The sequence below is a fragment of the Drosophila hydei genome, unplaced genomic scaffold (genome assembly GCF_003285905.1).
Source record: "Drosophila hydei strain 15085-1641.00,03,60 unplaced genomic scaffold, DhydRS2 tig00008116-arrow-pilon, whole genome shotgun sequence".
Classification (NCBI taxonomy): Eukaryota; Metazoa; Arthropoda; class Insecta; order Diptera; family Drosophilidae; genus Drosophila; species Drosophila hydei.
In genome coordinates this window covers 1,350,563-1,927,278 of record NW_022045829.1, presented here as the reverse complement: position 1 = coordinate 1,927,278, position 576,716 = coordinate 1,350,563, and the positions used below count along the sequence as shown (strand labels likewise).

General features: G+C 37.4%; 33 protein-coding genes and 3 long non-coding RNA genes across 57 annotated transcripts; 21 read left to right on the top strand and 15 right to left on the bottom strand.

Annotated features, from left to right (window-relative positions):
- Positions 1 to 25,882: 25,882 nt before the first annotated feature.
- Positions 25,883 to 29,052, bottom strand: LOC111598960. The gene is made up of 3 exons (XM_023314446.2): positions 28,508 to 29,052; positions 26,282 to 28,445; positions 25,883 to 26,220 (listed from the first exon to the last, which is right to left on the bottom strand). The coding sequence occupies exons 1-3, from the start codon at positions 28,508 to 28,510 to the stop codon at positions 25,883 to 25,885; spliced, it is 2,505 nt and encodes an 834-aa protein (XP_023170214.2). The 5' UTR covers positions 28,511 to 29,052.
- A 3,630-nt stretch (positions 29,053 to 32,682) lies between these two features.
- Positions 32,683 to 33,694, top strand: LOC111598977. Its single transcript, XM_023314475.2, has one exon. It carries the CDS (start codon positions 32,966 to 32,968, stop codon positions 33,677 to 33,679), a length of 714 nt encoding a protein of 237 aa, XP_023170243.1. The 5' UTR covers positions 32,683 to 32,965; the 3' UTR covers positions 33,680 to 33,694.
- A 3,088-nt stretch (positions 33,695 to 36,782) lies between these two features.
- LOC111598980 lies at positions 36,783 to 38,152 on the top strand. Its single transcript, XM_023314480.2, has 3 exons — positions 36,783 to 36,902; positions 36,977 to 37,637; positions 37,695 to 38,152. Exons 1-3 carry the CDS (start codon positions 36,900 to 36,902, stop codon positions 38,057 to 38,059), a joined length of 1,029 nt encoding a protein of 342 aa, XP_023170248.1. The 5' UTR covers positions 36,783 to 36,899; the 3' UTR covers positions 38,060 to 38,152.
- A 53,549-nt stretch (positions 38,153 to 91,701) lies between these two features.
- LOC111598963 (sodium-dependent nutrient amino acid transporter 1) lies at positions 91,702 to 139,661 on the bottom strand. 5 transcript variants are annotated; one of them, XM_023314450.2, is made up of 7 exons: positions 139,604 to 139,661; positions 96,918 to 97,000; positions 96,511 to 96,823; positions 94,987 to 95,263; positions 92,484 to 93,225; positions 92,140 to 92,416; positions 91,702 to 92,071 (listed from the first exon to the last, which is right to left on the bottom strand). In XM_023314450.2, the coding sequence occupies exons 2-7, from the start codon at positions 96,990 to 96,992 to the stop codon at positions 91,827 to 91,829; spliced, it is 1,929 nt and encodes a 642-aa protein (XP_023170218.2). In that variant the 5' UTR covers positions 96,993 to 97,000; positions 139,604 to 139,661; the 3' UTR covers positions 91,702 to 91,826. The 5 variants fall into 5 exon arrangements, with proteins under 5 accessions (XP_023170218.2, XP_023170217.2, XP_023170220.1 ...); XM_023314449.2 differs by lacking the exon at positions 139,604 to 139,661 and adding an exon at positions 103,153 to 103,539; XM_023314452.2 differs by lacking the exons at positions 94,987 to 95,263; positions 139,604 to 139,661 and adding exons at positions 93,327 to 93,564; positions 103,153 to 103,539.
- On the bottom strand, positions 138,477 to 140,257 carry LOC111598964. Of its 2 annotated transcripts, none has more exons than XM_023314455.2 (5): positions 140,022 to 140,257; positions 139,860 to 139,956; positions 139,604 to 139,794; positions 138,716 to 138,907; positions 138,477 to 138,639 (listed from the first exon to the last, which is right to left on the bottom strand). In XM_023314455.2, exons 1-5 carry the CDS (start codon positions 140,085 to 140,087, stop codon positions 138,628 to 138,630), a joined length of 558 nt encoding a protein of 185 aa, XP_023170223.2. In that variant the 5' UTR covers positions 140,088 to 140,257; the 3' UTR covers positions 138,477 to 138,627. The 2 variants fall into 2 exon arrangements, with proteins under 2 accessions (XP_023170223.2, XP_023170222.2); XM_023314454.2 differs by having other exon boundaries at positions 138,477 to 138,658; positions 140,022 to 140,241.
- Positions 140,258 to 144,240: 3,983 nt separating this feature from the next.
- LOC111598994 lies at positions 144,241 to 145,559 on the bottom strand. Of its 2 annotated transcripts, XR_003944297.1 has the most exons (4): positions 145,537 to 145,559; positions 144,851 to 145,467; positions 144,332 to 144,415; positions 144,241 to 144,270 (listed from the first exon to the last, which is right to left on the bottom strand). It is a non-coding gene; the product is annotated as an uncharacterized LOC111598994 (long non-coding RNA). The 2 variants fall into 2 exon arrangements; XR_002751409.2 differs by having other exon boundaries at positions 144,262 to 144,415.
- Positions 145,560 to 145,647: 88 nt separating this feature from the next.
- Positions 145,648 to 148,110, bottom strand: LOC111598993 (nucleolar protein dao-5-like). 3 transcript variants are annotated; one of them, XM_023314498.2, is made up of 3 exons: positions 147,975 to 148,110; positions 145,904 to 146,720; positions 145,648 to 145,849 (listed from the first exon to the last, which is right to left on the bottom strand). In XM_023314498.2, exons 2-3 carry the CDS (start codon positions 146,714 to 146,716, stop codon positions 145,799 to 145,801), a joined length of 864 nt encoding a protein of 287 aa, XP_023170266.1. In that variant the 5' UTR covers positions 146,717 to 146,720; positions 147,975 to 148,110; the 3' UTR covers positions 145,648 to 145,798. The 3 variants fall into 3 exon arrangements, with proteins under 3 accessions (XP_023170266.1, XP_030080554.1, XP_023170265.1); XM_023314497.2 differs by having other exon boundaries at positions 145,649 to 145,839; XM_030224694.1 differs by lacking the exon at positions 147,975 to 148,110 and having other exon boundaries at positions 145,648 to 145,839; positions 145,904 to 146,732.
- A 799-nt stretch (positions 148,111 to 148,909) lies between these two features.
- LOC111598982 lies at positions 148,910 to 149,824 on the bottom strand. The gene is made up of 2 exons (XR_002751406.2): positions 149,682 to 149,824; positions 148,910 to 149,390 (listed from the first exon to the last, which is right to left on the bottom strand). It is a non-coding gene; the product is annotated as an uncharacterized LOC111598982 (long non-coding RNA).
- Positions 149,825 to 182,241: 32,417 nt separating this feature from the next.
- LOC115483304 (nephrin) lies at positions 182,242 to 260,299 on the bottom strand. Its single transcript, XM_030224668.1, has 19 exons — positions 259,971 to 260,299; positions 248,856 to 249,478; positions 217,479 to 217,605; positions 214,000 to 214,117; positions 211,573 to 211,666; positions 211,366 to 211,479; positions 210,765 to 210,968; positions 209,225 to 209,370; positions 207,220 to 207,364; positions 202,251 to 202,381; positions 201,131 to 201,290; positions 198,205 to 198,392; positions 195,806 to 195,887; positions 194,715 to 194,856; positions 190,029 to 190,210; positions 188,693 to 188,880; positions 188,478 to 188,586; positions 187,661 to 187,926; positions 182,242 to 182,989 (listed from the first exon to the last, which is right to left on the bottom strand). The coding sequence occupies exons 2-19, from the start codon at positions 249,139 to 249,141 to the stop codon at positions 182,339 to 182,341; spliced, it is 3,333 nt and encodes a 1,110-aa protein (XP_030080528.1). The 5' UTR covers positions 249,142 to 249,478; positions 259,971 to 260,299; the 3' UTR covers positions 182,242 to 182,338.
- Positions 220,619 to 223,505, top strand: LOC111598955 (N-acetylgalactosaminyltransferase 4). The gene is made up of 4 exons (XM_030224667.1): positions 220,619 to 221,215; positions 221,277 to 221,619; positions 222,295 to 222,723; positions 222,783 to 223,505. The coding sequence occupies exons 1-4, from the start codon at positions 220,635 to 220,637 to the stop codon at positions 223,440 to 223,442; spliced, it is 2,013 nt and encodes a 670-aa protein (XP_030080527.1). The 5' UTR covers positions 220,619 to 220,634; the 3' UTR covers positions 223,443 to 223,505.
- On the top strand, positions 226,266 to 227,039 carry LOC111598956. Its single transcript, XM_023314441.2, has 2 exons — positions 226,266 to 226,351; positions 226,409 to 227,039. Exons 1-2 carry the CDS (start codon positions 226,307 to 226,309, stop codon positions 226,952 to 226,954), a joined length of 591 nt encoding a protein of 196 aa, XP_023170209.2. The 5' UTR covers positions 226,266 to 226,306; the 3' UTR covers positions 226,955 to 227,039.
- Positions 260,300 to 264,402: 4,103 nt separating the features above from the next.
- On the top strand, positions 264,403 to 265,165 carry LOC111598998. The gene is made up of 2 exons (XM_023314508.2): positions 264,403 to 264,466; positions 264,532 to 265,165. Exons 1-2 carry the CDS (start codon positions 264,404 to 264,406, stop codon positions 265,036 to 265,038), a joined length of 570 nt encoding a protein of 189 aa, XP_023170276.2. The 5' UTR covers position 264,403; the 3' UTR covers positions 265,039 to 265,165.
- Positions 265,166 to 266,368: 1,203 nt separating this feature from the next.
- LOC111598991 (dual oxidase maturation factor 1) lies at positions 266,369 to 285,225 on the bottom strand. 3 transcript variants are annotated; one of them, XM_023314494.2, is made up of 8 exons: positions 285,031 to 285,225; positions 282,342 to 282,544; positions 279,342 to 279,539; positions 278,581 to 278,638; positions 278,368 to 278,502; positions 267,251 to 267,682; positions 266,620 to 267,190; positions 266,369 to 266,543 (listed from the first exon to the last, which is right to left on the bottom strand). In XM_023314494.2, the coding sequence occupies exons 3-8, from the start codon at positions 279,504 to 279,506 to the stop codon at positions 266,501 to 266,503; spliced, it is 1,404 nt and encodes a 467-aa protein (XP_023170262.1). In that variant the 5' UTR covers positions 279,507 to 279,539; positions 282,342 to 282,544; positions 285,031 to 285,225; the 3' UTR covers positions 266,369 to 266,500. The 3 variants fall into 3 exon arrangements, with proteins under 3 accessions (XP_023170262.1, XP_023170264.1, XP_023170263.1); XM_023314496.2 differs by having other exon boundaries at positions 282,342 to 282,533; XM_023314495.2 differs by having other exon boundaries at positions 285,087 to 285,225.
- LOC111598992 lies at positions 285,102 to 285,679 on the top strand. Its single transcript, XR_003944296.1, has 3 exons — positions 285,102 to 285,183; positions 285,281 to 285,509; positions 285,603 to 285,679. It is a non-coding gene; the product is annotated as an uncharacterized LOC111598992 (long non-coding RNA).
- Positions 285,680 to 304,617: 18,938 nt separating this feature from the next.
- Positions 304,618 to 305,432, top strand: LOC111598985 (dynactin subunit 5). Its single transcript, XM_023314486.2, has 3 exons — positions 304,618 to 304,748; positions 304,833 to 305,132; positions 305,193 to 305,432. Exons 1-3 carry the CDS (start codon positions 304,701 to 304,703, stop codon positions 305,412 to 305,414), a joined length of 570 nt encoding a protein of 189 aa, XP_023170254.1. The 5' UTR covers positions 304,618 to 304,700; the 3' UTR covers positions 305,415 to 305,432.
- Positions 305,433 to 305,479: 47 nt separating this feature from the next.
- On the bottom strand, positions 305,480 to 306,286 carry LOC111598941 (ankyrin repeat domain-containing protein 49). The gene is made up of 2 exons (XM_023314419.2): positions 306,047 to 306,286; positions 305,480 to 305,991 (listed from the first exon to the last, which is right to left on the bottom strand). Exons 1-2 carry the CDS (start codon positions 306,180 to 306,182, stop codon positions 305,480 to 305,482), a joined length of 648 nt encoding a protein of 215 aa, XP_023170187.1. The 5' UTR covers positions 306,183 to 306,286.
- A 42-nt stretch (positions 306,287 to 306,328) lies between these two features.
- On the top strand, positions 306,329 to 307,052 carry LOC111598942 (protein Dr1). The gene has a single exon (XM_023314420.2). The coding sequence runs from the start codon at positions 306,412 to 306,414 to the stop codon at positions 307,009 to 307,011; it is 600 nt and encodes a 199-aa protein (XP_023170188.1). The 5' UTR covers positions 306,329 to 306,411; the 3' UTR covers positions 307,012 to 307,052.
- On the bottom strand, positions 307,030 to 308,132 carry LOC111598939 (probable tRNA(His) guanylyltransferase). The gene is made up of 2 exons (XM_023314417.2): positions 307,851 to 308,132; positions 307,030 to 307,789 (listed from the first exon to the last, which is right to left on the bottom strand). Exons 1-2 carry the CDS (start codon positions 308,077 to 308,079, stop codon positions 307,080 to 307,082), a joined length of 939 nt encoding a protein of 312 aa, XP_023170185.2. The 5' UTR covers positions 308,080 to 308,132; the 3' UTR covers positions 307,030 to 307,079.
- A 257-nt stretch (positions 308,133 to 308,389) lies between these two features.
- On the top strand, positions 308,390 to 309,996 carry LOC111598967 (mRNA cap guanine-N7 methyltransferase). The gene is made up of 2 exons (XM_023314459.2): positions 308,390 to 309,712; positions 309,775 to 309,996. Exons 1-2 carry the CDS (start codon positions 308,518 to 308,520, stop codon positions 309,855 to 309,857), a joined length of 1,278 nt encoding a protein of 425 aa, XP_023170227.1. The 5' UTR covers positions 308,390 to 308,517; the 3' UTR covers positions 309,858 to 309,996.
- Positions 309,997 to 311,248: 1,252 nt separating this feature from the next.
- On the top strand, positions 311,249 to 332,319 carry LOC111598965 (gamma-aminobutyric acid type B receptor subunit 1). 3 transcript variants are annotated; one of them, XM_030224669.1, is made up of 16 exons: positions 321,715 to 321,969; positions 326,005 to 326,139; positions 326,218 to 326,388; positions 326,454 to 326,670; positions 327,566 to 327,731; positions 327,792 to 328,035; positions 328,105 to 328,254; positions 330,067 to 330,209; positions 330,269 to 330,392; positions 330,548 to 330,664; positions 330,725 to 330,932; positions 330,986 to 331,242; positions 331,301 to 331,438; positions 331,498 to 331,750; positions 331,842 to 331,906; positions 332,183 to 332,319. In XM_030224669.1, the coding sequence occupies exons 1-15, from the start codon at positions 321,718 to 321,720 to the stop codon at positions 331,880 to 331,882; spliced, it is 2,616 nt and encodes an 871-aa protein (XP_030080529.1). In that variant the 5' UTR covers positions 321,715 to 321,717; the 3' UTR covers positions 331,883 to 331,906; positions 332,183 to 332,319. The 3 variants fall into 3 exon arrangements, with proteins under 3 accessions (XP_030080530.1, XP_030080529.1, XP_023170225.1); XM_023314457.2 differs by lacking the exon at positions 331,842 to 331,906 and having other exon boundaries at positions 321,718 to 321,969; positions 332,183 to 332,318; XM_030224670.1 differs by lacking the exons at positions 330,067 to 330,209; positions 330,269 to 330,392; positions 330,548 to 330,664; ... (4 more) ...; positions 331,842 to 331,906; positions 332,183 to 332,319 and adding an exon at positions 311,249 to 311,267 and having other exon boundaries at positions 328,105 to 328,367.
- A 3,090-nt stretch (positions 332,320 to 335,409) lies between these two features.
- On the top strand, positions 335,410 to 337,591 carry LOC111598930 (protein yellow). Its single transcript, XM_023314405.2, has 3 exons — positions 335,410 to 335,722; positions 336,430 to 336,835; positions 336,899 to 337,591. The coding sequence occupies exons 1-3, from the start codon at positions 335,508 to 335,510 to the stop codon at positions 337,574 to 337,576; spliced, it is 1,299 nt and encodes a 432-aa protein (XP_023170173.2). The 5' UTR covers positions 335,410 to 335,507; the 3' UTR covers positions 337,577 to 337,591.
- An 8-nt stretch (positions 337,592 to 337,599) lies between these two features.
- LOC111598932 (anamorsin homolog) lies at positions 337,600 to 339,767 on the bottom strand. The gene is made up of 3 exons (XM_023314406.2): positions 339,554 to 339,767; positions 338,996 to 339,492; positions 337,600 to 337,803 (listed from the first exon to the last, which is right to left on the bottom strand). Exons 1-3 carry the CDS (start codon positions 339,687 to 339,689, stop codon positions 337,690 to 337,692), a joined length of 747 nt encoding a protein of 248 aa, XP_023170174.1. The 5' UTR covers positions 339,690 to 339,767; the 3' UTR covers positions 337,600 to 337,689.
- A 410-nt stretch (positions 339,768 to 340,177) lies between these two features.
- LOC111598934 (suppressor of hairless protein) lies at positions 340,178 to 344,424 on the top strand. Its single transcript, XM_023314411.2, has 4 exons — positions 340,178 to 341,003; positions 342,180 to 343,060; positions 343,120 to 343,327; positions 343,398 to 344,424. Exons 1-4 carry the CDS (start codon positions 340,626 to 340,628, stop codon positions 343,740 to 343,742), a joined length of 1,812 nt encoding a protein of 603 aa, XP_023170179.1. The 5' UTR covers positions 340,178 to 340,625; the 3' UTR covers positions 343,743 to 344,424.
- Positions 344,425 to 347,642: 3,218 nt separating this feature from the next.
- On the top strand, positions 347,643 to 351,626 carry LOC115483306 (dual specificity protein kinase zak2-like). The gene is made up of 14 exons (XM_030224674.1): positions 347,643 to 347,657; positions 347,718 to 348,002; positions 348,061 to 348,352; positions 348,407 to 348,542; positions 348,601 to 348,688; positions 348,840 to 349,151; positions 349,224 to 349,403; positions 349,477 to 349,615; positions 349,662 to 349,803; positions 349,871 to 349,943; positions 350,707 to 351,003; positions 351,057 to 351,236; positions 351,299 to 351,535; positions 351,594 to 351,626. The coding sequence occupies exons 1-14, from the start codon at positions 347,643 to 347,645 to the stop codon at positions 351,597 to 351,599; spliced, it is 2,382 nt and encodes a 793-aa protein (XP_030080534.1). The 3' UTR covers positions 351,600 to 351,626.
- A 486-nt stretch (positions 351,627 to 352,112) lies between these two features.
- Positions 352,113 to 355,554, top strand: LOC115483320 (tyrosine-protein kinase JAK2-like). The gene is made up of 13 exons (XM_030224704.1): positions 352,113 to 352,209; positions 352,263 to 352,541; positions 352,598 to 352,913; positions 352,968 to 353,103; positions 353,175 to 353,256; positions 353,404 to 353,715; positions 353,784 to 353,975; positions 354,036 to 354,171; positions 354,218 to 354,359; positions 354,428 to 354,503; positions 354,639 to 354,956; positions 355,010 to 355,189; positions 355,252 to 355,554. Exons 1-13 carry the CDS (start codon positions 352,165 to 352,167, stop codon positions 355,552 to 355,554), a joined length of 2,517 nt encoding a protein of 838 aa, XP_030080564.1. The 5' UTR covers positions 352,113 to 352,164.
- A 500-nt stretch (positions 355,555 to 356,054) lies between these two features.
- On the bottom strand, positions 356,055 to 368,106 carry LOC115483291 (myosin-VIIa). Of its 3 annotated transcripts, none has more exons than XM_030224634.1 (11): positions 368,028 to 368,106; positions 364,465 to 364,547; positions 363,472 to 363,732; positions 363,056 to 363,405; positions 362,783 to 362,983; positions 359,827 to 362,221; positions 358,316 to 359,766; positions 356,885 to 358,237; positions 356,670 to 356,816; positions 356,492 to 356,612; positions 356,055 to 356,280 (listed from the first exon to the last, which is right to left on the bottom strand). In XM_030224634.1, the coding sequence occupies exons 2-11, from the start codon at positions 364,480 to 364,482 to the stop codon at positions 356,074 to 356,076; spliced, it is 6,504 nt and encodes a 2,167-aa protein (XP_030080494.1). In that variant the 5' UTR covers positions 364,483 to 364,547; positions 368,028 to 368,106; the 3' UTR covers positions 356,055 to 356,073. The 3 variants fall into 3 exon arrangements, with proteins under 3 accessions (XP_030080494.1, XP_030080495.1, XP_030080496.1); XM_030224635.1 differs by lacking the exon at positions 368,028 to 368,106 and adding an exon at positions 367,817 to 367,996; XM_030224636.1 differs by lacking the exon at positions 368,028 to 368,106 and adding an exon at positions 364,716 to 364,853.
- A 780-nt stretch (positions 368,107 to 368,886) lies between these two features.
- On the bottom strand, positions 368,887 to 370,308 carry LOC115483323 (transcription elongation factor S-II). The gene is made up of 3 exons (XM_030224709.1): positions 370,219 to 370,308; positions 370,012 to 370,101; positions 368,887 to 369,917 (listed from the first exon to the last, which is right to left on the bottom strand). The coding sequence occupies exons 2-3, from the start codon at positions 370,081 to 370,083 to the stop codon at positions 369,030 to 369,032; spliced, it is 960 nt and encodes a 319-aa protein (XP_030080569.1). The 5' UTR covers positions 370,084 to 370,101; positions 370,219 to 370,308; the 3' UTR covers positions 368,887 to 369,029.
- Positions 370,309 to 370,408: 100 nt separating this feature from the next.
- On the top strand, positions 370,409 to 384,298 carry LOC111599004 (ATP-dependent RNA helicase vasa). 2 transcript variants are annotated; one of them, XM_023314517.2, is made up of 9 exons: positions 370,409 to 370,538; positions 370,977 to 371,053; positions 377,068 to 377,107; positions 377,175 to 377,592; positions 382,187 to 382,440; positions 382,499 to 383,242; positions 383,317 to 383,530; positions 383,593 to 383,858; positions 384,141 to 384,298. In XM_023314517.2, exons 3-9 carry the CDS (start codon positions 377,087 to 377,089, stop codon positions 384,177 to 384,179), a joined length of 1,956 nt encoding a protein of 651 aa, XP_023170285.1. In that variant the 5' UTR covers positions 370,409 to 370,538; positions 370,977 to 371,053; positions 377,068 to 377,086; the 3' UTR covers positions 384,180 to 384,298. The 2 variants fall into 2 exon arrangements, with proteins under 2 accessions (XP_023170285.1, XP_023170284.1); XM_023314516.2 differs by having other exon boundaries at positions 377,063 to 377,107.
- Positions 373,480 to 379,351, bottom strand: LOC111599006 (plasminogen activator inhibitor 1 RNA-binding protein). 2 transcript variants are annotated; one of them, XM_023314519.2, is made up of 4 exons: positions 379,113 to 379,351; positions 375,725 to 376,539; positions 374,668 to 374,952; positions 373,480 to 374,241 (listed from the first exon to the last, which is right to left on the bottom strand). In XM_023314519.2, the coding sequence occupies exons 2-4, from the start codon at positions 376,386 to 376,388 to the stop codon at positions 373,763 to 373,765; spliced, it is 1,428 nt and encodes a 475-aa protein (XP_023170287.1). In that variant the 5' UTR covers positions 376,389 to 376,539; positions 379,113 to 379,351; the 3' UTR covers positions 373,480 to 373,762. The 2 variants fall into 2 exon arrangements, with proteins under 2 accessions (XP_023170287.1, XP_023170288.1); XM_023314520.2 differs by lacking the exon at positions 379,113 to 379,351 and adding an exon at positions 376,706 to 376,799.
- A 1,575-nt stretch (positions 384,299 to 385,873) lies between the features above and the next one.
- LOC111598975 (anoctamin-8) lies at positions 385,874 to 412,067 on the top strand. Of its 4 annotated transcripts, XM_023314471.2 has the most exons (18): positions 385,874 to 386,203; positions 401,372 to 401,624; positions 402,013 to 402,383; positions 402,455 to 402,747; positions 402,811 to 402,966; positions 403,976 to 404,041; positions 405,849 to 405,984; positions 406,044 to 406,174; positions 406,238 to 406,549; positions 407,134 to 407,463; positions 407,541 to 407,885; positions 407,943 to 408,031; positions 408,308 to 408,445; positions 408,833 to 409,124; positions 410,397 to 410,495; positions 410,913 to 411,339; positions 411,396 to 411,541; positions 411,600 to 412,067. In XM_023314471.2, the coding sequence occupies exons 1-18, from the start codon at positions 385,936 to 385,938 to the stop codon at positions 411,807 to 411,809; spliced, it is 4,062 nt and encodes a 1,353-aa protein (XP_023170239.2). In that variant the 5' UTR covers positions 385,874 to 385,935; the 3' UTR covers positions 411,810 to 412,067. The 4 variants fall into 4 exon arrangements, with proteins under 4 accessions (XP_023170239.2, XP_023170240.2, XP_023170241.2 ...); XM_023314472.2 differs by lacking the exon at positions 403,976 to 404,041; XM_023314473.2 differs by lacking the exon at positions 408,308 to 408,445.
- Positions 412,068 to 436,349: 24,282 nt separating this feature from the next.
- LOC111598961 (zinc finger protein 250) lies at positions 436,350 to 439,659 on the top strand. The gene is made up of 3 exons (XM_023314447.2): positions 436,350 to 436,473; positions 436,528 to 437,282; positions 438,783 to 439,659. The coding sequence occupies exons 1-3, from the start codon at positions 436,350 to 436,352 to the stop codon at positions 439,611 to 439,613; spliced, it is 1,710 nt and encodes a 569-aa protein (XP_023170215.2). The 3' UTR covers positions 439,614 to 439,659.
- Positions 439,660 to 440,255: 596 nt separating this feature from the next.
- Positions 440,256 to 441,190, top strand: LOC111598938 (V-type proton ATPase 16 kDa proteolipid subunit-like). Its single transcript, XM_023314416.2, has one exon. It carries the CDS (start codon positions 440,359 to 440,361, stop codon positions 440,884 to 440,886), a length of 528 nt encoding a protein of 175 aa, XP_023170184.1. The 5' UTR covers positions 440,256 to 440,358; the 3' UTR covers positions 440,887 to 441,190.
- A 442-nt stretch (positions 441,191 to 441,632) lies between these two features.
- Positions 441,633 to 445,383, top strand: LOC111598937 (protein shuttle craft). Its single transcript, XM_023314415.2, has 4 exons — positions 441,633 to 441,917; positions 441,979 to 444,425; positions 444,483 to 444,834; positions 444,914 to 445,383. The coding sequence occupies exons 1-4, from the start codon at positions 441,645 to 441,647 to the stop codon at positions 445,013 to 445,015; spliced, it is 3,174 nt and encodes a 1,057-aa protein (XP_023170183.2). The 5' UTR covers positions 441,633 to 441,644; the 3' UTR covers positions 445,016 to 445,383.
- A 12,407-nt stretch (positions 445,384 to 457,790) lies between these two features.
- On the top strand, positions 457,791 to 459,724 carry LOC111598971. The gene is made up of 2 exons (XM_023314465.2): positions 457,791 to 459,477; positions 459,687 to 459,724. The coding sequence occupies exons 1-2, from the start codon at positions 457,880 to 457,882 to the stop codon at positions 459,691 to 459,693; spliced, it is 1,605 nt and encodes a 534-aa protein (XP_023170233.2). The 5' UTR covers positions 457,791 to 457,879; the 3' UTR covers positions 459,694 to 459,724.
- A 50,818-nt stretch (positions 459,725 to 510,542) lies between these two features.
- LOC111598989 (chaoptin) lies at positions 510,543 to 568,517 on the bottom strand. 3 transcript variants are annotated; one of them, XM_023314492.2, is made up of 6 exons: positions 568,095 to 568,517; positions 536,459 to 536,760; positions 523,574 to 523,718; positions 515,749 to 515,859; positions 511,954 to 515,227; positions 510,543 to 510,776 (listed from the first exon to the last, which is right to left on the bottom strand). In XM_023314492.2, exons 2-6 carry the CDS (start codon positions 536,757 to 536,759, stop codon positions 510,600 to 510,602), a joined length of 4,008 nt encoding a protein of 1,335 aa, XP_023170260.2. In that variant the 5' UTR covers position 536,760; positions 568,095 to 568,517; the 3' UTR covers positions 510,543 to 510,599. The 3 variants fall into 3 exon arrangements, with proteins under 3 accessions (XP_023170260.2, XP_030080552.1, XP_030080553.1); XM_030224692.1 differs by lacking the exon at positions 568,095 to 568,517 and adding an exon at positions 536,958 to 537,062; XM_030224693.1 differs by lacking the exons at positions 515,749 to 515,859; positions 523,574 to 523,718; positions 536,459 to 536,760; positions 568,095 to 568,517 and adding an exon at positions 511,858 to 511,884 and having other exon boundaries at positions 511,954 to 513,943.
- LOC111598990 lies at positions 539,624 to 540,173 on the top strand. The gene is made up of 3 exons (XM_023314493.2): positions 539,624 to 539,777; positions 539,836 to 539,946; positions 540,005 to 540,173. Exons 1-3 carry the CDS (start codon positions 539,711 to 539,713, stop codon positions 540,142 to 540,144), a joined length of 318 nt encoding a protein of 105 aa, XP_023170261.2. The 5' UTR covers positions 539,624 to 539,710; the 3' UTR covers positions 540,145 to 540,173.
- Positions 568,518 to 576,716: the final 8,199 nt, after the last annotated feature.

The window sequence follows — 576,716 nt, the reverse complement described above, 5'->3', positions numbered from 1 at the left end:
GCTAAATATTTTGGCTACAGTCTTTGTCTTTCTGCAGCACAGTTCTCGACTATTTGCTCAACCTTCTGTGAGCGAGAGACATTTCTCAAATTCTTGTTGCCGTCGTAGTTGTTGAGTAAACATAAGGCAAAGCATACAGCACATATATATTTATATATGTGGAGTGTAAGCGTAGCTGTGCCATAATTAGCAGGCGTTGCAGCGTAAAATATTTCAAAATTTGCAGGTAAACAATAGAGGCAAACGGCCCAAATATGAACTGACAAACAGAGCTGCAATTAGATAATTTAACAGACAATAATGCAAGGCAAATGCTTGCAGTAAACACTTAAATATGCATGTAGCTGAAGAGCTGCACACACGTATCGCTTTAATGATAAATTTCCATTACAATTTAACTGCTAGTCATGCATAATTGTTCGTAATCATTAATACAAAAGCCCATTGAACTGATTATTGCATTGGATGCTCACACTCTCGCCTCTAATAAACTGACTTTTCTGGCAACAATGGGCACGCAGGTACAACATGCCAATCTGCCCAACTAACTGATTGGCCCAAATGTCAAATGCAACTAAATGCAAATTTGTAACTATTTATCGAACAGAGAAATTTATCACTGACAAATACAAATGCAAATAAACGAAAGAGCAAAAAAATAGCATCAACACATACACTTACTCATAACAAAGCCAATAACATTTACAAATTGCACTTTCATGTTGTACGTAACTAAGCAGACTTTTCAATGCTCTTTCTTAATGTTCAGGAATATTTTTTAACAATTTGCCTGTCTTTTTTAAGTTTTTTTGCAATGCGATTTATGCCTGTTTATGGAAAAACTTGTTGAAGTCTCTTTAAGTAAACTGAATTACTAAAAGCTCATGATTTACAAGAATTTATAATATGGAATATTATAATGATATGTATTATATAAATATATAAATATAATAAAAATATATATAAATATATATTTATATATTGTTAATTTCCTACATATATTTCATAGAGTTTTATAAATTTTAAATATATTCTAATTGAATATACTCAGCCAAACATGCTCATATATAATCATCATATGCTTTAGATAAATATAGTAATTAGCTCAACTCCTACAGAATGCAGACAAAATGAGCGATAAGCACAATGTCTTAGTACTTTAGATCTGAGAATTCTGGCATTCTGCACGCACTCAATTACGAGCTGCTAGTAGCTGAAAATCTATGACAAATCAGCTAAGAAATGTATAATATAAAATGAGATGCGATAGAGTGCAACGGGAGCTCATTTACATGTGCAGATGGCAACGTTTTGTATTGAACAATGATGTTGCACGTGTGTGAGTGTGTCTGTGTGTGTGTGTGTGTTTGGCAAGTGCAGCAACTGTTTGTTGTATATTTGATGATTACTAACACACATGCTCCATCGACGAGACTAGCCCTGAAATATCACTCAAAATAGCGTCTGTCCGTATTGAATGTGGCAATAAGTGCGTGTGTGTGTGAGTGTGTGCGCGTGTGTGTGTTGCTGCTGCTGTTGTGTTGTGCGATGTTGTAATCCTAATGAATCCTGCACCTATTTATTTTTCATTGTGGGAAATTGTGCAAATGCCATGACAACATTTCGTGTCGAAGAGAGTTGCAGAGAGAGAGAGAGGGAGAGAGAGCAGCTGTCACGCCTACCCCAGCTGCCACGCCCAATGACCAAGTGTGCGTGTGTGTCCATGTACAATTGTTTAAATGTGCTGTTACAGCAACAAAAAACAAGACGAAATACTGAATTGTTGTTGTTGTTTTTAGGAACACAACAATGGCCCAGTTGAAAGGGGGCGGGTCTGCGGGTACGTTGAGTATTTGGCAGCAGCTTCATTGGCCTCATTGTTGTTGCTGTCGCTGCTGCTGTTGCTGCTGCTGTTGCTGGTTGTTTGTGTTTTACATGAGGCATTGTCTCTCATCAGTTTAATTAGTCGCTACGGTTTTGCTTTGCACTTGCTAAGGCCCAGGCTCAGCAAAAATAATAAATGTTTGTATTCTGTTGCTGTCGTTGTTGCTGTTGCTTTTGTTGTTTTTGTTGTCCTTGTCATGTCGAGACAACTATCCAACAAACTGGCTGAGCCAAGCTACTGAGCTAACTAACTACCAAAACATCAGCCTCGACTCAACTCAAGACTCAAGACACATCACATTTACTATTCGTCTGCATAATTCATGCAGCAGCTTCAATTTCCATAGAGAACAGAGAACGGAGCAGACACAGCACAGAGCAGAAACAACTTCATGCAGAGCAGCAGCGCCTAAAAACATAGGCAAGAGGGCGATTGGGGCAGCAGCGCAACTCTTAGAGGTTGCCTTAGTGGAAATAAGTGCAATATGATGTAAAGTCAATAGATAGCTAACAATTATTTGCTAAATTTCGGTTAACTTTAAGAGAATCTCACATTTGAGTACAGATAAGTGAGATATTGAACTAAAGAAGTTTTGATATGGATAGAAGAATGTTTTTTTTTTAATTTTCAATTTTCAATATGCTTTGCTTGACAATGTTTTTCATATAAATATATTTGAAACATTGAAACGACTTGAAAACCTGGCCTGTCTGGACGCCTGCAGCAAGCAATTGCTTCACAGCAAGTGCTCAGAAGGAGGCTTTCGGCAAGCTATGCAAAAGGATGAAGTGCTCAGGAGGAGGCTATTCTCAGCAAGCTATTGCCTTACGGCAAGCCAGCCATTCGGTTTAATTATGGGGCAGCGCAGAGCGGATGCAAGCAACAAGGCAGGGCATTACACAGATGAACCTGAGTCGAATATTTTGTCAGAAACACAATGACTTAAAAATTCCAATAATAGCAATGCTTTGTTAGTGATGGCACAGCTCTAAATATACGGACAGACTAGCGCATCCATTTGATAATATACTAATAAACGAAGCCTTAAAAGGCTACACAGTTTTAGAAATTTAAATAAGAATAATTAAATATAATAAGTAGCATCTAGTCTAGACCAGCATAAAAGTTGACCGAAGCAACCGTAACAAAGTTTGGATCTGGATATGAATGGACTGCAGAGCTTATCAAAGAAGCTGAATAATAAGTATAAAAATATAGCAGAAAAAAATTGAACAATATTAATATACATACTATACTTTTAATAAATAATTTTTATTTATATGCAAAATATATTCAGGCATGAACAGTTGATCAATTGTATTTTGAAATATTATGAATCACAAGCCAGGAAACCTTTTGCCCAACAGGCAGAATGGAAGCAGCCTTAAGACTCTCATGCTATGATTTAAAGACTCTGTCTCTCTCTTTCTTTCCCTTCTATATCTATGCCTGTATCCATCTGAATACTATATATTCAATTATACTTAAGTCTTTATCTTTGACAAATGGAAAATTTAAAGTGAATAATCCATTGGTGCTATATTATAAGCTGTGCTAACTGTTATCATTCATAGACCTCTATCAAAACGATTTTTTATTGACATACCACTTGAACACAAAAATGATAGCCAGTTTTTATATTATTTTTTTTTTTTTTTGTTTACACACCGCGGGAAAATATTTAGAACACTCTGTTTCTGTTTGTGATTTGATTTTTATCCCACCTGATATTTATTTTGAATAACTATTTTCTAAGCACACGATGCACAGCAATTTGAATGTTCAGTAAATGTATTTTAGCTGCTGAAATTGTTTTGCTATTTTTATTTAAAAAAATATATACTTTTTTCATTTTGAGTAGAAATTGCCACGCCCACAGCGATTTACACAAAAACCACAGTCACGGACACGTACACACACACAGAGATTTTTGCCTTTTTAATGCATTTTCAATTGCCATTTGGACGCAGCTTCCAGACGAGTTTCGATATAGAAACATAATTATAGAGCAGTTGGAGTCTGCTCAGATATAGCAGGAAGTTTGTAAAATAGGGTAAATAATATGAAAAATTTTATAAAGAATTTTGAAAGTTTTCCCAGTCAAATATAAATCTAAAGTCCAAGTGGTAGCTATAAAATAGACATAGCAAATTTTGAATAAATTTAAAAGCTCTAGGACTCTAGGTACAAAATAATAATTGATTTTGCTTAAATAAATATTAAACATATTTTTAAAAAAGATAATGGAAAATAAAGTATACAATTTTATATAATTATTTGATACAATATATATATTTCTATATATAATACTATTTTTATATATATACTACATTATTTAATATTTAATTCAAAACATTCAATTTTCTCCCCAAAATATTTTGCAAGAGCATCGAGTGCTGGTCATATGCAAAATTGAAATCACTTCGTTATTCATTTGAGCCCAGTTAGTGCATGGAAAATATAATTTTATGGAACTAGTCTGGCTAACATTGAAATCAATTATATATCTGCGATTCCATCGATGCGTTTATGTTTGTTTGAACAACTCTTTCATTGGCTGTTTTCTGTTCTGTTTCGATTTTTTTAACTAATGGAAGAAATCTGCTTGCCTAAACAAATGGTAGCGCTTATTGGCTAAACAATGCTTTAGTGAAATAAATTTAAATACTGGCCAAATCCGAGTGTCTGGCGATTCGTATAGAAATGTGCATTTAATGGGAGGCGATTGCAGCAGAGTCAGAAATTGGCATTCGCTTCCGTTTAACTGCCTCGTTAGCTCGGTCATCGAAGGCACATAAAAATGGTACGCTCTCTGACTGAAAACGAAAACGCCAAGGCCAGCTTGCCACTACACATCAACCCGTCACCCAGCCCCTTCCCTATCTCTTGCCTTTGCCCACCTACATTCCCTCATAGATTTATCGCTTTTATGCGCTGAAAATCACATTAGCCGCGCATAAAACCAAAGAAGCGCGTTAAAATTTTTTTTTGAAGTGAGAAATTCATGGATCTGTGCTTCAGCAACACTTCAGCGGACTATTTCTTATAAAGGGTGTTCTTTTAAGAAGAATATAAGTTGTAACGTTGATAAGATTGGTGTGGGACGAAAGTACTTTGAATAACTCATATATAAATGTGAAATATATAATATTTAAATGTAAGAATATTATAAATAAATAACAAATACATTTATTTATTTATATAAATAAGTTGATGTAACAAAGAAACTATAAAACTACATTATTTATAAAGTCAAAATAAGTTTTTTTGTAAAATGAAAAAAAATGTTAAGTTCCAACATAAATTATACTAATTATTATTTCTTATATTAATATATATTTTTTTATATTTAAGAAAAAATTATTATTTTTTTATGTTCAAAACATAGGTAAATAAAACAAATTATAAAATATATATATGAATATAAATTATTATATTATTGGAAAATGATTTATTTTTTTTCTAGAATTCCGTTTCAGTTTTCTAAGCACCCTTTAAAGTCGTCAAGTTGTTTCTAGTAAAAATCATTGCGAGATGTCGGCAAACAAAACGAAGGAGAATGAAAGGTTGTGTGTTTGAAATAATAGGAGTATCTGCCTCGCAGCCTGTCCGCCTGCCCGGCTGCCAGCCAGCTTACCCCAAGGTTGGATTGCTGGGGATCGAGCTAGTTGCACTTTGCCAATGGTGCACATGAAATATGAGTTAAGGAAATTGATGACAAACATTTCAACGTTTATTGCATAAAATTACCATAAAATATTGCACGCAAATATTTTTCTTCTTTTTCTACGTTCTTTTTGCTGCTCGTTATGAATTCTCCGTCGTTTTTTCCACGTTTTCGCTAGCAGCTTTTACTGCTGATTTTTCCCCGAACGGTTAAAGAGATCGACAAAGCGCAAGGCAGAATAATTGCAACACAAGAAATTGTTGCAGGATGTGGACAACAACAGCAGCAGCAGCAGCAGCAGCAGCAACACCAGCAACAATACATAATTTAAAACGCTTTAACACTGAATCAATATTCAGCTATTATCCAAAATGTATATAATATATGTATGTATACGAATTTATGTGCATGTGTGCATGTATTTATTTATAATAGGCATTGTTTGACGCCATTTGCAGGACGCTTTTGGGCACAGAGCTCAATGGGGCTTTGTCTCAGCTGGCAAGCATTTAATATTTGCCATATAAATTAATTAATTTTTAAAGACCTGCTGAATGCACAATGCCAAATACATTTACAATTAGGCAATCTAAAGCAGTTAAGGCAATTTTATTTGGCCATTGTTTATGTGTAGTAATATTGCCAAACAATGTTTAAGCCATGAAAGAAGCAAACCTCAGAGACATTATTCAGTGAAAGAGCTTCATTGCAGTTTGAAACTATTATACTTATAGCCTTGAAATTGTAAATATAAATTCTTAACCGCTAGATAAAATATTTTATACATTTTTCCAATATATTATCTTATTTATTTAACAGTGATTAAATTCGATATTCATACTTGGTTTCTTGAGCAACAAATTTGATACAGTAATGTACATAATATATGCAATAATTCCTGGCCTGTCTCCCAGCATTCAACTGCCAACAATAAATGAATATTTGCATTCAAATATTATGGAAACATTTAAATGAAATTCAGAATGAAAACTTTGTGACCCAGTTGCTGTGCAACTTCTAAACAATATGAATTCTATAATATTTGAAATGGTAAATAAAGTAGTTGCTACTGTGGCAGCTAGTTAAACGCCTTGAAACAAAATGTCTGCATCGGCATAATTAAAAATATTACCAGAGTTTCTCTTTGGACGCTGTCGTCGTTCGCCTTGCCACAGTTCCTTTGGCAGTGGCATTGCTGGTCACGTCATATTTATCACTACCTGCACTTTATTTTGCAGCCACTATAAATTGTGTTGCCAGCCGCCGGAGGATGCCGCACTCGGGGCGAAACCAGCACGAAGCAGGGGCATGGGCAGGGGCAGGTGCTGGGGTGTCTTCTCGGCTTTGCCATCAACGTTTGCCGGCTGGCACCCACAGGCAACATTATTTGACGTAACCAAAGTAATTTTAATTTTCAGTGCGCAGCACTCAGAAAGCAGCCAAGACTAGAGAGGCAGCGGAAGGCGCAAGCTGTGGGCCAGGCAACAGCAAGTGGCACTACAATGCACTCAACAGCAGCAGGGCGCGGGAGATGCAGGGCGACTGGTTGCTTAAGCATATTGTAAATAGACTGCATAATGAGCTGCGTTTGCTCGTTGAGACTGACAGGTGGAAATTGAGGTGAAAATGGAAGCCTGATGAGCCAACTGTGGAGGCAAAACCAGCGTGGCAAGGTGAGGCAATAATAAATTGTAGTTGGCTGCTAAATCAAATGAATTGAAATCAAATGTGACGAATCGAACTAGAAAATCAAATATTTATAACTGTATTTGCGCGTTTAAGCAGACAAGTAAATGTTAACAGCTGGGAATTCATGGAGTCAAGTATAAATTGTTGTTGGGTCAAATTAAGTGATAGATGTAAGATTGCTTTGCTGCACAGTAGTTTAGAGACTTTGAACTTGTCGTTTCTCTTGTATAGAATTAGTTTAGAGTTCTTCAGTTGAAAAATTATAAAATATATAAAATTAAATAATTAAAAATATATAAAATAAAAATATAATAATAATAAAAATACACTTTTTTGATAAGCTACGATACGTAAACAAAATTGTAAAAAGTGAACTGATTTTAGGCATTTTAACTACTTCTTAAATGTCCTTAATTGAAATTTTAGCATACTTAAATATATGTTTATTTATTTATAATTAGATATATATATATTTTTAACGTTTTTGAAAATGAAATATAAATAATTATCAATTATTAAAATATATTCCTCACCACCCTTTAATATTGCCAATTTCTCATCATTTCGTTTCACATGTGGCTTTTACTGTTATTGTTATTGTTATTTCTGCATCAAAACTTTATTTCATTTTATTTCTGAATTTTGCTTTTAGCTTCATTTAAAGAATGATAAATATTTGACAGACAGAAATTGTCAATTCAACATAATTTCGTTTTGACAAATGCTAAATCAATTAATGTAAAGCTGAAACCAAAACGCAAAATGACATGGAACAAGACGAAGTCTAATGGGAAAAGGCGAGAGTTTTATTTACTTTTTTTCCATTTTTGTTGCATTGCCCCAAATTGAAAACAACAAATGTCAGCAGTTTTATGTTCTAAAAAAGCAACAAACAACACAGACAAATACAATGTATAAATGATGATGCGGCTGATGATGAATGCATGTGTGTTTGTCTATCTCCACGTGTGTGTGTGTGTGTGTGTGTGGCTGTGTAGGACATCTCTGTATGCAAACCATTGAAGTGTCTTTGTGCTGGTAGCCAAAGTGAATACAAAATTTGCATACGTTGGCTTTACGACTGAGCTGCTGAGCAGAGTCTTGCGTCTACCGTCTCTTGCTGCTCGTGTGCTCGTTTCCAGTTCGAGTTCCAGTTTTGGTTCACCAAATTGAGTGCTGTCTGTTGTTGGTTTGTTACTCTTCATCAGTTTTGTCCCAGCTCAGCGCTCATTTCAACTTTTGAGCATTTAGTCGACAACATTTCCAGCTCAACCACTTGATTGCGGCACTAAATTATATTATGGTCATTACGAAAGACGAATACGGTTACAAATGCGAATAGAAATACGCATACGCATACCCAGGCATGAATACATTTTGTATACAAAATAGTTGTGCATCTGCATATATTTGTTTTTGTTTGACTCTGAATTATATTCAGTGTTATATAATTTGCATTTAAATATTTATTTAACTTGCATTTTTGAGCTAAGCTAGTTAAATTTAAAAATGTTTGACTAGAGCTGCTGCTGTGGCAACCGCTTATTCGTTTATTTCAAATATTAAATGACTCAAATATGTTTGCTATAAGGAAGTGTTATTATTATTATTATTATTGTTATAATTATTAATACCATTTTTATTATTTTTATTATTATTATTATTATTATTATTAATATAATTATTACTGTTCCTGTTATTAATAATATTTTATTATTATTCTTATTTTTATTATTATTATTAATTTTGTTATTATTCTTTATTATTTTAAAAAAAGTTTTTTTTTTCATTTGATTTTGAATATAATTTATTGCCTAAATTATTACATAAAATGTTCATTATCGCTATTTAAATTAAATTGCCTATAAAACTTGACTAGTTTCTGCCTCTTTCACAGCTCTACTTCGATCTATATTTAATTAACATTTAGTCCAGGCTTCAACAAATGCCAGCAATTACTCTTCTCTTAACCCGTCGTCTCTTTAAAAATCACAAGTATATTTAAACTACATAAAAGTGCTCAAACATATTTTAATCTAAAGCGAAAGCAAATGTGTTTTTTTACTACTCTCTTCTTCGAAAGTCACTTTGTTTTGATTGCAAAGGCTAATGCCCTCGCCATCCATGTCTTTAGACGTTTTTTCACTCTTGTTGTTAATTGTTGCGACAAGCAGCTGCAACATATCCGCAGCAATACAAGTTGCAAGTTCGCCATTTACTTCAGACTGCATACAGAGAGACACAGACAGAAAAAGAGAGAGGGAGAGAGAGAGGGAGTGAGACTGGAGGCGCCGCTCAGTCAGAGTCAGAGGCCACAAACTGTGCTAATTAGCGCAGACAAAGAGCTCGAAAAGCTGAGGCAAACTCTTTGCGTTCTTTGGCAACAGAGGGACGCAGACATTTGAGGAAAGCAGGCGCAATAATTACAACCGTTAAAACACAAAAGGCATCGACACATACATTCGCGCACATGTGCGAGCATATATTACGCATACGCCACGTTGCATGTCTGAAGCTTTATGAGGCTGCAGCATTATTGCCGCTGTTGTTCTTGTTGCTGCTTAAACAAAAGAAGCTGCATACAATGATAAAAACAACAACAAAAAAAGTAAAAAGAGAACAGAAAACAGAGCCTGGCTTTGGACAATGCGTCTGATTCAAACTTGGAGTCAGAGTCGGGTCGGATAAAAGCTTATTTACAAGGCTTGTGTTAATGCAGCTCGCGGCTATGCAGCACGGACTTTTGTGGTGTCATTTATTTATTTTTTTGGCTGTCCATTTTTTCAACTTTATTTTACAGAATTTATTAATGCAGCCTCTTAGCGATGGCAAAGCAAAAATCTTTCAAGTTCGATATGTGAAAATAATAAAAAGCTATTGTAAAATAAACTAAATATACGAATATATAAAACACATCTCAACTATGTTTTAGTATGTTGAAAATCATTTGGTAAGCGCTCAAATGAAATGAATTTATGTTAAAGCAATTGAAAAATTCTGTGGAAAGTCCCATTTCCCACTCAGTTCGCAAGCCCTTTCCATTAACCGATTACCTTTAATGAAACTTTGCCTCATATTTCATTCTTTCTTATGCGCTGGCTGTGTGCGTGCGATATACGGCAGAAGCTTCATGTATGCTACAGCCGGGAACTGTTCTTGCATAGTGCGTATAAATTATGTAAGAGGCATCCATAGACGAAATCAGATTCCATGAATTTGCATTTGCACCTCAAAAAATGCGAGCGCCCAGGCGACGAATCACGTTCCCATGAAATACATATAAATATATACATATATATAATGTTATATATACGTGTACATGCATTTGCATCGAGGAACAAGCAAGTCTGCATATCTCTATATACCTCTATATATATATATATCTACAAATACATGTATATGTATATGTATGCTGGGAGCTGCCTAAGCTTAAGTGCCATTAGGCATTGCAACTGAAGGCTCCGCAGAGTGTTACAGTTGTTGTGCTCTGTGTGTGTGTGAGCGTGTGTGTTGTGTTCCTTGGCATGCCTCAAAAGTAGCATAATGCATATTTAAAGAGTTGGCTGGCAAGTGCCAAAAATCGAATATTTTAGTCGAACTCTTCACTTCAACCCCGGCGTTGGCCATTGGCTGCAGCTGCTGCTGCTGCTGCTGTCCCATGGGTCACAACTTGCCACTCTGTGGCACCAACAGTCACAGCCTAACGGTAAACTGCTTAAGTGCATAGGCAGTAGCAGCAGCAGCTTAAGCTCCGTCCCTGGGTTGACTTTTTTTGCACATCAAATATGGTCTATGGACTGTGTTTCCATCGAATGTTTTTAGGCAATTTAAGTCTGGCACATGCTGGGACTGTCCGCTGACAAAAGAATTACATTGCAGCGAAATAAAACTGTATATCTGAATATCATTGAAAATGGAAATTTCAGTAGCAAGCAGAAGAGGGACTGATGGACTCCACAAGGTATAAGGGTCTTAAACAAGTCAACTAGCTGAGCTGCCAGCTTGTGGCTATGTGTGTTGGTAGGAATGTCTTTAGAATATAAAGTGGTTAACATATTTCCTAGTCGGACACTCCCGACGCTTACTTGTTGATTCTGAACTAAGAAACTTATACAAGCTTTTTTAAATATAAAACTATTTGCATATTGTTAATTTTTGCTATGTTTGTTCTTCACAGAAACTTTCATATAAAATAAATAAATTATTTACATTTTATTTAAATGCCTAACAATTAATAGATAACATTATTCTTTATAGACTACACATGCTTTTAAGCGAATTAAATTTTAGCCTTAACAAATTATACAAAAAAATTCAATATAATTGAATTCAATTTGTTTAATTATTTTTATGGCACTTGGTTAAAAGTCAAAGATTGGCAACGAGATAAATAAATTTCTATAATGCACAAATGTCCTTAAATAACTTTCCAACTTTTGTGTCTGTGTCTCCATGTGTGTGTGTGTGTATGTGCGTGCTTAACATGCCAACCACAATAAAATGCATATGTCCGAATGTTGGCTATAAATTTTATATTTTACAGCAGCCACTTGGCCTTTTCTGCCTGCCACTTGAGTAATTAAATTCAGCAGCGCGACGTGCTGCACACAGTTAAGGCCGCAACACAAAAAAAAAAAAACAATTTGGGGCGTGGCATTAACGCTTTGTGGTTAACATTTTTGTGGTTAAATGAATTTAAAACGCGCATCGCGCGCTGGCCAGGTGCAAAGTGACAACAACAAATTGCCGCCTTTCAGTCTTGCGATGTGCCAAAAAGAACGCTGACATATGGAAATACGCAGATGGATGGTCCAGACCATCCGAATCACCCAGACACCCAGCCACCCAGCCAATCACACAGCCACCAACTGGCTCGTGCTGACTGCCAGAGACGAATTGCTGCCCATTGACATGCAAATTGTGCGAGCAGCAACAACAGCAACAACTGCAACAACAGCAGCAGCAACAACAATGTACTCGCAGTTGTAGGTTTATTTTATTTATTTATTTATTTTTTTGGTAAACTATCTGATACCCTTTAAAAGGCATTTATTTTATTACAGTTTGGGCAATATTTAATTAAATACATTTTCTTCTTCTTTTCTTCTTAAGCTCTTCTTAGTATATATCCTTTTTATGCACTTCATTTAGTAGCTTAAGTAGTTTAAGTAGCATACCTAATGATAGAGCCCTAACTACCCAAATAGGTGCGTCTTTATTTGTAGTTCAGCCAACACGTGCGTTTATTATTATTATTGGCATGCGTTTTTCGCTGGCTGCGAACTGAGTTGGCATTTACCAACACTGGCGCATCGCCTCACTTGTATTTTTATTGAAAATAATTTCAATTCTTTGGCCCCAACCGCTGCCAACACCGACGCCATCACCGCTGCTGCTGCTGCTGTCGACTGATGAACTTAAATTGACACTTGCTGGAATTTCGATTCGTTTTGTTTTCATTTTTATTTCATTCGATTTTTTCTCTCTTCTTTTTTCCACGTGAGCATTTTTCTACCTATTTTAATGTAATTTATTTGCAGTTGTAATTGCTGTTGTTCTTGTTGTTGTTCGATTCGCAGTAAAACAAAACAACAACAAAAAAGAAACGAATGCAAATTGTTTCTTTAATTGAATCATTTTGGTGCCACGCGTCGGCCATGCCCAACAGGCCGTTGGCCGATATTTTAACATTTATTTACAATAATTTGCGCTTATCATGCATTTGCAATTAAGAGCATAAAATAATTATTAATTATTGTTGTGCGCATTATACAAACTATTTTTGAAGATATTGCGAGGTAAGTGCGCATACAATAAGGCAAATCAATTAAATTAATTGCAATGTTTTATATGCGCTATAAATGTTAAAACGGATTGATCAGATTGTTATATAATACAGATAGTGGCCAGCATAAAGAGAATTTTAAGGGAGTTAATTTGAATGGCTACAAAATCTGAATATCTATCGGTTATTAAGCCAACATACATTTAATTATTAAATAATTCAATTATAAAATATCAAATGAAATCAGGAATCTATTTGCATTTCGGTCTATGTATATGTGTGTAGAGTATCCTTTAGTCAGTCATGCATTAAAAAATGGATTTTTATCTGTGCATTGTTTAAAAATTATATAATTATTTTAAGTTAATCTCGTTAACTTCGTTTTAATCAATTCAATTAAATTTATTGCGATTTATTTTTTAAGTCAGTTTTGTATATAAAAAATATGGAAAGTTGCATTTAATTAAATATATTTTAAATAAATATATCTTAAGAAAATAAAGTGTCTTTAGACAATGTAGACAACAGAAGAAATAATTTAAAAATTGAGAAGCTTAGAATGATAATTATTTTCAAATAATATTCAATTAAAAATTACTTAAGAATGCCTCTCAAGCTAAATCGCAACTAAGTCCGGATGCACATTTGATGTATGGAAAACGTAGCTCCACTTGTCGGATTTTAATGTTGAGCTAAGAGAAAACTACAAAGAAAGCCAAGAACAAAATAAAGCACTTGTCGCGCTGAAACTAAGTACAACAACATGACACAAACAACAACTGGAACTTGAAATGGGTGGGGGGCGGTGGAAAAAGACGGGAAAAACCCGAAAGACTTTTCCTCGTTGACTGTTGTCTGTTTGCCAAGTTTTCTAGCTCTGCATGATAAATGCGGTTTTTTTGATGTGCTTTGTGCTCGGGTTTTTGCAATGAAGAGTTATCCCCACAATAGTTAGGTGCTCTTGCGAATGTGTGTGTTGGGGGAGTATGTGAAAGATGCTTTTAGGAAATGCGAAACAACATTCATTTCACACATCATTTGCGGCTGCAGCCTAAATGGAGTTTGTTGAACTTCCCAAACAACTTCCAGCCCCAACTTCGCATTATGAGTCCAGATTTTGCAACTTCTTCACGAACTAAAAGGTATTTTTATATATACTAAATGTATTAAGCTTAAATCTACTATAATTTGTTCTGCTTATAAATTCTGAATGCGAAAGCTTGTCGGGTCACCCATTTTCTGTTGCAACATTGTTGCAACTTGTTGTTGATTTCCAGCTCTTATTTTTACTACTTAGCGCCACTTTCCATGGGGGCGTTGAACTCTTGCTTCAGCTTAGGGGCGTGGCAGGCCGCCAAGACAGGACAAAAAAAACAACATTGACAAAGTGAGGAGTGGAAATCGTTGCTTGGCTTTCAATTAGATTATAATGCAAGTGCGGTGTGCTCGGATTACACAACAAATGAATGAGAGCTGAGTCGGGGAGCCGCGGCTAAAAAACGAGAAAAGCTTCGTGGAGCTACTTGAAAGAGAAGCTGGTTATACTTCTCAACTAATTGGCTAAAGAAAAGGCTGAAGCTTTGACTATTGAAAGTCCGTTGAAGCTGCACAATTTAAATGTGAAGACAGGAACTGTAATTAGAGCTGTCGTCACTGAGAAATGTGTCTATGCGATAGCTCTTATCGATTAATTAATTAATTAATTAATTAATTAATTAATTAATTAATTAATTAATTAATTAATTAATTAATTAATTAATAATTAATATTTAAGCGAATATGTTTTTGAGCTTTTCGTTGTCTATTCTAAATGGTAGTTTTAATTATAACTGTCATAATCTGTCATAAACTGTCTTTTGTCTGCTTCGATAAATGTTATCGATAGTATTTTACTCATCTGTATTGGCCCAATTAGCATCTGTTATCGAAAAGTTTAAATAACTACAATTCATGTTAGATAATATTGTATCATTGTTGTGCTCAGGTTTCGATAAATGTTATCGTTTGCCTGCCTTAACTATTTTATTGACAACTGTTATCGAATCTTATTTTTTAATTATGATATTATTGCTACTCATGGTAAAAGCTATCATTCAAATAATTAACATAAGGTTTTCAGTTCGATTAATGTTATCGATATGTATTATTATAGTAATGACTAATATTAACTATTTTGGAAAACTTGTCATCTAAGTTAGCCAATCTCAATATTGTGATCAAGTATCAATATTTCCTTTCGATACATTTTATCGATAAGCTACTCTTATTTATGTAATGCATATAACAACTATAACAACTTCTGTTGTGCAACATAGTTCCCAACGTAGTTGTCAAGCTTATAGCAAACAAAAGTCTTGCTTAAAAGACGTTTTTAACCTGTGTTGATTAACCTACTTTTGGTATTTTCTTGTCGAGCTGTGTGCTGCGAATTCCTTTCGCAGCTCCATTTGTGCTCGGTAAACTCTTTGGCACGCCATGCTGAATGTTAAAATTTGAGCTAGTTAGCGCACGGCGACAATGAACAGAGCACAGCAGGAACTGCACTGCAAAGTATGCTACACTTTACAAATCACTTTGTCAGACACAGATGTCATGTGTCGCCGCCGCCGCCTGTCAACACGTTGCCCGTCACCCAGTCACCCAAAAATTCGAAACCATTGCTGCGTGGCATTGAGGTTTACCTCAAACCCTCAATTTGACAGGCGACAGGCTGTAGCCTGCACTTGTAGCTGTTGCTGAAGTTGAAGCCTGAGACAGCTGAGGGACGAATTGTTCCGGACAAAATGTCGTACTGAAGTTTGGGCAAAGTCTTTAAAGAGCTGTATAAAAACCGCAAAGAAAACAAAAAACAAATCAAATTATTACTTAATTATGCTTAAACGTCGATTACTGCTGGGACACAGCTGCTATGCCATCGTCCAATATTTGCTGCGGATGTCCGCACGTCGAATTCATTACAGAATAAATAACAAAATATTTGTAACTTGGCTAAATTGGTCACGTCGCCGCCTCTGTGCCCAGGTATAAAGCGGATATTGTAAAATTAAATTGATTCCCTCTCAATTTCTCTTCTCATTCTTACAAACAGTTTCAATGCCTGCCTGCCATGCAGCTTGTTGTTGCTATTGTTATTGTTGTGGCTTTTATTTTTCATCCAGCTTCAGGCAGGCGGAGAGGGTGAGGTGGACAGAACATAATGGAAACGGCATACACAATGTGCATTTATATTGTGGAATAAATAAATCTAATGCCTGTTCATCATTTTCAGCAAGAAAATGTTACAAATTTACGTGACAGATTAGAGTGAAGCGCAGGGCACACTAAGAGTGAGCGAGCGAGTGAGTGGGCTAGAGCGAGTGCGAGTGAGATACAGTTGTATTTTTCTTCTTTTTTTTAATAAATTTCAAATGAAGCTCAGAGACGACCACAAAATTAAAGCCAGTCAAATTGAATGCGCAATAAATGCGCATTCCGACAGTATCAAAGGAATAAATAAATAAAAAATAAAAAAAAAACAGATGGTTTTGCTAAATGATTTAAACGACTGAGCTTAACTTAAACTTAAAAAAAAAAGAGAGAACGAAATTTCAAATTTGTGTTTTCGCATAAATGTATAAATATATTTTCATCTAGGAAATTAAATTAAAAAAATATTTATTGATAGATAAATTATTCACAAAATTTTATCAAATATTTATTTTATTATTATTTTTTTAAATTTAGAACATAAAATGAATATGATTAAATATTATTTGTATTATTAAAAATGTAGAATTATCGACAATATTTGTTAATATTGAATGAATAATTTTCTTATCAGTAAGATAGCCTTAATTTTTTTTATATACTAGAATTATTCATTCTTTTTTATATTCATTAAAATTATAAAATTGTATATACTTTATATTTCTTTATGTCCTACAATTGCTTTTTAATCTAAATTTAAATAAATAAACTACAAAATTTAATTAGTTAAGCAAACGTATTCAAATTACTAACCACAAAATTATGTATTATAAACATATTTTATATAAAAATATATATAATGTTTTTTTTAGCAACATAAGTTCATTTTCTACAAATTTAATTTTCAAGCTGTTCAATAATTTTCTGCTACTTTATCGCCAGTAATTTCCTTTTGCGAAAATTTCTATTTAATAAACTGAAGACATCTAATTAGCACTGATAGCAGATGTATGCTGAGCACTGCATCCAAACTATTCCAGCAATACATTCAAGTTTCACGCAATTGAATTCCATTTGGATGCTGTCAACAAGCACATCAAAAACAACAGCACAAAAAACAAAAAAAGAAAAACCAAAAAAACATGCCAGCAAAAAGCAATCGAAAATGGAAATGGGCAGCTGTATGGGAATAGTAGCGTGTTCGACGATGGGGCGAGAGTGGTGGCTAGATATGGCAAACAAGCGCAACAATATGTTGCAATTGTCTGGCAGCGAGCGTTACAAAAGTGAAATTCTAACATCATCACGTAGGAAGCTGAACGTAAAAACTAAAAAGAACAATCGCAAAAAAACTAAAAAGGAGCAGCAGTAGCCGTAGCAGTGGCAGCGGCAATGGCAGTGGCAGTAACAGCGGTCGCTGGTTTCTGATTTAGCCAAGGGATATGAGCGTTACCATCGCAGTTGCCATGACAATCCCAATCACAACAAGAACAACTCGCAGGACACGGCGAAAAACAACTTGGTATACATGATAGTATAAGAGGGGGGGGGGGGGGGAGGGAGAGACACAGAGACGGAGACAGAGGGAGAGGGAGGGAGCGAGCGCATCCACAGCCAAGTATCACGATAATTGCCTTGACGAGGATGAGCTGCAGCGTTTTCATGTGTGCTGCAATATGAGACAGTAACAACAGTAACAGAAGCAGCAAGAGAACTCTACTCTGAAGCTGAGATACTCTTGCCAGGTTGAGAGCTTAGAGGAAATAAGTCACCGGACTTTAAGCTAATAGGGCACAAAAATACATAAAGAAAGTATCCTATTACAAATTGTGTACCAAATTTTGATATATAAGCAAAAAGGTTAACATTTCGTTAGGAAATAAAGACAGTAAACATATACATATATATAAAATATATTCTTTTTTGGGTATTAAATAAAAGAAATGAAAAAATATTTGTTTGAGTATTAAATAAATTTTTGTTAAAAAAAATCGGAGAAATGCTTAAGGCAATTTAGTAAGATATTCAAAGTTTTTATGCAACTAAATTACTTAAGTTTTTAATAAAGAATGTAATAATAACATATAAATCATTTTTCTTTAATGAAATATGAAAAGTATTTTAATTTTTCAATTTAATTTTATTTAACTTTTTAAATTTATTTTCGATCAAGAGTCTTATAATTAATTCGTATTCATTTTAAATAGATTTTTTCTTTAATATTTAAAAAGCTTCTCTTTTTAAATTTTCACTTATTTTCTCTACTTAAATTCTCGTTTTATTCTCAAGAGCTCATCAATTTGCTGAACTCGACTATAACACTGTAGATACTCTTCCCGTGCTTTGAACAAGGTCACAACAAATTGGCCGCCAAACAGAAGAACAACAACAGAAGAATAACAACAACAACAACTACAAATTCGTTGCGACTTCACTGTAGACAACGAGAGAGAAAACAAGCTAGAAAGCTCTAGGCGGGGTGCCCGACTAGGAGATACCCTGATCCTGATTTTTCATAGTATCGAACATTAAGAACATTAAAGAAGACAAATAAGAGATTAGAACCAAGATTGTCTACACAACACGCAGACACAGCTCTCCCAATTAAATACATTATTCTTGAAGGGCATTAAATATAGATATAAATATATATTATATATAGGCACCCTTTACAAATAACTTAACTGTATCACAAGGAGGTTAATAAAATGCTCTTAAATATTATTAATTGTATCACATATATAACAGTTTTATTTTAAAGAGAACGCAACTTCATAAGCATTAAGAAAATGATCATGAAAAAATCAGATTGCTAATGATCATTATCGTTAATAATCATTACCAGTAATAATTATGAACATAAATGTTCATTATTCCAAATGATCATTATCGCTAATGCACATTACAAGAAACTTCATAATAATAATCATTAGTGCTTATTAATAATAATTAAAAGTTATTAAATATTTATTAAACAAAAATCGTTAAATATATTTACACAAGTACAATATTTATTAAATAAATACAAATTATTTAAATTTTAAAAACTTAACAAAAAAACTAGTATATTCACTATTTGCACTGAACCACTGAACACTGAACACTGAACGACTGACCTAGTCCAGGTCATGAACTTGACTGATCGATCGCTGCCGCTGCTGCGCGCTTTTACAACAGGACAAGACAAGCTATATACACACAACATGTCATGCTGATTTATTGTCGTCGCGATCAAGAATATATATACTTTATTGAGCCTGGCACGCCTCCTTCTGCCTGTAACATACATGTGTACAGAACCATTATACCCCGATTTCCCATTTTCAATGGGATCAGGGTATAATAAGAAGAACAGCGTCTGCAGATATTTCTGCCGGCTGATTGCAGTCGTTGTATTTGCGCTTTTTATTGTTGCCCTCTGGCAGCTGCTGGGGCAGCGATGCGTAAATGTGAACTTTTCAAATCAAGACTCGCTTCTCACTTTGACTAATTTTCGGGATGACCCTGAACCCGAAGTAGAGAGGAGAAAGCCTCATCATTATTAATCAAATAATAATTTTGCATTACATGTAAAGTTGAGTACAAATATTAAGTATACGCCCCAGCGAGCTGACCAATGCAAGAGCAGAGGCGACTGCAGCAATAATCATAGCAAATGCTGAGTTTTAATCATTTTCACACTTCGTCTCACTTGGCTGGCAACATGCTCGTTAATCTGTAAGTCATCAGCGTTAATTTGCTTCAACAGCAGCCAACTGCCAGCTGCCAGCTGCCAACTGCAGCCAGTAGCAGCTAGAGTAGACGAAGAAGGAATAGTAGTCCGGAGCTGTTGCCAAGGCAACACACTTTAATAGAATTTAATGCAGTCCAAATTGAAGCAGCGACTAAATATTAAATTAACTTTCATGTCTGCACAAATGTGACATAGAATTCATTATTATAAACATGCAAAATTGCCAATTAGAGTATAAACAGATTTGGGCATAAGTTGTGTATGTGATTGATTTGAAAGACGAATGTTGGAATCTCCTTGATAGCTAACAAAACGACATATTTGAAATTTCACATAATAACTCTTTCAGATGGCCTGGGCAACCAAGAGTGATAGCATTATCCCAGCAGCTGTTTAATTAATCAAGAGCTTGCAAATGGAGAAATAAACAATAAGATGACCCACCACAAAGCCTGTCTTATGCGTGTCGCAGATGTTGAAATCATTATATAATTTGAAATTCTGAAACAAAGCAAACAACTTGCAAAATTGTCATAAGAGTCTCCACTGTTGAATGCAATCAATTTGAAGATATTTTCGATAATTCTCTGTTATATTTCTAATATTGTTTTGCTGTATCTTTCTTACTGACTTTTACCTGCGACTCTTGTTTACACACCTTTAAAATCTCTTGAGCATTTCTAAAAAATCTAATTCAATTTAAATATTTATCTTTATTTATATTCCAGAACATTTTCCCCTCAATCCACAACTCTGCACTATTTCTATAAATATATATACATGTATATATATAACAATAAAGTTAATTACAAAAGAATGTCGGCAAATATTGAACCTTTTTTATGCCCTGTCAGATTCATATTCAAATGAATTATAAAATATGAGTGAAAAGGATTTACATTCATCTACCTTTTACACTTTGATTTGCTGCAGGCTATGCAAATTTGTTAAGTCCATAAAAGTCAATAAAGTGAAATCATGCAGTGGCAAAAGGTGTGTCTAGACGATTTCTTAACTTTTTTTCTTTTCTCTTTCTGTGTGCGGTTAAAATCGCAAGAGAAAACACTTTACAAGTTCAAACTTTAGTTTGTTTTTTTTCAATTCACATTTTTTTTGTATTATTACCCGCAGCTAATTTCGCAGCGTCAGCCTTTTGGGCGTCTGCTGCTTGAATCCATTGTAGATTTTTGCTCGGCTGAAAACTATAGTTTTCTTCGGCCATTGTTTTACACCACACAATAGGCTATGCTCCAAAAACTTGCCCAATTTCAGCTTGGTATGCTTCACATGCAGACAAACAGTAGGGGAGAGCGCGAGGAAGAGGGGAGGGAGTCGGATTGTAGCTTGTTCTCGCCAAATGGTCTATGGCCCAGACACATTTTCGACTTTTTATTTGGGCGTAGAGGGGCCCACCTCAATTAACATGCATTCAATGCATGCCAGAGCAGTCTCTTGTGCATGTGCTTATCTCTATCGTTTAATCAGCGCCTTTGTATGCACTTTCACTTGCGCTCTTTTTGGCCTGCTGCAATTTTCAACGACACTTCAACACACACACACACACACTGCAGCGTCAATGCTGTCACAGCCCACTTAAGGGTTGTTAACAGCCCGCAGCCCCTTGTTGCCAGCATATTTTCCCCATTTAAGGCGTTTCGCCTATTTTGCACCTTTTGCCTGGCAGACATTGTCAAAATTCATAATTGAACAGTTTTGCCCTAAGCAACTAGATGTATCTGTGAGTGTGGTTGTGCCTCTGTGTGTGTGTGTGTGTGTGCTAGTCAAGTGCTTTGCCAGTGCGCATTTGCTAGTCGAAAATCTTTCGTTAATAATTCAAGAGCTTTTAATGTCATGAATATTCATAAAATTTTGAGCATGATTTGATTTTATTGCGTATTTTACTTTGTCGTCAACAGAAGCAGCAGCGGCGGCAACAACAGCATCAATGACAACAACAAGAGCACATTGAGACAATGAAAAAAGGATGCTCACACACAGACGCCCACACACACACACAAAGGGAGACTCAAGCACACACTTGTAAATCATACGCTGATGGGATTGCTTTCTATGATATACGATTTAAGTGATTTTTCCAATGAATTCTATGCTTAGTTGATTTCTATACAGAAAAAAACTTGATATTTATGATGCTTATAATTTATATCAATTTAGTAGAATAATTTAATTACAATACGCTTCAAAACCTTCACAGGATTTAGCTAATGGACAAACGTCTATAAAAATATATCTTTAAGCTAAGCTATAAATTGGAATATATTACTTATTTTGGCTATATCAAGACGATTTATTTGATCTATAAAACATTAGAATATGCAACATAAATTTTTAAAGATAAAAGCTAGCTAAATAAATATTGTTTATATTGTTTTTTAGCCTAAATAAATTAGTTTCTGTATTAAGAAGTTTTATGCATTTATAAAAATTAATAAATCTATAAAAGATATTTTTATGTCAGCTAAAATATATATTTATATATTTATGTTGTTTATGTTAAGTGTATATAGATTCCTTATTCCTCAGGAACCGTTTCAAAAGTTCTATTTTTGCTGTCAATCAACTCTTGTCAACTATACAGCATAAGGATTCGGTTACTTGAGGCAGCATTTATATTCGACGTTTTTATGCTGTGAACGTTAAATCACAATATCATTTTAACAAAAGCTCAACATACCGTTATTTAAGTTAACATGTCTTAACTTAACTTGTCTTGTCCCCCTCGACGTGTTCTCCACGCTTTCGCCGTTGCCAACAAACAAGACAACCCTTTAGAATTTTTTACGACCACACGTGCGTTTTGTTTTTCCGCTTCCTTCACCTGTCAGCCCCCTACCCATTTGCCTTTCACACCTCCCTTACCACTGGCACCTTTTCTGTTCCTTTTTCCTTTTATCAGCAAACGACGCACAGTTCGCGAATTTCTTTTTAAAGTTTCGCATGGCAACTCGTAAATTTAGTGGAAAATGTGTCGTAAAATATATATGTATATCGATGTGTGAGTGTGGGACGGCCAGGTGCGTGCCAAGGGAATCAGAGTGCTCAATTTCTTATCGATTTTCATAGCGTGCTGCGGGGAAGCGGACAGCTCATTCTCGGCTAATCATTGCGAGTACTTCGCTATTCAGTTCAAGTCCATTAAATGGCTATTTGCTTATCAATTTTTGTGTCAGTTAGTTTTTCGTTTTCCAGCTACTAACAAAAGCCACCGTTCGGCGCCCCGCGCCCCGGGCTCAAACGCAATTGTCGCATTGTCGTTGTTTATGGCAACGAATAATTTGGGCACTGGGCATTCAGAGTTGTTCATGCATGGCCAATACGTGACAGTCGCGTCTTTTGTTGTAATTGCGAGCTATGCTATGCTAAAAGGACAAGGAGTGGGAGCGTTTGAGGGTCTCCGCACTCAAATGAAATCAAATGATTTGCCGTGCAACTGATTTATGTTTAATTTATAGAGCTGGCTGCCGGCCTGACCGGCATGCAAATAAATTTCAAATGCGATGAAGACATAAACTCGACTCGGCCCAAAGGCGAAACTACAAACGAGGCCCAACAAAGCTTTGACACAGCAAAACAAAACAACTACAGAGAGAGAGGGAGAGCGTGAGTCAGAGACAGCGTCTGCTGCGCTGAAGAGAGCTGAATACGCGACAGACGACTGCGAGAGAGCAAGCAAACATGTTGACCAACTTTTTACTTGCGGTAGGACAGGACCAACGAAACCGAAACTGAAAAACTGGAGCAACAGCAGCTGCAGCAAATGCCGGCATTTCTCGTATAAGAGAGAGCATAAGTAAAAAAACGGGCGCTAGAGAGAGAGAGAGAGAGAGAGAGAGCAATGGAAGAGGCAACTGAATTGGCATAAAAGGCATAAACTTGAATACGTTATATTTTGAATTGTACATTTGAGCTACAGCCTAAAAATGTTAGTGAAAACTCTAACAGAAGCTGGCAAAAATTTAATAAATAATAAATAATACAATTTATGTAATTTATAAGAAATAGATGCTTTTATTTTTATATAATAAAATATGTTTAATAAAATGAAATAGGAATATTAAATTGGATAAAGTAAAGAAATGTTATGCACATATCAAAAAGGTCTTTTACCTACTGAGCACTTATATAGAAATATTTCTATACATAAATATGCAATAGATGTAAATTAAATATAAGAAATAATTTATTTCGTAAATTAATATAGAAAAGTATTTTATGAATGAAATTATGAATGAATTAAATTAAATATATATATGAATATATATTATATAGACATTAAGTGAAATATATGTGCACTTTAATTAATAATTAAGTTAAATATATATATGAGTATATATTATTTAGACATTAAGTAAAATATATGTGCACTTTAATTAATATATACACACATACATGTACATATATATAAATCTTTCTACACAAATCTAGTTTCAATGTTAAGCACCAAACTGCGCTAACTAGTCGAAGGTTTGTGTCCTTGCTAAGCCCTTTTATGTGCAAGCAAAGATGTTGGCTTTGTGAAACCAATATAGAGAAATGTATATTTTACAAAATTAGATAAAATAAAAATATACATACATATTTTTATTTATTGTCAGATGTTTTTATGTTTTCAGCAAATGGTTTTTTATTTTTCTTATATATAATTATACCTGAATAAAATTCCTCTTTTACTCTTACACTTTTATGCCTATTGTCCGAAGCCGACCTTTGGATTTTATCTTTAAAGATATATTTATCCTTAAAAGATAGACACATAATTTAGCATATAACTATCATAAGTAATTGTTGTTAATAAATAGATACTTTGATTTATTATAACTGTTAATCCATTTGAACAACCCACACCCAAAAGCATCACCTTCTATCTGCCGTATATATTTTATATTTTTTACAAAATACAAGAAGAGTAAAAATCAATTTTTCTATTGTCATCCTTCCACGCATTGGATCCGTGGGTTTCCCTTCTGGCCACCCTTTTGCGACACTTTGAGTGCATATTTCCGTTGCATTTGTCGCATCGGCGTTTCGTTTGTCAGCCAAAATGCAAATATCGCACTAAACATAAATCGAAGCATTTTCAATAAATCCCCAAAGTGTAGCCCTGCCTCCCCCTCGCCATCCTCTGACTCTGCCTGTCGCACAATAAAATGAAAAAAGGAAATTGTCAACAATACTGTGAGACAAGGGAACAGTGTGTTTCACTATTTGCAATTGAATTTTCTGCTGTTGATTTGACACATGCGCCCCGCACCCACCCCCGCCGCCTTATTCGCTTATGGCGAATTTGTGCAGCAAAGTTGGATACTGCAGAAATCTGTATTCATTTAACACAAATTCCATTTCAATTTCCTTTTGCTTAGTTTATTCATTCTATTGTTAGTTAAGTTAACGGCTACGGTTTTCTAATTTGTTAAAGACTCTGTTAAAGAAAAGCTATAAAGTCGCTCTGCAGTGCAGTTAACACCAGGCTGGAAAAGACGCACATATATGAATGAAAAAGCAGACCGCGAAAAACCCTACAAAACGGAAAGCTGAGCCGTGTGGCAACTAACGTAGCGGGTCTTTAATCTTCTTAAGTGCAGCCAAAGGCAGGCAGCTTTTCCTAGCTCTACGCTCACTCTCTGCCATACACCATTTATGCGCTATCAGCGCAGCTGCTCGGAAACCAGACTGCATTGAGCTCCGCCAATATGGTTTATGGCTGAGCCGAGGTGGAGTTTGTCAGGCCTATTTTTGTGCTTTTGGCCAACAGTAGTTGGACTGCAGTAAAAAGAAAGCTCGAGGAATTCAGAGGCTTAAGAGATTGATTAGTAAAGCTTTCAGTGGGAATCAGATATATATAGGGATATAGTTCTATAATGTTGATCTCATATCGTATCTGGTATGATTTTTGTATCAGCATAAAAATAATTAAGTTTAATTTAATTTTTTCAACAATACAAATTCATTAAGTTTGTTTAACACTATTGTTTTCTTAGCAAAAAACAAGTACCTCGCTCGCCGCATTAGCCAACGAAAATAGATGGGATTCCTATCAGCGAACACGACAATCATGAAAGCAATGAGTACCAAAATTTGAAGGAAGTTGAAAATCTTTCGAACTATGCCAGAGCGCCTAGTCTTTGGCACACTTATCGCGGGACTCAAATAGTTGTGTCTTCTTGTTAAACTCGCAACATCAAATACCCAACGAATACCAAATTTTGGGATTGGATGAATTATGGCATATTTCACAGACTGCCCAAGAATTGAACCTATAAAAATGAGTTGAGGCCATTAATGGACTACGAAATCATATGATGTGGAAGCACCTACCTCTGGGGGCCAATTCAATGAAGGCCACGGCCGACAGTTTTTCCCTCACAATCATATCTATATAGCTGTGGCAAAAAAATTGTAGTTCCAATGGAATATGAGCAGTTAACGGTTCTCTGCGTTGCAGCCAACTGGGCGCTGACTGGCCAAACCGGGGCTTGACGAGGGCTCTCCCAATTGTCGGTTTATAAATTGCAAGTTGTTGATGTTCTTCAGCCTCATCGTCCGTGGGCCGACAGACTAGCATCAAGGCCCCGTGCTCAGTCTGTTCGTTTATACGCCTAATATTATTTAATGAATTCAATGCGATTTCATGCAGACTTTTCTGATCGTTGATTTTCATAATTGTATCCTTCGCTTGCCTATTTAGGCGATTTATGTTGTTTGCTATTATATCGCCTCTTATTAGAATCTTTCTCATTTTACACAATAAATTGTGAAACTTTTCTGCTGCTCGATTTCGCGCCGTAAAGTCGAAGGGTAGTATACTATCCATTTTTTCGGCTTTCATAAATTCTTCATCTTCTGTGCCCACCAAGCACACCTGCTCTTCCTCGTCCGTATCATTATCTAGCCAGTCCTGCCGGTTCATACTTTGTATCTCTTCAATTTGCAGCCCTGGTTGCTCGATTTTAAATTGAATTTCTCTTGGCCTCTGTAACTTCGCGCAAATATTTAATTCCAATTTTCGTATCTCTAGTCTCTCTTCGGCTTCATATCCATCCACTGTCGTTTCGTCTTCTAGCCAGTCGTCGAGTCTACTTTTTTCAATCTTTTCTATTTCAATATAATATTTTTCTTTAGCCATATCGTTAATTTCATTGGGTTTCTTAGCTATTAGTTCTCCCATTGGCTTCTTCAACAACTTCATAATATTTACTTTATTTTTTCTTATTTCTAGTACCTCGTCTTTATCTTCCGTTTTGTCTTCTAACCAGTCGTTGACTTTCGTTTTTTTAATCTTCTCAATTTTTATAAAATGTTTTTCTTTGCCCTTGTCCTTAATTTCTTTTCCCATTTCCTTAAGGTTCCCCTTTGATTTCTTTATATTAATGATTTTCCTATTTCTGATTTCTGGTCTCTTTGCGTTGTTCATGTGTTTCTGATCGTTGGTGTTCGGTCTTGGAGTCCTATCTGGATCCTCAAAGCTCTTCGATTTCGTATGGCCCACGGGTAATTTTTTGTTCATTTTATCGAGTTTAATGTTCACGGCATTTTTCCATACGTTCCGTTCAGTCTCAGCCTTTTTCCTATTCAAGTTTTCCGCGTTTTTCACAGACTTTTTAATTTGCGCATTTTTTAGATTGGCTTTGAGCTTCGGTACGCATTTCTTGACAGGTTCGATCTGGACTAATGTCTGCTTCGTATCCAGCTCTGCTTCAATTCTTGGTCTTCTCGTCATGGCCTTATTGCTGTTGTAGAACAGTAAAACATCCTCGTTTAAAGGCAACGGCGCCTGCTCCTGCCTATAAATGATCTTTCGAGGCTTCGGAATTGAAGCGGGATCAGGGGCAGGCCTCGGTTTCCTTTGGTTGGGCAACATATTTGCTTTGCTCTTTGGCCTATTCGATGCCCGCAGCACCTCTTGAGGGCTCAGCCTCTTCGTTTCTAGGGTTGATCTGGTTCTCTCCTTGGCTTTGCACACCTTGTGCCTGCTCGTCGCACTTGCAACCAGAGTTTGTAGTCGAGTCACCAGCTCCTTGCTGTCAATGAGCGTCACCTGTTCCGTGTTGAGCAAATTTTGGAAGTTGGTTTTTTTAAACGCTCCCGTCTTCGGCTGCTCACTGAAGTATGGGACTCCGTTTGAGTTGATTGCAAAGGCTTGAGACTCTCTGGCATCGAGCACAACTGGAGTATACGCATGCGGCTTGGGTGCACCCAGATAGCTGGGCTCGAAGAACTTCTGTACTACCATGCCCAGGTCATCCTTGAACCTCTGCTGCACACCAATCAGCTCGCCCTCGATGACCAGCCATTCGGTTTTCTCCGTCTGGTACATCTTGTACGTTTGCCGGCTGCCTACTATCCGGCCGGCAATGTTCATTAGCGTGCTCTTTCTGGCCAAGCCATAGTTATCAATCCGGCACGTGGCGCGCACTTTGGGTAGACTCTGATTCGACTTGGCCTCCTCATTGGCTTTGCGTGGGCAACAGGCCGCAATTTTCTATGGAGAATTGCATAACGAAATGTATCTTAATTTAGTACACATCAGCGACTTATACTAACCATAGTTATACATTTGCACTTATAAAAATATATATACTAATTATTTGTTGTTATTTTTGACAGTTGTCGTCAGGGTGATTCCAATGTTTATTTGCCAACTTAACGCTTCCGCCTCTTGATGCCAATAGCAAAACCTTTCTATCATTTAAGCGTGTTTAATTGAGGCTTTAAGTTTTGTGCGTGGATAATTTTGTTGGACGCACAATTTTGGGCAATCTGTTGATGTTTTAATGCCACAGCCGTCTGTTGTTGTTGTTATTGTTATTGCCATTGTTTTTGTTGTTTGTGGCACTACAGCATGGGGCGCCTATTTTCCCTGCGCCACGCCCTCGCAACTTCGCGTAATTTGTGCTCCACTTTGGAGCGTAAAACTTTCAAAAAGTCATCAAAAGTTTATGTGTAGCCAGGACCACCTAAGACGGGACATGATTCCTTCCGGCCGTAACGTAGCCAAGTCTTGCATATGTTTTTTCTTTTCTCGTGGAATACCCATCGAAAGTGGAGAGTCTAGATTGCATGGAGAGTCGTTCAACTGATAGAGCTTTGACCTCTTTGTTCTCATTAGATTTGGATACAGTAAAATTCCTTGTAGAGCAAATGAAATCCAGCTTAGTCATATTTTCGCTCAGCAGTTCTCAAATATCATAAGAGCGAAGGTGAGTGAATCTGACTAATAAGAGTTCTTCCAGTGGATGTCTTGACAAGTAAGCCGAGCTTAGTCTAGCCACAGCTGTACATCTTTATATTAAGCAGAGTTAAGACGTCAACATTTCCAGGGTATATTCGAGTTTAACTACAAAGTAAGGCAAGCTTAGTTCAGCTAAATCAACTTTTAATGCTGCTCCACAATTTCTCTGCCAAGTCTGATTCAAGCTCCAAATGTTTCACTTAATATATTTACAGGATATCTTCTAGTTGACTACAGTTCTTGACTATACTTGTTGGGCGGGAATTTTCAATGCGTTGGCAAGTTGTAAATGTCGTTGCTGTTGTTTCATTAAAGCCTTTACAAGTTCATTTCAGCGCGCATAATTTTATGAGACGCGACTTTAAGTTCAACGGTCTTCACTGTGCGCACTAATTAGCCGGCACCAAAAGGAAAATGCACTAAAAATAAACTGATTCGATGCTATCGAGCTGCCAGCCTTTGCTCTATATACACATATAAAAATATATATATATATAGGTGCGTATATAAATATATATATATTCGCCAGTTGCTGGTCAGCGCCATCAGTTGGCGCTGCGCTTTGTATTTCTGCTTCGTTTGCGACGCGTTGTAATTGCAAAAGTTTATCTTTATCTGGGCCACGGCCAGCTCAGCAGTGCCGGCAAATGGTCACATTAAAGTAATTACATTCACCGTTCCAGCAAAGCTTCCACTGCTGCTTCTTCTTCTACTTCTGCTACTACTTCTTCTTCTTCTTGCTTCTGCAGCATTCACAGCGCTCGCGTTAATTTGCTGCTCAAAGTGTAGAGCGGCGAGTGCGAGAGAGAGTAAAAGAGACGGTGGAAGAGGTAGAGACAGAGAGAGAGACGCAAAAGAGAGTGTTAGTGTTCTCAGCACAGTAAAGAAATCTGAGAGATTAGCCAGCTAAGATTGCAGCTAAGGCAACTAAACTGACTACAGTTGCGTTTACGCTTGGATTTGTACTAAAAGCGTGTTGAAATAATGCTGAATAGCGCTAATTCCAGTCTGTCATGCCACAAAGAACTTGACACTTCTTCTCATTAAGTGTTTTATTCAAATTATCCCAGATAAATGAATTGAGCAACTAGTATACATAGGCATGGATTTGCTGAAAGATTTTTGATTACGTTTTGATAATCACTTTGCACTTAATTAAGCGGAAATAATCGAATTTTATATTGATATATGTTTTCTTATATTTCTTTCTTTTCTCTTTTAGCCTAATGAAATCTTGACTAATAAGGAATTAATCCAGCAGTTGCTGAACCCTTTCTGCCTTAGCAAAAAATAATCTGATTTTGCAGCTAAAAGAAAAATATCTCAGCTAACTATCTTATGTAGTTCAACTGACTTTAATTTAATATATCTTATTGTTCAGATATTTTCATGATATTTACTGGATTTCAGCTTCGCTTCAGTGACTTTTGGTTATATTATCATGACAATAGCAGTTCAGGCTAGAATGATTTTTGCAATTCTGGGTTTTAGGAATACATTAGATTGGGTGCATTTATACCACAGCTTCAAGGCATGACTTCATTACAATTTCACAATTATTTTTATGTCTATATAAATTTTTTTCTATAAACCTACTGCAAAATAGTTTAGTTAAAGTATGACCTTTTCAGTTAAATTCTCACAAAATAGTTCAGTAAAAGTATGACCTTTTCAGTTAAATTCTCACAAAAACTTCGGTTAACTTGAAATCAGTTGGCAAAACCCTCGAGCCGTCAAATCAAATAACGATTGCATGGCCATGCAACACTCAACGCTCTGCGAGTTTTTACTAATTCCTTTAGCTTTTGGCAGGCAGCACAAAAAAAAAGAAAAATATCAGGAAGGCAACGGTGCTTTCACTCCCGCTAACCGATTTGGTCAGATAAGCCGAGATATGGCACAGAGAGTGTGGCATGCAAAAATCGGTTTGGCTGGCAGCGAAAGCAAACATTTTGTTTGTGCTAAAAATTTTGTGTGATTTCCCCACGGAAATTGATGATGGTGTTTGCTGAGTCGCAAACGTGTTGGAGGAGTTAAGCGAGACGATGGTGGCGGCGGCCAAGAGACCAAGAGCAATAGAGCCCACCTACAGTGAATTTGTCATTTCCAGTCTAAACGTGCGGACAAACAGAGCCGGGCGTCGATTGGGCGGAGGCGCCAGAATGGAGCATAGGGACAGGTCGAGTCTGACTGCCTGCCTAGTGGCGTTCACTACGTACACTCGATGGTTCGTTTGTTTGCACGGATGTCAGCAGCCATAACAACCAGCAGAGTGAGAGAGAGAGAGCGAGGTAGAGCTGGGACAATCGTGGGAGTCGCAGTGCGTGTCGCTTTAACAAACCGGAAGTTACATGCGATGTAATGAAAAACGACAGAACGGAAGTTGCAATGGGGCACCCAGTGTACCCGGAATATATATAAGCAACGTATACCCAGAGCGAGCACCAGGCATGACCATGAACAGTTTTGTGCGTAGTCTGCGGGGGATTCGAGCTGAACTGGGCTCGCTGCTCGCTGTGACTGAGTTTGCCTTAACGTTCCTGGTATTTATAGACAATTGGTTCGTGATTGTTGACAGCGCACAGCGTCGCACAGAATGCCATGAACATCGGCATGACCATTGGCCAGCTAACACCCAAACCAGCAGCCCTTGCTGACACCCACACACACAAACACACAAACATAGCAGTGCTGTGCGTAGGCATTTGATTTGTTTTGTTTTTGTTGTTTTTTCAGTTTTTTTTGCATGGCTCATAAAAATCCTACGAAATATGTTCGAGCCTTGGCATTGAGCTGGCAGGAAATAGTGCGCAGTCCTCTGTTTTGTCAATTGATTTAGCGCTCCTGGCCATGGCAAATACACCAAATTCCTTTAGACGGCTATGTCAAATGCAAAAAAAAAAAAAAAAAATATTTCATATATGCAGCTACATATATTCTTCTTTTTCCTGGAAATTTCAGCTATGTCCGCGCAATAAACTCTGTCGTTAATAAAGAACGTAGCGCGCTGCGAGTTTTATGAACTTCATAATTATAGTTTAGCCAGTTGCAAGCGTTGAATTCAAACATAAATTTATCTTGGGGAAAATTAAGAATTACAGAGTTTCCTTAATTCAATTTATAGCACACAGATACAAAGTGGAGAAGCTTAAGCCTGGTTGAAAATGTAAAAATTGCAGCAAGTATTTTAAATTAAATATTAATAATAATGATAATGATAAAAACGTTAATAGGAATTATAAAATTAACATGAAAAATTAATTAGAAAATCTTTAAATTTTATATAGTGTGTTTTATTTAGAGTCTTATAAGTTTAAATCATAATATAACAAAGAAATTTCTTTCTGATATGAAAAATCTGGTCTATATTATATAGAACACCTTATGACATTAATTTTTTAGCTACGATAAAGAAATGTCATAAAATACTTCATACAAAGTAGCTATGAGATATTAATTAAATTGTCAAAAGCTGCATTGTTAGCTTAAAATTGCGAAGCTCTAAAAAACATAATTAAAATATTCCATTTGTTAAACCTTTTTTAATAGATTTTTAACAAATTAAATGTGTATTTGGATGACAACTAAACTTGATCATGAAAATCGTGGCTATTCTATAAAACATCACCATTCTGTAGTAACCTTTTCCTAAGCACACAACATATTACAGATATGGAAATAGCCCCAAAACAGATTTGAATTAGAGCTACAAAATACAGCTTCGAAATTGTTAATATTTAAAAAAAAAAAAGGCTTTTTTACCATTGAAAATGAGTACAAAAACATCGTCAAATTCCTGGATGGATTCATTAGAAAGCCAGACACAGGAGCTCCATGAGAAGCCAACTGAAAATCAGATCAGCTTTTCGGAATCAACGTTGCCAAGCAACGCGACTCCTGAGCAGGCAGAAATACAACGAATTGTGCAGAAGACACTGCTGCAGATGCAGGACGTTTGTCGTTTTGAGGATGTGGCAACGATAATGAGCTTGGTGGTGCCCAAGGTGCTCTTCGACCTGCACGCCTTCGATCAGCTGCACGACGAAGTGCAGACCATAAAGCAATCCCTGAACTCCTACATACAGCACTCCAAGGCGTTGGCCGAGGATATAGCGGAAATATTTCTAGACTTGCACAATATTTATATGAAGCTCGATAGTTTGGACAGGAATGCAACGAAAAAGCCGCGCGAAAAAAAGTTTAGCAAACGCCTGCGTGAAGCTGAGCAATTCCTTGAGAATGCCAAACACTACATAATCAATGATAAGACCTCTTCCAATACAACACGGACAAGCCCTGCACACAACGAACCCAAGCGGGAGAAGAGCAGCGACTCCACGCATCAGACACGAACGGCCGAGAGGCGTGCATTTCTCACCAACATGATAATGGTTAAGAAATCCGATTTCTCGATGGAGCTGAATCGCAACAAAAACTACTATACGGAGGCGGAAAGAGTGTTGAAAAATAAACCGGGCAGCTAAAACGGAATTTCCATCAGGAATGCATATGACACACATAAACAAATACAATTTGAGTTTAATTCGAAATTATTTGTGACCGAATTAAAAGATAATGACGTAACTGAATAAGCTAGTTTATGCTGTTATTTCTACTGACCTCAAGTGCGTCAGATTTGTTTCGCTTCTAGAGGCAGACAAAACTTAAAAATTGAAGCTAAAATTCAGGCTCTGTGGCGCAAGTGCTATACAAACAATGCCAAATGCTGTGGTAAGCCACTTGAAAAAAAAAATACATACACAAAAAATACTTGACTGTGAAATGCTTTGATTGTTACCTGAAGTGTATCTGTATCTCAAGCTCTCTCCCACTCACTCGAGTATCTATGTGTGTGTGTGTGTGTGTGTGTATTGGTGAATTTGCATACGAAACGTTGCCCAAGTGGCAGCTCGATTGGCTTCCTGTTGAATTTCGGAGCTCTTCCATTCCATTACCCACTTCATGCTGACAGCCGCACGGGACACAACAACACTTCAAAGTGTGTGTGCGTGTGCGTGTGTATTTGTGGCTTTTTCAAGCTCATTTTCTTCGGCATTTTCATTTAGGCTGCTAATCGCATTTGCAAATTTTAAAATCCAATGAAAAATTTTCTGCTGTTTCGTTTCTGGCCAACACAATTGGCATTGTTATGACGAAATGGCAAAGAAATCAACAGCAATTTAGATGCCTCGACCAAATGTATCATGCATGGCATGCATATGGCCAGCGAGGGTATACTCAATTGTTTTGGCATAATCATAGCTTTGTTAATATAGTATATATAGTTCAAATTTCTCTATGCAAATATCAAAAATTCTTGCTCCAATGAAATTTTCATTTGAATACAATTTTAGGAATAGATTTCGATTAGAATGAATTAATTTTCAAGATTTTAGAGTTACATTGAAAATCGATTGTTCATAAAAATAGTAGTGCCGGATGAAAGTACGTAAAAAAAAAATAAAAATCCAAGAAAAAATTTAAAGCAAAAAGTATCAACAGTAAATGTGACTTATTCTGTTATTAAATATAATTTATAAATGGCAATTTGTTAAGATTTTATTGGGTTGAGAAAAGTAAATTTAAATATAATAAATATGTATTAAGAGAATAATTAATAGATATAAATATATTAAACATATAAATACTTCTATACATATGCCTCAACTATAAAACACTTGACAACTTGTCGAGCTGCCCTCATTTTTTTAATTATGGCCAGCAGCTGTTCAGATTGAATTCCTTGGCTCGAGCTGTGGGGCCTTTAAAGAGCCTGAGCTATTGTGGCTGTCTGTCTGAATGAGGTTAATTCGATTATCGATATCAATAGCAGTAGCAGGCGATAATTGATTTTAGCAAACGCTGCAAACGATTAATTGGACGCAGACTTTGCCCAGAGGTCCGATGGACCAACGCAGCACCAATTGCTTTGCCTCTCCATATAAACACACACACACCCAGTTACTCACATTTATTGCCAAACAATTGAAGCCCAGTGCTTGGCTATTCTATTGTTGTCTTTTTACTGCTGAGCCAGCCAAGCTGTATGTGTGTGCACTCAAAATAATAGCAGAGCACATAGAAGACAAGTACCAGGCCCCACTTTGGGGCAAACTCAGGCTTGGCTTCGAGGCGGGCTTGAGCAGCCAGAGAGCGAGTCGGGCGGGAGCTTGACTGCAGTCAGTAATGGCAGCATTTACTCAATTTTAGTACATAGTAAACGTATTTCTTTTATGGCCCCGAGGTTATTTGTGCGCTGCAGACATAGCTGCGTTCTATATTTATTTTTCAGTGTCCAGTCGCCCCAGTATTCTAGCTTCAGTTCCCAGTTCCCAGTTCCCATTTACCATTCCCATTCGCATTCGCACACAAACACAAAGCTACTATATATCCTGACACAATATAAACGAACTTCGTTTCCTGAGTGGCCATTTTACTGGAAGGCTTTTCATATGTATGTCTAACCGCCCACTGGCCCAGCCATTCACCTAGCCACCTACACCCCCAAGCCAGCACAACCTTAGCAAATACTCGCAATACAAAATATGATAAAGCACTCGCTCACATCGCTGGGGCAGAGGCTGTTGTTGTGGTTGTTGGCTTTGCTTCTGGTTTGCTTTTAATTGCTTTGAAGTAAACACTGAGAAATGCCCCTCGGTACATTCATAAATATAATTGCCAGTCAAAGGAGGGGGCGGCTACAAAAGTTTTCGGATTGCTGCCAAATTTAAGGCCATGCCATAAGCTAAGCTAGCCATAAACACAACCAAATGTGTGTCTAGATGTGTGTGTGTCTGTTTATATATTTACTGCAAAGATTATTGTAATATTGTTTAACACGAATTACTATCAAACTGCGCTAAAAAAATCGCATTTTAATTATGATATAATTTTCATAATTATTTATATAATTTTTAATATTTGTTCCATTCAATTTACATTCTATTACATTTAATTATATTTTATTTTTTGTATCTGTGAAAAAACCAAATTTTTATGCATAAAACTAAGCTTTAAATTATTATAATAAAAAAACACAACTCGAAGCGTTGGCAGCTGCATTAGGCCATAAATTTATGGCCTAAAAAGTAAACAGTAAATAAATGTTTATTGTTTTTGTTTCATTCGTTAGCTTTCGCAGCTCTTTTTGCAATAATTATTTAACGTTTTACATTGTTTAGTCGGCGTTTTTGTTTGTCTCTCTGTGTGTATGCGCGCGTGTGTGTGTGTGTGTGTGTATGTAAAACGGCTTTTGTTTGTTGTAAAGATTTAAAACGATTTGCATATTGTGCAAACGTTTCATGAATGATTCATGAGTATTACCCAAACAGATGCTAACAATGATTCGATTTTCTATGTCGGCAATGTCACAAGGACACGACTCTGAAAATATGATATATATAAATATGTATATATATATATATATAGGTATTTAGTACATTTAAATGAAAGCCTTCGTATTTAAGCCATGATTAAAACATAAATATGTATTAATACAAAATTCCATTAATTTATAATATTCAGATTCACATTCACTCTGTACGTGTTTTATGTCAAAATATGAATAAATGAATATGCCTAAACTTCAGAGCTTAGTTATATCTCAACCTACTGGACTTTATTTACTATATATATTTTTTAGAGTTTTATGTTTAGCAAAAAACAAAGCATTCCGCTTCTTAGGGTATAGGCATATGGTAAACAATGGTAAGTGATAAGAATCGAGCTAGAATTAACGAGATATATATACTTATATATCTATATTTATATATTCCTTATAGAAACGCGTAGCTTGCAAATCACGTATCAATCGAGAGGATTCCCGTCGCCAAAGCAACACCTTTGGCGTGATTATGGAAGTGAAATCTTGGATCTTTAAGAGAAGCAAAGGCGAACAGACCACCTGGCTGAGCACACAGGGTGAAATGATTGGCATTCAGAACAAACACATTGACGAGCTGGGAATGAATATATCTAATTATAAGCAGCCCAATTTCAAAGCACTGGCTGAACCAGGCGAAGATGCACCTGACTTGGAAGCTAGTCCACATATCATGGACAGAATACCTTCTGCCACCATCTTTGAACGCATCAGTGCTCAATGCTTGTATCAAGTGGTTAAGCTGAATACTACCAACCCTATTGACGATGTGATACACATTTGGTTGCCAGGCTTTAAGAATCGCATTTATCGTGAGAGATTGAACCGAATCAAGCCAAATACAAAGGTCTTCAAGTCACAGAAACTGGACAAGCTGCTGGATAGCCAACATGTTAAGCAGATAACCAGCCGTGAGCTGCTAGAAAGACTCAAATACTCCAGTCAACGTATTATACCACGCCCAAGCCGCATAGTTAAGGAAAAGAATCGCGCCACACGTAAACAAAACCAATTGCTCATTTGCCTGAAACTGACCAGGCGCAAGAGGCACTATATGCCAGGTGGGTGCTTTTCGACTAAACAAAAGCCAGACTCTATAACTGAAGTACCTTTCGCAGAGTCCAAGCAAACTGTACACTGGATCAGAAAGGAGAAACAACAGTTGGCCGGACCACAATTTGCTCAAGTAGAGCTAACTTTCACTGGACGTCGCCTGGACTTTCAGCTGATTGAGGTGGAATCGAAGCAGCTGCTCTTGAAGGAGATTGTTCCGCCTGAAAGTGTTCACTTTGCATTTGACAAGAAAAACATGTGGATCTATGCATTTGTCCTTATATTCGTCGTGCTGGTCATGTTGCCCGATATTATCGACCTTTGTGTTTGGGCATCGAGGTTTTTGCCAATCGGTTTGAATAACGTTCTCATGCGCTTTGCTTTCTACATTTTTCACATCATTCTCATACTGCTAGTCAAGTCTACTTGAATGAACTTTGTTTAGATGCTGTATTATGCTCCTAAATTAGAGCTGCGTAGTATGGCATTGCCGAGTGTAGAATAAAGTTGTTCGATTTTTAAATCCATTGGTAAAGCAATATCGATCTTGATCTTAATTATCATCTCTTATCACTAGCTGCATCTAAATCTCTTAGAAGGCAATCTGCCGACAAATTGCTGAAGGAGTCGTGCGTGAGTCGCTGGCCGTACGCCGCTTTGTTCGCATAATGAGTCGCAAAGTCAAGTCCCGTGCCCACAGCGTGGCAAGTGCAAGTCAAACAAATTTAAGTACTTTCATGCGCCATAAGAGCCACCTGATAGAAATCTCTTATTTGAATAGGTCGCACCACCCAGCCAGCTAACCACCTGCTAAGCTACCTATTGCAACGCCTGCAGCGAGCTTTTATCTTACAGTCTAAATGCACTTTGCATATGGTGCTTTTTATTCGCTCTCTTGCTCACTCTGTGTCTCTGGGGGGCTGGAGCTATCGTGTGCGTCTTTCGTATCTTTGCGCTTTGTGCGATTTATGAATTAACTTTTTTGAATGAAGTCAACTTGCAATACAAACACACATACAGCGGGTCCCTCTCTCTCATGGTGAATCCTTACAAATGCTGGCAGACATATGTAAAAATGCTGAGCTGCAATTGCACAAAGTGAAACCGGCCCCACCTCACCCCCAATAAGATTTTGTAAATGGCGTATAAATAAAAAAAAAAAGCGTGCAGCGTGGAAATTTTTGCAGATTGCTTGAGCGCTGATAAATGGCAGCTGCTCTCATGTCTTTGACGCGATTTCTCAACAATTTGAAATACGAGCCAACCTCTGTCGCTCTCTCACTCTCACTCTCCCTCTCTCTCTCTCTCTCTCTCTCTTTCAGTCACTCTGCATATCATATTAGTTGAACTTTTGTGCATGCCTATAATTGAAATGCCGCTCTGACTGACTGACTCACTGACTGTTTGGCTAACTGTCTGTCAGCTTGTCAGTGAGTGAATGACTTGAGTTGAGTTGCTTCTGGCTTTGCGTTTGTTTTGACATAATTTCCACTTGCCTGCAAAAAGTGCCTGCATTATGTATACCATCCGACCATATTTGCTGATTGCATATAGATAGAATTTGTCTTACGTGTTTACCGAGCTGAGTCTTTGGACCTGCACTCACAGTACAGCTGCCTGTTTGTCTGTGCATCTGTGTAATGCGGGCAATTGTTGTTTTTTTTTTCGGATGGAACTAGATATAATTTTCATGTGAAAGGCAAATGCATCAATGCGTAGCTAGATATCAACGCTGAACTAGTTCATTGCTGTTTGAAAACTTTTAATATTTAACTCATATATGACAAATACAGCAGAATAGCTGAATAGAATCCTTGAAACCTAGTGCAGCTGTGCTACTGCATTGCAATAGCTCGCATCTTTTTGTAAGTCAAATAAGCGAAGCCATAAATAAGCTCAATTTTATCTGACTAAAACAAAGAAACTTGTAGCTTTTGAAAAATGCTATATTCTGATATGATATTAATGAAATTTATTATTGAAATAGTCGAACTAGTTTGACTTTCATATATATTAAAAAACTTTCTTTTTTGATGAATAATTAATTTTCTATCCAGTGGTACTAGTTCCGAATTACCTATATGCACAAAGTCTACTTTTACCATCGTATTTGACAAACAAAACTGATTTTTTTACATATAAATATTTAATTTTCTATCCAGGAACCAGTGGAACTAGTTCCAAAATGAAAAAACATTTTTAAATTCCTAAAACATAATACACACATTCACATTCACATTCAATAACAGATCTTCCTAATTTTTACATTTAAATATTCACGGCTGTATATACGAACTAGTTCCGAAAGGAACTTTTATTTTTAAGATATATTATGTCTTTTATTAATGTTATTCATCAAAAATTGTATTAATAAAGAAAGTAATGGAACTTTTGGGCGTTATATATACCCGATTCATTGGAACTAGTTCTCGATTACAATATATACTTAAAAATACAATACATATAACGTATTATTTTACAAATGAAATCCTTTTGGCAAAGACGTTGATAGGTATATCAATTTAAATAAAAATATATATAACCGCATCCAGAAGGAACTAGTTCCGAAAGCATTTTAAGGTTAAATTAGTTCCATATTGAAGAGAAGAAAATAAACAAGCCTTTGAATAAACTGTTGATGACGTTAAAAATAACCAACAGTTCGAATAGCACTAATGTTCTTCTGCATCATCATAGGAAGCTGAAGGATTCGACTCCACTACAGAAGGCAAAAGTATTGCGTGAGCGATTTAATCGTAAGTTATTTTTATATTGATTCCGCGTCATGCAGGGCACTTAGTTTGAAAGTTCAACAGCTGCAGTGATAAAAATGCGATGAGATTGCAATATTTTGAAAAGTATTTGCCCAAGTCGCTAATATTAATTTCCCCAACTTTGCGCAAAGTACAAAAGTCATGCCAAAAAACGAGGAATTTCGTATATAAAGAGAGAGAAAGAGAGGCAACAAAAAAACCCTCAAGAGTCATAATCATTGTGGCGCAGAGCGTGGAAGACTCACGCGAATGTCAAAGTTAATGCGCTTCAATGTCAAATTGAGAATAGCGAAAAAAAGTAAAATAAATAAATATAGAAAAAACAGGCAAATAAATCTATGGACTAGCAGAAGTGCTTGATTTGGCCAGGCCTAGAGCAGGAGAGAGGGAAACACGAACAAAAACGACGACCAGACATTTTATGGCTGTCATTGTTGAGCAGCATTCGATTTGAACCAAGAGGGTACGAGGTTCAAACTCAGTATTAAGAGTGGGGTTTTGTCTTTGTGTCTAGCGGTTAAGTGCTTTGACGCCTATGGCCCTACCCAATGCTCAAACAAAAGCGTCCTTTGACGCGTCTAGCAGCTTATCCTTTGTCATTTTCGTGTCCTCCGTTTCTGCAGCATTTCTTTTCTCCTTTTTTTTATAGGGAAGACTAAACATAAAAATTATGTTGCAGTGGTTTTTATTTATGACGCGAGTATGAATTGCTTTTCTCTGCTGCGAAGCTAAAATTTATGTCTCTATTGTTTTAAGCGCATTGCACAACATGAATCAATGATGTTCGAACAGATATATTTATAGATATATAAATTGATATCTATATATATATATATGGTATTTATATCTGCATTCTAATTCAATAAGCAGCCTATTCAATAAAGCCGCATCATACTATAACTCATTAAGCGTTGCCTCATATGGATAATAAATTGTTTCACATTTTGTTTATTACATTCCTGCCACAGGCAAACGGCGCCATTTCGATCTGTTGCTGTTAATTGTAATGGATGCCAGGATTTTATGATTGAAATATAAGCTACCCATGGATAATTGAACTGTGGGTATATTAATTAATCTAATGCTTGTTGTGTGGCAAAAGATTGAGTAAGCTAACAATAATATGGGCAAAGTTCTGTAATCGATACGTATCGCTAATGGCGTAAGGAACATATCGATAACATGCTAGACATGTCTAGAAGAGCACAGAAAAAGAACCGAAAGGAAGAAGAGAGAAAAAATCTGCAATGAGAAAGCAAAAGAAGGAAATGGAAGAAAGCACAGAAGAGTCACCAATAATGAATAAAGAAGAGCAACGATGAGAAGAGCTCAGAGCAGTGGAAAGAAAAAGAGAATAAACTTATTAAAGAAGATCTTATAGTTCTCATAGATGGCGTAGCAGATGACATTATAAAATAACTTGTTTATAACTGAAGAGAGCTGAGAGACTTGTCAAGCTATTTTTATAAGAAAAATGTGTAAAGAATTTGTATTAAAGATTGCTTTAGTATTTTTTTAAATATTTAGTTCTAATTAAATTAATATTATTATGACTAAAAGCGAAGAATTACGAATATGTTCTACTTAAACCTTTTCGAGTCATAACACTCTAAGCTTTGATACTTTTAAGAGTTCAGCTATAATAAAAAAACGAAATGTTTTTCCTTTCGTTGCTCCTTTCAAATACTCAAAAAGTATTTTCGTATTTTCATCTTTGTTTTTTTCGTTTTGCATATTTATTTGGTCTTTGGGCAAACACAAACACAGACACATATATGAGGCCATGCTAAGTGCTGCCTGCAACTTGGTTAGCTCTGTTTAATGAACTGTACATGAGGAAATTATATTTTGCCCAAGCAAGCCAGCAGCAGCCAGCAGCCAGCAGTCTAGATACAAAGAGCGAGGGAAGATGTGTCACGCATAGATACAGATACAATCTCACATGCTATACAAATGCACAGTTTAATTTTTGCTTGTCAAGCTTAATTTGCGCTTGAATGCATTGCCTGTGTACAGGGTATGTGGGTGTGTGTGTGGGTGGGTGTATGGGTGAGGATTGCATGCACGAATGACAGGACACGGCAGGCGACGCCACAAGAAACAGACGAAGAACAAGAAGCAGCAGCAGCACCGGCAAGGCGACTCTATGCGCCAGCTGGACGAGAGAAGTTGTACGCTCCGTCAGCATTTGTTAGAGAATGTTGTCATTTGGCTGGCATGACAGCAATATAATTACAGTGAAGACTGCTAACAAAAAACTGGAATATCATAAATTTATATTTCAATTAATTTCTGGGAACTCAACTAATTGGCTTGCAGGCACAATGCATCAGGTAACTCCAAGTCGTACTTCATTATAATACTTTATTATTTATTATACATTTATTTTTATTATTATATATTATAATATATACAATTATATAGGAACTATTAAAATTAAGTTAAGTTTCCTTTTTGTCTCCTTTGCTGCCTTCTTAGGCAATAGCTACTGTACTTTTAGCTATAGCAATTGATTAAGGCTGCCGTGTATTTCAGTTATATTATTGAAATTGATGAGCCTTGCGGTTAAGTTGAGCGCGTGGTCTACTTTAGTACCTTCGGCCAAATGCAAAATGCGTCACGACCCAAACGGAAGTGGAGCCTAACAACCTCCACTTGATATGCTATTAGCGATGCCGTCTCGAGCAGAGAATAAGATGAAATAACGCTAGCCACTAATGCGCATTGATTTTCACATTTCCACTGGCGTCATTTTCCATTGTTGTTGCTGATGTTTTTTTCTGTGTAGCATCTAATGGCAGCGGATGTGGTTAAAAGCATTTGCCCAGCTACCTTTTACATAGACCATTAAATTTGCATTTGACGCTGACTGGCTCGATTGCCTGCACACAAATTTCCAAATATATATGCTTCTATATATATGCTTCTATATATATATATATAAATTATATGTTTTCCAGTCCTGTGGTGACTGAAAGTTAGGTTGAGAGGCGACTGTGCCTCTTATTGCTGGCCTCGGGCTCAGACAATGAAATAAGCCATTTAACGAGCAAATGACGGAGTGAATATTTATTTAAGCGGTTTACTGGAAGAACGCTTTTTAACCCTGCTTTTAATTGTTCTTTTTTGAATAATCGAAACAGTTAATTTTATTGGTTTTTCTTATTATATTCACTATTTTTAGTTTTACTTATATGACACCAATTTTTAGCATGTCCTATCAGTACGAGTTAAAACACGAGACTGATCTATATTTTTACAAATCATAGCCTCACCGGCGTAAGTAGAGTTGCCCTTGCCAGGGCTGTTCCTTAACTTGTCTAGCACCCGATAATAAGTGTTGAATAATACCTTACATTAAGTGTTATAAGCTAACTAAGTGTTATAAGTTAACTACCCCCCCCTCAAGTGTAAGGTCGTCCTCGACCGACCCAATTCCAGCGACGACTCCTCGCAAGTGCTTCGCGGACTTCTTTGCGTCGATGATCCACCAAAGAGTGAAGCCAATGCAGATTAAAGCACAGCATATGGCTCCTCTTTCGGAGTGCCGTACAACGACACATCATCAAAGTGCACCATTTCGGTTCCTTGGTCGCATATTAGCAGCGGTGACCAGCGAGTCGGTGCAGGTGTTCTCGAATGAAATCCGCAAGTCGTTCTCATTCACATTCAATACGGAGCAGTATGAGCAGCGTACTGATTCTTCGCTATCGCCGTTCAGCAGGCGCTTACTAAGCTTGCTCTTGCGCCTACGTATGTGGCGTCTGTTGAAGCTGTTGGTGCACGACGTGGACGTGGGCCTTGGCATCGGATGATGCATACCAAAGTTGTGCAGCTGCAGCGACTTGAGTGTGGCTGGCGCCGTCGATGACTGGCCGTGCACGTGCCCGTGATGGCCGTGATGACTGTGTCCCACCACTCCAGCGATGCTATGAGCCGTTACTGGACGAGTGATGTGTGTAGTCTGTCGGCGCGCTCAGCTGGCGATTGAATTCGGCCTTGCGGCGCGTCAAGTCCGTCAGGCAGTATTTGTTCAGATGGCCGTTGCTGGAGACAGGGCTCTTGGGCGATGATGCCAGATGCTGCGTATAGGCCGAAGGAGTTGCTGCTCACGGTTAGCTTATTGCCGGCGTTGTGCAGCAGATTGTTACAGTTCTTGCCGCTGATCTTGGCCGACTTTTGCCCGTCGTCGGTATCGTGTTGCTGCTGCTGCTAGCCGCCCTGTACTCCTTGTCGTCGCTCTCGCTGCGCACCGATGCTCGATACGCAGGAAATGTCTTCGTCTTGCTCTTCAGAGAGCCGTTCAGCAGTAGCTGCTGTTGCCGTGCGGCAACTGCCGACAATGCCGGCAGCTGCAGTTGACGTGACGCCGCTGCCGATGAGGATGAGGATGAGCCGGCAGCCGTGGCAGGTGTCGACAGAGATGGGCAGCGGTTGGAGCAACCTGTGGCTGTGAAACTTCTTGAATTAATGCAGTTGGCGGTGTTTTGGGGATTTCTTGACTTGGTTCTAGTATGGATGAAGAGTCGCTTGGCTCTGCCGCCGCGAAGAGTTCGTTAGTTGTTGCTGGCTGATGAGCTTCTACTGTTGGTGGTGGTGCCGTGAACAAGGGGGTTTCCTCAACGATTCCGCTTGTAGATTTGCATGCTGTGGTTCTGGCTTAGCATCCAACTATGGGGCGAATAGAGCTGTTGCTGGTTCTTGTGGACGACAGGATAAATCGTAATTTTTCTGCAGGCTTTTTTAATTTTTGGGAATTTGGTTATAAAATGTATAGTGTTGATGGATTCCTCTAGCCAAATTGATTTTAAATCTGAGGAGTCCAAAATGTTTGGGCTAACAATGAGCCTTCGCGAGAGTAATAGCAAGCATTAAACTTTGCAACTCCATCGTCCGCATTCTGTTTCTGGACAGTGTTTCAGTGTTTCAAATAAATAAATCAATAAAATCAATTTGTGAGTTTTGGCTATCCCGAGAACTCCACTGACAGCAAATGTTAACTGGTTAAGCTGGTCTTGAACCTCAGTGTTTACTTCTATCCGTCTACTGTTGGCATTCATTAGTCGCATTTCAGTGGACCTAATCTACTCTAAATGACCGGCATCGGGTGTACCCGCCACCAAATTGTTTTATAAAAATTATGCCAAGTGGCTAAAGGTAAATTGAAAAACTATATCTAACTTATTCTAAATTGCCTAGCGGCTTATAATAAAAGGTGTAATAAAAAAACAAGGGAGTCATCTTAGGTTGTCCTTGTGGACCACCCTTCCTTTAATGAGGACCTCGGTCCCCAGGTCTGCTTCCACGGCCTTCTCGACACATAAAGGTGTGAGTTTGTTTCCGAGCCGTCGGTTGGACTTGACCAAATCCTTGTCACCAACATCGAAGACTCTATTCTGCCGCTTTGCGTTCTCCCTAGCTCTGAGCGTCGTCTGAGCGTTTCTGATCTTTTCTTCTATCTTTTCTTGTGGCTCTTGTTTTTTGGGGTGTCTATCATACTTAGCCCTAGCACATGTTTTGCAGTTTTGTACTATTTCCTTGGCAATTTTTGCCATCCGTGGAAAGTAGTACTCCGAGAGTACCTGCTTAACATTTTCCTGTGCAGACCTATGGGCCCTATTATGCTCGACTGTGAGGATTTCCCTTCCTTCTCCAACCGCAAATATGTCCACTACGCGATTTTTGCAATGCCAGAACTTTGTGGCTGGGTATCTTCGCACCAATGCATCTTGTATCATTGCAAGCGTGTGTAAATTACAGTGGAGAGCATTTACGCATTTGGGTGAGACTACATCTTCGAGCTCGTCTAGCAGCGATTCGACGCATGTATAGCTGATCAAGTAGCGTTTCTTATTTCCAAAAAGAATAAAACTTCGTTTTAAGGGGAAACGCGCCTCTTCTAGCACTATCTGGTTTTGAAAACAGTTCAAGGGTTTGTCTGTCGTCTCAATGGTGTTGGTGAGAGATACCTCACTGTGGATCGTTGCTGCGCAGGACTCAATTTCTTGCTCATTTATAGCGTTGAGCTGCTGTCTTGACAAGGCATCCGCAACCAGATTGTCCTTGCCAGGTTTATAGAAGATACGTGCATTAGACTCGTCAATGCGCGCTTTCCACCTTTTGATTTTCGCATTTGGATTAGATTCCGAAACTGCGAAGGTCAAGGGTTGATGGTCAGTGAAGATATTAATGTCTTTCACCCCATACAAATAGTGCCTTAATTTGGCAAGTGACCATACAATGGCCAATAACTCTCTCTCATTGGTTGCATAGTTAACCTCACTGTCCTTCAATGTTCTTGAAATCATTGTTATAGGACGACCCTCTTGAGACAAAACTGCACCTATGCCGTGAGCCGAAGCATCGGTCGTTAGATCGAATGGCTTCTTAAAATCGGGGTACCTGAGCATTACATTCTCGGATGACAAAATATCGCGCAACTTCTGAAATGCCCTCTGCTGCACTTCAGAGAATTGAACCTTTATATTTCTGGACCTATGCTTACTGACTGTTCCATTTTCACCCTTCAGGATATTCGAGATGGGTCTTGCTATTGCGGCGAAGTCCCTAATGAAACATCTGTAATAACTTGCGAGGCCTAGAAATGATCTAACCTCGAACAGCGTTTTTGGTTCTGGATACTCCTGTATTGCCCTAACCTTTTCAGGATCCGTCGTGGTGCCAGTGCTGGTGACTACGAAACCAAGAAAGTTCACGCTTTTCTTAAAAAAACGTGACTTTTTGACGGAGACCCTCATGTTTGCTTTGTATAAGCTTTTTAGGACCCGATCCACGTGTTTAATGTGGGATTCCTCATCTTCTGAAAAGATGATTACGTCATTGACATCAACATAGCAAAATTTGCCAATCTGCTCTCGCAGTATGTCGTCGATGGTTCTTTGAAAAATGCTTGCTGCATTCTTTAATCCAAAGGGGAGTCTTTTGAACTCGTATTTCCCCCCGTTCACAGAGAAAGAGGTTTTTTCACGGTCGCGTTCAGCGAGTATGATCTGGTGATAACCAGACTTGAGGTCTAATGTTGAAAAGAATTTGGCTCTCCCCAAATTCCCCAATATCATTGATATATTTGGCATAGGGTATTTGTCCGGCACGGTTTTTTCGTTAAGTTTACGAAAGTCCATTACCAACCTCATTTTCCTATTGCCCGCTTCATAAGTGCCCTTCTTGTCTACTACCCATATTGGGTTATTGTAGGGAGAGACGGACTTTTGAATTATATCATTCTTTAGTAGATCTTTGATTTCTTTATTAACGAAATCAGCCGCTCCCATTGGATATGGGTAAAGCTTGGTATAGATCGGTTGCTCGTCTGTAGTCCTAATGGTAGCCACGACTGATGTGTTATACGGCAACGTCTCGTCTGGGTCTGCAAAGGCCTTTTGTCTGGTCTTCAGCATTTTCAAAAAAGAACTTCTAACTAATGGGGATGCATCTGCTATTTGTTCAGCTAACTCATTAATTCTTTGAGTCAATGCATGCTCCCTCTGCTGGTTTACAGCAGCCTGTTCGGCTAAAGCTTTGCTGATAGCCGTCCTTATTACTTCCGTAAGCTGATCTACATCCATTCTACCTGATGGTGGGAGAACTGCACAGTCGGAATCTGAGTCGCTAGACTGCCTGCGAGGGTTTCTCTATTGGTTGAACCGAGACATGCGCAGGTCAGTGGTCGCGAAAAATAAAACGGGCCGTCAGAAGATGGGTCGAATTACGTCGCAGTTCTGAACTACGAGAACTGCATGCACAACTTCAGACACACAGAAAGTAACACAATGTAATTTTATTGACGATCTGAATGATCAATTGCTGCCACTAAAATTCCCAAAGTAGTCACTCTCACTTGGTTCTGATCATTAATTTTTTTTTTTTTTTTTTTTTTTACATGCAATTGCAATATAAAATACTCGCTAGTCCTAGGTATTTTTTTATAAAATAAATTTTAACACTTTTTGTGTTTGAAGAAAAATTTTGGCTAGAGTATCCACTTACAAGATTCAACTAACACAAAACAAAAAAAAAAAATCCCTTTATAAGATCTGTCAATTGCAGCTCCCGCGCTGCTGTCTTAATTGTTGTTGGTTGTGGAGTCCGCCCCACGTTGGGCGCCAATTATATGTTTTCCAGTCCTGTGGTGACTGAAAGTTAGGTTGAGAGGCGACTGTGCCTCTTATTGCTGGCCTCGGGCTCAGACAATGAAATAAGCCATTTAACGAGCAAATGACGGAGTGAATATTTATTTAAGCGGTTTACTGGAAGAACGCTTTTTAACCCTGCTTTTAATTGTTCTTTTTTGAATAATCGAAACAGTTAATTTTATTGGTTTTTCTTATTATATTCACTATTTTTAGTTTTACTTATATGACACCAATTTTTAGCATGTCCTATCAGTACGAGTTAAAACACGAGACTGATCTATATTTTTACAAATCATAGCCTCACCGGCGTAAGTAGAGTTGCCCTTGCCAGGGCTGTTCCTTAACTTGTCTAGCACCCGATAATAAGTGTTGAATAATACCTTACATTAAGTGTTATAAGCTAACTAAGTGTTATAAGTTAACTTATATATATATATATATATATATATATATATATATATATATATATATATATATATATATATATAGGTAAATCAGCTTAAAAAGAAGTTAAAAGCAGGCAGCAGTAGAGCACTGCCTCTCGCTATAGCTGGCATCTACTTACAGCAAAATACGAATTGATAACTGTTTTGAAATTTAAATAGATTTTATAAAAAAAAATAGTTAAAAAAATAAGTATATATTTTTAAGTTGTTTGATAAATATAAATGGATTATATATATATATATATATATATATATATATATATATATATATATATATATATATATATATATATATACATATATTTTAATTATTTATGTTTTTATATAATACTCAGTTTTGCAGTTGCTTTTTACTTGAATTAAGCTTTCTTGGTAATCGGGGCACAACAGCAATCAGGCAATTATAATAGATAAATTTATATTCATATATGTAAAGTTTATTATCTTTTAGCTGTAAATATATCTATCAAAATATAAGTAATAATAGCTGGAGTACATATATCTATATATGAAATGGAAAAGAGTTACTTAAACTCTTAGCTTAATTATAATTTTATTTTAAGACCGCATACTTGTCATTGCATACAGATTAAAACAATATTCAAATAGCTGCCTTGACTAAGCTGGCAACGCTTCAAGCGTGAGCAGCAGTTGCCAGTGCAGTCATAATGCGGCCAGAGCGGCTCGAATGTTGGCCTAGAGCTGCACCTAAGTGGGCTTGTTAGCGTAAGCTAACTTGACTTAGCCACAGTAGAAATCATCAAGCGAATGATGGCTGCAATCGTTGTTAGATTTCAATTCAATTTCCATAAAGCTTTAAAATAATTCACACCTCCGACAGGCTTCAGACGCTTCAACATCAAATGGCTAATCTCAATGTACATCAGCATATTATGCTTGACTCGAAAAGCTGCTGAAACCTAGCTGTGGCAAATAGTATCACTCTGGCTTGGTCACTCTATGCATAGCATACACCGATGAGTTCCTCTCTCTCCCTCAATCTCCTGCTCTGAAAATATTTCTCAGTTCTGCATATATTTACTTAGATTCCAATTCCATGCCAAGCCGAAGCCAATGGAAATCAATCAATTGTGCGCAGTTACTGCAATCAGGCATGAAATTGAAAATACAATTCCCGAGCTATGACAAAACGCTAAATAGCTATGAAATGCGAAGCTTCAAGGGACTTTTCAAAGGATTGCCATGTGTGTGACTTACCAAACCAGCACAAGTGCGACAATCAGGCCACGCATCCTCAGCAACAACACTTGAGACGAGCAGCAGCAGCAGCAGCAGGCAAAAAATGCGCAACGTTCTTTGTGGCGCATTAAACGCAAAGAGGCTGAAGCGCCATTTGGAGAGTTCTCTGGCCAGAAGCTGTACGTGATTTTATCAAAGAAAAGCAAAATATAAACCGCTTGCCCCACACGCTCAACCACAGTTTGCCCCACCAACTGGTCCGCTTAGCTGTCTTTTAGCTGGAGGCCCGGCGGCTGCGTCAAAATATGCCGCAATCAGGCTGCAAAACATTTTCATTTATATTTAAATACAAGAAAAGCAGCGCCAGAGATGCGAACGCGTTTTCGATTATGTTTAGATGGTATGTGCTGCTTCTTTTTTTTTTTCTTTTTGGTCGGGGGTGGACAGCTTATCGACGCCCACGCACATGCTGCCAGAGGGGAAGAGCGAGGTGGGGCGGCGATGGCTGAAGTGTATGAGAGACTGTATCTGACTGGGATGTGGGTGCCATATTTATTGCGTACCATGATTTATTATAATTTTATGCATGAATCTGTGCAAAGTGGCGTGGGCGTGGCTTTAGGTAAAATGAGCTCAGTGGCCAACCTTTTGACATTGCCAAATGAATGTTGCCTCTAGCTGCCCCCAATCTGCTCTATTCACTACTGCAGTTCGCAGCATATTCCTGCGATTTCTCTTACGCTTGTTCCACTGTGCGTCAAGTCTATTGTGAATATCATGCAATTCACTTTCAAGTGTTTGGAGTGCTTGAAGTGCTTTTTAACTGCACTTTTTGATAGCAATAACTTAGGTTGACTACTTCAAAATTAATTAATTAAATGAATTCATTTAATTTAAGTTATTTTTGAAACTCTACTAATTATATTTAAATATATTATATAGAAATTATTATTATTATTATTATTATTATTATTATTATTCTTATTATTATTATTATTATTATTATATAGAAAATTATATATCCATTTAATATAATTTATATATTATTACATTTGCTGAAACTTATCTTTATCTGATTCATATACTCTCTATGATAATCTGTCTTCTGTCTAGATTCTCTTAATATATTTAAGGTTTCTCTCTTCCCTGCCATAGCCTTGATTAGTTTCTTTTGTGAAAGCTTTTCTTGATTTTCGTGTTGCAGCCCACAAGTACTTCAAGTATTTTATCAAAAAAGAAGAAATATAAGCCATTGCTGCATGCCTCACAAACACGCAGCACGCACAATTCTATATATAGTGTATGTATGCACACACACACACACACACACACACACGCACACACACTTGGAGGCAAGCAACACATGAATATTTCACACGCCACACAAAGGCATTCGGCAAAAGTGAAAGCAAATGCAAAAGGCCTGCAGATTATAACACTCAATAGTGCCATTTGATATGTAGATGTGAATGTGTAGATATGTGTGTAGATGTGTGCTATACCCTGTAAGAGCGAAATGTAATTTGAAAGTATTATAAAAGATTATAAAATATAATTACTGTACAAACTTCATTAGATTTATAGGACTTTAAGCATTTTTTATCGGAGCATCACATTGACGTCATTTTAGCATACGAAAAGATAGATATGTAAGTTACTATATATCTAATAATATTTAATATTTATATAACAGATATATATATATATATGAATAATATAATATATATTCATATATACATATATATATTATATTATTCAAACATAATCTTTTATTGACCTACTTTACTCTTTCTACTTTCTTGCCTCAACTAATTCAGGACTCTCACATATTTGTTCTTCAAATTACAGGTCATTTCATAGTCTCACATGCTCTGCTAACACATGCCCACTAGCCGTTGTTGTTGTTGTTATTGCTGCTCAGTACAGCGTCTGCTCATTAATTCATATGACGGTACTTTTGCTTCATTGGCTATTCATGCCCTTCTCGCTCTCTCTCTCTCTCACTCTCTGTCTTTTATTTTATAGAACAGAAGTCGAGACTTGCATTGTAGCCACGGCTGTAACCGAGCAGAGCGGCAGTAAAAGGCTAAGTGTCGAATTGCACAGTCATTGCGAGTCCCCAGGTTCAATTATGCATGCATAATTGTTTACACCTACAAGGCTGCGCAATTACTTAAAGAGCAAAATAAATACAAATAATGTGATTAACAGTTGCCCACATAAGTATACGCCTGCTTTCGATTTGCGCTGCACTGGGGAATGATTATTAATCCAATCAAGTTTTATTCAAAGGCAAAGTCAAGATAGAAAAAAATTTAATTTATCGAAAATTTGTGCTATATAGAAGCCTAGTATAAAGAGCAAATCATATATATATATATTTAATACGACCTGCCTACATTTTCACCAAGCCATTAAGGTGAAAATGTATGTAAAAGGCAGAAGGAGGCGTGGCAGGTAGTATTAAATATATATATACCTGCTCAGGACAACGAGCTGATCCGATCTAAGCATGTCCGTTTGTCCGTCTGTAGCTCCTAAGCTACAAAAGCTGGAGACTTAACATATTAACTCGTGTATACCCTACGAAGTAAAAATCTTTTTTTTTCGATAACATATTCCACTTTCTTATCGATAAAAATCAATAATTTGTCTTAGTTTTTTATGCGTAGCTTGAATATCGTAAGTGTAGAAGACTTCACATTTACTGCGTAGTTTTCTGTAATGAATACAGATATTTTGCATATTTTGTGTGTCGGATATTTACCTCCCCTTTTCCTCTCTACTTCACAAACAATATACTTCAAATATTAGAGACTTCTGCTTTAGCAAATACAAGCATCAGAAGAAGCGTGAGTTCAGGGTAGCTCCTAGTCTAGACTAGACCACTTTTCCAGGTTTTTTGTAAGGAAGGTACAATTTTTGTTGCAAATGTCCAAAATTAAATCTTTAAGACGGCAGCAATGCTGTCTACTTTGATTTTCACGTGCTTTGCTTTAAGATCTTGGCCCCATTTTTGTTGCAAAGTGTGCGACAGTTTTGCAACAAATTTTCTTTTGCAAAATACCGAATTTCAATTTGAATTTTGTTGCAATCTTTTCGGCTTGTTAGCGAGCATTTATGCAGGAGGAGGAGGCGGCGGAGTGTTCGACGAACGGGGCTGCATAAAGTTTTCCACTCGCCTCGACAACGTTTGAAATCGGTCTATTTCAAAGTGTTTATGCGGCTACAAAATAAAGTCCAAAGTTTTTGACAAACTTTTAGCCACAGCGGCAGCAACTTCTGCGCTTGTCAGCTGGCAGCTAAACTGGCGGGCAGAACCGAGCGGGGGCGTGGCCGGTAGCTGTTTCATAAATGGAAAATTGCACAATTTGAAAAGTATTTGCGCACAGCTTTAATCAAGACAAAATACAAAACACAAAGTAAAACGAAAGCGGGCTCAATCAATAAGGCACAAGACGCAATTGTCCTGCTTCTCTTTAATACACACACATATATACATATGTCTATATATATATTTATATATCTACAAGTGTGTGTGTGTGTCTACTGGCCAGGGTTATTAGATAAATGGACGCCAGGCACGAGAACGTTGGCCAACCGCACGTCGCACTGCGTTGGGCCAGCAACTTGGGCAATGTCTTAATTGATTTAACACGAAATCAGTCAAACGATAATCGAAAATTGCTACGCAAACTGTTTGATTACATGCAATGTCTTCCGCTCTCTTCGTCTCGCCATCTCTGTCTCACTTTTGTTGGCTGTGCCCATCAATTGACCAGGCCGCAGCAGTTGCCAGTTGCCAGTTGCCAGTCGGCAGTCGGCAGTTGGCAGTGCCATCTTCGTCCGGTTTAGCAACGCTTCGCTGCTTTTGCCACAAATAACGGGGCACGTTGACAAAGTTGCCTTGGCCATAATTGAATTTCCACCTTGCTCCATGTCAACCCTGCAAAATTACAAGCAGTACGCGGGGGCGTATGAGCAATTGCCGTAATTGTGAATGTTTGCTCATCATTCATAACCACACACACACAGAGAGAGTCTCGAATTGATTACATTTGCTGCTCGCTCTCTTATCTGTATGCTTTACATTCAATTTGCAGCCAAAGGCCTTTTGACAAATGCCACTTAATTAGTCAAACTCGTTTTTGTTTATTTTGCGGCAACTTTTCTTTGTTTTCGTTTCACTCCCCAGCCCCAAGTATTTTGGTTAATGCTAGACAATTAATATTTATTTAGTTCATTAGTTCAGTTCACTTTATTGGGTGCTGATCTTGCCCGAATGGAATTGTTGTCTATGGAAAGCTATATTTCATCTATTGAAGCTAATCAAATATTTACTTATGTTGGGAAAACTAATACGAAATATAAACTTGTTGTAGCCCAACTAAAACAACTAATAATCATTGAAAACTTTGGCTATAAAAACAATAAATTTTTTTAATGCTCGTTAGCTCAGAGTACATAAAGGCAAATTAAGTCATTCACAATTGTTTTAAATACTATTAAAAACTATGTCGCTTATGCTGCAAATTCCAATTACAGCGAACGCCTGTCATTAATGCCAAAACCCGCTTAATCCGAGAGCAACAGCTGTGATAAACACGAATTAATATCAAAATTTTGATGCTCGCTATAGAAAAATAAAAACTAGGTTTATTTATACAAAAAGTGGCAACAAATTCTATTAATAAAATATACATATATATTTCACGCTGACCGCAGTTTTGAAATGCTTCAAAAACCGATGCTTTTTGCACATAATTCACAGGCAATTTATATGCAATCCCTCTACTCCGTAGCGTTTTAAAACATAAGCATCATCATCATCATCATCAGTTCGAATTTTTCTCTCGTTTCCATTAGCTTGGCGCAACCACAGAAATATTTATTTTATTTTGTTTTTAAATGGAAATTTCCCCATCTCTCTCGCTCGCTCTTTCTCTCTCTCTACAACTATATACTTTTTTTATATTTTGTTTTGCTGTCAAACGATTTGCAAAACCAACTTCAGGCCGTTAACAATTGCATTTCAGTTCGGTTTCTGTTCTGTTTGCGTGGACAATTTTACCGACTAGCTCCCTCGCACTCGCCGCCGCTCTCTCTACCTCTCTCGCTCTATCAGACTCATTCCCACTCTCTGTTGCTGTTATTTTAAGCATTAAATGTAATTACTCAGCAGCGGGTGGCAAACTGTGTGTGGATATATAAAAAACAATAGCTTTTTTAGAGGAAAGAAGTAAAAATACACAAGAGATATTTGCACAGCTGCTGCTGCTGCTGCCGCTGCCGCTGCTGCTGCATGATGCACGTCGCAAACACGGCAAAGGAGCGCTGACCACATCTGAATGTCCTGTAAACAATTTGAATTTATGAAAAAATACAAAATAAAATCTATAAAATCAGCAAACAAACATGTTAAAAAATAAACTGTGTGCTAATTAATGCTTAAATGGAACAGTTTAAATGAATTAACAGCAGCTGCCATGCAGAGGCGCGAGATCTCTATTATCTATGTGTCTCAGTAAGATATATAAATGCATTTAAATATATATTATAAAGTTGAAATGAATAAATCAAGAAGAGAATTAGCTTATTTAACTTGTTTTAATAATAAAATCAATTAATAATAATAATAATGCTCAATAACTAATTAAGAATAGGCAATTTTATAAATAAAATAATTTTTTAATGAATAAATTAAGTAATAAAAATTAATTATACAATTTTTTCTTTCGTTATTAAATGTTAGTATAATTTAATAATACTAAAATATATAATTTTAATAAATATTTTATTTTATACTTATTTTACCTAACTTTAAATGTATATTTCTTAAGCTTAAAGTTTTTTATTATTTCAATTTAATATACAAAGTTCTTTCTATCTATTTATGTACGCATTTCGGATGAGATTATAATTTTTCCTTGATCTTTGAAATTTTATAGAATATAATAAATTTGATTTAATACATGTCATATGAATTGGATTTGATTTTGCGAAAAAAATTTAATATATGCATATATATTTCATAAACATGTCGTTTTATATATTATTTATTATTATTATTTATATTTTTGACTGTTCCTTAACAGTTTGTTAAATATGAAAGACTATCTAAATACAAGCTGATTTAATAATGATTTTTATATTAATTTTAACGAAATTTTTAAATTATTTATAATATATTTTTTCCCCATTAAGTTGTTGAAATGTGAGATTGCATTAAAAAGCTTATTTACTATAAAATACAATTGTAAAAATTCAATTAATAAAAGAAAAAAACAATACAAATGGCTATTAATTATCCCGAGAGAAGGCCATTATTTATTTACGAAATCCAGTTAAAAAACTGCTAAGCCTATGCAAACATTTTAGCTGTTGTCAAGCTCGGCGCGACTTTGGCTGAAAGCAGAGACTCGGCTAACATTGTATTTAGCCAATTACTGGGCTCTGCGAATTTATGGCACGATTTGATTTGGCAAGCGTTCAGCAGCTGCTTCATTTGGCTCTATCGGCTGTTGGTCAAATGTTTGCCGAGCACGCATTGAATTTAATTAATTTAACACGAAAATCATTCAGGCGATATTTCCGAAACTAAGCGAGAGAAGTCCACGCAATGGCTTATTGACATGCCACCCATCTCTCTGTGTATGTGTGTGTGTGTGGGTGTTCAGAGGGAGGTGTGGCTCAAAAAAGTAGCCAAACAAAGGCGGACATAAATCTCATGCCACCAAAATAGCCCGCACATACAAAATTAGCCCTGGGTGTGTTGCTAAATAATCTTTATCGGAAATTAAGCTCATCGAGTACATATTCGAATTGCCAATTAAGTCTTTTCGTAATGGATAAATCACCACGCAAAATGTTGCAACAGATAAAGTCATTAATTTAATGAGTTATTCCATTTACTTTGTCTGACAAGCTAAATATATTTAGGAAATGCATAGCATTTTCATACACATAATTATAAATGTGAATTAATGATTTGAGATATTCTCAATTTAATGAAGTTTATTTCATTTATTTATACTTTTGTACAAATATTTGTATGGCACTTTCAAAACTTGACTGCAATATAAAATTTATTGATTGAATCAAAGTTCAAACTTTAATTACTCGAAAAATGCTTTGAAGTCTAGTTAAAGTTTTTTTTAGTAAAATTATTAAGAAGTTGAAAGAAAGTTGTTAAATTGTAATATGCGAGAGTAAAAGTTTTAAGACAGTAATATATATATTTTTTTCATTTCTATAAACATATATTCAATGAAACAATGTTTATAATTATTTATAATTATATATATTTATATATATGTTTATCAGACTTATTTAGTAATTTATGAGCCTAGTTTATCTATTTATTTATATTTTTCTGTGTCTAGCTACCTAGTTCCAGTTTCATCTAGAGCTTAGCCACATCGTTTGGCACTTTTCGAACAAATTTCTGTCATATTTCAACTTATATTTGGGCTTTTAGTTGTGAATTCCAGACAATTCAGAGAAAACTTTTGCGCATGTAATCACTTTTTTAATAATACTCCCTGGCGTAATTGCAGAGAGCTGCTGTCATCTCGGATTGTAATTATCTCTGGGAGAGCCAGGCACTCAGTGCTAATTGAACATCACAAATAACTGCGCTCTTACAGCTGCTCAGAGAACAATTTGGCTTTCGACTTGTGCATCCTTTTGCTGAACGCTGTTGGCATTTGTTTTTCGCTTTTATTGCAATGCATAAAAATCATTAATTACAACAACTTGTCATGAAATTTAAATGCCGCTCTCCGCCTTCACAAACAAAATACAAAATAAGTGAGACAAATATTGAAAAGCAAATTGAATTTTCATATGCGTGGCAAAGGTGAAAGGCATCAGGGGCACAGGACGTCGGATCAACGGGCTGTGCCTCGCAATTTTGTACATTTAGCAAGGGGCCGGAGGGGAGCGAAAGCGGAGACATGGGGTCTGCTCGTAGTCCGTGCGCTTTTTGTACAGCACAGCATTTTGTGCCTGTATGGCCAGGCTATATACCTATACCTACACACACACTCATACACATGTGAGCTGCACCTACACAGTTTCATTTTATGAGGGCGGCAACATTTTTGCTTTTTATGTTCGACAGATTTTCGTGTTGGTATGTGAAACATGCTGATTCCCAGTGATTACAATTGTTGTGCTGCTGTTGCTGCTGCTGCCACTGCTGTGGGCCGCCTATAGATGGGGCGGGACCACACCCACAGCTCCGGGCAGAGCCAGTCCTTCATCCAGACGTCCCCTGCCCCTTATGACCAGCACTTGGCCCGATGCCGTAAAAAGCACAACGAAAGCAGATAAATAAAAGAGCGACAACAACAACAACGACGTATAGCCATGGCAAAAATTCGCACACAAAAATGAAATATAAAAGAGGCAAAAAAAAACTTAGAATATTTATAAAAAATAACAGCTGCGAAATGCTCTACAATTACTTAGAACATTGCTGAAAAATAGATAAAAAGGCTTATTCATTGATAAAAAATCTTATTTATTAATAAATAAAATATATAAACATATTTTATTATTTTATTCTCATATATTTCTTTATATTTAAAATTTTTTAAATATATGTTTATATTATTTTCCGTAAATATATAAAATATATTTCTTTTATTATTATTTTAGTAATTTTTTGTTATGTATATTTTTTATATATATTTATATATTTATTTTTATAAAATAGTAATATATATTTTTTTCAATTTTCAAAAATAAGATTGTTAGTTTTTAGTAATTTTATGTTGTTTAAAATTTCATAAGTTGAAAGCCAAAGATAAAAATTATTTTAATAAATATAATATTATTTTAAATATTATATCCTGTTATATATTAATAAAATTTTTAAATTTATATTTTATAATATTTAATATATTTCTTACAACTTAAAGTAATTTTTCAATATTTATAAATAAAGAACTAATTAAAATTTATATTATTGTTATTAATTTTATAAGTTATAAATTATCATATGAATAGAAATTCTTATGATTTCGTCCAGCTGAACAACCCAATGCTTGCAGAGTATACAAAACAAAAAGAAAACCATGTTTTTATGCCGCTCGTTACAATTTTCGTGATGTTCTGCTGACAACTCAACAGAGATCAAGTTATTATGTGTGTATGTGTGTGTGCGTGGGTGGGTGAGTATGTGTGTATGGAGAGCTTTTGGCGCGGTTGTGGCGATCCATATGCAGGGCTGACCAGTCTCTGGCTTCAGCTGTAGCTCTGGCTATGACTATGGCTACGGCTCCGGTTGTGACTCTAGCACTGGGTACTGAGCCCTGTGTCCTGTGTCCGGCCGTTGACAATTAAGGTGAATGAATATTTTAATATTGGCAAACAGATTACACATATGGGCAATGACAATACGCTGGACAGGACATGACTTGTAGTCGAGGACCACTACATGGAGCTCTGTACAAGCTGCGCGGCGAAGACCTGCCTGCACTCGAGTAATGGCGTTAAATTTAATTCAATTGAATTGAATTGTTGTTGGCACAATGCATCAAAAGTAAATGCAAAATGCAAAATGCGAAATGCGAAATGTGGGACTGTCAGCCAGCAGACGAAATGTGCCATTTATTTTCCGTTTTTTTTTTTTATATTTTCTGCTTCGATTGAAAATAATCAAATAAGAGAAATCAACGATATGAAATACAATTGCATATGCTGTTTCTCCAATATTTATTTTGCGCATTGCATTCGCAGTTGCAGTCATCCGAATGGCCATAATTAAATGCAAGGCGTTGCCAACTGACTCGCTCGTGTGGCTTATAAAGCCAAAGATGAAGCCCACTTTGAGAGCCGGACAAAATGTTAAGTGCGACGAGTTCTCAATGTGAGTGACTTCATTGGGAAGATAATAGGAAAGCAGGCTTTATATTTGCGCAGAGTCATAAAGGATACTTAAATATATTTTCCAGCCTGGCTGATTGCAATTGTAAGTAGAAAGGAGCATAATGACGACCAATCAGCTGACTCAACTTGGATATGTCAGTAGTTTTTTGTCTACTGGACACTTGAGTTATGAAATGATATGCTTAGAGCTTCTATCCTTTACGTCAATTCAAATTGCTTAATCTTCTATGCCGATCGGTCTTCACACATATCAGCTACAGCTGTTACGCCACAAAAGCAATTTGCCATTTGATAGGCTTGAACACAGCTAAGCTTAGGCTAGACTAGGAATACTGCAGCCATAACGCTCAAAAAGTGCAAATTGAAGTTGGTTCTAAAGCGAGAAGTGTAGGAAGACAACAGACTAAGGGAACTTGCCAGATTTCTAATCAAAATTGCCGAAAAACAGCAGCGCAATACAAGAACTGATTGTTTGCCGCAGCTCTGCCTACATATATAAATATGTATATGTGCATGTGTGTGTGTGTGTGTGTATCTTGCGTAGTGGTGTTGGAACTCAAAAGCACTTTTGGCTGACTGTAAAAGTTGATGAAAATCGATTTTAATTACAAAGTCAATGCGCGTAATTGCTTTTGCACCTAGCTCAAGTGGGCAGCGCACTTTGATGTTTCCATCGCATTCAACACGGACACGCAATTCGCAACGAGTTGGCAGCGCCCAGGGCAATTAGTTTAACCCTGTTTAAAGCTTACCTCGCAACATCAAAGGCAGCGTATGGTAGTTCACTTCTCTTCTATAATGCATGTAAGATGAGATCATGTAGTTGACATCAAGATGTTCCGCTTGATAGATGAATACATAGTCGATGGAAAGAATACATTAGGTATATAGGTGAATAAATACTTAAATTAAAATAAATTAAATTAAAAATTATATGTAATTAATTTATATATATATATATATATATATATATATATATATATATATATATTTCATATACATATACATTTCTTTTATTTCTTTTATATAATATATACATAATTACATATAAATTTAATTTAATAAATTATTTTAGATATAATATTATTCAAGAAAATAATTTTTTTTTAATTTTTAATTTAATTTTTATTTTAATTATATAGATATCATTTCCATTATAATTCACAGAATTGATTGCAAGTTTTTAATAAAAAAACTTCCTTTTTAACATAATAGTATGTAGTCTGGCGATTATTATGGCAACAAAAGTAGTATAACCCAAATAGAATTGTTCTGCAGCTATTCAAAAGTTAATTTTAATTAATTTTTCATTTATTAAAATATTTTCTGAACTAATAAAAGCGATTTTAATAGCCCCATTGTTAGGCCGAGGGTTAAAGTGACGTAAGTATCAGCAGAATTTTCATTGCATAATTTTGTGCGCCAATTATTGCCCAATAAGCGGAAGCGGAATGTTTGTATTTGTTTTGCAACCAGTTGCAATCAATGAATTTCATGGACTTGCAACGAACTACCAAAACCAAAAGCAAGCGGACACATGAAAGTAGATAGAGCGAGAGGTAGGGAAGGGGGGCAGAGACAGAGAGGGAGGCAGGGGCTAAGTAGTAACAAGAGAAGAGGGCAGCAAAGGTTGGTTGCACAGCAAGAGAATTTTGGCATTTGTGGCTGCCTATGTGGCATGCATGCCTGCATTTACATGCACTTCATGTCTCACTCTCTTACACACACACACACACACTCGACCCGCTCACTGTGAGTGTGTGTGTGTTTATACAGACGAACCAAATTTACTGCACAGTTGCATGTCATTAAAAGCCGCGCGTCGCACAGGCATCGCAGCTCAATTCAATTTCGACTAAATTTCGCCAAATATAAATATAAATTTAAAATTATAAATTTGATTTGCATTAACTTAATAACAAACAACATTCTAATAACAAATACAAATAACAAATAGTCTTTAGTTAATAAATTCTTAAATATTAAGTTTTTTCTTCGTATCATTTTATTTCCTTTTAACCACTTGACTAGAAAAAATGCAGAAAAATATTTTCCACCTAAAACTATTTGAATATTCAAAACTCTAAAATAAATTGCTAAAAATACAAACATATTCCATTTTCACTACAAAAGTATGCTAAAAATCAGTAAAATGCAAAGCATAGAAAAAGTTTCAAGGTTTTGATTGAATACTTCACACATTCAATACAATTTGTCTGCAGCCATTAAATGTATATATTTGTATAATAAATACAAGAATAAAAATTAAAATTTTAATATTTTTTTAGATTTTTTATATAAATATTTTTCAATAGATACAAATAGTTGTGAATTCGCGTTGTTTGTGTTTTCTAGAATTTTTCAGCTGGCAAATTTAATTAAAGCATTCTCAACCAACAACACACACACACACGAATACGCACACATACACAAAACTTTCAGCTGCAGCAGCCACATTATTGTTGTTGCAGTAATAGTTGTTGTTGTTGTTGTTGTTATTGCATTGTCAACAATAAGCAGCATGCGCACCAGTGCACATCCAATGCATAAACAGGCAACGCCCGCACCCTCAACCACGCCCCCACCCCACCTGACTTGCCAATGCATTTGCTTGGCTGCACACATAACAAACGCAAATTGCCAGCGCTTTTTTTATATAAACTTATTTTTTTTTTGAATATGTGTTATTTTTTACTGCATAGTTTTTAAGGCCATGCTTAAAGCTCAATTGGAAAGTGCGTTTATTTTATTTTTATATATATAATATTTTTTTTATATTTTGGTTAAGCTTGAAAAAGAGTTAAAGCCCCGACAAAACGTCAAGACAGGAAGCGAAACACCCGCAGCCAAAGCAACAGCAACAACAACCACAGCAACAGCATCCGCAGCAATCTTGATTTAAATGAAATTTAACTTTGTGCATATTAAAAAAGTTTTGCATTTTCCATGCGAAATAAGAAAAGTTTCGGCTTTTCTTTCTATTATTTCTCTTTTTTTTTATTTATATACATGCATATAAAGATATATATATATATATATATATATATATATTTTTTTTTTTTGTAGTTTTGACTTTTGAATGGTAGACGTCTGCAAATTAGATATGTCTTGACTTTCAATTTTCATTCCGTTTCGGTGGCTGTGCACTTAATTTGCAGGGACACGAGCAAACTTTAGAGTTGAGAAATTAGTATTTCACTTTACATGCTGTTTCACCCATATATTTAAAAGCTAAATCTATGCTAAAGCTTCAAATAATCAAAACTACATTCTAGAAAAATAAAAGTAAACTAATTTGTAGAACAATTTTTGTTATTTAAATTTTAAAATTATAGAAATATATCATTTAATACAGATATAAAGATATAATATTAATAGAAATAAAGTACTTTACTTTATTCGATACTTTTTTTATATTAAAAAAAATACAACTGTAGGAATAAATATAATTCGAAAAATCTAAAATAAATTTATACATATATACATATATAAATATAATATTAATGATGAAATTTTTTAAAAGAAACCAAAGAATAGACAATAAATTGATCTGATATAATTTTTAAACGTAATAAAAATATTAAATATTTATTCAAGTATATTACAAAATATAAAAAACCAAAAATAATTATAGATTTTATTATTATATTACAAAATATATATATTTTTTAAAATAAAATAGCTAATAAACTTTTATTTAGCAAGTTTCTAAATAAATTTCATTTCTTTACTATATAAATATCTTAAATATATAGTTAGCTTGCAAGCAAGTTTCTGGCTTAAGATTTCACTTTTGTGCATAGAATATAGCACTATATATATATTTTATATAATATAATCTATTAATATTTAGGTCGTTGGCAACTACTTCGCTCGGAGAAACTTTTTGGCTGTTGCTGTTGAAAAAACTTGGAGAACATTTGCCAAGCAGCTGCAGTGGCTGCTCCTTTGGCCAGGTATCTGCTTTATTTTATGTTGAATTATGGCGGCTATTGTGCATGTGCAGATGTGTGAGTGTGTGTGTACAGGTATTTACTTTAGGGGGGCGTGCCATTCGCAACGTGTTTTATTTACAGGCGAGGGCGTGCAAAAAATTAGCAGCCAAAAAGTAGAAGCAAAAAGGGGGCAAAACGTGTGAGGAAATGGCAGGAAATCCAAACCAAATGGCTGCACAGGTAAACTAAAGGAAATAACCGTAGATACGAAAACTAAGAAACAAGCAGCGAGCATCGAGAGGCTGTGGCTGCCCACAACTAGCTTATTAAGATTTATGTGAGGCTGTGCTGCTTCTTTCCTTCGCAATTTTGCATTGCAACAGCAGCAGCAGCAACAGCAGCAGCAGCAGCAAAGGCAACAACAGCTATCAAAGACGTGAGTATTGACAAAATTTTTTGTTTGGAGATTGTCTAGTCTTTTTCTTTGACTCGCCGCATGTAAAACAAGCCAGAGATCAGTTGGTCTGCAGTTAGAGTTGATAGAGGCGAATGAGAAACTCTTACACAAAAACTTAAGAAAGATATATTTAACTACTGATATATAATGTAAAAGAAGTAGTTAAGAATCAGAAATAAGTTAAGTTATGCTGCTTAAAGCTTATATAAATTTATGTAAATTAAAAAAATATTTTAAGCTGAGTTGCTTCTAAAATTAATATTAAAAATAAAAATAAATATTTCGAAAACAATCACAGTCTGCCACTAGGGCAGCTCCACTGTACTTAGAGCTAGTATCTATTGCAATAAATTTGAAGTCATAAACATGCTGAAGCATCGTCTTCAATCTGACAATCTACTGTGGCTCGCTTCTTCTTCCTTTTGCCTTGTGTGGCAAAGTGATTTGCGCTTTTTTTTGTGCTGCGCTTTTGATAAATCAAATGCTGTCGCCTTTTGTCGTTGGCGCAATTGAAGTTGAAGTTGAAGTTGAATCTGAAGTCTGAGCATCAGCCTTTGGCCTTAGCAGCAGGCCTTAGCGTTGGCTAAAAACTCAAGCACAACTCATTGTGGCGCTGAAAATTGAAGTTCTCATTGGGAGCTTGCTTTGGGTTGCATTGAAAGCTGGCGATAAGGAAGTGGAAATTGTATGGCAGCCGTTGCAGCAACAACAATGAGCTGCTGCTGCTGCACTTTGTCGCTCAGAGCAGGCACTCAAGTGCATTGCCTTGCCATTTTTCTTGGTGTAGATTGCCATGAAGCATCCGGCACCGTTCCACTATTTTGCGCTCAAGTGTTTCGAGTGGCAATTTCCATTGTTGCGGGCTGTCTCATGACGTTGTTTAAAGAATTAGCACAGCGCAACACTTCATCAAAGCCACTCATACTCACTCACTCGCTCACTCACTCACTCTGCGACCGCAACGACGTCATAAATCTTCGCAGTTTATTAATTCACGATTAGAGCGACGTAAAGCCGAGTGCCAATTGTAATTAACTGCCAGCTAGATATTGTAGCTCCATCGACAGTCCACACACACACACAGAGAGCGAGAGAGAGAGAATGTGAAACGTGTTACGTAAATCATTTTCAATTGCTTTTCGAGCTTTCCGATATTCATCTGTCCATTTGTATTGCTGTTCGCTTTTGTTTTTGTGCCACCTGAGGGTTTTGCTACCTTTTGTTTGCCAACGGCCAGCGGCCCAACGGGTGGCACAAATTTGTTTGACATGCTGCACATTTCTTGATTACAAAAGCAGACATTGCAGCTAAGCAGAGACTAGTTGGCTGAGCTCGCATTTCGATATGTTCAAATGCATTTTATTGAATTGGATTCAATGCACAGTTTGATAGAGACGTGTAGAACAATCACTTGTGAAACTATTTTGTTGCGCTATGCTTTGTTTGTATATTGCCTGACAAGCCAAAGAACTTTCTTGCATTCATGAGAAAAGAAAGGAGAATATTTCCCTTCTCTGCAATTCTCATAAACTCAAGCAAGCTCTTCAGCTAATCAGACCTTTTTCATGAATTGTAATTAAACTCTACACGTTAGTTCTATATGTCCTCAATATGTATTTTAATTTGTATACTCAGAAAAGCAGCTCCCTTCTCTGCAATTCTCATAAACTCAAGCAAGCTCTTCAGCTAATCAGACCTTTTTCAGGAATTGTAATTAAACTCTACACGTTACTTCTATATGTCCTCAATATGTATTTTAATTTGTATACTCAGAAAAGCAGCTCCCTTCTCTGCAATTCTCATAAACTCAAGCAAGCTCTTCAGCTAATCAGACCTTTTTCATGAATTGTAATTAAACTCTACACGTTAGTTCTATGTGTCCTCAATATGTATTTTAATTTGTATACTCAGAAAAGCAGCTCCCTTCTCTGCAATTCTCATAAACTCAAGCAAGCTCTTCAGCTAATCAGACCTTTTTCAGGAATTGTAATTAAACTCTACACGTAAGTTCTATATGCCTTCAATATGTATTTTATTTTTCTGACTATACAGAAAAGCAGCTCCCTTCTCTGCAATTCTCATAAACTCAAGCAAGCTCTTCAGCTAACAAGGGCTTTCTCATGAGTCGTGACTAAACTCTACGGGTTATTTCTCTATGCTCACATGCCTTGCATAACATTGTAGACCTTGAATGTGTGTTCATATTGGTAGTACCAGAATGTCCGACTATATACCCATATTTACATATGCACATGGTTTTTTGCCTACTTATAAACTTAAGTATATTTTCAGTTATAAAAAGAAGACAAGTTTGAACTTTTGATTGAAAGAGGAATATATATCAATCAATATATTATAGCCCTTCTTTGCGCTTCTCATGTCGCTCAAGTTATACATGTGCTGATCATTGGATTGCCTGACAGAACGACCTGAAACTGTCAGGTGAGTTAAGTAAAATTTGCTCAACGCTCACCTGACAGACGCACAAAAAAAATATATAAAAAAGTTTTTTTCCCAAATGTTCGCTGACAAAATTCAATTTGAAAGCAGTTGACGATGCAGACAAGCTAAATGTCTGAAACTATTTTCAGCTTATGGAAATACTATCGTTAAGTGCAAATGGCTGCATGATTTTCACAGTTTGCTTGGAGACTTGGTCAAACTTTTGGTCAAGGTAGCAGAAACAACAAAAAAAGAAGCAAATAAATTGCTATAAAATATTAAAAATAATATTTATTTAACAAACAGCAACAACTGGAAAAAGTATGTGAAACACGACTCAAGGCAGCTCTTTTATATGCTCTAATATGCCCCTTAACAATGGGCTACAGAGTATCAAATAGCAATAAAAGTTAGGCAGAAGCGTCGAATGGCAAATGGCAAATGGCATTAAAATGCAATTGCCAAATTAACACGCGCTTCGTGTAAAAGGCAAAGACATTTAATTATTTGCAGCACACACACACACACACATAGACAGGCAGGCAACAAAGTTGTGGGCGTATCTACGTGATCAAATATGCAAATAATTGCAAAATGAAAATTTGTGTGCAAAGTCAAACGAAGTATCTCAAACAACATTCTGCTCTGCTTTTTTTTAACTGTTTTTGTTTTTCGCTTTAAACAGCGAGGTGGTTGGTGGGCGGTGGCGGTGGCGGGGTCGTATTCTGTACGTATAGGCGTGGCTGGTGCCATCAATTTATTTGCGCCACGCACGCGAATGCAAACAAATTAAATTGCAAATCATGATTAGCTGGCTCACAGCTTGCCTCGCTCAGAGCGCAACAGAAAGGAAACATATGGAAGGGGCATGACAACGTCAGCCAGCGAGTACTTCAATATAATCATATATTTATACACATACCCAACCATACACCGATACGCTGGCAAAACATGCTGCCAGCGACTTGTCGGCTTTTATTTAGATTTTGCTTTAAATTCGAGGCAAGCGAAACATTTCGCATCGCGGCGGTTTCCTGACGGGTGTTGCCAGTCATAGCTGCTCTACAAAATGTGAAGTCCTTTGATTGGCTTATCAGTCGACGCTTTGGCTATAGTGCTTAGACATATGAATATTGGTTTGTAAAAAACAATAAAAAAAATTTAATATGAAAAGTATCAAATATAATTAATGATTATATTAATACAATATAATATAATATATTATAATATAATATAGTATAATATAATATAATATACTATAATATAATATAATATAATATAATATAATTTATTATTTCTTTAAACTTTAGCTTTTCAAGTCGCAGATCTTCCATAGTTTTTCCTTCCTAAAAACAAGAATTTTTCCTTGAAAGTTTTAGCTATGCTGCCAAGCACTCAGCAGGTGTCTATCTATAGGGCAAGACAATCTAAGAACATTATGAAGTAGTTACTACAAAACTTATTAACTTAGCTACTAGCAATAAAGTAGTTACTGCAAAACTTGACAACTTGACCCCGAGCTATAAAAGAGAGCTCACTTCCTTCCTGCCCTACTTTAGTTAGAGCAAAAGGAAATATTTTTTGTATAAAATAACATTTACTTCTCTGAAAAGTACTGACTTCTAGAGTTGCCAGGCTTTGCAAAGATTCATTTTATAACATATTGAATATAACCAAACTTCATTTAACATTTTCTTCCAATCAAAGTGAGAGCATTCGAAATTCTGCATTAGTTGCTTTAGCTTTTGCTTGCTGCTTTGCAGAAGAACAATTTATGATTTCCATTTTCTATGTACGAGCAGCTCGCAATAACTGGAAATCGTAAGAAAAACAACGCATACCGCATAACCACGCCCACAAAACCCGCTGCAGCCACGCCCCTGTCGCGCACATGTCATGCCCGGAAAGTATCGAAACGTGCAAGCATTTCGCTTGCTTCGAGTGTGTGGAGTGGAGTGTGAAGTGTCGTGTGTGTGTGGTGTGTATTGCGTGTGACACGTTTGTTAATATGGTAAATAATTTAAATAATAAAAAAAGAAGGAAACTAAGCGACAAATAACAACAACAAATGTCGCAGTCGCAGTCGCAGTCGTTGTCGATGTCAACTCTTTGTTAAATTATGTGTGAATTATTTAGCATCAATGAATGTATCGATGCGTAGCAGACAGTCAGACCGAGAGACACAGCAAATGTGCTGTGGTTGCTCTTGGTTTAACAATTGAATTGAAATTGTGGTTTCCAGCAATTGGTTTGGCTGCGCGGCTCTGGCAAACTCTTTTGAGCCAAGAAATATTTAAGCTACTTTTGGCAGAGCAAAATGCGTTAAGAGCATTAAGCAACTGGAGATGTATTGATATAATTGTCTTGAAAATATTTTATAGTAAATACAGCTCAAATTTTGCGCAAATATTCGATTGTATTTACTATATAATACATTTCATCGGAATCAGATACCAGGAAAACGCATTTGTAAAGCTTGTTTGATTGAGCGACTGCTGCTTGGGGACTGCATCTTTTTCTCGACTTACAGCTAAAGCAAATCAAATTAGCCTATGCTTAAGTAGACTTTCAACAAGTGAAAAGGAGAAAAGTTACTTCAAACTGAATTAACACACAGACAAATACTTATAGATTATATTGGGGGCCTACGAAATGGCTGTTGAGCTTAACCTCGAATAAATATTTACACAGGACCCTGGCCAAAAGGTGAGGCACGTACTACAACAGCAACAGCAACAAATTCGCATGTTATTCAAATTGAGCTGCGTTTCCTTCAAAAAGTTCTTGCCCAATCCCAGGGGCTGGCGGGCGACCCATCCCTCAGCATCTTCCAAGCACTTTAACATGACCTACGCTTCAGTTAGTTGCCTGCACAGTGTGTCCAGTTATTGAATTCCACTTGTTTAGCTTGATTTTCTAGTTGTTGTTCTTGTTGCTGCTGTGTAAACGTTGCGAAAAACTTTTGCGTGTTAACAACATTTTTCAATATAAGTTTGTAAACTTTTTGCTCTTCACACACACATACACACACGCACACCCACACCGACATGGCGGAACATTTGCCATATTTGCTAAAGCCAAAAGTAAAAGTCTATGCGGCAGCAAGTCAAGGATGTCAGTCAGAAGGTCGCCCAACGTTTCTGGCCAACGAAGTGTTTGTCTGTCTGTCTGACTGTGAGTGTCTCGGTGTGTGTGTGTGCACTGCAAGTGGCAGCTAAGATGATCAAATAAACAGAAAAAAACTTGTAGCAGAGAAAACCGAGTAGCAAATTGAAGTGCTCTGAGAATGTTTAACTAGCTGATACCCTGTACATATAAATATCTAGATGATAAGCTGAAGTATATTATGTTAATACAAATATGCCTATACTTAAATATATTTATATATTTTTATTTATTAATTCATTCCTATTATAGCAAAATATTTTTTACATATGTGCTTAAAATATTTTTGAATTCTTGCTAAATCAATGAATTTCCTATTAGATAAAATTATAAATAAATATTTATGCATATAAAAATAAATATTAAATTTAAAACTAAATTTTCTATACCAAAAACATTGCCTACACTTCATATAGATTATTCAAGCAAGCCACATATACCCTTTTTAAGTCCGGAAACAGAGTGGGTAAAAAATAACTCTCAAGGGTGTTTCAGTTAAGGAAAATAGAAGCAAACGTAACAAAATTCGATGGCAAAACGAAACTTTCGCTTGATGAATTGAATTGTTGACAAAAACCGAAACGAAACGAATCGAAACGAATCGAAATGAAATGAAATGAAATGAATGAACGAAGCAGCAAAACAGAAGAAAATTGTGTTTATTCAGTCATGTTACAGGTTGGTAAAGGTTAACTTTTATTTCACCAATACTTATCGCACACGCTAGTTGCCTGCTGATGGCAGCATCAGAGGTAGATGTCATGCAGCGCCGTTAAGTTGTGCTCTAAGTAGGTAAAAGCTGATCTAATGTGTTGCAAGCGTATTTCGGATGGGGCGAAAGTGCCTAACCAAGAAGTGGGAGCTTATTCGTATTTGCCTAGCTGCTTAGGGTTAAGGATAAGCCGATTTCTGTCAAGGAAACCTAACAACAAATAAAAATAGATAGCTTGCATAGAGTTAAAGGACAATGTAGTACAAGAAACTTAAGCTTTTTTAATAGAATTAAGCGAGTTTGGTTTGTTCTATAATATTTGTCTAGCGTTTAATATACATTGATTAAAAATGAAAATCGCTTTTATGTTGACATAAAAATCAAAATTTAACTACCTTGAAAAATGCTTATGCAAGCGATATTAAAATTTCATTGCACTTTTAAGCACATGGTTGACCAGGAAGGCTGAATATTTAAACAGTATATGCAGCCATGGCCAATATGCACGCCCACAAACATAACGAGAGGCGGCAGCTGGGCAAATCCAGCAAATTGTCTAGATGAAGTTCACTTGCTGCCGTTGCTGTTGGCACTGCTGCAACTGCTGCTGCTGCTGCTGTTGCTACTGGCCCATAAAAGTAGACTACAAAATATGCTTAAATATGCATTATGCGCTTATGGGCAGCAGGGGTCGCCCCTGCTGTCCAACTGAAAGCACAAAACTGAACTCAATACGACTTAAAACTCGATTGCATGTAATGGCACTTAAGCTTACAACACACAATCTTTCGATGTGTGCGTGCGTCTCTCTGTGTTTGTGTGTGTGGCACAGGTGCAAATGTAAATGCATCAAATCTGAATTGTATTGGTCGGATGTTATTGAGAAAGAGCAAGAGAGAGAGAGAGACAGTTCGAGTTAGAGAGACAGAAAACGGGCAAAAACACAAGCGAACAAGCACCGACAACTGGCAGCAATGTGCTGGCTAAAAAGCATTTCAATTTTTCTACACACAGCATTTTTTCTCAACAGCTTCTTACTAATATGCGCCCACGGCCCTGCCCTTAGCCCTTAGTGGCAGTGCCACTTTGGCAAGCATTTCGCACAGCCGAGCGAGATAGCAAAATTGCTCCAATTGCTACTCCAGCTGCTCGTGACCTTTGCCCCATGTCCACCCATTTTGCACAAATGGCAGCACATTTAAATTTGAATGTGCGATGGAATTGATATTGGAAACTGCACTGAAGGGTGTCTAGTCTCAAAAAAAAGGCAGAGAGAGAGGGCCAACTCGAACAACTTTTGCAGTCCAGCCAATGCACGTGATTAGCAGAGATGTCAGCGGCAAAAAGCTGTGCAACAGACCCTGAAAACTTCTACTTAATTCTAAGTGCCACAAGCTGTGCCAAAGGTCGATTCGTTCGAATTAAAAATACGAAATGATACACAAATAAACAGCGCTCTAAATGGCAATGTGAACGAAAGCTGAGAGTCTGTTTATAGTGCACTTATATAACAATTATACATATTAAATACGCATTTAATAAATATTGCATAACAAATATATGTAATTTTAAATTGAACGAATAATAAAACTAATATTAATAATAAATTATTGATTTATAAAAAATGTATAAAAAGTAAAGACTATGAAGATATAAAAAAAATGTTTATATAAAAAAAAAATATACAAAAATATTTATAAAAAAATATATATATAAAAAAATATATAGCCAAAAAATAAAAAAATCCATTAATATTTTATATCTGTAGCTACTACAAACTGAGAGCGAGGTAATTTTTAAAAGCTTAGCAACAAAAGCCATTCTTTAAATTACATCTAAAAGTGACATGTTTTCAATATAATTAATTATAAAAATTAGAAATAAAAGGAAAAAAAAAAACAATATTAAAAAAAATATAAAATATTGTTAAGCAATTAAATACATAATTTACTTTTATTTTAATGATAAGTTTAGCCGCACTTCAAGTCCCTCTGCAAATGCGAAGCATGTAAATCGCTTTGGACACCCGCAATTCGATATCTGGACACACGCGACAAACAACAAAAGCGACAACATGGAGTAGCAGTAAAAGCAGCAGCGGAAGAGGCTGCAAAAAAATATCTCTCAATATTCTCCATTTGTTTGCGCAGACAGTTCGTGCAGTGTGGGACGTGAGAGCTTGGGAAAACTTGATATCCTCTAACAGCATACATATGTATGTGGTTGGGGTCTGGCTATTTTCATTTGTCCGAAACGTGTTCGGAAAATTAAAAGTTCGCTGCGAAAACGAAAGTGGAGCAAGTTTTCGCCTTGTTCGTTGTTTTTAACGTTGCAAATTTATTGGCGCGTGCATGTGTCCACACACACACACATACGCACACACGCACACACGAATTTAGTTGAGAGTCTCATTGTTTGTTTATCATAAACAATAAAACTTATTTTGACAAGTTTTTTGGGGCAAAGCGAAACAGCTACTTGGCCCACAACTTGTATAACCATCTCTCTATTAGCTATGGGCGTGGCCAGCGGCCAAATGCAACAGCTACTGCTATTATGTGATCTGCGTGCGTGTGTGTGTGTGTTCGCATGGCCGAAAGTTTCATAATTTGCATGACATGTGTGGCGCCATCTGCCGGCACCGTTTGTCATAATACAAATTGCCAACAACAGTTGTGCAAACTTCAAAGTGCCCGGAAAATGTCAGAGAAAAGCGTCGCTGTGATTAATTTTGCAATGCGCAAGCAGCTGAGGCCGCTGTCTCCTATTCCCATCAGACTCAGACCACCCCGGCCCCCGTCAAAAACTAATATTTGACTTGGCAAATAACAGAACCTAAAATGCTGATGCAAAGACCGTCGCCATTTAGTGAGTATGCATAAAAGCAAGTGACTGCAGTCCCCATAGATGACAGCCTTGTCCGCTTCAAACTGCAACAAATATTATTAAAGTTTTAAGACCATATAACTGGACAAGCCTATTATATTTGTATTATATATATAGGCCCATAGATAGATAGCTATAAATATTAAAAATATAAATCAACTTCTTAATATATAAATGATAAATATAGTTCACTCAATAGGAGAGTCAGCAAAACACATTGAAAAGCAGCCAAGCAGTAATTTAATATATAAATACTCCAAGATAATAATCATATTAATGAAATATCACGAACTACTAAGCCCAAGCACCTTTATTAAAGTTGTTAAATTTAAGTTTTCAAATGGAAGCATTAACATTCGAAGCCGCCTTTTAACATAATTATTAATTAAGCCACATGTATCCATTTAATCAATTTTTCCACATGCCCAGCAGTTGAAAGTGAGTAATTAACATCCAATTGTTGATGGCCAAAGACAAGCAAACATTTGATTGCCCTACATACATGCTGAGCGTTGTGGTGGGGCAGGCTGAGCTATTTTTCACAATGGATATCAATACGTTTAATCAATTAAAGTTCCAAGCCCAAACCCATTTGCCAAGCAATGCAGCCATTTAAGAATTACCAAATGGAAATATTTCACAGCTGCAAGCGAACAAAGCACATTCCGCTTATCATTCATAACCGGCAATATTTTCAATTATATCTCGTTTTTCGACTTTTGTTTTCAGTTTTCTTTTCTGCTTTATTTTATTTTATACTTTTTTGCATTGCACTCGAATCCAATTTGTAGCCAACTGTTGAGGCTTTTTGTCCACTCACTTTTTTAGCATTGAAATGTTCATGGCGCACGCGACGCTGCCCGAAGTACCTGTGGGACCAAGGACGCGCAGAAAGGATGGCCGCATTGCCAACTCAACGGCTACTCAGCACAGGAATTATTAACGCAATGTGCCGCATTTACATGCAAGCCGCATAAAGTCCTCGTTCCCCTGCCCAACCCATCAATTGGCTCGTATTTCACTTCCTTTTTTGGTCAAACATTGAGTTGTTGCTGTGCTTGTCGCATAAACAAAAATAAATGTACAGCAAAAACACAAAACAGATACGAAATTATTAAAAGGCAAGTTGAAAAAACATATTCATGAGTTGGAAGAGGCAAACTCGTTTGGTCATTCAGCCATTTCCATGCAAGCATTTAATGCTCTTCGAGTGGCATGGATACTAAAGTTCTGTTATCTTCTTTGTGGTTTAACCTTTAGCCCATAATCTCTTAAAAGGCCCAACACTATGGAAATCTGTGCAAAAGAGTTATTATATTTATACATATTTTATATATAAATACATTGGCTTTATTATAAATTTAACTCTATGAACTTTATATTATGTGCATACAAGTTATATGTATGTATATATATTCGTTTTTAAATATATTTTTCTTATCTGTTGCGATAAATTGTTCAGTTTTTTAATATTATTATTTTTTTATATTATTATTATATAATTTTAATTAATTATTTCCAATGATAAACAATTATTTTTACCTTAATATATATATACATAATCATTATTAATCAGTTATTAATCAATCTTTTAAATTTCAACTTTAACTAATATTAATATATATATACAAATTTCAATCTGTTACTTTTCAATTTGTATTAATATTTAAATATACACAAATTTCAAAGTTTAAAATTAGAATTTTTATTACTATTTACAAATTTAAATTTTTAACATTTTTCTATATTTAAATGCTAACAATAATTAAAATAAATATTTTATCTTTTAATACAAATAATTGCTAGATATTAAATGAAAATGAATACAAGTAAATAAAAAAAAAAAAAAAAAATATTTGTAACTCAAAAATATCTGATTTTATTTTTTATATTTATTTATATTTTATTTACATTCTTCAAAAATATATTTATAATACACATAATTTTATATTATAAATTCCAATATTGTCATAATAACTACATTTTAAGGACAAAGCTTATGAGCTTATAGAATTATATATTTCTACTCTACAAATATGAAATTTTCTGAACATTTAGGCTTCTAACTAGAGCATTTAATGTTTGTAAATGTGAAAAATGCATTTTTCCAAAACAATTCTTTGTTTAATATTTTTGTATATTTATGTATTTTCGGCGTAATTTTTTTTCTTATCGCATGACAAATATAATTAATAGCGCACAAGGCGACGGCGGCGGACAACAAAAACAATCAATATTCGATAAATGCAGTTGCGCATATAAATTGGTTATTTATTGTTGGTTTAACGCTAGCCAAAAGTTTTCAATGGCAAAAAAGCACTTTCTGAATTTAAAAAGTGAGAAATCAAAGCGTCCAAAATACTGAAATATTATATTTTCGGCAGGGCGAAGAGCGCAACAAAACCGTTGGCAGTCACGCATCCACAGGAAATTGTATCTAAATTCAATTTATGCGCCCGAAACCTGTACCAGGCACCACGTGTCCCCAGCCCTGTCTGCTCTGTGTATGTGTGTATGTGTGTGTGTGTCAGTCCGTGCGGTTATTCGGATCCGGCATGGGCCAGAAAGCCGGCATTAGCTGACGAGCCTCCCATTAAAAGTACGTGTCAAATTAAATTGTTGTGCTCCAAAACAATTGAATTCAGTGCCATGTTTCATCAGCTGCTACTGCTGCTGCTGCTGCTGTTGCTATCTGGCTTTTAGACCAGCATTGAGCCTGTTGCCAAAATTTCATTTTTGCAGCTAAATGGTCGAGATTTATATTTATGCGTGCTCCATTTGTCTGCGCGTGTGTGTGTCTGTGTATGGTTTGTAAAAATATATGTCTATATATATATATATGTTATACTAGCCTAGCGAACAATCAGCTTCTAAACTAGTTCGATTATTATTTTAAGCCTAATCATAATCTTACTCATAATGTTTATCATATTTTGTATTGTTTTCACTAAACTAATTACAAACTTCATTATTCCCTATATTATAATCATCATCATTATCAGAAAAGTTCTTAATACAAAGAGGAACACTGAGAGCCCCTCGTCTGGTGCCAAACAAAAGAGCAACTTCTTCATTTGGCCCACAGCTTGAAAAAACGTGTCCAAGCCTTCAGTTAAGATTCAAAAATCAGACTTTAAGCTGTTTTTGGAGTGGAGTATTTGATGTCGGCTAGAATGTAATCCGCTGCAGCTATGAAATCCGTTTGCCAATTGCCAAGCGTTGCAAGTGGAATGAAAACGAGCTGACGAGACAGCCAGCCAGGCAGCCTGCTGGTAGAGCAGATGATGTGAGAAAAGGAGTCGACACTCAGCTGGTCCAAACGTGCGCAACTTTTGTCGAAAAGTTGTTGATAGATAAAAAACCGGGACAAGGGTCACTAGACACGGAGCAGCAGTGAGCTGGGAAGAAAACAAGAGGTCGAGGTAGAGTTGCAGAGACATGGCACATGGTTGCCAGCGCTCAGTGCAGCATCAAGGGACATGGGTAATTATTGAAGACAATGCGCGCTGGGCTGCCAAGTTTGCCTGGGGGCCGCAGCTAGTGGCTCAATTTCTCTCAGTGTATATATGTTTATGTGCGTGTATGTGTGTGCGAGTGTATGTTTTTACTGGCCAGGAAGTGCAGTAAATTGTGCGACACAAAAATAGTACCTACGACAGGACAATGGCGTTGAAAATGCGCCATGCAGCGAACAGAGGAGATGGAGTTGATAGACAAAAGAGAAATGCACAGATAGACACAGAGCGCAACTAGCGAAACAGAGAGAGAGAGAGAGAGAGAGAGCGAGGGGTGGGGTCAACTATACTATGCAGGAACATTCAATATGGGTGCCAGTCGGGCGCTTTGCTCCACAGACGCTTGTCAACGGCAGACGTGACTAGACGACGTCGACAACAACAGCAACAAGGAGAGCAACAACTGCAACAACAAGCTGCAGCAAAGACACAAAACATGTTAAGGGGATCTCTGCTTGGCCGAGTGCTTTGGGTGGGTGGCAACGGACGCCTGACTGTTGCTCAAATAAACCCAAGCAATTGCGCATTAAATTGCACTAAGCCAGCTGATGTAAATGCCACACATAAAAAATGCTGTATATAAATATATAACGATTAGACTATATAGCTAAGTTTAAACACATAACAGAGAATGTTAAAACTATTTCAGCAAAGAAAAAACTGTTCTTAAAGTAAAAATAATAAATAAAATCAATCTGCATATCTGAACTTTATTTAACAAATATTTTAATACATTCTTTATACTCAAAAAATATACTAAAAATCTAGAAATATTGTATTAACTTATTTAATAAATTTATTTTAGCAGAAATTTATCAATATATAATTACTTATAAATATTTATTATAGAATATTAATACATATTTGAGTATAAAAATATTATAAATAGTTATTGGGGAGTATCTATATAGAATATACTATATTTAATTATTTAATAAACTAATTTTAGCACAAATGTATAAAAATAAGTTATTTACTTAAATAACATAAATAAAGAAAGCATTTTTAAACTATTCTGCAAAAAGATTAAAAAAACTAATCAAATATTTTAAAAAATTTTAAAAAATATATAAGGTTATTTACGAAAAAAAAAAACAAGATTCAAATTTAAAGCACATTCATTTTTAAAATATCTCATAAATATTTTATTTTATTTTAAAAATATTTTTTTACAGATATAAAAATATGCTTATTTTAATTTGTAAATATCTCTAAATAATATAAAATTTTATCCAAATAACTCAACTTCAAAATTAAACACAAAACTTTCTTTTGAAAAAAAAACTCTAGTATGACCTACAACTTTTACAAATTTCAATTGCTCTGTCTAAAAACCAATCAACTTTGACATTGTTGTGCCAAACAGAAGTTCATTAACTGCGCTGCTTTGTTGCATTAAGCCCGCCCTGCCCCCAGTGCCTGCAACAGACAGACCCCAGTCAGACAACGCTGAACTTAATATGTTGATTCGTGTAAGTTGAGCCACTAAATGAACACAAAATGCGACACAAATGAAATAAATTTACAATGTAAATAGAAATGGCAAACGAAGACAACAATTAGAATGAAAATGGAAATAAACACAAGAAAGAATCTTGCGGACTGGCATAAGGGACTGCATAATGCCTGTGCAGGATCCAAAAACAGCTCAAAATGTATAAACAAATTCAATTCTGGCTGCTATAGAGGATAACAGTGTATACTCGGTTCGCATTGTGAGCGAGTATTATGAGCAGAAGTCTGAAAGTGAAATTGGAAACTGCCACTGGAAAAATCCTTTTAATTAGTCGAACAGCGGCTGAAAAGCAGACGCAAGATAACTAACAAGTATTGGACAGTGGATGGCAATCGGGCTTCAGCTATGGAAAATATCATATTTCAATTGAAACTAAATTGAAAGCTTGCTTAAAGAGCATTTTAGTTATATACATTTTTTAAGTGAAATTAATTGCAGTGCAAAATGAAGCGCGTTACAAATGGGTTCGAAGTGCAACGGCCAATGGCACAGAAGAAGCAATGTTATCAATAAATTTTTGATTATCAATTAAGTGAAGCGTAAATAGAGCATTTAGCATTTAGCATTTAGCATTTAGCATTTAGCAATTCGAATTGTGAATTGCTGTGCTGCGGATTTTCGGCATTTCGGTAATCGCAATTGCTGGCTTTATTTTTGCGCGTCGAAGCGGAAGGCGAACAGAGCAAAAGCTTTTTGAGTTACGCAACGCGACTCATATATAATAAATACAAAATGATATATAGATAGCCGATGTGCTGTGGCTGTGTGTGTGAATCAGATTTATGTGCAGTGACTTCCGCAGCGTCGATGTAACTCTCTTTGAATATGAGCAAACTCATCTTAGTTTATATATTTCATATCAAGTGAATATGATAACATTGAAGTGACTATAACAAGTTCTTATAACAACTGAACCCCTTGCATAATAATGCTACTGATTGTAGCCAATCATGAATACTTCACTTCTAATGCCCATCGAATCACAACAGACACACATAAAAATTCCTCAAGTAGAAGCCCCTTCAATGTTGGCCAAAAAATAACTTGGCTGAGCGCGCTTGAAAGTACTTTTGCAACTGACTGTGTGACTTCACTCAGGTGCGCTTCGGCACATTCTTAAATTGGCATTAAAAAGTATTTAGCATGTTAACAAGCCAGCAGAGTGGGACAGGGCTGTGGCTGGGTTGCCCCTAACAACAACAAAAATTGATCCGAGCCAAAAAGTTCATATGTAAATGTTGCACACACAGAGCACACATGCAACATAAATATAAACATCTATACGATATGTATATGTTATAGAAATTGGCTTTATAATCGGCTTATGTTTTGATATGGGAACAACAGGCAGACAAACAAGCTTAAATTGAGTCTCATATATGAAAAGGAAAATAATAACAAGTGGGTAACGCTGGAAGTATGCCTGACTAATAAATACCCTCGAATTGCAGTTCGTAATATTAACTTATCTATAACAGATCAGACATTAATATAACTTAGGCGAGTATATAGCTATGCACAAATTGTTCTGCTCCTATGCTAGCATACCCACTTGCATAGCTCACACATTTACAGGGTATATTAATATATTGTAGCACGCAATAGCTAAATTATGTGTATAAATAACATATTTACATTTTACCATAATACTGATTGCAGATACTAGAAACTCGAAAATATTCCATTTTCCCAAAAATGTAACGAGAAAATTCTTTGGCCAATATTAAAATTTATTTTTATACAGCTTAATATTTCACTCAGAATTCTTTGAATAATTGCAGGCAATTAATTTTAAAGAAACTCACAAATTGTCTAACTAATTGGGGCTTAGGTCTGTGGATGGGTATTGATATATATATCTGTATATATGTTGAGCTTAACTTTTATTCAAAATTCAGTTTATATGTAATTGGAGAAAATTCTAATAGTCTTTAAATCTTTAGTTCAGTTACTAGAAAAAAAAAAAATTTAGAAATATTTTTGAAATGAATTTATAGAAAAAAAAAATACACGAAAATTGCGCTAGTTTCTAAAATTTTACAATAATAATTTGTTCAGTTCTTTGATTAATAACTTAAGCTGCTCGAATATCAAACATATTCAGTTCTGCTTACATTCAAGCTAACTCAAGTCCTTCTGCAGTGACTTGCTGTGTCGCCACAAAGTTAAGCAACGCGTTTATTGTTGCCACCCGACGATAAGACGCAAGACTCCAAAGATGAAACGATGGCCAGGAGAAACAACACTCGAGTACCATTTGTAATGGTAGCGCGCGCGCTTCAAGCTGTCACACAGGAGAAGCTATCGTCGAGCTGCCATTGTGAAGGCATCCTCTGTTGCAGCAGCAGCAGCAAATGCAGAAATTAATGCACAGTGGCAGTGGCAGTGGAAGTGGGCGAGGTGCAAAGCGGTCCTTGCTGCACTGTCAGACACAAAGGACACTCACTGCAGGGACAGACGCAGCCACACAAAACAAACGATGTGGTTGCAAATTAGTAGTAAACCACCAACTACATCAAGCGTGAGTCCAGGACGCGGGCTGGGGGCGTTACACTTAGGTGCAAAAAATATGCAGAGGCCACCCAGCAGCTGCCTCCCTCCCACAGCGCAAGCTGGCGAAATAGTGAAATAAGTCAGTCAGCCAGTCAGCCAGTCAGGCAGCCAGGCAGAGCTGCCGGCACGGTGCAGGCAGCCCGGGGCGCGGGCCAGACGTGGCTCGGATATGGAGTTGCTGCACAGCGCTCGTCTGATGAAAGGACATCGTGTGCACACAGCTAACAAACAGAATTATTTCGTGCATCCTGAGAACGGATGCATGACAGAGGCGGCCAGAGATACACAACAGCACCGGCAGCACCCAAGAACAGCAAGAAAGCTGAATCTACAATCGAAACAGAACGAATGCGAAATACTCTATCTGTATCTGTATCTGTATCTGTATCTATCTCTATCTGTATCTGTATCTGTATCTGTATCTATCTCTATCTGTATCTGTATCTGTATCTGTATCTGTATCTGTATCTGTATCTGTATCTGTATCTGTATCTGTATCTGTATCTGTATCTGTATCTGTATCTGTATCTGTATCTGTATCTGTATCTGTATCTGTATCTGTACCTGTATCTGTCTCTATATCTCTATCTCTATCTCTATCTCTATCTCTATCTCTATCTCTATCTCTATCTCTATCTCTATCTCTATCTCTATCTCTATCTCTATCTCTATCTCTATCTCTATCTCTATCTCTATCTCTATCTCTATCTCTATCTCTATCTCTATCTCTATCTCTATCTCTATCTCTATCTCTATCTCTATCTCTATCTCTATCTCTATCTCTATCTCTATCTCTATCTCTATCTCTATCTCTATCTCTATCTCTATCTCTATCTCTATCTCTATCTCTATCTCTATCTCTATCTCTATCTCTATCTCTATCTCTATCTCTATCTCTATCTCTATCTCTATCTCTATCTCTATCTCTATCTCTATCTCTATCTCTATCTCTATCTCTATCTCTATCTCTATCTCTATCTCTATCTCTATCTCTATCTCTATCTCTATCTCTATCTCTATCTCTATCTCTATCTCTATCTCTATCTCTATCTCTATCTCTATCTCTATCTCTATCTCTATCTCTATCTCTATCTCTATCTCTATCTCTATCTCTATCTCTATCTCTATCTCTATCTCTATCTCTATCTCTATCTCTATCTCTATCTCTATCTCTATCTCTATCTCTATCTCTATCTCTATCTCTATCTCTATCTCTATCTCTATCTCTATCTCTATCTCTATCTCTATCTCTATCTCTATCTCTATCTCTATCTCTATCTCTATCTCTATCTCTATCTCTATCTCTATCTCTATCTCTATCTCTATCTCTATCTCTATCTCTATCTCTATCTCTATCTCTATCTCTATCTCTATCTCTATCTCTATCTCTATCTCTATCTCTATCTCTATCTCTATCTCTATCTCTATCTCTATCTCTATCTCTATCTCTATCTCTATCTCTATCTCTATCTCTATCTCTATCTCTATCTCTATCTCTATCTCTATCTCTATCTCTATCTCTATCTCTATCTCTATCTCTATCTCTATCTCTATCTCTATCTCTATCTCTATCTCTATCTTTCTCTCTCTCTCTCTCTCTCTCGCTCTATTGTTCGTCAGATTTGACTTCTCTAAAGCTTTGCTAAGCGTGATGGCGTAGCTTTTGCGGCAGCCATGCAAAGTGTATCGTAAACTGCATTTGGCATCTCTGACTTCTCCCTCACTCCGTATGGCCAGTTCACACACACACACACATGATGCTGGTTCTGGCCTGATAGTGTTGCCTTAGCACATAAACTATGATGTGGCCATTGTTGTTGTTGCTGACAGTTGTTAGTAGCGCAGCGAACGTGTGACAAGGCCACAGGAATGCTGCCGGCAACAGCAACGGCAATGGCTAAAACTCTGCCATGAGAAATGTAGAGAGAGAGAGAGAGAGTAAGGGGCGGAGGCCAAGCAGGAAATACCGGATGTCACCGGATGTGGAACTGTGTGCGCCGTTGTCGTGTGACTTTGGTCATGGTTATGACTCAGGTAGTATAGGTAGTATGCCTCTTGACTATGCCGTGCTGTTGTCTCCTGCTCTCGGGTGCGACCCATGTCGCCTTTGTGCAGTTGCGCTGTCAGTTAAATGTCAACAGGATATGTGACTATAATAATTTGTTGGCCACGCTCAAGCCAACGGCACCCCTCGCTACCCTAATGCCATCCTTAGGCAATGCCAACTATATTTTATGAGCCTGCATTTGCCATACTCTCTATAAGAAAGTTTTGCAACCAATGCAGGCTTTTGATTTCTATTAAATATTTTTCAACTATAATCATTGTTGATTCGTACAGAAAGCTTCATGCATTTGGAATACATTTATTGTCTATATTTATCAATATTGCCAATTTAACTTCAGTTCCACTCGAGCGCCCAGTGCTCATCGAATGCAGCATGAAATTCGATTACATTTACATTTACACGGACAGCACTGCGCATTGCTTTATGGGCTATCATCACACTATGTGTAATAATTAATTAATCATAGGAAATGAAATGCCGCAAAGTTTCTCACCTAGCGTATAATTTGAAAATTCCAATTTCCCGCGCCTCATTCGGCAATTTGCCAAACGTGCAGAGGCCCCAGCCAGCCCACTGGGTTACCTAGGCGGCAGCAAAGCGAACGCCACTGGTATTATACCCTGCACCGGTGGCAAATGTATAAAATGGCAGCATGATAAGCCTCTGAGAGTGTATGCTACAGGCAGTACAGTACAGTAAATAAATAAATAGTAAATAGAAAATCTGAAGTCTCTAACATTTACTGTATTTAAGCTACGCATTAAACCTCGAGCCAAATGATCGATATTTATCGATAATAAGGTAATGGGATAAGTTATCCTAAAAAGAGATAAAAATGTACTGCGTACAGTATACACGAGTACATATTTCAAATTTCAGGTATGTAGATCTTGTAGTTTACGAGCTCACTACGTTTATACGGACAGACTTAATTGTACAAAAAGTCCCCAAAGATCTTCGTTGATATCTTTGCAAAGCTCTTGCTGCTTGTAACAGCAAATTGGTATATGCTAATTATAAGACTAATAATAATATATAATATTAGGCTAATTAGATAGTGAAAATGACAATGATAATGATATTCCAGCTAATTATGATATGTAACTGCCAGTTAAGACAATAAGCAACACTAATTTCAAGGTATCTCGCAGTCAGGCACTTTCAATTAGCGCCTGCTAACTGATTTTCAAATGTATATTTATTACCGGAAATGTAAAGCAACAACAATAATAGCTGCAGGGGGTAGCATGAGGCAGGCGGGCTGCGGCACAATGACAACGTTGGCAACAGCTGCTCCGAATGGTGTATAATGCGGTTAGCTGTCGCTAGATGGCGCCGCCGTCGCTGTCATTTGGTCATTTTTTTTGCAGGGCACAGGAAATTATTTTAATTGATTTTGTGCGGCATTTGCTATTACAACGTAAATGAGATTTTATGCGGACAGACAGAATTGTGCCCTGGCATACAAAAGAGTCACAACAATAACAGCTGCCAAATGCATTTGAGGGAAATAGAGCTATGACAAAAATTCCATTTCAAATCATAACAGCGAAAGAGAAGTGGGAAAGTCAACTTTTTGGAGAGTTCAGAAGCGCCAGAAAAACTGGTTCAAGGTCAGACAATTTATGCAAAAACGGAAAAAGCTGAAAAAATACACACAATTTTAGTTATTAAATACACTGGGCAACAAAGTTGGGTGCGAAAATGTGAAAAGATTTTGAGTCTTTGAAATCGATCAAAAAAAAGTTTTATGAGGGATAGAAGTAAGAGAGGGAGATGAAGAGAGGAGAGAGCTGTGTTTAAAGATAGAGAAGAAATAAAAGGAGAAGAGAGGGACAGCGAGAGAGAGAGAGAGAGAGAGAAGGAAGACAGAATGAAAACGAAAGAAAGAAAAAACTAGAGAAAAGTGATGAATAGAGAATGAGTGAAAAGAGAGACAGAGTAACCGAGCTCTCTCAAATATGAAAAAAACTGAGAGTACAGCAGAAAAGAAGAGATGAATAAAGAAGAAGTGAAAAAAGAAGAGAGGCAAGGCAATTATAATTATAAATAATTCTTGATTCTGATACTCCATAAATTAGAAACATAATATAATATTCTTCTTCTATGCAATTATCGTATTTTGTTGATCAGTCTTTTTGTAGGCAGCGTTAATTCTGGCAAAACATTTGCCCAAACATTCTGACAGACACCAATGGAGACATAACTTGGCCCGCATTGAGGCAGCGGAAATTGGTTCGCTGTGGTTCCCATTTTCCATTCCCCATTCAGCGCTAGCCCATGCCCTCTCGTTCTTTCAATTCGCATCCTTGTTTTTGGTTATTTGTTCAAACAGATGTTGCAGATATTGCCAGAGTTGTTGTGCGCGTGTTTGTTGTTGTTGTTGCTGTTGCTGCTGCTGCTGTTGTTATTTGTTTCACTGTGGTCGCCATTGGTTCGGTTTAGTTTTTGCGGCCAGAACTTGGGCGCAACTCGAGGGGCGTGCCGCTCGAAACTTTTGGCCAAAGGTGGGCGCAATTGCCCATTGTGAAGGGGCGTGCCAGACTGCTTACTACGCTTTTATTTTGTTGTTCTTCTTCTCACTTTGTTTTTTTTTGTTAAATATGTAATTGTAAAATTCGACCTGAAACTTTGTTCTTTAATACAAAATGTTGCCAAATGTAAATTTTATGCTGCGAATTAAACCGCAAAAAACAAAAAAAAGATGGGAAAATAAAGTAAATAGGGGGAAAAATTAAATTATTTGCAACGTTGTCAAAATTTACTCCGTGAGTTAATTGAGCAGCAAGAAATTTCGCACAAACTGTGGTTCGCAGTTCAAAATGGGAACTAGTTCGTTAAGTCTAGTCGAACAAATACCCTAGGCTCCACACTAAATAGAACTAAAATCAATATTTAATCACTTCAAGGAAATATCCTAACTGAATGTATAATTTAGAGACATAAAAATGCAATTTAGAACTGTATAATAAAAGAGAAAATAATACTTTAATATATAGAGATATGAATTCTATAATTGCTTAGTAATATTATCAAATTGTTTCATTTAAAATTCAATTTCACTTGCTACACTTTATTATATATTAATTATATATAAAATAAATATTAAGTTGATATGATTACAAAAATTCTTTCATTTCAACATGTACTTTAAAAAAACAAATACAAATTTAAAGCTTAATTTATCTAAAATGTTTACACAGAAACTGAGCGAAACGCAGCGACGTGAACCACTGCCAAAATTTTGCAGTGGTTTTCGTGATGTACAATCGAAATTATTCTAAAATGTTCGCTGCTAAATTTAAGCAACAACCGCAGCCTATTTATAAACATTTAACAGTATCTACACACATTCACACACACACACCCACACACACATGCCAAGAGGAATGCGGGTGAATTTTCGCGGGCTGCATATCCGTTTGTGGTGCACCACAAACGCTGTGGCCAATCTGCCGCCTCTCGCCCCTTGTAACTTGTGCCCCTGCAGTCAATGTGCGACTGACAAGTGTCGGTCGATTGCCTTTTTCGCTTTGCCAGCCAACAAAAAAACACTCAAATTTATCAAATACTTCACTCTCACGCTATTCTCATAAAATACTCTCCTTTAAAATACTTTAAAGCGTACTTTTATTCTTTACTCCTTACATATAAAAATATATACATACACACATGCGTTCATACGTGCCTCTCATTTCTCTTATCCGTTTTCTTACATACTTTACTCGCGTCTTAAGCTCCAGATTCTCTTCGTTCCAATCGCACAAATACATACAAATATTCACATATACGCGGGTACATACATATATAGGTATGCACGCATGTTATTATTAGCATGCTCACTTTACTTATTAACCGTTGCTTTACACATTTTTCTGTATACGCGACTTCCACCTTGCTGATAAAAACAAAAGGAAATCACAATGCGTTTCGCTGCTGCCGCAATGACAACCAAGATTTAGTGGAATCTGCTTTATGCTGAAAGTGAGGACAGCCCTACGAGCCATTGTTCGTCATATTCCATCTGATATATCTACGCAAAAAACCTCTGCATCGTGCACTACCTTTCCCACTTGCAGAAGTGTATTCCTTCACCCGCTGCGAATCGGCCAGTCTCACTCTCAGACAAATTGTGACGTAATTACATAACTTAAAGCCGTGGCCAACAATTCCAAGCACGCAAGAAGTATGCAAATCTTGCGTTTGCAAATTAACTCCCGTTCTTAATTTTGCTTAACTTTTGCAACTATTTGTATATTATTTTTACACAAAGTTCGCTTTACTCTTTGCACATCTGAGAAATTTCTGACTTATGTCTTCACTGCATGCACTATCGGGAGTAATGAAAACTATCGAATCAATCAATATCGTTAAGAGTGTGAAGAAGAGAATAGAAAACACAGATCCTGCGCCACTTTACTTGTTCATCACTTATGTTGTGACCTTAATAATGCAAATTGTAAAAATATCAATCAGACTATTGTTATATGAAAATGAACTGACATAAAATAATTATAACTCCTTAAGATATATGCGCTACTTGAAAAACAGTCGTCAATTTACGCGTATCAAATGAAAGGGCAAAGCTGAACACAGATCGATTGGAAAATGGTTGCTAATTGGAGCATTCAAATTTGATTGTGACTCAAGCTTTGTCCAATTATAAGTGGCTGTGAAAAAAGGTTTCGAATTGGGTAAAATTTATATATCGATATACATATGTATATCGTATAAACATAGACGAGTCTTACAAATGTAACCTTCTCTAATTTAAAGTTCTCTGAAGTAGTAAGTGATTTCATTTTGTCTTTGCTGTAAATATTTATATATTTAACATTTATCTTAATCGTACAACAAAAAATGCAATTCAATTGCAAAATAAAAAAAAATTACTTGCACTATGAAAATTCAATTACTTAATTCTTTGTGCACCCTTTCCACACATATGTACAAACATACACAAGAGCGCCATCTGGCAGCCACAAAACAAACATGCATACACACACACAAACACACACCCACATAGCTGCACGGAGATAAGAGAAGAATATGGACGTGCATAGCGGCGCCACCTGTCAGCTCTTCTAAGCACCAGGCATTTGGCAACAAATTCGCGCACACGCCCATCCGCCCCTACGCTAAATTACATACATAGAAATGTTCGCAATGTGTGTACGTACGAGTGCCTGCCACACACTAAAACACAGTTGGCACACTGAAAAAAAAACGGAATAGAAAAGTGTAAAAACTGGAGTCCAAATAGCACATAGATCCCATCTACCGAGCGTCTGCACTCCGCGCACATTTGCGGCTCTCTTTGCATGAGCGCGCAACCTTTCTTGCAAGTCCCCAAAAATGTTCTGCCTTTTATTTCATGCTGGTTTCGCTTTCAGCTGCAATCTTTGGATACCCTGTACAAAAGATTCTTTAGTGTAGTATTATTATTATTTTTTTAATTTTTTGTTTTGGGTTTTTTAATTGTTAATTCCTATGCATAGAAATATAATCGATAGTTTTCGTGCTTGCCATAGCTCATTTCACAATTTCAATCTCCATGGAAAATATTTTCGTTTTTACTTTATTTTTGCTCTCGCGCTCTCTTTTGTGCACATTTCTTCTTTTGCCATTTTTTTGTGCACGCTGCTGATTTAAGACAAATGCGTGCGTGAGAGTGCCAAAGAAACAGAAGACAGCCAAATAGTAATAGCGAAAAAGCGGCGAACGCAGCATAGTAGTGAGACAGAGACAGCTGACGCGCTTTTTAGCTTTTAGTTAAATAGATTTTTATTTGGACTTGTACTGTCTACATGAGTGTGCACATGCGATATTGTGTGAGTGTCAATGTTACTTGTGTGTCTGTGTAAGAGTTTTAGGTGCTTCTATTTGCTGGACTTACTGTTGATTGGCAATGGCAACAAAAAAAAAAAAAAAAACTAAATGGAGAAAAAATGGCAGACGCCTTTCGACAATCGTTGAAATTGAAAAACTTAGCAACCAGCGTCCAGACCAAATAACTTAGCTAATTGTATTGGCTAGCACATTTTCGGGCTTTTCTTTTACAGTTCAGCTAACGAGTAAAAGCTTCTCACAATGTTTGTCTATAGAAAAAATGCATTGGAGACTCTTAATTTAAGTACAATATATTTTAAAATATTAAATAAAATTAAATATTATTATATAACAAACATACGTATTTTAATCTTCATATTCTTAAATTATTATTTTATTATTTTATTTTGAACATTGTTTTCATTTTATTTATAAACATTTATATATTTATTTATTTGTTTATTTTTATATTTTTTTGTATATTTTTAAAAGCCCCAATAAGTATGCTATAATTTGTAATATCAATTCAAAATTCATTCATTCGCCTAGTCCGTCTAATTGGATGTGCTTGAAGCGAAGAATATGCTCTATCTAATTGTACATAAGGAAGAAATATGAAAAGAAAAGAAAGGAAAACAGACTAAACGCAATTTTCCTTACCTTTTGTTTCACTTCCCCAGCAAAGCAAAAGAAAACTTAATTATGTTGTATTTATTACGCGAAATAAACCTCCTGTTGCCTTTCATGATAATTACGCAACCAAACACAATAAAAAACAACAACAACAACACGATATAACCGCAACTACTTAGCAACATTATACACTTCCGTGCGGCTTCCAAAAAGAAAAAAAACAGCACTGGCCAAAACGTAATTATTGTTGCGGTAAATGCCACGCCCCACGCTGCCCTAGTACCTGCCACCGCCTATGATCCCCTCTCTCTCTCCCTCTCACTCTCTGCCGTAACCACTGCTTCTGCTTACTGCCATTGCCCCTATTGCTGTCCCTCTTACACCCACTCCTAACCACAGGCCCTGCTTTTTAATTTCTTTATAAAAATGCCAAGCGAGCAAAAGAGACAGAAAAAGTGAGATATAGTCAGCGTGGGAGCGAGTGAGTGCGCCATATATATGACAATGTGCCGCGAAAATTAATCCATTTGCTGTGACAATGACTTTTATGCGGTTTTGCAGCAACACGGCCGTCATCCGGAATCCCGGACTCGGGCGCCCGTTCGGCGCCCAAGCCAGGAAGCCGGACAGTCGCAAAGAGTCAAGCCGCAAGCCAAATGCGGGCGCATAGAGGCCACCAAATAAAACAAGAAAAAAAGAAGAAAGAAAAAAAAAACAAATGTTGGGTTCACTTAACAATGCCGCGACATGTAAATATTTGGCGACATTTATAAAAAAAACAGAAGAAAAATAAAAAAAAATGTTCAGCTTCTCGTCCATGCTGGCGTCCGTGCCATGTCCGCGTCCGGGTCCGGCGTGTCCTTATCAAAGCAATTATCTCTAAGATGCCGTCGTCCACAGCAAAGTATTTTTTGGCTTTCCACAGTCTTTGTTTCGCCAGTCGGAAAACGTAACGGAGACAAAGTACACAACATTTCTCTTGATTTTCATTCTCTGGCCCAAATTCCAAATTGTCAATGTGATGGTCAATTTGTGGCCAGCAGCCAGCAGGCAGCAGTCAGGCGAGGGGCGGTGGGTGGGTGCTGCTAGAGCTGGTGAAAATACTTGTGGTGCAAACAAAATGCAGCTGATTAGAGAGAAAACTGAAGACTTGAGATAAATATAAGTTTGGCCAGATAACTGAGCAGATAATATCTGTAACTGTGAGTTTTTAAGAGGGTTTTATTTGAAGAACAAACGAAAGTGGAAGACTTGAAATATGAGCAGTATTAATTAAAGATAAAAGGTATACCTAGACTTAAAGTTCTTTAAAGGATTGAATCTATTTATAATATGTTAAAAAAAAACAATAAATAAATAAAATAAAATGTTTAAGCTGATACTTTAAGTTTTTTCTTACAAACATGTTTTTCGATCTAATGAAAAAAACATTGTTATCCTTCTTTTGTCCCCATTTTCGGAAATTTCCAATGGGCGGAAATTACTCAATGCTGCATGAAGGCGTCAGAATTTCAACAAATATGATAAATGATAGTAAATTTATAATAAATGTAAGCTAGATACATGAGCAGGAAGTTTTACTGTCTGGGAACTAGCTGAAGCTACAACAATAGAATAAATTATTAGAAAGGATTAGAGATTAGATATTTATAAGTTAATACGTCTACAGTCTGAGATTTGAATGGATGTCCTCAAGCATAAAACGTTTATATATGTTATGATGAGAATATATAATATATAAATGATATATATATGATATATACACATAATATATTAATGATATATATATATGATATATTCATGATATATATTTATGAACACACTCAAAGTAGTTTTTCATTTAGTAAATAGACATTTCTTATATGATCTTGGAGACGTCTAGTCTCTGGTCTAGTCTAGTCCTTTATAAATTCGTCACATTTTATTGGCACACTTACATATATAGACATATCAAATAGTTTACACACATTTCATTTATATACACACAGCTTAGAATAGGCATCAACAGAGATCTTAGATTTAGCCGAAGATATTTTGCTTAATGCTCGCCCAGAAGCCCTGCCCACGCTTGGGCATTAGCTCGTGTTCAATTTGCTTGTTGTACTGCTCCCGGAGCAAGGGGTCGGAGGGTCCCCAGTTCTTTTTGGGCCGGAACGCGCCGCGTATCTTCTCGCCCAGCGTGTTGCCGGGCTCGCGAATGATGGCGACCAGCATCCAGAGCGGCAGCTGCATAACGCCAAAGGCTGTGATGGTCCAGCCAACGCCTGCAGAAAGAGGGAAAAATATGATGAGCCATTGGATATTGAGTTGAAGCTGAAATCTTTGGACTCACCATAAGCCCAGGTGGGAAAGGGTTGATTATTATAGATGAGCGGCTCGTAGGTCGCATAGAAGTAAATCAGAATGATGGTCATGATGAGAGGTGTAAACACGCCCCAGCACAAGCGCCAATAGAGACCGACCTTACGGCCCAGCATGAACTCAATGTCCTTGCACAAACGATCCGTGCCGTAGATCCAGCCAATCGTATAGAGCTCCGCGATGCCCAGGACCAAGGCGATCATCGAAGCGCCAAAGAAGTCCACCAAGGTAAGCATATACTGACCGCCCTACATAAGAAAGCCAACTCACATTAGCCAATTGCTATACAGAAACCATATAGTTTCGCTCTCTTACCGGCGTTATGTAGATGAGGCCAATGCCAAAGCTGACGACTGCTATGAGTAGCGAGCACTGCCATTGCTTAAAGTTGGGGAAGCGATCGCGTATGGCAGTCACTGTGCAGGATGTCATCGCTATATTGGAGCCAATGCCCAGCACGAAGAGCATTAGGAAGAACAGCACAGAGAAGATCTGCGGCAGCTGCTTGAACTTGGCTATGGCATCCGGATAGGATATGAAGGCCAGGCCGGCGCCGCCTTTGACCACTTTGCCGATGTCCTCGGTGCCGATTTCGTGCGCCAAATGGCCCAGAATGCCGAAGATCGTGAAGCCGGCCAAGAGCGAGGTGGCCGTGTCCAGGGCAGTCACAATGGTCGCGTCGCGGTGCACATTGTGACCGAACTTGTTGAACGACGAGTACATGATGATGTTGCCGAAGCAAACGGAGAGCGAGTAGAAGCATTGGGTGACCGCCGCATACCAGACCTTCGGATCCAGAATCTTGCCCCAATTGGGCTTGATGAAATAGTAAATGCCATCCAGGGAGCCGGGCAGGGTAACGGCGCGCACCAGCAGAACGCCCATGATGACATAGGGGAACAGGGCCAGAAAATATGACGCCTTGCCGGAGCTCTTCACGCCGCGTCGTATGATCAGAAAGACGCACATCCAGGAGACGAACAAGCCAATGACCAGCTCCCAGTTGGGCAAGCCAATGCCGTCCACTATCTGTTCCTTCTCGCGCAGCACCTCCTTGCTAGGGAATTCAATAGGCAACACATTAAATTCCGAAAAGTCATGCCTCTTGGCCAACACCCCCGCCACAGACTAAGCCCTATCTACGACCAAAGCACTTACACATAGTACAGCTCCGAGCTGGATATAATGCGATCTGTATTATTTAGTGTCCCACTTTGTTCATCGTTCGTTTCACTGGGCGCTGAATTGATACAGTTTTCGCCCCATTCGTCACGGCACGTTGCCCATGGCAACGGACTGTGGAACGAATCGACGAAATATCGACAAAATATGGCAACCAGTGAGGCGTAGTAAGTGCTTAGCATGAACACCTGGAATGCCTGGCCAACGCCAACACCTTTATGATACAAACATATATATATATACATGTATTGGAAAGAGTTAATCACAATTTAGATAGCTGCCAAAAGTCCAAATTATGGCTTAACTTAGGTTAGTTATATGATTAAATGGTTATGATATATGCGGGCATTAGTTGAGTGAAAGAAATATGAAAAACATTCGCTTTTAGTTGGAAAGAAACAATTTGCTAAACATTAATCAGTTAATAGAGTTCATAAGTATACTTTAGCTAGATTAAAACACAGAGTAATTAAAGTTTATTAATATTAATAACTAGGAAAAGTTAGTCGCATCTTTTGAGCACTCATTAAAACTCATAGAAAGGGCATAAAAATTGAACAAAATTTGTGAAAAATAAAAAACAATTTAGTCGGGAGTGCGCGACTAGCAGATACCCTAATACTGCTACTTCAAACAATCTACGCCTCTCCTATACACGCACACACACATGCACACGCACACGCCCACATATGCACGCGCTCTGCTTACTGCGCAGCGACTGCGCTTGGACTGCATTTAAAGCTTTATGTTGGCTACTCAATTGTTGAATAACTTTTCTTCTAGCTGTACACTCCTAATCAAATTTTCAGAGCCTGTTAATGACTAGCAGATGTGTGCATTAGCTAAAGCACAAGTAATTGAAATAAATTCTATGCTAATTTGTGAGGTGTGCAGCTATTCAACGAGTAAATCTAAAGCTAAATTTACAAAATAGAGATAACAAATGATTGATTTATATCTATAATAATTAAATTTAGACTGTTACATGCATTATCACAAAATCTATATACCCCAAATTTTCATATTCCAAGGTTTTAGGGTATAAAAAGAAAGGGTAGCTTAAGAAGCTCTGACCGAGAGGATCTCGATCTATCACTTCAGAGTTACAGCTAACTGTAACTAACATATATCTAAAATCTCATGCCTAAAATCTGGTATCTAAAATCTAAAGTCTGATATCTAATATCTTTCATAATTTGATTTGCTTTGAAGATATCTATTTATTGCTGCTGTGATACATAGACGAGGGTTGAGGTCTCTTGTCTCAGCCATTAGACAGCGAAGCCAATTGAAGTGGCCTTGCAACATGTCGCCTATCGTTTGGCTGTTGCAATCGCCTAGGGGCTATTGCAGCATCCTAACCTCCAATACCGTTAATTGCTGTCAATTTAGGCGCCACAGTGGGGGTAGGCCAGGGGCTGTGCTAGGGACTCATTCAATTAACGTCAATAAAGCGAGCATTGAACGGCCATAAACTTGAATCTGGCAATGAATGCCAGAGTGTGTGCCCCTCGATAAGATTACCAGCAAATGCTGATAAAAACCAACAACCCACAATAGCAACAGCAACAACAACAAGAAGCCATAACAACTATTACTACTACAACAACACCACATAGGTAGAAAAGCCACTTACAGAAAGTACAGCTCGGCGGATGCAACGCGCTGCTGCTGCTGCTGCGGCCCAATCGCATTTAAGCTGGAGTTGTAGCTGGCACTGAAGCTGGAACTGACGCCGGGGCTGATGTTGCCCTGACTGGAGGCGACGCAGACCGCGCCCCATTCGGCTCGGCACTCGGACCAGGGCAACGGATTACGAAACGAATCGTAAAAATAGTAAAGTGTTATGCCCATTATGCCGACGTAGTACGTGGTAACCATCGATATCGATATCACCTGTCCAATGCCCACGCCTAAAGATTCGATTATGATGTGCAATTTCATGACTATATGATGGCTTATGAATGAACTGTTGCAATAGCTGTGCATTTCGGCGAAGAACACTCGAAGGAAGTCTAAGAGATCTATGATCTATGAAAGGTTGCGAGTAAAATTGATTAAGTTTGATCTCTTTTATATCAGCTATCATGGATCAGTGACTTATATAGGCATATAGCTTCAATCTCTTTCACATGACATTGACTTCTTTGATATTCTTTATTACATATTTCAAATTTTCTTTAATTTATTCAATATTTTCTTGGCACATATTCATTGCTGTATTATTTACACTTTCTTCTTTCGATTCCTTCCTTCAAGATTCTCTCTAGCAAATGCACAGCTGTTATTGATTTTATTATAATTCAATTGCTATTCATATGCACTTGCAGCTTCTAGATATATAGAGCCTTATTTAAGTTCTCCCATTAGTGGAATGTGATTTATAAAATTAACCTCGTGACACAGTTTTTCAGAATTTCATACACAAATTGAACAGCTGAACTTTTTGATTAATATTTTATATAAATAATATTTAATTTAACTTTTTGATTGATATATTTTAATTAATTAATTTAATTAAACTTAACTTTTTATTTATTTTTAATATTATTTTGTTTTATTATTTATTATTTTTTTTTTCTATTTTCAACTTTGTTTTATACTTGTCTGAAAATGCTGTAAAATCATTGCTTTGATTCGTAAATTTTCTATATTCTCTATAAATTTTATATAACCATAAGAAAACTCTTCAATAACAGTTGTCGGATTCCTGAATAATTTCTAGTCTCAATTTATTTCTCATATATGTAGGCAGATTCAGTTTTCTTCAGGTTTTATTTAAATTTTTTATGTCTATATTTTTATTATTTATATTATTTATATTATTATCGATTATTATATTATTTATATTATTTAAAGAATTTAACTTATTTATATTTTTTTATTTTATGTCTTATTTATATTATTTACATTATTTCCAAATCGAAAAAGCGACCCATTACAAAAATTTCTATGAAAAACTTTATTTCATTCTAAGAAAATATTTTCTTTTAATTTTCCAAATTCCTATTTAAGAAATTTGATTATTTCTTAATATTTCTTGAATGTTCTTCTATATATATCTAGCTAGCTACAGCCCGCGCATTGCTGCAAGTGCATAGAAACTTCGACTTGGCATCTGGCATATATTTGCCATAATTTCGGTCAGTTTTTCGCTTACCTTTCATGGCCGGGCACAAATCGAATACCTTTACGGAACCGCGACTCGAAAACTGTCCAATTACCATTTCCAGATAGTAAATCGGTTTGCCAATTAGGAATAGCACAATGAGATAGGGTATTAGAAAGGCCCCGCCCCCATTGTCCAGTGCCGTGAACGGGAAGCGCCACACATTGCCCAGGCCCACAGACATGGCAATGCACGACATTAGAAACTCCACGCCTTTGCCCCAGGTATCGCGTTCGCCCTCTCTGCCGCCCGTCGATTTGTCGGCTTCCTGTTCGGCCTCTGTTGGCGTCTCTGCTGGCAGTGACTGAGTGTGTGCGTGTGTGTGTGTGTGCGTGAGAGTCGAGCGATTAGTTTATGGGTCAGTCGAAATTTTTGGCCATAGATTCTGGTACACTTACCGACATGGCCAATGTGCTGGTGGTGCTATTGCCATCATCGCCCACAAAAGCTGGATTGCGCTGCGACGTTTTCATTGTGAAATCTGCGTATTGTGTGTGGGGAAGAGAGAACGTGAGAGTTTCGGTTGTTCTATGAGCTATGGTTGTACAATTAACACTGACTGCTGGATTTTGAAAGTGAGACAAGCCATAAAACTGACAATCAGATAAAGTAAGAGACTTTTAAGCGCTGAGATAAAAGCAGCATTTGGTGGCACGCACATTGAGTGACTAACAGATGCCCATTAATTTAGTTTTTATACTATGTATACTCAAAATATGTCTAGTAAGCCAATATATTATGATTCCAAATATTTTACCTTTAATTCGGTCTCTATCTATTTTAGCATCTACATGTTTTAGATATTGTAAAGACTTTCTGGTATTAAGCTGTCGCAAATAGTACCATGGATTCTTGATCACATCTGAGTCTCCTTCTCTCTATCTGACTCTCTCTCTCTCTCTCTGTCTCTTCTCTCTCCTCCCTCTCTTGATGAACAGATAAAACGCAGCTTAAAGAAATTTCACATCTTTTCCCTTTAGCCCTTAGCCCATTAACCCCATTTGTGCACAGAGTACAGGGCATTCGAAATGATGTCATAGCCACGAGCTAGAATAGATTGCGATTGTTTTAAGATAAAGGTCGCTCACACACTGTATTTGCAAGTCAGCAAAAGAAATGCAACAGGTTATGATAACTACAGCATAAAGATCTGTTGCTAAAGTGAGTTATCTCTATATAGAAAAGAAGATAATGTAGCTAAAAATTCCTCCACTTTCAAAATGAGTAAGATATTGCACTGTATACATAGAGTTTATTGGAGGCATACAATGTATTTAGCTTTATTGATCCAGTTTGTATTGAAGCAACCCGAGTTTTACGGTTAATTTGCTTTGGGTAACAGCAATTATTTAATGCACTTCACTAATATCCAGATAAGATGTCTGGAAATGTCAAATAAAACAAAAAAAAAAACAAACAGCAAATCAAAGTAAACACAAATTAGTGCACCTATTAAAATGCAATCACGAGTGATATCTTTTAAAGATGTCTATAACTGAAATTTAGTGTGTTGTACGACACGCAAAGGAACGCTTACCCCGCCACCTGCTGAGCAGATAACGATCCCCAACAAGTTCGACTAACTGTTGTGTTTGTTTTGCTACACTCTGAGCCCATGGAATGTTGACAAATGGGGTATATTGCTTGTGCTAAAGAGTATGGGACAGGCTGAAGAAGATGAGGTGGAACTTCAATTACATATAAAAAAAAATATATATATTTGTATGTATGTGTTTTTAATTAGAATCAAGAGTTGAGTCCATATAGCCACGACTGTGTCTATTTACTCAGTCCGTCCATCTCTGTATATCGATCTCTCAGTCAAATACTAGCTAGAGCACTCAAATACAACTCATATCGGGTACTTTCTGATCAAATTTGTTTCAATTTATGTATAACTCTACCCAAAGATTCCTACCTAAATATCAAGAGTATTACCTCAATAACTTGTAAAAAAAGTTCTATAAATAATCCTCAGCATAAAGAGTTTTCTTCTATAAGTATATAAGTAGACCTTTCTCAGCCACTCTCTTCCTTGATTATCGAGGTATCTGCTAGTCGAGTACTCCCGAGAGGAGCACCCATAACTGCATTATGTCTTTATTGTTCTTGATTCAATGATAAAAACACTTTTTTGCTTCGCGTATTTGAAGATTTGTTTAAACAATTTACACGTCGTTTCATTTATGGCGTTTATAAACCGAAAAGGCAAAAAGCTATTAATTTAATTTTTAACAGGGTTAACAGCTTTATGACGTGTGCCGACAGTAACGGTATATTAGCGAATCATATGAGGTTTATCTGGGCATAAGTGATATATGTGGAATGTCTGGAGAGAGAGAGAGAGAGAGAGGGAGAGGTTTATAAGTCTACAAAGTTTTGATATTATATCTATTTTTGTATTCTGAAACTTCATATCTATAGCTTCCATATATAAGTACCTTTCAGTTATATAAAAAACACATATCTGAATCATTTACCTTCAATAAGAATAGTTAATTATGTTTTTATGATCTATGAGCTAGCAAAATTTTAGGCATTGGTCAGTGTAAAAGTCTATAACTAGGTCCAACATCAAAGGTCATTCAGATAAATTATATATATGCACATGTATTTATTTTTGGTAGCTAACTTACAGAAAGTGTTTCCACGATAATGTAGTTTGCTTTTATAGAACCCTGCTTTAAAGATATGGACTATATGTGCACTTTTATGGAACTTAATTGTAAGACCAGTTTGTTATCTAGTTCAAGGGAATTAGGTATACTATGAGATAATGTTCATATAGTATGAGTAGTTCACTAGAACTATAAATTAAGAGATATACTTTATAATATATCTAGGTGTCTTGAGCTAGATGTCAATGACTCTATTACATTGTTTACTGAGTTAGCTTAAACTATAACTAATTAAAGCGAGCTTATGAAATTTGTCTTGACTTCTTATTATTTAGTTTCTAATAATATAATTGTGAGAGATTGTTTCATAAGTTCTCTTTTTAATAAAGCACTTTTGACTTAATTGAAAGCTTGGATATCGCTCAGTTTTTTAAGAGCTTTCAGCTTTTCTCAGTTCTTTAATCTGTTGATAAATATTATAATATATTTTTTCAATTCTTAAAGAATTTTTTTTATTTTAAAATATTTTTACTCAGTTTAACTCTTCTGAGGCGTTCAGTTTACCATTTTTACGTTACTTTATATATTTTTGCTTCTGAAATTATCATAAATAGTTAGCTTTAAATTTTAGGCATATTTAATTCAAGCTCAAGTGGACAGAAATTTAATTCAAAATTTATGGCCTTGTGTTTGACAAATTCTTTTTTTCAGCTTCTCTCCCAATTAAAATATCAAATTTAAGGAAAAAATTCAAATATAATTTCTGAGAAAGAGAAATATTCCCACAATTTGCGCTTCAATTATAAATAGATCTGGTTTTGTTGTGGGTCAATGCTCGCCCTAAAATTGCAAAATAATTTGTATAATTATTTAATATATATAATTTCTTTAATAAGCCAATGATAACGCAACAAAGCAAGCGAATTCAAGCGAATGAACAAATTTCTACGGCTGGGCGAAAAGAAAAAATTAAACAACAACCAAAAAATGTAAATAATAATAAAAAAACGTACCAAAAATAAGCCACATGTGTTACTACGACGAAAAAACTGGTTTTTGATTCGGCTTAAAAAAAATATATTTCTTTTGTTTATTTTTGATTTTTTGTTTAAGAACAAAAACCAACATCAGTTGATGAGTCAACTTTTTAGCTGGCTGAAAAATTATGCTAAAATAATGACTGAAGTACTATGCTTCAGGAGATTCTAGAAAATATCTGACATCAGTGTTCGGCATACGAAAGCGGTTAAGAGCGGTTTCAACTAGTTATTGAGCTCAAGACTTGAAAGTTGTTTCGCGCAACTCATCTGAAAAACGGATGCAGTGCGGCCAACTATAAGTATTTAAGGTTCTTAGCCACTTTTTTAAGTACTGCATTTTTTTCATATTTAATTTAATTATTGAAATAATTTTCTACGCTCATTCAAACAATTTCAACTCTATTCATGCAAATACCTCTTCTATAGATCGGCTTCCTTTTCATATATATTATTATTTGAGTTTTTATTTTAATTTCATAAATCCACTTCATATTTGACAGATCCATTATTGAAGGTCTTCCCCTTTTCCAGCCGCCTCATAAACCAGTTTAACTGACGCTTGTTCGTCTTATAAAGCACCCGATATCTGATCCATTGCATTGGTATGCAAAAACGTGTTTCATGGCGTGCTTGTTACGCGCCTCGCCAAAAACATAAAAAAAGAGACTCCACAGACTACAAATACGAATACTAATATTAATGAGCATGATGTATACGTTGCGTATACGTCACAAATCAAATAGATAAAAGGCAAACTGCAAAACAAAACAAAAAACCACAAAAAACCAAATTGGAAATTTAACTAATAACATTAAAAAATGGAATCGAAAAACGAAGTTAAAATACTCTTACCAAGTAGACTACAGATGAAATATATATATAATATACATAAAAATATAATATAGAAATAAAATACAATACGTAAGAAACCTCTAGTCGGAGTGCCCGACTAGGAGATACCGTGACCCAGTCCTATCTGCGTTTTATAATATTTTTTTTATAATTTTTTTTTTATAATATTTTCCATAGTTTGCATCGAGTAATAAAAGAAACAACAACCGAAATTAGGACACCTAAATTCGAACCAACATCGCCTACGCAAGGCTTAGAACTTCAACTTAGAACTTCACGGGAATGCATGACGCCTCTCCCAACAAATATTAACTAAATTAGCAGCTGAAAATTTAAACAATTCAATCGCAATTTGGATTCTTCGAATCCATAAGAATGCATGCCTTTGGATGAATGTGTGCACATAAATAGGAAAAACTCATGAGCTTGGCGCTGCTTGTCACGTGCTTTTGCAAATTGGCCAAATGTTTTGTTTAATAGCTTCTGTTTTACTTAATGGATTTGAAACTTTTTTGAAACTTTTAGCATCTACATATTCATTGGCAGCTTGGTACAAATGCAAACTCCTTCACATATTGGCTATATTTTCAACAAAAATCAAATTTAAAGAATTTGTATTTTAAAGAAAAATCTGAATTGTATTAAATACAAAAAACTAAATATAAAATTTTAAGCCTCTAGCTCTTAAGACGTACGCGATATAATTTAATAACTACATTTCGATGATGTTTTTAATCGATAACAATAAAACGAGAACAGTTATCGATTATCGTTCACACATACGGACAGACAGGTGTCAATTGACGTCTACTACTTATGCTTATACTACTGCTTATACTACTTTTACTACTACTACTTTTAACACTACTACTTATAATACTTTTACTACTACTACTTATAATACTTTTACTTCTACTACTTTTACTACTTTTACTACTTTTACTACTACTACTACTACTGAATATACTACTTATACTACTACTGAATCTACTACTTATACTACTAATACTGCTTATACTACTACTACTACTTATACTACTACTACTGAATCTATTACTTATACTACTAATACTGCTTATACTACTACTACTGAATCTACTACTTATACTACTAATACTGCTTATACTACTACTACTACTTATACTACTACTACTGAATCTATTACTTATACTACTAATACTGCTTATACTACTACTACTGAATCTATTACTTATACTACTAATACTGCTTATACTACTACTACTACTTATACTACTACTACTACTACTTATACTACTACTACTACTACTTATACTACTACTACTACTACTACTACTTATACTACTACTACTACTTATACTACTACTACTACTACTTATACTACTACTACTACTACTTATACTACTACAACTACTGAATCTACTACTTATACTGCTACTACTACTTATATTACTACTACTACTTATACTACTACTACTACTTATACTACTACTACTACTTATAGTACTACTACTTATACTACTACTACTACTACTTATACTACTACTACTACTTATACTACTACTACTACTGAATCTACTACTTACACTACTACTACTACTTATACTACTACAACTACTGAATCTACTACTTACACTACTACTACTACTTATACTACTACTACTACTGAATCTACTACTTATACTGCTACTACTTATACTACAACTACTACTACTACCAAATCTTCTACTTATTCCATTACTACTTATACCGAATCTACTAATCTTAATACTACTACTTATACTTTCACTACTACTACTACTATACTACAACTACTTATACTAATTTATATACTAATACTATTTATACTACGACTTAAAAATTACTCCATTTGAATTAAAGAACTATCCTATATAGTTCCATATTCTTATGGCTCTACTATCGCTTTCAGACGCTTATAATTGACAGCTCGCATCGATGTCGCTAAAGATTAACCTTAACTGAAGCAATTTTATACTCGGCTTTGTGCTGTAACGGCCAGCTGTCTGTCCCTGAGCTTCAAACGGCCTGCCTCAACCGACTCCATTGCACGCAGCGCGTAAACTAGTCACGCGCTTGCGCAGCTGCTCGCTGCAACTAACCATTGAGAACTTGCTGGGCCTTACCTGCGCTTTAACAGTTAAATATGTAACTGATATTGTTATTGTTGTAGTTGTTGCTGTTGTTGCCGTTGCTGTTGTTGCTTGTGCTGCGCCTGCTGCCAAAAGCTTCCGCTGCTTGACTTTTTAGTTGTCTGCGTTTTCTTCTTCTTCGCCTTCTGCAATTAAGCTTATGCTTATTGACAATTGTTGTTGTTGCTGTTGTTGTTGTAACGAGTTGTAACTGCTTTGAGCCGGCCAAAACAACAAAAACAAAACAAAACACAAACCACTTGGCTTTACTTGATTTCAACTTTTAACATTTGGCCCGCCGCTTTCAAGGCTTTAACTCAACACTCAACTGTTTCTTATATAAATACATATATATATTTTTTTTTATTTATTTCGGTTAATTGCTTTAATTGTTAATTATTTATTGCACAAACATTTTCACATTACGAATCACTGTTCTTACTGCTTCTTTTTTTGGACACTTCCTAGGCAGACACTCGCGAGCAATTGAAACCGAAATTTAATGCCAAGCAGCAAAGAGAAGAACCCGTTAGTCTCGAAGTTGTGCCGTTAAGTGAGGCGACGATCGCTTGGGCAAAGCGCCAGCAGCCAACTGAATGAGCCAAGGCGCAGCTCGGAGGGTTTTATGGCGAACTTGACTTCAGCGGCGCACAGTGGGCGCAGTTGCTGGAAAAGGTGACATATATAAAAAAATTGGCTTTCTTATGGATAAAGATTTTAATTCTTTTATAAAATTTTAAAGAGAAAAATAATGAAAAAAATTAAAAAAACGAATGAATATTATTTGGAATTATTTAATTATTTTAAATAATATAATAAGATATACTGTATAATATATCGTGTTATAATTATCAAGAACTGTGGTAGGAAATACGCTAAAATATTGGCTGAAATCTTATATATTTATATAGAAACAAATAATTATTAACTTGACTATTTTAAAGAAGTTGTAGTCAAAGATACCTTTACAAAATACAGATTAACTTGATACTGAAACTCTTTTCCTTGCTAAAAACTAATTTTTAATCATATTTATTGCTCTTTTGTTCCACTGTGCCTTCCATCGCCAAGCCTTTTTTGTTTGGCTGAAACACCGAGGTATAGCTAGCCACGAAATGTAGGTGAAAGCTTTTGCGCCTAACGCAACAGCTGATGCGGGTTTGTGTAACAGCTAAGCTGATCTGATGTACAAAACAGTTTGGGAGCCATTGTTAAGTTAACAGCTCACAATGTTGTGTGTCTCGGATAACTGATCTTATACTTTGTAGTTAGAGAGTTATTGTGTGGTGCTAAGAGTTGAAAAATCGAAGAGAAATATGTTAAAAATCTGTATTGTAGTAGTCTCGGTTCTTATTGCTCTTAAAGTAGCCAGCTTGGGAGCTATAGGATCTGAGAGACGGAGAAAGTAAAGAGGAAGCCTTAGAACTCTACTAAACCTGGTAAGATTTTCAAAACGATGTAAGCCAGGAAAATAAATATATGCCGTTAAGTATCTTAATTAATTTTTTATAAATATATATAATCTATATAGCAGTCTCCATTTCAATAATTATTTTTTTCTGCTATCTGAAGATCTTTACAATGTTATTTTGGGAGTTCTGTCGGGCTTAGTTGACTCAGATGAAGTTTTTGCCTTGACTTGGTTTCTGTACAAGTTGCACTTACACTTTTCTCATTAGGCACAGGCTAGCACACTCACACACACACACACTGACTATGTGGCACACTTGCTCCATTGTTACAGGGACCGCAGTACAACACAAATTGTTATGATAAAAGTTTTTATCAAGTTTTCATTTTATTTTCGGAAGATGCTTTTTTGCTTTGCTTATTTTTTCTTCGTCGTCTAGCAACGTTGATATAGCATATAAGATAAAGTGGTAGACACAGAGAGAGAGCGGACCTTAGGAGTAGAGCTGAGACAAGTCAAGTAACTGGGCAGCTGAATGCAAAAACAATGCCTTGGGGGCGGCGCTGCCTCATAAAATTTTAACTACTTGCAAAAATACTGCTAACTGGTAAACTTTAAGCCAAAAATCATTAAGTCTGCAGCCTGGACAGCCACTAAAAGAGTTTCCACTTGCCAAGCACCAAGAAATCCAGGGAGACAGAGACAGAGATAGAGAAACTTGAGCTTTACTTGTTTTTTTTTTTTGCTAACAAATTTGTTGCATCGCCATTTTGTGGTTCTTCCGGGCGGGATTGACTTTCAGCAACATCCTTCAGTATATGGAACTTGCCCTACGCTCACGACACTCTACTCTCGACTCTATGGCTTGGCATTGTCATTATTACTGGACCTTGGAGACACTATCAACAGAGATGACACAGAGCGTAAGGGAGAAGGGGGGAGAGAGAGAGAGAGAGAGGAGAGCAGAGTGTGTCTGTCTGCTCTTGCGGCTCTCAGAACTTTTTAATAGCAATTAAAAACTAAGCAAAAGACTTCACAAAGCTTTAGACACTTTAGCATACATAATGTTTATATGTATATAATATATATATGTATGCATATATACGTCTAGAAAATACTAAACATTAAATAAAATTTAAGATTTGTTGTCAAATCAATTTTATTATATTTTTGGGAATGTATAGATGAAGGCGTGACAGAACCCTTATATACTTATATTTGTATATATATATATATATATACAAATATAAATATAAATATATATATATATATATATATATATATATATATATATATATACACTTATATATATTCTTAAACAGGACTGCATAGCTGAGCCGTTCTAGCTTTCAATGAATGTTTTTAAGCAACAGCTCTGCACAGGGTACAGGATATCTTCTAGTCAGGCACTCCAGTCAGGCAACCAGAGCACTCTTACCACTAGGAATATTAACCTCAAGGTTGACATTCTATATGTATACTTTACTTTCCTAGCTCTTGTATCTCTCGAATGCTAAGGAATAGAAATATTTTTCGCTTGTTAAAAGAAAAAATAATTATAAAAAATATAGGAAAACTAGAAGTATGGAAATATATGTTTTAAAATATATAAAACAAATATAATAAAATTATAAATAATAATATGGTAATCAAAATATTATATATATAAGATTATAACTAAATTGAAATATGTTATTTATTTATATATATTGAATGTAGATAGTAAACTAAATACAACTTTATATGCTCTACATTTTATATATAAAAATCGACAATCCAGAATTTAGAATATATAAAGTTTTATATAGTCTATTTTTACTCATTATAAAACACATATATATAATTATAACGTCATAATTTATCTTAACTAAATCTTTGTAAAGTCATATCTATATCTATATATAATCAGTTGCATTCTGTACATAAATTAATATAATTTTCTCTTGCTCTATTCACATCAACCACATTCGCTAACTAATCTCTACCAGAGCCTCTTGAAACCAAAAGCTAAAAAGGACTCCCGATTGTCCGATTTGCTTTATTCAGCTGCCGCAACTTCTCCATTGTCTTGAGCATTTCGAGGAAAATCTCTGGCCGAGCCTCATCTGGCTGCATTTGCGTGGATTAGAGAGCAACTTATGCCCTGCCAGGCCATGAAAATTCACAGCCAAGAGCCAAGAACTTTACGGCTCTCCATTTCTATTTGGGTTAATCCCTGAGCCCTGGCTAAAAAGCTAAAAAATAAAGAGAATTTCACTTAAATTTAGGAAATACATTTAAATGCATTTCTGACCAGTTGCCATTCAAATTTTCTTGCAACTGCAGCTCCTTTCACGGACTTTTTTGTAACCGAAGAAGAAGAAGAATATATATATTTATATATATATATAAAGTAATTTTTGTCTTTGGAGCCCACTCACATGTTATGTGTAGGTAATCTCCTTTATTACTGCGGCAACTTTTTGTGTGTGTGCGACATAAAACTGGATTTTGGGGCAGAGATTTTGTGGCGAGGTGGGCGTGGCATTTACAACTTTTGCATAACATACAAGAGCGGCACAAACTGTGAGCATTACGTAAATGTTTATTTTGCCAAAATATATAGACAGAACGGGAGAGAAAAGCCACAAGTCATAAAACAAAGTTTTGCGCCCCGAAAATTATATTGTAGATGTCCTTGTCGTCTGTCGTTCGGCCTGTTTGCCTGTTTGCCTGGCAGGAGATGCGCTAATTGAAAATGACTTTTGGGCCATAAAATGTGCATTTGGCTAATGAAAATGTTACACAGCAGCAGCAGCAGCAGCAGCAGTAGCAGCCTAATTGCCACAATTGAGGCACTTGCCACAAGTAGCTGCCGGATTCATTCAACTAATTGATGATAACTTGATAACCGAAACCAAAACCAAAACCAAAACTCGAGATGTCACTCAAATAGTCCGAGCAAAAGAACCTTTTTTAATATGAAATCCACATTGAAATTGGCCAAGCTTAAAAAAACTTAGTTTTCTTGCCTTTTCAGTTCAACTTAAGCTAAGACGACATAACTTATATGCCTAAAAATTAAAAAAAAAAACACTTCAAGTATCGAATATATTGAGAAATAGCACAGCTATTGAGTATGTTAACATAAATATTGTTTATAAACAAAATATATAAATATATATGCTGTGCACTGTACTTACGCTCCGCTCGTTGAGTTGATAATTTGCATATTTAGTAAATGCAATAAAAAATTAATGCAATACCCAATTTAAAAAATAAAGCCAATGACATAAACTAATTTGTAGTGGCTTTGCCTTGCTGCTGCTTAGCTTGCAAGGCTTTCCTTAGCTGGCCCACGGAATGCGGTTTATGCCAGTGTCCGTTTTGCTGTTCAGCTCCCATTACGTGCATTTCCCGCATCGCGTGTCTTTAATGACGCTCAACGGTGACTGCGATTTCGGGTTGCCGCCCACTTTTTGCATTTTTCAATGCAGCTGCCATAAAATTGCAGCAAGCATCTGCCCCAAATTGTGCAGTTCATAGTCCAAAGGACCAAGAGGGCAAGCCGAAAAAAAGCAAAAAAAATACCAGCCAGTTGCTGCCAGTCGAGTGCAGTTTATTAGCTCGCAATTGCAGTTTGAATTGCAGATCGGAACTGGTATGTTGCGGCTTGGCTGCTTGCAGCTCACTTAAATGTTCGGCCTCATTGAGAGGCAGTCCAACTGCAGTGGCACGCAAATTTGTAGCAGGCGTTTGGCAGCTTGCAACAGGTGGTTGCAAAAGATGCCTTCATCTGTGGAGCATACAAATGCAGTTTTGTTGTTCAGCAAATACACACACAAATAGTTTGCTGGTAGGCTTAATAATTCTTAATGTTCTCGTAGATAAAGCCAGGGCTTATATCCTGATACTCTAACTATAATATATTACAAATAATTCGTATTCCGAGTAGCTTTCTAGCTTGTCAATTGTAAAAGATCTTATAGAATACGAATAGTAATATATAATATTCATGCAGCAGTTTGTGGAAAGTCCTTTTACTGTAAATTGTAAAAAATTTAATTTTAGAAAAAATTAAAAATTAAAAGCAATGAGTGGAAAAACTCAAGTATAATTAAATACATTTATAAGAACGTTATGGCAATTGATATCCTCTATTTATAGCACCTATAAATATATTGTTAATCTTGTTAATCTCTGATATAAAAAGTAATCGATGATATACTCATAAAAATTCTTTAACACTTTGCTATCCAAATCTCAAAAAAAATAAAAATTATATTGTCACAACTCGCGCTTCTTCTGGCTTCCTCATTAATTCATTTGAAGCTAATTTCATCTCGTGTCTAAGTACCCTGAAAGAAATAATATACAATATAAAATGTGAGTTTTCCAATTAGCAAACATTTTGCAACTTTGGCATTAATTAGACGCTCATTAACAGCGCGTCAGCGATGCGTTACATTGAACGCACAATGTGTTATCCTTTGCCCTTTTATGAGGATACCAGACAATTAACAAAACAAGTATACGAAAATTTGATTGGCGCAGTAAATGGTTTCGTAAGCATTTTCCATTGAATTTCCTATAAGCATACGTATGTCAACTGCTGATATAAAAAATTAAATTTGCAATTTTAAATAACTTTTTAACAGTTTGGCTATTTATTTAATAAACACTTATCGATAGCTCTATTACTATCGACATTGATCTTGTCTGATCGATCATTTTTATTGTGCGCGAATCAGACATTAAAAGAAATGACGTGACAAAATGTTTAAATGAATTAAGTAGGTAAACTGCACTCAGATACCCATTGCTGGCAGAAAGGGAAGAAGAAGAAACAATGTTAGGCTACAGTTCGAAGTCGCAGCCAGTGCTGCCAACTTCTCATTATTTTTAACTGGAAAAAAAAAATGAAAAAAAGCTGAAAAATTACAAAAAAAAAAACAAAAACTATATATTTATTATAAAGCTTTTTATAATGTAGTAATGAATGTTTTTACTATTATTATCATTAAAAATGGTCATCCATAGATTCATTATTTTTTATGTATTATGTATTTGTAATTAAATCAAATTCAGTAAATGATCTTAACTTATAAAGCAACTTTACCTTATACATAGCATGCTTTTGAGCGTGCTCAGATCAAGCCTTTGCTTGTATTTTATTAGATTAAGCTGGCTAAAAACCTCGGCGGTTGCCACCTGAATTTTTATAAAGATGAACTTCTTTCCAAATGTTTTTCGCTCACATTTCTTATCTGGTAGCTTGAAATCAATTTTGTTCGACGAATTTGAATTGACGGAAAAAAGCCGTGAGAAGCAGACGTACACAGAAGAACATTGAGCATAAACATATTTTCATTTGTTAACGGTTCATTGCCTTACCTTAAGCTTTAAATTGTATTTGAACTTTGATCTAGTAGTGCAGTTCAAGTCCTCCGTCAAGTACAGCGCGACCTCTTGAGTAAACCGTCCCCGCCCATATTTGTCAGTCGAAAATTATCATTGGTAAACCGCAGCGCCTGCAGCACTTTCAAGCCCAAATGCCTGCCAAAGTGGCCGGCAATTTTTCGCGCTTGTTTGACAATTGTTGCGGTGTGGCAAATAAGAAGAAAAACATGAAAACCTCATGGTCGACATTTAGTCCATTCGTGCGCGCAACTGCAGCAGTCAACGCAAGCAGCGGAAGCAGCAGCAGCAGCAGCAGCGGCAGCGGCTGCACGTGACCATGACAACGTTGCCAACAAACATCCATTCGGCTGCAACGACTCGAGCGAAGTGCGCTGCTAGCTAATGTTGTGCTAGTTGTTATGGCTGTTGTTAGACTTCGATAGCGTCATGCAATACTTTTACTACTGCTTCTTATTCTTATTCTTGCTGCTGATTCATATACCCTACAGTTTATTTTTAGAGTAGAGTACAAAAGGGTATGACTTGTCGCTCTTAAATTCGTATAGAACTCAAGTGAACAGCGTCTAAGTTTCTTAGAATATATATATATATAAAGATATACATATATACATTTATATATATATCTGTTTCGACACTTTAAAAAATAATTGAATTTCAGACATATATAAGCTTACTCTATTATCTGCAGTGGTGAATTACAGGGTATTTTTTGTTCTATACTTGCTTTGAAAGCACATTCATTTATAGTTGTTGCTGCGGTGCGTGCAGTTCACAAGTTTTCAAGCTTTTACTGCTGACTTCCTTCTCTCTCTCGCTTTCACTTATTCGTACTCTCACTCTCACTCTCTCTCTCTCTCTCTCTCTCTTTCTTCTTCTTCTTCTTTCACACATAACGACCCACCCAATGGCGCACTTAAACTTGAGTTTTGCCAAGAACATTCGCTAGGAGACCGATGATTGCGATCAGCGTCGGTAATTGTGACTGCCTGGGAAGCAGAGCAAATGATTGTGAATTATACTTAAAGTAGTTATCATACTTGATAAAGTTCTCTAATAGTTGGAAAAATATTCTAACAATGCAAACAGAGTGTTGGCAGAGTGTTTGCAATATTTTTACATTGCGAAATGTTAAACTTTATAAACTATATATGTAAACATTCTTGTCGAGTGATAATGAGCTTTGCTGAACATGAATAGATAATGATCATTTGCCAGATAAGCTTAAGAAAGCTCACGCTCCACTGTTCAAATCAAGTTCTCCATGAATTTGCATTTTAAAGCGCTTTCAAGGACGTTCGCTTGAACGATAATTACAGCAGCGGAAAGTATAAAATGATGATCAAGCGTGGAAAATATATGAATAATGTATACTAATGTTAGCGAAATGCTTTCGAAGGCATTGCTCTTAAGTTTTTATTTTCTTCTTTTTAGCTTGTCAGCTGTCGCAGCCATTGCGATTTACTGTTATAGCTGCTATGAGAAGCAGCAGGTGTGCCAATCCATACTATGGATGGATGCCAGACCCTTTGCTATTCAACTTGCCTAATGCGACACACACGTGAGTGTGAGTGAGTGTGTGGGTGTGTGTGTGTGTGTCTGCGTAAAACTCAATTCAAAAATACTTAACAAACATTTATTTGAATTTTCTTATTTTATTTTTATATATATATATATTTTTTTTTTTTTCGTAGTATTTTCTTGCATGTGGCAAAGCTTCCAACAGCTTCTTTGTTGTTGTAATAAAAATGCAAATAAGTTGGATGGGTTGCGTTGTCGACGGCGTATGCAAAGTGCCAAAAGCGAGTGTAGCTTCTACCTCTCTCCTGCTCCTGCTCCTGCTCCTGCTCTTGCTCTTGATTTTTCTCTATGCAGCATCAGCAGCCAAACACACATCCACATAATTTTAATGCCAATTCAATTTAATGGTTCATTTCATATGAAAATTGTAAAAAGTCATTGCTGGCCGAAAGAGTAAAATACCGAGAAAAGCAAAACGTAGAAAATAACGTAAGTGAGAATGCTTCAGTCGAAGTTGATCGAGCTGACTATATCCTATAGTTGGATTACTAATGCTGAGCAGCAGTTGGATTATTCTATAAGTAAGATAGAATAAACAAGTAAGAAAGCTCTAGTCGGGGTGCCCGACTAGGAGATACCCTGATCCCAGTCCTTTGAGTTTTGTAATATTTTCCGTAGTTTGTATCGAGTATTAAAAAAAAAAAAAGAAAAAAAATAAAAATCGACTTTGCGAGACCAGGATTCGAACCCGGATTATTTGCGCAACGTGCACAAACACTACAAACACCGCCACTTCATAACTAAAAATAAAACAATAAAAAACATTTCATCTCCACTGGACTCGAACCCGGACCAAGCTGCATGCGAGCGGCGCCTCTACCAACGCAGCCGCTGTCCTTCTTATGCGATCTGCTGCAAATTTGAACATAAGTAGCAGCTAATATTCAGCTTTAATTCAATCGCAATTTCAATTCTTGGAATAGAAAAGAATTCACGCATTTGAATGTATGTGTGCACACGCATAGGAAAAATGCGTGCGCGTGGCGCTGCTGACATGTGCTTTTGCAAATTGGCCAAACGTTTTGTTTAATAACTTCTGTTTTACTTAATGGATTTTAATGAAATTTTCAGCATATGATCTACATATCCTATTGGCTTGGTTGAGATGCAAACGCCTTCACATAATGGCCCTAGTTCCAACTTAACTTAAATTCTAAGAATTTGGGGGAATTTGGAGCCGGTATCCAAAATCCAACAAAAATCAAAATTGCATAAAATATACATAAGACTAAATACAAAATTTGGAGGCTCTAGCTCTTAAGACGTTCGAGATATAATTTATTTACTGCATTTCAATAATGTTTTTATTCGATAACAATTAAATGCGAATAGTTATCGAATATTTGAAATAAACTTGACCTGCGCGTGCTATACACGGACCTACAAAAAAAATTTCAAGTCTCTAGCTCTTATAGATGCTGAGATCCACGCGTTCACACATACGGACAGACGGACAGACGGACAGACGGACAGACGGACAGACAGACAGACGGACAGGGCTCAATCGACTCGGCTTGTCGTCCTGATCAAGAATATATATACTTTATGGGGTCTGCCACGCCTCCTTCTGCCTGTTACATACATTTGCACAAAACCATTATACCCTGATTTCCCATTTTTAATGGGATCAGGGTATAAAAATAAAAAAGAAAATATTAGATTTTAGTGTAAAGTATTTATCGATAAATGAATTAATCGATATATGTTTGAATCTTTATATGACATATATCATGTAAACCTAGCTTATTATGAAAGTTAATTTATTTTATATACTACAGGTACTATATATTTTAAGTTTAATTTTTATTTACAGGGTATTAAAAAATAAAAGAAAAGGAACTCAATACGAAATATTTTCCCTTTTTGCCACTTGGTATTTTGTCATGCGTGGTTTTTTCTTAGGGCATTTTTTGCCAAATGGGTTTGGTAGGGGGGTATATCGGTTGGTCCATTGTGTTGATGCAGCTGCGGGTAACAAAAAGAACTTTTCATATACTGCTTCCTCTGTCTCTGACTCACTCGCTCTCTCTCTCTCTCTCTGTCTTTCTGCCTCTCTGAGCATAAAATATATATGTATCGTAATATATATTTGCGTGTACACACACGACGCATTAAATATGCGAAATATGCATTTGCATTTTGATATCGGCGCAAGAGAGCGAGCGAGCGAGTTGAATGCCAAGTAAAATGCTCCCATATCTCGCCAACGGCCCCTCACTTGGTCCCACTTGGTGCGACGCATTGTAATAGGAAAATCATAAATAGCAAGCATTTAAATGTGAATTTTCCTTACAGTTGGCCAACATACGACCAGCCCAACTTTCACAATGGCATTTCTGATTTCTTTTTGCAGCTATTCGATTTCCATGCTATAGTGAATTACCGTAGTTATGGCAACTAATGTCCTTTATGTCCTTGCTTCGGTTAGTGCAAAACTGAATTGTATGCAATTAATAAGGCATTTTGTAGCTTATTAAAATTTCAAACTGATTTGTGTAATTTGTGATGCATTGAGACTAAAATAATTATTTATTATTGTTAAGCTTAACGCAGGAACCGTTTGAACTTATTGCTAACCAACTGCTTGAGACTTTATTACGGCTTGAGCTTGAAGCAAAGGATCGCAAAATTGCAGTCTTCGTTTTTTGTCTCCTTTCTACATCCTGAGCTTGAAAGCCAATGGCAAACTATGTTTGTAGGGTATATACCATACTTTAAATGCTCTATTAGCTCAATATAATTTGATATTCTCACTCGCTCTCCTCTCTCCTTCTCCCTCTCTCTCTTGCTGCCGTTCAATTTAAATAACACATGTGTTTTGCTACGACTTCGTCGTGTGAGCATTTTCAATTTAATGCAGCCATGGAAATGTCTGAAAAGTCTTTGTAAGTTCGTTTTTTATACCCTGATCCCATTAAAAATGGGAAATCAGGGTATAATGGTTTTGTGCAAATGTATGTAACAGGCAGAAGGAGGCGTGGCAGACCCCATAAAGTATATATATTCTTGATCAGGACGACAAGCCGAGTCGATTGAGCCCTGTCCGTCTGTCTGTCTGTCCGTCTGTCCGTCTGTCCGTCTGTCCGTCTGTCCGTCTGTCCGTATGTGTGAACGCGTGGATCTCAGCATCTATAAGAGCTAGAGACTTGAAATTTTTTTTGTAGGTCCGTGTATAGCACGCGCAGGTCAAGTTTATTTCAAATATTCGATAACTATTCGCATTTAATTGTTATCGAATAAAAACATTATTGAAATGCAGTAAATAAATTATATCTCGAACGTCTTAAGAGCTAGAGCCTCCAAATTTTGTATTTAGTCTTATGTATATTTTATGCAATTTTGATTTTTGTTGGATTTTGGATACCGGCTCCAAATTCCCCCAAATTCTTAGAATTTAAGTTAAGTTGGAACTAGGGCCATTATGTGAAGGCGTTTGCATCTCAACCAAGCCAATAGGATATGTAGATCATATGCTGAAAATTTCATTAAAATCCATTAAGTAAAACAGAAGTTATTAAACAAAACGTTTGGCCAATTTGCAAAAGCACATGTCAGCAGCGCCACGCGCACGCATTTTTCCTATGCGTGTGCACACATACATTCAAATGCGTGAATTCTTTTCTATTCCAAGAATTGAAATTGCGATTGAATTAAAGCTGAATATTAGCTGCTACTTATGTTCAAATTTGCAGCAGATCGCATAAGAAGGACAGCGGCTGCGTTGGTAGAGGCGCCGCTCGCATGCAGCTTGGTCCGGGTTCGAGTCCAGTGGAGATGAAATGTTTTTTATTGTTTTATTTTTAGTTATGAAGTGGCGGTGTTTGTAGTGTTTGTGCACGTTGCGCAAATAATCCGGGTTCGAATCCTGGTCTCGCAAAGTCGATTTTTATTTTTTTTCTTTTTTTTTTTTTAATACTCGATACAAACTACGGAAAATATTACAAAACTCAAAGGACTGGGATCAGGGTATCTCCTAGTCGGGCACCCCGACTAGAGCTTTCTTACTTGTTTTTCTACATAAATTCTGAATGATGTTTCAGCTTGTGGCAATTGCGACCATTGCTGGGTTTTCTAAGCAATTTGCAAATACTGAATGCATGTTTTGACCATTTAGCTTAGCTGGAAAGCCTAGTTTTTTTCGCAGCGCTTTTCAGTTAAGAACGAAATCAAATGGAATTATGAGAGTATTCAGTTTATATTTGTGTAGCAGGGAAAAAGCTGTGTTGGCGCACTCCATAAATCCATTTGAAAAGAACGAACTTCTTCGTTAGCTTTCAGCTTTAGCTTTGGCTCTTTGGCGAATAGAGTTTTGTTGACTGAAGTTTCTGGAAATGTTGTTGTTCGCACTCGAAAACCCATTTGCCTTTATGGTCTTGAAAAAGGTTTATCTAACGTGTTTGGCAAGTCCCTGGGAAGCTTTCGATATTCTATAAAAAAAAGCTCCACGTGTTTTGCTCTACAAATTTTTGTTTTTTTTCTACATTTACCAAATTGAATTCGCGTTTTTTTTGCTGTGGACCAACTAGCGGAAATTCCTTTGGTGTTTTTTACCTTTTCTTTTTTTTTTGCTGTTGTTTTGTTTTAGGTGTGTGTGTGTTTTTTCGAACAGATTTTGCAGCTGCAGGGCTATGGGCGAAGGGCTGGGAGGTGGCATAAACTTTAAATGTCTTGTAAGTAGGCAATGCGCCGAAAATATGCGGCACGCTAATGGATTTTGGGCTAATGGAAGCGTCGACCTTTAAAATGTAAATAAATGTTTTTTTTTCTTCGCTTTCTCTGGGTGGCTGTATTTTTATTTTTATTTGGTTTGGGTCTCTCGTTCGTGGCTCACCTTGTGCTTAACCCCTTGGCGTCCAGAGGCATTGGATGGCGGGCGAGGCAGACACGTTTGCCGCTTTTAATGCCGCGTAAATTTTGCAGGATAATCCAATAAAGAGATTTTCGCTGTGGCTGCCGTTGACGTTGCCCGTTGGCAAAAATGCTGCTAAAAATTTCACAGGGACAACGAGCCAGCACACAAAAGCAACAACAACAACGAATGGTTGTGTAAAAGTTGGCTGAATCTGTAAACAATTGTCGCAACTCGCTGGATTTTGCACTGCGTCTGGCTTTGGCTTGGATATGTGTTGCGCCTGCTGGTTGCGCCACAAAATGTTTTCTCTGCCAATTTCAATTGTTGTTGAACTTAAAAATAAAAACAAAAAAACCTAAGACAAGCTGGGGCTTGAGGCAAAAACTAATTGATTTTCTTGGAATTTATATAAAACAAAATTTAGCAAGCTTCTGGCAGAAATTTCACAATTCGTTTATTATTTTATAGATTTATCTATTGTTCCCATTGAAATCATTCTCTGGAATACATTTCATAGTGAAAACTGCCGAAACTATTTGCATTCATGAGGCTGAACTAAATCTGTTGAGCTGCTCTAGGGACAGCATTGCGCATTGGGAAAGCATCATCAGCGCAGCATTCAGAGTCCGTCAGAGAAGCTGTAAAATGTTGAAAAAAAAATAACAAAGCAAAACAGTTAAGCTAGAGTGTTTTATTTAAATCATTTAACACGTGTTTGCGGCTTAAATACTTTTGCCTTTTTTTCATTTGCAACATATTTCGATTATTCCACAAAAGGACCTCTCAAGTGGATGAAAGGCCACTCGCGAGCGTTAACTACTTGTTAAAAAAAAGCACCGTAAGTGCAATTTCCGAATAATAATTCATAACAGCAGCAGCAACAGCAACAACAACCATCGACATAAAAATTGTTTTCAACAACTAAAATTCATTGAAGCGTTAGTTCATATGCATATTACTCATACGCACAGTTGAACAAGCACTCGAAAGTGCGCGGAAAAGTAAACAAGTCAACAAAAAATCAGTTTATTTTTACATTTTTCCTGTTCTTAAATATTTAAGTTAGTTTAGTTTGCGGACGTAAGATTTCGGACTGAAGATGAAGCCAAAATCAAAGTATTCATATTTTATTATCATAAAATATTCAGTTGCGGTTATCTATTGCAGCACTTGAGAAAAGCTGGACCGACTGGCTGATACTCAGGGTTTTTATATAAATAATGAAGTTGTTTTCTGCTCAGTTTTTGAAATTGGATTTTAGTTTAATTTGTAAACAAATATATATTAAAAATATAAAATAAATTTTTTTTATATATATTCATAATAAAATAAATTAAATAAAATAAAATATAATTGAAAAGCTGATTTATATTTTTTAAACCAATCGATTTCCAACCATAAAATACACTGGGTTTTTATATAAATAATGAAGTTGTTTTCTGCTCAGTTTTTGAAATTGGATTTTAGTTTAATTTGTAAATAAATATATATTAAAAATATAAAATAAATTTTTTTTATATTTATATTCATAATAAAATAAATTAAATAAAATAAAATATAATTGAAAAGCTGCTTTATATTTTTTAAACTAATCGATTTCCAACCACAAAAGAAGTAGCAAAAACTTTAAGCTTTTTTTTGAAAGAAAAGCTGGCAATCAAAAGGGAAACTCAAACAACAAATTCTATTCATTTGCTGTTTTGTAGCTGTAGTTGTTGTTGCTGCTGTTGTTGCCTTTTCATTTCATTTGATTTCATTACACATTGTAGTCAAGAGTTGAGTGTGCGAAAGACAAAACAAATAGTAGCGCAGCGTTGCGCAAATTCCTTTAGCAAAAAATCAATAAATTTCAAAGGAAATAATTAAGCAAGTAATTGACTTGGATTTCTTTTAGGAATTTCCACATAAATCTCGCTGCTAAGCCAGCGAAAGCTGAGCATCTCTCATTGAGTGTGTGCGTCTCCCCCCTTCTCACACTCTCCCTCTATCTGTGTATTGCTGTTGAAATACGAGCTGCTAGCAAGCAAGGCGGCGGCGGCGGTCGTCTTGTTAGTTATGTCCCGGCATGTGAACTCAGCCAACAGCTAAAAGGATGTGCGCTGTGGGTTCTCAACTAAGTTGCAGTTGCACTTGGACGAGGCGAATGGATCGGCAAGCGGGCAACTGAGAGATTGGGGCTTCGTGCTGCTGAGACGAGCATCTATTTTGCAGTTTTCACATGCTTGGAATGCGAACACTTACACTTGGGCAGGGGGTGTTATAAATAGACAAAATAAAGGCCAACGCCTCGAATATCTCGAAATTAAAGCCAAAGGCAGTTGGCCAAATATGTTGGCCCAAGTCACATACTTGTCTATGTGTCTGTCTGTGTGTGTGTGTGAGTAGATTGTTTGGTCAGAACCGACAAAAATGTCGTAGCCAACTGAGAAGGTTTTTGCTTTGTTCTCTATGTGTGTGTGCGCGCGCGCTTTAAGCCAACAGTTTCCACAGAGAGCAGACACGGACGGCGCACAAAGGTCAGCAAAATATTCCACTCAAATTAAACTGTCCACAGTTCTGTGTTGTTTTTATTGTCACACATAATTGGCTCTGCTCTGGCACAAAACAAAACACGCACAGAATGTGCGTGAAAACAAATTATATTTATTCACACATAAAAAACTTAAATGCGAGTCATGCAATAAACTAACTGATTAGTTTAAAACTTACTTTGGCTCAGCGCAGTGTGTAGAAGAGAGCAGGAAAATATAAAGGGTGTAATGAAAAGGTTTTTAATACCTTTTAAGTAATTTATATGCAGAAAAACTTCAATTTTTTAGCTGCGAGTGAGCAAATTAGTGTAATAGAAATTGTTATAAAAAGATTTTACTTTACGTTATGTTACGTTGTTTCTAGTTTTATTTTGAATGGAATGTGAATGGAAGATCACATCATTTCTATCCCTTAGAATAACGGTTACTCTTGGATAATGCCCTTTATTATGTGCGCTCTTAGACAGGCTATGCAGGCTTTCAGATGTGTGAGCCGAGCCGATTCTAATGGGTCTATTTGACTACTAGAAGCTACGACGGCTTTACTTTCATCATTTCGTAATAAACTACGTCTGTCTTTTCTTCATTGCTTAAACTGTGACATATTAACTAAGTAACTCGAGCTATGAGATGACGATCTAGTTCAAGGCCAAGATCACGTTGCATAATCCAAACTTTGATCAACTTTTTAAATACCTGCTTACGTTCAGAACATAAACATCTCAAATAGTGTTGCTCTCTTCTTTGATCATTCTATAGGACACAGCACTTAAATGCATATCTCATAAAAGTATATAAAGTTTCTATGAAGAGAATTGTGAAGTCTTTATAAAAGAAATTGTTTTATAATTAGCTTTTGTTAACTTAACTGTATTATGACTATAAATACTGTCAACTCTCCCACATAAATCGAACTGAAGTTTGCTAATAGAAAATTTCTAAATACATTGAAACTAGTTCAACAAATGTATTTGTTTAATCCTTAGCTTTTCCTATAGCAGCTCAAATTGATTTGCCCAATTTCAATAACTTCAGTTAATATTTGACTTTTGACTTTTGTCTATTGCCAAATCAGTCTGCTGCTTGCTTACAGCCTCAGCCAGAGAGCTTGAGCAAATATTTTGAAACGTGCAGCGGCATATAAAAAGTTGATATAATTTTCGTTTTTGGTTCTGTAATTTCTTTTTACGTGATGCGTGCATAAAAAATTATGTAAATGGGCAGTGTGTATGGGTGTGTGTGTGTGGGTGTGTTTGTTTGCGGAGACAACAAAAGTTGCTAATTGTGCGAAAAATTGTGGGCACAAAGTATTATGAACATTTTGTTCCACCCGCATGCATTTAAAAAAAGTTCTGCCCTTCATTCTCTCCCTCTCTCTCTCTCTCTCTCTCTGTCGTTCTCTGCCTGTCTTTGTCTGGCTTGGTGTGTCGTTGCCGCTGTCAAATTGTAATTTATACGAGACAGCGGCAACGGCGACTGGAGCTTAACTTTTACAATGCATCAATAAATTACATTATCCTTAATTTCCCGCGCTTTTCCGGTCAACACAGCGACATTTAACCCGCCCGCAGTTCGTTCGTTCGCTCGTTCGTCCCGCTGAGCCAGCAAAAAAAAATGGAGCAAGGGAATAGAGACGGACTAGCTGGGAGAGCATAAAAAGATTCCATTTAATTCAATATATATAAAGTACTAGAGTTGCTTAAAGTCAAATCTGGGCAAATAGAAATGGCATATTTATGAGAAATATGCTCAATTGGGCTTTAAAATTTGCATATTTCCCAATTTGAGGAGGTGTACGAGCATTAAGGGAAGATCAAAGATTTTAATGCGCTGCAAATGAAGTAAAATTTCATTTCAGTTAGCAAATTGTGCGGCACAAACATAAACTCATTAGTCGACAATCATTTTTCGGCCGCAGGCTTCAGAGAGGATACCACAAATATTCAATATGCCGGACTAACAGAGCGAGAGAGATAGAAAAAAGAACGAGAGACTAGTAGAGAGAGAGAGAGTGAAAGAGAGAAGGAGAGAGTACATCAGATAAACGTTGCCTATGCCAACATCGCTTAATTAAGGTTTAACATTCGACAGTTGGTTGGTTGGATGGTTGCCTCTGTGCGTCACGCCCACATCGAGCGAGCGGCAACTAAGCCACGCACATGCACACACAGATAGACAGCAACACACTCACACAACTCAATGTAATTATGTGCTAAGTGCTCTAGGCACGAGCCAAATCCATTCGATATCGCACAATAGCTATAATCGTATCTGGGGTAGCGGCATCAAAATGACCCCAACGTGAACCCGAAACTGCCAGCTGCATATCAATAAACCCATCATCATTATCGATGCCAACTGCCAACTGGCAACTTGCAACTGGCAACTGGCAACTGACTACTGGCAAATGCAACGCGACTAACTGACTTTTTGGTTGCATTCACGCCAAATGTCTGCAATTAACAGCAACGCATAATTTATAGATCCATTGCAGTCTCAATTTTGTATTCCAAAACTGAGTTTGTACAAAGAAATTACAAATATTTCGTAATATTTTGTATTTGCAATATTTCATTTATTTATTTAATATTTCATTTTAATGATCTTCAATGAGATTCTAACTACTGAGTTCTTGAAAGTTTTCTAACTAATTGTTTCTGCACATATGAATATAATATAGGGGGCGTATACTTAATAAATAGAGGTGTTAAGGAATGTTTAATACTTAGACTTAGACATTAAAAATCAAGTTGTTTTTAAGCATTTTAAAATATATATAAATATATAAAAATTATATATAGTACCAGTAAGAAAGCTGAAGTCGGGGTGCCCGCTAAGGGATATCCTTAACCCAGTCCTATCTGCGCCTTTTAAATATTTGTATAGCTGCTCTAACTTGTGTTCAGCTATTAAAGTATTTAACGAAACAAAAAGATATACAATTCATCCTTTGGGCTATTTATAAATGGCTAAAAGACTTTTAATTTTCCACAGGGGATTCCTTGAAGTGTTTTTAAGCACAACAAGGCGCAGGTGTTTCTTACTCACGGCAGCCAACACCAACGTGTGAAAATAACTATTTTTGCCCGCCTTCGTATGCGGTTGGCAAGCAAATAAGTAGCTTTGGTTAGCAGTGGCTTATTGAAATATAATTTCTGGCTAAAAATAGATAGCTTCTTGGCCAACTTTGAGTAGGGATATGTCAGAGATCTCTTGGCCTCCATTTCGAGCCACTTTCGCATCAATGCGTAATGACGCACAGTGAATAAACAAGAGATAGAAAAGTTGTTAAGCGACGTTGGGCGATCGATGAAATGTTATGAAAATAATAGATGCGATAATGTTTCAGTTCTGTTGCACACAAAACAGAAAACCAAACAGAAAACAAACAAAACGGCAACAAAATGTTGAAATGTAAAACGGCCCTTCCATAGCTTCTCGTGCTTTTTGTGATGTTATTTAATTTATTTTGATTTTATAGAGTATGGCGGGGTATGAAATTGATTGTGTGGAAGCTAATTAAACGAGTTTGGAATATTTTAAAAATGTTTTCATTTTTGGGCTTTACTAAAGGCTATAACTGATTTCGATTAAAAAATATTTTTCCACTTTAATTTTAACAAGTTTCTATCTTTTATCATAGTCTATTAGAGGGTATCTGGAAGTCAGTTCTTTGAACAGTTAAGCTACGCAACGTTTTTGTCTACTTTGTCTGCATGTCAATGTTAAAAAATTTTATTTTTTACGTTTCAATGAACTTTTAGTGCGACATTAACAAAGCGTCGAGTAGCCAAAAAACGAATGCGACAACCTTTTGCCCAATTCTTCTTCTTCTTTTTTTATTGTTCAACAAAATCGTCGTTATTCTGCCTCTACCAATCCCCTACGCCCACTCTCTCTCTCTCATTCATTGTTGCTTTGCCATTTTTTATGTACTCCAACAGCAACGAGCAGAACAATTTTGATTGTGGCCTTTCTCCTTGTCAATTTGACTTTTTATTTTAATGCAACAAACGAAATCAAAAACAACTTGTTATCGATGTTGTCATTGTGCCATATTTGCAGGCTTTCCATCCCAAGATGGAGCCGCAGCAAAAAACATAAAAAGGACCAGCGAGGGCGTGGCCTCGCCCATTGTCCTGCTGCTGGCGCTCGTCAATATTTCGCGTGATTGACTTTTCGGGTTAAATTAATTAAGCGTGTGCGTTTTTATTGTTGATTGAATGCCTGCGCAAATGATTGAAGCAGCAGCCACAGCAGGCAGCCTAACGAAACTCAATTGGTGTCCTAGGTTAAAGCAAGGTTGTATAATAAATGAGCTGGCTCAGCTGAATACGTATACTAAATAAAAGTTGAAAATTCAGCTCGATTCGTGTGAAACTTTCTGTTTGAGATTTCACTTGAATACATGAATCATAATTATGAATAGGCGCTTCCACTAGCTAAGCCAAAACAATTCGAATCTCTAGTTTAAGCGATCAATTATTTATGCATTAAAATTGAGCAACTTTCCCGTAAGAGTTCACATTTAACTCCCACAACTGACTGAACCAGACGCATATAAAGAAAACTTGCGTCGCTGCTACTATATGTCGACTGCGTCAAAAGTTGGGCATAAAATTTACTAATTTCATAATGTGGTTGGCAGACATTTATTTCGACGCTAATTACAAACATTTAAACTTTTAATTAGTTTGCAAACAACAAAAAACTACGCATGTGGCGGCAGAAAATTTGAGCCTGGCTTAATTTCAGAGATCAACTCAAGTTATTTTCTATTATTGCAACTTGCTGTTGTTGTTGTTGTTGTTACTTATGCAAATTTGATAATTTAATATATATTTCACTAGAGTCGAATAAAAAGCAGTCCGATTTCATTTATCGCTGCACAGCCAAAACAAACAAATAAAAAAACCTAAATAAAAATAAGCATGAAAATGCCATAAACAAATCCCTGCACTGATTGCCACTCAGAAAAAAAATGAGCGAAATGAAACTAAAATGGAAATTGGCTTAAAGCGAATGGCTATAAGCAGCTAACAAAATTATTTGGCTAAACTGAATCGGAGCTAATCAAATTTCTCTGCATTGCACATCAAATGTCGCAAATGTCGCAAATGTCACAAATGTCGCTGTTGTTGTTGATAACGTTCCGTTCGCCTCTGAGACTTAATTGAAGGAATACATTTTTTGTTGTTGACTGCCGAAGGCCTGGCATTTGTGAAAATAAATTTCGAATGAGTTATTTAGTTGACAACTGGATGGAGTGCAATGAAAGCTTATAAATTAAGCCGACAAGCGAATCGCAGCAAATGCAATTTATATAAATAGTTGTACTACGAGAGAGTGAGAGGATGAGAGGGGACAGGCGGAGAGAGGGAGAGGGTAACAGAGGAGGAGAGAGACAGACTGAGAGGGCGAGTGTAAGGAAGCGAGGAGGTGAGTGACAGAATGAGAAAGGGAGGAAGGGAAGGAGGAGAGAGAGAGAGAGAGGGAGGGTGAGAGAAGGAGCGAGAAAGAGATGGAAGGAGGAAGTCGAGGTCGAGTGGGAGTGGAAATGACGAAGGGGGACAGTGAGAGGGACGGAAGGAGGAGAGGGGGAGAGATGAAAGGCTGAAGAGGAAGAGATGGAATGATGGAGAGGGAAGGAGGAAAGACGGAGAGAGGGAGGACGAGGGAGACGAAGCGAGGAAGATAGGGAAGGCGGGAGCGGGGGTCAAGGGCGAGAAGGAGACAGACAGAGACGGAAGGATGGGGAGGGGGAGGGGAGTCGAGGGAGAGAGTGATAGTAAGAGAGGAAGACAAGACAGATGAAGAGGGAGCCAGACAGAGAGAGAGAGAGAAAGCGAGAGAGAGATGAAGGTGGCGGGTGAGCGAGACAGAGAGTGAGAGGGAGAGACTGAGCGTACCTAAATTGTAGAAGTTTTTTGATGATTGACAAAGATTTGCTTTTCTCTTCCAATAATACTCATTTAAAGGCATTCTTATTTCAACCCATTCTAGCCATATACGACATGTTAGTTCTAATTCAATTCCCAATTTCATGTTTTTTCTTCAACTTTTCTAGTCTTGCTTCTTGATTAACCCAAATTGAGTTCAATAAACTGCTAAAAGGCTGTGGATTTTACGTTCAAATGCAGATTTACTGTCTAATGTACTCACGAGAAAACACAGCCAAACACACACACAGACACACACACACTCACCTAGAACGAATTGCCTCGACCAGACACATTATTTGCATTCACTTAGCCAGCTGCGGGGCAACCAGGACGTTGCAGACTAGACTAATGTGCCGCCATTAAACCGGCTTGCCCAAAACATTAGCAAAAATGGCGAAAAAAGATACAGAAAACAAAAATAAAAATAAAAAGAGCCCCACAAACTAAATTCAAATTAATGCACAAGCGATCAGGCAGGCGAGCAGAGAGAGCGGCGGGGCTTAGAGGGGACATGCAGACGACGATGCCAAGCGAAGCGTTAAAAGCCAACACAGAGCTCGACCTCGTTGCACGGCTCAAGCCCCGCTCTGCCAGCAGTAAATCCCCACTGAATGCTGCGGCTGCTAGAGCTGCAGACAAGTGTGCACTTGTACTTGTAGTTTAGCCAGCGTAAAACATATAAATAAATATGAAAATGAAAATCACACAGAAACAACAGCAACAAACACCAAATATTGTCGTCGCGTGTGTGTGTGTGTGTGTATGAGTTGTTGCTGCTGCTGCTGCTACTGCCCCTGCAGTAAAGTGCCATGCATTTGAAATTTTAAGCACAACGCTGCGTATGATCAACGCGCTCTGCTTGTGGCAAGTGAGCGGACGAAAGGCGGAACGGAAGGTGGCTGGCTGGCAAGGGCGTGCGTGGGCGTGAGCCCCGGCCTGCAGTAGATGCCTGAGTTGTGGGCGTTCCACTGCACATGAAATAATGACAACGACTATAAAATTTAGTTGGCTTTTTGCGACAAACACAGCAACAGACACAAGCCGAGAGAATGTTCCAAAAAAAGGCAAGATTTGCAAGCAATTAATGAGATTTTTATTTCATAAATTAATAAATAATATAATAAAATATTAAATAATAAATAAATAAATAAATAAAATAAATAAATAAAATATATATAATCCAAAAGATATGAATATACCTTTGACATTAATATTTCGATGCTCTAGCTTAGCTCACCTGTGTTATTTCTGACCTCTAATTTCTCTAATATATTATATATTTATATATAAATATATATATATGGCATACCTTATATCATATGCTGTTTAAGACTGTGAAACGTTTTTGCTATAAATATTTATTTAATTTGTTTATTTCAGTTTAGATTTGTAGTCCGTCAATGCAGAGCTTGGGCATCTGTTCACCTTATATTCAGATTTATATATATATATATAAATATCAAATATATTTTATATAGAAGCAAAACATGTGGAAATGAGAGCGAAAATGATTTTTGGAACGTTTGCTAATGCAATCGCATTTACTCAAGTGGCTTTTGACGCAGTGTTTCCTGTTGCTGCTGCTGCTGTTGCTGCTGTTGTGGTTGTTGTAGCTGTTGCTGATGTTGCTGTTGTTGTTGTTGTTGTTGTGCTTCGTTACTGGTGGCTGAATGTCTTGAATTATTATTCATGAGCGCTTTAATTTATGCTGCAGTTAGAATTAGTGCGCTTTGCATTTTTCGCCATTCGCCCCGTTGTCTCATATGAATGTGAGCGTAAGGCGCACTTGTGTGTGTTTGCCATGCATATGTATGGCTTTCTTTTCGGGCATCTGTATGTGTTTAGTTTTCGTTACGGAAGTACTTAAAATGGCATTAATACTTTTATGACTTGTGGCTCAGGCAATCTGCGGTCAGGTGGCACCCACTAACATGGCCATCAAATATTCATAAGCACATGTATATATATACAAATATAATTGTGTGTGTGTGAGTCTATGTGCGCCCATGAATGTATTCATTGTATGCATTTATTATGAACAACTGGGGAATTAAATTAGAGAATTTATGTGATTGCAAATGCGTAAGTTCTTATTATGTTTCTGGATTATTTCTGGCCAAACAAGTTTTTATAAATTCAATTTCGGCTTGCAATTATATTGCTTAAGCTTAATGCTAATTCCAAGTCAAATATAATATTCAAGCATAAATATTATAGATAACGTTAAAAGCAGTCAAGAAATGTCTGAGCTAATAAAAGAATTGCCTTGCTTAAGTTTTGCTATTTTATTACTCATTTAATAATATATACTCAAATACATAATAATTGGTTATTAATTTATCAGTCAAGGGATTTCAACGTAATTCCCCTGTCACTCTAATAGAAAAATAATAAGCTCCGCCAATAAAGCAAATAGTAAATTGTGGACGAATAAGACGCACTGCTAATTGCCAGTGCGCAGTGAAAACAAAGCCAAATACTCTGAACACACACACACACGCCCTCGTCTGGTCATTAAGCAATATAATAATAGGTAAGCGCATTAGGAAACGCCAACTTGTCGGTGCCACTGTCAAGGACACGCCACAATCATTACTCAGCAACAACATAAATATATATATATATAGATATACACGCACAGCTGCGTTATTCCTTTCAGCTGTCTCTCTCACAGTTGTAAGTTTCTCGCGCAAAAGTTAATCATACGCTGCTTAAAATTACAAATCACCGCAATCAGCAGGACATCAGAGTACGTAAAAAAACGAGACGTGGCCAAAAACGCAGCCAAGCTGAACGCACGGCACAACTCATGCTGCTGATGATGAGGATGATGATGATGATGATGCTGCTGCTTCAGCTTCTGCTGCAAGGATAATAACAGACGGCCTGCTGTGGCAGATTGAACCTTTTTTGCGAGCACCTCCTTTTGCGGCACAGCTCTTAAGTGTTTTAAACAGCGACCATTTAACGGTAATTATTGCAACACTGTGGCACATTTTAAGTGCTGCATGAAGAGCGACAGAGTAAGAGAGCCAGAGCGAGTGAAGGATGGCAGCTGCTGGCCAACGTCCACCTGGCCACAGTTGGCTGCATAAATTTCCAACGCAGCCTTTTACTTAATCCCGTCTATTTTGCAAAAGGATTATCAAGGCAACTTTTTAATTCGCGCCGCCGCCAGCCGCCAGCCGGCAGCCGCCAGTGATGTCAGCACTTTTCTGTGGTGGCCTTTTAATGGGCCTCATTTACCCCAACACTATCCACCTGCACCATCTGCACCTGCACTGTACACCTTGGCCGCTTACCCAACTCGTCCGCAGTTAATGCCCATTGAAGGCCATTTGATGCGTGGCCAAGTGAGCGTCGGACTTGGCGAGTTTGTAGCACCAAGTGATAATAATTTCAAATGATGGATTTAAGTAGCCATTAAATTGAAGTGAAGCTACATTGAAAGCGTTTCACGCCAGCGAAAGCAAAAAAACCTGCCAAAGAGTAGCTACATTTGTTATACAGCTAATGCAGCAGCGAAGTTATAGAATATAAACATTTAAATCCGTTTTGTGCATTTCTCTTCATTATTCCACTTAGTGCATTTGCGAGGCTTGAGTTTTTGTGGCCAGCAATATTTTTATAATACTTTATGAAGTGAACCTGCTGTTGTCTATTGCGGAAGTTAATTTATAGAACGTACTATGGATTTTGAGAGATTTCTTTTGCTTTGATATCAGATAACATTAGGCCCCTCGTTGCCTAAGATTACTTAAATAAATAATTAAACAAGTTTGTTTTAATATTTCGCTAATCATTTGACTTTGTATAGAGTCAACATATTCAGCCGAGGCCTTAGCTTGGTTATTACGCAGAATGAGCCAAGTCTCTTCATATAATTGTCAGCAACTGAGAGTAGCAAAATGTTTTGCTTTAGTCTTAGGCTTATATAACTTTTGTTATTGATTTATTAACTACTATAAATCTAGAGTGAATATTTAATGATTTTATGATTTTATTTTATTATTCCAATATATGAGATCTAAGCTCTGATACAGCCTAAGCTGCTGTCAGATATCGTTCGGGCACTTCAAAGTGATCAATGAATAATTCGAGATGACGCATTTAAGCAGCTGTAGAATTGAAGCCGGTAGCAGGAGCAACAAGAGCAGCAGCAGTATTAAGAACTCGCAGCATGACAGCTGCTCTTCAGGCCTCGCCACATACGTCTGTGTGTTTATATTTAATGCGCCGTTCAATCAATTCCTTTGCCTGCTCTCAGCTCAATAGTGTCGGCTGCATTGCACGAATCGAGACGCGTCATTATCCTTTCACGCAAACAAAATGCTGCTGCTGAATCTTCAGGAGGCGGCATATTCTTGGCCATGGCTCGCATCGTTTGCCTTTGCCATATCCCGTGACCAGCTCAATCTTTGCATGTGCCTGACGTACGCTGCTGCTTATTTATTTATTTATTTATATTTATTGTCATGCTTGTTTATTGTTTCGCCTCTGATTGGCTTCGGCTGCGATTTTGGTTTGGCTCTTTTGATATTGATTTTGGGCTTGGCTTGCCATACCACATACTCGGCTCTCCAGAGGGTAGCTGTGGTTGCGTAGTCTTCTGATTTATTATAATTTATAAATAGTATAAGCATGAAATGAGATATATATCTTAATACATTGGCAAAGAGAAAGCAATAATATTTTGAAGTCTCCTTTTATAGAGTATTTTCTGGGTCTTCTATGTGTTTTCTTTCTTACATAAAAATTTCCACTCAAGCTGGCGACTGTCCCTTTTGCAAATTCTGCTGCCTCATGTCCCGCCTTTTTATACCTTCTTCCGTTTTTTTTTTGCGTTTGTATTTTGTATTACTTGGTTGAAATCCCTCTTATTGGCGCATAGATTTATGGTTTTATGCTTAAATGATTGTTTGCTTTGTGGGAGTGCAAGAAAAGTCCATAAAAGAAGAAGGGAAAGAAACCAAAAAAACAAACGCCCATATCAAATGCAAATGCGATAATCAAGTTATAAATTTATGTATTTAAACTCATAAATTGCGAACGAAAGAGAAAATGTTGTTAAAGTGTAGTTCGCTGTGTCCTCATTTATCGATATATATACATATATGTATGTGTATATATGTCTATGTGTGTGTGTATATGGCGCAGAGATATTTATTGCCGGAAATCACATATTTCCGCTCGGTTTTTCGGGAACGGCAGAGCCATTAATGAGCACCACAATTAAATTTTTCATTCTGCAAAGTGACATAAAATGAGGTGGAATAATAATAAAAAAGAAGAAAACAAAGGAAAATACATAAATGTATGCAAAATATTAAAACAGCAAATCCCTTTATTGTGTGTGCGGATGTCTCTCTCTCTCTCTCTCTCTATCTCGCTCGCTCGCTCGCTCTGTGCCTTTGCAGGCATAATATAAAACATCCTGTTGCCGGCTGCCTGGCTGCCTGGCTGCCTGCCTTGATTGTTGTTGTTGCCATAAATAACCCAGAAAAAGGTGTAGATTCAGGCGAGTGTGTAAATTGTGTGTGTGACTGGCTTAAATTTGCTGCGTTATTTGCGTCATTTCCGCAGCAAATCAACACGAAAACACCAAGGACACACACACACACTTCACATACTCAGTACGACAAAGGCCCCTAAAGTCAACAAAAAGCATATATATGTAGATTTTAAATGGAATTTATATATGTATGCACAGATATAGCCACAAAAGCGTGTGAATTCCTGGGTGTCCATGTGTGTGTGGGCTTAATCAGCCAATCAATTTCATATACATATTTTAACACTTGAATGCACTCTAAAGAATCAAGTTTCATGCCGCTTCTGCAGGCCCCCAAGCCAAATATATATATATATTATTTCACGAAAATCACAACAATAGATTGATTATGCAAAATAGTTTTTGCCTATTGTGATATATTTCAATCTATTTTTTGTATTTTGCCTATTTTTGTATTTGATTATGATGGAACAATTTATTTTCCAAATGAATTCTTCAAAAATGTTTCATTATTTATAAATATATATGATTTGCATAAATTGGGTTGCATTTTTTTAGTTAGAATTTTTTATATTACTATTCCATAAAAAGAAGGAAATAGAGTTGTTTATTAATTTATTTATATAAAAAATATTTTTTTAAAAAAAATTACAATTCACAAAAACAGGAGATTGAAGCACGTTAATATGTGCATAAATATTTGCTTTAAATTTTATATAATCTTCCAGTTAACTGCAATAAGAGTTGCAATTTAAAACAGCAACAACAACAACTTGATTATAACAATCGTTGTATGGCGACGCGTTTTTTTTAGAGTCCACTTTTTATGCTCGTTGCCTCGTACCTGCAGATCTCTCCGCCCGCCGCGGTAATGCATTAACTTCTGCTTCGATAAATAAACAAGTTGAGCTACTTAAGATTTAAGTTGCAGTTATTCTTGTTGTTGCCTTTTTTGTCGTCGTCGTCGTCTTTGTTGTTGTTGTTGTTGTTGTCGAACGAGCGTCGAGTTGTAAGTGTGCACAAATTTATAGTGGGTAGTTTTTAACCAGTCGGCACTCAGCGCTCGGCGCACGGCACGGGCGGCTTCCCTTCCCCAGCCACTCTGTCCAACTGTTACGCTCATAAAATGCCCTAGGTATTGCTGCAAAATGCACATTACGTATACGCAGCGTATGCGTATTTCAAGCATAAAACCTCTTATGCACAATGCACAGCAGCGACAGTGACGTCGACGTCGCTCGGTGTAGTATAATAAAAATATAAATGTTAAAATGTTAAATTAAATTGAAAGCAAAAAGGCGGAAATGTTAAAAAATGTTAAAATGTTTTGCGCCTTGTTAGCTGCGACAAGAACGGAGCGAGGCAGAACGCTTCACTTGCTGGCGCCCTCTGGCGTTAGGCGGCGACAGTTTAAGATGTTGGCTTTAAGTGTGCGCTTAACACTGCGCACACACAGATACACACTTCCATTTGGCACGCCCCTTTTGACAGGCCCATTCGGCGGTTGTCTGCTAAAGTGCAGTCATAAATACGTTAAGGTTCGATATGTTTCGACTGCAAGCCAGCTGCAACTAACTGGGCTAAGTGGCTGCACTCACAGTGTTGCCTAAATGTGCCATATCCACCTCCCCACCAACCCACCTCCCCACTTTCAGCTGAAACCCATTCATAACTGTGTATCCATCAACTCGCACTCAGCAGTAAAATTTTGTATAAATTGGAATCACTTAAGTAACTTGATGCCAAACGCCGCTGGTGCCTTTGGCAACTCTGGCAACTCACTCTCTATCTCACTTTGCTCTGGCAACTCTGCCTGCTTGTGTTGGCATAAATTTTTCAGTAATGTCATTTACACGAACCTCATACCAGCCTGCAAGGCACATCTGGTACTATGAGGATTAATTGTAGAGTGAGATAAAACAAAGATATTTTATCTGAAGTAGATAAAGAAATATACGAATTGTATTGAATATATATTTGTATACATATTTAAATAATAATAGATTTATAGAATAGATAAATAAAGGAGACAATGATGTTAGGGCACAAAAGATGTGATGATAGCATTAGGCACATAGAGATAGATAATATTGAGAAATTTATTCAAAAATTCGACTAGCATCAGCAATATTTATAGAACAATAAACAGTCAATGTTTACAAAGTATATTTCAGGCAAACTTTACATTAAATACTTAATGTCCACAAGTATTATTCAAAGGTTATTCAATTTGCAACTTGATCTTGCCATTTCTTCTTTGAGCATATCAAAATTCAGTTTGTATTTGCTTTGAATTCGTGACTCAATTCACATATTGAACGACACAACTAGCAGTCATATGTCCAGAAGTCATAAAATTACCTAAACACATTACAAAGTCAGGAAAAGGAAACTAAACTGAAAATAAATACAAACAAATTGTGATACGCAACGGGAAACGAGAGGAAACTTGAGCATAACAATTTGCTTTGCATAATGAAGGGTCGTAGGAGGGGGAGACATCGTGTTATATAGTTACAAATGTGGGGAGACTTCGTTCATTCGGCTAGGTTTTGTTTGGAAGGTATGCAGGGCACGTGCCAGTTAAATAAACAATAAAGAGACATATGCAGAGCTCTTCGGAATAAAAGAATTAAAATCCAATATAGCGCAGAGCAATCGAATGCAATTAAAACAAACATAAATATCACATTAGCTACTTTAATTTATTTACTTTTGAAATACTGCAAATTGATCGCTATACAAAATCTTTCTGCGATCAGAGAAAACTCTCATACGCATAGTGATGCAAGCCAAACTGCTTTCTCAACTAAACTCAACTCAAATTGAAGCTGATATTTTGCTTGATCTCAGACATTGATAAAACTGTGTATAATTAAATTTGAAAAATTGATCAAAAACTAAGTCGATGCAGCTAGTGCCACAAGCTTCTAGGAAAGAGTGCATACTTAGGTGCTATTCACAGAAATAAATTTTTGTTTGTGTAATTTTCTTTTGCTTTACCTCTCTCAGACGTCTGTCGGACTTCTTATCTGCGCTGCATAATTAACAGTTACATGATTGTGGGCACGGGCCTGGGTCTGGGCCATGTTGTGGTCCCGGTCTGGGGCCAAGCAGCCTGATGCGCTGTGCGGCAAATTACGACATGTGCCTGACATCATTTCCCTTTCCACTTTAGTGGATAGCCGGGGCTTGGCCCACTCCCGCCTGTCCTTCACCATGGCGTAGATCCCACGGCGACGACATCCTTTTGAGCCAAGCAGACACTTTTAATTGAGAGACACTTGGCTGAGTTGTAGCGCGCAATTAAAATGCCATTACATATAAAAACAAGGCTCAAGACCAGGGCACTGTGTCCGCTAATGCTGACAGCACACAAATTTTGGTTACAAAGATTTTTTTGAGAATTTGTATAAAAAATATTTATTTAGTTATTTAAATTTTATTTTATAAAATATTTATTTTAATTTTTTTATTAAAAATACGCTTCAAAGAATAGAAATATAGAATTATTTAAAAAAAATATTTTTAAAGGATTTTAATGAATGGAAGTGACTCTGTTAATACGAATTATTTGTAATTATAACAATTTCTTAATGAAATTAATAAATAAACAGTTTATAAATATATTTTTTTTTTATATTTTGGCTTAAATATTTTTTTATATTTTTTTTACATAAATTTTTGTAGTCTGGTATAATTAACTTATTTAAAATCCTTGCTCCACCATGCAGCATCTTGGTTAACTCTGCAGCAAGTCTTAGTGTGTGTGTGTTGTTTGAATTGTATGTGTGTATGTGTGAGTGTGTGCAGGAGCATCGTGACGCGTTTGTTAGGTGGGTGCGTGCAGCTGAAATGGCATCCCAGGGGGCTGGCTTTGGGGCCAAGCAACCAATTCGTTAGCTTCACACCGCAGCACAGTCCCAGCGACGCGCTGTGATTTACTTGGACCACACGCATATCTCAATTTGTTGTGGAGCCGACGATGGCAACTATGCTTTGTCAGCTTTGGCAACTCTTTTTTTTTGCATACATTTTGTTTGTACTTTTTCACTTTCCTAGTTGCTTCATTTTTCCGTTTATTTTGCCTTTCGCAGTGCACAAATCACGCAGTTCTATCAAAATCACATGTAACGCCCACGTCCACGCCCACATTCACCTGCGGGCATTGGAAATGCAAATTTAGTGTAAAAAGTTGAACTGCCAACGCGATGTGCTCTCGCTCTATCACCCTCCACTCCCCACTCTCTCGCTCTCGCTCTATCTCTCCCAACTCTCCCTCTCTCTCTCCTTCTCATGCGCTGTCTATATATTTATTGCTCGCCTGCTCTGCTCCATTTTCTGTGTGTTAGTTTATTTTTGTGGCATTCCAATTGATTTGCTGATTTGCGCATCAATCAAAGAAAATTTGTGCTCCAAGTTTGCTTTCATGTGGCTCCATTGTTTGAGGTTTCCTTTTTGGGTCTTCCGTCATCGCATTGTTTATATTGAAGGTATATGAAGCATGGGGCTGCGCGGATTACCAACTGACTTGACGTACCCTTTCTATGGCTTAACGTTAATTTATTTTTTATTGTTATTGCTATAGAACTGTCAACTGCGTGACCCCCAAAAAAATCAATAATAGTTAATCGACCAGTTTTAATTTTAGAGAGTTAAATATAACAGCCCGTTTTCTGATCAGTAACGAAATCATTTCTATATACAAGCATACACATTCTTTAAAGTGATGTCAGTTTCCTTTGATATTCCTTATTTCTCAGGAAACTAATTTCACCTACTTTATAGAATTTATATAGACGCACCTATTTACGTATTCCTTTTAACGAATTTCAATTCGTCTGCTGGCTGAATTCCTGAGCGCATAAGCTACGAATTCCATTGGCCTAACCCCAACAATGGCAGCCAATAATGATTTGTAATCTGTGCCAGTTACGAGGTACACAGGACACAGGACACTGCGGATCGAGGCGAGGACATTGGACATGGTTGACTGGCTGGCTGGCTGGCATGGTCTGGTATGCCGCCCACAAAGCTAGGCACAAAATTCAATTTTGCAAAGAAGCAGCGCATTGGCATGCAGGTCGCAAACGTCATCATCGTCGACATCATTGTCAGCTCTTTGGCAGTTTGCCATCAAATTGGCGGATTGGCGGCTTTAAAGTGCGTGCCATGCCATGTTCCATGCCAGCCAGCCAGCCAGCCAGCCAGCCAGCCCAACTCAAGGGTTAAGTGTGTAAATGTAAGCCAGTTCAGTTGAGCGCCATTTTGGCCTTATCGCAATTTACCAAGCGCTTCCTTTAACACACTTAAATAGTCGTGTGGTTCATACGCCTAACAGTGGAACAGTCGGGCAGACAGTCGAGGGATACTTTTTAAAGCGAAAAGGTAACTTAGCCCCCCAGGGCTCGACGTTGGCGTCTCTCACGTGTCATTATCTTAATTTAAGTCAGCCAAGAGCCCAGCACCAGAACCAGAACCAAAACCCAAACCAAACTCCCCTGCCAGTTAGTGCACCTCGCAACGATGGAAGCTTCTTTTAACTCCCATATCTCTTACTTGAATACACAATTATGTGGTTCACTGTGGGTGCATAGGTGGGTGGTTGTCTGCGTGTGTGTGTGTGTGTGTATACGGTATGTGGGTAAAAATTAAATTTCTCATGCTAAGAGACAGCGATATCGTTGCTCATCATTATACAGTCAGGCACGGTCCGTGGCTTGTTACTATGCATGGCTATATCACGACTTCAGATTCATCTCGTGTATATCTGATGCGGCCGGGTATATGCAATAAGTGCAGCTGCTTGTCTGAAATAATATTGCATTAGTAATGTAGATGGTGAATGTGAATATTCATTACAGAATATATACAAACATAATACATTATTAAATATTATTATATATTTATAATTTATTATTTATAGAAAATATATTTTATATTCCTTCACTATTTCATAGCATCGTAAATAATTTATATTCGTTTATAATTTTACTATCAATTTTACAGAGCCATATTTGATTTCATTATTATAATACTATTTCCTTGAAAACTCTATTTATTCTCTGCGAAGCGCTGGCTATTGAAATTTATTGATAGAAAATACTTTGCATATTAATTAAACCAAATCTCGTATATCAAGATTTTTTAAAGCTTTGTCAACATTTTTGATTTGTAAGGGTGTGCCAGCTGCGGCTTAGCTCGACGAAATTAACATACTTGTTTTTACTCTGTTATTAGACTCGTGGGAGTTCTCGCATGCAATTTGCAATCTTTCCAAGAGCGTGTGCTATGACAGTTTTTGTATATAAGTATATTTATCAAATGAAAACACAAATACATGAGAGCATGCCAGTGCCAGCTAGTCTGTGTCCGTGTGTGTGTGTGTGTGTGTGTGTGGGTGCTGTAATGAGGCCTGCGGTGTCGACTCTGTGCGAAGAATATCAACATTTTATTGCACATGAATTTCAAATTTCCAACTCGCACAGCTTACACATGAAATCAACAAAGTGTGACAGTTGATGTGACCAATACACTCGCGCACGACACACACACACAGACATCTGTGAGTGTATTCTGTTATGCACATGTCCTGATATTATTGCATTCGCAATGCCGAGCTGTCAAAATCTGTTCGCAAAATGTGCAAATGAATGCAATTTAAAATAGATTTTTTATGTTTTGAACGAATGCTGAAAAAATAAAAAAAAAATATAAATAAAACTTTTAACTAAATGCGGCACAATTTTGAAGAGATGTTTTATATATTTTAAAATAATAAAGAGTGTATATTTTGTTATTAAATTTAAATTTAAATTTATATTTATTTATATTTATATTTATATTTATATTTATATTTATATTTATATTTATATTTATATTTATATTTATATTTATATTTATATTTATATTTATATTTATATTTATATTTATATTTATATTTATATTTATATTTATATTTATATTTATATTTATATTTATATTTATATTTATATTTATATTTATATTTATATTTATATTTATATTTATATTTATATTTATATTTATATTTTTATTTATATTTATATTTACATTTCACAAAATATTTCTCTTTAGATTTCTCTAAGTCTTTAGATTTCTTTAAGTCGATAATGGAAAATCGAAGGGATTTTGAAAGTTTGCATTGAAGAAGAGAGCTTCGTTGATATTTCCTACTAAATAAAGTTTTCGCATACTTTTCGCAATTATTATTTTATTTCTTCTGCACATCTTGAATTGTTTGAAAGGTGAACTTTTTGGGCAGCCAAAAGCCAAATAAAAGTTAAGTTACACAGAAAATTCCTTAGCACATATTTAATGTTTCACGCAAAGTTAAATCACAGTGCGGTCTAAACTGAGTGCATATTGAAAATGTGCATAAATTAGGCCAAGCAAGAGGCACACAAACACACACACACACTTCTGTAAGGAAACACTCATACATGGAGAGAGACAATCAATTATGCAATGCGAAAAGTCAAGTTGTGTCCACGAACGAAGCAGAACGAAAAATCGAAAGGCATTTGTGTCAACTTCTCAATGAGAATCGAAAGTGGGCGGGGCAGGGTAAGGGCTAAGTGAACGCCTGCAATGCGCCATAAGCGGACAAAATTGAAAGTACTTCGAGACAGGACAATAACTGGTGGCCAGGCAAGCTGACAGCCTGGCGGCAGGCAAGCTATTTGGCTTCCTTTTCTTTTTTTTTTATGTTATTATGGACAAACTGAAGAACTGTCGACTGGGCGACTGATGACGATTTTCATTCAATATATGCGCCTGTATGGAGTTGAGAGTGTGTAGCCTGAGCGTGTCAAAAGTTTGTGCCAAAGGCTACAAAACAGTTTACACACAGAGCAACAACACAAAGAGTGCTCGCCGCCTGCAGGGCTCGCTTCGCAAAATTTTGCTGACCTCAATATTTGTTCAACTTTTCAGCAACAATTTCGTTATGCGATTTGCCTGCCACGCCCCCCTCCCTAAATCCCCACTGCGGAGTGTCATAAATGCCTGCAGTTTGGCAGCTCTTGTTCTTGTTGTTGTTGTTGTTGAGTGAAAGTGTTTTTGGTTTTTGAAAGTGCCTCAAGTTACTCAGTTTTGTTCGTTTATTGCTTTGATTTGATGCAAAACTTTTGCTTTGCATTTACAACCAACACCACCCACACGTTCTTCTCTATACCTTGACTTCTAATGGACAGCGTCTTCGGTAGTTCAGGATGCAGCCACTTTCATGTTTCAAACTACAATCCAGAGGTTGAGCTGCCGATTAGTAGCTTACACTTACAGAACCAAATACAGATCTTTGTTTCGACTCACCAACATATGCGCTGCAAAACGAAACATGAACAGCAATTGCACCACCGGACCTAAGAAAAAGATGGGCACCAGATGTAGGCTCAGCGATAAGCCACTCAGCATCAACCACTTCCACATGGAGTAGATGAAGCATATACACATCGCTAGATTCGACAATATGACCAGACTGCTAACATATACCAGCTTGCAGCGCTAAGAGTTGGAGAAGAACTTTATTCAAATAGATTTACAAATACAATAAGGAAGAGCCAAGAGTGCCCGACTAGTAAGCGCCCTTAACGATCGTTGAATGCATAACGATTCTGCTTAATATATACTTAATAACTATTCAAATATTTGCCATACAGATAAGAAGAGAAGCTCTGCTGGCAAGTCTTCGACTCAAACCCGAACTCAACTCTAGAAGATTTTCTCTGAGTATTTTTACACACGATCATTGAGCGACAAGCAAGAGAACTTTCTGCTGATGCCAGCCTTTTAGCTGACATTTCATTTACATGCACATACCACAACACGAATACTTCTCCATATAACTTCAGCTCTCATCTATCCCTTCAATATCTTAAAGAGCAGCTTTGATTTTAGATAAATGTTAAATATGCAAAACTCAGACAGAGACAGACAAACGGACTGTTTTACCTAATACCCCAGGTATACCTAATTTATATTTATATATATATAAGTATATATTTATATTTATATAAATATATATATATACATATATATATATATATATATAAATATTATATTTATATATATATATATAACTGTAGCTAAGCCACCTTCATAAACTTTCATAGTTCCTATTTGGAATGGAATGGAAGCAAGATAAGAATAATTTACATGTTTAACGTGTGAAGATCGTTTAGGCGGCTTGATGTAACTTACCGGTACCAACAAAGCGAGTAAAAATGGCAGAAGTAAAGCCAAATGATGTCTAAAAAGCGTTTCCAAAAATTTCCATGTTGCAGACTTTAAGACTAAATGCATATCCTCATTAGCTTGATACATGACAGGCTCCTCATAGACCAGGGGTACATAATAAAAGGTATTGACCGGACCGAAAGAGTTAATAGAAGCTGCACGGAAATGCAGAAGTGAAAAATTCCGTATCACATGTAGCAACAGCTAAAAGTTCACTTACTTTGCGCCAAATGCTTGAACCGATTTATAATATGGTACATAAAAACGTTGTGTATAATGAGCAGAAGGGCCGCCCGCTTGATAGGATTTATAGAGCGCTGATAAAATAGAGCAAGGAAATCCATTATAAATTGCAAGTGAATACTGTTACTCCGGCACTTACTACATATAGAAGTAATTGATATAACAGTATAATGATAGTCACTAAGCCCTCGTGCATATTGGCCATAACGCTTGACAAGCAATTAAATTTGGAATAGTTCAGAAAATTTTATCTTTAATGAGTGAAAATGCAATGTTTTAAACTTCCCCCATTTGTCAAATAATACATAACATTTTTGTCACTTTTTAAAATCTGTTCTTTATTTCAATGCTCACAATTAACCATTTTCAAAGCACTGGCCTTCTGGCTCTTTTTGTTAAATATGTGACAGGCAGAGGAGTGCAAGGCAGAGCTGAGTTCATCTAGTAGACGGCGATATTTTGAAAAGATTTGTGAGCATAGCCTAAGGACCAGAAAAGCTAAGGAAATTTAGTATATGCGACTGCTCTGATGAGTGCACATTTGGTACATATATTAGACTGTGAATAATGGATCCAATTTTAAAGGAATTTCAACAACGTTTATTAAATATTTTAGATCTATAGATGATTCAGGGTATCTCCTAGTACTTTACGCCCTACTGGAGTACTCCTACTTGTTCACTGTATTCGCATTTTTCCGCCCATTTGTGGCATTATTAATTTCCAAGTGCACGTCGTCGACAACTTCAATTATTTAATGTTCTTAATGAAGAGCAGCTGGCCGCAAGTCTTTTGCATAATGGTTTACAATTACCAATTATCAGATTGTTGCATCCAGCTAACAATCTTGGAAGCTGTATAAATTGCAATTGCATAAATCAAAACGGAATCATTTAATTCAATTTGCCCAACATGTGTAAATAATGTTCGAATTTCTATCTCGACGTTTCGTTCTCCCAACCTAATTGACTGGCTGTCAGGGCAGGCAGCAACAACAACAGCAGCAGCAGCAGCAACTGAACTGCAATAATCAAAATAAACATGCTTAATTGACATGACCCTCAATAGTCTTTCAGGTTCAGCAACAAGTTAAACAAAGAAATGTAACAAATATTGTATTTAATTAAAGTTGTTGAAATAGCAATAAGTAAGACTGTTAAAAATAAATTTAATAATAAATAAATGTCTAATGTCCCTAAGACACAACAAATATAAAAATGTTTTAAATATTTTGATTTGATATATTGATATATAAAATAGTACTAATTCTTTAGATAATTAATCGATACCGATAACATATCGAAATTGTTAAGACTTGGCGCCCATAAATTTCATGTCTGCCATTGACTATATTTGACTATATTTAAATATCTTATGATCGCTTGAACGCACTTATTAAACTGCATATGCGCCTTCAGTGTCATCATCATACATATAAATATTTAAGCTTGTTGTGTGATATCTCGTTATAAATAATGACTACGATTAATTATGATGTAATCCTGACGTCGCTTGTTCGAACAATTTTCTACCATTCTTTGGGTCTCTTTTTTTTGTATTTTGCTTGTTGTTGCATTAATGTTTTTGGATGCAAATGTTGGAAATTTAATTAAACATTAATCATAGCGCCAGGCGGGCAGCGAGTGCATTAAATTGGCGTCGAGCACATTAATTAACGTTGGCAACCTTGGCAAGTGGGCTGCAAGGGATTTGCGTTATTAATTGAACGATATGCAACGGTTGTTCATGCAGTTACAAAACCTATACAGCGTACCACTTAATGCCATAATGCGGCATATAAACCTATAAATCTATATATATATATAGTTGACTATATATATAGAGTTTTTGTTCGGTTTCCGTTTGTATATTTTGAGCACAACTGTCACGTACGAAACGGTTCCCTGAGCCGCTGCACACTTCATCAAAGGAAATGGAGCTTGAATTGATTTTGCGCACAAACACACACACACACACGCACACACGGTGTGTGTTACCTTGGCCTAATGTGTCTCATTTGGTTGGCAGTTATCTGCCCCTTCTCTCTAAAACTAAAGCGGCAGCCACTCAAAGGCACTTTAGGTACTTGGAGTCCATTTAAGTTCGTCTTCACTTTTCGAACTTGCCTTACTTTTTGCTAAATTTAATTTTTTGTTCTCCTAAGCTAAGTATGTTTCGTCTTTGCAATAACATTTTGTCAACGACATTGACATGAATAAATAAAAGAACAATACACGCATAATTTTGTTGGGAACATGCAGAAATTGTTACATTTAACAATTGTTTGAATTATATAAATAAATTTAACATTATTTTCTTTTTTTGGTATGAATAAAAATTTCAAATAGAGTTAATTAGAACATTTTTTATTATAATTTGAAAATTATTAATATTACAATATTAACATTTATTATTGGCTTTTGAGCTTCATAATATAATAAAAATCTTTAAACTAACATTTATATTTATTTTATCCATGTGCATATTATCTTAAACTTCAAAAAATATTTTAAAAAATGTAAATTAATATTTTTCCATTTTTTTTTATTTTTAAATATAACAAAATGTATTACAAAATAACACTGCACAAAAGTTAATTCCCAAATAAAATATATAAACAATTCACTAAATATATAGTAACATTTATTTACAAAACTTCAATTAGGGAAACTTTAAGTGAAATACAAGACTTCAGCTTTTTTGCTCTGCACCCATTGAAAATGGAAATTTAGGGTAAAATGGTTTTGTGTTTTAATGAATCTTGTTTCTCTAATAGTCTAACTTCGTGCACATCATTTGCGCTTAAGCTTAACACATATTTCAGTTGACAATCTGGAAACTCTGCAACAAGTTTATCCTTCCACTTTCAAATGCCACAGCAAAAAAAAAGAAGAAAAATACAAATGCTGAGAGAGTTGCCCACGCATTTATTTCAATTTTCATATAGTACCAAAAAAGCAGAGCCAAAATTCAGAGCGAGCCGCAAACTCATTTACACGTTTAGGCCAAAGCTGTCGGACGCTGAGTAATTTATGCATACAATGGCATTTAAATGCGTTTAGCAGCGAGCAGCTCAGTTCAGAGTCGAATCGTGTCGAGTCAGTCACTCGGCCAGTCACACAGATAGACAGGCGACAGACAGACACAAAGAAAGCATTGCTGGCAATTTGGGTTCACTTTCATTTTTCACAGCGTCCCTTTCATAAAAGGCAAAACCGTTTTACGAAAGTCGCAACGCGGGGCGGGCAGGCAATAGCTGAAGAAAAATGAGCGTAATGGGTGCCAAAAGCCAAAAGAGACACACGGACGACATTTTATGCGACTTTGGGGAATTGTTTAGAAAATTGACAAATTATGGTCATAAGTGGCACGATTAGTTTCTGTTGGCCAAGTGTCCCAAGGTTGTCGCCTTTTCACTTCGTTCCTTTCCACACATATACCCAAATCTACAAAGCACATATATATACATACATACCCATATACATATATTTATAGATTGTTTCAGTCGCGCTGCGTGTTATTAATAATTCAATTTGGCTGTTTCGCAGCAGGAGGAACACACGCAGCGATGAGCGAAATGCAGCCCACACCTGCTGTCTCAGCGAAAACTGTTCGCTTGCCACATTTTCCCTACCATTCCATACAAGCCCGGCTCATTATATATTCATGCAAGTTAAGTGCGAAAGCTCATATGGCGGAATAATAAATTGAATTCGGCCCACAAGCCTGCACAATTGCATAAGTAGCTACACGTGCTATGCCCATTTATGGCATGCTTCCTCTTATACATTCGCTCTCTCCCTGTGTCTTGGCTCTGCTTGACGGAAGATAGAAATGTATCCAAGTCCTGCGACTCACGCAATAGTTGCCCACTTGCTGTTCGCTGCAGAAAGGTATTTAATGTTACTCTTTGCTGCACTTAAATTCTTACTAATAATAGTTTCGAAATTAACCTGAAATATATATATATATAAATTATATAAAATATGAAGAAACTTCATATACATGTTTGTTCAGCTATACTTAAGAAATCTTATTGATGCTTCTCACTGCAGCAATCCAATACTTTTCATACCCTGAGCCTATTGAAAATATATAATTGAATGTAATAAGCCGCAGTAGCTGTGATGATTTTGATCATAATTTTCTGATTTTTATGCTGTGGTTATCTTCCTCCATTTCCCTCAAAATTATAAAACCTATTTCAAAGTATTTGCATTTGCTTTTGTGCAGTGTATCTGCTAGTCATGCATGCTCAGGAAACTAAAGCAAATTCTTGTTTGTTATGTGCCAGCTCAGTAAATATAATTTATTAACTTATTTTGTATACAGTTATGTATATACATATATATATATATATTGGTTGTGCTCATAACTCTGATAAGGCCCTCTGTATATTCTTGTAATTGATTAGAATTTTTATTTTTTATTTCAGCATAAAGTATATACATATCAGAGAACTTGCGTTGGTTTATCGCTGGGTATAAAAGGCCTGCCGATTGCTGCTGTACAGTTACAACCATTTCGGAAGTGCTGTAGGATAAATCAGAAATATATGAAAATGAAATTAATCGTGAGTACAGTTGAAACTGTTTAAATGCAATTGAAAAACTAATCTATACTATTATTGAGGTTTATAGATCGTATTCTTCGCTCTGATCGTCACTGTACTCGCCGCACCTAATATTGTGTTCTTTGGTAGAAGCCCAATGAATCGAAGTGGCTTTGATACGCGCAGTCAACACAAAGTGCGACACAATGGTGCACATTAGATTAGCTCTTAAATTAAGCAATTAGTTAAGTAAACTAAATTCAAAATTTCTAAAAGTGGTAAAATGTGCAGTTAATAATACTTTAATGGTTAATAATACTTAATAATAATACTTAATACTTTTTTGATTTCGACTCTAATAAATTCATGAAAAAATGGTTTATCTAATTAAATAAAATTAAAATTTGAATTTTTACCACACTTTTGCGACTAAAGGCCCAGTTTCCGAAGGTCTAAAAAGAAATATATTGAATTGTTTTCATTTGTCTAATTGCAGAATGAAGGTGCATTTCTTGTTAATTCAGCAGCGCTTTAGGTTCATAAGAGTTTTACTATTCATATGAATGTCAGTTAGAATGCTTGCATCAGCTGAAAGTTCTCTTGCTTGTCGCTCAATGAAAGGAAGTCTCGCCCGCCTTAAAGGCCAGCAGAGCTCTTCTCTGTATGGCAAATATTTGAATAGTTATTAAGTATACATTAAGCAGAATCGTTATGCATTCAACGAGCGTAATGGGCGCCTAGTCAGGCACTCTTGACTCTTCCTTATTGTGTTTGTAAATCTATTTGAATAAAGTTCTTCTCTAACTCTTAGCGCTGCAAGCTGGTATATGTTAGCAGTCTGGTCATATTGTCGAATCTAGCGATGTGTATATGCTTCATCTACTCCATGTGGAAGTGGTTGATGCTGAGTGGCTTATCGCTGAGCCTACATCTGGTGCCCATCTTTTTCTTAGGTCCGGTGGTGCAATTGCTGTTCATGTTTCGTTTTGCAGCGCATATGTTGGTGAGTCGAAACAAAGATCTGTATTTGGTTCTGTAAGTTATGCAAATACCTACTAATCGGCAGCTCAACCTCTGGATTGTAGTTAGAAACAAAACTCACTGAATTGTTTTAAGCAAAATTTAAATAAACTTAGTTAATAATAATTGGAATGTTATGCTCTATACATAATTTTTAAAATTTTTTAAAAAGGTTACGCAGATTCACAGTAGGACAACATGCAGCACATAGAAGAGACGGCATCGTACAAATGTGCAGTGAAGGGCACCCTCATAGACTAGGACATGGAACACATTTGACGGATGGCATAGTTGAGATCATCTGCTTGATTTCGAGTAGAGGGCAGCTTCATTTAGCGCACACTCTACGCCGCTTGTGACGACAGCTGGTCGTCACCTTGCAAGCCTAGGGATGACTTATTTTTGTATTACTGATTGTGGGTGTGCAATTGGCGTTAGTTTCTGCGTACCTGACGACGATAGTAATCCTTTTGGCATTCGGATAGTCTACACCATGCTCGTGCAGCCTTCATGACCAAATCTTTGGGTTTGAGTCCACAGTGTTTGCGTCGATAGGCCCGCAAAAAGTTTAAGTACCCATTATTAGTTACTGGGCCTGGCTTTTGGCATTTCATCTTTTTCGGGCAAGGCTTCGGACAGCGTGGCTTTGGCTTTGGGCAGCATCGCTTCGGCTTTGGGCAGCTACGCTTCGGCTTTGAGCAGCTTGGCTTCGGCTTTGGGCAGCTTCGCTTTGGACGACGTCGACGCTTACAGCTTGGCTTTGGTTTGGGGCAGCATGGTTTCGGCTTGGGAGAGCAAGGCTTTGGACGACGTCGACGGGGCTTACAGCTGGGCTTCGGTTTAGGGCAGCATGGGTTCGGTCGTCGACACGCGTCATCCATGTCATCCATGTCATCCTTATCCTTTTCATCGACGTCTTTCACCACTTCCTCATCATCCATTTCATCCACGTCATCCGCATCTTCATCCGCATTTCCATCCATGTCGTCATCCATGTCATCTTCCATATCGCCATCATCGGTTTCACATTCGCCATCTTTTGCATCGTCATCGTCTTCATCGTAATCTTCCTCAGCGAAACGATATTTCTTTCGCTCAGATAAGGGCAGCCGGTTCCATAACTTGCCTCCCTTTATAACATCGGGTACATCAAGCCCGCGCGATCCTGCTGTATAATCTCGCATGAAGTTTACAAACCCATTGTTGGTCACGGGTCCTTTAAGAAAGCTTTTTTGAGCTAATAAAATCTCGCTATCGCCCATTTTACTGTTAAATTATATGAAACAAAGATTATTTGCTTGGAAATTAGGTTAGATCCAATGCCTGAAGACCCAATATTTCGACTTGCTTTGAGCTAGAGAAGTCCATAATTAATATACCTTTAGAGCTACACAACGCCCAAGCATATACTAGAGAATATCGTGGCCAACTTGCAGTTGCCAAACTGTTTCATTGTTCAGGCTGCTTTGAGTTCTAGAGGCTATAGAAGCCATGTCTCGACTAACAATGGATATGGTTTGCAGTGCACAGTAGGAGCAGGTGGAAACAAGGAGTTGTGGGATGTAATCAAACAAATCCCTAGAATCGAGCAGCTATTGTGTTTCTCTCTTTGACTAGAGCAGTCGATGGCATAAGCTCCTCCACTTCATACATGTATTAGATATACCAGACAAGAATTTACCTTACACTGCATACAGTAAAACAATTCTTGGAAATCCAGAATTATGTGGGGCGTTGCCAAAGGAAAGCGTACGCATTCAAAGAATTTCAGCAAAGGATTATTAGTTTGTAATGGATTCCCAGTCCAATTTTTGTAATATGTATCAAGTCTTAAAACCAACTTTTACTTCAAGGCAACCAAGCTAGATCCAGTCTAGCTAATAATAACAAACAATATGTACAGAAAGGAAGAGAGGACTACACACCAAAGCCACTAGGCCACGTTGAATAAGGGGCTTTATGCTTTTGATTAAGAAATTGACAAGCGGCAGCATTTCAAGCTGAAGATGCGTAGACAAGCAGCAGCTAAAAGAGGAATTAACGGCAGCGACGGAGCTTGGCTGTTGGCACACAAGGCAAGTGCAGAGGGCGTTGAGCGATTATCATTAGCCGCCAGAATAGTTGACATTTAGCACGCACAACGAGCAGCAGTGCAACGTGCAGTTGCAACAATGTTTGAGTAATTGTTTGCTGCTGCAACAGCAAAGGTAGTAGCAGCAGCAGCAGCAGCAGCACGACAGATGCAACAAAATTTGCATGCATTGAGCGCCCCCCGCCCACCTACTGCCGTTGTTGTCTGGTTTGCTGCACGTAGCCGTACAGTGGCAGCAACTGCAGCAGTAATTGCAACAAACAATTAGCGTCACTTGGATTTATGTTTACGAGCGGCTGCCTCGACATTATCCCAGCCGAACCAAAGCCCATGCCGCACACCCTGCACATTATCATTGGACCCAGGCAGTTGATTCAATCACAGTCGGTTAAAAAATTTGGTTGTTCTTGCGAGCCAATTGCACTTACCTAATTTTAGTTTAAAAATCTTTTGAATCAATTTAAAATCACATGTACAAAATTTATTACTGAATTCCAAACTAAAAGACATAAAAATTAAAACAAAAATTAGTTGCTTGTTTCACGAGCTGTGACTAAATACTTAATTCTGCCCAGAACTTGCTTGGCTATACGGAGTTTTGTGATTGACTGATAAAGCATGGATCACTGTGTTTTTTGTTGTATTAACCAAAAGATTGTAAGCTAAAGTGAAATTGTTTTTGTTATATCTCGTACTCAACAAGCATTTGGAAATTTAGGCTAAAGCTATTTTGAGCAAATGTATGCAACAGGCAGAAATAAATATTCTCGACTTGGCTGTATGCTCGATTGAGTACTTTCCACCAATTTGAATCCATTTGCAAATTGATAGACCGATTGATTGAAATTAAAATAAAATCATATCGATCTACATTGAGAGCTCCTACGTTTTGAGAGCTCGAGCCACATCATTTTATATCTTTTTTTTCATCTCTTCTAAAATGAGAATGATTTCGGATATATTATATTAAAAGTCTACATTACGTCATGGTATAAATACAGCCTGCGTTGATCTCTCCTAACACATCCAAGATACAAGCCTATGAAAAAATTAAACTTTGATTAAATGAGTCAAATGCTATGTTATGAGTTTTATTAATTAATTAAGTCTAGCACTAATGGTTAATATATTGATTAAATACTAAGGGTAAAGAAATAAACGACTGAATTGTGTAAATGTTTAAATGATTATAAATTTATTTTAATGTTTTATTAAGTTTAATTGTTTAGAGAATTTCTGAAAAAGCGAGCAGCCCATTGAATAGTAAATTTTTGGCTAACAATCCAATTACCTTAAACCTGCTTCACCTTTACCTTCACAACCCTCTACCATTATCTACAGCTTCCCCGCCTTTAGTAAAACGAATTTATGATTCAGTGGCCTTCTCTTTCTTACGTGTAGTAATGGACGTCTTTAATTAAAATGTTGCTTATTAAAATAACATTGAATTTCGATAATTTTGCACAATGTAAAATTCATCGAACATTCGAGTGTCTGCTTGATGCGCTCATTGACTCTGAAGCGCATCCCTTGTACGGTTCATTGTCGATGGTAGTTGCTTTGAATAGACGAGTATTTTGGAATTGTTGACAGCTGAGTAGCGACAGGACAGCGATTGAGCTTGCTGACAATTTTAATTCTTCTATTGAGATTACTCCGTGGCCCGATTATGAATGCTTGGGGGACCCCTTTCTGCATGCTGCTCCATAGCGGGCCTTCGGATAGCTTCCCTACTTGCGGCTTGCCAGAAAACTAATGCTTTTATAGTTTCGAAAAGATCAAAGCCCAGGCTTACTTTGATCTTTCAGATGCGCTTCATTCTCAACGCCATCATACTGTTTGCACTGAAAAAGTAGAATATTAGTCTATTGGAATTTCCATGCTATTCTTGCAACCCGTTGATTTATGAATTAGACCTCGGCTGCACTAAGGCATGGCAAGGCATGGCAAGGCGAGGCAAAGCAAGTCAAGCCGCCAGCAATTGCTTGTAATGAACGTTGTTGCACCATGTAAATGACGTCATTACATGTCAGTGGGGCGTGGCCAGGCTTTGGGCTGTCTGCACTAGCCAGTTGAAGGCGGCTTTGCTTGATATTTACCGAGACAACATGATTTCCTTCCCCTTCCACACTTACCTCAGCTGCAACATTTGTTCGACTTAACAACAAAGCATTTAAAAACGTTATGAAGTTCCGAAATCAAAATAAAATAAAATGAAAAACTCTTTCATAGGAAAACTGCTGTGAACTATTCGCGTGCTACGTTGATACTAAAGGATTCCAAACACCCCAAAGCTTAGCTACACTCAATAGTGATGGATATATGATTGACTACTGTGTTAAGAGAATTTTGTACAGAGAATATGTAACAGAAAGTTTGTATATTTATTTATATTTTATATGTATTAAATATGGAACAGAAAGCTTGTATATTTCGCATATAATCCTTAGCATTCCAGTGGTCAGCTTCTTATATTTCATAGCTTGATTACTAAACGATAATAAAAATGATCAGCAGAATTGTCTAAGGACGGGAAAGAGTCATCTTTAACAGTCAATCAAACAACAGAAGCAAAAAAATGAAGCATCTAATAGAAACTCAGTTCGTTTTGATTGGATTGAATTGATTGGGCGTTGTGTGAGGCTTGGCCGCAATGCGACGCCGGCGGATATAAGGAGCACATCCTGTGTGAGCGTGTGGCCTGTGCCTTGGCCCTGTGTCTGTGCCTACAACAAAAAAATGAAATCATTTCCATTTTTTACACTATGAAGTTTTTTCTTATTTGACTCTTGCAGCTGTTTATTAAAACTGCAAGCCGCAGGCGCTACGATTAAAACACACACACGCCCACATAGACAGGGAACTTAAGGCTCGAAAGGATACTGGATACATGATTCAGTATTCAAGATTTCATGTATGCTAGCAGCTTTTCTATTATCTGTAAAATGTTTTGATTTATTATATGCGGGTTCAAGTTTATGTTTGGGCCATAAATTGTGAGCCTCAAGAGGCAGAGAGGCGCTGCCAGCCACAGTTCCTCCCGCTTCTTTGGCTTCTTTCCACCGGCGGCAGTTAAGCCAATTAATTGGCTCTAGATTTATTAGTTTTATTTTTTTCATAACCCTTTCTGCCGTCCAACTCTTTAATAGTGCGGCGCGTATGTGTTGTGATTTATTGCGCGAAGTATTTCAACCTCAAAAGGAAGTTTGGCTCCTTTGGCACGCACGCAGCAGAAGCTACTACACGAGTCCAGGTAATAATCAGACTTCATGTGTGTGTGAATGTGTCTGTGTGTTCGCTTGCCCGGAAGGCGTGGCATTTGCATATAAATAGATATGTCACCTTAAATATTAGACACATGCGAATTGCGGCGCTTCGCTGAGCCTTCGGGCCACACAAGTTGTTGCGTGCAAAGGCAACAACAATAATAATAATAATAATAATAACAACAACAACAGTAGTAAACACAAAGTCTTGACGGTTTTCCATTAAATTAGTCTTAGCGTCAAATGTGACACCCAAAATGCTGCTGACACTCATCTTAGCCATTCATTGTATCTAAATTATTAACTAGGTCAAAAGGGAGCACGCGATATTTTTTTATTATTAAGAGTCCTGTAAAGAACTGTCACTGCCTGGCAGCTGACCTAAATTTCTATGAGATAACTTGACCTCGTATCAGTAAGCGCTGAATTTTAGATGTTTTTTCTTTCATTGTAAGTAAAATGAACCCAAATCAAATGGCAGCAGCTTTTCCTCCAGGGATTAGTAAACTATATAGCTGAAAATGTTGCTTACATTTGCGGTAATTGCCTTATAAAATTCCATCTTACAATATATATATTAAAGTCCCTTGCTAGAACAAAGGTGAGTTAATTACTTAAATTCTAGAAAGCGCATCCATTTCATTTAATGTAACTGGCATAAATTATAATTTTATTTTCTAAATATATTTACAGAAGTTGTGTTGTACATTACACTAAACCTTTTTTTAAAGCCCTGACTAGTTGACAAAGTAACTGATATAAAGCGACTATTCTCTGTCATACACTACACGTTCTTTATATGCATTAAAATTGGCTTTAAATATTTTAAATAGCTTACTAAAATTAAGCAAATTGTATTTTTGATAGCAAACACTTTCTTTGCATGCATTGAAATTATTTTAAAGTTAAAAAAATAAATAAAATTCACAGCCTCAATTTGTAAATTGTAAATCAAATTTGATTTTTTATAGCTTCTGCTATAGTAAAAAATTCACTTTGCTTTTTCTTGTTGCCAATGTTTGAATGAACTTTTTTGTTGTCTATTTGCTGTGCATTTATTATGCTTTTAGCTTTCAACACAGATGGCGCATGTGTGTGTGAGCGTAATGCATGCTCAATAGCTTAAATTATGCGTGCGTATGGAATATGCAATTTGAATGTGAAATAGTTGACATTGGCCACACGCGGGCAGAACCACAAAGCAGAACGAGCAGAGCTGAAGCAGCACGAACCAATTGCACAAAATCAACGCAAAAACCTCAGAAACATTTAGCAGCGATGCATAAATCATGGCATACTTAACAGCGCGCACACACAGACACACACTTGTATAAATTGGTTGGGTGTCCTGCTGCGTAACAGGCTCGCGGTTGTTTTGATTTCGTTTGCAACCTTTAATTAGAAATATTGCCACATTCTAAATGAGCCGAGGCTGCACACGGGGCCACACCAAAAACAAATTAAATATTGAAAAACGGAATAATAATTATGATGGCAATCGAAATCGAGTGGGAAGTGGAGTGGGCAATTGGATAGCATTCAACCGCAGTCACATATACATTCATTTTTGCATTTATGCACAAAATTAACTAATTTAAGTGACATACGAGATATTTTGGTTGCATTTCGGTCAGTAGCTATAAAAACCAAACGACAAATTCGTGGCAATGCATTGAATTGCCCGCCAATCGGGTTATAATTGACTTAGTTCGTGCCATACAGAGCAGCCAGTGCATACTGTCCAGTGCATACATAAACACATGCTAAACAGGTTCCGGCTAGAGTCATCAATTCCTAATCAAAATTGTATTAGTAATTTTTAATTGCCTGCGATTGATGTAAATATCAAGTATATAAATATATGAACGATAATTTTGAGGCATTTATTATAAATGATAAATAAACAAGAATTATATTATAAAGTTGTCGATATATGAGATCATCATTATGATTCAGTTGCTAGAATATAGAATATATTTAATTTAGTTTAGTTTTCTTTAATCAAATTGACTTTTAAATATTTTTGACTTTCATTCAGTCCACAGTTTCATTATCATTTACTTTATTTAGTTTGCATTTATTCTGCTGTCCTTTAAAAATAGTCGAGATTTATTTAAAAAATTCTTGCATATTTCATTTTACATTTTTTAAATTTTTGCTGCTAAATTACCCATTGCGCATCATCTCTGTTGGAATAGCTGCTGAATATTTGCAATGCCAACTTACGTAGACAAATTTTGCAGTTGAAGATTCTATGGCAGAAGAGGAATAGTTACTTGACAATGGGAATACCTTCATGACTTCAGTTGCACAGGCAATGCAATGGCAGACATTGAACAGAGCTAGTTCCGGCGAACAGCGTTGAATGTTAATTGAGCAAGAAACATTTGGAAAATCTGGTAAGCCATGAGACGCGCAGCAGCTCTGAGATGATGTCTAGAAATGGGCAAGTGTATTAGATACTATGCAACAGCTGCTTCCATTGATTTATGAACAACAGCTAAAGCTACTTCACAGATGTACAAAACCGAAATTAACAAAAGAAATAAGTTTACCATTTGCTGCCTGAATGGCAATCAAGTACAGGCCACATGGAAGACTTCAACCACACAAATATACTAGAAAAATGCCAGCTAATAGTCAAAGTCGATTGTCATAGTTGGTTAGTTCGTGATGGGGGACTCTCCAAAGACATTCCAATAACTGTACAACATCCGGCCGGGCCATACAATGGCAGAAACGTTTCCAATTTCAATGGCGAAATATTTCTATTTGAACATGAAAATATTTTTTCCAGCTGTTTATATGAGTGCATGTGTGTGTGCCAGTGCGTGTATACATCTAACCGACTTTTCACCTGGCAACGACGAGATAACACAATGGCAAAAAAAGAAGATTTTTCAGCTTGTGGGTAAGCGACTGAGAGGTACCCTAAGTAAGATTAGGGAAAGACTGGCTTTAACTCTTTATCCATTATAAATCATTGTTTCAAAGCCAATCTCTTTCGATTTGCGAAAATACGTTTGAATATATATTTTAAATGAATCTCTTCAACAGATTATATATATATATATGTTTATATATAAGCCACATGTTATACAACAGTGCTAGATAAAGTCGTCTTTCTAATGAAGTTTTTAATACATATAAAAATGTCTCAATCCTTCTACATGTTACATACTTTTCATCTAAGCCAATACACCCAATATACCCTCTTATCCGACAAAAAATGCAATCTTAATCCAGTCGCTTAACAGGAAATGTTTGTCGCAGACGAAACTTAATATAGTAAAAATGAAAAAGAAATGCTTAAACGAAGATTAAATTCACTTTATTTCATTTAAAAAAATTTGCTTTAATTAAAGTTTATTTCAACATATAAAAACTAAATAGGATTTAAATATGATTTTATGCATAAATATTACAATCGCTGAAATGTGATCTCTGTCTAAATATGAAGATGGTTAAAGTTAGTAATTTGTTAAATGGGTGTTTCATAGCCTGTCACGAAAAAGTCTTCAATTCAGTTGATTATCTAAACAAAGTGACTTAAGTCTTCAGACCTATTTAAATTTCCTGAAAAGCTTAGAAAACGATTCCACAAAAAGTGTATAGAAAGCCGACTAAAAGAAATTATATGCAATGCACTTAGTTCTCAGCAGAGGTTGGCTAGGTCATATATATATGAATGGCACCGGTGACATATACACTTGACTTGACTTGCACATTTGTGGCGAAAGGCAGCAAGACGACGAAGAAGTCAATTCGAGCCACAGCCACAGCCACAGTCAAATCCAAAGAAAAATAGTTATTGTTAGGCCAGAGAAGGCATGAGAAGAGAGAGAAAGCAAACCCCTCGCCTAAGTTGGCAGCAGTAAGTAGCTTTATTATGGGATTTTAAGTTATTACACCAAAGAAGAAGAAGAAAAATAAGAATGGGCTGACAGAGAGCGTTGGCAAACAGGCAACTGGGTGCCATTGCGAGGCACTCACATATGCAGTTGTTGGCACTTGAATGAGGGAGGCTTACGTATGCGATGATATGCTCCCACCCACAACTACAGAAGGCTGGGCATTAGTCAATCTGTGGGTTATCGATGGTACAAGAGTAACCAGGAATGGGCTTTATGTTTGCTTGTCGATGCAGATAAGTCAATGCGAGGGATTAGTAGCAAGATTGTTATAAAATTTGTTCTGTCTCTTTTGCCTGTTGCAGGTGCTCTCACAACTCTGAATGCCCTGATATTAACAATACGACTAGCTCTCTTATTTCAATTACATATATATTTAAAATCTCATTTTATACGAAAGCTTTTGAATTTTAAACAAGCCAATGCCAGTCGAAAAGCTGCAGCCTAATGAAATTGCTGCGACAGACAACACAGAGCTCGAAATGTTTCTAAGAGCTGGCAGCGCAGACCAGCCAGGAGTTAATCCTGGCCGCAGTTATTATTATTGTGGTATTTTGCTATTGTTAAAATTGTTATTGATGTTGCGGAGAGCGGGGTTAGCCGCAAACCAACCAAATATGCAGTTCATTTTGTGTCTAGTCTTCACTCTAATCGGATATTTTTGGAAAAGTGAAAGCAAACAGACGACATATGGCATAATAATACAAGTAATGGAAATGTTAGTTGAAAGATTGAAATTGTTAGGAAAAAGAGTTTTTTATGGCTCTATATTTTACACTAATATTGTTGGAATATGCTTTTTTCCTTCTCAATTTACTTGATTTACTTTATTACTTAAGTAACTTGTCTATATTGCTATGTTAACTTTTTATATAAAGTATATATATGCTATTTCTATCTGTGTCAAGTTCTAATGAAATCTCTTTTACTTCACAATATAGCTCCAATTCAGTTACCTAAAGAAGAACTCACTTTTATAGTCATCTAATTATATTACAGCTCTTTTGAAGCTTAACTCCTTGAGCTATATTTATATATATATATATATATATATATATATAAGTAAAGGATATTCCAGTGATTCACTTTGTTCTACCTCGCAGGCTATTATATTTTTTCTTTTTATATGCTGCTTGGCCTCAACCTATTCTATTTTCTGTTTTATTATTATTATTTTTTTTTGCTTCCTGCTTTATATTTTGTTTATTTGTATGCCCTGTAGGCAAGGTAGCTGCTGCTCTCAGCCCGTGTGTTTCCTTTTCCGACTTATCGACATAATTATCTTAAAAAATATGAAATTATATATCGCACATAAAAAGTGCCAGCATAAAGAGCAGCAGCAACTGCCTTGAAAAGGCAGGCGAAAAGGTAAGTTCAAGACGAGTGCTAGCCACGCCTCCAGCGCCCTTTGATTATGTGGCTGTGATAGCGGCGCTTTGTTGTTGTTGGTGTTGTTGCTGTTGCTGTCCTTGTAAGCTGGCAGAAAGTTAAGGAAACTGGCAAGCACTTCTCATTAGAATGCTCACAGCGCAGATTTGACAAGGCAGCTCGCCTAAATGCAGGCAACGTTTTTCACTTTCCCACACCTACAGCTCAATGTGTGTGTGTGTGTGTGCCTCGTCCTTTACGCACAGTCACGCAATTTCCCTGCTCGAGCCCAACCATTGCTGTTGCTGTTGCTGTTGCTGTTGCTGCTGTTGTTACAGCTGCGCATTTTTAAACAAGATTAAAGCGCTCACGTCGCCAGGTTGGTAAAAAAAATACTCGTGACAAGAGACGAGTGAGGTGGGGTAAGAGAAACGGAGATGAAATATTGTTAAAGACACAGGACACAGCGCGTAGGAGGACGCAGGATTTGCTGACGGCAATTTGTTGACTTGACTGCAAATGTGTCGCATCTTAATGCGTTCTTATTAAATATTTGAGAGCAGCAACAAAAACAACAGCGACACAAACATTTCTGAAACATTTTGAGCTAGAATTCTTAAGAAAAAAGACTTTGAGTTGTAAAATTTATATCTAAATGTTGCATAATTGTAAAGCAAAATATTTTTGAGCAATTAACTATTCAAGATTACTGTTAATTCTAGGCATAATACAAAATACTAAGTTTATCATTTTAAATTAGCTAAAGATGAAAGGAATAAAAAGTTTTTATTATTAAAAAATAATATATATATATATATATGTATATATAAATTAGATATGATATGAATTAGGCTTAGAGAATATTTTTTATTTCTTTATTAACCATGAACTATAAACTATTACAAGCTGAAGCATATGCTTAGTGAACTTAATTGTAGTTAGTTCATAGTGTTACAAGTCAGTATTATAGATTGAGTGGAATTTGCTGGGTTTTTTTTAAAGAATTCATTAAGGTTGATATAACATCTTATAAGGTTTGTTTGGGCGAAAGTAGGATAAGGTTTATGTGTGGTGTTTACGTTCATACTAAGACGCTACGTTATTAAAAATACGTGATCTAAAGTTATAGTTAAGATATATATTGTAAAACATTACAAATCTAACATGTATATGTTTAATAATCATTATTTATACATTAAACTTAAGTTTAATATTCTTTTTCACGCTTTTACTTAAATCTGATGATGATGATGTATTTAATATATTATTATATTCATATCTATCTGCCTATCTTAGTTCGCATGTTCAACGACAGCTAAAGTAACTTAATTTCATTGATTTTAAAATGTTATTTCAGGCTTTTGCTTTTCAAGCCCAACAAATTGATTCTTTATTTATGTCAAACAGTGTGACTGTAAATTCGTATAAAATTCACATTCCCTTCATATGCCTATATGCTCTATATAACTACTTAAACCAATATTCGCTTAATCTACATATATATAATAAAAATGTTGCCTCCATTGAAATAATTAAACAAGCAAAAATGTCGTAGGTGTGCATTTCATTGATGACCTAAAAGGGAGATATTATGTAACTGTATATATGAATATAATGCATTCATATGTATACACATACATTTATATATGTATATATACATACACATAGTAAGTTTTTTCTCACTTAATTTGCATTTTTGCCGTCTGCTTCGTAATAAATTCGTTTAATGAAGTTTAAAATTGGTTGAACAAATTTATTTAAAAAGAAAGCAAATCAGTCTATGGAACATACCACTTACAAATAGCCCGTAAATACATGCATGCATATTATAACATTATATATTATTATATAAATAATTTATATAATATATTATATTATATATATTATATATTTATATAATATATTATAATAATATAATATTATAATATTATATATTATTATATAAATAATTTATATAAAATATAATATATTTATATAAGTCCAGAAAATGATAGATGCCCTATGATTACAGTTGAAATATCATTAAGTCAAGCATACCCGTTTTCTGCTAGGGTATTTAAATAGTAAATGAGCGCATTAAATGCCAATGGGCGTTTTGCTGTGGGCGTGTCCACGTGCTTGACACTGCGCCCATACATTAAATGTAATTATTTCTTTAATTAAAATATTTAGCGCAACAGCAGAAAAATAAGAATGAGAAAAATGACAAAAAAAAACCTTAATAAGTTTGTTCATGTTGTTGTTGTTGATGGATTTAACTGTAAATTGTAATGCATAAAGTTAAGTAATGCCCATTAATTGAAAACATTAAAAACACAACTGCATCTCTGTAAAAATCAATCTGTTTTGCGCTTTCATAAGATTATTAAGTTCTACGAATGGGAAATTCGCTTAATGAAGCAATGTCTACCTGTGCAATATTCTCTTATTATACTATTCAATATTATATGTTTGGTGCTTTGACTTTGTCATTTATCATACAAGTAGGTCAATATTAATGAACTGCTTGACTCAGTTTCAGCTTGCCATATATGGTCACGTTAGCATTTCATGAGTTTCTCTTTATCAATTGTTAAGTCGAGTCGGCTAACTAGATTCCCACGAGCCTTATCTCCTCTCCATAACACCTTTAGGGTTTTGCGCTTGGCATCTGAGCACTCAACAGTAAATCAAATACAAAATACCGGCACGTGCGTGTTGCAGTCACAGAGCAAGTCAGTCGCCTTGACCTAAGCTTAATCAGAAAACTTACTTTCGTCTCGTTGGGTTTTCCTTTTGAGCGGTGGGAGGCCGTAGAACTTATGACAAAGCAGTTTGCAAATCCAATTGATAAATTTTTTAAGTTAAATATGGAAGAACTTGGTGGCTATCCTTTCAGCTTCCAGCCGCATCGATTGTAGCTGGCTATAAATCACAGACCCAAAAGCAACTCGCCTCTGGCTTGCTCGCAACTTCGACTCCTGTTGCTGCCGTAGCTCGGCCTTCCTCTGTCTTGTACCACTCTAATCGCATTAAAACCTAAACGGCAAAATCTTTACTACGTGTTCTTGTTAACTTTTACCAGGCGCTGGCGAAAGTAGAAGCGACTTTTTTAACAGCGCCTTCTGTTGTGTCTGGTCATGAATAGAATATGATAAGTATATTATGCAGTTAACAGTGCAGCGAACTATGCATACTCTTTCTTTACACTCAGCTTAAGCCGCAAAATTATTCAAATATGTATTAAAACAGATTCTAAAATCTTCATAAATGATAAATTTTTTATATCAAATTTTTGAATTATTTTATTTTTTAATTTTATAATGTAGTAAAAAAATAAAAAATAATATCAAAAATTGACAACGTCAAAAATACCTTAAAATTTAAAAATTTTTAAATATTTATAAATTTAAGTGAGGAAAATTTAATAAAATGAAATTAGTCAATTTAATAAATAAAATCAAATAAATTAAGTATATAAATGGCAATGGAGAAAGGAAAGGAAAGGAAAGGAAAGGAAAAATAGTATCTAAACAAAAAAATATTTATGTAAAAATTGTAATTTTAAGTATATATATATAAATAAATAATTTTAGTATTTAAATGTATTAATTTTTAATATTAATTTATTATTATGCATTAGTTTAGCTTTCACCAATATTTTAACCTATGTATATAAGTTATTGCACAAATTCTCATAGCTTTTTTCTCTCTAGCTATTTGTTTCAATATTGATAATTTGTTTGGAATTTGCTTGAGCAAATGATTTACTTATTTATGCTAGCAGCTGGAGAGCATTGATGAATGTAGAACTGTTGCCAACAGTGAGAACTGAAAGTTTTACAACAGGCGTAAATTTAATTTAAATTTGTTTTTGAGCTTGTGTTTGTCACCAAAGACAGAGCGAGAGAGAGCGAGAGAGAGAAAGAGAGGGTAAAGTTAGCTAAGGTGCGGGCGGTTGGTAAATGGATTTTCTTTTATTTCTGCATGTTTGTTGCTTCAGACTTTCAGGCCAACCACCGCTAGCCCGGGGGGTTAAGAACTTTGAACTTGCCGCAACTTTCTGGTCGAGGGTTGATTTCCTTTTTATCCCCCATTTTCCATTTCCTTTACCCTGCCCGAGTCCAGCGCAGCATCGTTGCTGGTTGCCGCATGTGACATCGTTTGATTGCTCATGAAATCGATCGATTGTGGAAACGTGTTGATTGTATTGTTGCTGTTGCTGTTGTTGTTGTTGTTGCTCCCCCGCAAAAGCGAAAAGGTCAAAAGTTTCAGCTCGTAAAATTTGGCATACAAAATGAAGTCTCGGCTTTATGATGAAATTATTTAAATGCGCTGCAGCAGCAGAAACGGCAGCTGGTCATTAAAAATGCATGCAAAGCTCCCATGGGGTAGCTTTTACACCCTCTGCCAGCGTTTTGCTCTCCACTCATTTGGCAACTGTGTCTGGCCCAGTTTTGTGTGCATGATTAATCACAGTCATAACTGATATGATATGATTGGAGCCACTTTCGTGCCGTGATTCTGTGATTTGTGCAACTGTTCGCATTAAAATCATATTGATAGGCTCCCCTGTACACTGGTCCCTGTCCCTCGCTCTCACTCTCGCACACTTGTCCCAAATGATGGATGCCCCATTTGGTAGCAGAGCTAGTCCCGTGCACTGGCAGACTCGCACACTCGCATACTCAGAGCTACTCGGATAGTCGATACTCGACACACGACACTCGCTCATCGTTCCATTCACTAATTAGAGTGACACCCAAGTGTCAACGACATTTCAGGATTGTGTGAGTTCTATCGAGCAGTTGGGCGTGGCGCTGTCGTCACATGTTGCTCTGCCAAGGAGTCGAGCAGAGTGCTTAGCTAGAGTGATTGATTGATTGTTGATTCTCAAATGCTGCAGCCCATAGATATTACATACTATATACAATATTGAAAACTGCTTTGGCAGATATACAATATTAAATATATCTTCTATGGAAAGCATAGATTTTAAAGTCAAAGTAAATGCCTTTATGCATAAATATATAATAAATCTAAAGACTATATAAAGAGCAAATAATGGCAAACTAAGTTAACATTTAAGAGAAATCCAACAAATTGGTATAAATTCCGTTTAAATACATAAATGTGCTTCGTCTCTTGGCTAGCTGCTCAGTTTATGTACAATATTAAAGCTAAATAGATATATTTATATATATAAATATAAATATATATACTGCTATATAGAGTGCAAATGATCAATTTGCCAATCCGATTCGCATTAGAATTCAAACAAATTTCGATTCAATAAGCCTGCCCACCGAAAAAAAACTAACATTTTGGCATCATTAGGTAAAACACTTTGCCATCGAGTGTGATAAATGCAAAAAAACTGTTGCCAAATTGCCTCAAACATTTTTGTGGCGCCTCCTAGCTGCTCATTCTGTGTGTGTTTCCTATTGCTTCGACGCTATTAGGCCACGCTTTTGTGCCGCTGCTCTGGCTTCCTCATTTTTGCCTATTCGAGCTTTGTAAACAGGCCACAAATTAATTGATTGTACATCATTTATAAGACACGCGCTTGCCTGCTCCAGATTTTTGCCAATGTTGTGTAGTGTAAACAAACAGCCAAAAAAAAATTGCGTATACGCCATGCGCCACAGCCGAGCATAAAAGTAAATCAAAACTCAACGCAATTGCTATGCAAAGTACACGTAAATATAATTTACTTGAGCAATTTTGTGTGCTGTTTCATTGGCTGGCACTTCCCCAGCTACTTGCATCGACTATGCTCCCAACTGCCTTCGTGGGTTTGACTGCTACGAATAATGTCAGAAAACGACAAAAACAAAATTTCTCACACATTTTTATGGCCGCCGTTGCCAATGCTTTTTGAGTATTTCAAATCTAATTTATGACATTGAATCAATTTCAAGAGCGTGTATGAACGGCTGTGAGTGTGTGTGTGATTTTCTTGTTGTTGTGTTTTTTTTTCATTGCGGTCAGCAACGATTTTTCATATTTTGTGCGAATTTTCTTTTTCTCTTCCTTTTTTATTTCCCATTTTTTTGTATGCTCTGCCTTTTGGTCTCGACCTGGTTGGAAGCGCTCTTTTGATGTCTGCTGTCGTTGGCAAGAAATCGCATCCCAGCTTCCGCTTTTCGTCCCAGTTTATTTATTTTTTTCTACATCTCTCATTCTATATTTTTTTGTAGTTTTGTGTGGGACTTAGATGTTTTTGGTATCGCTGGTCGTTGGCCCTACGTTCAAATGCCAAATTGAAAATTGATGAATGTCCTTGATTGAATTTGATAGGTGCCAAGCACTCAGTGCGGCTATTAATCTCCGCGTAACTTATGATCTGCCAAATGCCCATCGTCGGCGACTGCTTCTTATTATTTTCGATTTGTTTTTGTTTCTGTTGCGACGTTGAGCGCCTGTTTTAGCTGACACTTTAAGCAGACATAGCTTGGCAAATTATGCTGTTGAGGAGTCTCAGCAAGTACTCCTCAGCAGCATAATAATAAGTGGTAAAATTTATTGAAATTAACACACGAAACATAAAACGAGCCATGCAAATTATAATTCGAGCAAGTGTACTTATATTTTGGCATATTAAGAATAGATATTCAAGCTAGATGGAAACCTATGAAACACTTTCAGTCTCTCAGACAATGCGAGTCAGTTGAATATAATTATTTGAATACTTCAACTCAACTTGTGATGCATTCGTTCCTCTCGCAATTACATCTCTCAAGGTGCTTTAAATATTCTTGAGAGTTGGCGACAATTAGACATGTTGGGCACGTCAGGTTTCAATGACAACGATGCTTCGATGGGCGGCAGTCACGTGCCGCAGATATTGAAAATTGAATCGGTGCCATTAATGCGCACAAATCTTGACTTTAGCTAACGTCAATGCGATAATGGAACCAGCAGCAGCAGTAGCACAAGCTGCTTTACCTGTTTGATGTGGGGATGGTGGTGGGGGCTGGAGACATTGAAGCGACAGATGGCGGAATCTGCTTTGAATTTTTCAACATTTCCGCTTATTATTTTACGTGTCGGATTTGCGTGTCACGCAGCTCCATGCAATGCCACATATATTCCAGAAAGAACGGCTGGCGACTGCTGCTAGCATAGCGGGGAGGGGCAATTTTTTTATTACATAGCCAGAAACAGGGCATTATTCAGTGCTCGTGTTTATGCAAATTAAAATATGTGCATTCGTATTCAATAAACTTTTAAAACAAATTATTTGCATATTATGGCAATAGTCCAATTTAAATTCAATTTTTAATGGCGCATTTAAACAAACTATAAATTGCATATGTAACTGGATCTATAAATGTAGCTACTCCATGTGGCGTCAGCTTTGGTCAAAAATTAACATAAAGTTCCAATAAATTGATTTTTTATTGAATCAATTATAAAAAAGTATTTAGTGTAGAAATTATTTAAATATTTGGTCTGCTTAAATTGCGCAGTTAGTTTTAATAGTTGTCATTAAGCTAAAACAATGCATAAATAACAGTTGCACTGATTGTAAATTAATCCAGACTAGTCGCAGCTACACTCAGAGTATTTATATACATGGTGCCCAAATAAAATTAATTATGAAATGGGAATAAAACAAAGGTAGATTTCTAAATATATATGTTATATTAAATTTATGCACCTTTGTTTTGTTAATATTTCAAATGGCATATTTAAGCTCCCATAATATCTCTTATACTTTCAAACCTTAACAGTTAATTTTTAGGGTATTTCAATATTTTTCATATTTTTTGCTTTTCAATTAAAAATGTATTTAATTTGCAATTAAATTATCCAAGATAATGTTTATTTTGCTTATATTAATTTTCATGTTATGCAATTATAAATTTCTATTTTGCTTAGAATTATATTTGATCAAGTGCTTCAATTGCTTTGGCCAATTTAAACAGTTCAAACTCTTTATTTTACTTTATCTACGAAATATATAAATATTTACATAAGCAAAACAAACAAACCGAAATTTCTAAGCAACAATATTGCGCTAGTTCTCTCTCGCTCTCTCACGTTTACTATTGCGCTTAGTGAGAGCGAGCGAGCGAGAGAGTGAGAGTGAGAGCGTTGGCCAACGTTTTTATGACTGCAGTAACTTTGCACCATAAAATAGGATTTCCTACTGAGCCTATTCACAACTTTTCGCATTAGACTTAAGCGCAAAGCTCGCCGCCAGCTTCCGTAGCAAACCCCACTTCTTGCCTCTCTCGCCAGCCCCGAAAAGGGGTCAAACCGTGGCAATTGCAAAGACAGCAGCGCCAAGCGTTTTGCCATCTAGTCCACACACACACACATGGTAATAAAAAACCTATACACATGTGAAATGCTAGCGGGATTTATGGACGTCGCGAATTCACATTCACAGCGCAACTCCCTGCGTTCGCCTCTTAGCCCACACACGTCTTGTGGGCCAGTTCCTAGCCAAAGTTTTGCGTTTTCTCTTTTTTTTCGCTCTTTTTTATTTGTTTTTTGTTGATTTCTTTATTTTTGTGTTGTTTTTAATAACCAGTCAGATAGCAAAACGAACCATCAGCCGCTTGTGGTCGTCAGCGCTGCGGTTAGCTCCTTTTTAAAATAATAAAAAATAAAATGAAAATGCAAACAAAAATAACATTAAAAATATTTTTAGTGCGAAGAAATTATGGCACTGAGCAACAAAATGTAATAAAAGAATATATTAGAAATACTTAGACTTTGGGCACTATAAGAATTTATCAAAGAATATTTATTCTAATTACAATTTTTAATTTATTTAATTATAATTTTGTATAAATTTAAATATATTTATGAATTGGTAAGAGTAAAAAATGGTTTTTATACTTAAATATTTTTTTGAAAATTTTGTTTATGATAAAAAAGTATTATTTACTTGATTCACATTGAACATTTTTAAAGAGAAACGAAAAATCTTAAAAGTTTCAATGATACATTTTTTAACAATCTTAAAAATGTATTGAAGAAATATATTTTTTTAATTATTTTTATTTTAAATAAACTAATTTAATTTATTTCTCTATTGTTAATCAATAAGTAAACATTTCAGTAAATTTTTTTTGTTCAATAAACAGCAAGAAAATCTTAAAACTTCCAACAAAAGCATTTCGAAAAACCTTCATCAAATCTCATAAATTTTATAAAGCTTCTCGTAAACTTGAACATTTTCAATAATTTGGTTGCACAGTGTGTTTTTTTATGCTTTTAGTGTCGCTGCGTGTGACGTTGACTTTTATGAGCGTTAACAAAAGCATTTTAATTAAATAAATTCGTGCAGAAACAATTTGGTGCATTTGAAAATGTGTTTTATGTGAACGCAACGAATATAAAAAAAGGAAACGCATGAAACGTGTTTTGGTCAGCAAATTGCGTTGAAAACTGACGCGAAGCCAAACAAAAAAAAAATAAAAACAAAAAAAGAGAATAAAACAAAGGCTTTAATCCAATGGCAGCCCAACATTAAGCATTTGCCTAACAACCTAACAGGCAAATAAATCAACATCGATAATATCCTGCGTCCTTTTTCTTTATAATAAAAATGCTTTATATGTATATGCGAAGATGGCAGCTCTGCTTCGACAGCGACTGCTGGGCAAATCCCAATAAATTGAAAAACAAAATCATTCAATTCAATGGCAGCAAATCAGGCGTAGGCGAGAGAGGGAGCGTCCCATAAAAAGGGTTGTGTAAGTGGGCAGACGTCAAGTGGCATGAGGCATGAGGCATGCTATTGGCGTTGAAAGGGGAATTTCTCTGCGTGGTATGTTACAAATAAGACATCAAGGATCAAAAGGCAGGAGATATCGTACAAGGCTTTGCCCTGTCTTCCAGAAAAATATCTTCATTTTCTTTGGGATTTTTCAATTTTGGATTTTTAATATATTTGTCTATATTCCAGAAATTTGTTAAGAATATAAAATTGATCTTCTCTTTACATATATTTTTATTCACGAACATATTCGTTCAGGCGCAAGTTGCCTTCTTGCCAACTTCTTGCTAACTCACAGTCGCCGACACATCTTTCACTAATTTAACTTTTGAACAAATGCGAACAACTAATTCCTGACCATAATTGTGGTTATACTTGACCTTTTAAGCTGACGGCTTGCATTTACCTTTTGGGCTTTCAGGGTCGCGACCGGTGCAAAGGTCATCAATGTCGTCGTCAAAGTTTTCGTCAAGTCACGAGCCAAACTTTGCCATAAAGTTAAGTAGCAAACAAATACTTGACTGCTGCTGGCAGGCGCGCTGTCCAAAAATGAACAAAGAAACTAATTGACTTGGATTAACGCTTCGGCATTTGCTCATAAATCTTTCAATTGAGGGGCAAATGCGGGCCATACCATTTTCCTTTCAAGGTTGTCCACGCTCAAACTTTTCCGGCTTTGGCACAAAATTTTCAAATTACGAAATTGCGCATACGCCATGTATGGCTCTGGCAGGGTTTTGTGCTTTAAGTTCCTTACAAAATCAATAGGCAAGCGAGCCGAAAACGCCCCCTCTCGAACCGCAACTTCCCACTGTTGGCCTTTGCCAGCTCTCAGTGCACGTATCCGTGTTCGTATACGATTTCCTGCAGACGCTGGCAAAAATTTATTGTGTGTGAAAATGTGTTGACTTCAACTCAAAAGTTCTCACTCCACCAGCTCACTCTCGCTATCTGTCTCTCGCTCTCGCTTTCGCTCTCTCGGTCTGTCTTACGGCTGCCAAGTTGGATTTATATCTGTGTCTTTCGCTCATTGTTTGGTCAAGTTATCGTGCGTGGCGCTTTATGTGCTCTTCGCTCGCTTCTGCTTAATATTGCAAAGTGATTTTCGCATTTTCGCAGAACACAACTCAACTCGACTCGACTCGACTCGTGTCGAGCAGTCCCCAGATTTATGGCCGCCTTTGATGTATGTTTATCCCTTTTCGCTGACTCTGCATTTCAGCGAAAAAAAGAAAAACTAAAAAAGGCGTCTAAATGCAAGCTCTCCTGCTATTTCCCCTACTCAGCTGTGTAAGCATAAACAAATGATTGCGTGGGTAATAGGACTAGGGAGCTTAGTCTTAAAGAAACCGTTGTCCCGCTATTAAAAATCACTTTGAGCATTCGGCCGTAACTCGACAACAACAAAAGGAAAGCAACAACATGTCAGAGCAAAATATAAAAAAAAATGATAAATTGTAGTTTAATCTGAAGAAAATTATGCAAATGTTAAAAAATAGCTGATGAAAAACGAGAGCACACAAAAATTCAAGTTTGCAAGCTGAAATTTAATTTCTCTTACCAGACATCAGAAAATGCGCCTTAAAGCATAAAGAACTCAAATATTTTCTATACATAAACAAAATTTATTGAATTTTATATGTTGGAAATTTATGAATATTTTTTCGACTTACTAAATTTCTTCTATTTTACTTTGCTTGAGAATAAATTTCTATATTTTCTCATTGATCTTGCGAATGTTTTAAGTTAGTTAAGACAACAAATATTTTGTGCTAAAGTGAATTGCAGTTAAGCGCGGAAGTCAATCGACCCATTTGTTTTTAGAGTACATTAGCTCGTTCCAAATTTTATCCGGTTAATGTTAAGGAAAAAGAAGAAAACGTCAAAGAGCCGCTGGAAAAGGAAAAAGGGTTAACGTAAAATGGTCTCAGCTTTGGTCTCATTATTTGAACATTTCATTTATCTTCTTGAATTGATGTAAACGTAATGAAAATTGGATTATGTTGTAATCATTAGGGCGAGTCGTTGACCGACCCAAAAACAAAAAAAAAGGATTGAAATTATTTTAGTTGCTGTTTCACTTCTATTTTTTTTTATTTTTTAAAGTCTGCGCAATTTGTTGAGTTTTCTTAGCGGAGTCGCAGCATATTTACTTGATTTATGTGCTAGCCATAACAAACCAACAATGTGCCAATAAATCACGCCCACTGGGCGCACAGCGCAGCAAGTGGAGCACCGGGTTTCGAGTTGTTCGCTGCTGTGACCGAAAGGTCTTACGACAGCTCAGCCGCGCGCAAATCTAATTGTAAAGTTTTGTAAACTGAGCCAAACTGAGCCCGCACCACCAGCAAAAAGCCCCAAGACACAAGCCACCATGGCGTCATTATCAATGCGACGAAGGCGCCCAGCGCACTTCCTACCCAAGCACAATTTCGTGGCAGCCCATTTGGAACCGCACACAGAACAGAGCAGAACAGAACCGAGCTGACACGCCCCCACTTTCCTTTAGCCGCCTTTCACTTTCAGTGGCGTTCGCTCCGCTGGGGTCCGACTTTACGCTAATTTTAAAGCCATCAATTTGATGGCATTTTGAGCGTTTAAAGTGTGTTTTCAACAATGTCTGATATTTGATATAACAATTATATAAAGGCCGTATGCTTATGTCAATAGACAAACAGCCAGAGCCGATAACAAGGCCAGCGGCTTAAGCTACCACGCACTTGCCCCGCTCTCCTCCGCCTCTCAGGCCTTCTTGAATAGAAATAATAGCTGAAGGCGAAAAAACATTGACTTCCATTCCCTGCGAAAAGCACAATATTATTATTACGTATACGTTATCAAGAACAACAAAGAAAATCAAATATATATATAGAAAGATATATATATATATATATATATATATATATATATATATACCTTTTGTAGATTCAGGGCTGAACATTTAGACAATAGAAAATTAATAAATTAAGCTGGCACATGTATTCCATCAAAATATACCGAACTAAAGGCAGCCATAAATATTTAAAATACAAAATTAATTTTTAATTAAAGATAAATATTTTGCCAGTCAATAAACAGTGAAATAAATTCCCAAACACAATATAATAAATATGCAAATAATGTGTAAAAACAAATGCAGACGATCACGAAAAAAATTCAGTTTCAAAATAAAATTGCTCAATCAACAGCATTAAAAGGGTGGAAAACTGAATGTCGATGCTGACACGAAACGACCTACGCACACATGTGTATGCACAGTATTTTACAGGGTATTACACATATCTAATTTGCTTAACTATCAACTCTATGTTGGCGAATTCAAGTCTCGACGATTATTTCGACATTAGTTCGGCTGCTATCGAGTGCTGTGGCAAATCACTTGAGTGGGAATTCGCCCAGCCCTGGGTGTGAAAGCCAAAAGTGTAGCCAGGGTGTCCTTAGTGTCATACTAAAGATGCGCAGCAGCAACAAATCCCCAAATCCCCGCTAGCAAATTTATTTTAATTCACTTTTGGACGTAGCCGTTGCTCGTTTGCCTTCTGTTTTTTTTCTTTCCCTGTTTTTTTTTTTTTATATTTTGTGAGGCTTTGACATTGCCAATTTCCTGGGCTATGGCTACTAGGGCCTGCTGCTGTTGGGGGCCCACGTCTTGGCGGCTGACACTTGGCGACATTGAAATGAGCACTTAAGGCAAATACGCCAAGGGCCAAAGGAGACGGCGAAGGCGAAGGCGAAGGCGAAGGCGAAGGCGAAGGCTAAGGCAAACAGCAAACAGAACTCGCTGTGTTATCAAATGTATTTTTATGCTCTTTTGATTTTTATGGGCCTCTGCCAGCAACAATAGAAACGAGAACAACAACAGCAAGAACAACAACTCTCTAGACAGTTGATAAGTGAGCTGGGGGACGCGTCCAGCTCTGCTCGTCTATTGCCGTCGGGCTGGATACAAAAACCCATGGACAAGCCAAATAGTGCTCCTACAGCTACTTAAAATTAAACAAATTACAACAGAGGAGTCGCTCGCACTCTCTGTGGCTGTGGCTGTGTCCTCCCGTCGCCCAATATTTCTCAAACTGTCGTCGAATTGTCCTCAAAGCTGTCAGTCGCATCGTCAAGGATATTCTTGCTGTGCCATCAAGCGCGTGCTCGAATTAAATGTGCCGTGAAATAAATCCAACAAGAATACACACGCAATGCTCAGCAACTTCAGTCTCTAGTTGAATATAAATATATATGAATATGCAATCGACAAATGTATTTCAAGTTTACTTTGTCTGCAACAGACAGAAGTCAAGTGAAATTAAAAAAAATAATAATGTTAAATATATAAAAAGAAAAAGAAAAAAATTAATTGATAGAAGAAACCTTTTTTAATTGAACTCTGGACAAAAGTTAAAGCTTGTTAAAGCATTTGTCAAATCAACACTTCATAATTATTTAGTAAAGCATTAAATGCTGTAGCCTAGCCACATAGCTTCCAGCTGGAGAGACGCACGACAGTGGGCGTGGCCGTTGTGAACGTTGCCACATGATTTACTTAATACAATTTTGCTTAGCCATTGCTAATTTATGGGGGGCCGCACGCTGGCCAAGGAATGGAACTCGAACTTGAGCTGCCTCACTCACACTCTCGATGCTCGACGCTCGACGCTCGACCACTTAATGCCGTAGCAATGTAATAAAAATTCTGGGCAAAACGTTCTAGGGCAAGGGGCAGGCAGCGCAGTACATGGCAGGCAAGCCAAATAAATGTGCCGTTAAATATTTAGTTGATTTAATTATGTGGACAGTTGGGAAACGCAGCAAATACATGCGGGGGGAATGACCATTAAATCAACCCAAAACTACACATAAAATTTACGAGCTCGCCGGGGTCGGCGGAGACGCCTTTCTTTCCATGGAATGTCTTTGGTTATCTGTTGCTAGATGCTTATTTATTACAGCTGCCATATGCCATATGACATAATGGGAAGGCTAGCTATTGTGCTTGTTCCTGTTGTTGTTGATTGTGTTTTGTGCCTTTTGCTGCTTGCTTTTTTTTCTTTGCTGCTTGTTTTGTAAATTAATTAAACAAATAAAATAATATGTCAGCAGCAGCAGCAGCAGCAGCGGCAGCAAAAGGCAATAAATACTAATTTGCCTGTTTCAACACAAATGTTGTAATGTTGTTTGTGTAAAGATAACCAAGGCGTGGGCTAAAAATCTTAGCTTAAATAAGTAGAGAAATATATAAAGACACGCATGTATGTGTGTGTGTGTGTGTGTGAGGGTCTATGTGTGTGTGTGTGTGTGTAGATGAATAGACATAGGCCAAGCAGCCTGTTGTCAAGCCAACAACTGCACGCCTAGGCTACTGTGACTTATGACTGAGCTAAATACATAGACATATATGTGCACAAACACACACACACACATATATATATATATATAGATATATATAGATATATATATACATATGCATATCAGTTATGATGGGCTTTGGCTGAGTTCTTAGTGGCACTGGTCAACCAGACATTGTTCTTTGGTCAGCCTTGGCATTGGAAATGGCTTTGTCTGACGACCCCAAATGCTTTTTGGCTATTGGCACATACATATTTGCTTGCATTTCGTAAGCGTCTTAGGCTTTAAGCTCTTGTCAACATTTAATTGGAGAGCTATTGGCCAAACATAACTGAGTATCAAATGTCAAATGTTTTCTATTATTGATTTGAGCTTGAAATGCGAATAAGTTTGTATCAAGTTGGGTAAAAACTGTTGCCTATAGCTGTGGTAAATAATAATTTTGTTCACAAACACATATAAATATATACATATATATACTCATATATATATATTTATACTCATAAGTGCTAGGAGTATTTGCAGTTAGCTCTTTGTTTTCTGAAACTTAAAGAGCCCAGAAATGTGCTCAAACACATTCATATACACATACACATGCACATGTATATTAACACCAGCGCAGGCATCGATATGACCACACATTCACACCCACTCTAGCACACACACACACACACACACACACAGCCACGCATGCACGGCCAACACGCAACGTGTCTTGTGCCAAGGTCGACATTTGGCGATGTGGGCCAAACGTGAAGTGCGCCAAAGGCAAGGCGAACGAACGCCCACAACAAAACGCAAAAAGAAGGCGTGACACACATACACAAGCATTAAAGTATGTGTGTGTGTGCGTGTGTGTGTGGCGGGCAAAAGTTATTGTTGGTAATATCAAGACAAAAAGTGTTTATGATATGAAAAATGTTGACAGCAACTGCAGAATAGATATGCTGCGCCCTCAGAGAAAGAGACAGCCAATGGCTCACACACACATACATACACACACACACACATGCACAGCTAGTGGCTTGTATTATTGCGGTCGTTGTGCGTTTTTGTTGTAGTTTTTATCGCTGCTGCTGACTTTGATGAAAAATATGATTATGTCCTTTATGCGAATGCCTTGCAGTAAAAATAATAATAACACGACACACACTAACACACACACACACACACTCATAGAGCTGCCTCGTTGGCTTCCGTATCTGATGCGCTCTTCATTTTTGGCAACGTTTTTCATGACTTTGTTCTTGACTTTATTGGTTGCCCGTCTTGGCTGCCTTTGGCTGCAAGAGCTTTGTTGTTGCTGCTGCGGCTACTGCTGCTACTGCTGCTACTGCTGCTGCTGCTGCTGTCATATGTTTGCTTTATTATCGCCATTCGCTCAACCCGTAACAGCGCCAACACTAACCATAACAATAACAGCAATAAGTGCAGCCAAACCGTTGACCCATAAAGTGACAATGTTGCAGGCAAGCAAGCACAACAACCAACGCCCTTTGGCAGCCACGCCCACGCCACACACACACGCACACAACTTGTCAAATGCTTGATTTCACTTGTTGTGTGGCAGTTTCACTCTCACCATGCACTTCAAACGTAAAGCTAAGAAAATTTTATACAATTTACTTAAGCTCCCAATAAATATTAGGCTCTTAATTAATTAGCGTACTTTTTATGTTAATTCTAGAATATCATTTAATTTAATATATATTGAGTATATATATATATATATATATATAAAGTTGGCAAATTACTTATTCTTTTTTGTAGATCTACAACTGTTTCTAATATTTTAGATTTTGTAGTCGCTGCTGCACATTTCATTAAAAGAGAGAAAACTTTGTTGCTTTTTATTTTTTGCTAATTATACGCAAACACACACACACTCGCACACACACATTACACTAAGATACGAAAAGGGTTTTAAATTCCGAGCAGTCATTTGTGGGACCCTTTTTTTTGCTTGGCTCTTGCATCACGTGCGCTGCAATAACTTCATTTGCTTGCTATTTGTGTTTCCCCAAATACTCTAAGCACAGCTGTGTCTATGCGTTGCCATATCAAAATTGTACTCAGTCTAATTAAAATCTGAAATTACTGATGGTTGGCTGGTACAACAAGCAACTCAAATATCTGGCCGAATAGAGACTACACTGAACCAGTCAACAAGAAATGAATGTCGAAGCAGTATAGACCAAGCTATGGAAGTAAGAGCTAGGTACATGAGAAGTTGTACAGCTCAGACATTCCTTGTAGGCAGATATCTTCAGCAGATCAGAGAATCTCAAAAAAGGCAGACACTTCATTGTCTTTAGAGAAGTGTTTAGCAGCTCAGAGAATTAGTTTTGATGTTCTAAAATATAAAGAAAATAACTAAAAATGTTTAAAACTTTGAATTTATTAAATTAAAAAAGAAAATAAATTATTAAAAAAAATAAAGATAAAGAACAGAAAAAAATATAAAGAAAGATAAAGAAAATGTTAATGATATCAGCAACTCAAAGTGGTAGTTGATGTATCTACTAGTCTGGCAGAAAGATAATGAAACTATTCAAGATATGAGCAGCTCACAGCGGAAGTCAGGGCATCTTTTAGTCTGGAATTCTTGACTAGAAAGATAAAGAATAAAAAGATAAAAATAAAAAAAAAAAAATAAAGAAAATAAAGTTAAAGAAACAGTTCAAGATATGAGCAGCTCAAAGCGGAAGTCAGGGTATCTGCTAGTCTGGCATTCTCGACTAGACCACACTTACGTTGTTTTTTGTTGCAAGTGCTTCCCCCTTTTTGTATTTTTTATTTTTTTGTGTTGTTTTGGTTTTTAGAGAGATAATTACAAAAAATGTTTTGCGTGCCGTGCACAGCACGATGGGCCGGGTATAATTATGACTCCTGCTGGGGTTTTTCTTCCAAGTGGAGGTTGTGGTTGAGTATGGCTGGGGTCGGGGGCAGTTCTGTGTAGATTTCAACAGTTGAAAGTATTTCGTATTGTTTGCTCCTTTTTTCCTCTTCTTGTTTTTTTTTTTCCTTTTGTCTGTTGGTTTTTATGCACTGCGCGTGTGTTTTGTGTTAAATTTGTTGCTTAATTTGAAAAGGCAACCCACGTAGATAAGACATTAAAAAGAAACAGATACGACGAGCAAACGAAAATACTGGAGTCGAGAGTACTTAAGGCCAAAGCTGGTCAGGGTTTGGGCTGCGCTAGACAATTGCTGCTGCTGTTCCGGCTGACGGCTCTGGCCGTTCAAAGACTTGCAGTCAGCACTGTTTATGGAATATTTTTTCAATTTGCAAATAAATCTATAGCAGGGTCTACAGGGGCTACAGATCATGCACACATGTTGCGCTGCCCCTTTCACTGTCGCTGCCCCGGCCCTTCTCTCTCTCTCGTCTCTGACCAACTGCAGTTTTCATTTACAATTTTCTTTTTTCTGTCATTTCGATTTACGTTGCGCTGCGGTCTAAAACCTTTACCCTAGCAGCTGAACACACTCACACACACATATAGATATACATACATATATGTCTCCATCATCCCCTTAGCTGCCTTGCAACCTGATGCCTGGCCATACCTTTGATGGCTTGCCAAACAGTTGGAATATGATTTTTGCAATTTTCGCATGAACTCAACCAAAAAATTAAACTTGACTATACTGCAAAATTGTAAAGTTTTTAATACGTTTGGGGCAGCAGCGCCCTCTGTGTGTGTGTGGGTGTTTGGGGGCGAAATTGGTCTTTGGGGGCGTGCCAGTTGCCTCTGTCATGCTTGTCAATCTCTGCGCCAGTCAATGAGCGCAAAAAGTTTCTGATTCTTTCAGTCTCTCTTTTACTCTCTCCCTCTCTCTCTCTCTCTCTCTCTTTCGCTGTCTCTTGTTTTGCGCAAATATTTGAAATTATTTTAATTAAGGCATTTTAATTAACACACACGCATACAGTTACGACTGCTTGTTGCCGCCGCTGTTGCTGCTGCTGCTGCTGCTGTTGTTGTTATTTTAATGTTGTCGCGTTTTTGCATAAATTGTAGAGCCTACTTCAGCGAACGCATAGCCTCGCCCACCCGCCCCTCTATCAATGCTTAGCTGCATGTTGACACAGAATTTAAATTTATATTTCGTGTTGCTATGCTTTTTTAATACCCTTAAATAAGGTATTGCCTGAAAGTCATGTTATATATTCAAGCAAATTTTGAACTTGCGCTTATTGAAGGCAGAGATCAGGCAACAAACTTCAGAGCGACGGGCAGCAGCTGTATTTGCAACAAGCCATAGATCATCACCGTTTTCAGTTTTAAGTGCATATATTCCTAAGCTTGTCTCAATCTTCTACTCTGCAGGGTATCTAAATTTCAGTTGAATTCTGCGTCTTCGTTTTATTGCCGCCTGCTGGGCTTGAAGGGGGCCATTAGTTCAACTTGGCTACGTCTCAGGCTTTGGGGCCTGTAATTTATTGACGTGTTTCTATATAGCGATATTTATATACATATATGTGTGTGTACATACGTGTGCACATGTGTGTAAGCCTTACATAAGTTTATATGTATATACATTTTTAGGCCAACATGCGCGCTTAGCCATAAATTGTTTTGGCCAGCATATATAAAAAAGAAAAATAAAAAAATATAAATAAAAACAAAGTATGGAAAGAGGCCGTTGCGCTAAATTTCATTTCATGCAGCGCTGCGCCTAACAACATATCCTTGTCGCTCTCTCGCACGCTCGGGGTCAAGTTGAGTGAGTGCGTAGAGGCAAATTTATGGCAGACGACCACCAAGGCGGCATCCACTCTCGCTCTCTCTCTCTCTCTCCCACTCTCTCTTTAACCAGCTCTTTCTGCTCGCTTGACACTCTGCACTCCTTTGACAAACCCCTTTACAAATGTCGCGCGGTCAAGCCAACGGTTAATTGAGTTCAAATATGCAATTATACATGCGTTTGTCACTTACTATTGTTGTTGTTGTTGTTGTTGTTATGCGTCATATGCTTATAATAAATCAAATAATAAAACTCTGATGTTTTAATTAGAGCTGCTATGCAAATAAAAACTAAGCAAAAAATAGAAAGAGGTATTATAGTTGAGTGAGGTTGACTAACAAATACCCTTTCGTATGCCGCGTATATATAATTAAAAAAAATTTTAAAATATAATTTTTTATATTTCACTATTTTAATATTTAATATTGATATTAAAATATATAAAAAAAATTAATAATATATATTAAAATATTAATAATTATATATTTTATTTGTTATATAATATATTTAATTTAAAAATTAATTTAAATAAATACTATTTTTAACATAATATTTACATAAATTTAATAATATATATTAAAACATGCTTAGAAATTTCATTAATTAATTATTTTAAAATGTTTCTTATAATTTATAAATATTTGCATGCGTTGTCAGTCTCATGAATTAATTTTTTCGAAATTTATCTAATGTTTTAAAAATATTTATTTAAGCTTTAAATTTGAGTAAACTTATTTTACGTGATTTTCATCAGTTTTATTTTACTTAAAATATAAAAAGTCACACATATTTTAATAAATGCAAATACATATAAAATGTTCTGAAACTGAAATAGTGAAAATCATCGTAATAAAAGGAAAAAACCAAATATAGAACTTACCTGCACACGTTCAATCGATGCCTGCACCATAATACCCTTTGGGTCAATTAGGTAAGCATAAATAGTATTGAATTGCAAATGTTTTGTTCGTTAATTTAGCTAAAAAAACTTGTGGCTGGTTTTTAATTAAAATAAATTGAAATATTTCAAAAGATAACAAAAATTAGTTCATATATTTGTATTTAAATTGAAGTTTCAAGGCCTTTTGCATCAGTGCAAACCCGAAAGCAATCAAAATTGTAAAGCTGCAGCTAATTGCGTTGACAATGTGACTGATAAAAACACTCATTCTGTCTCCTTCGTCTTCTTCTTCTTGTTGCTTTGTGGGCATGGTGTGGCCATGGCGCCTTCTGCTAATGAACATCGATTTGCCCGCAGCCTCACGTCAGCTGTGCGCTCTGTGTCTGTGTGTGTGTGTGGCCCACAATCGAAATCGGAATTTAAATTGACTCATTAAAACGAGCAAAAAGCGGGTCGCACGACAATTAAACAAACGCGCCAGCCAACATTTCCTAATGCTTTCCCCCATCCTCTGCCACACACTCTAACTCCCTCCCCTTTGATAGAAGCAACCTCCCCGCCCGCTCGCAAAGATGCCTGGCACCTAATATGGGGTCATTAGTTAATTTGCCAAACGGCTCCAGTTGCCCTTTTGCATACTCTGGCCAAAGCGATTGCATTGAATTTGTTATGAGATTTGACAAGCTTCGCTTGAGAAGTGAAATTTCAGTTCTTTGACTTAAGCGCGAGTTCTTACAGCTTAAAGTGAGTTCAGCTTTGTATTTGGAAAAGTTGAGAGTTAGGAATAAAAATTAGTTTTACTCAATATGCATAAATCAATTTACTCTACTCTACTCTAGTTACTAAATCTCTTATTACTAAATCTTATTACTCTTTTTATGATGTATTTTTTATATTCTCATGCAGGTTTTCTCTGAGCAAGCTCAGTATTTGATTTAGAAGATTTAAGAAGCTTGAGGCTTATTTAATTAATTAAAGATGCTTTTAATTAGAGAATGAAAATTCTGGTTTCTGCTGAACTAACTCAGCTTTTGATTTAAAATATTTCTGCTGCTCAACTGAACTATGTTAATAAATTTATAAATTGAGCATATGTTTCATTGATTTAAATTATATATAAAATTTATGAGACGAAGATATATAAAAGCAAACTAAAAATAATTAAATAAAATAAAATATATTAAATAAAAAATACTAAAAAAATAAATAAAATATAAATTTGTATATAGCGTAATATAATATGACTGTATTAAGCTGTTGGCTTTCCATTTCTTAATAATATTAAAAAAATAATTAAAATTATATGTATATTATATAAAAAACTTGTATAGCTTTAAGTAATAATTATATATAGCATTTCCTTTCTGCTAGTTCTTATATCATTATATAAGTTTTCTTTTATGACTTCTATGATTAAAATACAATGATTTTTTAATTATCCATTATTTTTTTTTCAAACTTTGACTAACTATTTTTGTTTTGTCTCATTCCTAGACATGGTCATATAATAGAAAAATCTGTGGCAAAGGATCTTCCATGAAGTTTGTTTGTTGTCTTTGACTGAATAAGCTCGACTGAATTCGGTTAACTAGAGCATGACTGTTTCGGCTAATCAAGGATCTCTTGGGGCCTTTGGTCTGCTCTGCTGTTTTATTTTGTACGGCGCGCTCTGCCGTTGCCACTGTCAAGGACGACGTTCACGTCCTTGTTGCCGAATGTTCGTCACCAGCGTCTGTTAATTTATGTGGTCGTACCCAAAGTTGTAGCCAGCGTTTGGCGTTGGTTCGCACTGAGCTTTCAGGGTGCGTGCCGCGCCGCAATCTGCCCGGGACTATTAGATTTTATTGAGCCGCTGATTTATACAGCGCGCTTCAATTCAATTTTGGGCCGACGCAACGAATGGAAGCGGAGGGACGTCTAACAAAACTTTATAGTCGGGTCAGAGCAGCTTCAAATGGGAATTTAATTTTCACACGGACCAAAATCGATAAATGCGCAGCGAAAAAAATTTTGTAAAAATGAAACCACAGAAAACAAAAACAACAAAAACAACAAAAACAAATACATAAATTACCTGCATAATTTTGTTGCCATTTTCGCTATGCAATTCCTATAAAAGTTTCCTTCTCTTTTGCTCTGTTTTTGCTCAGATAACACCCGACGAATGGGGCGTGGCGCTTTGGATAGGCATTCGCGTCCATTTTATTTACATTTATTGACCACACGGACTGACTGTCTGTGGGAAAAGCCACTGGCTGTGTGGGTGTGCGTGTGGGGCTAGTCGAGTGGTTGGGATTTCAAACTGTGTAATTTGCAGCACGTGTGAACAGTTTTCTATTAGGCGCGCTCGCGTTGCCAACACTGGCGTAAATGGGCAAACGGAAGTCAGCAAAATCGTAACGGAAGTGAATTGAAGTGCCCCGGTGTAGCCTGGATTGGGTAATAGATATATGTATCTAGATAAATTAGAGAAACTGAGGCTAGCCGAGCCTGATAACTTTATAGGCAGCCAAGCCGAGCAGACAGATACGAATGTGCTGAAATTAGCAAAAGATTGAAATCACTTTACTCTCTTTAGCCATCTGTCTACCATTCAACCTGATTAGTAAATGAAAATTCAATTTAATTAATGGAAAAGTTAGCTATGAGAATAGAGGCAGATGATGTAACATGTGTTTGCTATATAAAAATATTTCTTAATTAATTTTCGAACTATTTCGAATGCAACATTATAATTCGGGCTGCACGTTATATTTATCGAGTAATTGAATAGGACAAACAACTTAAGTTCGATAATTATATGGCTCGGCAAAGTGTTTCACTACAAATTAAGTAGATTGCGCCACGTGTTCGCCTTGGTGTCAATTGGTGTTTCTATATAGGTTAAGAGCGTGTGAGCCACACACAAGGAAAAGAGCGCCAGAGCTGGGTGCAAGCTGTCAGCGCGGTTTCCAATTATCCAAAACCCAAATGAATCCCTAAAACTTGTCGGCAGAGGCATTTTTCCATGGCATGCCCACAAATCAAAGGCAAGTTTCACTTTTCCTGTCAATTTTGTTACAGTCCAAAAAGTTTCGTGTGGTCAACCATGGGTGGTTCGTCGCTTGGGTGGCTTGAGTTTCGAGCTGCCTGCCTGACTTGGCCAGAAATATATCTCGTGTCTTGTATAAATTTGATTTGCTAATGAGCCGAGTCGAGACCATATGAAATTTAAAATAGTTTTTTTCGTCCCCCACTTGCCTCGGCAACAGCTCTTGCGGCTTATCAAGTGTGGTATGTTGGCCAACTGCGGTTTGGCCCCCAGAGCTGTGGCACGTATTTGAACAGCGGTTTTAATTGGTCCAGCTGTGGATGTGGGTCACCCAAAATTATATTTGAACGTGTGATAAATGAATAAGAAAGTAAAAAGTTTTTTATTGCTGAGGGAGACCAGCTAACGCTGCCAAATTAAAGATACCTGCCAAATACGATAGATTTCGTATAGTTTTAATTGCTTGTATTTAATCAAAGAGTTAAGTTCGTATAAGTTTTGTATGCTAAGAAAGTTTGTAAACAACTGTTTGCTCTTTAATTATCGATAATTGTGATTCGATAGTCACATTGAATAGTTTCAATATTAATTTTGTTTACTCGAAGAGTTCATGTAGGAGTTCAGATGAAGGATTTCGATTTGATCAAGCACTGACAGCTAATTTATCGATAATCGATCACAGCTTTGTCAATTTACTAACGCTTATATCTTATCAAAGTACCTAAAATACTGAGTAGCTAAGGAAACTGCTATATTATCGATAGTTGCGATATTCGATAATTACTTAAGCTTTTGCTAATGTTCTCAGATTGAGCCAACGACTGAAAGTTCTTTGATTTTGCATATATAGCAACTTATCGATGTTCGATTGCTCATAAGCATATTTTCTAACGAGTCTTTCGTGAGTTGTGATATTTGATAAATATTTATTACTCACGAAGCTTGCATCTATTATTATTACTCAATTATCGATCTTTTAATTATTCGATAGATGCATTGACTATATTATCCCATAATAGATCCTACTGTGAATGAGCACAACTATCGATATACGATAGAAACATTTAATTGTTTGAATATTTGTTAAGTTTCCTCAAAGAGTCTATGGAAAGTTTCAAAAAGTTGCTGATTTTCCAAGGCAGATTCTTTTTGAATGTCTGGAAAATTATACGCATTCCTGATCGATTGCATTTAATCAATCGATAAATATAATGTACTTACCCATAAGCTCTCAAAAAGACTTGAGCTGCGTTCATGATTTCACCTCGTTGGAAATAAAACGAATTTGAATATTTTTATAATAATTAATAATTTTATTTTTACCATTTTCTTAGTATTCATATTTTTTGTCACACTTTTGATGACTTAGTTAATTGATTTACCAATTTGTATGCATAGATTTTCTGTTTTTTTTTTTAACCTAACACACTTTCTTTTAACTAAAACTCTCATTAAATTCTGCTTAAGCGCAATGCGCTTTAACAATTTGCATCATCTTTATCTTTACTTTTTCTATATATATATATATATATATATATATATATTTACTTTTACTATGCAGGACATTCCCGATCTGATGACGGGTACTCTCACACCGAATAGAACTGCATTTACAGTTAGCAGTTAGCAATATATCGATAAATATACATACAAATACAACAAAAATCATAGTCTACATATAGATTTGCTTTATACAAGTATTTAACTATGCAGGAGTTTATTTATTTACAAGTAAACCTAATCGTAATACTTCTATCTCCGATCTCTGCGGATTTCCTTTCTTCTCTGGGAACATTTTTGCTACAAATAAAATTTTCTACTAAGTTTCAGAGTCTTGTTGAAGTTGCCTTAATTTTATTTATTATTCTTACTGATTTCTTCTTAGAGTTTTTTTTAATCTACTTTTCCTTTTTCTGTTAATGTAAATGTTGAGAATTTTCAGTTTTTAAAAAGGATATTCCGATCTAAAGAGATATAGCCAACATATTCGAATAGTAGAAGAACTGAATATGAACATCTTCTATAGCTATGCAGCTATAATTTTGCTTTAAACTGAATTGCAAATTTTACTGAATGATATCCATTTGTCGATATGTAATCGATAACTTATCGATTTATTGACTGAGTCGCATTTCTGGTTTCAACTATACATTTATATAGTATATATATACTGATATGATTCAATAACTGATTTGTGGATATGCGTTTATCGGTATTTCGCTTCTGATATTGGGAAAGGATATGCCCTGAAATCTATGCGGAAGATATGCCAGATGGTCATAAGGAATAGAACTTAGCTATGCACAGCACCTTAACGAGAACAGAACTATGACATATTTATATATACATACAACTACTTACACACATATATATCTTTATATATATATATATATATAATTAACACGATTAGCTGACTATCTAGTCTAGGTCTAGATCTAGGTGTGTACGTCTGCTTCTCTTAACCGTAGCGCTATAGTCGAAGGTCTAGAGTCTAGACTTTATAATTCGCCACTTAGACGCAGCTTTCGGGCACACGTTGCGTCATGAGGCAATCCTTTATCGCATTTATATTGATGTTGTCATCCAAATCCTGGGACGAGTTGCATGAGGTGGTTGTTGTCGAGGTGACGCCCACGCCCATAACGCTGCCCACACTGCCCAGCAGCAAGCTGGAACCGGACCCAGGCTGATGCTGCTGCTGCTGATGATGATGCTGCTGTTGGTGGTGGTGCTGCTGCTGTTGATGTTGATGGCGATTCAAGGTGGCCGTGTGACCCTGCGTATGCTGCAGCCTGCCACTAGCATAGGCATTCAGTATATAGCCACCGCCGCTGCCCAGGCCGGGCGGCAGAGTGCCGACGCCGCTGCTGTGCGCCGGCTGTAAATGCGCTGCCAGCGTCGAGGTCGAGGAGAGCGATGTGGGCGATCCAATGATGGTGCCACCCATGCCAAGTGTCAACGGCTTCCCGCCACCCATACCCATGCCCATGCCCAGGCTGCCCATCATGCTGCTGCTGGGCGAGATGACGGTGCTGCTGCAGCCACCGCCAACCGCTGCAACGGCGGCCAGCAGCTGCGCGCGCTGTGCATTGATCTGGTTGTAGGTGACCGGCGGATTCGCCGGATCACTGGACAGCGCCGTAGTCGTCGTCATGGCCGCTGCCTGCAAGCAGATGTGCATAGAAAAGTTAGAAACATGCATAAGAATCACTCAGCTGGAAGCTTTGCACTGGGCAATAAATATTGTATGCCAGCCAGCTACAGTCGCTGCTATTTTGGCAGCGGCATTCAGCAATTTGCCAGTGTAACTAGGCTAAAACACTAACTTGTTTAGACGAAATTTCTATACAATTTAAAGTGTCAGTATAAAAAGCTAGAAGCAACTAAAGGATATGTCTATAGAGTTTATGTTAATTTACATGCAAATTTTTAAAGTCAAAAATAGAATTCTCAACTTGTTATAGCCTAGCTGACGACGAATCAGTAGTTGATATTTAGTTAAGACCTATTTGGACTTGGGCTTATAAAAGTTTAAAAGATACTTATTAATATTTAGTTGTCTAAAATTGATAGCAGAGAGACTGGCAAACAGCCAGCAACATGAAGCTCAACACAAAAATCAAAATAGTCTAATCAAAATCGTTATTTAAATTTTATAATGCTCCAAACCAATTTGCTAACTATAATAAAAACACTATATTCAATTATGTTATTTGTTTTGCGATAAATCAATGCTAAGTACATCTTATCGTATTTGGGCTGTGTTGTGTGTAGATTCATTTATATTCATATGCTTAATGAACTTTAATCCTATTATGATTTCAAGCGTATTCACATTTTTATCCAAATTGTGAACAGCCAGTCGAAAATATTGTGAATGCACGAAAAGCGAACGCTTGATTATAGAAAAAAGCATTTCTTTTATATTTGGCAGTTGAATTGGAAATTCTAATTGAAAATCTCTCGATGCGATTACCGAATTGCCGAATTGCTGAATTGCATTGCCCACAGTTGTTGCTGCGCAGTTTGCCATTGCCACGTTGCTCCTGTTTGCGTTATGTTTGCCAATATTTAAAATTATTTAATTAACGAATTGAGTTATGCCCAATATGCGCACGCGTCACGCCCCCGCGCCGCCTGCTGGTAATTTAAATGTAATTGACATCAGTGCAGCGAAATTCCATTTACTGCCCCAAGTGCCCAGCAGCCCAGGCTGGCGTTTATCTCCTCAAAATGTTCTTTATGCAGTGTAAAAAAAGCAATGGGCGAAGGTATGAATGAATATATGTTCGTAGAGCTGTTTATTTGACAATTCAATAGAATTTTAATCAATGACGGCTGTCTCTTTTACAGGGTAGTCGTAGTTGAGCACATACTTTAAACACTTTAACGTGTTCAACATTAATTATCTAAGTACCGGGTATGTTCTAGTCTATAGCTTCCCTCTAAAACATTTCTGCGCACCTGTAATACTCAGGTTATTCAGTCGCAGGGTATGTTCTAGTCGACTATCTACTTTTTAAGCAATTACAGTTGTATCTTGAAACACTGAAGTTAGTTGAGTGCAGGGTATCTAGTAGTAGAGCACACATTACTAAGCCCTTTCTCCTTAAACATTTGCACTGGCACGACCTTCATTTCTTTATTTACAGGATATATCTTAGCCGAGTACACACCACTAAAACACTTCCATCTATTTAACATTAATTTTGGTTTGACATTGGGCATAGACTTAGTGTGTTCTGTTTCAGTTTTCAGGTCAGATTAGTGAACTATTTGCATATATGCTATAATATTTATATATATATATAGTATATATGACAGATATGGATATTCATTGGTTGTTCTCTGCTGGCCATATGGTCAGGAGCAGGGAGCATTCTAATCGCACTCGGAACAGCTTATGTTAATGCCGGGTATCTCGACCAGTCGAAACCGAAATCCATAAATGAACTCTAATTGCAAATTTAATGAAATGAAAACAAATGGTTGAGCGAGCGCAGATGCACAGCTCCGCCCATTTTGCATATATAATGAAAGCCAACAACAAAAAAGCCAGAATGGGAATATTTTAAAGAAATAATAAATAGTGCAAACACATTCGCTGTCCCAAATTTATGCATTTATTAAAATTATAATTGTATATAAATGTTTTAATTGTTTTTACTTAAAATAAAAGTGGAATATTTGATATGAATCGGAAATGTGAAAACTGTGTGAATTGCGTTTTAGAAATGTTCAACATATGAAAAACAAATTAATTTATTGTGGTAGGAAAATTTTATAAATATTTTAATTTACAATTTTGATAGACCTAGCTTATATAACTTGACCTGTTTAACTGTGATAACTATGAGAGCTCATTATATCACAAATCTTATCAGAAAATTCTGTTAAGATAAACTCTTTTTTAAAATAAGAAAATGCTCTTGAAATATTTTAAACATAAATTAAATAAATTTCACTCAAATTTGTTAGTACTCAAAGGCTTCAGATTACCATATTTTAGTTCAGCTAACTTATAAATTTAATACAAGTTTTAATGCTGTGGTCAGGCTTGCTTATAATTCCATTGAATATGTGAAAATATACTAAAAAAAAACAAACTCTCTTCGAAGTTCGGCAGCATCATTTGAATAGCTAATATTAAGGTTTTTTTTAGGTACTAGAAGCTTTAAGGATTTTGTTTATACAAAACGTAGAACTTTTTGGTGTCGCTAGCTCTTACAACGTGTGTAAATGCTCAACGAACTAAAGCTAACATCAATAGAATGAGATGAGAGATAAAATGAGTCTTTTAAGTCTTCAGCTCTGAAAGACTTCAATAGACGTATAGACAAATGCTTCTGATCAGAAATACTTCAACATTATAGAGCCAGCCACGCCTCATTCTACACGCTATAAACATTTTATCAGCATTATTAAGAAGCATCATTCAGAGAGCTGACAGCTCTCTTCACTGTCCCTCTCTCTCTCTCTCTCTTTCGCTGCTTGCACCTCCCACCCTCCTCGTAATGCCACACTCTGCATATTCAAGATTTCTCAGGAACTTTTCTATTGTATTTTCCTTTTCTATAAAACTTATAGCGCACACATGTTGCACATTCAATCACATTCAACTGATTTACGGCCACAAAGTCCCGTCCCGTCCCGTCCCGCTCCGCTACAGCCCGCCGTCTGTGGAGCAATATAAAAATACTGAGAATATTGATTGATTATGGTTAGCTCGACATGATGTATTGTGTTTGTTAACGGGCGAAATAAGGAGAGTAGCTCGCAATTACCTTGTCGCTAGCTCGGGGCTGGTTGCCTGTTGCCTGTTGTTTGGTTGCAATACCAGCAGTGCTTGCCGCATTATCCCAGGACTTAGTGAATGGCTTTTATTTATAACTCCCGAATAGAGGGGCGGCAATCCGTGCGCCCGCTCTGACAGTTTAAAAGCTTTTTTTAATAAACACCCTTTGGCATGCTTTGGGGTTTCAGTCTGAGGTTTTGGCTTGGGGTTTTTAGTTTTTTTTTCTTTCATTTTTTGAATTGGAATTTGATGCCCGTGCTGCGGTTGTCCACACTTTTGTTTAGCAATTTGGCAATTTGAGTATTTGATTGGTTTTTTTGGCGTAAGGAAAAAACCCAAAAGCAAACCAAAAGCCGCATAAAAGAAAGTGGAGCACACAAAATTGACAGCGTGGCTAATAATAACCAACAAAATAAACCTGGCACGAGGCAGTAATTCGAAACGTTCCAAGCCAGGCCAATAAACATAGATAGCCAAAAGCCGAGTCAATCAAATGCCAATGCAAATGCAGAGGCAATCACTGAGCTGCTGGCTTCAAACGCATTTTTCCCACTTTCCAAGCGATTCCTGTTCCGCTCGGGCTGCCGTTTCTTTAATTATATTCCATATTTCCGATACGACTTTCTTTTCCCTTTTGAAGCTGCATAGAGGCAATGCTTTGACTTAAAAGTTGACTAATTCTGACAGCCAATGACAGAAAGTCACTAATATAGAAAACTTTTAACTTCTAAGTTGCATTGATTCAAGGCAAACTAATTGCCTGAAGTGAAATCTGAAATACTCGCAGTGCATGTTGCATGTGTAGACGTTAAGCGTCTATAAATTTTAATTCATATATACAGAGAAATGTGAATAGAATCTTTTTACGATTATAAATTTCAATTATTACACATACAAAAAATTTGTATATTAATTAACAATTGCAGCCGCAACAGTACAAATAGAGACAGACATAAGATATGCATATTGCGCATACGCAACGTAGCTCAACTATATTTAATTGCATAAATGTCTCTCAAAAATAATTATAAATGGATTATTAATGCCAAGGCATATAGAGATAGATATAGAGCTCATTTGAAGGCCAGTTCATATTTGATTATTTGATTCACTAATTAAACTAATTATATAAAATATTCACTGTTCTAAAAGTTCCTAATCAAATCAAATGACTGTCAAAATTTTTGATTGCGCTTGTGTAAAGATTAGATTTGGGTATATAATTCACTTATTAAACAAGCTCTTCATTATATCATACATATGTCATATATTCAAGTCCTTAATACCCTTATATATATAATACACTTTAAGTCTAATTCAGGCAATTAATAATACAATTTGTTGACAGACAATTTCAGTTGAAATTCAGACAATTTTAGTTGAATGATGCATAAAAAGTGCTGAGTTAAGTTTCAGATTTTATTTGAAGACAAATCAAACTATGTATATGTGTATATATATACATATATATATAATCTATATATATAATCTATATATATCTATATTGCTCATTTGGTATACAATTCATTTGCTACTTACATTGCCATTGGGTGACCATTTGGAAATGCTGCCAACGAGTCCAACGGCCGATGGCGTCCCAGCTGCTGCTGCTGCTGCTGCCGATGCTGTTGCAGATGCTGTAGCTGATGCTGTTACCGCAGCAAACTGATGCGCATCGCGGTCGACTGCAGTCGCAGCTGCCGCCACCGCTGTCGATGTGCTGCTGCCGGTGGCTGTGCCAGTGGCTGTGGTGCTGCCAACATTGGAGGCATTGCTGCCGCTGCTCCCAGCGCTGCTGCCGCCAACTGTGCGATTGAAATTTATTGATGTTGTTGCCACGTTTTCGGGCGTCCGAGTGCGAGTGCGAGTCGGAGTCCGAGTACGGTTACCATGTGAGGATGCGGTTGCGTTTTAGATTGGCGTATGCCATCGTTAAAATATTTACGATTAAAAGAAAATTGCATCCGTTGATTGGATTGGATTGGTTTTTGGTTCCATTTCGGATTGGTTTGCCGTGGTAGCGGTCGTCGTTGTTGTCGTTGTTATTGGTCGTATTGTTGCGTTGATGAGATTGATAACGATTACGCGTTGTCCGCAAAGCAGAAATCAGGCAGCAGCCAGACAGACACATGCCAAGTAAATGTTGGAAAAGTAGCCATAAAAATTTGATTAAAGTTTAACACACAAACTGCTATAAAATATCAAAGCGAGCCCGCACAGAGCAAGCCGAACGCCAAGTCGAATGCATAGTTAACAATACTCTAACTAGCGTAAGTTAGTTGAGCTTTTGACTTAGTAATGAGTTTGGGCAGCTGCTTGAGTGAGCTGAGATAGCAACATGTTGTAAGTAGCTTACCGTATTGTGAGGGTATTACATCTGGATCACGTTCGTCCTCGACCAAATCCTCAGATGATTTCGTTTTTATGTCCGTGTGCTGCCAGCGCGGCTTCTCCAGGTTGTTGCTCTGCAAAATGTCATCAAACATTATTAATTGCATGCGAGTGGAAAATCAGAAAATAACTAAAGTGCAATGTGGAAAGTGGGAAATTGTGTGTTTCCTTTGCACTCACCTTAAAGACATCGCCCGATTGGGCGACAACGCCTGCCGCCGTCGCCTTGTTGCCGTGCTGGCGATTGCGTCGCAGATTGTGCACGAATGTAACCACAAAGATTCGTATCGCGATGGCTACCCCAATAATTATGATGGTTAGAACGCTGCCAACAATCACCGGTGACAGCGTGAGCGTCACGTCGTCGTCTGTTATCGTTATTATTGTTGTCATCAGTTGTTGTCGTAATTGCAGGTTGACAATCGCCCGTCATAAATCATCGTCAATTTTAGATAGATTGCCATCGGTCATCGCAGATATAACACATATGCATAAGCATATATAAATATATATATATGTGTGTGTGTGTGTGCCATAGAGACGTTTCCATTCAAGTTAATGTTTGGCAGTTTTATTTTTAGGCGATTGGTGTTGGCATATGAAAATGCAAAGAATTTAATAAAGTGAACATGAGTTAAATTTGTAATATAAGACAGCGCACAGTGGGGCGAGTTCTATTAAAATGTAAGCAAAATATAATTATGCATATTAAAAGATTGACTTCCAAAATTGTGAGGTGTTAACTAGCTGACACTACTTAAGTCAGAAAAACTCTTGTTAATACAGAGTTCTCATGCCTTCATGGATCTTACAACGAATAGAAATAGAAAAGGTTTTGAGTTCAGTCATTCCACATGTCTCAGAATGCAAAAAAGGTTTTTTATTGCTTTAGTTTAAGGTTTGTAGTCGGCAACTCAAAGACAAACAATCAATTAAACTATAAATTGAAAACCTTTAAATGAGTAATAATAATAATAAATGAATTATAATAAATGTAATATTTTAAGCTGCCATTAAATGAGTAAATTAAATGAATATTATGCAGTCGAATGAGCACAGCTGCTATTCAGCTCTGGAATGTTTTCATATATATTTTCATGTACTTTTCATATATTATAAGCATCATAGATATAATCATGCAATCACTGTGCGCTGCTACTGCAGCTGGCACATCAGAAAGTCATTTTACACATAATTTTAAGCCAGCAAATTTGTGGCCCATGCGCCGCCGAGCAGAGGCAGAAGTCGGGCATGTTGATTATGTAAGTACTGCAGATGACTCTGGTACCTGTCAAGTGTCGCCGCCATATGTGGAGTAGCAAGTGGGCGAGTAGGCAACACTGGCCTGGGATTAAAACATAAAATCACTGAAAAGCAGCTGACTCGAGCGAGCTACGCTCTGAGAGGCTGCTTTCCTGTGTCAAATGCAAGTAGCAGCCCTACAATTCCCATCCATCAATCAAGCCTAGCCGCTTGAGTGTATTTGTGTGTGCGTGTTCTGTTGCGTGCCACTCACCTGTCTTGTAAGCTGTTGAGCCAATTATGAAATCGGGCAACAGATAGGCTGCACTGCGTCCCTTCTGATTGTAAGAGTAAATGCGCAGCCTCAACGAGTTGTTCTCCTGCATCATCATCGAGGTGAGCGTGTCCAGATTCTCCAGCGAGAAGAGCGCCTCCTCCGCGTTGCTCAGATTGAATCTGATCAAAGACATCGAAAGCCATCCCAAAAATATTATTATTATTATGTATTATTAAATCAGCACGGCAAATCAACAGCTCTAAGCCCTTAATCATGTGCAATCAAATGTCAGCTTGGCACAGAAACCCTCTTACAAATATCTATATATATATATATAGAGAGAGATTTTTTTTGGCAGCTTACGCCTTTCACATTGCAGCCTTGGACTATGCGGCCCAAATCAAGCGAAGCCCCCAACCCAATACCCCAGACACACACAACTGAAGCCCAAATCCAACCAAAGCATTGCTCCAATCATGACCTCAATTTAAATTTGATGCCTTTTGCCTTGTTGCGGCTTTCACTTGTCTTCTGTCTCTTGCCTCGCTTTTTCCTCTTTTTTATTTTTTTGCCAAACTCTGAAATATTAGGGTTCAATGTCTATATACATTTTGCATCATCTTTTCATCCCCACGAATGCTCTCGGTTTGAGGCATTAGAGATTCATGAAGCAATATGTAATGTGCCTGGATAACCTTTAGGAATGAATATATAGAATGTGAGAGAAGACTAGAAATCTGAATCTGAATCTGAATTTATAATTATTGCTAAAAAGGTTCAGCTTTTTTATTACGAGCCCCAACCACTATTAATTCGAACAGCATGTTTTTTTTGCAGTGCGCAATGTTTAACACACTATATTATCAATACAACTAAAGATAACACATACCAATGCATTTCGTCTCAAAGAGAATTTTATTCTCTTCACGACGAAAAAAAAAGTTTTGCTCTATTTCCAACAACAACAATAAATATGAGTAATTTATTCAAACGGTTTGCTCGTAGTTTCCATAGAATAAATCAAAGTAAGGAAAATCAAAGAGGATGACCTCTATCTATCTCTATCTCTATCTCTATCTCTATCTCTATCTCTATCTCTATCTCTATCTCTATCTCTATCTCTATCTCTATCTCTATCTCTATCTCTATCTCTATCTCTATCTCTATCTCTATCTCTATCTCTATCTCTATCTCTATCTCTATCTCTATCTCTATCTCTATCTCTATCTCTATCTCTATCTCTATCTCTATCTCTATCTCTATCTCTATCTCTATCTCATCTATCTCTATCTCTATCTATCCTATCTCTATCTCTATCTCTATCTCTATCTCTATCTCTATCTCTATCTCTATCTCTATCTCTACTCTATCTCTATCTCTATCTCTATCTCTATCTCTATCTCTATCTCTATCTCTATCTCTATCTCTATCTCTATCTCTATCTCTATCTCTATCTCTATCTCTATCTCTATCTCTATCTCTATCTCTATCTCTATCTCTATCTCATCTCTATCTCTATCTCTATCTCTATCTCTATCTCTATCTCTATCTCTATCTCTATCTCTATCTCTATCTCTATCTCTATCTCTATCTCTATCTCTATCTCTATCTCTATCTCTATCTCTATCTCTATCTCTATCTATCTCTATCTCTATCTCTATCGCTATCTCTATCTCTATCTCTCATCTCTATCTCTATCTCTATCTCTATCTCTATCTCTATCTCTATCTCTATCTCTATCTCTATCTCTATCTCTATCTCTATCTCTATCTCTATCTCTATCTCTATCTCTATCTAATCTCTATCTCTATCTCTATCTCTATCTCTATCTCTATCTCTATCTCTATCTCTATCTCTATCTCTATCTCTATCTCTATCTCTATCTCTATCTCTATCTCTATCTCTATCTCTATCTCTATCTCTATCTCTATCTCTATCTCTATCTCTATCTCTATCTCTTCATAGAGTATTTAAAGTTCGTTATAGGCCAGCTCATTCGGCTTCTTTCTTTTTCCCCACATGCCATTTGCTTCAACAAACATTTTTACATTGATGACGACGTTTGTTGCGTTTTAGCGCAGTCTTTTTGAATGAGGGTCCTTTGATATTTTTCCGGAGCTGCTGCCCAAAGAACACAGCTCCCTTCAGGCCATTTTACCATTGTTTTAATAAGCAATATTTATTAAATGTTTGCGGTTTTGCCTCGATTCGATTCGAGAAAATTTATACATTGCCTGCCGCATAATGTTGTGTGTGTGCATGTGTGTGCGTGCGTGTGTGCATATGAATACGATTCGATTTTTGGGTCTGGACTCTGTAATAAAATGCGCATCTTTTTAAACACGCATTTGACATGCATATAAATTGTTGATTTGCGCTGGCAAAACGTTTGGAATGGAAACAACTTAGCCCGAAGGCCTTCTCTTTTATGCCTAATTACCCACCCGCCCGCTGCTAAGAGCAGCAGGTGTGGGTGCGAATACATTTATGCCTGGCCTTTCGCCCCGCTGATATTGAATAATATTGCTTTAAGGAAGCTGTCATATGCAGAAGGAGGCGGTTTCTATTGTGCGCGGGAGCAAATGTGGGTGTGGTACATCATTTATTATATTTACTCTATAAATAATGTTCTGTATACATATCTTTACATATGAGTTGCTATAGATACTTGTTGAACTGTTAGATACAAAAGTATCTCAATGATAAGTTACTTTACTATACCATACAATATTCCTACCTATATTATTTTGGATAGACTTAAATCCGCATATATTATAAAGCTAAAACTTCTGGTTTGTGTTGCTGCTCTGCTCAACTCTTTCTTGTACGTTATTAATACACTTGCGAACCCAGTTTGATTAACCTCAGGTAATATTTAATCGCATATTTGACTTTTTTGACATATGCTGAAAAGCTGAGCCTTGGGGCGGGAGTTAAGCTGAAGTTGCCCAACGTAAATCCGCGTTATAAGCAATCCACAGGGGAAAACGAACCGTGCTTTCTTCTCGTGTGCGGCCGTCCGTTTGTTTGTAGTTGTCGGTTTAATACTGTGGTAGCTGATTAATTATGCTTACCTGGTAATGCCGGTGCGTGTTGAAAACATTTCGAGCACAATATCTGTGGCAGGCCGCCATCGTAGCCGGGTATGCATTGTATGTCAACACTGAGTTCGGTGCGATTAAAGATGCTGCAATTGCTGACGCCATTTGGCAGAGCTGCACCCAGATGGTCCAGATTGGGATTTATGGGGTCCAATGTTTACAGGTTGTGCAGCAAATTAACATGAACGAGAAAACGAGAAAGAAGAGCCATGAACAGTTGTTCTGTTGTTACAGAGAGTCCCATGAGTGTTTGCTTGTGGCCTTAATGTGGGGTCAAAAGTGAAGACTCACCAAATAGCCAAAAGTACAGAAAACAGTTGCTACGCTTAAACAAGGCGCATGAATTTAAATTTGCAACATCTCTATCTCTATCTCTATCTCGATCTCTATGCTCTATCGCTATCGGATCTTACTCTATCTCTATTCTCCTATCTCTATCTCTATCTCTATCTCTATCTCTATCTCGATCTCTATCTTCATAGAGTATTTAAAGTTCGTGATAGGGCCCCCCAGCTCATCGGCTCTTCTTTTCCCCACATGGCCATTTTGCTTCAACAAACATTTTTACATTTGATGACGGACGTTGTTGTTGCGTTTTAGCGCAGTCTTTTTGAATGAGGGTCCTTTGATATTTTTCCGGAGCTGCTGCCCAAAGAACACAGCTCCCTTCAGGCCATTTTACCATTGTTTTAATAAGCAATATTTATTAAATGTTTGCGGTTTTGCCTCGATTCGATTCGAGAAAATTTATACATTGCCTGCCGCATAATGTTGTGTGTGTGCATGTGTGTGCGTGCGTGTGTGCATATGAATACGATTCGATTTTTGGGTCTGGACTCTGTAATAAAATGCGCATCTTTTTAAACACGCATTTGACATGCATATAAATTGTTGATTTGCGCTGGCAAAACGTTTGGAATGGAAACAACTTAGCCCGAAGGCCTTCTCTTTTATGCCTAATTACCCACCCGCCCGCTGCTAAGAGCAGCAGGTGTGGGTGCGAATACATTTATGCCTGGCCTTTCGCCCCGCTGATATTGAATAATATTGCTTTAAGGAAGCTGTCATATGCAGAAGGAGGCGGTTTCTATTGTGCGCGGGAGCAAATGTGGGTGTGGTACATCATTTATTTATATTTACTCTATAAATAATGTTCTGTATACATATCTTTACATATGAGTTGCTATAGATACTTGTTGAACTGTTAGATACAAAAGTATCTCAATGATAAGTTACTTTACTATACCATACAATATTCCTACCTATATTATTTTGGATAGACTTAAATCCGCATATATTATAAAGCTAAAACTTCTGGTTTGTGTTGCTGCTCTGCTCAACTCTTTCTTGTACGTTATTAATACACTTGCGACCCAGTTTGATTAACCTCAGGTAATATTTAATCGCATATTTGACTTTTTTGACATATGCTGAAAAGCTGAGCCTTGGGGCGGGAGTTAAGCTAAGTTGCCAAACGTAATCCGCTTATAAGCAATCCACAGGGAAAACGTGCTTTCTCTGTGTGCGGCCGTCCGTTTGTTGTAGTTGTCGGTTTATACGTGTAGCTGATTAATATGCTTACCTGGTAATGCCGGTGCGTGTTGAAAACATTTCGAGCACAAATATCTGTGGCAGGCCGCCATCGTAGCCGGGTATGCATTGTATGTCAACACTGAGTTCGGTGCGATTAAAGATGCTGCAATTGCTGACGCCATTTGGCAGAGCTGCACCCAGATGGTCCAGATTGGGATTTATGGGGTCCAATGTTTACAGGTTGTGCAGCAAATTAACATGAACGAGAAAACGAGAAAGAAGAGCCATGAACAGTTGTTCTGTTGTTACAGAGAGTCCCATGAGTGTTTGCTTGTGGCCTTAACTTGTTGGGGTCAAAAGTGAAAGACTCACCAAATAGCCAAAAGTACAGAAAACAGTTGCTACGCTTAAACAAGGCGCATGAATTTAAATTTGCAACACAGAAATGGCCAATCTGCGGATAAATACCTGCTGAATTTCAAGCATTATAGCTTACCCTCTCACTCTAATACTTGCTGTACTATTTACTCTATAGTAACGCGCAATAACTCAGGATCACAACAAAGAGCAATAATGACGCCTCAGACTACTTCTTTTAGCAATGTTCTCTTTTCTGCAATACCCTGCAATACAGCTTTCCCACTCACACTTTCACTACCGTTTCTCCTTGCTCTGCAGTATAAGCGAATGAATCGGGATCACACCAAAGCGCAATAATGACTACTGTGACCAATAGACTTATCTCCCTCACTCTGCACAGCAATGGCTGCCCTGTTAAGTGACTCTTTCTGTTCGTGTTACTAAACAATAACCACTCTCCTCTCGCTGCTTCGCAAGCATACGAAAGGGAATCACAACAAAGAGCGATAATGGCTGAGCTATTTTCGATACTCTTTACGTCAATGGCCGCTCTTTCGATATGCACTTTCTATTAGTGATGTAATCCATACAGTGCATCTGACTTCCTCGCACTCTGTACTTTTGTGTAGCTCAGTCATGAATCGGGATTAAAAGCGAGTGCTCTTTGTAGCATCTGCAGACATTTGAGTTATCTAGCGAATGCTTATGCAGATGATTAAGCGTAGCAGCCTTTCCAGTGAATACTCGTTAACATATGTAGTTGAGCTACTGTCAACTTACCTGCTAAAACTACTTGAAAGAGACAGGGCTGTTGCTGTGTTCCCACTTCGTTAGCCGCCCAGCAGGACAGTGTACCATAATCCTGCAAATATTTAAAGTAGAAAAATACTCATATTTATGTACAGAAGCGACTTATTGTATATGTAGCTTCTTAATTGGTCAAGGTAGACGGCATTTACCTGAGGTGCTCGGCTGGATTTCACAGTGTGCCGTGCCACCTTGCATGGGCTCTTTGGCACATGAACTCTCTAATGCCAGACGACAAAAGGTGGCTCCAGGTGAAGAGGTGGCTGGCAACTCTGCAGTGTGTGGGTTTTTCCATCGCATTCGGCTATGACGTTGTCAGGCAATCGCAATATGAAATTCTGATTTAAATTCCAAAAAAAAAAAATTTTTTTTTTTTTTTTTTTTTTTTTTTTTTTTTTTTTTTTTTTTTTTTTTTTTTTACGTTGGGCGCCATTAATATGTTGCTGGTCCAGCGATGACTAGGCGTCGGTGGCAGGTCCAGCGTTGATCGGGTATTTATAGTCTTAATCAATAAGTTGCTGGTCCAGCGATGAGCTAGGCGTCGGTGGCAGGTCCAGCGTTGGTCGGGTAATTATAATCTTCTTATGATGATTATGTTGGAGGGTTTGACTTCACCCCCTTTTCTATTAACTGGCCTTGTGGCTCAGCAATGATCAGAAATATAACAATTTGATTACGGCGGTGTGCCGGAGTAGTGCGGGTTTATTCTTCAAACTTCAATGCAAAACTGATTTTTAGCTACATAGAATATTTCACTTAAGCTAAGCCAAAACTCGCATCACACCACAATGTCATGGTCGGCAAGCCGACTCAGCAATCTTAGGCAATAACGGAAACTCTTGCAGTAAACAAAAGTATCTGGTTACCGCCGCTGACCATTGCAGTTATAGCGCGCTGATACAAAGTATGCAGTGTCGCAATTGCGAGGGCTGTTTCTTAACTTACGAAACACGCGATAGCGAGGGTTGGTTATAAACTTATGAAATACCCTATATTAAATGTTATGTGTTAACTTATATACATACATATTAAATTAATGAAATCAATCAATAAAGTATCTGTTGCAGCATAAAAATCACAAAAAATTTACAAAAAGCGAAGATATTGGATTAACAGCGCTGTTAAATGCCAGCGCTTGACCCCACTGTGAACAGCTAGGTATTTAACAGTCGGAAGAGAGAACAGCAGCGCTAACAGCAATATGTTATTATACGACTTTGAGCGCATAATTAGAAGAACTGTCCAAGTTCCTTTCGTTAAGTTGTATATGCATACAATAGCGACAACAGAAGCAAAATTACGCTATGTTAGCATCACTGTTAAAATAAGTGCTCCGTTAGACTAGACGTACAATTTCTATTTTTAAAGATTTCTGCTTAAGTTCTTATGCTATGCGATGATTTGCACTTTCAACCAAATGATACTTTAATTTAAAAATTACGTAAATAGAAAAAGAAATACCGGAAAAAAGAGGATCAACAAAATAGCTGGCATCGCTGTCAAGCAGTTAAATGCTGATAAATTAACTTGTAGCCGCCCACCTTGGGCTAGCCCAGCAGCGCATGGCCCCTTAGCCAGCCTCAAAAGTCTGCAGCAGTTTTTTTAATGCTCAAGCTGAGCAACGGCCCCCGGGCGAGGCGTCCCGCCCAGCCTAGAGCTCCCTCTCGCAGCTGTACCACAACAATTACAGCGGGCAGCTGCGCTGCCAGCGGCAACAACGCGCATATTTTGCGCCACCTAATGATTAATTATTTTAGCATAAAGCGTCAACTCAAGACGCAGCCACAGACAACAGCAAAAACAGCAACACAAGCAAGCCCTAACACAGAAAAAAAGGAAAACAGAACGAAAAATTGAAATTAAATACAAGACAAGGCAGCTGGACAGACGCAGAGAAAGCGACAGAGGGAGAGAGAGACAGAGAGAGAAGCATAAAGTCGCCCGACAGGCCACAGCGGTGCGTTGTGATGCGAAAGCGGCGGCTGGCTCATTAAAAAAACATTAAAGTGGGGCAAATGTGGCAATGCGAATTAACAGAGTCCAGCAGTGAACACCACCAGTGCTCCACCCACCCCCTCCACTCTGGCGCCCTCAGCGGCGGCAGCTGCATATTTAAAATAAATTAAAGTGCCTCACAAACACAAAGGCGTGGCAAGCGAGGACAAAGCTTTGAAGTGTCGGCAAATCAAAATATTGTTGAATTTCGCACATTTCCTCACATATAAACAGCATTTTCCGTTACGCACACCCACGCAAGCACACACGCACACACACACACACAATTACAGCCATTTGTCAATTTAGCAAACTTCCATTCAACAGGAAACCGGAAGCAATTGCCTACAACAAAAAGAAGGCGAGCAAAGGAAAACCTTTGCGAGCGAAGGGTTGCAGGGCAACGAATTTTCCTTTCTGTTTTTCTTTTCTTGTTTATTTTTTTTTTTTGTTAATACATACCGTGGCGGCGGATCCGCTTGAATCTCGCATATAACCTCAACAGTCTCATCCTTGGAGGCACCAATTAGTATAACGCGATCCGTGTGCTTGCAAACAGGTGTATCTGAAAGGTGAAACAAAGTGATGTACGTAAGCATAAGTATGTATAGTATTAACTAAGTATATACCCTATGTATAGCTAGATAATGGAATAGCAAATGAATACGAAATTATCTTTTGTGTCATCAACAGGGCAAGAGAGTCTGATCAAATCAGGAAATTCAACTCTTCAAACTACAAAAATGAAATGAAATAAAGCTTCACTAAACATTATTTATAATATCATTTTATGTATATATTATAATTTATTTGTTTATTATTTATATTAAATATTATTCACCAATATCTCAGTCTTATTTAGTACTTTGATTGAAATTCACACAAAATCAATAAAACCAAAAATAATTCATATACTAATCAAGACAAGACATCTATGGCCACATTTATAGCAGTCACAAAGCTCGCAAATGTTGTTAGTAAAAAAGTAGGAAAAAAACACAGGAAAACGCAGAGAAAAATGAGGCAACTCATTTTCTTTTGCTTGCCAAGTTGCTGGGGCGTTGATCACGTTGAGGCAAACGCACAAAAGTGATTTAGACAGCTGGGCGGCTCAGTCATCAGTTAGAGTACGAGAGGGCGGTGGGGGGGGTGCGGCCGTGGCGGCAGTCAAGTCAGTGTCAAAGGCAACGCTGGGTGGCAACGCGTTGGCGTCCTTGTTTACTTGAAATTAATTGATGTGGCAACATGATTTAGTACTCGCAGGTAAATAAGGCGTTCATAATGTTAAAGGATTATTAGCTGACAGCACACGTGGCGTATGCGTAATTTCACGTTGTTGTTGTCAACAGAACGCCCCCACGCGCACCTTTCATCCGCTTCGTTAAAGGCCAAAAGCCCAAGCCCAAACCCCAAACCCCCAGCAGACAAAACCAAACGCATTAGCAGTCAGCCAAGTTGAATTTTTGATGAATTGTTTGTCTTAAAATTTACAAAAGGGCGTAATTAATTAGCCAAAAAATAACAGCCCCGCTTCCTTCTCTAGCTGTAATTGTTGTTGTTGCTTATTTAAATTGCGAGTTCACGAGGGCTGTTTGATCAGTCGACAGCTAATTAGGCAGCACTCGAGACAGCACTTGAATAAGCACTTGTTGCTTATACAAACGACTAAAGTTCAATGACTTCAAACGTAATGTAGGAAATGACATTGAGAGAGAGCGAGTGGGAGAGAGTGAGGCATAATGAGAGCAAGTTATATGTATGCAGAGCGAGTGAGGGGGATAGATAGCAGAAGGCACAGATAGAAAGCTATATACAGCGAGAGCGACAAAGAGAGGGATATGAAGAAGGCGAAAGATATACGAATAGATATAGAGAGAGGGAGACAGAGAGAGGAACAGATTTTGCCTTTGGTATTTGACGTATATACTAAAAGCGTGAGAAGGCAAAGTGAATTTGGAATTCCTCATAGATTATATTACTGATAAAATTCATAAGAAATTAAAAGCACAAATTTCTATAAATAAACTACAGTTTTGTATTAAGAATAAACGTATTAAAGCTGAAGATTAACTTATTCTCGGCCAAAAATAGCTAAAAAAAATCCTATTTTTATAGTAACCCAACTATCATTACAGTTTGTAAACATATGCGCACATATACATATACAACATATTTATGAAACGCTTCTTTAAGCATTAGCTGCTCTAGAAAAGAAATATAAGCTTGTCGCTTGAGCAAAAACCAAAATGTCAGCAGACGTCAACAGCAGCAGCAGCAGGGCTGCTTCGTCGAGGCATTTAATTTATGGCTCGAAGCAATGCGTCTGTCTAGTTGCAAGTGGCAAGGAGGAGAAGCAGAAGTGGCATTTGAATTGCTGTTGCAACATGTGTATGGCTCAGAGGCAAACAAAAAAGTGAAATATAAAAGGACGGGCAGCAGACTATGCGCAGCTAAATCCGGCTCCGAAACTCATTACGAGCGCGATCAGCAGCCGAGCGAAGGCGCTTGTCAAATTGCTTGAATTAAAGCGCAGCTGCAGCAGCCAGAGTAACGCTGGCAACATTTCGCGGCCTGTTAAATTGAAGCATAATTCCGCGGCAGCTGCAACAGTAGCAGCAGCAGCAGCAGCAGCAATGAAATATGATGCAACGCATGTGGCAAGCATATGAAAAGCGACTGGATTTTCCAGATAAGCGAAGCAAGGGTTTGATGATGAGGGTCTGCGAGACGGTTTACTGCTGCTGCTGCTGCTGCTGCTGCTGCTGCTGCTTCTGCTTCTGCTGTTGGCAAAATGTTGTATTTATGCAAAAAACGGAATGAAAAATATTTTCACAGCCTTGACTTGCAACTGCGCCACATCGAGACGACGACGACGACGACAGCGACAACAACTCAACTCGAGTTCAGCTCAAGAGCTCCAGTTGTAAAATGAAAACGGTCGAGCGCAACAAAAAAGGGGGAAAAGGCAATACATCAAAAAAAGTAAAGGTTGAGAGAGCTGCGGAGCAGTCGCTGCAGCTTGACAACGTCGCTGTCTGACTTCATGATAAGAAACATGGCTCAAAGGGTCAGCCAGACACACGGACAGATGAGGCATTCCAACAGACTGCACGCAAGAGCAACTCAGGCAATGGGAAAACGAAAGAAATGCCTAGGTTTACAGGGTATTGCTTGATCTGTGACTCTTTCAATATATGAATGCAGGAAAACAAAAAAGTAATAACAACGCTCTGCGATTCTATGGTATATGGCTGATCTATGCTGCCTGTTGCAGCTTCTCTTAATATACATATTTATACTCACATTTAACGCGCAGCGGCAACTGATTGCTGACCGTTTCGCCTTCGTCGTTGATGGCGCTGCACGCATAATTTCCCGCATAATGTTTCGTTATCTTCTGCAGCACAAGGCTCTGATTGGAGCGTATGACGCGAGCCGACGTATTGTGTTCCAAGTGAATGCCCTGTTGGAGGCAGCAGAGAAAACAAACATAAAGAAAAGATATTTATTGCTTGAAACAAAAATAATATTATTATTATAACGCCAAGGCCTTGCTGTCTGCTGTGCATGGTTAAGAAAATGTTGTCGAAATATTGTCAAAAGAAAATAAACTAATTCGGAGTTTGCATTTCTAGTGACAGAGCGTAGATCTATAGGTGGTATTGCTAAGGTGGTAAATATAAGATCTATAGGTGATATATATACACTTTTCTCCTTGTCCAGTTTCCGTCAGTTCAACTATTTTCAATTAATATATATCATTCACGCAAACGCTCTTTGGCTAGCATTTTCTTAACAGCTTCTGTCATATTTTCGGCAAACGTTTGCAATTTCAATTTGCCTGAGCTGCAGTGAAACAATCGAGGCGAGCTTCAAGTCCATGCCACTGATAAACCATTCAATACTAAAGCAACAGCCAACAACTTGGCTGACTTCATGTCAGTTAGCCGTACGTATGCTCTTTGCTGATTGATTGAGAGGAAGGAAGGCGGCAACTGCAAGTGAGCGACAGCCAAAACGTTGCTAAAATCAATGCCGCAAATCCCAAAACTATTTTACGAAATGAAACGGCATATGGCGGCGTCACTCTTAGCTCCCCGGCCCCACACTACAACCCCCTGTCGACCGTCATTCTTGGTGTGAAATGAATTGAAATGAGCAAATGCAGCAGGGAACAGCAACAGCATCAGTTTCTGCATCAGCGTTGGCATTGGCATCAGCAGCAGTTGCAACGCAACTAGCCAATGCTATTGACACTTAAACAGCAAATGAATGGAGAGCAGCCAAGCAGACAGCCGGGGTCAGAGCACAGAGCACAGGCTGAAGCACGAGCTCGCAAGCACGACCTGAAGCTCAGTTCCTGTTGCCATTGTGTGTTTGGGGTACTTGGGGTTTCAGTTCCAGCTGGCTTGGCGCGACTTACATTATGTAACCACAACAGTTTCCGCCATTGAGGATTCGATTGTACGTGACACTCGAAGTAAACATCGTCGCCTTCCTTGATATCATCCGGTGTCAATGTGGAGCCCAAGCGCAGCGTCACCAATGGAGGATCTGCAAGCAATTATAGAAAGGTATTAGAAGAAAGCTGTAAATTGATAAATGATAAACTGCTGATAAGAGTCAGCAGAGGCTTGGCATAGCTGGATAAGAATTTGATTGATTGATTGAGATGAAAATCTGTTACACTTGAGCTATTTTCAATAGATGTTGCTGCTGTGCATCTAGTGCCCCTTTACTCTGCCACATTCTGCGCAATAAGTCGAGTGATCTATTTGATTTAATAGTGCCTGCAAATATGAGCGATTTGCTGCAACGACAGCAACATCAACAAAGAGTTGTGGCAACAACAGAGCCTAATGGCAACTGGGGACAAGTAACACGGATCGTTTCGCCTGGCCTGTGGCGCTGCTTGCGAACATGTGTTGCCGCTTAAGTCGTTTGAATTTGCTTAACGAGCCACAAACTTTGCGACAAACACAGCACAGGCGAGTAGAGGACCTCAAAAAGGCTGCAACCAGAATGTTGAACGTTGAACGTTGAACATTTGAAGGAAGGACGTGCCACGTGCCAACCTTAATATTGTTGAGTTATTGGCGGCCAAAGCCAAACGGCGCCAGTCAAGAGTTAGACGACGTCGACGACAACGACGATGAGGCCAAAAGTTTGCTCACTTTTGAATGGCCTCGCAAAGTTTACTTTGCGCCCGCCCCTACTCGCCGCGGCGTCATCATCCATGGAAAGGTCTGAGCCCAGGCAGTCGCCTTGCCAATCAGCAAAAGTGCTCGAAAGGGACCCGCTGCAAAAACTCTTTCGTCGAAAGTCGCGACGCCGTATTTCCGCACACATGTTGCAGGCCATTTTTGTGATTATCATTTACCGTTAGCTGCCAGCAAACTGCACAAATAAAAACAGCAGAGAACGAGCCATACAACTTGCCCCAACTCGCCCACTTTTCGGTTTTAGACTATCGATCGAGCGTCTGCTGCGTTTCGAGCCGCCAGCAATTTATGTGCAAATGAAAGTTGCCTTATTATATCATACGAAATGATATATGAGCAGCGCTGCGATTTGGCAATTTTAAGGCTAAGCTACGGCGCTTTTAAAGCCAAAAATTAACTGCAAATGGAATGGAGCTGAGAGTTAAGGGACAACAAAGTTTTGCTTCATTCCCATAAAAATGTTTAAAGCACTTAAATCTGAGCACAAATATATCTGGAATAACAGCTGCAATTAATTTACACCTGGACCAGATTTTTAATATTGCAGCTGTGGCTTGCATAAAGATACACTATTCTACAGATTCTCGAATTGACAAAGCTTCACAAAGGAAAATACTATCTGAAAGTTAAAGCTAAGTTGTATAGTATTTAGATCTTTTAGTAGATTTTCAATTTATTAAATTACTTTTTATCTTAACTTTTTTTTCATATACTTTGTTGCATATAAATAAATTCAACTCATACAAATTATTATCTTTCTTATGCCCATATCTATTCAAATAATTATTTCTATATCTTTTTTCTTTTTAAATTACTATTTATCTTAACTCAAAGCCTGTGTTGTCTAAATTTCTTCTTTTCATATACTTTTTTGTATATAAATAAATTCGTCTCATACTAATTCTTATCTTTCTTATGCCCATATCTATTCAAATAATTATTTCTCAATCTATGCTTACTCTATTAATTTTGTATATATTCCTTTTATAATTTTTATTTTAATATGTATTTTTTTGTGCCTATGCCTAGCACATCCATGGCTTGCTATAACCTTCTACTTGTCTTGTATATTCTATTCCTTATTAATTGCTTTACTTTCCAACGCAATATTTCAAATATTTGATACACATCAATTGCTTCCGTACAAATTGCTTTTAATATCTATTTCTGCTATGCCAATGCTCGTTCTCAAATCCCTCTGCATAGCCATGCTCTCTCCACAGTGGTTCATCAATCATAGCCTGTGCCACATTTGGAGCATAAGTAGAGCAAAAAGTACAGCTGAATATAATTTTGGAGCTCACAGCTTTAAGGCAATCTTGGCTGATTGGCTCGCAGGCTTATATATATATGCACATATATGCATATATGGAGAGATATTTTTATATGTGCGCATATATCATAACTAGAGAGCATAAGCTGGCGTTTCTATTGCTATGCTCTGGCGTGCGTCCACTTTAAAAATATCAACTCGAATTGCAGCATTGAGAAAAATATCGCGATGCTTTCGCTTTTCCAAAATGCGAGGCACGCACACAGCACGAGCGCCAATGTAGCCCAGCCATAAACAACGGTCGAGGGACATGCACACACACACACACACACACATAAATATCTTGTCTGTGTAGTGCGCTCATGGGAATCTCTATGTCTGTGATTGCATTGCATGTTTTGTTGTCCTGCTGCCTTGTTTGCCGGGGCCACATTATAAATTTTAAAACGAGCGTGTCACATACGCACACACAGAGCGCGCGCGCGCACTTACACATAAAGAAAATTATACGTACGGAATGCAGCAACAGCAGCAACCACACTGCCACGCCCACCCCTCTTCAGGCTGGCATAAAGCATGGCAAATGGCCTTGCCAAATGCCGTGCCTAAGAAGCCAAAACGAAGTTGGCATAATAACTCAGGCATGATGCTGAATAGAGATATCGCATAGAAAGGACAACAACAACAGCAAACAGGATAACAACAAGGACATGCCACAACACAACACGACAGCATAAGCAACAAATGCGAAACGATGCGGAACATATTTGCCATGTGAGTTCAAATTAAAAATACGAAACATAAATAATTGAGTTGAAAAACACATAAACGACTCAAAGCTGCTCTATAGACAGTAGAAATTTCTAAGGGAATCAAGTTTGAAGTAAATATATATCTGAGAGATCAGCAAGGCATCATTTCAGGAGAATTAGAAAAATTCTTTATGAATTCTCAAACGTTTTTACCAGCCAAACTATCACTCAAACTTGATTGAAATAAATCAAAATTAAATTATAATAATTAATATACAAAAAAACTGTTTCAAAAATATTTTATATAACTATTTTCCTTAGTATATAATACATAGGAAAATTTCAAGCTTCGTTTGAGCACATCATTTAAGCTACAGTCGAGCTGATTAAGACTTAAATCGAGACTATAAAAATGCATTATCATTTTATAGGAACACTTTTTTAAGACATAATCAAATGACTGTAGGGTATTACATGTGCTCAAATTAAAAAGCATAATTTATATATGCATATATTTTACTTGCTTTAAAAATCAAGCGTTTGCCTTGTGTGTCTCTGGGTGTGTGCGTGTGTGGGTGTGTGTTTATTTATATATGAATATGCTGTCGTACGTGCTGATCATAAACTTTATTTGCGTCAATGTTACGAACGGCATTGCCTAAAAGGCGAAAAAGCAACAACAACAACAACAAAAACAAACAAATAAAAAATAATTTTCTAAAATATAAAATGCGAAGCCAAGAAGTATGTGTGGCGCATAAAAAATATAATAATATCACCTTATACATATATTAAATATATATATATATGTTTTGCTTGATATCAGGCCTAAACAGCAACATGTTTTTCTTGCTATGTATTTTCTTCTTTTCTTTGCGACGTCAGCAGATTGCAGTAAAAATTTAATATTTGAGCAAGTGAAAAGCAAAGAAACAACATTACGTGATGTGCCGCACACACACACATGGAGTGTGCGTGTGTTTGTGTTTGTGTGTGTGCACACAACGTACACACAGTCGAAATAATAAAATACAACGCGACGTATACGTAACGCAAACTCAAACACAACTCCGACTTTGGCACTTTACGATGTCCGCAGTGCTTACTTTGGCGTCTATTGACCTATTGACTGCGCAATTTGGGCCAACAGCATGTTTGGCAGTTTGTTAATCTTTAACTACGATCTTTATAGATTTTGCTTTGATTTTTGAGTCGAAGCATTACGCAGCTTAAAGATCGGCCTTGTCAAGTATTCAATATCTAAATTTTCAACTGGGTAAAGTATTCTCAACTCTGCTTCTTTTCCTCGGCTAAAAGCACATCTATTCAAAAGCTGAACTTGTATTTAGAAATGGTCTGTAGTCTATGCTTTACTGTGAACTGAACTTATCTTTATCATATGATATAGAACCCTATATTACATAACTCAATCTCAAGAGATAATCTAGTGCACGTAAACATATCCTAGCCCCAGCTTGCCTGACCAAACTTGACCTAACGAAATCAATATGCTACTCCAGCCTAGCCTAAGCTGACCTAAGTTAACGCCCACCCTTAACCCAGCTCAACCTACCCTAACCCAGCAGAACCCAACCTAGCCATAGCTCCCACAACATTTCCATTGCCATTAACAGCGCCTGATTAGAACTAGAAAATCATCTTAGCCTGGGCAAAACATTTGCTTTGATATGATTTTTCTTTGGGGATATTTGAATTTTGTTTTGGAGTAGCATAGCGGGGGTATGAGTACGTAAAGTCCTTCATTTAATTTAAGCGCCTGCCATACATTTTGTTAGCCCACATATTTCATTTGGGGCGCTGAAATGCTCTCCGCGAGCGGTTTGTATGTGCAAAGGTATGGAGTGGCAGTGGGAGCTGGGGCTGTTTTTTTGGGTGGTAACGTGGCGGCTGCCTTCTGGCCCATGGCAAATTATTCACAATTTGTCATTTGTCTTTGATTTATTTGCATTTTAAAGGCTTTCAACGGCGTCGACGACGACGTAATAAATTTTAGCTGGCTGTCTACCTTTCTGCTAGCTGTCGGCAAATGCTTACTTTTTTTCGTTACTTTCAGCGTACACAGTATATAAGTATATATGTATATATATATATATTTTAGACTTAAACACAATTTGTAATACTTACAAACGACATTCAATTTCCACATGGTCTCCAAATAGAGGCCGTTCACATTTGGATTTTCCGCACGGCATGTTATCGATTTGCCATCGTCGTCTGTGGTGGGCACAAAGCTCAGCTCGGAGCGTGTCGAGTTCTTTGATATGTCGTCCTGCAAAATGTGTTTTCGCATTAATTAAGTTTCGGCCTTAGAGCAAAAGAGAGAGAGCAGCGAGTGTGGAATCCCCTTTACACCAAAAAAATGTCCTAAGGCGTTCAGTTCATTGTTTTCTTTGTGTGTGTGTTTTTTTTTTTTTGCAAATTTGTCGAAATATTTTATGTTTGCAATTTAAAATTTATTGCTGTATACTTTGGGTTTTATGTGCCTTGTGTGGGTATTATAAATTTTATAGCGCCAAGCAACAGCAACAACACATAATTAGTTGTGCTGTTGTAGTCGTTATTCTTGCTGTTAGTTGAACAGGTCATAAAATTGTTCGTTTTTAAACGTGCCTGCATGGGCGGGTGTCTCCCCCTGGCGGCCAGACACCGAAACTTGCTAAACGACTGCAAAAGGCGTGAAATATGCACATACAACTACATGCCAAAGTAAGTGGGGGGCTGTTGTAGTGGCACGTTTTTTGCAGTTGCTTCTTCAGAAGGTGTTAATAGCTGAACCGTTAGCGAAATAAATGGCCAACATAAAAAACTAAAAGTTTAGAGTTAGAAATATTTAAAATATATATAAATAATAGTAGAATAAGATAATAGAATAATAATAATATAATAATAATTGAATTAACTCAAATGCCTGCCCTATTTATCAATAAGTTTTGGAAAATAGTTTAACCTAGTTATAAACTTTGGCTATTTTGTAGCAATGCATAGAACATGTTTTGGGCCAACGTTCGGACTATCTAATTAGCTGCAATTCGTATCGAACGACTCGATTGTCGGCTAAGTCGTTGGCCCCGAAACGTTGATTAATGTCGTGCTCCATATGAAGTTGCTAGACTTTAGTTTTATGCTATGTCTGGCACACTCAGAGAGTGAGGGAGGCATACACATAAAAGCCACCCACATCGTCCACACATTAGAGTGGAAACTAAGGCACCAAAAGGCATGTAGCAAAAGCATGTCCAGTACATTGACTGTTCCCCCGACTCTCGCTGTCTCCCTGTGTCTGTGTGTGTGTGTGTCGGTCTGTCTGGCTGCCGTAGACTAGAGGGCGGCCTTTTGCCGCATTACGGCAACTTTATGCCACGTGAAAAACTAGTGAAAAACATTTCCGGCCTTTAAAGGAGTGCAGCTGCAAACGGCAAAGCAATCAGCGCTGGTATGCATAAACGAGTATGCATATAAGGCGGACAGACATGGACATAAACAACAACTGTTTTTGGCAGGGGCGGGCGGAAGGGGCGGCGTTGGGGTAAGTCAACAGCGGAGCGGCACAAAAATGAATTGCAACAAAATTGCGCTAAAACTCCCATAAATTTGTCCAAAGTTGAAACAAAAAAGGCAAAACAAAGGCAGCAGCAACAACAACGAATGAAAATGGCAAAAGGAAAAGCGTAGCAAATAAAATGAAAAACCAAAGGATTGCGGGTGCCGGGCGGGGCGGGGCGTGGCGTGGCAGTGGCAGTGGGCGACGGGGAGGCGTTGCTGCACGTTGTGTATTGTGGAGTTTATATCACATTATCTGTGTTTATTCTAACGGTGAGTGCGGAGCGCGGCGAGTGTGAGCCACGCCCAGGGACAACAAGTGGGTGTTGCGCCCCCTTTTTCCAAGAGTTACGAGCTGCAGTGTGGCTGTGCCTGTGTGTGTGTGTGGGTGTGGGTGTGTGTATGTGACTGTGGCTTGCCTATGCAAATACAATAACTTACCGTGAGTCAGTCAACAGCCCCTTTAGTAACCCTTGGCAGTGGCTACACCACAAGTGTTGGCCAAGCTACGCCAATTGCGGTCGGGTGCGAGTCAAGCCTACGCTCCCCTATACCTTAACTCAATGCCAATCGCCCACCCGCTACTCACCTTTGTGCGTCGCAATTGACGTTTTCCCTTGTACCAGGTGATGATGGCATTCGGACGTGAACCGGACGATTCACAGGTAACTTCATAGCGTCGATCGGCAATCATTGAACTGGGCGGCTCCAGAATTTTTACGGTTAATGGTTTTACTGTGAACAAAAAGTTCATAATTTATATAATGGCATTTAAACCAACTACGATAAATTGCTATTGATAGAAGAGTGTGTGGGATATCTCTAGCATTGATCTCAGAACTTCTAACATATAAATTAGCAGTAGATATTATCCCAAGGCTATTCTGAACATTCTCTCTGAACATTTCTTCAACTTGTAATTATAAGCTCTCGCTTCTTTGACCTATTGCACCTGTTTATAGCATGTCAGGTTTATATAAATAATCTAGAGCTTTAACAATTTGTATCTACTCCACGTACGATAGCATCTAAGAGCCGTCTCAACTCAAGTGCCGACTACATACCTGCTCTCGCACCTCTGCATGCCTAATGGCCAGCACGAGTGCAGCAGAAAATAGAGCGAGGTTAATGCTAGGTCTAACGCCCCTTCATTCATTCATTTCTGTACTGTAAACGTGGTAATTATTTAATGGCTACTTGGACGGCGCATGGGCAATATTCAACTTGTTCCTTGTTTATGTTGCGTTACAATCGTGAAGTCATGAAATATATTGCATTGGATTTGTTTATGTTTACACAAGCTGTTGACCGAATGCTCTGGAAATAATTAAGAGCGTTCGCCTTGATCAATAATATTTTCATTTGTCTAATTGAATTGTTAGTTGCAAGGGCTAAGATTCCAGTGAAACTGTTAATGTGTTTGACCTGCTTAGAAAATATATAAAATTTGATTTTTACTGAACTATTGATATAAATATATCTGAGTAATTTATCTATATTATTTTTCTCTTAATTAACTAAATTAGTCTTACTTTTCTGCTTTACTTTTATTTGTCTAATTAAATTATTAAATTAATGTATTTGACCTGCAGATAAAATTTATTCTTTACTGAAATATTGATATAAATATATCTGAGTAATTTATCTATATTAATTTTCCTGTTAATTAGTCTCCCTTTTCTGCTTTACTTTCATTTGTCAAATTAACTTGTTAATTGCAAAGGTTAAGATTCAACTAAAACAGTTCAATTAATGTATTTGACCTACTTAGAATATATATAAAATTTGATCTTTACTGAAATATTGATATAAATATATCTGAATAATATATCTATATTAATTTTCCCCTTAATTAGTCTCCCTTTTCTGCTTTACTTTCATTTGTCAAATTAACTTGTTAATTGCAAAAGGTTAAGATTCAACTAAAACAGTTCAGTTAATGTATTTGACCTGCATATAAAATTTGATCTTTACTGAACTATTGAAATAAATATATCGAAGTAATTTATCCATCTTTCTTTTCAGCTTAATTAATCGTACTTTTCCGCTTTACTTTTCTTTTGTTTTGGGTCAGCTGTGTGCAGCGAACTGTATCTAGGCGCTAGGAATTTTGAGTGTAGTCCACTTACGATGCATATCCAGTATGAAGCTCTTTTCCTTGGGCTTATCTAATTGCGTATTCAATGCCTGACATGTGAATACGGAATTCAAATCGTTGCGCTGCACCGATGGCCACAACAGTCGATTCTCGATAACATCGCCGGAATTGTGCTCGTTTTGATTGTCGACAAGTAGTCCATTTACGAGCCAGCGGACCTGCGGTTGCGGTCGACCTATCAAATCGAGTCGAAAGAGACGAAAGGAAAACACAATTGTATATACACATATATAGAGGCAGCGTATAGGGAGCGCAAATTAAAAAGTCAAGTTTTGGCAGGGCTAAAATAAAGAGAGAGAAAATGGCGCAAAGAAAAACGAAAGCTAAGCAAAAGCAAACTTTGTGATATTTTCATTTTCGGTCAAAGTGCGGCTTGAGGATTTTTTCAGTTATTTTTCTTCTTTTTTTTTTTTTTTGCCAAAGCTTTTAAGGAAATTAACAGGAAATTGTCTAGCCGGTCGAGCGGATATACTCATGTGTGTGTGTGAGGCAGAGCAACCAAAAAAGTATAAAGAAATAGGAGGCGTGTCCATTGGCAATGGGGTTAAGCAAGGATAGTTGGGCTTACTTACCGCCCACCACACGACAAGTGATAACAATATCATCGCCCTCCTGCTTGGGACCCAATTGTGTGCCATTCTGTTGACGACCCCAACGGTCCAGTATGATGGGCTGCTCCGGAAGTACTAAAAACAACGGCAACAATTGATAGGTAGATAGGTATGTCATATAGTGTGTGTGTGTGTGTGTGTCGGTGTGTGTGCATTTTAGATACTCACTTATTACAGACAAATTGAAACGGAAGCTTTGTGTTTGAGCTGTGCGAAAATCGACACGACAACGGTAAATGCCTTGATCATGCCTTTTGACATCCTGCAAAATTTCATACGATAAATTAATATACACGTGTGTATATGTGTGTGTGTGTGTGTGAATGTGAAAGGAAACAGCTGATTAGCATACACACACACTCTTACGCCTACACGACGGCACACCTGCTCACCCACATAACACAGTTGTTTCTGCTTGCAGCCATGTAATTTTCAATTATTTCATGTCACCCAAGTCGCAGGACTCTGTGGTCTGTGCCATGCCAACTTCAGATATACATCGTAAGCCTTAGTCCTGGCTAAGCGTTCAAATTGCCAACTAGTTCTCTCAGTTCACTTAATTATGGCTGAGCAGCTCAGTCAATGAATGGTTTCAATTCAGCCTGTGTGCTTATAACAAATGAACTAGTTCCGCAGAGCAGTGCATTGTTAGTTCTAGTTCATTGTTATTTACAAACTAACAGGTATTTACTACAAGTCTGTTTAGAGCAGGGCACTCGTTCGTTTTTATCGTAACGTTACTTAATGTTTAGTTAAACTCTATAAGACAAGTTGTGCTTGCTCAATGAACTAGTGCTTTTGACATGTAACTAGTTGTAGCATCTTAATGCATAAATAAATAAAGCTTTTATAGCACAAATGCTGAAAGAACTGGTGCTTCAGGCTGGTTCTTTTGGCTTATTGAGCAGCAAAGCTCTTTTGCGCAAATGCTAAATATAGAAATTGAACTAGTTCTTTTTTCTTGACTAGTTCATTTGTAATTTAGCTATATGTGCTCTCAGAATAATAACTACTTTGCTGTTGGGACATCTTTAGATGAGTTACTACTAAATTAACTGAGCTAACTAAGGGTTTTAGACTTGTTCTAATTCGTGACTTTTGTTTACTAAATATAATGTATGTGTCTCAGAGGTAGCTGCTTGAGTTCTGCCTCTTTGGAGTCTTCACAATAATATAAAATTAATTTAATAAATTATTATTGAAATTAAAAATCCCGATTCAATGCTAATTTATAATCGACCTACTCTCTGCTCCCACTGTTCATTGATAAAATCAAACGTATTGCATATGCTAGAGTGGATGTATTCTCTAACTACTTGTTTGTAATTTATAGTCATCCTGGCGTTAGGTTAATTTCCCGGCAATTGAGTGGCAATTAAAATTCATTTATAAAGTCAACTCCTCATCCAGATGCCAACCATTTGTCGCACATAATTCATGGGACTATTTGAGTTATATATGCATATATATATATATATGTATATATAACATACATATATGATTTTCTGTTCTATCTTGCTGCAACCGCGAATGGCAAATTTATAGAGGAATCCTTCAGGCTGCCATTTCGTGTGCATTTCACATTCATTTTCAACTCCCTGTGTGTGCGTGTGTGAACATGCAGCTCGTTAGCCTTCCCAGCAGGTTGTCTTAAGCCAGGAATTGTCCAAGGATTCCAACAGCCAGGAACCCGAACCCAAGTCAAGTTGGCCTTTAAAAGTCAACGGTTTGTGGCGCAAAGACATGCTGAGGCGTTAGTTCAAGTAGCTGCCACACACAGCGTGTCTCTGGTATGTCTCTGTGTGTGTGTGTGTGTGTCTATATGCATTGCATGACAATAACGGTAAATCAAGTTATCTGTAAACATGCAAGACATTAATAAACATTTCGCGTGCGCGAGGCAATTTAACAACTTTTGATATCTAAATTTGTTTTCGCATTGCCTCAGCCGCAGTCGTCGTCGCCGGCGCAGCCAGCGTCGCAGTCGCAGCTTTCTAACGTTATTTGGCATTCCATTCCGCCATTTTGCCCATTTGCAAAATGTTCGGTACATCCGCTTGCTGTTATTCGCGCTGACTTAATTCTTAACACGCATTCGCAATGCCAATTGCCATTTGCAGATTTTCCAAATTGGAAAGCCCTTTTCAAATGCTATGGAACAACTAACTGAATTCGATGGGAAAAAGCTTCCCTTCAATTAGGCCACAATATGCACTGAATATTTGGTTAACTTTTAGTTAGGAATGCATTAAAAAATACTCTTATTATATATAATATAAAAAACGATATTATATTATGACTTCCTTCTGTGATTTCTACTGCTTACACAGCATATTCTATCGCAGTTTTAAGATCTGTACAGGGCATATTCTAGTCTATCATCCTAACTACTCTACACTTAGTTTTCCTACTACGCATTTCAAGCTAAATGTTTGTTTTGCAAAGTTAATGTGTTGCACTTTGGACCATTTCTCAAATACACTCAAATTGTATGGAATATTTGAAAAATTCATTAAGGTCGCAATCGTATTTTTTCACTCACACAAAAAGGTAAAAAGCAACCGTGAGTTGCCGGTTAACCGAGGCGAATCTTACCTTAATTTCCAATGTGGCTGGCTGCGATTCAAAATGAAATTTGGCACGTGAACCGAACACCTCCGGAGCTGACCAATGTCTGGGCTGCTCAATGGCCATACTATCGCGCACATCGAAGCTGCAAAAAGAAGCGAGAGGAAGGGAAAATCATTATTATTATCACGCTGGAACGTAAATATTTTAGTTGAGACAAAATGAAGTCAATTTGATATAAACTCTGGAATTCACAGCAGTATACACAGTATATATATATATATATATATATATATATATATATATATATATATATTTGATGTGTGTGTGTGTATATGCAGCTCGAACTCTTGTTTTTATATGTTTAATTGAATTTTGTTATTCTCATTTTGAGAATTGTGCGCGCCAAAAATTAGCCTCATTTATTTCTAACCTGCTCATTAGAGAGTAATAGAAACACAGAGAGAGAGAGAGGGATAGGTAGAGAGAGAGAGAGAAAAGAAGCGGATGATGCTCGTGCCACGGGCTGGCTGCCAAAATAGAATTTATGGGCCCGCAGATAAAAATTTTTTCAATTTGCTTCCTCTTGCTGCTGCATTAAATGCGCCAATTCTTACCTAGGCTAAAACAGCACCAGCAGCAGCATAGAGAAGGCCATAACACTTAAGACCTGGCCAAATGCTGAGCGCTGCAGTTTCATTCGAAATGGCCATAAACCTGCCTCGCATTTGAGCTTTGCGCTATGGAACTTTATGCAGCCATAAATATTTGCATGAATCTCATTTGCAAACAAACAATCGATAAATTTATATATATTTATATATATCATATATATGTGTAATTTATGTGTATATATATTCCCAATTAGCTTAGCAAATGCAAGTTAATTTTGTTCGTTTTTTTTCAGTATGTTAACGTACTAAATTCTTTGCATATTAAAATTAAAGTTTCATAATTTTAGACAGATTCTTCGCTCTCTCTTTGATTTAAACAAATTTACTAAGTTTTGAGTTTTTTTCTGTGTATTTTGTGTTTTATATACGCTTTAAATATTTCATCAAATAAAATAAAAAAAATTTGCTCTGTTTTAAAACCACAAAAAAAAAACCAAATTAAATATAACATATAAAAATATAATGTTTAATTTTAAGAGGTACTGTGTAGCTAGCTGCCATTTAATATAAAAACTTTATAAGCTCTTAAATTATTTAAGCTTTTTAAAAATATTTAAAATATTGTCCAAGCTATAAAAATTCTAATCACCTTTTAAACATTTTAGTTTGACATTTATTTTAGCAATTTATTTTAGTCTAATTTCTACTTTCACTTCTTTGCGAGCCTATTCCAAGTTTTAGTCTTATAAATAAAATATGTTTTGTTAATAAAAAATTAAATTAACTATTTAATCATATTTATTGTATTTATACTATAATATAGTATTGTTCTAACTATTCTATACTTATTTATATTCATTAATACAAAAAGCATACACTTCAAAAATAAATTTTCGCTATATTCCTAAATCATATCTGATAATTGTTTTTGTTTTTAAATTTATGACAACAGTTGTTAGCCGAGTTGCGTAGCCAAGCTACGACAATGAGTACCAGAAAAGGGAAAGTCAAGTATTGTGGAGGTTAATTGCGTTTGTTGTTGTTTCTGCTGCTGTTGTTGCTGCTGTTGCTGCTGCTGCTGTTATTGTAGCAGCCACTTTTTGAGAGCCTCTGCGGCAAGTGGGCCGTTAAGCGCACTTTTGTATGCAACACGCAATAATTTATGCGGGCAGCCAACGACGGCGCTGACGTCGACGGCGACAGTGCAAAATGCAACAACTTAATTGCTGCGTGCCAAGCGGGCAGCAGTTCAAGTAAAAGCAACAGCGAGCGAGCAAGAGAGAGGGCGAGATGCCAGCAGAATGACTTAGTGTGAAAGCGAGAGCCACGTTAACCCAATTTTGTTGCATTTGCCTTCAGTTTCTTCATTTTTTTCTTCTGTTGCTTGCTGCCATTTTAATTAAAAACTAAAAAAATAATATTAAAAAAAAACGAAAATGCGGCTAAAGAGAGTGAAGCGTGCTGTGGGAATTCTATGGGTCCTAAGCTTAATAACTGCTCTTGGGGGCCTATGCTGCAAATGTTTATGACCAAATAATATGCTACGTGAACCCAAGCAAATTGAGTGTAATGAAAATGCTCAGAAAATAAAATTTAAATGCACTGTGGATGTGATTTTGACTGGAGAGAGTCCTAAGTTAACGAGAAGTTAATTACGTAGATTCAATCGTTTTAGAAGAAGACCAACTGCGAGACATAGGTCGTCTTCTAAGGCCTTGATATTATTTATTGCTCAAGTATTGATATTATTTCATTTACTATTCTGTCTCTAATCAATATCAATATATATATATAAAGACTGTATTAAATGGAAGCTAAGCATCCTCATCTATAACAGTAATTTATATATTTCTACAAATGTCAAGCCCTCTCCAAAGTCCCTTCTTGTGGCTTCCAAATTTTGTCTACATTTTGTAAACTTTTAGCAAATATTTGAACTACTTGTGCCACTGCTCGTGGCCAAGTCAAAAGTTCGCTTAGTATTCCTAGAGCTAGATATGGCACTTAAATATTGCATTTGACAGCCAAAAGGCGCAACGTGGCGTGAAAATGTCGTGAATGCAATTAGTAGACCAACTGCAGGGAGTGGGCCAGCTCGACCTATGCACTTTCACATAGAGTTCTTTATGAACTGCCTGATTGTTGCTGGCCAGGCAACAGCAACAACAACAGCAGCAGCAGCAAATAGCAACAAGAATTTGAAATAGCCACAAGCTTAGCAACAGCTTAACAATAATGCCAAAATCCATATAAAAGAAGTTCAACGTCATTTATTCACATAATTCTTGTGGCTTTACGTCTGAGGTTAATTAGGAAATTAGGTAAATATAATTAAGTTAATTTACTGTGCGCTTTGTGACAACAAAAACACACACACAGACACACGCTTACGCACAAAAGTTAAATCACATATCCAGAGACCAAAGGCCACTTATCAGCTGCCAGGCAGCAGGTGCAAAAAATAAACAGCTTAAGTTTAATTACACTAAATGCGCCTGTTCGACGCGGCAATACCCTGGAATGTGTGGGCGATATAAGTAGAGACCTGACTTCGAGTCTAGGTAAGAAACTCACACTAATTGTGACAGCTACTAAATCATATTAAATTTCACTAACTTTGTTTGCCACACTGATATGCCCATTTGCCAAAAATTGTACAGGGCATAACAGAAAATTACTGTAGCATACTTTTGTGCGATGCGGGGCCGCACGGTTTAAAGGCAGCTGCTCTCGAGGCTCGTTTGCATTTAATTAAATGCTTATAAACACACACACACAGAGACTGAGGCAGACAATAAGCCAAATGAGGCGGGCATACACATAAACAAGGAGAAAGAGCAAGGAGAGAGAGAGAGCGAGAGAGCGTATGTATGTGTGTGGAATAGTACTCACCTATATAGAGGTATGCCCGCATTATCACGAAACCATAAGACCATATAAACATCATGCAGGGGCTCGGCAATGGGGCAGGGCAGCGACACAGATTTGCCCTCGACGGCATCAATGTCCTTCGTTTTCACTGTGCCGATTGTGGTTTGTGGATGTGGTTGGCATTAGTTGTTGTTGTTGTTGGCACAAAGTCGCCGCCATTTTATTTTTGGTGGCGATGCGGTGGGGTCAGGCAAATTATGTTGTCACGGTTTTTTTGCCGGTTTGGTCAGCATCGTCGTCGTAGTCGTAGTATGAAAATAGAAAATAAATGCGTAAAATTTGTTAATTAAATGTTCGTTCCCTTTTTAGCATGCGTGGCTGCACGCCCACATATACACGCAGATATATAGAGGTTGATTCTGCGTCTGGGGCTTTTAGCAATTAAATGTTGATGCCAGCTTAATTTCTACGTAATTACAAACGCGTAAATTTATATGAGCCCCGCGCTTTATTTATTTATAATGCATGTGCAAATGCCTGGGAAATACTTTTGGAGCCATGGCCACCTAATGCAACAACTTTCAGCAAGGCCAAACGCGCAAAATCTGCTTGCTAATGAAACAAAATGTTAAGCTTTAACAAAATCAGTTAGTAAACAATTATATTATTATTATTTAGCTCGACATTAGTTGTGTTTCTAATTGTTAGACATAAACTTTTTAGTGCTTTGTGTTTGACTAAAAGCCACGAAAAATTGGATAAAAAGTATTTTTATATTTATTATTAAATAAGTAACTGGAAATCCAACAAACTGTACTTAAAGATAAATTTCAGTTCCTGCATCAATTTACAGCTAAATTTGTGAAGCATTTGGTAATGAAAATCTGCTGAGTTTTATTGAATTATTTTTTGGCTAATATAGGAAAGCTTGAAGCAGATGAACGATCATTTGTTACTTTCTATATTACTTTTTCTATACTAATTTAAATAAATATTGTAATTATTTTATCATTTCATATTGAGTGAAAAACAAAAAATAAACCAAAATTTAACAAATTTTAAAATTTTATCACATATTTTGCAGCTTAATATATATATATATATTTTTTAAATACTTATTATCCAGTTTTAATCTGAATGAAATATCTATGCACCATAAAACTAGAGAGAACATTTTAGGAAAAGCGAGGAGGTTATGCATTGCTTTAACAGTTTCAATAAAGTATCGACAGCTTCGAGTAAAAAGCAGCAGCAAGTTACATTTTTCAATTTTCTAATTAATTTTTAATACTCTAATTCTCTTGCAAAACAGCTTAATTTAATTAAAATTCTCATAACATAAAGACTATTAGTAATTGTACTTGATTATTATTATTTCAATAATGCATACATCGATTGCAATCAGCGTGTTGATAACAGCAGTTGGCATTTGATAAGCAAACGGCGAGTGCCAGATAACGCAACAGGTGAACAGATGTTGTTCGTGATAAGCAATGACAATAATTAAAAGATAAGCAAGCATAAAATGCTCAACATTGTCAAATATCTAAATATATACGCTATTAGACGCAGCTGTATTTGTACTAATTAATTTCTGCCTTCTAATATTTTAATTAAATTATTAGCCAATTATTGTAGAAATTTTACATAAAAGTATCTTTTATCTAACTGTAAACTTATATACATGTATCTGTTACATTTATATATATATATATTCTCCTGCACATTTGTTATCTGCCGCCAAAATGTTTATAAAATTTTACAATATTTGGCTTTTATTGCTTTGCTGCGCTTTTAGCCGCGACAACATTTTGGCAGTTGAACCAGCCAAAAGCAGAAGCTCAACTGAAAACCCCAACAACCAGCAGCCGCAGCTGTCAAATGCGGCCAACTGGCGCAGTTGTATTTGTTGCTCTTCTGCATGCCCTACAATGGGGCATATCGAATGCCTAATGCAATTCGTAACAGCTTGGAATTCTATGAACTTATTTCAGATATATTTCAATTTTAAATGTGATTAAGAATATCATTTTTTAAAGCATATATCTTTTTTATTTGTCATATGATTAGAGCATTAGATATTCGCTAACTCGTTTCATTTTTTTGCTTTATTGTTGTTGCTTTATTATCGCACATCAGCTTTCATATCAAGAATATGGATACACAGTATTTTGCACACCCATATGTGTACCAATACATATATATATATATATATATATATTTATTCGTGTACAAATATGTCCGCTTTGAAAATATTTCACATGGTATGAAAGCAAAGGCCATAAAAAATGTAAAAAAGCCCAACTCTGCTCCCACCTACTAACTGGTGTTTCACGGCAACGTTTTTGGCATTGACTTTATGTGTGTAAATATGAAAAAATGTCATTTTATTGCCACAGTGCGTCGAAATTTTGTGAGAATTTATTGCGAATACGCCGCGTTGTACAATAAATATGCGTTTAAATGCGAAACCATATATGTATGTATGTGTGTTAGTGTATTTGCTTAGAACTGTTGGCACAGTGGTGTAGACACAGCTGCCATTGAGCTAAAAACGCCAGAATGTAAACTGTGTGCAACATCTGCTAAATAATGTATAAACATTGATCATATCGAGCCTACAAAATGATTAAAATAAATTATTATTAACCATAAAACTGGCTGCAACAGCTCAACAAGGCGGCTGCTTGGCGAAATCTACTCTTCCAGTAAATGAAGATTGCAATTTGAAAGCCAGAGAAAGAAAAGAAAAGAAAAATAAAAAGAATTATATAATGTAAGAAGCGAAAAAGCTAACTACCATATCTTTTCTTGCAGTGTAGTTGACGTTATCAGCGCTTCAAATTTATTTGATAACTTCAAATTAGTTCCGCCAGATGGCGACATCGTAAAAGCGCTCGTATCGTTCTCGAAACAGGTGAGTGGAAGTTGAAAGTAGTTGGCAGCTGGTTTACAGTTAGTTGGGCCTTGGCACGAGAACTAAGAGATAGCTCTCTGATTGATATTGAAGAATGATGTTCAAGCGGGGCAAAATTAAGTTACCTTACACCTTATCAGACAACAAAAAAAAACAAAAGAAAAAGAAAAAACAAAATGAGATACAAAAAGTTGCAATTAGATTAATGGACATCCATGCCACGCAGTTGCAGTTGACTCAATGTGCTCGGCCGTTCGGGCATGAAACCATTCTGTAACGAAGACTCACAGCTGCAAAACGTATTGGCCATGGCCATAAAGAAGCGCCAGGTGAAGCGCCTGATGCGCAAGTTCATCTTTCTCATAATGATCATCGCGTTCATCTCGCTGCTGACCACAGTGATTGTGGAGAAGCGTCTGGGCAAAGCGAAGCCATCGGACGAGGTGGACGAAAGTAATTTGGATCCAAACGGAGATCCGATAACGCCGCAATTTCGTGCTGCCCATGTGGAGCCGATGCGTCGACAGGCCCGCCCACCGTTTCAGGATCGGAATTCTGTGCGTGATCCTGAGCCGGACCAGCAAGTGGAGCACCCCCAGCCAGAGGTACTGAAAATGTTTACGCTGCCAACGCCGCTGGGCGAGCGTAGGGACTGGCACGATTACAAGGCAATGGAAGCGGACAAAGCACGCATCGGCATGGGCGAACACGGACAGCCAGCCACCATTGATCCCTCGGAAAGAGACCTGGAACAGCAGGAATACCGCAGGAATGGCTTCAATGGCTACCTCTCCGACAGAATCTCGGTGAATCGCTCAGTGCCAGATGTGCGAAAAGAGGCGTAAGCGTAGCTCATATTAATTGCCGCATCAGTTGCTCACAATTTGTGCTCTCTTTGACAGTTGCAAGTCGCGCAAATATCTGGCCAAGCTGCCCAATGTCAGTGTCATCTTCATTTTCTACAACGAACACTTTCAGACGCTTCTGCGCTCCGTTTACAGCATCGTCAATCGCACGCCTCCCGAGCTGCTTAAGCAAATTGTGCTCGTGGACGATGGCAGTGAGTGGGAGACGCTTAAGCAACAATTGGATGACTATGTCGCTCTACAGTGGCCCGATTTAGTTGACGTGGTGCACAATCCCGAGCGACGTGGCCTGATTGGAGCACGTCTAGCGGGCGCTAAGGTTGCCACCGGCGAGGTTATGGTCTTCTTTGACTCGCACATTGAAGTCAATTATAATTGGGTAAGTTCAGCCAATCAAAGAGAGTTGACTATGAAGGAGTAAGCAAGAGATCTGGGAATGTCGAAGAATAAACTGAAAGGCTTTAAGCTACTTTGTATATTCAAGAAAAAAACTTTGGGCACAGCTAAGCTGGAATAGAACTATGTTTGAGATAGGAACAGACATAAAAATTTGAAACCTTTCAGCTTTTGCATTAATCTTAAAGCCCTCTTAGAACATCATAAAAAATAAGAGAAGCTGTTATACAGATTAAGCTTTTAAAGAAGCTTTAAAGCTTTAAAGCTTCAAGTCATTGCAATGCCCGCAAGTGACCAGTATAACAACGGATCTTACATTCAATTAAGCAAAATTAATCCAAGGATTAAACATACTGTGTACATGAAAGAAAAGCACATTGAGAACAGCAGTCGAGATGAAATATAATTAGGTTTGAGTAAGGAATAGAGTGAAAAGCTTTATGCGTTCGTATTAATCTTAAAACCATCTTAAAACAGCAAAAATATCTGAATGCGTTCAAGCTTTAAAAGAAGCTTTAAAGCTCTAAAGTTTCAATTAATTCCAATATCTGCAAATTTTGAGTATTAGAACGAATTTAACTTTCAATTTGCATTAAGCAAGATTAATCCAAAGATCAAGCAACAATCATTTAATATCAAATGTCAATTCCAATTGCAGCTGCCGCCGCTTTTAGAGCCGATTGTCATCAACAATAAGATATCAACGTGTCCCATTGTGGACATTATTGATCACAATAATTTTGCCTATAATGGCGGCTATCAGGAGGGTTCACGCGGCGGCTTCGATTGGCGTTTCTTCTACAAGCAGCTGCCCGTGCTGCCCGAGGATAGTGTGGACAAGTCCCTGCCGTACCGCAGTCCTGTCATGATGGGTGGTCTCTTTGCCATCAGTTCAAAGTTCTTTTGGGATCTGGGTGGCTACGACGATCAGCTGGATATTTGGGGTGGCGAACAGTACGAGCTGAGCTTTAAGATCTGGATGTGCGGCGGCATGCTGCTCGATGTGCCCTGCTCGCGTGTTGCGCACATCTTTCGGGGTCAAATGGACCCGCGACCCAATCCGCGCAATTACAACTTTGTGGCTAGGGTAAGCTGGAATTAGGGCGAATCGCATGCAAAATATCGCTGATCAAACCTATTTTACAGAATCACAAGCGAGTGGCTGAGGTCTGGATGGATGAGTACAAGCAGTTCGTCTATCAGCGAGATCCGGCGACCTACGACAATCTCGATGCGGGCGACCTAACGCGACAGCGTGCTGTCCGTGAGCGTTTGCAGTGCAAGTCTTTCGACTGGTACATGAAGGAGGTGGCACCCGACTTCCTTGTCAAATTCCCGCCAGTGGATCCGCCTGCCTATGCCTCGGGCGCCGTGGAGAGTGTGGCCTTCAAGAACTACTGTCTGGACTGCATGAATCTGGGCTCCAATCATCCCGTTGGCATGTTCGCCTGCGCCCAGAATCGCACCCATCCACAGGAGAACCAGAACTGGGCGCTGACAGCTCATCGCGAGCTGCGACGTTTGAACGAGGCCTGTTTGGATGTGCAGGACTCGCATCCGAATGCCACAGTCTGGATGTGGGACTGCCACAATCAAGGTGGCAATCAGTTCTGGTATTACGATCGCACGCACCAGTGGCTTGTCCATGGCCTTCACGGCTCGAACTGCCTCGAGGCATTCCTCGAAAATGGCGTGGCAAAGGTCGTGACCAACAAATGCAGCGAGTCGAATGAGCGGCAACGCTGGAGCTTTGGCCAGGTCAACAATGATCTGTTGGATCATTTCTTTGATGGCTTGCAAAAATAATTCGAAATTAAACATTTTATATTTCTGTAGATTTTAGCTGGGCATTTCTTATGTTAATTTAAACTATTTAAAATAGCAACTAAATAAAGTTAAATTCCTGATGTTTCCAATTGCTCCACTAAAATGTTTCCTAACTGAATTTTATGTAAATTCCTAATCAAAGCAAAAGATTAATTTGAAGCAGTAGAAAAGCAAAGCAACTACCGCCGAGTGAGAAGTTGTTCAACTCTTTCTTATGAAGCTCGAAAACAAGTTTCCATTTTACGCAAATGGACAGAAATTAGAAATCATGAATCGCCTTCAATGATCGATGAAAGCTCATTAGCCAATGGCATTTAACTCGTTGCGTTGAAGTCTCGAAATGAACTTTGCCTTCCAAATTCAACTCTTTTTGTGTTTTTGGTTTTTGGCCAGGCGCTGAGCGTGCAGCCAGCCATTAGACTGCAATTTTTGTCTACCTCTGCCGCAACTCTGGCTGTAAAATGCCAATGCATCAAAGGCAAAGATGCATCACGTTGACTGCATTACTAAACGACTTTAAGAGCTGACTGCCCCCGACTGCTGCCCAACCAACTCTTGGCCAAGGCACTTTGAAAAATGTTACTCAGGTACCAGTGCCAGAGTTGGATTCTCGTTTTTTGGTTGCATTTTTGTGTCGCCTTTGCTTGGCCTTCACTTAACTACAGCAGCACCGACAGCTACACAGCCAGCGCCAGCACCAGAGCCGGAGAACGAGCTCGACAGCTCGTGCATGTTAAAAGCTATTTAAATATGCTCTCTTTGAATGCCTTGATTGGCTCCATGCCAACCCAAACCATTTCCCAGCCAGTCTTTGCTCCTTTTGCCCTAGCTCTGCCGTTGGCTTTGGCTTTGGCTTTGGCTGCCATGAAAAAGAAAGGACAAAAAGCACAACCCACACAGCTAGTCAGCTCAGACTCAGAATCAGACTCAGCATGTGCTTTCTGCTTAGTCTTTTCGCCTGAATTAACCCCATAATTGTTAAAGTGCGTCAAGAAGCGACAAACTTAACCGCAACAGATTTTTGAGCATTATTTATTAGAGCTATAAATAACTTGTTTGGGGCAAACGAAAATTGCAGCTATCTTTTGATGCTAGTATAAAAAATACTAAAATCACAGCTCTAAGAATCAAATTAAATAACTGTACTTTGTAATGTAGCTAATGAAAACCAATTTTTAATTACTGTGAGTTTAATTAACGAACTCAATTAAAATGAAAATGAAAACTGCGCCGAGCTCAACTGCATAAATATTTAATGTTCTTTTGCTAAAAGTGAAACTTTGCTAAGCTACTTCCTTCTGGGGTAAAGCTAACCTAAATTCTACACACACACACATGCACCCACTGACACACACACTAACACACTCGCACAGCTGTCTCAATGCACTTTCGCTACTCTCGCTTATCGCCCGATATTCTCTAGCGTGCCACGCCCCTTTGCAACAGCCTCCGCCCAGACGCATTGTTGATGCAATTTGAAATGCAAAACTTTAATGGAATTTGCTGCCGCTGCCGCTGCTGCCGCGACAATAGTTTTGCGCAACTTTTCAGCACAGACAACTTTTATTCACGCAAAGCACACATTCTAATGCAGCGCTCTCTGGCGACTTTCAGCTGTACTACGATCCGATTAAAAAAACAACATCGAAGCATTTTAATTGATATTTAAGTATGGCCATTGCCATGGCCATTGCTGTTGTGGCTTCGCTTATGTAATTGCCGCAGCGTCTTGTGCCCTGCAATTAGCATAAATACACACACACACACAGAGAGAGAGAGAGAGAGAGAGAGTGAGATGCATATGTATATAATTTACCATGACGCAAGCCAATACCACGGCCCCTCTCTACAATTACTTGCACCTCTCTCTCTCCCTCTCTCTCTGTCGCAGTGTTCCCTTATGGAATTCGTTGACTTCATATCAAAATATTTTTCGTTGACAATTACACGTCATCAGACGCTCACATGAAAGAAGCCCGCAGTCTTTATGCATCTCCATCTCCCTCTCTCTCTCTCTCGCTTTGTAATACTTTGCGATTAATCGTCGGGCTCATTAGTGGTGAAAATATTTATGAAGACCGCTGGGAAAACGCAACGTTGTACACTCATTAAATATACATTGAAATCATTCTTTCATGTCTATGTGTATATTGCTCTGCATATGTGTCTACATATCTGCGTGTGTCTTTAAGTGTATATATTTGTGGTTTGTGTGGTTTTTAATGGATTTGTCCTTAAATGTGTAGCAGCAATACAGAAAAATGCATGTCATGTGGACAACTTGTAAAGTAATCATAAGATTAATCCAAAAAGCTGCAGCTGCTGTCAGAGTTGTTAAATAATGAAATAATAAAATAATATCAATGCAATGCCAATGTTTTTATAGCTCAACAATTATAAGACAGTCTAATACCCTGTAACTATGCAGCCTTTTCTTAATCAAATATTCAGATTTGCTTTATGAAACATTAAGACTTTAGACTTGCTTCGCTAGCATCCATTATATTTTCTCACACTTTCCTAATGCTGTTTATAGTATTTAAATATTAATTTCATAACACTAGAATACCCTGTAATTATATATTTTAATTTAATTTATATATTTGTCATCTAAAGTATTTTTAAGAATTAATATAAATTTTTTACATATATTTTTAGCTTGTCTATATACCCCATCAGTAGTGTCTCATGGGTAAACGAACTACATATGCTGATTATGTCATATATATATATATAACCGCATAGCATTTACTTTATAATGCATTGAGGCTGATAAGCTTCAAAAAATCATTTACAGATTGCCAACAATTTTCGTGTTAATTCAGTTTCATTGCAAGCACTCAATGATGCATTACGGAATATTATTTCTGCTCACTTTGGCTACATTGGTAAGCTGTAAATATAATGCCATACGAAATAAGCAGAATTAATAATTTCTCTTTCAGAGCCTGGCCAGTGCTCTGACCTTTAAAGATTATTCACTGTTAGCTGATATAAAACAATCGGCGGAGCAAACGAAAGTTACATTAATGCAAATCTCGTTGCGAAACATCATAGAATTGACTGATTCTATTATTAATACAAAGGCTATCAATTTGCAGGTAATGCCGGAGCTGCATGCCATTAGACAACGTGCAGTAACAAAACTTCAGAATGAGCGCTCATTGAACGAGTCAGATATCGAAACGGTTTTAGAAGACTTGAGAAAAATCATCGGCACTGACGAGCTCGATGATGAAGCTGTAAACGCGCGCTTGTCTCAGTACACAAATGGCTCATATATCACCACATTTGAGAAGACTTTGCAACAGGTGAACAGGGAAATACAGATATTTGTGTATAGAACAAATCCAAAGATACGACAACTAAGCGCAGCTGCGCAACAAAGCGAACAGCGAGTGATCTCAGCGTTCAACAACGTGGCCTACGCTGGCCTGGTACGAATTGAAAAATCATTTTCCGACTTCTTAGAACTTATCGAGCAAAATTGAGTTTATGACATGAGAGAGCGTTTTCTTTTCAAATTCGAATACATAGTTAACTAAATTCATATAAATGTTTGTACTAAGCGAAAAATATGCAAATATACAATAGGTGTATATGTATATATATATATATGAATGTGTGTATATGTATATATTTATATATATATATACATTCACATATACTCCATGCACTTGCTTTTATATTTTTTACAGTCAAGTCTAAAGTGTTATCAACTAATTCAGTGTCATTAATCAGTGTCTAACATATGAATAAAATATATATAATATAAATGCATGTATATATAAAATATATAATCTATATATAATACTTTTCAAGCTGCCCGTGTAATTCCCTACTTATATCATTATTTTTCCCTCAATTTAATGAGGCACTTTTTACGCATGAGACATGTGTTTGACTTTTTGAGCTGCTTTTGTGGTTGCATTATAAAAATCACTGAACGGAGAGTTAAAAAACAGAAAAATGTGGAGAGCAAGAGCAAGAGAGAGAGAGAGACAGAGAGAGAGAGAAAGAGGAAGTCTGTGTGTTGCGTGTGCTGTGGTTGTCGCTGTCACAGTGACTGCAATTGACCCAGCTTTAAAGCCAGCCTCAAAATATATATATATAATATTATTATTATGAACTCGTATATATATAAATATATATATATTATATATATATATAATCAATAATGTAAGCACACAGAGAGTGGTTGCTAGCTTCGCAGAACTTCACTCAGCTATTTGCAGTAGCTCATGAGGCAGGCTGCTCGATCATTCTATTTGCACTAATTTGGCATTTCTCCCCAACTCAATCAGTCAAATGGCTCAAAGCCTGTCTAAACAAGTGACCAATCGATGGCTAAGCAATATTTATCAGAATTCTATTAATGCTTTCCAATGGTTTAAGCTTTTTAATGCCTTTTTAAACAGCATAAATTATGCAACTACTCAGTCCAATAAAATTTCAAAGAAGTAACAAAATTTGCTATGCAACTAATTGAAATATGCCTTAAAGAATATTTAATTTAACAGAGTTAGCAACATGCCATCAGCGAATCATAGAATAATTCCAGTTTCACTTCTTTTCACTTTTCATATGCAATTAAAGCTGCAAGGAAATTAAAGCAGAGCCAGGGCCAGCCAAGCCACAAAACGAACATTGAACATTCATAACAAATGCATGTTTGTTGCATTTTAAATTTGATCAGAATTTCAATTTGGCAAAACAAGATCCGTAACTGCAATTGGCTGGGATTGAACATTTTGCAAATGCCACCGAAATGAAATTTGTCTGAAATATGAAAAACACAAAAACTGAATTAAAATCAAATTTCAATGTGGCATCGCAACCACAAAAAGGAGAAGAAGTGGCAGCGGCAGCAAAAACAATACTCGGACACAACTACGAATGTGGAGAAAGCAATTCAGTTATAAAATGCCCAAAAGAATAATCAAATTCGATTAAAATGTCAAAGAGCATAGCCGAGTGCAATAGGGTATTAAATAAAGTGACTAGAAACAAAACATCAAGACTATAAAATGATCTGCAAGTGGCTCTGTCTGTTGCCGAGATTAGCTCTTTGATTTGACAATTAAATTCTTAAAGCAGAAACATGGAGAGAACTAGAATATGAATGAGATATAGAAAAAGTCATTTGTTATATATAAAACTTATTCAGCAATTACAGAAAATTTAATCTTACAATTTAGTTGATATTTGACCGAAGCACAATGAAAATGTAAGCTCAATTTGCATATACAGGAGTCGAGCCACAACGAGCAGAGGCCAAAAGTCAAGGAGCTCAACAATAATTTTTATTTGCAGCAACTTGCAGCAGCAGCATCGAGAGGAGATAACAATCAATAAGCAGAAAACAAGAAACTGACAAAGCACAGGAATAAACTTGAGTCTAGCTTACATACAATGAGGTTAAAATGCAACAGCAACAGCAAAGGATAAAAGGACATTGGATAGTAGCTTGAGCCAAGTAAACGAGGCACCCCAAGCAGACACAGCAGACGAATAAGCCCACTTTTATAATAAAGTAACAAAAATGCGAAATCTGTGCACTGCCATATCCCGGTGCCAGCAACCTCTGAACTGACCCAATGAACCTTGTCCTGCTAAGGCTATAGCAAAGTTGGTTTTATTCTTGCTGCTGCTGCTTCAATTTTATGCAAAATAGTCTGAAAGTTCAAAGGTGTTGACCAAGCTTCCTGCAAAATGTGTTGCGAATATTAAATTTGTTTTAAGTGACAGCATTTAAAAACCTGACCAGCCACAATTACCTGCCGAACAACTGCTAAAACATAAATAAGGTATGTTATACAAGCAAATATAATTTGCTGTACATATATAAGGTAAAGGAACTGGATTCAATTGCTGAAAATTTTATAACAACTTCAAAAGCAGCTTGCTCCAACTCACTTTAGATTAACCATCTAAATTCCCAAAATAAAAGCTTTCATATATTTTTCTGTAGATAAACACTGTGAGCAATGAAATGCAAATCATTGCCAAGCATTTTGCTATAGTAAGACCTATTTGAATAGACTTCAACTTGATCTGCCAGAAGAGTATTTGACCTGACATTGACTCGATAAGCCGTAAAACTCAGCCAGAAAATAATGGCATTTTTTTTTGATGCAGCGCGTGTTAAAGCCACGTTTAAGTCTTTGTCCATAAATCTGGCCACAAAACGGCTTCATTAAATGTGTGTGCGAGTGGGTGTGCAACTGTGTTGTAAACTCTAGCTGTTCTTAGCTACTGTACAGCCTCCCATGCCAGCAACTTTTGTGCGACCTAAAAATGCAAAAATCAATACAAGGCAAACACTCGAAAAATAAAAAGCACAGAAGAGAAATGAAAAGGTAAAACGTGCAACAGCAGAAACAATTGTAGATAGAGCATCGAAAAACACATAACTATTTTGCATAAAATAAAAGTTTTTTGGGTATTTGCCATGCGTGTGTGTGTGTGTGTGTGTGTGTGTAAGCCACACTATTGAGTCATACAAAGCACGTATGTCCTTCAGGTCCCAATGCGGATCTGTGTGTTGTACTTTTGTCTCTGCATTGTTGCCTGTCGTTTGTTTGTCGTCGTCGTCAGACAAAACAAGGCATAAGTAGAGCTCGGAACAACTACAACTGTGCAACAATAACCAAACAAAAGTGGGCAGGGAATACAACAGCGAACACAATAAAATATCACATACATTGACCCAAATTCATACAATCGAAACTTTAAAGAATCAAATCAAATAGCCCAACATAAGGGACAAGTTTTGTATCTCATATGGGCGGGCGCGAGTGAGGGACAACGGCGAGAATTGGGTGATATTAAAGCTGACAGTCTGCAAACGAGCTGTGAACGTGCAACGTGAAGTCGAGGCAGGCAGCGTCAAGTCACAGTTTTTTTTTTCTCTTTTTTTTTGCCCTCCGCTTTCATTCATTTATTTCTTTTGTGCACTGTCATTTGCTGAATATTCATATTTTTTGATCCCGAAAACTTATGAATTATGAAATATGCATACAATTGTCTCGCTGTCTGCGCGCATCAAAAATATGAGAAGTGCAGCAGATACAGAGAGAGAGAGAGAGAGAGAGAGAGTGAGAGTCGCCATGAGAGTGCAGACTAAAATTCACTTTAGATATATATAGATATATATAGCGTTTGCTCTATGCGCTAAGCGCACATTTTTTCATCTAACCGGCATACCTGGCGTATGCGTAATTGTTTGTTTCACTCTCTCTCTCTACCGTTGTGCAATGATGCGTAGCTGAGAGCTATTGCAAAATTAGGTGACACAATTTCACTTTTCTCTCATCGCTTTTCCCTTTTTGATTGTGTGTTTTTTTGCACATTTAAAATGCATTTTCTTTGATGGCATTTGAAATGAGTTTCTCGTTGCACATGCAAAAGTGTAAAATATTGCGCATAAATTAAAGTCTGCATGAATATCAGATATGTGATAGCAGCCAGCTGCAGCCGCAGATCCTTAATGATATACAATAAGAGCTTGCGGCACATGTATTTTACGCTAAATGCAATCGATTGAATAACTTAGGAAATGCTTTAATGGGGCTGCGACTTGTTACTGAGAAGTTGATAAAACTGAATACTTTAGAGATATTATTAAATTAAATTTAGCTCAAAATAAAGTATTGTCTGTGAATGTGTTTAGATTACAATAAAACCTATTTGGCAATTAACAATTGGAACTCACAATGAGAATTGCTGTGACCCTATCACAGCTTAAGATCGCTTAAGCTTTGACTACATTTGCTTACAAATATATTTCCAACTGGCTGCACACAAAATGCATTCCTTTTCAACCGCTCAACTGCATAACTAACTCGCTTTAGCGCTGCGCCAACTCTTTTATAACAATGAGTTGTTAGGTCTACTGCACTACACTATACTACACGCATATTCTTTCTTGTTTAACTTGCTGGCATAAAAAACCTTTAACGCACTTTAGCCATAATGATATTCATGCTGGGCTATTTCCTGGTCTGCTTTCACAAATTTCTATATACATGTCGTCATTTTTTTCTTCACTCTTGTTTCTTTGTGGTTTGTTGTTGTTGTTGATGTTGCTTTGGCTGCTTCTCTTTCAGCTTCTGGTTGTTGTGTGAAGGAAATAACTTACAATTGACCTCGTTAGCCGCTGTCTCATGTGAATGCCGCTTTATGGACTCTGTCTATGCATCTTACTTATACCACTTCTTACTCTATCTCTATCTGTCTCTATCTCTCTTTAACTCTCGCCTTGTCTTGCTCACTGTGCTTGTGTGTGTGGCGGCTAGTTAAGCCGGCTAGTTGGTCGTATTAGTGCTGTGACCTCTTGACTATATCATTTCCTGCTTTTTCATGAAAGGAAGCTGCCTGCGCCAGCTCAGCTAATGTTGATCCAATTACGCTGAAAAAAGAGCGCAGTCTCAGTGACAAAGAACAATATATACATAGACACATATATGATATACGATATATATATAAATATATATATATATATCTGATATATATATGTCCTTGTTGTCTGCACATAAATTTAGCTGTACGCACAAGCAGCTGATAAATATAAATTATAGTAATTATTTCTTGAAAAAGTCGACGCTGCAGTTTTACTTTTTTCTTCTTTTTCTGTGTTGTTTTTTTTTAAGAATTATTGCACTGGCCACTATTACCGCGCATCCTTGCTAGAGTTCGACTCGCGCTGAGCTAATTAAATTTAAATTACATTTCGTTTGTTGTGCGTGGCAGATTTTAAAAGGATTCCACGCTCAGTTCTGTGGCGCTTGCAAATAAATTAAAAATGATTGTGTCTGCGGCGCTGTAAATATGAAGCATACGCCCCGTTGTGCACGCGCCATGCTCCGCGTGTTCCATTGCCACTCGTTCCAACGCGCTGCAAATCAGCGCGCATGAAATTTCAACAAGCCAAACGTAATGCTCCCCCAGGACAGACAACAAAGCCACAGAAAAAACACACACACACAAACAAACAGCAACAACAACAGCAAAATAATATAACTTGTTATCTCTGCAGTTTTTTTTTCTTCGTTTCGTATAAATAACATTTCATATGCCTCGTTTTCGTTTTCGTTTTCGGTGGTTCCCCAGTGTAAATGTAAACACGCGCTTATCAATATATATATGTATACTTATGTGAGTGAGTGTACACAAAGTATACACCCGTGTGTGTGGGGTCTTTGTTTGTGTGCCTGTCAAATGTCATTGCCAGTTGCTTATGTTGCTTTTGGCTAAGCACGGCACAGCAACAACTGCCACACATCACAATGAAATATAAGCATTTATGTTTGATTATTATTTGAAATACACTAACAGAGTATGGCATCATTCCGTGTGTATAGCTGAGAGCGTGTAAATATATATTTATATATCGAAATTGTTATTTTCAGTATTATTATTATTAGTCTTGCTAGATATGTAGCAATAGCTTTAACTATATGCTTTGGCTGACCATACAATATGCATAGATGATATGAGAAACTTTATATATATAGATATATTATATAAACAGTACTATATACTGGATTCATACATAAGAAAATTAGCAAAAGCTGGCTTTGTTTATAGTCAAAAGATGCTCAAAAGAAAATCATCTCAGCTGCCTTTAAATTTTTGTAACTTCTGCCAGCTTTGCTAAAATGTTTATATATTTTTTATTTTAAAAAAAAATAGTTAAATATATTTTTGTTGTATTTTATAAATTATAGTTCAGCAGCAAATATAACATATTAAATAAACTCTCATATTAATGCATTTTCAGGCAATTTCTGAACTAGTTACAGCAACTCATTCTGAACTTTCGCACCAAATACATATAAAATATTCGTATATATAGTATTCACTATTGGCAGGCTTAATCTTGCTTAACATAAGCCCAAAGTTTATAATAATTCAATATTAAATATAGTGTATGCCACAGCTGTCATAAAAATTGACTAGGCTTTAACCCAACTCAGTGGATTTCCTTAACCCACATGCTGTGCCATTTCGTTTAGCTGTTGCCATAAGCCGCAATGGGCAAATGTCATAACTTCACTGTGCGGCAATAACAATGCTTCCGCAGTAGTTGTTGTTGTTGGCCATATAAAAGTAGGTTGAATATTGCAATATTTTGCTTTAAAAATGCCAACGCACAAGTGTTAAAATCGCTCATCATATCAACGCTCACAGCTGCCAGCGGCCAGGGAGGCAAAGATCAGGCACAGAGGCTGTCGCTATTGAACTTTATGCTATATATGCACCATATATATGTATGTAGTTAAAGTATATATGTGCATGTATTTATATATCTATACATATGCACGTTGGCAACAGCAATTCGCTATGTTATGCTGAGCTAAGCATCCTCTCTCGACTGGCAGCAGCTGCCACCGATTGTTGCGGCCTTTTAAGTCGGCTCAGCCATATAAATTGTGTGTGTGTGTGTGTGTGTGTCTGTGCGTGTGTGCGTAGTCAGTGTGTGGCATTGAAATAGCTTCAGCTGACAACAATTGTGGCAAATGTGGCACATCAGCAATGAAATGGCAACAGCCTTATTATTAGTATGCCAGCCGCAAGCATTAATGCTGCAAAAAAATACCTAATATAGCTAAAATTTATAGAACTTTAGCTGCAAGAAATGAAAACTTTTATTAATAATCAAATAAGCAAAGGCAAAGACAAAGGCCAAGTTAACTGTTTATAATAAAAGCAACAGCAATTATAGCAGGCACTCTTCTTCTTTTATATTTTATATATTTTCATTTCTTTTCATTTGGCGAGAAAATCTAGCTATTTCTTATTCATATTTCTTTTTATTACTATTCAGAGATTTAATGAACAATTCGTCACAGGCACTCAAGACTTTAAGTCCACTGAAGTCAAAGCAGCTGGAATGCCAAGGTAATAGCCCAACACCTGACTGCCAGCTAACGTGGCCAAAACAAAACAAAACACACAGATTTACTAACTGACATACCAAACATGTTTTTAGCGGCTAGCCACAAAACTCAGCCAGCTCATAATCTTAAATCTACGCTTTATGAGTGAGTAAATGAGAGAGACAGAGTGGCAGTAAGAGAGAGCGAGCGAGAGGGAGAACCCAAGAGCTTGAAGTGAAGGCGTATTAGTCTGGAGCTGCTGCTGCTGCTGCCTTTGGCTTGGCCCAAATACACATAATGATATGCAAATGTGCATGAATAAGTGTGTTGAAGTGTGCAACACACCCACACACACACACACACACGCACACACACATTGGTGAAGTTAGAGCAACAACATCAAAGCAAGGACTTTTCCCGCTGCGTCAGCTAGTTAAGAGTTTAGTGGAGTGAGGAATAGTAGTTGTTCGTTGGGGTCGATGCGCGGGGCAACCGAAGGGCAGCTGACCGCGTTAATGAAATGTGCAAATGTACCAATTGACCGAGGCACATTTCGCATACCAAAAACCAAACGACAGAGAAGCGGCAGCCAGGGGCAGGCAGCAGTCGGAGCTGCTTAAACAACTCGACTCTGCCGTTCATTTAGTCATTTGCATATTAAAAGCTTTGTCGCACAAAGGTTAAGTCTAAAGATAAAACACAATATAGCTACACACACACACACATACATTGTATTTTCTCGTGCCAACTGCTTGTTGTTAACATGCGAATCAAGCCTTGGCGCAGGGTCTGCGGATATTCCATTCCAATGTGCGTGTCGATAAAATATTTTACTTTGACGCTATGCAAACACTTTTGTGGCATTTTCTTGGCCCACTGAAATGTTGTTATAAGGACGTGGCATGGAGTTCGCTAATGTTGGGAATTTGCCATTTGGCACATCAAATCACACATAGAATTCATTAAATATGAAAAGTATTTACAAAATAAATAATATATTTCAAACAATAATATGCGCCTAAGCAAACTCATTTGCCTTTAAAAGTCATTCGATTATAGAAACCCAAGGCTTAAATTGGGCATACGAAATGCTCCATAAAACTTTGACAACATTTTACAACTATTTAGCTACACACACACACACGTCTAGCTGCTTAATTAAGCATTATTGTTGTTAGAGCTCGTCTCGCAGCGCAGCGCTCAAAATCCAATTAAACTTAAAAAGGCAAGAAGTCGTTGCCGTTGCCGTTGCCGTTGCCATTTAGCCCGTCTGAAAGGCTGCCCAATTCCTACGTGACATATGCACAATTTAATTTTTTAATTGCCCAAAAAACTTGCCAGCGCAGTCGTAGGTAGTCGTCTACGCCACACACACACACACACACACACGACGGTCGCCCACATTTATAACCTTGAACCCTGACAGTGACTGTGCGCCGACAGCGTCTGAAATTGTGGGTGAGCTAAATGCGACTGTTAGCTGGCTGCACAGCGACAATTCTTTGACTTGTCTTCTAATAATAAGACAAGGACATTTTTGTTGTTGGCCTTATCTTGTCTTGTCTAGGCGCTGCTGCTCTCCTCTCTCTCTCTCTCTCTCTCTCTCTCTCTCTCTCTCTCTCTCTCTCTTTGTCTTTTGCTTTCAACGTTTAAGTTGCGCTTTACACTAATAAGCAAAAGTGTCTAACGTAGCGTAACTAAATGCGAAAGGCAAACATTTCATTAACAAACACGCACAAAAGTGGGCGGGTCTTTGTTGGGGGCTGTTAGACCGAATTCCCCCCGCCACACACACCCGGTTGACAGTTATGTGTGTAATATTTTTCTTCTTTGAGCTGCTCTACCCCAAAATACCGAACGACTGTCTTCCTTGTCTAGCGCTCATGCATGTATGTGTGCGCATACACACACACACACTCACACACAGGGCCTTGTGTGCCATCTCTCTGTGTAGGGTGTGTTTGAAATTTCATAATATCTTTTATTTCATTCTTTGCTTTACTTTATTTTAAGCTCTTTGCTTGATTAGAAGGTGTTGCCATAAATGTCCTCTGTATGTGTGTACATATATATGTGTGTGTGTATGTGTGCTTGCTTCAAATATTATTCCAGCTTTTGTGCTGTTTGCTCATGTGTAATTTACATTTGCCAAGTGCTTTATGGCAACAAAGCGGCAAAAATTTAATAAAACTTTGTTAAATGTTCAGCCAACGATTTGTGCTAGAATAAAGTCGAGTTATCCTTGTTATTCATATGCAGCAAAACTAATTCATAGAGTTTCATTTAAACTATGAACATGAGCTTTGACAACAGTTTTTGGCATGTCTTTTGTAGCAAGCCAAACATTGTAACTTGTAGTTAAACATAAATGAAAATTTGACAAAAAAGACAAGACCTTTATATAGATATATATCTTTATCTTTTTTTGATGTACATAAATTCGTAATATTTTCATTTCCTTGTACATATTCAATATGTTGTAGCGCAGTTCTTATACACTTTATCATTTTTAATATTATTACACGTACTTTCTCGCTGACTGAGTGCACGAAACTTATATAAAATGCAGACTGTAAAATCAGCAGCAGGCACCAGCTGCCAATTTAATGTACAGGCAACTTCTGCCCCTTCTCGGCTCTCAATGGAAACCGCAATGAAAATCGCCGCCAGTTGCGTTTGCACCCGCTGAGTTAAGTTATCCTTACCCAGTCCTTATATAAGCCACATAAAATTCAAAGTGCTGCTATTGCCCCTGTGGCTGCTCCTGTGGCTGTTTCTCAACGGGTGCGTTCAACTTTTACGTATTCGGGCGCTATAAATGTCATATTTTATCTGCTGCGTCATCGTTGCCATCTCGCTCGATGTCTGTCTAAATATAACAGTTTTCTAGCTTCAAAACTTTATTAAAAATTTATATAAACTTAATGTTGCCTTTTGCCTTGGCGCATGCCTTGCAGCGTTAAAGTTTCATCAGTCGCATTGGTTTTTATGGCTGCCCAGCTAAGTAGGCAACACATTCTGTCCATGCTTATGGACTATTTTTAGTAAAGCTTACCCAATTGGGCAGCCAAGGGCATTGGCATTTCTATAATTTAGTATATGTGTAGGTAGCGGTGCGTGTAGGTAGATCAAAGAGTTCACTTTCACCCAGTGACCCCTACGTAATTGAGCGAGTTTTAAAATTATTTTTATATCACTTCTGTTGCTGGGCAACAAGTTTTCGTCTTGTACCCAATTTGCGAGGGAATATCTAATATCTAATGATGTGCCCTTCACTAACTGCTGAAAGGACAAGTCTGAAATTTAAAATTTAATTTCAGCTAAAGTCAGAAAAACTATTTTGAGCTGATTTGGACACATAGAAGGAAGCTCAAGTGTATTGAAGTTGGTATACATTCAATGCTGAGAGCTAGAGGAAAGTGATGATTAAGAGGAGCAAGCTAATATACCCTATAACTGTTGAAAATAGTATGGATATGTCTAAGAGTATTATCTGAATGCCTTGCAGTAAACGTAGATAGAGTACATTTTAAACACCATAGAAGAAAGAGCAAGCCAGTATTAAGTCTTATTAATATAGCCTGGAAATATAAATATATAAAAATACTTTTACTTTCACTACTTTTTTCTAGTCACTTGCCTTGTTGGTAATACAAATGGAGTAAGGCCTAAAAGGTTTAGCATACTTTCATAGGTCAAAGTTGAATGAAAGAAATGCTAGATGGACTCATGTTAAAACACCCTGTAAGTATTCTAAGCAGAGCGGGTATAAATATGATTTAAAACGTAAGCAGCAAAAGACGAAGTGAAATTTGATGTCAGATATTTCTCTAGAAAATGGTTTCTATATTACCAGGTGCTTTGTGTATACCCTGTAAAAGAATATAGAATAATAGTTGGGTATATTATACGATAAGGCTTTTGACTGCCACAGACAGAAGAAGGCATATAGAAAATGGACTATAACAGCAATGGATCGTCGCAATGCCAAAGATATTTATGCATTTAATACAATCATCTTATGATTTATAAATTGTTTACTAAGGCCTCACCTGAGCTCAGATTAAATGACACTCGAATGTTCAGCTTTCAAAAACCCCTTTCAACAAAATCTAATCTCAAATACAATGTAGATAAATATACAGATAATGTACGCCACAGCTACTTAGTTTGCATTTCCTTTAATTATATAAAACCTAATATATAACTAAACTGTTTTTCAACTCAATGTCATGTGCACGCTGAGCTGTGTGGCTTAGTTGAGCAGAAGAGCCTTAAGGCGACATGAGTCGACTCATGACAGAGGCAGAGACAGCGCAGACAGAGACAGAGTTAGAGGCATAGGTAGACGTCAGCAGCAGCAGCAGTAAATGACCAAGGTAAAAGATCTAAGCGGCTAAGCCGCAGCAGCAACTGGCAACACCTGAACCGGGTACAAACTGCTCGAAGCGAACCCATTTAGCTGGGTAATATAGTCTGACGGTGCTCGTAGTTTATTTAAATTAAACCTTTTTTCAAAACCAAACGCTTGTGTAAGTGCATGTGTGTGTGTGTAGCTATGTGTGTGTGTGAGTGTGTATCTTTTTCAATTAAGTTTCTAGGCCAGCCACAGCCAACAATCAACAACAACAACAACAGCAAAAAACAACAGCCACAAAGTAGACAAGCAGCTGCTCTTGATAATGATAATGATGATGATGATGTTGGCGACAGCGTCCAAGCCGTAGAAGAACAAGCAGCAGCAGCAGCAGCAGCAAAAGACGAAGGAGAAGTCTAACAAATTGCAAAATCCACAGCAAGCCACACCTTAAGCAAACAGTTTCGACTGCATTTTGCCCCACCTCAAACTTGACAGCGCACACTGTGCGTATACTTAACGCTAAACCCTAAACCACTAAAACCAACTAAAAAGAAAACGAGCAACGTCGCACACTTTAGAGGGTTCCACCATGCCAACCGTAGCATTTTATTTAAACTGCAGTTAATTTTCACTAAAACATTTTAATTGTATTTTTGTAATCTGTCTTCCACTAGTTTTACATGCGGCGAAAGCAAACAGCCACCAGACGCTAGACACCCCGAGTCGCCAGCCGTCGCTAAACAATGCACCGTGGTACGAAAATCAACAAATAAATTCAAGTTTAAATTGCGGCTATTTACATGGAATTCACGAGATATTTGCTTGGCAATTGGGCGAGCAATTCATAGTCTGGAAATGTGGCTTCAGCTTAGAAAATAAGATAGACAAAATTACGTAACAAAACTGAGTGTGCCTAAAGCTTGGCTGAGCACTTTTGATGGAGATTATATTGAGACATATGAGAAATACTATATATATATATACTATATACTATATATATAGCCTCCTCATCACATAGTTTCATATCACATTTTCATATTCATCTCTTTCTCACTAAATTTTGTCCAACTCTGTATCAACTTGTTTTCGTCGCTGTCAACCACAGTTCGTGAGGCATTTGGCAACGCCTTAGCCTTCGTTTTTTTCGTGGAGCTGGGGCTTGGCTTGTGGCTGGCAATGGCAGTTTTACAGCTGCGGCCAAAATGGCAAAGCCACTGCCATTTTTAATGCAATAAAAGTCAACTTAAAATATGCAAATTACGCTAGTTTCAAATTTGTGCAGACTGCCGCGACTTGCGACGGCCCCCACACGCCCACCTTGCCTGCTTCTAGTTCTGAGAGGCAGCTCCTTTTTGGAGTTGTCCAGCACTGCCGAGTGGGTCATGGTGTGAAATGTCATTAACATTTCTCTGGGCCATGGACTTTTAATTGTCTGGCTGAGTCTGTTGGGGTCTCTGCCGATTTGACCTGGCCACAGCAGCAACGCCTTTGAAGTTGCGCAAAGACATTAATGTATATTAGTGTCGCAATAAATTAAAAGCATTTTGCTGTTCATATTTGCCAGCAGCCCACGGGCAGCAGGCAGCAGGCAGCCGGCAGCAACCAGTGCTGAGAAACGCACTTAAATCTAATTGCAGCTCAGTCTGGAAAATGGCCATTTAAATAGCCCCAGACTTTAGTTTGCGTAATCAAATACGTACGAGGCTCTAATGTAATACATATACAAATCACCTGGCACCTCACACCGTTAAATCCCCTAATGAGCCATATCACATTACGTGCAACTACAAATTCTAAAAGCAGGGCCTTTGTATTGTTTGTCTACCAAAAAAAAAAAAAAACACATAAAACACGTGGCCCTCACACAAAGACCTCGGCCAAGGCATTGGGGCGTGGCGTGCGCCAGCTATAACAAAAGCCTCAATTCGAACAAGTAAGAAGGAGAACTTTGGGGGAGGTGTCAGCTCTCAGCACTCAACTCTCAGGTCTCGAGGGTCGCGCATTTTCCATCACTAAGCCGCTTAGCGCAAGGTGTCAAGTTTAAAAATCAATTACTTCAAAGTATTACAATAAGAAATCGAGCCGCCAAGCGAACAAAAACTTGGGCGCGTCTCACGACAAAAGGCTGAAAATGTTTGTTTGTAAACATGAAATGCGATTCACAGGCAATCGATAAGAAAGTGCCGCAATAGATAAATATAAAACCCCCCAAACTTAATCCTCCTGTGTCTCAACACACAATAGCTAGACACTTTTCAAGCTCTTCTCGGCGATTCTCATAGTCTTGCAATTACGTTCAATTGTATTAAACAAAGGAAAAACATTTCTTTATGAGCGTAATTCGATTAAGCAGCTTATGAAATTGCATGCAATTGTCGCAAATTGATTGACAAAACACCAATAAGAGGAATAAGAAGATTCAAATCGAACGTAATCGACTACAAAATGCTCGTTCAGGTTTATTAAACAATGGACAGCCACGAGTATATATAGAAAACTTCAAGTATGCAGCTATAATAGTGACAAAATGCTTTGCATTCGTGCAGAGCAATATTTCACTTGAGGAACGAGTAGCAAAAAGCAGGCAAGATTGAATGTTGATTTCATATTTCGTACAATCTACCGTGTGTGATGGATCTGTTGGCTAACTCATCAAATGTCAACTGACTGCTTGTGCCGCTGGCAGCACGTTTGCCCAGCGACACGTTCAACATATGCCACAAATGTTTATGCCTTGGGCAATTCATAGCCTACTTTCGGGGCACTTGCTTCGCTTAGAATAGAGCCAAAGGCGGCGCGTGTTTTGTACAAGTTCTCAACTTAAATTGCGCAGCGAACGCGTTTTGATGGCACGCACATACAGCGCCAACAACACGACTCACTCCAAATTTATATTTGGGCAGCTGCTCGGAAGCATGCAAACTGCGTTGCGTAGCCTTTGATTGATGAAGTTTTTGAGCAGGAGAAGCAGCAGTGGAAAGTGGCCCGAAATTGTGGGTCTGGGTCTGAGTGTTAAACACTAATGGCAGCTTAAATTAGATTAGAGAGCTACCACCCTGTTCCGCCACGCCCCCCCCCCCCCCCCCCCCCCTATTCCTCTCTCGCTGTTAGTGTGAAGCGTGACCAGCGCATTTGCCATTTCCGCTTCCGCTCGAATTTGAATTTTATAGCATTATTTTCATTTTTGCGGATGGCCATTTATTTAAACTATTTGGCGAAAAAGAGAGGAGAGGAAGGGGAAAGCCAAGAGGAAGGGCAAGGGGAAGCTGAAGGCGAAATGAAAATATTTCTGTATCAAATATCAACTCATAAAAATCGCACAAAAACACATAAATATGATTTATTGTTATAGTTGCCACGCATACAAACACACACACACACACACATTCGCATATTTCAATGCCCATTACGTATACGCAATGTGGCCTGTTCCTTAGCGCTGAGTGTTAAATTTAACGTAAAAATTACGCTTAAAATTAAGCATTAATATTTGATTAGAAGCATTAAAATACACTTTCCCTAGAGCTTATCGACTTGGACAATGACTTGGCGGATATATAATGTAGATTAAATATAATAAATTGTATATAAAATAAATTGAATCTTCAATCACTTAAACACACATGTTTTTAATGTTTAATCGCATTTGTTAGTGTATTTTGACCTCGTTCCTCCTTTTATGTTTTGCCTTAAAAATCTAACAAAACTTTTGTTTACTTTTCTGCTTTCGTGTCAGCCAGCTAAACACAAATATTTTACTCTCTGTTTTGCTATGTTGTTTATTTTTTTACTCCTTGTTTTGCTTTTGACCACGTTAACTGGCTTTGTGTGTGGGTGTGTGTGTTGGAATTTCATGGTTACAAATAGTTAATGTACAGTTAATTATTACATAATCACTCAGCCGCACGACACGGCTAACGGACAAACACGTTCCTCGAACTGCTTCCAAGTCCATTGACTCGCTGCTTTAATGTATAAATATATATAGTGCTCATTCCGGCTGACATTTGCTCGCGCTGTCAGCCATAAATATTAATTAAAATAAAAGTGTAGTAGGAGAGAAAATTAGAGCACAGGCACGAATAATCAACAAAAGGGTTGACCAGTTGACCCGCAACATTTCCGGCTACTTCAATTGTTATTACGCTTTCATTCGGGCCAAGACGCTGCTGGCCGACGCCAATTACGGCAGAATTGTGAGGCGTGGTCTATTTTTAAATTGCTGCCTATAAATACGCAAATAATTTGTGGTTTGGTCCCAATGCAAAGGCCAAATTACTAAATGTAACATATAATAATCGGTTCAGATATCCAATTCAGTTTCTTTATTAATTTGTATATTTAAAAAAGAAAAACATGTGCAGCAAATTGGATCAGCCCTTAATTGATGGACTTGAGTGGAGCACAATCTATTCCTAATTCATTTATTTCAACTTCATTAATTTTGTGCTGAATATACACAAATATTTGTATTTAGACGAGAACTAATTTCGGACAACGAGCTAACTATCAATTAGAGTAAAATGGTTAAGAAGTTTCAGCATTTACTTTGCTGTGCTTCATAGACGCTGAACCCAATGAATATGTCAAGCAGTTCAGGATATAATGAATTTGTTAAAATGTATGTTGAAGGCAGGGCAGGATGTGGCTGGCCTTATAAATTGTATTTATTCTTGATCTGGGTCAGCAATCAACTTGTCTGCCTTTGCTTTCGTCCCTTAGGAGTGTAACTCTGTTTAGAAAACTTAGACAAAGTTAACTTATTTCATCTAAAGCTTAGCCTATTCATGTTTACTTGAAAAACTGTTAAGCATTTGTAGATATGCTTACAAAAGAAGCCAACAACTGCTTGATCTAGGATTCGCGGTATCTTCCAGTCGGATACTCTTTGCATGCGGCATTTAAATCAATTTCTCTTTAGTCTTATTAATATTATTAATATTAGTCTTTTAGGTATTCGCCAGTTCTAATTTTCACGCTAAATAAATGCAAATATTAAGCCAAAATATCAATGAAATATTTCACAATTTCTCTACCTATTAAATGCTCATTAACATAAAATATTAACTGGAAAAAAAATCTATATAAATATACATTCCCAGCAGCAATATTTCCCACATCCGACTGGTCAATGTCAGAACAGTAAATTGCGCAATAAATTGTTTGGCTGACAAAGTCTTGAGCTTGCAAAGGCGCTAAACAGCCAGCAAAAGGCAAGTTGATTGAAAAGTTGTTGGCCAACTGGTTAAGGTAGTTACCTGGCTAACGTTGTTTAGCTGGAAATTGTGCTCTACTCCCTGTTGGCCCTAAGCTCTGCAGTAGCATCAACAGCAGCGGTTACACTCACACACTCACACACACACACAGGTAACTTTTAGCAAAACACTTTGCACATGTTTTTTTGGTACGTTGCGAGCTATTTGACAAAAGTGCCAGGCCAAAAGCTGGGCTATTTATTATGCTTGGCACTTTGGACCAAACATACATACACACATACACACACACACTCGCCCACACACACACACATGCATGCAAGTGGGCAACTGCGTAAATCATTTCCACTTTATGCGCCCTGTAAGCCAGACAATGTCAACAAACAGCAAAGACAGAAGACGCTCAGCAGCAGCCGAGAGGGTGGCGTGGGCGGCTGCGAGGGCAGTAAGAGACAAGCATTATAACGCATTAAAAAGTAGCTGCAGAGTTACGAACGAGTGCGACGAGGGTTAGGGCCCTGCAGAGTTGTGTTGCCAGCAAACGACAATCTCTTGCCAGCCAAAAACTTTGGCCGTTTAGAAAAGTGTCAAGCATTTTATCACACCAGGCAAAATCCACAACAACAACAACAACGAGAGACAAGCAACGAGTGAGAGAGCGAGCGAGATGAAGCTATAGGGCCATAATAAATCTGCAGCAAGCGAACGAGCAACGTAAAGCATTGCAGCTAAGCATGCGCCTAAAAGTATGCAACGTGCAACAGTAAACAGCGACTAAGTCAAGTGACTGACTGACTCACTGACTAACGGACTGACTGACTAACTGTGTGAGTGAGTGACCAACTGACAGTTGGCCATTTGGTAAGTTTGTCCGCACAGACCGAAAAACTTGTCAACATGTTGAGTGCAGCCGCCTCCGGGCGAAGTCGTCGCACAAACTTTGTGGCAAGCGCAAAAAAAAAATGTGAAAAAATAGGTGAACAGTGCATGCTTGAATGGCTGATGCTCTATAAGCAGCAACCTACGACTGTGCTCAAGAAAAAGTTATTAAGCAATTGGTTAAGAAATTATGAACAAGCTTTTAATGCAGCAACAAAATCTTATTGCTTGCAAAAGATACAAGACAAATTTGATTTAAATATAATATATATATATATACCTGATAAATAGCTTTTCTACAAGCTCTACATGAATTAATATCTTGATCAAAGAGCTCAAAGTATTGTTCAAAATAGAAATGTCCAGCATTTGGTCTAGTTACAGGGTATATAAAGCACCAAACTAACTTAAAACGAAAAGTGAACCATAAGACCTACAGAGCTGTCATCAAAAATGAGCACGTGTTTGTTATTTGCGCGCAGGTTTACCTTTTTTACCGTTTGTACAGTTGCATTCCTGCGGGAGCAAGCTTAGCCATTGTGCCAGCCCGCATCGTGAGTGGATTTCGGGTGTATTCTTTTGGCACATAAAGCAAACAAGAGCAACATCAACAACTTATTTGGGCACTAGCTAATTGCATTTGAGATTAACAAACCAACGAGCAGAGAGAAAGAGAACAACTAACTAAGTTGCCTAAGTTGATGAAACTGGAATACCCTGCAAACATAAAGAAACTTGAGCAAGTATTTGTTCTATAGAAAAGTCGATTCATACATTTCAAACAAATATATAGATATTTATCTATGCCTACCCAGCTTATTGTCTAGGTAAAATATATATGTAATACAAAATTTAGCAAACATTACAAAGAATCTTCTCTAAACTTCAAGAATTTATATCGCTTGCCTGTCCTTGCCGTGCCCTGACAGCTGACGGGTTGAAACTATAAATCTTTAGGAAAATCTCTGGCCATGACAAAAGCCTGACGGAATAGCTAATAAAATAAGTTGACGTCAGTTGGAGGCTGGTGACGAATTTTCATTGAATTTTTAATTACCGCTGAGATGAATTGACAAGCGGTTGGCAGGTGTTTCATGTTGCCCACCTGCGGCTTTAATTAATTAAGAGTGAAGCTACAAATTCTCGCACACCCACAGAGAAACAAGGCACGCCGTCAGCCTGTGTGTGTGCGAAAGGTTCAAAGTTTTCCCTTTTTGTTCTGTCTGGGGATATTTTAAAACGAGCTGAACCGGAAAACATCTGCAAGACATTTAAAAGAGTCTTTCGGTTAGGTGTTATGTAATTTGATAGCGCTATAAATTTGCGGCTAGCTGTGACTTTTATTCCTAGTCTCAATTAACGACTGCAAATACCCTTTACCAAGTGCCAATTAGTCCTGGAGTTGGGCAAAGTTTACCATTTAAGTGAGGTATCTAGGGCAACGGGCATACCCGTTACTGATTCATTTCTAGTTATAGTTGGCGAGTCGAGACAAAAAGCAAATTACGACGCTTATCTGCACAATTTACGTGCTCGGGCACAAAGGACACTCGCTGCCTGGTTGGGTCCTTCTTTTTGTCTGCTGCATTCTGCGCGTCTTTGTGCGCAGAATTTGTGAATTTCACGTCGAGCGGCAAATTTCGCCAACATCAAATGCAGCGCGTGCCTCCGAAATTCAAAAGGATTCATAGCGCAAAAACCCCTCTTTAAAACAAAAGAGCCAAAAATGCGAAAACGCCTTGAAGCCAAGGCGACGAGGATGGCGAACGCAACGCAGTTCGCATTACAAAAGGACGACGCATCGCTGCAGACGCTTAGAAAAGCGCAGCTTGTTGCCCAAAAAATGTTCATACTGAATGAAAGTTTTTCTTCCTTTATTGTGTACACCCTATCTACCTCCCTCTCTGGTATGGTAGGGTATATTCGCTGTGGAGAAACTGTTTCTTTATAAATATATATCTATAATTAAGATCAGAATAAGGACTGCACTCGCCTTTGCTCTCTTTGCACAAACTGTGAGCATAGAATTCCCAAGTGGTTAAAGCACAGCAAGACTAGTAAGGCCAAGACAAACTAGGCGATGATAGAACCTGGAGCTATGGACAACCTGCTCACTTTGTGATCCATTGAAGAAGAAACTTTCTTCTGTGAAACATTTAATTAAATATTTAAAGTTCTTTGATTTGCAGTCTTAGAGTCACTTTGATATATGATATGGTCGATCTTCTCACAGCTTCCAAGTCACTCGTCTCTCAACAGCGCATGGCACAGCTGTGCACACCCGACTGCAGCACGGCTACTTGTTTTCTATTTTTAAGCTCTTTTCTATGCGATGCCAGGCATAGAAATTGCGACTTATTGTATGAAAATAGGAGTATGTATGTGTATGTGTGTGTATGTATAGAGAGCTACGAAAAACATGCTACAAAATTGTAAAGAGCCGCTCGAAATGAGTTGCCAACTGCTGCCACTGGCAGCAGCAGCAGCAACAGCAACAGCAGCAGCAACTCCAATGGCATATGGAGTACGGGCCAAAAAGCTGGGCTCGCATTTTTGTGACTTTCATGTACCATAAATTATTTTATGTTATTATTATACAATACATACAAGAACAACATGCAAGGGGTTGAGGCGGCGTGGCAAGGCGAGGCGAGACGAGTCGAGTCGAGCAACAAGCAAATGGTAAATTTTACTTTTATTGCGATTACGTTGACATCTTGTGTGTGGGTGTGTATTACTCATATTTGAAGGGAAAGGGCAACAGCAGCTTGAAGCCAAGCAAATACTAAAACAAGACAATGACAGCACATAAACCGAGCTGCACTTACAGCTGGCATATCAAATTTAATAGGCATCATTTCTTCAAGGAAATCGATGAGCAATAATATATAAACTACAAAGGCGCATTAAGTAAATGCCCATGCTTAAATATGATTATAATTATGTAATGGATCGAGAGATTATGAGGCGGACTTAAGGGGCAATTTGAGAAAAATATGAAATATATAATGATTTTTTGGAAAATTATTCGAATTGATTTAAATTTGGCTAACCATAAATATTTTTACGAAATATTTTTAAAATAGTTTTAGCAAATATATATTAAATGATTTCAAATTTTAAATAATTTCAGAAAATATATTTTTCTTCTTTGAATTAAAGATAGATGATTAAATAATTAAATAATAAATAAAAATAAGATAGATTAAAGATAGATAGATAAAAACATGATTTTATATTTTAAATAATATATAGTCATATTTTTTATAAATTATAAAAAAAAGTTCATGGATCAAAAACAAAACTATCTTTAATTTCAACTTACATATCTCAATTTATTTCGAAAAATCAATTATACTATCAGAAAGCTTACGAAATATATATATATATATATATATATATATATATCAAGAGCATATTTCAACTATAAAATATTTGTAATATATACATTTTACTTTAAATATAAACTAAAAGCAAAACCTCATTCAATTCCTAGCGAATTCACACTGCTAAAAGGCTTTTCATTCCAAAAATTCTTAACCATCTATACAAAATGCAATGCATATATATATATTTATATATTCATCCAAGTTATCTGACTCTTTTGCTAGCATTGTCATGTATTTTATTTTAAAAATTCCATAAGCGTATGTCTTCTGCTAATGGAGAGTTTAGACGAGCGAGTGGAGCCTTTTATCGCACCGCCGCGCTCTCAGATAAAGGCAAAGGGCAAAGGGTGGCCGAGTGCAGCAGAAGCTGGCAAAAAGCAAAAGCGAAATGAAATCATAAATGCCCGGACACGTGCCGAGGCAGCACACAGAGCAGCTGCCACGTGCAACGCTTGCTAGTTGCAAGTTCTCAGCGCTCAAATGGTGCCATTTGCGAGCTTTTGGCAACGAGGTGTTAAAGTTCTAGTTTCCTTCTCTTTTTTTGCTATCTATTCTTTTGGCAACTCTTGCATACTGGCAGTTGTTTAAATATTTAAATTTATTTATTGGCGACCCATTTAAAATAATCAACAAAAATAAGAAGTAGAAGAGAACGCCGAGCTGCGACTTACCGTGTTGTTCCTTGCCGAGTCCAGAGCCGATGCCAATGCCCATGCCCATACCCATGCCCATACCCATACCCATGCCCATGGTCATGCCCATGCCAGCGCCGTGTCCAGCGGGCAAGCCGCCTGCAGATCCTCCGCCGCCTGCTCCGATGCCGCCTCCGCCGGGCATCGAGTGCTGGTGCGCTAATGCGAGCGGCATTACGAACGCCGTAGCCACAGCCAGCAGAGCCATAAAAATTTTCCACATTGTTAACGTGGCCATTTGACTTTTATTGCACTTCATTTTCATGCGCTGCTCCTATTTTCTTTCTCCACTTTTTTTTTGTTTTTGTGTAATTTCTTTTGGCCAAAAGCTTCAGTTAGCTTCTGCTTCTATTTTCTTGTTCTTCGTTTCTTTTGGTTTTTTTTTATATGCTTTGGGACGCTTGTTGATTTTAATTTGATGTGACTTAAGTTGGATTTGGTTTGCAGATTTTGCCAGTCACAGCTGCAGTTTTGGCCCGTCTGGTTGCCAGTTTATGCTGCGCTCTCCCTCTGTCTCTCCGTCGGTCCACTTCCACCTGCTGCAAGCTACAGCTGCTGTGCCTAGTAGTAGCACATTTCGAATGGTGCCGCGCTGGCAGCAGCTATAAGAGAATAAAGAAAGAAAAAATTGAAATGCCATCAATTGAGTACGTTGAAAAGTTTTTCTGGGGCAGGATGAAGGCGCAAAAGCGTTCTAACGGAGGGGCCAGGGGTCTTGCAGCTAGTTAAAAAGTTGTGAAAGTTTTCGTTAAAGTCAAATTGAAGCCGCAATTATCGAGTTGTAAGACGCACACACACAGCAGACTCTCTCTCTCTCTCTCTGTGTGTCTTAGCCCGAGGCAAGTTAGAGCTAAGCCACATTGGAAATGAACATTTTTAAGCAACTGTTCAGTTTGTCAACTTGTTGAAAAAGTTTCTTACATTCCTATTCCTTAAGGCCATCAACTTCTCAAGTTGTTTAAAGTGTATATGTTCAGAGCATAAGATATATATTTTACTTATACTTATTTAAGTCATAGAAAAACTCGGTTTGAGAATTTATATAAAATTAGGTCAAAGGTTAAAGCTCGCATTAAATGAAATATGCAAATTTAATTATGAATATCAAGTAAAATATATATGTCAAAATTTGTGTGAAATTATGAAGTTAATTTCAACTGAACTTCGGGAATCGAGACTAAAAGAATTGTAATCATTAAAGCCAACATTATATTCCACTTAGCGCTTGAATAAACTGTCACCAGCTTGTCAGACCCAATTAATTCCATATAAAATAAATGTATTTACATACATTTTCATAGCATGACTGCAGTAACAGTTAACAGCTTTTAGTCCATATACTCTTATTTACATTTGAATAATACAATTTTCCAAAACCACACGATTTCAACGATTCTATAGAAATTTCGCACGAAACTCAGTTTTCATTTCAATAATGAAGGCAAAGAGACTTTCATACTTGGCTTGAACACAAGCAACGACACAACTTCAATGATATTTCGCCTGCTCTCGGTTTGAGTCTACGCGCAGTGTAATTCAAAACTCAGCCCAGCCCGTAACCGAGCCGAGCTCCTTTTGTATAGCAGCCAATACCGTTCGCAATCGCATTTCCATTGCCAAGTAGCTATGCAGATAATGCCACGACGCAGCAACAAACAAAAAATTTACAATTTCCGGCAAAAGTCCCTTAACTTCACCCGCCCAGCCCGCAGACAGGCGCTCGATAAAAAATATAGCCGTGAGCAAAGGAAATTCAAAAGGGATGCCAGCAGAAAAAAACCGAAAATAAAAATAAATAAATAACTAACATAAAAATTAAGGTACAACAAAATTTGACATACGACAAAAAAATGCTGAAAACTGAAGCAGAAGTAGAAGAAGATAGGCAAAAGCCACTCATATATCTTCTCGTTAAAGGAGAAAAAAAGATGAATTCTATAAAAATGTTCAGATGCAAATAATAGTGATGATTTGCAAATACAAAATGAAGCTGACTACAAACTTGGCAACAACAAAGCGACGAACAAGAAGAAGAGGAAGCAAAAAGGTAGCAGAAAAGGTAAAAGAAACGCTGACAAGCGAAAGGTAGCGCTAATAAATAGACACAAAGGCTGAGGCCAACGAGAAGACACTCGCAAAAGATACAACACGCCAAAGGGCCAAAAGGTTCACAATGACATCAAAATTGTGAATGGGTTGGCTCAATGGTTGCTTTGGCATGGGGAATAAGCAACGTCGCTGGCAAATCAATAGAAACGCAACCTGGGCAATTTTTAAGTTTTACCTGTCCTTTTTCACTTTTTTTGCCAAAATACTCTAACAGATTTGAGGGCTATAACAATTTTTTAGCTAATAGGAAACAGTTATTGAGAAATTTTTAAATATATTTAAATTTGTTATTTATTTATTTAAATATAATAAAAATATCTAACAAGTAAAAATATTTTTTACAAAAGTAGAGTAACTAGAATTCGTTACAGTGTTCGCTAAGCTAGTTTCTAATTTTGTTGCTGGCACTTCTGTTTCTATTGTCATTTTGTCAACGCGTCCGCCGAGTGTCGTCACTGGAATAGAATGGGCCGTGCAAGGTTTGTGCTTGAGCGTGGGTGGATTGCTGTTGCTGTGGATGCTGCTGTTGAATATGGCGCAATAGATGCGGGAATCGTTATAAGGGGAGGCGCTTAATAATGATAAGAATGTAAGACATTGCAATAAGCGACCAAATGGCCGACAGATAAGCGACGGCACAGCCTCAACAATGGGAAGGTGCCAATGTGAGTGAAATAATAATGCCCCAGATGATAATAATGATGCTGTTGATAATGACATTGTTAATAATGATGTTGCTGCCACTGCCACAGCTCCAGATGATAATGATAAAACTAATGGGCCGACGACAATTAGGTATGAGAAATTTGTTTAGGTTCTTTAAATATCGCACAATATGAGAATATGAGAATAAAAACTGAATGGACAGCTTCAACTACACTTGAGCAATTTGCGCACAGTCGAGTGCGCACATTAACCCAAAGAACAAACACAACCAACGGCACACAAAGAGCACAAAACAAACACAGCAGCAGCCACAGCAACAACAACAAAGAGCGGCCAGGCAAAATCAACATGGCGTACAGGCGCCGGAAACGGAAACGTCGGCCAGTCGAGCGGGCCAACGGACCAAGCAACACATACACATGCACACACCCACACACACACACAGCAACTTAACGACCCAGCGACCAACCAATAGACAAACATTCAAACAGCAACAGGAAAGACGACGACGACCAAAGCAATGCAAAACAAAAAATGCATTAACTATAAACGAACTCTGTATACTCTACAAAGTGAGAAGTTGTATAGAAAGAAGACTAAAATAACTTAAAAAAAGAAAGTGTATATAATAAATATATATTTTTGTATACTTCTATATAAATTAATTTAACAAAGTTAATATTATTATTTATAAATTATATATAATATTATATTATGTTTTATTGTATTATATTATATTATATTATATATTGTAACATTTTATTTTTGATTGACTTTTGTTTAATATTTTATATGATTTTAATGAGTTAAAGTTTGAGCTGAATAATCTATAATTAAAGTATCTCAACCTCTACAACTTGTCGTATCTTTGTACGCTATAAGAACTTTTAGATATATTTTTAAATTTAAGAATTTCTGTCTATTCACTTTCCTCAAATATAAATTTTGTATATTTTCTAAGCAAATTGTAGAGCAAAAGCAATTGAAGCATTTTGCTTTTATTTCAAAGCTAAGGCAACAAATGCAATTATCCTGTTATACTCTATGCTTTTGGGTCAAAAGGAATAGGAAAAAATGGAAATGGGAAAACATTTGATAGACACATTTTATTGCATGAGGCTAGCCCCCCAGTCAGACAGCAGCAGCAGTAGCAGCGGCGGCAGCAGCAGCTTCTCGTCTAGCAATTGCTACTGACATGCACTCATATAGCATGCACATACATGACTCTACTCACTCTCCCTCTCTGTGTGTGTGTGTGCCTCTAAACACTCTAGACAATGGCCCGTCAATAGCTGCCTCGGCATTTCCTGCTGCCGCAAAAAAAATAAAACTTAACCCAGCTTCACGTTGTAGTTTATTATTCCCGCAAGTCTCATGCTTTTCTATTTGCTCTAAATAAATTTTTATCATGTGCCAGAACTAAAATGTCTGTGTGTGTGTATCGTCTGTGTGTAGTCCATCATGCCAGGCTAGCATCATTCTGAGCGTTATTCATTTATTCATTCACTTCATTCACTCGCTGCTGGCGCTGTTTCTTATGGTTTTTGTGGTTATTGAAGCGATCATTCGGAACATGCACAGCATTTTCATGTTTGTTATTTTCGTTTCTCTCTGTCTCCCACTCCATCCCGTCCTCCTCCATCTCCACTACTCACTCCGCTTTTATTATGCTGCCCAGTCCCCTGCCCCAAACTGTTGGCTCCATTATTAATGGCCAAAACGTTTAATATGCGAATTTAAGAAAATTACTTTCATAACACGACATTAATGGTGACATATAAATGGCATTACTCACACCCCATCCGCTGGACACTCCCCTCCCCTCCCCTCCCTCCCTCTCTCTGGTGCCTGAACATATAGCGCATATATCTGATTTTTAGTGTCGATGAGATTTATCGCCCCAACGAATTGCGGCGCTCTGGACACAAGCGGAAATCTGTGCGCGTCGTCCGATTCGTTGCTTGACTTATGGCCAAGAGCTTATGCCGCCAACTTTATATATAAAGATATATGTATATATATCATATGTATATATATTTATGCAGCTCTCCCCGCATTGGCTGAGTACTCGCTTATTTATTGGCCTCACTTATGTCCCTGCGACACTTGCGGTCAGCGCCAAGTGAAATGAAAGCGTTTTTAATATTGCCACCAAATTTCGCATAAACTTAAGAAGTGACATGTATATATAACAACAGATTTATATATATTATGCTAGAACATATGTGTTCTATCTGAGCAGAGATCTGTCATAAATGTTTATGTTCATAATTCATTCAGTTGAGCTCATAATAGTTTTTGCTCTCGGCTTATTGTGAATGTGATTTAAGCCGCAATTGAAATAATAAAAATGAAAATTAAACGATATTGTATTATTATGCAAAATATGTCAATATCAATTGTAACTACCTAAACTAGAAGAAAAATAATAAAAAAATTAAATGTTACATCTTGAATACCCCTAACTATACAAAACACAAATATTTATAAACTAAATTTTAAATATTCTTTGAATTAGTTTTTCTTTTGAAGTTACTTGCATAGTATGTCAAAGCTGAAAATCATTAAACCGTTTTCCAGTATCTAAAGTCTTACCAAAATATTTTAAGTTACTATATAATTACTACTTAATTACTATTTAATTACTATATAATTACCTTTCCTTATGATTCTTGTTATTTTTGTTACATTTTATTCTCATATATTTTTCCCAATTTTCCCCCTTTGCTTTAGTTTATAGCTGCCATTCACTCTCAGTTTATCACTTTACCGTTGTTTTATATTCGATTGTTAAAGTTACTTTCCTATTCCATGAGGTGTATATTCTGAAATTTACTTTTACCTAAATTCAACTTAGATTTTTTGAAGCCGAATGTTCGCTTGCAAATAGCTAAAAATAATTTCACATTTCGAGCATTCGCTCCAGTCTGATGTAGTCATCAGTTTACCGTTACTTTTATAATACACTAGCGTTACATTTACGGTTTTTATTGTGTTGCGTTACTCGATCCTGTGGGGTTTGTTCGTCCTGTTTGCATTTAGTACTACATTTCCAATGATGAGCGCTCGTTTATTAACGAAATGAAACATTTCTTTTGCTGAGCAAGACGAAAAGTATGCTACGAATATACGTATATATCAGCAGTATATATACGTAAGTGTATAATATATATATATGTATATATATAATACTTATTTGCGCCTTTTATGAGGTAAGTTTGCCCAACTGGAACTGAAGCTGAAGTTGGTGTTGGGCAGACGCAGTCTAGGGGCAGCTTTTGGGGCTGGCTTGAAAAGGCTGGGGGCAGGGGCGTGGCGTTTGCCCATTGCTCGAAACTCATCTTGTATTTTGGCTTATCTGCAAGTTTGATGGATTTTTATCCTTTTCGTTGGACGGGGCAAACAGAACTGCCTGCCAGACGCCTGCTTATGTATTTTTATTATTATGCCTGTGCTCAGCTTTCCCTCTCGTTCCCTCTCTGTCTTTCTCTGCCTTTCCTTAGTTTGTTTGTGTTGCTTTGCTGCATTTGTACTTTATTTTTTTTTTTTTTTGTTATTTTTTGTATATTTTTATTATGGCAGCAGACACACGCAGTTTATTTATTGTGCCTGTATTTTCTTTTGGTCTTTTTGAGTTCTCCATCTCGCTCTCTTTCTCTCTCTCTCTCTCGCTCTTTGTCTGCCCCTCTTGCGTTTTCTTCAGTTTGGCATTTATTTATATTCGCTTCCTGTGTTTTCGCCGCTTGCGTTGTCGGCGCATTTATAAATATAAATGAGTTTTGCTCGATGAAGGTTAAATTGAAATTTACTTTGTGCACAGCCATGGGTTCCCTTTTTTTTAAGAAGCAGTCAACCAGCCCGCCAGGACACGCCGTCCTTTCGCATTTATATATACACATCTATATATATGTATATATCTGCACATCTTTGTGTGTTGTGCATGATGGAAACCTGCTGCTGAAAAGTTTTAGACCTCTGCATTTCCGCCTTTATGACTTCCCCCCAATTCATTTTGCTTCTCACTTTCTTTTCTGTGGTTTCATTTTAATTTTGATAAGCAAATGCGGCACATCCTTTTTCTGACTGTTTCTTCTTCTATTCATGCAGCTTCTCGTTTTGGGTGTGAAAAGTTTGTTTGCCTGGCTGCCTTTTGTTTGGCCTTATCATTTGTCAAAAAGAGGCACAAACGAATGCCTCAAATTGAATATTTGCATAAGTTTATTGAAACAGGCGAACTTCGCATTAAATCTGCGTCTGTGTGTGCAGGTGTGTGTGTATGTGAGTCGAAATAGGGGACAGGTATATCAGCACCTTGCCGCTGTGTATCTTTCTGTGTGAGTGTGTGTGTTCGGCATCTGTTTGATTTGGTTTATTTGATACCGAATGCTTTTGGCTGATTGATTCCTTTGACACATTTTGAAGGAAACCTAAATAAATTAGCGGAAGTTTCACTTGAAGCTCTTACACTTTCAAGGCATTTTAAGCTTGACTGAGAATTGTATATTATGAACATAACATAGCATATTCTCAGAGAAAAATATATCATGGCACTTATATTGCGCATCTGGCTAATGTAAGTCAAAGTGCACAGATTTAAATGTTATCATTAGTAGGCCAAATATTCATCAACAGCAAATATTTATAAATATCATATATTATATTTATTTTTGGTTATCGAATTTCAAATCGAATATTTTTATAGCTTAACGCTTAACAAAAAACAAGTAGGCACTCTTCAAAATTCATAATAAAAAATAGTTTCAGCTGGAAAAAGTTTCAGAAAAACTTTTAAAACACATTTAATGATAATTAAGAATAAATTGCTGCTAATGCTTAAGAGATTAAAAAAGCAATGATAATTTGAAAAGAAAAACATTGAGCAAATGTCATAAATACACGTTTGAGTGTCAATCATATTTTTTATTCGACTTTTGAAGCTTAATCAACTTCAATTTCAGCGGATACTTTTGAATTATATTCAAATATATTCATTATTTAGCAAGCATATCTTAAATAAACAATGTAAATATTATACATTTAATGACTGCATCACACCCACACTTAGACAGCCCTCAGGAACACTTGAAATTATCACAATTTCAGCTAAAGGCACAGTTTTTCCATTTGTTCACTCTCATTTCCATGAGATGGGCACACACGCGCACACCCACACACACTCAGCTAACAAAAAAAAAAACGGGGTGCTCAAGTTTTATGCGCCCTGACGGATTGTTGCTTTCATTTTTTTTCTCGTTTTTTTTTTGCTTTTGCTTTTTCTTTATTTTGCTTTTTTCGCCAATTCATGCTAACCGCTGTTGTTGTGGGTGTTGCTGTTGTTCAGATCGATTACCGTTACAAGTGCCAGATACTTGAGCGTAAAAACGCAAGCGCACGTGTCTACAGGTTCGTCTGCTTGCTCTCTCTCCCGTCCTCCCCCTCTCTCTCTGTCTCTCTCTCTCTTCTTTACCCCCTGCAGTCGCAGTTATTGTTGTTGTCCGTCATTAGGAAGATTGATTTCAAAGCGTGGCGCCTTTTCCCAACATTCTTGTTGTGCCAGCCACACGCAAAGCTCAAACCAAGCAAAAATACTAAAAATACTAAAATACTTTTCACACACGCACACACACACACACACACTGAGAGAGACCGAACGCCGCTGCCTAATCTTTTTATTTGGTTTTGTTCTGTCAAGCGCAGATCATTTTGATTACATTTACCGTTGTTGCTGCCAGATAAATACAGGTTAAATGCGTTTCACTTCATGTGAAGCACATGTATAAAATATTTATGATTTGCTGTCTCTTCAAAAAGAATGAAATATATATATAGAATATCTTCTTTTATGCCATTTCTTTACATCATTTAAATGTGTTTTTCAATCAAGCAATTGAAATTGTGCCTAAAAGAGCATTTTCTGCTTCATGTGACATTTAGGCAATAATAATTTAATTTTATTTATAAATAAATAATATTACTCACATATAATACAATACATACAATATGTAAGACAGAACAAAACCTAATTTAAATGAAGTTTAAAATCCTGAAATAAACTTTGAATTACATTAAACTTTTGCCAAATACCCGTCACATACACACACACGTAACTGGGACTTGCGGGGTGCCTAAAAAGTACATTAAAATCACATTAACCCGTCAATGGTTAAAGCTGCGTATACGTAACTTTTGTTTATGCGTTTTGCGTTTGTGAAGTACGCAAAGCACACGCAAATTGGTTTTTCGGTTTGCTCAGCACTTTGATAAGCCAATGACATATATGTATATATACAACATATATAAATGCTATATATATGTTAGCAGCAACCCTTTTCTGTTCGGAAAGGGGGGCAGACAGTTAAAACTCTCAACTACGTTCGTACGTATCAGCTGGCAGACGTAATTGGCTTTTCGCTATAAATTTCAACAATTGTTTGGTACGCAGCACGCAGCACGCATCATGCCGCGACCCCGCTTATTGCTAAGCTACGCCCCCTCACCAACTGTGCCGCAAGCTCCCCAGGGACACTAGGCTTAAATCGTGCGGATGTTTAGGGATGTCTGTATCAGTGTGTGTATGTGTGTGTGTGAGTAAATTGTCAAAATTTTGTGGACATTTGGGCGACACAAGCAGCTTATCAAAAATGCAGCATGCGAAGCTCGTGTAGCTATAGCTGCTATCACACATACACACAGAGCTCTTCAGCTTCTGCTTTTGACCTGCTCGTGCGTGCTTTGGCCAATTGGTTGGCCCGGTCATTTGTGTAAGTCGAAATTGGTTTTTTAGTTGTTCCCTGTTTCAGCCTCATTTGCATATTTCAATTGTCAACCGAGGCAGGCAAAGACAGAGATATATATAGAGAGAGAGAGAGGGAAAGTAAGAGAGAAGGAGACGTAGTCAGGCTGCTCTTTATTTATTTAACTAATTTATTTACATTAACTTTAACTAGGCGCCAACTAGCTGCAGGAAATGCTTTCAGCCCAGCAGCAGCTGCGAAAGGCAGCAAAAACAGAGGGACAGCAGCTTCCCTAATGAAAACCTACAAATTTAATAAACAAAAAGTCCTTAGAGAGTCGAAAACAGGACTCGCTTTTGGAGAATTTTGCTAAACTTAAAAACGAAAGAAATTTTCTTTACCTAAACTCAACTTTAGCTTGGCCTAGGCTCGCTTATTAAAAGCATATTTATGAGTTGAATTTTTCATATAATTTTTAAACACTTTTCTGAATAAGTATAAACAGATTGTATAACATTATTATACGATAATATATCGATATAGTTATATGTAATATATTTTATTTCTTTATTAAGATCAAGAGAAACAGATAAATACAAATTAAAATTATACAAAAAATAAAGTTAAAAATTGTGTTTTTCTTTTCTTTTTCTAAATTTATTTAAATACAATAACTTTAGAATATTAATAAACATTTATTTATATTTATAATTATCATTTTCAGAATTGTTTTCATTATTTTTATTTTATTCGGTTTATAACTTTTCAAAATTCTTAACACAATAAAAATTTAATTTATTTATACATATTTTTTTTTATAATTTAGAAATCCATAGAATGTCTATTTTTTTCAAATTGATTATATAAATTATATAACATGAATACAATAATTTATTTATATATCTTAATCTATGCTTTTGACTTCAATCACAATTACAAATTTTGAGTTTTGCATATTTTTTTTTAAAAATAATATTAAATCTTAAAAACTAACTAAATATTAAATTTCCATCAACTACAATAATTATTTGATTATATTAATTATATATAATAATAATTATATACTATTCCAAATCCCAGTCAATGACAATATATTGGAATCGTCTAAATGCCAATATATTAGAATCTTCTAAAAACCCTCGAAAAGAGCATATGAATACGGCTTTAGGCTAACTTATTTAACTCCATTTTATATATAACATAAAAGAAAATATGTATATAGAATATTTTAGATATATATGTTTATATAAGAAAGAAAAAATAAAATAATAAAACAAGTAAATAAACTTTAGGCAAAGTTTTGCCAACTTTTTGGCAGTCAGTTGGCGCATTTTAAGTTAGGGCAATCGACACAGCGAAGAAGGCGGCGTAACGGCACTTGGGTAAAAAGGAAACAAGACAGAGCGCCAGCAGGAGGGAGAGGAAACGTGCGAGAGTGAAAAGCTGACGCAGCGAGACAAGTGCTTAAAGTACCGCAAAATTCCAGAGTCAAAAAAATCAGAGTCTAGCCGCAAACAAATATTGCACAGATGCTTTAAAGGCAGCTGTTGAAAATATAACTGGCAAGCTAGACGATATAACTTACCTGGCCAACAAATTGAGTTTTGGCCTGGCGAACTGATAATCCGTAGGTAGTTGTTATTTTTGCTTATTGTTGTTCTTGTTGCTGGACTGTGTCACGCACAAGGGCAACAATGGCTTGGCCGTTCACAAAACATGGCTCAAACTTTTTGGCCACGTGACCAAGGAGTTAAAGCGGAACAACAGCTAGAAAAACACACTCACTCGCACACACACGCACTATACCAGTCGAGTTGTTGCTGTTGTTGTTGCCGACACGTTTTTAATATATGCCAAAAGAGGAGCAGAGCACAACAATTAAAGCAAGTGACGAAAGTTGCCAAGAAGTAAAGTGGGTTACTTTACTTCACTTCACTTACTACTACAACTGTAAATGAAATTCTCAACACCCGCTTGACTCATTCTACAACTGTAACTATATACACACATACACGATATGTACCATTAACGCATTGCAACTGCAATTTAGATTTGTTATATTTGTTTCGCCTGTGATTGAGTTTTGTTTTTATTCAAAAACGCTTTGAGAATTTCAATTTTGTTGTGTCTTCGATTTGCGTCGTTTTGCCGAATTCACCGTGACGAACGAACACGATTTATGCGCGAGACAAGCGACAGCCTTTCTGCATACGTTCAATACACTCCGACGGCTGAGCTTCAACTAAAGCTACAACGGATAACAGTCGCTTCGTTAAGCATCGTTCAGACCAAACACGAAGCGTGCGATGCGTACGTAGCCAACGACAAGACGAGAGGACGACAGCGCACGACAGCATAAAGCAGGCACAACAACACGAAGTGCAGACACGAGCATTGAGGCTGCTGAATACGAGGCAGAGTGAAGCAACGACAGCGAGAGAGACACTGACTGTAATTTCACAGACAAATGTTACGATTGGGCGCTGTTGAGTCTGTTAACAATGAATCGAAGGCGCTAAAATTGATCTATGATCAGTCCGATTTCGTGTTTAGTAAGCAAAATCATTATACGACTTACGTTCAAATACAGGTGCAAGAAAATAGTGAATACAATAAATAAACAATAATGTACATATACATAAATTTTATATTATTATGTGTAAGATCTCTGAATTGGTACACCTAGCAGCGCACTGTTGCCTAACATTATGCTTGTTGCGCTCCGTATAAGACTTTCGTATGTTGTGCTCTCACACACTTGCTATCAACACGCCATCTACCGAAAACTCTGACACTTTAATGTATATAAGAGAGCAAGCTCAATAGGCATAAATGGTTGCTGTCTGAACTATCTGTTAAGAATCCGTTAACTTGAGTAAATATGCTCTGTTAAATATGCTAAGATTATGTGTTAATTAAATAAATAAATAAATGCAAAACCAAAAAAGTTTATAGCTTTATACAGCCATTACAATATAATTTAGTATTTAATTATAACAGTCGACATTTAAATTAAATATTTATAGCTTTTTCTCGTGACAAGATTTTCCAATCAGAACTTGTTATACGATAATTAACTCCATGGTCCAATTTATGCACTTTCGTCTTTCCAGCTTTTACACACACTTAAAATCAGTGCAATGCAATAACAGCCAATTAACTTGAATGTTTTCCAACACTAACATACGCTTACACATGTACGTGTATTGCACATATCTATGGTTTCTTCTTCTCTCAAGTGCGCTTCTCTATTGCCTTAGTGAACTTCCACCAATACACACTCTCCGACTCCCCTCATTTACCATCTCTGTCTCTCTCATTTAGCTGCAGCTGCAGCCGAGGCCGCTGCAATCACTCAAAGTAAAAATTGTCATCAAGTTTCTCACAGAAGATGCTACCAAAAAAAATGGCATAAAAAACAACTGTAAATGCTATTGTAGTGAATGAACGACTATGCGATACCCTGCTATTGGCATGAAGAAGCTTATTTAAAATATATATAAAATTAATAAAAAAAAATATTTAAGCAAGATAGGCGGAACACACCCTATAGAATTATTGTCTTGGGTATAAATATGTACATTAGTAAGCTCAAAATATATTATAGGAAATGGTAATGCAAATTAGTCAAGAACAAAAATTTAATTTGCATACAACAATAATGCATATTTGAAGCTTAGCAACCCTTTGCCATTTTTATTGCAGGGAATTCTAAAGGAAAACAGCAGCAAACCCCAAAAACGAATTGCAACAAAATGCTCAAACACACTCAACGAAATTGACTTAAATAAATAAATGGCATAAAAAACAAAGACAAACACATGTACTTCACCCGACAGCGTGAGAGGCAGAGCAAGAGTGTGAGAGAACATTCAAAGGGCAGGCACACGTACAAACATACAAACACACGCACACATACAATTGCCTGACATCAAATTTACAACTAAGAAATGGCCAAAGCGTAGCTTAGACTGAAGAATATAAGAGAGGGATGGGTTGAGGTTTAGATACTGCTGTTGTTTTGCTCATTCCATTTGATGCACTCGATGCAGCAGCAACAACAAAAGCGGCAACAATGACAACATTTAGTAGCTCATCCATTTTCATTTGTATTAAGCGAAAAGCCAAAAGTGCCGTCAACTTTTCGCAGACACTGTCTCTCTCCTCCTTCGCTTCCTTCGACTCTCTCTCCCTCAGGCGCATTACTCAGCACAGTTTGCGTTCGCTGCTTGACAAGAAAACTAAAAATTGCAGCAATCATTCCAACCCACTCGCCCACACCATTGCATCGAACACTGACTCCGTTCCACCACCCTCCTGGGAGCCGCCAGTCCACCTATTCTGAGATGCTCGTTAGCGCAGCTGCTGGTTGGAATTTATCTTATTTTTCATGCCATTCGCCATTTTTTTTGTTTTGTATTGTATTGTTTTTTTATATTTCCCGTTATTCTATTTTGTATTTTGGACATATTGTTAGCCCAGTGATCGATGCAAATTGATGCGTATTGTTAAAGGAATTTAAAGAGAAATAAGTAAGAAGTATATTAAATCAACATTAGGATATAAATACTATACTATACTATATAAATAATACACTAAAGATGTATTTAAGTTTGAGGCAACCATGAACTACTACATTAAATATGTAAAAATTTCATATTGAAATGTGAGATATTATATTTTTTCAACATATTTTTAGCAGATTTATTGGAGCAGCCAACAAAACAAAACGAAAAAAAATCCAGGCCACAATAAAAGAAATGCAGCAGTCACAGCCACCAGGAGAAGAAGAAGGAGCAGAAACAGCTTGCGAAAAAAAGAAATCATAAATAAGAGGCGCTGCAATTTGTTTATATTAAAATGGAGAGTCAAAAACGCGTCCTAAGGTCCGGGTGCACAGATTTTTCGCATTGCATTTGCCAAATGCTAACTGCCAACAACAATCAGTAAAGAGAGCAGAGAGCGCCATTGCTCTCCTGTCTCCACTCTGCTCTGCCTACATTGTCCCGTTGTTTTGTGAATTATGCGCCTTCCGTTGCATGTGGCGGCAGAAACCAGAGCCAAAGCTTGCTCAGCGTTAGTAAGTGCGAGCGAGCAAGAGAATACAAATAAGGCCTTGATGCGCCTGGCTGCATATTTTTAAAGCCAGCAAGCAGCGAGCAGCCGCCCTTATAGCTCTGTCCGGCTCTTACCTCCACCGACTACCTACTGCTGCACTTTACTGTATGTCCTATGTATTATTTTTACAGTCACTCCCACAACAAACGGCGCTCGTTTTTGTAATAAAAATGTCATAAATCTTGATTTCTGGAACTAAACCAAAGAGCGTGCGATAACAACGAGACTCTATCCCTGTGTGTGTGTCTGTTTGTCTGGCAATATAACTGTCTATTTACAGCTGTGCATATGAAGTACATTTTATTTGCTTTTATTTATATGCACACACGTTTGAACATAATTGATTTATATTTATGTTTTAAAAAGAGGGTGGAGGACGACGGAGTTCTTCAAACACAAAGCTTTCTAAAAATATTACAGCTTGTAACTTAGAAGTACAGCAGTAGCTAAACAATCATACATATATAAAAAAGAGAATTGTAAGTCAATTATAAGAGAAAGAGGGACAGCAGCATATGCGAACAATCGATCGCTTGCTGTCAAACAGAATTTAGCTGGCTTCTAAAGTTAATTAAAGCAGGCAGGTATATGCAGTGTATGCAAGTGTTCTACTCATACATAAGTACAAGGACATTGAAATTAGAGCCAAAATTAATAGTCGACAAGTAAATACCCTTGACAAAAATCAAGTAGATTTCGAAGTAGTAAGTAAGTAACCAACAGACAAGGGAAATTATCTGCTTTCTAATTAGTTTTTATATCTAATCTTACAATAACAAATAAGAATTATAAATCAGTCGGAAACCACTTGACTGATATAAGAAAATCAAAGAGATAGATGAGGTCTTTAAAAGCGGAAAGTCGTTTAATGAAATAAACATTCCACGTTAAGTATTCAATATGAAAAGTTTAACTCTTTGCCTTTTGGTGCTCGTCTCTGGCAGCTGCCTGTTGAGTGCTAATGTGAGTTGGGCAAACGGCATTCAAAATTTGATATTCTCTCTATTAAAAACTCTTCTCAATTTCAGGCCAACACTATCAATGAGAGCTCCTTTGACTTCGAGGAGGTGGAGCTCTATGGCGATGATGGCTTCATCAAGACAATGGAGAACATTTTTATGAAAGTTTTGACGACAGTTCGCGGAGTTAATTGTACGATGAAAACAGTTGTTGAGATTTTGATAGCGACCACGAAATATGTAGATGCTATTGATGCCTGTGGCACGGCGGTGCCCAAAGAAGTGGCCAAAATTGTAAAGTGCTGCAAGGACATCATCTCTATATGCGAGAATATCATCCATCTGAATAGCACCATTTGCGCCGCCGAGGAAGGTGGCAAAATGACATCCGGCAAGTGTTTCTGGAAGCTCTTTGAGGCCGTCATGAAGTTGACCCGAAAGCTCAACACGGCCCTCAAGCTGATTGCCAAGCTGCCAGTGGATACGGAAGCCTGTTTCGTCGATGCCACCCATGAGTTGGTGGTAAACTATGATAACTTTTTGCCAAATATCAGTAAGTGCATCGACGATATGTAGAAACTCTCTATATCAAAAAAGAGAACTTGAGAGCATTTTGAGAAGAGAAACTTTTTAATAAGTTATAAGGGTCAATAAAACTGTAAGTGTAGCTTTTTTAAAAAAAATACACTTTAAAAAAATACACTTCCGAAAAAACTCTAAAATACTCTTTTCACTTCATTTATAGAGATTAAATTTAGAGCATTGAACAATTCCTTAGATGGGTAACAATTATATCCAATACGTACTCTACATACTTCCCTTATTTGTAACACATCAGTTAATGATAGTTTATACAATTTGTATAAATTTGCTAGAAAGATAATCTATCTATTCATATACATACCTAAATCTTGATAAATAATGGCAATCTTCGTCTAAAAAACCACTTGCACAGTCTAAAAAAACTCTTCTACATTAAATGAAGTATTTAATTATTCTATATAAAAATAATTGGTTTGCTTGGTTTTATCTATATATTGCCATATCTGATCCAATTGCAGGTGTGGGCTGGGGCTTTTAACCTATTAATTGATAAGACATTTTAATATTCTTTTAACTGTCAATCAACTCTAATCACAAATTGAAGGCTTATCAATGAACTTAATTTCTGTCTAAACATCGATTCTAATAATAACTAATAATAACTTTTTAAGGGAATTAATTCTAGAAATAGCCACAATAGATATGTATTCAAATATATGATATCTTCAATCATACAGTAACTATGAAATGACGATTTCATACAAAGCTTAGAATTGTTAATTATTGTTTCTTGAAAAACAGCATTTAAGCCTACAATTAATAATTGAATAGATTTTTCTTTACATATAAAACAATATTTAAATTTGCGAGAAGTCTTGAGTTCAGGTCGTTGCATTTCTTGCTCTTTATATTTATACATTAAAAAACATCGTCACAACTTAAAAACTTAGTTTAAACACTTTTTTTTATATAAAATAGTAAGCTAATCGTTACATACACTGGCATGGAATTCATTTTATAATTAATAGAAATATATATATATATATATATCTATCTATATTCGTAGTTATCGAATCGTATAGATTTACATATTTGTATACATATATATTTAACTAAAATGCACGCATTATGTGTCCGTCGTGTGGCAGAAGATTTATCTTATCTTATCACAAGTGAACATCACGTCTCGATGATAGCTTTACAAATTACAATTTTGTTTAACTTAAATATAATAAAATAATTTAATTAAAGTTAAGTTGATTTAAATTTGTATATAAGTACGTCAGGTAAATTATGCAATCTTGTCAATTATTTTAATTTGTTTTTGTTTTTTGTTATTTAGTTTTCTTCCTCTTTGTTTTTAAATTAAGAAATTATCACAAATTGTTTTGTAGCATTATTTTCTTGCTGTTTTTGTTTAATTATTTGTCAATTAGAGTTTGTTGAATTGTCAAGAATTCGTTGAGGACTCGCCAAGGACTTGTGCACCTGCACATTACCAGTGATCCATATCGCGAATGCGTTCCACAGGCGGATTACTGGGAAGAAAAAAAAAGATATATTAATTCTATTTCAAATTTATGTAATAGATTAGTAATAAATAATATTAATTACGGCAGCATTCGGGCCATTGCATGCTTGTGCAAAGGTGATATTTGCACGGCAGCGGAGGCTATGCTGGAGCCCGAGTCCTGTGAAAGGGTGCGCTGCATATGATGCATGGGATGTGCGCCGACTGGACCGCCGCCCACAAACTGCAGCTGCTGCTGATGATGATGCTGGTGCAGCGGATGCGATTGCGTGGAGTGCGACGAGTGCGGCAGCTGTTGGGCACGTCGAAAGGGATGGCGCCAAGGACTCTTGGGTGCATCGCCCTGAAATGCTTTGTTCTCCACGCCGCTGCTAGAGACGCCGGCGGGACTGCCACGACGCGGGGCTGTGGCATGCTGTTGCATATCACGCGCCTTGGAGCTGAGGCGACGCAGAATGCGCGAGCCGAGACCAGGCGGTTCCTCTAGACCGCGACTGTTGCGCGGCTTACGATAGCGCACATCGCTCGACTCCTCCAATATAACATGGCGATCGTATGGAGTGCCATAGTAGACCTCCAGCACCGTGGAAAACGTGTGCGGCCAGACCAGATCAATAATGGAGATCAGCACGCCGGCTATAAAGCAAAGAATGCCTGCAATGAAAGACACGTGAGAGAGGAAGCGAGAGGTTTGAATTACGGCTGCCAACTCACCTGCAACCAGGACCAGCCAGTAACACCAGCCAAAGTGAAACTCCAGTCGACCGCCCTCCAGAAAGATGCACAACGGTCGCTGCGGCAGCAGGCAGTGATAGCCCACTGAAGTGCTGACGAGTAGGGCGCCAGTCAAGGCTTTGAGATAGGCTCCATAGCGCGGCACCGCCAACAGCAGCAAATTCATAAGCAGCCACGAGGCCAGAGAGGCCCACAGCATGATGCTGGCAAAGTAGCCAGCGGCACGATACTGACCACCCCATGAGAAGCCCTCGCGACCCAAGCTAAAATACTCGGCCACCGTGAGTATGGGAAAGGGCAAGCCGCGCTGCAGAGCCAAGCGATAATTGGCGCTCATATCGTTCGCTCCCTCCCAGCTGAAGCGCTCATTGTAGTCAATGTCTGGCTGAGTCCAGTTGCCAATGGGAATGGCTGTTGAGTAGAGAGAGAAAGAGAGAGAGTTAGAGATGAATAACAGATTTGTTGTACATAGAGATTTTAACAGAGCATAGCTTAACATAATATGTTAATGCTAATGAACATATGTTATGAATAACAAATAATTTCTAGGAGAATTTCTTACATTTTTCATAGTGCAAACTAGACAAACGTGTATTTAGCTTAGATTTGTCTTGTAATTGATTATGGGAATTTTTTGGTTATATGTCTGAAATAAAAAATGTTCCTAGAAAGCATTTATAACTTATACATTTTGAATAAGTTGAGCTAAAGAAGAACTCACAAATAAATAGCAAATATAAATATATATAATATTTATAAGCTTTGCATTTATTTATTCAAATTATGATTAAAAGATAACTTTTTGAGGGAACTATTTTAAAATAGTTTTTTAAAATTTTCCACTGCTCTTAAGTTGAATATTTTATTTAGGTTTTTAATTTGGTTTCCTTTATGTATATTCATTTAGCTTTAATCATAAGACTAAAACTTAGTTGAGTCATCTTTTATTGTGTATATATTTTTTCTGATATTATTTAAATTATTTTATGCCATCTGTTACTGACGTCTTCTAGTAGACTTTCGAAAAAATAAGAATTTGATGTCTTTTTACTTCAAGTTGCCGTCAAAAGAGATCGTCTTTCAGCAAATCTTTTCTCTTTGTTTTTGTTCTTGTTTATTTATTTTTTTTGTTATTATTCCTCTTCTTCATTTTTTTTTTGCATATTTTGTCACTCGGTGCCAGACACTGTGGCAACGCGCGCGTCGCCACGACAAACAACAGAACAAAAAAAAAGTTCAAATCATATATCATTTGAGTTTTGACTTTGGAGTCTTTTGATGATGATGATTATGATGAAGACCCCCTTTAACTGTTAAAAAGTAACACCAAAAAAGAAGATTAATGGTTTGCATAAACCAAAATGCTTTTAGAATTAAAAGCACAAATTGCTTGAAAATCAAAGCGCGTGGGCCGCTGCCCAAAAGATCTTTCAAAGTTTCGAAAGGCAAAAGCACAAAATTAAAGCGAGCATTGATTAAGTTTCTCCATGGGACGGCTGGGCGATAAAGATATATATATATATATGCACATTTCATATGGTCTTCTTCCGATTACGCACTCAACTTAAATGCAATTAACATATAGTCATAACTCTATAAATTTATACAACAATTGAAGATTGCAAGAGTTTTTATTTGACTCCACGCAAAGCAAATAAAAAATATTATTTATAAATTATGCAAATGTAATGCCAAACTAAGTAAAGAAACTAAGAAGCAAACAAATAAAAAAATTTAAAAAATTAACAACAAATATAAGAGGTTAGTTTGATAAGTTTAGTTTGCCAGCTCTACTTTGTTCATTGTATACATTTCTAGCTATAAAACTGTGCATTTAGTTTTTTCCTTACAATATGTCTCAGTCTATGTCTCATTATATACCTCTGACTCTCAGTCTCTTTATCTCTCTCTACGTGGCTCTCTCTCTCTGCCTCTCATTCTCTCTTTCTCTGTCTTTAAATATGTCTCTCTCTCTCTCTCCCTCTCCCCGCCTGCTTTCACTCTATCTCTTAATATATCTGCCCCTGACTATCATTCATTCTCTCTCTTCCAGCCTCTACCTCTCAGTCACTTTCTCTCTCTTTATACCTCTCTCTCTCCCTCTCTCTGCCTTTCAATCTGTCTCTCTCTTTCTCTTAATGACTTTAAATCATTAAGACCTTCATTATTCTACTCTTCAAATATCTCTTAGCTAGTTCTTTATATAAGCTTGGCTAGAACTTTTAAAATGTCCCTCGCAACTCGCACACTCGCTAAATTGGTAGCTGTTCGAAAGCGCGTGCGCTGTTGTAAACCGGAAAATGTTGACGAATGTTAACAAAATATGCAAACATTTGTTGCTGTTGCCATTGCTGAGCAGCAACTGCAGCAATTGATTATGCGATGTTGTTGTTGTTGCTGTTGTTGCACTTATAAGCCGCTCACTCGACTTGGCTTGTGCTTAGCAGTTGTTGTGGTTGTTGTAGCTGTTGTAGTTATGTAAGGTTAGCTTGAGCTAGCGTCGAGCCATTGACAATGAATTGCAAAGTGCGAACGAAGCCAACGAACGTGCAACGTGTGGGCTGCAGCCAGGCAGCGACCAGTTGCAATGCGTTGCACACACGTTACGCATACGCCGCGTGGCCGTCAGTTTGACGCGCTGCAGCCAGGCAGTGAGGCAGTCAGGCAGCTGCAACAGTTTCCGGCTGCGACAGGAAGTGATTTTTCAATTGCTTTTCATAACTGCGAAGGTTGCAAAATTGTTGCTGTTGAAGGTGTTGCAGTTGCATGGCCGTTGTTGTTAAACAGTTGGCGTGCCAGGTTGCGGCCAGGGTTTTGCTGCTTGTCAAATGAACCGTTACAATGTAGTGTTTGTCAAGTAGTTGTCAAGTGGACATTCAACTGAGTGTCAATATGTTTTTCTGATATAAACGAACTACAAATACTTTCGATAAATCTGTTCTGAATACTCAACTGGCTCAGTGCATTAGGAGTATATCCGCTCCATTTGCTCTTTATCGATGTACCTTTCACATTTGCTCTATCGAGCGCTTGCCTCTCGAATCCGATCAACATCTGCATTATAATAGCGCTTTAATCTCCCAGCTAGCAATTAGCATTGCAAATAGTTCAACAAATTGAACCGGTTGAAACAAGAAGCAGAGGAAGAAGAAGAAAACGCTCAGTTGCCAAGCCCAAAAAAAAAAAAAAAATAAATGTGTTGAATTGCGATCAGCCATCGACTGGGAAATCGTATCGATTCGGCAGTTTAATGACTTTTTATGATCGATCGCAGACGCTGCGTAGACAGTTTTCGATTGGATTTTCCTATTTTGGGCGCAACCAAAAACCTTGGCTCGAGTTTAAGGCCGATTGTGAATTGTCTGTCGACAACATTTTGAATTGACTTGACGTGCTTATGTAATTGTCAATTGAAACAGATGTAAGCTTATATATATGTCTAATATATTGTAAAAGTCTGAACAATATTTGAATTTGGGCACCACAATTGGCAGACAGAAATTTATAAGCGGCTTACGCGGCGTATGAGTCACATTACAAATGATAATCACTATCCGTTTCTTATGAGCGTGGGAATTAGGTTCGCAAATATTCGCTTGGAATTTATCGAAATCATGTATAAAATAACTGAGCAGAGTATGAATCCAATGTTGTTGCCCTATACACTCTTTGATCTGGCGCTAATGGGGCATGATGAAAGCAGAAGATACTGCTATATTATATAATCCCACTATTATTATTAGCTATAAAATAATATCTAAAGCTTTTCTGATTATACAATCAAAATAAATAACCGATAAATAATAAACGAAATAAATATCGATTACTGGCATTGGTTGCCTGACTTTTGATACCATTTGATCTTCGAAAACATTTATCTTAAATATTTGTAAACCTTAGATCACTTCAAACTCAATACCTGCCATAAGTTTATTTAGTAAATGAGATAATTTCTGTTTTAATCAACAACAAAAACATGCTGTTAAGACATTAAAATAAATAAATAAATAAACAAATAACAAGCGCTCTCATTAATTAACAGTTGCCAAAAACTTCCTGAAACTTGTACTACAAAATAAAAAACTAAAAAGAAAAAAAACCAAATATCGTAGACAGCAAAAATAATTAAAGCCAAGTTAAGAGCAACAACAAAAAATTACCATATCTGCGGCAATAAAATTGATGTTTTCCTATTTGATGCTTGTGGCACAGCGCGAGGCAGCGAGGCAGCTCGCGCTTAAGTACAGCACAACAACAACGCCAACAACAACAGAAATACGCATAGCAACACAACAAAAAATAATTGTTGTTATGACTTTTCATAATTGTGAAGTGATGATTATGCTGATTTCTGTATGTTGACTTTGCTGCCCCGCCAAGTGGTAAGCAAATGGCCAAAGGGGCAGGCAGCTGGCGGGTATGGAGAGTAAAAGAGTAGGTGTCACACACACACACGCATACACACACATAATTTGGCAGCAACTGTAGCAAATATGAATTAATAATCAGTTTTTGACAATAGACCAAAGGCACACGACAAAGCGACAACAACAACAATAATAATGATGAAACACTAAAACTGTTTAACAACGCTTCCGAACCGCCTCCTGCTCTATTCCCTCCGCGTGACAAATGTGTGTAAAAATAAATAAATGTTCCGCATATGTCATCGTTTTGACAACGCTCGAGTGCCGCATGTCCAAATTCATAATAAATGCTCGCAAATAGAACTTGACGTTTTTTTATTGGAGAAAAAATAGCAAAGAAAAGTCAGACAACAAAAAATAAATACAAATTTGAATAAAACAATATTTTAGAAGACATTTTACAAAACACATTCAACGAGTGGGCGTGTTCGTCTTAAGTGCTGAGCAATAAATAGAATTTAAGGCTTGAAGTTTTTTTTTTTGGCTAAATGTGAAATCAATCCAAAGATATTTATAGAGAATGTCTGTTAAGGTTATAAATAACATTTATATATATAGAATATATATCATATATATATCCATATTTCTAGTCAATTAAAGCTTGCTGTTGAATGTATTATTCAACTATGATCTTTCTATGCAATTCTCAAAAATTTCAAGACTCAGACTCTGATCCTTAGATTTGTATTAGGCTATAAACATCTTGCTCTGCTCATAGTCTTACCAAAATTTACTCGCTTGAGCTGTCTCTTTATTCTCTTTTCATTATTGAGCTAAAGTATTTATTTTTTAAAGTTTTGTTTTAATACCAAAGCAGTTTTATTTTACAATCTAACTTTTTAATTAAAAATCAGTTTATTCCATGCAATTTGCTACATTTTCGTAACCTTCACTAAGAACTTTTTTGACTTTATATACATTTTTCACATACTTATCTCATTGTACATTTCGCTTTGACTTGCATACAAATCCTTGCAAATTCTATGCCATATTGTTCAATTAACATCAATCAAAGTTTCAGTGCTGTTCCCCAAACGTTAGACAACTTCTATTGTTCAGTTTGATGCATTAGTGTATTCCGAGTTGAGAAAAAACTTGTTTGCTTAGTCATTTGACTGTAGCTTGGCAATCAATAGCCTGGCTATATAAGGCCTCAGCAATTTACAGGCGCCTGTGCGGAGCCACTGCAACTGAACTGAAGCCAGGTGCGCAATAAAAAGTCCAAATACACACAACTCCAAAGCACAAATGCCTCCAAATGCGGCGGCTCATGGAGCGTGACACACACCCACATTAAAAACATCATCGTGATATCGATATGCAAGGCAAAGCTATATATAAACTCCTGCCACATATTAAAAACTTGCAACTTAAACTAAAATCAAGCAAATTGGCTCCAAAAATACCAACATCATCAGCATCATCATCATCATCATCATCAAAGTCATTATGATAATGGCAATAGTAATGGCTAAGCCGCAATCAAAATTATTACACCTAGACATTTGATATTTGTAGGTGAATAAAGACTTTTGACTTGACATTGCATTAAAGCGCTTCAATTTCAATTTCAATTTCAATTTTAATTTGAATTCAATTCGAGGGGCCACAATTAAGTTGTCAGCTTTGGCCTATGCTGAACTACTCAATATAATCAGCCTGCCATAAATTGACACACGCAATTATCATATTCAAATATAGTATAACGAAATAGCAGTGAGTTTGAGTTGAAGACCAGAAGATACCCTGTAACCAATCACACATGGCATCTATAGACTACGCAGGCAGATCTGCTAATCAACTCTGATACACTAATCTAAACCATTGTCAGCACGTACAGGGTATCAAAGCCCAACTACATTAAATACTTGAATACTTTGGCTGTCTTTATGTCAGTCAACTTGAGCAACAACGTTTGCCCTTTTGGTAAGCGCCGCCCACAAGCTGACACACGCCCACAAACACACACACATACACACAAATGACAACAATGCCAACTCACAGCAGTTCGAAATAAACATGAAGCACTTTTGGCAGCATTTGTTTCGAAAACAGCTACTGAAACATTGAAAGACTTAACTGGGAAGGGGCAGGGGCTAAATGGGTGCAGAAAAATGGAAGTTAGCAGCTAACGTAAAATCTGTATTATAAACCAAAGAGCAATATGGCAACCGACATAAACGTTGGCCAGCCAAATTGCATGCAGTTAAGTGAGCTCAAGCGGCAAGGGAAATAAAAGCAAATACTCTGGCAGCCAGAGGCAGAGACAGCATAGAGCAAATCGAATGGAATCCAATGAAATTGAAAAGGATTTTGACATTGTAGAGTAAGCTAAATATTGATAAATTATACTGATACATGTATATAAATAATATATATTGTATCAGCGACTAAGAATTGAAATGTATGTGTATCTTTATATCTTTATATCTTTATATCTTTATATCTTTATTGCTATCTCTATTTCTATCTCTATCTCTATCTCTATCTCTATCTCTATCTCTATCTCTATCTCTATCTCTATCTCTATCTCTATCTCTATCTCTATCTCTATCTCTATCTCTATCTCTATCTCTATCTCTATCTCTATCTCTATCTCTATCTCTATCTCTATCTCTATCTCTATCTCTATCTCTATCTCTATCTCTATCTCTATCTCTATCTCTATCTCTATCTCTATCTCTATCTCTATCTCTATCTCTATCTCTATCCCTATCCCTATTCATATCCCTATTCATATCTCTATCCATATCCATATCCATATCCATATCTCTATCCAGATCCATATCCTATCCCTATCCCTATCCCTATCCCTATCCCTATCCCTATCCCTATCCCTATCCCTATCCCTGTCCCTATCCCTGTCCCTATCCCTATCCCTATCCCTATCCCTATCCCTATTCCTAACCCTATCCCTAACCCTAACCCTATCCCTGTCCCTATCCCTATCCCTATCCCTATCCCTATCCCTATCCCTATCCCTATCCCTATCCCTATCCTTATCACTATCCATATCTTCGTTCGTTCTCTTTCTAATAGAGCATTTAAGCTTCGCTCAGCTAATCAACCGCATACATATTCATATATATACATACATATATATATAATATATATTTATATATCTTTGCTGTCTCTTAAGTTTATTGTTATATGTTATTTATAGGTTGTAGCTACAGCTTGGGGCTGACTTGGTTGATTTAACATTTGACCAGGATTACTTCGATTGGCATGGCATTTTGAATTGATTCACTGCGTCAGCTTCAAACAACAATTTCACCTTTTTTTCTATTGTATTCAAACCTCTTCTTCTTCTTTATAGTCGTTGTTGTTGTTTGCTCGAGTGCACGAATCAATGAATGAACAAATGTGCGATTGAGTGAGTGACTGACTGACTGAAGCAAACAAACAAATGCGAATATGCATGAGTATACACTGACGAGCAAAACTGTAACACATGTTCAATGTTCTCACTTCAACGGTCTGTATAATCTTTTCTACTTTATGCATGATTATGATTATAGTTTTATTTTGTTAGTGAAATATTTGTCTCTTTTATCTATAAATTTGAAGACATTTGATTAGCGATAAGAGAAATACAATGGCAAAGAGTAAAAAAAGTCAAATGTTACAGTTTTGCACTCACAGAGCAAAACCTATTTACTTTTGTTTCAAAGCTTTTTTTACCATTAAAGCTTATTTGTTTTCGTTTAAATCGCCAAGCCTTGATCATTTTAAGTCATTTTGCAAAATAATTATGATGGCTGATGAGAAGAAAAAGGAAATAATCGAAATATTGATAGGGGGCGAATCCGTTAGGAAAGTGGCTAATAAATTCGGTGTTAGCCACATGACTGTGCAGTGTTAAAAACAAAAACAGTTCAGAAAACATTAAAATCAATAAAGGAGGCCGACCGCGACTTTTAAGCCAACGTGACACGCGCCACTTGACTAACTTAGTTACAAACAATCGCGACTTTACGCCAATAAAAGCGGCTAATGTGTTAAATTTAAATGCCAGTGAGTGGACAGTCCGTCGCAGTCTCGGCAGATTGGGGCTTAAGGCCAATGAAAGAAAAAAAAAACCATTTCTAGCTAAAAGGCACATTAGTTTGCGTTAGAAACTGTGCTATAATGCATGAAAATTGGGGTCTAGCTGATTGGGATGCCGTAAGTTACAAATAAAAAGCTTAAACAATGCTAAAAAAAATTTTTCAAGGTTATTTGGTCAGACGAAACTAAAATTAATCGTTTTAAGTCAGACGGACGATCGTGGTATTGGACTAGGAATCCCACAGTCCAATCGGCAAATACAGTGCGGTGCACGGTGGCGGGTCCATAATGGTTTGGGGCTGTATTTGTACAAATGGAGTTGGGCCCTTAGTGTTAATCGATGGGATAATGCGTAAGGACCAATACCTAAAAATTCTGCAAGAAAATTTGGGAGGAGTCATTGGCAACATGGGTCTGGCTGTTGAAAATTGCATATTTCTGCAAGACAATGACCTAAAGCACACATCCCATTTGACGAAAAATTGGTTATTGAACCAAAAGTTTCAAACTATGAAGTGGCCACCGCAATCTCCAGACATGAATCCCATAGAAAATGTATGGAGCCATCTGAAATCGCAGCTTGCGAAATATGCGGCCCCTCCAAATGGCAGGATGGAGTTATGAGAGAGAACAAAGGACGTTTGGTACTCGATTCCACCTGAAATGGTGCGACGCTACACGCAAAGTATGCCAAACCGTATAAACAACCTCAAAAAATCAAAAGGGCTGTGGACCCGTTATTAAAAAAAATTTAATAAAAATATTTGTTTAAAAATATTTGCAGTGCAAAACTGTAACATTTGACTTTTTTTACTCTTTGCTATTGTATTTCTCTTATCGCTAACCAAATGTCTTCAAATTTATAAATAAAAGAGCCAAATATTTCACTAACAAAACAAGACTATGATCATGATCATGCATAAAGTAGAAAAAATAATACAGACCGTTGAAGTAAGAACATTGAACATGTGTTACAGTTTTGCTCGTCAGTGTATATAGTTGTGCTTGTATGTGTCTGTGCGTGTGTCTATGAGTGTATAAGCCCAGTTAAAAGGCAGCGCGTCAGCAGTCACTTGTGCGAATATTTCCGCAGGTGTTGAGTGGCATTTTATAGGATTGTTGTTGCTGCTGGTGCTAGTGCTGCTGCTGCTGCCGCTGTTGTTGTCTATGCGGGAATCGTGACATGCAGCTTGACTTGGCACTTGGCCATAGAGCACAACACAAATCCAAAAGCCGTGCTACCTGCTGACGTCACACCCTCAACTTTGTTTTATAAGCAAATCTATTTAAATACATACATATATATAGAGATACATATATTTGTTTACGACGTCCATGGCGGCAAATCAATTAGCCAGGCCCAAAACGTACGTAGTCAAAAGGCCAAATTGCAACTGCAACAGTTGCTCCAAACGTACAAATTTAATTAAAATCTTTTTGAATGCCGATTAAAATCTTGAATGAAAATTGCTCAATTGTTGCCGCTTGCGACATATTCGAGCCGATGCCGCTGCTGCTGCTGCCGGGGCTGTTGCCTGAGCGTCGTTTATCTTCCGCTTGGCATCAGTTGGCAAAGGGGCACAACAACAACAACAACCACAACGACGAACAGCACCCTAGCTTGGGCATATTTATCTTTGCTAATGAATTACAAAAACAAAAACGGTTTTTTGGTAATACATTCATAATCATAAACCAGTTGGCAACAAAAGCCATTCAATCAACAGCACGAAAAGCGGGCGGGCCTCATGGAAGTTAGGCCTGCTGCTGGTAGCTGCTGCTAGATGCTGGTGTTGTTGCATTTAGTGCTGCAGTTAAGGCTACTGATTTAATAACTTTTAAACATAAAATACATATATTTTTATAAAACTCATAAACACACTTTATCAAAATGTGACGAGGGCAGATCAGAAAACTGAAGAAAAAAACAAAAGATAATGCAATTCTGAATATGCCTTGAATAGTTAAAGGCAACTTTAGGTTTATGCCCTAAAAAATATATTGTAAAATTAAGCTCGTCCAATACTCTACAACAGTTATTATTATATATTTCTTATTTTGTAACATCTTTTTTCTTATAGTTTGAAATAATAAAGTTAAAAAAGCAATGCATTTTTTTACTATGTTAAAAAAAAAAGATTTAATATATAAATTTCAATTTTGTTTATTAAAGACGTCGCCGCAGAGCCCCATAAAGGTATTTCATATAAGAAGGTTGGGACGACTTTGGTGACTCTGCCGCAAGACGACAGTTTGCTCAAGGCTGACAGCATGTAATCATTTTGTAGCATTTTCAAAAATTGCAAAATTTTTATAAAAATTAATTTTAAAATAAAAAATTTCTATATTTTGTAACCAAACTGCCCATAGCAAATATAGCCAACATATAAGAATATTTTAATATAAAAAAGATTTTAAATTTAAAATAATTGAAAGTTTCCCTTAAAACATTTTCTAGAATTTATTTAAATTTCTATTTTCATTGTGACAGTGCTTAAAAACAAGTTTCTATTCATTATAAAACATTTATACAAGCGACTATAGTATATAAACGATTTACTTAATAAGTATTATATATGTACATATGTGTATAAATTCTTATTCATATTGTCAACTCACCTGCTAGTGTCACATTGACGTGCATCAGTCCGATGTGGGTGCCAATGCGGGCGGGCAGTTTCTCGCGTGAGAACGCTTTGTATGGTGCAATGATTGTTGCATGTGCCACATGCCAGGCTGAGCCCAATCGGGTAACTACAAGTAGCAAAGAAGAGGCAACAGCAAATGAATATGGAATTAACATGGCAAAGGCGATGGCAGGTAAATACTCACTCAGTATGACTAGACCCACAAAGAGACTCAATGTGACCGTCGAGAATGTTGTGAACTTCTGTGAATATGAAAACGAGATGTCGATTATAATGAGATGTGTGTGCGTGTGTGAGTGTGTTTGTGTGTGTGTCTGTGTTGTAAGTGAAACCGTAATTACATAAGACGTAAGCGTTTTAAAGCCAGTTATGGCCAACGACTCTGCCAATTGGTTGACTAATTGAATAAGCCAGCCACTCAATTGGCCAAACTAGCTGTGAGATTGTTGCTGGGGAGCAGGAGACGTAAAAGAAAAGGGCGCGCCAGGCAAACAGGTTATAGATTTATATCTGACATCTATTTGAAAACGTGCCGGCGATTATGATTACAGCTGTCAGTGTTAAATACGAAACGTAGACAAGACGGCAGCAGCGTGAGAACTACGTGTACCAGTCCAGGCCCAGCCCAGCCCAGTCTAAGATATCATTAAGTTAATTAAAACGTAAGTGATACATAAAAAATAACGCCTATATAGCATAGAACAGGTTCTTTGGCATTGTCATACTTAAGTAAAGTCAAGTCCTTGACATGCGCATAAACTAGTTCGAGGAACTAGATTAAAAAAAAATAAGCAAGCAAAATAAAGCTCTTAACTACGATTTCCTGTACAACTGGTTTCATAAATTCTATTAAAAGTTTAAAGTTCAACTATGAAAATATGAATTAAATTCTTTGGCTTAGATTTTCATAAAGGTAAATACCTTTAGAGCCCATTCCACACTTACCTGTTTACGCACACCCGGAAATATGACAAGAAATGCCACATAGAATGTGGCAAATAGCACAGATACAGCCACAATGGACACATCGCCCGTGACGGGTGTTCGATTTGAGAAGGAATAAAGCGTTGGACCGCCATCGTCTCGAAATGCGTCGAACCAGCCCTTCATGCTGGATATATTTATCCTTTATGTTGCTGGTGTCTGCAAAGCAAAATGGAAAATAAGAAATTAACATAAATTATTAATGGAAAAGTTTGAAAAATATTTTGCAATATCTTGTAATTATTAGATGTGAGCTCAAGAGTCAATTAAAATACAGATTTGCATACCTCATGTGCGTGCTTAAAGCAGCGATGCCTAATTAAGCCAAGACCAAAAAGCTAAAGCCACAACCGTACACATCGTGGGTAGCTACGACTTACTACTATATGCAGCCACAAGAAACATAAAGAAATAACAAGCCAAAAGATTATAATTTTGTTCGATCGAGCTTTGAATACTCTTTCGCAGCTATTTAATCAGAGAAGCTGCACAAGAGTTAAGATCACTGAAATATCAGCGAAGACGATGTCGTAAATGAGTGGTTCCGAGATGGAAGGCCCAAGAAAACAAACGTTTTTTTGTCAATAAGCAGCAAATGGAATCTCCAGTTTGGAATGGCGGAGTAATTTTCGCATACTTCACATACAATTATATCTATATATGTCATTCTAATCAACATCATAATCATTATCACCAATATCATTAACGAAACCATTAACCATCTTAAATGTAACATACCTACCATGATCCTTTTTATTATTACAATGATTATTATATTTATTGTTTTTATTATTATGAATAATGCCAATAATTACCATCGCGGTACAGAAGTGAATCACTGTTGCGACTGAGCAGCAGAACATCTGGCAGGCAAATGATCAAGCACAGCAAGCGAAATTCGGATGACCGAGTTTCACTCAAAGACTACAAACAAAATTAGAGAGAGAATTTTTATACTCAAACGCGAAGCAAACGAAGTTGGACTGGAAGAGAATATTGAGCAACTTATCGGGAATTTTGCTATGATCGCGAACATAGTCTATCGTTAACATGGACACATGTTACATATATGTATTATTTCATATGTACTATGTTATTTAACAAATCGAAGATGTTTCATTCTTCATTCAACATTACAAACATATGTTCTGCAGGCCTAAATTGTTCCCCCCTAAATTTTCCCCTTTTACATATTTCATAACACACTTAGAATGCCCACTGGCAGAGTATATCAAAAATATAGAAGCCAGCTGCCAGTAGTTGCCAGATGCCAGATGCCAAGTAGCAGATGGATTTGCACTTTTACGGCTCGGAACGGATCGGTTTGGTTCGTGACTAAGCGTTTATGTTGCAGATAGACCCCAACAAATAAAAGTCGAGAGATGAAGATGGAGATTTCAACTGTGACTGAAGCTGAGCTATAGACAAGTGACAGGCAGCAGCGGCTCAGTGCAACCAATCCAGCTGCTAAATTAGTTAAATAAACAAAGGGCAGCACAGTTAAGCCCCCCGCTAGCCGGAAATGTAAAGCTAAGTCCAAATAGAAATATGATTTTAAAAAAATGAATTAATAACTAAGCAAAATTAAAAATTGAACAAAGGAATTGAATTTTCAGCACTCGAAATAACTTGTTAAAAATAATAGATTCGAAAACCAGAAATGTCTACGATTTAGAACCGGATTTAAGAAACAAAACAAAACAAAAGCCGTCGCGGGAGGGCTCCACGTCGGCAGCAGCAACAACAACAGTAGAAATAGCAACGTCTATAATCATCATCAGCTGTTGCTTAGAATGACGTAGTCAAAAGATATAATTAAGTGCCAATCAAATTGAATAAGAGAATATTAATAATACCTTAAGCATAACGAATCTCTAAATACCCTAGCCAAAATGCGACCTACACTAAATTAACTAACCATATCATCTGTCAGAGCTCAATACAGACTAACTAAAATTTGTAGACTTGTGTTTCTTTATAATTGGTTTTTTCTTTTTTGAAAATCCGGTTTTTTAATCAATCGCCACATATAATACATTAAAGATTTGAAAATCAAGGCGTTGTTGTGATTAAAGTTAATAAAACAGATATTTGGAAAATTTTATTTATATATACTTCTTATATCAGTTGATGGTAAAAGCAATACAATAAGCATCATAAGCCTTTGCTGAGTCAACTTTTTGAGAATCACCTAGAGGGATGTTTACCGAAAACTTGGACTTCATGGCAATCACTTAATGAATTCACTTCTCACTTAACTCAATTGCCATTCTAATAATTAAATTTCAATTAGCATTTATCTTGCTATACAATACAACACAAACTTATACAACTTAATGTTTTTTATATCCATTTAAACGGACGAAAGAAAGAGAATTGAGCATACGCAACGAGTTACGTATGCTGGCACGCGGATGTAAGTAACGCTTTTGTTATTATTGAAGTCTTCAAGTGCTTAAGCAGCGAAACAACGGGGTTTTACCCTGGCGGCGAATACAAGTTCTGACTTTGTGAAAGTTGAAGACCTGGGCCGCCCTGAGGGCCACATTCAGTGTCTGCGCCACTTAAAGATAGAGAGATTTAACGAAGCAAAAGTCGAAAAATATATTAAAGCTTAACTTCATTGCGTACAGTGTGTGGTCAACTAGAATTGTTATACTGTTATACTGTTGTACTCTTTTGTCAATTGTATAGTTCGGATTTGCATTCTGTAATCTAAAAGTTTCAGTTTCAATAGTCTCAGATTGAAAGCCGCATTTCAATTGAACTCAAAAGTGTTAACAGTGGGTTGAGGATACCTTTTACCTTTCAATTGGAGCTCAATTTTCTTTACTTTTACTAGACTCCAAACATTCACTTGTAATTTCTTTCAGTGCTTCAATCCATTATAGCTTATAAATGCACTTAAAATTTCTTTCAGTGTTTCAATTAATTAACAATTCTTTAGCAAAGTTCACTTACCAAACTTGTCAGTTAATACAAAACCGGCATATAAATATCGTTGTTTGTTTGTTTTTTTTTTTCGTTGTTTTATTTTTGTTATTTATTTTTGTAAATTTTTTTGTGTTTTTTTATTTTATTGATAATCGTCTCGTAAACCAATTCACAATTTCGTTCAATTTTTAATGCATTTAAGACACGAAGCGACTGCTACTAAATAATATCTAAGCAATAAAATTAACATTTATTAAAATCAATTGATTTATTGATTACGTTTGATTAATGAATCACGACACATTCACACATACACGCACACACTCAATCTGCAAAAACGATTCATGCTAAATTACTAATATGTTTTTTTTTATTTAATTTTGATAAAGTTTTATTCGTTGTTGTCACAGCTTTTTACATATGTTGGCAAAATTTTGGTTTTTTTTTCACTTTTTATTTTTATTACTATTTTTTATTTTTAGTTTTATTTGTTATTTTTTCTTGCACCCACTTGGCAATTGCTGTTGTTGTTGTTTGGCACTGCATGAAACTGGTTTTGGCTTTGGCTAGTCAACGCCGCGCAACTTAGCACATAAATTGCATTTTATTTTTAAAACCCGGTAATAAATTGTTTCATTTATAATTAGAATTTTTTACAAGCTGACACGAAAACTTTAATAGCAACACCAAAAAAAATATGCGTGTAAAACGTGGAATCGAAAATCTCATTGGGGTGCCTTGTATGTAGCTCTGTTGTTGCTGCCGACCTTCGCATACTTGTTGCAGGAGCTGTCGCGGTCGTCATCGCAGTGAGCGCATTATTAGCTCGATTACCTAACAACAAAAACAATGCAACTGTCGTCGCTGCTGCGGCTGCGACAGCTGCCGGCGTCGACGCTGGACTTGGCACCAAAACGTAACACGCGACGCCGCATTGCATGTGGAAATCTTAAAGCGCATTACGTTATTACGTTACTTACTACACAACGACTTAACGAAAGAAACGAAAAAAAGCTTTGCGTGTGTCTGTCAAGCAACAGACAACAACAATGAAACAGACATTACAGTTACAAAATGAAACCGAAACTATGCGATGCCAGAGCAAAGCAAAACCAAAAACAAAACAGTAGCAGCAGCACAGCAACGCCCCAGTCAGCCACCAGCAGTAACAGAAGCGGCATCCAATGCAGCTGGTGCTCACTCTCTCACTCTCACTCACACTCTCTGACTCACACTCTCGCACCGCCGCATGCTGCTGCAGCTTTTCAAGTCCAACGAAAGTGAAATTGCTATTGCTATGCTCTTCTAGCTGCTGCTCAGTTTATCTTCGCATTTCTTTTTGGTTGAGGAAATGAAGTAAACATTGAATTGACATAATCAAGACGCGGCGCGGACTGCAAATGTTTTAAAAGCTCTGTCGACGTGCGTTACAGGTTTTTGAGTCGTGCGCTGCTTTTGCTTTCTGTTTGCTTTTGGCTTGTTGCCGTTGTTGTTGTTATTGTTGGCGGCGTTGCTGTGTGTGTTCAATGAGCGCTGGTGCGTGTAAATATGTAAGAGTCGCCTTCAACCGGCTTTTTTTGCGATATTTTTGTTGCTGTTAGTGTGCATAGTTTTTGACTTTTTGCTTTACTGCGCTTTTTGCGGTGGTCAGTTTTGGCGTGGGTCAGTTACATGTGTCCGCGCAGCACATAGGAAATAAACAGCAGATGAAGTAATCGACAGAAAAATAAAAATTACAGCAGCAGTAGCAGTAGCGAATGCTGCAACGCACCTTAAGAAATTGTCGAAAACAAAAAAGCAGCAACTACAATTGTATAAATGGGCGTCTGTACACACACTTGATGCATATAAGCATATACAAACAGACATCACACAGCGAACGATAAAACGGTAAAGTGTACAATAGAGACACCAACAAAAGAGCGCACACAAAGGCAAAGGGAAAACGTGCATAAGAAATACGGCACATGTAGAGCGAGAGGGAAAGAGACAGCTACATGAATATGAGCAGACAGAAGCTACAAAGTTCTCGCATTGAATTTGAATGTTTCTCTAGTCGCTGCTTGTCTTTACGAGTTTTTAATTTGTTAATTTTTGTATTTTTAATTTTTAGCGTGGCTTTTCGCAACATTTTGATAGAATAAATAAGCGATGAGTCTCTATTGAATTTTGATTATTTTTAGTGGGAAATTTTGATGACGAGTTTTTTTTACTTAATTTAACCACTTTTTATCTTAACATCTTTTTTATATTATTATTCGCGCAGCTTTTGTAAACATAATTTCAACACTCTAGCAAAAACAAATATAACAACAAAATACGCTTCAATGCATTTGCTGTATTTTCTGCCACTATTATGTGAAAATTTGCTCACTTTTTTATTAGGTCTTATTATGTGTAATTTAATTTTATTGCCGTTAATTGCCTTTGCACACTTTTTTTGCCCAATTTTCACGAGTATATCGCATTTATTTTTTTTACATACAAACACCACAACAAAGCATAGCTACGAATTACTCGAAAGAGGAGCATATCAAGTACCGTTAGTTTTTTTCGTTAATTTATATCAACTTTATCTGAATTTTGTTTTAGTTTTTATTTTTTTTGGTTTGCTGTTTTGAATTTAGCTAAGCGCCCGGCGCATAGCACAAAACACAAAAGCATAAAACAAACCAAAAAAAAATGACAGTTTTATTTTATCTATTTTCGTTTGTACGTGTTTTCGTTGGTTATTGCGCCTGCGCGCAACGTTCGCGTCTAGTTGCTATTTACTTGCGCCGCCGCGTCCGCATCAAACGCCTGTCGTTGGCAAACTGAGCGTCGTTAAGTGCTGAGCGTAAGACAAAATACACACAGAGAGAATGATCAAGTGAGAGGGAGAGCGTGTGCGAGCGTTAAAAAGCTTTGTCACGTTAAAGCTTTTTAGCACAATGAGTGTGAATTTATGCTCTAATAAAATTCAACAGGCACGAGGGCTAAACTCCTGCTGCTGACTAAGGTGGACCTTGTGAGGCCATTTAGCGAATGCAAAGAATGCAAAAAACTCGCTCACTTTGAGACGCGGCCTCACATACAAATCAAATTTAATAAACCAGTCAAGAATTTGTATTAATCAATAGAAGGTAAAAGCAAAGCACAGCTGCTGTCACACAAAAATATTATTCAAACAAAAAATAATAATATAATTGCTGACAGGTAGGTAACATCTGCTAATTGAATTAGCATCGAAATGAGCGACGCTTGTGCAGTGCATGTAATTAATATTTAATTAACTAATTGAATTTTTAGTGTCGACTACCGTGCTGCAGCCTCTTTGATCTCCACACTGTTATATGGACATATGTATATATATATATGTATCTATGTAAGTTTGCATACATATACACATGTCTGTGTCTTTAAAGATCTTGACAGCTGCAAATTTGGCAGGCAAACACGAAGCCAGGCAGAACCACTCATAAGAGCTAATCATAGCTGTAGAGGCAGACGCATGATGCAACTTTTATGATGTGCCAAATTAGCCATAAAATACACGCACATATATATATTTACAATCTGTATTATATAAGTCTATAACATCATATAGCTTTTATGCGTACTCAAATAGTTAAGATTAGCACACAAATAATTGTTAATTTTATAGTCTTAATGCGTTAGCATTAATTATTTAATTCACATACCAAATATTACCTATATCAAAGTTTATATCCATTTAGAAAAATATGATACAATGTCAACAAAGTGGATATGCAATTAATAAAAATATATAAAAAATTATAATATATATTTATAACGATTTATAATTGCTACTAACTCGACAGTTTTGTTCTTTAATTTAAACAATATATATGTATTTATCTAGCTGTACATCTAACCATATCCACTAACATCTATGTCTGCTTGTATACATTTATAATCCTAACTATTTTGACTGCTTAAATATCTCTGTAAGCCTCTCTATCCATTTTTCATAATACTAACTTTATATTAATTTTTTTTTCAAACTCGTTTTCCGTTAAGATTTCAAGATCAATATTCATGATTAACATCAAAATTTATGGCCACGTTCGTTCTCTTTGGGCATTTTAAATTTTATGGTTTCGTCGAAAAAGGAACTATGTAAATTATCGATTATAAAAAAGTATCGATTGTTTGGCATCATCAAGTTCGTTGCTTAAGTCTTTTGTTCTAGCGCTATTTTAATGTTAAATTATGGCCTTGCCGACAGCTGGCATCAAACTTATTGAACTTCAATAATCAATAACAGCCCAGAAGCAACAGCAACAATAACAAGAAGAACAATAAACTTAGCACAAAATAATTTAACTAAATTGGCGCGCAAGGCCGTCCACGGTCAGTGACTGAAGAAGAATAAGCAGCAGAAGAGCCAACTGGATGAACTGGACTTGAAATTGAAACTGGGACCAGTTGCCAGCAAAAATGCCCTTTTTTGAAAAATTATTTTGTGCAGGCAATAAAAAAATAAATGAATCAGCCAAAAAAAAATACTATAAAAATATAAAAAAAAACAACAACAAAGAAATAACTACCGGCGACTTAATGAAAATAAAAACAAGAATCAAATGCCATACGGATGTGTCGCCAGCGACTCGGAATGCGCACAAAACATGCCGAGGACGGTCAATGGTCTTAACTAAACAAAACCAAATAAAAAAAAACAATAACAATATATACACATATATTTATAATATCTATAGTGTTAAAAGTACATATCAAGAGACGTGTTTAACTTCAGAATTCAAAACACGCGCCAGCAGCTGCCGCGGAATTTTATCCAGAAGCTAAGCTCAATGTGATGCATGACTCAAAGAAACAGAGCAAATCAAGCCAAAGCAGAAGAAGAGGAAAAATATATTTATATACATAATATATATATAAAAAGGGAAAGGGAATCTGAAGCTTATGCACTTAGCTCAAGTTCAAGGTGAAAGACACTACAAGCCGAGTTTGCTGTGCGAGTCGAGTCGAGTTAAGTCAGTGGGACATTGGGGAAGGGCAACATGTAATTATGTTAATAAGTGTATATACTTTTTATATGCCGAAAGTCAATTGTAATTGTTATTTAATAATTTAAGTCAACTGGTTGTTAATGGCAAAACAGATAAAATATCTAGTTTAGCTGGCATAACGAGTTGGGAATTCCACGATAAAATACCAAAAAAAAATGCATGAAAGATTTAATAAGTTGAATTTTTAGATATATTCAATATAATAAATCACAAGTAAAAGAAAGTAAGTTCTACTCGAGAATCAGTCCATAACATTTATTCTTATAGTAAATTTTATAATTTATAATTTTGTAAAATATTTATAGCATTTTCAAACAAAGTTTAATTTAAATTTGATCAAATTGTCACGAATTTATTTATGAATTTAATATATTTATAAAGAAATATATTTATAGTTTTTTTTTTCAATTTTGAAGCGCAGACTAAAATTTTAGTCTAAATATACACGATTTTTATGGGCTTCATATATATGACTTGATTATCGTAAGCAGATTTTCTAAACTCAATCAAGATTCCAACTCTAAATCTCTATCTTTAGGAAACCCAAATTTTGATTACATTAAGTCTCTAAGTTTTGTATATATTTATTTTTTAATTTATTATTGCTTATTTTTTGTTTTGTTCACAATTTCAATAATTCCCATAACTTATGACAAATTGGCTTAGACCACTTGAAGGTTGCATAATTATAGCTCTCTGGATGCTAAGCAGCTGCGCACAAGTTCTTCCCAAAACATATATTGTTAGCTACTGCTGCTGCTTCTTCTTCTTCATTTATATACATATAAATGTGTATATTAATGATCGCCATAATGCCATCTCACTCACACTAATGGCACCTAATATGCCCACTAATTACAGCGATTACACAAAAAGCAACCCAAATGGCTTCCTCATGTCAAGAGTTCTATGCAGCAGCCACATTCGAATCGACTGACACAGATTAGTTATGGCTATGAGCAAGCGTTCAAGTTTCCCCCGGCGGGTTCAAGAACTTAACTAACTAACGATTCTATTAAAACATTATAAACTAGAGAGCAATAGACACAGGCAGACATACATATGCTGTATAGATGTATATATGACATAGAGAATGCCCAGCAATGACAATAGCTAAGTGAGTTCTGTGGTCTGTTCAGTTACAATTAGCGCTGAGCGCGTGATTTGAAGGTATATTAGCTATATAGAAATAGTGATAGAGTTAATATATATATATATATATATATATATATATATATATATATATATATATATATATATATATATATATATAATAGTATATAGTTTCTGTTCTGTAATTCGAAAAGATATCTAAGCACATGTCAAGCTCTTGTTATAATATAAATAAAAATAATTTTAAAAATATTAAATTCTTTTGTTTTATATATCCCATATTACAAACATATCTATCTGTGCTTTATCCAGGTTTGGTATTATGTAAAAGCTAAAGTTGTTAGGCATATATCTGGCTGGAGTTGTCAAACTATCTCTGCCACTTAAGTAACAGAAATAACGATGCTTCGAACTCGACTCAGGCTGTCCTCAGTATGGAGTTTGCGTTTGTCTCATTAACCAATCAAAGTCTTAAATTTCGTGTCACGCGCGTGTCATCGCCAACGTTTGGCGGCAGGTAGTGAATGACTTAGGCAGGTGAGGATTTGCTGTTCACTGAGGCGTTCATTAAGCTGCGTCTTAGATTTTCCTTTCGTTTTGATGTTTTATTGTTAATGTGTGCGCTTAACGTCGCACCAACTACAAATTAAAACTAATAATAAATGTGGAAAAAAAACAACAACAACAACAATAACAAAATGATTGTGTGAAACTTGAGTGCGCCCCCAAACCGACGTATTATAATTATAATAATAATAATAATTACAATGTGCGGCGGGGCGTGGATGGCTAATACTAGAACTGAGCACCGCGTCGCGACCTCAGCTCCAATCAATGTGTCTGTGTGTGGTTGTGTGTGTGCGTGCGTGTGTGTGTTGTGCGCTGCTAATTAAAACATTATTTTCTGCTGAAACTAACCATGCCCCGAGGCTGAGTTTTTGCATGCGGCACATGCGAATCGATCAATAGAAGTGAAAAACAAAAAAAAAGATAAAAATAAAAATAAAATAAAATAAATATAAAAATTCGACAGACAAGTGGCCCCAAAAACAACTATTTTATGAAACGGTAGGCAACAGTTGTCAGCTGTCATAAAACCAAAATAACAACAACAAAAATCATGCGAATAAATATATATAATTGAAGAAGTTGAAATACTCTAGCAAAATTTTTTTATAAATAAAAAAACAATTATATAATTTATTTTAACTTTATTTTAAGCTAATCCAATAAGTTGAAATGTTAAATATGTTAAGAAAATATTTCAATATATAATAAATAATTTTATAAAGCTTGCCATAAATACTTAAAAGTTAAAAAATAGATGAAAATGCTTAAAAATAATTTAAAAGATTTCTTTAAATACTTAAAAATTAAAAACTTGATTGAAATACTTAAAAATGAATTAAAAGATTTAAAAATAAATTAAAACAAAATATACAAATTTGTATCCCATTTATAATATGCTTCTTCATTTAAATATGAAAAATATACATCAATTAAATTTAAAAAATATATTCACCAAACACAAAATATAATTAAAAAAATGTAAAAAAAAAAAATGCTTATTATTATTATTATACTAGAAATAAAATATAATTCACTTTTATTCATATTAAATTAGTTGAAACTATTTAGAATATATCAAAATCATATCTAAATAAAATTGTAAACTAGAAACCAAATTCTTTTGTTTTAATGTATTTTAAACTGAAAGTTGTTTTTAATATAAATTTCTTTTAAAAAAGTTAATGTTTATTTAAAAGAAATTTGATGCATATGTTTATTGACTAGTTTTGCATTCGGTTTCGTCCAAATAAGTGGTCTATATAAAATCAATTTTTAAATGTATTTGATGGCTCATTAAGTCGTTTACATATATAAAAAGTCCTCTATTTAGCAAGGGTATTATCGCAAAAGAGAAACTGACGACGCACGACAACAACAACAACAACAAAAAGCTCGTCAATTGTTTATTGATTATTTTATTTGTTCAACATGCTAACGGATTGTTCCAATTTTGATCGGCTTACCGCCTTTGCATGCGGGCGCTAATAGTTTTGAACCTGAAACTATTTTTTGCATATTTTTCGCCCGATTTGTATGCCAGGGGCAAGGTCTTGAGACCCAGGCGATTATTATTATTTTTTTGGGCAGGGTCTCTTTATTTTGGCAGTCCGTCAATTAGAGCTTTGGCAAATTATGAGATTAAATGGACTAAAGTCTTGACTTTCTTGCCTTGAGCATTTCAGCGACGGCTTTGATAAGCGTTAATTAACAAATCAGTGTTGGCTGAATAACAATTATCAATTAGCAGTTACCCTGTAATAATTTAAGTGACTTTCAGTTGTTCTAATTGGTATATATATAAATATATATATATATATATATATATATATATATATATATATTATATTATATATTTTGATTAGATATTTATCTATATTTATTATATTTATTTTTTAAGCTATACAGGGTATTTTGCTTTGCATTGCGTTTATGCAATTTATATGCATTCTAAGCTTAAGAGGAATGAATTCTGAACTAAGAATTGCCTAAGAAATGTTCATAATTGTAAGCTTTAATATGACAGGGTATACAAATTCTAGTTGTGAATGGTATATTTATAAAACATGAGAAACAAAATATACATATATTAGAAAATTTTAAGAAATTACATAATTATTTTATTTTATAAACATTAATGTTTGCTCTGCGCTCTCAGCTATTAGCATCTCAAAATAAAGGTCATTCCGTGTATATAAAAAGATTTTTGAATACACAAATATAAATATATAGAAGAGAAATTTGAATAGGAAACTTGCTCTAACAATTTTAGGCTCTGCTAAAGGTGAATCATATAATAAGTATGTAAGTATGTTTAAGCATGTAAGCACAAAGAAGTTAATATATATATATATATATATATATATATATATATATATATATATATATAAATTATATGTTTTCCAGTCCTGTGGTGACTGAAAGTTAGGTTGAGAGGCGACTGTGCCTCTTATTGCTGGCCTCGGGCTCAGACAATGAAATAAGCCATTTAACGAGCAAATGACGGAGTGAATATTTATTTAAGCGGTTTACTGGAAGAACGCTTTTTAACCCTGCTTTTAATTGTTCTTTTTTGAATAATCGAAACAGTTAATTTTATTGGTTTTTCTTATTATATTCACTATTTTTAGTTTTACTTATATGACACCAATTTTTAGCATGTCCTATCAGTACGAGTTAAAACACGAGACTAATCTATATTTTTACAAATCATAGCCTCACCGGCGTAAGTAGAGTTGCTCTTGCCAGGGCTGTTCCTTAACTTGTCTAGCACCCGATAATAAGTGTTGAATAATACCTTATATTAAGTGTTATAAGCTAACTAAGTGTTATAAGTTAACTACCCCCCCCTCAAGTGTAAGGTCGTCCTCGACCGACCCAATTCCAGCGACGACTCCTCGCAAGTGCTTCGCGGACTTCTTTGCGTCGATGATCCACCAAAGAGTGAGGCCAATGCAGATTAAAGTACAGCATATGGCTCCTCTTTCGGAGTGCCGTACAACGACACATCATCAAAGTGCACCATTTCGGTTCCTTGGTCGCATATTAGCAGCGGTGACCAGCGAGTCGGTGCAGGTGTTCTCGAATGAAATCCGCAAGTCGTTCTCATTCACATTCAATACGGAGCAGTATGAGCAGCGTACTGATTCTTCGCTATCGCCGTTCAGCAGGCGCTTACTAAGCTTGCTCTTGCGCCTACGTATGTGGCGTCTGTTGAAGCTGTTGGTGCACAACGTGGACGTGGGCCTTGGCATCGGATGATGCACACCAAAGTTGTGCAGCTGCAGCGACTTGAGTGTGGCTGGCGCCGTCGATGACTGGCCGTGCACGTGCCCGTGATGGCCGTGATGACTGTGTCCCACCACTCCAGCGATGCTATGAGCCGTTACTGGACGAGTGATGTGTGTAGTCTGTCGGCGCGCTCAGCTGGCGATTGAATTCGGCCTTGCGGCGCGTCAAGTCCGTCAGGCAGTATTTGTTCAGATGGCCGTTGCTGGAGACAGGGCTCTTGGGCGATGATGCCAGATGCTGCGTATAGGCCGAAGGAGTTGCTGCTCACGCTTAGCTTATTGCCGGCGTTGTGCAGCAGATTGTTACAGTTCTTGCCGCTGATCTTGGCCGCCAGCGAGTGCGACACCGGCCGACTTTTGCCCGTCGTCGGTATCGTGTTGCTGCTGCTGCTAGCCGCCCTGTACTCCTTGTCGTCGCTCTCGCTGCGCACCGATGCTCGATACGCAGTAAATGTCTTCGTCTTGCTCTTCAGCGAGCCGTTCAGCAGTAGCTGCTGTTGCCGTGCGGCAACTGCCGACAATGCCGGCAGCTGCAGTTGACGTGACGCCGCTGCCGATGAGGATGAGGATGAGCCGGCAGCTGTGGCAGGTGTCGACAGAGATGGGCAGCGGTTGGAGCAACCTGTGGCTGTGAAACTTCTTGAATTAATGCAGTTGGCGGTGTTTTGGGGATTTCTTGACTTGGTTCTAGTATGGATGAAGAGTCGCTTGGCTCTGCCGCCGCGAAGAGTTCGTTAGTTGTTGCTGGCTGATGAGCTTCTACTGTTGGTGGTGGTGCCGTGAACAAGGGGGTTTCCTCAACGATTCCGCTTGTAGATTTGCATGCTGTGGTTCTGGCTTAGCATCCAACTATGGGGCGAATAGAGCTGTTGCTGGTTCTTGTGGACGACAGGATAAATCGTAATTTTTCTGCAGGCTTTTTTAATTTTTGGGAATTTGGTTATAAAATGTATAGTGTTGACGGATTCCTCTAGCCAAATTGATTTTAAATCTGAGGAGTCCAAAATGTTTGGGCTAACAATGAGCCTTCGCGAGAGTAATAGCAAGCATTAAACTTTGCAACTCGATCGTCCGCATTCTGTTTCTGGACAGTGTTTCAGTGTTTCAAATAAATAAATCAATTTGTGAGTTTTGGCTATCCCGAGAACTCCATTGACAGCAAATGTTAACTGGTTAAGCTGGTCTTGAACCTCAGTGTTTACTTCTATCCGTCTACTGTCGGCATTCATTAGTCGCATTTCAGTGGACCTAATCTACTCTAAATGACCGGCATCGGGTGTACCCGCCACCAAATTGTTTTATAAAAATTATGCCAAGTGGCTAAAGGTAAATTGAAAAACTATATCTAACTTATTCTAAATTGCCTAGCGGCTTATAATAAAAGGTGTAATAAAAAAACAAGGGAGTCATCTTAGGTTGTCCTTGTGGACCACCCTTCCTTTAATGAGGACCTCGGTCCCCAGGTCTGCTTCCACGGCCTTCTCGACACATAAAGGTGTGAGTTTGTTTCCGAGCCGTCGGTTGGACTTGACCAAATCCTTGTCACCAACATCGAAGACTCTATTCTGCCGCTTTGCGTTCTCCCTAGCTCTGAGCGTCGTCTGAGCGTTTCTGATCTTTTCTTCTATCTTTTCTTGTGGCTCTTGTTTTTTGGGGTGTCTATCATACTTAGCCCTAGCACATGTTTTGCAGTTTTGTACTATTTCCTTGGCAATTTTTGCCATCCGTGGAAAGTAGTACTCCGAGAGTACCTGCTTAACATTTTCCTGTGCAGACCTATGGGCCCTATTATGCTCGACTGTGAGGATTTCCCTTCCTTCTCCAACCGCAAATATGTCCACTACGCGATTTTTGCAATGCCAGAACTTTGTGGCTGGGTATCTTCGCACCAATGCATCTTGTATCATTGCAAGCGTGTGTAAATTACAGTGGAGAGCATTTACGCATTTGGGTGAGACTACATCTTCGAGCTCGTCTAGCAGCGATTCGACGCATGTATAGCTGATCAAGTAGCGTTTCTTATTTCCAAAAAGAATAAAACTTCGTTTTAAGGGGAAACGCGCCTCTTCTAGCACTATCTGGTTTTGAAAACAGTTCAAGGGTTTGTCTGTCGTCTCAATGGTGTTGGTGAGAGATACCTCACTGTGGATCGTTGCTGCGCAGGACTCAATTTCTTGCTCATTTATAGCGTTGAGCTGCTGTCTTGACAAGGCATCCGCAACCAGATTGTCCTTGCCAGGTTTATAGAAGATACGTGCATTAGACTCGTCAATGCGCGCTTTCCACCTTTTGATTTTCGCATTTGGATTAGATTCCGAAACTGCGAAGGTCAAGGGTTGATGGTCAGTGAAGATATTAATGTCTTTCACCCCATACAAATAGTGCCTTAATTTGGCAAGTGACCATACAATGGCCAATAACTCTCTCTCATTGGTTGCATAGTTAACCTCACTGTCCTTCAATGTTCTTGAAATCATTGTTATAGGACGACCCTCTTGAGACAAAACTGCACCTATGCCGTGAGCCGAAGCATCGGTCGTTAGATCGAATGGCTTCTTAAAATCGGGGTACCTGAGCATTACATTCTCGGATGACAAAATATCGCGCAACTTCTGAAATGCCCTCTGCTGCACTTCAGAGAATTGAACCTTTATATTTCTGGACCTATGCTTACTGACTGTTCCATTTTCACCCTTCAGGATATTCGAGATGGGTCTTGCTATTGCGGCGAAGTCCCTAATGAAACATCTGTAATAACTTGCGAGGCCTAGAAATGATCTAACCTCGAACAGCGTTTTTGGTTCTGGATACTCCTGTATTGCCCTAACCTTTTCAGGATCCGTCGTGGTGCCAGTGCTGGTGACTACGAAACCAAGAAAGTTCACGCTTTTCTTAAAAAAACGTGACTTTTTGACGGAGACCCTCATGTTTGCTTTGTATAAGCTTTTTAGGACCCGATCCACGTGTTTAATGTGGGATTCCTCATCTTCTGAAAAGATGATTACGTCATTGACATCAACATAGCAAAATTTGCCAATCTGCTCTCGCAGTATGTCGTCGATGGTTCTTTGAAAAATGCTTGCTGCATTCTTTAATCCAAAGGGGAGTCTTTTGAACTCGTATTTCCCCCCGTTCACAGAGAAAGAGGTTTTTTCACGGTCGCGTTCAGCGAGTATGATCTGGTGATAACCAGACTTGAGGTCTAATGTTGAAAAGAATTTGGCTCTCCCCAAATTCCCCAATATCATTGATATATTTGGCATAGGGTATTTGTCCGGCACGGTTTTTTCGTTAAGTTTACGAAAGTCCATTACCAACCTCATTTTCCTATTGCCCGCTTCATAAGTGCCCTTCTTGTCTACTACCCATATTGGGTTATTGTAGGGAGAGACGGACTTTTGAATTATATCATTCTTTAGTAGATCTTTGATTTCTTTATTAACGAAATCAGCCGCTCCCATTGGATATGGGTAAAGCTTGGTATAGATCGGTTGCTCATCTATGGTCCTAATGGTAGCCACGACTGATGTGTTATACGGCAACGTCTCGTCTGGGTCTGCAAAGGCCTTTTGTCTGGTCTTCAGCATTTTCAAAAAAGAACTTCTAACTAATGGGGATGCATCTGCTATTTGTTCAGCTAACTCATTAATTCTTTGAGTCAATGCATGCTCCCTCTGCTGGTTTACAGCAGCCTGTTCGGCTAAAGCTTTGCTGATAGCCGTCCTTATTACTTCCGTAAGCTGATCTACATCCATTCTACCTGATGGTGGGAGAACTGCACAGTCGGAATCTGAGTCGCTAGACTGCCTGCGAGGGTTTCTCTATTGGTTGAACCGAGACATGCGCAGGTCAGTGGTCGCGAAAAATAAAACGGGCCGTCAGAAGATGGGTCGAATTACGTCGCAGTTCTGAACTACGAGAACTGCATGCACAACTTCAGACACACAGAAAGTAACACAATGTAATTTTATTGACGATCTGAATGATCAATTGCTGCCACTAAAATTCCCAAAGTAGTCACTCTCACTTGGTTCTGATCATTAATTTTTTTTTTTTTTTTACATGCAATTGCAATATAAAATACTCGCTAGTCCTAGCTATTTTTTTATAAAATAAATTTTAACACTTTTTGTGTTTGAAGAAAAATTTTGGCTAGAGTATCCACTTACAAGATTCAACTAACACAAAACAAAAAAAAAAAAAAAATCCCTTTATAAGATCTGTCAATTGCAGCTCCCGCGCTGCTGTCTTAATTGTTGTTGGTTGTGGAGTCCGACCACTAGTTGGGCGCCAATTATATGTTTTCCAGTCCTGTGGTGACTGAAAGTTAGGTTGAGAGGCGACTGTGCCTCTTATTGCTGGCCTCGGGCTCAGACAATGAAATAAGCCATTTAACGAGCAAATGACGGAGTGAATATTTATTTAAGCGGTTTACTGGAAGAACGCTTTTTAACCCTGCTTTTAATTGTTCTTTTTTGAATAATCGAAACAGTTAATTTTATTGGTTTTTCTTATTATATTCACTATTTTTAGTTTTACTTATATGACACCAATTTTTAGCATGTCCTATCAGTACGAGTTAAAACACGAGACTAATCTATATTTTTACAAATCATAGCCTCACCGGCGTAAGTAGAGTTGCTCTTGCCAGGGCTGTTCCTTAACTTGTCTAGCACCCGATAATAAGTGTTGAATAATACCTTATATTAAGTGTTATAAGCTAACTAAGTGTTATAAGTTAACTTATATATATATATATATATATATATAAATATATATATCTATATAAATAATAAGAAAAACAAACTCAAGCTCAAGCCCATCAATTATGAGTCTTATATATGAATGCAGACTTTGCACGCAAATTGAGCACAGAATTACAGGGTATACAAAACATAATTATAAACAGTATATGCCCATATAATCAGAGATATAATTATGAACAGTATATGCTCATATAATCAGAGATATGTATAAACATTTGTACTGTGTCTGCTACCAATTAAATCTCTTCAGCTTTGAAGTTGAGTGAACTTTAAAAGGTTTCTTTGTCGCTCTCAGTGTCATTGTCGAAATGTTTGTTGCTTGGGTGGCCCGAGCTCTGATTGACAATGATTGACAATTAAGTTGCGTATGTGTCAGGTCTCAGGTGCCATGAATTGTTGCAAACACGCTTTGCACTTCATGCTGTTAGCTGCTGGTAAAATAGCTACCATTTATGTGGAGCATTGGCCCGGCTTATTATGGCCAGCCGACTCGAAGGTTGCCTCGAGCACACATTTGGCTAGGAAGTTGTTAGCTGATTTTTCATTGTGGGTGCCTAATTGGAAAACAATTTTTTCCATTCATTTTCGATTTTTATTTCGCTTCGCCATTCGACGCGTGTTTCAATATTCAGATAAGACGAGTAGCAACCGCTGTACGATCATGGGAATTTCTTCAGTCATAAGCAACAAGGGCAACAAATCGTGGGTGTGAAGGCTGACCGACAATTTACAATTCACTGCCAGAAACGGGCATGTTTTGACATCTACGAATTTTGTGAATAAGCAATATAATATCAGGAAGATGAACGAACTAGCTTTATTTAGCTAGTTCAGTAAATAAAATTGTTTATCAATTCCTTGAATAGCTTATTCAATGCAATGCTCTTGCAGGGAGTGCCTGACTATAAGATACTGTGAGCTCCGATTCTCGCTGCTGCTGCTAAGAAACCTCCACTTACCATCTTCATATGGGATATAATATTATTTTCGCAATTTCTAGTAGGTCATATATGACAAGTGTGTAAACTCTATGACTTATAATATGCGAGGTATGTTCATATAAATTAGAATTAATATCGAAAAATGGCAAAACTTATTGATCATTTGAGCAAGTTTGAGAATGTAGAATATTGAAGCCTATGTAAGTTTAGTTTCTATAGGTTCTCACTTCAATGAATATACAAATGGAAGGAGCGAAAGTTGGGCAGACGAACAAAGCTCTATAGACTCGACTATTGCTGCTAATCCAGAAGATCTGATTGAAAACTTTATATGCATTAGAAATAATTATGTAACGAATGAGAGTTAGATATAGTTGAAAATAGCTAAAGCTAGCAAAAAGCTAGTTACAGTTTGCAGAATGTAAAGCTGTTCGAACTACTTTCACAAAAACAAGCTGAAGAGGCACAGCTCAATTGCCTCTTCACCATAAAGCTAAAGCTAATAAACTTTGGATGTTGCGACATTATATAATGAATTAGACTACTCACTTGTTAGACTCATAATCCCATCATGGTCAAGTTGCAGACACCTCACAGCGGGCAAAGGTGGCAGGCGCACCATTTAGCAGCGAACAACGCCCAAGTTGCGTGCCGCTTGTCACATCAGCACAGCGGCGCGGAGTCACTTGCGCAGCGAAAATATTAAAAATTAATTAAACAAAAACTTCGCTACTAATGTAAGAAACAATATAAAACACATTTATCGTCGTGTACTTGACCTTGGTCGGGCGGCGGGCACTGAGCGACGCGGCCAAAGCCAAAACCAAAATCAAAACACAAAAGGGAAAGTCAAGCGTATGCAGAACGAATTGCGCATGCTCTAATCAAAGCAACTGCCGAATACTTTATCATACTTTATAATATCAAAAAGTAGAGTCATAATATGTAAGTGCATATGCATATAATCAATTATATAGTCGACATATTCACATATTAGATAAACATCTGAAGGAATTAGAGCAAAAAGTTTTTAGACTAAAGAAACTTTACCCAACTCTTATCATATATCTAGGATCTCTTATATATCACATATATCATATATCATATATCATATATCATATATCATATATCATATATCATATATCATATATCATATATCATATATCATATATCATATATCATATATCATATATCATATATCATATATCATATATCATATATCATATATCATATATCATATATCATATATCATATATCATATATCATATATCATATATCATATATCATATATCATATATCATATAATCTTCTATCGCCTAATATTAAATCTTTCAGTTATCCTCTTCCTACTCTAACCACAAAGTTAATATACTCTATAGCAGTGTATTGAATAGCATGAGTTGTTAGAGGCGTTCAGTCTAAAGGGGGTAGCCACTGTGCCATGTAAGGGGGGAGGTGCGTAGAGGCCTGTCCTCGTCGCATGCATGCCGCGTAATACGCTCTGGCAACAGTTAGCATTAGATTTTCGAATTTGATTCCGATTTCGATTTCGAGTCTGTATTTGAAGTTCATGAATTTAATTTGCGCGCAGTCGACAATTTTGTACGAGCTGAGAAACCAAGGCAAACTGATATGACAGCGCTTACATGGCGTATACGCATTCTCTCGTTTACTTATGTCGTTTCCACATTGCGTGTAATTGACATTCACATCGATTACTTCCGAGTTTTTTCCCGACGGCCCTGAATGCCACATGATTTGAACATTATCAGGTACAAGTGAGTGGAAAATGAAAATTAATATTTGAAAATGCATCGCGTCGTGCGTTGAGTCATATTAAGCAGGGCTGGAAGAAAATTGTAGATATATTTTGAAAATCATGTCTTATAAATAATTTAACAGCAAGAATTAAAATAAACTGAAAACTGAAAAGAAAGAAATGTATTTTAATAAGTATGTATTTGAAAATGTGAAAAAAAACTTTGATATAGAATAAAAGTAGGAGAGCAAAATGTATATAGTAAATAATATCTATCATATCTATCGCTAAAGTATAGATTAATATTTGGAAATCAAATTAAACCTATTTTTATATTCATTTTTATAAAAATTTTTCTAAATGTTTTTAAAATTCTTAAATTATATATATAAAAAACAATTAGTGAGGATCTATGTTATATTTATAACCCGATCCCATTGAAAATGAGAAATCAGGGTATAAAAGCTTTGTTTAAATGTATTTAGCAGGCAGCAAGAGTAAAATATATATACTTGATCAGGATGACAAGCCAAGCCGATTGAGGCCGGTTCGGCTGTCTGTCAGTCTGTCCTTCTGTCCATCCATCCGTGTCTATATTTATGTATATATAATACACTAATATTTATAAGAAATCAGCTGAGAAATTTTGTATATATATATATACATATATATCTACATATATATATATGCATATGTATATATATATTTATATATGTATACATATGTACGGCACATATATTCCCGAAAAGAATGACAGACTATGTGTGAATAGCTGCCCGTTCGCTTCAAACAGCTTCAAACTTAATTCAAAGTGAGTGTAAACTCTCACTCAAAAAGGGCTCAGGAGCTCTGCTGCAGTTGCCTTTTGAGTGACTTTTGGGTATAAAAGGGCGCAGCAGCGGCTGTGGACGATCAGTCAAGTTCATGACCTGGACTAGGTCAGTCGTTGTGTGGTTCAGTGCAAATGGTGAATAAATTTAAGTTTTTTGTTATATTGTTTAAGTTTAAATAATTTGTATTTATTTAATAAATTTTGTATTTGTTTAAAAATATATATATTTTTTGTATAATAAATATATATCTAAGTTTTATTTGTTTAACTTTTATTATAATAATGAAGTTTGTCGAAATGTTCATTAGCGAAATAATTATATTTGATGTTCATGATAATAATGGTAATTATCATTAACGATAATGTTCTCTTTAAAATTGTTAGTTAGTTATATAATATTTAAGAGCATTTATTTTATATACCTCTTTGAGATATAGTTAAGTTATTTGTGTGTTTAGTGTTTGTCATAGTCAGAGAATCTCTTCTCAATTTAATAACATAATATTTTTGCACATGTATATATATTTATATTTAAGAAAATATTGAAAAAAAAGAATATATAAATGTTTTATATACAGAATTATATTTAATGTATTAAATGACAAAAATAATAACATTGGCAAATGTTGTTTGCTAAATAATGTATTTATGTATTACAAATTGAATTTATGACGATTTTCTCTTTTTAAAAATAAAAAATGTCTAATGAATAAAAATGTAGTACAAAGTCAGATAAAAATAAAAAAATAATAAATTTGAAACAATTAATATATTAATATTTATACCTATATTTATTATATACGTATATTTGATATATTTTTAAACCAATACTTAATGCACTTCAAGAATTATTTGCGTTGCGTAGGCGATGCTGGTTCGAATCTTGGTATCCTAATGTGAGTTAGTATTTCTCTTTAAATCACAGATAGGACTGAGTTCAGGGTATCTCCTGGGCAGGCACTTCAACCATAACTTGCTTACTTGTTTTATATTTTAATTGATTTATAATTGTAAGAACAATTCATAGGAGATATATAAACTACATTACTAAAACTTGATAACTTTTTAATATGATCTACTTAGCTAATGTCAATTACAATAGAAACGATTGATTACTGCTTGAAAACAAAAGACCTAGACAACAAACTTGTTGCTTGTTGTTTGCCTGCTGCCGTTGCATGCAAAAAAGTGAAAATATCAAATGCAATTGTTGCCTGCCCGCAGTTTACGACTTGCGACGCCTCACCTTGTGCGCAATAGAATTCATTGAAACAATTTTCTTAATTTTTAGTTGCAATCACTAATTAGTTAATTCGAATTGTTGTTAAATGGTTTTTTCCTTGCATTATTCTCAATGCGACATTTGCAATTTTATAATAAGAGTTTTAATGCTTGCGAAAAATAATTAATTGTTTTTTAAAACATTTTTTTTTTTAGAATTTTTCAAGTTTTTAATATATTCTTTTAATCGCTTTTAATTGCTTTTTTGCATATATTTTTATAAGCTTTCGCTGCAGCTACCAATCATTGATTCAAAATTTTATTAATCGTGTGCTTATTTATAATCTTTTTTAATAATTTTTTCTATTTTCTGCCTTTGGCTCTGGGCGCACTTCAGTTTGTGCCTCGCGGCAACTTGAAAAATCGATTAAAACGCTCAAAATCAACAGCTAAAAACAATAACAACAAACAAACTGAAGTTGTGCACACGCTCACCACCACAACAACATCAACAACAATAATAAAAAGATAATAATAATAAAAATCAACTTCAATAGCAAATAGATCGTGCGATTGGCAGAATTGGTTTGGATAGAGATGCCCAGGCGGATGTGCAGTGCGTGTGTTTAAATCTTGATTAGCTCTTTTCGGCATTTAATAATATGGATGGCAGCAACAACAGCAGCAATGGCAACAACAATAGCTATCTGCAAGGCCATCGCTGCGCTGGCTTTTGTAAATATTTACATAGATGCCACCAGAGAGATTGGCAGCATTCAATGCTTGGCTGCGGCATGGTCAAGGTCGAGCTGTGGCAGCTATCAATGTAATATTTCGTGTTTGTTGTCGGTGTTGGATTTCAACAATCTAAAGATGCTCCAAAGACTAACTCAACATTAACACTGAATACTATATAAATACTTAATTAACTTGAGTATTAGGCAAACCGCGTACGAAACTGTTTATCCTGTTCGATCGATCAATGTGAAGCAGTTTGGAAACTTGGAACATTTTCGCTTTAGTTTCGTATGTCTATCTTTCTAGCGTCTTCTTCAAGCAGCAGATATTTAGAATTTGGCGGATTTTTATATAATTATATTTCTGATAATAATTGTTAAGCATTCAGCTCTAATTCCTAGAACTAGATCTTACTCGATCTAGCTTATTTCCTTTCCATCTCTCTTTATAGCGAGATAGCTATATGTCGCTCTCCATCTCTTTCATATCCTCTCTCGACTTTTAGCACTATATATACATATACATATATATAAATATGCATATACATACAGTATATTCTATTCAGCGTTCTACGGCAAACCCATTGATAGCTCTCAAGTAATGCTTAGCAAATACTCTTAAGTACGAAAACAAACACAAACTTTCTCAAGAGCCAAACAAATTCGAATCATTTGCTTATTTGTTTAATCATCTGAGCAATTGTTGGTTTGTTCGCTTGTTTGTGCTTGCATTTGCTTTTCAATTAAATGTTTAACATGAGCAGCTGCTTCTAACCTTTAGCAGGTTTCAAGTTGAAGTTTATTGACCCTAGCCCAAAGGTGCAAACCTCAAAGCCTTCAACTGGCGGCGGATCTACAAAGATCGCCAAGATTCAGTTTCAATTTTTGTTCGCTGGTAATTGCCTCTCTATTCATTCCCGTTGTTGTTGTTGTAAATAAATTAGCCAAAAAGTTCAAATGGTCAACTGGCCAAAAAATAAATAAATTATTGGTAAGGTCGACCCAAGCAGCCGACCAACCGAGCAGCCGTTGAATGTCTAATGGCTTTCGAAGCAAAGCCCCGCACCGAAATGGCAAAGCAAATTCATTTACATGCACCAAACAATATGCCGTATTATTATTACTATTATTATTTGTAGAGGTGGGCCATATCATAATGGATTACCATAAATATGGCTACGAGTGTTCTTTGCATGCAGAACCGGGCATTAGAGCTCTTTGCTTGCCAATTAGCGAATGTGGCCAGTGAGCTGCTGCTGCTTGCTGGAGGGCACTTGGGCATTGGGTATTGGGTATTCAAGCGTGCAGTCCGAACTGAAGGCCAGTGGAGGGGCCGGGCAGACTCGATTATTAATAAAAACAGAGCAATTTAATTGGAACATCATTGAAGCCAACAAAGTTGAAAAACTAAAACTTTTGCCATGCCGGAGGTCAATTCCACCAGCTGTCAGTTGCAATTATTTATCTAGAAATCGATGTGCATACTTTTTGTTTCATATTATTAGCAGACGATCTACCAACAACAACAATAACAGCAACAACAACAACAGCAGCAAATATAATTGTTGGCAACTGCTTGCAAAGTTCAGGGTTAAACATGGGCTAAACACCTGCATTTGGCATGCACCCGCATTCACTAATTGCATACAAGTAAGCAATAGCATACATCTCATTAACGAAAATAAATGGAAAGAAATACTTTAAATATAAATATGTAAATATGAACATAAAAATATTTCAAATGCTGTTTAACAGTTCGTGCGAAATTAACAGTGAGTTAGCAGTGGTTGGCAACGCGAGACAAAAAATTGTCAGTGGCCAGCTGATACAAGGCTTAACGTTATTATAAAAATTAAGGGAATTTTTGCTATTATGTCTATTAAATATATATATATATTTTTATTTATGTTTTATGGGCATGTGTATAAGTCATTCTTCAGAATTCTATTTAATTTTAAAGATCTGTTAACATCGTGCTTGTACTAAAGTTGGCAGCGCTGTATATTCTAAGAAACTGTTATATCGATAGACCAACTATCGATGTAATTAACAGCTGAGCTGCATTAACTGCAAACGCAAACAAAATAATTGAAAATCAGAAAATTTGGCTATATCACATTATTTACAAACATGGAAATACCGGATACATATTACAGCAAAGATGAATATGTAGAAACGGTGAATACTATTATGCCATATATTTAAATTTTAATTTATATTTAAAATTTAATTAAATACTTTCTTTTGATGACCTCATCTCAGGCATCAGGTAACAAGGTGAGCCGCCATACGGTGCTCTGTGGCTCCCAGAATATTGTGCTCAATGGCAAGGTGATTGTACAAAGCGGCGCCATAATACGTGGCGATCTAGCCAATGTGCGAACTGGACGTTATTGTGTGATAAGCAAGAACTCTGTGATACGACCGCCCTACAAACAATTTAGCAAAGGCATCGCCTTCTTTCCGATGCACATAGGAGATCATGTCTACATAGGCGACGGCGCTGTCGTATCAGCGGCTAACGTTGGTTCTTTTGTGTACATTGGCAAAGATGCCATCATTGTGAGTCAGCCTATCAACGTCTGATTTACCGTATTTATATTGGATACGTTTTGATTATAGGGTCGTCGCTGTACGCTCAAGGATTGCTGTGTGATCGAAGATGGAGCTGTGCTGCCACCAGAGACAACCGTATCTAGTTATATGCGCTACACCGCCAAAGGGACCATTGAAGGCGGCCAAGGTAATCCGTATTTTGTGCCCGCTGCCATGCAAGATGAAATGGTCAACTATACAAAATCATTCTATGAGCATTTTGTGCGCACACCAGCACCAGCCAGCTAAACAAACAACTCCTAATTTATAAACTAACATTAAGTATTATATTTAATAAATATGTAAATGACATTTCAGTCAATCAATCCTGTGTTGCAATCGTAGGCCTCTTCGGCAATTTCAAAGATGAAATAGCTCATGCCCGTACGACGTGCTATAATAGCTGCTGTTTCTTCTGTATTGTTCTCCTTGCGCGGCTGTATATTGCGATCCATGAGCAGCACAGTTGCCGTATTCCTGCAATTCGAAACGGTGGCTGTTACATGCAACGGCGTTTGCTGTCCATCCGATTCGGCATTCACATCAGCGCCGAATTGCAACAGCAGCTGTACACTATCAGCATGACTCCATTTGCAGGCTGAGTGTAATGGGGTCCAGCCCAGCTCGGTGCGGGCATTAGGGTTAGCCTGATACTGGAGCAAGAGTCTTGCAATATCTAAGAAGTTGTTGTAGCAGGCACGATGCAGCGGTGTGTATCCATCATTGTCCTTTGCGTTGACGGTGTCTGCATCCAGTTGTAGTATTTCGCGCACCTCACTAATACGATTCTCGCTCACAGCCCACAATATCATGCGTTCAATGCTGGCTGATCATTGCATTTAGTTAGTTTTATTTAAACAAAATTCAGCTTAATTTTTTACCTTGTGGATTTTTGTCCTCCTCGATAAGTTCATCGGTATCATCATCCCAACCGCTTACAAACATGCCACGCGGCACTTTGGCGTAGCGCAGCTTCTCCACTTGTGATTTTTCATCATCAGAATCATAATCGCCCATATTGTTGTTTCAAAATTCTGGTTTGTTGACTTAGCAATAAATAAATGTTGCCTTTTAAACATATGTTTCGCTGTCGATAATTTTTCGATAATATGACACTATCGATAAGCATGTGCGTGTATGTCACTCATTTTACAACACTGTCAATGCTACAAGCAAGAAGCAGCAGCATCGTTGTTATTTATTTTTCGTTCATAGCGGTTTTGTTTACATTTTTTACGTGCACGCAATGTCAAATCCACAGGAGGAGCTTTTGCCGCCCAATGCTGAAGACGATGAGCTAACATTGCCAAGGGCCAGCATTAATAAAATAATCAAAGAGCTGGTGCCCACAGTACGCGTTGCAAACGAAAGTCGCGAACTGATTCTCAATTGCTGCTCCGAATTCATACACCTGATCAGCTCAGAGGCAAATGATGTGTGTAATCAGCGGAGCAAGAAAACTATCAATGCTGAACATGTGCTCGAGGCACTCGATCGCCTAGGCTTTCGCGACTACAAACAGGAGGCCGAGGCTGTGCTACACGATTGCAAAGAGGTGGCCGCCAAGCGACGTAGACAGAGCACACGCTTAGAGAATTTGGGCATACCAGAGGAGGAGCTCCTGCGCCAACAACAGGAGCTGTTCGCCAAGGCGCGTGAGGAGCAGGCACGCGAAGAGCAACAACAATGGATGAGCATGCAGGCAGCTGCTGTACAACAGAGCAATGCGCTAATCCAGCGACCCGCGCAATTGGATAAGGATGCAAGTGGAGGTGGAGGCGGAAATGGCAGCTTTGTGAGCAAACCCAGTGAGGACGACGATGATGATGACGACGATGACTACTAAACGAACGAGTTTATTTGCTTTGCGCTTAATGTAATTTTTAATAATTGTAATTAAACTATTGTCATAAGTCAAATCCCCGCTATTGTTGCCTGCTTCTCCAGCTGTTTTGCTAGCTGCTTTTCAAGCTGTCCATTTAAACTGTTTAGAACATGTTTGCCTGGCACATATTTGCCTAGAATCTCGGTATGCTGCTTCCAGAACTCATTGCCAATTAAATCCTCATGTATGGGCACTATTGCCTGCCTGCCCTTGTCCTGCTCGTCCTGCGTGGGCAGCACCACACGCTTGCGCAACAATATCGTGCCCTTTCTATACATCGCAGGCAAAGTGTTGTAATTGATGCCAAACTCCTGGAAGAGCAACTCATTTTTATCGGCAGAGAATGTGCCGCGTAACCGCTCCTCGGCCTGTTGATTAGTTAGACCCGACTCTAATACAAGCTTCCAAAACGCAGTATTATACAGATTGTTCACATGAACATCCGCTTGTCGCCAGCTCAAATAATCGCGCAGATTCTCATCCGAGGGATAGAGCACAACACGGCCATCAAAGCAGGGCGCATAGTTCAGAGGTTGCTGCATCCATTGCGACCAACTCAGCACATAGCTGCTGGTAAACATGCTCGTCACATAGCTAAGCAGCTTGGCAGCGCGTCGCTTAAATGCTGACGTATCCTTGCGAAAGACGAATGAATACTCATCGCTCTGGCCATAGCCGAGAACAATATCCCGAAACTCCTCCATAACAGCAATGCCAGCCGCATTCATCACATTCAACGCTGCATACAACATGTTTAATTAGTTATTTTATTTAGTTCTAATTATTTATACAATCCTCACCATTTTCGTCGTTGGGCTTTTCAAATTTGTGCGCGTTGGCGAATTTGTGAAATTTTTTGCCATCGATGCGTATCACAATCCAAACATTTGGTAATATTTTATCATCTTGTTCGTACGATTTAACATATTCGTATCTACTGCAGGCCATGCTGCGGGTGTGGAGCGCTGTAGCGCTTTTATTTATAAACAAAAACTTGTTAGCAATACGGTGGAGCGCACGGAACTGCATTAAAAACAATATTTTGGTTTTTTTACCGCATGTTAAACAACGATATTTAAAATATACGAGGTAACGCAGGATGAAGTAAAAGTTTTTTATGTTACTGACGTCACAACTACATGATTTACGCATACAGTGTATATTAGATAGCATGATCATAATATATGCTATGGTTATTATGTTATAAATATACCGAGAGCATTATCTATATATGTATACAAATTTATCATTTAATAACGCGGTCATGTACTTGGCAACTTTTTAGCTACAATAAATTGACAACCTTTTTTGTTTTACACACTTTTGACAACATATTTCAATTTGTCGCACCGCTACCTATCGATAAGTAGCCTTAATGTTTGAACAGCTGTTGATAAATATCGCAGCCAAACTTTCCATTACTAAGCGGCGGCTATATTTATTTGCATTCGGCGTGCTAATCTTAAAATGAGTATAAATTATGAACAGAGTACAACAGATGAACAATTTGCGTCAACCAAATTGTCAGACGATGAGGACAGCGAAGATACCAATGGAAAAACTAGTGCAATAGCAATAGAGCACTCAGCAGCTAACCGAAGGCGATTGGAGAAAGATGAAGCAGATGTTGGGACTGATCCAGACGTCGAGGCCGATGCCGAGGCTGACGCTGATGCTGATGGTGAGGCAAGTGGAGCAGCAAACACACATGTTGTGGCACATCATTATAACGAGTTAAAGGAAGCCGGACTCAAGGAGCGAAACAAGTCGAAAATCTTTTTTATGCGGAACTTCAACAATTGGATCAAGAGTCAGTTAATTAATGAATATATGGCCTTAATCAAGCATCAAAAACGGGTTGGCGATGCTCTACGCGTGCTGGACATGTGCTGCGGCAAGGGCGGCGATCTACTCAAATGGGACAAGGCATTCATATCCCATCTAATATGCACAGACATCGCGGAGGTATCTGTGGAGCAATGTCAACGTCGCTATCAGGACATTTTGCAGCGAGCAGAAAAATCAAAATTCGGACATAAATTCACAGCTGAATTCTTTGCCTGCGACTCGACAATGGTTCGGCTAAGGGAACGGTATAAGGATGCATCGCTGCAACTGAATTTGGTCTCGTGCCAGTTTGCCTTTCACTATTGCTTCGAGTCGCTACAGCAGGCAGATTGCATGATCCGTAATGCAGCCGAGTGCCTGCAGCCAGGTGGTTATTTTATAGCCACCATACCTGATGCCTACGAGATTATTAGGAGATTAAAAGCAGCTGGACCGAACGCTCGCAGCTTCGGCAACGATGTCTATAACATTGAATTTGAATGCGATACGGAGACGTTGCCGCTATTCGGTGCCAAATATCAATTTCATCTGGAAGGCGTTGTTGATTGCCCCGAGTTCTTAGTACATTTCCCTACGCTCATTAAACTAGGTCGCCGTCACGGATTGCAGCTGGTTAGACGCAGCACCTTCGCCGACTATTTCAAGGAGACACTGCCCCAGGGCCGACAGCTGCTACAGCGCATGTCTGGCCTGGAATCAATACAAGCTCATCGCTACAGCACCGGCGAACAATTCGAACATGTGCGTCGCCTACTAGGCACACAGCGAGGCAGACCCCTGGGTACGCTCTCCAAAAACGAATGGGAAGCAACAAGTGAGCATCTAATCTATATATCTATATACTATATATCTCATTTGTATCTCTCTCCCATTTAGCGCTTTATCTGGTCTGTGCCTTCAAGAAGTGCAAAAATAGCTGGGATAGCAATGGCAAACCCTTGTTCGAGTTTGACGACTAAATTGTGTTCCATAAGTCGCACGCAAATTTAACTATATCTCTAATCACGTCAATGTTCTTAGAAGTTTTCTTGTGCATTTTGAAAATCTTATTTACAACACAAACTCAGCATGATCAGAGCATATATTTTAAGTTTAAAAGTGTATTTCGAAGCTTTTAACATTAATTTAAAAATATTACAACTGAAAGAAAAAAAAAAACAAATCGATGGCGAAGAGGATCAATACAATTTTTTCAGGGAAACTGATTTGTTTAAAAGAGATAATGTTTTTGAATCTATGTATAATAGACATAAAAGAGTAGCGATTTCTATATAGCTAGAAATTGATCTAATAATAATAAATATAATATTTGCTGCCTGTAGTTAAGATATTTTGAAAAGAAGCAAGGGTTTTGTCATACAAATATTATATTTATATATTTTAATATATATGACAATTATATGATATATAATAACTTAATCCGTTTATATATATATATATATATATATATATACAAAATCTAATAAGTTTTCCCAACACAAACTTTCAATAGACTTCTACGTAACAGTAAAGACTAGTTGAAAACACTTTGAAATTCTTAAAGTACATAGATAAATACAGTTATATAGAAATATATATGTGATATGCTTTACAGAGCGGTTATAAAAACCGAAATGGAAGTTCTTAAAGTGCCAGAAAATATAACTTCCCATAGCATTGCCAAGAATTAGTAGAATCTTCGCAACTCAAAATTTATTTTACGTATATTAGTATTAAAATTAAATGACCAACTCATATATTAGTATATCACATATATATACAGATTTAAGACAATATGTTTTTAGCTTCTGTTAATTAATATTCAAAAACAAAAACAAATTTTAGGAGATCTTGATTTATGTTAACATTTTATGGTATAATCAACGGAATATTTAAATAAAATTCCTTAGCTAAAAAATGTCAAAATTAAAAATAGCCAACTTATAATACAGCCCTCGTCACTTAGACAATACCTGCGCGATTCTCTCTACATTTAAGAAGCTTTGATAACGAAGCTTTTTCCAACCTACGAATTCGAAACTGGAAGTACGCTTGGTTCTTGCCGAAAAGCACAATGGAAAGCACAGGGAATATGTATTGAGAGAAAGAGAGAGAGGCGAGAAAGAGAGAGCCCGCGCGAGAGAGTGAGAGTAAAGAGAACGCGCACAGCTGTTGCTTTCACAGCGACGGCGCCATTGAAGGACAACGGGCAAAGGTTAGTCCTGACGTTTACGTTGCCGGGTCATGCCCGAGACCGATTACCAAGCGTGTGTGTGCTTGTGCTTGTGCGTGTGCGTGCGTATGGGTGCGAGCCTGTGCCTGGCATTCAATGCATCAATGAATTATTATAGCTCAAGTGTAAATAAATATTTGATAACGCAAACGAGAAGGTACGAAACGAAGTTTGGGATAAATAACGGCATAAATTACGCCCATTGATTGGCTGATGAAGGCAACAATAACAGATAAACGTTTGCTCCCATATATGTGTGTTTGTGCGAGTGTGCATGAGACGACTAAGATCTCAAGCACACGCATGGACACACACATACAGAGTCGCACTGCTTACGCTCTTGTACAGTTCATTTTTTTTGCACTCTCCCTCTACAACTCTGTCTCTCTCTCTCTCTCTCTCTCTCAATCTTGCTCTCATCTCTCTTTGTGTAATGCTTTGCCCATCTTCAAGTTCTTGTCAGATAATTTCATTATTTAAAGTTTTGCTCATAAAAATAAACTTTGGGCGTAAAGTTTAAATTTGTTTTGCACACACATGCAGCCACACACACACACATGCATACATATACATGCATGTTGTTTACAACAGAGTAACATGTATGTGTGTGAGCGTCCGCTTCGCTTTGTTTAAAGTAGAACGTGCGTATTTAGAAGGCAAACAACAAAACTGTTTACACACACAGCGGGGACTCGGGCGACTCGTGGCACAATATTGCCTTCCCTCTCTGCCCTTCCCCTTTGCTTTCTCTTACCCTTTAGCACCTGCTACCCCTCGGCCTGACGCGCTTTGCACTGATTGGCCCTAATGAATCTTTTTGTTACCTCCTCGTGCAGCCGCCTGCGCATTGTTCCATGCGGTCTATGCAAATTAGTTCACTTTTAACCCATCAAAACGCTCAGGGCTTTCAGTTGAACATGTGTTTACCTGAATTCATCTACTGCCAAATAGTTGATAATAAAAGTTTCTAGAATTTCATTAAATATGTAAACGAAAATATAAAGAAGTTGAATTAGAGTCAAGTTGGCTCTAAAGAGTGAAGGCAATAACTAAAGCGCTGCTCGAGGAGAAGACTTTGAAAATTGAATTTAAAATTAGTTAACAATTTGCAAATATATATTTAAATATAAAATAAGTTTGTAATATATAAAAATTTATAAAAAAAAAAATTGAAAACTTTAAAAATCTAATTTAAAATGAATTCTTAAGTTATATAAGAATTTTAAGCAAATTAAATCTATTTTTCTTTTAAATTTTAATTCGTTTTTAAGAATTTCATTTAAGAATGGAATAATACATTTATGGAAAAAAAGATTTTTCAAATATAAAATTTAAATGATAATGAAATAACAACTTTGCTAAGACTCAAAATTCTTTTAAATTCAGCAAATTATTTGAAGTTACAAAAATATTCTTAAATTTACACTTTTTTATTTAAATTTTAAAAATTACTTAAGAGCACAAATTTGACGTTTAAAGTTCTTTAATTTCTTAATTCTTATATTTACTTATGGTATTTAACAAAATTACAAATTTTCCGAGAGTTTTATCGTTTCAAAAAACTTAAGTATTACGAAAATTGTTTTTATATCATCAAATTTTTATATATATATATTTAATATATATTTTATTTTTAATTTAAATTTTATTTGAATATTCAACATTTTTGAAACTTCCTGCGCATGTATATTATATATTCGATGAAAACTATATTTTTACTAGAAAAAATCAGATTCCGCAAAATTCTTGTATTTTACATTCAAAATTCCCTTTTTGGTTAAATCCAGCGGGAAAATTCACATTCAAAATTCTCGTTAATGTCAGGAGAAAACTTATTTCGAATGTGAGTTGTAAATAATAAATGAATATTTAGATATTTGTTCCTTGTTTTTCTTGCTCTAAACAACTAAATTTACATAGTTTTCCTGGAATCAACATTAAATACGTTCAATCTATGGCCTGGCACTGGAACTGAGATATGGGTTAAATCATTTCGCCACAATGGTTTGCCGGGCTGCTGAGCTCTGCTGCAGTGTGTATACGTGATGTGTGCGCAAGTGTGTGTGTGGGTATCTTTTGTGTGTCGTTGGCCACTGACAGTCAGCCAGGTGGGTAGGCAAAATGAGTGGCCTTACATTACGTATACGCAGTGTGTACAAACAAAATACATACCGCAATGTTTATTTTGTAAGCCTGTCGAGGCAAGCGAGCGAATAAGTGTCTGTGTGTCAATGTGTGTGTGTGTATGTGCAGCTCATAAAATGCATAAGTGTATATGTGCGTGTGTGTGTGTGTGTGTGTGTGCGTTCGTAACGGCTTGTGTTTATTCAACCGCATGGAACAATGTGAAAAACGCATGCCAGGCATTTGCCTTTGTTGTAAGCAACAACCCATCCCCCGCCCCTCACCAGTGCTAGGCCCCTCTGTGCCGCTTCTTGGACGCCTCTTTCGCCTCTTGCGCGCTATGCTAAACTTTCACAAGGATTGCCCCCAGGGTGAGGCTCAAGGGGCCACTGCTTAGGATGAGGCGTGCAACAATTTAAAAAGATGTGAATGTGTGTCACAGTGTGTGTGCGTGTGTGTGTGTGTGTGTGTGTGTATGCACACAAAGCAAGACTAGAAGTATGAGCCGATCCGGGCTGAGCGCATGTTAATCTTTTGTGGTTCCTGTCCAAAAAAGCAAACTTGAACTTTGCCACCAATGAATGAATGATTCATTCCATTCATGATTGATATGAATAATAAAAGGAGACATTCACAAAAGAAGAAGAAGAAGAAGCAATACCAGCAGCAGAACGAAAAATACAACAAAAGTTTCACAAAGTTTTAAGAAAACAATCAGTTATCTGAGTGGCTTATGATGTCTTAAGTCAAGCCAAATGCTTTTATATATTATATAGTTAGATTAACTTCCATTCCAAACTCAACTTTGGATACCTTGAAATTGGTTCCCTTGGAAAAATGCTTAAAGTTTTCTTCTGTTTTGGCAAAAATGCCAAAAAAATTAAATTCAATTAGAAAATTTTTTTATAAAATTATAAGTACAAAACAGGCATTTAAATTTAAAAATATTTTTAATTTTTTATTTTATAAGTTTTATTTTATAATATAAAAAATGTAATAAAAACATTTTTCAAATTTTGAAGTTGTCTTAACTTCTAAAAAGTCATATACAAAAATAAATTATTTAATTAATGAATAATTTATTTATTTGCTTAATTAATGAATTAACTAATTCATTTAGATATTTATATATTTTTTATTTTTATATATGGCTAATTAGAAGCTAAAACTTCAAAAATTCATAAATAAACATTTTTAAATTAATGTATTCATAAACATATATAAATAACTTATTAAGTAATCAATAAAACAAAATAATTATTAGTTGCTTAATTCAATTTCAAAATGTATATGAAATATTTTAAAATAATAATATAATTATTAGTAAAAAATATGACAATAATTATCAATATGTCAGTATCTATATTAAGGCTCGTTTACGTAGTTTTCTTTCTTTCCCTTTGTATGAGCACCAGCCAATTGACTTGACATTTGCAAAATATTTAGTGTATATAGCTATGCCTATTGAGGGCGTGGCAAATCAATAAATTTTTATTTTCTAAAGTTTGAGCGCTGCAAACTTAAATTTAGCCAATTTCAATTCAATTGTCAAATTATGGAGCCCTAGCTCCGAAACTTTTCTAGTTATAGCCTCTTCCCAATTGCCACGCCCACAATGGCAATTGGTATATCTTTTAATATTTATCTATATATATTTGGACGGTATTTGTCTACGCTATATGCCAAGTTTTTTTTAGTCTACAGCTAGTATTTGCCAATTAGCCTCGCCCACAGTGGGCGTATCTAAAAAGCTGAACAATTTGTGTAATTGAGAGTACCAACAAGTATATATATCTATATTCCATATGAAGTTTCCAGCTGTAAAATCCTTGAAATGTTTTGCGCTCTTACAGACAGACAGACAGACAACCTTGCACAAAATCAATATACTCCTTTCACTTTTCGAACGAGTATAAAAATCAGCAGCAAGATTCTTATTGCATATCTCAGTCGAGCACTCATTTGTTTATTTAATATAATTACTCCCAATCTATGCCTTTTTGGGCCAATTATCAAATTTGTCTACTAAGATTGGTATTTTGAGCTAATTCCACTCAGAAATTCTTGTATCCTATGCCGCAGAGGCAATGGCTGAATATTTTCTCAATGCCCTTGTCGCGGCACACCTTGGCGATGCATAAAACAGCAGCAATACACTTAGATATGAATATCTCAGCTGAATTGCATACGACACGCACAGCCATAAGCTAAATAATGCATATGAAACAAGCTCGCATTAGATATGCACGGCGATTGCATTGATTCTGGCTTCGAGTTCGTTTTGCGGAAATCATCAGCCAGTTCGGTCATTGTCTTGCGGCATCTCGGTGCGTATGCGTAATGCGGCAGACGTGGGTGAGCGTATGTACATGAAATGTAATTACATGGCACGGCTCATGGTTAATTCAATGCAATTAGCAAAACTAATTGGCTACACCGGAAATGTATCGATTTAAAATTCAATAAGTTTGAGCCTTGATAAGCTCATCAAGCATGCACGTGGCGGGGTACATTTTCTTTGCGTACTTAATTTTCTTGTCGTTGTTTTTTTTTGCTCAAGGCGTGGCATTTGGGTATTAGCCATAAAGTTGATGTTTTCGTTGTTGTTGTTGTTGTTGTTGTTGTTTGCTTGTTTCGTTGTTGTGAAGTGCACACACACGGCAAAAGGTCAACTTGGCAAGTGAGTTAAATGACAAGGACCTCACCTTGTCCATGTCCGTGCAGGGGTAAACGAGTGTGTGTGTGTGCCCCCCGCGTGCCTGGCAGCGGCAACGTTGTTGCCTGTGCGTGTTTGCATGTTTGACTGTATTACGACCCCAAAACTTTGGCATGCAATGCCAGAACAGGCACAGCCAGCCCAGCTCCAGCCCCAGCCAGCCCCGGCCAGGCCAATAATAATGGCTTTCGCTTTCAAAACAAACGCCGCCTGACATTGGCCATAAGTTAAAGCCAATCGTCCTTGGCCATAAAGCGCTCCATGTTCTTCAATTTTAGCGGCCATTTGACAACTTGCAACAGCAACAACAGAAACACAAAAAAATCAACTGAAACGCCGGTCACACAGCCACAAAAGCAATCCAATGCCCGCTGGCCAAGTGGACCTTCGCAGTCATAATTACGGCACACACACACACACAGGCAGAATTGACAGTTATCAACTTCGCGCCCACTAAAAATCAAACTTTACCAACACTCACGCACTTGCCTAGCTGGAATATGGCAGCAAGCAGCGACGCCTTCCAGTCGCTCAGCCAAAAGCTTTAGCAAAGCTTCAGCTGCTACTGCCGCCTCTGCTGCTGCTGCTGCTGCTGGCCGCTGTCTGTTTTGCGCTTGGCTCAGGCCAAATGTCGGCTGTGTATGGAATGTCAGTCATGGAGTTCCAGTCGTCGGATACATGTGGAACGCAGCGAATAAAACGACGTGCGCCTCGCCCCCAAATACAATGCGAAAAAGTTTTTTACAAAAATTGTGTATAAAACAAACACAAGCACAATACCAAGCCATGCAAATACGACGTCTGTGTATGTGTGCGTGTGTGTGTGTGAATTGTTAATGTGAAAAATATATAATACACAAATAATACAGATATATATATATATATAATTTATGCTAAGCACGTGCAGGTATCCAAAATAAAAAAGTCAAATTTCTATGCAAATAAAATTCAAAGCGAAATCTAACGAAATAAAACTTAAATAAATTAAATTAAATATAAAAAGCAAATAACGGTAAAAGCAGAACAATTTTGCTGCCAGAAATTTAAAATTCAATTTGAAGCTTTTTATGCTGCGTTGTTTTTTTTTCTTTTATTTTTTTTTTTCCTTTTTGGCTAAAGCTCCACGCCCCGTCGGCTGTCGATGCTCGTGTTGTTGTTGTTTGCTGACAGTGCAGCAGCGATAACAACAATAACAGCAACAACAACAACAGCAACAACCAGAATAGCAACACCAACAACAACAGTAGCAACAAACATTACAACAAATTGCACTGCAGACAGCATCAACTAATAAACATCATTTAAATGGATAATCTGTGAGGCTTACGGCGTTTCATTAAAATGGATTTACGCCAATGCCGTTTCGCTGAGCTGCATTTGTGCATGGGATTATCGATTGTAATGCGCAGTCATCAAACAATACAACAACAGCAAAAAAGCCGCCGCAACAGCAACAACAACAGCAGCAACAGCAGCAAACATTGAGTTTTGGCCTAGCCGAGAAAGCAAAGAAACAAATAGAAAAGCAAAGCGAAGAATAGCGAAGAAAAGCAGAGTTCTTGTGTGTCTTATGAAACAATTGAAGTGCCGGGCCAAGGCACTACGAACGGCAGCAGCAGCAGCAGCATCAACAATACTATCAACAGCGGCAACAGCAACAACAATCAACAACAGCAAGAAAATCGCATCACATTTTTTAACGGCATACGCAAAAGTAAGTGAAATTAAATCAAGCTAAGTGTGAACTGATGTGAAGCGAGACGTTTCAGGGCATTCAAAAGAGAGAAAGAGTGAGAGCGTGAGGGGTGGGTGAGGGGGTCAGGTGTGCACGCAGGTGTGGCAGCAAAAGAGGGGACGGACAGCAGTCGTGTGCTTCGTGCACTCAAGTGTTTAAGTGGCAAAAACGCGGTCTCAGTCACAATCGCACTGCTCGCGTAATTATTCAACGTGTTTGTGTGTGTGTGTGTGTATGCTGAAACTAGGTCAGCGGAAGTTGCCCACCAGCAGCCGCAACCAGGCACAACAACAACAACCGCAACAACAACAGCAACTCACTTATGAAAGGTGTCAAAGCAATGCGTCTGCCGCGTTTGCTGATTAACGCCTCAGCCAGCGTAATTTTGCCGATAATCGCCGCGCAAAATATTGTTGCCTACCTTTCAGGGCACACGCGTCGGTCGTATGCTGCGCTGTGTGCGCGCATCAAAAAAATGTTGCCTACATTTGGGGGCGCGCGCTTCGCATGCTCAGCGACCAATTCATATTGCCTACATTTGAGGGCAGCCATTGCAAAATAATGTCATCTACCTTTGAGCACACTGTCACTCACTCAACACACGCACGCACGCCAAGCCAACCTGTACAGTAGGCACACGCGCAACTGACATTTTAATGAAAACATAAACTGAATTTACAATGTTCATTCAAATTTTTTGGCAATTTAATAATTAAAATTTTTAAATGTAAAAAGTATAAAAAGCACAATGTATAAAATAAATTGAATTTCACAAATCATATAAGCATAATTTTACAAAATTACTTGGAACATACTATAGTAAGGACTCATAAATGTGACGTTCATATTGACAATTAACAATTTTCTAATATAATAACCTAACAACAGTTAATTTAGTTTACTTTATAGTATAATATAATATTTAAAAATTATACTTAAGAAATTAATTTTCTTGCTAATATTATATTTAAAAAATTTTTTGTAACGGTACTATATAAATTCTATATTATAATATTCCGAAAAATAAATTAGTGAGCAGAACAAAAATTTCTATAAATACTTTGTTTATTAAATAAATATAAAATGCACTTTAAAAAATCAGAAATAATAATAAGTTTTAAATACAAATTTTGTAAAATTTAATACATTTAATTAGCTTTCTCATTGTTTTAAATATTTAATGACAGATTTTGAATGCCTAAAAATATCAACACAGCTGCCTTTTAGTCCAGCACAATTAAACCATAAATAGACTTGAACTTTCAGCTAAATTCAATTATTAAAGAGCATTGGAATTTTAGGCAAATTAGTATTATTAAATGTTTCAATTATTGAGCTTTTACTGTACTGCTTACACGCTTCCTACACGTGCGTGCCATTTGGATGGGTCTGTGCCTGTGTGTGTGTCTGTTTATGTGCCTATCTGTATCTACCTCGCACACACACACAGACAGAGACAGAGACGTACACGAGCGCGTAGCTACGCAACGGATTCGACAGCCGCCGCCTCATGAGGCTGTGGAAAAACATTTTCTTTTTTCTTTCTTTATTTTTCATAAGCAATCGCTTGCTGAAGTTTATAAGAAGACGATTGCGGTGTAAGTGCCTGTGTGTGTGTATGTGTGTGTGTGTGGAGGGATGTTAAAGCTATAAAATGAAACGTCAAACAAAATGACCTTGCTGAGCGAGAGCAAAAGAGAGATAATGAGAGAGAGGGAGAGGCAGATACACGAAAAAAGCAAGGCAACAACAAATATGTGTGGAAGAAATAGAATCTAATTATTTATTTATTTGTTGCCGCAAATGCCAGTTGAACTAAAGCTTAAAAGCTTCCAAATCAACACTAAAATAGAAAACTGGCAATCAAATCAGAACTATTTAAGGATAAAATGAAATTGGTCCCAGCCCACGGTTGACCTTAAGATAAAATAGAACGACATGACAACGGCACAAGCGACATGAAAGCAAGCCAAAAAAGAAAAGAAACAAAAAGAACACAGTATATCAATTTCGTTTTATCGAATTTTAATGCAAATACGGCTTGGACTAACAGATAGTAGAGGAGCATATATTATAAAAATATGTTATGTATGTGAGCACAGATATCATATGTATGAGACGCGATGTAAAGTATTAAAAATAGAACACTAAAAAGAGAAAATGTATAGAAAGGGCTAATGAGATATAGTAGAATTGTAGAGAATATATATATAAAACGTATAAATAGTAGGCTATAATAATTGTATTTTCATATTGTAAATATTGAAAGGAGAGAATTTATATATATGTATATAATATAATATGAAACAAGAAATGAAATAGCTCACTTTCATTTGTATATATATATTTTCTATTTTTAATTGTAAACTGATTCCATTAACAATCCTCAAGCAAGAAAGTGTAACTTGGCATAGTCCCAAGGGCTGGGAGGAGTGTATATGATATATATATAATAGAAGTATAAATACTTAAGACATGCATGTAATTATTAAGCATCTTATAATTTCGAAACACACATATAACTTATATTATATAAATGTTTCTTATTGCAACTAAAGTTACTAAAATAGTTCAACCAATGGCAAGCATCTTGAAAACTTTTAAATGAGTTCAAAATATCAAGCTAAAAGATATCAAATACTAGATATTTATGATATAATACTATACATATATGATTTACTATAACTTTAAGCAGCTGCATGCCAATTGAATGCGGATTTCACATGCTATAACTTTCTATAGTCTTAGAATTAACTACAGCTCAGTCACAGTGGGAAGGCGAAGAAGTCAGTGTAGTCGATTAAAAATGATACCAAAAAATGGCTCACTTTTCCTATACCTCCCCCAGCTAATTGTTGTTCAGTAAGTAATCAAACGGAACGTATAAATAAGCTCAGTCTGCAAGGCTAACAAATAGTTTAATTTAAGATGAATTGTTAAAAGCCAATTGAAATCAGATACAGACAAGGTCCTGCACTCGAAGCTTAACCAACTTCAAACAATTGACTCAGCTGTCATTTGACAGCTATCTATAGATAAATTGGCTAAATGATAGCTCTGAGCATTGTCAACGTGCCAAAAATAAAGGCAAAAAAAGTTAAGTAAACAAACTGATTGCATTATATTTAGCTCTAAAGTCAAGAGCTTCTTACATTGTAGACTGTAACACTAAACTATATACATTATATATATATATATATATATATTTCTATAATATATATTTCTATTATTAGCGTTAGCTTATTTCTTTGAAAGCCTTTCACTTAGCGCCAATTAGTATCTAAAGTAGCAAATATTTCTACATAAGTCTGGTCATCTTTAGTATTGCCTGGAAAATAAGAGAATTAAACTCTTTTTTAGTAAAATTATATTTATATGACTGTAGCGAGGTCGGTAAACAAACAAGAAACAAAGATTCCAGTCCAAGTCTCTTAGACTCCAGAGCTGTCTTAGCGAGGTCCGTCTTGCTTCAAGCTTAGCTTTGTATAAATATTTCCAAAAAAATATCATAAAACTCAATAAATCAAATATATTCTTGATAGTTACAGTGAACGCTACCAGCCTATATATATATATATATATATATATTTAAGTTCACAACAAAAACAAAAATAAATTCAAATAAAACTCGAACAGTCAAAACAAGTCGCACCCCTAAAATTGACAGCGAATCGGCTAAGCACAGAACGAAAAATATGAAATAGTCCACAAATGAGATGCCCACACCTTATATGGAGGGTGTGTGCCAAAAACGAGAAATTGCTTGCGTTAGCTGTAAACATAACCGAAGCGAGTCATAAAAAACAACCAAAAAAAAAAAAATAAGAGAAAAAACAAAAGTGCTGGACACATAAAATGTCGCTTGAGGCACGTTTCGGTTTCCCATTTCCCATTGCCAATTTCCCACTTTTGCCCGCGCTTCGCATTGGGCATTTCGCGTTCTGTGTCCATTGTGTTTGATTTTGTATTTGTGAATTTGTGATTTGTAATCAGATTGTGGACGTTCGTTCATTTGTTTGGCTTTTGCAGGATATGACAAGTGATGGTGCTGTTACGTTTTGGATATTTTTGCTTTGTTTGATCGGGACACCGCAGCTGGAGGGCAGCGAGGCGGGCAGGCCGGATGAGCTGCATATTGGCGGCATATTTCCAATTGCCGGCAAAGGAGGATGGCAGGGTGGGCAGGCGTGCATGCCGGCCGCAAGACTGGCATTGGATGATGTCAACAAGGAGCCAAATCTTCTGCCCGGCTTCAAGCTCATCCTGCACAGCAATGACAGCGAGGTGAGTTCACACACAAACTCACATATATATATATGTATATATATATATATATTCACTATGATAAGTTGCCAGCCAATATACATGTGGAACTGCGTCTAGTTGCGACCCCTTGGGTCTCACTTATTTTGTTTCATTTCTGCGTTTTGTTTTTGCCAGCGTTTTGCCTCGCATTGTCGTTGCCAGGGGTTGAGCTTCTACGCTTGGGCACCAGCTCGTGGGGTGTGGAGAGCAGCATTCATTAGCATATTTCTCTAGGGGACCATGCACACACAGAGTGTAACGTTTTATTATGCTTTTGTTATATTGCGCATAAAGGGTATTTGACGTAAGTGTTCTTCAAATCAATTTCAACTCAATTTCGCACAACTTTTATTGTCATTCGTTCAATATACTATTTCAGCTTGGATAATCAAATCTATTTGATATATGCATAGTGGCTTTGTGCAGCGGTAGAAGCTCTCAAAATCATTTAAGTTTGGCTTAAGTTGGGATTTTCACTTGTCTCTCAGATATTCAATTTAATTAAATATATATTTGTTTGTAGATTTTTTAATTTAATAAATTTTTTCCTATTTTATACACATCATTTTTAAAATAGTTTGCAAAAATATTATTTAAAAAAAATCCTTTTTTTTGCAAATAAATAAATATTATATTATAAAAAAAAATTAAATATTTTATTAAATATTTTTTATAATTTATTTATATTACCATTTTTCCTTATGTCTTAGAAATTTTTGTCATTTATTATTTTAATTTCCACAAGCTTTTTTCTTGAGTACTCATATTAATAATTTGAAAATAAATTTGTGACAGCTTAAATTATCTGCTTAAAATAAATCTAATAGGAATTATTTAGCTCATCTTATTTATATTAAGAATAAAATGTTTTTTATAATATTTTTCATTCAAAAATAATTTGCACTTTAAGTAACTGTACGAAAGCTTTCGGCGAAAATGATTTGAAGAACACTGGCAAAAACTTGAATATGTATGTGTATATAGCTAAATATATTTACTCGCATAACTGTCATGTGTCATAATTAATGGCTAGTTGTTGTCGCGCTGGCTAGCACGAAATGTTATCAATGCGAGCATTTATGCTTATGAATAGTGAAAGGGAATGGAAAAGGACAGGACACAGTTTTGTACAGTTACAGCTAGACACAGTAACAGTTACAGTTACAGCTGGCTGTACTACATAGGATGCCTATTTATAGGCGTAGCTCATTAGTTTTAAGTGAGCGAAAGCTTACCGAAAACTTGTTTTGAGTTTTGAATGAGGTCACTTTGGCGCGCTCGTCTCATCATTTCAGTTTCAGTTTCAGTTTATTTTTATTCAAGGCTGACAGACAAACCTGACTATATATATATACTCTATAAAACATACTATTTATATATATATATATATATATATATAAATGTGTGTGTATATTTGTATATGGGAGTATGTTAAGTGCTGCTTGAATTGAGTTCAGTTTGGTTTCGCTTCGCTGGGCATTGCTACTGAAAGGGCTTTTGCTATATATGCTCGCTATGTCACAGCGGCTTTGGCAAACAGCTTCCGTTAAATGCTGCATAATTAGTTCGCATCTCTGCGCCATCTACGTGCCATCATCAACATCATCATCGGCATCGTCGTCATCGTCATTATGATGATCATCTTTAGCATCCGTGGGCGACAAGCAGCAAAGGTCGCACGCAATGCCTTTGCCTTTGCCTTTGGGTTTGCCTTTGCCTTTTGCTTGACCTACTTTGATGTGTGAATTGTCCCGAGGAACGCGCGCGCGCTCGCACACCGAAATGATTAAACAAGTGCGCTCATAATGCGGTGAGCCCTCCGGATTTATATATATGTACATAACATATACACTGGTATATGCTCTCGCTGTGCCACGTACAGGATAATAAAAAAAAGGGCAAGGGAAAGGGAAAGGAAAGGAACACAATGCGACTGGACACGAAGCCAAACCAATTACAAAGGTTGTTTACACGCAAAGTCCAGTTAAACAAAGCGTAAATGACTTTTTCATTAAAGGCATGAATTTAATGAATCATCATTATCATCGTCGTCAGCACATGGTGCAAATGCAAATGAATGCATGCTTTATGAGCGCCTCCAACTGTTGCCTATTTCACTAACCAAATACATCATTTATTCATTTCATCTAATTGAATAGATAAGCTCGCTTCAACCACAAATATGAAGAGCAACAAATTATCGAAATAGAAAGCAGTTGCTGATTGCAACAACAATAGAAATTAGTAATGACTTAGTGCCTCAACTTCATCTAGTATATTATTTATTATTTTTTGCTAAATATATTGGACAACTAAAGTGAGTTTTTAAAATGTTTGCTTCAATTTAGGCACCTTTCAGATATAATTTAATATTCCTTTTCATATCAAATACATGTAATATTATGATCAAATCATTAAAGCATAAAGAATATTTCTTAAATTTTTTTTTTGACTTTAATTGCAAAATATTTAAAATTTTCAATTGATATAATCAAACTAAAATTCCTAGACAAAGACTAAATGTCTTAACAAGTAGCAGTAGATTATAAAGATTATATATATACAAGTTATATAATCTTTATACTCCAATATAGATTTTATATACAAGATACTCGCATGATTTATTCGATCATTGGCAGCTATTCAATAGGACTGAGGCATGTGTGTCCTAGCAAACATATTTCATGCTTATATATTAGACGAACCTATATTTCTTTAGTGAATATACGTATAAGGAAACATATATTCAGACAAATCTTCTAACATACATATTTCTTGAACAACTTTTCAAAGAAATTTTCCATAAGAAATTTCATTCTCTGGGCCAACAGAGATTTCTAAAAACTTTAGGATTGTTTAACAAGGTTATTTGAGAATACATATTAAATATTTTCTTTATACGTATACATAGTGTTTGCTTTCACAAGAATTTTGCTATTAGGTAATAACAATTTGCAAGATGCCTAAAAATATTAAGTATACGCAAATTCATTTTTCGAAAAGAGATTCTTATTAAATGCCTATGCGTATATGCGCTGTAATTCTTTATTAAGATATATACAAACTATATTAGCATAAATGGATCTTACAAATGACACTTATATATTTTAAAAATCGAAGTTATATATTTAAAAAAAACGCTTCAATTAAATTTGTTTAGCTGGTCTATTAAAAGAGAGAGTGTCTCTCAGATAGATAGACAGAGATGCCTGCCAATATTACGTATACGTAAGCACGCCTTACGCTAAAACTGCTAAGAAATTTCATTTTTAATATTACAATAATTTTTCATTTAGAAGAACACAATTTTCATAAGCTTTTTAATATTACGTATACGTATTATTTTTTACTTTAAAACGAATTTATCTTTTGGAAAATACAAATTAATTAAATTTAGCGAGATGCCAACAAATACGCATATTCGCTTTTAGAAAAACAATCTCCATTAAGAAATATTATATACAATTTGAAAGGAAAAATAAAAAGAAATTATTTAAACATTACGTATACGTATTTTGGCTTTAAGAATAAATTATTGTTAAGGCTTATTGCATATGAGGATGCGTGCATAACAAGAAAATAATAAATGTGCAAAAACGCTTAAATACAAAAGAAGTTTTTTCAACAAAGAAAACATAAGATAAAATTACAAAATTGCATCAAGTTTAGCGATAGAATTACTTTTCCCCACAGCTCGGCGGCCTTCAAATATTGAACTAAGCTAAAAAGATAGGAAAGAGAAAAAGCATCAATCAATTCTATTTAATTTAGGATAGAGCCCGAGGTATATTCTATTGGTTGCATCGGATATTCTTTACTTTTAAATTTATTTATTTGATTTCGTGCATTATGTAAACTTGCATTGAAGCCTGACTCGTTTGTTGGCAGCTGACAAACTGGGTCATGCCCTTTGCCAAATGCCATTTGTAGACATGTGTAATTGACTCGCTCGCTTTCTCCCTCTCTCTTCACTTCTCTCCCCGCTGTCACCGAACATCTATCTTGTTTGTACAGTGCGAACCGGGTTTGGGCGCCAGTGTGATGTACAATCTATTATATAATAAGCCGCAAAAGCTGATGCTCTTGGCGGGCTGCAGCACTGTCTGCACCACCGTTGCAGAGGCAGCCAAAATGTGGAATCTAATTGTGGTAAGCTAACGATAAATATGATTTATATATATATATATAGACACACTCAATTTATGTGTGCATCTGCTTATACTGTAGCTCTGTTATGGCGCTTCAAGTCCCGCTCTGTCCGATCGCAAACGTTTTCCAACACTGTTTCGCACCCATCCCTCGGCCACGGTGCACAATCCAACGCGCATCAAGCTGATGAAAAAGTTCGGCTGGTCACGCGTTGCCATTCTACAGCAAGCCGAAGAGGTATTCATATCGGTAAGTAAACCCCATCTATATACAGATATATAAACTTGATCAATATATATTATTGCGTTTTGTAGACCGTCGAGGATCTTGAGAATCGCTGCATGGAAGCTGGCGTCGAAATCGTAACTAGACAATCATTTCTATCCGATCCAACAGACGCCGTACGCAATTTAAGACGCCAGGATGCCCGCATCATTGTGGGCCTCTTCTATGTGGTGGCAGCAAGACGCGTTCTCTGCGAGATGTACAAACAGCAGCTCTACGGGCGTGCTCATGTCTGGTTCTTTATAGGTAAGGCAATCAGGGCGAACTTGTTCTTTGAGACTTCTTTAACAGTCACTTGATAACCTCTTGTCAAATTTGACATACATTTGATGATAACTAGGATATCTGCATGTCAGCTAACTTCTACTTGTCAACTGTATGGAAAATGCCTTATAAATAATAAATAATGTCATAGTCTGATCAAAGTATTCAGTAAAATACAATTTAAAGTGCTTGTCACTTGATAACCTCTTGTCAAATTTATCTGTGTGATATCTGAGCAAAACTTCTATATCATTTGAAAGTTCAAATCAGTTGAAATATTGTCAATCTTGTAAAAAGTTAAGATAATTATTCCACATTCACTTTTTCTAGCCTAACCTCTGCTCTAAAGTGCAAGTTAGTTGTTTAGCTCCTGTCAAATTGAACTCGCTATTTTTTAACTTTTCTTTAAGTTTAATTTCAATTGTTATCCTCCTGTCAACATGGTGTTAACACACACATCTTGTGATAAGCTGAAATCTACAGAGAAATGGCAATTTCTTCTCTCTTACATATCCCTTAGTTGACATCTTCTTGTCAACTTGAGTAAGAAAGCTTATCAAAATTTTACAAGAGAAAGTGCAATTTGACGTAAGTTCATATTACATATCTTATCTATTCCTATTGTTGAAAATGCCTTTCTCTGCACAAGTTCTTGTCAAATTTGATCGTCAAATCTTGTGAAAAGCTGACAGCATGATTCGAGATACTGTCATTTTGATATAAGCATAATAGTGCTAGGCCAACACTCAAGTAATTCAAGTAATTAAAACAGCGAACGCAACATTAATAATTAATTCAACAAGTCAAATTGCCTGTTAAATTTGACAGTGACATGTGAATAGGTAATTCATGTAATTAATCAAAATACAATCAATAGGCTGGTACGAGGACAACTGGTACGAGGCAAATCTGGAAAATGAGGGCATAACGTGCACAGTGGAGCAAATGCGCATCGCTGCCGAAGGACATCTGACAACCGAGGCTTTAATGTGGAATCAAAACAATCAGACAACAATATCGGGCATGACCGCCGAAGAGTTTCGGTAAATTCCATTCAAATTGTGAAAGCAAAACCCAATTCTATTTGCAAATGTGCATTTTAGACATCGACTGAATCATGCGCTTATCGAAGAAGGCTACGACATAAATCACGATCGCTATCCAGAGGGCTATCAGGAGGCGCCGCTGGCCTATGATGCTGTCTGGAGTGTGGCATTGGCCTTCAACAAGACAATGGAGCGTCTAACGACTCGAAAAAAATCGTTGCGAGATTTTACGTACACAGACAAAGAAATTGCCGACGATATATATTCGGCAATGAACTCGACACAGTTCTTGGGCGTATCGGTAAGCTACTGGAAGTAGATATAATTGAAATAATATATTATATCTAAATGCTATACGGGTTTCTTTTAGGGCGTGGTTGCATTCAGCTCACAGGGCGATCGAATTGCGCTCACACAAATCGAACAGATGGTAAATGGGAAGTACGAAAAGCTAGGCTATTACGATACACAGCTGGACAATCTAACTTGGCTAAATACGGAGCAATGGATTGGTGGAAAGGTAAACTAAATAGGCCATGAGCCAATCGAAATAAAACTGAAACACACATACAAATAAACTGAAAAAAAATGCTTGAATAATGGATAAAGAAGATAAAGACAAAGATAAAGATAAAGATAGAGACAAAGACCAAGACAAGGACAAGGACAAGGACAAGGACAAACATAAAGATACAGATACAGAAGCAGATACAAAAAAAGACAAAGATACAAGCAGTTCTAAAGCTAAAGATACAGATACAGATACAGATACAGACAAAGACAAATATTCAGTTAAACGGAAATATGCAAACAGTTATACAGATACAGATACAGATACAGATAATGAGACTGATACAGATACTGATACAGATGCAGAAAGCGATGAAGAAGTAACAGGGCGTATCGTTAAAATTTCCTTGGTAAACACGAAATATGATTACGAAGACAATGAGCAGCCGGAGAACATTGTGTACTATGCAGATACTGGAGAAATGGGCTTTGAAACAAGCATCGATGCAGACTCAAGCGCATTGGAAAAAAAAGAAGTTCGAATCGTGGACGAGCAAAACAATGAAGAGAATGGAAATAATAATACTGGACAAGCCAGATTATATAGTAGAGTAACACAGAGCAACACATCGGTAATCAGCGACATAAGCACAGTCACTGTAACAAGTCCAGATATTTTCGCGGGTGGAACGATGTTGGAGTCGGTCGATACCATAACACAGAATAGGCTACACCGGGGCACAGTGCGGTTGCCACAAGAGAACGATGCATACGATATCCCCGGCGGTCAACGTCAGCAATATCCCGACTGTGAATATCATTTTCCACGCTACAAAAACTTGACCCGAAAGCTATTTTACGACGGCGATACCAATAAGTACTGTTCGCGTAAGCCAATGCATTGGCTCTACTCGATCATTTATGTATGCATCTTCATTTTTCTCCTTGTGTACTTCGGAAAAGCGATTTTTCATCGTTTTCAGCTCGAGTTCACCAGCACCTCGCCCAAATGCAAAATGAAGCAGCCATATTTGAGCTTTGCCCCGATTGGCGACAAAACCAATTACGACCTCATCGAGTATGATTTGATGAATGCGACAAACATTATCTATATGCGCAAAAAGGTGCAACATTTCCTGGATAGGCATGGTCGGACAGAGGGCGTAATCGAAAGGTTTGGACCCTGCCAATATGCGAGTGACTTTGGCTACAGCGGCACCGATCCTTGCGTATTTTTGAAAGTCAATCGTTTGCTGGGCTTCAAAACGAAGCCTTATAAGACGGTCGAAGACCTCAAGAAGTCCGATATCGACTTTCACGATTATGAGATGCTGATGAAACTAGTTTGGAATGCAACCGAGAAGGCAAAACTAATAAGTCATATTTGGCTAACTTGCGTATCCCATCCGCAGATACAAATGAAATTCTATCCGATGCCTGCATTCAATGCCAAATATATTGATTTCGAAAGATTCCCAGATATAAAAATGACAAATCAGGACATTAAATTCAATAGTAAACATAATATGAATCGTTTGGTTGCAATCAAATTGGGGCACTTGCCGGTCAATAAGATATATTCGTTTAATTGCAAAATCTGGGCATTAAATATACAGAATGATCGCAACGATTTGGGCCAAGTCTCTTTTCACGTGTTGGCCAACAAATTGGCAACAAAGAAAAATATCGGCTATCATGAAGCATTATAAAAACACATTTCCGATATATATATTTATTATGTATAATCAATGGAAATCTAAAATGATTCTAGGGCAAATTTTACTTTCTCAACACATTATCTTTTTCCTTACGATTATTATAGGTGCCGCAGGATCGTACAATTGTTACCCATGTGTTAAGAACGGTCTCTTTGCCGTTATTTGTTTGCATGTGCACCATCTCCTGTTGCGGCATCTTTGTGGCCTTCGCTCTGATCATCTTCAACATATGGAATAAGCATAGAAGGTATTTACAATGTAAAGTCCATTATTATACAGTATATATATATGTTCTTGACTTTTCAGAGTAATACAATCCTCGCATCCTGTGTGCAATACGATCATGCTATTTGGCGTTATCATCTGCCTTATATCAGTCATATTACTGGGCATGGACGGGCGCTTTGTCAGTCCACATGAATATCCAAAGGTAATGTTATTATATGATATATATATATATATATAAATATAAACTAACTACTTCTCTCTCTCTCTCGATTGATCTCTCTTGCTCTATCACGATCTTTCTTTATCTTCGCATCTCTCTATATCGTTTTCTTTATATTGATCACTCTCTCATAATAGATCTGTCAAGCACGTGCTTGGCTATTATCCACCGGTTTTACATTAGCATATGGTGCTATGTTCAGCAAAGTCTGGCGTGTGCATCGATTTACAACAAAAGCGAAAACTGACCCAAAGGTAAAACTATTTCCATTCCAAATGCAATTCGTATTATTTATAATATCCTCTTTCATTTAGAAAAAAGTGGAACCTTGGAAGCTATACACCATGGTTTCGGGGCTCTTATCAATAGATTTAGTGATATTATTGTGTTGGCAGATCTTTGATCCGCTACAGCGTATACTCGAAACATTCCCACTCGAAGATCCAGTATCTACAACTGATGATATTAAAATACGTCCAGAGCTTGAGCATTGCGAAAGTGAACGCAATTCCATGTGGTTAGGTATGTAGCTAAATTTCAATTTAAATTTCAATTTTAATTTGCCTTTTTTCCAGGACTTGTTTATGGCGTTAAGGGTCTTATATTGGTATTTGGCCTGTTCTTGGCCTATGAGACACGTTCGATCAAAGTCAAACAGATAAACGATTCACGCTATGTGGGCATGAGCATCTACAATGTGGTTGTGCTCTGCCTGATTACAGCGCCAGTTGGTATGGTCATTGCATCGCAGCAGGACGCATCATTCGCCTTTGTTGCACTAGCTGTGATATTCTGTTGTTTCCTAAGCATGCTGCTGATATTTGTGCCAAAGGTAATGCGTCTAGAATTATTGAAGTCCCATAATTAATTGAATATTTGATCATTTTCAGGTCATTGAGGTCATACGACATCCAAAAGATAAAGCCGAATCGAAATACAATCCAGATTCGGCCATATCCAAGGAGGATGAGGAACGCTATCAAAAACTGGTAACCGAAAACGAGGAACTACAACGATTGATAACACAGGTAAGTCAAGTATAAGCAATATAAGCAATTCCTAAGCTCCATATTGTTTACATGAACAGAAAGAGGAAAAGATAAGAGTATTACGGCAGCGGCTTGTCGAGCGGGACGTGAATACGAAGGGCACAGAACTGAATGGGGCATCGGGTCCCGGCATCGGAGCTGGTGGTGCCAATGGTAATGGCAATGGTAACGGTAACGGCAATGGTGGCACAGCAACAACATCACTGGCAATCCAGCCACTGGCTGCAAACATCATCAGTACAGCTGCCTCAGCGCATCCCACGCCCGCAGCCACACTCGCAATCACACAAGGTGAGTGAACAATAGCTAACTAACATAACATAACTACAAGCCTATGGAGCAGTAGTTGCTTTAAATATGTTTTTATTACTTTTTACATTAGAAATTTTGGCCATTTTTGCGGGCATTGAGAAAATCGATTGAATATTTTGCAATTGGAGTTTCCAGGTTATTTCTATTTATTTGTACTAAGCACAAACTCAAGCAATTTACTTCAACTAACGGTGCTTTTCCGCCAGAAGATCATTAACATAGCAGCACTGCTCAAACACCAGTGATCGTCTGTTTGCCACTCACTGTGCACTGTTAAAAGCTATCTCTGTAAAATACATCGATATATCGCTGTGTCACATCGCGGGCAATTGCAATCGATATTATTTAAAGTGTTATTTGAAAAATTACGAAACAATGTTTATAACATATATTTTTATATCTCTCTTGCAGATACTCATGAGCACCGTACATGAAAAAACTTGTCAATTTCCTTTGCGTGATAGGTGAATTATACAAATGAAAAATTGAAGAAGCTAAATGATAACTTAATATATGTGTATGTAACTTAATGAACTTTGTATCAACTTTAAGCTGAGCTAAATATATATATATATATATATATATATATATATATATATATATATATATATATACATAAATATATATTGAGAGAATTGGTAGCAGCAATTTTGTAGATTAACTGAAATATGTATTGTACCTTAAACGTGTTTAGCAAGTACTTAAATCGAAATATACTTCTAAATTACAACAATTAATTAACGACATTAGAACGTGAACTAAGCAAAATTGTTAGGCTTTAAAGTTGAACACAAACCACAAACATAGTCAAGTCATTTAGCTAAAAAAAACGAAACTAAACAAATGAAAAAATAACTAAACGAAATCATGTTAAAGTTAATGTAATTTTTAAATGAAAACAAATTGTTGTGTTAGTACATATGTTCTTGTATAACGAGTAATTTACCCCATGAACCTTTTTTGCTCAGCGCGCTGTCTCCTAGAGCTACGAACACACATGCACACATCCACACATCTACACACACACACATACACCCATACACACACACACTTATGCATAGCACATGCATTTATGTTTCCCAAGGCGGCCTTTTCCCATATTTCATCATTTTATTTTTATGTGAAGGACTTGCAGTTCTTGACTCCTATAGACTCCAGACAAAGTTTTGGCCTATTCAACTCGTAGTCCTAAGCTAGTGTTAGTCTTTATTGTATAGAACTCATGTGTATGTGTGTGTATAAACAGTTTCCATTGTTTCCTTTGTTTCAAGGGCCTGTCCAAACAATTCTCGTACATCTAATTTTTATTGCACGCGAAATAAAATGTTTTTAAAATAGTTTAAATTTTTCTGTCTGAGTCGTAAGTAGCACAAAATAAAAAGAGCATAGCAAATTTTAGATAATTAATAATATAGCCTGATCTAGTGTAGTATCAGCATATATATATATATATATATATATATATATATATATATAAATATATATATTTGAGGGCGGGTTTATGTGCTCAAGCAACATTTTAATTTGTATTTAGTGTTATATATATATATATATATATATATATATATATATATATATATATAGAAATTATGATTGGGGCAATCGAAAAGCAAAAAGAAAAATTTTTGAACATACTGTAAGTTCTAAAATTGCATTTATATAAATTCTATATATATGAATATATATAAATATATATGTATTCATATGCAGAAAGCAAATAAATTGGTAAATACTGAGTGCGTCGTTATTTAAATAGGAATTGACATTATATAAAGTAAAAAGCAAACGAAAACTATTGAAGAAAAGTCTCCAAAAATAAATATATATAAAAAAACCAAAAACGAAATGAAACCTTTTATAAATTCAATCACTCTAATCCATCACGAAAAGTGCTATAAGAAAAACAAAAAAACATCACATAGACAACATCAAATTCCTACGAAATGAAAGACTTTAAAATCTAAGCCGTTAAATGAAATAAAACTATACACACACAAACACATATATATATATAGTATATACTAATGCAAATATTCATGATATATATATATATACGAGTAATTTTCACCTTGCAAAAATGACATCGTCTTTAGTGAAAAACAAACAAATAAAAACGACATTTAATAATTGTTAAGGATCGTTGGAATTTGTAGTTTAATTGGATTGTAATTCATATACATATATAGGGAATGCTGTTAGGGTAGTCGTAATTTAAAACATGTATATTGTATATAGCGTATTAAGCTAAAAAAAAACACACACACACCCCACAAAACTAAGCGACAATTGCAAGTTTTACTCAACAGCAGAAAAAAGGAAAAACTCAAATGTTAAATATTGCATTTTCAGTTCTTTGCTTTTCCGTCTCAAACACACACAGATACAAAAAGCTAATAACTAACTTTAGCAAAGCTAATTGTTGTAAAAATAAAAACAAAAATAATAAACCAAAATTCAAATTGATTTCCCTAAAATAACAAATAAGAAAACAAATTACAATTGTAGCAATATGAAGCAAAGAAAACTCGGTATGTTCTTATGAAAGTAACATTAACGAATTAATTTAAAGTCTTATTAACGGAATATGAGAATTTTACTGAATAAACAAACAAAAAATAAAAACACAAAAAAAAACAGAATGAAAAAACAAAACAAAAAAGAAAGAAATTTCAATTAACTAAGAAATTGTGAATTCTATAAAACAAAGCTCGTTTTTTTTTCCATAATTTGATTTCGAAATTCAAGTTATATACAATTTATATATAATTTGAACGTGCAATAATCCTTTCAGTTCGCTTAATTGATTTATGCAATCTGCGCTCTTGCCAACAGGTATGGTAATTATTTCTTTATTTATTTATAACTTATCGTGTTTGTAGAAATATTATCAGCTTTTTACAAACATAATTTGAATACGCTGTATTTCATTATTTAGGCAGCGGAGAAGCCAAGTACAGCTCAAGTTCAAGCTAAAGCTAAACCTTACATTTAAAGCTAAAAAGTATAGGTTATAGCTGCAATCCTAGCGTTTCCTATAGCTAGAAAGTGCACTTACAAATAAAGCTATATTTTTGCATATATATAGCTATGGCTACAAAATGATTTAATTCCTAAAACTAGCTATAATAGAGCTAAACTTCTTCTGCTTCACTTGACTCCAGCTTGAAATACAATTGAAAATATAGCTAAACTAGCTTTGAAGCTGCGAAGCAACGCAACCGGCTATTCGTTAACTATTATCTGTAGTTTTCCACATATTCAGCTGGACTGTGACAGTTCTCTGAGAACTTGTTTCTACTGTAAACTAGTTTGCAATTGAATTCAGCTCACAAACAGCCGATTCCCCGTAGCCTCTGACCCGATATGATTTAACAACCAGTTGCATTATAAATCAGTATTGTCGGCTTACAGATTCTTTCTTCTTTTTTTCATCGCTCCATTACATTTATTTTTACCATACCTTTATTCCCTTCCGCCAATGCTAATTTGGCTGGCCCACCTACAAGAGTGTGACGGGCAACGGCTGCTGCTGCCGTCAAACTTGCAAGATATTTATGTCGTGTGTTGCGAGAGCTTTATGAAAGCTTTTCAGCTTTCGCCCAGCATATTAAGCTCTGCACAGCGCTCAAGCCATGCAGTAAGCGCGCTCAGCTCGAACGTTGCGGTGGTTCAACTAGAAACAGAGATTCCCAAGTTCAAAACGAAAATTTTTGAAATCCAAAAGTAAAAACAAGCCATGTTTACAGTTAATCTGCTGGCTCTGTGCTTTATCAGCTGCCTGGGCGTTAATGCCAAGCTGGAAGAACGGTTCTCGTGGAAGCAGCTGACCTTCGATTGGCCCAGCGCCGAGGCCGAGGCGGAGGCCAAGCAGAGCGGCCATTATATTGCAGAGAACAATTTGCCACTTGGCGTGGAGCGTTGGGAAAATAAAATCTTCGTGACTGTGCCAAGGTAGGTAACCAAAAATTGCCAAAATCTTGCGACTATCAACCACATTGTGTACTTTATATATATATATATATTGAAAGCGGGGGATTGCGAAAATCCAATTGAGATTGACTCAAAAACCGGTTATTGTTGGTGTTGTTATTGTCTGTAGCTCTTTTTTAGTTTACAACTATTTGCATTTTAGATTACTCTTATGCAAAATGTCAATAACTTGATTAATACCTTAACTAATTGTTTAAACGGAATCAGCTGGCATATAGATAAATCTATATAACTGTCTAAAGAGATTTTTAATTAAATCTTTGTCTATTTCAAAGTGCTCTTCTAGTTGCGCATGACGTCATCGCCACACGGTGGTTTACCTATTTCTATTGAGTAGATCAAAACAAAGAAAAAATTAATTGATATGATATGATTCGTCGCTTCTATAGAAATCAAAATTAGAATAACAGAATAAATAATTTAGCAGAAAACAATTCTAAACAAAAATCCCTGTAACAACAAAATTAAATCAAACAAGTATCTAAAACTGAAACCGATTTCGTACGTAATTCAATATACTCGTTATTGAATTGTTTTGCTAAAATCTTAAACTTAAAAAACAAAAGTACTTAAACTTAACTTATTTTATCAGAAATTTGATCGCTTAGAAAGCGAAAATTTTGAACAAATTATCATTTCATATTCATAATTCTCTGCTCTATTGACAGATGGAAGGCAGGGGTTGCAGCCACCTTAAACTATATTGACCTCTCGACTACGGAGAAGTCACCAAAGCTACGTCCCTATCCCAGCTGGGCGGCCAATAAGCTGCCAATCGATGTGCAGCCGCAGGAGCAGAAGACACCATCAGGTGGACGTTTGGATGCGGAGAAGGCACAGGATGCTAACGTACAGTTGCAGGACAATGCCACAATCATTTCCACCTTTCGCATAAACGTTGATGCCTGCGATCGTCTCTGGGTGCTGGACACTGGTCTAGCCGATATCTTGGGCAATCCCAAGCAAATTACACCCAGTTCGATATTGGTGTTCGATCTGAAAACGGATCAGCTACTGCGTCGCTTTGCCATACCCGCCGATCAGACCAAGGAGGACACATTCTTTGCCAATATTGTGCGTAAGCTTTAAGCTACATGCTTGATTACCCATACGATAATTCTGAAAATTTGTTTGTAGATTGTCGATTTGGATCGCGAACAGTGCGATGATGCGTTTGCCTATATTCCAGATTTGGGGGCATATGGCGTCGTCGTCTACTCGTACAGAGATGATAAGTCGTATCGTGTTAAGCACAATTACTTCCACTTCGATCCGCTGCAGGGTGACTTCAATGTGGCCGGCGTCAACTTCCAGTGGACCGATGGCGTTTTTGGCATGGCCGTTGGACCACTGAACCCAGATCATACCAAGGATATTTACTTCCATGCCTTGGCCAGCACCAAGGAGTTCAAGGTCTCCAATCGTGTGCTCCAGAACGAAAGTTATGTGAATGGCGGCGATTCGTATTATGATTTCAAATTGATCGGTGATCGCGGCATGAACGGACAATCGACAGCCGAATCGTATGACAAGGAGACGGGCGTACTATTCTATACGCAGGTGAACAAAGATGCCATCGCCTGTTGGAATGTTAAGCGTCCATATACAGCCGATACACAGGGACTTATCGAATCCGATTCGCATACTTTGGTCTTTCCCAACGATCTAAAGGTGGACAACACTGGCTCGCTCTGGGTACTATCCGATCGCATGCCCACCTATCTGTACAAGGAGCTGGATCACAATGCCGTCAATTATCGCATATTGACGGGTAAGACCAGCGACCTTATCAAGGGTACACCGTGTGAACTGTAATATAAATATATATATATCTCTTTTTTTATGTTTGTTTATGAAATGTATTTTTTAATTATAAAATTTCACTTAATAAAGTGTCCAAGTCTATCTGAATGCACTGTATCCTAAGCCTAAATATCAGATTTCAGCAAATTGTCCGCCAGTTGAACTTTCTCGCCGGGCTTGAACGCTGGCATGCCCAGATAGGGGCAAGTGGAGCATCTGAACGCATCGCCCAGATAGCACTGCAAAATAAAATAAAAAAGGTGAATTTGATTAGATTCTTTTGTTTACAGACTCATAATTATTATATACAAAACATTTAAATAAGTTTATAAATTATATTAATTAATTACATTATTATAATTAATATAATAAATTAATTAATTAATATAATTATAATTAATATAATAATATATATATATATATATTATTTGATAATAAATTTGAAACTCAAAACAGTAAAAGACTTCAATGCAAACAGAGATAAAACAAAGATAATAGTTATTTTTTTGTAAATTAGCTTATGGAGTGACAGCTGATTGATTTGTTATCTATTACATAACAGTCAACTATTGTTTAATATATAACAATGCAATTTCAAGAGCTTCATTTAATGTGAACAGTAAAATATATTGTAATAACTTTGAATAGACTTAAATACAAAACAAACTAGCGAAAATATAAAAATAAAATAATTAACTAATTTAAAGCTCAACATAGAAACTTAAATATATTTAGAAAATTGTAAAGTTGATTTGGCTTTCAGCTTCATAGAACAATCAGCACGACAAGCATGAACCATAGTGCATGTTCCGCTCTATTTAGAGTCAACTTAATTACAGTACATTGTGCATAGATCACTTTTGCTATTATTAATAAATAATAAGCTTCACTATTGTTAATACTAATTACAAAGATTTGAATATGTTATAAATATAAATAAAATAATATAAAATAGAAATAATAAGTTTATGCACCCACTTGCATAGCCTTTATCAGCACTGTTATATAGTATATAGACTCAATTAACAATAACAATTAAAACATAAACAAAAATAGATGAAAAAATTAAAGATAAGAGCATGAAAAGATAAATATGAATAGCAATCAATTTGTTCTACTGGCTGCCGTTATCGTGTATTTAACATACTCATAAAAAATATATAAATTATTAATTACCAGCACAAGAGTTAGTTATATAATACTAAAGATTAGAATATAAAAGAAAGGCAAACAATAACAAAAACAGCCTAGTAAAACGAAAAAACTAATGAAGAATTTGTTAACGTAGCAAACGCTACTCTTTTCGTAATCTAATCATAATGCCCTATCCCTGTCGAAGTTTCCAATTTCTTAAATCTCTAATTTTCAACTGACAAGACAGTGAAAGGTTTAGGTTGTTTTGTGAGACATAAACACAGACGATTTACGTACATTTCCACAGCTGGACTTTGCATTCTCGCTTGCTGCTTTTGTTTTCTTCTCATCCTCCAACTCCTCGGCAAGGCCACAGGAACAATTTTTGCATGCTTTACGTTTGCCCGTAGTGCTGCAGACACGTAATCCAGCTGGATCGGGTTTTTGTTTGTCCTCCTCATCGAGCAACTCCTCCTCATCGATTAGCTCCTCATCATCGCCGCTTATCTTCCAGACATTCATGCTAGGTGATTTCTTAGCAAAAGATAGCCGAGCCGATGAACCTGTCTCATAGCCAGGCTTCTCAGCTGTCAACGTATTAGCCGACGCATCCTCGCTGCAATTGATGAAGCCAGACAGTTTGATTTCTTGCAACAAACTGCCAGCTGGTCCGATGTAAGCGAACAAGTGCAGTTTGCCGCTCGGTTTGAGCATGTGCAGTAATTTTACGTAATTGTCGGTCAATTGGGCGCATTCAATTACAATTAGATCGAAACACGAATTGGCGTAGGAGGCTAAAATGCATGCAATTGGCTATAAACATGCTGACTCACACCCTATATTGTTAGCACTTACAAAACGACAGACGATGCACGTTCTCGACAGCTACCTCGCCGCCGGTGGCTTCTTTCAGTGTCTGTACGCGTTTGTCCAGTTCACCGCTATCCGTCCATATGTATAGGGATTTTTGAAGGCCTTTAAATTGTTCCATTGTTATGTAGTTGGTTCTAGACTTTATTACAAATGAAATTTTTAAGCGCACACAACGAACTCAGACTGCCAACTGCTTCGTTAACAGACTAAAAACTGCCAATTGGTTCGAAATAGTATTTTTGGCATTCACATAGATGTTAACTTAGCAGAACCAAATAGAGTAAATTTAAAAAAGCATTTAAATTTGCCGCAATATTAACATTTAAATTTGAATAAATGTTTTGCGGTTTTAATACTCTTAAATATTTTTTAAGAATTAACGCAAATAAATATACAGTTTACATATTCATTTTATAATTAATATGAATACATAAGTAAACTTGAAGTAATTGTATATTAGACAAATTCTTTAAGCCTTCAATATTTTTGAATGAACTGACGTCACAAACTACCCTAATTCTTACTTATGCTACCGATAGATAATTCTGCAAAACTATCGCATACTCTTTCAGATATCGATATACGCACAGGAAAAGATATCGATATGATAACAACAACCCTAGTTTGTTTGGTAGCTGCTGCTAGTGGGGTTTGGTTTCGTTTTTATTTATTATAAATCAGTTACCACAGTTTAGTTGCAAGTTTAAACAGCCGCCAGCCGCATCAAGCTTCAGTCATAGTCGTACTCGCGCTCTTAACTCTACACATTTTAATTATGGTCAGGCGGGCATTCTAAAGTACAAAAAAATAACAAACCACAACAACAACATCGAAAGCGAAACCGTGAGAAACGCCAGCTGCTGCTTGCTGCGTGTGCTGTGTGCCAGGATACAACTACTTGGAGAAGAAAATATAAAAATAGAAACACAAACAAAGTACAAGTGCAAGTGCAAGTAGTGCCAAACTGTTAAACAAGTTGCCAAAATAAAAAAGAAATTAATAACCGACAAGGAATACAAATAAATTGAAGTCTATTTAAACAGCATGTGCTTAAATGAAGAGCTACAGCCAATTTAATTTAAACGCCGTTGCCGCCGCACCGCCCGCCATTGTCTACGAGAACGCAGCCGCAGCAGCAGCCGGCAACAATAGCAACACCGTGGACCACAGTCAGCTGCACAGCCACAGCCAGGATATGCCGCACTTTGGACTGGGCAGTGCGCCGCCGCCGCAACAGCAGCTACAAGTGCATCATCAACAACAACAACAACAACAACAACAGCAACAACAACAAATGCAGCTATCTATGCTGCCGGTTGCTGTGCCAGGTCCATACCGGTCGCACATTGAGGAAAAGAAGCTGACGCGTGATGCCATGGAGAAATATATGCGCGAGCGCAACGACATGGTCATCGTCATATTGCACGCCAAGGTGGGTTCAAAACAGAAACATAAAACACCAAAAAAAAAAAGAATAAGGGAGCATGACTCTGATAGGTTGCGCTTCGTGAGAGGATAAACGCGATTGCGTGACGTCACAAGTGCAAACAGTTATAAGCATGCAGTACATCGTTAATAATATTTTGGAATGTAATCAATAGACCACACATAATTAATATGAGCAATAGTTATTCAGTTTAACTCATTTTCATTGATGCATAATATATAAAAATATGTATTGAAATAGTCCTGTAATTTCCATTAAAAATATTACTGTTACAAATACATTATTAAAAAACTGACGATTTTAAGACTTAAGGCAGAATAATTAAAAAATTATAAAATTGAATTTTTTAATGAGTTATTTATGATACATGTGGAAGTATTAACTTAATTAACTTAAAAATAATTTTCAAAAATAGATTTGTTTCAAAAAATCAAATTCTATTGATTGGTCAGTTATAAAATTATATTAAAAATTAAAAAATTTAATAATATAATATATTGTTAGGCGTTGTGATGCTTTATAAATTACAGTAATTAAAAAAAATATGAAAGTAACAAAATTATCGAAAAGTAATTTAATTTATAGTTCATTAGAAAATAATTTGAAAAATGAATTTAGATTAGAATTTTGTATTAGTAGCTTGTTAAAGGTAAATAATTTAATAATTAATTATACAAAATGCTTAAAAAACATTTTTAGCTAGCTTTAATTGAATTATGAAACCAATTTATTATTGTATTATATATTTCATAGTTTTGATATAATTAAGTCATGCACAGATTAGACAACAGATTTAGAGCAGCTTTATATAGAATATAAATATTGCAATTCCACAGCGAATTAGTGCTCCAGTATGGGCATTTTTTGCGGTTTGGCGCGGCGATCTTCAAGCGGCGTCGGCGTCGACATCGTCAGCGGCCGCCGTCCAGGCATCGCATCCTTCACAGTTGACTGCATCCAAATTAAGCAAACGGCGGCCACAATAAAATAATTGAAATTAATTATACGACAAATTTAACAGCTGCATTGCTGCGGTTACAATTTGTTACGATTTGTCTCTGTCGATAATCCAAGCGCTGATTATTATAATAATAATTATTTTTTTATGATTATTATTTAATGTAATTAATTGATTTAATTTAACTTAATTTTTTCACACAGGTCGCACAAAAATCCTATGGCAATGAGAAGCGTTTCTTTTGCCCTCCACCGTGCATTTATCTGTTTGGCAGCGGCTGGCGACGGCGCTACGAGGAGATGCTGCAGCAGGGCGAGAGCGAGCAGGGAGCACAGCTATGCGCGTTCATTGGCATTGGCAGTAGCGATCAGGATATGCAGCAGCTGGATCTCAATGGCAAACAGTATTGTGCGGCCAAGACGCTGTTCATATCCGATTCGGATAAGCGCAAACATTTCATGTTATCTGTTAAGATGTTCTATGGCAATGGCCACGACATTGGCGTGTTCAATTCGAAGCGCATCAAGGTCATCTCGAAGCCGTCCAAAAAGAAGCAATCGCTGAAAAATGCCGATCTGTGCATAGCCAGCGGCACCAATGTCGCCCTGTTCAATCGCCTGCGCTCCCAAACTGTCTCCACACGCTATTTGCACGTGGAGAATGGACATTTTCACGCCTCGTCAACGCAATGGGGCGCCTTTACGATACATCTGCTCGATGACAATGAGTCCGAGTCGGAGGAGTTTCAAGTGCGCGACGGCTATATCCACTATGGTGCGACAGTTAAGCTGGTCTGCTCTGTGACGGGCATGGCCCTGCCGCGTCTAATCATACGCAAAGTGGACAAACAGATGGCACTGCTGGAGGCAGATGATCCGGTGTCGCAACTGCATAAGTGCGCCTTCTATATGAAGGATACGGATCGTATGTATCTATGCCTCTCCCAGGAGAAGATCATACAATTTCAGGCCACGCCGTGTCCCAAAGAGCCGAACAAGGAGATGATCAACGATGGCGCCTGCTGGACAATCATATCCACCGACAAAGCTGAATATCAATTCTACGAGGGCATGGGTCCAGTGGCGTAAGTTTTTAAATATTAAAATTAGTTTTTACTATTGATTTTTCGTTAAATATATTCAGATCTCCGGTAACGCCTGTGCCAATTGTTAACTCACTAAACTTGAATGGCGGCGGCGATGTGGCTATGTTGGAACTGAGTGGCGACAATTTCACGCCGCACTTGCAGGTCTGGTTCGGCGATGTCGAAGCGGAGACCATGTATCGCTGCACGGAAACGCTTCTCTGTGTAGTGCCTGAAATCTCACAGTTTCGCGGCGAATGGCTTTGGGTGAGTGCAAATGGAATTGTATGCTAATTTGCTATATATATTAACTACTGGATATATATTATTTCGGCAGGTGCGACAGCCGACTCAGGTGCCTATATCATTGGTGCGCAATGATGGCATCATTTATGCCACTGGTCTAACATTCACCTATACGCCGGAGCCTGGGCCGCGTTCGCATTGTAATCAGGCTGAGGATGTTATGCGTACGCGTCACAATAACAATAACATCACAGGCATCAGTAACAATAACAATAACAATAGCAACAGCAATAATAATAACAACAATAACAACAACAGCAGTAATTCACCAGCTAGCGGTTCCAGTTTACAGCAGAGCATGCAACAGCAAACGCATCAAACACTGCCCTCGATCTCAGCAGTGCAGTGGAATAGCCATGGGAGCGGCTTGTCTTGAGTGCGGCAGTATTTCTATTATTTGCAATTCCATATACATTTATTTATGCCAAGTTATTTAAAGCTCTTCTAGCACACATTTATATCTAGTTATTAAGCGAATACACAGCACATCTCTCTGTCATTTATTTCTGTTGCTTATTCTTGTTACTGAAAAAGCGATCGCCTTGAATGCAAAACGAACAAATCGAATGAAAATCAATTTCAAGTTGACCAATATTTACATTTTTTTGTAGTGCTAGCCGGTACCAATAGATGTATGTATAAATGCTAAAAACTAACGAAAACATAATTGTACATAACTCGAAAGAGCTCACTGACATGAAGAATTGTAACTGTAACTCTAGTTAAATATACATTTATATATATAGTATATAGAAGATTGATGTATATGCTGGGCCTATGCGCTGTGCCTGACTAATTGTTTATGTCAAATGTTTGCGACATTTTAATTTATAAATCTTTATATGGCAAACACTTAAGAATTGTTCACGCTTAATTCACTTAAGCTAAGCTCTACATAAGCCCAGCTCTAGACCACATATATATAGATTTATATACAAAGCATATAATTTTGTAAGATAACTGAATGATGAAAGTTGTAAGCCTAAGAGAAACCCTAACTTTAAATAAAAATACAAGAACAAACATTAACAATGTCAGTCAACACCAAGAAAAAAAACAAAATCAGTTCAAAATTTGCCATGATTTAACATTTTTCTTCTGCTTTAGCAGCAAAAATGATGACAGGGAAACGGAATTATAAGAATTTACCCGCAGGCCCCGCCCCCGTCTTGTCCTCTGCGAGTTTAGTTAGGCGGATAGCCGATTTAAATCGGCTTGGGAAAATGTTGCCATGTCGTGTGAATATTTTTTTGTGTGTGGCTTAAACAAAACAAGTGCAGCACTTCCCACGGTGGGCTGCCTCTTCAACTTTAATTACAGTTGGTTGGTTGGTCGATTTGAATTTTTAGCGGCCATTACGAAAAACGCATAGTCAAGAAATATATATATCCATATATATATATATATGTATAAATATATATATGCTATATATACACCTTTGTATCTGGTTGTATGTGTGTCTATGCATATATAACGCCGCATTGTTTGCGTTGAAAGTCTAAGGAACAGAATATTCACACAGCCCCAAAAGGCGTTGACAATAAGCTGAGAACCTTTTTTGTTTTTGTTTTTGTTATTGCTTTTTCGTCTTCTTAACTATCTTTGCTTAATATTTATGCATTATTTGCCCGACTACCTGTTATTGTTGTTTTACAGACTTACAAATTAACAATCGCCGTTTGCATTAATTATCGCGCTTCCGTTTTGGATTGCCAAACTAATCACAGCATCGAACTTGAAGCTTTCATTGAATACCCCACAGACCTAAGCTAGCTAGCGTTAATTGGCTGACATAAAGTTGTTCGAATGTGTATTGATAACGTCAGGCACAACTTTATAGATTATCTAGTTTCTTCTTCTCTGGCTTTTAACAGTTTTTATACTTAACTTATTTCGATATATATTAAAATATAATATATATAATAGAATCCCTCTAATACTTACTTCTGTGATGTAAGTCTAACAATTCAAAGCTGAGAAACACCTAGCCCAAGCACACTTACTAGTTTTAATTTGAATTATTATGACTGAGACATACAAGTCTTATCAGAATCAGCGAAGCAGTCAGCAAATGCAACTCACCCCCAGTTTGGTGGGAATTCTATTTTTGTAGATGGCAAACGAAAGACTTAAACGACAAACTTGACGACGCGTCGTTGCGTGCAAGATGAGCAAGATACGAGAGAGAAGAGCAAGAGGTCAAGTTGGAAAGAAGAAAAAACCACCACCATCAGGCTGTGTAATTGGAGCTGCAACTTCTTAAGGCCAACGCCGTGCACGGCATCTTATAAGAAGCTGAATACGAAATTAGTTGAATTTTTAATGAACATTCACATTCACATTCACATTTTGAGTGCATAATTTTTGCTCTCCCTCGCTCCCTGTGTCTAGTTGGACATTTGACTGCGTCGTTGGGCTGTGGTCGAGCAGGTGCAGGGGCAGCGGCAGGTGCTGGGGTTGGCGTCTTTAAAAAAGTTCCCAGGAGCTTCCACTGCACTAATTATCTTGGAAAATCAGAGTCTTGACTTTAAAGCCGGCTGCCGGTTTTCACACGCTGTGAAAATTCTAAACATACAATGCGTGGGAATCGCCAGCCGGTTGTGTGGGAGTCAAAATGGGGTTGCATGCAATCATAGAAAAAAAAACAACACATAAATAAATAAATACACATAATAAAGAATAGTATATATATTTATATAATTCAATTATAAAATTCTTAGTTTACAAATTCTGCTCAGAAAAGTTTAGGAGATCGGAAAAAGTTGTAATTGATGCAAATGCAATTATTCAAAATTATTATTAGGAGAAATTAAGATTTTATTGATTTGATTGAGCTTATCAAATATTTATGTATGACTCTTTAGCAAAACTTTGACAGGACGAGAGGCAAAGCGAATATTTGCTATGAGAGGCCCTCACATGGACGTATCAGGCAGCAAAGGTGTTTCAAAGTTAAATCAACAAAGATAAAGTTGAGGCAGTCTTGTCAGGTAAATGATAATAATAATAGAATATATTATATTACAATTATTATTAATTCCTCAGAAAAGCCGTCGAAAATATCAATCGAACTTGCTTATCAATCGAGGTTTCTTAAAAATTACGATAAGATAGATAAGATTACTACTATTCAGGAAGTCATATCTATACTGGCAGGCAGTCTGTCATCGGAATATATGCAATCAGAGATAATAACCATTATAATTATTAATTTAGCTATTTAATTGCAGCACACAACACTAGAGGTATGCACCGACCTATATCAACTATTGATATATATATATATATATATATATATATATATATATATATATATATATATATATATATATATATATATATATATATATATATATATATATATATATATATATATATTATATTATATTATATTATATTATATATTTCCTGATATGATGATATGATATGATGAGGGAGCTGCACAACATCTCCATTTTGAGGAAAGTCTTTGTTGGTTTCTTTGCCAAATTTGTTTAATTGAGTTTTATATGTTTTATGTTTATATGTTTATATGTTTATATTTGAATTTACAGAAAATCAGCGAAATAGTGTCACATCAAAATCATCAATGAATTCAAAATCTTTTCCAAGAAAACTAAGAAAGAATATTAAGCCACATAATGAATAAATATATTTGGCAGCTCAATAGATAGAGAATTAACATATAACATAAAACTGCTAATATGGTTCTATGCACAACTATCATTGATAATCATTATCATTGATAATCAACATAGGGACTATGCACTAAAATGATGAATGATGGATGCTGCCGAAGCATGTTTACTTACTAGTCTTATTTTATATACTTCATATGTTTCCAAATATGTGAATGAGATTTATGCTGTATGCACAGATTTCTTTTTAATATGAATTAACTTTAGCTAACTTTATTTATTGTCCTGGAATTCCGTTTTAAATGGAATTTTCGAATCGTTTCTCCACAAAATTTAAAGCAAATCGTTGGTCAGCCGATCATAGAGTTTAGCATGTATTGCTTTGAAGAGACCAGACATTTATTTCGATATACTTTATATGCTTATAATGCCAATTCCAGTTTACCCTACCTTTTACTTATGCAATTGATTGATAAGATTACTAAATGGCACATCGGCTAGGAAATCGGCAAACTGCTCAGTGCATTCTAGTTTGTCATATTGAAAAGTTGACTTGTGGCTGGTTTGGTCTAGTATCGAAGGAGATTACTCACATTGACGAAAATCAGACATTCGAATTGGCAAGCATATCTCAAAATATGGCGATCGAAGGGGTACGTTTCGGATAACTAACAAAAAAAGCGAGGGTCTACATTGAACAAGAAATCTAACAGTTATTAGACTACGGTGCCTTTGGAGAGGCTTTCATATACAAATGGTCGATGGATCCACTAAATCCAGTCGTCGTTGTGGATAATACCTATAATATTGATTCGAGCGATGTACAATTGCTACTTCGTATCAATCATAAGAATGTTATCAAATTTGCTGAAATTATCGATGGTTTTATGATGCTGGAATATGCGGACTGTGGATCACTGAAACAACTTCTGCATGGCGACGAGCAGAGGGAATATTCTTTGAGAAATGCCCTCGATTGGATGCATCAGGCAGCAAAGGTTAATTTTAACGGCTTATTTTGCTCATCTAACTCAACTATCACTCCACGTTTTTTAGGGTCTGAAGTACCTGCACTCCTGCATTTATGCAACAACGACGTACTACAGGTTGACACCAAAATTTTTGATGTTAACGAACAACTATCGCTACTTAAAGGTTATTGTACTTCCCAGTAAATGTCAAAATTTGTCACCGACGATAACCGAAAGGATAATGGAAAAAATCGATTTAACAGAGAGGAGTGATATGTACAGCATAGGAACTACCATTTGGGAATTATTAACACGTAAAAAACTCTTTTATAACACGGCGTATACATCGCACGATATATTTGAGGCAGTCTTGAGAGGTACTCAAGGAGATGCGTAGTTATATTATATAACAATTAGAACTCTTTCCTCAGGAGAACATCCGCCAATAAGCGATATCAAAATATCAATCGATGACTGTTTCAAGAGATTAATTGAAAGTTGTTGGAACGCAAATCCAGATGAGAGACCGACTATTCAAGAGCTCATATCTACACTGGATGGCATTCTGTAAGCGGAGCATAAGTAATTAAAACTATTAAAAATTATAATGATTATTTGATTACAGCAAAGAAGAAATTAACGCGGACCTCGACCAAGTATTGAAGGCTAATACCGGAGCAATTATTGACTTTGCTGATATCGAGATTTGCAAGGTAACATTACCGAACAGCGAACACCGAACAGAGCCCAAAACGGACTCAAATTCTTTATAGATTTATTTGCTCTAATTGGTTTTCATATGCTTAAGATATCGAATAATGAATTTGTATATATAATATATTTTAATTATCTATTAATACACAGCAAATCAGGGAAGATCGGTTTGGTGTGTCCCACAAAGCAATGTGGCTAGGTAAAGAGAAAACAGTTACAAAATTCAAGGACTCCACCCAAGCGTGGACTGAACATCAACCCTTTCTAGAGCAAATAAGAAAGAATATTAAGTTAAACAATGAATACCTTGTAAATATATATGGCATCTCAATAGGCAAGGAAGACACTTACTTAATATCAGATTACTCAGATTGCGGATCTTTGCACGATTTTATGTATGATAGGGAACAGAGGAAGTATTCAGTAAATAGCGCAATTAAATGGATGATGGATGCTGCCGAGGTACATTTCAAAATACGTCGTATTAGATATTTATATACTTATATTTCTTCTCGTTTCCATATTCACTTGTAGGGCATTTGTCTACTTAACAGAAAAAGGCAAACAAATATGTTTCTGAACTACATCTTAACGCCGTATAATATGATCTTGTTTAACAACTTCAAGAGATTGAAGATTAGTGATTATTGCAGTCCTTTTGAAGCTTCAAATGTTGTAGATTCCACTGCAGAAATAGCGTATATAGCACCAGAGGTTAGTGTAAATTATATACCACCGAAATATATAATATATATATATGTATATATTTGCATGCACAAATACTCAGGTATTTCGACAAAATCAATATAGCGAGACGAGTGATGTATATAGCCTTGGCATTATCTTGTGGGAGGTGCTCGCTCGGAAGAAGCCTTACTATGAGTTAATCAATGTGCATCCACATAATTTAGTGAAAATGATTAAAGGTATGAACTCATCAGCTGATCAGAAACTCTTGTAATATTTATACAGTTACAGGTATGCGTCCGGCTTTGAGTGATATAAAAAAGTTGGAGCTTGACTCAATAGAAGAATTTATCGAAACTTGTTGGCATCAGGATCAACTAAAACGTCCAGATCCAGATCTTTGGTTTAATTATCTTGATAGCCACTGGTGAGATCGATGCTTGATCTATTCATGAATATGCTTCATACTTAAAGCTAATGTCTTATTTATTTAGCTCACAAATTAACGCTACTAAGTTTATACAATCTTACGAAGACGTTAACTATCAGGATATCGAATTGATTGAGGTAATTGTTCAGGCATGAACATGATGTGGTATATTTAATAGCATATTAATAATACCGAAGCAATGTAGAGTGTGCTACATATAAATGCGTCATATGCCTAACATATGATAGTGTATACATAATACGCATGTGGCGACATTTGTCCCTACACATAAACACAGGGCGAGAGCAAAGATCAACAATTGAAATATGATCAGCCACTTATGTGTGATCTGACCCGCAGCGTGGGAGATGCAGCGTACGCACTTTGCCTAATGTTTATGTTATATGCATATAAGTATATACAAGCTATATATAAGAAGCTACACAGCGGGAGAGCATAGTGTGGCTCCCGCTTGTAGCACCACTCTCATTACATTATGTACTTAGGCTAAGAGATGAAATACGTATGAGCCGGGGTATAAGAACTCTTGCTCAGACGAATAAAGATTATTACACAACTGAACGCCACCACAGTTATATGTATTCACAGTAATTATTATAATTATTAATACTCTAAACCCAATGGATGTGTGAGCATCAGCCTATCCATGTCTGTCTGTTCGTCCGTCCGTCTGAAGTTATTTAAAATGCGAGTTCTGGGTATAAAAGTTTTAATGTATGTAGCAGACAGACAGGAGGCGTGGCAGACCCCATAAAGCTTTGTATAATGTTCAAGGTCTCTCCTAGTCGGTCAGTCCCGACCAAAGCACTCTTAATTTTTTCATTTCGACTATCTCTTTTTATATGCACAACTAATTATGATTATTCCCTAACTATATAGACCATTGGCAGTGGCAGTTTCGGCCTAGTCTATAGAGCGAAATGGTGTGAAATGGTTGTCGCTGTCAAAGAATGCAAAAGCATAGCAACGACAAATTTCGAACAGGAGATCAAACAGCTGGCCCGTACTAACAATCAGAATATTGTAAAATTATATGGTAGTTGTTTTCACGAAAACTGCGCATACTTAGTCATGGATTATGCAGAGTGTGGATCCCTCTATAACTACTTGCACGGAGACGAACAAAAGGAGTATACAATGGCCAGAGCTCTAGACTGGATGATTCAGTGTGTTCAGGTTGAGTCTGATTCATTTATCAAATGTCAAATATCCTCTACTTCCATTTATAGGGTATTCAGCACTTGCACTCCATGACACCGAAACCGATGCTTCATCGTGACCTAAAGACTCCAAATCTTCTACTAACCGACAATAACAGAATATTGAAAATTGCTGATTTCGGCACTGCGACGGATCTGAGAACTCTGATGACGAGTGAGATTGGCACTGTAGCTTATATGGCCCCAGAGGTTGGTTTGAGTTAATCAAAGTATTGCATGAAAATCAAATTTTAATAACTTAATACCCACAGGTTCTGATAGGAAAAAACTATACGGAGAAGTGCGACATTTATAGCTTTGGGATTGTTCTCTGGGAGGTGATGGCGCGCAGAAAGCCATTTCATCACTTGAAGAATCGAAGTACACCGGCATTGATAATGCAAACATTTAAAGGTGAACGTCCATTAGTAGGTGCTTTAATACCGAATTGCGAGGAATTAAAAACTCTGATTGTAAACTGTTGGCATCAGGAACCGGAGGAGCGGCCCGTAATCAAACAAATTCAACTTAGTATTATTCCATGTGTTGATATTTCTTTTTAAATAGATTTAATAGAAACAAGTAAGAAAGCTCTAGTCGCTGATCCCAGTCCTATTTGCGGTTATTAATATTGCTATACACGGACCTACAAAAAAAATTTCAAGCCTCTAGCTCTTATAGATGCTGAGATCAACGCGTTCACACATACGGACAGACGGACAGACAGACAGACGGACGGACAGACGGACAGGGCTCAATCGACTCGGCTTGTCATCCTGATCAAGAATATATATACTTTATGGGGTCCGCCACGCCTCCTTCTGCCTGTTACATGTATTTGCACAAAACCATTATACCCTGATTTCCCATTTTCAATGGGATCAGGGTGTAATGAAAATCAACTTATTCTGCGCGTTAGTTAGAAGTATGTACATTTCTATCAGTTATCAGTTCCAATATCGATAACTTTTACCGTTTTATTGTTATCGAATAAACACATGATGCATTTATGAAGCAGTACAAATCCAACATTATCGGTTCTGCGATAAGCTTTTGCTTAGTTCATAGTAGTTTTTCATACGAAAAGGTGTTCTTTATTTATGTGCTCCGTATTATTGAATAACTAATAGAACAGAGAATGATGGCTGATAACATTAATGTAACAGATATTCACCTGGGAAAGGTAAGTATAAGAATACCGTCAAAATGATTTCAATTGTCTAGTCCATCTTGCAGACAGTCAAATTAAGCTACGGTGTCTTCGGAGAGGTCGATATCGGTAAATTTGACAATCAACTGATTGCTGCCTATAAAATATCTACTAATTTTCCAATTTGTTCATCAACATTTGGGAGTCTCGAACATGATAACATTATCAAACTCTATGGAATCAGCAACAAGTGTTTCCTAATGGAATATACGGGCTTTGAATCACTACACAGCTTCTTGCATGAGCAATGTCAAGGGACATATAAGTTGAAAAATGCCCTCAACTGGATGCGTGAGGCAGCATTGGTATTTAACAGTTCATTTTGCTTATCTAATTCATTTATCACTACACGCACTTTTAGGGTCTTGAGTATATTTACTTACGTCATCCGCAACTGACATTTCTCAAGCTATGTCCACAATTAATATACTTCGGTACTAAATTTTCGTACTCTGGCTTCAAAAGTGTGAAGATTGCAATACTTCCGGATAAATTGATAGACCATAAAAAGGCAGCCAATTATTTCTCTCCGGAGGAATTTTATGGAGAGAAAAATGCAATGGGACAGAGTGATGTGTTCAGCATTGGAATTATCATTTGGGAAGTATTAGCTCGTAAACAGCTCTTTCATCACACTAACTACACATATACAGAGATCGTTGAGGCAGTTTTGAGAGGTACACAAATTGATAATAAAATATGCTACATTGCAATAAATACGATTTACTTAGGAGAACGACCGTCCATGGATGAAATAACAATAAAAATCGACAGCCAGTTGAAGAGTTTAATGAGGAACTGTTGGAACACAAATCCAGATGAGAGACCAACTATTCAAATGGTTATATCTACACTCAGCGGAATCCTGTAAGTGGAATATTAGCAATTGAAGATAATAACAAATACAATAATCAATTAAATCAAATGTTTTATTACAGCGAAAAAGAAGAGTGCCTTGATCAGTTAATACCGGAATACTTAGGATTATATGTAGATATGGATATAATTGATATGGGCAAGGTTGTATTAAAGATCTATATACTCCAACTTACTGACTGATGAAAGAGGCAGCTGCACAGAAGCTCTGTTTTGAGTGAAGACTTAGTCTTCATTTCCTTTACCAAATTTGTTTAATTGAGATTTTGGTATTCATATTTTCATCCACAGAAAATCGGTGAAGATTGCTTTAGTGTTTCCCAAAGAGCAACGTGGCTTAATATGGAAAAAACTATAACTAAATTGAAGTTTTCGACTGATCAATGGACTCCAACATTGTCTTTTAAAATGAAACTTAATAAGAATATAAGGATAAATAGTGCATTCCTTGTAAATTTATATGGCTACTCATTAGGTAAGGAAGGCATTTACTTAATATCAGATTACTCAGATGATGGGTCTTTGCACGATTATGTGCATGGCGGAGGGCGGAGCAAGTTTTCAGTAAATAACCTTATTAAATTGATGTTGGATGCTGCCGAGGTATATTCACAGATTCGTCATATTATACATATTTTTCAACTTCTTTTCATTTCCAAATTCACTTATAGGCCATTTGTTTTCTTAACACAAGAAGGAACATACGGCATACGTTTCATACCTACATCCTAACTCCGCATAATATGATCTTGTTTAACAATTTCAAGAGATTGAAGATTAGGGATAATTTCTTCAATGTTGACGCTAGAAGTTTCTTAAACTTCGCTAAAACTACATACGATTTAGTCTATATAGCCCCGGAGGTCAGTGCATTTTACATACAGCTCTAAAACATATGTAATACATGCATTTACAATTCTAAGGTTTTTGAAACAGAAATTTTCACTGACGCAAGCGAAGTTTACAACTTTGGAATTATCCTGTATGAGGTTTTCGCACGCAAAAAACCTTATTATAATTTATATCCAATAGAAAAAGATGATTTACGGTACCACATAGGTAAGAATTGATCGCTCGATCAGAAACTTTTTTAATATTTAAACAGCTTTAGGAATCCGTGTGCTTATGCCAGACATAGAAGAGCTGAAGCTACAGTACATAGAAAATTTGATTAGGAAATGCTTGCATCCACATGAGCATAAGCGTCCGAAGCACGGCATTTTGGTGTTAGATCTTCAAAGCCAACTGTAAGAACGACATTTTGCTTAATCCAGATGTTTTTCAAATAATATAAAGTAATTTCTTGAATATATAGATTATTAAGCACTGACAACTCCACTATGATGAAACCTTACGGATTTGTACACTATTCGGACATAAATTTCATGGAGGTAAAATTCAAACAAACGTGAATGGAAAATAAGGAAATCAAAAGATCATTAAAATACGTATCTCTCCCTCAATCGAGCTTCAGGCTCTCTTTTTTAATATGAAAAAGTAATTATAATCATTCATTAATCACGCAGAGCATTGGAAGGGGCAGCTTTGGCATAGTCTATCGAGCAGATTGGCTTAAAAATGATGTCGCTGTAAAAAAAATCAAAATAATTGAAGCCGAAAATAAGGATACAGCATTGAAAGCTTTCGAAAAAGAAGTGAACCAGCTGTCCCTCACTAACCACGAGAATATTGTAAAATTATATGGTAGTTGTTCTCACGAAAACTTCGCATACTTAGTCATGGATTATGCAGAGTGTGGATCCCTCTATAACTACTTGCACGGAGACGAACAAAAGGAGTATACAATGGCCAGAGCTCTAGACTGGATGATTCAGTGTGTTCAGGTTGAGTCTGATTCATTTATCAAATGTCAAATATCCTCTACTTCCATTTATAGGGTATTCAGCACTTGCACTCCATGACACCGAAACCGATGCTTCATCGTGACCTAAAGACTCAAAATCTTCTATTAACCGACAATAACAGAATATTGAAAATTGCTGATTTCGGCACTGCGACGGATCTGAGAACTCTGATGACGAGTGCGATTGGCACTGTAGCTTATATGGCCCCAGAGGTTGGTTTGAGTTAATCAAAGTATTGCATGAAAATCAAATTTTAATAACTTAATACCCACAGGTTCTGAGTGGAGAAAAGTATACGGAGAAGTGCGACATTTATAGCTTTGGGATTGTTCTCTGGGAGGTGATGGCGCGCAGAAAGCCATTTCATCACTTGAAGAATCAACGCAATGAAACAATTATGTTCTGTGCGTCCAAAGGTAACCGACCACCATTAGATGATCTTATGCCGAACTGCAATGAGCTTAAAACGCTGATTGAGAACTGTTGGCACCACAATCCAGAAAACCGACCGGCAGCCAAAAATATTTCACTTGATACTGTTCCATGTTTTTATAGTTTAATCAAAAGAACAGCTTGAGCTAATATAAATTTTTTGTTTATATTTTTGATTTGAAGTTTAATATTTATATGTATGTATATTTATATAATTTATTAAATAATTGAACATTTCTATGTATTTGATACAAAACGTCATCAGTACAGATATTCAGTTGAGATATACATAAAGTTTGATAGAGTGCAAAATGTATAGATACAATAGCTTATCTATAAAGAGAATTTGCAAGACGTTCTATTTGACATGTTTAATTAATAATTTAAATAAACGGAATGTGGTAGCATAGGATACTAAAAACAAGAGTTTGCATATTTTTACAAAAGAAATGCATTACAATAATATAAAACAGGTTTTGGTATAAAAATTATTAGCTAAAGTAGCCAAAAGAGAAAATCGAATGTGTATTAAGGAGTGGGCATGCACGATAGGTAATTAACTATAATTTCTAGTTATATCAATTATTGCATTTATAATTTATAATTATTATAAATATATGTTTGTGTGTGTGTTTTTTGTTTTCGTTTTTTAAATATATCTTTACTAGTTGGCTCGTATAGTTCGATTCTTGTTCATATTGGTCAGCATCAAAGATATATATGAAGTTAACAGATCGTCCATCTTATAGCCCAGCGAAGTCTCGCAAAGCAATTTCGATCCACGAACCAAATTCCCAATTGTCATATGGAAATATGTATTGCCCGATGACCAGTTCGAGATGCGTGTAAATGGATGTGTGACCAGTATATCCTGCGAAAGTATTAAATATATAACATAATAAATTTATAATAACAATTGATATTACAATTTTGTACAGCACACCATCAAATTGATTTACAAATTATAAATTAATTAATTATTTAAATGCAAATCTTGTTAAATAGTCAATCAAACCGCAAAATACATCAATCAATCACTTCGATTTGCCGTCATTGATCTGAGTGAGACTGTAATCTCTTACCTTTGTTACTGGATGTATGAGACTCACGCCGTGCTTGTTAATGGCAATGAGCAACATTTCGGGATAGTTTGGCTCGGTGGTTTGCTTTACCTCAAAGAATGCAGAGCCAAAGGTGGGCCATCTAAATACATATATATTTATATATATAAGATAAAGTTCAACATATTAATTAGCTCACCTGTAGACGATCTTTAGGAATGCAACTTTGGCATCCTCGGAGCTCATGCCCCCATCCTGATTGTACGAGGCAACAATGGAACGTTTCCATTCGCTAGTACTCTGCATCTTCATAATGTCAGAGGGTATCAACTCGCGTAGCATTTGCCTGGAATGATCGATTTTCAATTTTGAATACGCCTGCATAACGTATAATGGATAAGGGGCAGCACTTACGGTATGGCCTGCAGCTCCTGTTTGTTTTCACCGAAGCGAACACGGAATACAAGTGCGGCTAGCTTGGAGGCCTCCTCGCGTGAGCATTTATGATACCCACGCAAAAGTTTCGGCAGCTCCTGGTGATAGTGAAAGATTAGATCGGCATTGCGATCCTTGCCTGGCACCGTGTTCGTCCACAATTTCTTCATGAAAAACACCTGATAGGTGAACTGTGGATTGGCGCCATCGCGTATCGGTCGCGCCTTCTTTATCCAGTCGGTCAGATGGCGTACAAAATCGAAAAAGAAATCTCCCTCTGGCACTGAAATCACCTTGTCGGCAATTTTAACGAACAGTGAGAAGCCTTCGCTTGTGCGCAACGATAAGCGTTGCGAGATATTGCTGCAAAAGTCCTTGGCGCGCGTGGATGAGTCGACTTCGAACGCCTCATCGGTGTCGTCCGGGAAATAGACCTTGTGAAAGATTTGCGTTGTCTTATGCTGTATGGCCTCCACTTCCACCTGATGCGGCGGATATTTCCGCTGTCCATGGCGTATGGTTTTCTGCAATCGATGCATCGAGTCCTGTGAGATGGGATGACGGCGTGTGCGCAAAAACAGCAATAGCTCCTTGAGCAAACCCTGCGAGCAAGCAAAGAGACCAGTTGCCAGCCACATCAACTCCCAGCCACGCTCCTCAGACATGCGATTGCGATTATCCGTTAGCTGCTTCATCAGCTGGCAATAGATTTCGTCGCGTAATATCTCATGCTTGAGCGGACCATCGAATATATGATCGGTTATTTCGTTGCCCATGCGCGGCCTTTTCGATGGCAAATCGCCCATGTATTTGAGTATGGCAGCAAAGGCGAAGCATGCCTCCTCGACCAGTTCCTCCTTGCTCTGCAGTTTGCGTAACAGCGGCGCCTTAATCGGATCCCTCGCATAGCGCCAGAGCTCCTCGCTGCGTTTAGAGCTGAGCGTCAATGTTTTCGACATTGTACGCTTGGGTGGCAAACGGAAATGATCCATTGCATATTCCATGAGCGTGTGCGGACGATCGCGTGGCTCCACCACGCCACCATTCGATACCATACTTAAACGTCGGCCATGATGCGCCTCCTCGATGTTAAACAAGGCCAATATGTCCTGCGGCGGTTTACTCAGCGTTGGCAGCACATACACCGTTTCGGCTGGAAAATCGCCGCGTTCCTGCGTCCGATCGCAACGTCCAATGCACCAGCCATTGTTCAACACCGATTCACCGCACGACTCATCCTCCAGGATGATCAGATCACCTTTGAAAAACGACAAAAAACTGGTGCTATCCGAAGGTGCACGGTAATCCTGCAGCGCGATCACATATTTCGAACTGTAAAAGACATGAAAAATCATTTTTTTTTAAAATGGAATTGATAACGAAGAGCTGTGTCCTGCGCTCTTTACTCACCGCTTCTTGAGACCATCCAAAAAGTAGACGACAAGGTCGCGTATATCCTCAGCATTGGGACTCTGGAATGTGAACTCCTCGCCGCGCACAGTTGACAAGCTAAAGGTCTGTGTGAATACCTTGTTGGTCTTTTGGCTGGCCACAGCTGTGATCTCTGGAAAGCTTAGCTCGAGCAGCACCTGCTCCTGATCATCGACAACATAGACGCCCGTCCAATTGACAGCTATGATAACATCGTTTTTGGGTAAATTTGGTCCGGAATTGCGATAAGCTTCGTAGAAACGTGAGAAAAGTAACGGCCATTTGTATTTAGCATAGCTAACGATATCTTCCTTGATCTTGAGCGATGCTATCTTATCCTTAACATAGTAGGATTTTTTGTAGGCCTGCAACACAAGCGCCGCCCAACGTTCGATGGCCTTGTCCACGCCGCTGAGACAAAAGTCGGGTATGAAATTGGGCAGCAGCGTGAATAGTCGCTCCATGGACATATCAGTGCCATATTCGATGAAGTACTGCTGGGCAGCTATCATGGCCAGATCTTCCTCTTTGTCGCAACGATACTCGCCAAACTTAACACCGCGCACCACCTGCTGATAGATGAGATTTGTGGCTACCTGATCGTTGGTTGGCTCATGCCACGGTGCAAAGATCTCCTTGCGAAAGAATAGACGCCACGGTGCATTCCGCTCCTGGGCACCCTGCTCTTTGGCATATTGTTCGCATTGTGATATGGCGTCCATAACATGATCGCCGCCGCTACCCAACGAACTGACCTTATCGAACAGCGCAATATAGAGGGAGAAACCAAACTGATCCTTGAGAGCTATCTTTTCCGACAGCTGATTGCATAGCTCACGAGCTGTTGTTGCCGAATCTGCTAGCAAAGTTTTCGTATTGCCATCCATAAACGTGATTGGCAGCATGATGGGCTTCTTCGATTTGGTTGCCTGCAATTCCAGCCATGATGGCGGCTGATTTCTGGTGCCATTGTTAAATGTTCGCTTCAAACGCTCTTCACAATACGGCGCATAGCCGGGCGGCCCTTCCCTAATGAACGCCCGCAAATAGTTGACAAACTTCTCGGACGGTGCGAAGCAGCCGACGCATAACGACAACAATATCCAGCCGCGTGCATGCGAAGACTTCAATGGATTATTGGTCAATTGCTTGCATATCTGGCAATAGATTTCATCGCGCAACTCTGCACGCAGTATTCCATGGCCAATGATGAAGTGAAGCTTCTCCAGATTCGATGTGGGACGCGATTGCAGCCACGATTGATAACTATCGGCTGTATATTCATCATCCTGCAAGCGTCGACGCACATCCTCCCCCAATTTATTCTTGCGTTTCAACGTCAACGAAACGAGCTTGTGGCGTATCGAGCGCGGTTTTTGTTTAAGAAATGCCTCCGGATCGAGGCCCATCAATTGAGCTTCCTGGAATTCCTACCGATCAAATTAACAATGTATTAATAAGAATTAAAGCTCTGCTTCACTCCCACTCACCTTGCTGCGAATAAAGTTTCGTCCGAGCGTGGCCGTCACCTTGGACATGACCGATGTGGTGTCCATGCGATCCATGGTATGATATTTGGGCTCCTGCATATCGCCAGTGAAACGCAGTATGGTTATCCACAAAGCTTGCGCAGCCAATTGATCGCCCTGCGTGTGCAGCGGCAACAGTGGATGCTTCAGTGCCTTCTTGGCATACTGATGATTCACATTGCCCTGGAAGTAGGTGGCTGCAAATTTCTGAAATTTATATTCCGACAAGTCCTCTTCATCCTCAGAGATGTGCATTGGTGTAATGATGTCCTCCTGATTAATGGTCTGCGCATGCGGTAGATCATTGAATACTGACGTCTCGCGGCCGCCATGCGGTGTGGGTGCATCGCTGCTTGAATCGGGCAAAAAATCGAACATGGCCTCCACCAATTTGCCATCGTCGACAGGCTCCTCTTGCTTTCGGGCCGCATCATTGATAATATTCATTTTGACCTCGACCCGTCGGCGATCCTCCAGTTGCTCCTGTATCTCACGCCGTTCCAGCTCATGCAAACGATCCCGATAATGTTGTTCGGCTATTTCACGAGCATTCTTATTGCCCCGATGCAACAGCTCCTGCTCCTCCAATTTACGCAGCTGCAACACTTCAGCAAATTGCTTATGCTCCAGCCGCAGCTTGCGATAGCGACGCACAGCAATCATCCGTCGCACATGCGATTGTATCTTAATAACCGCCCACATTTTATTTCCATATTCACGTCGCACCAAATAGCCACGAGCATGCGCCTGCAGTCCAACAATATGTCCACGCAGATGACGGAAACGATGCGAGAGGACACGCGAACGTATCAGCGCCTGCAGGCGCATATAGCCCACACGCATGCTCCGGTATCGTTTGCGCTGCGCATAACCCTTCCAGACACGCTGAACGCTAATCGCCGCAGCACGCAGTCGCAAAAAGCGACGCCTATAGACCCAGCCGCGTATACTGCGCTGCAGTATTAGTATCTTGCGTGTGAGCACACGATCGCGTTCCTGTTCGAGAAACAGATCGTGCGCATCCTTTAAGAATACCTTTGTGTGTCCCAATTGATAATCGGATTTGCCCAAGACCATGGCACAAATTCTGGATGTCGCCGCCAAGCAATCGGTGCGATGAGCAGGCGGCACGCCGGCTATAAGAAAACGATAGCGTTCAACAAATTCGCGAAAGCCATGTCGTATGGGATAGCCGGCGCGTCGTATTCTTATAGTTTCCATCATGCCCGAATAGCGCAACTGGCGACAACATAGGCCACGGTCGAACATCATGGGCTTCTTCAACTCATTTGGCTTGATGCAGCGTATAAAGAACGGCTGGCAGCTGCTCAATGTCTTCATCAGAGCATCCAAACTCTTGCGGAATTGTGTGGACAGTGTGGGTGTGCGCTTGCGCGTCTCGGCGCCCATCTCGATGTCCTGCGAAAAGATTTGACGCAAGAACTTATTTGCACTTTGGCTAACCAAATGCAACAGATCCGGGCTAAAGGTGTCGCGATTCTTGTCCAGAAATCCGCGAGTATCATAGAAGACGATGCCAGCGAAATGATTGAGACCGAAACTCGTATTGATATCCGACTTCGGTTTCAAATAGTTCTTGTGCGCGCCGTGCGTTTTGTGAAGCTTGGCGAGCATTGTCTGATCGGTGCCCTTCGGAAAGCGTGCCTCCTCGTCTATCAATGCCATAATATTTAACTGTTTAATGGCTATCAAATCGAGCGCATCCTGATTGTCCACAAATTCAATGTGTTGCCAATTGATAGCCTCATGATTATATTCCTCTTGCTCCAATTTGAAGATGTGCTGCACAAAGAATTGCTGTAGATTCTCGTTGGCATAATTAATGCAGAACTGCTCAAAGCTATTCTGATCAAAGTTCTCAAAGCCGAATATATCCAAAACGCCGATGGCATTGCGTGACGTTGCCTTCGGCTTAAATATGGCCGTATTTATTTTCCGCACAATATGCACAAACAAACGCCCATAGATGCCCTTGACGAACGCATCGCGCACATCCACCGACTGATCCCGGGAGAGGGTCGAGACAACCGTTTCGCCGTGAGCGAATAGCGTTCGCCGCGTAAGAGCATCAATCAATGGCTGTATGGGCAGGCCCAACAGACCGGCCACTCGTTCCACATTGATATGTTCGGGTATTTCCGTAGCATCCAAATTGTCGACAACGGTGGCTTTATACTTAATATTGCCGCAATGCAATAGGGCGGCCAACAGCTTGATTATCTCCCATATTTCCTGATCCGAAAATAACAGAACCTTCATCGCTGATCGTATGTCCGAAAATTCGGCTGCATCATCGCGACCTTCGCACGTAATGCTGTTGCCGCCAGTCAAATATCTGACGGGATAGAAACAGATGATTAAAATATGTTTAGAAAATCTAACTACATATAGAAGATCTACAGATATAAGATCCTTTTTAATGATATTACAAAGATAACAATGGCAATCATTTCATAAATCATTATCAATCATCATTAAAATAATAGTGCGACAACAACCTTTAGACTTGAAATCAATTTAAAACGCATATTTATCTTAAAATATTTGTTATTATTTTATTATTTTATTTTAACATTTTTTTTTTTAACTTCTTACATGCAGCACTACTATTTTTATGAACGATCGACTTTAAATTCATCTCTCGGAAATCGTCAACTAAATTATGATCGGAAGTAACAGTATTTTTTCGAGATTCTCTTATTTACATTCTGTTCTATACAAAAGGTGGTTATTTTCTTATTTTTGGACGGATGTTTTGAATAGTGCAGCACTAGTATTTTCATGAATACAACTATATTCTGGACAGATAAATAAGTGTAGTTGGCTTAATTCAATTGAGTACATTCTAATCTATATACATTTCAAATACATCAAAGATGACTTTCAGATGACTCACTTGTAATCGGCTGCCGCGCCCAGCTCCAGACGACTCTTCTCATCAGCTGAAAGACCCGCCAATATGCAATAGAAGACGTGATAGTTGCGTTCACTATGATTTTGCGACACAATGCGCGACTTCTCCAACAGATACTGCTCGATCTTGGCGCCCTCGATAACCCCATTAGCACTAAAATGGATGTCTATGTATTTGCCAAACCTAAAGCAAACGAAACAAAACAAAACAAAAGAGTAATTAAGACAATTGCTTTCAGTAAGCTACTTTATTTACCTTGAGGAATTATCGTTGCGTATCGTTTTGGCATTGCCAAAGGCCTCCAAAATGGGATTAGCCTCCAGTATTTGTTGCTCGATCCACGAGTGCTTGCCACTGATCGCTGCCAAATATTGTAAGATCAATTTTGTGCTCTCCGTTTTGCCAGCACCCGATTCGCCAGATATGACAATGCATTGGTCCTGGCGATAGCGTTTCATATGCGCGTACGCATTATCGCCAATTGCGAAAATGTGCGGCGGCAATTCGCCGATTTTGCGCTCTTTATACAGCTTGATCTGGTCGCCCGTATAGATGGGCAATATCTGATATGGATTGACCGCAACCAAAATGGAACCGGTGTATGTCTGCAATGAATATATCCAGATTAATATGATAATAATATTGAGTGAAATTCCTTTTTATATACACACATATATTAGGTTCTCTTTGTAGCGTATGAGCAGATTACGTAATATGCCCGCCTCGTGCAGATCACCAAGGGATATCATGTCCTCGACACCCTGCACGGATGAGGCATGCATCGCCTTGATGCGACGCTCCGGCGCCAGCCACACCTCATCGCCATCATCGTCACGCACCTGAATGCGACGACCCTCCGCGGAGATGACACGTGCTCCAATGGCCACATCGAATTCCCGTCCCGATGCGGGTTCTATCCAGATGTAGTCACCCTGTAAACAAAAAGCAAACGTTTACAATTCCAGTCGGAGGGTTGCCATGGCGGGGCCACATAAAACCTTCTTTTTTCAAGAATCACTTGAGCGTAACATAAAAAACTAAATAAACGTAGTCAGGGACAGACTTGATAGATATACGAGGCATGGGAGCTATTCACGTTTACAACTATAAAGCGAAATAAACTAGTTGAAATGCAACTAAAGGTATGAAAGTAGTAAATACCCTGTATTATATGAACGCTGTGTAGTTCCAAATGAATATAAGCAAATTACTTGAAGATCAAGATTAATTTAACATATATATATATATTTGTATATTTATGTATTCAACTGTCTAACTATATCGTACACTTTTGACGCCGTCTTATTATTGATGCAGCAGATACCCCGCAATTGTATAAGCTCTATAGAATCTAGTTCCGACAGAAAGTTGGAGTCAAATTTAAATTGACTGCAGAGCTGTATATATATCAGATGTTACACACATTTATATATAACTCTCTATATATACCAATTCTCTTACATCGAAACCCTACTTAAACATTCATTTGCATATCTACATCATCTCCGTTTTACACTTTTCTTTTAATGGTTATAGGGCATACACTTCTTTGCATGTGTATGTTCGCGCATGCTTGTGTGTGTGCACTTCCGTTTGCTAGCCAAAGAGAGAGTTGATATATGTCCACACTCTCTCTTACAATTTACTCTTTGATCTTTACTTACACGTGTTACAATCACCATATTCGTCGTCCTTCATTTACTGCTCCTGGCTCTCTCTGGCATTCAAATGCAAAGCCCGTTTAACTCTGCAAGTAGAAGAGAGAAAATCAGATAAGATAAGAGAAGAGAACAAAAGAGCAATAACAATAAAAAAAAAAAAACAACAATCAAACAGCAACAAGTTGCTGCAGGCGCTTTAAACCGGCTTTAAAAAAAAAACAAGTAGAAGAGTTGGAAATTAAGGTGAAGTTTACGGTAAATTGAAAGAATTTACACAGTTGTCGCAGTCTGCTGCTGCTGCTGCTTCTTCGTCAGTAGAAACGTCTCTGTTCATTTCCTCATTTCTTTTTTGGCGACAAATTTGTTATTGTTGATTTTTTAAGGGGAAACCAAAAGTCAAAACCTTAACAAAAGAAGAAGAAGCAGAAGAAAAAAAATCGAAAGACAACAAAGCCAAAGCCACAATAGAAAATCTCTTGATATGCAAAAAAGGCCAACGCACAATTTCACTTTTAATAATTGTTGTTGTTGTTATTGTTGTTGTTGTAGTTAGTTTCCAATCAGAACGAACATTGCGTTTTGTTATGCAAATAATAATAAATGTGTTTTGCTTAGTTTGGCTTGTTCGATTTTCGGATTTGTTTTCATTGAAAAAATTTACTTTCATTGCTTATACGGCGCTTTGGGCCATAGCAATATGTGGGCCAAATGAAAGGTGAAGACCATCACTTAGCCGTGTCAAAATAGGTATAAAATGTTATCATTATTTCGATATTTTAATTTTAAAAAAAGTTTGAATGGAAAAAATATTAGCCATAAGAATTAATTTTTTTAAGTACTTAGATTATTAAAAAAAAACTATTGTTCTGCTTATCTAAAAATAAAAAAATATATATTTAGCTTGATTCTAAATCGGCTGAGTTCCTATATGTATTTATTTGTATTTAATTAGTTTTCGATTAAAATAAAACAATTGTGTAGGTAATGTAAGTCTTTGGTCAGGTAAAAATGCGTCATAAGCTAATTGCACAGTTTGAGGCGTCTCTATGTATACATATGCCTGCATGTGTGTGTGAGAGAGTATGTGTAATTGCAGACAGGCATTTTTTGTGGCACACACACACAGGCACTCGCACTCACACATATACAAAAGTACGTTAAATAGTCTGGTTACGCTCTGACGATCAAAATACAATCCACCCCACATTAAGGCGCAGAGAGAATGGGAGAGTGAGTGAGAGAAAGAGAGCGAAGAAGAGTGAAGGACAGGTAAGTGCTGAAGTGTTCTACTCAACAGTATTTAAAATACGGATTGCCTAATAATGTTATCAGTGGAGAAGCAACTGATAAGCCCTGACGATTGTCACACTGGGCATGACCACAAAAAATAAACAAATAATGAATATAAATATTAACATAAAAGCTAACGCACGTTCCAATTTCTCAGTTAGATGGCAACAGACCAAAGTTCTTGTTGGAATGGCTAAAAAGTGAACAAAGAAGCCAAATAATCTAGTTGGAGCCCGATTACTAAGATGTGACAGCATCTGATTGAAGAGTGTACCCAAGCTTATGCGTGTAACACATTGTACATACAATTCTGATTGCAATTCAGCGGTGCTTTCAATTCGCCTATACAAAATATACTTGTCTGTTATTAGATTCTACAACTGATTTCTGTCACAACGTCTCTAATTGGCATATAACAGCACGTTTATGCAAAGTATCCCGGATTAGATTCTAGACACGATTTCTGCTATATACTATCTAATTAGAATTTGGCAAACCATAACAGTGCAAGCATGTCAACGATAACAGCTGCTAAATCTAAATAAATCTGATTTGATTATATATCACATTTTAGCACGTATGGAAAGAGCACGTGCCTGTGTGTGTGAGTGAGTGCGTGTGAACGAATGCATGTGTACAGAGTTCACCAAGAGTCATTAGTGAAAGTTCGTATCGCGCTGCCACGTACATTACGCTTTAACTATAAGTATAATGTCTATCTGCATGTTAACATATCGCATACTTCAGAAGAAAAATAATCGCATTTGTTGTTTTGTTTCACTTTGACATTAACAGCACTTCAACTGTTAAGACTGCAGTGGCGTATAAGAAGCATTTACCACTGCTCTCTTTAAGTCTTCCAAAATATACAAAGCGCGTTGTATTAGTTATGAGTGCTATGCGTGTGTGTGTAAGTGTGTATTTGTGTTTTTTTTTTATTATTATGCCGATGCCGACCTTAAAAAAGTTTCACCAAACAAACAGAAAGTCGCAGTCGCAGCCGCCGTCGCTGTCTGCGTGCGGCGGCTGCAAAGTCGCGAAAGCTGCAAAACCAACAGCAACAATAACTATGCTGGCAGAGACGAAAAAACAAAATACACATTAATTGTGGCGTTTTAGGTGTTTTTATTAAAAAGGGTTCTCAGCGCTGCAAGCTACAAAATGTCCCGTTGTGCAACAAACCGGCCAAACAAGTGCTGTTGTTGTTGTATAGAATTCTAGCCCCGGCTCAAGCGCAAGCTCAAGGCTTGAGAGCAAGTTATCTACTTTTTTCTTTCCTGCTTTTCTATGAATTGAATGTGTGTAAGCAAAAAAACAAGAGAGAGGCATAGCCAGAGAGCACGCAGTGTGGGGCACCCATTTATATGAATATGCAATGTGAGCCGCTCTTTACACAGAGCTCTCTCTTTTACAGGTGCGCAAGTGTGTGTATGTGTGTGGTTGTCTTACTATGTTGTTATTTGTTAAACTCTTTCGCTTGCTCTCTTTGCACCTATGTGTGTGTGCTTGTGTGTATGCGCTTATTAGTACCGTTCTAGCCAACGAAACCTGAAGCGTAGCTAACCATAATTTGGTCAGAGCTTGAGCCATAATGCAGCCACGTCTCAGCTCATCTGCTCATCTGTTGATATACACACACACGCATACAATTGGGTGTCAGTTTCACTTGAGACCCTTAAAAGTCACAGATAACTACGCCCTTGGCTTGCTGTGATACTCTTATTAGTTTTTCAGCGCACTTTTCTAGTTTTACACAGACACACACAGTAACACATAGCTTGCAGGGTGAATGCACTCATTTTTTCTACATCATTAATGAGTTAGAAGAGAGCATTTGACTTTTAAAACAACGTTCGATAATAAACGAATCTTTGTTCCCATGTTCTTATGCCAACAGCTATTAACGTATATACTATAATTAACACTTTGTTCACTATTTAGCTCCGTCTAGGTACAACTTCCAGTTCCAGACCAGATCCAGAGTCAGACGAAACTTGTAGCTTTGGGAGATTTTAGTTGAATCGGTATATTCTTTAAAAACAGGTTACATAAATAGGTCACGCACCATCGAGTGCCAGTGCCAGTGCGACTGCAACCGCGCAACAGGTTAACAATGGCCGCTTGGACTTTAACTTTGACTTTAACTTAAATAAAATAATTGCCACCATTAAGTACACACGCGTTCACACATTTGCTTAGCTAATTTGTTATTGGCTTGGGTGATTATTTCTTTCTTCTTTCTTTCTAGCTTCTGCTGCTTTTTTAACGGTAGTTACCTCAACAACCAAAATAACCAACCGAGCACAAAGCCGAACACAACCGATCGTTGCTAACAAAAATTGTGAACTGTCGGCAATGTGACCTGTCTGCGATAGCATACAAAAGTGCCGCAAAACTGCAATAGTGTGACCAAGCTGTTTGGAAACCTGAATGCCAAGTCTTTTAGTAGCCAAATGTTTTGAGGAATTTCTGACGTCATGCAAGGTAGTGTTTCTTATCAAATTATGTTAATACTGCCAACTTATCGGTACAGTTCTTATGTTTTGCGCCTACAAAACGGTTTATATTAATTAAAAGCTTAATATTGAATGTATTAAAATTATATAATTCCATCAACAGTTTCTAACCCCTTTAAGATAATTCTTGACTACGCCGTTGCCAATGCCAAAAACAAAACACTAAGTTGTTCACACTGTTTTCGGCGTGCATACTGTACAGCAAAACTAGCATGTAGCGCGTCTTATGCGTTCTATAACGTGCGTTTAAAAACAAAAATGCATCAAAATAGATCTAATAATTACGTAACAAGTTACGTAAAAAGTGTACAAAGCGTAGAGTAGTTCAATTATTATTATTGTTATTTAATGTTTATTTATTATTAATGTGAATATATTAAATAAATTATTATTCCATAAATATTTATCAACACATTTTTGGTTTTTACCCAAGCTTTAGCAAGTGTGAAACGCACGAAAAGCCTGCCAGAAACAAGAGAAGTGGCAACACTGGCTGCCGTGCATACTGTACCTGAAGTTAAAAGCGGGCAAAAACTGATAAACAAGAAACAACACAATTATGTACTTTCATAGATATACATATACATATTAATATGTATTAAATTGTTTTTTTATTATTATTGAATTGTTTTTAGTTCTTTAGGTGATCAGTGACTGCATTCAAATTTTACATGCGAATAGCTCTGTATTAATTGTAAGGAGCTGGAGTGCGGGGGAGGAGGGGAGCTGGGTGAATTATAAAAAAGGGACGTTAAATGGGATTTAGCAGAATTTCCAACGATTGCCGCACTCGTTGCACATGACAAACGTGGTCATCGGCTCGTCGGCGGATCGCGTCTGCAGCTGATTGTAGGTGCAATTACGCTTTTTGCATTTGCCGCACTTTAGCAGATCCGTTTTGGTGCCTTGGACGGTGGCCAATTGGGCATCGTTGATCGCCTCTTTGACGAACTTTTCGCGCAGCTTCTTCATCTCGTCGCTGGCCATTTCCTCGGGCGTCATTTTGGCCAATTGCTTGGCGGAGACGGCGCCGCACATGAAATTACCACGCAAACCCGGATTTTTCGGATCTTTCAAATTCGCCACTCTCGATCGTATGCGATTCTTGTACTTCATATCCGTATTCTTAAACTCCAAGTAGATGGCATCCTCCAATTCGGCAGCCATCTCCTCGGGCTCGGCACAACCCTCGGGAACTTCGCCCAGTTTCAAGGCATTCGTTAACATTTCACGGCATTTGAGACGAACTGCATCGGTCATGCCGCCAGCTGGAAATGATGTTTGCGCCGATGTTGGCTTCTTTTCGTCGCGTTTATCCTTGGTCGAACTGCTGCTGGACTTCTCTTTGCCACTCGAATTCGATTTGCTGGTGCTCGATGTTGATTTTGTTGAACTATTGCTGCCCTCCTTATTGCCGGTTGCCTCTTTGGGCGTGGTGTTGGCGTTGGCGGTGGCAGCTGCTGGCGCCGGACTGGCCAGGAAGCGTTTCCAATTTTTAATTAAAGTCTTCGCCAAGGCAATCACCTCGTCATCCTTGCTGCTCTTGCGCAGTTCATTCACCGTCATCCCAATTCGCGTCTTGGTCAAAATTTCCAAATTAATGTTTAGAGTTTGCAACGCCTTGAGCAAGTCGAGCGCCTGGTCCTGGCCCTGCAGAATTAACCAATGACAATACATTCACATCTAGCAAGTCAAACCACAACGAATTGTATTGCCCAAGTATTATTTAAATGCATTTACTCACGGCTCCATCGCTGGCTGTTGAAATTTTGCCAATTTTCTTTTGAATCCGAAACACTTCGTCCTCGACGCTCATATTTGACAGGTTTGAAATCTAGTTAAATTAGAGTGTTTGACAGAACAGAGGTTATGTTAATTGATATTTAATTAGTTTTAGCTATTGTTTTTTAACGTGTTTCCTTATTTTAATTAGTTGTAATTGGTCTATTACATTATTTCCCTCCAATAAAATGTTGTTTACTAATTTTTCTTTTATGTATTCTTTAGAGTTATTCTATTTGGAACTAGTTCCAACACCGCCGCTGCATATGCTTAACACGTAAGAGTGCCATTTTGAGTTGATGTTAATGGCATGTTAATTTGGACAAAACAATGGATGTTTTATATTGACGGTGCAACGGTCACATTGTCATACTCCGTTAAGTGTCAAAAGCTATTTAGCAGCGTTAACGTTTCGAAGTGACGCGCTAAAAATTATTAAATAATTATTCGCGTGTGTTTTAAATAAAGCAGTTGTGTACAAAACAAGTGGTGAGTACTTTGAGTTTGGTAAAAGTGTACAAACAACTCAATAGTATGTTTTCTTAAAGCTGCTATGTGTAAGAGTTATTTTAATTGCTGAAATAACTTGCAAATATAAATGAATGTATTTATGTAAAAAGGTGTATATGTATGCGAGTGTATATCTTTTAACGCATTTCACAATGGAGTACCTGAAAGTTTTTTCATTTCACTTTTTTCAATTCTCAATTCTCGTGTCTTGCATCTCTTTCGCCGTTATATTTTAGAGTTGCCAACAATCGTCGCGCGAGTTATTGTTATTTGACGTTTTTAAAATTTCGCACAACACAACAGCTGTTGACAACACTGAAATCGAAGTCAACGGCAGATTCTAAAATGTCGGCTTTAGGGTTCTCTCTGATCTGCTGTTTCGTATCTCTGTCTAACGCTTTCATTGTAATTTTTCAGTCATCCTGCTTGGACGTTAACGGCGCGTAGTGTGAAAAGTTTGGCTTTAGCAAATACAAATCCATAGAAATTCAAAGGTGAGTTATAACTACAATTATTACAATTAAACAAAACGGAGCTAACAGGCAAGATAGATATATTCACATAACTAATAATAATATATGAACTTTGTATGTTCTTTTTTGTTTAGTTTGCAGGATTAGTACATTTCGGGGCCTTAATTTTCATTTTTCTGTTTGAGTTTTTATCTTTCATAGGAGGTTATTCCATTCGCCCTACAGGATTTCATATTTTCTCTTAGTTTTTTGTGTATGATTTTGCTTTGATTCCTATTAGTTTTAACCAAAGAGAAATTCACAAAGAGTACTGCCTGCCGAAATGCGCTTGTTGAAGTACTGAGCAAAGTTTCGTTCATAAAACACGCGCGCAATGTGAAGTGAACACCGTGCACAAAGAGAGCAGTGAAAAAGTTTATTTACTCTTTGACATTGCTTGATTTATAACGGCACTTGTGCGAATAAATAATCATAACCTTAAAAGCAAAATTAATAATTTTAATGTCGTTGAAATTTGAATTGAAAAAGTTAGCGTTCAGTATTATCTATATTTTTTTAGTATTGTTCTAAAATGTTTGTATCCCATTCTAATCAATACTTAAAGTATGCCAAAATGATCTACTGTTCCATTTCAGAAATGTATATTCATCTGGAAAGATAACGCTGAGAAAATCATCCCATGTGATTTCGAGCCAAACTCTTATCTATGAGTGTTGAGTGGTAATATCCTTTTAAGTTTCCTATTTAAAGTCCAGCTCTTCATATAACCCTTTGAGCCTTTTAAAGTTCAAAAATAAACAATGCCCTCAACCCTGACATTCTTCGTTCTGGTTAAGAACATATATATTTAATGTGGTCTGCGATGCCTCCTTTTACCGATTACACACATTTTCAGCCATTTCGTGAAATTGAATTTGAAATCGCTATTCACAATTCTAAAAATTCAATACAATTTGAAAAGTATTTGTTTTTTTTTCTTTATTTTTATCAAATAATTTTTTTCTTTCTTGGTTTTAAACGAGTTTTTTCAACTTTTTGTTGAATTGGGTTTGTTTTTCATTTGCTCTTTGGGCTCAAAATACAATACAATATTAGTCAAAAAATGTATTTTGTATTTTTTGTTTTCCTTTATTTTTCATTTTCTTTTTGGATTTGTGGTTTTAGTCGTAAAATTGTTGTTGCCATTTCATTCAAGTATTGTTCATTATCAACTTCTTTGAATATATATATATATATATATATATATATATATATATATATATATATATATATATATATATATATATATTTAAGAGATATTTTTATACAATTTCTAATTGTAAAAGCATAAAATTTTACAGGTTTTACAGGATTTTATTTTTTCCGTTTATTTTATTTTTGTTCTTTTCTGTGTTGTAATTTTTTGTTTTTATTTTCTTAATCTTGTTTTTCCTTGTAAGCGATTTTATCTCAACTGATTTTATCATTAGTCGCATGTGTGTATCTGTGTGTGTGTAGCTCTACTTAGTAAGGTTTTTTTTTATATACTTGCTCCAATAATTAATATAAATTTTTTTAATGCTTAAATTTAAATTGTTTGTCAGAGTGTGTGGGTGCTTTGATTAAATTTAGTATATATGATGCACATTAATTTGATTTATAATTAATATAATAAACCATGCATCATAGCGGTATACGTATATATATAAATATATATATTAGTATATATATAGTAGTATTTTAATTTTTTTTTTGTTTTTTAAGAAACACAATTACAAGTTTTTAACACATTTCTTTTTGTTTTTGTTAAGTTTTTCGCTTCTATTTTTCTGGACTACAAATTTTGCGTTTTTTTTTTTCGTTTTTGTTTTTGTTCATTTATTAATTTTTAAAATACAATTTAACATAGTAAAAATTAAAAAAAGAAAATGCATTTTTATATGAGGCCGTATGCATATAAAAATGTTTTTATTTTTAACAAAATTAAATGTATATGTAAGTGTTTTTGTTTTGCATGAAAAATTGCCTCCATAGATGAGAAAGGCTTAGTTCGTGATGTTTTCTTTTCCAAACTTTCTCGATTTTCTCATTTTGTCACTGGAAAGCGAACTGTTTTTGTGATATAAATTTTGAAATTTAAATTGTGCAAAAATAGTAAAGAAAGTAAGAAATTGAAATAAAAACAACAAATTTACAATACGTGTCATAGTAATAGAAACTTTGCTCTTTAGTTTTTGCTCTCTAAATTGCTTTTGCTTAAGATTTACAGTTTGGTTTTTGTTTTTTTTTTCTCATACATTTTAATAGTATATATATATGTATATATATATATATATATATAAGTATATATATATATAAGTATATATATATATATGTATATAAATATATATAAGTATATAATATTTATAATTTCTCTCATTTGCATTTATTGTTTTCCCAAATATTGTGTTTTTGTTTTCTTTATTTAATTTGTTTGTTTTTGTGGCTTTTGGCTTTGGCTGCGCTGCGGCCGCCTAAAATGAAAATTTTTTTAACTCTTGCTTACAGTTCTTATGATTGTGTATGTGTGTGAGTGAATGTGAGTGTGAGTGTGTGATATATATATATTGGTTATCTGTTCCTGCTCTTAATATGCAGACACCAACTCTTAAAAATTGAATGCACGCCCCGGCGCCTGTAGCTAGCGCCTCCCACCTCAGCTCCTCCTCGTCCTTCGGCTCTCCTTTTCAACATTTAATCTTCAAATTCAGCTTAGGCGAGCGTTGGGAACTGGCGCTCATCGTTGACCTTGGGTGCAGCATTCTGTTGCCTGTCGTTGCCAAAACGCTTGCCAGCATGTCCACCACCAATGCCGCCGCCCAAGCCGCGACGCTCAATGGGCGGCCGATTGCCGCCCTCTGAACGAGCAGATGGACCATTGCCACCGCCGCCCGCATTGCCGCCATCGGCATTGCCGGCGCCTTGTGGTCCGTTCTGCTGCGGTCCGCGATTGCCCTCGTTGCGTGGTCCTCCACCGCGTGGACCGTTACGACCGCGCCCATTGAAGTTGCTGGCACCGCCGCCGCGACGACCGTCATTGAAATTGAACTGAATGTCAAGGACGCGCTGCTGGCGGCCGACGCGTTGCGGATACATGGCAGGATCGTATTCAAGTTCCTCTTCACTTTCGTTCTCCTTCTTTTTGTTATTGTTCAGCACAATCATTTTCTTCCATTGCGACGTATCCTCACCTGGAAAAATGATAAAATATGAGAACATTTTGAATGGAGAGCAATGTGTGGGCTATAAGATGGGAACAGATATATTACATAGTTCCTATATATTACATAAAATTTCTAGTAATAGATAATATATAGTTATATATAACGAGTTTTGGAAACCTTGAATGGCTATAACAGACGATGATTAATCGTACTTAACTGATTTGTTCTTTATATGTATATGTACTCTATTTAAATTGCTAAAACTTGTAACTATGATATAAGATGAAGTGAAATTTCTTCAGATATGAACTACATATACTTCAGAATCAAAAACCATCGATTGTTAGAACATGAAAAGTTTATACATTAATCACTCTAGCCTTAAAAAATCTTAGCCTTTATATATATGTATATATATATATATATCCATATCTACATCTATATTCAACCCACCTTCGCCGGCTTTGCGTATGTTGAACTTGGGCTTAATGCGCTGCTGCTGTTGGGCCTTCCATTCGTCTAGGGTCAGCTCTTTGGTCTCTTCCTCTGGCGGTGTTTGTTGTTCATTCGATTGCTCATTACCAGATTCATCGGCCTTGCCTTCGGCATTGTTGTTGTTAGCATTTGTCTCATTGTTGTTGCCGCCTTCGTTGCTCTTGTTCACATCATCGATGGCTTCCTTAACCGAACCCCAATTGTGAGCGCCAGCTCCATCGCGTTTATCAATTGCCTTCACACCTGTTTCGTTATTTATTAAAATATTAATTAATTGTATTTAATAATATAATATATAATTTCTTTTACATCAACAAATTCGACTTGGTAAACGTAAAAATGAATCTTATCAAATTCTAGATTGTAATGGAAAATCTTTGATAAGAAACTTGTGGCCTGAAATAATTTTGACCTCCATATAACGAGTATTAGAATTCGTTTTTTTTTTCGGGAATGTTGCTTTACGAATGAGAAATTCCATATTAAATGCATATAAAATAAAAGTTTCTGTAGTTTTAGAGCAATCCTACAAATATAACATCTTTCAGAGGTAGCAATCCCCCGCCCCACTGCCGTGTGTGTGCACTTCGCCCCCCTTCTAAGAAATGTTCCATGGCGTGGAAAACTTGTGTGGGATAGTCATATACGATGGGGGGCTTTGAGGGGTGTGGGGAGGCCCGTAGAAGAATCAAACTATTTTTAAACATATACATATTCTATACAGCATGTTGTGAGGCTAAAGAAATGTGCGCAACACAGTTTTAAGATATGAAATGTGAATGAGTAAATCAAGAAATGCGTTCGAACATAATTCGTAAAGGTTGTAAATGAACCTTTTGGGGTTAGGAATTAGAATATATATATATATATATATATATATATTTATATATATATGTGTATGTACGTATGTATATATATATATCTACATATATATATAGAAATAGAAATAGAATGTAATTATATATGTGCTTGTATAAATATATAGATGTATATAATGTGTATGCATATGGCTCACCAGTTTTGTCGGAGCCAGATTGACGATCAAATTCACGTTTGCGATTGTTGCCCTCGAAGTTGCGATTCTGGCGTTGTGGACGATCGCCACCAAAGCCGCCGGTGCTGCGATATGGTCGAGGATTGCCATCAGCACCAGTCGAATTGCCAGAGTTGCCACCTGGAGCGCCATTTTCGCGCACGTTGCGGCGATTGTTGCGCTGCTCGCGCGTTACCTCACCTCCGGCGCCACCACCACCTCCTCCACCATTCTGTTGACGAAAATTGACATTGCGCTGCTGCTGATGTTGTTGCTGTTGCTGCCCTTGACCAGTTTCACGTGTTTTGCGCGCAGCGACCGCAGACCCAGCCCCACCTTGCTTGTTGTTTAGTTTGTCATTGTTGTTGCCGTTGCTGCCCTGTGCAGTTTTCTTGCCATCATTTTTGTTGAGTGCACCTGGTTTGTTTTCCTTTTCGGCTTGATTTGGCTTTTTGTTGGCGGCTGCTGTGCCCGCTGGCTTAGCTACTTTGGTCGTTGGCGCCGTTTTTGTGTTGGGCGCTGCTGCCGAGCCGCCAGTTGCTGGCTGCTGCTGCTTCTTCTTGGCCGCGACAAGATTATCTAATGGATCGCTAACATCGTCGTCCATGAACAAAAGTTCATAACGATTTTTACCGGCGCTATCCATGTTGTTGTTGGGCTGCTGCTTGTTGTAATTGCAATATAATCTTCCAATTGATTTTTCCACACACAACTGATTTTTATGCAAAAATCACACACAGAATTTCAGAGTTTTCTGTCAGAAAAAACTCGTGTGTGTTTGGTCGCTGCTGCTGCGCCTATAAATGTAAATGTATGTATATATATTGTGTGTGTGAGTATTTGTTTGTTAATGTGTGCGTGTGTGTGTTTGAGAATAGAAGAAATTCGTTTTTTTAGTCTTGCTTTTTGCTATTTTTTCTTTTCGTCGTCGTGTGGTGTGTGGTTGCCTGGCTGCGCTCTAACCTTAATTTTCTGCGTTTCTGCTTTGGCTGCTACACACAAGCGCGAACATATACACATATATACTCAAGCACACATGTGTTCTACACTACCAGAAGGCAAGGCGAAAAAGCGCAAGCAGCATGCTGTCTGTGTATACATACACAGAACAGAGCAACTCACGTTTTTCACCTAACAGATGCGAGTGCGCTGCCACACTTAACATGCGCTCATTTTTGCGTCGGCGAATGGTAAAAACGCAATAAAATGCTGCTCTGCTTAATGCGCACATTTGTGTGGCGGGAAATTAAAAATTACGTTGCGCCTTTATATATATGCACGAACCGGGTTTATTGAATATTAATTAGTTCTATTTTTCAGCTTAGTTAACGATAAAGTGCGAACATGTCTGACTGGGAAGATGAGGTGAGATAATTGCATGCATGTAATATGTAATAAATCCATAGAAAATCCTTTTTTAAATTTCAATTAGCCTGCTCTGCCTGAGCGCAACAATCATATTCACAAATTACACGATAATGAGAATTGGGATAGTGAAGAGGTAACATCGAATCCAAAGAATGTATCGGAATGGAGCGATGAAGACAAACCGAGTGAGAATCGTCAAGGTGCAGGAGATGGCAATAACTATCGCGGGCGTTGCAATAACGGTGATGTTGGAACAGGAGGCGGATATCGTGGACGTCGAAATGATGGCCAAGGAGCGGGAGGAGGAGGCTATCGTGGACGTCGAAATGATGGCGAAGGAGGAGGAGGAGGCTACCGTGGGCGTCGAGAAGATGCCGTATTAGGTGGAGGCTATCAAAGACGTATGGATAACAACGATGGAGGAGGAGCAGCAGGCTATCGAGGAAACGGATATCGTGGACGTCGTAATGATAACGAGGATGGTGAGTGAATGTAGCTATAGCTTTCTATAACGCTATTTAGTAAGATTCTCATGTATCGTAAATATATGTATGTCCAACTATACGTCTGTGTCGTTTGTTCTTGTATCGCCTCTCAATGGTTTGTAACGCGTAGCGGATTTGATGTTCTCCAACGTGAATCGGCCAAAAAGTTATGATAAGGAAACGATAGCTGCATATTTAAACAATCTTAATCTTAAGGAATCCAATCAGTCGCTCGTTGAGTTACGTGAAAAGCGCAACTATTTGAGTAAAGCTTTCAGTGTACTTGTTGAGCAGGAATGGAAAAATGCCGAGGAAACGGAGCGTAAACAACGCATGGAAGAATTGAAAAGTTTCTGCGCTGCTGCTGTTAATCTCGATGAGATTATCCCAGACATAGATGAATTCCTAACCCAATCTAAAGATGAACTGCAGCAGCTGCATCGTTCGGAACTTAATCTTTGGCAATCAGGTCAACAGCTGCAAGCGCAGCAGCAGTTGCAGCTGGACGACGATGCAATTGTGGTGCCAGGAGAAAGGCGAAAAGTTGTAACTAGAGCTAGATTCTCAACATCTGGCAGAAGAGCCTTGCTAGATCGAAATGTAGAACACAATCAAGAAAACGCCACACAACGCATCAGAGATTTGTTTAAAAATGCGGCACGTAGCTATGAGCTAAATGATGGCATGATAGAGCCGATAGATGAGGAATTAGCCATCGAAACGCCAACTGAACGAATAGAACAACATGGGCCAACGCGTTGGCTATCTGAGAACTTCATGACTTTGCGAGAAATGCGTAAGCTACATTTTTCTGATCCAAGCGAACTGCACGAGCCACTGCCCTGGCCGTCGGTCATAGACGAAAGGATTTGGTTGGCCAACAGACAACCACAGTTAGCGCTGAACATGTGGTTTGTGCATCGTCCAAGCGAATCGAGGCAGGAGCAGGAGCAGCTGGATCTGGAGCCAGCCCTGCCACGTCAAGATGTACAATCTCGAAGTCAGAATACGCCCAGTCACGGTGGCCTATTGCCATTAGTTGGTGTGCAAGATAGTGGACGCAATGCAGCGCCAATGATCAGTAGCAATGCGGCATCGATCTCGAATGATGGGTATATACTTTTATCTGTTTCAAAATGTATCTCCTCCCCTTTCATGTATCTACATATTTAAATCTTACTTTAAGTTTCTAAATGATTGGTTCCCGCTGTGTCACTCGTTTCCTCTTTCACTCATTTTTCGCTCTTTTACTAATTTTTCGCTTTCACTCATTTTTCTCTCTTTCACTCACTCTCTCTCTCATTTGTTTTGTCTTTTTCTCTATATCTAGCTTTGATTTCTATATCTATCCCATTCCATCTGGTTTTCTATCTCTCTCTCTCCCACTGTTTCTTTCCTTCTATATATCTCCCTCCCCTTGTCTCTCTATCTCTATCTCTACCTCTCCACTCCCTGTCACTCTTTATCTATCTCGTTTTCTACTTTATCTCCGACCCTCTGCCTCTCTTTGCACTTACCTTCCGCTTAACTGCTTCGCCGCCGCATTAGCCTAATGATGTGGTTGGTTATTCCTTTCCTTTGTGCTGAAAGTCGTCTGTCCTATCTATATACACGAACGAACTATATATATATCTATCTATTTTGTATACAAACAATTTTGACATTCACTCGAAACATGTGTAACAAAACTTGCAAATGATTGAAAAGTGTGTGTCTCTGTGTGTTGTGTCTGTATATGTTTGCTTATTTATGTTCGTAACTGTAAAGAACTCAACTGATATTTAACAGGCTTTGCTTCGGCTCAAGTGTTTCCTTATACATATATCATTCAGTTTTCCCATTCGCCTTCGCATTGACTTATCTTTGCTCGACATCGTCCTCTATATTGTGTTCAAAAATTAATCTGCATTTTGTAATCAGTTTTGAAATTCATTGAAATACTTATTGTAAAATGGAATTTATAAATTCATCAATTAACCAACTAAGTTTATAGAAGTAGAAGATTGACAATGCTAAAGATCTTAGTTGCCGTTCGAACTAATAGTTCATAGGCTATATTGCCCGGCCACCGATTCGACATTGATACTAGTATGAAAATAAAATATTAAAGGAATTTCTAAATCATTTTTGAACACAATATTTCTTTGGTCAATTGCTGCTTTTATTGTTGAATCTTGAGCTTCTTTTGGTATTCACAATTCAATTGGTATTGGTATTCACAGCCTTTCCGCCGTGCAATTAACAAGTGGCGGCAATCAGGCAGCTAATTTGTCGGCTGAAGATATCTATGCCTTGTGCCCGCCACCGATGCCACCTGTGACACCCATAGATGGGGATAATTGCAGCATATTGCCAGTGAGAGCCATTACTTCTATTACTGCTGCCGCTGCTGCTGCTTCATCTTTTGTGGAGTCTAATGTCTCGGCATCGATTGTATCACGCTCGCGTCATGCATTTGCATCGACGCCTTATCGGACATTGTTGCCGGCCATCGACGAGGAGCCACATCAGCAAATGAGACCCTCGACAATGCCACGAGTCCTTGAGCTGAACGAAGAATCGGCAACAGAGAAAACAGCCGGATCTATTGTAATTGAAACTACAGCTATAACTACAGTTGATGTAGTTGCTTCAATAACGCCTGCTGGGTCAGCTATTCCAACTATGCCGCGGGATTGGACGTCGATATTTAGGCCACGTACTGCTATTCCGAATTATACACATGGAGTTGGATATGAGCAGCTTTTCTCATCACCAATAGCCGTACGCAGGCGCAAACGCAAACGCAGGCATCCAGAAGCAACAGCAGCAGCTGCCCAAAATGAATTGGAGCAAATTGAGACTGTGCAGCCGCCTAGCAACGATGAAGTTATGCTTGACTATTTGTCCAATCTCTTCCAGCAAATATGGTCAGAAGTAGAGGAGCCGGTTGGACAGATAGAGTCACCAGCAATAGCAGCACAAGCTTCAATTGAACCAGCAGTTGCCAATGAGATGCCCGTTGCAGAAGGTAGAGAGTTGCTCCCCAGCCAGACAGACGCAGCAGGAGCTAGCGAGCTGTTGACATTGGCCGTGAGCATGGACAGAACAACAGTTGTAGAGGTTACAGCGGCACCATCTGCATCAATGGATACAGATGTATTGCCTGAAGGATCAACACTTGCATTACCTTTACCTGAACCGTGCGACAGATCGCAAGAAACCCTGCAATTGCCCTATAGCATGGATGAGCTGCCCGAAATTCCGTTGGTGACATCCATACAGATTATCCAACAGCCGGCCAGTGCGAATCTTAATGCAGGCCAATCGGTAACTGATCTAAATGGAACTCCTGTAACAATACTAAGTATATCCGATAAACCGTTAAGAGCGGCGGAAGAAACCCGCTTGGAGCGTGTCGAACGAGAGTTACGCGAAAGTCTTAGCTTCATAGTGGAACACAAACATCTGTTGCGTCTCATGGTCGACCATAATATACACTTGAGTGACAAACAACAGAAGGAGGATCAGCAAAGGAATCATCGATCTTCACTCGCCACCAGCTGTCCATTGACGGGCGGTAGCGATGACAGCGATGCCGTGCGCTACGTCTCCATGCCAGCTATGTACACTTACGATCCAAAGATTATACTGAATATGTCTGAGGTGAAGCGTAGTGTGATGCATAAGCTAATCGGAGCTTTAGTCCGGAACAATCGTGTGGACATGCGTGCCAAGGGCTTCTTCGAATCTCGCATGGAAGCTGCCATTGGATATCGTCTGCTCTTCGAGCTGAAGGCAGCAAATATAATTAGTCTCGATGCTATGGCACGTTATGCAATGCTGTCATAGCGAGATAAGATAAATAATCTTATCTGAAATGAATTTTAACAGAAATAATTTTATATACCTTAACTTAAAGCTTTTTACTTGACAAAGGCGTGAAAACGTAAAATGGAAAATTCATATTTTTTTTAATACAAAATATTTTGTATTATATAATATATATTATCTTTAAGACAATGCCTTGAATAGGCTATATTAGGAGATATGCTGGGAAACGATTTTATGTTCAATTTATTTTAAGAATCTTAAACAAAATATTTAAAAAAGTGTCTAAAAATTAAGTAATGAAGCATTTTCAGATGATTTCTATGATTTTAAAAGTTTTATTTTTAATTTATATTTCAATATATTAATCGATTCCTTATTCATTTTATATTAAAGATTAATTTCAGTTTAAAAATTGTTCATAAATATTTTAATCTATTAGTAAACAGAAATAATTGTTATTTGAGACATTTTATTTTGACTTTTATTCTTATTTTAATGAGCTATAAAAATTATATATTTATTTTTTTATTATTATTAATTATATTAACTATAAATACATAGTTTTATTAATGGATTCAAATTTTCAGTTCACAATTTAGATCTAAGTGAAAATAAATATTTTACTTATTTAAATGATATAAATTAATTAAATAATAAATTAAATTTAAGTACCGAAAATGATGTTAAAAAATACTTATTTGTTTGTGTGTTTATCCATGTTGCACTTATTTCTTTGCATTATTTAGTAAATCAATTTATTTCTCAAATTTAAATTTAGTGTGCGATGATCGTCGTGGCGGAGGCGGTGGCGGTGGCGGCGGCTTCCAAAGGGAGCGCGGTGGTGCCGAGCGTCGTCGACGCGACGATGGCGATATGAATAACAATCACGACGATGTTGGCGAGGATGGGGAGAAGCAGAAGGCCCGAGAGTTCTATATACCACCCGAGCCGACCAACGATGAGACTGAAGTCTTTAGCACCGGCATCTCATCGGGCATTAACTTTGCCAAATATGATAATATACCAGTTAAGGTATATAGAATTTTTTACTGTTACTTTCGGATCACTAAGCTATCCCCAATATTTCCAGGTGACTGGTGAAAATGTGCCGCCGCCTATTAAGAGCTTTGACCAAGCCCGTTTGCGTGGCAGTGTTCTGGACAATGTCATCAAATCGGGCTATGTGGTGCCGACGCCCATTCAAAAGGTTTCGTTACCATTAATAGCCGAAGGACGCGATTTGATGGCTTGTGCTCAAACAGGTTCCGGTAAAACGGCTGCGTTTCTCTTGCCCATCTTGAGTAACATTTTGGATGAGAGCCATGATCTGGAGATTGGCAAGCCGCAGGCGGTGATTGTGTCGCCAACACGTGAACTGGCTATCCAGACCTTCAATGAGGCTAGAAAGTTTTCATTTAAAACCTATCTAAAGATTACCATCGTCTATGGCGGTACTTCATTTAAGTACCAAAATGAAGGTATTACGAAGGGCTGCCATGTACTGATTGCGACGCCAGGTCGCCTTTTAGACTTTGTGGATCGCACCTTTATCACGTTTGATGATACGCGATTTGTGGTGCTCGACGAAGCCGATCGTATGCTGGACATGGGCTTCTCGGATAGCATGCGCAAAATAATGCACCATCAGACAATGCGTCCTGACCATCAGACGCTAATGTTCTCAGCTACCTTTCCGGAGGAGATACAGCGTATGGCTGGTGAATTTTTACGAAATTATATATTTGTGACAATTGGAGTCGTTGGTGGCGCCTGCTCCGATGTGCAGCAGACCATCTATGAGGTTAACAAGTTCAACAAACGTTCCAAGTTGATGGTGAGACCGGAAGATTGCTGCTCAGAGCTTTATCAAATAAAGCTAATATATATGTATATATATTTATATTTTAGGAAATTTTACGCGAAGGCGCTGATGGCACCATTGTCTTTGTGGAGACAAAACGTGCGGCTGACTTTCTGGCTTCGTTTTTCTCGGAAACCGAATTTCCAACCACTTCCATACATGGCGATCGCTTGCAGAGTCAGCGCGAGCAGGCGTTGCGCGACTTCAAGAGTGGCATTATGAAGGTGCTAATTGCTACATCTGTAGCATCACGTGGTCTTGGTTAGTCCCTTTAATTATTTATCTATAGTTGTATACATTAATTCTATTTCTTCATTTTAAAGACATTAAAAATGTAAAGCATGTGATTAACTATGATATGCCCACAAATATTGATGATTATGTGCATCGCATTGGACGCACTGGGCGTGTGGGCAATAGTGGACGTGCCACATCCTTCTTTGATCCCGAACAGGATCGTGCCATTGCGGGCGATTTGATCAAAATCTTGGAGGGCTCTGGACAAGAGGTGCCTGATTTTCTTAAAGAAATTGGCGGTGGCAGCAGTTATTGCGGCTCCAAGTTTGGTGGCATTGATGTGCGCGGCGGTGTAAGTTATGAAATCCATTAACGAGGGCTGTTTGAAAAGTTTGAAACAATCACATTCTAAATTATATAATAGCCAACATTACATTATGTTCGGAAATTCATAATATATATAAAAATAATTGTCTAAAAGTATTGTGCCTAACATAAACTATATTAATTCAAATTGAATATTTTTAATTTTGCTAAATTGCTTTTTTTTTTTCAAAGTACCCTCGTATTTTTTTTACTAGATATTATATTAAACTAATTTTGTTCAATTTAAATTTGCTCTTTACATTCATAGCTGAACGCAGTCAACTTGGAGGAAGAGCAGGATTGGTAATAATTAGTATACTGTTACTATATAATACTTATATTTCGACTTTCGACTACAACAACTCCGGAGTATACATAAACATCAATTATGATATCCTTATAATTCATATAATATATGAATATTTCAAAACAAATTTATTTGATTAATACAAATATTCATTATTTTTGTTAAACATAATTACGTACATTTTGTTTAATTCTTTATTAATCTGAAATTTAATAAAATAATTTTTTCCTTTGACAAAGCATTTTGTTGCTCCTTATCAATGCTCTCTTAGCAATCTATAATTTTGAAGTCAAACAAAAGGCAGCCGATCAAACTAATTGCAAGTGTTAAAATTGGCATTAAATCTGCACTTGGAAAGTGGCGAATGCCAATAGCCCCTTTTACAAGATAATCATGTTTGCTCTTTTAGGATTTTGCATTCGAGATGATTTCGCTTGCTCTTTGCCTGCCATGTGCTGTGCTCTGCTTTGTCATATGCCGGCTTTTTGCATGCTGTCTGCAGCGCTCCCTTAACGGACCCCTGCAGGAGTCGTGAAGCGTGCACAAAAACAAAAAAGGCAATACAAATTTTGCTTTTCTGTGTTTTTGTCTTTGAAAACGCACGCACACACGTATACGCACACAACAAAATCAATAAATGTGAAACTCACCACTCGCTCTCTGTCGTTGTCTGCAGCTGTGTTGAACTTTCGCTTCGCTTAGTATTTGCGTGTCGAATCAGTCTCTGACGGCATTTTCCAGCGTGTGAACGTTATTTCAATCGGGTGCGCAATAAATGTACAATTACAACATTTTGGTGGTATTTAAGAAATTTATAAAATTGAATTGCTTAAACTAATTAAAAACACCGTAGTGCTGCGCTATAAAGTGTGCTACATATAAGTAAAAACCGTTTGGATCAAGTGTTTTGGTTGTTATTGTCGCTGTGGCATTGGCTTAACCTAAATCGCTTCTTAGCGATTATGAAATAACGGCTTCGAGTGCCACTCGACGTTGTTGTTGCGGCTTTGATGAACAACAATAGCAACAGCAACCAAAAGTAGGCAACAAGAATGAAACTGTTCAGTGACGCCAACGCACATTGAACCCTAGCGTAGCGGACTGCGGGGATGGTCTTAATGCAAGATCCCGTTACTTGTAAGGTTACCCCTCGTGGAAAGTAATCCCCCTGTTAGCCGGCGTTGCGAATAAGACTGCCAAAAAAACAGTTTCTTATTTCTTCTCTTTGTTTCTGTTTACAAAGCTCAACTGTGAATATGACATATGCTCTCTTGAGTTCTCTTACAACTCCACTCAAATGAATAACTGCACTTATTGAGATTGAAAAAAGTGTACGGTTCCAAAGACGTGTCATTGCACAGTGGGCAGTTTCAATTAATTTTCTCATTAATGTTATACGTTTAGCTTGCGTGCTTCATTTTTTTTGTTGTCCTCGCCAATTCATAAGCGATATCGGTGAATCGGAAAGTTTTACTGCTTTACTGTAAAAAAATGATTAATGAATGAAAGTTTTTCCAGCAGACTTCCGTTATACTTTCACGTAATAAACACGCTACGACATATTTTTAAAAATAACATTCACAATTTCGAAAAACAATTTATCAAACAAAACTAATAACAAAAGTGAACAAAAAAGAAGAAATTAGACAAACAGCAAACAAAAGGCAATATTATAGAAAGCCAGAAAAGAGAAAAAGGAAAAGACAATATTTGTTTTTAGTTTTATTTTTTATTTTCATTTTTATTTTGGCACACAATGAGCCAAAGTTTTGATAGTTTAATGCACGGTGGCGGCGGTGGTGGGCGGCGAGACTATGCGGAGCGACAGTCCTCGGAGGATGTGCCGGATTCGACGGCAACAACAACAACAACAACGACAGCCGGCGATTTAGCCGCAAGCGCTGCTGGAGCAGGAGCAGCCACTCTGCGAGATGATGAATTCAGCGAGGATAACAATTTCGAATCGAATTTGCGACGTCGCAAAGGCAAAATAATATCCTGTGCCAAGGAGACAATTGAGAATGGTAAGCCTTATACGTATATACCAAATGAATATATATATATATATAAATATATCTTTGAAAGCAAGCGATCTCTTTAAAAATCGTTTTTAGTGCGAAAGATCTCTTGCTATTCAAATCCTATTCAATGTTTGTTTTGCCTTAGCAATTTACTGTTATTATGATGACTATGTAGTTTGCCCATAAGCACACCTTTCTAGCACGCAAGCCCCCAAGTCTCTCAAGAGCTTTAGCAGAGCCGCTAATTTCGTTGTTTGTTAATGGGCCAACCCTTATGCTTGGCACCCTTAAGCTAAAGTCATAAATATCATATGGATTTCTTCAATGTACTCGTGTGATATGGAACACACGCAAAGCCCTCCACATCCTTGACCCATTAAAATTAATTTACCATCTAAAGTTAATGTTGGGAAATTACCTACGAGTTTGCTAGGCATTCACATGTGGGCGTTTGCATCAATTGAATTTAAATTAAAATATGAAAATAATGAATCTTAAAAAAAACTCTACTCTTAGTTCTTAAAAAATGTAGGAATAAAAGAGATGACGCTTGCCTGTGTTTTGCCATTTAAGCGCGCGGCAAAAGAGTATTTATTTCGAGAGGGCAGTGTAAGAGAGCAAGAATATATTTAGATTTGCCGAGCTTTACTGCCATTGGCGGAGGTGATCTACTCATGGTGAGTCTATTGGATATGTGTAAAAGCGAAGGCCCTGCTTTTGCTGAAATTAAATCGTTGTGCAGCTGTTCGTGAAGAAGAGAGAGAAGAGTGTATCTGTAAGCACTTGCCTGTATTTTGGCGCGCTTACTGAGAGCATTTGTTCAAAGACCGTAAAGTATGAGCGGCAGCGTTGATGCCATTGGTGACGTTGCCGTTGATCTCCCTGTTTTGAGTGACCATTGTAGATTTATTGAGAGTGCAGACTTAGCGCTGTACTCTTGGTGCACTTTTAAATTAGTTTGTGCGCGTCTGCTGTGGTGATCGGTCGTGTTAAGTGCGCGCTCATATAGAATCGAAATAAATAGAATATAATTTGAAAGGAAGCTAATAATTTTCAAGATGCTGGTTTAAATAAATATTATCTATATTCGAGTACAAATAAGTACATATTAAATAATAACTAATAAAGTATCGCATATCTTGCTGATAAATATTTTTCTCTCAACAAAATGACACACAATTGGAATGGACTAATCTTCTCTGGCAGGAAGAATCAAAGAGAGAGAAACAAGTAGGCGAATTTAAGAATAAAATGAATAGTTAATAAGAAGTTCATTTCAATTGAAAAGTAGATCAAATTAATCTTGTAATTCGCGCTGCCTATAATAATATATCATTTTTTTTTCAGTTTTATTTTTACGATTAAGCCACACTAATTTTTTAAACTACCCACGTTTAAGCACAAACACAGATGCAGTGTGTTGATTTCTGCTCTGTTTTTAGAAATATCTTGGGTTTACGAAGACCAAAAAGAAGAAAAAAATTCAGACATGACTTTTAAACTTTGTTCGCTTGACGTATAGCCACGCTCTCAGTCCTGCCCACCCAGCCACGTCTTGCCCTGCGAATAGACATACAAGTAGAAGACGCAATTGCATCGCGTGCGTTGGCCTGGCGTGAAAATTTAAAAAGTTTCACTAGCAATTGGGCACTGGCGAAGCAAAATGTAAGCAGCTCTTATCGATTTTCTAGCTGCGATAATGTCTGGCGGCCATTAAGGCAATCGTCAGGCTGCCTACCACACCTCCTATGCTCCCCGGCAGTTTTTATCATGTACTCTATATTTGCCATCACTGTCACACAATCCTACCCAGCCCCCACGTTGATTGTCTGTGCCCCATTGTCCGCGCTTAGTGTTTGTTTTTGTCCTTTTGATGATTGTTTTCGTTGTCAGCCCTATGAGCAGCGGCCCCTGTCTGTCGACGTGCTATCCATCGAGGCGTCACCCGCAGACGTTTTACGGCTCCTCGGCGCTGGCATTAGATTGGCATTGCCTTCTGCTTTATTAACCCCTTGGCCTCAATTCGTTTGTTGTATGTCGACAAATTACTATTTCTCTGTTCTCTCTAAATAATGCTTAAAGTATTCCACTTGATTCACTTGTTATATAATTACCACTAAGTCAGGTCATTTATTTAAGTTAAGTTTATGGCATGAAAAAGTTTAAGCTCAAGATTTTCTCCAAACAATTGAAAAGCCATTAAAGCAGTTTCCCAAGCAGAAATCAAAATTTTTCAAATGCTAATGGATAAATAATGCCCGCATCTCGCCGCCCTTGACATTATGTGAGTGAGGTGCAATAAAGGATATTTTCTTGTATCTAGTGAAAGCAATTGAAACGGGTATATTCGTAGTTAAAACAGGCAGCATTGGGACGACTTAATAAAGTACATATAACAGATTTAGCAGATTTTAAGCTGGTTCTGGTTTATGTGAATGCCTTGATATTGACAAGAATAAAAACAACTTGAAATATTATATATATATTACCTCAGATTCTAATCGATTAGAATTTAATGCAGATCGTACACCTATCCTGGCTTAAAATAATCAAAATAAATTTTTGATTCAAATCTGAATCAAATCTGTTGCTAACATCAATGAATTGGTCTATATAAGGTAACTTTCCCTGGAGTTCAGGGTAGCTCCTAGTCGGGCACTCTCGCTTAGAACTACTCATGTTTTTTTATACATCTATTTCAACTCAAATTGCAATCTTCAGGCAAGTGTCCAACATTTTGTTACGGTTTATGAAAAAAATCAACAAATATATGAAAAATATGAGAAAGCTATATGATATATATATATATATATTGTTGCTTTTACAGCGTTGCACAATGAAATGTCAATATTAAATTTAATGAAAAACTACGTTACCAATGCTAGGCAATGCAGATCAGAATGAAAGTAAATTTATATATACACGTATATAAATTTATAGAATAAATTCTTAAATATAATTTGATATTAAGTAAATCCGATATGAATAAAATGTTTCAGCTGTCAAGTAGAGCCATTCATGGCCAAACTGAATCATTGGCTTCCGTTGAACCTTTCATGGTATTGGGTCTATTGTACGTTATGCTCTTCACATATTTTGCATATGAATCTACACAGTGAACCCATCAAAGCCGATTACATTGGCTCGATAATGAAGCAATGCTAGCGGCTTATTGATGCTTTGTGTGTGGGCTGTGAACCCGAAACTCAACTCGAAATAATATTTGCATATAAATTTTCGTATGCCAGTTGGTTGATGAGGGCGCGGAAAACGTTTTGATATGCAAATTTGAGTTAGATATTGAAATGTAGAATAAACTTCTGCTTTGTTGTATAAACAGCAGCAATGTCCTGCGGATTTTCAATTAATCTGTATTTATTTAAATCCGCTTAAATCAACAATTTGCTAGAATAGAGAAAATTACATCAGGCAGTTCGGTAAAGGTTTAAAGAATTGATGGAGCTTAAACTGATGTAACATTTATTTTTCAATTAATTATAGAAAGCTCGGAACACATCCAGAATATGCACAAGAAAATAACTAAAGCGGTCTTTTAACTATAATATTTATACTAACAAAATATTAAACTGATAAAGAGTCTATTTAACAAAGTATGTAACGGACAGAAGACGTGGCAGACCCCATAAAATATATATATTCATGATCAGCACGACGAGCTGATTCGATATAGCCATATCCGACTGGCAGAAACTTTGAATGTTTTTGCCAGTATACCATTTGCATTTTTCGATAATAATCGATAATAATCGATAATTTGATTTCGTTTTTTTCCAAGAAAAACATATTTCATATGGAGTATAAGTTCAGGGTATCTCATAGTCGGACATGCCCGACTAGAGCGCACTTGTTATTATTGCTCACCAAACTCAAATTCAATTTAAAACATTTGTCAATAAAAGTTGTTGAGCAATGCAATGCTTTCTTTATATTTTCAATATATATTTGTCTGGCAAGATCTACAAAGCATAGCAAATGCTTGTCCTGTGGCTAAAATATCCCTCATCCTTCATCCGTCAGTCTTCCTTCTGTCTTCAACATGTGCAATTGGATACATCGAAAGTTTTCATCTGCATGCTGCCTCCAGGCACTCTGTAAATCTGCGCTCAGTCAGGTGCTCAGTGAACTCCTGTTAGCTGCAATATGTTTCCATACACTGAACGAAATAGAAGAGAAAAAGTTATCTAGAGAGAAGTTCAGATTTAGATTTGGGCCATGCATTGTACTTTAGTTATAAATTTATATATTTTTCTTACAGTGCATTTACATATATGCAAACTACCTTTTATTTAAACATTGACTGACAGCAGCTGCTAAGCCCAAGCCGAAAAATTCGTTTCCAGTTCAAATGTTTCAACTGCACAGATACCAAGTCAATGCCCAACATCATCAGCACCATCATCATCATCATCTCTGACAGCCTGTGACATTGAGAGCAGCTTAATTTCCGTTAAGCTTATGCTAAGCTGCATCTATATATGAGTGTGTGTGCGCGCGTGTGTGTGTGTGTGTGTGTGACACCTTTGATTGGGAGGCTAATGCGATTGGTTTCTGTCAACGATGTTTCATGTTTTAATTTCTTATTGATTAGCATCACGAATGCATTACGCAGCGCAGCAGCAGCTGCCTCTTTTGTTCCTGTTGCATGTGAAGCTTGTAATTCAATTTGAACTGTGAATGTGTTAAGCGAATTCGACTGTGGATCAAACCGTTTTGGACTGTTAAACGTTGAGAAAGGGAAAGCAGTATATCTATATAGAAGGTTCACTTGATTTATATATATATTTCCCATAAGTTCATAGCTCTCTCAATGCTTACTAGAAACTTCTATGTACTTCACATTTTGCAGGGTATTTTCTTTTGTCTGGTCTTAGCCCCAATTTTCATCCATCTGGCTATCTATTCATCTATTCATGTGTTAACCGTGTGCAACAATTTCCTGTTGGCAACTGCTTGTTCACATGTGGCACACGTAAACCAAATCCACTTCAGCCACCAAAATCCACTTCCCTTTGAATTCTGCCTTAAAGTGAAAATTTCTTTTGGCAGTTTCTTTCTCTTTCTCTTCCTCCTCTCTTTCTCATCCCTCCAAAAGCTAATCTCAGCCGATCAATCTGCATTTTTCACATGCACATGCACATGCTACATATATATAGACATTGTTGTACTTTTATGCCCATGTCCGGCGGACAGCCGCAGGATGAGAACAAAAGAAACTAGCGTAGAAAGTTGCAGCAGTTGCTTTCGCCAGTTACCGTCTCCTTCGCCTCACCTGGCCAACCATAGACTACCTGAGACTGGGCAACTTTTACCCCCAAGCCCATTTCGTTTGCCGTAAAATTGGGCAAAAAAAAAAGATTTATAAAATATAGCCAAGCATTTGGTTGTCTCTCTATTTATAAATGAATACTGTGCATGTGCCCAAATATTTTGGCATTCTGCCAATTCTCGGGCAACGCGCTTGCTCCTTCGTCATACATTTTCAAGTAACGGAGGGAAATCGAGAATAATCAATGTGAACAAGTGAACATCGTAGGGAAACTCTTTTGACATTGCAGCAACAGAACTTAAAGTTGAGGGTTCTTAAGATCTGAGAGAGAACTGTGAAATGCAGATTCCGTGAAGGTGGGCTCAACTAGCATTTACACATATATATATTTTCAATTTGCAAATGATAATAGAGAGTTTAGGATATAATTGTGTAGCTGTACCGATGATTTTCTCTACTAACGATATCTTTAACATTTCCATGAAATCGATTAAAGCTGCAGTTACTTGAGCACATCTCTTACATTTGAAAGGCCACAAAATTGGATATATATACGAAAATATAAAAGACTTTCTTACATTCTACATCTCTAACATTCCTCATCCCAGAAAAAACTTCTATTTTCATATATGGAAAGTTGTGTTTTGGCTCTAATACTCTTTACGCTAGTTATGAATGTTCTATATTTATATATATTTATTTATAAGTGCTGGTATAAACTATTCGAACACTGCCGCCTATGTGTTATAGATTTTATATTGAGTATATTTAATACAATCTACATTTGATTAACTGTCTCCTATGTTACATTCATTAACAAACATAAAATAATCGCTTTAACATGCATTTTACTTAAACATGTCGCTTAACCTTTAACCTTTTAGACTGAACCCACAACCAGCAAAGTAGGCAACGCTTTTTTCCCATTTTCGCATTGCAGTCGTGCACTTAAAAGTAGGCAATAAATTGAATTTATTTTGATTATTTCGCCCAGGACATGCCATAAATATGACATTATCGCCACGTAGCTGCGTCGCCTCTGAGCACTGCAAAATGTTTCGACATTCATCATGCGCTTCATGTGGCGGCGCTCATGTTGTTGTTGCTGTTCCGCCATTAATTCAATTGAATTTTTTGTCGCCTTTTTCTCCTATAAATTTCATATTATATATTTGTTTTTGCAGTTTATCATAGGATTTATGTTAATGTTATGCCATTTTTTATTTCGCTGATTGAATTATTTAATTTAGAAGAAACAAAATTAGTTGAATATTGAATATTGTTCTTTATCCATATATTTATATAAATATATGTGTTCTAGTCTGTTAGTTAATGCATTGCTACGCAATATGTACACAAATATCCTTGGTCAACAGCTCAGGGATTGGCCTTTAAGTGATGTTTGCTGTTGCGTGTTCTTTCTATTAATTCTTGGCCCCACACATAGTTTCCCCTTTGTCGTGTTTGCCCAGTTGCTCAACACATGCTCGAGTGTCAGTGATTCAATTGTGTTTATCCTATTTTTTTCTAGCTGTATAAATATAGGAAACGTGCTTGCAAGCTGATTTGCTATTCTCTAACTACACTTATTTGCGTAGAATGAATATTTGAAATAATAATTTGTAGTTTATCAGCATATATTTTACATGTGTTTCATGTTGTACATGTTGTCTAATGAACTCAAATGTGATTTGCGTCTCAAAGTTTTGTGGATTCAGCCACAAATTTGTAGCCGGAGCTCAAGTTTTCTAGACTTGCTGTTGGCCTGTCGTATTTGAACGTTGTTTGTGTGATGCCCATTAAAAGCTGTAATCAATCATGTTTTTTCCTAGGCTCCCTACATATCTCTAGTGCCTTGTGGGCGTTGCTAACAACGCTCATAAATGAGATCAGAAACAAGTTGGTCAATTTTAGGGCAAGCTGTGTGCAATGGCTTGTAAAAGCAATTAATCAGACCATTTTTTGAGCCGGCTTTGTTGAAATTGAGGCGTGGCGAATTAGTATCAAAAGCTGAGCTATAGAAGCGTGAATGTGAACATAAAGATAGTCGTAAGGGAAACTAAATATAGCAAATTATATTTATACCTAACTTTGTTTATTCCTGTTTAAGCTCTGGCAATTATATATAACACAAGATTTACGCAATCTCTCACAATACACATATTTAATCAGCTTTTGATTGTTATCATCAATAAACAAGTCAACTTCCATTAGGCTTAGACCAGCTCAAGCTCTGGGAAATGCCAACAAAACAGAAACTGATAATCTGTTAAGTTAGCTTTTAACGCTTTTGAAATCTTATCTCAAGCTGTAATGAAGCTTAATGCCCACGCCGAGCCCTGCTGGCCTCGGGCAGTTGTCAGTTTAGGTAAATGTTAAGACATAATTACAAATTATGCGCGCAAATTAAATAATAAATCTCGTCCTATATTTATAATAAAAATCCACTTAGCGAGGCGGAAACTCAGCACGAAAGGCGAAAGGTGAAAGGTGCAAAAACGGAATGAACTCAAGCTGGCGTAAGGATATTTAGCTGTGTGTGTGTTGCGGATTATTTTCTGGGCGCGTTGATGTTATAATTCAATAGCCTAAACGTATTTCAGCCAGGATATAGAGAGATGTGCTTTAATATTATAATTGCTTTAGACAAATGTTGTTTGCCAGTAACAATTTAATTTTGCTTAATTATGTTTAAAGTCCTGCCAGGGCAGACATGTGGTCGCCTTTGGCCGCAAACTTGTGGCTTAACAGCCAAATACACACACACACAGACACGCGCTCACACACGATTGTTATGTACGCCGCTGCGTATACGTAATATGCGTACACGTAATCAGCGTATATTTAATGTGACAGTCATGTTAGGCGCCAAGCAGCGCTTTTCGTGTCACTCAAGAGCTTTGCTTATACCCTGTATTGGCGTGCAGACCTGTGACGGGCAGCATATGCCACAGACTTGAAAATAATTGCAAATATTTAATATTAGCTCAAATCAGTTTGAGAATTTGTTGATTTCTTTTCCGTTAAGAGTTGCTTACAGAGTATCATTAAGTCGTTAACATACGACTGAGTAATTTTTATTTATACGTACGCATTTGAACTGACAGTTGCGAGTTGTTAGGTTTTTATAGCTGTCGCTTGAGATTTTGATGCGTCTGTTGTAGCCAAAAAGCCAACAAACAGTTGACAGATTTGCCTGTATCTTGTGCACTTAACAAGTTACCAATTGAAATACTTGTGCATTGATACGCAATCGGATTAGGTACTTGGGGCAGCAAATAAAAGAAAATTTAGCTGTTGAAATCTTCAGTTTATTATGTAGAGAAAAGTATAGACTTGGGAGTTATATAATTGAGTATGTAGATTAATATTATTAATATAAATTTATATTAAATATTTTTAATTGAGATAAAATATATTATTGAAATTCTTAATATATTTTGCGTCCTTTTCTCACTCAATCGCACAAAGTTTCTCCTATTATATAAAAAATTAAATTAATGTTCAAAATTTAAATTTATTAATAAATATATAAAAAACTTATGTTTAAAAATATAATAAGAAAAAAATTTGACTATATTTACTCTTGGCTAAAGTTCATCAATTTCTGTGAATTAAAAAGTCGAATATTTTTTAAGTTCAAGCTGAATGCTCGAGAGTTCTTTTATAGTTCCTTTGGTTATTCGTCTTATTCGTTGTTCTTTCCTTCATTAAAAATAAATTATATTCTATATTTTCTTTTGTCGTTTTTCATTTCGCTTTGCAACTACATAATTTCGCCTTTGTGAAATTGAAATATGCTGCTGCAGAATTTTGCACAAGTCGTTAAAGTTTTTGCTATATTTTTTGCTTTCGCTATGCCCTCAGTCCATATTTTGCCCTTGCCTTGCCATGCCCTGCGAGTTGCCCTTTGGCGCCCAAGGGACTGCAGCGTTTGCTTACTGTTAAAAGTTTTTCAACTCATTAAGGTCTTAAGATGCGCATGCAGGTGACACTTACCATATATATAGCATTCTATATAATATTGCAACTATATACAAAGAAAAACTAAAATATAATTCCTAATTTAAATTATGTAAGTTTCAGATAAGATTTTGCTTACTTGGCAAATGCGAATCCAATTCTATTGTAAATTCCTTGTATCATAATATTTGTCTATTATTAAGCTCTTGTTATGCCAACCATTTAGACAATTTTCTTTAACACTCAAGCATTTCTAAAACTTAATCTATATTAATGTCCACAATAGTTGCCTCCATCAGTATCTGTCCCGCTCCGAGTGACAATGCTTGCTTTCAGTCTGATTATCAATTGTGCGCTTCAATTATATATGCAGATCCAATCAATAAGTTGACATCACTCGTTCAAGAGTCAGCAGCGTCTCGTTTTTATATGATAGTCCCACCCCCTCCATCGTCCCCTCAATTCCCGCTGGGGTCGCTGTCCGACTGCTGGTCGTTTTGACACTTTGAGTGGTTTTAGTTGTCAGAGTGCTGCAAGTGTGAAAAAAGCGTCGCTATGAAAATTCTTTGCATAAAATATGTGCACTAAAGGGTCACAGCAGTGAGCCAGAGCTCTGCTTGGGGAATTTTTAGCAGGCAAATATTATTTGATTGAGGCAAAAGGCAAAAAGATTCGAAAAGATTGGCAGCGAGAACACAACTTGAAATGGAGAGCAAAAGCTGGGCATAAATAAATGAAAAGCTTCCACTTTAATTTATTGTTATTTGGATGAGAGAAGAAAAAGAAGAGAATCCATTGAGAGTCTGTAGGAGACTTTAGATCAGCATACAGTTGATAACAATTTTTATATAAAATAAATAAAAAAATAATAATAAAAATAAAATCTCTAGATTTAGAAAGAGGAAACACTAATCTATTATTATATTAAACAAAGATCTTCATCTTAGATAAGAGAATATTTATAATATTTATATTTTACACATGGGCACCATAAAGTCGTTTCGGTAAATTGATGTCGGTCCGGTGTCTGGTGAAGAGGATTCCTGTCTCTGCGAGCCGACCTCTACCACTTTACCGTCGTTGTCCTTTAATGGTATTTGTGGCACATTTTTATTGATGCACTGAACTCTTCGAAGTGATTAAGTGTGGCATCCACTCTTATTTGTGTGGGTGCCACTTGGCTCTCCCTGACAACAACAGGGCGCTTTCGCTTTTGCTTTTGCTTTGCTTTTGCTGCTGTGCAGGATTAAACGAGGACCAACAAGGACTAACGCTTGGTCAGCATAAATTAATTACATTTGTGTGTGTCTCTGCAACACAGGCAGACATGAAGCGACAGTTAAGGCGGACAATGTCAAGTGTTGAATATCATGTGCTGTGACCGAAACGACGAGCGAGTGTGCGAATGTGTTTATGGTCTACTTTGTAGTAAACTATGCATAGCCATCAAGTGAGCTTGAGCTATAAACTTTTAAATGTTATGTGCAAAATTATTACATTATAATTCCCTTGAGTCCTTTCTAGTATACATTTTTTTCCTCAGTTTTCTCGCTGAAAATATCTTAGCTATATCCACTGTCTATTGCTGCCTCTTTACAATTTTAACCCCTTGCCGTCTTTCTCATTATATCATATATCTATTGATCTATCTATATACCTATCTATCTTATATTTATTTATCTATCTGTATACCTATCTATCTGTTTATCTATTTATCTATCTATCTATCTATCTATCTTTCTATCTTTCTATCTTTCTATCTTTCTATCTTTCTATCTTTCTATCTTTCTATCCTTCTATCTTTCTATCTTTCTATCTTTCTATCTTTCTATTTATCTATCTATCTATCTATCTATATATATATATCTATCTATCTATCTATCTATATATATATATCTATATCTATATCTATCTATATATATATCTATATCTATCTATCTATCTATATATATATCTATATCTTTCTTTCTTTTGCTCTGTAAATCTCTCTATAGTTACAATTCTTACTCATGCTATATCCTTACCTCTCTTTTCATCTCTATATTCTTTTATAGTTTAGTTTCTGTCCCTCTTTCTGCCTCAATCTTGGTATCCCTTCTTCCATTATAAACTTCGTATCATTCTATGTGATTTTCATTTTGGAATATCTCTTTAAATGTAACTATTTCAACAATATATTAACTATTTTTATGACGATATAATTTCTTAAATAAGAAATCACAATTGGTGTGATTCGCTAATGATGACTTCGTGGCTGTTCGTTGAACTAGTTACCTTCGCTGAGCATTAGCAGAAGTACGTAATTCGATTTCAATTATACGCATTTAGTTCGAGGCGATTAAGCCACATAGCGTTAAGTGCGCAATTGCTAATGAGTTTCTTTCGTCAGTTTAGCTGCTCGTCAATGTCATCTGCGTTCAGCTAATTAAAACATAAACTGTTCCCGCAGTCAGCTTCGAGTGTGTTCGCAACCGCTTCGTCCCGGCACACGCAATTACATGGACTTAAGTTAGTTGTTGCCAGCAACTGATTAAATTTGAGCCATTTGCTGGGTGTTTGGGTGGCTGGACGGTTGGCTGTTGGCCTGACTGGTTGACTGGCTGGGTAGGTGGCTTACGCAACGCTTACAAATTACGCTGCTCGATCCCAATTGCCTACAGCGTGAAGGCAACCAAGGTCTTTGCTACGCTTCAATGCGCTTTCAACGCCCGCCCCAAAGCCGATTTCATTAATTATTCAGGACACCGTTCGGTCCAGTCTCCAGCTGCCTGCTGCCAGCAGCAATCTTCTGTATTTCATCCGATATCCGGACAGCTCCAGCTGCAACAGATTTTTAGACGAACTCATTAACTGCCACTTTTTAACTATGTCAACTGAAGCCCACTGATGTCCATTGTTCTAGTCAAAATATATATATGTTTTAGATTATCGCATGAGCTACGCTTGATGGACTTGCATTAAATATTTTTCAGTTAAGAGTCATGCTCAATTGGATTTCGATAAAGTTATCAAAGGCTACGAGTTTAAATTTAAATTCACATTTCAGTTAGCTTAGTCGAAGTTATTTTTGTAACTAAACTTAGCTGGATTAGAAGCAATTTAGCAATTGCAATTTAATTAAAATCAAGGGACCAATTACAGCATATTCTAAATTTATAAAACTCATTAGGCAATTTGACTTCTGGGAGTCACTGATTAATAAATTCCAAAAATAAAATCAAAGCTAGAAAGACGCACATTCATATATATATATATATATATATATATATATATATATATATTATATATATATATATATATATAATATATATATATATATATATTATATATATATATATATATATATATATATATAGCCGTCTTTATATACATACATTTTATGTTTATATATTTAATTACATATTTCCGGCTTGTCCAGACCATGAATATCTCTCAATTTGGTTGCTGCCCACATGTCAAATAAGCTGCAAATTTCTGTTTGCCAACCACCAGAACAAATTGTCAACGCAAATTTCAGCCAATAAACCACCCAAAAATATGCGAAATATACAATTGCTAAAGCTATTTTACTATGCTGCCCGCATACGATTCTATTTCGCAAGGGAACAAGGATTTCATCGCACGCCTCGCTCATAAAATTCAAACAAATCTCACGCACAGCATCTGCCCACGCATCAGTATACAGTGCGTTTCGTTTAGTTAGTATATATATTTAATGCATGAGTAAATGTGTTTTAGCATATGAATGGGGATTTCAGGTCCATTAAATGTAGAGCTTATCAGATACGAATACAAAATGAACAGTGAGCATAATGTAGACAAAAAACACATTCATTGTGTAGAAATATGCCACTTATATTTTAAATGTTTATCGAAATTAATCGATTCATGGTTAATATCGATTTGTCACTTAATTAAACTGACGAAATGGTTCGTTAGCTAATTAGACTACTCTATATGCTTGACTTGACGTTTATTATATTCTAAAAAAGAAAATTATTATATTTAAAGTTATCGATAATAATCGATATGCGAATTGATGGACAATACGATAGACTTTTAACGAAGTAGGCAACTTTATAAGCTTCAAATGTTAGACTTGTTAAAATTCTTATTAATATAAAAAGCTATCGATATTTATCGATCATTAATTCAAATAGTTCTTATTTTAAGAAAAAATTATTTTATTTATTTTGTACTATTTAAATAGTCAGCAAAATTAAAGCTATCTAAAATCAATTCTTGATAAATATCGGTAATTATTATATAACATAAAAGTTAACGATCATTATTTATGTAGCTAAATCTAAGTATATCAATATGTGTTTCTTATCAGTAATGCAAATCTTTTGCTCTCAATGGTTTACTCAAATCTGAAACATTACCAAAGAACCATTAAAAGCCCGTAAGAAAACAATATATTGCGAGCATGAACCATTAAATACCAAGTGCTGGCCGCCTCTTGAGCCAAATTAAACTTGGCAGCGACGGAAGCAGCTATAAAAGGTTGCAAATTGCATTTGACATTCGTTTAATGAGAAATGGAAGCTGTTGATAAGCAAAAATGCAGTTTGAGGTCGACTCTTGCTGCCGCAGCAAGTTGCCGCTGCTGTGCTCTGCCTGCTATCAGTTACGCCCCAGACCTTGGACTTACGCTCATAATTAATTACGACCTCGCGTATATATATAGATATCTATATGTATATATGGTAACAAATGCTAGATAGCTGCGGACATGGCACAGGAAGTGCTTCACTTGGCTTTTTCCTAACTTTTGGTGGCTGTCATTAGTCAATTTGTTGTTGTTTTTCTTCTGATTTTTTCCTGTGGAAGGGCTCAAAGTTGATTTTGGTTTTTTTCCAGTTCTTCTAATTAAAAGTTGCGGTAAATTTTTGCGGTTTAATATTTACCTTGATATATGTTTGTTTGTTTGTTTATTTTGCTATCCTTTAACCCCTGCACTATTTGGCATACCTGTTCGTGGTTATGCAACACAATTTGTGTGACGCAAAAGTGCAGGCTGTGCGGCTTTTTGTCTCTCGTCTATTTGAACTGTGTCATGTGGCTGCTTGACACATAAGCCCGAGAGCTTTTCTATAAATAATAAAACGAGATTTTAACTATATTTGCTTGCTGCACATGCATTAAAAGTGTTTGAACTTTTCTTTTTTACTAAAACTGCTTGATAGCTAGCTGACATTTGAGAGTAAAGGTTACGCTTGCAAGGTTGATGTCAATATAGAATTTCTAATGCATTTATCTATCAGCATTTTGCTACCATCCACTATTAGCTATCAGCTCACTGTTGACTGCGATTTTGGATTTATTTCATAAAGTTATCAAAGGGGTTCGTAAAAATAACAAATATTGTCCACAACTCCTAAAACAACTCTCGCAGCTGTAAGTGTATGCTGTGCTGTATATCGGCAGCTGATAGAATTTTTGTTACCTGCATTAAAAGCAGTTTTTGTGCTGGCGCCAATTTTCCATTGTTTCCACTATAATTCTCTTCTTTCAGAACTTTTTGCTGGATATTTTTTTTCATGCTTCGCTGCTGTCCATAAATTTACATTCGCTGTAAAGGAAACAAAAGAAATTTTAAATTTTAAAACAAAAAAAATACGAGAAGCAGAAAGATATTATGCTAGGAATAACCCGTAAATGTAATTTCTAAATTTAATAACAAGTAAAGGAAAGAACATAAAATTGTGGAAAAATTAGTTAAATTAAAAATTAGAATAGACTATAGTTAAATCTGAATCAAATTTTGTTTCACAATAAATTAAAATTAAAAAGTTCAAAAATTTTATGTTCAATTTTTTTATATCAAGATATTCGAAAAAATAAGAAAGAAAACTAAATTCTTTTACTAATTGATTTTCACTGCTTTTCACACTTAATCTCTATTTTATTTTTTTCAGCTTCCCGCCAACTACGCCGTAAAGTGCCATACGCTGGCCATTTGATGACGCCGCGTCGCCTTTGGCTCAACAAAATACCCACACAATGCGATGTGGTCATTGAATTTCCAGAGGATGCACCAGATGAGGCATTGCGATGGCTCTTAGCCCGCATACGCTCGCAGCCGCCAGCTGGTCTCGGTCTGTTGGTCCAGGTCAAGGCACACGACAGCTCCAGACGCAATGCATTCTATGTGAGCGCTCCAGTTAATGTGTAAGTGGGGAGCATCGGCCATTAAATTTATTAAAATAAACTTTACCTTAGGCAGATAAGATATAAAAATTTGTAGATTAAATTTAATGAAATACAGGTGTTAGCTACCTCTTTTACAACCACAGCAGATCAACTGCTCAAATAGCACAGATTTGTCTAGAGAAAGGTTAAATTGATGGCACTGCTAGATAACTGGTATAACAAGCAAGCGTGCTCTAGTAGGGAGTGTCCGACTAGGAAATATCCTGAACCCTGTACAGAGCTGGTATTTCCATCATTCTAGCATACGCGTTTCTAGCTTTTGTGCTCAAACACAGCCAAATTTAAACTCTTTGAGCCAACTTAGTTAACATCTATCTAACATCCAATTAACTCTTATTTCCCGCAGCCTCTTCAAAGCCGCTGAGGAGGCACGTTTGCCGAAACGCTTACGTCCTGATTTGGGCGGCGCTTTGCGTGAGTTCACGACTCGCGAGAGTCATTGCTTTCAGCAGTTGCGTGGCGATGTAGGCAGCACGGCGCTGTTCACCTCACAGGAGCGTCAGTGGCTGGTGCTGCAGGTGTTGCAGGGCCTGCGTGCCGGCTGCAGCGATATCGATGCATTGCAAGGTCGCGCCGCTGTTGCCGAGGGCCAAAGCATTGTGGCTGCTTGGCAGGAATCGGGTCTAATCACACAGGTTTTTCCGCTGCATGAGACACGCTCGCTGGCACAGCTGCAGACGCACTGGGTCAAGCAAATATTTGCGCCGCAGCCATTGGGTAATAGATGCATAAAGCATTTTTCTTCATATATATTTGCATATGTTAAGCATATTCAAATGTCGTTTCAGATGACATCGCAGCCTATTTTGGCGTTAAGGTCGCACTCTACTTTGCCTGGCTGGGGCATTATACGTGCGCGTTGGGCGTGCCCGCCGTCTTTGGCACCATACTTTATTGCATATTGTGGGGCAAGGGTCAGACGGCTCAGGATATGGGCCATGTGCTGTTCTCCCTGTTCAACGTGGCCTGGGCCTCGCTGTATCTGGAAGCCTGGAAGCGTTATTCCGTCGAGCTAGCCTTTCGCTGGGGCACGCTCTCAACGCCGCCCGAACTGCTTGAGCCGCCGCGGCCACTCTATAAGGTGTGAATTGCTTGAAGCACAAACTGACAATTGAAATTGAAAACGAAATTTAACTTTTTTAAGGGCCCGCTGGAGGAGAACAATGTGACGGGCCGACTGGAGCCGAAGGAGGCGCCCGCCTGGCAGCGACGAGCCTTTCGCTATCTGGTCAGCTTTCCTGTGATTGGACTGTGCCTCTGTGTGGTCTTTGCCGTTATGTTTCTCATGTTGCGCTTCCAGGTGAGTGGAGCTTTGAATAAAGTATATTTATATAAGCTTAGTTTTCGGTTCGCCGACTGCTAGAATTTTCTTGCAAGCAAAGACGTTGAGAGGAAAAGAGAGCAAAGCCAATATTATTTAAATTTTAAAACAAATCAATTTTGAAATGTAAATGGAAATGTTAATTGTTTTATTATTTTAAATAAGCTGAAAAGCTGAAATTATTAACATGTGCTTGTACTTTGTGTTTAAAGTTTGATCTTTAATATTTCTGTATATTTTTTATTTATTACTTATACGACACATTGTACTTATATAAATCAAATTTTGAGTTTTGCATTTAAAAAATTATATCAAAATAATTCTAAATATATAAAAGTTAGTGCTCGCTGTTTCTCTGTCTTGCCTCTCTCTCTCTGTCTCGTACCTACTAAAGCTCTAACTGCAAGGCTATTCGCTATTTATTATTATATATATTTTGACATAGTTCCTTTTACAAAAATTTACTTGGTTGTTACACAGTGCGTATAATTAATATTGTTTTACATTTTATGACAAATCCTATTACCTATCCGCTTAAGCTGCCTGTGTGGGTGGTCGAGTGGTTGTGTGTGTGTGTGTGTGTTGATTTTAATGTCTTTTGTGTGTGAGGGAGCGTGTTTATCAATTTGCTTAACGGTATCCTTTCGCATTTCATTAGCGAGCGCATTTGTAGTTGTTGTTGCTGTCGTTAACGCTTTTACGAGCACACGCATATAAGCACCTGCACACACGCACATACACACGCACACACATCTATTTTGTTGGCTTCCGTTTGCTTTTTGCTGCGCGCAGGTTTTTTGTCGTTTTTTTATGTTTTTTGCTTGTTTTTTGCATTGCAACAAAAACCGAAAAAAATATTTAATACCGTACGAATAGAAATAAAATACAGTAAAAACGTTATTTATCCATACATCACGCCTCATTGAATTGTTTTCTTTCTGTTTTTGTTTTTCTCTTTTCCGTTCGTTTGTTGTTTCTTTTTCCACAGGATTGGCTGGATCATCATAAAATACCCGATAGAGGAATTGCTCAATGCATGTATAATTTGCACAAGGTTTTTATTGATTTCATTTAACTTTTATTCTTATTACGAATAAGCATTTTTTTCGCTCACACGTCATGTTGTAACTGTTATTATCATGTCACAATACTTACACGCGCGTAATGCATAAAACAGGGCTTAACACGAATTTTATGCGCTCACATTTTGTGGTATATTTTTACGATTACCTTTTTGGAGGAGGGCGACTTAAATTTGATAAAATACCTGAGCATATGTTGAAGGAATTTGAGCTTAAATTCTGCTAAATTTTTATATATTTTTTGCCTATTTGTAGTAGCATAAAACTCAACGGCTTAAGCTCAAAAGCTGCTCCGAATCTCTTGGGCTCAGCGCAGCCTTTTTAGGTTCCTTTTCTAACGACAAGTCACAGCTCAAACATTAACTTTTTTAATATGTTATATTAAAGTGTAATTAGAATGCACCCAACATATTGCACTTGCCGTCATTCATTATGTCACGTTCTTTGTGCGCGGCTTTTGTCAACGAGCTGAAACATAAATTATGAAATTCAGTTGGCAGCTGGGCTAACTACCTGCTTACAACAAGCTGCTAATTAAGTTGAAAATTATGCAACAATACAAAAGAGACGAACACGTGCACACTCACATGTCCAGAACAGACACGCCAACCACACACACACACACAAACGCACACTCACTCGGAAGTGCTGGCAGTTTAAAAGCGCAAACCGCTTTTGTTCTTGCGTAAAATGTGAGCCAGGTTTGCTGGTAAATGGTTTCATGCATTGTGCGAGTGTATCATGAATACCCTGTAAATCAGCTGGCTAAGAGGTATATTCGTTTTGGGCAATAAGTACGACTGAAAGCTCGAAATGTAATGTTAAAGTCTTGTGAATAGTTTTAAATGAAATTTAATATGCGTGGAACTTTTTGTTTCAATATAGACTCTATGATAAATGTATATGGGCTGCAGCCAATACAGGGTATTCTTATAATACCTAATCAATATCCAATATAATATTAATTCATGAAATATTTTATGTCCTTCATAGAATAACTATGTTATATCACATCACAGTTAAGAGGGTATCCTATAGCCTATAACCCTTTAAACTTGAGACGTACCATACTTGAAAGGATATCTTATAGTTGATAATTCCTGACTTACTGCAGTAATAGTGAAACTTTTGCTGTATCTAGGCTAGACTGTGACTGTTTATAAACATAGCATACTTTAGAGGGTATCTTCTAGTTGATAAAACTTAAATTTTTGTGAGCCTAAAGTTGAGACAGATTCTATAGAAATCAGTGTAGACTAGACTTAAATAATTTTCATATAATTATAGCTGAAAGTGCTTCAATATGTCCAGCATTGCTATGAAAATGTGGCTCAACTGCTGCAGTAGGTCGAACTATAATAAACTAATTAAAATAATAATAATGTCTCAATTTAAGTAGTATCTTCTAGTCCATAATTATATGTTAGTGCCAGCAATTGAAGTGGCTTTTAATTGTCGCGAGTTAGCCCAAGAGAGGCGGAGATATAGCGCAAATGTCTGTTTGATCTCACGCCCCGCACAGCTGTTCATGAAAAGCAACTCTCACAACGGATATATATCGTAATGGAATCAAATTAAGCTTCAATTTGATAAATGAAGTGTTTGGGTGTGTGAAATAATTGACCTGCTGGCAAAATGAAATGATGTATTAAACGAGCGCCATCCGCTTTGCCACGCCCTTGCTCCCTATTGGTAATAAGTTGGCTTAATTTAGTGTAAATATGCACTCATTAGTTTTATAGATGTATATATATATTTGATTTGGTTTTGTTGCGTTAGGATTGGTGGGACTCGAAGCTGCCAGAGGACAGCGTCTTGTGCTGCCTGAGTGTGATACCCAAGGTGCTGCTTGCTGGTGCGATTACCCTGATGGATGAGGCCTATTTCAAGCTGGCCGTTTGGCTTAACGACAGAGGTAAGATTTGCACATATAATATTCAAGCATATATTACAATGTCAGCTACTTTTCATCAGAAAATTATCGCCTGCAATCGAAGTACGAGAATCATTTGATAGCGAAGGTTGCGCTGTTTCAATTTGTCAACTCGTTCCTTTCGCTCTTCTACATTGCCTTCTATCTGCGCGACGAGGACAAGCTGAAGGAGGTATTTGCATGAATTTGATATCTGTGCAACTTTATATTTTGAATATGCTCTTTTTTCTTTAAGCAATTGGCTGGCTTGCTTATCTCGCGTCAAATCATTGGCAATCTACGCGAATCGGCTATACCGTATGTCCTGGAGCAATGGAAACTGGCCAAGCTAAGCTTTAATATGTGGGGCGCTCTTAGCCCCACACAACATGTAAATCGCAGTCTCGCCGAGGAGCTGGCCACCGCCGAGGAGAAGCTCAAGGCTGAGGCATCTGCCACAACTAAAACTACAGCAGAAGAGCAGCAGCAGCAGCAACAGCAGCAGCAGCAGCAGTCCGCTAATAAGCGTAACATTGGACAAGCTGAGATTGAGAGTTCTCTATATAAAGTAAGAGTTATACAGAAACTTTTGCTTAGATTTGTATTGTAATTAATAGATGATAGGGGAAAGACTTAAAGAATGTATAGACTCTTATGGTTAGAATTGTATTGTTATGAATAGATTATATAAGAAAGGTGTTTAGAGATATAAATTATAAAATGTATAGAGACTATTGCTGGAATGTGTTCTGTAAAGAAGAGCTTATAAGTGAAGGAAGTTTAAGGACGTTAAGTAAGCGATATATAAAATCTTTTGATTAAATTTGTATTATAAAGAGTGTAGAATACACAGCTCTAGAGATTCTTTGCAAACTAGAATTGCAGATCGTTATGAATGATTTATGAATAATTTATATTGCTTTGTTGGTACATAGAGTCAAATTAGAAGCTGATTCAAATATATTATTGAATTCCTTAAAGAAAAAGATTTAGTTCTTAAAAAAGTTAACTAAGCTTATGATAGTCAGTTGCAAAACTCATATTTATATATATTTATTTATATTTATAGTCTAGTATATATTGTGCATATGATTATAAGTAAATGAAATGACTCTTGTCAAACCTATCTCAAGCATATTTCTACCATTGCAGTACGACGGCACGTTCTCGGATCACTTGGAGATGCTGGTGCAAATGGGTTATGTCGTGCTCTTTTCAGCTGCCTTTCCGTTGGCCGGCATTTGTGCGTTAATTAACAATCTGATGGAGATACGCTCGGATGCGTTTAAGCTGGCGCATGTGCATCAGCGTCCGTTTGGGCAGCGTGTGGCCAACATTGGCACCTGGCAGAATGCGCTGAGCATTTTGTCGCTGGCCGCGGTTATTGTCAACTGTGCACTGATTGGGCTATCCGGGCAGGTGTCGCGCCTCTGGCCCGGCCTGACCACAGCGCAAACTATAATTTTAATAGTTACACTCGAGGTGAGGGCAAACGGCCAATATTTTATATATTTGCGTATACATAAAGATTTCATGAATTTCGACTGTTTTATGTGCAGCATATTATGCTGGGCTTGCGGCAGGCGCTGACTTGGCTGCTGCCGGAATTGCCCTCGTGGTTGGCGGCGGAAATAGCACGTGCCGAGCACTGTCGCCGTGAGATGCAGTGCAAGGGCACCTCGCCGCGACCCACGCCGCCGACACCGCCGTCAACCACATCCACGCAGCCGGAGCAGGAGGGCACTGGCGCCGAAACCACGCACGATCAGTCCATGGAGAGTCAGCTAGCTGAGGATATGCTGCTCTATGGCCACGAGTTGGGTGCCAGCTATGGCCGCAGCATTGAGGCGGATGTAAATATATATGCGAATCGTGACTCTTCGCCAGACTCGCCGCCATCGCAGGTGCGTGCAATGCGAACATACTTTCTCCATATAGTATATATACTTAATGACTTTCAGACCAGCACCATACTCATAAGACCGCTGCATGAATCAACACCGCCGCACGGTGGCGCCTCGCTGAGCAGTCTGCATCACGATGGCAATGGGTAAGGGGCTAAGCTGTTAAGTATTTTGCACACGCCAAGCTAATTAAGACCCATTCAATGGCCGAATAATATGGCTGGCCTTACAAACACACACACACACAAAATCACATTGACATATATATATCTCAGACGCGCACTGTCAACGATCTAAGCATTTTTATATTATAAATATTTAATACTTTCTTATCATTAATTCCTTTTGCAATGGACTCTCGTCTTATTGTCATATTATGCATTTGCCCATTTTATTCATTTATTTTTCGATAACTTTTATAGCGCTTGTAAAAGTTGTAGGCAAAAATCGCAATTCTTTATACCGGAAATACCGCCATTTCTTGGATATTCGGTGCGCAATTTGAGTGCTCTGTCCCCGCACAGTCAGAGAATGCAACAACAACAACAGCTGCTTAGCGGGTAAATTGTGTGAATTAATTAACTTTAGATGTGTGTGTGTAAAGCATAAGACGCACACTACAAATTCCATTTGTGAACTTTGCTGTGCTGTGCTCTAATTTGTTGCTGTTTGTTGTTGTTTTCGCTTTCCAAAAAAAAAAAAAACCTAAACAAAATGTCTACAAAATTTTTAAACATTTCTCTACCAATTGGCCAAAATCTTCACTTTACAAGCTGCTATGTACATATATATATTTATATATTTCACTTGTTTACTATGAAAAGTAGGGGTATTCCTAACTGAAAATGGAATACCTTTGCCGTTAGACTCTTCTAATTTTCCACACTTTCTCTATATTTTTCTTTACTATTTTCTTTATCTCTCGCTTCTGATATGGCACTTTGCAGCGCTTCAGCTAGCACGCTAGCTCTGAACTCTGCCGCCGCCAGCTACGCTGCATCGATGCATATACAAGAAATACCGCCGTTCCGCAAGAAATCGAGCGATTCGGCTGATCAGACGGGCAGCAGCACAGGCAGCAGTCCACAGCGCGCATCGATGCGTCAACTGCAGCAGTTAACCCACCAGCAGCAACAACTACAGCAGCAGCAGCAGCAGTCAACTAGAATTGCAGAGATTCCGCCGTACAGCAAGCAGCGTAAAATATCCACAGAGAGCGCTACCAATTTGCCGCTGAGCGTAAGAAATAGCACTATATACATACTCACATATATATGTAGATATATATACATCTAGATATATATATATTTCAATACCATTAAATCTTTCCCTTTCACACAAACCGAATCTTAGCTAAACACACTCAACTTGTGCGTAGTTTGACAAACAGTCAAAAATCTCGTTACCTGACTGTAAACACCTAACAGCTCCCAACTACTAATCCTAGCGCTAAGTAGTATTATTATTTATTATTATTATTGTTATATGACAACAACTAAGCAGTGAAAAGATGCTTGTAACTCGATGTTGTGAGTAGTTGAATAGAAACTAGGCTTAATAATTGTAATTATTATTGTAATTGTGAGATTTAGCATAATCAATTAATTAGCCTAGAATTAGATTAATAATTAATATTAGATGTCTAGAACTTACAACTTTATTTAATGAAAATAAGTTTTATTATGTAATGTACGAGGTCTGCCCAAGAAGTATTGTGAGTTTCGAACTTCCATGCCTTATGTATTTACGATTTTCGATTTTTGATTTTTTTGTATGTCCTTATGTTGTCACTTATGTTAAAAAAAGTTCGAGTTTTTGAAGGCTCAATTCATTTTTGTCAGCTGAGTGCTGCAAAGGGTTCACTTTGATTTTGGTCTATTCCAAAAAATAATGTAGCTAAATCTAAATAATGTAGCTAAATCTAAATAATGTAGCTAAATCAAGACTAGCTATGAATTCTACTCGTTCCCAAACTGAAGATGAGAGGGCAATGCTTAGCTACGATTCAGCAGATAAAAGTGGCAACGAAGCGAAAGCTAAACAAAGATTTATTAAAAATAGATATTCCTGAGTAAATACGGACTTTTTTGGAAAATCAAAAAATTGGCGATATTTTTTGTTTTAGTTTCTTCATAAAGTAAAGTTTAATGGCCATACGCTAAGCTTTAAGCCTCGTTTTAATGAGCTGCTTGAATTTAGAATATATGCTTTTCTCGATAGAGATAAACATGAAGATAAAGAATGACTGAAATCTAGTTAAATAATTGTCATACTGTTGCATGCCAGATACACAAGGAAAATACTTAAAAGATCACCCAAAAACATATTTTAACTTATATAAAACATTACTAAATATGTATTTTAGGTATTCTATATTATAATACTAAACTTAATGCTATAGTATATGGACTATATTGCTCCATATATAGTCACACAATTCTCAGCTTACAATACCACACAAAAACCGTAAACAAATAAAGGTTACTCTAACAAACTGTTTACTGTTTAAAGGATAAACTACATATAAAACTTCACGCACCCGAGTGGATGTCACGCTTAAAAGTGAACGACAATGCGAACCTCCATAGAAGCATAGATTGTATTGCCAAGGTAGTGAAGAGCTGTCTAAACCGATATACATATATGTTAATCGATGTGCATACAAATTGGGTTCTGATACTGCCTGATCCTATATATATATATAAATATATATGTAAAGATATAAGCTGTTGTCATTGTTGTTGCTCTGCAATTGAAGCTTCATTTTGTTCAGAGTTGGACTCAATTTGCAGGCAGCCATAGTAGATGTATATATATATATCTGTATAATACTGAAGGTTTGAATGGGGCATGGCATTTGCTTTGTGTCACACCTAAAAATCAATTTCACGCTGGCTTCAAGTACTCATCAGCTCATAGTCTATGCATGAATCAAGCTTTAAGTGTGTGTGTAGTTGTAGTTTTAGTCTGTGCTATGAAAATCAAACTTAATCCTTCCTTTCATTCCGTATATATTCGAAACTCAAGGAGCTCGGCAACAATGCGGACAACTCCGACATATTGAAGCCGGCGCCATCCTGGAGCAATGTGGCCTTGAAGACAGGTGCTCCGGGCATTATGCTGGCCACGCCCTCAGCTGCTCAGCAAATTGTCGCTTCTTCATCATCATCATCGGGCGGCGGTGGCAGCGTTTTTAGTCCAAGTGGTGTGGGCCCAGTTGTCGCCGCCGCCGGCAGCAGCAGCGGCATCAGCAATTCACAGTCACGACCCAGTGTGGGCGCTTTATCCAATTCCTCATCGAGTTCATCTCATAAGCAACAGCAGCAGCAGCAGCAACAACAAGCGAAGCAGGCAAAGGAGGAGCGGGAGAAGGAGAAGGAGCAGGAACAAGCAGCAGCAGCAGCAGCAGCCACTGCATCCACATCCGCTGGCAATACAGATGATGAGACAAAGGGTGAGCTCTCTAAGCCCTTTGCATATATTAGGACTAATTATTCATTTACTTGCCAGCTGCTGAGTTGGCTGCCAAGAAATCGCGGCTCAAACAAAAGCTGGTTAAGAGCGCGCGATCTGTGGCCATATTCTCGCTCAAGCTTAAGGAACGCCGACAGCGCGAGGCGGAAAAGGCAGCCACAATTGCTGTGGAGCATGCCAAGGTAAGAGATTCATGAATTTCGCCAGCTACAATAACTAAGATTTACTTATATTACCTAGGCTCTAGCTAAGCTGCCAATGCCTCAGCCAGTGGGCGGTGAACTGTCTCTAATACCCATCGAGCATCTAATACAAATCGATGATATCAAACCAGCGATCAAGCCAGCAACAACAACAACAGCATCTGTTTCGTCGAGTACACAGGCCGGCTCCTCTATGCATTATCATCATCAGCAGCAACAGCAGCATTATCATCATACGGATAATTAAGCTAAACCAAAATGCCGAAAATTAGTTAAACTTAAAACGCACATTGTAAATAGTCTTTTCTATGCACATAGTACCCATATCTGGTCCATGTTTTAGAACGATCTCTCACTAACATATTGATGATATGAGCAATTTGCTGAATGTGTGTCTTGTCCAGAGTTGGAAGTAACTAAGTAATGTAAATGTATTTACTACTTAATACACTAACAACAAGCGACTAATTACCGAAAGTTATTAACTAAAACATAATATTTCTAGCAAAGCAAAAAAGATGAATATTGATATTTCAATGTTTTGAAGTCATATTTCACACTCACATAAATGTTTGTTAAAATTTAAAATTGAAAATCGAAAATGATAAAACAGTTGTGAAACGAATTTTGTTTTAGCGTTTTAGCGTTTTAGCCGTTACATGTTTTTTGCGTAGTTAATGTTCTTAGCGATAAACGAAAAACAAAAACCGAAATCAAAAATATTTGCCATTTGTTAAAACTTGATGTTACGCATTTCAGTTGCGATTACTTCTAACTAATATCTATTAATTAATTATGTGCTTAACAGAAATCTGCAATGAGTAACTATGTTTTGCGTCTATCAATCATTATTTCTGACTAACTGATACTCATTGAATTCGTATTATTATTTACAGCCTCACGCTGCAGCTCTCTCAATCATCCATCGATCAATAAACACAAACACAACGACAGCAATTGTGATGCCCAATTGCATTGCGCTCTGATATGTCGTCCATTGTTCCTTCCATATATATATATAAATATATATATACACGCATAATATATAAATATATACAGACAACAGACTTCGCATTCGTTTCAACTAAAAACATTAACAAATCTATTTACAAAGCAAATCAAATGCAATTACGAAAGCAATCCGAAAGATATTAAAACTATTTATGTTTAGTTAATGCTTCAAACTGAAACACACTCACACACACACCTATATACACAACTAATTCTACCTATGGATATTTGTACATAATATTTAGCATTTAAGATGTCAACGAGAAATTTACACGTGAATATTAAAAAAATAATTATTAAATGTGCTCTTGAGTTGAAAACTAAAAAAAAAAAAACAAAAAAAATATAAATTAAACAAAATTAGGTAATGCAAATTATTTGAAGAATCCTTTGATAAATATGTTTACTAAAAATTTAAGCTGCGATCTTTTAGGCTTTTAGCTGAACTTGAAGAGCAGCTAATGAGGTTGGCGCAAGTGTTGCATACTTTAAGGCGTTGCATAAAAATTCTATGGCAGGATTCCAATGTTTTGAAAGGTGAAAAAGTGTGAATGCAAATAAAGTGAATGTGATAAGAAGTAAGAAAAAGAAGGTATTCAAATTGTGGGTAAGTACAAGTGCAAGTCTTTAATTTTAATGATTTAGATAATATATTATTATGTTATAAAGAAGTATTATTCTTTATACGATTGAAAGGAAAGTAAATGAAATGATTTGATTGGCAATTGATTGATTAACAATTAGGCTAAGACTTCTTTGTTTCTCATTCTATTTCCATTTATTTATTTAAAATATTCTTAGTATTTATATCTTTAACAATGTTAGCCATTTTATTATTTCTAATTTTTCCTTTAACTTATTTACGAGTGAAGAGTATATTGGTTTTGTGCACTGTGCATTCATTTTGGAATATTTACTATATACATTTATGCCTATATCTGATGAAATTTGTTATCCCACTAGTATATACGACTCTTCTATACCGTCACCAGATAAAAATATCATTTGTATATAGATGAGCTTTGGGAAAATAGTAGCAAATTAAAAAAAAAACTATTTATTTTAAAATCAACTTAACAGTATACTAGGCTAGCTGTAGCTAGTCTATACAGATATATATGCATTATATAGGCTATATGCTTCGACAGGCTTGGAAACACTTTGACCATTTTAAACTCTGATCGAGTACTTTTCTTACTTTATTGATTGGGGTTTAATTTTTATGCGCATAAATTCGCAATATATCATATTGCCATATCAAAACACAACGAAAATTTCGAGCTTTAAACATTTTCGTAATATACATTTTATAACCCATTCCTTAAGGCAACGAATTTATCATATAACACACACCTGTCATTCAAGCCATTATACATCGTGCATTTGTATACATATATATATATGCATATATATATATATATATATATATATATATATATATATATATAGTGGCTTATCTGTATATGTTCGTAATGGCTGTCAACTCGTGCGCCTGCCCGACTGCTGGGCAGGGGGCCTGAAAGCGCGCGCGCTAATTAGCGGTACGTGCGGAGTGCGTTTTAGCAGGCGCTCGAAAATATAGAATATGGACCTGGTAACTGAAGTGTGTGGAGCCTGAAGCTGGGCTCTCAAACCTGGGGGCATTGCCGGCCAACTCGAACGACTGTGACGGCTGAGATCGCTGAGTTGTGTTATCAATGAATTCAAATCAGCAGACATCAGACATCAGACAGCGAACAGCGAACAGCTCACCTGTAACAATGACATGTGTTGCTGTTGCTGTTGCTGTTGCTGTTGATGAGAGCGTGCAATTGTGACCCCAGTGACCGCATCCACAGCCATGGCCCCCCTCTTGGTGCCCGCCTTATGGTGCTAAGCTATAAAACAAAATGAGAAATGTTGTTGCAAACCAAATGGCAAGGAGACATAAGTGCACTCTGGTCGAGTGTGCAAATACCCTGTAGGCAGTTAGACTAGAAAAATTTATTCTAGAGTTTGAGCTTACACTGAATAGAATTTATTATGTATAATAATAGTTCAAATAGTTCACAATAGATGCATAGTTGATATTGTTTTATATATATATATATATACATATATATAGGAATATACGTATGTCATATCTTGCTCGTATTTTCTATAGATGAATTCAGAACCCGACACAACTCCATACATAGATCATTTTGCTGCCTTTTTAGGTACACACTCAATATACACCTATTTAACTATTTCCATCAAGTATAGGGTATATATTGCATATGCTTGTAAGCTGGCACTAGATGCCCTATTAGATTTAAACGTAATGATTAAACCGTTTCCAGTGCGTGTGCAATCCATTTGTTGATCTTGTTGTTGCTGGCATCTGGAAAACTTTCAACTGGCCAATGATTATCCTTGACCCGCGGTCTACGCTCTACTGCAACAGACAATGTGTCATTTTAATAGGCCGACATTATTCACAGTTGTGTTTGAGTTAAGCTCAGTTCAGTTCGGTTCAGTTCGGGTAATTAAAAACACTTGTCTGATTCAAGCATTGGAATTTTACAGCAGGTCTACTGCGACGACAGCGATATGTGCTATAAGTACATTTCTCATGGAATAAACGTATTCAGTAGCACTTTCTAATTTCATATAAATTATATATTTTATATAGTTTATGATTATTTTTTCAATTTCAATTCCACATTTCTTGTTCGATATTTATTTTGGATATTCAAGATTGAGCGTAAAATATTTTAAATATTTTTTTAAGTTTAGAATGACCTAAAAATTAATAATGAAAGTTATAATAAATAAATACAAATTAAATAATTAAATATAATAAAATTAATCAATAATAAAATCAATATAAAATCATTTATGACACAGTTTCAAGCATAAAAAATATATATCATACTTAGATATAAAATATATCATCTTAGCTTCAGTTTATATACTTTTTTTACCTTAAACAAATAACACATTTTCTTCATTAGGAATGGAACCTGAGTCTCTACAACAAAATACGACTTATTCAGCGCCTTATCGAAAATTTAAAAAGTTATCGATTATTTGAAGCAAACGTAAGCTGAGCGTGCTAAAGCTATAGACGCTAGGTCTTAATATTCGGAATGAGACGAACAGAAGGACGTACGATGGAAGACGGTCAGAGTCACGGATCAAGAGCTTATATACTCTATGAAGTCTACCACGCCCTCCTCCATGTTGCTATCAAACCAATCCCATTTTTAAAGGTTATATCAAAAATTTTAATTTTTCGAATTGAAACTTAATTATGGCATAAAAATAATTAAACTTGTTTTTTTAACATAACCATTTATGCTTTTAAAATAATTAAAAATTCTTTTTAACATACCCATTTTTATGCTTTCTTAATTTTAAAATATTTGTTTTTGAATATAAAATTGTTTATCATCTTGTTTATTAAAAGAAAAAATTACTTTTAGCTATCTTTAAATATATTTAATTTTATATAAAATCCATTAAGGAAGATTTAAATTTTTTGGATATTTATATGTACTCGTAGACTTATATATGCCAAGCATTTCTCTAGTATATTTTATACAAACAGCAGTTGTTTTTTCTTAAACACATTTGAGACAAATTTCCTTTGCTGTAGCTAAAATGCAATCGCTTTACGCTTATCCGCAGCATCTCTTTCACCCGTTTGATTAAGGTCAAGCTACTCTCCTCTTCTGCTTCTTCTTTGAGCGCTCTGTTCACCGGAAATTGCAGCGAAGCAGTTGACCCAAACAAAACAAACGATGGGCCATAAAAAACAACAAGAGACAGATGAGGAAAAAAACTGTACTCAAAACTCTAAGATAAATCTGCAAAAAATGGAAAAAAATCTGCAGAAAATAAAAAGAAAAATTAGCAAACGGCGAACCGAACCAGGCCCAAGCAAAACAGCCAAAACTCATGTAGGAAACCATAACGAGCTGATCTTGTACATATATTTATATATATATATATATATTTAACTGTGTCTAGAGATCAGCACATGATGAGCGAAGGCTGACCACTTGAACATGATCCACGAACGATCATTGCGAAGATCATGATCATGTTGAAATAGCACCAAAAAAACAGAGTTGAAGCTTTATGAGCGATATTACCGTAAGATAATGAAAACTGTGGGGCGTTGGCTGTTTTTTGGGTGAAATCTCGTTGCCAGCAGCGGCAGTGGCGGCAGCACCTGACCCGAAAATGTTTCACATTTGCCCAGTTACAGTTAAACGCCATTTTTTCCGTTGAATTTGTGCTCGTTAAGCAGCGTCAGCGTGCGTGAGAGCGAGATGGCAAGCGTCTCTTTTCTTTTCGTTTTCGAACCACAATTTCAGCTTTAGCTACAGCATCTGCTTCAGCTTCAGCTTCAGCTTCAGCTTCAGCTTGAGCGGCGACTTCAACTCGAGCTGGTTGCCCATTCGGTAGCAGTCGAAAAGAGTTTTTTTTTTATTTTTGATGTTGGCCTCAAAAATGAAACATGGCCACGCCTCGAGGGCGCAACGGTAAATGGCCCAAATGTTGTTTTGACTTTTTAATGTAGCTTTTTGTTGTTGTTGTTGTTGTTGTTGTTGTTGCTTTAACTAACTTTTTTGTGTGTGCTCTGGCTTGACCCATGGTTTATTCACCTGTCGTCATAGTCGCGTTGAAATTAAAATTAAAAATTAAAATTGCAATAACTCTTCTGCTTTGTTGTTGCTGCTGCTATTGCTCATGCTCATGCAGTGAGCTGTTGTTGCCTTTATCTTAATGAAACATTTTTAAATCGCTTTTAACAAACGTCGGGCTATTAAACCATGCGCTATTTATAAAGCTCACACTCTCCGCACTTGAGCTCCGATTTAAATGCATTTAATTTTGAGGCATGTGAAAATTAATTACATTTAATTAGCTTTACCTTACCGCGCCTGCACACCTCATACATTCTTAAAGGTATGTGTATATATATTTTTTATATATGTATTATGTATATATGTATGCATACATACCTTTTTACCAGCTCAGCCATACAAGTTGCCGTTTACAGACTGGCTTCGGTGGTTTTGTGTGTTTAAATACCCTGTAAACCTGTCAAGTTCGGATGTATGTGATTTTTAATTGTGTTAATTTTTAATTATTGATTTTTTAATTATGTTTAAATTTAAGAGAAGCTATAGAAATGGACTAGAAGAGAAAAGAAAAGCTCTTCTGCTGTCTCTTCTGTTTTGTAAAAAAGACAAGTATTGGAGTGACTGACCTATAGCTATAAGTAAGCTATAGCCAGAAGATATCAAGTAATTTCTTAGCATATTTTGATGCTTCAACTATGCCATTTTGTATGGAATAACTATTTTTAATAAATAACAATTATTTTATTTTAATTTTGGAGAACTCGACTCAGTATGTACAGTGTTATTCAGCCAAAAACCTGGCGAGTTTGCAGAGTCTTTAAAATTGTATGCTATGGTGGCTATATTCTCTTTAGTTCATATATATATACATATGAATGTTTGCTTAAGATCCAAAAGATTATTATCATGCTCAAGTATACAGTGGCTGCAGTTCAACTGCACAGCAAAATTCACGTTTCATATTAAAAATTGAGCTGGAATTTTTATTAAATTTTTAAAGTATTTTTGCATATACAACAGGCTTAAGATAATTTTCAACTAAATGGCAAATCTTGAGGAGTAATTTAACAAGTAAATATTATCGATAATTTAAATGGTTGCTGAAATATATTTATTAAAAATAATATTGCTCTTGCTGTGTCAGCCTCTATCTGCTTAGTGCGACTGTCTATCTGTACATATCCTTGTTTATAACAATTGATCTGAATTTCAAGAGGATACTCAGTTGTAGAACTAGGTTAAATGATTTTTTAATCCAATGAGAAGACTTTGTATATAAACATATATCAAGATTAAGCTTATCTTCAGTTTGATTCAAGTTTTTCTCGCATAATCGAAAACGTTGCTCAGTTTACAGAGTATTTTCATGTCCCACTATTTGTATTGTTTGTTTATGTTTTTTTTTTTTTTGTTTTTTGTTTTATTATTATTTGTGCTCTTTTAATTGCTTTATAATTTAAATTTTCGTTTATCCGCAGCGCTCGTAAAAACGCCCGATTGCCTGCCTGCCTGCCAGCGTCGACTGCCTGTCCATGCAGTAGTCGAAAAGTAGCTGAGAAATCGTTTTTTACGATTACTCGTATGTGCCACCTGTTTGATTGTCGGCCGTTAGGAGAATGAAACACGTAAAGGTCAAATGAAATGGTTTTTAATTGAAATTCAAACGAAATGTACTTAGGGCCCAGTTGTTCTAGCCTCAGTCATTGAGATCGATGCTTCGGAAGCTTCAGATGCAGCCCAACAGATCCACTGGCGTCTTGGGTGTGCTCCAATTAGACATTCGACTATCAACATTCAACAATTAGCTGTTTGCTAAGCCAAATGAAACTGGCCTGATCTATCTAGCCGCACACAATTAAGGCCAGACAGCATATAAACTACTGGTATTCAGTTATTTAACAGCATTAACTGGGAAATCTGCTTTCAACAGAAATCGATAAACGATTTAAGCTTCGTCTGCAGGCAAATTGTCGAGATTTCGTAATTAGCCATTTGTTTTCATAGAAATTGGCCATTGGCTCAGACGTCTTTGTTGCTGTGAATTTACTCGAGTCTAGGCTTCTGCTGAGAGCTCTTCTTAGGGCTCTTCAAATTAGAATTTTTACTGTAAGTCTGTCTAGAATTTTAGTTAGACTCTTAAAGCTAGAAACATTTAAATTTGTATGTAAATCTTGTGAAAATCTTACTTGGATAGTTATAGCCACTGTAATTCCATGAATGAGTAGGTTATGAAATCTAGTCCAAGTTATATATTTCATCATTCATTCATTCAAACTAATTCCCATCAGTTATGCTAGACTAGCGCCTTTTCAATCCTTCTGCTTCGATGCTGTCTTTACCTTCTCAAGGGCCCTTGCCCTTGGGTCGCTTTAGTTGCGGTAACAGAAAAAATCTCATAGAGCGAGAGCTGTGAATGCAACCTCTTTAGTGTCTTGTTTGCGGCCAAAAATTTGTGGCAGATTCTTTGCCCCATTTTTTAGAATAATTACAAGTTTTATTGAAGCAAAAATAAGCATAATTGTTGGATTAAAATTGGACTAAATTGTTGGATTAAGTAAGGGACAAGTGAGGGCAACCAACTTAAAGCCACGGAATCTCAGAGCTCGCAATCTTTTTAACAGACTTCTTAGCCATAGATCAAAGTTAACTAGTACTTCTAGTAGAGTAGTCTAGCATTTATTATTTGTATGCATATATATTTTATGTGTGTATATATCTAAAATAAAAATTAAAAATCCTTGTCATATTAGTTCTTCTAGTTAGATCTTTTCTAGACTAGATAAACGCACTAGAAACTGAGAGCTGAACATTAAAGCGCTTTAATGCAAAGGCAAAGATTTTTCGTCTTTATCTGAAGCCTTGTTAGCTTAAAAAATGTTTATAAATATTTGTAATATTTTATGCATTTCGCTCAATCTCTGGCAGCACGTAAAGTATCTTTCTATCAGTTATACAAGTTGGTTTAGTTAAGCATAAATTAATATCTCATTGAAGTTGTTTTATTTTTGTTTTATAAATAGTTTTAAGTTTTTTTTATTTTTTATCATTAGAGGAAACTCCATAGAGTTGAACTCAACTTACTGCTCTGCAAGTGGCTGCAATTTTATGCACTCTCTGCAAACATAACTTAGACGCTCGAAATCCCCGAAGCGCCACTGCGCTCATTTAATTAATTTAATTAACTAAATGGATTACGCAAGCAGCGCAGCGAAATTGACAAAAACGACACCCGATGGGATGGCATGGCATGAGATGGCATGCTTGAGAATTAGGTAGCAACGCTGTGGCACTGTGGCAGTGGGAAGACGTGCTCCAGGTCTAATCAGGCGGCATGCAGGCTATGGCAATGGCAACGCTTTGCTATGCAGTCCGCACGCTTTATAAAATAATGGGAGTGCCGAGTGAGGAGAAGCCGCCTCAGGTTGGGCGACGGTTGATTGCACCCGTAAGTGCCATATTGTCACCGTTTGATCAATCAAATTGCCGCCAATGGGGCAACGGGAGCTGCGATGACTTCGACGACGTCGACGACGCCAGCTCGTAAATGTAACTCAATCGAATCTTTCGAGGCTCGCATTGATGCGTAGCTGTCGATCGCCGGCGATCGTTCGTTTGTTGCGTAACTTGTTCCCGTCTTAGCCAAAAGCCATACGCAATTAGCTCCGTTCAGCTTATGGAGGGCCTTCGTGCCTTCATGCGCCTCCGCTAATTGACAATATTTATGAACACGTACGCATTTTGTCGCCGCCTTAATTGGATCGTCGCCCACAGCCCACAGCTCACAGCTGGCCAATTATTTTCATCAAAATTGCTCACAATTTTCAGCGTGCGCGTTTTCAAATGAAGATCTTAACTCAGAACTCAGGCAAACGGACGAGATTCGGTTATACGAATGCCACACAAAATCGTAATAAACTGCCAAGAACTTTTCGCAATCGACCCAGAGCGAAGCCTTAATACACTAATATTTCTGAAAGATGCGAAAGAAAATGTATTAAGAAATTGACTAAGAATTTATTAAACTTATCAATACCTTAAGAAATCCTTCAAGAATTTGAATGAAATTTGAAAAAAAAACAATGCTTGGCTCATGATCTTTATTAAAGTCAAACTCTGAATTTTAATTTTTGGGGTTTATTGTTTTTTATTTCAATATCTTATGACATTCCAATATCAGATACCTTCTTATTATATATATATATATATATATATATATATGTAAATTGCTTCAATGACTGTTCCTTATCTGAAGTAGCTTTAAGATTGGGCAATGCAAGCCTTAAGTTCTTAGCACAATTTATACATAAAGAACCTTTCCTAGCTACATCTCATTCATATTAGTTTAAACTAAAATATATTTTAATAAAAAAATATTTTAATAAATATATATTTTATTAAATTTCTATACATAACTGTGATAAAATAAAATAAAATGTATGTTTATATATAATTTTCTCCAATGATAGTTGTATATTTAAAATAATACTTCAATCATATGCATCAAGTGAATTTGCCTTTGCTATCGCAGCTAAATAGAATTTCGCTATCTGACAAAATGCCACTCATAGTCAATATACCCGTTAGCGCACACTAAACGAAATGTGTATGAAATGTGTGCCATAAATTGTCACTAGATGAGATTTCTACGATTTATAACTAGGACCGGGTCTTGACTTGCTTTTACTTTGCTTTATTATGGTTTCTATTATTGTTTTTATATTTGTTTTTTTTTTTTCATACTTTTTTTGTGGCAATTTAATTCAATTAACTTTAATTACACATAAAAGCATTCTTGACGCTCGCTTTTTAGACTTTAAGCCAAACAAGTTCCATTTTGCACGCAGCATTTGAAAAGTTGTTGCTCAGTCGCTTATTAAAGATTTATATATAATTTTATTTTTAAATATATAATTTATAGAATATTATATATTCTTATGTATATAAAATAAAAGTAAAAGAAATTCTGTTTTTTTTTTTTTTTGAGTTATATAAAAGCAAATTAAATCTTGAATTTAGCAAATAGCTGCTTTAGTCTTAAGTAAGTTTCCAAGACTTGATAATTAAATTCACAGAAAATATAAAATGATATGGCATATATGATATAGCAGATATATATATAGATAGCAGCCAGCGTAGCACTATAAATATTTGCACTATAATATTTGCAATATGACAGAGGATGTCCAACTAAGAGTAATACTTAACTCATCCATAACATTTAGTTGTTGAAATATTAAATAGGCTTTGCCATTTGATCATGAAATGTTTCAAGTCTATCGATTGTGTGGGAGCTTAAAACTGCTGCTAGAATGTCAGCTAAATCAATTGCAGTTGCAGTTGTAAGGCTTGATAATGGGAACACTCTGTTTGGGCATAAGTCAACATTTAGATGTAGATTGGTAATAAATAAAGGAAGTATATAGACTTCTGCTTGACACAGAAAACTTGCTGAGGGGCCAGCATTCGAGATTTACTGCCTCAATAACACGGCACATATTGAAATGAATCCAAAATTGAATTTTAATCATATATTATTTCATATAAAATAGCATAGATGAAGTTAAAAGGTATTATCTAAAATTAGCTTATATATCAAACTGTTGTTTTATAGCAATATCTTGTGATATCAATATCTTCTATCAGTCTAAGTGTAATATATAGTGAATATATAGCGAGAACATAACATATTTAAAACTACTTTCATAGAACTTTTTAAAGCATTTAGTTTAACGAAAACAAAATTTTAAGCTCTTCTAAAATCTTCCTTTTTGCTAGAATCATATTCCAAGAATCTGCTGTTGCGGCCACCATGAAACTTTAAAGCATCTTTAATAGCTCATTTCGATTGACCTACAAATCGTAAACGCTCAACGTTTTAGATAATATCTCGTGGACTGTTTTGAGGAATTCGTGTTATGCTGTTTAGTCTGTTTTACCGCTATGCGCTGTATAGGAAGTGCTCGACTGGCTAATAGTTGGCCCCACCGCAGTCGATGGACTGGAGTCCCACCATGTCTCATTGGTTTGTGGATTGTCATTTGTCAAAAGGTAGCATAAAGCAAAAATCGACCAATTAGCGGCACAGTTAAACGTCAACATCCTCACGGCACAGCACATCCGGAATCCGGACCAACAGAGATTTGTGCTGCCGCTGCGGTTTGGGAGCTCGCCAGACCACATGTAACCAGTGACGGTTACATTTTCGCCATCAATCAAAGAGGCGACGGGCAGCAGCTGGGGACAGCCCAAAGGCTGTGGCCCGAACCGCACTCGAACTGCGGGCGCCTGCGCGCAAAAATGCGGAACAGACAAAAAAACCAAACAAAACAAAAGGAAAAAGAAACCAGAATGAAAATTTAACTCTGAAATGACGAAGTTGCAATACGCTAAGACGTCGAAGGAAGCTTTTAGATATTGGAATTTTATTTATATTTATTTCTATAATTTTATGAAAGTCTACGATATTTACGATATATATATATAATCGTCAGTTAAATTGGGTGTATCTATTAGGTAGGCCCAAAGCGGTAAAGTCTTTTTTGTTAACTCAGATAAATCATAGATAATATAGAAATAGGATGTGCTGAGATATAAAAATTCCATGCTATAAAATATATTTTCTTTTAGTATAAAGAAATTGTGAATGATTGAAAATAGTTGAAAATAGTATACTAAGTTAACTTGATTGGTCACGCCTCTAATGGGCGTAGATATCCAACTATCTATTCTATATTTCAGGTCTCTAGCACCTTAAATAAAGAAATGAATCAGGTATAGTATATGCCGATTAGCCATGACATTGGTTGGAGATTGTCCTAGAAATATAATTTAGCTTTATAGTTTAAGCGCATATATGTATATTCCAAATTTGAGGACTTCAGCTGGCTGGCTTGGGACGGACGAGCAGCAAGGCGAACCAATATACTCCTATCACTTTGTTAACGAGTATCAAAATATTCGTATTATTCATATCGCTCTATAGACGCTTTATGTTCTATATGATATATATGATATATATTAGATATAAAATCGAGGTATTGACTTAAAGTTTTAACAATTACAATTTGAACCAACTGCCTGCTATCAGGTTTTATAAGATAGATATTGAACCTTGAAGATAGATATACGTTGAAGAACTCAAAATGTTTCGTATGATATGATTAATTATATAATTATATGATTAATTCAGAATAAGTTTTCCGCTAGAGCATAGCAAAAAGAATTGCTTAAAAATATTAACAAATAAATCATAAAGTATATGAAGTCTAAAATATAAATATATAAAATGTAAAATACGAGCAATATATCAAGGTTATGATGCATGAAGTCTGTGCAATACCCTTACGCCAAGAGCATGGGAAAAAAGTAGGAGATGGCATAAGAAAATGTTGATGATGACGATTTGCTGGACATGACAAACATCAGCCGTGGCTGTCCTGGGGATGTCGCGAGACGCGCAACTGACTTGCGCAATTAGTTGTCAATTATCACATAGCTGCGTGGCCTACAGGCCACAGGCCTTAGGCCTCTGGCTAGCCGAGGCAGAACGAGTGGCCGATGGCAGTAGCGGGTCTCGCTGTTAGCCGTGAAATTGGGTTTATTGATTTGCTAAAACAATTTACAATTGTCACGAGTCTTAAATTTATTTATTTATGTTTTACAGCCCGACTGCTGGGCCATTCTCTCTTAGCCACTTTCATTAACGTGGCCATAAAGCCGGGCCACAAAACGTATATTGTGTAGCAATATTTCATTTGATCGAAGAGGCTACCGTTTGTTGTGGGTGCCACCGTGATCCCCCCTCCATCTCTCTCACTCTATCGCTATCTCGCTCTCTTCCTTGGAGTACATAGCGCAACGTTTGTTTTTCCTGACTTACAAAGCCTGTGCATTGTTTGCTTGTTCATGGCGCTCGGTTGGCATCTAATTAACACCATTGGCGATTGCTGTGCTTTATGATTCATTTATTTATTTAACTTAGTTATTCAAGATGTACGGCATGAGCAGCCAGAACTAAAGCTAGCAAACTGAATTGAGCGTAAAATTCCAACGATTTCTTATACGCTTCGAGTTGTAAATGCTGTGGAATTGCGGTAATTGTGGATATCAATAGGCATAGCAAAGCCATAAACGTGAATCTATTTGTGCGTTCTGTGAGCTTAGCTCTCTGATGGATCGTCGTACAAATTTGTGACGGAAATCGCTTTTGTAGAACAATTTTATGGGTGTATGCAGAGTTTTGCAATTTGCATAGAATGAAGATATTTTCTGTATATATATAGATTATTATATTTTCTATATATACATATATATATATATAGAATATAAGTACTAGCCAAATTATACCCAATATTTTCTTACTTAGTCGATCCATCATCCATTTTTTTTTCACTTTAGTTGTATATACAAAAAAGTTTTCTATTTTAGTTTCCTTTAGTCAATGCCCCAACTGAAAGCGTTTTACGTCTGGTAAATGGATCAAACGGATTGCGTTAGCATTTTGGCCTAATACTTAACAATTTGTGTTGTGGCCATTAGTCGATTTTCATTTGGACCAAAAACTGACATCTGAGGCATGCAATTTGCTGACAATGTTGCAGCAATGGACACAAAAGGCGGCAACAGGTGCACAATTAACAACAATAGCAACAACTGCAACAGCAACAACAACAACTACAACTACAAAGCATGCGTTAATTACGAGCAGCAGTGAGAGTCTGCTGCCTCTCTGAGTGCCTGGAGCCAGGCTTGGGTGTTACAGGCCATATGGACGCTAGCTTGGGGGCCTGGGCACGGTGACAAAATTAAACTTAATTGTTTTATGACAACCGACAAGAGACTAGAGCTGTGTGTGTGTAGATCTGTGTAGCCTATGTGGCACCCAGGCAGCAAATCACAGCTTCAGCCTCGAGCCGACTGCGACTGCGACTGCTGCGAGCGGCAGTTGACATTTTTTAAGGTCTTTAACTGCGTAGCTTTGTTTTTGTTGTTGTTGGTTTTCTCTTCTTAGTTTAGTTTAATTGTTTTTTCTTGTAAACGATTTTGGTGTTTTTTTGTGCAGCTTCCATTTTATAATATTTATGAAAAAATGTTTTACACAGAACTAAGCGAACAGCACAAAAAAAGAGCCGCCGCACAATGGACGACAGGTGTTGCTGGCTTCGCTTGAACTGCTCAAGCTGCTCAGCTGCTCAGCTCTTGAGTGGCCCCAACTGCCCAACGCCATATAAGCAACATTTCTATCATTGTTTTAAGGTAAACTTTAAGCATTTTCATGTCAATCATGGGTGCTGCTGCTGCAACTGCTGCTAGTTAGCGGAAAGACAAAAAACTCAACTAAAAGTCTTGATTTTTTATATATATCTTTTATACCTTTGATCTATAAATATAGATATGATATGAAAGACAGGATAAACAGGAATCAGCCGACATATTTACGTAGAATATCTTTGTCTCTGTTAAGGCTACAACTTTAAGGTTTTAAATGCTCTGAAAAAGCACAGAGTTTCTGATTTCCTTTGGTAAATAATATTTTTAAGCTTTTCACTTATTGCGTAAATGTGTAAATGGGGTATATTGTACTGATCCAAGTGCTTCTAATAGGCAAAAGCAGGCAAGGCTGATTACTTATAGTAAATACAATTTGATACAGGTTCGCCTGTTCAGAAGTTTGTCGACCTCATCGCATTCTCAGTCCATATTTCCAATTATCAAAATATGGTTTGCTGCTTTATTAAAAGATTGTTTTGATTTAAGGATTTTTTTCGAAAAAATATCGATAATTATCGAAAATAAGATTTTTTAACGATTCAACTAAAAAAAATAATACTAATAAAAAGCTAAAACACGCAGCATATGTAGCTCACAGAAACTGTAAACTGGAGTAAAACTTGTTAAAATTTAATGTTTTCAGCTTCAAAATTTGACAATTGATAATTTGTTTATTAGATTATTAAATAAAGTTCTCATAACATTTTCATGTTAGCCACTGTAAGTCATTTATTCGCTCTCGATCAGTTATTTTCTCAGCAGCTTCAGGTACTTTGGTTATCAAAGAAAGTCCCAGTCCCTCTTAGCGCACTTCCTACAAGCAGCATTACAGCCGCATATCCGCAGCTACTGGGAAGAGTGTGTTATTGTTGCTCTTTACTCGTTTTACGATCCTTTTACTACTCTCTACTCTTTTAATTTTTGTCATTTACTGATAATAATTGTGGTCATTTGTGATAATTGTGGGCCATTGTGTCATCATGTCTTGAAAAACCCTCTCGCTCGCACACTTTGATCATAATTGTCATTTAGATAATTAGTTGGGATTGGGTTGGCATGTGAGTTGGCCGACGGTCGACAGAGTTCCACGAGAGTTGATTAAACGAAAAGTTATGAAAAAGGCGCACTCGAAAGATTTATGAGCGCTGATTAGCGAACGTTTAGCGGCCTGGACAGAAGGGTATATAGGAAAAGTGAAAACTGGATCCTTGAGTCGTTAAGTTGCGATCGTAAAAACTCTTTTGTTATGAATGAAAAGATTCTGCTTTTAATTGTGTGAAAAGTTGTGCGCTGGGAAGATCTTTCAGACTGAATAGGCGTGAGCCCGGCATGAAAGTATTACCCAGAAATGTCAGCGACAACTTCCTGATCTATGGCAATACGAAATCCATAAATCGCTTAGAAATGGCCATACATCTTATCGCGATTAAGCCACCCAAATAGTTGCCACAGCAACACACACAGAGACAGCAACACGCACATATGGAAAGAACTCATAATTAAATTATGCAAATTTGCGCACTCTCCCAGGCGGCATCTTCAAATGCGACACGTAAGACAATAAACCGAAACACCCAAGCAGCGACGCTTAATGTGTAGCCCCTTAAAGGCGTATAAAGCCCGGCTAACGCCCCGCCGTAGTCAGCTGCGGAGCTAGAGCAAGGCCCCACACATCGTTAAAGTTTTGATTGATTTTGCTCAGCAGCAGCCAGGAAGCCGTGCCGAGCTGGTGCTCATGCAAGATCTTAATGAGAATGTAGCGCATTTAAATGTGGAGCTGGCCATTAAAGCGCTTTCGAGTGTCGCAAAGCGAAAAGTGTTTGTTTTTTTTTTCGTTTTATTTTGGTTTGGGTAGCGTTTTACCTTGGCTCATAAGTATTCAGAGCTGGCGAACAGCACATCAAATGAGCTACACTGCAAGCAATTATTGTTGACTTGGATACAAATGTGAGATCTTATTTCTTCTGAACAGCTCAGCTTACGAATATGATCGCTCAAAGATTGATATATTCCAGTAGTTTATATAGTTTTTTTTAGCTTTTCAAGAATTTCCTTGGGCTGCTGACTTGAATTTCTCTTTGCGAAAAGAACTTGCAAAACTTGCCAAAGATCGAAGTTAACTTTTTGAGTGTTTCAGCTTGTTAATATAGAATTTTATTTGACTCTGATCAGTATTGGCATAATATATAAATATATGATTTATTTTCAAAAACAAATATGATATATTAGAAGCCATAATCCATGATTTCATTTGGCAGTAAACTTCAAGTTTTATAAATTTAAGCTCAATAAAATAAACATCTTAATTTGTTTGCATATAAAAAAAAAATAAAAACGAAAAGAAGTTAAATAAAAATATTTAATGAAAAAACTCATTTACAAAATATAAAATAAAAATAATATAAACAAAAAATATTGTATAAATTTAATAAATTATTAATTGAAGTAAGTGAAATTAGTACTAGTTAGTTAGTTCAAGAATTTCTAAAGAAAGGAATACTTAGAGAAAAAAACAATTTTAATTACTATAATAGTCTTAGCAACTTTTTAGCAAATATTTATTTATTATTAAAAAATTTTATTAACAAATTTAATTAGCCCAAAAAGCTGGAATTTCTCATAGAAATCGAATTTTGTTCAGTGTTGCATAAGGTGTTTTATCTATATACAAATTTGTATTTAATCGCTCATTTTAGAGCACACAAACACAACTCGTACAGTTAAAGAAGAAACAAGCCTTGCCTACGTATTAGCCGAAAAGATACTTTGTATGTGGGGGATTTATTGGGGCGCTCCATAAAATTTCTCAATAAGCAAACAAGATCCTATGGCACAGGCATGCTGTCTCGCTCGCGCGCAGCTCAGGCCAGAGCATTGCCATCTCTGTTCGACGCGATTCCAATGAAATGTGTTTTTCGATAAAAATGGTCCATGCGATGCGATCGAATTTAAATTGAAAAATTTGATTTTAATTCTTGCATTCTAAATGTGTTTTCATTAGCATAATTAACGTCGAATTAAAACTCCGTTCGCTCGATCGTTCGTTCGTTCATTCGTTCGTTTTCTGCTTCGAATTGTAAAGATAAAATAAATTACATTTTTACAAGCGAAGAAAGTTTTTTTTCTGTAGTGGGAATGTGTTAAGAGCGGAGCATGGTGTGGAGTGACAGCTATTCGTCAGATCGTTAAATTGCTGTTAAGTATTTGTTGAGGATTCATTAAAGCATTTGGTCTGTGCCCGGTCCATTTTTAGTGTCTGGCTTTGGGCCTGGTTTTTGTGGTTCGATCTTTCCGTCTGTCTGGCTGGGTGGCTTTTGTCTTGATTTATGCTTGTGGCTCATTTATATTGAAATTTGATATATTTCAGCATGCGCTCGATTTTGCGAAGCCGCCGCAAGAGTATATATTTTATATTCGAATTAATTGAAATGATTGTGATCTACAACACGACTCGTCGAGCACACATACGCCCATATATATGTGCGCAGATATAGTGTATATAATTTATGAATATCGCTTTGCTGGCCTGTATGTTAATGTTCACAAGTCTTTGTCTCTTTTCTTTGTGGCCAACTGCGTATAAATTATACGGCACACACAATAGTTATAACACCTCCTAAATGTTTTCCGTAACCGTTGGCCGGCCGCAACTTTTTAGCAGTTTCTATGCTCGTTCACGAAGTGAGACGTGAGTATATCTGTTTTGGGGATTGTACGTCTTGCTGTCCGTTTGATAACTGCCTGCCCGTTCATCCGTTCATTCGTATGTTCATTTACCCTTTCCGTCTGTTCATCCGTCCGTCTGTCCATCCACTTGTCCGTCTGTCCATACATTCGTCCGTTTATCCAACCATCCGTCGGTCTGTCCATCCGTTCATCACTATTGAAGCTTGGGAAACGAAATCTAGAACATATAATCCTAGGTATCCTTGTCTTATAAAGTGTTAAAGTTTTTCTGATACGATCAAAAATACATAAATATCTATGTTCATTCGGGGCACAGATTAAGATTCCAAAGATTTAAAAGTTAACTAACTGCAGACCTCGTCTTAATACTAAGCTAAAATGACAACACTATTTTGGGACCCTGAACGAGTATTATGCAGCTGGTGGTATCCGACTGCAACATTCGATTTTTTATTTTGGAGGGCTTTCATGTCATTTTATGGCTGTATTAAAATTCTGTTTAGCTGCTGCTGCTGCTGTGTGGGCGTCATTTTGCATATGTTTAAAGGAATGCAAGTTTACTGTTTTTGGGAAAGTCGCGTCCATCCATTTGATGTTTCCCGCTAGAATGTTAAACGAACCAACAAAGTTTGTCTATCTATCACATCAAGGTCGTATATCACGTCGCTGACATTCAGGCGTGTAAAGACACCTCTACGCTTTTTTAAGTATATCATAATAAAAATGGGCAAAACACAATTTTCTAACTATAAAATGAGAAATAGAAATGCATAAATAAAAAGTAGTGTTATTTAAATAATGAAGTATAAAATTGTTTTGTTTCTGATTTAATTAGAAATTATCAATCAAGTAGTCAGAAGCTTGTTCATGAATTGGAGATGAAAGTTTCTATATTATGTTGAGTTTTATATATGGAAGTTAGCTGAAGAAATACGTAATATCAAAAAACAATTTAAATTTTAAAGAAGCCTTAGATTTCTTTGGATATCTTGTATATTGTGACTAAATTTATTACCTCTAAATATATCAACTCCTCCTCTTTCTTTCTCTATCTCTATCTCTACTTTAACTTGAAAACTTGAAAAATGTACTAAATCTATGAAATAATTTCCTAATATTTAAAGCTAATTTATACAAAATTTCAATAATCATTAAAATTTATTACATTTTTTTAAACATTTTTTTTATAAAAAATTCTGACAGAAGCTAATAAAATAATCTGAAGCTGCAGTCCATGCAGCGAAACTCTCCATATTAAAGTAAACTAAAGAACATCAAGTCGATATCTATAGTAAATGGAACTATAGAGGAAGTTAAAAACAAAGCTTCAAATGGTTCATATAGTAAATCAGTTTTATTGCCTCTTATATATTATACCCAAACATTAAGTTCATTGAAATGGCGAATCACCTAACAGGATATTCATTAATTCCACCGTTAAAGGTATGAAAATCATGCAAAGAATATAAAAACCTTTCGCAAATCAACACATTTGTCAGGCTACACATTAAAAAACCCGAAATTAATGTCACACGAAGATGCGCTTGGACTGAAGAGTAGAGAAGACCAGAGAGAGAAAGAGAAAAAGAGAGAGAGAGAGAGAGAGAGAGAGCGCGCGAGCGCAGTTAAAAAACTGGGAATGGGTGATCACCCGCTGACAGAAAATCACTTGGCAACGGCTGATCATTAACCGATAACACATGACATTAAAGGTTCAAACAAAGTGAAAGAGTTTAAGCGCACACAAAATGTGATAAATGCCGACCACCCCATGGATCTACAACAACAACCACAACAACAACAATAGCTACAGCTACGACAACAACGACAACAGAAATGACAATGACAGTGACCACATCAAGACGAACAGGTGAGGCGAAAAACGAGCGGAAAATTAATAGTGTGAACGAAGATCGGCAAAAGAATACGAAGACGAGAGCGTGTGACAGAGAGAGAGAGAAAGAGAGTGACAGAGAGAGAGAGAGGGAGAGGGATAAAGCGAGAGCAAGAGCAGTAAGGCACACACACACGCAGATGATATCAGCATCTCAGATAGGTATCAGCTTACATTGGAGCCCCGTTTGTAGGCTCTCTGCCCCCCTCCACCTCCCCCAACAACATGACGGCAGCGAGCAGCCGGAAATTTGTCAAAATGTCAACGGGTGAAACAGTTTGTGGCATGGAGTTAGTCGTTTTGGGAGTCTCCACACACGCCAGACTCCAGACTCTGGACACCAATGCTCAGGGCAGGCTCAGGCTTCAGGCTCTGAATCAAGCCACGTAGCTTTTGTAAAACAAACCATTAGCAGCTAATAAACATTAGTCATGCGACCAAAAAACGAGTAAGTGTGCTTCAGTGCAGCGTAAACGACTATTAGATACCCTGTATTACAATGTCTTGATTACTGATTAAATATTTTGACCTTGAGACATATCTAATAACATACACAATTTGGCATATTGAAACTCCTTTAATCTCCGAGATTAGTTCGAAATCGATATTTATCGATATTCATATATATCGAAAAATTATAAAAAAATTGTAAAACTTACGATATTTCACTGCTTTATAAGAGACAATAGAGTGCATTTGTTGTGCATGTCTCTTCTAGTCTTCAAAATATGCTTCTATCGATATTTATCGATTTTGAGTAACATAAAATTGTGGCAAGCTTATGAAGAAGTTAAATATATTTGGTATTTTTATGTTCCTTAAGAGTTTGCTTTTCATATTTGGCGTGCATATTCCTTCAAGTCTTCAAAACATGCTCCTATCGATATTTATCGAGCTTGAGTAATGTAAAAATTTAGGAAGTTATAGCAAATGTTAGACATTTTTTCCATTTCACTGCTCTTTCCATTTCACTGCTATTTTTTGGGCGTCTTCTTCTTTCTTGAATCGATATTTATCGATTGTCGGAAAGTATAAAACTAAACATAAAATGTAGTTTTTCTGTAGCTTTTTCATGTCTCTAACTTTGTTAGGGTTCTGGCTGAACCCACTTGTGAGCTGAACGAATACTCCCTCTCCACCAAATTTGTCATATGTACAGGGTATAGAAAGTAAGGGGCTGGTGAATCTTAGCTCGGCCCGATGATTTAGTGAGTGTAATTAAAATTTAAAGTTTCTTTCGCTCGCATATGTAAATGATCTGTGCGGAATTCCACGAAATAAATGAACAAGTTTTCTTCTCTTCTTTAATTTTTGTTTGTTTTTGTTTTTGTTTTCTACTTTTTTTAGTATGTATTTCCACTCTCTTGTAGTTTTCGTTTATAATTATAATTTATGCAGTTCGGAGCGAACCGCTTGTTGACAGCAGACCCCATCAATCAGTCTAGGATCGCTGTAGATCGGTCTATTGGCGGCAAGGCATGACACAGGCACGACAGGGCATGGCAGGGCACGACACGGTGCGGCACGGGTAATGCTCATCTGCCACCGTTGCGATAGCGATATGGATCGCATTTTGTAAGTGAGCCCAGACAAATCGTGTACAAGATAAGCTTACATTAGATTAAAGTCCCAGGTAGCTGCGCGCTCTAATTGGCTTTGCAATTGGATACTTACGCGAGAGACCGCCCGCTCCTTGTTGACTCAACGCCTTGTAGCTGTTAATTATATATATATCACTTCATTCACATATATATATGCCGCTGCGACATATATATAGGCGATTCCTTGAATTTCCCGCATGGGCGTCTGTGTCACCATTTTGTTGCTCATTCTGCGTGCATCCTGTAGATTTATTGGCCTTTCGTTCCATACAAATCAAGTTGGGCGTTTTGTTTTGCACATTTTTATGGGCGCTACTGATGCTATGCAAAGCAGCTATAACTCGATATATAAAAATACATATGTGTGTGTGTGTATGTATGTCACATGAACTGCAGTCAGTCGAGTTGTTTAAATAGTTGCATGAATCAGACGAGTTTAACGGTAGCGAAATAATGCAGAGCACGAAAGGATGCGTTGTTGAGGAAAATATGAATCAAGACATTAGTTGGGATAAAGAGAATTATTGAGACTGGAAAATATGTATGCAAGGAGCAGAGAAAGGGCCTATTTTGTAATAGAAAATGTTTTCTATCAAATATTATTTGCAGCATGAGCATTAAAAGATGAGACAATAAATAATTTGTAGATAATCCAAAAAACATGTTTAGGTATGTGAGAATAGCTGAATTTAAAGTATTATTATTCAGATAATTTCTATAAAAATATAAATTCAAATGTAAATATTTCAATTATACTTATCAATATATATAAGCTGGTCTATACGAGGTCTGTTCAGAAAGTCTCACATTATATAAATGGAAAAAATATATATTTTCTACATTCAAGTTGAGCTAATTCTAAACACATTTAACTTCACCATATGAAGAAACTTGAACAAGCACATACGAGGTCAGTTCAATAAGTTAATATTCCCTTCAAAATTCTTAATGTATTCATGAATATGTATTTGGTGCTCTGCAAATCAATGTTCATCAGACACTACAAATTTGTGCGAAGCACTTCAAGGATTGATTTTCTTATTTTGTTCTGTTTCGATGCTGTTTTCATCTTCTCAATCGTAGCTTAGCATCGTCCCCTCACGAGCCTCTTCAACTTCAGAAACAAGAATGAATCAAAGCTCACCAGGCCTGGGGAATACGTTGGCTGCAGCGTCATGTTTGCCTTGTTTTAGACCAAATATTTGGCTTAGATTGTTTGCGACATTTTATGTAACAGCTACAAACCGAAGACGCCCTTTTGAGGCCAAAATTTTTGAAGCCCATGCCCATGACTGGCCATGCGAAACATCCAAACATTATCATTCAATCGCTACCCATTTATTATTTCATTGTCTGTGCAGAGGCTAAATTTAAGGCTTGGACTTGCATTATTTAACCCGAAATATAGATTACAAATTTGTCTATTATATGTGAAGGTAAATCATTAAAATAAAAGTAGATAGATGGAAAAGATACAGACTAATAAATAATAAAAAGTTCAACTGCAATATTAAAATTAAAGGAGATATTATAATTCATCCTGATATTGTTTTCGATTTCATCTTTTGACTGGTTCTAGCTGTGGACAAAGCCTAAGCTAGAGCATGGCTTATAGACAGATTTGTCCCTTAAAAAGGTAATCAACGAATATAAGTCAAGCTTTGACAGGGATATAGAAATGAGCTTGAAGCCAATTGTTATGCAGCTCGAACTTCAGCTTGTGCTGACTCCAAAGCCCTTCTGTTGCTCATGAAATAGTACATCATTCAGTCTGGTATGTTTAAGAGTTTTGTGAACAGATATTTAAGTTGTATTCCCATAAAGGAACTCTGTTAATAACTCTCTGCTAAAAGAACTCCGGCAGGCACTACGCTCTCCAACATATGGTTGCTGCCCAACTTACTGAGTCAGTTGCATAAATGTCAAGATCTGTCTGCACTCCTTTGGAGCTCATTACATAAAGCTGGACAACAGATTATGTCACGATGCTTCCTAGTTTGCCTTTGGCTCAGTAGCTCCCACGTACACACAGAGAGACGCTCGCAGTGCGCAGCCTGCAGCATAGTGAGCAGGCCAGGTGTATGCGCATAACCGTAAGATTCACACATGCTCAGGACAGGACGGACAACCAAAAAAAATAAAAACAACAGCAGCAGCAACAAGAGAAATACATTTTGAAAATTTAACGATGCGCACATTTTATTACCGCAATTAATTACAAAAACAACGCGCCAAACGAAATCTTAAATCTCAGAGAGACATAGAGAGAGAGAGAGTGAGGTAAATGAGAGAATGAGCATCTAAAGCGCAAGATCTAGTGATAAACGTTATGATAGATGTGACTAGTAAAATGCTACTACCAAATAGTTCTCGGCCTCTGCGTCAGCTTTGGTAATTGGAGGCGCAGCAGGCAGCTGCTGTTAGCCAGGGCTGCTTAATTGGCTCAGCTGCATGGGAGAGCGTTTCACTCAGAGCGCAGCTTCAAACTCGTTTCTTGACCAATTAAATGCCACAGAAAGAGAGAGCGAGAGTCAGAGAGACAGAGCCAGCTGAGTGAGTGAGCGCGCTTCGATCTCAGCTTCAATCTCGACTTGGCTCAAAAGACGTTGTGGACCGTTGCTCGCTTTTGTAGCCGCACATTTCGTATTTTGACGCGTAGCGCGACAGACGACGGCAACAACTGGTCTATGAACGTTAACTCAAACGCAATGGGCTTTAAGCATACGATGCTGCAGCGCAGCTATGAGCTGGCCGCCTCGCCCGGCCCCCAACTGGCAGCGGCGCCGGCAGCGCCACAAGTAACGGACTTCAGCATAAGTCGCATATTGGGCAGCTCGGCCAGCAAGGATAATCCGGTCAAGAAATCAACGACAACAATCGTTACAGGAGCAGCAGCAGCAGCATCAACTGCTGCTAGCAATATATTGGATCTATCGAAGAGTCGTCAGCAGGCTGTTCAGGCAGCAGCTGCTGCGCCCGTGCAGCTAAGTCCCGCTGCCTACGGCTATGCGATGTTGCCGCCGGATTTGTTGGCCATGGCCAGTGCGACCAAGTTCTATGCGCAATTCTTTCCACACTTGCTGCCCGCCTATGCCGCGGCAGCAGCTGCCGCCGGTCTGACAACGCCACCCACCTCGCCATATCAGCAGCATCAACAATCACAACAACAACAACAACAGCATTCGCAGCAGAAACGTTACTTTGCGCCTTATGTGATCAATGGGCAGAGTCCCACGCGCTCCAAGTCCTCCAGTGCCTGCACGCGTGCCGATTGCCTGGAGTGTTTGGACTACTATAAGCAATTCGGCGCTGGCTATAAGCCAACGCCTCTAATATCGCCGGCGGCTTCCTCGGTGAGCAGCTCCAGCAGTTGCCGACTGCCGTCACGGGAGCTGCTGCTCAGCGCCAGCGCCAGCAGCAACATTTCCCTGACCAACATCTCAGTAACGAATCTGAATCTGAGCAGCACAGCTGCAGCAACTGCGATTTCACCTGTGGCAATGCTGCCCAAGTTGAGCAGCAACAACAGCAACTCTAACAACAGCAACAGCAACAACAACAACAACACCAGCGCCGGCGAGGAGATCAGCTACAAGTGTCGCATATGCGATAAGGTCTTTGGATGCTCCGAAACGTTGCAGGTGAGTTGAGTGAAGGGTGGGCGGGTTGCCCACTAGAACAGTTCTAGGAGAGAAGAGGGTAGCTTGAAAACTTGCACAGTGGGTGAGTTTTCTAGTGAACTTGATCAGTTATAAGCAAGGGGAGTTTTAAGAAATTTATTTTTTGGAAAGTAAATATGTATTTTTCGACAGGCTGTAAAGTTTTCAAGACATCTTCTTAACGTTAGAGACTAAAACAACTCAATTTATACGATAATTAAAAGAAGCATATTATCTTTATGTTTGACACTAGATATGGCAAAGGAAAGAGAGCAAATGAGGTAATATGAAATGGTACATTTTTATTAATGCGGGGGTGTACATAAAACAAGTCTTATATAAAAGTAGGAAAAGTTAGTTAGTTAGTATGAAAGCATATTATCACACCGAACCAGTTTTAAAGCTACGTCCAAGCCTTAATGTTCCAAAGCAAATTATTCTTGTTGAGAGTTATTTGTTACCAGGTTAAATATTTCATTATTAAAGATTTATCTGGTCTAAAAGTTTTCGGCTATTAAATATGGCTCTAAAAAATATTATAAATACTTTGAGTATTCATAATAATTTTAATAAAAATGTTGAATGTTTTGTTAAATCGGGAACCTCAATTTATTAATTTAAAAGTTTTTAACAAGATGATTTAATCTTTGCTACAATTTAGGAATATATATCGCTTTTCAAGCTATGACTCAATTGCTTTTTTCAATGAGAATATATGTAGATATATGTATTAAATGTAGGTTGACAAGGAAAGCACAATTTTTGTTGGCATTAACAACTTCCAAAAGACTTAACAGACAAAGAAATCTTTTTCCTTGAGTAACAATGATGTTTTATATTAAATTTAGAAATGCTTTTGCTCGTTTATTGATTATTTAAAGTCACAAAATATTTTAAAAATAAGTTGTATTTGAATTCAGATAAATCCAGTTTTGCTTATCTTAAGCGTTTAATCTGTTTGCTGTAGAGTTTAAATATAGGTAAAGGCACTCGTTAGGCAGATCAAGGCATTATTTTACTTGTTTGAAATGGCAACACGTTATGATCAAAGCAAGGTAACCAATGGGGCGGGGTCTGAAGCAAAGGCGGAGCAAACAGCGTTGCGCAGAGAGCGAACATGCGGTCAGCAGAGGCTGCGAAATGACAGCAGCGGCGCAGCTGCGCTGCTCATGCAAATCATGTAGATCGTTAAAAATGGTGGCGCCCAAAACAGAAGCAAAACGGTGAGCAAGAAGAAGCAGGCGAAGAAGTAGCAAACGAAAATGTGAGAACTGGTTTTACGCATGGGTGCAGCAGCTAAGCCAAAGTGAGAGCACATCAACACAAACACAAGCGCGCACAGCCGTTAGAAAGAGAGAACAATTGAGCGCAGCTAAACAAAATGGCCACCAAGCCAATGAGCAGCATTTCTCAATTCTCCCTTTCACACATACACTTACTTACACTCACCATTTGTACCGCTCTCTTTCTATCGCATTATAGGCGCACGAGAAGACACACAAATCGCCGCGCTACGAATGTTCCGACTGCGGCAAAGGCTTTTCACAGCTGCGCAACTATAAATATCATTTATCCGTGCATCGTGGCACCAAAGAGTTTGCGGCCGAGTGTCCGGAATGTGGCAAGACTTTCAACGACAAGGGCTACCTCAGCAGCCATATGAAAATCCATCGAAATCGCAAGGAATACGAATGCCCCTATTGCCCGAAGTCGTTTAATCAACGTGTTGCCTTCAACATGCACGTACGCATCCATACGGGCGTCAAGCCGCACAAATGCGTCGAATGCGGCAAACGATTCTCCCGCAAAATGCTGCTCAAGCAGCACATGCGCACCCATAGCGGAGAGAAGCCATACCAATGCTCCGTCTGTGGCAAGTCCTTTGCGGATCGCAGCAATATGACACTGCATCATCGCCTGCACTCGGGCATCAAGCCCTTCAGCTGCCCTCTCTGTCCGAAGGCATTCACTAAGAAACACCATCTGAAGACGCATCTCAACTATCATACAGGCTGTAAGCCCTACGTCTGTCCACATCCCAATTGCAATCAGGCCTTCACACAGTCCAGCAACATGCGCACGCATGCCAAGAAGTGCCAATACAGACCGTTAGATGGCGCACAGGCATTTCCGTTGCCCCCCAAACAGCAGCAGCAGCAGCAGCAGCAGCAGCAACAGCATCTACAGCAGCAGCACACATTGACGCTGGCCACAGCTCCCAGTTTTGCGATGCCACCAGCAACGTTTGCTACTGCCGCAGCCGCATTTCCGCCGCCGCAGCAAACGCTGCTCAGCAATCTGCGCACATTCTAGCCAAGAAGCGGATGCGAAAAGTCGAAACAGAGAGTGCAAAACTGTGACTGAACCAGTTTCGAGTGAACGAAGTCTTTAGGGTTTAGTGTTAATAATATATTTTCTTATAAAACAACCAAAAAACCTTCTTTCTTTCACCTAGATAATTAGAATTTTGATGTGTAAATTTTTATTTTTCCCAAATCAATTTTGCTTTTTCGTATGCTTAAGAAATTTAATATTGAAAAAATTGAACATTTTTATATATATGAAGCTAGTCTCTTAAATGTTCAGCTTAACAAAAAATATTTTCCAGACTAAATCGTCCTTCGAACTGCTTTCAGACTCTTCCATCAAATATTGAAATAGTATTACAAACTTATGTAACTTTAACTTGATATAGATATTTTAGAAAATTGTTAATATGATACATAAAAATAAGCAAAGATATTTAACTCACATAGAAACAAGCGCGATTCGAGAAAATATATAGAGAAATATATATGACTAAAAAATCAAAGTTTTAAAAATATATAATTTATAAGGGAAAAAAATATAATAAATATTTCTCTTAAATATCACAGTTACAGTGACAGTCACAGTTACAGTTTACTGCAATTACTTGTAAATATATATTCTAAGTCTTTTAAGTTAAGGTAGCCTTTGCATTTGCATTTGCATGTGATTTAAGTTAATTTAAATACGAATTTCCGAGGGATAAAAGAACTAACATTCAAAGCAATAGAAAAATCAAGAAGAATCAATAATGAATATTTCGCTTTTTGTGGAGCCGGTTGATGAAAACCAGTCTACGGATAATCAGCTGGTACAATATCCTGTCTATGGCCCGTTCTATGGCATAATGGGCGTGGCCTCGTCCATAGTCTTCTCTTCGATTGGCGCTGCCTATGGCACAGCAGTGTCGGGCACGGCGATTGCTTCCACTGGTGTTATGCGACCTGAGCTGATCATGAAGTCAATCATACCCGTCGTCATGGCTGGCATTATCGCTATCTATGGATTGGTCGTTTCAGTGCTGATATCTGGCAAATTAGACTCGGCAGCCACCTATTCGGTTGTCCAGGGCTATATACATTTGGCTGCCGGTCTATCTGTGGGCGTTTGTGGCCTGGCCTCTGGCTATGCCATCGGATGTGTGGGCGAGGCAGGTGTACGTAATACGGCCCAGCAGCCGCGGCTATTTATTGGCATTATCTTGATTTTAATCTTTGCTGAAGTCCTGGGTCTGTATGGCATGATTGTGGCCATCTATTTGTATACAAAAGATATTTAAACGAGAAGCATCTGATTTGTTAATAAGTTTTCTAGTTATATTTATATTGTTATTTGAATAAGTTTTGCATTGTATTGCATTGGATTATGTTCATTTAGTGGATCTCCATTGAAGACAAGCTTTACTTCATTAAAAATATAAAAATTTAGACTGCAATCCATTATAAACTTAAATTTATGGCCCGCTTGAAAATCCAACTTGGCGCCAAAGTATTCCCGCCTAGAAAACGTCAAATTTTTGAGATGACATTTAGTTCGTGATGTTCAGAGTTGCTGTGCTGTTGCCTTTCATTTAACATAACATACGTCAGTAAACAGCGTTACTGTCGCTGTTAACAGAGAACTCCACGAGCTAACAGTGCAAACTCGTTCAGTTAAGCTGGCTTGCTCCACAGTTAACATAGACATCGACGCGCTAGTACCTGTAAAAAGGTAGCAGTGCACGTCAGCAACATACACACGCACGCCACACAGCTATCTGTCACATTTGCACACACACGCGCATGGCAGTGTGTCTTTAGTTGTTTTTTTTTCTTTTTCTAATTTCGAGTGAAGCAAATTAACAAAATTCGTGTAATTCTTACAATTAATTGTGAAATCACATATTCGTACACATATATTTATGCCCAACTAAATATAAACATACACTTTGCGTTTGCTTGCAGGCGCAACAACAAGAAATACGCAACAAATCGGATTCACTTTTCGCCAGCGTGGGCAAAAGCGAAAAGCGAGGAGAGAAAAAAAGAACACGCTGCCATGGCCGAGTATTGGCAGCAGCAGCAACAGCAACAGCAGCAGCCGCCGCAACAGCAGCAGCAGCAGCAGCAGCAGCAGGAACAGCAACAGATAGCAAATGGAGCTGGCGAGGCAGCATGCTCTAGCACAGCTAATGGCCACAATAATAATAATTATGTAAACTTTAATCAATTTATCAGTCAACACAATTTGGCCAGCTCCTCCTACAATGTTGGCGGCGGCGGCGGCGCTTTTGGCTTAACGCCCAGCAGCAGCGCCAGCAACAGCTCCAATGTAAGTACTATTATTTTCCATTTTCCGTTACTGCTTAAAGTGTACATTTTTTAATTTACAGTTATATACGCCACACTTTTATGGCAATCAAAATGGCGACAGCTATAATACAGCTGGAGGAGCTGTTGCATATCCTGTTGCGTATCCAAATCCCTATGCATCCTTTGGCCATAACCCATTTGCTGCTTCTGCTACTTCTACGGCTTCTACGGCTGGTTACGATTTCAGCGCTTCCAAGTTGCAGGCATCAGCGCCCGAATTTGTGCCTAATTTTGCCAAGCTCACTTTAACAGCAGCAGCACCAGTAACAGAAAATGCCTCTGTTAAAAATCAGAACAACAACAACAACACTGCCACACAGCCAAATGGAGGAGCAGCAACTGAGAATTCAGCACAGCAGCCACATCGAGCGGAAAACAGGCAATCGAAGCCTCAAGGCGGCAGCAGCAGCAGCGGCGTCGGTAACAATAGTCGGCAGCATCGACGCAACGATTATCGTGAGGAGCGCAATGCGGAGCGTTATGAGCGTGGCAAGAAGCCACAGAAACAACAACGTTATGATAATCATCGCAGCAATAAGCGGCGCGATGATTGGAATCGCAATCGTGATCGCATCAATGGCTTTCCACGTGCTTCCGAGGAACTGGACACTAGCAATAGCAATGACAGTGCACAGACTTCACCTGAGAAGCAACCACATCAACAAATTTCGCCAAGACGCGCACCTGATCTAGAGAAGCTGTCGCAGCGTGAGAAGCTAATGCGAGACATTGAACAGCGCCGACTCGAGTGCCTCGTTTGTGTGGAGCTTATCAAAGCGCATCATGGCACGTGGTCCTGCCAGAATTGTTATCATGTGCTGCATCTGAAGTGCACCATCACCTGGGCGAGCAGCTCGAAATCGAACGAGGGCTGGCGCTGTCCCGCCTGCCAAAATGTGCTGCAAGAACTGCCGCGCGAATATCTATGCTTTTGTGGCAAACTGAAGAATCCGCCTTTGACGCGCAACGAGCTGGCCCACAGCTGTGGCGAGCTGTGCTGCCGTGTTGAGGGCTGTAGTCATGCGTGCACATTGCTCTGTCATCCGGGTCCGTGTCCGCCTTGTCAGGCGAATGTGAATCGCAGCTGTGGCTGCGGACGCACCTCCAAGCTGATGCAGTGCGCCATGAAGCAGCCGCTGCAATGCGAAGCTATTTGCGATAAGCTGTTGAACTGCGGCGAACATCGCTGTCAGCAGCCCTGCCATGCGGGCAAGTGTGAGGCGTGTGCGGATCAAGTGCAGCAGAATTGTCACTGCGGCAAGCAACAGCGGGAGGTACTGTGCACCCGCGAGACTCAGGATAAGCGCTGCTATTCGTGCAAGGAGTGCTGTGGCAAGCCTTTGCCATGCGGCAATCACAAATGCAAGGATTCGTGCCATGCCGGCGCCTGTCGTCCCTGCAAGCTGAGTCCCACACAAATCACCAGCTGTCCCTGTGGCAAGTTGCCTGTGCCCGCGTCGCAGCGCAGCAGCTGCCTCGATCCGGTGCCCACTTGCGAAGGCACGTGCAGCAAAACGTTGCGCTGCGGCAAGCCAGCGCATCCACATCAATGCGCCAGTAAATGTCACTTGGGTCAATGCCCACCCTGTCCCAAACAGACGGCTGTGAAATGTCGTTGCGGTCATATGGATCAGATGATCAAGTGCCGGCAGCTATCGACGCGAGCGGACGATGCACGCTGCAAGCGACGTTGCACCAAGAAGCGCAGCTGTGGCAAGCACAAATGTAACGCCGAGTGCTGCATCGATATCGATCACGCCTGCCCATTGCCCTGCAATCGAACCTTAACCTGCGGGCGTCATAAATGCGATCAGCCCTGCCATCGGGGCAATTGTCCGCCTTGCTACCGCAGCAGCTTCGAGGAATTGTACTGTGAGTGCGGAGCTGAGGTTATCTATCCTCCCGTGCCCTGCGGCACCAAGAAACCCGTCTGCAAGCGTCCCTGTTCGCGTACCCATGGCTGCGAGCACGCACCGCAGCACAATTGTCATGCCGCGGCCACCTGCCCGCCATGCATGATGTTCACCACGAAATGGTGTCATGGCAATCATGAACAGCGCAAGACCATACCGTGCTCCCAGGCTAGTTTTAGCTGTGGGCTCGCTTGTGGAAAGCCCCTGTCCTGCGGGCGACATAAGTGCATACGGCCCTGCCATGAAGGCGACTGCCAGCAGGCGAGCGAGCTGTGCCGCCAGAGCTGCACCAAGCCGCGTCAGTTGTGTGGCCACAAATGTGCCGCTGTGTGTCACGAGGGCCTCTGCCCAGAAACGCCTTGCAAGGAGCTGGTCGAAGTGCAGTGCGAGTGCGGCAATCGCAAACAGAATCGTAGCTGTCAGGAGCTGGCCCGCGAGCACAGTCGCATTGCCACTGCTCAGCTGGCATCTTCCATGGCGGAGATGTCGCGTGGCAACTACATGGAACTGAGCGAAATTCTAGCGCCCAACAAAAATAACAAGTCCAATAAAACGTGAGTTAAATATATAATTAATAAATCTTTAACTATAAATGAATTTGTTTTTTACAGCTTGGACTGCAATGATGAGTGTCGTCTGTTGGAGCGCAATCGTCGTTTGGCTATAGGCTTGCAGTCCCGCAATCCGGATGCACAGTTGAAGTCGCTGACTAAGTACTCGGAATTCTTGCGAGGCTTCGCCAAACGCAATCCGGCGCTAACGAAGAGCGTCTATGAAACACTAAGCGATCTGGTCAAACTGGCCAAGGAGAGCAAACAGAAGTCGAGAAGTCACTCGTTTCCCACCATGAATCGTGAAAAGCGTCAGCTGGTGCATGAGCTGTGCGAAATATTTGGCGTGGAGTCTGTCTCCTACGACAAGGAGCCCAATCGTAATGTCGTTGCCACGGCACACAAGGAACGCGTAAGTAAAATGCACTAAAAACTATTTGAAAACTATTTTTCATATATATTCTAAACAATTATAAATCTATCTTATTTAGTGCTGGCTGCCGGCGACGAGCATTATGGAGGTTCTGGCACGCGAATCGGGGCAACGTCGCGTGCCTGTGCCTAGCAACAATGCGTGGAGCCTTAAGAAGTAGCATTCGCTTATCGTTAACGACATACATCAACAACAACAACAACAACAACAGAAACACATTTTGTAGTACAGTTTATAGAGAGAGTAGAGAAATAGCGATCTCGGCTCTCTTTGTGAACGCATCTTGTAAGCGAGCCTGAACAAAACTGAATTTAACTTCTTATATGTTAGCTGAAAAGAAATTGTTGGGATAAAGCATTACTGAGCAGGAAATACCAAAAGAACATTATGGAAACAGAACAATACTTAAGGAAAATGGATACTGTTAATCGACATTGAACTGTTGTACGATGAATTTATGTTAAGCTGAATCCTACGACTACGTTGCGTATACAGAATAATAAACAAAATACAACAAAAAAACAAAAAGCAAGCAATGTAATCGAAAGGATAAACTGAGCCAGCGAATGAAAACCTTGTGCCTACCAAGTATTTCGACTGCATGGACTGAAAGTATCACTTAGGTTATTTCTACTACCATAACTAATAAATAAAATGTGTCGTCCTTAGCATTTTTAAAAACTCCCGCCTTATATTTTTATCAGAAAAAAAATACTGAAACGCTCAGGGTTGCCAGAGTGTCAAAAATTACCTTTAAATATATATTGTTGTGTGTGTGTGTTTTAGCTGGTTGCGGTCCATGATAAATAGGTTCCTAAGCTGCTGTTTAAATTTTATTTATTAGAATTGGTTGCAGTCAAATGTTAATTTCTACTTTTAAAACTTTAGAAAATGTAGTTACGATTGTCTAGAGATTTTTTGAAATGTACACAAACAATCATTAATTCTCCAAAATTAGATGTTAAGAATATGTTTAGTCATGACACACACCAGGTTGTTGTCAGCGCTAAATAAATTCCACAGTCATTTTTATGATATTTGCTAGGTTTGAAATCTTAATAAAATAAAATATTAATTTATTAATGCAAAATTAATAAAATGAATGAACAAATGGAATCGATTGAAAAAAATTGAAATTTAAATTAATTTAAAAAAATATTCGCTTAATGAATTTTAAAAAAATAATATGATGCATTTTTAAAGTATAATGTTGAGCATATAATTTCAGAAATAAATTAATGTAAAAATTTTGTTGAGATTCTTTCAATAATTCTACTAAATTTTGCTTTTATAATTTTTTGTTATGTTTTTACAAAATATTTTAAATTACATATTTGATTCGAATTAAAATTGTTTAAAATTCAAAACTGCAATTGGATACGTTGGAATGAAATATATTTAATTAATTTGAATCAATCAAAGATGAATGCAATACGAAGTCTCAGGATTATCGTTACGCAAGTCCAAGTTATATAATAATATTTGTTAGCTATTTAATGTGAGAAATTGCAATTTGGGCTTTACATTGGCCAAGCTGAAGTCCATTTGTTAATTGAAGACGCCGCCAATGGGTGGTGCATGGCCTAAGTTTGCTTCTACTGCCGGTTGGTTGGTTGCAGCGCAGTCAAGAAATCTCGTAGAACTTGGCTATATTCCAATTAGATCGGGCCAAACGAGATGCTGCTGCTGCGTTCGTTTCGGGCGTTGGGCACGCTTCTAATTTGTTGCCATTGCCGTTGCCATTTTCACGGAAAACAATAAGCGGCGCCCAGGGAATAATGCCAAAATAAAGATGAAATGTTACGACAAGCAAAGTCAAAAGACGGGAGTCATCCAATAGCAGCAATAGGGCTGCCAGCTGAAGCTTCTCTCGAAACGCACTCACGCATGCGGCAATCGGGCGGGGCAGGGGAAGCTGAGTCGAGTGGGAACAGGAGTAGGAACGGGAGTAGGAGTGGGCATGGGTATGAGCATGTGGAATGGGAGTCTGTTGGCGTATATGAATATAGACCTGACATAATGAGCCAGCTATAAGCGAAATGGCTGCCGACGTCGTTGTCTTTCTCGTCTATGTCTTAAGATGTGTGCGTAATTTGAATTTAGTCTGCCAGGGAGTTTATTAACAAATACAAAGACGCAAAAAATACAAATACAAACACACACACACACATACAAGAGGAGTAGACCTCCGGAGTGGCTGCTTCAAGACATACGCTTGGCCTGTGCATTGAGCATTGGGGCTTGACGGGCATGAGACATGAAGACATGAGGGCAAGGGGCATGGGGCATGGAGCATGGAGCATGGAGCATATATAATGCCACAGAGATTATATTGTGGTTGCCCCGTCACTTGGCTCGTGCCAGATAATAGCTGGAGTGGGTTACGTGGCTTCGAGTGGGTAGCTCTGGCTGTTGCCTTGTCGCCGAAAGAGTTCAATTTGGGTCAGAGCCCGACTCTCTGGGTATGAGTTGCACTTTTAATTAGAAGATTGCGTCAAGCAAAAGAAATACAAACGCAACATAAGTAAATACGAGAGATACGATGCTAATGCTAACGCTAACGCTAACGTCTAACCCAAAACAGTTGATGCTCCATCTGGGAGTTGGTTTTTATATAAGATTTCAATTGTAAACAGAATGCTTAGGCCTACCAGGAATAGTTTTTCTTTCGGGTTTAGTTTGCTAACTGTTTCAGTTTTTCATTAAAGTATATTTGAAATAATAGAAAAGAGCTTAATGCGAGTTGCTTTTGGAGTTCGGAACATCTGTCTTCGCTATTTATATTATACGTGCTATATATGATATTTTGCTTATTTCAATTTAGTTAACATGGCCTTCTGGTCATACTATGCCACATCAAGCTTGCTTCATATATAGATTTAGAAACTGAGTTACTTGAGAACATAATATAAAATTAAGTCGTTTGAGTTATTCAATTTCTTATATTGATTCTGCTGAAAAGTCATTTTGAATAGCTTCGCCCAATCTGGTCGAATCTCACATGTCTGAAAACAAAACGTTTGGTTCGAGGTATTTTCTAGTCGGGCAAGCACTTTTTGCTTATTCAAAATAAATCTTTTTTTTGGCAATTCGTTGGTAAGAAATCGACTTCTAAATATATAAATAAATATAAATATAAAGTGTAAGCTATATAAATATGAAAACTAAGTTAAGAACTATCTTTGGGCTAATTATAAAACTGATTTGGAAAGCTAAGACAAGCTTATTGATATTGGTATCTAAGCATTAAGATCTCTAAAAACTAAGAAACCAAGGCCATTAAGATAATATACATGCTATCTAGTATTATATATAGTTATATAGTATAATATATAGTTATTAACAAAAGGCATGTAAATTCGTTAGGTCCAAGCGACACTAATGTGACCTGACCAACTCGACGACATTATTTCAACTTTCAGCTATTCTAGAAACTTTGTGTGACACATTCCTCTATCAATCTAGCTGTAGGTAGTTTTTGGTGGGTATTCGTGTCACTGCACCACATTCAAAATCAATTTACAAATCCAACTCTTTGCTGCCTTCGCTAAATGCAGTCAAATTTTTTGCTTTTGGGTAGAGCTCGAGGACGAGCTGGTTGCTCATTTAGTTTGACATTTAGCTGATGCTACAGTTGCGGGAGCTTTATATATGTATATACATAATATATATAGGCATGAGCATGGCATGTATATTATATATTAATGTATGGACAAAAGGTAGAGTGAAAGAGAGGGAGATAGAGAGTATGACTGTTGAAATATTCATTAGGCCTGAGTGCAGTGACAGAAATTATGCCTGCGTGTCGCTCTGCGGACAACATTGGAATGTTGTTGTTGTTGTTGTTGTGGCACTACTCGCACGTGCGTCATGTGGAAGAGGCAGAATACCGCAGCAAATGCCGGCACGAGGCGCATTCAATTTGCGCATTTGGCTTTTTAAAAAATGCATTAAAGGCGCGTGCAGCAGCGACAGCCACCTCAAATAACTGGCTAACGTGAATAACGTGCCCCAAATGCAAGCCATGGGCGGACTAACAGACAGGCGGACAGACAGACAGACGAGCAGAGACGAAAAAAAGAAGGAAGTTGCGATGAAAGCGCGAAAATTACTTCCTAAATAGCCGCCTGACTGGCTGTCAAGACGCTACAGAAATGGAGCAGGAGCTGGAGACAGGAGACAGGCGACAGCCAAGACCAGAGACCAGAGACCAGACACGAGCCCAATAAAGGATATGCATAGAGTGGAAGGAGACAGCGAGGCCACAGACGAATTCAAATTGCAAATTCGCCGCAGATTTTTTATGCACTTTTCCCTAGACCAAAATTAAGCCAAGCGAACGCTGCGGAACGAAGCGAACTCCAGACGGGAAGAGCCGGGATCCCCACAGGACGACGACGTCGCTGACATTTTTGACGACAAAATAAAAATATAAGAAGCAGCAGCACCACCACCACTGCAACAAGGATGACAGCACAACTGAATGCAAATATTATCGTATCTGTATGCGAGAGACGCTAAAGGCAGAGCCTCAGCACACAGCGAAGACCTCGTTGCCAAAGCGAAAAGGTGACAAACTGGCCGAACGGAATATAGGTTCAGCTAGGGTTGGGTATGATAGGGAAATGTCTATGTATATATGTCTGTATATACATATACATCTATGTCTCTCTGTCTGTCTATGTATATATACCTGCCTTTGCCGCCTTCCAGCTAAATGCATTTCGGTTTTATTCATATTTTATTCAAATGTGGCAACCAAAATGGCACAAACACTGCGCAGTTATTTATGTTTCGTTTTCTTCTACCCTGTGCATTGCTCTCACTCACTCAGCCAGGGCTGCATAATGGGGCTTAAAACGGAGTTGTTATAAAAGCAGACTCAAAGATGGGTAAAACATTTGGGGAGATCCTTTGACTTGAGTTCGATGAGGTTGAAACGCGATGAAAGAGTGAAGCAAAGCTGAAATTGATTAGAATTGAAATTGATCAGAATGTTCATCGGACAGTTAACTCTATAGCCGGGCTGCAAAATTAGCTCAATTGAACTAGTTCTACAATGGTTCTTAAAAACTAATTTGCTCAATTGTTTTAGAAATATTTTGCCTCTTGACTTCTTAAGTTGATTTGATAGAATAGCTTCTGTAGAATCTCCACACACGAATTAGATGAGTTCATCTGCATAAAATTGTTTAGATTTTAAGCAGTTAAATTAGTTCCCAAGTTTAAAGCATATAAATATTATTATTTTTTTTTTAATTTGACCGGAAACTCATTCACTTTTCCTCTTTTCTATGCTGCAAATAATGCGCAGATGAACTAGTTCGTTTATTGTTTATTTAATGGTTCAATTTATATTGCATTCATTTTTGTATATACACTTATTTGGCTTAACGTTACTCTATGAATTTAATTATTATTTATTTTCTCATTTTCAACTGAGCTGTTGAACTGGTTTAATTCTTGTAATAACATTCTTTTAATAACATTATTTGAAAATGTCTATAAAACCTGCATTGATGAGCTCTTGCAGGAGTCAGCTCATATGAACCAGCTCAATTGAACTAGTTCCGAAATTATGTAATTTATAATCAGTCTGAGGTTGTATTTTTGAAATAAGTTTTCATTATGCTTATTGAATAAAGTGAAAGAAGCTCAAATGAACTGTTCTAGCTCTTATGAATTATGATGATTCAGCTTGTCTTGCGAAATTCTTAAACATAAATAATCCGAATTTTTGAAATACTGTTTAAAAATTCTTAGATCTTTTCTCTTGTATTATTAAAATATTATTATATTTTTATGTAGTATTTTATACATAGCTAGAGCTGAGTCATCTTCGATTATCTTCTTATAAAATTGTCTAAGAACTTATTGAGCTATATTCACATATAGATATTATCTCGGATTTTCCATAAAATATTAATCAAATAAATGTGAAAGCAATTTAAGGACATTTCTATTGACTCAAGAGCAAGAGACTCAGGAGCGTTGAACCAGTCCCTGAATGCAGCTCTTTATTGAGCTGCCAAATTGTTGTGGCCATTTCTCATTCTATTTTTTTTGTTTGTGTTTGTCATTGGAGGGCGAGGCAAATACTTTAGAAGTCTCATTGCTTCAATTTTGTGTACAGCTGCAGGGGCAGGCAGGGGTAGTCAGAGAAGTAAAGCCACAGTCTGAGACATCAGTTTTGCCATGAATTGCATTTTTCTGCGCCTCGCCTCGTCTCGCTGCCTCGTTTTTAGCCATAAACTTGTCATCATTTTAATATTGGCAGCTTATAAGCCACGTTAGACGCAGCCAAGACCAAAAGCAACAACAGATCAGCAGGGAATGTGCAATGAAGTGGTAGCAGGAGCAGGATGGATGGAGAACTACGAAACGCGAACAGAAACAGGAACAGTAAAGGAAGGGAAAGCAACGTCGACCCAAAGCCAATGTCAAGCCAAGTCAAGACAAGCCAACTCAGCAACGGATTATCTGCGACAGCCCCATGAAAGGCGTTGACGTGCAAGTGGAACGCCCACAAGCGGGCGGGCGGAGGGGGGAGTGGTTAGATCGAGGACTATAGCTAGTTTGTGTGTGTAGCAAAAATTTACTGTAAAATACAATTTCCCGTTTTTATAGCTCATTTCCAACAACATTTGCTTAGCCAGCTCGTCGCCCGTCGTTCGTCGCCGTCTATGGGAAAACAATTTTTATTGCATTTCGCTGGCAATGAGCAAAATGAGCGGTAAGCGAGCGGCGAGGTGAGAGGTGAGAGTTTAACGGGTGTACGAGTGAATGCTGAAAGTTGGGCGGTGCAATGACTCCCTGCTTGGATAGATGGATAGATGGATGGCCAGCTGCCTGACTGGTTGGGGCTGAGGGCAAGGACTGGATAGCATTGGATGGGGATGTAAGTAAATATTACTTCGTTTCTTTTTTTTTTAAACACTTGGCATTAAGTGCAGCAGCTGTGGGCGAGCGAAGAAGCAGAGTGCGAGGCGGGTCTGGCTAGCAGCTGCCACAAGGCATCGACATGGCGGGTGAGTCGCTGGCAAGTGGCAAACGGGAAAGACAGGCAGCCAGCCAGCCAGCCAGCCAGCCAGCCAGCCAGCCAGCCAGCCAGCCAGCCAGCCAGTCAGGCAACGTTTCCTGCGTTAGTTGTGCGCTTCAAGATTCAATTATAATGCAATAAAGCGCGAATCAGAGTTACAATAAAAATAACAAGAGCCAGCTACACAGCAGCAGCAGCAGCAGTAACAGCAGCAGCAATGCACACACAGATACATACACATACACACATTGACAAAGTCAGCAGACATGCTGAATACACAAGAAATCTGCAATACACACACACACACACAGCTACAATTGCAACTCTTCATATGCATGCACCTCAGAAAGTGTTCCAGAAATTGTAGAAATTAAAAAAATAGGAGTTTTTCAGCTATTTCATTTGATTAAATATTTATTGGTTTAAAGCTGGGTTTTTATATATATATATTTTTTTTTAATTTTTTAGTATATATATTAAATTTTTTTAATAAAATAAAATGTAAATATATTTAATATTTTTTTTATTAATGTATTTAAATTAGATAAAAGTCCTGGAATTATTTTAATGAGAAGCAGAAAAAATAAAGAGTTTTGCTGACGTTTCATATTGACTACATTTTGCATATCATATAAATACATAATTGATATACAAATGTAATTTGAAAGCACTTTAAAGTTTCAAGCAACAAAATATTAATAGAAAATTCCAATTATTTTCCTTCTTTTCTTATATATACTACAAAGAACTGAGGTGAGTTTGTGTTGCTTTTTCTTTGAATAATGTAAATGAATTTAGCTTGAATTACGTCTATAAATATGCATAAATAAATACCTTAATAGGCTTCCCGTGTAAATTTATTTCGTTGAAAATTAGCTGCAATTTGAGCAGAATCAAATTAATATTGATTTATTTATGAGTCCAAAGTAAAATAACGATGAAAAGTGACTTAAAAAGCGGAGAAATTGATTTCGGGATCGTGTTTGGCATGAGAGCAACTTTGGCCAGAAGCTACAGTTGGCCACGTCGCAGTGAGAGACAGAGACGGAGGGAGGGAGAGAGTGAGAGAGGGAAAGTGCTGATGCAGCGCAGCTAAGTGTTTAAGTGTTCTAATGTAACTTTGTCTCAACTGCTTCAGCTACCATTTTTCACTCATTTTCTTGCTGCACTTTGGTCGAGGAGAGGACGTTGACTGCTTCTAATATGATTATGATTGTTACATTTCTTTCTTTATGGAAATTATCGAGTGTAATCACTCGCTCAGCAGTCATAACAAAAAAAGAAAGGAAAGAAAACAAACTTAAAATTGACTAATTTCTAAAAAAAAGTAAAATATTTCAAACTGCCCGACGGTCATTTTAATTATCTGCCAAAAATGCAAAGCAGCAACAGCAACAGCAACAGCAATGACAGCCAAAAAAGAAATTCAATTAAAATGGAATCCCCGGAAATTCCTTGTAATCCCAAACTGCCCAGAAAAAAGAAAGAAAAGGAAAGAAGAGAAGTGTGTATAATGCGTATACATATTGTCAAAAGGCAAATTGTACAACTCACGAAGGTAGCACAAAACATGTGGCCAATAAATTCGTGAACAGCAGCTCGAAAAGGGGCGGCAGCAGCAGGTGGGCGGGCTGCAAAGGGGGAAAAAAAGAAGAAACTTAAGTATGTAAATTGCCGCACGTTCATTTTTTGATTTTCCCCAGCATGAAATCAGTATAATCTGTTTTGTCAGTGCCCTGACCAACAACAGCAGCAGCAGAAGCAGCAGCAGCAGCAGCAGCTGAACAGCAACAGAAAAGTCAACGCAAAGTTTGCCAGCTGAAGTTGATTTAAAACGCGACGCCAGCCCTGATCTCCCACTACCTCTCCCTCTCTATCTGGGTTAGCCCACCCGGTGCTTATCCGTGTCCGTGCTCTGGTCCGTATCCCTGCCCAGAAGCGCTGATTAACGCACTCGAGCGCAATCTGCCTCACTTCACTTTTATGTAAACACAAAACAGAATATAAAGGCATAAAGCAAAATAAAATAGAACGCCTCTCTTTGCGTCTGTCTCGCTCTCTCTCTCTCTATGTTTGTGTGTCTGTCTTGCTGTCTGCTCTGTAGAGCAGCAGGCCTATCTAGATGTGGAAAAAAGAAAATAAAAATATGTTTGACTCTCTGTCTGCCTTTTCATATTAAAGGTAATTTTCATATTTTTGCAAATGGCTGCCTGGCTGTCTCCTCGCTCTCTCTTTCTGGCTCCATCTCTTTCCATCTTTGAGAGCTGTTTTAGCATACGCCAAATTCAATCATTTAAATTCAAAAATACACATAAATATACTTATATGAAAAGTACAAAAATATAAGTAAATATATTTACCTATATAGAAGGATATATATATACGTATATATATCTATGAAAAGCTACTTGTATATTGTGTGGCAACGTCAACGGCCGACGATTGTATAAAAAGCAAAATATTATCTACGTGGATTTTGCCAAAGCAAAGACGATTGTAATACCCTAAGGTGCAAAGATTACAAAAACGTTTTCGTTTAAGCCACGCGCGTCTGTTACGCATATCAAAATTGACTAAAACTGGAAAGTTCATAGGAATTCATTGTTAAATATTGAAGTGCTTTTCTAATATACGAGATGTGCTTAAGCATGAATTGTCTATCAAGGGGAAATAGCTAGTGAGTGCTTGAAGTAATCGCGTTAATGTGTGGCCAGTTAATGATGCTCGAAGTATGTAGGTCATCGCAGGCTGATAATTAATTACATAACATTATTAATTTAGTTTTACTTTGATTTAATGCGAGTTTGCTGCAGCTGCATTATGAATTTGAAAATGGATAATTGAGTTATTGAAATCTTGTTGTCATTTTTTTTTATAAATATTTAACATTTAAATATTTATTTATATAATATATATTATAAAATTAATTTAATGTATAAAATATTTGATTAAAATTAATTTAATTTATAATTAAATAACATATATAGAATTAACCAATATATATATTGCATTTAGTTAACTAATTTTTTAATAATTATTGAACAAATTCATATAAAATAAATTGTATTGCAAAAAAAATCATACAAAAACAATTAACAATTATAAAATAAAATCATTTTATAAATATAATTTTAAAAAATCTTAATAGAATGTACATATTATGAAATAAACTTAATATTATTAATATATTTAAAAACAAAATAAAATATTACGTGCATTACATTTTATAATAAAAAAATTGCATTAAATAATATTGATTGTTAATAAAAAAATGTTAAATAAAAACTAATCAATATTAAATTTGGGTTTATAAAATGTAGTGAAAATTTATATTGACAAATGCTTTTCAATTTTAATTGAATAACTTAATTATGTAGCTGTAATTAATTATATAATTAATAATATTTTGCACTTAATACCTGTCTCTAACTAGATTATAGCAAAGCTGATGGCATATCAAAGTCTGTCATATGTTTAGTTATGCAAACATGAATATTAATCAATTTAATGCCTTTCGAGCTTCAATTTGTATGCAGCTTATAAGTTTATATAATATTATTTAATATATTATAAATGTGTACTTGCATTGATTAAACTTTAGGGCAGTTCTAGGAACATTCTATTGCCTGATATTTGGACGCATTTTAAATGAAATCTAAGACAAAAATTGATTTTATAATGAATTTTGAAGAGGTTGATTTAAGAGTTTTTCTTTTTGTTATTTTTGACTTGAACCTTTGAACTTTTGTTGTAGCACAGGCCAAAGCTTGACCCTTGACTTTTGCCCAATGCTAGATGCGAATCAAGTTTATTTTTAAGTGCTTGGTTTGGCTTTGCTTCGTTTTTGCTCTTTTAAACTGGCATAAGACCTGTTCTGCTCTATCTCTAGCTAGCGTTACCAATCTCTTGTGAAAGTTATGCTATCCAGCGTCCCAAATGCGAGTGCATCAAAAGGGCAAATCTGAGCTGCGTCGCGGCTTGCAAAACTAAAAAAGAAAAAAGATGAAAATATTTGAAGCTGAGGCGCACAAGCAGCGCACTGTAAAAAAATATTTATTACTCTCTGCCAGGCACACAGAGTGTGTGTGGGTGGGTGCTGTGCTCTGCCTGTGTGTGTGTTTGTGTCTAGTGGAAGATTGTTTGCCCTCAAGGTGAAAATATGCTAAGTAACAAATAAAAGCAAGATCTCTATCAGAGGCAGCCAGCCTGAGCTGCGACGTCAGCTGCGACTGCGACTGCGACTGCGACTACAAATGTTGCAAGCGAGTCGAGGCGTTTTCTTTTGGCTTTTTTACATATATTTTTTTTGAGGTTTTTTTGAGAAGTGCGGCAAAACTAGCGCAGGATGAGGAATGAAACGAAACGATACGGAACGGAACCGAACGGAACGGAATGGACGGCCAAAAGCAAAGCTTGTAAACAAATTAAGAGATTGCTTTTGGCCAGGCGGCCCTCAAAAGCGTTGAACTGAAGGCTAAGCCAATGGGCGTAGCGCTCCAGCAATGGGGCAATGGGCGTTTCTAATCAAATCAGTTGCTGCATGCAATAAATTCCAACTGAAAAAAAAAACAAAAATAAAGAGAAGTAAAATGAAAACAGAAAACACTTTGCGGTTGCTGCTGCTGCCACAAGTTGAAGCGACAAACAACAAAATTGATTGGATGACTTTTTTTTTAATATATTTTTTAGGTGTAGTGCGTGTAAAATTTTTGTTTACAAATTGTTCAACTTTCATAAAATGTGCCCAAAGGGGCATAAGGAGTGGGGCGTGGTCATGGCGTGACTGCGTTTTCTAAAAGGCAAGTTTTTTTGTAGTTTTCTCTCCTGCCTATATCATGTAAATATGATTATTTTAAATCATGGAACTCTCAAGCGTTTTGTAAATAATTTTGAGCAGCCCCACAAAAAGCTGTCAAAGTTTGCCCAACACTATGAACAACTATGAAAAAAGCGTTTAGACTCGTATGTAAATAAATATATATATGAATAGAATGGCTTAGTGATTAAAGAGATTTGAGGGGGGCTGAAAAAGGTTGAAGTAGAAACTCGAAGCAGTAACTTAACTTAAAGCGTTGAAAACTGAATAATAGAGAAAGGAGAGGATAAAGAACGATTTGAGAAGTTATAGTAAAGCTGCAGCAGTTGCCATAGAAAACCTAAGCTGTGTCTTCACTTTACTTAATATATGAGCTAACTAAGCAAGACTGATGTTATTTCCGATAATTCTAATTCAGTAGCTAAAGGAGTTATAAAGAACATTTAGTATTTTAAATATTTCTTAAAATTTGTCATTTGTAAACGAATCCTTTGAGGTCAGCAAATCTTAAGCCAAGAGTGAGATGGAGATTATTATGAAGTTTCTATAAAATATCTCATAGAGATAAATTGAATCTACTAATTCATAATTGAACTTTACACTCGAATGGCTTTATTGAAACTGAAACAAAAAATAATATATAATATTGGAAATACTTTTTGTTTTACTTCATCTTCTGTCTCTATGCTGCAATTTGATCAGTCTATACAATGCCCTTGAAATGTATATATACCAATTATCTTTAATTGAAACCCCAAGCCTAATCTATTTCAATAACAGCTGCAATGCATTTTTGTTGAGCCTTTTGTCTGAAGAGCTTATACTTAGTTGAAGCCAAAATTGTTGAGCTGCGTCTAGCTACTCTGTTCTTACTGAGGTGAGTTCTTGTTTAGGGATTAAACTGTAGACTAGTTGAAGTTAAAATTTATTTATATTATATAGTTATGCATATAGTTAATGAAACATTCAATAAGATTGACTTTCACCTTTCGAACTTATCGAATTTAAGACTTTTTGTGTCCAGCAATTCTTTGGATAGACTTAGCTCAAATACCAAACTACTATCAATCGAGCTACTCCCCGTACTTAATCAAAAACATTTTCAATCAGCTAACATAGTTAAAACACATTTCAGTAAAATTTGTAAATTTGTATATATTTAAGAGCAGATGTCGGCCATTAGGTATCGTCCCTTCTATGGCCGCAGCATCGCCTACACCGAGGACAACATTGAGGTAAAGAAACTGTTTTTGCACGGTCTGCCAATCGAGATGGAATCGGACGTGTTGTCGAAATACTTCAGCAGCTTTGGCAAAGTGCTGCACATGGAGTTGACAGAGAAGGCGAGTGACAACAGATTCAAACATGGCCACGTCCTGTACGAAAGCTCGCGCGATGCAGCCGATGTGCTGCAGAAGGAGAGGCATTTGATAGATGAACAGCTGGTTAAGGTGGCGGCGTTTTATAGCTGGGGTCAGCCGGGGTCGGTTGAGCGCTGTGGGTCCATTTGCCAAATGTCGCCTATAATGAGGCTTAATGATGATTGCCTGCTCTGCATATACCGTTATCTAACGCTTGTGGAGCAATTGAGCCTGGCACGCGTCCTGAAGCGTTGCCCGCCCCTTTATAGCTCCATAAATCTGGGCATCTTCAAGGGGCTCAGCCTGTGGGATATTCGTGATTTTCTCCAGCTATTCGGGCAGCATCTGAGCCAAGTTGTTGGCCAAATACCTCGTAATCATCACCAGCGGCTGATTGAATACGTGGCCAGCCACTGTCAACGACTTAAGGTGCTGCGCATTAGATATAGTCCTTTATCGTTGCGTAATATGTTTAAGCTCTTTGCTCAACTTCATCAGCTCGAGGACTTGGAGCTCTCGAACTGTGATCTCAAGGATGATTACCTGCTGGCATTGAGTCATCTGGGTAAGCTCAAGAAACTGAATCTCTGCTATAATGACATGCTCACTGGCCAGCAGATGGATAAGCTGCCCAAGTCTATAGTATCATTGGATCTGTTATATTGCTTCGATATGCAGTTTACGCTCCTGCCAAACATCTGCAGCCGCTTGCCCAGACTCAAAGAGCTGAGCGTAAAGGCTGTGCACACAGAGCAAACGGATGTATTTCGGGAGTTGGTCGACGACCATTGCTGCGACAGTCTGGAGAGACTCACACTGAAGACGCTCAGCTATCAGGAGCAACCCCTTCATCTGGAGTACCTGGCCAAGCTGCCCGAGCTGAGGCAGTTGATCATGCACGATAGCCCGCCCAGCTTTAAGCTGCTGCAGTGGCTGGTGGCCTTCAAGTCGGATCAGTTAACACAGCTGGAGAGCAATTCACGCATCTCACTAGATGCCAAACACCTCGAGCTGATTGCTCAGCTGAAGGCATTGCGCATTCTGTCGCTGCCCCATCACAATCAGATCGACAATATTGTCATGGCCAAGCTGTGCAGTCTGCAAGACTTGGAACACATCTCGTTGCAGTCGTGCAAGCAAGTCACAGAGCAAGCGATTCTGCGTCTGCTGCTGAGCTGCAAGCGGCTGCACGTGCTGCATCTGGAGCGCTGCGTCCTGCTTTCTGGCCAGCTCATCTATAGCGTTATTGGCGTGCTGCGTGAAGAGCTGCGCAGCGGACTGCATCAGCGACAATTGCCAGTCGAGTTGTTCTTCTATGGTGTGAAATTTAATGAGTTTGTGCTTCAGCATCTCGATTCGACTGCTAAGGATGTGGTGCATGTGGAGCTGACTCTTTCTCCAAATTGGTAAGATGGAACTTGGGTGGGTTGGCAAGCTGAAGTTGGATATTCATTTCTATGTTTCAATACTGGATTCCAGAAAAGACAAGCTAGATTGTAGTCCAATAAAGAAGAGAAAAGCTGTATAGCAGATATCTAGGCAATATTTTTTATCATTAGCCAACGACAAAAAAATTCAATCATCGAAAATTTGTCTATAAAAATGTTCTTTTCAGGGCCTAAGCTAATACTCTCCTGAGCTGTTTAACAGGATTGGTAGTTGGCATTCATATGAAGTTCAAATGAAATAGGAATTATATATGATGATGAGCACAGATTCAGCTACAATATGTAATAATTTAGAGTTCTCAGTATTCAGCTGACATATTTTTCCAGCTATAATTTCTTTATATATGATATCAGTTACTATTATAAATTTTTCAAAAACTATAGAAAATAAATAATTTATTTTATGATAATATTTTATGTTAAACATAATAAATAATTATTTTGTTATTTAACATTTTTTAAAAAATTTAATTTGCAATAAGAGACTACTTGAAGTAGTTTTAGACGTGGGAAATAATATTCTTAATATCTACTTTGGGCATAATATTGCTAAATCCTTTGAAAGTGCACAGAAATTGTATCAGGTTCAGTGCGACTGTTCAATAATTAAATTAAATAAATTGTATTCCTATATAGCTTGAAGCTTGAAGGCTCTCAAAATGAATCAAAATCATTTACTGATTAAAATAAATTTTATAAATCTAAAGAGAATTTAAAATAATCCTGACGTCATTCCATAAATAATATTGCAAACTAATAATTAATATATATTCAAGTTATTATATATATAATTATGAAGAGTAAGAGATGAGTAAGAAATTTCAATATATCTATATCTATCTATGAAGAGTAAGATATAGACTATACTATCTTTGAAGAGTAAGAGAGAGATAAAGATATATTGATATATGTATTGACGAGTCCAAGAGAACTTACGCAACATTTTAAGAAATACAATCCCAACAGCATTAATAATTTTGTAGTTTTTTAAGCATTGCATTTCCTATAGCATATGATGAAATCTGCTTGGGCGTATGCCTGGCGCCTTATAAACACGCAAACGAAAAGAGCAGCAGTTGTAGGTAAGGAAAAGTTGGTAGGTAAATAGCAGCCGGCAGCTAAACAAAATGACCAAGGTTATGCATATATTAAGGATAAACATAACTTTTACGGAAATTATAATTAAACGTGGGCGCCTGAATCGAGAGTTGAGCTGAGCCGCGTCGAGTTGAGTTGAGTTGAGTCGCGCGCAGAGTTCAAAAGTTGGCAAAGCGCCGCACGCGGAATAGTTTTCTAATTAACTGTGAACTATGCGCAGCGCAGAAAAGACGCACAGCAATATTAAAAGAGAAATGAAAAGAGATAGAGACAGACAGAGAGAGGGAGAGAGAGGGAGCAAGTGTGTGTGTTAAGGGTGTCCAGTGTGGAGCTGGGTGGGTAGCTAGCTGTGAGATAAACCGTGAAATCTCATGAATTAACTGTGCCAACTTTTGGCTCCTGGCTGGCACACGGAACTATTTGAAAAGAAAGACAATTGCAACAGGAGCGAGCTGCAGCAGCAGTGGAGGCTGGCGGGTGCAGTGAAGGGCAGGGCAAAGCAGAGCCTGGTGACGGCAACGGCGACAGTTTCTCCACAAATGATTTAGTTGCGGCGGAAAGCGAAACGTCGCCAACAAACAACTCGAGTGCGGGCTTGCCGCCATTGTGCCCGCCAGTGTACCGGAAATGCCGCACAAATGAGAACTGGAAATGGAAGGAAGTTGACAAGGCATGCAGCGAGGGGCAGTGGGGGGCTTGCGACGACTGGGAATCGAGCTGCTCGTGTCCCTGTAGGGCAGCGCACAGCGTAACGTGCGAGGCGTCAACAATGTCACATGACAGGTCGTCGCAACACCAGCCCAGACAATCCGACAGTTGGACATTCGGCAGTGGCTCTCAACACAGCAAGACAGAGTGAGAGAGAGGGAGGGAGGAAGAGAGAGAGAGAGAGTGGAGTCTGGAGTCTGGAGTCTGGAGATTCTGACTCTGGCAGCTCCATTGGGTCGCTTCTCTAATTAGCTGCAGTAATGGCATGTCAACAGTGCCAAGCGTGGCATCAACTTGCACAGGCCAACGCCAACGCCAACGCCAACGCCAAGACAACGACAACGACAGCCGGCTGCAGCTCCTACAGCTCCTCCAGTTGCTCCCGCCTACCCCCTTATGTAACTGGAGACAGGCGCCAGTTTTCCCATGCCATCAGCTAGACTGTGATATGCGGCTCTTAACCCATTTTGCTCAACAAAAACGCTTCACGAAATTAAACACAAACTATAAACAGTGGCGGAAAGCATTCTTAACAAAATATGTATTAAGTTCCAAGCATCTCAGTTCCTAGCTATTCGCTACTTAAGCACAGAAAACAATTCTCGGAATCTCTTCTTTAAAATGCTTTAACATTTTTCGCATGTTTGCTCTTCTCTCGTTCTCACTCAAACAAACAAACTGCAGATGCTTAACAGTTTAATCAGTTGGAGCCAAAATGGGAGGGAATTTAAGCAAATGCCAAAAATTTATAAACGATTTTGTGATACGCATGTTAAGCTAAATCGAATTTGACATAAATTAGAAGTGCTAAAAGTTAGAATTATAGTTGATTGCATCAAATTGAAGTCAGAAACTAGATTGAGTCATTTATGCAAACGGATTGACGGGCAGAAGGACCAACGGACAGATGGGCAGGGATAGATTGATTTAGCTTGTCAGGAATATATGAACTTTATAAAGTATGCCACACCTCGTGCTGCCTGTGGCATGCAAATTGTTGAATACACAGATTGAGAATATTTCGGAGCTTTGGATCATGGAGACTTGCGCTTTGAAAATTCATCTTGATGCTGATCAGTGCGTAAATCTGAATTTATTCATTTCAGTTAAGAAAGTGCAAGTTTTTCAACTATAATTTGCTCAAAGTAAAGCCTACAATGAAGGTCAAGCACAGTCGTTGCCCAGTAAGCAGCTCGCGCATAAGGAACGCAGAATGATATGAATAACAAGTTCAGCTTTTTAAGCTCGAAATTTTCTGACTAGTTTTATCTAAACAAAAATCATAACATGGTTGATAAAAAGACCTTGTTTAGGCCAGAACATTTTCATTGCAAGAAACTTTATTTGAGAGCAATTCAATGGATCACTGCAGTCGTCTGCAAGTTGAAGCTTAAACAAAACCTAGTCACAGCTAATTAGTTGTCTTGGACTTATATTGATCCATCTTATCTTACTAAATTAGTTTAATGCAATATAAATTATTATATATTGATTACCCATAGTCAGATGCGTTTGGCACTTGCATCTTGTTGTGGCTTAGCTTTTCGCGCAATCGATCCACCGCGAAACGTTCGCGAGTTTGCCCCTTGAACATTTTGAATTTTTGGCTGCGTTTTTTTTCATTTGACATAAATAATTGGCGCATAATGAGCATAACTTGAAGCAAATTACAGCGCGTGTGCTTCGAACGCTAAGCAGTTGGGTGGCTGTGCCAGGGCCACGCCCACGCCCACGCTCCAGCCAACGCCAACGCCCTCTAGGGCTTCAAGGCATTAGGCAAAAGGAAAACTTAAAAATATGTCCAGGCTGTGGGTGGGAAGCAGCCAAGGCGAAAGGCGATGCCAGTCTTAGTTATCAGCATACACTGAAGCTGTGTGCGAGTGTGTGTGTGTGTGTTCTATTTGTCGTCCTGCTGTTGGTCCTGTTGCTGGCACAGTTTTTGCGCTATTTTCGCAGCGCTCTGCTTCTTGTTAAGCTGCGCCAACGTTTTTCTTTAATTATTCAAAAGATAATTACACTAAAAATTTTTTGTCATTTGCAAAACCGTCCCCAAGTAACCCAACTTGCAGTACAAAATCTATAGACACACTCTTTTTTTCGCTCCTTTTCATATACATATATATATATATATATATATATATTAAATTTTTTATTTTCATATTTTTTGTACCCTTTTTTTTTGGACAAAGTTTGCTGTGCGAAGAAACTTGCAGCCAAGCGCTAAAAATGCTATTTTTATTTTGCTTTTCATAATTGCCAGCCAAGCGAGAGACAAAGAGAGATAGAGAGAGATGGAGAGAGAGGGAGTGAAGGAGCAAGAGCATCTGCCGGATGGCAACGGAAAGTTTAAGGAAACGCAGCCCAGATACGTATACAAGCGGTTTGGCACATAAGATACAGATACCCAAAGGGAGGACAATCACATATGCTTATATAAAACATGGGCTCGCCGAGGAGCTACAAAATGTGTGAAAGGATGCCCAAAAAATAAAAAAAATAACTGAACTTTTACCAAAATTAACAAAAATGCGAAGTTTTTATCGAATATGTGGGCTTAAAATGTGGAGATAGGAATTGAGTGGACTAAGTCAATGAAAAATATTATCATACACAAATATTGAAAGAAGAGTTAGGAATTTAAAATGTAGAAATGTGAGCTTAAATGAGTTAAGACAGATATAAATATAAACAGATAATTGAAAAATTATGAAAAAGTGCTAAAAAGGGAATCTTTAAGGCAATTAGAGATATCTTAAAATGTTTTAGTAAAAGAGTATTATAATAAATATATATATTATATAAATATAATAAAATATTCGAAATTCAAATTAATACTTTTAAATACAAATTTTTGCATAAAAAATATTTATTTTTTTTTTAAATTAGATATCAAATAATTTTTATTAAATTTGTAAACTTTACTTTAAATATATTAGTGACTTTAATTTTATATCATTATTAATTAATTTCTGGTTATTTTTTGCAATTTAATAATAACAAAAAATTAAAATAATAAGCTGAGTGAGCTGAGTCGATGTCCTTTCCTGCAAAAATTGAAGATTGACGAGCATCTCCTAGTCGGCTATTGCCAGCTGGCACTGTCGTTACGAAAGTATTTAAGTATAAATTAAAAACAAAAAATTGATGGAAAATGTTGCAAGATTTTTAACCTGTGGCTAGGTCGACCAATGGTAATTGCAAAAGAGCTCGATAATTATGGAGACATATTTAATAATAACAAATAATAATAATAAAAGAGCTGCAGACAGTGCTACACACACACACGTATATAAGTGTTTGGGTTGGGCATAATTGGCAGAAATTAACGTGGCCGTGCAATCAATATTTATCGTCTATATAAAGTCCATGACTGCATATATATATATTTATAAATTCATACTTTATACAAGTATTTATGTATGTGGGTATGTATGCGCATATTTATTTATGTATGTATTTATTTATATATTTATTCATAGTTGGCTGCCTGTAATTTGCCATCGTCGCGCTTGCGTTTTAATTTAAATTCAAGTTGAAAGCTGCATTTTAAATACCCTGCATGGCATTAAAAAGCGCTAAAATGGGGAATTTTGGCTAGTTATATACTATGTGGGGAAGTCATTGTAATGAATATTTTTTACCAGTTTATGTAACTGCGCCTCTCTCTCTTCATTTCTGCCTTGCTGAAGAGTTTTCTTAGCTCAAGACTTCAAACATGTATCTTCTATCTATCTCAGCTCTATCTCTTCCATCTTCTTCGACAGCTAAGGGGTATTTGTCAGTCATTCACTTTCGTCTTTAGCCCTCCACTTTGTTTGTTGCTTTTGTTACTGTTGGATGTGTTGATTTTGTCCATCAACAAACAAAAATGGCACGCAAATTATGAACCGCAAATGTGCGTGCGACTCGGCACAACAACATGGGCGTTGACTACGCGTGGGCGTGCCACTTGATGCAGCATATCTATATATATATAACAACTATATATATATATATGTATGCTTACATCTGCAGTGCCTCGAAACGCAATTGGAAATCCGCACAACGGCCGCACATCTATTTTTAATGGACACATTTTCATGCGTATCTTTTTTGCTGTTTTACGGCTTTGTTGTTGTTTTTATCTGAAACTGCAATTTTTGGGTCAATGTAAATTTTTGTGTTTATAGTTGCATAAGGGTATTCAATCTATCGTTCGCTTTGCATAATTTTATAGCTGATTTCAGGGCAAATATTTTATTATTAATTGTTGAAATTGTTTTTGAATTCAATTGCGTTTCAAGAAACTTGCTTCGAGTGGCATTTGCTTAAATTTATTTTATAGCTCAAGATTTGCTCATCGACTAGCCTAGATTCTGTCTGAATTTTATGTGTACTTTGAATATTTGTATGTTTGTTGATGAAGTAACGAGTCTAAGAGTTGTTTTCCAGCCTGTATTATAAATAATATGGGTTCTAATATATACTCAAAATGCAGTTATTTTTGGATCAAAAACAAGAATTAAAAATTGCTTGAGCTCGACTGCAATGTTTTCCCTTATTAAAGTTGATTTTGATTTTGATTTTGAGAGAATTTTATAAATTATTTTAGTTGCACGAGTTGAGGAACTCAATGATTGTGTTGGAAACTTTATTTGATATGCATTTGCTTAAAAATTGTTGTTAAAACGAAAGTTTTAAGAATTTGTTCTGCGAATCTTCTGAAATTCCCTCATATTTCCATGATTTTTTATAGTATGGTCCAAGGCAAGTTTTACCTTAAACTTTGCCCTCAGCTCAATATTGCATCAACTTTTTGACCACAAACTTCATCAACTCATCAACAGCAACAGCACACACACACATACACGCACACACACACTATTCCTGTTTCCCTCTGTCTTTCATATGCAAGATGCAACACGTGGCCCTTGCGTGCCTATTTGCACTTGGCAAGTGGCAAGTGGCAAGTGGTAAGTGGCAAGTTTACATTAAATACAATAAATGCTCGCCACAATTTATGCAACATCAACAACAAGCAATGGGATCCAAGTGAATTGCCGTAGAACCGCATAATGCGGCTAAAATCCAGCAAAAGTTGCTGTTGCCCCATGCCAAAGCACATGCTAATGAATATTGTTGCAACAGAGGTGTGAAATCATATAAAACTAATAATAATAAACACCTGTACTTCAAAAGTAAATAACACTTGGCAAACACTGCACTGCACATTGGTTAAATGATAGAGGAGATTAATAGTAAATAAGGATTATACTTATATTGAATATATATAAGTAAAAATCTTGATGGAAATACTCAAGGCAGAGTGATACTACCAATCGATAACTAAATTTCAGCAGCTATTTAACTTAACGATAACTTTTAGCTGAGCAAATATTGAATAGAATTTGCCATTTGATTAAGAATCGAACGTTTTGAAACTTGTAACAAAATTGCATTGAAATTCGTGTTTAGCTGTTAGGCGACATTCCATTCCATTGCTGGAAGCTTTGATCTAGAAAAGGTGTCTAGCACCTAGTCACTCGACGTCAAATGCTTATTAATTAAATTGATCAAGATTATGTGATTTGATGCTTCTCAATAAAATTCTCTAAGGCAACAACAAGTTCATTGTTAACACTAACAAGCTGATACTGAGCAAAGTCAACTAAACTTAATTCTTTTACCTGGCGACCTCTCAAGAATGACCCGTTTTGAACGATGTCTCATTTCATATATATTGGCATAGATATAGCTATTGAATAAAGTTAGAATAAATAATTTTATATCTGAAACATTTTCGGTCTCACTGCAGTTTCTTTTCATATTGCTGTTAGTTGGTCATTCCATATTTATCTCTAAAGTAAAGCTTTAACCAGAAATACCAAAATAAGTTTAGCTTCAACTTTACATTAATTGTAAAAGTTTTAAACAGGACTTTAAAAAATTCCAAACTAAACTGTTAAAAATATGAAAATAGTTTCGGAAATCAGTGCGAAATGGACAAAGCTCAAAGTGAAAAAGTTGGGCCTTGCCAGACTAATTGGCAATTGGCAAGTTGCTTGGCAGTTGCCAGATGTAAGAAGGGATATGTTGCGTTGCTTAATCATTTTATTTTGCGATTGGCTCACACACACAACAACATGCATCGCAGATCAGTTATCGTGCGCTGTCCTTTGGCCCCATTTTGGGCTACTTCACTGTTTATCGATGATGTGCAAATTAAATTTCGAGTACGCGTTGCAGCGAGGTTGACAATGCGTGTGGGCATGGCTGGCGGGTGTAGCGGCTGGTGGGGTCGTGTTTGGTCTGTGACAGTTGCCAGACAAAGCATTGATGGATGCGTTGCGCACGTGTTGCCGACCGCAGTGCAAAATATTTTTTACACTTCAGAATTATGGGCCAACGGAGTAAACAAATAAATAAACGAGACAGGCTAACGGAACATTGTGGCTGACACACACTCACGCACGCACACAAATGCACAAATGAGAAATTTATAAACAAGCGCCAGTGGCGCCACCTAGCGCTAAAAGTGTGCTGTGGTTATTCGTTACGCTTTTTATGAAATGCGCCCAGACACAGGCACACTCACACACACACACCCGCACACACACATTTAACAAGTTACAACCAGAAATAAAACTCAACTCACAAATGCAGCTAATTTGCAAGGACAAAAGTGAGTGGCTTTAATAATAGCTATGAGCACAGGCGTGGCTGCTGCCAACAGTAGCAGCAGTTGGCATTTGTTTACTGTTTTAGCTGGCTCAACACACGCACAGTGTGCATATGGCCTGGCCAAGTAGGGTGTGCTCAAATACAGACATATAGTCTGCCTGGAACTAAGCTTCAGTTGGTTACACATATTTCTATTTATAGTTTTCAATGTATAGGAACACATTCAAACTTTTGTTAAATTTACCCAAATATGCCTAAGCCCATGGCGACAAGTATTCGTCGAGTGACCAAGAGCCGTCCACTTCGGGGCATTTCCCGGCGTTCAAGGACTATCAAACAGGTGCATCATCCAAGCTTCAGGAGCACATTGAAGCATCGTTGGCTTCAGCTCTTCATGAACTGGAATATGATGTTCAACTATGAGGTGCGTCAGCTACGTCTGCAACGGAGCGTCAGATCCATTTGCTCGAAAGTTAAACAAGAAATGACGAAGCTGTGGCACTCGTAAGGCGTTAATATTTAGATATATTATTTTATTGTTTTTGGCTGTATGTAAAAATAAATGCATGAAACATGAGTTCAATGAAGATTCAAGTATGGATTAGCTTGGTTTATTCACTTCCTTAAAGTTTGTCTTAAAAGACAATTCAATCTGAAAATCGTGTTGCTTATAGGGTAAATTAGAATTTCTATTAATTGGGTATAATTTTGATGCTGATTTTTGCCTTTTCTTTTCAGCATTCTTCAAACAAAATAAAATTTAATTTTTTTATTATTTTTATTTTATTTGCTTTATTTGAATTGAATACAGGCTTAAAGAAGTCAATTATTGCATTGATTATACACATAAATACTTATATATATATATATATATATATATATATATATATATAAATATATAAATAACATAATTGTGCGCATTCAGCGGATTATTTCAATTATTTATACTTGATTAATTCATTTAATGCAATAAAAATACTTTATTTTTTAATTTTGTATATTAATTGCTTTATTACAGCGCTTTGCTTGCTTCTTAATTCTTGAATTTTTAAATGCAAAAAACAGCTTTAAATATTTATAGTAATTGACAAAGAATATATATTTGCAAATTAATGATGTAGACATAAAAGTCGCATGTGGGACTTTTGCAAAAAAAAAAAAAAGGTCAGAATTTATCAGCAGTCGAAGAAGGAATTTGAGTATAAAATACTTTCAGCTCATTCCTTATATATAGAAATACATATATTTAAATATGAAAATAAATATAGATATTTATATATAATATGAATGAAAAATAGTTATATGATTTTAAGATTTTAAAGTTTCGTTATATTGAGTTTGATTTGATTTTATTTGATTCAAACTTTAGACTAAGCTTGACCATCTAAGGCTCGAGACATTAACAGTAAGAGAGCTCTATATTTCAGTTGCTTATTCGGATAGCTGCGACGTGGCTCGATCTGACTCTTTTCTATTTTATCAGTTACTTTCATTTTGATATTAATTTAAAATAAATTTCTCTAGCCCTTGCATGGATTTGATTGAGATTATGCCAATAATAATTTGTGTCAGCTTTTGATAATTTTCTACTTATATTTTCATACTTGTCCATGAAGCGAAAAGGGTATACAAATATGAAAAATATGTGTGCACATATATATTATATTAAAATTGATGTTTTCGAAATTTAATAGAAATTAAATTTTAAGATTCACTTTTTGATAGTTTGGATAATTTCAGTTAAATTTTTTTTATATAAATTTGTGACTCTTTTTCTTGAGATTTTCATTAGCTTAATATGTTTTACCTATTTTAATTCTCTGATAAATTTATATGTGATATTTTGTATTATATTATTTTACTTTATTTTAAATGTTTTATATTTTGATTTTTATCTGCATTCAAATGCTTAATTTGATGATATTTCTCACTCTCTCATGCTTACTCTTTCCCTCTCTCTCGCTCTATCTCTTTCTTTCTCTCTGATTCAAGTTCTTTTGCAGCATTAGCCCAGAATTAAGCTGGAATCGAAATCGTTTAGTTAGAGCAAAGATTGATATGCGAAAGCCTAACCTAGGGCATTATTGGCTTCGACTTTGGTATTTTGGCATCTCAAATGGTTGTTGCTGTTGATGGTGTTGCTGTTGTTGGTGTTGGTGTTGCTGTTGCTGTTGCTGCTGTTGACTCTGTGCGCTCTTTGGGTTTTCCATGCGTAAGTTTTGTTTGCATAAGCCACGCTTAAGCATGTGTGGCCAACTCTGTATGTGCGTGAGTGTGTGTGTGTGTGGGTGTGTGCGTGTGTATTAGTTGCTTGGTTTGGTTTGCTGGTGCGTTTGTTTGTGGCTCGCTTAATCCTTTCATTTTCATAACTCGTCATAGAATGTAAACAAGATTAAGTTAGTTTTCTGTGCTGCTCAAGTGGCTTTGGTCGCCCAACAGTTGTTGCTGCGGCAGCTGCAGTTGCAGATGCTGCTGCTGTTGCTGTTGCTGACGCTTTGGCCATGGCACATAGGAACATGCAATATGCCAGGGACTTGGACTGAGGCTGAGGCTGAGGCTGTCGTCTGGCCACAACAAGTCCACCAAAGTGACTGTTGCAATTGCCTTGTGTTGTTGTCCTTGTTGCTGCTTTTGCTCTCTTTGTTGTTGTTGTTGTTGCTGCTGCTGCTACTGGTACTGCTGTTGTTGCTGTTGCCTTTATACTAAACTCGGCAAAAAGTTTTCGTATTAAAAAGATGGACGTAAGGATTTCACAAAAGCTTCCGCCGCATTATATTGAGAGCTGATTTTGAGGGTGCCATACAAACAGCCACCGCACCACCGACCCAAACACCCAACCACCCACCAGGCTACACATTGGAGTCGCCCGCCCGCTGCGCTTATTCTTATTTGATTGCCAAGTGACATTGCAGTTGTTGTTGTTGCTGTTGTTAGTTTGTTTGATTGTTTGTTTGTTGGTGTTGCTGTTGTTGCTGCTGCCGGCAGCACTAATAGTAATTAAAGTTATTACAAATGGAATTTATATAACTGTTTTTTCTTTTCAGAATAAAATGTATTAAAAATATATAAATAATAACAGCTATAAATATTTTTGTTAATCCAAAATGTTGATTTATTGCTGCAAAACCTATTTCAACTCGAAATGTTTAACCAACACGAATATTAAGTGCACAGCCCTTTTTTTAATATTAATAAAATATCTTAGTTTTACTTTTACAGAAAAGAAATAGTTGAAGTTTAAATATATATAAATTTGAAAATGAAATTGATTAAATATATATAAAAATTAATTTGTTGTTGTTTTAATTTTAAATATCTATATATTTTTTGAATGCAACAGGACAAAATGTTATTTTTGGCATATCTTTTTAGTCTCTTATCTATTAATATCCTTAAATTTTAAATGGTTTCTTTTTTTATTGAATACAAATCATTCTGTGTTGCTTTCTTTTACTTAAATCTAAATATAAATATAAGTTTTGATTTTTATAAATTAAAAATATTGAGAAAAGTGAAGAATCATTAAAAATAAATAATATACTCATTTAGTTTTAAGAAAAAATTAAAGTAAATTAGTTTCAGCATTAAAAAATTGTAGATTTTTTACATCTCTTTGATTTATTCGTATATTTTTGTTATTTAAAAATTAATTATATAACACTGTCTTATAGAAATATAACACTTTCTATTAGCTTATCGAGCAACTGTAAAAACAAATCACATCTGCATATCTTATGCGTCTCTGCTTCAAACATTAAGTATACGCAGTGTTAGCCAAATGCAATTATTTATCTTATCTGCTATTCAATATCAACTTAAATTGATATGCACGCACAACTATAGGCTTCCTCATGAGAATTTAATCATGTTAAGCCTGCTCAAGCACTTTTCAAGCAACTCGTAATGCAACTCACTTCTGCTGACAGGCTTGAATAATTACTTAAAGAGAATTTAGTAACAGGCCGAGCACAATATTTATGAATGCGTAATTAAAGTTATTGCAAATGTATTTCGCCTGATTGGATTTTCGGGTTGGAGCTGTCAAACTAAGCTGCTGTTCAATAAACTAAGCTGAGTGCAAAGGCAAAAGGCAGACAGCTGCAGGCACAATGCAGGACATAATTCGCAGGCGTCATATTTGTTAAGTGTGTGGCTTTCGGGCTTGCAATATTTAATGCAAAGGCCTCTGCCAATGGCTTGAGGCCAGAAAACCTCAGCTCTGCTACGACTACGCACCCCCGACCGCCCGCTTTTAATCTGCCGCACACACTTAGACCTCAGACCACGTGGACCGCACAAAATAATCAAGTTTTGTTTTGCTGCTCGATTTGGATTTGCCACATGAGCCATGCCCACTAACAGCAATTTGTGCGCCTACTTCGCTCGCTCGCCTGCTCGATTGCGGCGGCTTTGGGGGCGTGGCTGAGGCGAACGCCTCAACATACCATTGCGTACTCGGCATATGCGAATTTCCTGTAATAGATCTTGCGGCAAACATAAACTGCATGTTAAATGCCTTTGCCTGCGGCCCACTGATGACTGTGCGACTGCGTGTGTGTGTGTGTGCGTGCGTGTGTGAGTGAGTGTAAGCAATGTGCGTGCGTCATGCTCAAATGATAAATTGTTACAGGCACGACCTGTCGGGCAGCCGGCAACATTGTTGAAGTATGCAGAAGAGTAACAGAGCCAGCCGAGAGGCAAGCAGTCGAGACGGACGGGCGAAATCATGCATTACCATGTTGCAAACCGAAGATGGAGCAGCCGTTCTGATAGCCCGAGATAACATACAATGCATAATAGTTGATGCCACACAATTTACACATATTAAGTAATGCTACCGGTAAGACGATGGGTCTCTCTCCCTGTGTGCGTGTGTGTGATAAGTGTGCAGCGATCAACGCTAGCAGCAACTAGACAAATTGCAACATCATATCCATTGGTCAGCTAAAGGATTCAATGGCCTCGTTTGCATAAGCGATTATTGTGCACTCGTCAAATGAAGTCATGTGAACTACTTTCTGTTTATAGTTAAATATCTATATAGACCTCTCTGTGTCTCTACATATATCTTATATATCTTGGAATATTCAAGCTCTGTCTTGGCCAAGCATGCATAATTATAAATGCTAATGAAAATTGCGAAGTAATACATTTATGGAACTTCAACTCATGTCGTGACTTGCTGAACAGCAGGTGAATAATTAGATTTTGGTAACGAATCTATGGCTAGCCATGAATATTTTGATAAAGGATTGTATTCATTTCACAATTTATGTATGTTTAGTTAGAAGTTAAAAAGCAAACATATAATATATAATAAAATACGATAGGTTGATTTTCAAGAACTTAAACTACATTTGTGCAGCTCAGATTTTGTGGTGAAATTTTGAGAAAATATTTTATTTGTAGCCTTGATTGCTTCATTATAAAATGTACTGTTTAGTTAATGAGAGCATTCATTAATGAAAGCAAGGAATAATTAAATTTTAACTGAAATCGATGGCTCTCTTCAATTAGCTCTCTTCAATTAATCTTTAAAAAGTTACATCAAAATTTTATATATATACATTATCAAATATATTATATTATATATAATAGAATAAAATTATATTCCAGAATTAAATCTAAATTTATTCAGCTTTGATTTTGCCCTGCAAACTTTGAGGGAATCTGATTGGATTGCTGCGAATTTTGCTAAGCTGCTCAGTGACTCGATAGGCAAAGTTTTTTCTTTAAATTTCTACCCAACATTTCCTTTACAAATAAACATTCCTTTTACTCTAAATATAAGTTAGCTCTATTGCTATGCTCTCCCACAGCGTGTAATTGGGCACACGTTTTTTCTCATTTCCTGACGCTCGATCATCATACACAATGTGCTCCCGTAGTTCACTAGAAGACAAAGGCGTCAAGCCTGCATGAGGTGGCTCCTATTGACATGTTCATGCTTGATCAAAATCTTTTAGTGAAACTGAATTTTATTAACTACTTTGTAGTCTTGATGCATTCACTAAAAAGTTGGCATTGGAAAAGAATTTCTTTAGTTTTTAGGCAATCAATTACTTGAAGAGTGATTGAATGAACATTGTTACCAGATATAATAAAATAATATTTATCAAATAATACTTATTTAATAAAATAAATCATATTTATTTGAAAATTATAGTTATTCAAGACTTATTTATTTAGTTCAGATTTTGAGTTGAGCTCAAATTGTAATTTGACTACACTTTTTACATCTTTCATTAATAGACCTTAAATTTTCTAAAGTTCTCTGACAATTCTGTTGGGCCATTGGTACAACACCAATGATAACTACTGTATAAACTGATTTTAGGACTCTAACGAGCTGCGGGACGGAGATGAGTATCGACAAAGACACAATAAGCTCGCATTCAATGCTTGATTCGTGCTGATTTTATTGGACGGAAATAGCAATTTTGACAATATGTTGGGTTACGAATGCTCAACTTCATATTATGCATAGCTGGGGACATGTGTCGTGCTAAGAGGTAACCGAAATAAATATAATAATATGGTATGAGAGCAGGAAGAGAGAGAGAGAGAGGGAGGGTGAGTCAGAACAGTCTCAGTGATGTTGAAGGGCTTGTAAGTGTCCCGGTTAGACGTTTGCTTATCTTAACTGGTGGCTCTTGATGCAATGGACATAGTTTTCGATCGAAACACAAAGAAATTCCTTTAACCATTTCAATTTAATGCTGCATATGCAAAGGCAGCTCTAGTTGAAGATATCAGCTGGCTATGGAGATCTATACAATGTGCGCTTTCCCTTTACAATTATATGTAAAGCACACACACACACATGCAATATCCTGTATTCAGGCAGCTGCAGCTGCAGGAATGTGAATGAGAGCTTCAAGTGCTTTGACGCTTTTATTTTGCCAATAAATTGTGTTTTGCGTACTTTGTGGGTCAGCCGGAAATGTATTTTGATTTAAAATGCGTAAAGCGTTGCGCTGCGTTGCGTATACGTAATGTGAGCCCAGTTGCATATATACAGACTTGTGAAGCGAGTGTGAACGAGCGAGGGACCCAGCGTCTACGATGTGGGTTCAAGGCGAAATGTAGCGTTTGAGTTTGAGTTTGAGTTGCAGTTGGTTTTCTGCTTGCCTTTGCTGCCTGGGCGCTGCATGTCAAGTGGAAAATTAAGATTGATTACGGCAGATAAGCCGTTGAATTTACAACGAATTTAATTGATTGCATGTGCACTCGACTGTGAGTGTGCGCCTGAGTGTGTGTGAATATCGTATTTGTATGTCATGTCAACCTTCAAGTGGCAGCCTGTCAATTGCTTAGCGCGCCAACGTTGAAATGCTCAACTTGCAATTTAATTGCTTGGCCAGCCAAAAAGGTTTTCCCTTTTCCCGCTTTCGTTATTTTTTCGCCCCTTTTTGTTCAGCCCTTTCTGCAAAGTTCGTCGAGCAAGTTCCTTGCACCTGGCAACAGCTCGTTAAGGCGCCAACAGCGTTCGCACAAAAGAAACGCTGCGGCAATAAGGCAAAGATGATGCTAACCGCACCAGCAGAAGCAGCAGCAGCAACTCGCAGCAACTCGCAGCAAAGCGCAGCAGCAAAATTTGTGGCGGTTTTGATGCCCTATAAATTATTTGCGAATGTCAGCCGGGAGTTACGCCATAAAGCTTAGATAAGTAATAGTCAAGCTAATAAACGAATTGTAGAAGTTAAGATTTTCTCTGATTATTGATGAAGGTAGAAATCTTTCACAAGTGTTAAGTATAAAATAAAAAGGTTTTGCTTTTGAAATATTATATTTCTTATTGTTAAACGGAAACTTGTTTGGCCAACATTTAAAAGAAATTAGATTGAGATATATAGACGATTTTTTGCTTTTTATTTGTCTTTCTGTCCCATAGTTGTTGTATAATTTGTTGATAGACTTTATAACTGACAGTAAATGCAAAAAAATATATCTTAGAAACTGAAGTAGTTCAAATGCTCGGAGCTCATATGACTTGTGTTTTAATACCTACTTCACTGGTCAACGAACTCAGTCCAATTGTTAATGAAAAATGTATTTTAAACTATTTTAATTTATATATTTGTATTAAAATATTTTAGCACATTTTGGAATATAAATTTTTTGGTGTTTCTCTTAATATAATAATAAATAATTAATAATAAATAAATAATAAAAACAATCTAATAGATTACAGAGCTTGAATAAACCTATCACGTAATATATTTTTATTTATTTATTATATTTGCTTATAATTTTATATTTATTCTGATACATAACAGAATATCAATTTACGCTTCAAACAATATTGAAAATAATTTTAAAAATATTATATATATTATATAATATATATTTATTATTTATTATAATTATTTTATAATTTTAAATTATATTTTATTAAAATTAATGTAATATTTTTATCTATTCTGAAAGTTGAAAAGTTAAGTTAATTTTAGGAAATATTTTTATATCAATATTAATATTTAATATATATTTATAACTTTTTCCAGGGTAGCTAAGTCTCTTAAATGCCCCATGTTGGTATTGCTGTGATCCTTGTTGTTGCTTTTGTGGCTGCTGCTTGTTATGCCATTTTATACGCAGCGTGTTGAAGCAAATGTTTATGTTTGTTTACTTATGCATGCGTGCGAGTGTTGGTCGCGCCTGTGTGTGTGTGTGTGTGTGCGTGTGTGCGAGTGTGTGTAACTATATCTGCACTTGTATCTATAAATGTAAGTCGCACTTTGTGTATGTGTGTGGTTGAATGTCGCTCATTTCAATAACAAAACGAGCTCAAGTCACTTGTTCTCACAACTGACGCACTTAACTGAAAATTTTATGCAGGGACAAACAAGACGGAAACTGAGCAAACGACGTCAAGCCAACATCTTTCCATACAGTTCCTCCTCACGTCTCTCTCTCTCTCTCTCTCTGACTGCATTATAGTCAAGATAATGATGGCTAATCAGCTGTCTCCGCAAGAGTGACAACTTAATGCATAAATGTTTCTGTCCCCGAATCAATTGGCATTAAAACGATACACACGACCGAGCTTTAAGTTTGCAATTAGCCTGCTGGCTTTTCGGGCCTCTCCACATAATACCCTCATCGCTCTGCCCCTCCCTCTCTCTCTCTCTCTCTCTCTGTCACTCTTTTGGCTTAGGTAAAAGTTTCTACCTGCATTTGTCACAGAATTTATGATATAAGCGCCAGTGAGGGCGAGTGGGTGGCTTGGCTTGAGTTCCTTTTGCTATTCACTGGGTTTTATCTAATAAAATCTAGAGTGTTTAATCCCTTGCACTCGACTGCCGTTCAACCTGCTGCTGCTGCTGCTGCACCCTCATTGGCTGCTCGCCGTCGCCGTTGCCGTTGCCGTCGCCGTTGCAGTCAATGTTGTAGTCGCATTCGGCATCGCAGTCGCAGTTGCACAGCTGGGACTTTGAATCCATTGCACTGTTCGTACTCAGAGTTTGCCTTTTCGACGAAAGTCGCCTTCATTTTTGAGCACAGTCCATGGATAATGGCAAGAACTTTGATTAGCAATAAGTTCAGGCAGTTTAAGCTGAATATAAATTGCATTTTGAAGCGATTTAAGAATGCAATTGAAATATTTTTTTTTTAATTAAAGAAAAACATAAATATTATTCATATATTTTTATATTTAAATAATTGATAGTTAATTATATATAATTATATTTTTCTTAAGATTTTTATTTATATTTATATTTTATATATCATATTTCATACTGTAATTATTTATTGTTTATTATATATATATCTTTAATATTTATCAATTTTTTATAATTTTTTTTGCCTGGCTTAAACGTATATAATTATATTTATTTTATTTTGTATGCCTAATTTATAAATATTTCATTTTTATAGCGCATTTGCTATTTGTTATTTGCTTAGTTTTCGTTTCGAATTTCTAAAAATTCATTTCGTTCGTCTGGTCCAGCTCGCTGCACAATGCAAAGGCGATGCAATCGGCGACTGATAAAGGCAGTCGGGTGGGCAAGTCAGAATAGTTGAGCGGGCAGTTGGTGTGCCCGGTCCAGTGTGGAGTGGACCAGAACACGGCGCAATGCGTTGTGCTGCTCCAGTCGGTAGTCGGCACTCGGCACTCGGCACTCGATCAAATTACTTATTGTAGCCGCGCCGCAGGATGCGCAAGTGCCATTAATACAAATAAAGTGACACAAATACTGGCAAAGCCCAAAGGCATGCAGACGGGCAGCTGGGCAGAGGAGCAGGCAATAAGCGAACTATGGCTGTGGGCAGGTATCGCAGTTGCCTTGCCTTTTATGCCATAACTGGCCATGGTGCTGCCAGGGCCATAACTTTTGCCTGCTGCAGATTTAGCCAAGTGGAAGACTAATCTCTGAATTCGCCAGCACAAGCAGCAGCAGCAGCAACAGCAATGGCAGCAGCAGCAAAACTTTGAACAATGGGCAAGAAAAGTTTAGAAACTAGTAGTCGGTGAGCATGTCAACTGTGCGCAAGAACAACGAACAGCATTTTGCTTGACGGCGGGTGGTCGGACGGTTCGACCGTCCCTGCTGCTGCTGCTGCTGGGCGTCGCTATGCAACGAGGCGTTAAAACAGCCAACCAGTCAGGTGTGGAGGTCGCGGAGATGGCAGAGCAACAAATAAACCAAACAAAAACGAAACACAGAACACAAAAACAAACGCTGCTCGAATTACAAGAAGGTACAGTCGATTAAGCTCTTTGATAGATTTTTCAATTTGCATCCTTGCTAGCTGGGATAAACAGTTAAGGCGTGCGATTTGTTGACTCAAATGCTGCAACAAAGCGGCCTTCAATTCGTGTCTGTCTGGGTGTCTGTCCTGCAGATAAATAGTGCCAGAGGAGGTCACACAGCGCTGAGCTGGCCTGACAGGGCGTCTGAACTCGCGGCTGCTAACCATGGCCCACTGCCCCTCTCTCTATCTCTCTCACTCCCACCCTCTAGCTTTGGCAAAGGCGACAACAAGAAGGCGAACAGAAAGCCGACAGCTGCCCTTGAGCTGATGTCAGTTTGGATTGGGCTTTTTGCTAGCTTTTTTTGTGTACACACATAAAATGCTTAAAGCGGGTAGATTAGCTGCGTGCTCAACTAGAACTTGGCTAATGTGCGCCGTTAGTGGCTGCGGAATAAACTGCATAAGATATGTCCAACACTAAAAGGTGAAACTAGAGTTTATGTGGGGTGGCAAGAGATTAATTGTGCTCTCCTTTTTTGTGTGGCAGCATTCCCAAATGAATTTGTACACGAATTAAACGAAACGAGTTCGCTACTCTCCTTGGCTTTCTCTACTAAATTATAAAAGTTATAAATAACGTATTAGCTATGCACTTGAACTTTGTAGTTCAAATTTTTAATTTAAAATTATGTTTAAAGTAATACAAAATAAAAGAAATGGTATACAGATTTTTTAAATTTTATTTTTGTACGTTCTTATAATGTTTTACATATAAATGAGATTATTTTTACTTAATTTTAAGTCGTTGCTATCCTATCAAAATATCTATAAACTTATGAAAATATATAATAAATAATATATATATATAATAATATATATATATATATATATATATGCTATTGCTATTTTGTTTTATTATTTTAATTTATATGAATGTAATACAAAATAATAAAAATATATATTATAATAAAATAATGCAATAATGATAATATTAAAAATATGTTTAAAAAAAAAAGCTTTAAAAAATATAATATATATCAATAATTTTTTTTTTGTAAATTTTTTTACTTATATAAAACTAATATATAATGTAATAAAATATTTTCATAAATTTGTATCTATATTTTGTATCTGTATTTTTAATATCTATTAAAATTGTCAAATATAGTTTTTCTGCTATAAGCACATAGATAGTGCATTCCTAAGTCTAAGTGATACGAGAGTAAATATTTTCGATTTAGTTTTTGTATTACTATTTGCGCTGTGTTTTGTTTTTGTTGATTCTTATTGCGATGCCAAATACTGCGCCCATATGTAGGCAATGGTTTTTTTATACTTCTTAGGCTCATTTTGCTGAGCTCATAGCGCACATTGCCACATTGCCTCATTGCCTCATTGCCAGGCATATGTCAGCTTGGCCCTCCCCATCCCAAACTCCATAGCTGCTGCTGCTGTCGATATTTTACAGGTTTCTCCAGGTGTGGGCAGGGAGATGAAGCCGAAACGAAATTTATGTTTGCGCCCGTGCGCCAAGTCAATGAATTGCAACAAATTTCGCCTGCTTGCGGCTTGTTAGGCGGCATTTATTTATTTATTTATCGCCCGTTGCTTTTGGTCGTGTAATAAAGACACAATATGAACGGGGCGTGGCAGGGCAGGGCAGGCCAGAACAGCTGTCAGGTGTCGCTTGCTCTTGTGACTTTTGCTGCTATGTGGTTAAAATTTTTAACTCCTAGCGGAACGACGAACGACGAACGACGAGCGATGAAGATGAAGGAGATGGGCAATGGCGTTGGGCGTTGGGTGAGGCAGTCGAGTCGCATTGCGCGTTCATTTGGATTTATGTTGTGTTACGGATTTTTGTGGCCTATAAATTGTAATTACTTTAACGCGGCTAAATGAGTTTTTGGCTCAGGCATTAGCTGACATTTCGCCCATTAAATGTTGTTGTACTTATTCAACTTGTTGTCGTTGCGGTTTTTTCGCGAGCGTTCCAGTTGTTGTAATGGTCGTAATTAAAATTGGTTGCTTTCATAATGTGATTGGCCTGACTGCACAAAATGCTCGATACGCTTTCGCAACATTACGATTTATATATATATATAGACGGAAGAGAAAAGCAGGCTATATATCAAGCGAACAGGGCCCACAAATAATCGTTCAACTCCAGCGATTTATGGTCATAGCAGGTGAGTTTGAGAACGAGCGAAGCGAATGAGACGCCATTCATTCAGCAAGATGTACAAACTTTGACCTCTGCCATTTGCCAGCACTTCAAACTAAACAAATTCACACGACACACACACACATAAGAGGGGAAAGAGTGCCAGACAGTGAGCACGGAGTAGGTGGCACCGTCCGATGGGTCTCTGCGGCTGGGCCACTGGGCGCACACTTCAAACCACTCAACTAGTCATAGACTAAATACTTGTGAGGCCAACGGAAAGCAGATGGGCGAGGGCAATGGCGAGAGCGGGGAGGAGGGCATGGTCATATGCCCAAAGCCAGACGCCCCTGGCAAATAACGTTTTGCAAAATCGGCCGCAATTGCCAAACTAGCCAAATTAGAGAATATGCAAATGCAAGCAACATGCAGTAGCAGCAGCAGAAGCAGGAGCAGCAGCAGCAGATAGAGAGACAGGGAGTTGGGATGGCTTGCAAAATTGAGCGAGCGACAGACAGTTTAGAGATGTGCGACAGCTGCGAAATGCTCTCGAATTGTAACACAAGTGACTCAAAGGCTATGAATAGGTCAGAGAAAGCAAATTATTCAACAGATTTTTTAACTATGCTGATTAACTTAGGGAATATCTTAATTGAATACGGGTAAAGAGTGGAAAATCTGTTGAATTTGACTATAAATTTTATTAATGCATTAAATGTGAGAGCAAATGCTGCCAATTACAGTCAACAATTCGGGTTAGAATTATAAATGATGTAGATAGAAATTAGAGATGGTATAAGGCTTTATATTATGACTATATCTATCGAAGATTTAGGAGTTATGTAAGACATATCTGCCATCTATTGGCTATCTCTATACTCATTAGCATTTTTTGTTTAGCTGAGTTTGGGGCATAACTGAATAAATCCAGTTGTGTTTGGAATCAAGTCTTCTCTGCTTATCTTAATAATTATATACCTTGTTGTAGAGGACACATTTAATATCTTAGTATGTTAAAGAGCTTTCTGCTTGCTTAGCATATGAAAATTGAACTCAATTATGCCAAAGACTCAAATTCCATTTCAATATTCTCACATTTATATAAAGTACTTTTGCTATATCTATATCTTTTCTATATTTAGAAAAATATCTTCACCTACCTAATATTTATTTCAAATCAAACATGAAATTTAATAGCTCCGCAGTTTAAACAACATTTGGTCTTGGTGTTTGTTGTTTAAGAGTTTATTTTTGGCTTTGTTGAGCTGAAAGAGGATTTATATTAAATTACAAAATTGCATTTTATAAACTTTGTGATCAAAAGTTGCAAGTTCAAATCTTCTTTACACTGGAGTATTTTAACGTGTCTGCTAATTCGGTAACAACTTATTTGAGAGCTCATCTCTAGGCCAAACAACATATGGCTTTATTGTCAGCACTCAACGCCATCATCATCATCAGCAGCAGCAGCAGCAGCAGTAGCAGGAGTAGGAGGAGCAGCAGCAACGTGTTGTTGTTCAACAAATTAAACAAACTCCACTGTCTGCTTCATTATCGTTATCATTATCATTATTAAGATCATTATTATGATTGCATAGGGCTGCAGCTGCCGCTGTTGCTGCCGCTGCCGTTGCTGCTGCTGCTGCTACTGCGGTTCCGTTTGTCGTCTTAATCGAGGCAACAGAACTTTTGGCCAGCAATCATTTTGGTCTATGTTGTTGGCTATTTTAGTGTTGACGTGTTGCCGTTGTTGTTGTTGGCCAACCATAAACCAACTAACACTAAAATAGCCAACTCACATCGGCTCACAAAATAACATTTTGGCTCAAAAGCCGTGCAAATTTTGTGCAATTAAAAGTCAATTGAAGGCCCACAAAATTTGTCTTAATTTTGCAATGCTCTTAATGTTAGCACAATGAAAGCTCACAAATTGGGTTAATGCATGTGAGTGGGAAGTGCACGGCTAGCAGATGACCTGTAATTAGACTAGCACGGAATTCGAAATTATATTTGGATCAAATGGCTTTATGTTGCTGCATAACATAGTATGTGAGCGTGTAACTTGATGAGATGCTAATTTAACATAGTGTTAATAGGTGTTAACATAGCCTTAACAGCTGCATGTTAATTGTAACATAGCGATAAGATGCAAACAGCTTTATATTTGTTTAAGCTAACATCATTTTAACAGCTGAATGTTAATGTTAACATAATTAATTCCGTTAATTTACATATATATTGGTTAACATAGCGCGAACAGATGCAGATGTCTGCTAATATGAAGATGACTTTTATTTTAGCACCTAAAGCGTTGAGGAGAGAATACATATCCATAACTGCATATGTAAGAATATGTGTCTGGGATGGGCATGATGCTGATGCATTCTCAGTAGCTATTCCAGATTCCATTTTAGTTAATTTTTTTTCCTTGCCTCTTCTCTTTCATATGACAACTGAGCTACTTCTCCCTCGCAGCGTCTCTCTGCTATTGCCACGTGGCTCAGCTCCTTTTACAGCGACAATTGTGCCACACCTGGCCGAAGCGAATCTCTCGCTGTTCCAACACTAGCAGATTACCATATGCAGTTGTCATTGGTTCGTCATTTTGAGCTTCTTCTTTCAGTTCGGGTTTTCAACTGATGTAATACTAACATTTAATATAAATCAAATATCTGGCCTATATATACAGCTTCTGTCTTAGAGTATTCATGTGGCTATATGACCTTAGTGTCAATTTAGAAAGTCTTAAATTCAAGCTAATTCTGCTGTTGGCATATTTATACAAATGAACTTTAATTATGTCTGTGCACCTCAGATCACATTTGAGTATTTTTTTTGTTATTCTAAACAACTAAATCCGATCTGTTTGCATATATAGCTCAAAAAGCTCTGATATTTGTGGATTATCATCTTCTCTTTCTAGTATTTCAAGCATTCTTAATATGCATCAAAGGTTCGAATCACTATCGCTTATGTATCTGAGAACGAAGATCATAAAATAATAATAGCTAAGAGAGATATCGAAATAGTTAAAGAAGAAAAGTTTTACAAAAGTGTAATATAAAAGCAATTAAAGCGCAAAAGTTGTTACAGACAGAGTTAAATTGACTTGACTGTGGAACTTAATGAAAAAAAAACACAAACAAACATATTTTTATATAAATAAAAATATAAATATTAATATGGTTTGGCCACGTCTTTGGCTGTCTGTTAAATACATTTGCATAAAAGCCATAATACCATGAATTTCCATATTCAATGGGTTATAAGTCGCTTTTAGCTGAGTCTTAAATAATTACAGGGTATTAATAATAATATGTTTGCCGCCCTCTCCAACTGTATTTCCACTTATGATGACCCAAGCTGTTCACTGAAAGCCGCGGCTTAAGCGTTTAAGCGCCGCGCCGCGCAGACTGAATTTCATGCAGCAGACGCAGTTGTCCGACTGCATATGTTTACCTTCCTTTTTCCCGTTTCGGTAGCGGCAGAGGCAGGGCTGGCCTTTAAGGTCGATACGGACACGCACCGTGACACAGAGAGAGAGAGAGAGAGAGAGAGATAGAGAGAGAGGCAGCGACAAGCGATTGCATTTGGGTATTGGGGATTAACGTGGCCTGAAACTGTTAAAATGAAATCCGTTCGTATGTCGCCGACAACGTTTGAGACCCTTGTAAAAACTGTCGCTGCTTACAGCAACAACAGCAATAAAAAATGACAACAAAAAAGAGCAAGAAGAAGAGGAGCAGGCATTTGTAGCCATAAAAACAGTGCAATTTGTATTTGAAATTGCCGCAAAATCCCAGCAGCAGTCAACGACGGCCCCAGCAGTCAACGCAGCAGCTCAGCAGCAGCAGCAGCAGCAGCTGAATATGTATGAAATTGACGTTGGTTTCAGCCAAAAACATAAGCCTGCCACACAGCAAGAGCAAGAGCAACAGCAACAGCAACAGCAGTAGCTACTGCAGCAGCAACTGTAACAGTAGCAGTAGCAGTAGCTGACAGCAGCATCCCTGCGACTCCATCTCGCCATCTCCAAAGTCAAATCCACTCGGGTGCCGTTTTTGCAGCGAGACGCGTTTTACGCTGCGTTGCGTGCGTGCGTCGCATCATTCTCATTGTTTCTGCGGTTTGTCTGTGTGTGTGCGTGTGTGTGTGTGCATGTGGTGTGCTTGTGGTGCACGCTTAAAGGTAAGCAATTTGTTCACGTATGAGCAAGTGTTTGTCTGAGTTTTAACCCAGTGGGCGCAAAATTTAACAAGTGATTTTAATATTTAATTACATTTGCTTAAGACCAACTTAGTGAAGCGTTTACTAGTTCTTTGCCTTATACCCTGTAAACATGCAAAAGTTGAGCAAAGTTTGCCACGTCGCTAAGCCCTGTCAATTTGAATAGGATTCTTAGCTGAATGAAATCAAAACAATTTTATACTCGTTCACGTAGTGAAGGGAGTATATTGGCTTGCTGCAATGTCTTGCAAAGACATTCGTTGGTATTAGACCTACACACCTGCAATTTTGTATAAGGAATCGTGTGTTTTATAAGGTGTTAGAAAGTGTTGAGATATTTTCCATAGATCAGGACATAAATCTACTAGACTTGACTGTAAACTTAGACTAAGAGCTAAACTTAGACGTAGCATTTGATCTAGATTTAGAAGAAGTCTTTGATCTTGGCACGGCTTAGCCCTAGGCGTAGACCCAAACGTAGACTTCGATCTAGGTCTTAATGTAGACTTGGACCTAGAACTATAGCTATACCTTAATATAAACATAAAGCTAGACCTGGTTTAGTTCTAGACCTCAACTTGAACATAAACCAATACCTAGAGCTAGACTTGGACCTTAACCTAGACCTAAGCCTACTCTTAGGCCTAGACCCAAACCTAGACTTAGACCTAGAAGTAGCCCTAGACTTTAATCTAGACTTCGACGTTGACTTAGACCTAAACCTAGACTTAAGCCTAGACCTAGACTTAGACTTGAACCTAAACCTAATCTCAGACTTAGACCTAAGCCTAGACCGAAACATTGACTTAAGCTTAGACCTAGACCTAGATTTACACATAAAACTAGAGCGAGACAAAGACCTAGATCTAGATCTACAGCTCTAGATCTTGATCTAACTCTTGCTCTAACCCTAGACCCAGAATTTATCTATAACGTAAAGTTAAATAGACCTTTAACTATAACATGTAGAGCATCCACAAGTTGTGCTGGCTTTACTTACGAATCCATGAGCCGTTCTCTTCACACTACTACGAAGTAAAGTAATCAACCAAGCTTACCGAATATTCGATAGTTCAGGTATGAATGTGGGAACAAATATTTTAAAAATAATTCATAATAATAATCAATTATAATCAAGGTAATTTAAGTAAATTATTCACTGAGGAAATGCGTTTAGTTTGTAGAGATCTCATGCAAATTATGTAGGTATGCGGAATATATGGGCATTTTAAAGCACAGTGCTTCGCCTCAGGGTTAACTAGACGATTTTAGATAGTTTCCATCGAAACTGAAGTTTGACGTGGAAGTTGAAGTTGCAGCTGTTGCAGTTGTTGAAAGCCACAAACAATAAGCCGAAAGTAGCAGCTGATGGAATTGGAGACAGTCTAACAGAATAACTTAGCGGCAGGATAAGAGTGCGAGCAGAGCAAGAGACACGAAGGTTGAGCATTAGAAACGAAGCGCAGTCAGACCACAATCAATATTTTATCAAAGCAAAAAGTAAAACAGCAGTAAAAGATGGGAAAGTTTAGGAGGCAGAAGCACGCAGAGAGCGGGAGAATATAGAATCTGAAGCAGAGATTTCTTTTAGTTTTCTTTTCTTTTTGGGCACGCTGTCTAAGCCGTCGAAACAACGCCATAGATTGACCCGAACAGATGGATGGACGAGCGGACAAAGGCAGAGACTGTGGTAGGGTCGCCGCTCAGGGACTATTTACTATTCATGCTAAGCCATGGCGTGTGCAAAAGAAAACTGCAAACAATGAAAGGCAAAGCACATGAAAAGCCAGTCCAAGCAGCGAGCATGAATAATAAAGGAATCAGCGCCCCTGAAAAAGCTAGCTCAAGGCAACCAAAGAGTTTATATACATATATAGCTGCTATATGTATATAATCCATATACTGCAGCGATATATGAGAGAGTGAGAGAGTGTGAGAGAGAGAGAGAGCGAGAGAGAGAGCTGCTGGATAGTTGAGCAAACTTTCATTAAGCTACTTCAACAGATTCGTTAATAAATGATTGAGAACGCAGTCTGCCAAATGTCATCAATCATAAGTATTGCAATCAATTAATTTGTCCATGGCTTATTGCTAGGCAACTGCCAAAAGGAACAAGGAATGCCTGCCAATTCAGCTTGGCTCCGTTCTGCTGGAGAAAGGACCTTTTGCATTTCAATTTTCAAATGCAGTTCGAGTCAATTGCATGGCTGCCCAGTTTACTGGCCATGTTCTCAACTGTTTAGAGCCGTAGAGCTGTAAATGGGTAGCTATAAATGGCCATGTGGGTGTAGCAAAGGAGAACAGAGAGAGCGAAAGAGAGAGAGAGAGAGAGTGGGAGTTGAAGATTGAGGGAGTAGAAAGACTGCAAAAGAGTTGTGGGGGCTACGATGTTAGCAATTTGCCAAAAAGGCTGCTAAATGGAAATTTACCCAGCACTTGAGCTGGCCACGTGTCAAGTTAACGTTACGTGACACGAACAGCTCGTGTTCAACGAAAATCGTGTGTGTTATGTCTCAGATTATATCTATGGAAAGGCACGAGGAAGAGCGAATAGGAAAATTGAAAGCTGAGATCGGGTTTGTTACTTGTTGTTGTGGGCAAACACGAATTGACACAATTAAACACGAGGGCTTCGTGCTTGAAGTTGAGTATGGCTGACATTGATAGAAAAGCACGACAAAGCTAGACACGTGATGATAAGAACTGGGAACAGACGTTGTGCATATATGTTAAAGTTGATTATGGAATTTTGAAATGGGGAAGCAAAGGTTGACTAGAATCTGAGAAGCTAGAAGCTAACACGAATTGGTATTGAGTATGCTTGAAGTTGAGGCAAGAGCGACAGAGCACGACAATAGGCACGAGCGAACAGACTTTGATCGTGTTATCGAAAAGCAATTGATATATAGCTAATATGTTGTGATGTCAGGACAGATTCTATAAATTTAAATTACTATTTTGTACTTTCTTAATTGAAGTTTGTTTAAGTGATATTTTCAAAGAAAAAATTGTATGGATCAAGCTGATCCTAGCTGAAGAGCTGAAAAGTAAATGAAAATTAAAGTCATAGCAGTGAAAAATCGATTAAAATTGCAGAGTTTTTAAGCTGATCTTGAAACAGCCGCTCACACAGCTGCACCATGGAATGTAGTTGAATTTGTAAATAAATTGTTTATTATATAATTCCACAGCAAAACCCTAATAATTACTTCTTATACAGGAACTATTATTTGATTGAGCTTCTTTTTAACAAAGCTGAAGAGTTCTTTGAAGCACATAGCTTAGCTGGCAAATATGCAGCCAAAAATCTGTAAGGACTACACGAGATACTAAATAATTCAGTATATATTAAAGCTCTCTCACATATTCAGGCTCGTGTTTTCCAAGAAACAACAAGGAAAAAGTAGTCAAACACGCGTCTATCTCCAGCCAAGTGCCTTGCACGGCAGTTGGCCTGTCCATGTGTCTTGGCTGTCAGTTGCAGCACATAACAAAGTGTCAATAAACGAATTTGGCCCAAAAGGCACAAGAAGAAGAGGCTATGCAGCAGCAGAAAGAACAGGTACTCGGAGCAGACTCTCAAAATATGTGCCATAGACAATGGTCGGGCAGGGCCGTTGGGCTCATGTTTGTTGTCTCTACGGCTACGTTTCGGGCCAAGTTGATTAAGCTCTTGCCAAAAGGTGTTAGCAGACACTTCCCACCTGCACTCGTCTGTGCGTGTGTTGTGTGCGGCTGCGACATGGCCAAAATGAGTGCAATGAGTCCTGTGAAGCAGTGAAAAGCCTCTGATTTCTTCAAGCCAACTAATTGGCACGCAGTAATTGCATTCGAAATTTGTAATTTCGATATGATCTTGATTGGGCTCTGCCTCAAGCTGATTGACAATGCTCATAGCAAACGGAATGTAAATTTAGTTACTATAATTAAGCTCTAATATCGTCGTAGCGTAGATAGATACTTTTAAGCATTGTTAGCCCAAAGCTAAGGAATTTCTGTTCAATATGGCTGTGAGTGAAACATGATCATAAATCATATATCAGTAATTAGACACATATCAATCGAAATAGCTTATGGCTAACTAAGGAATTTTTATGCTACGATAATTGGTGATTGATTTTTTAAACTGATGATTCGGAAATGAACTGGTTCATGAAATTGAACTAGAATATTAGTTATTATATGAAGAGATTATTGTTATTATTATTATTATATGAAGAGATTTAGCTTCGATCTTCCATCTTCCATCTTCCCTCTTCCATCTTCCATCTTCCATCTTCCATCTTCCATCTTCCATCTTCCATCTTCCATCTTCCATCTTCCATCTTCCATCTTCCATCTTCCATCTTCCATCTTCCATCTTCCATCTTCCATCTTCCATCTTCCATCTTCCATCTTCCATCTTCCATCTTCCATCTTCCATCTTCCATCTTCCATCTTCCATCTTCCATCTTCCATCTTCCATCTTCCATCTTCCATCTTCCATCTTCCATCTTCCATCTTCCATCTTCCATCTTCCATCTTCCATCTTCCATCTTCCATCTTCCATCTTCCATCTTCCATCTTCCATCTTCCATCTTCCATCTTCCATCTTCCATCTTCCATCTTCCATCTTCCATCTTCCATCTTCCATCTTCCATCTTCCATCTTCCATCTTCCATCTTCCATCTTCCATCTTCCATCTTCCATCTTCCATCTTCCATCTTTCATCTTCCATCTTCCATCTTCCATCTTTCATCTTTCATCTTCCATCCTCCATCTTCCATCTTCCATCTTCCATCTTCCATCTTCCATCTTCCATCTTCAATCTTTCCTCTTCCATCTTCCATCTTCCATCTTCCATCTTTCATCTTCCATTTTCCATCTTCCATCTTCCATCTTCCCTCTTCCATCTTCCATCTTCCATCTTCCATCTTCCATCTTCCATCTTCCATCTTCCATCTTCCATCTTCCATCTTCCATCTTCCATCTTCCATCTTCCATCTTCCATCTTCCATCTTCCATCTTCCATCTTCCATCTTCCATCTTCCATCTTCCATCTTCCATCTTCCATCTTCCATCTTCCATCTTCCATCTTCCATCTTTCATCTTTCATCTTCCATCCTCCATCCTCCATCTTCCATCTTCCATCTTCCATCTTCCATCTTCCATCTTCAATCTTTCCTCTTCCATCTTCCATCTTCCATCTTCCATCTTCCCTCTTCTTTACGACTTTAACTGCTGCTGTTATTGTTACTGTTGCTGTTACTGTTACTGTTACTGTTAATGTAAGTGTAATGACATCAGTATATGTTACTGCCATAGGCAACTGCTGCTGATAGCATTGACCATTTTCGATTTGTTGACCTGACCGCAAAAGTTTTTAAGCCCATTTCACTTGAAAATTATTACTGGTAGTCAGCTGCCAAGCTGAAGTGAAGTTGCAGTGCCAACTAACCAAAAACTACCGAGCATATACACACACACACACACTGACAAAGAGTTTCCCAAAAATTGTATAGAGCGAGAGAGCTCGGCCCTAAAAAGTAGGCTAATGCCACTTTCGAGTAGTTGGTCTAGGAGTCGCAGTGAAGTGTGGCTGCAAGTGCACTTGTTACCAATTAAGCTAATCCGTCAGATAATTAGTAACATAACACACACATATGAACAGACACATACACAGGGAGACTCCTGTGGCAACTCTTGTTGCTGCTGGCTTGGCACATGCAATTTATAGCCGCACGTGGTTGTTGCATTGCATGTATCACGTGACACTTGATTTCCGGCGCAGTTGCCAGTTCTCTATGTCCTGCCCCTGTTGCTACCCTGCTGCCTGGCAGTGCACTCTCCACTGCCATTTCGCAGCGTGTTTGCTTTGCTTTTCTTTGCGACTTTTCTAATTTGGACTCTGGCACAACATGCAACGAAATAGTCGTCGACGTCGTCGTCGTCGTCGCGAAAATTTGTGGCTGGCACCTTATTAAAAGCGCCCAGCAGCTGAGCCTGTGCCAGCGAGAGAGAGAGAGAGGGAGCCGGAATTGGGAGACGGGTCCTTCAGCGTTGACAACGTAGCCACATCCTAAAACCTAAAACCCAAACCCAAACCTAAGCTCCATTCTCATGGTACGTCTTCGTCAACTGCAGTTGCAAATTGGCTGGCAAATGGCGTTTGCCTGCTTTTAGGCTGGCTTATTAAAATTTCAGCGTGTTCATTTGCCTGTAAGTCAGCGGCGAGACGGAGCGGAGCGGAGCGACTAGGCGACTAGGCGACTTTCGGGATTACCCAACAACTAGTTAATGTTTGATTTGCTTGCCTGCCAGGCTGCCAGGCAGCCAGCCTGCCAGCCTGACTGACTGAGTAACACACATGACTGCATTTTGGTGGCACACCCTTTAATCTAAAGCCCCAACAAGCGCCACTCACCCCTACCTACCTGGCTACCTTACTCTAGCCCAGCTGCAAAGTTTTCGCCAGCTCTCTAAACTGTGCTGTCAGCCTTAAGCCTTCCAAATTGCTCAACAACTTTCGCCGCCTGACAACTGGCAAAAGGGGAAAAACTGAGCTCATATATTGCAAATATTTATTAGCCTTTGGTTAGTTGCATTAATTTTGTGATTTCGAACGAAACTCGATAAGCATCGAGTGGAAAAATTACAATAAATTTCTTTTTATAATGCCTTGAATTATTTGTGTTTTATTAGGTTTTCACATGTCGCATAAATAAAATTTCTCTATAGTCAATTAATTTAATGTTCCACTTTTTTTTTTCAAACTTATTAAATATTGTATACATTTATTAAATTTTTTATAATATTAAAAAATATTTTAATTGTGCATTGATGAAAATTTGTATAGATTTGAGTGAGAAATTCAAATTTAGCTTACTGCATTTATATTTTTAACTTCATAAAATATAAATTCATTAATTTATGACTAGCAAGCAAATGAGCTAAGTTACGATAGAGCAAGAGCTCTTAAGTCGGGAGTGCTTAACTTGAATATATCCTGACTACTGTTCCAAGCTGCTGCTTTAAGCTATCAGAAAACGGCTATAAATATTGGAAACAAATCTTTTTATATATACAATTTCAAGAGAACAAAATCGATGCCCTCAAGCAGATGAACGAACAGACAGAATGAGAGGACCAGATCGATATGGCTGTTGATGTCTATCAAGAATTTATATACTTCATGGTTCTGTCATTAAGAAGACAATGTCTCTTTGTCTCATATATATATATTAAAATAAATGTTATATAATGGATTCATAATTTTTATGGGAAATAATTTAAATATGCAAAAATGTAATTGAAAGAAAATCGTCAAAAAAACTAAAGAGCTGCAGACACTAAGAGAACCTTTAATTTGTGTATTTTTTCTATATGCTATAAGTTGTATTCAGCAATCTTTTAAGGCATCTAATTGACTAAGCCTAAATTAATAATTAGACCTAAGTCAATGACAGAAAAAGTATACTCAATACATAAACTTATAAAAAAGGGAAAGAAAAAAAATGTATTAAATTTACATATTTTCTCACAGGAAAATATGTGTAAATGACGTTATATAAAATATATACTAACATAATTTTAAATATTTATATATGTATATGTATTTATTATATATTATATATTTATTTCTTTAAGCACAATTTGAAATATGTTTGACTGAACTACACATAGAAATATAATACACAATAATTCGACTTGAAGTTAACTTTTCTGATATTTCAAATATAAACCACTCGAATACAATTTTCACTCTCTTGCCCAGTCCAATTGAGTTAAAAAAAAAGATTGCTCTAATTTGTTTCTAAGTGCTGCAATCTTCAGGCAGCCACAAAACAAAAAACAACAACAGGAAACAGCAGCAGAAGAAGAGGCAGAACAATGCCTACTCTAATGGCTAATTAAATCGCTTGAATTACAAGCCAACAATATTAAAATATTACAAAATAAACTTTTTGCGTGTGGGCCAGCGAGGCGCTCACTGAGATTAAGCAGTAGCGATTGCCAGCCTCGTCGAGGCCCAGGCCGGGGCCAAAAATATTCAACAAAAACTTTTCACATTAAATTAAATACAAAATGCCCATTAACAGTTCGAGTGGATAAACTCGGTTTGCATTTCCACACACACACACATACGCCTCCACACAACACCCACATACAGAAAAAGAGAGAGTGGGAGAGTGGGAGATTGCGGGTGAGTTGCTCTTGCAAACAAAAATTGAATTTCGGTTCGAGGCTCAAAACTCAAAATCGCGCGCGACGTTAGGGGTAGAATTTGAGGTGCGGTGTAGCCTAGGGGATTGTTAGGGTAAACCCACGCGCCCCCCAATGTGTCGAAGGCGCATTGTTGTTGTCATGTATTGTTAGTCTTGTTGCTGTTGCTGTAACTGGTATGGCTGGTATACAATAAAATACGAACGAACGACGACAACAAAGAAGTACAAATTAAATCCCAATTGGAGTTGACCGCAAAATGGAAAAGACCACAAAATTATAACCACAACGATGTGGGTGGTGGAGTGTGGGGTGTGGGGTGTGTGTAGGGGGAGCAGCTCGCGAAGCTCGAGGGGCATGCAACAACTTGGCAGCGCTGCCAACTGGATTGCCTCAGACCCCAATACCAATCGAGGCTGCAGATAAGCAGCGCCAACTTGTGTTTTGTTTGAGGGCGTTGTGGCGCGCGCTTGGGGCACAATTATTGTAGGGTAGTTCAGTGGGCTGGGGGCGTATTGTTTCCGGCTTCCATCTATGTGTGTGTGTGTGTGTGTGTGTACCTGCTGCCACCACTCAAGCGCCCACTTATACACATATAGTTGTTAACGTGGTTTTATTTTGGCAATTGATCTGGCAATCGAACCAAAGCACAATGCTCACATTTAGTTTTGATAGGCCAAGCCAGGCGAAATTGATATTTCTATTTAACGTAAGCTAACAATAAGCCACAGCCAATACACAAACACACACACACAGAAATACTTATACACACACACACACTCACACAATGGCAATGTTCACAGGGCGTATGCTTAATGTGGCCAAGTGACTGGCGGATTTCCTTTTGTGCAGCATTCCGGCTCGATTGTAGTGAGCTATCTATATATACATTATATATATATGTATGTATATATGTATATATAAATTGCTTTTGCACAGGGTAGCAGGCGGCATATGGCACTGCTCAAAGTTGAGTTGGATTTTCAATTTATAAAATAATTATATTTATATAGAAAATCATCTATAGATGAGCGTTGTGCTTATTGCCTAATAATACAACTGAAAAAGGCTTACAAATATCTTTTGTATACTTTCATTAAAATATCTCAAAATATCTTAAAGATACTTTCCTTCATATGCACACAAATTTTGAAGTTTTGTTGTTCATTTATATAGACTCACAGATATCTAAAGCCAAGATCTAAGAGTTTTTATCGTATTTCATACATATTGAAGAACAGTTTCAGCTCATTCTCTTTTAATATTCATCTAGATATCGACGAACTTTTAAGCAAGAATAAAGTATCTACGAAATATTTGAAAGATTTTCTTTTAATTTATATACAAAATTGATTATGGCTTATATATATATAAATATATATATATATTCGTGCATGTGTTCAATATATACTTTTAGACTTTTCCTCAACAAATTTACACATTTATTTTAATATTTTAATAATATTATATATTGAATAAATATGTATTGAATTCCCAAAGGAGTTAGTCTAAGTGAAGTTCTCAACTCACTGAATAAGCATAAATGAAATGAATTTTGTTGTACAATTCTAAAAATTAAATATATAAATAAATAATTTATACAAAAAAACGTGTATATTATATATATATATAAATGTTTTTTAAGAGCTGCACTTACTCTTACTTAATCGATTGCGTCTTCTATGAGCTAAAATCCAACTGGAATTTCCAGTCTTCGAAACATATTTTAAATATAAATTTCAAGCTATTTCAGCAAACTGAGCAGCTGACCCTAGCTACCCAGCATGTTTGCCCATTAATTTATATTTATTTATAAAGTTTAATTAGCTAAAAAGTCGATGTGCAGGGCAACAGTTAGTCGAGCGCTTTCATTTATAGTCTTAATAAGTTATTTACAGTCAGCGTGTATCTTTAACTGGGCGTTGCGTGTTCCACATTATAATTAGCCAGCAACAGAAGCAACTACAATAACAACAACAACAACAACAACAACAATAGCAACAACAATGACAACAATTGCATTGGTCGGGCTCGTATGGCCACGTCAAAGTTTGGCCTATAAATCGTAGCGCCAAAATTTAAATTAAAACCAAATAAATTAAACGCCTTTCATTGAAGATTAATGGCCTTAAAGCAGCCGCATTCTGCGGACGCTGTGGACAGCGGGTGGCAAAAGGGGAGTGGTAGAGGCAGGAAGAGTTGGGTGAGAGGCAGAGACAGAGAGAGTGGAGAGTGGCGTCGCCTCTGCCTGCCAGCCTGCAGCGTCTCGCTTTGTACGCTTGACTGCGAATTTTATGGTTGATGGATTTTCAGCTTTGGCTCGCGAGAAGGCTCCATAGTGCATGTAGCTGAGGCCGTGGCACAGGCGACTGCGGCAACTGCTTTGGCTATGATTTGGGCCTTAGCTTTAAGGCCAACTATATTTGAAAAAGGTCGAAAGCTTAAAGAGCCAGCCAGTCGAACACGTACTTAATTCAATTTCTTCGCCAGTGATTCACAAATGAATATTTCCCATCACGTGGCAGGTTCTCATGGAGGCAGGCAAATAACTAATTCAATTGTCCGAGTGCGTAGAGCGGAATGCATCACAAAGCTCGCATCATCACAGATATCAAAATCTGTTTGTTAAAGTAGAGACGGCATTTGAAACCTGTTTTAGCACTCTTCGCATCGTCCACAAACAAGATAAACAAATAGATGCAGATACAGTTAGGCATAGATTGATAGCAATAGATAATCATTCAACTTAAATATCTCCAATGAGCTTAGACAAAAGTTCTTTGAGTGCTCACACATCAATCATTAAACGGGAACTATGGACGTTGGAGTTAGAAATCGTAGTTCCAATCAATGTTCATGTAGGTGACTTGAACTAGTTCGGTTCACTAGGTAGTGAGTGAATTGTTTTGTTCACACTAAGTGAGTTGTGTACTAAACAAAATTTAAGTTAAGATGACAGGAAAGTAAACGAGGGTGGCTTGAAACATTCTTACCATAAAAGTGTATGCATAAGTTTTAAGAATATTGAGAATATATTGAATATATATATATAAGATATATTCTCGAGTGTCTATTAAAGCCTATATAGCATCCAAGAGCTGTTTTTACTGTGCTGTCCAATGGAACTTTTTTTTATAAAACTCTCACTGCTACCTCCCCTTCCAACTACATCTTTATCTGTCTTCTCAATCTCTTTTCAACTCTCTATGTCTTTCTGTTTTAGTCTGTATCTTCCGTCTCTTTCACTTTCTCTCTCCCTCTCATTCTCAGTCACTTCTCATACCATTCTCTTGCTCTATCTTTATCTCTCCGTCTTCCCCTCTCGCTCACTCTCATTCTCTGATCTTATTTGTATCTCTCATCTTTCATTGATTCTATTTATCTCTTTCTCTCTTGGCCTTTCTGTTTCTTTCGCCCTCTCATTCTCAGTCTTATCATCTCTTTATCTTCCTCTATATCTCTTTATCCTTCTCCCTCTCTCTCGCTCTCGCTCTCTGTCTCTCTATCTCTTGTATGCTCTCTCTCTCTCTCTTTCTCGCTCTCTCATTTTCTCTCTCGTGCTCCCTCTTTTTCTCCGTCTCTCTCTGTCTCTCTCTCTTTTTTTCACACTCGTAATCTACGTCTCACTCTGTACTTCCCCTATCAAAACACCCTTCATAGCAATAACTGTATCATTTCAATATTTTTCCATTTAGTTTGCCTTAAATCAGTGAGTGAAATTAGATTTTGTGTTTTCAATTTAAATAAATACATTTATTTTATGTATAAATAATATAAAAATAGTTCTTGCTGTTTCGAAAAGTGTTCAAAATTTAATTGAATCGCGCCGCAGGCCATTTTCATGTTTCAATTGAAAAAAGAAAACAAAAAACATTTTCGAAAAATTTGTTTCCCATTTGTAGTTCAGGTTCCCCAGGCGAAATTTATTTTAAACAAAAGTGTGAATTCCATATATTAAAGTAAAGGGTATTTTGTATAGCTTATGGAATTTATTTACTGTAGTTATTCAGCAAACGCTGGAGCATCATAATATTTATCATCATTAATCAGCAAGTGGAGGACAATGTTGTCTTAAAATTTATATATATGAAGTTTGAGCTCGAAGATGGCAGCGATAATCTCTGCAAATCGCTTGAGTTTTGCACCAGAGTTATGTCTATGGGCGAAGAGTGGGTTAAATTGTGTAGATGGTTGCTTACTTGCTGCTTGGTTGGTTGCTTGGTTCATTGTTTACAGCTCCTCAGCTCCTCAGCTCTGTTGCGCTGTTGCTCCTTAGCGCTGGCTGCAGCAGCTGCTGCCACACGCTTGCAAATTGTCAAGTTGCGGTTGCGCTTTAAATTATGCAGCTAGCAGCAGGATGCGGTAGCAGCACCAGCAGCAGCAGCAGCTTGGCTGGCATACTTTAACATAACAGTTGCAAAATTTTGAAAGCTGCAAGCAGCTGAATTTATATGCAGCTTAGTTGCAACCCAAAAATTCTACAAATTTTAATAATAATGAGCAGCAGCACACACACTCAGTTGCACCCAGTTGTGTGTGTGTGTGTGTTGCTTTATTATTTTAGCAGCACATGTCTGCACACACACACACTCGCACAAACACACATTGTTCGAGCTAAAAATTGGATTGCAGCTGACGCTTGGCAAAGCCAAAGCATAACAAAAAAAAGTAGCAGAGAAATGCAGCTACCCACCAAGCTCATGCCGCTTTGACACCGCCTCCCTTGGCCGCCCACATACGAACATAATAATATTATGTTGCAGCTGCCAAGGCGCAGAGATCGTTGCTGCAACTGTTTGCTTAGCAGGGCAAATGAAGCAGGCAGAGTGGCAGAGCGGCAGAGCGGCAGAGTGGATGCCAGCAGAACGACTGCAGCATCGTTGGTTGCTAAGGACAACACGACGTGTATGTGACGACGTGTGGTCGCAAATGATATTAACAATTCATTAATTAACCTCGTTTCGTTTGGGTTATGATGAGAAGGATGACGACGACGACAAGTTGGAGTAGGAGCAGCGGTTGGGCTAAAAGACTGCACCTGTATCTGTATATATATATATATATATATATATATATATATATATATATATAAATATATATACATAGAGCAGCGTGTCCAGAAGCCCAAAAATAACGCTTGTCATTGTTACGGGTAGCAGCAGCAGCAGCAGCAGCAGCAGCTGGCCAAAAGCTTAGTCGTATGTGCATATTTATACAGTTAGCTAGCTGAGTTGAAGGCAGCGGCCACCTCTCAATCCCCCAGCTGCTTTACGCAAAGTTAACTTTGAACTACTCATAAAACTCGCATCTGGGATGTTCCGAGAAAACGTCTAAGGAAATTGCGTGACAAATGGAAGTTTGCATTTGTAATTAGAGGAAATTGTAATGGAAACATGTGAGAGAGGAAGAGAGAGGGGAAAAGAGCGAGGAAGGAAGAGGAAAAGGGTGAAAGATAGAAGGAATGAGAGAGATTAAGAAAGAGACAAGGAGACAGAGATACTGAGGAAGAAAGAAAAATATGCAGAGAGCGAAAAAGAAAGAAAAAGAGAAAGAGAGAGACAGAGATAAACAGCAGGAAAAATAGAGAGAGCGAGAGTAAGCGGGAGTTAGAGGAAGCAAGAGAAGAAAGACGAGGGAAAGAAATATGAAAGAGAAAATAAAAAAATGTTAGAGATAGAGTCAGGAAGAGAGAAAGATAAAAAGACAATGATTGAGAAAAAGTGAAAAAGAAAGGGAACGAAAGAGACAAAGAAACTGAGAGAGGAAAAAGAAAAGCAGAGTAATACTAAGAAATAAAGAGAGAAACATATATATATTGAGAGAATATATTAGAGAGAGCGAGAGAGAAAGATATATATATATATATATAGAGAGAGAGAGAAAGAGCGAGCAAAAGGCCTTTTACCGTAAAGCCATATTTCATATTTCATATTTTATATTTCAGATTTCATATTTCATATTTTATATTTCATATTTTATATTTCATGTTTCATATTTTAGATTTCATATTTTATAGTTCAGATTTAATATTTCATATTTCATATTTCATATTTCATATTTCATATTTCATATTTCATATTTCATATTTCATATTTCATATTTCATATTTCATATTTTATATTTCATATTTCATATTTCATATTTCATATTTTATATTTCAGATTTCATATTTCATTTTTCATATTTCAGATTTCATATTTTATATGTCATATTTTATATTTCATATTTCATGTTTCATATTTTAGATTTCATATTTTATAGTTCAGATTTAATATTTCATATTTCATATTTCATATTTCAGATTTCATATTTTATATGTGATATTTTATATTTCATATTTCATATTTTATATTTCATATTTCATATTTCATATTTTATATTTCAGATTTCATATTTCATATTTCATATTTCAGATTTCATATTTTATATGTGATATTTTATATTTCATATTTCATATTTCATATTTCCCATCAAAATGTTTTCAAGTTGTTTTCATGTAGTTTTCGATTTGCGAAACACGCCTTTGTAGCCATTTGAACTGTAAAGTAAGCCAAGCCACAAATGTTGATACCCATTTTCATTCGCAACCAGCTTCTAGCCTAGTTGCTGCTCTGACATTTTAAATAATTAATGTTTAATGCATAAAGCGATAGTCAGAAGAGCAGAGAGAGAGGCAGAGTGGGGGAGAGGGTGAGCACTCGTTGCCAACAGGGGTTGACGAAGGGCTGGAGCAGGATCTGTGTTACTGGGAAACAGTTGGCCATGGCCGCCGAAAGTCGGCAGAAATAAGTGGAAACTAAACTCAACTAAACAGGACTCAGCCTCCACTCAGCTGCTATCTCGCTCAGCGCTCGAAGGGGCCTCCTGCTGCGCTCATAAATAAAAGATATTTTAATGTTTTTACGTAATTATGGCAAACCAATTAAATATTAAATAACATTGCGTTAACTATGCTTGCGGCTGCACAGCTACTGCCACAGCCTCGGCTGGTTAGTTGGGGCAGCTCTCTGAGCTGCTTGCTGACAAATCAATCAGCAAACGTAATAAACTACAGACAGGACACAGATTCAAAAAGCCAGACAGACGACAATTTCCGCTTTGTAATTGACGTTTGTGAGTGTGTGTGTGTGTGTGTGTGTTGTCCAAGGTCCCAAAAAGGCCGACAACAACAAGAAGCTGCCCCTCGCCTCCTCTTCGCCAGCTGCTGTGCCTGTAACCATCATAAAATGTCTGATGCTCAGATAAAAGTGAACACAGAGAGCACGACGACGACGACAAGCACTCGAAACTGCTTAAAGTCCCAGCCGAGTCTCATCTCAATGCCCTTCCAATTGAATGCACAGCAGGTGGCGGCTCACCCGAAGCACTGAATGCTGAGCTCTCGCTGATATTATCACTTCCTGGACATTATTTGGCGCCATAGGCCAAAAGGCTTAGCCCAGTCAGCGCATCTCAAAGATGCGTTTGCGACAATCTTTGCAGTTCTTCTCTAGCTACGGCTTGCTAATATGCGAGGGTTGATTTCAGAGTGCTGGATGTACAGATTGAAGAGCAGAAATATAAGAAAGTGCTTAGACTATAGATATGTTCAATAAGAGCTCGAATCGACTTGAACAGTATGAAAAGAACATATAGAAATTTAATATAATTTTTAGTTCATGACAAATGTGGATAAAGTTCCTTGCTTTTCCTTTCCACTAGCTCAGACTCTCAACTAGGAATCCTCAATGTTCAGTTGCTTTCACAACTCTTCAACTGAAGAATGCATACCAATCATGTTATATAGCAAATATAAATCTTATTTAAAGTGGCGAAACAAATAATAGCACCACCAAAACACATTTTGATATAGCTCAAAAATGCTTTGCTTAAATATTCTTTTATAAAAATAAATCTAATAATAAAATTGAGAAGTGACTTAATTTAAGAACTTGTTTATATATCTCTGCTTGCAGAAATATTTTTAAAAGTTTGTTAAACCTTTCAATATAATTTCGATGATGGAAAATTGCTTGGGAGAGTGGTGCTATTTTATTTTTCGCTTGATTTCGACAAATTCAAAGCTTTTTATTATATCTTGTTTACTTTTGTTGAATATCTGAAAAATGTACTCCATTGAAAATGCTTAAAATATTATTTATAGAAACAAATTGTTTTAGATAACATAAGCTGAAAACCCTATTTAAAAAGAAATAACTTACATTTATTAAAAAAAAAACTTAAATTATTTTTACATTTTATTTTAAGAAGAGTTTCTTTCGAAATTTTAAGCGACTTCAAATTTGTATACCAAACAAATAACGCACAATATTTTAAAGTTAATTAATATATAGTAAATATAGACTTTAACGAACTGTTGTTGCAGCCCTCGTAATCCGTCCACGTTCCTGACGTGTACTGCTGGAAGTTTGTAAAGAAATTGCACTTTGACTCGTGCTTATTACAATAAGCGCTGTTCTCGTTGCCACCTGCTGCAGTGAGAAGTGCATGAGCATTGAGGTACTTCAGCTTTCATAGCTGCACCACTGCACCACCGCACCACCGCACCACAGTCGGGAGTCAAGTTCGAGCCTGTAACAAACGTAACGAACGGAAACGGATATTGCATACTTATGCCGAGTGCAAAATGGCAACGAGCTGTGCTAGACTTTCCGGCGAAACCCCACCAGCTGCACCACTCGACCACACACATATATAGATGTATATGCTTAGGTATATGTACCTGTATATGTATGTGTATATACATATATGCAGTAAGTAATACACACATCGAGCAAAGCGGCAGCCACTGACAAACTTTGTGAAAAGGACTTGTAAAATCAAAAGCCGATTAGATTCCATTTCAATGAGCAGCAAGCTGGTTGGTCATTTGGTGGGCGTGGCCCGGCACAAACGCAGACACAGGCAGGCAGACGGCTTGAGTGGAGCGGGGGCATCCGTATTGATACAAAGCACGGGACTTACTTTCGCATTCGTATTCAAGTTCGGTTTATTGCTGTTTGCTGCTCTTACCTGCAAAAGCCGCCCAAAATTGAAATCGCATAGAGAGCGTGCAGCAATGTGGGTGGTTGAGTGGGTCGGTGGGTCGGTGGGTCGGTGGGTCGCTGGTTCGCTGACTATAAGCGATTCAGCATGCTTACTTCTAGTCTAAAGGCATGACCATATCTGGGCACTGCACTTGATTAGTTCGCAAATTCAAGCAGCCAGAATGTCATATATCAGTGGCTATGGCAACTCACGAAGCCACTAACGATGTGCACCAATCAAAGCCAGCGCCAGCAGCAGACCGAGCATCAGCAAACACATGAAAGTGGGGCTTAGCTTTAGTTACAGGTTCAAGCTGAAGTGGTAGCTATACTACTCTAAATTATGCTTATTTGTTCCAGAAGTAACTCGAACTTGGAACTCTGAGAGGGCAAGCAAACACTCTTTGATGAAATGTCTAACTAATGTGGCATATCATATGAAATTGGAATGAAATTTAAAGGAAAAATTATAATAAAATTAAAAAAAATATATTGAAACAGCAGTCAACATCAATCAAATTTATTCAGATATAAACTTAAAGTATATTCAGATATGGCACAGATATGTTGTAATATATAAGACTGTCTATCGCTATTTATGTCTATATATTTATTATGGATATGTAACAGATATAAGAGCAACTACATTAATCTATAAATTATTCTTTAGATAATATAGAGATATGATAAGAGATATTCTGGTACATGTTTCAGTATGTTCATTGATTCGGTTGTAATTGATTTTAGTCGAAATTGCTTTGGGCAGCTACAGCCGTCGCTTTGACTCGTGCCTCGACTGAAAAACTTCCTCTTTCTTGCACTGTCCCTCATCATGGAACAGGACATTATCCCGCACTAAGCCTGAAGGCGAAACCTTTCTTTGTGCTCTGTCATCGGCATAACTGCGTCCATATTCCACTGACATATATACTAGCTTATCTATCGATTTATTAAGCATTTACCTTAGCCTCTATAGCAATGTAATGTTTATTTGATCAATTGATTAAAAGAAAAATTAGGAAAGAATAGAGTTAAAGTTTATTAAATTTTTATATAACAAAAAAGTCCTTTCATACTGTCGATGACTAGCAACGATAGCCTCAAGAGCAGCACTTAAATATATGTGTGTTGTACAACACTGGTCGGGCGCCTGCACCTGACTGCATTTGTGCATTTCCAATTGACTTTTCGTGATCTAATCATTTAATAGTATGCGCTCTATGCATTCTGTTCAATTAATTGCTACGCTTTACGCTCGAGCTTAAAAAATCGAATTACACACACTCACATACACTCCAACAGACACACACACACACACATACACCTGCTCTGGCAGCTCTTCATCTGCATTGCTCAGTCATGTATGCGCTTAGCAACTGATTTGAGCTGAGGCCCTAGGGAAGCGAGTCGATGGCACAGTTGATGTTGGGGGCGGAGCGGGAGTAGCAGAAGCAGCAGAGTGGTGGGCGGGTTGGGTGTTGGCCGGGTGATTTAACGAGTCGGACTACGGAGTGGCTTGTCTATTTGTTTTAATCAGTGAAGTCGACCAGTGAGCTAATCGTTTATGATTTAGTTTTTGATTTGCTCAGCCAAGAATTGTCCATAAATCAGTGGCTGCAGACGGTTGAGTAAGGTAGCCAGGGGCGCGGGGCTAAGCTCCACAAACTTTTTTTATGAACTGTGCCACAGCGCTGATGCAGAAGACCAATACCAGCAGCAGTGGCAGCAGAGGCAGCAGCTGCGGCAGCAACCGCTGAGCCACAGAGGCGGCCGCTGTGTGTTTTCGACTATAAAATTAAATTGCGATGTGGTAGAAAGTTAGCAAATGCCCAGTACAGTGGCAGCAACAACAAACTATTGCTTACTGCCCCACATTACACATTTGGCCAAACACACACACAAATACACACAAACACACACGGGCAAACTGCAGCAGCGAACAATTGTTCGGCGCATATCATTTGGTTAAAAGGATTCGTTTTACTCGACGTTGGTTTGTTATATACGAAAAACCATTCGACTACTATGTGTACTATGTGTGTGTGTGTGTGTGCTGCTGTGTGTGTGTACGTACAAATCAACTAATCTACTCCCCACGGCAAAGTTACGAGAAGACCGACAATTATATCCGCTCTCTGCTCACAATTTTTGCATGTCGTAAAGTTTCTAGTGGCGCACAGACCCCGAACACAGCACAGCAACTGCCCCACCTGCTGGCTGCTCGCTGCTCGCTGCTCTGGCCAACTGCAGGCAATAGCTGGCGCAGACGTTGCGCCAACTGAGCAGCAGCTTCAAATACTCTACGATCTTGGCTATATGATTACGTTAGAGTGAAGTTAGCGCGCCTGTCTATGAGGTTTGTGTTTGGCGTATTTTAGAATTTTAGAATAAATATAATAGATTAGAAATTAACACTCTCTATTGGCTAGCTGGCAGAGATCTTTGTTAAATTAATTAATTGATAAAATAATAAAATTTGTTTGCTTTTGTAGCAATCTACTTCAGAAACTGAACAAATAGTTCTAGCTGGATATATAGAAATTCATTAATTAATTTATATTATTTTTATATTATATTTTATATTTTATTTATATCTTTGTACACTCACGATGCAGCTTAACAATCTTTCTTAATCTTAAGCTTAGCCTACGCTGAGGCTGTTATTGACCCATTTATTAGCCATGTCAACGCAGAGCCTTTCAAATGCCAATGCTACTCACAGGCTCGCTCGATCTGCAACGAGCTGCAGTTGACCCTGATCTTGTGCTAGCTCTCAGGTAGCTTTCAACGCTTACCTTATGCATAGATGAACTAATAGCTTGATCAGTTTAAAAACGATGCGTTGTCTTTTTAAAGAAAATTGTCATATAATTAAATGGTATTTGTGGGGCTCAGATTGAGGTTAAATTAAAGCAAAGTTCTAATTGAAATGAATTTTCAGTCTTAGTAAACCCATTTTTAATTATAATAGATACAAATTATTAAAAAAAAAAATGTAATATATTAAGCAATTCAATACTAGAGCTGGCTCTAGCTAAAAATAATAGTCATATAATCAAACAGATTTTTATAAGCTTAATTCATTGAGCTCATTGAAAAAACTTATACAGTGTCTGACAGTCGAAGCCTTTTTAAATGGCTATAAATTCAATTTGAAAAAGAAATACATATTTTTTATATATTAACTATTATCGTTATTTTAATTTGAATAAGAAATTCAATAGATGAAGTTGTAAGTTACTCCATCATTTATCTGTATTATTATTTATTTATATATTTTTTATTTATGCATGATTAATTTGTCAATTATTTATTATTATTTATGTATTATCTATTTATCATTATTTTGCTTTGCTAACAATTTCTTAGTCTCTATTTGAAGAGCATTTGTGATGCGTTGTTAGCACTGAGTTCTCTTTAGTTGTTGCATACTTTTGGAAGCGCTGCGATTTTACAATTTGTATATGGTAGATTGGTGTGTGTGCTGAAGTGTGTGTGTGTGTGCGTGTGTGTGTCTGTTGTACCGAGTGTGAATCTGCCTGGCATTACTGTTTGTATTGCCAAAGTTGTTGTAACTTCGTTAAAATAAGCACTCTGTTAGTTTGGCCCGCCGGCTCAATGGGCACTCGTCCGTACTCTCCGGCCCCGCCTCTCCCCTCGCTCGCAGCTCTCCTCTAGCTGTTGCCCCAAAGTCCCCTTCTGGGCAGTGGCAATGCAGCAGATTTGTCGGCGGTTTTTGCCATTACAGCCACATACCTAGCTGCAGACCTTTTCGTTGTTGTCGTTGTTGTTGCTGCTGCTGCTGTTGGCACTGCTGATAGTTGTGCATCTGCATTAGTAATGGTAGACGAGTGGAGCGAGAGCGCTGCGCAAATTTGGGGGTATTTTGGATTTGGATTTGGATTTGGATTTCGGCTTCGGAGAGGGTGGCTCTAGGGCCACCCGCGTGTCAGGTGTGCGTCGTGTCTATGCCAAGGTACGGGAACGTAAACTTAACGTTTAATTTTTCGGTTAGTGCTGCTTCGACTGCAGCTCGGATGCATTGCAGCACCTTCGGGGCTATTAAACTGCAAACAGTTTGCCACCACCACCACAGCTGGAGTAAGGCAGGCATTCCGTTGTTTTCGCTTTCGATTTCGCTGGGCTAAAACAATGCATGGCAGCGGCAGTCGCTTACCGAAAACTTGTACTTAGCGTCGTTTCCTTCCGCTCAACACGGCCAACAAGCAGCGGCTCGTTTGGCAGCGCTGTCTGAAATGCAATTAAGTCGCATCGACATGCAATCTCCGGCGCGGCGAAGGCGCGCACACACACACGCAACATGCAGCACATACGCAACATGCACCACTTGGCCAGCGAACAGCTGCAACAACAACTTGCAACAGCAGCAAGTGGCATTTCCATTGCCGCAGGCACTAAGAAAGCCCTAAAAGCGCTGAAAGGTTTCAGTTAGCCAGCCGCAGGACTAAAAACAAGAAAGAAAGAGGGCATACACTGCCAGAAATCAGCAGCATCTTCACACTTTAAGCTTTAAGCTGGCAAACTAAAGTTTTGCTTGAGATTTTATTAAGGAACTAAGTCAGTTTCATAATGGAATCTGAGGTTTATATCAGGTTAGGTTCGATTAGATTCCAAAGAAGAGCAGAGTTTGGTATAAAAATGTGAATGGAAATATATATGTATAAATAATAATTATGTGAGCAACTCACAGAACTCTAAATTAACATCAATTTTGATGTGAAGATGTAGACAGGCGTGAAGTATATATATTTGGCATCAACATGAAGGAGAAGGTATTTATTCTTGTAATATTTTTAGCAAGGAAATATATGTATTAAGTTTCAATATGTTCCATAGCTAACATTTGAGAATGTTCTAGTTGGGAGTGCCTGACTAGGAGATACCCGAACCTTGCGTTTAGCTGCTATTCGTCTCTTTTTTACATACATTTAATACTTATAATATAGACACATAAATACACCTCAAATACACGCACATAAAACCAAAGTTAAATAACTTCTACTTGTATATTCTTCACCTCAAAGAGCTGGGTAAAGGCACTCAAATATGTCTATTTGCCTAGCGAAAAGTCTTTACTATTGGAAATGCATTTCTGTAAGCTTGAGGGGAAAGGGGAGAGCTACTCAATATCCGAACCAATCTCTGTGTATGTCACAGAAAGCTTTTCAGTTACTTTGAAATCTCCAGATTTTGTGGCATGCAAGTTATCAACAGAAACTTTCACAGTAACTTCACAAAAATATGAAACTTGTGTAGTGCTCGAGCTACGCTTATTCATTATAAAGAAATATAATTCAAAGAAATGCATAAAATTCCAAATATAAATCAGTTTAAATGTGTTACATCGAGTAGAAACTTTAGTTAATATTAATATATTTAAAAAAAATATATATATATTTATAAATTTATATATATATATATATATAAATATAATCCAATCGCTGAATGATAAAAAATATTGCATTTATTATAAATAATCGAATGCCAAAATTGGTTTGAGTCTTGGCAGAAAAACATGAAACTATGAATTATTTTGATAACAAAAAAATAGAAATATTATGATAATTTCACTGGCTATTAAATATTCATTTTGAAAGCCAAAAAATATGTTTCGTATGCAAATTGAAATATTTGAAATATTATACAAATTGTATAATTAGTGGAATCCACTTTGGAAACTGACATAGATACGAAATGCTGAGAGGCCGTGGAAAGAGTCGAGCGCCGAGAAGTATGCTTGGAAATGTTAATCCACACTTGACTAGCACACGATTATGTATACGCAGAGTAGACCCGTTCCCAAGGCTCTTTCGGGCAACTCGCACTTTTACTTTTATTTCAGAACGGCTATCTAGAGCGAAGTGCATCTGGTGCACAAGCAGAGCACTCGTTAGAGCTCTTCAGCGTGCCGATAATCCAATTATGGCCCTGGCCTGCCAAGGGTCTGACAGGCTTCACTTGCTGTTGTTGTTGTTCACCTTTTTTGGCTAGCTGGGTTAGCTCTACCTGTGCTGTGACGTGCGCGCGCTTGTCGAGTCTCTCACATAATTTTAGCCAGTTTATTTGGCTGTTTGGCTCTGCGCGCGTTATTATCAAGTTACATTGGCCAAAACACTAAGCCGTATATGCAAGGGTATATAAAAGGGTCGCCGCCTGAACCCAAGCCAGCTAATGTTTGAGGCTTGCCGCAGTCGCAGCGGCAGCGGCAGCGGCAGTGGCAGTGGCAATCGCAGTCTTTAATCAGTTGGGGGCGTCTCACTGCGTGTGTGTGTGTGGTTTAACCATTCGCCTCGTTTAGCGCATTGTGTTTGTTATTTAAAACACGTAAACGCTCAGCGAGGCGAAAGTGTTTGGTACTTGGGGCTGCTAAATGAAATCCATTTTAATTAAAATACCTTTTGTGGCACACATTTTCCGTTAGGCAAAAAACACACAGTGTTAATATTTCTAGCATTTTCATATTTATTTTCGTTTGCTTTTTTATTCAATTTCATTTTTGTATTGATATGAGTTTTGTTGTTTTCTCTTCTTGTTGTTTTTCACTACTTTAATTTTGCTTCTGCTGTTGTTCATAATATGAATGAAATGTAAAAGGAGAACACAATGCATTTGCTGCTGACTCGCTCTGTGTATATCTTGTGTGTGTGTGTATTTACAATATATAATATTTTTTTATAATATAAAAATTGTTTCCGCTCACGCAAAAATCAAAATAAAAACGAGTAGAAGAAGCGAACACATTCCTGTTGCTCCGCAAAGTTGGAATTTCATTTTGCTCTGCTCATAATTGATTTATTCATTCGTTCGCCATGAATAGTTTATTTTCGTGTTAGTGTCTTTTTTCTTTTCATATATTTATTTAATATTATTATTATTATTATACTTGTGCACTTTGCATCATCGTCGTGTAAACAACTACAATTAGTATCACGATTGTCATTGTTGTAACAAAAGCAAAAACCAAACCGAAACGAAAACAAAAAATGTGAAAAACAAACAAATAAAATAAGTTTTTTTTTTTATTGTTATTAATAATTTATTTCGTTTAATTGGTATTCATGTGTGTGTAAATGTTTACGCATTTCATTATGACTCTTTGTTTTCTTTCCTCTCGTTTTTTTTTTTTCATATAACTTTTGCCAAAACTGATATGTACTTATATATGTGTTAAAAATTGACTGCTGCCAAAGTTCGTAGAGCTCTCACTGTCTCTCTCTATTGATAACTGTGCATTGTGTCGTTTCTACGTTCATTATTATTATTATTTTTTTTTTTTGAAAAAACCATTGTAATTGCTAGCCAATTGTTATTTAATTTTCGTATTCGTATCTTTAAATATTTATTTATATTCATTATTCATGTATTTATAATGTACTTATTGGCCTTGCTGCTAAATTGTATTCCATACCTGTGTCTAGAATCGGTTGTTTTTTGTTCAGCTTTTAAAAATATTTGCATATATATATATATAAACTATTATTAACAACTTAATTTTCTATTAGATCTATATAGATGCAAGAGTGTTTTTTTCTTTTATTTCTTTATTAACTACGTTCTAGTTTAATGTGTGTGTTTATAAATAAATATGATGTCTGTGTCCTTGTCACTTAATAGGAATCATCATATATATATGTGTGTGTGTGTGTGTCTGATTTTATGTAATCGATTGTATTAATTACCATTAAGTTGGCCAAAGACTCAGCGCTAGGCGTGTTGGGCTGTCGAGGAGCACTTAAATTACCTAATGGTCTTTTAATGACAGTTAAACAAATGATAATAGTCGTAAAAGAAAGTTAGTCTTTGATAAACAAAATATATGCGCCATATGTGTAAACAAATTGCGAAAGTTACAGCGCTAATTAGAGTGAAAGAAACGAAAACAATATTAGTTACAATTATTATAATTAAATATTTCATTTATGTGTAAATTTATTCATAAAAACTCCCAATCGCTTGGCGCTTGCCTAATTCATATACTTTAGTATATATTTATATATATATATATATATATTATCATAATTATTTTATATAAAACTTATAGATTACGAGTGGACATAAACCGATTTGCTGTTTTCGTTATTGTTAGGGTTCATTAGCTAATTCCAAGTGCTGCCAAAAATTTTGGGCTACATTTAGTAAATTTATATATATATATATAGAAGATATATATATATATATATATATTAGTTTATATACAATATCATACATGTGTAGCATTGTGTTATCCAACAGCCGCTTCAGTCGGCCAGTTCCAGCAGCGACTAGAGCCAACATCAAAGGGATATGGTGAACAGTGGCAGCGTTAACGCTGCCGCAAAGGATAACAGAAAGATGCGCTGCCCGGAGCTGCTCAGCGCGCTCGCCTGGCACAGCAGGTCCTCGGGAAAGATCTCCAGTATGGGCAGATGGTGACCCGACGTGGGATCGTGGCAGGTATTGGCACGCGCACGCTGTGTTGGCAAAAGTTAACAAGTTGAAGAAATCATTGAGTGAGTTTTGAAGCCACATTTGACTGATATATGAGATAAATAAATGGTTCAAGAGGTTGAACTGTATGGGTACGATGGTTAAGTATGAGATACAAATCAGTCAGATACAAATATTTGCATTCACACTAATAATTATGGATCACAGAGACTTTTGTAGTTACGCTCAGTGATCTAAAATTATGCGTTAGATATAAATGTATCTATGTATCTACAAATAGTATCTGTTAAATAGAGACGAAGCTGTGCGATGCAAATCTAATTGTAAGCTACCAAATCTTATCTGAGAAATAGAATCTCATAGGTTAGATAAAATAGTATCTGGCAGATACAGCAGTATCTGTGTACAAAGGAGTATCTGTGAGATACAAGTGTCACATATAAAAGTATCTGTTAGATACAAATGTATTTGTAAAATAACAAAATATAGTAACATGTGTGTCAGATAGAAAAGTATCTCTAAGATACAGAAGTATATGTTAGATAAAAAAGTATCTCTTAGATACAAATATATTCGTCAGATACAAAATTAAAATTTATCTGTAATATACAAAAGTATCTCAGCGATACAAAATTATCTATTAGATGGAAAAGTATCTGTATATAAGCATATGTATCTGAGAGGCAGAAAAAGTATCCATGAAATACAAAAGTATTCTTAAATTAAAGGATATACCGAGACGTGCTGACGCAACTGTAAGATACAAAAGTATCTGTTAAGTACAGCACATGTGAATGCAAACTAACTCGTTTGCTGCAAAAGTTGCTGCACAATACAAAAAAGTATCTTTGAAACGCACAAACGTTTGTGATTGACAAGTGCATCAGCGTAGAGATGCAGAGCTCCAACTTTCTGTGTCGATATAAAAGTAACTGCTGGCTGGCAGCTGCCTGCGTATCTCACTTCAAACGCTTTGAGTACTTTTAAGATATTTTTGTATCTTTTAGGGAGATTTCTTTAACCACTGTGTATCTAGAGTAAGTTGCAGAGCTCTAGCCAAAAGCTATAATAATTTATACAGAAATAAAATAAATTAAAGCTTACGCGCATATCGGCAACCGATAGGGGTAGCTTTTGGCAAGATTAGAGAAGTAGAAGTGAAAGAAAAGAAAGCAAACGATGGTTATGTTTATGACGCACCTGCACCATGCGCTTGAGATCATCCTTTTGGATGACTTTGATCTGCGCCGATTCGCGCAGCCAGCGACGCAGCCAATGCCCGAACCAGACCAGGCCGCACTCGCATTCCAGGGGATTGTGCGAGGTGATGAGGCCGCCCATGATGCTGCGCGTGCCCACCGCATCCCAATAGCTCTTGTTGGGATAGAAGCTGTCGGCGGCCAGCGCATTGATGCGATTGTGCGAGATGTCTATGGATAGGTGGGGCACCTCGCGCAGCGTGTAGAAGATGCCAGGTGGCAAGTCGGAGATGCGCGTATGCGAGATCTTCACTTGCAGCCGCTGGTTGCGCGACAGACCAGTGAAGGCATCGGGCGATATGGTCTGCACATTGCTGCCATACAGCTCCAGCAGCTGTAGCTTTGTGTTGTTGGCCAGCTTGGCCAGCAGCTGGCCACCGATGTTGGGCTCCAGGCAGTGCACGCGCAACTCCTGCAGGCCGGGCAGCCGGGCCACCAGGTCGCCCAGATTCGCATGCGAGCTGGCATGAAGTTTGCGCAGCGAGCGCAGCTTGGCAAAGGCCTGCGGATTGGCCACCTTCACATCCAGCAGATTCAGCTCCGACAAATGGCGCAGACTGAGCAGATCGTGCAGCGTGATGCGACGCAGCGGATTGTGGGCGAGATCCAGAACCCTCACTGAGGGCGGCAAATGCTCTACGGCGCAGCTGGCATTCATCAGCTTGTTGTGGGAGACATTGACGTGGCGCAGGTGCCGCAGTCCGCCGAGCGGCGACAGCTCCTGCAAATAATTGCCGCTGACGTCCAGATAGGAGAGCAGCGGCAGCTTCAGCGTGGGCAGCACATAGAGGCCCATGTGATGGAGTATTAGCTTGCGGACGCGAGGCGTGTGCACGAACACCTCGCGCAAATTGGTCGTAACTAGCGGATTCTCGGAGAGATCCAGATTGGTCAGATTGTTGAGGAAGCTAAAGGTATTATCCGGCAGTATGGTTATGCGATTGCGCGCCAAACTTATGTCGTAAAGGAACTGTGAGTTGACGAACATCGAGGCGTCCAGATACTCCAAATTGTTGTGCGACATCTGAATGGAGCGCAGCGTAAAGCCGATGTCCGTGAACGCCGGCACGGGCCAGACGCTCAGCTGATTATCGGATATGTCCAGAAACTCCAGACGAGTATTCATAAAAACTTCGCGCGGCAGCGCGCGCAACCGATTCGCGCAGATGCGCAGAATTCGCAGCTTGCGCAGATTCGAGAATTGCTCCACCTGCAGCTGATCGAGCTGATTGTGACTGAGATCCAGCTCCTGCAGACTGTTCAGGCCCTGAAAGCTGCGACGGCGCAACGAGCTGAGATTGTTGTGCGACAGATTGAGTATCTCGAGGAATTCCAGGTCGCCGAACGCGTGACTCTGCAGCGCGCCCAGAGCGTTGTGGGCCAAATTGAGGAAGCGCAGCGTATTGGCCAAATTGGTAAAGCTATCCGACTTGGCCACATGATTGTGGCTGATGTCCAGCTGATATATATACATATAGCTGCTCAGCTCGTCGTCAAAGTGCGAGATGTGATTGTGACTCAAGTTGAGGCGCAGCGGAGTCGTCGCATTCGAGACATAGTGGAACGACTTCAACGATATCGAGCAGAGCTGATTGTGCATCAGATCCAATGCCGCCAGATTGGGCAGGACAGTGAAAGCGGCATGCGATATGTTGCTCAAGCGATTATAGGACAGATCTATGTAGCGCAGGAACTCCAGATTGTAGAACGCATGACGTCCAATGCTGCGCAAGCGATTCGATTGCAGATTCAATGTCTGCAAATCGCCCAAATTGTGAAAGGTTTGCGGTTCCAGGCGCTCCAGCGCATTGTAGGAGAGCTCAATCTCCACCAGATGACTGTGCGCATCGGGCAGGAAGAGTCCGCGTGGCAGTGCCTTCAGCTGATTGAAGCTCAGATTGATGTAGCTCAGTTCGCGCATTTGCGCAAAGGACTCATTGGAGACGCTCTTCAGATTGTTGTTGTCCAGCCCGAGCCAAATGAGCTGCGAGAGCGGCAGCAGCGCATCCAACGGATCCAGTGACTCCAAGCTCCTAGCGGGAAACACAGCGAACGAGAGCTCCAGTATTTTCAGCGTATGCGAAACATTCTCAAAGACCAACGGATGATGTATGGTAATGTCATTGAAGCTCAGACTAATCTCCTGTATTTGCTCCAGTCCCGCAAAGGAGCCCAGGTGCAGATGCGTTATCTTGTTGTTCCGCAGAAGTATCGTCTGCAAATTGGCGCCCCAGCCGTCCACGGCAAAGATGCCCTCGGGTATATCGGCTATGGAATTGTAGCCTATGTTCAAGTAGGACAATTGCGTATAGTTCTTCAGCCCGAGGACGGGTATCATCGTGAAGTTGTTGCCGCTCAGGCTCAACACCCTGAGGTTCTCGGTGAAGGCGGGCAGATTGTTGAGCTGATTGATTTGGTTGGAGGTCAGATACAAATATCTGAGGCGATGCAGCGTGGATATTGCCACAGGCACTGTGGTCAGGTGATTGCGCTCCAGGTCCAGGTATTCCAGGGTGTCCGTCAGGCCCTCAAAGGCGGCTGGATGCACGCGGCTAATGGCATTGAAGGCCAACACAAGGTGCACAATGCCCGTGGCCTTGAACACCTCCGCCGGCAGGTGAGCCACGTAGTTCTGTTCCATGTTGAGTGCCCGTATATGGACATCCGAATAGTTTTGCTGAAAGTAATCCGATTCCAGCTGCTCAATGCAATTCTGGCCCAGGTCGAGCTTCTCCAGGTGCATGCGCAGCGGCCGCAGCTGCAACTCCTTCCACTGCACGCTGCGCAGCAAATTGTCGCGCAGGCTGACGATGCGCAGCTCTGGCAGCTGCTCGAACAGCTGCTGCGGGAAGACGCTCAGCAGATTGCTCGACAGGTCCATGGTAACCAGCGAGCGTGGCAAGTAGTTGGCTGCCACGTGAGTTATACGATTATTGGACAGATCGAGCCAGAGCAGCTTCTGCAGCTGCTCAAAGGGCCGACCGCCAGCACGCTCCAACGCACCTGCACCTGCTGCATGCAACGCATTGCTGCCCTCCACGCGATTCTGCACTGCAGTCAAGCTGCTCGGCTGTGAGCTGTTATCACCGGGATTAACAGTCGCGTCTAGAGCGCCACCTGGCGACACTTCCGTTATGTCATTGCCGGATAAATGCAGCGAGCGCAACGTATCATGCAGCGCCTCCCAGTTGCCATCCAAGTTCGTTATGTGATTGCTATTGTGAATGCAAATGAAATTGTGAATTGGATTAGTTATTGAAAGGCACAGAATGGGCGCTTAAGTATCTTAAGTATCTTAAGTATCTAAGACCTTAAAAAGTATCTTTTACATTTGTATCTAAAAAACTTCTCTATATAAGAAGGCCTATCTACCTGGCTAACTGTAGACTTCTAACTATATTCGTCTCTCCACATTTTACTCTTTGTATCTTTAGGATACAAATGCATCTATCAGATATGAAGGCAACTGTGGTCTACTAAAGTATCTGTAAGCTAAGTCAGAAGTATCTCACAGATACATATGTAGCAGCTCATGTTGATAACTGAGTATTTATGAGTATTTTATTTATATTATCAAAATTATGATAATACAGTTAAGTTTCCATTAGAAAATTTCTCTCTCTCTCTGCTCTAGAATTACCTCCCTATTTGTTGCAGTGCATTAGCATTAGACATTTTGGCAAAGAGCCTTTCCACTGTCATTTGTCAACGCTGAAATTGAACTCAATCCACTTACCGTTGTGCCACGAGTCGTGTCAGCGAGTGCAGTCGCTGCAGTGCCTCCAAGGGCAGCTGCTGCATCTTGTTGCCCGAAATGTCCAGTGTCATTAAGGAGTACGTCATGGTGCTATATAGGAGAGAGATAGGCGAGCACTATGTATTACCTTATTTATATGTATTTGTGATATGTTTATAATACGAAAAGTTTCACTAAACTTCTAAAGCTAAGCCTGGTTACGCCCAAGCGTAACGCCCCTCTGGTTATTGAGGTGCCTTTTGACATAACCAGCACACAAGTCGGAAAACAAATATTTAAACTTAATTAACGCACCGCACACCCAACGACAACGAGTCGTATGACCTAACCTAACCCCACCCCTCTGGACACACTCATCGACATTTCGTTACCGCTGCACTCCATTAATAGTCACACATAAACACACACACACACACAGAATAAACAGCAAGAAGGAGACCGACAGGGGCAGAGAGGCAAAGCGTAAGAGAGTAAAAGAGCGACCTCAATTATGAAAACCACGAGGTTTTACAAACAAGCATCACGCTGCTTTGGAGCATGGACGCCGTTGTTCTTTGTTCCCTTTGTTGTTGTTATTATAACTACTACACTGTTGTTGGCTGTTGGCAGTTGGCTGTTGGCGACGAAGAATCAAACGCAAAACGCAAACCGAATTTTTGTGGCTCCTTTTACTTACTCTCTATCTCTCTCACTCGCCCTTTCTCTCTATGCTTCGCTCTTACTCTAAGCGCCTTCTCGCGGCATCAGTTGTTGACGGCGGCTGTTTTCGGTTTGCGTTTTGGTTGCCATTTCCCGTTTACCGGTTGCTTGCTGTGCGTCTTTGGTTGTTGTTCTTCTTGTTGTTGTTTTACTTGTGGTCTCACATTTAAGTTGCGTGCGTAGAAGAGTATGTGTGTGTGTGAGCGAGTGCGTTTGTCATCAAAAGACTCTATGTAAATATAGCAAATTCGCTGTGTACTCACTCAGGTATACACATATGCATATGCATAAGTCGAGGGAAGTTCAAAGAGTAACTTCAAAACTTAGTGTTAAAGCAAAGTAGCAAATCTGACTGACATTATAAATTCACTGTTTAATATCATTATATAATTTGTATACAAAATTGGTTTGTTATGAGTTTACTTTTATTTTCATGTTATATGTATATACTTTTTTGCTCTGACATGTCATTGAGTTACCCCTGTTTTAGCTTACTCTCATTTCTTACAATCATCAAAGGGCGAAATACTTCGAATACTTTGCCGTATCGAATAACAAATACGATATCCTTTCTATCTATTTATAAAGTACTGAAGACTGTGGCAGCCCCCCTATGCATGTATATGTGTACTTGTATGTACACAAAACAAAGCAATGCTCACTTTTGACGGTGCTCACGGACAACACGCAACTCAAGCAGTAAAATAACACACTCACACACACATTCATTAAGCTGCGTGTAAATTATTAATCACGCATACAATACTAAGGAAAAATGGACGTAAGCTGGCTAAAGGCTTTACGATCTAGCGATAAGAGAAGTCTACTTTCATTGGGATCATTAGCAGATGGCTAAAGAACTTGCTAGAGTTCGCGCTTAGTAATTCAAAGTATAATAAATGAAGCTAAACTGCTCAGTTGATTGCAGGAAATTTAAGTCAGACTGAGGGAAAGTCTGTGACATCTATTCAAAATGGAAGATCGTATAGTTGCAGTTTTTAAAGGATAGTTATATTTATCTATCATACCAATAGAAGGTGTAGCTGGGCTTTTGTGATAATAATAATTATCATAATAATATGTATTATATAAATTGCGAATTGTTACAATAATTTCAGATTTGAATTTGCAAAATTCCACCATATTTCAAATCAAGAATACTTTTGGAGAAGAATTGCTAGACTTCAATTTTTCAAAAATTTCGTTGCATATCCTCACGGTGCTGGTGTAGAGTATGAAGTATGGTGTATGGTGAAATGTTCACTAACAGAACACTGTAAATTAAGTCTTATATTCTATGAAATAATAATCTTATATTATGTTACTTAACATTCTTATATTTTGTTAGTTAACAGCATTTTATGAAATGAGAATAAAAACAATGATGATTAAGGTAGCTGCTCAAAAGTTCCGCTCTCTAAACTTTAAGGGTCTCATTGTTATCCGCAGACTGCAGGCGATCCACTCACTCTTACATATTATCCACATTTATTGCACACTTTTACCACAAACATAACATTTGGGGGACTGTAAACAAATCAGGTGTCCCCCACACTCATGATAGCAATGCGTATATAGGAAAATGTTTGTAGCTCGCGCTGCCTAGCAGACGACACAATCATACTTATCACACATTATTTGCACTACTCTAGTTTAAACATATGAAGTGGGATCAATAACAAGGGCGACAATGCTAGCTGCCGAAAAGTAAATGTTCTCCTGCTCTCTCAATAGCAATGGCTGCTCTGTGTATAAACCACTCTCTACTCTATAATCCATGCACTACAGCTTACCACTCTCTCTCACTATCACACATTGTTTTCTCTCCTCTGGCACAAACATATGAGACGGGATTAAATGCAGGAGTGATAATGGTGACTATATTTAAATGACTTATTTCTCACACTCTTATACCAAGTACTCTCACATATTATTCACTTTCTGTGCTCTTCTCCTTTTGCATAATGATATGAAACAGGGTCACATGCATGAGCGATAATGGCGACTGTAAATAGCTGAATACAACTCTGTAGTAAAATGATTACTGCGAGCGCTGTGAGGCATACGGCTGATCCACTCATACTTACATGCTCTATACATTCTTTGCTCTCCTCTATCACAAGCACATGAAACGGGATCAAAACAAACACTTCCGCGTAGAAAACGGGATCAGCGAAAAAACTTAGCTATCTCTTACACACTCAAGAGCAAAGTCTACTCTACGTGTCATATGATGAAGCACGCACATACACAAATTTTACAGTGGGATATATTTAAGTATTATTTATTATTTATTTTAAATGTATGTTATTTTAGTGTATTTTAATTTGATTTTGTTTAAAATATTTTTTTTCTCTTGATAATAACAAGTATTATGCCTAGAACACACAAAACACCAAGTAGACCATAGCCTGCATACGCCAGCCATTTAAGGCTGCCGGATCCATTGTCATCTTCGATGGAATAATCCCACGATATACAGTTATACGCCAATGAACTGCAAAATACTTGACAGTTGTCACCTTTCGCTATGCACTTGATCCAATCGAAGCAGGGCTTCGTATGATCATCCGCACAGAAGTTTAAGCAATTCGTTGACCTAAGTAACTCCAAGGAGGTTCCATTCCGGAGCCAGCACTGACAGCTGCGTCTACAATTATCCAAAATCTTCGGAATGTTATCAACGTCCGCGCCTCTGCACGTTATCAGCGACAGCAGCGCACAGAGCAAAATATTCCGAAACATATCAACAATTTGGACTCTTTCTTCTTTATGCTCTGGCAGTCGATGAAGTGACAGGCGACACGATCAGCACTCAACTGAACTCAGCTCAGTAACCATTCAGCGTCTTCTTGAGCCATAGCCGATAAGCGGGCGACTGAGTTACGAATATATTTTCAGTAAGCATACGGGTCAATGGATTGTTATGATATTTATTCATATATATATATGTTGATATATATATTTATATATGACTGATATTATTACGAAATTAATTGCTATATATATATAAATATATATAAAAGCATAATTTCAGTTTCTTTCATATAAATTTATAATAAAAATTCAAAAAATATTTCATAACAAATAAGAGAAAATCTGCATATTTCTCAGTTTCATCTGAGTTCTTCTGATAATTAATAGCATCGTTCTCAATAATAATTTATAATGAAAAGCGAAATGAAAATGATAAAAGCGTATTTAACGTTTGTGCGTATTTACGAGGGTTTCTATCAACTTTTAATATCAACTTTTAATAATAATGAATAATATGCAAAGGTTTCTTGAAATAATATACAAGAGCTTATTGAATCTTCTTCTTGAATGATATTTGAGGGATTCTTGCCACTTCTTCCATAATGTGAGGGTATGGAATGGCATACGAGGGTTTCTTGAAGCCTTGTAAAGGTAAAAAATTATATACGCTTATATATGCTTACTAACGGTGAAACAATGAAATCCTATATAATATTTCAGTATTTCTTGAAACCATAATGAATGATATACGAGAAACTCTTGAAACTTATTCCTTAAGCGGAAGCTTTGACTGATACCAGGGAAGAAATTACAGTTTCGTATTAGGTTAAAGGTTTCAGGATACCCTCGTAATAGAATCTATAAAGTATACTTTTCTATAAGATTAATTCCGTAGCCATAGATTTGTAGATACACGAAACAGCATTAGAAAATTGCTCTTAGTGCATAAAAAACGAACAAATAAAGAACCGTTATTATTGAAGTCTTATTATTTATGTTGCTTGAGATTCTTGCCATATGAATAATTCATTAAGCCCATTGGATTGCTTGCCAATATTTAGCGAAAACTATGGAAAATTAAAATACACCACTTGAGCTATCCGTAATATTAGCAGTTTTATGTTAATATAAATAACGTTAAGTCTATATATTTTGGATATACAGATTAACTCTATATCTCTCTCAGCTGTCTCATTCATCCACATGTGCCCATTAGGGTATTTTATATTTAAGGTTTTCCAACTGCCAAACTAACTTTTTGATTAACAAGTGACGCAAGACACAGCAAATGAGTGTGCGATAGAGAGAGAGAGAGAGAGAGAGATAGAGACAGAGAGAATGAAAGGTAGTTACAGAGAAGGTGTGGAATTGGATGCTTGACGTAATTTTAGCCACATTTTTGTCAGGTTTGTGCACATTAATTAGTTTGATTTAAGTTGAGATGTGGCCTGTTGACGAGCGAGTTGTCTGTCTATTTGCCCGACCACACCCCTTGCCACCCCCACCCGCCACTTTCGCCCCTTTTATGCACATTATCTGTTTACTTTTGTACGTTGTGGTGGAAGGAGGGGGCTAGTGGGGGTCTTAAAAACTGCGCAAACTGTTAACGTGCGTCCATTTAACTTTACCAAATGTGGAGGGGGTCGTGCAGCGGCTGGGTTGAGCGGGTTTGCTGGTTTTGCGGTGGGCGGGCGTAGAGGGGCTATGTGGAGGCTGGTTTGGTTTGAGTTCTTTGTGCTCGTTAAAAAATTTTCGCGTTTCATTTCATGCCGCCCAAAAGGAAAAACCCAACAACTGCCAAATGCGGTCGAGTGGTAAAAAGAGAAAGAGAATGCAAAACAGAGAGAGAGGGAGCGACAGAGGGGGGAGCGAGAGAGCGAGAGAGAGTTCACATACAGTCACACAGTGTTTGATGTGATGTGTTGTGTGGGACCATAAAAAAGCTGACGAAATATGTGCTTGTTGTACGCCGTCTGTACAACGCTCTCTATGCATATTTCGAGCCGTTCTCCGCTCGCCCCCCTCGTGCAGGGTATTATAGTTGGCGAACTACACATAATTGCGGCATAGCCGAACAAGCCGAATGCTTATCAGCAAAGAGATAACATATTTCTGCCCCATCTACAGGCATCTCTTTGTGGCACATCTTTTCGGCTGTTCAGTTCTTTGCTCTTCTCTCGTTTAATAAGCAGCTTCAGTATTAGTTGCTGGTGTTATGTTTATATATTTATACTTAATTTAGTGTTTCTAAATTATTATTTTTTTTATTTTCAATTTATGATAATTGTTGATCTCTTATGACATAAGATACCTACGATACCTAAGATACCTAAGATACCTGAACATTCATATATTAAATTCATGGGATTCCAAAATTTATTCTTTTCCGATGTATGTCTTCTTTCTCTCTCTCTCTCTCTCTCTCTCGTTTTTTTCTTACTATCTCTTTATTTAATTTATTTTTGCGTTTCTCTATTTCGATTTCTCTCCTTCACTCTATCTAAATATATTTCTCTTTGTTTATGTTTTCTCTCTTGACTTTCTTGATTTCTATCTTTTTATACTTTCTCTCTTCTGTCACTCCCGCCTTTATATAGCTCTCTTACGCAGCTGTCTATCTCTCGCCATTTTTTTATCATTGCATCCTTCTATCTCCCACACCACAGGTTTTCGCGTTTCGGCATTGCGGGCGGATATATTCTTTTTTTTTCTTTGTTAGCCCGGTTCTGTGTAGTTCGCAGCGGGTGCGAGAAAGAAAGAGCGCAGGGAGGACGCGAGGAAAGAGCAGCGGGCGAGCAAGGGAGGCGGGAGGGAGAGAGAGAGAGAGGAGAGAGAGGGGAGCGAGGAGGAAGGAGAGAGAACAGAGAGGCAGGAGAGAGAAGAGGACGAGAGCCGCGGGAGAAGAGGCGAGAAAGGGGAGAGAGAGGGGGAGAAGAGAGAGAGAGAGGGAGAGAGAGAGAGGAGCGGAGAGGAGAGAAGAGGCGAGAGGGAGGAGAGGGGGGAGAGAGAGAGGAGAGAGAGAGAGGAAGAGAGGAGGAGAGAGAGGAGAAGAGAGAGAGGAGGGAGGAGAGAGGAGAGAGGAGCGAAGGGAGAGGGGAGAAGCGGAGAAAGATGAGAGAGAGAGGGGCGAAAAGAGAGAGAGGAGAGAGATGGGAGGAGAGGGGAGAGGAGAGGAGAGGGGAAGAGAGGAGAGGGGAGGAAGAGAGAGGAGAGAAGCGGAGAGAGAGAGGGAGAAGAGAGAGAGAAGGGGAGCGGAGGGAGCGAGAGGATAGGAGAGCGTGGGCGGATGGTGTATCGTAGATGCGAGCATCCTCGTTGAATCTCTCTCTCTCTCAGTCTTCTCTTTCTCTCTTCTCTCTCTTCTCTTCTCTTCTCTCTCTCTTCTCTTCTTTCATCTTTCCCTTTTCTCTCTTTCTCGCCTCTGTATATTTCTCAGTCAGTCTCTCTCTGTCTGTCCTTCTTTTTCTTCCCTTTACCCGTAGTCAATCTGTAGCCTTTTCATATATTTGTTTATCTTTATCTGAGATATTCACAATTTCAATGCAATCCAAAAGTAAATGAAACTTTTCGAGTTTCCACAAGAGATATTTATAATTGTCCACTAAATGCTCATTGTTTTTTTTTTCGCTAGGGTATTAAAATGTCGTTTTGCTGCAAGTTTATTTATTTTTTTGACTCGCTTTTCCGCTGCTCCTTTCCCTATTTTTTTTTTTTGTGATTATTTACACTCAAACAAATAGCGCTTGAAAGTTTTTCTTTTGCCCAGCCGTGTGTCTGAATGTGCGTGTGTGTGTGAGTGTGTGTGTGAGTGTGTGTGTGAGTGTGTGTGTGAGTGTGTGTGTGAGTGTGTGTGTGAGTGTAGTTTACTGTATTCGCCATGTGAGTTTGCATTTCCTGCCTGCATTTTCAGCCTGAGTGCCCCATGAAACACTCCACAGCCAATGCTCTTCTGTCTCTCTCCCAGCTCCACCTCGCGCTAGTCGTTTGTTAAACTTAATTTTACGCCTTTTTTACAGCTTGCAGTTATATGTTGTAAAATATGTGTGTGTGTGTGTGCGTGTGTGTGTGCACTACAAACACATAAACACACCAAAATGCCAAAAAGAAAGAAAACCGTGAAAAACTGCCGCACAGCGGCCATATAAATAGGCCTGGAAAAACTGTCGCATCATCAGAATAAATGAAATGTGTGTGTGTGTGTGTGTGTGTGAGTACGTGTGTGTGTGTGTATTTATGAGCCAGAGTGCATCATCATGGCTCAGCACTTATGCGCCCGCCCTAATCGCAAATGCCAGCACACGTAGCCCTTACTCCATTGCAACGCACCCGTGTTGACCTTCACACTCACCTGAAACTGCGCTCGGATATGTCCTGCAGCTCGTTGTCGATTAGCTTCAGAGTCTTCAGACGCAAACCCTGAAACGTTTCATCGTCGACGCTCTGCAAATGCGTATTCGACATTTCGATATATCGCACGCTGCTGTGTATGAATTCTACAAAAGAGATAAGAGAGAACGAGTGAGAGAGACAGTAAGAGAGAGAGAGATGAGTGACATGTGTGTGTGTGTGTGGAATATATTGATGTGGCATGGACGACCAAGTCAAAGTGATGCTGCCTGCCAGCATTGGCCGCCGCCAGTTCATCATTCAAATTGATTTTAAACGGCATTTGAAACGTTTCCCATAACCCGAGGGAACAGTTGAACCACGCCCCTGCCCCTGCTGCTGCCCCGCCGCCGCCTTCGCCATGCCAATAGCCCGTAGAAGACTGAGGCTAACGATGATGGCTTTTGTTTTGGCAGTTTGATAGCAGGCGCGTTAAAGCAAATGGGTCATCAGCGAGCCATTGGCCCATACAATAGACCAAGAACAGAGCGGGCGGGCAAGAGCTAGCGGCTAGCCTGCCCAACGGGGCAGGACTTTGATTTTTATGCGCTTTTTCCTTTTACCGCTCCGCCTCGCCCCGCCCCGCCCCATCGACCACCCGCCATAATAGGACAACGACCAAAGCAATTTAAAAAGGCACTTTAGATATATTGGAAGAGTGACATCGTTGGCAAAACAAACAGCGCGCGCAGAAAACGCTTGACTTGATTGGCCAACAGCAACAACAAGACGAAGACGAAGCAGGAGATGGAGCAGCAGTTGGAGCAGGAGATGGAGCAGCAGCAGCTGCAGGCCAAGCAAAGAACTGCACAAAATTTATATAACATTAAGAGCCAAATAGCTAAGATAATTTCGACTCACAGCAAATATGTCAGGGAATATACACTGCGAAAATAATACAAAAAGAGTGCTAGAAACATAATGAAAAGGTTGTCGATATATATATATATATATATATATATATATATATATATATATATATATATATATATATATGCTTACAAACTAAATATGGCTGCAGAGCTATATTATAGAGAGAAATGCTTTAATATACCAAAATCATGTGAAAGAAGACCTAGAAGAACTCTTGTTAGGTAAGACATTGTGGAACTTTAACAAATTTTTATGTTATAGAATTGTCAAAAATATCCGTAAATATAACAGAAAACTGACTGCAGCACAAGTCTATGAATCTGTTGAGTTATGCTATATAGATAAATACTTCTATGTGCGAAAAGCGATTGAAGGATATATTTAGATTTATATATTTATTTAGAGCTCTATAAAGAAGAGATTAGTATATGAGAGAACCATATAAAATATTTTGTATATTTATATTTAGATATATATCTTATAGAGTTATACTATATAGAAAAACACTAGACATTAGAGACAGACATATAATATATATTATATATAATATAATATATATAATATATATTAAGAATACACGCATTTATCTGCCTACAAATTAAGCATGTAAGTCGGAAGTGCTCGACTAAAAGATACCCTGAAAGCTGATCAGTGCTGCCATTGTTATCAAAGCTAGAAGATCATCAGTGTGGAAACAAATAATGAATTGTGTAGAGCTGGAACCCTTTGCATCTTAGCACTTATGTGCCAAAGCTTAAAGCACTTTTCTGCAAAGAAAACATTTGGCAGTTTAGTTAAGTGTAGACTTACCAGAAAAGAAACAAACAAACAAACTGGAACAAGTATTATGAAGGCTGAATCGAACGACTATAACATACTTAATTGTCTCTGAATTGCCAAGCCCTAAGAGGCCTATATACACATACATACACATATTTGTATACATATACATAAACATATACATATACAAATACATATACATATACATATACATATACATATACATATACCTATACACATACATATACATATACATACACATACACATATACATATACATATACATATACATATACATATACATATACATATACAAAACTCTAAAGGGAAACCAATATGCTCTATATTCAGTTCGTGAACGAGTATGGAAACTGAGAAACTATCAAGGCCAGCATATTGTTAGCCACGTTAAGTAAGTAGAAAATAAATACATATCAAAAATAAGACGAGGTAATTACCTAATGAATCTGATTATAAATCCTGTCTCGTCATGTCATGTCCTATCATGTCAGAGTGCATATATATATATACAGAATATATACATACATATATATATATAAATATTTATATATATATTCTGAGTGAGTGTCTTCGCTGCTTGGCTATCATTGGCTAATTTCATTGAAATCGCATTTTAGGCCCCACTCAGAGCTGCCTAATGTTTGGCCATCTAAATTGCCATGTAATCCGCAGCTGGATAAACATGCTGCGGGTCAAAAGGCCAAGCACCTGCTGCATAGTTTTAATGGGCGCCACGCGGGGCAATGCGAGTGTCGCAATTAATTTGCGATTCGCTGAGCATGTGTTAATTAACAATAGCGACAAGGTCCTTGGAGTGCGCCTCCAGCTAAACACACGCCCCCGCCACCAGCCCCCTTGGCCCCACGCTCTTTGGGGACGCCTGGCAGGCGTCTGGTGACCATGTGTTTTTAGCCTGATTATATGAAATGCGGCTCCAAAGGGAATTTCCATGTCATGCTTGTCAGCTTAAATTATGGCCTGGCCTTAGCTCAAGTAAAGCGGCAAATGCGACGCGCCACGCCCACAACATTCAGAGCCGAAAAAAAAGATAACATTGTTGTTGCTGTTGTTGTCGTTGTTGGGCAAAGCGAGCGCAACGAGCGGTATCAACTGCAGCGGCCAGCCAACTGACGTGCAACATGAAAATGTACTTTTCGCTTTTAATTGAAAATTTTTTACGTGAATTGTCATTGCGCTGGCTCCGGCTTCGGCTCTGACTACGGCTCTGGCTACGCTTCTTCTTCTTCTGCCACTATTTGACTATTTTTTATATTTTTGTCGGTTTCATTTGGTTTTTGGTTGCGAAATTCTGCTTTTTATGCGCGTTCACATTGAGAGTGAATTGGGGGCATATTGGTTTCAGAGTGTGTCTATAATATATAAATTGTATAATATATATAATATATAATATATAATATATAATATACAATATATAATATATAATATATAATATATAATATACAATATATAATATATAATATATAATATATAATATATAATATATAATATATAATATATAATATATAATATATAATATATAATATATAATATATAATATATATAATATATAATATATATACTATTTTTCTTTTCTTAGCATAGAATATAGGCTTGAAAGAGAGGGAGCTAGAATGAAGGCGCTCCTGCAGCTAAGCCTCTAGGCTTAGAAAATTTTGAGTATTTATCGAATAGAAATTTATTTGACTTATTATTATTATTATTATTTTTAATGGCTATTTTCAGAATAGAAATACATTTTCTTACATAATAAAGCTACCATGCTCTATTGCTTTATAACAAGAGAATGGTTCCTGGGGCATTGCTGACCTACTCTAGAGATCGACCCACAAATTATGTCTGTCGAAAGTCTGGCACATCAGGAAACTGCACATAGTTTTTTTTATTTTAACTATCAACTAATTTAAATACATGCAGCATATAATATATTATATATATTAATATATTTGACAGGTTAAATCATATTGTGGCAAGTCAGACCAGCTGTATCTTCTATCATTTTGCAGCTAACTTTCTAAGCCTTTGACAACTGAATTGCTGAGTTAATCAACTCTATTGATTGACTTTAAGGTCACATGGGAAAAAACTATAGCTTACACTCTCTTGAAGTTATTCAGCTTAACAGCCAAGTTACCATAGACCAACTCTAAAGATTAGCACTCATAGATGCCTCTTAAGATTTTCCAAGCATTCTAGATTCACGCCTATTGGCACAGCAGTATAACTGATAACTGGCATAGCTTAACAGCTAAGTTAATCAATTCTTGCGCTTAGCTCAACATAAATGTGCTCTTAATATATATACAAATTGCATTGAACCCGCATTTCGGCTGAAGACCAAACTCATTGTTTCACTGCCTAGCTCAAATTATAGAAATTCGCAGGCATTAAACAGTTGGTAAAGCTCGTTCTATTATTGTTGTTGCTGTGGCTTGACTCGACTTTCGTTTTATTTTTAGTTAGCAGGCTCTGCCTGACAGCTTTCAAAATAAGAGACACAGAGAGAGACAGAGACAGAGACAGAGACAGAGAGAGCGACATGGATTGACATATACAATATGCATGTATGCATGACTGTATGTGTGTCTGTGTGTGTGTGAGCTAAAGTCAAAATGAAATGCGAATGCGAATGCGATTGCAATTGCAATTGCAGATTGTTTGGAATTGTCATTGATTTGGCCATGAACATTTCAGCAGCAATTCAACTTTACAGTTGACTGCACTTAAACAATTAATGAACAATTACGTCGAGCCACACAAATTAGTTCAGCAAAGTCTACAACTATTTTTTTTAGTGCTGTTAGCCCCAACACACACATAAACTGTAAAGGCTTTCTATTGAAATTATTAATTAAAATTGAGTTTCGAGTTAAATTCGTGTTTTTTCATAGCCAGACTACATTGAAAATGACAATGCTAAGCATTGTGGGGCAGAAGGCGTGGCAAATACAGTACATTGATTATTGATCAGCAGAAGATGCTGAGTCACAGAACCGCAGAAATTTGATAAGCCAGAGTCTTGCAATTTTAATTGTGTAAATTGTTTTATAACCAAACCCAGCAGCTTGAGCTTGTCATGTGCTCTTCGATAACTCATGCCATATGCCTAATATCGGTAAATAAAAATCGATAAAATCTGATTTTGTTTTGTAAGCGTCGCTCGACGCCACAAAAGACTTCAAATTTACCTTAGCATAAAAACAATGATTTTATATCTAACAAATTTTGGATATTTGTGCAGCTTCCATTGAGTCTTAGAGACTTGTGTGACTCTGAAATTTGAGTAAGTAAAACTAGAACCACTTGTGTGTCTGTTGACTACCCATGCATCTATAAAAGCAGCTTAGGCTGCTGGCAATAACAATTCTGCGCAGAGTTCGGGGTATATCCAAGTCGAGCACACCCCACTCGAACACTTTTGAATAAATTTGGAAGTGAAATTAATTTTGTTACATATTAAATTGTTGTGGCAAAGCTTTGTCCTGATGAAATGCAGTTATTAAACAATAATTAATTCATAAACGCATTTAATAATAATTTATTTAATGCGACTCGTTGCTTAAAGACGGCAAAATTAGTTTGAAATGTGCGTGTGTGTGTGTGGCTAATACACACGCACACAGAGTAAACGACGATATATGCAAACAACTTACATCTTAATTACATATCGCATATTAATACAATATTAATCATACGCCCTGTTGACACGCGCGCACTAGCCAACTGGCAACGTGGCTAGCAAACGCATTGGCTATGCACGATGGCCGCTTGGTTGGGAGAGGGAGTGGTGTGTGAGAGTGTGTGTGTGTGTCTATAGAATGTGTGCATATCTAAGCTATACAGCTGTTGCTGTAGCTCTTGTTATGAGTGGACAACACACACAACACACACACAGCACACACAACATATGGCGTTAATAAACTTCTAGCTGCTGTGGCAGTTTGTGTTTGTGTCCATCGTGCATGTTGGCTTCTATTTTATGGCCTCAAGTCAATTCTCTGACAAATGGCTAGCATATTTATTTATTTACTTTGGCTGCCAACGTCGCCAATGCCCGCCCTCCGCCACTCGTTTGCGTCACTTGCCAAATGTTTATTCAACTTGCCAAAAGCAAGCAGAAAACAAAACAAAAAATAAAGTCCAAGGATACATATATATATATATATATATCCCTCTCTCTCTCTCTCTGTATGCATCGCAGTAAGAGTGGCTTGTGGCTTTGTCCGAAACTATTGCAAATTAATATTTAAATATGGTTTGCAGCTCCTCGCTCAACAGTATTAAATACAATTATTTATGCATTGCATTCACAATTTGTGTTTACTTCCATTTTTAGTTAAATAATAATATTATTCATATTTATTTGCTGGCCAGCCAAATCATGCATAAAATTAATAAAAATAAACTCAAATAATTCCAGTAATTATGCTTTATAGCACATGGCGCCAAACAATTTCGCTACAAATAAATTAAGAGTGCAAAAAATTCTGTTTGAGCCCGGCAAATACATATTTATTTCAAATATGTTTTCTCGTCAGACCCCCGCCCGAAAAAAACATGTTTCAATAAATTCTATTTAATTAAATACAACTCAAATGCGTTTGTTTTTTCCTCTAACTTTTCATAGTTAAACACGAATAATTCAATAAATAGTAAATGAATGCAATTCAAAACCCACTTTGAATAGTTTTCAAGCCAGCATAAAGCGAATCCGGCAAAAACTAGCAAAACTTGCTCGCGGTTCTTAAACAGTTAAAGTAAAGCAATTGATAATTGATAAGTCTAACTGTAGAGCAGCTCAATAGTAATCTAACTACAAAACTGGTTCATCTTAGCTCTGATAACGAGGCAGTTTTAGTTTCATTTGCCATTTGCCACGACTTCCAAGAAGTTGTCAACTTCTAGAGCAGCTCAACAATAATTCTGCTGTTAAATTCATGGTTTTCACTTATCAAACTGTGAAAGATATGAATTAACCCTCGCTCTTGTTTTATATATAACAGATACTTAATCTTTAGAACAGCTCAACAGCAAATAAGCCGTTTGACTTTGAGGTTCTAGTTGTAGAAAGTAAAGCCTGCCACTCATGTGCTATGCCATATTAACTTTAGAAATTTATGCACTGAACTTATTGACTTTGGAAACTCAGTATGTGAAGGTTTGTGACAATATATGTAACACTCAGTATATATTCTTGATGAGTACGACGAGCTGATGCAATTTAGCCATGTCGATCTGTTCGGCCGTCTCTCATCTCTCCTCTCTCATAAGCCACAATAACTAGGAACTTGAAATATTTGTCATGCGTATAGTATGCAGTACAAGCTAACCTTTTTTTCGTTATCGCATTTCCTTATTATCGATAAAAATCGATCATTTGGCCGCGCTGTTTAAAGCGTAGCTGGAATATCGCAAATGTTGGAGACTTCAGATTTACTGTTTTATTTTCTATATTGAACACAGAAATGTTAGAATTTTTAATTTTGGCCATCTCCTCCCCTTAGCCAAAAAACACATGAGTTCCAATTGGCCAATGCAACCATCATGCCATAATTGTGCTCTGAAAATTTCACCACGAAATTTCATCTAAAAAAATGTTATTCAACATTTAAGTGTCCATAGCAAAGCTCATCTGCACGCCAAGCCGCTTCGCAGAGCTCCGGGTATTTAACAGTCGAGCCGTCCCGACTAGAGCACGCTCACTTCTGTTCATAGAAAATGCTGACGGCTGTTAATTATCTATAACATAAATGGCTGCAGCTATAGTTGTACCTTGATCAGCCGAAATTATCTTCCTCATTTCAAGTCTCTAGACTCGAGTTTGACATGCAGACCGACTGCACGAGAGACAGACAGACTGACTGAAAGACGAACGAGTAGCAATGCACTGATTATAGCAAACCTACTCATACTTCATAAAAATTCAATTTCAAAACTTTATATATATTTATAATTTATATTTATAATAATTTAACAAAAAACTGTACAACTTATGTTAATAACACTTGTATTATTTATGCTGCCATTGATTTAAATCAAGTGAAATATTTTCTTTGAAACTTTAGAAATGCTTTTAAAAAGTGTTCCCAAAAGCAGTCGTAAATCAAGTTCCTTCTCGCAGTGGATAGTTGTGAAACTATCTTTGATCTGAATGCTATCGCAGCCAGAACACTTTCAATTTCCATAGGCTGCCCATGCGGGTGGGACAGTCTCTGCCACTGCCTCTGCCTCTGCCTCTGCCCCTCTTAGCTTTTGACCTATGAACGTATGTGCTGATGAAGATTACGTCAGCTGAAAAGTTATTGTTTTGGTCGAGGCATTTATTGAGGCAAGGCGGCCAAGCATAAGAAGCGAGTGTGTGGGCTTCATTTATATCCATATAGTTTTGTGTGTCCTGCGAGGCTGGAGTTGGAGGATGTCAGCAGCAGGAAACGTGCAGCAGCTTGTGTAAGCTGACTGCCTGCCTAGCCGAGCCAGGCCTGGCCTGGCTACTGTTAAGAAATAGTTTCAACATGAAAATTGTGGCCGAATTGAATATGAAGCGAATGCTGCTGCTGCTGCCTGCTGCATGTGTGTAGCAGCTGCCCTGGGGGCGCATCAGCAACACTGGCCAAGCGTGAAAATGACCAGAAAACATTAAAAATAAATCGAAATTGCACATTTGTGGCTTAAATATCATTTACGACCCGAGCACAAAACAATTTGCACTTTAAATTTTGCGCTTCGAAATTGGCAAACATATTTTGTGCTTACGCTCCTATTGATGGCCCAAAGGCATAAATATTTTGAATACGAAATGTACAGAAATAGTGTCATATTTGTTGGCTACATTCACAGTGTGACTCATTGACTCATTGACTCATTGACTCATTGACTCATTGACTTTTAAGCCGCTCTATGTCGTAAGCGGCTTGCCAGCTTACAACATGACAAATTTTGTGCTCGCTTAGTTCACTTTTGATGTTTTGTGGCACGCGTCTAACAAAAGGTTGCATAACTGAACTGAGTCTCAGCTCAAAGAGTTGCGAGTTGCTAATGAGAGTTGCGGTTGCCGTTGCCATGAGGCACTATGCGGCAGTCGAGTAAAGCTGATCACTTTGTAAACTTGCTTGCTTCTAGCTAGTCTTAGAGTGTTAAATTGCTAATGTACTTTGTAGTCAGCCTGCTGCATTTAGCAACTGTAGCATCTATAGCTATGTCTTTTTACACTTTTCGCAATAATCTGTCCATAGTTGGTTAAGAAACAGGTCTCTTGTATTTAAAATATTCCAAGCATTTCACTGTGAATGAACTGAAGAAGTTCAGAAGTTATTATTCTGGAGTTAAATTAATTTATCTTTTTATAGAATTTACTTAATGTTAGAAATTCTGAAAAAAAAGAATATATAAATATATATATATTTATATATATATATTTTTTTTTTAGATATTCCAACCTTAGGTTAGTTCTGTAAAATCAAGACAAATTAGCTTTACTTCATATTAATTGTATATATATATCTGTCTTTCAGCTTTTATATATTTCCTGCTGCTACTATCTGTATGAGTCGTACCCTTAAAGCACTTGCAGACTGACATTGACAAGCCACAATTGCAGTGATCATGCCGCTGTCAACTTATGCAAACACAAACACACACACGCATATACACATTATATAACTAGAGTTCTCTCACTTTAACACACAGCTATGCCTATGCTGCGCAGCACATAGCGAAAGTGTGTTAGAGAGAGAGAGACAAATATATCTCAGTATGCTTCATAGATGCGCCCGTCATACAGCGCTTAAAAAGACTTCTACAGCCAATCGCTGACCAGAATTGCAAGTCAAATGAGACTTGACGTAGCATTGGCTCTGCTCTGAGAGCATTCAATATGTATGAGCAGAGCAGCTGTGATAAGATCTGTCATGAAAGCAATTTTAAACTATTCTAGATGAGTTCCTCAGCCTGCAAGCAGATTATTGTGTCTTTAAGTTTCAAATTCCATTGTATTATTATATTATTATATTTATATTAAAAACATTGAATTGTATAGGCTGCTGCAGCCCAAAGAGCTTGCATATATGAAATGAAGTCTAAGCTACATTTGTGTACATACAGCTAACTATAGGTGAATATGAATAGGTATACATAAGTATATATATATATTTACAGTTATATAAATATACATATATAAAGGTATATTTACCTTTAGTTTTGAGAGCATATTTAACATGTCTGACAGAGTATTTTATATGCTCTGCACAATTCAAATAACTTTTCTTCTATCTAATTTTTATTTTATTTGTGCTGCAAACGTCAAGGCATATTCGAATGTTTTGCTGTGGCTGCTGCTGTTGCTGTTGCTGCTGTCACATATTTTTGGCAACACAAATTTTGGAATTTTTAATGAATTTCAAGTCGTTGTCATCGTCATTGCGAATGCCGCCCGCTGCTGCAGCTGCTGGTTGCATATTTTTGTGCGCTGAAAAGTATGCAACATCTGATGTGTGCTGGCCGGGCCGGGCAAGGCCAGGACAGGACAGAGCAGGCCAAAGACAGGCAGACAGACAGGACGGGACAGCCTGGACAGCCGGGACAGACAGGACAGACCTGGCCCGGCATGCCAGTGGTTGCTGTGGCCAAAAGCAAACCTAGCCACAGCACAATGTCCAGCTGTGGGCACTGGACGGCGGCTTTTGCGGGCGTGGCACGCAATTAGCCAGACTGTCAAGCAAAGTGTTTTTTGGCAGCGCCCCCAACCGTCTCCGCCCCCGCATCAGCTCGTTTTTTCCACATTAGAATTGCTAATTGGCAAAAGTTTTGTGCATTTGCTGCAGTTTCTTCCAATGCAAGACATAAATTGCATTCAAGTGAGACATTTGTTTGAATATATATCCACTCACACACACACATTTATATATATATATATAAGCGAGCAGATTGTAATTGCAATAGTTGTAACGCCCGTTTGCCCCTGGGGCAAAAGATTTGTTAGCCAAGCTAATCAACAGCCGGGCCAGAGCTCTGCAACTGTCTGCACAAACGCGCCAAATCATATTGAATAAAACATTATTATTTGAATAAAAATTTCATGAATTTCATGCTCACAGAAATGCCAGTGGAATTTCTTGAACTGCGTAAGCATTTCAAATATGTCGACTGGAATTTAATCTAAATGCAACAAAATTTACTTTGGCTCACTTTAAGCTCTGCTCTGCTTTGTTATCGTTAATTATAGATAACAAATTTTTTTGTATTTGACAAAATTACATTGTTTCTTATTTATTAAAGTTGCTTTCTAATGAAATCAAATTCCTGTTAATCAAGTGAAAAAGTCTGTCTGACTGTGTCTCTCTCTTTCTCTCTTTCTATCTCTCTCTCTCTCTCTTTCTCTGCCTGTCTGATGTTCCATCTCTGTCTATGTTTGACTGATGTCAAGGCAACATTCAGAGCTTTGAGAACTGAGAAATGCGTGATCCCCTACATAAAGCCTTGGATGAAGCTTAAACATTTCAAAACCAGAACTCCAGTAACTTTTTTTAAATATTATAGATTTACTGTAAATTCTCTTGCTGTTGCTTTTTTTGAACATCCTTTTTATAGACTTGAATGTGGTATATAGATTAACAAATCAAATTAATTCCCTTTGAGTGTGTGAAGCAAGCATTACTTTTTTCTATAGCTCAAACCCCTAAATGTATCAACTTATTAACTGTTGAGCTGCTCTAAAGGTTAAGCATCAATTATATATATAAAAAAAGCTAGGGTTAATTCATTTCTTTAACAGTTTGATAAGTGAAAACCATGAATTTAACAGCTGAATTATTGTTGAGCTGCTCTAGAAGTTGACAACTTCTTGGAAGTCGTGGCAAATGGCAAATGAAACTAAAACTGCCTCGTTATCAGAGCTAAGATGAACAAGTTTTTTAGTTAGATTACTATTTACCTGTTCTACAGTTAGACTTATTAATTTTCAGAGATTAAGGCTTTAAAATCAATCAAAATTCTTTTGAATTGCAATGCATTTATATATGTATATACATATATGTATATATATACATATACAATTCATTAAGTCTACATCTGTTATAACAAATAACCTGGATAAGCAGCCAAAGTCGCAGTAGAAAAAGTAAATTTTCGAAATACGTCGAATATTTTGATAGATTAATTGGCAATGCGGAAAACAGCAATAGCAGAGCAGGCCAGGCAGTGGGCGTAGCAACAGGCAGCACACTTGCCGCACACTCCTGCCTGCCAAGCAACAGCCCCAACCCCCTAAAAGAGCCAGCGCAATTGGAAGCCAAGAAAACTTTTCAGTGGCTCGAGCGTTCATATCTGACATTTGCCTGGACTGTCTGTCAATGTGTGTGTAAGTGTGTGTGTGTAAGTGGTGTTGTGTGTGTTTTGGTAGTCAACAGTTTTTGGGAGTATTTGCAACTTTATGCCGCAACTTGCCATGAAAAAGGGCGGCAGGCGTGGCCCGTTGTTTGCATTTTGCAGCACTGTAGCTAATGGCAATATTTTTGCGGCACAACAGGGCGAGTGAGAGAGAGAGGTTGGCGGGTGGGAGCGAGGGCAGTTCAGAGAGTTTTTTGGGGTAACGAATGCGCAATGCTAACGAAATGACAATGGAGCACAAAACTTGCCATTCATTACTTAAAAACTACAAAATTAGCGTTGAATTTTTGCCACAGCAATCGTTAAAAAACTTTATAGAAGAGCCATAGCCCGAGAAAAAAAAGAAAAAAACAAAAACAGCCCAGCGAATGAAGAAGAAAACTTTATTTTTACAACTAATTGGCAAACTTAAATGTAAGATTTAATTTTGTTGTGGGTAACACAGCAACGGCAGGCAGCCAAGCAGCCAGCCAAGCAGGCAGGACAAAGCCGTTTGAAGCTTCATTAAAAAATTACATTGCGCTCCAGGCAACAGAGGGAAAGCGAAGGAGAATGCGAGGTAGAGCGGGGTGGACAGAGAGTAAAGCAGCTAGTGGCAAGTTTCATTGTCGCCCGAGTTGGCAACAAAAATATTTGCCACATAAATAAAAGCGAGACAAGTTGAATGTAGCCGCAGCTGCTGGTCCAGCACACATTGACAGCAGCTGAATAACTTCAATACATATATAAATATATATATATATATACATATACTTATACCTATATATCTTACCTGGAAACTTGTACAGCGCCACCTCGTTGCAATTAATCTCAATCAGCGTGGACGTCTCGTTGGGCAATCCAGCGCACTGGCACATCGAGTTGAGTGGACACGCATAGAGCACATCCTGCTGCTGGCTGCCAAGCAGCGCAGCTGATCCTCGCGCCGGCGGTGGACCACGTGCCAAGGCTCGCGCCGTATTCCTGGCATTGCGCTGCAACCTTTGACCCGCAGCAGCAGCGCCCCCACCATCGAACTGCCAGCAGTGTGCGGTGCAGACGAGGCACGAGATCAGCGCTAGGTACAGGTGCATGCTGAGGGAAAGGATAGAAGAAAAGTTAGTTAACAGCTTAATACGCTTAGTATTTTTGGGCCATGACTTAGAGTTATTTTAAGTGCTTTATCTTGTGGGCAAGGGCATGTGAGAAAGCAGATGAAAAGGAGTTTAGTTAAGATCCACTTGAAGTAAATATAACTGCAATATTGCATTGAAATTTGTCAAAATACTTACACATATTTTTGCAGATACAAACAATTTGATTAAAATATTATTTGCTTGAGATATTCTTGGCATATCAGAAGTGATTTTCTAGTGCCTTTCCCTGTTATCAAAATAAATATTGCTGTAACTCGCTTTGTTCATCATAAACTCAAATATTTATTTACATAAAATAAAGGCAAACTAAGCAAAAAGAATATATAAAAAAAATATGAACAACATCTCTTGCTTTGTGTCAATAAATGCACGAATAAATAAGCTTGTCGGCAGCTCAGCTCAAATTGTAAAAGACCATCCTTAATAAAATATTAAAACGCTACTAAGAATTTGAAAATTTACTAAAATGTTTTTTTTTTTTGTTGTTTAAATTTAAAAAAATTCGAAATAAAACAGAAGCAAAAACTGTCAGCGTCATAAAAGTTGTAAGGGAATGCATTTGCAAAGGACCAGCACTTAGTCGGCAAAGCTCACACAAACTAAAAGCCCCATAAAAAAATTAGCAAACAAAAACGAAGAAGAAGAGAGCGAGCGAGAGAGGAAGCAAAAAATATGAATGCAAATATTCGAAAAATTGCAATATTTTGTCTGAAATATCAAATAAACACAGTAGGGCAACAGTTTAACAATTTCTCAATGGCTGCCCAAAACAAATTGAACATTCAAGAAAATAAAAACATTGAAAATAAATATAGTTAATAGTTGGAAATAGTTTGGTGGATTTGCAAATATACCTATTGCTGTTTGTTTGCAAATAAATGAAGCATGACGCATGATATATGAAGACGCTCATTAGGCGAGCTCTGGCAGACACCTTCGGTCTAGGCATTTATTTATTTGTCACTGCTTAGCATAAATCGCACGTTAGGGTGAATAAAATGGCATAAAATTAACGGTATTCCCTTCCCGATGCCATGAGAGCACCATTAAAAGTCGCAACTCAATAGCACAGTGGTACAAAATCGATTTGCTTATAAACAGAAAACATATATTGAAATAAATATATGTAGAAAAACTGTTAAAAAGCAAAAAAAAAAATAAATAAATTAAATAATTACTAAACTAAGAAAGTGACAAGCTTAAAATATATTTATATAAACATAAAATAATTCATTACAAAATAAATAAATGAAATAAAATTTTCATGAAATCCTAATTATCTTTTTTATATAAAATAAAAAAATAAATAAAGTAAAACTAAAATAAAAACGAGTAAGACTAAACATTAAAAAAAAAATTCAAAATTTTAGATATAACGATATAAAATTTTAGATATAACTGTAAATATAACTATTAAATATGGACACATAAAAAATTATTAGCAAAAAAAACTTAAAATTAACAAATGTTTTATGCTACTAAAAATATATCAATGCATTTTATAATGCAATAAAAAATGTTTTAAGATAGAATACATCAATTCGAGACTTATGTTTAAGACTACCTCGAATAATTTTATAATTGCATTAAAAACTTATTAAAAACCAATTTTCATTTCTAGTTTATGCACTTGCATACCACTGTGCTCACACATTGTCGCCTTATGAGCAACTCCTCAGCTCGACTTAGGGTGAAGTTCACCTAAAAGCTTGCGACAATTCATGCAAATGAGTCGCAGTCACACACGAGCTACAGCACTCACACTCCAATACCCACACACGCAAACACACACACACACACATACATACATATACTCTTACATGCTCGCATTCAAATGCCTCAAACTTGAACACAAAAAAAGTGCGCAACCACAGCACGTAGAAGCTCGCACACACACACACACACTCACACACACACACACACACTCACACACACACACTCACACACACACGTACACACGTCAGCACACACATAGAGGACGTTCATAGAGCGCTGGCATATAAAACATGTTTCATGTACGTAGATGTGTGATGTTTATTTGACACGCCAAAGTATATAATAACAAATAAAAACTTTGGCACACCAGACGAAGTCGACGTCGACGTCGACGACGACGGGCGACAACTGCTAGAACTCTGACAAGGACGACGTCGACGAGTACGGCCCATTAGCACGATTGTTGAGCTTTAAGGCTTCGATGGTTTGGGTACCTCTGCGCACATTACGAGGCGCCATAAAAGTAGAGACCCCCGAAAAAATGTATATATATATATACTCACATTCCTTTACTGATAGGCACTACTACGGAAAGAGAGTTGAGAGTCCCTAGTCAAGGCATGCGCTCGAGTTATTTAAGTCAGCTTAGAATTTGGGATAAGTAAAATATATGTTGCCTAAGCTCCAAGTTCTTAGGAATTGAAACATGTGCTTTAGTCAAGGATTTTGGTAGACTAAAAGCCTTGACTAAAAGCATATACTAAAAGCTTAGACTAAAAGCCAAGTTTAATGCACTGTGAAGAATCATTCGTTTTCTCTAGAAAATAATGGGATATATTATATATAACGGCTATATTCTATATTCTATATTCTATATTCTATATTCTATATTCTATATTCTATATTCTATATTCTATATTCTATATTCTATATTCTATATTCTATATTCTATATTCTATATTCTATACTCTATATTCTATATTCTATATTCTATATTCTATATTCTATTTGACTATCGATATCGATATATTATTGACTCCGCACTCCTCAGCAACAACTTTAGAAAACTCAAATCAAGTCTTTCAAGTATTAAACGTCAAACGCATTTAAAACTTGAGATAGAGAGAAAAAGTTCAATTGAAATTTGTTGAGAAAGTTGAAAAGGCTTTCCAATGGCTGAACAATCAAGTGCTGAGCAGTTAAAAGTGTTAAACTCTAAGAAACTCGAATTAACGCTAGGCAAACAGGAATCCTCTCTCTACATAAGCTATATGTACTCATTGAGTCTCCTCCACAGATGAATATTATGAGCAGCATGTGCGCGCTGATGCAGCCGCTCCGAACACCAATCGAGGCATGCAAAACTCCTGCTATATGTTCAATACAAATATTATGGAACTAACACTTGGTAAGGGCTCTATAGATAAGCTAATCTATATATGTGTGTGACGCTTTTCCCTCTGTAGATGAGTATTATGAGCAGTTTGTATTGCCGAAGGTCAAGATTCAGGTTAATAAAGCAGAAGCAGAGCAAAGAAGCATTCAATACCAACGCACCCACTACTTTGGGCCACGCTACTTGGAACAGCGCCAGCCCAAGCCGTAAGCAGCGAGGGCGGTACTAGAAAATGCTGATAAAAGAAAGGAGAGCTTCAAAAAATGACAGAGAGAGAGGGAGAGAGGAAGCAGATATAGAGAACGAGAGCGATAAGAACAAACTTAACTGTAATTTAATGCGAATTAAAGCAATAAAGCAAGTCGGACAAAGATGGAGCTTCTTTACTGGATACATTTTTATATGGTGCTAATCATGTGACAACAGCTTGAGACAAAAACACTTAAGATACTCTAAATGACAGCGAATAAACTTGTAAATACAATTTGAACGGAGTTTTTTTAACACGACCTTTCTGTGCAATTCTCATGACAGCTAAACAGACTTCCATTGGGTCTGCGTGAGTTTAGGCTAAGCATAATTAATTCAGCCTGGGATAAAGTCTGAACCCATTGAAAATGGGAATTCGATGCATGTAAAAGGCAAAAAAGGCGTGGCAGATATTGTTCATTATTCGATAGCTAATTCCATATTCTTTTTCGATAGCAGTCGATGCTGTGCTTTGCCAAATTTAAAAAATGAAAAATAATTTTAAAGCTCTGAAAACTTTCTTAAGAAAATGCAAGTAATTCAAGAACTGATTCGCCTCAGTTTAGCTCATACTTGAGTCCTTAAAGAGAGCAGTCTGTTTACTTGTTTATACAGTTCTATATCAATATATTTACTCGGATGTTAACTGTCGTAAAATTTAAATACATTTTGTTGACATTTCATATTTATTTATTTTGTACTTTTGCTTTTCTGTATATTTTTAAATCTGCTGTTTTATTTATTTACTTCTAATTAGTTAATATTGATGCAATGCTTTTACATATTTATTTGAAAGTGTTTTTCCTCACTTGCTGCTATTTACTTAATTTTTGCTGCCAATTTGAATGCATTAAATAGTTTTTGAAACCATTGAATTGTGTTTGCTTCCTTTGCCTCCTCTCTCGGTGATTCTCAAAGTGTTTACCTAATCATCGGCAGGTGCTGTCATAGGCTGTCTGCGCAACTTTGCTCAGCTAAATCAATATCAATCTACAATTGCCGTCTGGCATTTTACTGATTGTTTTTCATTATGTTGATGGTGACAAATCGAATCAGACTTTTGCAACATTTGGGCTGACCATGTGAAACCAAACGATACATCACACAGTTGACTGCACGCGTGAGTGATGTGTGTGTGTACGCCTGCTGCTTCTTCTTTTATGCACCTTCAAATTTATTTCTGCTCAAATACACACGCACAAACATCTCACCCACAGAAAGTCGAGCAGGCAGAACGGTCGAGAGTTGCGCCAGAAAAGATAAATATGTCGTAACAGTTTTTTATTTGCGTTTTATTTTTGATACAGCAAATGACTAACTTGTTGGCTGACAGAGAGACAAACAGACAGACAGAGAGAGAGGCCGTGAGACAGTCAGACGTAATGCCCATTGCCAGCAGGTACAACAGAAGAGCACAGCAAGCTAGAGTGAGACAGACAGATTACGCGTAAAACAAAGCAAACTGGCGGGCAGCGTGTGACAGGCAGAACAACGTCTGTCACGCACAGACCGCCAGTTGCCCCAATGCGGGCGCCTCATAGCCTGAGTGCCTAACTGACTGACTGCCTAGCTGCTTGACCCCCGTCTATGCCCCGAAGCGGTGAGTTAAGACTTTAAAAAACCTAAAAATTTCAAAAATTCCAGCTTTTGCCTAAAACGAATTTTTGTTACGCTTCAAGAGTGAAACATGAACCAGGGCTGTGCAGTTCTCCTTTTGGTGTTGAATACATAAAAGATTTGTATATATAATACTACAAAATAGAGTATAGATGATACGTAAGATATTTGAAAGAAATTTCAAACTAAGAAACAAAATTTTCTATGAATTTTTTAGAGTATAGCAAATAGGTGATATTTATTGTGGATTATTTCAAGTTCTAAGTTCTTCTAAGGTCAAAATGAAATATTAAATAAATATAGAAAAATGCTTTAAGTCAATTTTTATTAAAGTTTTGACATTCATTTTGTTAATTATACATTTTAAAACTCTTAATAATAAATAAAAAATATTTTTATATATGTTGAAGAAATAATACGTGACGCGAAAGGTAGCTTAATTAAAATGATTTTATATTTCTTTTTTTTTTTTATAAAACCCATTTAACTTTTGTTAGAGTTTTGTGAGTTTTATATGACATTAGACATTTGCAAGTCGGCAACTGCCTAGGGTAGCGCGCTCTCAGTTGCTTGTCATGTTAAATGATGTCAGAGTAAAAGAGCTCACTTACTTTAGAGTATAACAAGCAGCAACTGGGAACGCACAAACAACAGCGACAACAACAGAACAAACTGTCCCTTCTCATGGCCGGCAACAGTGGAAAGTTGCCATGGAAAAGGTCAAACTGAAGGCAAGAAAGGCCGACCGCAAGTTTTTATTACGCATATTATGCCAGCGATTTGCTCAGCTGTTCTCGCTCTCTCTCTCTCTCTCTCTCTCTCTCTGTCTCTCTCTATTACAGTCACTACTAAACTTCTGCTTGGATCAGGGCTTGGGCAGCGGAGCCTGGGATTTCAGCATCATTTTAATACTTTTAATTTTTTATGCCGCTGACACAGTGACATCAAATGTCAACGAGCTGCAAAACAAACAGCAGCAGCAACGGCAGCCAACGAGTCCTGCCACTAGCATAAATATGTTTAAGTATGAGCGTCCATTGGGGGCAGCGCGGCGGCAGAGGCAGCGCAGCAAGAAAAATGCTGAAAAACGTAGCATACATTTGGGAGCCGTTGCGCTCTGGCGAAAATTTGCGAGTTTGTGCGATAATAACATATGTAAGTTGCTTTTACATGCATGTATGTGTGAGTGTGTGTGTGTGTGTGTGTACGTGTGTGTATTTGTGTGTGTCTGTTGGTAAATGGCATGCAGGTTTTAAATTTAGCACATAAGCTGGCTCTGCCTCTGCCTTTGCCGCCGCTGCTGCTGCTGCTCTGCTCTTCGGGCGCGGCAAAAATTTAAGCAGCTGCTCAAAACTTTAAATGAAGTTAAGTAAGAGCAGATACATATACATATATAGAAATATATATACATGTTCAGCAGTTGGGCATCATGTTTCTGTGAGATACATTCGAGTTAATCGCCGTAAAATCGCTTCAAAGTCAATTAGATGCCTTCAAAGTTCATGGAAATTGTTTCGTTTTTGTTTTACGGTTTCATTTTTCCAAAATCAAAACAAAAAAGATTTTATCAAAGCGTTTTGCAACTGCTTCAAGAGTTTGTTTTGTTTCTCACATATTTAAAAATTCACATTTAATTGGGCTTTTTAATTGCTCTTAGTTTTAATGCTTTTTTATGCCAATGCAATTTTTGGTTGCATAAATTATTTACAGTTCGCTTGTGCAAGCAAAAAAATATTAATTATATTAATAATTAAATATATATGACACTGCAGCAGCAACAGCAGCAGCAGCTGCTGCGGACAATGTTGCCATAGTTGCGGGGCCAACAAAAAAATGGAATTAAATTATAATATTATATGAGTGTGGTAACACTCTTTAAACTCGGCGCTTTTTTGGGAGCAGTTAAAAGGGATGTGGGTTACACGAATTAAATAAATAAAGAAGCAAAAGTGGCTTGTGGCTGCCAGTGTCAGAGTTGGGGATAAGCTGAGATCACCATCAGCTGACTAGTTTTCCTCGAGTAATCTAGTGCTTAGCAGGTATTATTTGTTAGCAAAGGGTTGGCATGCAAAAAGTATAATGTTTAAAATTTATATATACATTCATAGCATTCCCATACCAAACATATTATATTTTACTGCTATAGTTTTCGAGATAAAATGAAATCAATATAATATAAATTATATGAAAAGAGATATTAAACGAAGACTTTACCCTTTGTCAACTTAAGCTATAAGAAGTATATACTCAGAACATTAAGACTATAGATTTGAAAGTTTTCGAGATATGACGAGAAAGAGATTTGAATATTTATAGTAGGGAATACAAGTATAAATATTTGGAACTTTAAGTTGATAGCGTGTAGGGTTTTCAGCATCAAATTTAGAGAGAATAATGGACAAAAAGTGTAAAATAGCTATTGATGGTATACATAGTGATAAAGTATATACAAGAATGTAGTATATGCCTAACATCGATTTTTATCGATATTTATCTAAATTAAGCAGTTGTTAAACAAAAAAAAAAAGGGTTAGGGACAAATAGATTTATATGCAGAGAGATGTGACTCAGATGGAATCACAAAGAGAGGGAAACAGAGAGAGAGAAAGAAAGAGATAACGCGAGAGAGCCATAACATATCTACTAGAATATACAAGAGACTCACGAGAACCCCATCAATTATTGATCTTCCTGAATTCTAAATCATCGCTTATTGTTTACTTTCATCGATTGTATAGCCTATCAATAAAATCTAAGCATATATTTAATATTCTTTTCAACCTGTTACACAGCCTTAATTCTAAACAATAATTCCCCTTAATACCCCACTTTGCAACGCATATAAATAAGCATTTCCTTTTCTGCTTAAACACTTTCAATACGAAAAGAAAGGAAAAAGTCAAGGAAAATTGTTTTGCATTCTTTCTTTTGATTCAATTCAATTTGAGCTTACTCAATTTTCGACTGCCTTTGGAGCGTCGTGTAAGTCGGCTAAACTGTGCCTTAATTGCATTTGGTTATGCAGAGGCAAAGTCCATAGAAATGTTGCATACGAGGAGCATTTTTTGCTGCCCAAACGAAAATATCTTTGTGTGTTTCTGCTCAGTGGCCAGAAACCGCAAGCCCGAGCCCAAGACTCTGCGTGCAGCTGAAGCATTTGGAGCTTTTCAAGCGCTTTTCATGCATTTCGCTTTGGTAATTTACACTGGCTGCCAGGCATATAAAGCCAAACAACAAATCCAGGCATGCAATTGTTTTTATAGCCACAGCTGCACACGCACACATAGAGCTCTCTCACACCCGCAAATCATATGTCAAAATCAAAGTTAATCCCTTTGTGTTATGTACAACAATTGAAATTATGTGCTTAAAGGCTTTAACTCGGCCTAACAAAATACAAATAAAAAACATAAAAATAAAACAAAAGCAAAGCCAAAATGCCAATGCACAAATTGTGTATGTTACTTCACGTAATATTTATATATATATATTTTGTGTATATATATTTGCTTTTTTATACTTTTTTCAAGTGCTGCCATTATTTTTGTTTTTATTGCGCAATCCACGAAAAACAATCATAAAAACAATATATGTACAGAGCAGTGTGAACAAAAAAATGGAGTTCAGAGGCGCAATTTGAAACAACTGCGGCGGGCACTTGAATCCATACGGCTGACAACAGCAACAACAACAACAACAGCATAGAACAACAACGACAACAACAACAACAGCAACAGCATATGACACCGCGCTTAAGCGTGTTAGAGTGAGGCCTGAGCCACTGCATAATACTCGCTCAGGTTAATCACGCGTTACAGCCAGCTAAATTTATACGCACAGCAGTAATATCAGTTAAGCCACGCCCCAAAGCATGACTCATATAATTTACAGCTCTAGCAGATCTACAGAATTGAAGTTGCTAGCTTAGGCAAAAGCAGCCAGTTCCGATTTAAGAAATTCCCTATTTGACATAGGTTTTTTAGAAGCAGTCAACAGTCAAGTCTAAAATCGAATTCAGGGCTTACAGCCCCAAAACTGAGCTACAATTTGCCACACCTTCAAAAAGTATGTATAAGAAATTAGCGTAGATATATAGAGGAGCTCCAAAATTTGATAAGTTTTAAGCTTCCAGCTTCAAAACTTTAAAAGAAACGGCTCTAACCGATTTGCCGCGATACCAAGTGGCACACATATAAAAATATATATATAGATATACAGACATATAAATAATTAAAGATATAAATATATAAAATATATATAGGCATACAGTTAGATATATATTTACTTTATACTATATTCTTTACATTTTTAATATATACTGTATATTCGTAGCCTATATTTATTTATAAAATATATAGACTAGACATATTTTTTCTCTAACACCAACTGCGCCAATAGACAAACAAACTGAGATAGCAGTAAAGAGAAAGATAACCAATATACTCTCTTGTTCGCTTGCTGAACGAGCAGCAGAAAACAACAAGTTAAAACAACAACAAACAATAACAGATTTATTGCATATTTCGCACTGGTAATTGAGATTAAACAGTTCAAAAAAGCAGCCGCTTGGCATTTCATAAACCCGCAGGACACAACACACACACAGCAAAGGCACACGCATACACACACACTCACACGCACTCACACTCAGACACACATGTGTGTCCATAAAGCAACGCATAAATTTAAGAGCTCATATATCGTTTTGCCCTTTGTATCCCATGCCCAACGACATGTTGCAAAACCCTTTCAATGCCCGCTCAGTGAAAGAGCAAAAAACAAGTTTATGCGTTTGACTGGAAATGTTTGTGACCTTAAAATATTATATATATATATAATATTATTATATATATTAATATTATATTAAAATATAGCTAGACAAACTGAGAGCACTCTGAAGAGTGTTAAATAAATGTGCGAACTATTTTATTGTCTTTGATTTGAAATATTACAGAATTTATCAATAATTAAGTCTAAGATTTAATATTGTATGACTAGATTACAATTAGCATCTTGAATATGGTAGCCGAAGCAACTTTTCTACTATAAATTTCTATATTTCTCTACCTTTTGACCGCTGTCTTCATTTGACTACAGATCTAATAGATTGTCAAATCATGGTCCAACTTTTCATGCATGCTGACGCCTTACGAACGAAAACTATTCAAGATGAAATGGCACATTCTATTGAATATTTCTACAACTTTCGATTATCGATAACGATAACTGCTTCTGAAATAGATTTATACCAAACAGTATCACTTTTCTTTGTTCACTCACCATATGCTAACTACTCGCTCTTTTAAGTTGCTCTCTTCTGCTGCTTAATTGAGCTTTTAGTACACTATTGAGCGCGTAACAAGCAGTCGGTTAGACTCTCAATTTTACGCTACAGCTTACAGTTATTGTCTTGCTCTGCTAATTAGGCTTATTAAGAAAATTATTCGATTTTCATTGGCATTTTACCTGAGCGTGTATCTAGCAGTCGATCACGCCCTTGACTTACTCTTAACAGTTTCTCTACTCTTTCATTTAGACATTTCATTTGTAAGAAATGCACCTTTTGAGCGAGCATCTGGCAGTCGCTAGCAGCCAGCTCAACCGCTTCGCTTTCTTCTCTGCTCTCTGCATTTGTGTGCCCATTGCTCTGTGGACCTTTTGGCTTGGGGACATCATTTCATACGCCCAACTTGCATGTAATTCGTTTTAATAATTGTCAAGTTGTTGCCTTTATTTATGGCAAACTTTTAATAATTTAATTGTTGTTGCTGCTGCTGCGGCAGCTATTGTTCTTGCTGTCGTTGTTGTTGTTGCTCAATTGCTGGATTTGCCGCATTCGCATTTAATTGATAAATGCGTCGAGCAGCGCGCGCGCGTTTTGCCAGCTGTAATTATGAACGATTTGAATAATTCAATGCTCAGGCTTTAGCCACGGCCATTGCGTTTCTGTTTACGCAATTAATTGTGTGCCGCACAGTGGTTGGAAATTGATTGAAAAGTTTACTAATTGTTTTGACAGCGATAAAGTGGCGAGAGAAATATTATGGAAAATCAAAGAAAAAGCTTGAAGTAGTTTTCATATATAATTTAGCTTAGGATTTTAGATTAGAGTGACCATATTTGATTAGTGGTTTATAGCAATTCTTGAACTATTTTTTTTTATAATAAAAATAAAAAGAAGCATAAATTTACATATTTATTCTTAACCAAGTTACAAAACTGAGTGCATATAGGCATATATTTATATAATATATAAATATATTCTATATTTGACTTAAGATTTAGCGAACAATATATTGCAAAATTCTATATAAAATATTATATAAACAGTTAAATGAGAAAAAGAAAAGGTCGAATATAATTGCTTTGACTTTACTAAAATTTTACTGAAAGAGTTGAAAATTTTAGTAGCTTTCCACTAGAACACTTAGTCCTAATTATTGCAATCTAAAACCTTTTCATTTCATGCACAAGTTCAACCTTAATTTTCACTGAGCTTCTCCTCGCATAGGTACCACTGTGCGATCGGGTTGCTTGGTCATCATCTGTTTGGCATTCTCAACTTCTGTTCTGCACTGTCATTTGCTTGATAAGCATTCCGCACACACACTCACACGCGTCCGGCCACGCCCCGCGTGCGACACGACACAAGCTGACACGCCTCTAACAGCCAATAGGTGGCGCCATACCGAGCCAGCGCACATAGTTTGCCCACATAGTCAACAGACGACCGACGACTGACGACTGCCGACCGTCGCTCATAAGCAATTCATGTGTTTGTAAACAGTTCAATTTAATTTTAGTGCCGCGGGTGCGAAATTGCTGCTCAATTATTAAGGTAAAGAATTATTAGAGCGCGCGCCGAATGGTGACTCGAAAGCGCCTTTTGTGGACCCAACATTAAAGAGTCTTAACACAATAGGTATACGAGGCAAACGAGTATATGCTGGCTGGTAATATTTGCCTAGCTGTTGTCGTTGAGCTTCAGGTGTGTGTGTGCGTGGGTGGTTGAACTGTAGTTCGTTTAAGGTTTTCACCGTTTCGGCGCACATAATTGCGGCCAAAAACTGGAAGATAAATTACCCAAACTCAAAACTTTGACCTAAGCGCCGTTTCCGTGAGTAAGATTAATGATGCGGCAATTGCCAGCCATATAAACGCCAACTATCACAGCAGCAGCAGCAACAACAGCAACAACAACAACAAGTTGAACAAGTTTATGGGATTTGAATCAAGGGTTTTTGTTGCTGTTGGTCTGGGCCGAGTGGCTCACGGGCTAACAACATAATCATTTTAACAGCAGGCCAACTGTGTGTGAGAGACTTCGCCACATGTGGCATACGTCTAGGTGCGAATGGTTGCATATTTATGGATGAGAAGATGCATACACACACGCACACACACACACATAGTTAGTGAGTGAAAGATACATTTATTGCTTTGCCATAAACTTGAGTAATAAATTTTATTTTTATTGTTCAACTCGCTCTCTCTCGCTCGCACTCTCTCTCTCTCTTGCTCTCTGTGACTCTCCAACTCTGACTGACTGACTAGCTAGGGAGCTGCTGATAGCTGTATAGCTAGGGGAGTCAACTTTATTTTTTTTCGCCAAATTGGCATATTTATGACCATGGCGAGGCGTTGTGCCAAAATAAAAAAAAATACCAAAAACGATAAACGACACTTCAATGAACTGAACCGAACGTACGTAGCGTTCGCGCCCTGATTTATGCCACAAAATCTGATTTCAAGTTTAAACTGAACAAGATGAATGCACCCAAAAGTATCTACTCACAAAGCATTTGGCTAATGGTCTTTGCAAAACGGCCAACTGTTCGGCAGCGGCAAATGTTCAACTCTTGCCAACAAAAGTGAATTCAGAAATTCCATTAAATAAAAATATTTTTTGCAAAAAATTGTATAATAAACTAAAGGTAAATTGTTTAAATTTTTAAAAAATTTTGAATGAGTTTTAATTATCTTACTAAATGTTTGCTAAAATACAATTTGATGAGAAAAAGCTACGTTTTTCTACTTTGACACAAGGAAAATGCTTTTGTGTTTTTTAGAAAATATATGTGAAAGCTTGTGGTGGGCGTGACAGATGCCATCAAGCATATATATCCTGATAAGGATAGACAGCCGAGTCCTTATAATCATTTGCGTCTGGCTGTCCCTACATCTGTTCATTCGCCTGTTCATCCGTCTTTCCTTTTGTCTTCGCCTCCTTCCGTCTGCCTGTCTGTATCTGTGTGTATTTGTCTCCCTGTCCGTCCGTTTGTCTGTTCATTTGTTTTTCAAACTGTCCCCCCTTCCGACAAACCACCTGTCCTACGCCTGATCTCAGTCTGTTTCTCCGTCTGTCTGGACGTCTAGCCAATCGTCTGTTCGCCTGTCCGTCCGTCTGTCCACACGTCCGTCTAACCAACCTGTTCTGTTCCTGTCTGAGTATTCATCCTTCCCTCTGCCCGCCCGTTAGTCCGCCTATCCTTCCGTCTATTCCTTCGCCTGTTCACCTGTCTGGCCATTCGTCTGCCCGTCCGGCTGTTCAACTGTCTATCTGAATTAGACATATTTTGTTCAAAAGCTCGCATGAATAATGATAAATAATAAATTATCGCTAAATTTTACATTTTCCCACAACAGACGAGAATCGATAACCAATTTCAATTATACGCTTAAGCAACCGAATTCACTGAATTGGATAAATTAGGTATTTATTTGTCCATTTCACTCGAAAAAATCGTGGCTAATACTGAAGAACTGAAGCAGCAGTTGACTCGAGGTATCTCCAGGTCGGGCACTGCTTACTGGATTACTAGAAATTATTATATTAAGCTGTTTCTATTTATAGAATTAAATTAATCTGAACCTTTTGGAGTTGCCCTATATACAGAATATATCCTATATGAAAATAGTAATGAAATTCTGGACAACACAATTTAATATAATTTATTAAAATTAATATCAAGATTTTTATCATATTAAGTTATATGTATGTATATGATAAAAAAAATTTAAATTGTTAATGTTCATAAAAATAGTAGTGGCTACTAAATATGCAAAATTTATTAATTATTTATTTCTCTTAAGACTAAAAAAAAAATAACTTGTTTTTAAGCTGCTGTAAATTGTAGCTATTAGAAATAGAAACTGTTCCTAAGCTTTTTAATGCTAAAATTAAGATTCTATCAACAATGAAAGATTTCAAATTATAATCTCAAAATTTTAATTAAATTCACCTGATTTTCATTACTAGTGCAGCACACTGAAATCCATTTCAAGGCCAAGCGTTTCATGTCGAAATTGAATTTGATAAATCCTGCTATGGGTCAACACTTGGCTGAGGCAATAATTGCTTCATTATGGATTAAAATGGAACTCATGCCACACCCTTGGCGGCGGCTCAGTTTGTTTGGTGTTACGTGAAATTTATGAATTTGTAGCATGATTCAAGTTAATCACGTGACACATAAAGCAGAGCGCAAAAAAGCATTATTTAAATATCTTAATGCGTTTAATTTACGAGTATATGCCATGTGTAACAGCATTTGTGTAGGTGTGTGTAGGTGGCTGTATGTGCGTAGCACATGCCTATTTGGGGAATATTTAAATTTTGGGCCAGGTGTATAATTAAATTGGAACTTGCGAACAGCTCAGGCGATATCTCGGCACGCACAGAGAAAAACGAATAATCGAAAAACGAAAAGGAAGACCTCAAAGAACAAGGTGAAAATGTTTCTATTTTCTCTTTTCTGTTTTATTTTTTTTTGGGTATTTGAACTTCTAACCAAGCATTGGATGATTATGCAAAGCACTTGACCCGACAATGGGTCAACAGAACGGAAAAGCTCAAAGTTTTGGTAAATTGAAGTTGGGCTTAAGCTGAGGCGCTTAACTTGTGTGCTCCAGGCTGACAGATAGCTAGCTAGCTAGCTAGATAGATGGATAGATATGTAACATTGTAATGCATGCCAAGTCTCCAGGCAATTTTCACATGATATGTGTGTCAATGACCCCCATGGGAGAGCAGCTCGAGGGCCAATGGGAGGCCAATGCATGGCAGAGCCCCGACGCCTGAACGACCTGAACGGAGCTGCTCAGACGCTGATATGCGTGCGCTCCTGTTATAAACTTAATTAATGTATTAAACTTGCAAGATGTGCTCTACTCGCACTACATGCAGCCGTACGTTTCGTATTTTATGGGAGGGATGTCTAAACAGCTTTCGAGCTTAAGCAAATTTATATAAATGAAAGTTTTTCCGCATGTACACATATCTAAAAGATGGATCTATGCAATTTATATAAGGTGTATAAGTAACTTTTGTGGGTTTCCTTTTTGGCAACTGCAGAATTTATATATAAAAGAGCAAAGAGCATGTTATATAAATAAGATTTATATATATATTTGTTATCAATATGAAAAGCCAAGAATCTTTATATGTATATAGAACAATAATTTTAAAGATCAAAAAGACTTATTTTCTTTCGATATATACATATAAAAGAAGCTTTAAAAACGCAGCTTTTAATCTGAGATTCGAAGACTTATTTCTTTTTGTTATGGTGTGCAGTAAGTGTTTAAAGATTATTTTCATTTTTCTTTATGAAAAGCTGCAAGTAGAAAAAAGACCAGATTTTATGAAAGATGAAAGCAAAATATATACAGACAAAAAAAATATATATATATTAAGAGAGAAAAAAAAAAAGCGAGAGTGAGCTACAGTAAATTAAACGAGAGTAAACTGAGCTTTGGCAATGGAATATATCAATAAATTATAAAAAAAAAAAAACAATATATTAAAAATAATTTTAAAACATAAAAATGGAGTTACAATTGTCAAAAAATAAACAAGAATATATTGAACACTCATAAATTATATTATATATATATATCATATATATATTATATATATATATTATATATATATAAAAAAAATAAATTTAAATAAAATTTAAAATTTAGAAAAAAATAAAAAATAAAATATCTTAATTGATAATTAAATAAAATATAATAATAATTTAGAATTAATGAAAAATTTAATTGATAATGAAATGAATAAAAAATATATTATTAGACATATTTATACATACATACAAAATATCCATAAATTAAATAGAAGTCTAAAAAATTAAAAAAACAATTGTATTTATTTGATACTAAGAAGCATTTTCTTTAACTAGAATTTTAAAGTTAAGCTAAAAAGCCTAAACTAAATATTCCTTGAGAAAATGAAGAAAAATTCTTCAAAACCATAAAGTCAAGAGATGGAACGTCCCTCGTATGACGTATACGTCGTATATGTCGTTTATATAGCACTTCTCTCATTAAATGCGTAAATTTAATTGGCTCAGCGTAGCACGCGTCGTATAATTAATGACATGAGTCAGAGCAATACAGAAACAGAGACAACACAGACTGAACCAAACTGAACCGAACTGAACTGAATTGTGCAGAACGTAACAGGGCACATAGTGAAAGAACCAACATCATCTGAATAAGTCATAAGGTCTTGGCTTTTCAAACAACAATACCAACAACATCAACAACAACAACAACATTAGCCCAAATAAGCCATATCTGTTTCTGTATTCGTATTGACTGGCAGTTAACATGGCCGGGCAAAAAGTTTGCTTGAGTTTTCAACTGCTGGCAAAATTGTCCTGTGCATACCAAAAATAAAAAAAAAAACACAATTGCAACTGTCATCCATACACACACACACATCCATATAAAGTAGACAATATATATAGAGTATAGTCGGTCGCATGTATTTGGCAACAATTTATAAGGGCAATACGTGCAGGGCATATGCCGGCGAGACTTCCTGTCGGGAGGACAAGCGTTGACTGCAACGACTTCAACTGCAAAAAGACGAGGGAATGAATGCAGAGAGCAAGAGAGCGAGAGGGGAAGAGCGGTAGAGAGGCGAAGTTGCTGTGGCATATAAAGTATGAGGTTGAGGACAACTATGCGAAGTCCACGCGTGTGCATACCAATTGCAATGTTGGCAAACATTTGAAAAAGCCAAAAACGGAACTCGCAACTGGTAGCTACAAATGCAACTTATGCGGGAAACCTGTCCCGGCAACTGCACCAAAGAAATTGACAAGAAATATAGCACAGCATTGGGCTAAAGGGTATGCACGACTTCAAGAAAAGCATATGAGTAAGTTATATGTTTATTAAACATTTACTTGTACAGTGAGAACACTACGATAAGAAATAACGAAACATATTTATTCACACATAAATTAATGAAATTTATTATATATAATTAGTAAAATAGTATTTAAAACATATAAAATATAAATATTAAAACAAAATAAATGTTATATATGTAAAAACGTTACCAAATGCATTATATTTTACACTAAAATCCATTCATTTTTATATAGAATTTCTATGTATAAAGCTAACAATTATGAACTACACACACCTACTTCACACACATATATTTGTACAGGGTATAGCACAGGAACTGGCAAAGGCAAGTTCCAGAAATTGCTCGCACTGCGTTGGCATGTACCGTTGCTGTCGGCTAACTGTTATTCGCATCGTTGTTGTTGCTGTTTCTTCTGCTGCTTTTACACAATTCGATAATAAATATTACAAGCTAGACAATAACAGCAACAACAAAGAGCTAAAAAATAAAAAAAGAGGAAGAGAAAAGAAAAGAAAGCAAGAAACACGAAAAGTTGAGCGCACAAAACGAGCGAAAACAAATTAAATTCGGTTTGCCGTTTGTCGTTTTCTTATTCTTTTCTTTTGCCATTCTTTTTTTTGCTTTTGCTTTTTACACAAAAAAAATTTTAAGCAATTACGCGAGGCGTGGCAGGGGTGGCTTGGCCGAGGGCAACAATTTGCATAAGTTGGCAACTCTCGATGGGGAAGTGAACGAGAGAGATAGAGACAGAGAGAGAGAGAGGAGCATTGATTACAAGCGTGAAAATGTATTTCGCATATGCGACGGAGCGCCACAGAAAATACGACCAAGAAAATTGACAGCAGAAAAAAAATCAAATAAAAAGGAGGAACGAGGGACAGGGAATGCCGCAAGGTATGCTATGATTTTTGATTTTGTGGCCTAGACCGCAACTCAAGCAAATCCCGAGTTGGTTTTTTGTGCACTTCACAAAAGAAAAATGGCCATTGTAATAAATTTGAAAGGGTTTGACAGCTGTTCGTTAATTGAAATCAAAACCTAAGCTAAAAAGATAAAAGAGAGCTTTCAGATTTGTAAGGAGAGAGAAATAAGTAAAATTAAAGTTAAGTAAAGTGAATACAATTGTAGAAATGCACACAAATAAACATATTTCACAGAAATTAAGAATAACTTAAAAAAATATATTAGGTATTAAAAAAAATATTATTTTATTATTTATTTATTTATAATTCTTATTGTTTTGTGGTTTACTAAATTTAATGAATTTAATTTTTACTCTTTTTTTTTAAATATTTTTGTTGTATTTTTAAATTATCTTTTTTCTTTCTTAAATTAAATTTTTGCATCTGCAACATATTTAAGCTTTTTGCTTGCCCAACCTTTTATCCTTTTAATATACATTTTTCTTTGACAATCGCTCAGATTTTTGAAGTGTATCTATGTCTCGCTACAGTTGCCAAATAGCTTTCAATTTTGGTTTCCTTTTTCTTTTATTATTTTTAATATTACTTGTTTTTGTTGTCGCTGTTGTTGTTGTTGTTGCTGTCACATGTATTTGCAGTCGTCTTGAAAAATGTACTTTTTATGCTTCATTACGTCGCGTCTTCCTGTTGTCAGTTTTTCTTTACATTTCGTTTAACATTTGTCACTTTTATAGCTGCATGGGTGTGTGTGTGAGTGTGTGTGTGTAGATATATGAGATTGTCTGCATATTTGTACATATGCCTCGCAGCTGCCCATCTTTATTTTGGTTTTGTACATTCCGTTTTTTTTTATCTGAATTGCTCTCATGTTATTGTTGTTGTTGTTATTGTTGTTATTATTGTCGCTAGCATTTCCATCAACAGCTGCTGCCAGCCCAGCCCAGCTCAGCCTCTTTACAACTTGATTTAAGGTTCAGTTGATATGTCGCCATTTCGTTCCATTTCTGTCTTTATCTCCTGCCACTTGCCGTCTGTCTCCCTGACAAATGTCATGTTCAAATTGTAGACTGAACTTTTGACTTTTGACAACCTCTCTCTTTGGCTGTGATAGATAGATGGACTTGATAATGTATAGAGTCAAGGTCACAGCAAACAGAAAGCACACCAAAAAAGTTCAATCAATTTTACCAACTATCATGACTTGAGCTTTTTAATTTGTTACTGCTCGAAGTTGTACATTGAAAATGTTCAAGTTGGTAAAAAAAATCTATTTATAGATTTTATTTACTATATATATGACTCTTTTTTATTATATATTAAACTTTAGCTTCAGATTTATATTCGAATTTTGAATTTTTCGCATCTTATTCTTTATCTTCTAGAACTGCTCTATCTTAATAATAGATTAAATATAGTGTAGCTGCTGTTTGATAGGTTTAAGGGTCCGTCATTAGGCAGTCTCTTGATCTATCAACAGTTAGCTTTCAGCATTCAACTGGCATCGCATTAGCGTGTTAAACTACTTAAGGTACACACACACACCCACACGCACACACGCGCACACAGGAGCCCCGTAACATATCCACGGCAAATGTTCCATTTCAGTGGGCGTGGCTCGTTGCGCCTGATTGAATTAATCAGCTTCATTATTTTCGTGCTATTTGGCTTTAATGTATTTACGAGCATGTTTCAATTAGAGGCACGAGCCTGCGTACAAAAGCCCCGACATAAATTCCAAGACATTGAATAACTAATATAGATATATATACATGCGATATATATACGATATAGGTATGTGTGGCTTAAAGAAGACCTCAAAGTGGGGGAAATTTATGTAGCTACGTGCAAGGCATTTGGCCAAAAATCTCAGTTAGACAGCAGCAGTTGTGTGTGTGTGTGTGTGTGTTGTCCTAGTGCATGTGTCCTCGAGTGTGCATTTGGCATTTGCGGCATGCATATTTAATGTGATCATGAAGCGAGCCATTATTGAAATTGGCTCACAATAGCAAACAGACAAATAACCAAAAACTTCAACTCAACTACAAATAAATAAACATTTCCAGCTGCAGCTGTACTAGGGTGTGTGTGTGAGTGTGTGTTGGTGTGTGTGAGTTTGGGTAGTTTAATCAAAAGCCTTGACAATATTTTCATATCATATTTTGATTAAGGCATCCGATACACAAATGTTTTTATTTAAAGTTTGACAGACTAGCTAATACCCGGCACTTGATATTTCAAGCTAAAGGTGTATAGAAGAAGGTAAGTATATATGATGTTAAGGCATGTTGAGATAGTCCATCCATTAGAAGAAGTCTATAGTAAACTACTAAGAAACCGAAAGAGGTCAGCATTAAGACAATTATCGAATGTTTCAGTTTCTAGCTATAAATTTTTCCATTCCATATTCACAATTTCAAGTCTATAGCTCATTAAATAATTTTTGTCAAACATTGGGAAGATTTTGAATTTTTATGAGGCACTGCTAACTTCAATAATTCATGCAGACAGTTAGGTAATCGCACCTTGCAGAAGCCCAATATACGCTTTTTAAAACTTGAACGAGTATAATAATTTAAATCCATGCACTATAAATACCTGTAAAGCATATCTAAATATATCAATCAGCGCCTTCGCTCACAGTAGCCCTAGCAACTCTGCTTCAGCCCTTGCAAATATCTACAGGGTGTTAATATGGCAATTGATGATGATGTTGATAGCAAAATCATCATCATCGTCATCGTCATCATCAGCTGCTGTTGCTTGTGCTGCTTTTTTATTGTTGTTCAAATTACGCAAGCAATCAATGCCATAGCACCGAGCGCAGCCCCGCAGACAGGTGACAAAGCGCAGTTACAGATACACGCATTTGGGTATTGGATAACACACAAACACACAAACACACACACACACACGCACCCAGTCACAAGATGTGCACACAACAAAGCAAGCCACACACATACACAAATATATTATATTATTTTCAATAAGCAGGCGACATATTGATAACAAAAGCTTTGAAATATATACAAATAGGGAGAGAGGGGAAGAGAGGTTGAGGGAGGTAGGGCCAGAGATTCCAGAGAAGCCCGCGCGCTTTGGTGTAGAAAATATTGAATATACACCAAGCACACACACACTGGCACACACACAAAGCAACTGAGCAGCTCGAAGCATAAAACATTTTGAAATTGTGAAAAAATTGTATGGCTCTGGCATTGTATTGGATTTTGTATTGTCCAATTGGAGTAGGGGGTGTGCGTGTGTGTGTGTGTGTGCCTGAAGTAGAAATCTCATTGAACATATGTTGATATGTCTCCAACGCTGCCGTGGGATTAGACTACGGTATGCACCACAATTTCTATTATATGAAAAACGAGCGCTAGACAAGATAGAAAGAGTGAAAGAGGCAGGGAGAGTGAGAGAAAGAGAGCGTGAGTTGTGGGTGGTTTGATTCAGTGGGTAAAGCTGAGATGATGCCAAAATGATACGACTATGAATGCTATCCACTAACCACAAAAAACCATTTAAAACTGCCAGAGCCAAAAAAAGTAGTGCCAGAAGAAGAAGAAGTGAAGTTTGAAAGCTGCACAGGAGGATGCAAATGAGAACGTGTTTTCGACAAAGTCAACGGCATCTCCAACTGCCGCTGCTGCTGCTTCTTCTTACCCCTTTTGAACCATCTTCCGTTGCCACAAAACACTGGCTAAAACGTCGCTTTGTTGCATGGGTCCCTCCCTCCAGCCATCTGCATACTCACTCTCTGTCTCTCTCACTCTCTCTCTCTCTCTCACTCTCACTCCCTCTCTGTATGTGCTGTGTGCATCTGCTGCTGTCACCTAATCCCCTTTTTCAATAAGATTTAAATTTGCATTTGACACATATTGGACGACGACAACGCCAACGACAACAACAATAACATCGACAACAACAACGACGACAACGCAACAAACAGCGATTGCGATTCCAAATACGAATAAATATTGAAAACGGAGCGAATAAAAATGCAACATTTGACAGGTCGAAGATTACCTGCCCTATAAAGAAAACATTCGCATGGCTTTCGGCTCATATGAAAGCAGCTAGGATATACGATTCAAATACCTAGATATGATATTTTCTTTCTTCTGTCAACTGGAAATTTCTATGAAAAATTTTAAGTATATAAGAAAACTAGACAATTTTCAAAAATTAAAAAAAAAAATAGTTTTTAGACGTTATAAATACCTGAAAAATTAATGCCAATTAGAATTATAGCAAAATGTAGACTTTAAAAAATGAAAATAACATTATATTAATAACATTATAATAATAATAATAATAAATAATAATAATTATAATATATTTAAAAAAAAATATAGAAAATACTTTATATTTTTTATAACTTTTACATCATTATATGAAATTTATTTATAACATGAATATCATAAGACTTCAATCAACTCAACTTAATTACAAAACCAGACGAAAATGCAATTTTCTATAGCAAACAATAATGAAAATATCAAATAGCATGAAAACCCGAAATATATGGAACAAACAATGCATAAAGCCCAAAAAAAAAAAAGAAAATTATAAAATGAGCAGGTGGAAATGCAATGCGTTGCAAAAGAAAATTGTGAAAAATGTGGGCAACGTGGGCGACAGGTAGACGCTGTGCAGAGCTGCATAACTAAGAGTATCTAGGCAGCTCTAGGTGGAAAATGGCAGCGCAAAAGAAAATGCGCGTTTTTATCATAGCTAAAGGAGGCGGGTAGGAGGTAAAACCCTTGAATTGGGTTTTACTTTGGTTAGTTGCATAGTTGGATATGTTGACAGGTTGGCTGGCTGCTTTGGCGCTCTGGCACTGGCTCTGGCTCGGGCTGACATGTTATGTGATTTGATTTGGTTTCCCTCTATGCCAAAGACAGAGAACCATTGCAATGAGGTAAGTACGTTTTGGTACGGAAACCTCATTAGCTGACATTCCATAAGTCAGCGTACAAATGGACATGACAGACAACAAATGTCTAGCTAGCTAGTTGCTGCTTCAGTTGCTGCTGCTGCTGTTGCTGACTGTTCTAAATAGCTGATAATAGATTTAAGCCGCACAGAAGGGCAATGCCATGTGGTTAAGGTGCGTGAGGAGGTTTCTAAGAAATGCCTAGCATTAGTCACTAATCTATGTAAATTCGATTAATTCTCTTGGCAAATTTAAGAGCGTATTAACGGCTTTTGTGTTGTAGAGCAAATTCCATAATAATTTGGAATATATATTGATAAAAGAGCTTGACAGTCTTGAGAAATTATGATATATTAATATTGATTTATATATATATATATATAAATAATAATTGCAGATCTATATAACATCTACTTATGTCTGCCTTTTACAGCTTCTATCAATTTTATGCGTATTCCTTAATTATTCAAGAGGAACTAAACTAGATCTAAGACGTCTAATTCTCTATTTAAAGTGCAATTCGACAGCTAAGGCAGTCTCTTTAGATTATCCAAGAATTATTAAGATGTTTTTGGCTTGAAAAGGAGTATGATACAGTCGGTAGCTCACAACTGCAATATTCCTAATGGCTTCCAATTGCAATTGATGCTCTGTAAAATCGGAATCTTCTTCGCCTTTTATGTAGTTATAGTATCTAAAAATTCCAGTCATTCGTTCGAAAACCTATTTCAATTTATAGAAAATCTTGATTTATTAGCGCGATTTCTTTGTCAGCTCCCTACTCTTTCTCTATCCCTCTTAAAGGCATATAAAATCCCTTATAAATATATATGTCTAACTAATTATACAAATACAGTTAACCAGTGTTACCATATTTAATTGGTATTATATATAGCACATAATGACTATAAGGAATTTCCAACTTTTCCTGCTTCATATATATCACTTAATACCTTAATACATAATCCTTGTATATTTCACATACGCTTTTCATACACTGTCCCACTTTTAGCCATTTCCTTTGATTCAACATTTTTCTTTTCACATGCAGAGAAAGCCATATTTTATATATCTTCCATTTCACTAGCAGTTTTTCTTAAGAGCTTTGACTAATTTCTCAATTTTCTTCTGCTTTGCTGTGCTTTTCACTCACGTCTTTTGCATTCTCAATTTTCTTCGCTCAATCAGAGCTCACACACTTCATTTCAGTGCTCTTTGACCATTTGCTTTTTGTGCGTTTTGTCAGTCTTCCAGTTTTTACAACTTTATTTAACTATTTTTTTTTTTAACACTTTCTCTCGCTCTCTCAGCGCTCCTCTAATTGTGTCTCGTGTAACATTCAATTCCATTTTTTTCCGCTTCTGCACTGATAGCTTCTCAACTTTCTACGGCTTTTCCACGTTCTCATGTGTAGCTCATCTGACAACACATTCGTGGCTGGGGCTGGCTATTGTGCTGCATGTATCCTACTTGGCTATCTTCATTAAAAACTAAGTCCTTTTAAATTGGCCCCGCATCAATTGGAATTCATAGAGGGCAACAAGCGGGTGAACATTTTCCCACTCTTTTTCCACAGTTTTCTTTTTTCGTGTGTGCACGTTTTATGCTCTGTCGCAGGCGAGTGAAATGGGGCATGATCAACTATGAGGCTTCAAATGGTAACAAACATTTCCCTCTTCGCCATATTTCAATAAGCATAGAGGAAAACTTACAAGTCATGCTCTGCTTGTTCTAAGTCAATTTTCCAACAAATCGATAAATATTGAACGTGTTTAATGGGAATTTGATAAACAGTTATTTAATGTCATTAGGTATTACAATTTAAGTACATTTAATACTGTCATCAATTAGGTCAGGTGGTCACGAGCTATGCTGTCTTTTTAACAAATCGATAACTATCGATGTATGTACATTATTTCTATTTTGCCTTGTTTAAATCTAGCATACTAACCTTAATTTAAGTAACTAAGAGATCAATCAAGTACATTTTAATGGAAATCTATAGTTACTACATATCGATAAATTTCAATTTACAGCTTTCGCTCTTATAACTGTAAACTAAGTCCTTTAAATAGTATGATACAAAATTTTGACGAACTATAAGCAGGCTAGCAATCAGTAAAGAGCGCCTCAAAGCTTCAAAGCTCGTTTTCCAAAAATCGATAAATATCGACACCTTACTGATCTCACATACAAGTATTATTAATACAGCTGTAGGGTAAGTAAGTAAAGAATCAATATTTCTCTTTCAATCAATGAAGACCTCTTTAATCAACCGTATACACAAATCGATAAATATCGATACAACAACTTTCGCTCATTTTTTTCAATATAAACCATTTTGTATCAACTCAGCTATAGTTAGGGTATACTTAAGTCATTGTATCTCTTACTAAAGCCGAAATCTCACTCGTTTTGCTTTAAAAAAAAAACAATTTTTTTATTATTTTTCTGCTTTCAATTTAGCTGCGTGCGTGCGCCCAACTAATAGACGCAAACGCAATGCGCGAGACCCGCTTTTCCAGCTATTTGGCTGGCAAATATTTGAGACCATTTGGCTTCTGGCCAACGAGCCGTTGAGGCGTTACCATTGGCATCGTCAAAGGGTATGCCTAGCTATAACCCGCTCCCCTGCCCCGCAACTCCGGCTCGGGCAGCTGTTTGTCATCCGTGTCTGGCGGGCAATTTACGTCGAAGGAGAAATTGCCACGAGGCGACGCCGTCAAATATGTTAAATAACAAACTATTTTGCATTTTTATTTTTATCTAACTTTTGTCTTTGTGTCTCTCGCTCTTTCTCTCAAGTTTTCTTTGTATTCGTATCAATGGCCAAGCGCTGGGCATTAGGCAAATGTGAATGCGAATGAGAATGTGAATGCGAATGTGAATGCGGCTGTGAATGTGGCTCAGTCGAGCGTTTCGAATTCCTTAACGCAAATTTGTGCGGCTGGCATCTGCCTCCCCCATACCGCTCCACCTCCTCTTTAACCCTTTTTAACCGCCCTCCCTGCCCCTTTGCCCGCTGCTTGTTTTGCGTTTTTGTTTGCACAGTCATGTCAATTTAAATCTATGTCAAAACACACGGCTTAGTTGAGGTTTATTTATGTCGGTCTAACTCCCAACTCCAACTGTCTTCGCCTCTTGCTCTCCCTCTGTCTCTCTCTAACTCTATCTCTCCCTCTCTCTCTATCACTTTTGTGGGCTGCCATAGCAATCTGACTCTGCCTCTGCCATCTCCTCTCTGCCTTTTTTTAACCGAATTCAATAAAAATGCAAACGCTTTTTATTTGCCTTTGCCGACATCACGTAAATGGATCTTTTGCACTATCTGAATAATATTCGATTTCCACAAATTTGTTAAATTGGTTTGGCAAACGCTTTAAGTGCGTTACAGGCCCTCGGCTGAAATTCTAATTTAGCACTCAATGCTCTTTAGATATTTATTTGATTAGACTCAATTGCGAATGGGATACATTAAAAAAAATATATATCACTTATCTATTGTATATACCATATTAGATAGAGTCTACTTTCATGATATATGTTCTAGGATCAAATATTAATAAAACAATTGGTAAATTAATGTGGTTTATTTTAAGGAACTTGGATGATAGTTTCTATGAAATTTAGTTGAAATATTGTAAAATTAATTTAAAAAATCTGTTCCAAAAGCTGCTTTTTATGAAAGCTGTGATGACAAATAATTTTAAAATATATAAAGATTTTTCTCATAATTACATAAGAAACCTGAACAAAAACGTAGTTCCTATGGAAATTCTATCATTGCTTTTCTATTGCTCAGATTTTGTAGAGTTTTTTCTTACAATTATCAAAATCTATAGTTAAGTTATGGCGGAGCTTTTTATCAAATTCTATCATAATGTAACACTTGTTTAAGTTTTCTTCAAGTAACCTCGTTCAAGTTGTTATTCTCATTCGTTCAGTCGTAAGTCGACTCATAGTTCCAGCCTAATTAGAACATCGTTTATATAGTGCAGCTGCGTGTGCGCCGACAGCTCTGCATTTGCCCTCGACAACGGGATAAATATAGTCGCTTGCTCGCGTGTAATATATACAATATAAACCTAGTTGATAAAGCTGATTCAAATAGAGTGTACCTTTTAAAGCATTTTAAATACATATATTTTAAACCAAAGCTTCTCGAAAAATCTCTGACAAAAAATGTCATATTTTCCAGGCAGCTCTTTCATATATTCTATATGATATAGAGCTATGATCCAGTATTATATAAAGAAACTTTCCCTTAGGCAACTTGAAGCTTCAACTATTGTTCAGCTCATATATATTATATATACATTTACCACTATCCAGCTAAATAGTCTATTTCCACATACTGTGGCTAAACTATTATGTGCTCATGGGCAGGACGTAAAACCGTTTTGATGGATGTGCCACAATCACAAATTGTTTCGTTTTTCGGGTGTTTGGCTTCTGCCCTGAAAATGTCCAACTGCATTCATATGATTAACATCAATCAGGGCGGTAGCCCGATGGGGGCGTGGTCGTGTTGGTTTCGTCATAGCCCGCACTCTTGTGCTCGTAATTAAAAATCAATCAGCGTGTGGCATAAAGCTTAATGCCGAACAGCAGCAGCAGCAGCAGTAGCAGCAGATAGGCTGATAGAGTTGACTACTCTCCCCATCGGCCGCTAGATGGCGTTTCGCTGCAATTGAACTCTGTTGTGGGCTTACATGGCGAACAAAGTTGGATTAAGTTCGGTTTGAGGAGTTCAATGAAAGGGAATTTCATATATATCTGACTAATATATGATTGGCATTGATTGAAGTAGACAATTGCAATTGCTATACTTTAGCTTATAAATTGGTTGAGAAGTTCAGTTGCCTTAAATCACATTTCTATCGAGAGATATTAAGAAATCAATGAAATTAATTTGCCTTAAGCTATTATTGGATAGTTTTAGTAAATATAACATTCAGCTCAGGATTAGTGCAGCATATGATTTAAATTTCCGTATTTACTTCTTTTTAATGATGTTTGGAATCTTGATTTTGCGGATATCTCACATGAAATCTTTCTATGCTGATTCAAACATAAATGTATATTTTTTATAGATTAGCGAAAATTATATATATAATTATTAACAATTTCCTTTACCACATTTTTTTATCATATAATTCATATTTTATTTTGTATTAATTAATATTTGGTTTTTTTATTTCATATTTAATATTTTATAAATTAATATTCAGTTTTAATTTATTTATATTAATTTTTTTATATTTTTTAAATTTATCTTCTAATTATTTAAAATTTAAATTTATTTGAATTAAATATTTCTTAAAATATTTTTTATATTTTTTTGCATTTTATTTATTATATGTTGTATTATTATTATATTTATTTTTTATATATTTTATTTTTAGTTTATCATAATTAAGAATATGAAATCATAAACAAATAATTAATATATATAAAATTTTTATATTAAGCCAATTAGCTTTTATAAATAAAGCTACAAAGATTGGCTAATGATGCTGAAAACATTTTCAAAGCATACTTTAGAGGGAGAGAGGCAGCGGGTAATAGAGAGATGCGATTTTCGCTTGCAAAAACAACTCAAATCAAAAAGGAGACTTCGTAAATTCTTTAACATTTGCTAATCTGGCAATAAAATGAATTATTTAACAATTGCAAGCCGTTAAGCTCACAATTTAGAATTTGGCCAGCAGGCGAAATGCCGTCTGACATTCAGAGAGTCGCATTATGAGGGGAGCCATTCAATCAAACCATTTTGTGTCTCTTTGATTAACGCCCACTACACACATCAAAGTCTGACTCTGAGTTTATGATGTTCAGTTTTGACAGGCAACACCCAAAGGCCCGACAGCCTCTGGCTGGTATTTATTTGTTTATGAAATGTTAATTAGCTGCAATAAACCAGACGAAACCGAGAACCAAAATACTTTACAGAGTTCGAGACAATAACATTTCCTGGGGGACGGGGTGGGGCGGGGCGTGGCGGTACGGTGCCAGGCATGTTTTAACCTAAAAATAATAATAGACACAGAGCTCGGTTTATTATAATTTTCACGCCTGTCTGAGCTGTGGGTAGACCTTTTCGCTTTGCCTCTCGGTGACAACGATTTAACCTTTATCAACCGATAAGGTTTTCCTTTCCTCTATTCATAAGATGAGAAACCACAAAAAAGGTAGAAGAAGCATGTAAGAATAATGCCGCCGGCTGGCACCGACAGCATGATACTCTTTCTCGGTTAAAAAACAACAATTGAATTTATGTTCCAAATTCCAAGTCTCTAGCGGTAATGGCGACGGAGAGACAGCGCAAAACCAATATACTCTCTGCATTTCGTGAAGGAGTAGTCGCAGAAGCAAGATCGCCATAACAAATATATATTATTTATACGCTTAACTTAAAGTCGGTCTTGACTTAGATCAAATATTTTCTATTTTAATCCGTTTTCTAGCTCTAAACTTATAAACTTTGGCTCACAAATTGAGTTTCAGTTAGACAAGCTATACTATATAATCGTCCAATAAAATAGTTCAGCTTGCTTTCCGGTTTCTAAGGGCATTTTATGTTTGCCTAACATAAAATGCCAAACTTTTCTTGCTCATTCATTTTTTTTATTTATTTCCTCATAGTTTGTCGCATTGTCCAGAGGCCAAAAAGCATAAACAGATCAATAAAAAGAAAACAACAGTTATAGAGCTGGGTGGGAGACATAAACTACTGTCAAGAGCAAAGAACAAACCCAAAAACCCGAATCAACAACGACAACAGCAACGAAGCAACTGTCGCAGTTCCCATGCAAATTTCCCTGGCGTCCCTTAGTAACCCCGCCCCCGGGCGTCCCGCTTTCCATCATTAGAACTGTAGTCCATGTCTATTTGTTTGCACAAATAATGTGTAAGCAGGCATATTTTTGTCAACGAGGCTAATTCCAGTCAGAGATTTACGTGACAATGGCTTCTGGGCTAGCTGAGAGCAGGAATTCTTTGGGAATTCCAACGGACGTTGGACCATAAGAAAAGCCAAAAAAAGAAGAAATTGCCAACAACAACAACAACAACATGTCGTGCAGCTCGACACAAAAACAATTACAAAACAAGTTCCATCAAAGCGCTGCTGAGAGCAAGAAAGCGAGAGGGTGGGTGTATGAGAGAGGGGACAGAGGGGGATGGGTGCATACCAAAGCTGAGGTTTTTCTTCGTCGTTTTGCGGCCAGTCAGTCAGGCCATAAAAAGCAAATATAACGGCAATGGCGAGAGGTAGGCCGTGAAGAAGCATCAGCAAAACTGGGTTAGGTGGACTGCAGGAGGGGAGGAGGGGCGAGGGCGGCTTGAGTAGTTGCAAAAGTGGAAGGTGCTGCTGGTGGTGTTGCTGCTGCTGCTACAGTTGCTGGACAGGCACTCCTCCATTGTTAACAGTACATCTCTGTTTCGACTTTTTTCTGCTTCTTCTTTTATTTTGTTTTCTTCTCTGCTTCGCACCTATGCAGCATTCGCCTCTGTTGTCTCAGCGTGGTTTATTGTATTGTAAAATGAATGTATGACACATATCCCAGTTAGCCTGTCTACAACGGTGCTCCACTTGCGTTGATAACTTAAAGCCAACAACTGCATGTCGGACAACAATCAGAGAGATATCAACTAGGCATATGTGTCACGTGTGTCAAAAGCTGTGAAGCTATAAAACTCTCATAACAATTTCGAAATGAGAAATGCATTCTAAGTCTGCCAGAGATCAGAAACTGCTCAGACAAAACCTAACTATAAATTTGGAACATGCTAAAGGCAATTCAATTCAAACACACACACACATGACCACTCACTGACCAGCTCAATATAAGAGTGTGCCTCACGCTATGAGCGTTCCATTCATATTTGTGCAGCCACATTAAGTATCACAACTCTCCACCTCTCCGCTTTCTACTCTCCCGCCTCATCTCCAAAAGCCCCGCTCATACATTCGCCTGTCGCAGCCGTCGCTTGTTTATTGGCTGACAAGTGCTGTGCGTCCGGCTACTATTGCGGAAATGAGCAAATGACTAATGACTGACCAAGAGTCAAACGCCCAGTGGACGACGACAGGCTTCATCTCTCTCTTTCCCCCCTTCACCTACCATGGTATAGTGTGTGCCTGTTATGTGTGTGCATTGCGCTTCAATTAAAGAAACGCAGGAAATTGAACTTTTAGCGGGACATGGGGCGATAAGAAGACAGCATCAATCGTTACGTTAAGTTACGTTACGGTACCTACTTGTCTGTCTGTCTGGCTGGCTGGCTGCTGTTTGGTGGTTTGCTTTGTGCTTAAAGCGAGACGCGTGTATCCGTATCCAGTTGTTGCATATAGTACAAGTATTTAAGTGTGGGCTGCTGTTACAGTTTGAAGAGCACTTCACTTTAGCACTTTACACTTGCACATAAGCATACACACATTCACTCACTCACATACACTCACTCATACACACATACTCATGCAATAAACAATAATCTCGCTGTGTGCCTTGAAATATCTTGTGCGATTTCTTTGTACCGTTGTAACTGTAACGCCACATTCACGCATTCACGTTCACCGCATGCCGACAAATACGACGCGCGCGCGTCTACGTCAAACGTCTACGTTTACGTCAGCGTCTACGTCTCCGGCTTGCCGCTGCCGCAGCTGCTGTCGCACCAAATAACAAACGTGTACTGACACATCCGCACAACATTATGCGCATTTTATGGCCGACGACCTTCGCCGTGGACTTCGTAAATTTTTAGTACACCCACGAAGATAACACGACGACGGCACAGCCGAACGGCATACAATAAAAAAAACATTGTCCTAGGCGCAACAGACGAACGTTAAACGTGCCAAAAATGCAATGAGCCGCATTTAACGTGAGCGAGGAAACGATGAGAGCGCCAAAGAGTGTGAGAGCATGCGCACATATATAACAGTTAAATATTAAGAGCTGGCAATGCTGCAGCCCATCTCAGCATTCGGCTGAAATTCAAAAAGCCGGACACTGATTTGACGACGCTTTGACAATGAAGATGAATGAATACGAATAGCGGAATGAGATAGGGGTTGGGGGGACGTGGCCAGTTGATTGAAGTGGTGTGTGTTGTTATGTGCCCTTTGACCGCAGGTACCGGCCGACAGCTAATAAACTCGAAAACCCAAAATGTTCGTCGAATTTATTGTAAAACATTTCTAGCCCCTAGCACTAAGACTGATAAATGGCCACGCACCCAGGCAATTTGCAAGTTACCCCCTGACCCCACACACTCCACCCACAGCTAACCTATAAAGTTTATGCTCGTCTCTTACGGCCATTGCATGTTTTATGCTCGTTGTTGTTGCTGCTGCTTGGTTTTTAATATACAATATTAGCCGGTAGTGATGTTTCAATTAATTTTTAAGGTAGTCGAAGAGGCGAACAAGAAGAAGAGGAGCCAAGAATAGCTGAGCCAAGGAAGCACAACTTCCAACCGCATGCTAAGATATGATGCCAGCTCCCAAACCAACAGACAAATAAATGGGTTACTGCAAAGGGTAAATTTTTCATAGTTGGGTGGCTCATCGAATTTCGGGTTGAACTGAAGAAATTGCTATGGATTGGAGCTTAGGTAGAAATTGCGGTTAGCAGCATTGGTCAAGCGGATGAATTTAAGGACTTTAAGCGATTTATTTCGTAGCACAAATGGGTTAAAACAGATGTTCAGTTCGAATTTGACTAAGACTGGGATATGGCTATGAGAACGTATTATAAATTATATTCTTTTAAATAAAGAGGAAAGGCCTTAAACATAGAGGTTTGATGACTAAAAAAATAGATTTGGTGTTAAATATTTCTAAGGACACTCATAAGAACACTTAAAAGTCAAAGGCTCTAGTCTACTCTAGTCTACTCTAGTCTACTCTAGTCTACTCTCCTCTAGTCTACTCTAGTCTACTCTAGTCTACTCTAGTCTACTCTAGTCTACTCTAGTCTACTCTAGGCTACTCTAGTCTACTCTAGCTACTCTAGTCTACTCTAGTCTACTCTAGTCTACTCTAGTCTACTCTAGTCTACTCTAGGCTACTCTAGTCTACTCTAGTCCTACTCTAGTCTACTCTAGTCTACTCTAGTCTACTCTAGTCTACCTAGTCTACTCTAGTCTACTCTAGTCTACTCTAGTCTACTCTAGTCTACTCTAGTCTACTCTAGTCTACTCTAGTCTACTCTAGTCTACTCTAGTCTACTCTAGTCTACTCTAGTCTACTCTAGTCTACTCTAGTCTACTCTAGTCTACTCTAGTCTACTCTAGTCTACTCTAGTCTACTCTAGTCTACTCTAGTCTACTCTAGTCTACTCTAGTCTACTCTAGTCTACTCTAGTCTACTCTAGTCTACTCTAGTCTACTCTAGTCTACTCTAGTCTACTCTAGTCTACTCTAGTCTACTCTAGTCTACTCTAGTCTACTCTAGTCTACTCTAGTCTACTCTAGTCTACTCTAGTCTACTCTAGTCTACTCTAGTCTACTCTAGTCTACTCTAGTCTACTCTAGTCTACTCTAGTCTACTCTAGTCTACTCTAGTCTACTCTAGTCTACTCTAGTCTACTCTAGTCTACTCTAGTCTACTCTAGTCTACTCTAGTCTACTCTAGTCTACTCTAGTCTACTCTAGTCTACTCTAGTCTACTCTAGTCTACTCTAGTCTACTCTAGTCTACTCTAGTCTACTCTAGTCTACTCTAGTTACTCTAGTCTACTCTAGTCTACTCTAGTCTACTCTAGTCTACCTGTCTACTCTAGTCTACTCTAGTCTACTCTAGTCTACTCTAGTCTACTCTAGTCTACTCTAGTCTACTCTAGTCTACTCTAGTCTACTCTAGTCTACTCTAGTCTACTCTAGTCTACTCTAGTCTACTCTAGTCTACTCTAGTCTACTCTAGTCTACTCTAGTCTACTCTAGTCTACTCTAGTCTACTCTAGTCTACTCTAGTCTACTCTAGGTCTACTCTAGTCTACTCTAGTCTACTCTAGTCTACTCTAGTCTACTCTAGTCTACTCTAGTCTACTCTAGTCTACTCTAGTCTACTCTAGTCTACTCTAGTCTACTCTAGTCTACTCTAGTCCTACTCTAGTCTACTCTAGTCTACTCTAGTCTACTCTAGTCTACTCTAGTCTACTCTAGTCTACTCTAGTCTACTCTATCTACTCTAGTCACTCTAGTCTACTCTAGTCTACTCTAGTCTACTCTAGTCTACTCTAGTCTACTCTAGTCTACTCGAGTCTACTCTAGTCTACTCTAGTCTACTCTAGTCTACTCTAGTCACTCTAGTCTACTCTAGTCTAACTCTAGTCTCTAGTCTACTCTAGTCTACTCTAGTCTACTCTAGTCCTACTCTAGTCTACTCTAGTCTACTCTAGTCTACTCTAGTCTACTCTAGTCTACTCTAGTCTACTCTAGTCTACTCTAGTCTACTCTACTCTAGTCTACTCTAGTCTACTCTAGTCTACTCTAGTCTACTCTAGTCTACTCTAGTCTACTCTAGTCTACTCTAGTCTACTCTAGTCTACTCTAGTCTACTCTAGTCTACTCTAGTCTACTCTAGTCTACTCTAGTCTACTCTAGTCTACTCTAGTCTACTCTAGTCTACTCTAGTCTACTCTAGTCTACTCTAGTCTACTCTAGTCTACTCTAGTCTACTCTAGTCTACTCTAGTCTACTCTAGTCTACTCTAGTCTACTCTAGTCTACTCTAGTCTACTCTAGTCTACTCTAGTCTACTCTAGTCTACTCTAGTCTACTCTAGTCTACTCTAGTCTACTCTAGTCTACTCTAGTCTACTCTAGTCTACTCTAGTCTACTCTAGTCTACTCTAGTCTACTCTAGTCTACTCTAGTCTACTCTAGTCTACTCTAGTCTACTCTAGTCTACTCTAGTCTACTCTAGTCTACTCTAGTCTACTCTAGTCTACTCTAGTCTACTCTAGTCTACTCTAGTCTACTCTAGTAGTCTACTCTAGTCTACTCTAGTCTACTCTAGTCTACTCTAGTCTACTCTAGTCTACTCTAGTCTACTCTAGTCTACTCTAGTCTACTCTAGTCTACTCTAGTCTACTCTAGTCTACTCTAGTCTACTCTAGTCTACTCTAGTCTACTCTAGTCTACTCTAGTCTACTCTAGTCTACTCTAGTCTACTCTAGTCTAATCTGATCTACTCTAGTCTACTCTAGTCTACTCTAGTCTACTCTAGTCTACTCTAGTCTACTCTAGTCTACTCTAGTCTACTCTAGTCTACTCTAGTCTACTCTAGTCTACTCTAGTCTACTCTAGTCTACTCTAGTCTACTCTAGTCTACTCTAGTCTACTCTAGTCTACTCTAGTCTACTCTAGTCTAATCTGATCTAGTCTACTGTAGTCTACTCTAGTCTACTCTAGTCTACTCTAGTCTACTCTAGTCTACTCTAGTCTAATCTGATCTAGTCTACTCTAGTCTACTCTAGTCTACTCTAGTCTACTCTAGTCTACTCTAGTCTACTCTAGTCTACTCTAGTCTACTCTAGTCTACTCTAGTCTACTCTAGTCTACTCTAGTCTACTCTAGTCTACTCTAGTCTACTCTAGTCTACTCTAGTCTGCTCTAGTCTACTCAACTCACTTCTAATCTAATTCCTCTAGTTAATATATAGTTAACACAATTGCATTAAGATTCAGCTCCATCTCTAGTTATAACTCAACCTAGGCAAGTTTAGCACAATTTATTTAAATTCCATTCAGCTATTAACTAAAAGCACTTCATAGACTTTAGTTGCCTTGTGCTTATAAATCGCAATCCTTTTGCTTAGTCTAGCATATTTCTTCCACTAGATACATATATATATATACAAATGCCGTTATGTGCGATAGTCTTAAGAGCTAATCCTCGGCGGGCTGAACATTTGCAAATTTTGCAATTTTCAGTCAATTGTGTGTCCAGCTGCCAAGCTGAGCGCCCCGTGTGGAAGACAATTTAAAACTCTTACACTATACCTATCCTACTCTCTATCTCCCTCTTTCTCACTCTCTCTGTTTCCGCTTGGCATGTTGTACCTTCGTTCTGGCTGCAGTAGCTCCCCCCAGCTTGTTGTGGTTTAATGGATTTGCAGTTTGCAGTTTCTTAACAATTCGATGTTATTTTCGCTCTTTCACTTCCTTTTCGCGCTTTGCCCTTTTCGTGTTCAATTTTTTCTTTCTCCCCCTAACACTCTCCACTATTTTTTTATTTCTTTTTTTTTTGGTAATTGCTTCCCATTGTTGTGCTTCGATTGCAAAGTTGCGCCCGGCTCCCAGGACTAGCTGGGCGAAAACCCCAAAGGATTCGCAGCATTGCAAATTGTGGTGCATTGTGCAGCCAGCTAAACATTTAATGTGCATACTTGAAGGACAAAATCTAAAAGAGATTAAAGCATTGGCACAGATAGCATGTAGATGTGACTCTGTGTGTAGATGACTCAGACTCAGACTCAGACTCAGACTCAGACTCAGACTCTGACTCTGACTCTGACTCTGACTCTGACTCTGACTCTGACTCTGACTCTGACTCTGACTCTGACTCTGACTCTGACTCTGACTCTGACTCTGACTCTGACTCTGACTCTGACTCTGACTCTGACTCTGACTCTGACTCTGACTCTGACTCTGACTCTGACTCTGACTCTGACTCTGACTCTGACTCTGACTCTGACTCTATAAATCAAAGAGCAATATTTAATATTTAACAGAAATTTGGGCAACTTGAATTTATTTATTTATTTTTATTTTTATTTATAATTTCGCTTCGTCTAGTGAGGGCTCGCTTTGATTGGGCTATCGAAATCACAGCGTTGCACAAATGAACTCCCCGACCAGCACGTATCTAATTTCATTTCTCACTACATGAGTGCCACATAAAAAACTAATTCAAGGCGCTCGATATAATTTATATCGTTCGCTTGGCTCGCTATCTCTAGAAGGGACTTTGGGCCCAATGGCCGCTCAATCGCACACACGCACAATCAGGCCAAAAAGGCGAAAGAAATTTTTGTAATTTTTATGACCCCAAAAGACACATCAATTCCTGCCGCCCCCCAAACGTGCCACGACAGGGATCAGGCAGGCGGCTTTTGGCAACAACAAACATATTTAAAGATGTAAGCGCAATAAAATAAAATAATAAAAATACACAACTTTTGTTCGGCCCATACCCAGAAACTTGTTTGTTTGTTTTGGTCGGCTTCATATGGGGGTAGTTGGGGTCGCAGCTTGTCTGGGGCTCGACTATAAACTGTTCCAAGTTATCTAAAGTGTTAAATCACCTGATGCCGTCAGCATGAAATTTACGCACATAAATCTTTTAGAACGAGCCCAAAGCTCTGGCCGACTACGAGTCCGAGTCCGAGACCGAGAATGAGCCCAAAATAATATAAACCAAAGCATAAGCAGCGCCCCAAAACTCGAACGAGGGTGGCAAGAGCAGCATTAGAAGTGTGTGAGAAAATAGAAAAAAAAGTAAAAAAAAAAGTAAAAAAAAAATTAAATAGAAACAATTTGAATAAAGTGTTAAAAGTAGAGTGAAAATAAAGATTGAGCTAATTTCTATATATAGAGACTTGGGGCATTACTATATGGCAAGAACTTCTGTTAACTGAGTTAGTTAATGGCATAAGGCCAAGGCAATTATTGAATGGAAAATAATTGAAGGAAATATGAATAGAAAAAAATTAATAAACTATAAAAAAACAGTTGAAATAACACTAGAGGTCTAGTTATAGTAGCAGTAGTAGGCTATGTTATTTCAAAAAACTCACTATTTAAGAAAAACTTACAGTTATATATCATATCATATCATATCAATTTGATTTGAAAGTTTTATCTGCTCAAATCTTGAGATTTTATGTAAGTACTGTCCTTCAAGCTTTTAACAAAGACTTTACTTATGTTATTCTGAGTTTAAAATTAGCTTAGATGGATACAAAATATATTTAGATATTATAATATTTTTTACATAATATTTTTAATATATTGCAATTAATTCTATGTTACAGGCGGAAGGCGACTGAGCTGACAACATTTTCTGTCTGTCTGTGGGCTTAACTAAAAGTCAGTTGCTCTGTGGTTCGTTCCGTTCCTTTTGGCTATATGTGCATCGTCCGTCTTTCTTCCTGTCCGACTATATACCAGCCCGCCTGTTAGTCTGTTACTTGTCTGCCGATCTGCCAGTTCGTCCGTCTATACGTCTATTTGTCACTTCGTCTGTCTATTCGTCTCTTCTGTCCATTTGTCTCTTTGTCAATCTAGCCGCTTGTCTGTCCTTCCGTCTGCCTGTATTTTCATTTGCCTGTCCTTGCATCCGACCTTCCTTCGGACTTTCGATCCGAACTTTCGTTTGAACTTCCATCCTTCCTTTCTGATTATCTGATTGTCTGATTATCTGTCAGTCCGTCCGTCCTTCTGTCCAGCTGTCTATCTGTCCAGCTGTCTATCTGTCCGTCTGTCTATATGTTCACCTTTCAGTCGCTCCATCTGTCTATATCTCTATATATGTGCGCTCTTTCTGTCTTATAACTCTTCAAGCAGCCTCGCAATCTCTATTTATAAAAAGAAAATAAATTTTCTAAATAAAAAAAAAATTAAAAACAAATAAAAAATTAAAAAAAAAATAAATAATTTATTTATGATAGATCCAATTGATAGATTCCTAACGATAATAAGTTCCACTTAACGTATATATAAAAAGCATCACATTTCTCTAACAAGCTCTTCCAAACATCTATTTCTGGCAAGTTTATGGGCAACCCTCGCATTTGCAGTTGCTTGAAAAGGTTGCCAAACAGCCCGTTGACAGTGCCAAGGCTCACTCTCCAGATTTATAATCCGCCTCGCCCCTGCCGCAGCTCCATAGACGCGCCCTGGCCATCGATCGCTTTGAGAAAAGGTTACGTGCGTGTTCCTAGATATTTGCTCTTAAATGAAAGGTGCGAATGGAGGGGTGGGGAGGGAAGGGGCATGGTCTACCTGCTGGGAGTTTCGTGTATATTTTATAGGTTTATAAAAAGGCGCCTTCGTCGGGCGGCTGATGCGCTGCTTCACAACTGTCTGGCAGCAACTGTTTCCTATCATACGCCCATTGATTGATGCGACGGAGGTGGGCGGGCAGGGGGTGGCGCAGGTGTGTCTCGGTGGCTGGGGCACAGCAGGCAGCTGTTCAAATAGTTGGCAATTGGCTGCGTTTCAGCCAACTCAGCTCGATTGCTATTGCCTTAGCTCTTGCTTTCGTTTCACTTTGGCTTTCTTTTTTATATCCTCATTGAACTTCCACTACTAACTTGGCCCAAAGCAGCACCTGGCTGAGGAGTTTTGCAGTTGAAAAACAGGAAGACGGGGGATTCGCTGGCTTCGCATTGGGTATTAGCAGCTGGATCAGCAAAAGCTGCTGCTGCTGCTGCTGCTGCTGCTGCTGCTGCGGCAAACTGTTGGAGTCAACAGCAGCTGCAGTAAAACAGCTGCATAAAAGTGGCTCGGCATTAGAGAGACAAGCATGGAGGGGGCGTCGGGCTGGGCGTGGCAAACGTTTAATGTAATGAAAATGGCAACAGCCAGCGACAATAAAAAACAACATTTGATGTGGGGCAAAATGCGCGAAACGCGAATGTGAATGGCGAATGGGAGAAAAAGCAGCATAAGCTAAGGTCAGAGGTGAGGAGGGGGAGCGAGAGCGGGTGGGGGAGCAACTGGGCTAAAAGAGGGCGTCGAGCGTTTCTGGCAAACGGCAATGGGCAAAACTTTTTTGGTCACAAAACGTTTTGAGCGCTCAACAATCAAGTCAAAGCTCAGCAAAAACAACAATGACAAAACTTTGGAGGGCGAGGCGGAGGTGCGAGTGATAC

Excerpts from the sequence above, each read along its gene's own strand:
- LOC111598960 (XM_023314446.2), bottom strand. Across the intron at positions 26,221-26,281 it reads CATTGAATTGGCCCCCAGAG|GTTCAATTCTTGGGCAGTCT; the intron begins GTAGGTGCTTCC and ends TCATTTTTATAG.
- LOC111598977 (XM_023314475.2), top strand. The coding sequence starts at position 32,966 with ATGAGTACAAAAACATCGTCAAATTCCTGGATGGATTCATTAGAAAGC.
- LOC111598980 (XM_023314480.2), top strand. Across the intron at positions 37,638-37,694 it reads CAAGAGGCACTATATGCCAG|AGTCCAAGCAAACTGTACAC; the intron begins GTGGGTGCTTTT and ends TACCTTTCGCAG.
- LOC111598963 (XM_023314450.2), bottom strand. The coding sequence starts at position 96,992 with ATGAAAACGTCGCAGCGCAATCCAGCTTTTGTGGGCGATGATGGCAAT. Across the intron at positions 96,824-96,917 it reads CCAGCACATTGGCCATGTCG|TCACTGCCAGCAGAGACGCC; the intron begins GTAAGTGTACCA and ends GCACACACTCAG. Across the intron at positions 92,072-92,139 it reads CTTTCCCACCTGGGCTTATG|GCGTTGGCTGGACCATCACA; the intron begins GTGAGTCCAAAG and ends CTCTTTCTGCAG.
- LOC111598964 (XM_023314454.2), bottom strand. The coding sequence starts at position 140,087 with ATGGCCAATATGCACGAGGGCTTAGTGACTATCATTATACTGTTATAT. Across the intron at positions 139,957-140,021 it reads ATCAATTACTTCTATATGTA|CGCTCTATAAATCCTATCAA; the intron begins GTAAGTGCCGGA and ends CTATTTTATCAG. Across the intron at positions 139,795-139,859 it reads GTTCAAGCATTTGGCGCAAA|CTTCTATTAACTCTTTCGGT; the intron begins GTAAGTGAACTT and ends ATTTCCGTGCAG.
- LOC111598993 (XM_023314497.2), bottom strand. The coding sequence starts at position 146,716 with ATGGGCGATAGCGAGATTTTATTAGCTCAAAAAAGCTTTCTTAAAGGA. Across the intron at positions 145,840-145,903 it reads AGGATTACTATCGTCGTCAG|GCTTGCAAGGTGACGACCAG; the intron begins GTACGCAGAAAC and ends AGTCATCCCTAG.
- LOC111598955 (XM_030224667.1), top strand. The coding sequence starts at position 220,635 with ATGAAACCATTCTGTAACGAAGACTCACAGCTGCAAAACGTATTGGCC. Across the intron at positions 221,216-221,276 it reads CCAGATGTGCGAAAAGAGGC|TTGCAAGTCGCGCAAATATC; the intron begins GTAAGCGTAGCT and ends TCTCTTTGACAG. Across the intron at positions 222,724-222,782 it reads ATTACAACTTTGTGGCTAGG|AATCACAAGCGAGTGGCTGA; the intron begins GTAAGCTGGAAT and ends CCTATTTTACAG.
- LOC111598956 (XM_023314441.2), top strand. The coding sequence starts at position 226,307 with ATGATGCATTACGGAATATTATTTCTGCTCACTTTGGCTACATTG. Across the intron at positions 226,352-226,408 it reads TGCTCACTTTGGCTACATTG|AGCCTGGCCAGTGCTCTGAC; the intron begins GTAAGCTGTAAA and ends TTTCTCTTTCAG.
- LOC115483304 (XM_030224668.1), bottom strand. The coding sequence starts at position 249,141 with ATGAAAATGAAGTGCAATAAAAGTCAAATGGCCACGTTAACAATGTGG. Across the intron at positions 188,587-188,692 it reads AATCGGGCGATGTCTTTAAG|AGCAACAACCTGGAGAAGCC; the intron begins GTGAGTGCAAAG and ends GACATTTTGCAG. Across the intron at positions 182,990-187,660 it reads AATGGTCACCCAATGGCAAT|GCAGCGGCCATGACGACGAC; the intron begins GTAAGTAGCAAA and ends ATCTGCTTGCAG.
- LOC111598998 (XM_023314508.2), top strand. The coding sequence starts at position 264,404 with ATGAAAAGTTTAACTCTTTGCCTTTTGGTGCTCGTCTCTGGCAGCTGC. Across the intron at positions 264,467-264,531 it reads GCTGCCTGTTGAGTGCTAAT|GCCAACACTATCAATGAGAG; the intron begins GTGAGTTGGGCA and ends TCTCAATTTCAG.
- LOC111598991 (XM_023314494.2), bottom strand. The coding sequence starts at position 279,506 with ATGAAGGGCTGGTTCGACGCATTTCGAGACGATGGCGGTCCAACGCTT. Across the intron at positions 278,639-279,341 it reads TTCCGGGTGTGCGTAAACAG|AAGTTCACAACATTCTCGAC; the intron begins GTAAGTGTGGAA and ends TCATATTCACAG. Across the intron at positions 267,191-267,250 it reads CTGGCTGGTCCTGGTTGCAG|GCATTCTTTGCTTTATAGCC; the intron begins GTGAGTTGGCAG and ends CTTTCATTGCAG.
- LOC111598985 (XM_023314486.2), top strand. The coding sequence starts at position 304,701 with ATGGAAATACCGGATACATATTACAGCAAAGATGAATATGTAGAAACG. Across the intron at positions 304,749-304,832 it reads AAGATGAATATGTAGAAACG|GCATCAGGTAACAAGGTGAG; the intron begins GTGAATACTATT and ends ACCTCATCTCAG. Across the intron at positions 305,133-305,192 it reads TTGGCAAAGATGCCATCATT|GGTCGTCGCTGTACGCTCAA; the intron begins GTGAGTCAGCCT and ends TTTTGATTATAG.
- LOC111598941 (XM_023314419.2), bottom strand. The coding sequence starts at position 306,182 with ATGGGCGATTATGATTCTGATGATGAAAAATCACAAGTGGAGAAGCTG. Across the intron at positions 305,992-306,046 it reads GGAGGACAAAAATCCACAAG|CCAGCATTGAACGCATGATA; the intron begins GTAAAAAATTAA and ends TGCAATGATCAG.
- LOC111598942 (XM_023314420.2), top strand. The coding sequence starts at position 306,412 with ATGTCAAATCCACAGGAGGAGCTTTTGCCGCCCAATGCTGAAGACGAT.
- LOC111598939 (XM_023314417.2), bottom strand. The coding sequence starts at position 308,079 with ATGCAGTTCCGTGCGCTCCACCGTATTGCTAACAAGTTTTTGTTTATA. Across the intron at positions 307,790-307,850 it reads AAAGCCCAACGACGAAAATG|CGTTGAATGTGATGAATGCG; the intron begins GTGAGGATTGTA and ends TGTTGTATGCAG.
- LOC111598967 (XM_023314459.2), top strand. The coding sequence starts at position 308,518 with ATGAGTATAAATTATGAACAGAGTACAACAGATGAACAATTTGCGTCA. Across the intron at positions 309,713-309,774 it reads AAACGAATGGGAAGCAACAA|CGCTTTATCTGGTCTGTGCC; the intron begins GTGAGCATCTAA and ends TCTCCCATTTAG.
- LOC111598965 (XM_030224669.1), top strand. The coding sequence starts at position 321,718 with ATGACAAGTGATGGTGCTGTTACGTTTTGGATATTTTTGCTTTGTTTG. Across the intron at positions 330,210-330,268 it reads ATATGGAATAAGCATAGAAG|AGTAATACAATCCTCGCATC; the intron begins GTATTTACAATG and ends TTGACTTTTCAG. Across the intron at positions 330,393-330,547 it reads GTCCACATGAATATCCAAAG|ATCTGTCAAGCACGTGCTTG; the intron begins GTAATGTTATTA and ends CTCTCATAATAG.
- LOC111598930 (XM_023314405.2), top strand. The coding sequence starts at position 335,508 with ATGTTTACAGTTAATCTGCTGGCTCTGTGCTTTATCAGCTGCCTGGGC. Across the intron at positions 335,723-336,429 it reads ATCTTCGTGACTGTGCCAAG|ATGGAAGGCAGGGGTTGCAG; the intron begins GTAGGTAACCAA and ends CTCTATTGACAG. Across the intron at positions 336,836-336,898 it reads ACACATTCTTTGCCAATATT|ATTGTCGATTTGGATCGCGA; the intron begins GTGCGTAAGCTT and ends ATTTGTTTGTAG.
- LOC111598932 (XM_023314406.2), bottom strand. The coding sequence starts at position 339,689 with ATGGAACAATTTAAAGGCCTTCAAAAATCCCTATACATATGGACGGAT. Across the intron at positions 339,493-339,553 it reads CGTGCATCGTCTGTCGTTTT|CCTCCTACGCCAATTCGTGT; the intron begins GTAAGTGCTAAC and ends CATGCATTTTAG. Across the intron at positions 337,804-338,995 it reads CAAAGTCCAGCTGTGGAAAT|TGCTATCTGGGCGATGCGTT; the intron begins GTACGTAAATCG and ends TTTATTTTGCAG.
- LOC111598934 (XM_023314411.2), top strand. The coding sequence starts at position 340,626 with ATGAAGAGCTACAGCCAATTTAATTTAAACGCCGTTGCCGCCGCACCG. Across the intron at positions 341,004-342,179 it reads TCGTCATATTGCACGCCAAG|GTCGCACAAAAATCCTATGG; the intron begins GTGGGTTCAAAA and ends TTTTTCACACAG. Across the intron at positions 343,328-343,397 it reads TTCGCGGCGAATGGCTTTGG|GTGCGACAGCCGACTCAGGT; the intron begins GTGAGTGCAAAT and ends TTATTTCGGCAG.
- LOC115483306 (XM_030224674.1), top strand. Across the intron at positions 349,404-349,476 it reads TAGCGTATATAGCACCAGAG|GTATTTCGACAAAATCAATA; the intron begins GTTAGTGTAAAT and ends ACAAATACTCAG. Across the intron at positions 351,004-351,056 it reads GGATGATTCAGTGTGTTCAG|GGTATTCAGCACTTGCACTC; the intron begins GTTGAGTCTGAT and ends TTCCATTTATAG.
- LOC115483320 (XM_030224704.1), top strand. The coding sequence starts at position 352,165 with ATGATGGCTGATAACATTAATGTAACAGATATTCACCTGGGAAAG. Across the intron at positions 352,210-352,262 it reads CAGATATTCACCTGGGAAAG|ACAGTCAAATTAAGCTACGG; the intron begins GTAAGTATAAGA and ends TCCATCTTGCAG. Across the intron at positions 355,190-355,251 it reads TAGCTTATATGGCCCCAGAG|GTTCTGAGTGGAGAAAAGTA; the intron begins GTTGGTTTGAGT and ends TAATACCCACAG.
- LOC115483291 (XM_030224634.1), bottom strand. Across the intron at positions 362,984-363,055 it reads CGCAACGATAATTCCTCAAG|GTTTGGCAAATACATAGACA; the intron begins GTAAATAAAGTA and ends CGTTTGCTTTAG. Across the intron at positions 356,817-356,884 it reads CAGGAGCTGCAGGCCATACC|GCAAATGCTACGCGAGTTGA; the intron begins GTAAGTGCTGCC and ends CGATCATTCCAG.
- LOC115483323 (XM_030224709.1), bottom strand. The coding sequence starts at position 370,083 with ATGAGCGTCGAGGACGAAGTGTTTCGGATTCAAAAGAAAATTGGCAAA. Across the intron at positions 369,918-370,011 it reads CAACAGCCAGCGATGGAGCC|GGCCAGGACCAGGCGCTCGA; the intron begins GTGAGTAAATGC and ends TTAATTCTGCAG.
- LOC111599006 (XM_023314519.2), bottom strand. The coding sequence starts at position 376,388 with ATGGATAGCGCCGGTAAAAATCGTTATGAACTTTTGTTCATGGACGAC. Across the intron at positions 374,953-375,724 it reads ATCTGGCTCCGACAAAACTG|GTGTGAAGGCAATTGATAAA; the intron begins GTGAGCCATATG and ends ATAACGAAACAG. Across the intron at positions 374,242-374,667 it reads CATACGCAAAGCCGGCGAAG|GTGAGGATACGTCGCAATGG; the intron begins GTGGGTTGAATA and ends TCATTTTTCCAG.
- LOC111599004 (XM_023314517.2), top strand. The coding sequence starts at position 377,087 with ATGTCTGACTGGGAAGATGAG. Across the intron at positions 382,441-382,498 it reads ATGATAATATACCAGTTAAG|GTGACTGGTGAAAATGTGCC; the intron begins GTATATAGAATT and ends CAATATTTCCAG. Across the intron at positions 383,531-383,592 it reads TGTAGCATCACGTGGTCTTG|ACATTAAAAATGTAAAGCAT; the intron begins GTTAGTCCCTTT and ends TTCATTTTAAAG.
- LOC111598975 (XM_023314471.2), top strand. The coding sequence starts at position 385,936 with ATGAGCCAAAGTTTTGATAGTTTAATGCACGGTGGCGGCGGTGGTGGG. Across the intron at positions 402,748-402,810 it reads CGCCGCGGCCACTCTATAAG|GGCCCGCTGGAGGAGAACAA; the intron begins GTGTGAATTGCT and ends AACTTTTTTAAG. Across the intron at positions 408,032-408,307 it reads CTGCATCACGATGGCAATGG|CGCTTGTAAAAGTTGTAGGC; the intron begins GTAAGGGGCTAA and ends TAACTTTTATAG.
- LOC111598961 (XM_023314447.2), top strand. The coding sequence starts at position 436,350 with ATGGGCTTTAAGCATACGATGCTGCAGCGCAGCTATGAGCTGGCCGCC. Across the intron at positions 436,474-436,527 it reads CATAAGTCGCATATTGGGCA|GAGCAGCAGCAGCAGCATCA; the intron begins GCTCGGCCAGCA and ends CAATCGTTACAG. Across the intron at positions 437,283-438,782 it reads GATGCTCCGAAACGTTGCAG|GCGCACGAGAAGACACACAA; the intron begins GTGAGTTGAGTG and ends ATCGCATTATAG.
- LOC111598938 (XM_023314416.2), top strand. The coding sequence starts at position 440,359 with ATGAATATTTCGCTTTTTGTGGAGCCGGTTGATGAAAACCAGTCTACG.
- LOC111598937 (XM_023314415.2), top strand. The coding sequence starts at position 441,645 with ATGGCCGAGTATTGGCAGCAGCAGCAACAGCAACAGCAGCAGCCGCCG. Across the intron at positions 441,918-441,978 it reads GCGCCAGCAACAGCTCCAAT|TTATATACGCCACACTTTTA; the intron begins GTAAGTACTATT and ends TTTAATTTACAG. Across the intron at positions 444,426-444,482 it reads AATAACAAGTCCAATAAAAC|CTTGGACTGCAATGATGAGT; the intron begins GTGAGTTAAATA and ends TGTTTTTTACAG.
- LOC111598971 (XM_023314465.2), top strand. The coding sequence starts at position 457,880 with ATGTCGGCCATTAGGTATCGTCCCTTCTATGGCCGCAGCATCGCCTAC.
- LOC111598989 (XM_023314492.2), bottom strand. The coding sequence starts at position 536,759 with ATGCACCTGTACCTAGCGCTGATCTCGTGCCTCGTCTGCACCGCACAC. Across the intron at positions 523,719-536,458 it reads GGCGCTGTACAAGTTTCCAG|AATTCATACACAGCAGCGTG; the intron begins GTAAGATATATA and ends TCTCTTTTGTAG. Across the intron at positions 515,860-523,573 it reads ATATCCGAGCGCAGTTTCAG|CACCATGACGTACTCCTTAA; the intron begins GTGAGTGTGAAG and ends TCTCCTATATAG.
- LOC111598990 (XM_023314493.2), top strand. The coding sequence starts at position 539,711 with ATGGCTGAACAATCAAGTGCTGAGCAGTTAAAAGTGTTAAACTCTAAG. Across the intron at positions 539,778-539,835 it reads GAAACTCGAATTAACGCTAG|ATGAATATTATGAGCAGCAT; the intron begins GCAAACAGGAAT and ends TCTCCTCCACAG. Across the intron at positions 539,947-540,004 it reads TATTATGGAACTAACACTTG|ATGAGTATTATGAGCAGTTT; the intron begins GTAAGGGCTCTA and ends TTCCCTCTGTAG.